Raw genomic sequence first — 497,424 nt, 5'->3', positions numbered from 1 at the left:
CAGGAAACCATCCTGCTCTGTAGTAACCATTAACTCCTACTCCAACCTCCAAGATACTTTCCAGGACATCTTCACGAATCCTCTGAAATTCAACTTTGTGCCGTGAATCTAGGACAAACTCTTACTCTTCACAAAAGCTGGGACTTGAATCCTTAGATATTGTCAAGGAGCTCAAGCATACAGCACTGACTCCTTCCAAATCACAGGGAACCAGCTGGGACATGAATCCTTAGATATTGTCAAAGTGCCCAAGCCTACAGCACTGACTCCTTCCAAATCACGGAGAACCAAGTGTTAGACGCTGAAGGATTTGAATGAGCTCAGGCTAACAGTTATAATGTACAACACATGTAAATCTAAAATTGATTCTCTCACAATAAAAGCACCTCAAGACTAATCTTACTTTTTTGTTTTCCAGGAAAACCGTCTTCATGAGCGTCGGATGCATTATGAGCTTACCTTGAGTTTGAACTCCAGCTGGGGTAGGACAGAGAGCAGCAGGGTGCTGGAGATCGTGTTGAGTTGGTAGATAAGGGAGTAACAGTGGCCGGCTAGCTCTGTCTCTGATGTTTTGCCCAGGATCAGAACATTGTTGAAGAACTGGGGGAAGAATTATATCTTGGTGTGAATGGGTCTGCTGACACCAAATGAGGACAACGCACTCTAAGTATAAACAAGAGCAATGACATTACGACATCCCTTCCTTGGGAACAGACCATGGGCACGCAGGTTGACGCGCGCTTGGCATGAGCCACACTGTGACCGATTATTGTTGGAATGTAGTCTTTACATGAGCACCAGGCATCCAGTTGAACCAGTTCCAGCCCAACACTTCCCTTCTTTCCAGGTGAGGGGGGACTTCTCAATAGGGTCATTGTACTGGTTTGATGAACTGAAGAATGCTATGCACTTCCTGCAGCCCTGAAAACGTTTCAGTGTGCGCTTCTATTCAGAGCAACGACTTTCAACGTGCTGTTTACTGACAATAACTGGAGTATCAATCCACACAGAGGCATGGTTAAATTGAACAGTCGGAGTCATTGCCATATACAAAGTAGTAGGCCAAGGTTACAATAAGTAATTACATGTACTTGTGGGGTGAAGATTTGTACAAAAACTCTGTGGTTCAGCCTCAATACAAGCAGGGAGTTTCAGACGCCACTAACACCCCCACAAAAATGTTTTGAACTGGAGAGTCTTCTACAACCCTGAGCCTTGAAGCACTTACTGCCTGGATGGATGGCTCAATGCTGGTGGTTGTCCGTTTGATGAGCTCCTTGGCCATCTGGAAAGCATGAGGGTTCTCCGCCTTCTTCGATTCCAAGAGGTTGGACAGAATGATCTCCAGAAGGTCTGGCGGCACGGCATCATTCTCGCTAATCAGAGGGCACATGACGTCCAGCATGAAAGTACGCACCTTGGGAGTGTGGTGCTCACTTAGGGAAATCAGACACGATTGCATTAAAATCAACATAAATCCTTAACCAATCCTCCCGTACTCCATTAAGGAAGCATGTTTCTATCCAAAACTGCAGGTCGCCTCCAGTTTCTGGTAGTTAAGTTCTGCCTGGGTTGTCTGAGGATCTATGAGCTCATTATCAAAGGATCACTGATCAAAACAGTAGGCTTTCTGACAGTTTCTGCATGGTTATGAAAGTCAAGAGGCAGACTAGCGGAACCAAGAAACCAGTTACTTGTACCATAATCCACAATAATGTGAGCTGGCACTGTCACAACACAATAAGCCTTTTGAAAGTTAACTTTGACCCAAATCTTGTACACTGAGTTCTTTAAATTCACGTGAACATAACAACTTGAATTCTCCTTACTAGAACCACTGTTGCTTTACCTCGTGATTCGGGGCAAGCTTTTGCTTAGTTACATAAGAGACGTCTTGCAACAATACACTGTTCTCAATGGATAAGAAGGGCACAAAGCTTTCCCCGAATCACGAAGTAGAGCAACAGTGTCTTTAGTCTGGGGAATTCAAATTGTTATGTTTATGTGCAATCAGATTACTCAGTGCACCAGATTTTATTCAATTCAACTCGCAAATGGCTTATTGGGAAGGTTGGCTCATGGTTAAATGCACTCTCTAATCCTCTCTCCAGTGTGCTCTGAGTTTGAATAATGACACCGGAATACTTTCATTAAGGTTCATTTGAATAAGTTGTGACTGGAATTCAGATTGGAGGTCTTGAGATGGTCTTAGCCCCTTGAAGACGGTAGACGTCTATTGACTTAACTCAAGGGGAAGGTTAGTGCCAGGGAACGGCTATAGCCGTATACCACACATACTCAGTCTATTCATCATGCAACTGCAGTCTCTTTCTGTGTGTGTATACTGGTCAGGCTCTACACACTGGGCATAAAACAATACCGTCCGCAATGGGTTAAAGAGGTCTCCACCACAACACTGCCTGAAAGAGCCTTACAATGTAATTGTTCACACTGGTAAAGCTGAACGATTTCGCCAACAATAGAACTGTCAAATTCGTCCCCTAAATAGCAGAGTTGCCCTTGTAACTATGTCGGGACAGGTGTATGAGCAAAAAATGTAAATAAAATGGAATCATATGAAAGTTAGATCACAACATTTCCTACAACTGTGGCAATACAATGTCAGAACAGCAACCAGATATATTGCACATGTTTCTCAAGATCTACATACAAATTTCATGGAATGTTGGAGCCTGATAAAAATAGCCTGACCAACCTGATGATGCTGAAAAAGATATTGAAGAGCTCAACGAACAGCTCGTTGCAATCTTCCAGTTCCATGCAGATGTTGTACGATTTGACCATGGCCAGATTTTCCAGCAGGTAGAAATAACGCTTCCAGGATGGTCCGTCCACATTCTCTAGTCCCCACAGTTGTTTGTTCAGGAATTGGAAGATTGTCTGTGGAAAAAAAAAAAAAACACGATAAAAAAAGTAAAATTTAAAACAAAAACAAATTCATTTCAGAATCTGTGCATGAATACGCTGATGGTTGTGGTGTAGTGCAATGCAGTTTCTACACCGACATCAGATGGTAGAATGTTGCAGTAAAGTAAGGCCTACGCGTAATTGTTCAGCCGTGCGATAGGGGGCCTCTGGCGCAAAGACACGGAAGATGTCGGCGATACAACACGCCACCAGCAACCTGACATCTTTGCTGGGATGTTTGAGGAAGCCACCGTTGACCAGGTAGAGAGCTAAAGCTTGGTACTGCGTCACTTCCTCCTCTTGCTCCATGTCTTGGAAGGAACGGGCCAGCACCTAAGAGAGAATACCAAATTGACTGGACTTAACGGGTACTGTTTAGCTCGTCAGACCAAAAAAAAAAAAGGGAAAAAAAGGTCTCTTTCTCTCAGGGAACAATAGCGAAATCCCATTTCATCAGTGTGTTTTATGGAAGTACCAGTACCTACAGTTAAGGCCAAAAGTTTACATATATGTAAGCTTGGTAAAAAAACAGTTTTCCTCAACTTGAAATAGTTTTGCCAACTTTTTCTTCACAAGGTCAGACAAACTGTACCTCAACCTAATGTTCATAGTGTGTACTTCAATTGAAAATACTCCGACATTTATCACGGTTCAAAATACTAATAATTCCGAAAAATGATTTTGTGCATAATTTCATCTACCCCCTTACTGTTGTTCAAAACACTTCAGGAAGTGGTCCACTGCGACTATGAGAGGTGATAAAAATACTGACAGTGGCACTAAAGATTAGGGTTGGAGCATGTAAAATTTTGATTTTTTGGGTAAATATATTTTTATCGTATTATGATTTATTTGAAGCATACACCATGTAGTGGAGACCCATCTTGTTTGTCCTTATGAAAAGAGAAGTTGGTAGGAATGAGTGAAGTAGTGAAATTTAAGGAAAAGTGTTTTTGTTCTTCTAAGTGTACATGTATGTAAACTTTTTGCCCCAACTGTATATCATGCAGATGATGTCCTAGGGAAAGGTAAGCATAGCTCAAGTGCACATGATCAGAACGTCTTGCCAAAGCTGATGTACACTGCATGTACTGTGTCATTGAAGTTTCAAACAGCTGTTTTCTTCTCCGAGAACCATATTTTCAGAATCTTGCGACGTTCCAAGCCCTTAAAAAGGCTTTGTGTCCCTTCCAAATGCAAGCACAAAAAGAATCATTCAAAATATTAAAGATTTCAGCCAAAGTGGTTATCTTGGAGTCATAAACTTCCACTTTTTCTTGGCTTTTCAAGGCCAATTTGGACATCCAAGTTTAAAAGTGACTCACATCTAACCCCCGATGTGAACCTTGTTTTCAAAAGGATCTAATTATCACAATATTGAAAAAGAAAAGGTAAAGGCAAGTTAGGCAACTTCTCATTTTACCCATACAAATCATATCAAGAGGTCTCAAAAGCAAATAATCCTATAAACCTACACATAGGACACGTAAAACAACACATCAACAAATGAAAAAAGACTCTGTTATCAGCATGCACTGCCCTCAATGCTGAAGTACATAATGTACATGTACATGGTGTACAATGTGCATGTCACTGAGAGCCATTATGAATTGCATGTCTCCTTGAAAAAAAGAACAGCCATATGACTTGTCCACAGTGCTGGATGAGATGTTCAGTCTGATACATGTACATGTAGTATCATGTAGACATATGAAACTGTGAGTCAGCCCTGAAATCCAACATTCTGTGTTTCCGCTTATTATAATATGGTAGATACAGGTGGACTTTAAACTTTAATTCTTTAAGTTAATCTAAACAGATCAGGGCTACTGGTAAAAATGAAGTACAGTGTATGTGCACATACATGCTGTCTGTGCTTCCAGGACACAATAAGGCCAGTTTGGTTACACGGAGTACAAACTGACAATTTCAGTGGATAGCAATGCCTACCTTGAGTCTTCTAAGGAGTTCATCTTTTGGCAGGTCAGTGGCGATTTCCTTCAGCCCCTGGGGATATATAATCTGGGGCAGGCCACGCTGGTGCCCTTTGCCCTTTGACATGCTGGGTCATCCACCTGAAAATTAAAAAAAAAAAGTCTTGCCATCCTGAATCAGCCGTGAAAACTTGCCTCGCTCTCAAAGATCTGCCTGAATCTGACACCTTGTCGTTTTTATTCATTTTATGAATCTGTTCGGTGAATACACCAGTCCCCATTACATTACATACACATACAGGTACATGGAAAATACCCTTCACAAACAAGTCATGAAGTAGGCAATTCAGTGACGTCACCAAACCCGTTGACCGGATGCCCGCACGTGCGCACGGGCACACACACACACACAGAAAGTGACATGAAACCCATGCAAAAACAAAAACATGACAAAGTTTTAACACTCATATCTAACGTTCCCTACATCCATTTACCTTCAAATTTTAGGACGGCAGAAATAAATATCTCAACTACTGATCCCCGAAAAATAAGCGCAAAAAACCAAATACTTCGTGAGAAAAGTGAATAAATTCCTCGCGGAAGCACGCCCGGGGTGACCATTGGCCGCGCAGTGGTCACAGCGTCGATCGTGCAAGCTCGCACGGCACGCGTGGTTGCACGTGGTTCGGTTTTGATCGGATCGACATTCGGGTTTTCGTTGCTAATCCGGAGCGTGTTTTGAAAGCTACCCGAACCCCTCCGGTCTTTTCCGAAAGAGGAAGGATTCATGTTCATTGTGTGTTTGTCACATCGAAATCGGCCCAGTGGTTGAGAAGCTACGTCACAACCAACATTTCAACGCCGTGTTTCTCCTTGAAGTTTACGATCTTATGTTTTGTGACATCGTGAGTATAAAATATATTTATATTAGTTGATGATTACGAGTTTTTAAGAATATTGGCCAAGTAACAGCGTCCGGAAATGTATTTGTTCCGGACCACGTTTGAGCAGTTTGCACGGAGAAATCGTTCACGTTAAATCTAGACTGCGTACCACTCGACGGTGCCCCCACATATAATAATGGGAGTCTGGGTGCCCGACTAGTTCAAGAAATTCGTAAACGTGAATCATCACCGTCGTATATTTTGAGTCCTTTTATCATAAGCTCATCAAAATTAATCATTAATACCATTCTTAAAGAGTAAAAAGTTTCCCAATCTCTTGGTAATGGGTTTTTTTAAGTTAAAAAATGACATCATTGTACGAATATGTGCTCCGTAAAATCATCTCATGTGGTGGTTTCTATTTCGTGATAAACTGTTCAGGTGTTCACGTCATGAAGTGAACACCGCGTTAACGTGTCTTTGACATTGTTCAATGGGGTTTATTTATCAAAGTATGAGGGAAAAATATAATCAAAGAAAACAATGCCAATTTGTAAACTTAGAGATTTTGTTTGGACTTTCCGGTCGATCTACACCAATTTAAGGTTGATCATAAAAAAATACTTGTCACTCCAAAATAATGTTTGCTAGGCCTATCTCGAAAAATCTTCTCTTTAAAGTTACCCAATCATTTTGCAATTCTGAACAGAATTTTAGCAGAATGCAACTTTCTAAGTAACTTACTTCATGTTATTTATGGACACTTTCCTACTTTTAGGACTACTTTTGAAACATGCCTAGAACAATAGTGATCAGTATCATTGTAATGCAGAATAACCTTTAAATTGTTGCCTGTTCTTTTCCTTTAATGATAAATCATACAAATAATCTATACTTTTGTTTAATGGCAGACGCTATATATTTGATCTTATTATTTTGTGTGTACTTTTTAGATATTGGGCCATATGCCAAGGAAGCTGGTATCTACCGGAGGCACTTCGCTCAGGATGGACCAAGCTTCCCAGTGCAAACCCACGTCAAGAATGGACTCGTCCTTGAACTGCACAGCTACATCCAAACAGAACTATCATTGAATTTGTTTGTATACTAAAACTAAAATCACAGGTGTGATAGGAGTCAAAGCTCTGCGATATGAAAGTGACAGTTGGCATTACACCCAAAGGGTTGTAAAAATCCGCAACTCTCTTTACTTACTGCAAATATTTGCAGAATTCCTTAAGGTTGTCTTGTTCCAATTTTTTCTCAAATTAAAGGTAATTAATATGCAAATCATTTTCACTTAATTGAACTTTCATCTGTAGTTTCTGAGGAGTACAGGGTGTGTCAAATACATTAGGAGTATACCGTACACGTACATGTGGCATTGATCCTCAAAAATCCCAATAATTGGTGCTTTACTGTTAAAAAACATGAATGATTATTTATGCAAATTGATCAATTTTACGCATTGCATATATTGATTAATTAATTAGAAAATGGCTTTATTTAAGATAAGACAAACAGTAATGTTTACCAACATATGTGTAACCACCACATCAGAAATTTAATTGAAGTCTACAGCTGCCAGGAGTCAGGACATCTCGTTTTATTGACATTTATATCAATTAAATATGCAAATCAGATATACATTTGTATTTTAAATGTGGAAATTTGTAGTAGTGATGTGCAAATTTGTAAGAATGCCAAGTTTGACAGAAATAAAATGTGTCCTTCCAATGTAACAGAAGAAAAACCTTGTTTGAGTGAGCTTTTCCTGGTGCCATTCACTTTATAAAGAAAAACAAAGGATGACCTTTGACCTGGGAGTCAAAATTAGACAGTTGTTTGCGATTTTCAAATGGATGTATCTTGAGAACCGCTTGGCCGTTTTGAATGATTTTTTCACTGTTAAACTCCTGAAGATATGCTCTTTCATATCTGCTATAAATTGACTGTGTAATGAAATAATTTGGAAATCATCTGAAATGCCTACATGAAGCTCCAGCAAAGCGCTACATGTACATGTATACTTTGGCTGCTTCATATTACAATGCCCCAGGATTATGGACCCATCATTGAGATCAAGGCTGGTTCAGGATCTCCAAGGTGAAACACATGTGGCATCCATCAAGGTACACAGTGTGCACAAGGGAACCACTGAAGGCGTACTCATGGTTACCATGCTTTCAAGCATAAACAAGCACATCAGGATGCCAGTGGGTTCTCAGTCCAGGGCCAGAAAATTATGAAGTGGGTAAAGTAAGCATAAAAGTTCTGGGAAATACAGGTACAATGTGTGCATGGGATCTGACTTCTGAACAACAGCTGCACATAAGGAACACTTCAAAAAAAAAAAAAAACAACCAGAGTATACTGGCCCCTTTTCCTGATGAGCTACATGTAAATTGTACCTTGGAAAGACTCTGGCCTTTATTTTGCTTGCATAAGGGTGAACACTTGTGTTGGTTTTCTTGTGTGGTTAGCGATGGCTTAACAGTACTAAAAGGATTGCTATCTAGTAGCACACGATGTGCGTACGTGTACATGTATATAATGCTATTCCAAAACGAAACATCCACTGCTTTTTCTTTTACTCCAGCCAGTATCAGTTGAACTTAATTTTCCAATAAATTAATTTTACATTTTCAGCACTTTCAACTACCATTTTGACATGTTAACATGTAGTAGTCAAAACTTAACATAATGTCCAACTGTAAAGCCAATGATTTTCCACAATCGCGGAAAACGGACGGAATTTGCGAATCAACACTTTGAAACGGAATCCACTGCTTAAATTGGAACTTGCAAAATTTCCCTCTGAGAATGGCTTAAAAAGTGAAGAAAACTTTCTGAAAAGTACTAAAAAATAGATGCCTTCCAAACCCTTTTCAAATGCTTGCTTTTAATGAACGAATTACGCTGGAAACATGCTAAATTGCACCACTCCAACACATGATTGGGTCATCCACGCCGCGTCGCGCCGTTGCCGATACTTGTAAGCGCTATGGCGTGTGTGAGCCCCATTAGTGCAGCGGCAGCTGGCACAGCAGTGGTGCGGTACAGTACATTGTGTATATAAACATTGGCTATTCACACGTGCACCATACCAGCAATGAAATCAGAGAAGCAAACAAGTTCTTACTCACACATATGACTATTGCACACGTGGGGAATTAAGTCTGTGAATCCGTATGGACGCCTTGAGACAAGGCTAGTACCGCATGGCGAAACAATGAAACCGCAGCAGCGAAACGGAAGACTAATTTCATATTTCTTAAATTAAACGAAACCTAGTAAGCTTGGACCCTCAGAAGTGTTCAATAAAGAGTGAAGTTTTCCTTCTTTTGCATGGGTGCAGCGCATCAGGAGCCAGAGCAGCTTTGCTTAACGCATACTGTAGAGCTTCGCGCACGTGTTTTCACCATTGTAACAGCAAAACGTGAACGTTGACAATGCGCAAAGAATTATAGGGCAATTTCAAGTTTATTTCTGTTTCTGACCGTTTACAGTTGGGGCATAATCTTGAACTCCACTGTGCTGCTAAGTGCTTACATTCAGTTTGGCAGCAAACAATACAGCAGGTTTGGCTGACAATACCAAATTTTGGCATCAACCTATTATGCATTCCCATGCAGCTAGCACTGCACCATTTGATCTTATGTATTTCTCACAATTGCATTGATTGCTTTTTAATCTACATCTACAGTAATCCAACAGCTATTTGGCATAAAAACTGCAAAATTTACATGTTCAAAAGTTACTACATGTGGTAACAATTTCCAACATCAAGCCTTGTATTGTACAGTTCAATAAACCCCGATGTTGTGCGCCACACTGCACACGTACATGTACTGTACTAGCTACATGTAACATACATGTACGTACCACATACATACATGTGCATGTGTACACATGTACATGTACACGTACATGTATTACAAAGCACAGGGCTCAATAAAGTATGAAGCTGCTCATGCATTCCTACATGTATACTGACCCTAGCTAGACTCACATACATGCAAAGGTGCACACAAGGTTTCAACTTACTTTTCCTGTGCATAGTATACATGATCACAGTGCATCACGGCCTGTATGCAATTTCATTGAACATACTAAGAACAAGTCTAGATTCAAACCGCTACATGTACGTTGCAACACTGACATACAATTTTATTTCTCCGGGCTGTAAAGGGACAGAGAGCAACTTACAAGTATGCCAAGTGACAAAGAATGAAGAAGAATTTAGCCTGATTTAAATGATACATGTATAACAACTTAAAGGGTACATGCATATTCCATCATTTTCTGCTATCTGCAAAGTACATGTACATATAACAGGCTATACAGGTACCTGTTGAAAACCTTATTTGGTTTAATTAAACACAGTATTGGAACTAACGCCCTGTGAAATTCGTCTTTCTGGTGTGCTTTTATGTTGAAGAAAACAATAAAAGAAGGTACAATGTAACTTTCAAAGATGCATCAAAGACAGTTTGAAATTTCCAGTAGCAGGTATGCAACTTTGACTTTGACAATAACCAAGGAAATTCTGATCTTTACAAGACTTTGTACAGTTTTCAATTTTCAATGGCGTGAGTGTGAAGTGAAAAAAAAGGAAGCCAGGTGATAAGAGGGAAAATGGCATGCCAGCATTAGGAATTGGTTTTCAATTCAGCAAAGCTGTGAATAGGTGCATGCAAGTCTTAACAAGGTGCACAGGAAAGCACAGTAGCTATTATTCATAGGTGTTGCTGCAATTTGGCTGATTGAGAATGTGTCCCAGATGCTGATTTCTGGTGTAATTCAACATAAGACTCAGCAATTTGTTTACTGAAATCAAGATCCTAGAATATTAAATTCTCAGAATGTGCACCATTTACTGGAACTAAATCTTTAAAAGGTTAGTTTGTAAGTACCCTTTCTAGATTTGAAGTACTTTCCCTGCTTCAAAATGACAATTGATGTACTAGTAGTTAAGAGGGAAATAATCATACGCATCTATAGCCCTGCTGTTGGACAGGATTGCACTTGACAGTTACAGATCACTTTTGACAGTGAGTTCCACACTACCTCATGCAGGCATGTTTCCTGTTATGTTTATCACATGGGGACTGTTTATCACAGTAAAGCATCCCAAGTGAAAACAAGAAAGACAAGAGTACAAGACACAAAAAAAAACAGAAAACAAGAAATTTGCATTTTTCTGCAAGAACCAGGGAGGAGAGCTTGTGAAGTCACACTTCGCGGAGCTCAGCATGCCTTGTGCAACATGTCTGCAGATGCATTGCATACTGCAGTGCAATGCTGCTCAGCATACTGAATGTGGGCATCAGTGATACGGAACTGTCTAACACATGGGCTAATCATGCTGAATGTTTTGGCAAATAACAATTCAGTTTGACGGCAAAATGATAAGTACGTAAACACTGCATTTTACTGACACTACTGGAGGTTTGATATGTTTCCTCACGAGGAAACCAACTATGGTCAAGAAACAAATACTGAAATAGTAAACTGTTGATTGCTGGAAGAAACCAGAATTTGGACTTTAAAAGTTCTTTTTGATGCGTAAAAAAACAATCAGAAATTGCAAAGGACTGTAGTTAATATTCCAGCATTTTCCAAAACAAAATGCACTATATGTAAATTTCTGTCGTCTGGTCACACGTTATTTTTTATCAAGCTACATGCAGTATTGAGACGATTCTATCGACAGGTACGTGTACATTAACAGTGTTTGATTGAGCGATGGTCCATTGGCCAAATTACAGTTGAAATCGCCTTGGGCCAGCTGAGAAGCATCCCTAAATGGCCCAGTTGGCCAGCTGAACAGTTGCAATAAACAGATCCAGTCCCTCTCCAAACCACAATGTTGATTGTTTGTAAAGGATGGAGCCCAGTTGTCAAAGGCTTACAATGTATTGCATCATCAACTTACTTTTCACTTGTTTTTCAAGGTGCGACCTTCCAGCACACGATTGTCTTCACAGCCAGACCAGCCCAGCTGGCAGACCCAGAGCACCGCGCTGTACAATATGTACATGTACTGTGTGAGGCATGCATATGGTTGGCTTCCATTTGCAATACATAAATATCCTTGTATTTCATTCTGCAGTGGACGATCATCTTAAAACGCTGCTGCGCTGCAGCAGCCCAGGGGTAGTCAGCCCAGCCCGGCGAAATGTGCACCAGGAATCCAGCCAGCAATTGTATAGATTGGCTTCGGCTGTGTCCAAAATATGCCTCCGGAACTGACGCTTCGTCCGTTTTGTCTGCAATTTTTTCTTAATTTTGGATCGTGAATGCATGCATGCAGTAGACTCAACTACACGAGCATAATTGGTTTTTACGTGATGTAATGGATTGGTTAACTTTGTAGTGGGGGATATGGTTGGTGAACTCACGCTAGCCCAGTTGAAAAAGATGCGTCAAAATTTAAACAAAAGTTGTCCTCAGTTTAAAAATCCCTAAAATTCTTTCATAGAAAATGATTTTGTTTAAATTGAGAAATACTTTGTCAGAAAACCTACATACATGTATAACAGGAAAGTTTTGTCATAAGAAGATTTGAGAGTGATTCTGGGTTATACATGAACAATTGTGAGTACAAATACATGTCCATGTACGAGTGGTACATGTGCTTTAAAACTCTCTTAGTCGCTGGGATCAAAAGGTTAAAATAAACTACATGTACCACTAAATTAAACTACTGTTAATCATTCAGGACCAGTAAGTTGAAATGTCTGTGGGCCAGCTAAAACCTAGGCCAGCTGGCCCTGCTGGCCAGTTGAATGACGCAATCTGGCATTCCTTTTTATTGTTAACAATGCCTGTTAAATGTAATTTGATTTTCGGACTAGTTTTTCCCGTTCAGCATCCATGTCCTTTTTGAGAAAAAAAAAGTGGATTCCAAAACAATAAGCATGGCTTGTTTTACACATAAGTGCCCCAATATTAAACTACATTTTTACATTGGTTGGACCATGTGGATTATTGAACTATATACACCCCACCCAAACACCCAGTAGGCCTAGCCATAGGCCCAACTCCATTACTTTTTATTCTTAAAATTAAAATTGCTGCAGATATTGCAGAAAAAAGCCAAAATTTGGGGGGTAGGCCAAGGCATCCGCCAGTAGCCCCCATCATCTGATCATGTCCATTTGGTAGGCCTAGGCTAATCTTTCCTCGTAAGAGTCTCTTCATCGAGAAATAGGCCTAGCACCCTTCGAGAAAACAACCAAAACATTACAGGGGCCTACTAACTATGAATGAGTATCGAGTAGGCCTACGACTAACGAGTACGATTAATAATACGAAAGGCGGACAAGGCAAGTAAGGCAATCGGTCACGTCGGTTCAATCCGTCATGTCCGTTGTACTGTGCAGCGACATCATTTATATGGTTCGCTTCGCGAATGGCGCGGCACTAAACCAATGACCTTCACAGCAATGTTAAACACAAACAACACTTCTTCTAACAACTCCAAAGAAATACTTACCTTTAATTTATGCCGACAGTCTTGGATGTTGGATCCTAACAATGCTCAACCAAAAGGTTCGCCAACGACAGGTTGGTATTCCTGGATGTTTTGCCCGTAAAGCTCCCAAATTTTGCTTTTCGAAACACAATGGCGCCAACAGCCCCAGCAAAGCTCATGTTTTGCAACGAACGCTCCCATTGGTTACTTATTACAGGCGATTTATAACATTCAAGTCTGTCGTTTAATAGTCATACGAAATAAACTTAATCCATCCCATTCAATATTTAAGACTAATATTGCATTGTAATACAAGTAAATTTATTGCAGTTAATATTCTTTATTGAAAACGTTATCAGCAACACCTTAGGAAATTTGTTCTTTGATGGACCAATTACACACTTCGTAAATTTTCTCATTGGGTAGCCACATCCATCAAAGGAGGGCGCTAAGATCATTGGGCGGCACGGCCGGATCGTGTCGACACGGCATCCAAGCACTTTATATGACTAGAGCTCGGCACATTACATGTACAGGTACGTGTACGTGTACACTGCACTGTACCGGGGCGCTATCTGCGAACGTAAGCAAGCAAATAGTGTCAGGGATCATCTCTGATTGTCTCCAGAACACCGAGAATTCGGCCCTGTTAATCCTCGGCTTCAGAAGGGAACGCATCCGATCTCCTGGACGCCCACCCCCGAGTTAACCAGATTTTGCCTTCTAATATTAGGCCTACATTGAGTGAACGGAAATTTCAGAGACTGACTTTAAATTGCTCAAGCCTCAGCATTTTACAGTCAAGGTACTAGTCGCCATCGCGGCGTGAAAACTCCAAGTAGCGCAGTGTGTGTCTGACAGTGGAAAATGCTGTGGCATACCATGGAGCTACAAACCCATACTAAGGCAGGAGGGGAGTTGCCCCCTTATCCCTGGGAATTCCAGATCCCTCATCCAACCCCACCTCCCGAAAATTGAGCTGGGGGAGAGGGGCCAACAGCTGTCGCCACACCATCTGTTGTGTGTGGATATGTGGTGTGGAAGAGCAGTCCATAGCCTAATATACAAAATTTGCGTGGCAGCGAGTGACCCCCCCCCCGTCTGAGACAAAAAAAGTTTTTAAAAAATGGGGAAAATAATAACAAAAACAAATTAAAGTAAGTGCACTAATGCCAGTGTAAACAGTGTATTAAGACAAAATTCAAATGAGTTTTACATTAAGTTTGTGTTCTGTAGTTTGTGTCTTCGTCAGACAATTTACGTTTTACCAATGGTAATAAAAGAAGTAATAAATAATAACATAATTAAATTCAATGTATAAAATATAACTTTGCTTCTTTATTCCTGATTGTACACAATGTTAAAAAGCGTTTACAAAATGCAAAAGGTAAAAGACTCAACATCTTTGAAGTTTCTTCCTCAATTAAATATTAAAAGAAATCACAAAAAACTAAATTTCCCGGGGGTGTCATAATTAAAACGTATTTCTTCTTTTAAAGTTCATAATGCAAAAAAGCGGTAAAGCAAAGACGAGTGGCTTCACAACCGAGAGTATACGGGTTTTTGTCAAATATTTTGATAATATTTTGGAAATTTCTGCAGATTGTCTACATTCAGTCAGCTAAAATGTTTATTAAAAGGTATGAATATTATGCTTTTGAAATACTACTTCCTTTAAGCAATTTCTTTCAATGAAGAATTTTTCCATAATTTCAACGTCACGGCAATCCCTCTTTGGGTAAAATTATATCAGGCTCAACCGTTTTTTGTGAGTACCATGGATATGAATGTGTAAGTTTTTGCTTTTGAAAAATATCTATCGACAAAAACACAATAACGTGGGCTGTTCCTGTTTTAAATGAATCGTTGGAATTTCCTGTAGGCCTTTTTCCAGGTACTGTTGATCAGTGATGATTACTAACTTAGGAAAATACTGATTCGTTTTAAAGTATGAAGTGTAAAAATGTGTCAATCATAAACATGCCAGATTGTTTCTATTTTGTGTGAAATGCCAAAACCATTTGGCTTAATATTCTCAACTTGTTCAAATTGCTTTCAAATTCCCCAGAACGTCAATAAATACGAGCAAGAATAAACATGCCAATCTCTGTTTATGGTAAAAAATGTATTTTGGCCAAATTATCAAAAGTTAGTGCAAGAAAATGAGATCCATTAAAATAATTTTAGTTTTCATTTACCCGAGTGAGCTGACGCATGGGCACATAGATATTTTCATGTTTCCCTGATATACACGCATACACACAACCGATGAATTTGATGGCGTTATAATTTCCAGTCCCCATAAGTACGAATCACCCTAATCTTGGCTAGAAATATGATTTCTGTTTTCAATTTGCATCTGCAAAAAGAATGGGGTCCACTCCAACAGCGATCAAGGTTCTTATCGTTCAAACGTATCAATAATTCAAATAATCATTTGAGCTGGAATTGCTTTGTTTATTAATTTGGGGTGTTTGGCTTTTGTTTTCTGTTCTTTTGTTCGTTCATTTGCGAATTGGCTACCATCATTGGCTACCATCAAACCTAACAAGGAGCAGGTCACCGGCGAACACGAAACAATCAAACTGGGCATGTCAAGAAACTTTAATGAATATAAATTAGCAATTACTGTCTTACTCGAACAATAATTTCATTTATTATCAACCAGCAAACTTGTCCGCTTCTTGTCAAGACTCCTAAGAGGAAATCATGTTTATCTCATCTTCCTCATCTCTTCATTTAGGCCTACAACACCACCTTCTCCTTCTTCTTGCTTCTCAACAACATCCTCATTATTTTGTTCATCTGCTACTCTGTTCATCATGCTGGAATCTTCCCTATTATTCTTCGCTGTATCATTTACTCTGACGTCATCTCCATCAAAGCAGACGTTATCCATCCCGCTGTACTCGGGAAAATCACCCTCTGACTCCTCTTCCCGACACTCTTCCACCTCAAAGATTTCGTCCTCGTAAATGGTCGGCATGACGTTAAAGAGGCTGGTGGACTTCACCCTGTAGTCTTCCATGTATTTGTCCACCAGGTCCATGTCAAGTTCCCTCTGTTGTATCCGACTAGAAATTAGCCTCGGTGTGACAACTGAACTCTGGGAACTTGACCAAGACAAGTCTGCTGATGACGCGTCCCTCTTTTCCAGATCGCCTTGTAGGGATTCCTCCACCCGATCTTGTCTCTCCCTCAAGATGTCAAGCTCCTCGAAGATTTGGTAGAACTCCATGAAGGTGTCGGATATCCTTTCTGAGATCCTCCTCGTCTGCTTCTGAGCCTTTTTAGAGAGAGAAGCAATGGCCTCAGCTTTGGTTTGTCCTGACTTTGAGAGTGGCACGGGACCCCGGCAAATCCTGGCGAATTGCCGCAGAGCTCTCTCACTCTGGTTGATGGTGCACTTGCAGAGTGTTTGCATGTTTTGCAGATCCTGGATGACACCTATGGACTGGTAACGCTCAGTGATAGCCCTCCAGTCCTCCATAATAGCCTGCTCCTTCTGTAATTCATCCATCCTCAGGTAACACTCTGATTCATAATCGTCTTCATCGTAGTCTTGGCAAAGAACGGACCATTCACCGATACCAGCTAGCTGCCACTGCTCTCGTTGTTGTCGATCATACTCAAGTTCGTCTTCGGGTGTCATTATCACACCGTCTGAATCCACAGACTCCTTTGAATATTTTGGAGTAATGGTTCCCTTATTTCTGTCATTAGCCGAAGGCGAAACTCCTTTCTGTCCAGACGGGATTGCTTTATCAATCTTTGGCCTTGTGTCGTATTCATAACCTTTACTTGATAAGCCTGCCTGGTCTTCAACTTCATCTTCGTTGTAGAACACATCCGGATTTCTCCAAATACTTAGTGCCTCACCAGAGTTTAAAGACGAGCTGCTCTTCTTGCTTTTCAAGTCTGCTCCTGAAATCACATATTTATCTTCCTCCTCTCTGTCTTCCTCCCTGGTCAATGTCCTAATGACCTCTGTCACTGTTCTTACACCTACTCCTCCAGACACGGAGCGTAGATCCCCGCGTCCACATTCTCGTCTAAACCCTCGCGCAGTCTTTGGTCTTGGAGGGAGATCTTCCGGTGACAGCGTCGGCAAATATTCCCGCCGAGTATTATTGCTTGTGGCACCTTCTCCAAGTACACAGACCACGACTTCTTCACCTTTCATCCCTCTTCCATCTTCACTGTTCTTCGCTTCGACATTTTTCCAGCAGTACAAGACCTCTTCAGAGTCACTAATATCTGAATTCCCATTCTCCATAATTGTTCGCGATGCAATGATCTCAGGCTCTCCACCCATGAGCACAGCTTCCTCGTCCTGCTCCAATTCGTCGAGTCTTCTGATCTCTTCACGTGACTTTTCACTTCCCTTGAAGGGTTGATCGTTTCGGCCATTGTCCTGTCTAATCCCCCTTGATGTCTTTGGTCTGGGCGGAAGAGAGATGCTTTCTCTTGATATACCCTTAACTTCGTCCCCTTCACGCTCAAAGTGTACCTCACTTCTGTTCCTCTGACACCATTCATCCAGGTCTTCTTTCATCATCCGGTGAGATGGCAGGCCAAGGCACGGACTGTCCTGGTCGTCTCTGTCCTCCACACCAAACACAGAGACCTCTGCCATCAGGGGTTGTACCAGGCGGTCCTCACCACTAGTGGCTGACTTCGATGTGGTTTTGACGAATGGCGATGGTAGGTTGAAGGGTGCCACTTTTGCCCGTCGCTTGCGTCTCAATCTGTGGAGCGGAAGGATTGGTATGCAAAGGCAGCCAACTGGCAGGTCCTCCTCTTCTGCTGAGCTGTTTTTGTCCTGGACACGGTAGCTTGATCTAGAGTGTCCAGCACTCACATCAACCTTCCGATAATAACCAGAAACATGAAGTCAAAAGACAAGGAACTATCGTTAAAATTGCCCTCGAGAGAGGACCTACAAACTAGTCAGTCTGAAGTTTTTGGAAACAGCTATTTAAAAAAAAATGGTTTTGACATGACAATGAGGTGGTGTTTATATCTTTGTTACGAACGTATGCACTATTGACAACTTCTAAATCACCGTTAACCTGACAATCAAACTTAAACTTGATTGAATACCAACCTTGTCAGTTGCTGTGTTCGGATGTACTACACGACAACTGTGGTCCGATTGCGAGGCGTCTGTGATGGCTGCTAGGCCTCCAGTGTTATGTGTATTCGCTTGTTGGTCTTTGGCTTTGGCAGAGAACACCTGCAGAGGTTAATACACATTTTCAGGGTTCCGATCGTCATTCATCATCATCAACACAGTGAGACATTTGCTGAATTGAGCGTCTAAATTAAGGTTACAGAAAGGGGCCCACGGGGGTAAGTGGGGTTTCTCACCGCTGTGGTGTCTTTGGAGCGCTTTTCATTCTCACGGGGCCTCTCAGGGTTTTGGTTAGATCTCAACCGCTTGGTCCACGTCTCTAACAGCTTTTGGGGAGACGAGCAGTTGAACTCAGGCCTAGGTGGGACGAAGTTCGTGCTTGATAGCACCTATATTCAATAAAAACAGTAGATTCTGATTATAAAAGAAATCAAGGAACTGAAGAGTAAAATAATTTTAAAAGCATCCGGTTCTTTCTGGATTCACGATGGTTCAACATTCAGATTTAAGTTTCAGCTCAAGAATTTTGGCAAGTGAGATTTTGCATAATTTAAAAGTGGAAAAGAAAGTCGAAGTCGAAGAGTTTATTCAGGGATGCAAGTTCTAATAAGACCATATGTTTCCCTAAAATTACAACTTTTCGTCGTTATTAACTGTTCATTAAAAGAGGACAACGTAGTTAGGTTGAATTTATTTGTTATACAGGAACATGATCTAGATGAAATGGCAGAAAGTTTTGATAACTTGCCTGCACTCTGGTGTGAGAAACCCTTGACCGAGCAAGTGGAACGTGCCTACAGATCCATGCCTGGAAAGTCAGCCGCTGGCAGTAACTAAATGTCTGCAGGTTTCAATGGTGATATAAAAATATACATGTAATTTTTAATCGTGGCTAGGGTGTCTCTGGATTAGGAATCAGAAATCTCAGATTTTATTAAACTAAAGATTTTTGTAAGGATCAAAGCATCATTAATACATCTGTCTATCAAATGGATCAATTTACGAATAAAAAATGTGAAGGCCTACGTACTCCAGACAAGTCTCGCCTGATTGTGAATCGAACATTATTTGGGCTGCAGTATACATCACAACACAGTCACATTGCCATTGTTGACGTCACGCTGCCGCGGCCGCTGCGCTACGCTTTCGCATAAATCCAATCTCCTGGGAAATCACTGTTCAGACAAGAACATGCATCATCTGATGACCGATCATTTGTTGTTTTTTTCATTCCAGTGTGGCATAACGCTCCTGCGCATTCACTTTCAATCCCAATTTTCAACAACGGCGTAACGTTGTATCTATTCATCTCTTTGTAGGTTTACAGCGAAGGAATCACGTCAGTTTGCGGTAACAGTTGACTGTAATGTTTGCTGAATAGTGAAAGTGTTAGTGAATTTTCATACAAATACTGGCATATACAAAACCACTGGGTTTTTATCGACCAAACTTACCGATGGTGTATTATCCATATTGATCGAGATCTTTTGTTACAGAACGTCTATTAATTAAAATCGATGAAATCGCAAAATTTACAGAGGTAATCGCCGCACGATGTTCGCAGAACAGCAGTAAAGGTAAAATCTGAAGGTTTGTTGTTGGTAGCACACAGCGTGAAGGCGCGCGCACTTGAACAATAGACTTCAAAGCAGCGAGTTGTTCTCAAAAACAGTGCGCATGCCCGTAAAGAAATCATTTGCATATAATGTGATTTCTTATTACATGGATCTCCATTCAACTCCTCTTTTAAGCACTTCCCCTGCACTTGTGCAATGGTTGCCGATGGTTGCTTGTGGGAAAAACTATTCAGGAAAGTAAGGAGCAGTAGGTACGCTCTGTAGTAGGAATCGAACCCCAAATCCTGCAAACTTCCCCTCCCCTGAAAACAATGGCCACTTTAAACAAAGCATTACTTTAAAAAGGTAAGCATTTAGTTTATAAATGCCTCAAGACAGTCACACATAATTACCGTCGATACGATCATATTTATTGGCAATTTAATTCAAAGGTATACATCCTATATTGACACAAATATAAAATATAATCTCATAAAATCAGAAAAACTTTTGAGTACTTACTTTGTTAGTAATTCACACTTTAAGTATGGTGATTTCGCAGCCACACTATTGCACTTTTTATATCAACATTTTGATTACAAGTACATCACTCTGTGACCATTTCTTCCAGAAATTAGGAATGCAATTATTTGTACTACTAAATAAATGCTGACAAAATTATTTATCTTAAACAAATGAAAATGCACTTTATTTTCACAAAGCACAATAAAAGGTATAGGAGCTGTAGGTGTTGTCGTTTTTAAGAAGTTACTTGGTAATGTGGAGACCCATTAAATTTCCTTCTTCCTTCCATCAAAGGAAGGAAAACATAAAGGAAAATATATATATATACTTTTCACACTTTTATAAAAAGATTTATTACTTTTTGGACTCCAACAACATGTTATAATCACTCAAGTTCTAAATACATGTACTTGGTATGCTAGTTGGAAGCCGAATAATGGGTCTAATTCAAACACCTAATAATTAATATACAACGCAATTGTGGCCCAAATGCGTTTTTAAAATCAGACAGACCGAGAAATTGAATTGGTCAGGTTGAAAGGAAAAGCTACACCTGACACATAATAGAGCAAATACACAACAACGTCAGGCTTTGTTTCCACGTGCACTTTCCTATGGGCCTGACGGATGATGTCCTTATTTACTACCATAGCAGAGCCAATGTGTAAACAAAGAACGCTGTCATCCTGTAAGGGTTTATTGGCTCCCGCAATTCTCAGAAAAAAATAGTTTGCAAGACAGCAACTAACTTCTACAGGCCTTTCAGGGTAATGGATATGACACCTATTAACCCTTCATACAAGCCCCTTGATGCATTTTCCATCTTCTACACCTTGGCTTTGAACAAAGCCATTCAAAATACCTTATATGAATCTTTTTCTGAGTCTTGTGTGTTTTTTTTTAATAAAAACAAAGTTCAATTACATTTTAGGCTTGAATACTGACATACATACAGGTAGCAGTTTGGGCTTAAATTTGATTTTCATACTTTATACAGATCTAAAGGCTACGAGTACCGACTTCTACTGCCCTACTCAACTGAAACAGAGAAGTATTTTGGTTAGAACTAAACACCAATACAGTAACAAACACACATATCCATTCTTGGCACCAAACACAGCCAAAACTGTATGACCGAATTAACACCACGCAATGCCTACATTTGGCAGGTTCAATACTGACACTGTTATGTCTTCACAGAACACAGAGGTTTTTAGCACTGAAGACACAGTGTTAATGCAAGAGACAACTGTATCTCCGCGCACAAATGCTTCCTTTACAATTAAATGTATTTAGTTTTTGAGAATGATGTTAAACGTGACGAGCTGCTATACATTACTGGTCTGACCATAGCTACCAAAACTACAAGTTGCAGTACCGACATTCCAAGAACTGAAATTATATTGGTTGGAATTTATAGTAATGTTTCTGTCATGGTGAGATTTTGACTGATAAGAAACTGATAACCAGGCCTGATGTATAAAAGGGAAAACTTCACGACTTATAATAGACACACACACATAAACCAAATGACATTTTTTTTTGGACTTCAATGCCAGTCCTACACCCATTCAAATTGATCAAAATGATCGCTGAGTTTAAACCGCTACAATAAGACTGAGAATTGAACTGCTCATCTCCAAGTCAGGGCAATTAAAGACAAAATTAAACCTCAAATGAGCAGGGCATTTTGGACCATCTCAGCTCTTCCAAGCCCAATCCTTTCAAAGCTGTTAATGCACCTACATGTACATTCATTATACACACATCTGTAAGTTCCCAGACTATCCAACACGGGGTTTTGTTGTGGTCATGAGATACACAGCCTCACACATGTAGACCAGCATGCCTTGATCACTAATACTGCGGCTGACCAAATTAGGAAAATTGGGCATTTTTTCTAGTCCTTTAGGGGTTTAAGTAACGATAAGTAGAGTAGCTTTGAGTTTCCAATTTTTACAACTGTGACCACCATGAATATGTACAGTAAATGACCCCATAAATAGAGATACATATAATTGACTTTATTTCAAGTGTAAAATCTACAAATAAATAGTCTTTAATGAGTAAAAAATTGTGACATTTTGCAAATGTAACGCATGATACTACAATTACGGGGGGAAAAATCATTTATTGCATCTCACTTAATTACTCAAGTTTTGTTTATCTGGAGTTGTTCTCTAATTTACATATCATAATACTGATACAAATCTGAGAAAAAATTTTTACAGCTGTGGATTTAAACCTTTCGAAACATCAAGGTATTATTTCATCAGCAAATGAATTTGTTTGTCCATTAACAGTGCTGCGAGTGAATTCTGCTATGCTCGCCAAAGCTAACAGCACTTTTTGACTGCTGCTGAGTCTTTTAACTAAAAGGCCTAACCAGTTGGGCAGGATAAGGAAATTTTGGCTGCTAAGTAGGCAGTGCTGGCCATCGGCAGAGTTGAATTCAACTGAAACAAATTTGGCTTACCGAGTTTTGCACTGTTTCTCCTAATCTGACTAATGTTGAATGACATTAATCCATACTTCCTGGGCACCAACTTCCCCAGTCCTCTACAATCCTCTAGGGTGCATAATGCCAATGACGGACTCACATTGTTAGCACTTCCACTTCCTAAGTCATCCCGCCCTTCCCAAATCCCCCCAATTCTCCCTAAACTCATCCATTTTGAAGGGCCCACAAAGTATGAAGGCTAACCGTTTTCATACCTCAGTGCGAAACTGCCAGAAATGGCTATTGAATGATCCAGTAATGAGCAAAACGGAGAAGAGAACCTGAACCTGTTAATGCTGCACATCTGTTGGAGGTAGTTCATTGCAGACCTCTGGGAATATATTTAAATCTGTTTTACAACGTCTGTCAAGAAATAAACCAGGAAAGGTAATTTCACCGATCTTAAGAGTCAAGCAAGAAAACTGAAAAGAGTTTACGTAAACCTATGACCTCCATAAACACTGTACCAGTTTTTACCAACAGTGCTACATGTACCTTGACCAATGATCGTAATCTACACATTTGTTAATTTTTTTGGGGGGGGTGGGGGAGGAGTCAAAAACATTTTCCACATCGTTTCTTGTACATGAACATTGAAGAACTTGTTAGGGTTTGACAGCTGGATTGGTGAAGCGACAATATTTTCTAAATTTCACAGGTTCCAATGTCGTTACAGTAACCCTGTGCAGTTTTGCCTTGTGGTTTCGTTAGGAATTTACTGAACAGATAATAGAATTTTTACTTAAATTGATACTAGCACGTCTTCTAGTACGTGTAGTGAACCAGAGTTATTATCCCATCCAACTTAATGCTGCCTACACATCATGTGACAGAGAATAACTAATCACATCTAGCATACCTGTACTTAAAATGCTTACCCCTAAGCATCCCAACGGCATAATGAACAATTTACAGAAATTCCTTAACACATGTACTACTACATGGTGAGCCAGTTTGGTATTTCAAAGGGCAAGGTCGTTAACCACTTCCTGCCGGGGCAGTTATCAATGTTAATGATGCTGGGCCGGGATATTTATCGCTTTGTTCTGTTTTCAAAATTCTTTAAAAATTCCTATCTTCATTTACTGGACTGAAGGACTGTCTGGTGGCCCCTCTAGTCTGACAGACAAATATCTATTGACGCCTGAGTATTTCAGCCAGGCCTGCAGCCCTGTAAAAAGAGCCCAGATTGCGCGTCGTTTCAAAACAAGGCTGGATTATCTCCACTTTTGAGAGTGAAAAAATGTTGGTAATTCCCAGCAGCCTGGTCTTTTGTTCCGAGTACAGTCTTTTGTTACAAGGCCCTGTTCCCTTTGTCCGAGTTCGGATACGCATATAAAGCATACGTGTCCGGATCTGGAATCCCTGGCAGTGAGTGGTTAAACAGGCACGCAACTTGGATTTTGATAAGAAATGAGGAAATTCCAATCTCCACAAGACTTTGTACAGTGTTTTTCAATTTTAGATGGCATGAGTGTGAAATGAAGGGCAAGGAAATCAGCTGATCCAAGGAAAAGTTACATGCCTGGATAAAAAACAACATACCAATGAGGGGGCTTGGACCAGAATTTCCCCCCCCCCACAAAAAAAATCCCATGATGCTCAGTCCCCCCCCTTTTGCACCACAGGGGACTTGGATGTATGAGTTATATCCGGGCTAAAAGTTCAAGATGTAAGTGTTTACTTTATCTCTAACAACCTCTTGGTAGGCTTAAGTGCCCCAATCCCTTCACCCCACCCTTGGGTGCACCAATGATGCAGAAAGGTCAACATTCACCTGTTGGCAAGGAAGTAGATAAGTGAATAAGCTAGGGCTGAGGTTCCACCTTACTGTTTTCATTCACTTGGCTGTCCGCTTCCTCAACCGACTGCGACATCTCGTTGCAGTGCTGTATACCAGCGCAGTAGTGCAGCATCAGTGTGGCCAGCATCTGCATGCGCTCCTCGCTGCGGGACATGGTGTCCGTCCGTCGCCGCTGTCTCCGCTGCTGCTGCTGTCTCTGCTGCTGCTGCTGGCTGCCCAATCGCTGCTGGGGTCGGTGCTGGTCAGCCTGGATATCTTGGGTCAGCTGCAGCTGGCGCTCCACTTCGGCATCAATCTCCTTCTGGAGTTTGCTGACCTGCAGGTACCACCCAAAATGGAAGTTATCAGTCTGATGCAGGAATCTGATTGAATGATTCTTATAAAGAAAAAACCCACAGATATATATAGATGAAATGCCACATTTTGGATGAATTATGTCAGATGTAAAGTGCATAAACTTGGAGAAGGTTGAGAAATTTTCTATGGAGATTGGCCAACAACAGTTGGGCCAGCCCAACTGCAGCACTATAGTTGGGACTGTCCCAACTATAGTTGGGAGAGATGCTATAGTTGGGGCGTAACATCGTCATCCACAACAACCTGATTTTGCTCAATATCCTTATTACCAGAAAAGGGGTAGTATGATGTTTAATCTTTGGCTTCACCAAGCAACGCCTGGCATCTTGATACACGACAGAGGATTCTACTCTTTGGTAGCATAAGCTTATACATCAATACATCTCAAATGTTTGAATAAAAATATAACCGTTATAAACCGTTATAAGCTAAAGATATGAACGTCCTTGTTCGTAAAAAAAATTAGGCAGTTACCATTGCTTCCAGCTTTTCCTTTCTTTCATTGTAGGGAAGGTCTGTATACAACTCACGACCAAGCTGACAGAAAAGGTTAAAATGGCAAACAGAAAGGATCAAAGAAGTTAAATATGCCATCAGATGAACTACACAATGGATAATCGCCGGGCATGTTCGAAATCAGGACTCACTCTCCGTCTTTGCTTAGACAGCAGTGTTTCATGAATTCAGCGCATCAAGTTGAAACCCAAAATGTTAATAGCATCTCAAGCTTCTCTCACAGAAACTTACATTGGATCATTGCACCTCAAGCCAATGTTTGGAGTACACATAGTTTTATTCAGTATCCAACAGAAATTGTTCAAAACTGGATGAGAATCACAGAATGAAGTCAAAGACGGAGTCAAAAACTGAAATTTGTAAGGCTCTTGGTGTTATTGCTTCTAATAGTAAATGACACTGACTGTGTGTGTGGATCTCTGGATGAATTTGAAGTTTGAAATGAAGCTGAGTTATGGAAAGGTCCCTTATAATCTTGAATCGGACTCCCTGGGACTCAAGTTCCTGATTCCCTTACCTCTCTTGCAGCAGTCATGAACACAGCATCAGTGTCGTCTACCTTATTGCCTTCAGCACGGGCCAGCTGTCGTAGGTCTCGCTTCAGCCGGTTCAGACCGCGAACAGCCACGCTGACCTCGTCCGTTTCATCCTCATTGGAGGATGCGGAGGACTCGTGGGGAGAGGGGGTCGGGGAGGGGACAGGGGAGGGTTGGGGGGACACCCCGGCTCGACGCTGCATTGTGGGCGTGGTCTGAGGCGAGGCGGAGGTGTCGGGAGCTAGCTTGACATTCAGTTGTTGATCCTTGGATGGGGAGGGCTGGTCAGGTTTCCGCCACACTTTAGTTCTGTGGGGAACAATGGACACCTTTTTGGTTTGAACAATGTGCCGAGGAAGGTTCCGTCTTTGATGTCCAAACAAATTATGCGCATCTTGTTTACAAGAGGAATGTGGCAATATATTATACGTACTTTCTGTTGCCATATCTCGTTGGAATGGCAACTTAATTTCTGCACATCAAAGTACTGACAAAGCTAAGATGAAATTGATGTTGTAAAACTACAATGTACTTATCTGAACGTCTCTCCAGAAATGCAAGTGTTAGTTTTCATCCTTTAGGAGAAAGGATCTCATTGCTCAAAATAAGAGATTTTAATTGTTGAGAAACCCATCCAGTGAGCTTGTGCAATGGCTGATGTTAGGAAAAATGAGAGATTGGTGCATACCCTTTCACCAATAAACCGTGCATTTCTTAATGTACAACTGGGATGCAATTGACATGCCAAAACCAGACTGCCTAAGATAGGTCGTGTCATCTTTTTTCAACAATGCCGTAAAACTTCAACCATCACAATGCAAGAAACCACCAACTTTCAAACAACTCCATACAACAAACCGGCCAATGATAAATTACCATGTGACCTCAAAGGTTACAATGTCAAACCCACTAGCCGATCAAAAAGTGGCTACCAGATTTCAACAACCGATACAATGGGGAAAGCACACATTAAACTGCTCTGTCACTAAAAAATACAATCATGTAATACACTGTATTTATCCTCCGTTCAGTCAAATAGAATTTGTGGCGGTAGTGCATGCACGTACATGAGGTACGGTAGCTCCAGTGTTGTTTAAATACTGAGATAATTTCTGCTTCATAAAGAGGGCACTGTCTGCAACCATGCATCATCCAAGAGAGGCTTATCCCTCTTCTAAAAAATACCGAAGAATGCACAGTGCACGACAGGATTGGGTCATTCTATAAATTAGGGGCCATTTTTTTTTGCATCCCTGTCTAGAGCCAATGATTTTCTGTTTCGAAAATGGACATTTTCTGTTTCGCCAAATTCCGCTTCAGAAATTCAAATTCCGTTTCATACCCTAGTAAACACGGAAAAGGAGAGCAAGTTTCAAACTATGCAAGGAAATGTTGCCCAAGCACACCCCCATCATAAAAAAGACAGAAACAAACAAATATTGTTTGGATATACTCTGTAATGTTTCCAATTTTTAAATATAATTTTCTCTAGTTATAATTTTTAAAAATCCACACAATAAATACAGCATCCCCCATCCCTTGATTTGCCACCGGTACGATCGTCAAAAACTTGTTACGATTAACCAACGGACAATTCATGTGCCACTCCTCATGTATTAAATAAAAAATACATGTACAGTGTACATGTACAGTGAAGTCATAGAATAGGTCTTGCATGCAACAGTTGTTGGTCACACTATGTTAACATTAGACATCAACCCGCCATTTTATTTGGCAGTAGTGCCGACAAAATTAAGAAAGTTAACATTAAATCTGAGCCTTAAAATGCATGTTTGCGACTGAAAACTTAGCTCTTCATCAAACACTTCCAAGGGCCCATTCAGCTATGGTACACCAAGCTCACTAAGTTTCGTTTAATTCAAGAAAAATGCAATAAGTCTTACATTTTGGTGCCGCGGTTTCATCGTTATGCTGTGTGGTACTAGCCTTGTTTCAAGGCATCTGTGCGGATTGACAGACTGAATTCCCCACGTGTGCAATAAGCATATGTATGAGTATGAACTTGTCTGCGCCTTGATTTCAATGCTAGTACGGTGCACCTGTGAATGGTGAATGTGAGTACCGTAACGCGCTGCTGCACCTGCCAGCCGCCCCTGCACACTTAAGGCTCAAGGACCCGACAGCGCTTGCAAGTATCAGTACCGGCGCAGCACGGACAATCCTATCATGTGGTACAGTGGTGTAATTTAGCATGTTGCCAGCATAATTTGTTCATTAAAAGCAAGCATTTCAACAGAGTTTGGTAGGCTTTTATTTATGGTTCTTTGCGGAAAGTTTTCTTTACTTTTAAAGCCATTCTTGGTGGGAAATTTGGTAAGTTCCGTTTCAAGCAGTAATTTCCATTTCAAAGTGTTGATTTTGCAAATTCCGTCCATTTTCCGCGTTCGCGGAAAATCATTGGCCCTCCTTGACACATCTGATATATGGCATTGTAATTTCCGAACATATTCTCTAATTTCCAAGAATGATGAATTAATGCAAATTACATGTACCTGCCAAACAAATAAAGATACATGTTGTTGGAAATCAATTTCAGTGATATTTCCATGTCAAATTACACAAATCAGGTGTAACAGAGACACAAAAATGTCACACTTTTGGACCCCGCATTTTTAGAATGACCCAATTTCTGTGCTGGTTCAGTAGATATTGGCCAAATACACAATGCACTATCAGGCATGCAAGGCTGCCCTCAATATAGGATCTGCCTGATGCTGACTGACCTCATGAGCTTCTCCTGAATGCCAAACAGCCCCCTCCAGAGTCCTTGAAAGGAGACTCTGCATGGCACCAAAATCTTATCTCAAAATAAGAAACAATTCCCAGAAATATTGACGACTGAGACCCGTCCACATCTGAGAAAAACCATGTGTCATTTAATATTAGACACCAAGGCATTCCAGAGATGATCCCAACCAAAAGTTACGGTCAGTGATAATGGTCACTTGTATACCTGAAAGAGACTTGTGTGCGAATGGGAGAGAAATTCTTGGATGCCATGCCATGCGAAAAATGTACATACGACCAACCGTAGTGAGGGGCGAAATTGAAAATCTAGAAGACATTATCTTCAAGTCCAGCTGAGTTATCCTGACCGTTTCTGGCGACCATTCTGAAATAGGTTTTGAGAGGTGTGTCTTTCTGTTTGATCACAACAATCATGGAACTGGATTTAAAAAGTAGTACTATAATCATTAGACAATGATATTAATTACTCTTGGCGGTAAAACCAATCAGCATGTGCAAAAACAAAAGGGAATAACATACTGAAGGAAACAAAAAAAAGTATAGGCACAGGTAGTCATTAATTACTTAATTAGTATTCTTGGATGCTTGTTAGTACATGTTCTGGACACACTCACCATGGACTCTGATTGCACAAATACAGAACACTTTTGTTAATTTAAGATATTGTGGATGTAAGATAATGCATGTAAGACATGTTACATATTTGCTTATGCCTACCGCCCTAAGAGAGTTGGTAACTGCTAATTTTTTTCACCAATTCTGTAAAGAAAACACAAATGTTACAAAGCACTGTGGGTAAATTGCTGCCCTGGTCATGTGACTTCATTTAATCCACACATGCGTGTGTCTATAAACGTTTTCACACAGGGTCACTGGGGAAGGCATCCCTGTCCAATCTGAATTCAGAGGGAGTCAAAAAGGAGTTCAAAGGGAATTCAGAGAGTTCAGAGGTCACCAGCAGCCTTCACAAGGCCTGAGGCCATAAACCAATGTGGTATACACAGGAAGCAGAAGAGGAGGGCCTCATTTTCTGGTCTGGTTCCCACTCCTTTCCAATTTAAACATCAATGGAAGAATCAGGCACCCTCCTGATTTTGCTCTCACTGTCAGGCTGTGTATCTAGCGCAAGGTTTAGGTCTTTGCCAGCAATAAATTGGAGAAGAGAAACAACAGATGCAGCCATAGCTCTGGGAGTTCATTTTGGACATCACCTTTGGCAAAAGCCTCTTCTCCTAGATTTGTCCACAGCATTTTCATTTAGTTGGTAAATAGTTCACATGGCCCAGTGACATATAGCATTAGTACCTTTCACATGCCTGATTTTTTATAGGCAAAACACCTGTTGCGATACCGATATTTTGTACACGGAGTCCATAGAACAGTGTCTCTTTAGATCTGGTTTCCTTACTTTATTCCTACATGCAAAAACAGCTAAGTGACGACAAATACACGCAACTCGTGACAGAAGCAGTTTTACAACAATTACAGAAACCAGCCCAAAAGAAAACTCATTCAAGAAAGTACCTGTCACAGGGCATCTGCGCTTGTGTCTTCTCAGAGCATTTCTTGTGACATATCAGCTGGCACACTTGGCATTTCAAGGCATACTTAGTCCACACCTATCATACAAAACATGAAGACTCTTCAAATGTACAAGATACATCCTTCCTGACTGGCTTTGAGCCGGAACAACATTCCAGTAAAGGAATTTGCGCTGTGGTTTATGAAAGACACTGAAACATTTCCCAATGCATTCTCTGCAAAATCTTAGAAAAAACAAGTTTTACTGCCAAATTTTGATTAAAATAGGAAAACGCTTCAACTTGAAGGCAACTTTCTGCTCATTGTGAAAGGGCTTCTAAGCAAAAATCACAACCTTCTTATCCCTTCTTTTCATTTTTCTTTCCCTTGTATATTTCAAGATGAATTATCTGCCCATCAGTGCTTACTCGATGAGATTACTCAAGTTCTGTTCCAATTTTATTTTCTTCGGGTCTTTCTACCTTTTTGTTGCAGAAGTCACATCTTGTTGGCACTGAGAAGTGAGTTCCCACAAACCTATGCTGCAGTCCTGGAAACAAACTGTGATTAAGACAAAACAATTTGATGCAATTAGAATTTAATATGTTGTTCTTTGTCCTTGAGTCTAATGACAATTCCTTACAAGAAGAATTGGCAGAAAAACATAACACATCAGATATTCTGACGGTATTACACATTCTGACTTATCAAGCTTTTTCTTCCAAATTTCCTGTGAAAATGCCTAAATTCTCTCTAATTTCTGGCACTGCGGCACCTTCAGTGTGACATAACCTAACAAAACTGTTCAGCAAGTCAAGCAGTCACTACTGAGGTTCAGGCCTTTGAAAAAATCTTGCACAATTAAAATCAACAGAGACCCTTCACTTTTTCAGCCACAGAGACCTTCAATAGTTCCTTCTGATTACATAGGACCCAGTCACCAAGTTAAGGCAGATATTAATATAAACTTACCAAACTGTACTGCTTTGAAGGAGTTACAAGTAGGTACTTACTTGAGTTCGTCAGGCCGTGTGTGCTTGTGACCTTTGGCCTTATTCAGCGCCTTCCATCTCTCCTCAGCCACCATGGTGTGCTTGATCTGCTGCTCCTTCAGCACCGTCTCGGTCATGTCGATCTCCTCCTTCGAAGGACGTTGCTCGCCAGATGGTGTGTGTTGGAAGAAGAGGGTGATGTCCCCGTAACAGAGACGACTCTCGAACCCCGAGTGCTGGTAGAGATGTGACTGGCCTGGGAGACGGCTGGGTTGGGACAAATAACAAATTGTTTCCTCTAAGGTCAAATGTTCTTTAACCTGCCTATGCTGAAGTCACTCTTTGGGTCACCTGGTAAACACCTCAAAGAAGCACAGCTGTGTCGTGTTGTGCACTGCACTGCACCAACTGTCCCTCACAGGAATATCAGATTGCACTTTTGTGCTGCCCATCAACTGTGCCTCGCCGTTTCATGGCCATAATTGTGCAGTAAACCAAATGCAGTGAAGAGGACTGCACAAAAGACCCTGGGTCACTTTGTGCTGGCAACCAACTGTGTACACACTGAACTTGTGCATGTTTGTGTTCCATATAGAAAACACATGCAAGAGCCTGACTGTGGGCACTTGTGCATACATGTATTTGTGCTGTAAAACCAAAGGAGGATTAATACACCATCATATAAACAACACCCCCTCACCCATGGGTCATATTCCTGTCATTCATACACTCAAGAGTACACTAATGTTCACAAGAGTAGCACTCTGGACTACAGCCTTTCAGTTTCGTCTGGATCTGAATTTTGAATTTTCTTTTTAATTAGGTGATACGAAAGTACGGCGGAAAAGCCTAGGGCTTGTCATTCCATTTTAATTCCAGTCACTTACGTGGCACCGGCCCTCTGTTCCGGAGGGTGTAAGTTGCTAACAAGGCAGTATTCCCCGGCCTTTGTATTCAGGCACTGCAGGGCTACATCCATGAGTGGCACGCAGGTGTAGCCAATCAAAATGTCTTTACTTCCCGGTGACAGGGGGATGCGATTCCACACGCAGACGTTGAGATAGCGGTCCGACTCATCTACCTCAAAAGTGAAAGTTTCGTCCCAAACCGGTTCCTGACACAAAAGAGAGCATAGTTTAACACTGTGCGAGCCAGAATATGTATTTCCTAATCGGACGCCAACATTCCACTGAATTTGGTGGAAGTGAGCGGTACGTGAAAGTTAAGCCGTCCAAGACTTCGGCACTCTTGACATGCTTGATTACACAGGAGGGTGGCATTTTGAGGAAGAGACATGTAGCAGAGACTTCCATACCACTGCTACTACACTGCCCCTACATTGCCCAAAAGCCACGCACAGATGCTCTTACTTTGTGCAAATTCAAACGAAAATAAGAATAGTATTCAACCATCAAGGATATTTCAAACTGCACAGTGTTTTGTAGTGTTTTCCAGTTTGCAATGGCTGTTCAAGGAAAAGTTGCATGCCTCTCAGTGGTGGTCATGAAACATCCCTTTGATGCTGTTAAACAATGCCTGTAAAGGGATCCATTGTCTGACTGACAAGCAAAATCTACACTCAGAGAGGTACAGTTCAAAACAAATCTCCTTGAAGCAAATTAGCAAACTCACATCGTATGCAGGAACCAATGCAGTCTCGTACAGATCATCATACCCAGAGAACTCAGAGTTGGCTGGTTCAGAGACAGTTGCCTGGTCTCCTGCAGCAATGGACGCCGTAGATCCAGTAACTGTTGAAGCCGTGTTAGGACTACCGGCCATATCGGACTCGTCCACCAGTGACGTCAAGCTGGATAGACTGACCCTATCCGGGTCGATGTCCACACTGTCTACGTCACCCCCAGCTTGCAAGCTGGCCACCGTGGGGTTCTTTACTGATTTCTTCTTCTTCCTGTCGCCCGGCTTGGCCTGCATGGATTCCTTGAATAGCTTCTTGATGTTCTGCAGTCGGTTCTCGCGATCTGCAGCTGCCGAGAGCTCCCTCAAGGTGGAATAGTCCAGACTCGAAGACAGCCTCCGCACCGGAGTGTCACCGTCTGTCGAGTCCGGGTTACCGGTGCGTCGACGGAGCACCGGGGAGTCTGTGGCAGGGACCTGCAGTTTGCCAGGCGCACTGGTAGTCTGGGCTATTAGGTTTGCTTCATCAGCACTCACTCCAAGTGTCTGCATCATTTTCACGTTTATGAAGTCTTCGTAGTCATTATCGTCTAGCTGTACGTCAATAATTTCCACATTTCTACCCATGCCATCTGTAGCTGTTTGACCATCTGTCTGAGTTAGTACTGGCTGAGCTGGCCTCTGTACTCTCAGTGTACACCTGTAACAAAAATGTTACAAGCAACTGCTTAACACCATTCCTTCATCAATTTGTTTTCAATATCAGTCACATGAGACCAGTCCATAAGTGGGCAATTTATGCAACACTGAGTGGATGATGCTTTATAGTCAATGCAACTGAACCAGTTTGTTCACGGACATGTCAAATCAGCCCTCCACTCAGGAATCGTATGATTTCTCAAAAGCAAAAGCCACACTGTCCACCATGTCCACTGTGAATGTTTTTATCATTCAGTCTAACCTTCTTTTTCACCATGTCATCCCACAGTCTTGATTTTGGTAAATGTGAAGGGTTTACATCACATAAGTTGTTAGAGTCAATGACGTACTCTCACCTGCCTCTGAGGAATGGCTGATATACTACAGTTCAGTCACAGGGGCAATACCACCACCCATAATACATGTATATACACGTACAGAGTGTCATCCCTTGCTTTCAGAAGCGTATCCAGGTTTTGAGTCCAGGGGACGAAATAAGATTTTTTCCTAAAAATGACGGTGCAGATTATTTTTCATCTGTAACAGAACCCTCATCTCCCCCAAAAGGTGGGAGTACCATTTTCAAAATGTTAGCTTTATAAATTCATGAAGAAAAAAAATGGGCAAATTGGCGACAGTTTTAAATTGGTGTATCCAGCAGTGTGGCTGGGGGAGGGTCAAGTTGCTGGATACGCCACCATTGCTCTATCACAGCCATTGCAAAATGCACTACAATAGCACCTAGACATGTTTTGTAGTATCCCACAAATTGTGAGGGTGAGTTGCAGTGCACCATTGAATGGCAGAGAGTATTGAAAGCAATCACCTGAGGATGAGTAAATGGGTTCGTCCATGCTGAGATCTAACACACTCCTAAACTAAAACTGGGAGTCTGCCTGGAGTATTGACATATCGTCTGGCTAACTGGCAGAGAGGTATACTCAGAGAGCAAGGTTTGATGAGATGTGGGGAGAAGGAAAGTGAGAGAAACACACCTATCTTTGGTCTGTTTAATGAGCTTGGCAGCATGTTTAGCTGAAGTTACCCGAATGTTATCCACGGCCTGTAAAACATCACCCTACAAGGAGAAAAAAACAAGCAAACCGGAAACAACAATCTTAATGAAACCACCATGCTTCACAACTGCAAGACTCCTCTGAGCATTTTGATACAGACAAATCTGACAAAAAAAATTAGAAGTCCTCACTGCGGGCCATCCTATTTGCAAGCAGGCAGTGCGCACGCGTTACATTTCTCTCCGACCAGTAAGGTGTTGCGACTTATTAAAGTGCAGGTGCGCGTTCAAGTTAAGACGTGCGCGTGAGTGCGATGGCCCCGTAGGAATAGCTTCTCCTCAGATTTAGCTATGGGTCTGTTATTGGCATGTGCAGACAGGTTCTGTATTCAGTGGCTGTACACACACCTCAGACGGGGTTCCTACAGAAATCTGAAACCAAATTCCTTGACTTTTTCAGGACTTTCCAGGAGTAACAGTTTTTTTTCATGACATTTAATGCCATTTTGCTAGGAAAAGGTATGTGGTATTATGAACTTGAAGACTGCCCAAAGCCACTACTGTACACTGACAAAGACAGCCTATTAATTTATATTATTCCATTATCACATGAAAAGCAGCCTATGGAAAAGGTATTTGGTATGATGAACTGGAAGACTGCCCCAAGCCACTACTATAGACTGACAAAGACAGCTCATTAATTTATATTATTCCATTATCACATGAAAAGCAGCCTATGGAAAAGGTATTTGGTATAATGAACTGGCAGACTGTCCCAAGCCACTACTATAGACTGACAATGATAGCTTATTAATTTGTAATTATTCCATTATCACATGAAAAGCCGCCTGTCAAAAATAACATTTACATATTGATTCTGCTAGCTTTTCCATGACTCTTCTTTCCACTGACAACAGGATTCCAAGACTTTTTTCTTCCAAATTTCCATGACATTTTCATGACTATCAAGGACAACTTTCTATTTCCAGGATATTTTATGACAGTGGGAACCAAGCTCAGAGGACGTCTGGTCCGTGCACAGGAAGTTAGTATTATTGTCAGCCTCAATATTTGAGGTTTCAATTGTTTAATCTCAATGTTTGATCGATTCTTGGATAGCAAAATGATGGTTCCTGGTATTAACTCCCTGCCTATGATCCCATGAAAACAGTGAAGTGGAATTTTTTCGGACCAAAAGTAAGATACAATATTTCACTGCAATTATCAATTTATCTTAGTAAGTAGCAATATTTCTGTGGCACTTTTAGTGGACTGTCAAAACACTGACTAGCAATGATTTTCATGAATACCAACCTTCTGAATCTATTCCTAAATCTAACTCCTCTAAAGGTCATGATAAGAAACCTGTGCCATCAAACATTCCTATGGTCACTCTTGGCCACAGAGAAGTAAAGGTGATAAGGCCACCTCAGTCAAAGGTGTCAGACCAACTCACCTTCTTCAATTCTGTCTGACCGGCTGGGGAATCTCTGTTTATAGATGAAATGACAACCACCAATTCCTGGTACATGTAGCCAGTGCTGAACATCAGACCCACGCGGGGACCACCTTTGGGTAGGTCTACCTCAAACGTCTCACCTGGGAAGCGACGTACAATATCTTCCTGGTTCCATGGCTCTGGATCTGTTGGAGGTAGGAGGGGCAGACTATTTTCAAATAAAACATTATTTATAAGAGGTGTCCTTACTTACTCGTGTTCTGAATGCAATGCCTTCATCACAAAATCTCTAAAAAGTAGTGTGCGTTAAAAAACTCTTTTTTTGGCATTAGTCCCCCTTCTGAGATAGTTGAAAACACACCTATCGTAACAAGCATCAGGGAAATTTGATGTTTATTTTGGTGGCAATCCTCAATGTAAACTTCTGAAAATTTAGTGTTTAACGAAGCATTCAAAATTAGTTTCCACTTTGACGAGAACACTAAGATTGCTAACTCGTTTTGGACTACATGTATGTCACTCAAAATTCAGCTAGTAGAAGTGCACTGCAGTGCTCAAATCCATTACTCAACTTTCAAGTTGATACTCAATACTCACTGATGGACAGCGTGCAGTATATTTCAGACTGTCCTTTTTGAGCAGAGGAAACTGCAAGCCGACTGCACTCAACTATCGTCACGGCCAGCTTGCCGGCAGTGATCTTACTATCATGTACATACACATCAGCGTTGCTGTGCGGAGGGGCAGGCTTGACAAAGAATGGTTGGTAACGCATCTTGTAGTTGGGCAAAGTGTGCTTCTTTTTCAAAGTTTTACGAAGCTGAATGTGCAAAAAAGGAAATACGGAAGCATCAAGCGATCGAATTACCGACAAGAAACAACCTTTCCAAAACGAAAGTTGAAAGAAATATGCTAGGGAAAAGAAAAGATTTTTTGGTCCATAGCTCATTCAAAAACTTTCAGATTGTCCAACCTGACTGACGATAATAGATCCAAGCTTTGGCACTGAGCGGCCTTCAAAATGACTCTCCACTTCAAACTCCACTTCAGGCTCCTGCAAAACCAAAAGTCAAAAAACTGACTTCCTCATACACAGGAAATAAGGAGCAATAACAAAAAGAAGATAAGGAAAGGGAATCTCGGGGAATAAGTCAACCAGGATTTGGTTGTCTCCATGCATCTCTTACAATTTCCACATGCTCAAACTATAAAAAAAATTTTGAGTCCCTAGATAATGTGAAAGAAGGTCACTGAGACAGACCAGTCATCAAGCCCAAATACGGCTGGTTTGTAAAACTAAAAAACAGATGACACAAATGAGACGGATGAATATTGATGAACATGTACATAAATACTACATCTTTGATACTCAAGTTCTATTGGAATGGACATCATGTGCTTCCAGATTCCACATTACATTCACAATCAGCATCGTCAGAGATCAACTGACCTCATAGAATGACATGGACCAGTGTGTGTAAGGATTCCTGCTGAACTGAAGCCTCAGTCTTCCCTTGAGTTTGGTAACAGTCAGAGACACGTAGGCCGTTGTCCCAAAGACCAAGTCGACATCGACAGAGACTCGGAACCCGCCACTGTACTCCAGGTCAGCCGCGATGTCAATCTCCTGTGAATACGTTGAGAAAATGGGGAAGGGCCTCGTCAGTTTGATGTGATCTTTCTTTTTCACTTTCAGTGTTGTATAAAATTTCAACACCAAATGCAAAATAGACCATCCACTCAAAAGTGGTCCTAGCAACATTGAACTTCTTTGGTTAGGTTGGACCACAAATGCTTTATGTATGTATCCACACAGCTACACAATGTAAAAGAGTATAGGGCTTACTATATGTATGAGGGGTATTTTCTTGGTAAATGAATTTGTAACATTTCCAATGCTAGGCCACTTGACCACAAGGTGCATAACTCATAAACGCAGCTTCATGCCTTCGATTGATAACTTCCTCATCTGGCACTTTCCAGTGAGTAATGTTAAGTATACAAGTTACTTCTTCCAAACAAACTAAACTCTCTTCTGACCTTTGTCTGCCTATGCACACACATGAGCTGTGTAACTAACAATACCTCTAAAATTCGGCCTCCTGAAACCACACTGTACATGTATGCATGAACAACAAATATCGACTTAAACTTTGCCGGCATGTGCATTAATTATGTTAATGACCACATTCCAGCACCCACTTCTGAAGCCGTTCATCAGGACTCTCAACCATAAGGCCACTTCTGGTGTATGAATTTTGCCTCGCATGAAAAAGGGTGTTTCACAGAGTTAGGGCACAGCCACCCACACACTGGGGTGGAGATTAGCGTGTACATGTATGTCCTTGAACTTGACAAGTGTCCATGCTGGAGAATTACAGCTCCCAGCTGGCTGATGAGGTATCTGACTGGTGTGCACCTCCGGCATGGGAGCATGGTGCATGTACCGCTGTGGTACATGTACAGTAATGACTAGTACCTGTAACTTCCGGTTACCAAATTAGCTTATCGGGGAAAGTAATCAAAGCATCCAAGTGCTCACATCTGGTACTTCTCTGGGGTCATCTTGCAGACATCGCATCACTGTGACCGATTTGATGGTTGGAAAGGAGGTCCCCAGACAATAATCCTGAACCTGTTGAGGCAAAAAATGGGGGAAATGATTTTAGGCTGAATGGCTGACTGCATTAGCATTAGGATTCTACAAATCTATGATTGAAAAACTATGACTATTTTAAAAGCATATGGACTTAAAAAAATCCATGGAGCTTGATAATTTCAAACCAAAAAGAATAAACATACAGTGCATGGCATGTCCCTATGTGTACATGTACCTCAGTCTTAAGCAACATCGTAATTCATTCTCTGACGGAAAAGCAAATATAATGGTACCCGATCAAGCCTCAGCCAACCGACCAACCACAGAAACACTTCATTATGGATTATAAAGTTTGGGCATGTTCCAGACTACAAAAAAATTTGTACCGCCCAGGTGACAAAGAATGACTCTTTTGACTTCCAAGATGTGCAATTACCCATTTATCACCGTCTGTACCACAATTACATGTGTTCTACTCCATGTGTGTGGTATGAACGTCAAAATACCAGTACTTGAAAGTTAAATAAGTTTGTTTCTAGAGCTCTACCTGTACACGGTGCAAAAATTATTTCAGAAATTCAGACCTGTTTTAAAATACATGAAAATGACATTGAGAAATGTGTTCTTTCAAGTTGGTGTCTATAAAAGCTTGGGAGTGCATTTTTTAAAGTTATTCTTAAATGCATACTATACAATGCATACATAATGTTCATAGACGTATACATGGTACATGTGGACATGTACGTGTTTGCATACACGTGCAGTACATACATACATTGTAAGTGGGAGCTACATCAACATTAACATTTTGTGTCCAGGTTTGCACGGCACAAAGAGCTACAGCAATGATTGCCTCAGATGTAGGTGAAAGTTGGATCTCACACTGGCAATGTTGTTAGCATTCCAGCCAGACATCTACCGTAATTCAATCAACTGATCCAAGTGATTACCGGCAGGAAGTGCAAGCCCTTGCAGCCAATATCTGTAGTGGTTTTGGTTTGGATTTGTTGTTCTTGGGTACATTTATTTGTATGTACGTTACAGATTCACAGGTTGCCTTAGTCTTAGCGTGTACCAATTCCTGTATCTTTGTCGGCTGTAAGGATACTTCATTCGCTGTGGCAATTCCTTGATCTTTCCTGTTTCATTTCGTTTACTTCATTTGTCAGGATATCTTGACACAACAAATGAACAATGGCATTAGATACACAAACCATTTTAGACATGACATGCAGAACACTGTGCAATGTATGTGACATGTACTCGTCTGACATTTAAGAATCATGGTTTCCATCAAGGGGGCTCTCTGACCAATTATCACATTTGTAAATAGAAGCAACTAAAAAAAAAAACAGAATTATGTAAAAACCTTAGAGAAATAATACCTTAATAAAAAAAGCCTTCATTAACAAATCTGCCAGTAAAAAAATCTTCATGTATCCACATGTAGGCATTTTTCTTGAAGCCATCTGCCTAAAATGTGAGCCACTCTGTGAAAATGTGTCATGAGGCCATTTATAATGTTTATATAGAACACTTTGTATTAAAAAGAGCATGTTAAGCAGTTTGTTTTGTTGCATATTGTGTATACGTTTGTCATTCTGAAATCCTGATGAAAATGGACACTGTGTGCGTGAAAAATATTGATGGTTTCCAGTTGATTTCCATGGGCATGTTACTCAAAAGTGGCCGTGGCGACTTGTAACTCATTTTCACAGAGCAGGACACAAATGCAGACCTACACGTTAACTGCTACATGTAAGTAAACGACACATTTATCAAGAGCTCTCTACGCTATGTTCAAGTGATGAGCAGTGAATGGCCAAAAAAACCAAAAAAACACGGAAACTTGACAAAAACAAGTTCTTCAAATGAAAAACAGGGCCTTTTTTTCAAGGATGGATTTGCGCTGGGGAGATGTAAATTAATTTTGGATTTTGCTGTACGCGACGTGTTTTTCAACACTGTATGCTCAGTGTATGCTCCTGAAGGCTTGAGAAAAAAACACAAGCGTACTCGGGTGGGACTCGAACCCACGACCTCCTGCTTACCAGTGCAGACTACTTGAGTGGTTAAGACATCTGCATCAACCTTGCAATAGTTGTTACTATTGTTACTATAGCAAGGTTGATGCAAACGTCTTAACCACTCAGTGTACATCTGATTCAAACCAGCGAGCCAACACCAGCAAGCGAGGTGGTCGAGTGGTTAAGACGTCTGCACTAGTAAAGCAGGAGGTTGTTGGGTTCAAGTCCCAACTGATTTTTGTGATTTTCACAAGCCTTCGGGGCATACACTGAGCATACAGTGTTAAAATACACGTCGGGCAGGGAAAACTCCAAAATTAAGGGCCTTCCTTGTTTTAAATTGCAAATAAAAATAAGTTTATTTCAGGAAAGCTGCAAGCCTTACATGTACTTGTATGTGCAGTATATACCATACAATTATGCACGTACATACATGTACCAGTGAATTGCCAGACATACAAGATATAAGAATAAACCTGTACACTATAGTGAATCATACATTCACGTACAGTACAAGCTGTACATACATGTACATGTATATGTACATGTATATGTACATGTGTCATCCTAATTATGCACACATATATGGTGCCCACTGTTAACTGCACTGATCATTAATGCAACAATTATCAAAATTACTAATTCACAGCTGTTTTGAATGCTTTAAAGTTATTTATTGTACATTGACAGTGTAAGTGAGAAACTGGAACCCACTACACTGTAGACCTGGCTTGCACATAAATGCACATGTATGCCAATAATATTCAAGTAAAATGAATAATTCTACTTGGGCATCTGAACGAATAAAACACCAAAAGACTACAGTACTGTACATGTATACTGGTACATGTACAAATATTATAACATGTAACATCCCCTCAGCATGTGGTTGACATTTTCTGTAAGCATTGATTCTGTACTGAACCATGTATGTTACCTTCACATGCCCTTTCTGCAATCCCGGACCAATTCTCAGCAATACAGTAAATGTCTAAATTTAGACCTCTTTGGTCGGTACCCAGAGAAAGGACAGGAGGAAATGGCAGTCGGGGTTATTGTGAGGGGCAGAACCGATCCCTGTCCGATACAACACCTGCCGCCGACAGGATCGCGTCTCACAACCGTTACTTTACAATTTCTAGCCAGGGAGATATGCAATGACTGGAAACAGTCTCCGAGCTGTGAGATCGTTTTTCCTTTCCACGGTCATTGAAGTGGCAAAGGAAAAAATATGAACCAACCTTTGCTCAGTCTATCATTCAAGTTTTTCCTAACTGCGTACATGTACACTATTTCAGTTAAATGCCTGAAATTGAGATATTACTGCTGTTGGCAAAGGTGTGTCTACGTACATGTATATTTTGTACATGTTGAAGGTGAAATTCAAATGCACAGATGTTATAAAGGAATTCAGAATGAAAAATTTTTATTGACTTTCAATTATTTCTTGTACCTGTTACACACACCCACATGTACATGTACACTGTACATATTCTCAATTGTTGTCAAAAAGATACCAGTAAAACTACGAGTGCTGCATGTGTAAAAGTACATCTAAGTTTCAAATCCTTCCATCTTACAAAATCATCAATATTTTAACAAGCACATAAATCAAATAACACTCCTGAAAAAGTAATTCATGTACAAGACAGTACCTGTACATGTACATAAATGTCCCACCACTATCAACTTGGCCCACGCACTATTTTAAATTATTCCTATATAAATACTTGTAGTAAATCATTCACTTGTAAATGAGATTCAGTCGTTTCTCTAAAGTCATTATGATTTCAATAAAAATGACAGAAAAATGTCATTAATAACTTACATACAGGTGTATGGCATTCAGGCTCATTACAACAGACACAAGCATTTGCTTCTTGATATATTAATTCAACAACATGGATCAGTGATCAGTAGTAGAAGGTTCCTGAAGCCGTTACATGATGATGATTTTTGGCAATTTAGAGTCAGAGGCCTTATGTTTTCCCTTGAAAGAAGTGCATAGCCGTGTAGCACCAGTGTTTCATTGAAACAACACGTTTGAGACTAATTTTATTTTCGGGAGTCGAGATGCAGTCATACGTTCTTCAATTTCATCAATTTGTCTTGCCCCATTTCGTGTTTAAAGCACTATTTTTTCAATTGCCATTTGGTACCATTTTTCAAGGAGGACCTTACATTACTGACAGGACAGTAGTCAAATAATGTTTATTTCTTTTACCAACTTACATGTATGATAAAGAAGTATGTCATTAATCTCCTGGTAGCTATTCAACCTGTAATCCCTTGCGATCGTGTACAGTATGTGTGCAGTCTTCTGCATGCAATATGAACTGGTAGCCGCAGAGGCAATTATCTCTCTCTATAACCCCAAGGGTGTATGTAAAATCGTATTGAAATTGGAGGATTTGGGACTGTTAGGGTTAATATTCCATAGAGCTGCATCTATTACTCCTCAACTGATAATCCTAGCAGCACTGTTTGGCACGTGAACGTTTACCTCATGGTCACACCTCAATTTGATTCAAGGTTCAATTCTCAAACAGTCAAACCAACAGATACCAAATATAAACCTTATTGTTGAAGTGCCAGAGTTTCATAAACTATAAAATAAATATGATATCAAATATATCATAAACTATCGCCTTTAATACTATGGCAATTGATTTTAAACTGCACATGTACCATAACATGCTAAATGAAATCACAATGTTTTTTAATTGAAAGCAAATCAGAAGTAATCCCTCTTCCTTGGTTTAAAAAACAAAACTGAGTTGAATTTATTTAATCTATCTCTGTTTCTCTGTTCTCTTTAAATCTGAATCAATCAGTTTTCACTCCAAGGATTGGGCTATGCTCCATCCCTTTGAAATCACCAATAATAGTATCTATTCGAACTGATTGGTATTTAAAATCTCATTCTCGGCAGGGAAGGTCACTCCGCACGAGTAGGTGTATGCATGAAGCATCCAAACAGACAGGATGGAAACAGGATGGAATCCATGCAGAGGGTGTTACTGCCTTTAATAACCATGGCATTTATAGTCCATGAACAATGTAGGCCAAACATGCCAAACCTTCCACTCATGATTTTATTGCAGAAATGGGGTGTTTTTTTCATTCCTTTCTGATTCTTTTAATGGTCAGTGAAGTATGATGTGAGGACTGGCACTTATTCAATTTTCTAAAGTGCAATGGCTGACATTGTATCTGAAGGAATTATTTAAGCATGCTCATAGAGTTTTGTGTGTAAATGGAAAATAATAATTTGAACAAGTACATTATCTTGTTGCACTGTGAAACGTTCCATGTGGACCACTGGTGATCAAAAATACAAGAAATAATGGATTTCAGATAAGAAAAAGGTAAATGCAAATAAAATAATTCAAAGTACAATTAAAAAATTTTATTTGTAAAAGTGCATGCACATGTACAATATGCAAATCAGCCAACTCATATGGTTTGGGAATATTATTTTGTATCAGATCTGATTCATTATTCATCCTGAGTATCATGCTAAATATAGTACAAACTGCATGTATATTCAGCTCTGCTTTAAAGGTACAAACTCTGAGTTGAGGCAAAATACATGTACATATAATGTACATGTACATGTATGTAGGTACATGTAGGCCTACAGTGTGTACGTTGCAACTGCTGCACACTAATCTGGCCGCATCTGTAAAGACCCCACTGTCATTCAAGCAATGCACTGGGCCACTTTTGGGAACAAAAGGAAATTACATGTATGCAACACCACACAAAATTGGGGCTCTCTTTAAGGGGCAGCAGGCCTGGCTGCAATACTCGGGCTTCTATAGAGGTTGCCTATCAGATCAGTGTAGCACCAGACAGTCATTCGTGTGGGTATAAGCGTCCAGTAAATTAAGATATGAATTTTTGAAGAATTTTGAAAATGGAAAATCCTGGAAAATCACCCAGCAAAGCGTCCCAGATGTACAAACTCCACCTGGCAGGAAGTGGTTAAGAACCGGCCTTTAAATAGTTCTGGCGGAACTAAAAGTGAAATGCCAAAAAAAAAAGGTGTTTCAAAACATCAGTTCCAGACTTACATTAATCTGCTCCAGGATTTTTCCAGCCGTTTTAGTGGTGAGCAGCTCCTCAAATTCCACGTTCATTTTCCTGACGACCCATCGACGGACAAACGCTGCATCCTTGAGCTCCTGGAAGAGGAAGGCTACCAAGACATTGAGAGCATTGCACGATTCTGTCTTGTGCAACATGGAGGAGACATCCAAATCCTGTCAGAGGTAACACAAAAATGAACTCATTCAAAAAAGGTCTCTAAGTACTTTTTCTACTGTCTTTTCGTTTTCAAATAAAAACATCACATGGGGAAAAAACCACAAAAAGAAAACCAAAAATAAAAACAAAGAAAAAGATAAAAAAACCTCATCCCATCAGCCCCCCCCCAAAAGTAAAACAAATCAACAAAGATTTTAGCCTGCCACCTCAGGAGCACTGGACTACATTCATGTATATACAGTTCCAAACCTACATGTACGACCAGCCCTAACTTCGTAGGCATCATTGCTATGGTAAAAACTTTGTACAGGTGTACATGTAAATCCCAAAAAGTCCACCATTGTGCAAGAAGCACATACATGTAATACTTATAATTTAAGTGTATCATACATGTACAAATTTACACTCAATAAATACCATTTACAGTGGCTGGGTTCTACCTGTCTTAATCAGGCAAAATCCTCCCAAAGCTACAAATTAGCCCAGTTTAATCCTTCAATTTGAAAACGGCTTTTCACACACCCTTCAGGGTAAGGATTCATTTTGAAGGAACTGGGGTTCCGGCTTACAACTGTACACGTACCTTCTCTTTTTGGTTAACTTGTAAATTTTTTCTACCCTTGGATTGACTGACTTTACCTCGGGCATCTTCGCTTTCTCATACTGGGCCCGCTGTGGAACGGGCTGCACCTGTTGGTTCTTGTAATACAGGAACACCAGGAACACTTGCATGAGCAGCATGCAGAATGCCCCAAAGAGGACCGCAACAAACACCACAAAGAACATGGCGTGTCTGATTGGATGGCAAGACACACACTGCTATAATTTACGTGACATGGTCGGCGATTGGTCAAGAGTTGCTTGAGTTTACAGACGCAATGTGGCTATCAGTGATCTCTGTTGAAAGTACAGAAACATTATACACTCGTATCAGTTCAACTGTTTCAAGGTTACTGGACTAAAATAATACAGGTTCAGATAATATTGAAGTTTGTTCAACTGTTTAAGCTGATTACAACACAGATGTTTGAGCAGAATCTTGATTGCAAATTATGCAATAATACAATATGTACATCACAACACCCATTTTGGATTTGTAAACATAATTATACTCAAAAAATAACAAAAAATACCGTCCTCTGCTTTTAAGTTTAATCATCTAATGGAAGAAAATTCCAACTATAATTCACTGGAAATCTGCAGTAAATATCAGCTTTCATTGTTTTTTAAACTGAGTTTTCAAACTGAATACAACTTTTTGTTTAAACACTGTATTCCATTTTGCCAGTGCTGCCAGTGTTCTGCTTGCAAAAATATATGCATCATCCCTGACTGGTAATTAAAGTGCATTTTGTTAGTTGAAATTTCAGCATTTATCTCAGCTGTAAATTTACTGTGTCAGATTTTAATTCTTTTAGGGCTGAGTCAAATCAAATAATTCACTGTTTGAATGTTCAACCTTCAATTTGATCGAATACCCAACTATTCGGTCTCAACGACCGGCAGATTGTTGATGAACAAACCACATACAAAATCAGTTGGAATAATGCAGACAATTGTACATAGGGAAAATCCATGTACATGATGAACATGATGAACGGATTACACGTACATGTATATTCAAACACCTCAAAGACAGATTGGCAGTCTGTGAAAGTTTTTACATTTGAGAATCTCACCTCTCAGTCATGTCAGTCTTACAATTAAAAAATGAAACAAACACACAGTAATAATACATAATTACATAATACACGTACTGTAGCAACAGTCCTACATGTACGTACATGTACATGTCCTACCATATTACTAGATACTACAACTACAAGGCTACATGTCCACGTATGGTGAATATAGAGCTGGACTTGGGAGTCTGGCACTTTTCAGGTTTTTTTGTTTGACCCCCACAAATTTACATGTAGTACCATTAGAAAGAGAATTTCAAAAGAAATTGAACAGTATAAAATTTTGCTGAATAGCTGTAAGTATGGTGAAGTTATGAATTTGTTTTGTTATTAAAATTAGATGTAATCAGTCCATCACTTTTTAGGGGTGGACACAAGTTTGATTTTCATCAAGGCATTTGAACCACATGGAGTCTTGTTCCTCATCGGTCCCACTTCCAGACATGCCAGAGTTGGACAAAGATCTGTAGTTAAGTCATAGAGGAAGTGTAAAGTAAACAATCTTTTATTATGGAGAACTTTATCGATAATAAACACAGGATACATGTATACAGTAACAGGACAGTTGAGCTGGGCTTGAAACTTTTAGTGATGTGTGAAGGATCACTGAAGCATAGTTTTAATATGATATTTTGTCATCAATAAATAGCTATAAAAATACTGTAGGGGACCAAGTCTGTTGGGTGTCATAAGTTACTTTAAGTCTGTTCGTGTTTGACAGGGTCTTTTGATAACATTTCATTGAAACATAAATGTATGTGCACAGTTGCGCAACAGCACCCGAATACAAAAGGGCTGTCCGGCACCAGTTTGATATTGATTTTTGACAAAAATCAACTTCCTTTTCTTCCTGAAATTCTAAGCTTCCAAATAAACACCATTTTATATATGTTTTATCATCTCCTTATACGTGTTTTGGGGTATTTTCAACAGAAAAATGCACATTTTTTGTTACCTTTTTGTAGTTTTCACAAACCAAAACAAGGCTTGACGGTGCTTTAATCAAATTCCTTGAGTTATACATTAAATGAAAGAGTATTTTAGCTCTACAAGATGATGACATCATCATTCCCCGGTTGAGTCTCGCGAGATATTATTAGGCTTAGATGAGACCATGCTACACGACAACAAACAAAGATGGCCGCACACAGTTGTTGACATACTGACATAGTGTAAGCGGATCTGATCAGACATAATTTTCATCATACATGTACTTTACACTCAAAACTCGATGCAAACAGACATAATAAATGGTACTAACACGATTTTCAGTTCTTTTAGTATACAGCACAACTGCTTTTTAAAATATAGAATTTGATGCACAAAAAGGGCAGAAATCATTGATAGAAAACAAACACTTTTACACGCTTTAAGATATAAAATTTAGAGGTGCCGTTTCGCTGGACTTCCAACCTGGACGAACGAATTTGTGACCTCATCTAGATATCTGCTTACATACCGGTAGCTTATCTAAAGGTGAACAAACTTTTACCCTTTTGGTCAACAAGTTGAACAACGGGAACTCTCGCCTTGATGACCTCCGTTTGTATTTTTCGGATGTTGGCATACAGCCTTCTAAGGTCTCCAGATGTTATTTAGTCGCAAATAAACTGAAGTCCTAGGGTTGACATTGTTAGATTTTCATTTCGCCTGCTAGGCCTAGCTGTCTTCACCATGTTTACATGGCACACATAGGCGCTACCACTGTATTGTACATTATTGTGGACGTCCACGTCTAGTCTACGCATGATACAAACAGGTGTGACAGGAGGCGTGCGCAGCGAATTAAAGTGTGCACTGTGGGGACAGTACAGGATTTTGATAAGGCTCCTTTGATCACCTGACTTTAGGGGGAAAGGTCACAAGAGGCATGCAAAATGCGTACGACTTCAAGAGGGCGCACTACATAAACACTTTGTTGAGTTCAGCAGCATGAAGGCGCTTCGACCTAGTACCTGAGTACTACTCAACTAATTGAACTAGTAAGGAGAAGGTGGGCAATGGCTGAATACAGTGCTGTGAAGGGAGGCAAGTTGAGGCTCAAAGGAAGCGATTCTAGTCATAAGAGGTACATAAAACGCAAAATGGGACTCGTGAAGTGCTCGAAAGTTGATGCTCAGAATACACCTTTTCGACGTTCGCAATGCGGCAATGCATTAACTTTATGGGTTTGGATGACCATGGAGAAATGTGTTTTCCTTTCTCCATGAGATGACAGACAAGCAATGCAGTATGCACAACCGGCCGTGACAAACCTACCATGCCGACATGTATCATAGGGGAAGTGAACCAGTCAGAAATCAATTTACAAATTTCTAACCCATGTTTTTTCACTGATCTGCTCATCAACTCAAAGGTGCATGCGTATTATCAGATTGTACAAGAAACATTTTCAAATAAGTTTTCAAATATTTGTAAGACAGTGTAACTTGTAAGAAGAAGAAATCACCCTTAATAGTTTTTTAAAGGGAACCAGTCACTCTACAGGCTGAAAATGAACATAACTGGTCAATGTGGGATAAATGAGCTGAAGTCATGATTTTGATTGGACAATACTATAGATGCATTAATATTCATGATCTTAGTCAAAGCAAGGTCTATGACAAAAAGTGGTTTTATTGGAAGGTATTCTCTGAATTTTCCTTTTCTACCAATTTTGTGAATATCTTTGTCCCAAATCAATAATGCAACACTGTCGTGACTGTGTCAGAAGGGGATGGCTTGAATTGGAGTGTGAAATAAAATGGAAACAGATTAACGTTTTGCAGGTACACTTCTCCCGTAGGGTTGTGCATAGAATGCACTGCATGTTTGTCATCCAGACCCATAATGCATTGCAAACGTCGGGAAAAAAATGTCGTTTATAGCCACGTCATGTGCAGCGCAGTGCAACCTTGAACAGTGTTGGTTGAATCATGGAGTTTCCTTCCTCCACTGTGACTGTCCATGGTTGAATCTTGCTCAAATTTATTTCATGCCAAACAGAGTTGATTTGCCTTTGAATGAAGACCATTCAACTCAGGAGGGAGTAGGCATGGTAGGCCTCCAAGAAATTTGCGCAAGACTCAAGATTGTACTGAAGATCGGCAGTGGTTGGACAAACTACCATAAACACATTTTGGCTGTTTTGATTGTGCTAACTTACTCTTCATAATAGCTATTTGTGCAGCCAAATTTCATACTGCCTTCTTGGTGGAGTTAGATGTCCAATTTGCTTCCATTCCAATGTTATACCCCAACTATACCCCCAGAACTGTGGGGTCCTAGTGGGGTGGATGTCGGACCCCACAGTTCTGGGGGTATCCCTACTACATGTACGTGTAGGCCTATAGTGCTGCAGTTGGGCTGGCCCTACTATTGTTGGCCAATCTCTGAAGCAAATTTCTCAACCTTCCTCGAGTTTATGCAGCTCACACCCAACATAAATGTACATGTAATTCATCTAAGATATGGCACTTCAGTACAAACTCATTTCTGCCAGCATGAGTTGCTGATGTAAACAAAATACCATGCTGTAGTTTACAGCACTGTACATGTAGTTGGGATGGCCCCACCTGTAGTTGGGACGGTCCGAACTACATGTATAGTTGGGACTGATGCTGTAGTTGGGACATAACACCGATACTGGGCCCTGTACCAATTGATAATGATTCCTTTCAATCAAGTTTATCCAGGATGTCTGGGGATATTATCAGACATCCGCTGGATTTTATGAGCTAAAATTGCATCTGTATGTTCACTACTTACGGGGCTAACTATCCCCCCGGTTACTTTTGCAGAAAACTCGCCTTTTTTTCATTTAGAGGAAAAATGTTGCCCTCAGTTGGCATTTTCCCCACTCTGAACAAATTTTGGCCTGACTTGTACAAAACTGACGGTTGTTTCGTGTCACGTCACAGAGAACAACCCTCACTACATGTACTTTTTCAACAATTCTCCACAAGCAGTATTTGACTGGACAGGGAACTAGCCAAGAGCATTGCATATTAGCTGCGACACAAAACAACCGTAACTGTCGTGAATTTTTTGCAGAGCTGAACAAAATTCATATGTACTGAAGTCTGGGTGCAAACTAGACAGGCTCTCTGTACAGGCTACTGTCACTTAACCATACTAAGGAGTCTGTGTAATGTGCAAGTCAGGCCAAAACTGCTATTTGTTTACAACACCGATTCATTCCCAATCATTGTGTAGGGCGATATTTCCAATCTCCCCATGCCAGAGTACCAAAGCATGATGTCATTTGAACCGGCGCTTATGCATTTTGCTTGCATAACTGTGCAAGTAAAGTATTCATTTCACTTCTCTATAGTGCTGCAAAAATTTCCACCTGTTTCATTTTATAAACTCAAGACTAACATGATCCAAACTAACGGTGGGTCATTGTTCCATATTCTGCAGTGTTAAACACAAGAAGAAAAAGAGAAAGTTAGAAGAAGAGAAAGATGAAAGATTACCAGATGCAGAAGCCCATGGTGAGATAATCAAACTTGTAAACATTAGATTTTTGTTATGTTTAGCTTGTTTTTTGAGCTTTGAGCAAGTGGTTACTAGTTTTTGTTTTTTGTTCTGTTGCATGGTCAATCAGTTAGTCCGTCATTTGTCATTTTGTTGGAATTTTGTGAACTTAAATAGTCTCTTTGAGGCTTATTTTAAATCCTTGTGATTTGTTTAACATGTTCAGTTAGAATTATCATTTTTAATGAAACAAGCACAAACAGGTCATTTGGGAGACACTTTGTTGTAAATTGTTGAATCTTAGGGAAACATTGGTCATGTCTCCCTAATGCTCCAGGTACCAGGAGGAGGCCGAATTTTACCGTCCAAATTTTGAGAGATGATAGATTAGGGTCTAAAATGAAAACATGCAAAGTTTGGTTAAGATTGGATTAGGAAATATTGAATTATGGGACAGTACAGTTGGGAAAATTTTGTGCACGTTCTTATGGGAATGTCTCCCTAATGACCCATTTTCAGTAATTGTTATCACCTTATCATATTGTACATCATCATCATGTTCATGGGTTTGTTTGTAGGTGGATGGTGGACTGTTAGAAACTTCGATGAGATTACCGGTGACGTTGTCATTGAGATGGCACCCAATGCTTACATCTTTGCTCAGGACACAGGCCTATTCACATTAGGAGCACCTCATACAAATTGTAAGTGAAAAGCAGTGGAGAGTGGACTGATCCCGATTCATGCATGCATGTTTGCTGTTCAATATGTGTACCAGCAGGGAAACTGAGCATTTGTGTGTGTGTGAGTTTGTTTTTGCATTCAAATGGGGACCCTGAACAATAGAGGACAATAAGGTCCCCGATTGACAGAGGGTCCCCGATTGACAACTGTGTACAAAACATATGGGTGGTCTTCTAAAAAAGTTAAAGTACAAACAAAAGAGGAACAATAGGGGGTCCCCAGTTGCAGGCAAATACACACTTGGGTGTGTGTGTGTGCATGCATGTATTCAACATACTGTAGAAATCAAGTTACACAATAAAAGGATACTCTTGCAAATTTTTAGTAGGAAAAAGCGGTAGGAACACAAGTCTTTTCGTCAGATGTGGAAGTTGCAAGCTTGTGATAAAGTTGACTTTCAGTGCATGACTGTCATTTTTCTTGTTTACTTTCGAGTAACCTGTTGATGATTCTGCGCAGTGTTATCTCATTTTTTTATCCATCTTCGGGTCTGAAACTTCCACAATCCTATTTCCTACACTTGACTTACACACCCAAAGTGTGCTGACATTCCAAAAAGATGTTAACAGTTCGGTGTTGCATATGTTACCTCCTTCAGAATTCCAATTTACTTCACTTTAATTTTGCAACATTGAGGTATGCAACTCTTTGCGCTTTTTGTACATGTGCAAGTTCCCTTTCTTTTCTTCAGCTCAAGAAGGCCCCGCCCCACCTGAGCAACTGACAGCCATCCGCCTGTCAGACACCAAGATCGCCCTGAAGACTGGCTTTGACAAATACATATCAGTGGATTATGACAGGAGGGTAGTTGGCCGATCAGATGCCATTGGGCCAAGGGAGCAATGGGAACCAGTCTTCCAAGATGTAAATAAATATTCACGTCGTAGGGTTTTTTTTGGTGGGGGAGTGATTGGTTCGCCTGCATATGAGGACAGTGCTCTGGGTGGAAGCAACATATGTGCCTTTAAATGTCAACTGGCTTTATGACTTGAACCACTTCCTGTAGATGTCTGTATTACTCTTAGCCGTTGCCAGTTTATTGGGACGTGGCGTTTGATATGTCTCTGAGGGATCTGTGCTCACGCTTGAGTCTCCAGCCTAACATTAACCACTTGCTGCTGGGTGCTTTGAAAAATGCAGTGCACACATACGGGTCATTTTCAAGATTTTCAGTTTTCAAAATTGTTCAAAACTTCATCATTTCAATTAATGGACGTTTACACCTACACGAAGGACTCTTTGGGTGCTACTCTATACTGACAAGTAGCCTTCATTGACGCCCGAGTATTTCAGCCAGGCCTGCAGCCTTGTAAAAAGAGCCTAGATTGTGTGGTGTTATGTAACTTTCTTTTGTTTACTTACCTGGCATAGTGCGCTGCTGACCTCCTTCCAATAGGGGCCAGATTAGCGTGCAGCGGTACTGTGTGGCTCTTCGCTGCAGTGGTGGAGCACTTTTGTCCCCGGTAAAAAACCGCTCGCACTAAATACCCCAAGGCGTGGTATACTTTTTAAAAACAAGGCTGGATTATCTCCTCTATTGATAGTGAAAAAAATGTTGGTAATGCCCAAGTATGGTCTTTTGTTACAAGGCCCAGCTCTTTTGTCCCAATTTCTGGCTCCTGGCTTCATGTATAAAGCCTATGTGCTTGAAAATGGGTCCCCCGGCAGCAAAAGGTTAAAGGAGAAAGAGACAGTGTCCAAATTAAGCGGCTACAGCCAGGAGTAACACATGCATATATGGGAATTGGCAGCAGCCGCTTGCCAGTGACTTTCCATTGGTGTAAATTTTATTTCAAGCCACAGCCCAAACTGTTGGACTGGACCTGAAGATCAGCTAATGCACTGTACAAATCCCCGAAAGTGGGCCTCAGCCCGACTAAATGATTAAATTGAGATGGGCTTGTGTCTGTGTAGCTCATGGTCACTCAATTATGCTCTACTGGGAAAAGAGATTGGAAGTTATATTAGGTATTTTCCTTAATTTTTACTTCCTTAAGTATATGCCATTACAAATCCTTTACAGTATAGATTGGGAATTTCTCCCTCGGAATCTGACAGTTAAAAACCACTCAGTATATTTTTGTTACTGGTCAGTGAAATGCATTCAGGTTAAAATGTAAGCACATCAGTATGAACAGTGTTTGTTGTTTACAAGACTTTGTTTATGTTTGACGGGCAGGGCAAGATGGCTCTGATGGGATGTAACAACTGTTTCTTGTCTTGTAACCAGCACGATGACATCGTGGTATCCAGCACCACAGCTGGGCCGGAAGAGATGATTAAGGTCAGTCCTATTTCACTAGCTTTTGTCTGCAAGGTTGGTTGAGAAGATAAAATCCGTTGTGAAGATGAACTTACAGCCAGTTTTTGATTGTAAGTTAGGGTGGGACCATTCTAGTGTAGTGGATAAATACTGCAGTCATTGACATAATGTCAGCAGAAATGAATTTAAAACAGTGTGATGAAATCCGTATTTTGAGAAGATCAACCCATTGGTAATAATCTTCTAAAATTGGATTCATTCTGGGCCCAATTTTGCGGTGCTGCCTGCTAAGTACATGATTTTACGCTAACAGAGGCTCCTTGTATCTCATGGAGACTATGCTACGCAAGCACAGCCAAAGGCACGCTTACCTTCTGGGAAAAATTTGCTTAACTTTGTGATGTAACAATAGCAATCTCCATGCTCACCCATGCAATTTTTGTGCTAAGCGCAGGAAGCTTGAAATGTTCACCGCGAAATACACTTGCCATTAAGCAAATTGTTGTGCTCTTGTTAGCAATGAAATAGCTTAAAAGGAAGCTCTGTGACATTGGGCCCCGTTGTCATAGCATGACAATTTTGTTTGCAACTTTCATCTCGGATGTGTTCCCTTCATAGATCCGTTCCTGTGCACCTCTCATCAAGAAAAAGAAAGACAGCAGACCAGCTGAGGATAAGGGCGACATAGAGACATGTGAGATCAGCTACGTGTAAGTCACTTTCACACTTCCTCGGGCTCTACACATGCTGGAAAGAGCCAAAGAGGGCGCTTTATAGATGCGGGGCAAGTCCGGGCATAAGCTGTAGTTGAACCCCCAGTCAAACATTGCGTTTTAACAATGCACACTTGCACAACAGTCACACTGGAATGACTCTAGTTAAACTTTTTTGTAAAATCTCATCATTGTTCACATTTGGCTGTTAGCTGCCATCTTGTACAGTAATGTGGTCCCCACCCTGGTAAGTAAAATCGGCTATTGATCACCAGTGGTTCAACCTTGCCTCGGGGGCTGGTTCCGTGCGGATTTTGAGATAGTGCAACCTATTTATGGTGATGTTAGTTGAATTATGGTTAACATGCCACATGTAGTCATCATTAGGAGCATAAGTCGTCATGAGTTTCAAATGATGTGTTGAATTATCAATGCTTAGGTTGTACATTAGTTGGGAATGCATGTACATGGGTAATTCAAGAAATTAGGGGTCCATTTTTGTGTGTCCCTGTCACATCTGATATATGATTTTGTAAATTCAGAACACATTTTCTAACTTCCAAGAGTGATGAATTAATGCAAATTACCTGCCAAACAAATAGTAATAGTTTGAAATCAATTCTGGTGGTATTTCCATGTCAAGTAACAAAGGTCAGATGCAATAGGGACAAGAAAATGGCACTTTTGGACCCCTAGTTTCTGGATTTACCCACATCCTCTGCATTTTACAGCCATCTAAATCAAGATCTCAATTTTTAACCCAAAAGCCTTAAAAATAGGGAGCTGACATTTCTTGTATGAAAACAAATGGCAATTTTCATACTAATTCATTACATGTGTCGGGATTCTTTTCCGTGGAAGTTTTTCAGTTGTTTCTGTTCCTTTTCCAACAGCAAAAAATTTCAGAGTTTCCAGGACCACAAGCTTCGGGTGAATGAAACTGACAGACAGGGCCTCAAGGAAGCAAGAGTAACAGGGAAACTACACGAAGCCTTACTTGACAGGTGGGCACAGTATCAATGCTTCAGAAGCCAAAGTGGTGGCCACATGTATCAATGCTTCAGAAGCCAAAGTGGTGGCCACATGTATCAATGCTTCAGAAGCCAAAGTGGTGGCCACATGTATCAATGCTTCAGAAGCCAAAGTGGTGGCCACATGTATCAATGCTTCAGAAGCCAAAGTGGTGGCCTCTTTTCCAGAAAACCCTGTGTGTCTTTATTAAGTTTCCAGAACATACATTTAATTTGCATTTTAGAAGCTAATGTATTGCTCACTTTTGAAATATCAAATTCAGTTGAAAATCTCTACTGAAATGTAGGAAGCAGTTGTTATTTAAAGAAGTCCTATGGGAAGGCTTTAAAATCCTCCCAACATCACTAAGAAGGCTTTCACTTGCAGCCACAAGAAAGGCAAGTCTTGAAATGAAGGATTGACTCCCAGTTGTTTTTCTTTGTTGATTGTTGGTTTATCTAATCTCATGTTTTTTCTTTCATTTCTGTTTCTTATTTTCACAGGAGGGAGAAGATGAAAGCAGACAGATACTGCAAATAGCAAACATTACAACACAAGGACTCTTCACAGGATTGAGATGGGGTCTATTGCCATCTGCCTTTCACATCTTGGAGCTCCATCAGTGGCATATGCCAAGGAATAGTGGCCTGCGACTCATCACTGCACTGTGCAAAAGTCACCGAAGGTTGTTGGACTGTACCACACTATCGTATCGTTGGTCGCAGCACCAAGTTTGTGCAGATGACCAAGCGCGAGTTGCATGGTGACTGCAGTATGACGGAAGACTCTATTCCTTGGATGCGTACATTTCTTCTTAAGGACCTCCACGAATCCATCAAATTCCAACACTAGGCAGAAGAACCAATGGTGCATTCCTTGCCCTTTGACGGATTGGAACATCAAGCCCACATCAATTCATGGTTCCTGGGCCCAGCAGAACTAGCGCCTTTAAAATCACACATAACCAATGGTTGATTTTTGGATAAATCTGAATCAGTTACAGCCAAGAAACCATGCAGTGTCATGACAGTTTAATACAACTTTCTGTAAGCAGTATACAACTGTACAGCATACGTGTATGTATAATTCCGTAAAGGAGTAATTTTTAATGATGCCTTTTCCACGACTGTTAGAGAACGGTGTATGCCTCCTTGAAAAGCCTGAATCGTGTTGGGCGACTGCGGTAGTTTCTTGACTCTCTCTGTACCTAATATTCTCAAGTTTTTTTAAGAGTTTGCAAAGAGCAGTGAGAATTTTTTCTGATGCACAAAACTGATGGGAGTAAAGAGGACTCTAGCAAGTTAGATTCAAATCCTCAACTGCTTTCTGTATGATTTTCCTTTCATTTTCCCCAATTTTGGAGCAGATTTCTTCAACAGGACTTAAAAATCAGCAGGATTGTTGGCCATTTTAAATGTGTCAATAAGGACAAAATGACCTGTGTGTTTAGTGGGACGACTTGTGTCACAGGTGTGTTGTAAGACATTGAAAACCCGCCCACTTCCTCACAATGCTAACTTGACTCGTTCTGAACGCAATAAACAAGTTGCTTTCAGCATCCCATCAAGGTATGAAGCACATGCAGGACCTTGGATTCCAATGGAAGTGTGCAAGGTGTGTTTTGGACAGTCCATGACACCAACAACGATGCATCAGCCGTCACCAATCAGAACTTCCAGCGTTTCCACCTGCAAGTGAAGTAGAAAGAATTGTACCTGCTGACGTGGAAGGTGCTTCATGAGCTGTCCAGTGCTTTGTTCTTGAAGTGCTAACTACAATTCATCTCGATCAGCCTGCGGACTTCCCAGTGGAAAAGCAATTTCACCAAAGTCGCGCAACACACTACCAACTGTTACATCGGATACCAATCGGCCAGCAAACCCCAGTAAACTCAAAAGCTCAGCAAGCAAGACACCTGCACGAGTAAGCAGGATGTCCTGGCCAAATGTCCCACTCAAGTAAACCTTGTGAAAGTTTTTCTATCAAGCTCTTAAGAAAGCACTGCAGACGCAGTACTGATAAAAACTCAGAGACCAGCACCCAGAACCCTAAACATGAGAACACATTAAAGGGCATTAAGGCTTTGATCGGGATTGAATGGAGGGTATTTCCTCTTACAAGCAAGACCAGTACTTCATGTTAAATTTAAACACATCATACAAAGTGGTGATGTAACAAACCACAAGGATAATGTCATACCTCTTTCTGTCTGATCTTGATATCTTCCAGAACACTGTTCAGCTGAGACTGGAATCGATCCTGCCAAGGGAACAATACATGAACTTACAGTGAAATCTTAGTGAGTCAAACCTCAAGGGAACAGGCTCAAAACTTGAGTTGAAACAGGGTTGTAGATCGGTTACGCAGCTGCTGGCATTGGACCCTTTTGTATGACTAGAACAGAAGTTTGGAGCTATCAGAGTTTGATCTGTCAAGATTTCACTGTTCTTCCATTTGTGTAAGAGAGTCAAAGTGTTTGGGGAGGTGTAGTGAAGTAACGCAGAATGAGCAGAGCAACAACAGCCAGTGGCTACCATAGACCTGTTTTAGCCACAGCCATAGTTTTAGCCACAGTCATAACGTGGACACAGCCTCGTAGTTGGCCAAACTTTTCTCCCAACCATTGAACACTTTAAAACGACAATTTGCCGTCATTATGTTGGGTCCTGCTGTAGGTAACATACCTTGAGTAGCATGTTATCCACTGTGCTGATGGATTCCTCCAAGGCTCGCTGTTTCTCCTCCAACTCGGACAACTCCTTGCGCAACTCATCCAATCGATTCACAAACTCATCTGAAAAAAAGCAGACAAAATACAAAAGGACCCCATATACAGCAGAGCACAAACTTGTTCAAATCCATCATATGAGTTTCAACTTTATTCCATTCTGGATATCTGTAAGTTGGGATGGAAATAAAAAGCTACAGAACAAATTTTATGTAAAGAATAAAATGGGTGTATACTGGGAAAAAGCCTGGCAATGCATACTGCTCCTTTACAGGAAAAGTGATGCATATACATGTACATAATATTGGAGTCCTACTCAACAACAGTTGTTAAGACAAACAGTGTGTCAAGTGAGTTTTTGAATTACGTGACGGTAAGAATGCTCTCGTTATGAACTCGGAATCTTCCCAACATCTCAGATCTCTCCGTTGACTTACTTGGCTGTTCACTCTCCTCCATGCCCATCTTGGAATCTTCATCCTCCACCTCATCTTCCACCTCCTCCTCCATCTCCACCGGCTCCTCCCCCATCATCCCCGAGTCCCTGGTGTCCTCGTCCATGTCTAAGATGTTGATGTCCTCGTCTTCGTCCTCCGAGCTGCTCACGTCACCAAAGATGCGGGTCAAGTCATCTCCCTCGGCTGATGAGAATGAACAACAGATATCAAGACGGTCTTAACGGTAAATTAAGCTGTCTACTCCACGTAGCAACTACTGGCAGCAATGAGGAGCTTAGCCTTCTCATAAGACGCTACATGAAGGTCATTGTGTGGCGTTAACCAGATGCTGATAGTGTGATCAATCCTGACAAAATGAGTTGAAAACCACTTTGGAGTAATATGCCACTGACGGAATCTTGCACAGTAAATCAATAGAGTCCCTAAACATTTTTCACCCACGATATCCTTATTCACCAGAATGCCAGAATGAGTGATACATTCAAGCAAGGAACCTCGGGTCACGCTTTCTGATGCAAATTAAAACAAAATTAATGGGGACGAAAATGGCCTTAAGATTCACATTTTTGGATTCGGTCAGAAATGAAGGCAAGTACATTACAAGTTCACTGCATCGTCACTGTGCATTGACGACATATTTTCAGAGAGGAGACAACACAAAGCATGACCATATTAGGTGCGGGAGGATGTCTTGCAAACCCAATATGATGCACCAAAAGGGATTGGAACAAAGGGTCACTATACATAACTCACCCGAGCCATGAGATACACCCGGCATATTTTCATTACGATTCTCATCTTTGATGTCTTCCTCTGCTAGCACCTCCCATCCTGAAAGCCGGCAAATTGCCACAATTCAGGAAAATAATCACAAAATCAGTCCAAGAGATGCATGTATAAAAGCTTCAATCCTTCGATCAAAAGACAATTTTGCTTGTAGGCGTATGTGAGGACCTTAATAAATGCATCCCTGGTCTCATTCAACTCAGCCCCGCTCTTTGACTTATCAATCCAATCTGGTGATTCTTAGCCAACCCGACGTCAAAACAGGAAATCTGCAAGGTGAACCCACTCATAGAAAGATTTTGAATACAACATTACACATAAAACAACATGCTGAAGCACACATTGAGATATTGCGAGCTATTTTACATCTTTGTGGGAAAAGCGAGATGTTTCCCAGGTATTAAAGGATACGAATCTTGATGGCTGTGCTGTCCATGCGCAGTAACCTTTTGACCTCTTCCTCCACATCAGGAGCCTCAATATACTGCCACAGAAAAAAATACCAATAAATGCATTGTCTATGCTTGAGACTGAGGTTGATGAAAGCCAAGGTTTTATTCTATGAACAATTTCTTGAAGTACATACTTTTTAATCAAAGCCCATTTACATGCAGACTTTAAAAACAACAAAAAAACACTACAGATAAGAAAAAGAATTTTTCAGTTACGAATGATCACGTATTTTAAGAAAAAGTCACAGAAGAATCCTACACGTGTACAGAATCAACATGTTGATGGACTTACCTTTTTCTTGGCTGTCTTTCTGAATCTTCTCTTTCGAACATTCTTCAGCGGGGGCGTGACTGAAATCCACAAACAAGTCCAAAATTGAAAGTGATCTTTCCTTGGTTTTCAGTTGCGCATTGAGTTTTTTACACATGAATTTTTTTTCAAAGGCTTATATATACCATTGTAAAAACATAACTTAACCACTTCACCCCGGGTTCAATTAAAATGGCCATGCACAAATACGGGCATTTTTCATGATTTTCCCTTTCTATAATTCTTCAAAAATTCATTATTTCATTTACTAGACTTTTACAACAACACGAATGACTGTCTGGTGTCTACTATAATCTAATCTGACAGGCAACATCTATTGACGTCCGTGTATTTCAGGTCTGCTGCCTTGTAAAGAGAGCCCAGATAGTGCAGTGTTGCATAATTTTCTTTTGTTCTCGAAATTAGAGCAGTTCACTGCTGGCGTCTTTTTCAATGGGGCCAGATTGGCGTGCAGGGTATTGTGTTGCTCAACACTGCAGCACTGGAGAGCTTTCGTCCGTGGTTGTAATCCTTCATATTGAATGCCACAAATAGTGGTATAGTGTTTCAATAAAGGACGGACTACCTCCGCTCTTGCCAACTGAAAAAATGTTCTCAAGTCCAAGCAGCTCGGTCTTTTGTTCAGAGTGTGGTCTTTTGTCCGATTTCGGGCTCCCCGGCTATGCATACAAACATAAGGTACCCTATACCGGGTCCCCTGGCGCAAAGTGGTTGACTTAGCTTTAAAGCCAGCTCACGACTTCAGCAGCAAACATGACATTAGCTTCTTATGATTTTTACTTTGAGATAAACACAGCAGCCACATTGTCTACTGGAGCAACGGCAACTCAGCAATTGGTCATCTTTCTTGGTTTCAAAATGAAGCTGGAAATAGACTCCAAACGTGAGCCACAGCATGTATCATTACAGATTTTAACTAGTAATTGTTTCTGCACAAGAGGTGTGCTTCAGTTACACTGCTGGTACTCTGTATGCTTTTGAAATGCAGTTACCAATGATGGTGATTATTTAACTCACTTCCATGGTTGTACATGAATTTCTTATCAACCCGATCCGGCCTCTTCAATCCTTTCTCTTCCAGTTCTTTCTCTTTCATTTCTGTCTCTATGGCTTGCTCCTCGGTGCTGCATACGAGCATCTATTGAGTAAACAATTCAAAAGCTATAACTGCACGGACAAAAGATGGCAGCATTACCATTACAAATGGTGAATTCCGGCTCCTCTTCCTGCTGCATGGCATCGGTCTCAAGAACCAGTGCCGAGGGCTGTCATTTTGCTACTGACTCCCACCCTCCTCTGCCAAGGTTCACAAGACATGTACCTGTACAAGGGGCCAGGAAAAATGGTCTAAAGCATTGCCCTCCGAGGTTTGTGGACCCCTTGTAGCCTGGTTGGGATACCCCGTCTTGCGGATGCAAATGTACATGCATGTGAAAGTATAAATACTTATTCGTGTATATTGCTTCCATACCTCAGTAACTACATGTACATGTACTTTGAAGTGGAAACTGGGTTCTCCAAATTTAATTTGATTAAAACAAAACATACTGTGTTTCCATGGTAACTGAACTCATGCATAATTTCACTTGAATTTTGAACATAAATTATTTGTATTGTTTATCTTCCACAGGTGATGAAGTCAGGTGATGAAGGTAGTCACACCTGACAAATGTCTGCCGTTTTCCAGAAGGTTTTCTTGTCAATGGTCTTGTGAGATTCCATGATGCTGGGCAAGTCCATGAGCTGAAAACACAATCAGGAGAAGCATAGGCAATTTTACTCAATGCTAGTAATTTTTTAACATATTTAAAGACTCATTTTGAGGAGTAAAATAGAAAAATATTTAAATGCACCTATGCATTCTTTCTTGAAAATCACAATCACTAGTTTCCAACTTTCCTTCAAAGAAAAATTTATCATTCCATTTCAATCCTCTCATAACCCTCTAAAATTTACAACTCAAGAAGTGGCTACAAGGTGCCACAGAAAAAAATATATTCAAAGCACTTGTCAACCTGACGAAATTTGCAAGTTATTTTAGAATTTCCTTACATAAAATGTATTTAAAATGTTCATACTTTGGCTGAATACACTTCATCGTTAAACTTGACTGTTCCATGGCGCATGTCACCTGCAACAAAAGAACAAAAATACAATGTCACTGGTTGAAAAAAAAGGAGTTAAATTTGAGAGTAAAACAACTTGTTAATGTAAAGCCACGACCACGGAGAGACTTAGTAGGAACCAATGGTTTTCAGGTGACTTTTACAGACAGCCTCATATCCAACATGTCACGCAATTAAATTTTTTAAATCAATAAGCCTCTCAGATCCTTCAAATTCCACCAGGAGGTATTGGAGGATTCTGTGGGTTGATGGATGGGGGAGCCCTGCCACTGTGTTGGACTTCACACCTGGGGCGGATCCAGGGAGCATGGTGGGTGCACGCCCCCCTCTCCCTTTTTTCACCAAAAAAGAAGAGAAAGATAGAGGGGGAAGAAAATAAAGGGAGGCACCCAGCCCTGTAAATGTGACTAAGGCGTAAAAAACAACAGTGCAGCTTCTGGTTACCCAACCTCCTTAATTTTATGGATGACCCCCAAAGTTTTACTTTATGCCCCCTCTTTTGGAAAATCCTGGATCCACCCTTGCACACCCCTTGGAAGTTAAATACACAAATACACCGCTGGTTTTCTTCACAGTGAAAGATTTTGGAGGATTAAAACAAGAACATAATGCCGGAGCATAATACAGGCAAAGGTTCAATATCTCGGTTGTTATGGATAACTCACCCATCATTTCAATGGCAAGTTTGTCCTTCAGAATTTGACTGCCAGTGTTAATAATCTTCCTCATGTCACCAACTGCATGCTACGAAAGGAAAGCAACAGCAAAATAACATTCACAAATACCTTAGACAGTTTCCCTAAATTCAACAAGGTGCAATGTGACAGTACATGTATTTGCCCACTGCAATTTGATAATGCTGGCTGCATAAAGACGTCCTGTTACCTGGATAAGAGACAATTTATCCATTCCTATTGGTCAAGAGTCTGTGTGTGCCGTGGTACCCAGAACTTGCCACGCAGGCGCCAAGTCCACATAAGGAGATTCTTCTGAACTACTTGCACAAGGAATATACCATAAAATGGATGGGGGTGTTCAGGAAAATGAAAGTACAATTCTTGACCCAATCCTTGGAAATTTGTTTCATTTTTACTTCTTTTGACTCTCTGACGGTATTTATGAATAGGAATAGCTTTGTGCTATTTCTGCTCGGAAGGAGGCTAAATGCTGATACATGTAACGAACCTTGCCTGCAGCTCGGGCATTAGTCGTGTCCATTCTCCTGAGCTGGTCTTGAATGCAGATCAGCCAAGCACATATTTATTCCCTTATTAACTTAACCTACTTTTTTGCAGTCATCCTTTGCTGTATCAGCTCAAAATATCAGAACTCTGAGCAACATTTTCAACTCTTTCCTTTGTACATAAATTGAAAGATCACTAGAAGCAACAGACTTAAAAGGATTCACACACAGTCCAAGTGTTGCATGATAATGTGGGCACCGGAATCATTGTGGGGACACAAAAGTTTCTACAAAGCCTTACTTTCAGAGCTGCAGCTACCATACAGTATACGTCTACTGTCAGCATCTGCTCACCCGCAAAGACTTACATGTATGCCTAGTCCTAGACACACTGCAGTCAAAAGTGACCTTGGTCAAAATAAATAGGTTCCTAATACTCCCGATGATGCAGTGCCAGTCTACGGCCTACATGTATCTTATAATACCCAGACCTGACAATAGACCCTATTCACATGGAAGCCATTTTCAATGTACCCTGAGTCTATCATAATCAATGTAATCTTATGAATTGGATGGTGCCAGACTATCTGGGGTACCAAGGCTCAGTCTCGCTTTTCAAATGTGGTTTAAACCATTTAGGTACGATTTATCACAAACTCTAAATTATTCTAAACAAACACTGGCATTAATTTGTAAGCTTTTATTTAGTTGCCATTATTTTTACTCTCAGGTTCTGAAAATGAAAAGTTTCAATTCAAGATGGCAGAGAGTGAACACAGTCTGGTTCCCTGTTGTGTATAAACTGTAAGTCTGGAAACCATCACAGGCAAAAAGATGTATGATGTAATGCTTGGGGTGCAGCTCACATGTGTTTGTTAGTTTTTGTTATGCCAAAGTGGCAATACATAATCGAAAGCACTTTTAGCCAAATAATGTTAAGGGGTTCAAATTATGTGGCATGTGGTGAAATCAGAGGCAATTTGCACCTGGACATTTCCAAACATTAACAATTTCCACAAATGAGAATGGGCTAAGAACATTTTGGAAATTTTTAGAAACAAGATAACATCCATCGGTTTTGGGCACGCAAAAGGGGCAGCTACATGTACTTGACTTAAAGATTCTATCGATTAGTCAGAGTTGTGGTCTGGGAACTAGGCTAGGGTTGGCATCTACATGTAGTTCACCTCACCTCAGGCATACGGAGTATGAAGTGATTCTCCAGCTCTGGTAGTGGGTCCTCCTTCCGTTGTGTGGCTGGGTTCACTTTGGCCGTAGATCCCGCTGGCCGGTTGCTGCTGGGCGTTGACCGGCCGCTGCCACCCCCCTTTGGTTTGGGAGTTCCTGACCTGTTCAGATATCATATACATTCCACCGAGTTGAAGTTTACCACAGCACCCTATAATCTCTCCTTGGAGTGTGTATTGATCTGAAGAGAGCTACATGTAGCGTGGCACATGAATAACTCAACATTTCAAAGAGTGTGCTCTGTCCATTCAAAATTCGTCATTTTTATTCAGTAACCTTGGGTTCCAGTGGATGAATTGTTTCCAAAGTTTGTTTTTTCTACAGTGTCCAACACAAGTCCAGTACTGTCCCACTTTTGTCAGGGCTACAATGTGTGTGTTGCATGAACATTTGGAAACGATCGACTTTTCAGCTCCAAAACAAACAACCCCTCACACCAAACCAACCACCTTGACCTTTCGTATTTTCGACGAATCCTCTATGAACAGGAAACTGGTCGCGTGTACTTAGCGTGTCCTGCACACACAAGTGGCGAGTTCCGACCAACGGACCATTTTTTCTATGTAAAAATTGACCCTCTCGTTTCCACTGGGAGCAGATTGATCAAAGAGGAATGCTGTGCATACCTACCACCTGGCAATATGCCTGGTATCAATCCCTTCATGTTACATAATTCTGGTTGTATGATTAGTGTATGGTACAGATCTTGACACAGAATTTCGTATCCACATGTAAAGCATTTGTTTGCAAACTGCTGGGCTCAGTTTGTGAAGGGTTGTCGACATGGTCGAAGCGAATGCAAAGAAGACAGACTTTTCCAACCACTTGTCATGAAAATACCTACCTGCTGCCATTTCCCCCTCGACTTCCGCCAGGCCTGCTGCTTGGACGACTGCTTGCTGGTGAGTTCCGGCGTACAGTGGCTGACGGCCGACTTTTAGCCTTGCTCGGATTCTTCGTCTTACTGCTGTTGCTACTCATGACTCAATCTGCATGAACGGATGCAAAATTAGATGTACCAGTACATGTGCAATACTCGCTATTAAGCCTATACATGTAGATGCCTTGTTGATGTTAAAGAGTAGAGCCATGTGGTGCAAGTCACTGGTTTGAAGGGGTGCATATTTCCAAAAAACTACTCCATGTACATGTATGAAAAGAATAAAATCTTAGGCCTTCACATCGTTCAAATTAACCTGTCCAATGTTAAAAATTGCGATATTGCTATCACCGACCGTGTCTAAATGTTAAAGAGGTGATTCATACCTTAGCGTCTTACTTGTTCAGATTACACAAAGGTTATGACATGAGTATACTCGCATATAGATTCCGACTTGAAATATACATGTACATGTAGCTTAGTGTACCCTTGCTACCTCAGTAGGCCAACAGAATTTTGGGCAAGGTTAACAGTCTCGGGTACTAACATCATTGATGATCATGTGATTGGTTTTACATTAAGTAGGGAAATTAGGGACCTGGGGACAGCATGGTCATGGATGTTAGGCAGTTAGGGATTATGTATTTGGAGACTGTGTTCCTGTATTAGAAAGGAGAATTTGGACCTGCCGAGAAAGTGACAGTAAGCATGGTAAGTCATGTTTATTGTAAGCGTGAGTAGGATGCCAGACAGCTCGATTCCCCTGCTTCCATTTAAGAAGTGGGGGAGTGCGGCAGAGCACACAGGCACGCAATGTTGCATGCGATGTTGCGAAGCTTTTCACAAACTTGTAAATGGTCAAGCTGATACCGGATGTTTGTGACGTTGTGCAGGATCAGTGAGTGATGCATCGTGTAAACAGCTGAAGGCTGATGTACAACTCGTTTTGTGAAGAGAGGCAGGATGGTAAGTAAATCATCTGAATTTAGCCAAAAATAGTTAAATGAAAAATGATCCAAATACCATTGGGCATACGATGATTCAAACAGATTTTGACAGCTTTTCGGGCATGTCGGGGGAAGATTTGATTGGGGAAAGTGCATTTTCATCAAGAAACGGAGGGTCACTGCAGGGCTGCATTCAAAGTCCCATACCATAGCGTCATGAACCACATCAGGAACCACAAAGGCAAATGGAAGTAAGTCTATCACCAATAGCTTATTCACGGACCCCAACGTTGGTGACGCTATTTATATCCTCTTTTTGGAATCACTGTGTGACCACATCACCTTCCACATTAATAATACAATTAAGGTACCGGTACTTATGGAAAGATTAAAAATATGATTTCCAGAAAACCCTACTTTAATTGACACTAATAACTTTGAATTCGCAGTAAAACTGTTTGCCACACGTTTATTCGACCCACAAAATGACATGGCGACATTCACAGAAATCCCAATTTCAAACAAAAGCTGAGAGCCCCCTTCCCCGGGGTTGGGAGAAATTCTTGTTCGCTCCCCATAATTTCCAGACTCATATTGTATACGAGATACAGATATTTGAAATGGTATGTTATTTCCCCAATAACGTAACCCATAAACTGTCTAAAGATGCCTGAAAAGTCAAAAGGTCACAAGTAGGGCCTATTTAACCTATTAACCCTCCTATGCTGAAGTCACTCTTTGGGTCATTTGGTGAACACCTCAAAGAAGCACAGCTGTGTTGTGTTGTGCACTGCACCAACAGTCCCTCGCAGGAATATCAGATTGCACTTTTGTGCTGCCCAACAACTTTGCTTCACAGTTTCATGTGCATAATTGTGCAGTAAACCAAATGCAGTGAAGAGGACTGCACAAAAGACCCCGGGGTCATTTTGTGCTGGCAACCAACTGTCTGCACACTGAACCTGTGCAAGTTTGGGTTCCATGTAGAAAATACATGCACAAGAGTGACTGTGGGCACCGGTGCATATTTGTGCTGTAAAACCAAAGGAGGGTTAAACATATCAAAATGTATACAGTTATACTTTGGTGCACATATATTTTGTCATAATGACTGTTCTTGTACAAGCTTTACACCATGGAGGTGGGAGATGCAATTTTCAATTTTCTAAGTCTAAATGCATTGATGAAAATGGGATTGGGAACCCAACTACAGCGACGGGAGTGAATTCTTTAAACACATGCTCAAGCTCAGGGCATTTTCGAAATGAGTGGATTAGGCTTTAGTCATCGGCTTCGCTGATTCCAGCCATTTGATGCAGCATTCCAAACTGCATGCGAGGCTCTGACTGGAACCAGCGAAACTCAAGACCAAGCCTAACCCATTCATTTCGAAATGCCCGTAGCCCCATACCGGTCACATTCTGCACAATGGCAGAAAGGCACTGTGGGAAGGAAAAGGGGGAAATGTTTGTTCCTTTTTCCTTCCCACAATGCCACTGTAATTTGTACCATTGTGCAAAATACTATCTGATTTAGCAATAAGGCCTGTGGCCTAGGCCTAAATAAAAATAATTGGAACACTGTGAAATTTCCATGAATCTACAATCCTGGACAGCATTGTTGGGACACTTGGCAATGCATCATTACAGGCAATAACCATATGCTGTCCAGCTCCAGCTCCCTCCTCCCCATCACCCCTGGTCAACGTTGTCATGTCCAGCAGGAGCGCGAACATCAGACCGCGCGCATAGACCAGACGTGGACCCTACACATTGAAACTGGGATCTGGGGCTTGTAAGACGTGGACCCAACACACTGAAACTGGGATCTGGGGGTTGGAGGCCGCCCAACGAGACTTGTCCAGTCCTGGCAGTAGGGGCCTACTCTATTCCTTGCACTGTACGGTAAATGATTTGGCCTAACCATGGAGGTAGAATCACTACCTCCATGGCCTAACGGAGATGCTAAATTAGCAAACTTGAGCAGTTGCAAGCAAACTCACCCTAACGTATCTTGAGGCCCCCCCCCAAAAAAAAACCAGCATAGAGGCCCTTGCACAATCAATTCTTACCCTGCCTTGGCTCCTTAATGAAAGGAAAGCCTAACCCAACACCGCGACGCGACAGCGAGCGGACATATGCACGCGTCACGGAGGTCGTTCATGCGCGAAGCTTGGAGCATAATACGCAGCATAATAGCGCCCTCTACGGCGGCGAGTTTTAGCCTTTTCTTCTCGGTCCAAGTGAGGATAAATGTCCAAGCACGAATTTCACAACTCGTCTCATGCATCCCTGGCCCCAGAGAGTTGCAAGCATTATGCAAATAGGAAATATTTTTAATTAACATTCACTAACGTAACGCTCATGCGTTTTAGACAGATAAGTTTAAGAGTTTGCCCAGAATTCATTACAAAAATTATTCAAGCCTTAATAAACTTGGAATATACAGAATGTATTAAACTACTACCGTAATCTATTAGGAATTGATACAAGTTATGAGGCTAAACACTGAAAATGCATGTCCTTTTTAATTGGAATGTGGAAGTTTAATCATGTCAGTTGCAGAAAATCTCACATATAAAGTATCCACACCCCCCCCAAAAAAAAGCCTCCCACTCGTGTCAGGAAATGAGTGATGAGCGAAATGTGCCGAAGACACACTGGGCATATGGGGGCATACGTCAGAGATATGTTTTTCCCTGAACTCTGTGGCGGTTGGAGATTTTGGACCTTAAGCATTACTAATTTGGCTCAATCTTATATTGCCTTACTTTAGTCATCGGTTTATTGGTAAGTTGCAGAAAACAGGAAACTTTCTTGTCTCATAAGCAATGCGTGTTTCATACAGAAGAGGGAAAAAACAGGGCTACGTCTAGTGTGATCCTCAATAGACCGTATTCACAGTCTATTACAGTATCAGTAGCCTAGGCTGATTTACCACCCAATATGCAAATCGCTATTAACAATCTTTTCAAACTCAATATTGAAGTTTCCTTCATGTGTAGCCTAACCGTCCTTTTCAACCCAGAATCAATATGCTAGAAAGTTGACACCCAGTCAAGTCGGCGCTTATGGGTGTTTAGTTACAGAAGTACGGAAGCGTATAAAAGCCACTTGCAATTTTTTTTAAAGTTAGTATGTAGCCGCGGCGAGTTAAATTGTTGAATGTGTATTTCATCGCGGCGAGTTTGACGATCTTGACCCAGTGTTACATTGAATTTCCCGCCGCGGCAAATACTTCAGTAGTTTCATGAAATCCTATTTAGAGTGTTGTCGTTTTCAAATTTACAATCAAGGTGGAATGCAGTGAGTTTGGGTTTCAGATTGCTTTGAACAAAGCTTGTTCTTTAACAAAGTTTGATTTTAGAGCACAAAAGAAATCTTATTTGGGGGGAGGAATTTCCATATTCAGAAGTGGGGTAGACTACTTTGATTCCCTGGTAGATTGCCTGCTGAAAGGTGCCTTTTCATTTCAGTGCCTGTGCAAATAATCAAATTTGCATACGCGCCGCGAGGGGACCCTGAAAAGAACCAAAAAAGAAACAAAAACAAGAAAATTAGAAACAAAATTGAATGAAATTATTTGTTGAGAGAAAAAAAGAAAATCAACCCCTCCCGCAGTTAATGTTATTGTTATTCTGTCGACGCCCATACATACTTTTCGCGAATGTGTGTTGCCATTTCAGACCGATCCTCGATATTGATACCATTTTAACATTAAAATTTGCTATGATTGGGAGATTTCAACAGGCAAAAATGAAGTGAAGTTGAAAGGGAAACTAACACACGCGTTTTCATCAACTGGATTGAAATCCCCCGGCGCTTTGACCTCGAATCCACGCGTTCACTCGTCAAACACCACCTAAACAGCGCAGGCGCCTGGGAAAGGCAAATACATAACATATATTTCTCTAAAGCATGTTGGATAGACTTTATTTTGACATTTGAACCCAGGTCGACATTTTCTGGGTGCGCATGACACGTGTGTACTAATATATTATTCAGGGTTACTGCACTAAATAATCTAGAACGCTTTGAGCGTCCAACTCTGTGAGGTATTTCGGGCGTTGCGTTTGTAAAAGTACTGTTTTTGAACTCCATTTTAAGTACTATAAATTAATAAATTTCGACTGACGAAATTTCAAATGTAATTTTCAAGTCCTCTTGCTTCTGCTCGGCATTTGGAAATGTAGGAAGGAAATAGAAAAAAAAACAGTCTACCCCTCATCTGAATGTGGAAGTTCACACCCCAAAATGAAATTTCTTTTGTTTTCTTTCGTGTTTGAAACCAAGCTTTCTTGAAATGTAACATATCCTATTTTTCTGAGCATTCTAAAACCAAACGTCATTGCGTCACCTGAGGATGCATTTGAAAACGATGGCAGGCTAAACAGGATTTATGAGACGATTGAAATACTCGCCGCAGTGGGATATCAGTTTGACGCCGCCGTAAGATCTTATAACTCGCCACGGCGAGATAGATATTCAACGATTTAACTTGTCGCGGCAAGATATTAAGTCGCCGCGGCGAGATGGCGAGTCACCGCAGCGAGTTAGTAAAGGTGCCTTTCCATATGCACGCCTTTTGGGTGCTTTGCAAATTTTTTTCAGCCTATTCACGTTACAAATTTATTGGCATCGCCAAGGCAGAATGCACGCATTAAAAAAAATTTTGGTAGTTTTTTAGCATTTTTAACCTTTTGACATAGTGTGCATTTGTACAAACGCCTGTTGTCGTGAGCAAAGTGCTTTGGTTTCAACAGGAAATATAAGTACGTTGACACTAACTGATCAAGTTCCTCTAGTCGTAAAAGAAAGGTAACGAAAACAGCAAATGACTGTCATGGTACGGAGCACAACCACTCCACGGTTATTGCGCGGTTGGGTGAACAGGTGTATAAAAGCGCCGGTGTTGTGTACTTCAGACACTTGCTCATGAGACCACAATCTTTCCTGCAAGCTACAAGAGACAAGGTTTTCACCAATAAAAGACTTCAGGAAACATCGGCGAGATGTTGATTTGGGCCATATTCGTCGTTGGTCTCCAACTTGGAGAAGGGAATTTGGCTGTAACTAACACCAGTTCAGGCGAAATAGTGGGTTTAAAAATGATCATGCCTGGATTCATTCAGCCAGTAATAACACGCTACACTGGGATACCGTACGCTGAGCCACCGACTGGTCAGTTGCGCTTCGCGAAACCCGTGCCACGAGCCCCCTGGAGCGATGTGCTCAATGCTACCGATTTCGGCCCAAGTTGTCCCCAGATACCGGTAGGCGCAGCCTCGCTGTTTGATCAATTGTTCCCCAACATGAATTTCTCCGAAGATTGTCTAGTTCTGAACGTGTACGTTCCTCATGATGCTGTGGCCTCGTCTGGACCTCTCCCCGTCATGATTTACATACACGGTGGCGGACTAACGAATGGACGAGGGGACTTGTATGATGGGACTTTACTAGCTGTCCAGGGGCAGGTTATTGTGGTCAACTTCAACTACCGTCTCGGACTGTTCGGCTTCCTCAGCACTGGGGATGACGCAGCACCTGGGAACTACGGATTGTGGGACCAACGCCTCGCCATCCAATGGGTCAAAGACAACATCGCCGATTTTGGTGGTGATCCAAACCAAATCACCATCTTTGGTCAGTCGGCAGGAGGATGGAGCGTGACCTACCAAATGATTTCACCGCTGAATGACAACAATCTTTTCCAGCGGGTGATTGCCCAGAGTGGAGCGGCATTCCATGGCCAGATAATTTCCGGCATTTCAGCTCAGCGAGAGGCGTTAAATCTTGCCTCTGCTCTTGGGTGTGACTCACCGTATGAAAGTTCATCTCGTACTGTTATCAGTTGTCTTCGCGAGTCCAGCATGCAGGACCTTCTGAGACACGGTGACCTCTTTAAAACAGCACCTACGATTGACGGCGAGTTTCTCACCACCGACATTAACTCCCTCTTGTCCCATCCCCGAGTTGGACAGTACGACCTCCTCTTAGGGGTGAACAGTCGAGAGGGGACTTTTATCCATGCTTCAGTACCAGATAACCTTTCGGCAGGGGACCTTAGAGATTCTATACGGGCTTCCATATCAAATGTCTGCAGGTGTAAGAACCCACAAGCTATCTCTGACGCAATTACAACCTTCTACTTCGGTGGAGACAAGCTTGCAGACCCAAGAGGAAATGTTCTGAAATACCTAGATGTGGTAGGCGATGTTTCCTTCTTCATACCCTCCGTCTATTTGCTTGGCCGCCACACTAAAGCTGCTGAAGGCACTAACACGTACTTCTACTATTTCGTTTACGAAACCGGTAAGGATGTTTTCCTACCGCCTCAGTGGGATGACTGGGTATCAGGTTCTCCTCAAGGCTTGGAATTGTTATACGTCTTTGGTTTGACAAACTCGCTTTATCCTGGAGACGCGGAAGCTGCTGCATTATCCAACCAGATAATGAACTTCTGGGCGCAATTTGCACGAAGTGGGTGAGTAATTACAATAGACTGTATTCATAATGTGTCAGCCATCTTAAATTCAAAGAGAGGTTAACCTTTTTATTTTAAGACCTTGAGAGTAAAAATAACAGCAACGATATAAGAGTTCATTACACATACATAAGAGTTTGTATTTAAAATAATTTTGAAATAATTTTAGTTTAAAGCCACATCTGAAAAAAAGTGAAAGTGAGGCTTGGAACCCCAAATAGCTTGGTGATCCCCCATAACAGGCGACAACCTAAGGGACCTGCTCTACCCCGAAAAAGTTTTCTCTTTGAGGTTTGAAAAATGAAAGGCAATTTTGATGACTACCTGTATTTTATTTCATCCCCTTTTCCTTAGAGCGTAGAAAAAAAACAATTTATCCTCACCCCTCAGAAAGGTCAGATACAAAGTTACCGTCGTTGGGCCCCTGCTCCGAAGACTAGTTCTTGATCGGAGGTAAAGGTCTTCCATTATACACCGAGATCAAAGAACTCACAAGAACACACCAGTGCGTGAGCCAAATAGAAATAAATATCAAATCACTGTGACAAATTTTAAAACGAAAATCACACAATGAAGGAAAACATTCTGAAAGCAAGATCCGCAAGCTAAACACGTCAAAACATCAAAGCATGGTAACATCAAAGCATCAAATCCAGAAAAAAACATGACTGCTGCATTAAAACATGACTGATACATTAAACGATAAAAAGCTGACCCGTATGCAGATGAAATTTCCACTGAGGTCTACAAGTAGGATGTGAGGGGGGTGGCTTCCATACCGAACGATACAATATTGAATGCCGTAAACACCAATAATAGTGAATTAAGGTTCCTGTGAAAGTGTTTGGGACAATGTTTCACGAGGGTTGGGGATTCTATTTAAAGGCAAAGGCTTAAAAAGTAGTATAACTTAACGTGTTGATATTGGTTACACCCAAAAAATGGGATGTCATGATATTCCATCCATTGGATTAAATTTAATCTGCGCCTTCTCAAATACATTACTACGGCTAAATCGGAATCCTTTGTCTAGAACTAGGTCAAAGTCTTTACTCCTACGCAGAGACGCACAGACAACTAGTTGACCTAGCCGTAGCTCTGGAAGCCCATTTCAGACACGGCCTGCTTTCCTAATTTATAAGCTCCGCTCTCATGCCAACACCAACCGTACAAGGGACTTAGCAAGATTACCCTACTGTGAGTCCAACAACAATGGAAAATCGTTTCTGTTCGGTCTCTTGAAGCATGGAACGCCAAAGCTATACTCATGGCCACAGTGAATAAATCGACCGAAGATCTGTACTGTTGACCTCGATTGGTTTGTTTACGCGATACTTTTTAATGGTGTTCAGTGAAATGGGGATCTAGTGACCTTTCTTTTGCTACGTCACAAGCCAGATTTGGTTGGCAAAACTATAGCTGACCTCGAGTACAAAACTCAAACAAAAATTTACTCAGTGTTAAAAAAACCTCGCGCAAATAAATGATAACTATTTCTGCTAAATGAAAATGCCTCCTATGTTACAGGTCATCACACTAAAAGTGTGTTTTAAGGCATCAAAGAGGCGAACCGAGGGAGAACGTTTAGCAAATTTTGACCACCGATACGAAGTGTCCAAAATTTGTTTAGAAAAGCAAAAAAGAAAGATCTATCCGCCTCGAACAGAAGCATCCCTCATCGGTTGAAAAGAGCCGTGTTAGTCGGGAGTAGTAGTTGGTAGTGATGCGACCATGAGGCGTGCATTTCCTAGTCGTTCGTGAACCAGCGGAGCTCCGTTTCAACCAAAGGAGTCTCCGTTGCTAAGAAAACAGAGTCCTCTTCTAGTCCATCTCGAGACCTATAGGACAGTGCACATGTAAGTGTGTGGCGTCATCTTGCAGAACAATACGCCCTGAGCTGAAGTGCACCCTTACCGGCGAAAGACAGACAGATGGCACTAAGTTTTTCAACCGGGTTCTAGCACGCGTTAGGCGTGCACGCAAAGACCACACATTTCAAAACACGCCCTCTTTTGCTCTTCTCAGAGCGGATAAAGGAGCGGCACCACACTGAAGCACGCATGCAACGTGCGCGTAACACCCACGAGCGGTGTGCCACCACAGTAGTGGCTTTCTGATTCCGCTCACGCATTACACGAAAGGAGCCCAACAGGTATCCTTCAGAATCTTACAGCCGTGTTGGAGTCGAGTCCATCACAAGTCCCATGTACTCTGAGTCACAAGTTCCAAGGCCAGTCAAAGGTAACAGGGTGAACAATAACAAAAGAATTCTTTTGTCACAGCTCATTTGAATAGCTTGTGAATTGATGGCTTAAAGGGACTTGTAAGGGACTCGAATACAACACTGTCTTATAGCGCACACTATTTTCCTTGGAAACCTGAAGGTATCCATACAGCCACAAACATTTCCCATTGGAAATCTTTATAATTTTAGAGAATCCTACAGGATCCTGTAAGATTCATTTAGGACTTTTGATGAGGGTTTGCGGCACTGTATTTCCATCATTGTCGAATGCAATTCTTTTGGTACTATTATGCGAGTAAGTAAGGGTGGACCAAAGTTTCGTAAGCCGATGAAAATGACTGTTCATTCGCTTGCACGTTTTTACCGATGTTTTGTTCGAAGTGAAAAGGGCTGATTCGCTTCGCACACATTACACCTTCTATTAGAACGAAATTAGTTCAAATGAAAGAAAACAGTACCAAACTAGTCGAGAGAATCTTTAATTTTAAGATTTTTGCACTCGCTGCACAATGCCTACGAGACCGGTCGAAACTCAGTGAAAGTGTGGCTTGAGAGATGCTTTGCTGTACAGTTAAATCCGCGTACAAGCAAAAGTAAAGATGAGAATAAAAACAATATAGTTTTTGTCAGTCATAAGCCGTTTCGGAAACGGGAGTGTAGACTTCACACTTCGTCTATCTTCAGCGTGTCTTTCGAATTTCAGACATGAAAAACGTTAAAAGTTCAAGAGATAATAATGTACTCATTTCATAGGGGACTTACAAATGACATCACGTTAAAAAAATGCTCATGCTTGTCTGTACGGTATTTGGGATTCCGGCAAGCCCCAGCAGACAAAAATTCAAAATCACGTTTTAATATACCAATAGAAACGGAATGCCGCCCCTAAAGTCTGCGACATAAATGTGGATTTATAGACAATTGTCAAATGCACAAATAATACTTTCATCTTTTGACGTAAATCCACATTTGATTCAAGGTGATTTGTTTGTCTTTAATATTTGTTGTTTTCTGTTATATTGAAGGAATCCTAATGCGGTTGGTTCACCCGAGTGGCCGGACTTTGACCCAGAGAACGAAACGTACATCATTCTAAACGTAAACATAAGTACGGGACAGCGCCTCAAAGCTGACAAAGTCGCCTTCTGGAACGAGTACATCCCAACCATTACGGAGCCGTTTAATGAGAAAACGTGTTCCTATGATGTACCTGTCAGAAGTGGCACCGTGCAAAAACCGGACACAAAGACTGTGCAGATAGAAAGCAAAGACGGTGAAGTGCTGGGATCTATCATTGGTGCTCTGCGAGTCGCTGACGAGGCAATGGGAGGGCGCGAAGTTGCCGAGTTCTTGGGTATTCCTTACGCAAAACCACCCCTTGGTGATTTGCGATTCAAACCACCTGAAGATACAGGACCGTGGGGTGATCAACCACTCGGCATCCCGGAGAAGCTACCAGCTGCCTGTCCTCAAGATGTTACACAAGACCCTTGGATGGTTCGCCTCGGGTTGAACCACACAAGTGAAGATTGTCTGACTCTTAACATCTATGCTCCCACTCAAAACGCTAACGACACTGCTTTACCAGTTCTTGTTTTTGTTCACACTGGGTTCGGAGTACACGGCACATCCTCCGTCCACGATGCAACTCTTCTTGCATCGCAAATCAGAACTATTGTTGTGGTTCTCAACTATCGTCTGGGAGCTCTAGGATTCGTGTCCACGGGGGACGAGGCAGCTCCTGGGTATTACGGATTGCATGACATCCTTACTTCTCTCAAATGGGTCAACAAGTACATCGGAAGCTTTGGAGGTGACCCAGGACGCGTTACAGTCTTCGGTCACGGCTCAGGTGGCGTTCTGACACATCTCTTAGTACTCTCTGAGAAGGCAAAAGGCTTATTCAATAGAACTGTTCTGATGGCTACAACTGCTATATCCCCACCTGTCAACAATCAAGTCATCCCGAGTGCTCCTGAAACAACGAAGGCCTTGGCCACCAAACTGGGATGCCCAACCACTAGCAGTGAGGCGATGATCAATTGCCTTCGTGAGAAACCAGCAGCAGACATCGTATCCAACACCGTAAATCCTCCATTTGGGGTTGCTTTCCCGGTTGTCGTTGACGGGGATTTCATCACTGACAGACCCATCGAGCTGCTGAAAAACGGCAGAATTAACGACGTTGATGTTATTGTTGGAGTTCCACTCGACGAGAATGGCGCTCGAAGCCTGCTTTTCACCGGCTTGGGCTGTCCGAGTGTTGGAGAACTCGAGCAATACATAGAAACTGTTAGCAGGCTCTCTTTTCTCAATCCTGGTGAAGCAGCGTCGGCTCTGGCGACGGAATATATCGGAAAAGGCGGATTAGGTGACGATTGCGAGACAAGGGGAAGTTTCAGGAAGCTCCTAAACGACCAGCTGTCAGGCTGGAGTTTATTGGAAACCGCCAGGCTCCACGCCGACGCTGGTCAATCGGCCTACGTATACCTGTTTGAACACAAACCGTCTGTCCAATACCGACCACTGCTACCTCTTTACGGTGCAACTGCTGACGATAGTCTGCAGTTTTTGTTTGGTGATCCATACAGTCCTCTTGTGGACAAATTCGACCTGTCCTACAGGCTTAACGACAAGCGGGTCACCTTGGAACACATGGAATTCTTGAAAAATTTCATCTACAATGGGTAAGATTTTTAATTTATAGGCTTCGCGAGGGGGGAGGGGGCAAGGGGGCTTGATCATGCCGGAAAATTGAAAAATGAAAAACGGAAAAATGAGAAAAGCAAATGATAAAAGGAGATGAATAGAGATAAAAATGAGTGTTTGAAATTTGCCCCTTGAAAAGGAGCTCCCCCCGAAAATCCTGCAAACGCCCAAGTTTGTACGTCCCTTTTCCCATCAGCACTTTTTTTATCAGTCAAAATGACTGTTTACAGTGAATTGTAGTCCCTATGAGAGGAAATTTGATATAATAATGGAAACAGACGGAAAGAGAATTGGGATAAGCCCAATTCTGTTTCTATGCTCTATGTTTAAATGACCAGTTTAAACCATTCAGACAGGCCACTCATTTAAAGTAGTCAGACAGGCCAATGACTGACATTATTTCATTCGTCAAAGATAAGTCAAATACCTGTATTAGTCAAAGTTGTGTGAAGTCAGTCACTGTAGACAATGTTAGTCCTGTCTTGATTTAATAAGTCTTCGATACCCGACTTACCTATATGAGTCATTTTGAGCACAAAATTTATCTTGCCTTCCGGACAGTAACCCTGGGACTTCTCTGTCGGGCGTTGAGTGGCCATCATTCGACTCAGATGACCTCAAGTACATGTCACTCACCGACTGCCCCCAAGCCTACTCTGGCGTTGACAACGACTGGCCACATCTCCTCCGGTTCTGGGCAGCTTACCTACCGACCATCACGTCACCTGTTCCTCCACCTTCTGAGGTGACACCCTGCCCGCCGGATCAAGAGCCTTGCGTGGTCGGTGAAGGCATCGGGTTAAAACTATCCTCAGAGCAGGCTACTGCCGTCATCGAAACTTTGATTGGAGCAGTCATTGGTGCTTTGGTGTTGTCTGTCTTCTTTTTCGGGGGTTGTATGGCATACAGGGCTCGGGTAGATCGGATTGAGAGACACAATTTACGAGCAACAAGGGAGGGTTTGCCATATAAATTGGATGTCGGAGAAAGAGAGGAGTCAAGCTCTCCGCTTTGAGCTTAGGCACAATCCATTTTCCGTCATTTCCATGAGCATATTAAACGCACGCAAAAGAGAGGTCAACTCTGAAAATTGGCTATGTCGTTTTGTGTTTTCTTTTTAGCGTTTTGAGCGTTTTTGAAAATGATGGGGAAATGGAAGAACCTAAAAGCAGGTACGATCATTTGTTAAAAATTTTTGGGCAAGAAAAGTTTTCAGATTATTGAAAGGCATAATCCCTGGACAATCGGCTACCAATTCCTGTATTGCCAGTTCACTAGAACTCAAACAATTCAGACCCAAATGAAGGTGCTGAAGGTCATTCTGAGCAGCAATGCGCACGTGAGTGCCCTATCAGAGCACTCCAGACGTATGATGATTCTCACGCGTCAGTCAGTCCGCAGCGCCCGCCTTAAAGGCGTTCTTGTTCTCCAATGACTTTGACTTTGAAAACCGTAGCCTATTGGCTAACTTACAATATGTCCCTTTGAAAACCGGACTTTAACCGTCACCAGCCCGTAACGGAAAGCTCAAGTTATTTCCACCTTCATTGAGTACAGTGGCGTAACTAGGGTGCTACAGCTGAGGGGGGTACCTGGGGTGCACAATTTGTTTTTAGGGGGCACTGAAAATAATTGAACTAGGTAGGCCTACATTTATTTTTTGTCCATTTCAAAATTTCAAGGGGGGGCACGGGCCTCCGTTGGGGGGCACCCCCCCGGTAGTTATGCCACTGATTGCGTATACAGAGTTAAGCTTAACATTTTTAAGACAGGGGCTGTTCTTGATACAACTTTACTTTGTTCGCATCGGCGGTAAATGAATAATTATACATATAATTGCTTTCAAGGAACCCATAGGGCTTACTTGCAGTCGATTAATTAAAGAATTCGCTTTTCATTTTCATAGAAAGAAATATTTTAGGAAGTCGATTATAAACTTTATACATGTATATATTAACCCGCAGCCCTTGGTTTACTAGCTCCCATAAAATTTTGTAAGTGCCTACGATCTTATACAGATTAAACTGGAAGAAGTTTATCGGAAGACAAATTACGTCGAAAATCTGACAGCCAGAGAAAGGAGAACTGTCGATGACATACTTATTACATAGCGATGCATAACGTCTAGATAATTTTGTTTTTCGTTCAACCCAAAAGGCTCTTGGATAGTGAAGATTTATAAAGATATTTTGTAGTGGTGTTTTCTCGATCAATAAACAATTTACTCTGAGAAGTGTGTTCAATAGCCCCGGGCTATAGGTAGGTTACACCATGGTTACAGGTATCACAGGGGGTGGGGACACGCATATAGTTTCGCCTTTATAGGCATAGTTTGTACGTATTGCATGTATTCTTGATAGACAGTTTTGCTAAAGGCATCGTTGTCGTCATCCTTCCCCGAATAGTCCTGTTGTAACTATGCGTCTTCTTTCTCGTGCGCAGATATATCTCACGAGTAACGTGCCCGTGCATGATCACAGAAGGCGTATACACGTACATTTAGTTGTTCGCGTGGTAACAGGTAAAGACGGGTGTTCGTAATCGGTTTTTGCGGTTATACGTAATTCCCAGTTAATTGGAATCGAAATGTTATAAAAAAATTTCAAAATTATTATAGGTTGTGATGCAAGTAGCTAAAAATTATGGTGCCTTATCCTAAAATAAATATGATATTTTTACAGGTTACGGTTTGCAAGGTCGGCAATAAAAAATCAGTCGAGGTTATCTGTGCTGAGTTTGGGGTCACAAATGATTGCAATGGCGCTTTTAAACCCTCGGTCACACTTCCCGTGACTGTAAAAAAAAGATCACCAAACCTAATTCGCTGCCAACTTCGAGAGTGGACATATGCGCAAATATCTAATATCTGTCGTGACGTCACACATTCCCACCACATTGCATTTTGCATGAAGCCTTAATGAACAGCCGATATCCCCTTCTATTTGCAAAAACCACTGACAATGTCAACTGGAGGGAAAGGATATCGAATTCTAAAGAGGTCCGTGCATTGCAAATATATTACGACAACCCTTGCACCCTTGTGTTTCAAAAAAACCTTATTTTCAATATTTGTCAGGCTATTTTATTTTGGCGTCTTCTTGGCTTTTATGCTCATTGCATATTCCCATATTCTTGAGCAATACTAATGTCATCCCAAGTACAAAACCTCAATGTTGCATAGATTTTTGCACAACAGTTTAACTGCTGGAATTATTGTTGATGTGTTTGCTAGCCTGTTGCATTCCTTTGGAGATTTTTTATGTGTAAGTGCACAGGTATAAGCAAGCCAACAAGCCCTTTTGGGTTTTTTTGGGGGGGGTGTTAAATTTTAGGGTTGATAAATTCATTGTGTCAATGTGCACTTTTCAATACTCCAGAAGAATGTCAAGTTCGTTTCATGCATTGAATAACAAAAAATTCATCGCATGAACCCTTTCAAAGTGTGGGGGAGATAACACTCGGCTAACCTTTGTGCAATTGAAAAAAAAATTGTCCTAGCGGTGATAATCTTCCAGAGTGAAAAGTATCAGGCCAGCCTCTTCTTTCCTCCATGCTAAAAGTGACTGGGGGCGCTATTTCAGGTCGCTGGATTCGTGATCAGGTAGATTTTGCAAATTGGTCATGTATGAAGCCACATCACGGATACTTTACGTTTTGCGTGCGCGCGCCGTGTACACCTAGACCTAGCCACCCGCACAGTATATTCGTATCCAACTGATGTTGTACAACAAGGGCCGGGTGTATTAAAATCCTTTCGGCGTAACTCATCATAATTTTGCCTTTTTGTGTGAACGAGGGAGATTCGAGGGACAGGATTCTGTTGTTATACTGTTCAATTATTCTCATGAATTGGAGTGAAAATGTTAGAATCTGGTAAGTGCCTTGTGTCTGGCAAGAAATGGTCGGACAATTAATCATGTCCGTGGTCTATGTGGTGTGGCAGACTGAACTGTAAAAAGTGTAAAAAGAAATTGCGTTAACAAGGTGCTGTGGGGTCCTGACGTGTTCCAATGGTAAATGACTCATCAGCATATGACGGTATCTGGTCATTGTAGCATGATGCCATACATCATGTACTCGGTATCAATGGTTTGTGAATGTGATTCAAACAGTATACGTCATGCATGTAGGGCCCAAATCATGTACATGTACATGTAGTAGGCCTAGGCTGTTTCCTTGCTAAACACTACATGCATGACATGTACCTGTGCCTATTGCTGTGTAGTGTCAGCTCAGGCCTACCGTAAATGTACATGCAGGCCTACATACATGTTGTAGTCATGCTGGTTGAAATGGCATGTTGGCTGTGGAGAGCGCTGGGGTTCACACTGACCAATCACAGGGCTCCTCGTTATTTATGCCCAAATTAAAGTAAGACAAGCAACTGCCGTTGGGTACTAGTAGTACATGTGAGCACGCTGTCGCACAGTGAACACTTCCTGTTGAGCAGCTTTGTGCACTGAAACATGTGTCAAAGCACATTAATCAACACTTATTTTTGTTCAGGCATCGATCTTTGTGCTGTGCGCAAGCACATTGGAGCAAACAGCCACAGAGAAGGGGAATTAAATGCTAAAAAAGGAATGTTTGTCAAGTTGTGATCATGTAGTTTATGCTTCCAAAAAAAGAACGTATGCAAACATAGTGTGCATGTATTGTGTTAGTGCTTTGGAAAAATTATCAGTTTTACAAAATTACACGTTGCCATAATGATATGTGGGAGATTGTTTTCATGACAGTGGATATGGTGCTTTGACCTCTGGAAGACATATCAACACTTCTAACTCACAAGTTGGAGCTTTGCAGTGCTTTGAGGACATTTGAATGTCATAAATTTTCAGTGACAAATTTAACCCCGTGTGGAAACCTTGCATGATGTAAAACAATTCAATTCAACCTTTTTCAAAACAACAGGTCTAGTCTTTTAAACAGGGAAAAAAATCATAGAACAGGACACAATCTTGGATTTGGAAGTGCAGGTTGGAAATTTCCAATGGGGGACTGTACGTATTTTAGGCTACACTGGTGTGAAATGTCTGTAAGGCCCCTGGGAAATTCACTGATTTCTGGTCGGCGTGCGTCGCCGTAGACCTGCGCGTCAGCAAAATACAAAAGTTTCAAATTTATTATAACAAGATGTCAAAACCCCTCTTAAAGTTTTCCGACACCTTTTTTCAGATGACGCCATTTCTGTATTATACATGTACATCTGTGAACCAGACATACCAGATGGTCAGACGTCTGTGCTGTACAAAAAAGGAAAATGCTTTTAAACAGTCTTATCCAGTGTTGGAAGAGCGGCGGTACGTATTTGCGAGCATGGCTGGCGATGGCCATCGAGCGTTATACGTACATCATTTTTTAAGGATAAAACAAGTGAAGGGAAAAAGAAATCACGTCACTGCACAACTCTTGGAGCCAACCCCTCACCAGAAACTTTGGGGGGGGGGTTATGTCCCGAATCTGACTCACAAAATAAAACCCAACAAAGGTTGGTGAAAGACCTTTGAGAGGAAATAAAAACAGTAACTTTAAAAAAAGCCAGGGATACCCCCTTCTAGATTCGTTCCTGATAAAGTCTGTGAATTAATCCTGCTATACTGTTTACTTGTCAACAAAACTAATACATGTGCTTTGAGTGACCAACATAACTTACTCCTGCCAAGGAGAGGCCAATAAACGTACATGTATTAGATGTTTCGGCCTGTGTCTATGTGGATCTGGCCATAATGGACCGCTGCAGTTTTTGGTAGAGAAGCCGCTATTGGCTGCAGTACATGTAGCTGTGGGGCAGCATATCGAAAAAGAAAGGGAAGAAGTGGATACCGCAGGTTCCGCATTGGCAGCCTCACTTCTCTGGGCGTGCCTAAATTACTTTTCCGGTCATTAAACGTGAAAGAAGAGTACAATAGAGGGATCCCAATACGACGCTTTTAGCATCGATCTGTGCACTTCCGCGTTTGAGAACGAGGCTGTATGTGTCAGCTTTATTTCTTAATACGATCAGACGATTGAAAGTAAGGAGTTAAGACACAAAATACATAAAGGTGTGTTAAATTCAGACTTTTCAGGCTGCAAATTTTTGTTGAAGAGTCTTTCAGAATGACTGGACACGTGAAATCAAAAGAAAAAACAATGTCAATTTACCGCGAACTAATGTATCTGCGATGGCCTTGTATCTTGTGCAGTGGGCGTGGTTTAAACTGAAGTGGTATCACACTTACGAACCGGGTACTGCATATACTGTGTCGACTCCGCGGGCGCACGCGACAAAGTTCAACACAGAGAGCCTTGGTTTTGATGCGGATATGCGCAGACGGCGCTAATGTGAAATCCATCTATTGGTGAGACCTGCAGGTCAAGTGTCATCCCGAGATGCTACAGAAGGGGTTGGGGAGGAAAGCCGATCTACACACTCTCCCCATCACAAAAAGCAGCACACATTTTGTTATAGGACGCGTTCCTGGTGCATTCTGGGTTTGTACGAAGTACCATTTTAATTCATCTTTCGTATCCATGTGTACTCCTTTTCAGTACATGTTCTATATCTAGAACTTATTTCAAAAATGCACCAGAAGAAAGTATTATAATGTATAAACTCTTCACATAAGAACAAATTGACTTAAAACAACTAAACGAACGTTCAAACCACAGTACACAGTTTCAGTTGAACTAGTAATTTACTTAATCTTTTCAGCTTGTCCATATGTGCCAAGGTGAAATCAAATGAAATCACAAGAATAATTCTTAATCTCAATTATTGACAAATCTACACGTGTATCCATATTCAGGACCATGCACTCGACTTTTTTGAAGATACAATTTTATCAGGACGATATCTCGTCTGCCGAAGTAAATGCAGGTACCGATACACAGCGTATAAATGTAATCTTGACATGTGTTTTTAAAATGTTACACAATACAGTGAACATGGTAATTTCAGTTCAAAAACAAACATCTCCATCAATGCCTAAAGCTCATCAGTTCTTTTCAAATACAACTCGGAAGTTGCCTTTGCAGAATCCTCTTGTGGTATTTTATTCATTTTCTCTGATTAGACCGGGTTATTTGCCATTCGTAATGTTGCTGCCGAGATGGAGAGCTCATGTGCTTTGAGTGCATGGCCGTTTTCCAATACTCAAATTCGGCTCCGTCTCAGGCTTCAACTGTTTTTTTACTACCTGACTTTGAAGCTGTAAGGGAAGTAATTAGTCTGATAGTGCCACAAAACATCAAATAAGATGCTGGAGAGCAAAAACTCACAGTAATCCAATTTGATTTAAACGCTTCAGGCCCACAATCAGGGATTGGTTTCGGGGATGAAGCCTAAGACGGAGACAAAGTTGAGTATTGGAAAATGGCCCATGAAGCCCGCTGCCGGTGTGCAGCTGGGCCCTATACTCGAGCTCAACGGGAAGTGTTCACTGTGCAACAGCGCGCTCACGTGCACTGGTACCCAACGGCTGTTGCTTGTCTTCCTTCAATTTGGGCATAAATAACGAGGAGCCCTGTGATTGGTCAGTGTGACCCCCAGCAAAAGAAGCAAAAGCCTATGGAATGTACATGTACATGGACCCTACTATTCCCTGGCAAATTCCAAATGTTAAAATAAGGGGATTTGTAGGGTCCAAGTTAATCAGACTAGGCCTTCCCCAAGTGAAACCTAGCTACGTGTAGGCCTAACTCTGTTGGGTTCGTAGTCCACAGCGCTAAGCTTCATGGTAGGGGCCTAGTCAGTGCCAGTGTGACAGACAAACCCCACTGTCATGACTGTCTGGGGGAGGAAGGAGGGGGGGGCTAGCACGGGTATTGCACAAGTAGGCCCCAGACTAGCCCAGGGCCCAATGTCAGAGACTTCAAATGGGGGGGGGGAGGCACAGGAATCCGCTTGCCTTGTGAAGGGGCTTGTGACTGGACTTGGGAAGGAACTTGTGAAAGGACTTGTGAAAGGACTTGTGAAAGGACTTGTGATGGAGCGGAATACAACACAGATGCATTCACATGGAGGAATTGCCCATGCTGCCATGCGATACATTCACACACAGCTGAACGACTACACGCCATGACATCATGTACATGTATATGGTAAATGCAGAATGCACAAAAAAGGACATTATATAAGCCTTTTTCAACACTGCATTTAGGTCGACAATGTAGTCCTCAACAAGTTGCAGCGTCTTTTTCCAAATAAAGAGCAAACATGATAGGTACATGTAGTTTCATTAACATCAAACCTTTTAAATTTATTCTTAGATTTCAATTTTTCAACATGTTGTTGGGCTTTAACATAGGAGTATTTATTCAGGTGCCGTGTAAACAAGTATTTTTGCCCCTTGATGCATAGAATAACTTCATGGGGGACAGATTAAATGTTACATAATCAACTGCACGTCACCTTCTAGAATAAAAACTCTGCCACTCCTCACTCTGCCACCTCATGAAATAATACAGACGATTCACAGTAGTGCGCCTCCAAGAGTGTGCAATGCGTTGACTAATCACAGTGCGTGAAATCTGTCAACCCAATGCATGTTTGGAAAGGGTGGACAGATTTTGCGCACTGTGATTGGTCAGTGCGTTGCAAACTCTTGGAGGCGTACTGCTGTGAATTGAGCGTATTATATAATACCTACATAAATCCCTGTCATCTGATTGGCGGATCTTTGGTCACATGTCATTAACTGTTCTATTCCATTGTACCCATGGAATAGAACTTTATTTCTCTTGACTGGTTGCCATCCAAATACATGTATATAATTTATGGGCGGGAACCAGTCTACATCTAACATTGCATGGTACATGTATACATGTATGTACTACCAGTGGGTAGTGCCTCAGACTCGAATCCGTTTTGCAAAATGTAGGATGTTAATTTCCTGATGACCATTTGTTTTCTAACAAAAGATGAAATATTGGATGTCAACCAATCAGATGATGAGGATTTATGCAGGTACACGTATATTGCATTTAAAGCAAATAATGAATGTTTCACATTCGTGCAGTGGGGAGAATCATTTCATGAAGTGACAGATGAAATATTCCATTTCTTCTCCACATGTACATGTAATTGGACATTTCACCTGTCGCCTGATAAAATTAGTCTTTTTTTTTATTTGCACGTATATCATGTACTGTAGCACAGCAGCCTCATTCCAGAGAGAATGATTTGTGGCAACCACACGTAAAGTTTAAATCAGGTCAACTTCAATGCACCTACACATGAGCTGTTGCATTGTCATTCTCTGAAGCTCGGCAAGGTGGTGTGAAAAAATGTTCATTAGGGGTAAATTTGGAAGTGTACTGGTACACATGATTTTTCCAGTCGATTTTTGCATTTGGTTTGATCATGGTTTTGATGAATGAGATTCCCGACACTGTTCAGAGCGTTGGAAGAGATATAATGAAAGAAATCTCGACAGCTTGAAAGTTTAACGCGAAGCATACTGGTAAAAGTGCTTCCCTGTCCTGTAACACACTGTGCTTCACACACAGGTAATCACATTACCATAATAGGCAGCATTTTTTAAAAATCCAACTTTTGTCTGTTTTAATGTGATTTCTGAATCACAAACATTAACAACTGTATAGCATTCTAAAGTGACTGGACAACTTACTTCTGTTATGACCACTTTAACAAAACCGGGTAGTGTACTCCATTTTAATATACTGTAACTAAATACATATATGGCAGACTTTCCTAATTCTGCACTGAGTGTAACAACATGTTGTATGTGTAAAGTGGTGTGTCAGTCTTGTCATGAGATATTCATATATAATTTACTCCAAAATTCAAATTTAATGTTTTCTATTTTGTTCTTTTTATCATAACCATTTTCTTTGAAATTGCATGACTCCCTTTTAAACTGTGGCAAATCCAAAAGAAATCTCTCAGATGCTCACCTGGACAAAGTGTGCTGAAAAAATATTCTGCGATTTTGTGTCCAGCTACACATGTATACGATCCACATCCATTCATATTTACGGAGATTTATAACCAATCTTCGACTGAGTCAGCAAGGTTTGTGCTTTGCCAAATGAGATTTCTGTCAACAGTGCCAGCAATTTCCAACTTCCCGTACAAACCAATGTGGACACGTTGTATGTCCATCTCAGCGCCTTCCATATGCATGAGGGCAAGGGACAAGTGAAAGTGTGTTACTGGGCAAATACTCACTGGATGGAGGTAAAAATGATTGTTCTGTTGAACAAAAGAAACCTTGGACCTAATCTACTGGTAGCAACATTAACACCAAGTGAGTCTCCTCGTTACATGTATGCTGGACGCAGTTTCTGATAGTACAGAAAAGGATTTATTGTCACCTACATGTAAATTTGACACAACTGATATTCCGCTTTGGTTTTCTACTGTAAAAACATAAATGTCCACTCATCTGGATTTGGCACCAGTTCTGATTAACCATTGCATGCACCCTTGTTTTTCATTCACCACTCAACTCTTTCTTTTTTTTCCCCCCTACTCTGTGTTGTTCTTTGTTTCTACCACCCCCACCCTTTGCTTTTCTCCCTTCGACGTGCATTGTTCTCATAGATGGCGCCTGAGTGTCGACATTTGCCAAAGTCTTTCTTTTCATCTCCTGTTAAACGCTGGGCTGTTGCCTCTTTATGTTGATGTGTAGGGCAAAATGCTCTACATGTTCGTGTAGGTAAGTTTGTACATGTACATAGTGAATGAATACGAATGGCATGTCTCTGCGTGTCTAGACATGCATGTGTGCATACTGGTGTGTTGATTTTTTTGTTTTGTTGCATGTTCGAGTATCCATGCATGGTGGGCATTGTACAGGTGCATGTACATACCGGTGACATGTGGAATGTTGATGAAGTGATTCCATAAAATCTGTGACAAGGCCAAAAAGAAAGAAAAATAGTTCTGCTTTCGGTTTCCCAACTGACCCTAACTTTTTTCAGTCTGACCCTAACATTTTATCAGCATGTTAGAAACACGATTTTTTTTAAATTTGAAAATTTTTGTTTACTATCCCGTTGTCTTTTCTGTCTTCACAAAACACCTCTCAACAATTTTTTTGACGTCAAAACGATGGTACATCATACATGTTCATGATGTGTGTATTTATATGTTTGCTTACGTACCTCGGCCGCTTGTTAAAACAAACTTTTGTTATTTTCACAAGTTCCCTATCGCAGTGCTGAAAACACGTACACAATAATGCTGGATGCATTGGAGCAATGCTACACTGGTTCCCAGCACGCTGCATTATTGCCAAAGAAGGCATGATGGAAATGCGGCAACCAGTCCATGCATCCTAGTCATTGTTAAACTTCAATGCACGCCCACGCAACTGTTACTCTGCAGCTGTACATTGAAAGCAATTTGATGTTGCAAGAAGACTTACACAATTTAATTTGCAAAACTTGTTCCCGTGTGTACGCTTTAATTTAATTTGAGGTTGTATTGCCCTTACTTGAAGCGAGTGGGTTTCCACAAAATTTCCTGCTGCTCACAAGGTTTATTACCCACCCCTCTATTCTCTAGATGCATCACGCATGCTTACCATGCAGTATTAAATGTACAGACATTGTTTGCCAGTTTCTAATCGCAATTACCTGACTAGCATTGTGCATAGTGGTGTGAATTGTCCAGTATTCTTAAGAATTATTGACTGTAGACATTTTTTCATTGATTGGGGCAACTTTTGGTATACTGGTATGTACCAGTAGCTGTCGTCCACATTCAATCGACCCCCAAAAATTATCCCCCCCCCAAATATTTTTCCAATGTACCGATCCTTTTTTTTGAGAGGCACATATTAAATCAGAAGTAGAACTATTTTTCTTTTGGCCCAATCATGTTTATATTAAACTCTTTTAAAGTCTCCTGTAAACAGACTAAATCCAACAAAATCCAACAAAATTGACAAGCCCTGAGATCAACATAATGAGATCACTTAATCTGTTAAATTTGCGCACTGCTTGGTTTAGTTGGATTGAAATCGGGTTAGGTAGCTCCACACGAATCAACTAACTTGACTGATATTTATCCAGCACCAAACTAACCTGATGAGGAACATGTACTGTACGTACATGTACATGCATGTGTGCAAAGTTTGATCAAAGTGGTCAAAGAGGCACTGTACATGTACATGTGTTCATATCGTGAAGCGCACATGCAACCCATGCACATGCATGGTGTCACACAATGAGGACGATTCACAATAGTGCGCCTCCAAGAGTTTTGCAACGCATTGGCCAATCACAGTAGGCAAAAGCTGTCAACCTTTTCCAAATGCGCGTTTGGTCAACAGATTTAGCGCATTGTGATTGGCCAATGTGTTGCAAACTTTTGGAGGCGCGCTATTGTGAATACTCCTGTATTACAGCTTCTAACTCAGGTTGCCAAAGTTACAATGTACTTTTATACGAATGTGATAACGTTTTTCACAGCACTGTTCTGCTCCAACGTGTGGATGAGCGTCAAATAGGCACCAAAGATGATGCCATCAATAGTACAGCAATTCATTGTAGCAACAATTTTCACACTTTCAATACCGAGGCCCTTGTGTTTATATCAATTTGAAATATAATAGAACCAGGAATGTTGGTTTTGCCAGTACACTGTACCTTTACATGCACAGGGTTTTGTGTCTGAAGTTTGTCTCATGCATGAACCTGAAATTGTCAGAGTGTGGAATTTGAACACAAACACCTGTACACAAACACTCTTTATATTTAAACATAATCCCCTGGTTACTGGCTTATTATTGCTTGGAGTTTGAAATTAACCTGTATACGGTGACTACTGTCAGTTCACTAAATCAACCTTTCATCCAAGATGTGTTATAGCACTTACCTACAGGTGGGAAATGTGGAAAAATTCTTTTAAAATGTAAAAAAAAAAGAAGGGAAAGAAGCAGAAAAGAAAGGAAGAAAGAGGATGAAAATCACTAGTTTGTTTGAAAGTACATACATACAGTACCTGAGAATTGTCCCCCCCCCAACTTTGAATGCTTTATCAGTTTGCTATTGATCAGTGCTTGGCTCCTTGCCCCTTTTGAAAATGCAACATTTCCCTTCCCTGTGACGTTCCCTTCCCTGTGACGTCCATGTACAATGTATATACATGTGTATCATTTTCAGGCCATCATGTGAATGCATGGTTTACATCTTGTATCTTGTACATGTATGCATCACATACGTACCATTTACTTAAGAGTTTGATCAGTACTGTTCAGAGCACAGTATACTAGTACATGTATGTAAATTCAGTACATTATGTGACATGGAAACGTCCACTTGGCTTTATATATACAGTACGTATGGTAACCGGGTAAGGTACTGTACGTTGTACATGTAACTAATGCCTGGTTGCGCGCACTGAAATTGATTTTCCCTGAGTACATGTACATACATTGTAGGCCAGAATGTGTCTTGAAAGCCTTAAAGAACCTTTGCATTGAAGTAAGTGAATGCTTGTGTCATTAGCACGCCATGGAGGGCAGTAACATGTGCACAGGTCATTCTATTACTTTAGGGTCCATTGTTTTTGGTCTCCTTTCACATAGTCTATCATGTGATTCTGTAGAACACACTTAAGTAAAGATAAAGTAATGCAGATTACCTTAAATATGGTTTGGAGTCAATTTCAATATTATTGTTGAGTCAAACTTGTCAAATTGCACAGGTAAGAATGTAACAGGGACACAGAAATTTACCGAGTGACCAACAAGTAAATTCGATAAGCGAGTCGCTATGAAAGTACAACTACTGATGCACATCACTCCGAAACAGTAACATGTAGCCTTCCGTTCATGGTGGCCCACCATGTCTATTGACTGGGTTCAATTTGTGCGAAAAAGGAGAGGTGCCCTGTTATCCAGTGTGGCTGCTCTGGCAGTGACTAGCCATCAGATAAATAACTGTTGACCAACATTGCTGGTTGAGAAACATCATCAGTGTGTGGTTACATTGTACATGTACCGGTGGGGAGGCCTAGACTGTTCCTGATGGAGCTGCCAACCATGGTAGTGGTAGTCAGTCCATCCTTTCTGTTCTTCAGAGGTGACGGGGTACTGTTACATGTACATGCATGTATGTCCTTGTACATGAAGCTCTGGGGAAAGATTCATATTACATGTACATTGTTCCCTACAGTGCATAGTGCACATTTCCTGAATCTTTTCGTCATTTTTTTTTCTTGCAGTACCACTCACACAATGTACCAGTACTGTATTCAGAATTAGCAATTTCTCAGGTTTGCTCTGAATTTTCAGGAATATAGACCTGAAATATGCTGGATTTTTAGGGCTCTGAGCAGTTGTGGTTTCATGCTTTTTGCTCTTTATACAAAAAGCTATAATGCAAAGCAAGTCTGGTCTGACTCCAAGCACCTTTGGCTCATAAGGCCAGTACATATCTCTGGTTTCCTTCTCATGAAATGTCTGAGAATATTTCTATTCACCCTGGATGGGATGCCAGTCCAGCGCAGGTTGCTTCCCCAGCTAATGTTGGTAACCATTTATACTCCTGGGTGGAGAGAGGCAAGTAGGGTTAAGTGGCTTGCCAAGGGCCACAGCATACTGCCATTTGCCAGCAGCTGGATTTGAGCCTCCAACTCTATGATTGGAAGCTACAGACCCGAACCACTTAGCCACATGCCCCCAAAAGCTAAATGCAGGATACACAAACGAGTAATCACTGCCAATTTGGAGTGAATTACATGTAGTAGCCCTGAAAAAGTCTCAGAATTTCATTGTCACTGCCACTACCCTTCTGCTGGATCATGTGTTGTGGGTTTTCCGTCATTTCCTATCTTGCCCCTGAGCTTCATAAAGCTCATTCTACACTCTCAAAGAGGCCTAATTAGGAATACATCAGGACTGTGAAAACCATCAAGTCTGCAAGCAGGAGGAATACATGTACTTAAACAACTGTCTGCAGAAAGCGGCTCCTCCATAGCAACCTCTTGTTTGATGTGTTGCTTTGTGCTTCACTTTAATTCCACGCTCAAAACAGCAAGCACTTTAAGAAATACCAGTACCCTGTCAAAGATCTTACCTTGTAGAGTTATCTCTGGCGCCCCCTTGTGACTGTGCGCACGCAACATGCAGTTATCCATTCCATCCATGGAGTGAGTAATTATTGATGAGATCAAGCACAAGTCCATAGACCTCCATTCCAATCTAATCTAGAAGAATATCAGGCTTCACCATTGTGCATGTGTATACTTTGTGCACAGGCTGTTTGCTTACCCTTATCAGTGCTGTTATGGGTTTCCATATTGCAAAGGGAGCAGAGTATCCCATTGTAGGGACAAGGAACAGGTTGCATGTATGGAATAGTTTTACATACAGTGCTGTATCTACATGTACAAGTAACAGTATCAGATGTCATGTAGTCACAGTGCCGTCTTCAAGCTTTTCTGGAAGGGATGTTTTTAAGTATCGAAATGTGGACAAGAGAAGGAAAAATCAATGTGACATTCAGCATGAACTCAGGTAAATACCTACCGGTGCAGACATGACAGATGTGGTATAAAAACTGTACATACATGTACGTGTACATGTACCATACATGTACATGTAATTAATTTCAGAGATTATACGTACGTATACATTTACATGGGTAATTCCAGAAATTAGGGGTCGAGGAGTGTGACATTTTTGTGTCCCTGTTACATCTGACCTGTGTTATTTGACATGGAAATATCACCGGAATTGATTTCAAACTATTACTGTTCGTTTGGCAGGTAATTTGCATTAATTCATTACTCTTGGAAATTACCGGTAGAAAGTGTGTTCTGAACTTACAAAATCATATGTCAGATGTGACAGAGACACGCACACAAAATGGACCCCTGATTTCTGGAAGTACCCACATGTATCTTCATGTCTGTGCAGTACAGTACAGTTCAGGATTTTTCATATGGCAGACACTGCAGTAGTTTCATGTGCTGCTTGAGTATTACCACCCTTTAATTCTGTCATGAACCTTCTGTCAGTGAGCTGTGGTATGCAGTGTACCCAGTTTGTTTACTAACAAAAGTAAGACTACAGTACATGTACACTTTAGGGCCATTCTCTAGAAAATGAGCCTGAACCACCAAAATTTCAAGCAATCTCTGCATGAATGTTGTTATTTCATTCATGCAATAAAATGTTTGAAGTTATCATTTTTGCAGGAAAAAAGTGTTAAAATTGTTCTAAAAGTTGAACAGATCTCAATTTTTGTAAAAATGATTCATTTCTGGGAATCTTTTCCCTAAAAAGGTGTGTTTTAAATTCCCATGTAATGTTCACATGCTGCATTAATTTTTAATAAGTGAGGATACATATATTTTCATTGGAAGTGTTTTAATTTTATCACAAAGTGAAACAAAAATTATTTGGGGGGGGGCTCTAGCCCAATTTGTGATTTGTTGCAGAGCACACATCACACACATAACAAAAATGCATAAGAGTTTTAATGAAAAGGCTTGACTGTCAAATAAAGGGGTCATTCTTTACAGTGCATGTTATAATTAAGTTTCATATGGCCTACATGTATGATATTACTCAGATAAAAGGGGAATTTGCTTTTGGAGACTCTATAAATACAGAAAAATGTAATGGTCACACACGTTACATTTTTGTTACGTGTGTGACTGTTATGTGTGTTACCAGTGCAATATTCCAGTTGTTCATGCACAGATCACACTTTCAATGCATGACCAAGTATAAGCTAAAACTTTTAACCAATCAGAACAGAAGAGGGATGACCTACCAGTAGAGAATGTTATACAATACACACTGCATACAACTTTGAAACATACATGTACGTGTACATGTATGTACCTGGTCCAGAACCCCCATCAACATGTTCAAGTACTGTGCAGATGCTGACAACCCCCCTTGTAATGAACAAGTACATGCACCTTGTAGGTTTGGTGTACGGTAGGAGATTGGGTAATTATTGAGTATGATGGCTGTGCATATCCAGGAAAGGTAGAATCAATAGTCAATGACAATACGGTATTTAAGTTGATGCGATGGAAAAGTTGGGTGGATTCTTGAAATGGGCATCAGGGATCTTTTGTTCTATAGACCAGAGATGGTTTTGAGGAAAATCTCTCTGGACACCTGATGTTGCAGGAAACCGCAGGCAGTTTAAGTATGCAGATATTTAGGCCCAAGGGTCCCTTTTATTTCAGGAACAGTACATGTATGTGTAATTACTAGTTTGACACAATAAACTTAACTTGCATATATGTAGAAGCACCATAAATCTACCGGTACATGTACAGAGCATGATTACATGTTGCTCGACCCAGTTTAAAATTGTTGTGATCTTGTGGCATGAAATGCATGAAAGTCTTACCGTGGTGTTCTGAATTGCTGTCTAAATAATTTTTTACTGAAAAGTTAATTTTGGGGAAATGTGAAAAAATATCATATCTTACATTTGCAAACAAATCTCAATACTTCATGAGGGTTTTTTGGGGGGGAGGGGGCAGGACTTGGGTGTATACCTGTCACAGACCATGAGAGTTTGTTACATTTCACCTGTTTCATGGTGTGAGGTCACGTTATACTGGTACCTATATTTTTGACTTAAAAAATGCCTGCATATCATGTGTTTTAAGTGCTTGATTTTTGATTGATATTCTAATATTTGATGATGAAACCTTACATATAAGTTCCAAAAAAAACATGTACATGTATATTAGGGCTTCCGGTATGTGTAATCTCCTAACCTACATGTATAAATGTAGATAGCTTTGAAGTTCAGGCAATTCGCAGAGTTTTACAAAATAAAATTGTGTGTCAGATATTTGCAATCATCTGATGTCACACACGTGACGGTTATGTTACTTCCTGTAAAGTAGAACTTTTAGATAAATTTGGAAAGAGTGATTAACCACAACACAAGTTGTCTCCTGGAGCTGGCTACTATGCTGCCCAAATGCAAAAGTCTAGGTTTTCTCGGCCCATTTCGGAAAATTGTGCCATCTGATTTGTGAAATAAAATTTCCGTTTAGTAGAGATTTTGAAAACAACTCAAAACCTGGTTTCATTTTTGCAATAACAAGCATCTGACTTTGCTTTGCATCCTTCAAATAAGTGAATGTGCATTACGTTTCATTAAAGCTAGGTTACAAATACATGACTGGGATTTTGGATTGCCGTATTCATGCCAATTGCAACAAACGTGCATTCTTATTTGCTGAAAATCTGTCTTTTACCCTTTGGAAGTGAGTATTCATTTTCATTTGCTGTAATTTAAAATCGCAAAAATATGCAAGTTGTTTATGTTACTCGTAAATGAGTATACATGTAGTGTGTTTCCAAACTGTAAAAAAATGAAGATTTCTGTGATTGAAAGGCAGCACGAGAAGGAAGGTTCCCTCAGCACCGGTGTTTATACCGGTAGGTTTCTTACAATAGTTGGTAGTTTCCAATGACAACATGAATGATTTATTTCAATCATGAATATTCAAACATTTAATAATCAACTAACCACTTCTAAGAATGTGACTTCTGTTGGCACACAAACGAATTCGAATTCTTGACCAGGCATACGTTAAGTAACACTTTGCACAAAATTGCCTGCACATTTTCCAAAATAGATTGAGTTCAAATTAAGATTGATGCAGAATTGCAGAGGTGCAATGTCTCGATGTACTAAATCAGTGCCATATCAGGAAATTAAACGCTGACTCCATACGAGTCACCCTCCTTAAAATATTTTTGTTTGTTAAATAGAAACAGGGATTTGAATGTTCTATTTCGCTCAAAAACAAATGCTGCTATTACTAATTCATTTATACATTTTCCGCAATTGGCCGGGAAAACCTATATTCAGAAACATACCTTGATAAAATGGATATCCGGTTTAATATGGGTGCAAAGTGTTGAAATGTTGAAAAATGTTGATATAATGATTTCAATTGTACTAGACTCTTTGAAAGGTCATACCCAGCTTAGTTTTTTAGGTGGGGTCACATACATGTACATGTACATTTATGGGCATTGTACAAGTAAGGAGAAACCAAGAATGCAAATAAATGGTTGTTGTCTTTGCCTATGATAGGAATTGTAACAGCAACTTCATGCTGCATTTTTCTGACTTGAATACCCTGGATTGTCTGTCCTAAAAGTGTTATGAGTTGGTCATTTGGGCAAAATTGCATCACCTTATAAATATTCAATTTACTCAGACCACAGAGTTCAACATCTCCATTTGCAAAGAACTTCCATGCCAAACAAGTGCACACGTACAAGTGGAAATTCTTAATTTAATATGCAATTGTTGAATGAAAATATCCTCGTTAACCACATGAAAAATGCTAACTATCGCTGCAAAGTGTTCTGACGTCCTTTGCAAAGGCTCTTGGCTTATGAAAAACAGACAAATTGATGAATTTGACCGCTACACCCTGTGCAGTGTACACTTCATTTGCAAGCGTGCCCCAATGAGTCAAAATAAATAATAGCCAGCTACTACATGTACACTGTAGCACTAAGTACGTGTAGACTTTGACCTGGTCTTATGGTACTGTACTCGTCCAAGTACATGTACATGTGCAGCACGGTGGTCCAAGGTAAGGAGGCCTTTATCCTATTTTTGTACCAACTAGGCGGATGGGTTGGGCATAGTTCACTTGCAGGCATATGGTACATGTAGGTACATACATGTACATGTAACGTACGGATACATGTCTATGCTACACGTGTGCAAGCACTTTATTATACCTCATGTTGTTTGTCATACCGCATCTTGGAGGCACATGTACTGGTACATGTTGATTGTGTTAATGATGTACTCAAAGACTGCGTACCACGTGAATCGGGCCCAGTGTCTTTGAGCAACTAATCAGTCTTTTTGCTAGCGAAGTCTGCATCCACCACAGTTAACGTGAGTATGATCGAGCATGGCAGCGTGTTTGCCAATAAGATGCCGGAGCCCAGTGTCCATGTACACACCTACATGTACGTTCGCAGACTTGTACTGTGTACGCCCATCGTACTTTACCTTTATGTACATGTACATCGGCTGGTGCTAGCCAGTGCTAGCCTCCATGCCAAATCACTCAATGACTGGCAAAAATTTGGCTGCATGCTATGCCTGTTTCAAAGTTTTGACAAAGAAAAAGAGGCTTGGGAAATGCTGAAGTACAGTGTCGTCTCACTTTCCTCATTTGATTAATACGTACATGTACAAAGACCTCCACATACTAGTACAGGTACATGTAACATGTACATGCATGGAGGATGTTCTTATTCCTGCGGGGTTCATTTTTATGTGTACTCAATTGGCTAGCGTACACGTTGCTTATCCCTCTTACTACATGTAACACTACATGTTCATGTAAATCAGCTCAGCCATCCCAACCCGAAAACCAACTGATTCTCATATTTTTTTTTCTTTTTCAGACATAGCCCTGCATGTTTTGGTGTATTAATCTGTCCTTCATGTTTCACATTCCTGTCAGCATGAGTGTGCACATGCGTATACATACGCAAAGCTGCCAGCCAGACTGAATGGAGACTTGACGTCACACGACGTATGTGACAACAGACCTCACTCGCGAGGCTTACATGTTTTGGGTTGCTGTGAGACATGACCAGTCTAGATCAGTCCGACGGGCACAAGTTTTTTTTCTTTTGTGGCCAGGTTACATTTTTTTTTCAAAGGAGACCATGTCAGAGGCAAGATTTTGCAATTTAAATGAAAAGGGATTCAATTTCAGATCAAGGTAAACCATTTGTCTGTCTCAAGTCAGTTGATGAGCTTCAGTGTAGAAACTGGACACAGTCTGGCATGGATGGAGAACCATTAAAGCAAAAACCCTAATGCTTTTTACCTTGAACAGTCTCACAGTGAAAAATCTGGGAAATGAACAGTTATACATAGTAGAAGATGTAATGTCTGTATAATGGCATCTTTCATGTCTTTAGGTCATTAATGTACTTTATCTTGAAATCAAGAACTTTGAAAAGAGTACAGGAAGAAACCCTCATCGAAACCATTCTTTTCAGCTCTGTGCTACTCTCACATGAAATTTAAGCTATTTATTTGTTATCATGGAATAATACATGTGCATGTACATTCCGGTACGTACATGTACAAGTTAATTCCCTTTTTTTTTCAGTAACCCTTGGCCTGATTCAAACAGGTCTTCAGTCATGTCAGTTTCTCTTTTGAATTTCGTTTCCTGTTGAACATACATGTACATGTATATACATGTTCATTGTACATGCAGTGTACCAGTACAATGTACACCTCCACAATGGATTAATGCTGTGTACATGTACATGTAGGCATCTTGTTTGCAGGTTTTTCAAATGCAAATGCTCTCCCTGGGAGCCTTTCAGTTCCTAGTCAGCTAGTGTCCATAAGAAGTATGAATGTACACGTTTTACACACAATCTGGGTTGGTAGAATTGTTTGTTCAACTCAGTCCACTTGTTTCGATTTCAATCAGCTTTTTAGATTCAGTGAATGAATTTGATGCGAAGGATTTATAATAATGACTTAATTTTACATCACTTAAATTGCCTACCGGTACTTCAGAGTTTGACATGGTAGAAAATCAGTGCACATCAACATTTTATCCCTAGCATTTTGTACATGTACCTACATTGACCATGTAATATACAAACATGTGCCGGTACATGAGGTTGATGGCATGTTTTTTACTCATTATTTATTCGATGCGTACATGTAAACCCTGTTAAATTCCTGGGAACTCTTATTTTGAAACCCGGTACGCACTTTATCAATGGTACATGAACCAATCTCTGAAGGAAATGTCTTCTCTGCAGATACATGTAACAGTAGGTGCTATACTGCATGCGTTACACCTGGGCTTAGACAATGCCGAAGGTGGTTTGTGAATTTAATCAATGACTTGATTGAAATTGCTTAATTAAATTGGTTTAACTTTGTAGTAAAAAGAGTTAAAAGACAATTAATACACATGCAGCTATTTTGCTTGCTTTTGAATAGATAATTGAGCCAACTTGTCTCCAATTTTTATAAAAAATCAAATAAATCCAATTGAAATTTTTAAAATCTGATTTAAATATCAAAAATATGATTTTTTTTTTTTAAATGGAGGAAAAAAAAATTGCCAACCGTGCAGAGGGGTCAAGGGGGCACTTTCAACTGGCTGACCGGCAAGCATGCAACAATCGTACAGGAAATGGTTGTGCGTGCTCCATCTAGCAGGTGCCCAAAATACCGGTACTCATCATCTCTTTCTGGCAAGCAAAATGAACAGATTAGAAATTGAAAGAGGGAGAAGATGGGGGTGAAAAGTGAAAACCTTTCCAGTGGCAGCAGCAGCATCACAAAGACAATGTCTTTTATTGAGATGTGTGCATGTAGGCATTGGCTGGGATTGTTTGTCATCCGGCCTCCCGGGAATATTGAAAAGAGTACATGTATATCCCTGCTAGTAGTCTTTGCACATAGTTGCCTCAGGAAAAGACCTCTAGAATGAGTTCCAGGATAAAGAATTGCTTTTAATAAAGGAAAAAACACCTGTAAAGTTCCATAAGTGCATGTACATGTATTGGTACTGTGCATACATAGGCTATTTACATGTATAGGCTACATGTACATGAACACCCACATGTGCACAGGTACAATGTACACATACATGTACGTGTACTTGTTCCGTAAAACTGGTACATGTACATGTATATTCATCAATACACCGATTTTGTGGGGACCAAAAATATTGTGAAATGTCTCCCAAGTTACATGTTGGTCCTGATTGCCTGATCCTCATTTGAGACAACTTTCCCACAAAACACACTGAGGGCCTACCGTACCCACGCACACTTGCAGCTCTTTTCAGTCGGCCCCCCATTGTATTCATGTGTACAAAGACCCCAGAGATTGATTTTTGTAATGTTGTCTGGAAAAAGCGCCCACTGATGTGAGACCATCAGTCAGATATACATGTACAATGCAGATGCTTGGCCTTCGGCTTCATGCAGCCAAAGTCATTTTGTTTGATAACAAAACAATTGGCATGTGCACTATACAGGCATGAACAAATGTACAGTGGTACAGTGTACTTGTGCCATCATTGCTGTATTTCCCTGCTCATGTGCATAGTAAGGGCTGCTTATGTGCATTTCAGTAAACCTGCATAGTAAGAGCCTATTATTTGTATTAATCTGTGGAGTCCATGATGGGCTCTTTATGCTGGTATTGTAATTGCATGCTGCGCAAAGTCATGTCGACTGTTACATGTACAGGCAGTTTATACAGGTACCAATCGCTCCGTCCCTGATTTACATATAACTCTCTTTCAGATGCAAGCTGTAAGCGTGTTTGCACAAAGGTAAATGTATTTTGGGGGGGGTGACATTGCAAGATTGAGGGAAGAAATGTGGAAAGTACGGTGATTTAAAGGTGTCATTTTACTAATGCCCAGGTTTTGTCATTTTGACGTGCAGCGCGCATTCCAATTCCGTGGTTTACCCTGTCAGTGTTGAAGCACATTTATCGCTGTGATGTGTACAAACCCTGTGGTATTAAACATACATTTATATGTACATGTACTCAAATCTCTTTGGCAAAGTGGTGAAAATAACTGTCGAAGCTGGAAGTCTTGAGCAATATAAACGTCATGTACCGGTACATGCACTGCATGTGTACATGTACAAATACACAAGTAAGTTCACCCATGTGCACATCTAGTCTGGATCAATGTACAAGTACATGTACCTAGTAGGGTTCTTTGATACTGGTTGTTTATGGAGGTAGGAAAATGTACGTGACTTTCTGAAGTGTCACTGGAGTACGTCTGGTCCAATGCAGTTTTACAATCCGCAGAGTAATACAGTGGTATTTATAACGCATAGCTACATATACAATGTCCATGTACAGTATTGGAGTAGCTAATCTACAATACAGGGGAACAGTTTACATGTACTGGTACATGTAACAATTTGGTCTTGTACATGGACATGTAGTCAGTAGCACGGTCTGTGGTGTCATTATCATATGCCAGTACAGGTCGGAAATTGAAGGAGCTCATTCTAAATTGATTGAAATGAGTCAAGATCTGCTTTTGCTCACGTTTCATTTCCATTCCTGAATCCTGATAGACTCTTTTGAAAATCAGTCAATGTGGATTGAAAACTCAACGGAACCTGACCCCACCACTGGCTTCCAACCAACCACTTGGGACAACGCTACCAACTGCAGAGATATCACCATGACACCTCCGACTGACCCTAACTCCACCCGGGATTTCTACATCGGCTTGGCCCTGGCTGTCAGCTCCAGCGTCTTCATCGGATCCAGCTTCATCATTAAGAAGAAGGCACTCATTAAAATATCCACCTACGCAACCAGAGCAGGTAAAAGATTCCACTGTATGTCCCATTCCCCACCTCCTCCCCCTCCCAGTATTTTATTGCCAGCATTTGAAAATCGATGTTGACATACATGTCTTGAAATTAAAGAGAAGCTTATCCAAGTTGTTGAGGTTTGTACTTACGTGGCATGCCAACCTCTGGGAGGTATTTTTAGCAGATGTCTTGGAATGTTCCGACACCAAGGTTTTGAAAATCAGTCAGACCTTTCTTGCAAAAAGCAAAGAGTGGCAAAACAACAGTTTTCATCATCTTTAAAAAATGAAAAGTGTTTGGGCATCCCCTCAAACCCTTTTGGCTTGGAGAAGGTGAACAAATTGCAGTCGACTCACGTTATGATGTTATGAAACATAAGAAATTAAGAAATTGATTTGTTCCTTATAACAGTATTTTGTTATAACAATATTCTTTATAACAGGAGTCCACTGTACATGCAGTTGTGAGGCCTGTTAGGTTGAGAAGCCCAGAAGAAACACAGTGAACAGTCTGCACTGTGCACATTAACCACTTTCCGCAGGGGTTTGTGGTACCGGACACATATTCTTTATTCGTGTGACCGGGGTCTCCAAAATCAGACAAAGGGAACTAGGCCTTGTAACAAAAGACTGTACTCGGAACAAAAGACCAGGCTGTTGGGCATTACCAACATTTTTTCACTCTCCATAGTGGAGATAATCCAGCCTTATTTTGAAACAGTATACCATGGTTTGGGGGATTTAGCGCGAGCGGATTACCACCGGGGACAAAAGCGCTCCACCACTGTAGCGGTGAGCCACACAGTACCACTGCACACTAATCTGGCCCCTATTGAAAAGAGGTTAGCAGCGCACTGTACCAGTTTCGTGAACAAAACAAAATTACGTAACACCGCACAATCTGGGCTCTTTTTACAATGCGGCAGGCCTGGCTGAAATACTCCTGCATCAATAGATGTCTGTCAGATTAGAGTAAAAACCAGACAGTCCGTCGTGTGGGTGTAAGTGTCCAGTAAATGAAGATAGGAACTTTTAAAGAATTTTGAAAACAGAAAATAATGATAATTATCCCACCCCAGCATCATCAACATCGATAACTGCCACCGATGCGAAGTGGTTCAGTACATACACAGCTGGGTATCATTGGCCTAATTTTCATTTTTTTTTTTTGTTGCCTAGGTGATGGTGGCCTAGCTTACCTCAAAGAGTGGCTCTGGTGGGCTGGATTTTTCTTACGTGAGTGGTTGTTGGTAATCTGTAAATCTGAACTCCGAACTTGTCTCAGAACATCAAATTGAAGCTCCTGAGTGACACTGTATTGTTGGAAATAGTATGGATTAACATCAGGGTGACCTATAGATAAAACTGAGCAACCGTTTTTTGTTAATGTGCTTTTTTGTTTTGAGGAAATTTCCCCATCAATACCGTGGATAGCTTCAGTAATTACATTTCCTTGTACCCATTACTTTTTATTGACTTCCAATTTTAGTGAGCATTGGAGAGCTTTGCAACTTTGTGGCCTATGCATTCGCCCCAGCAACACTGGTCACTCCCCTTGGAGCTCTGAGCGTGCTCGTTGCGTAAGCATTGTTGAAGTTTTACACCCTACTGGTTAAACCATTTCTGTGTTTTCCTACCAGGGTGGTTGTCCAGTCCATCAGAAGTCCCTGCAAATCAATTGCAAGTTTAAGTCCTACAGTCTTAAGCCAAACCTCCCCCCAGCAATTTAAACAAACAGTGACAAAAGCATTCCTTGGTCTTTGTTCACCAGGTTATTTGTGGCTAGTCTCGTGCAGGGTTTTGTGATGCAACTTCCAAGGGACTTCACTCTATCAGTGGTCTCTGTACCTACATGTAGTTTTCAATTTGGCGTGAGGACTTGAATGAGACATTGATATATAAAAGTATGTACATGTACTCATCCTACAGCATGATACGTTGAAAGGAACTAGCTCTTATTTTTCCCCGCCTTTGACCCATTAGTGCCGTGATGTCCTCGTACCTTCTCAAAGAGGCACTGAATGTCTTGGGTAAGGTAGGCTGTTTGCTGTGCATCATGGGATCCACCGTCATGGTCATCCATGCTCCCCAAGAGGATGCGGCAAACAATCTGACGGAGCTAGGAGAGAGACTCAAAGACCCAGGTATGGTATTTTCTCATCAGCAATATCTTGAACTTTCAAGTGCAGAGCGGAATGCTTGTGCCCACTACTATACATACAGTAGAATAATGGACCCAACCTCAGAAGTATTTCAGCTTAGACGTGCTTACTCTTTCACGTGCATGAGGATTTCTGCTGTTGGTTTACTCACGGGAGCAAACTCAACCTTTGAATTTCCTTGTGATTTTTATGTGAATAGCAGCATCTTATTAAACATTGTGATCCCCCAGTTCATGAACATGTTATTTTTCCTTCTTTACCTCCCATGTATGCTATTTGCAGATGAAATGCCCCAAATTGTTTGCAGTTTAATGTCTCTTGTGTCTGAAATGCCAGTTGCATGTTTGAATATAAGTTGTGCCTTCTTGGCCATCCGTACCTGACTGGTATATCCAGTGTTATTTGCTTACCTTCAATTCCTGCCCCGTGACATCTGTAGTTCATAGGCGTGTAGTCCAAGTGGGTGTTGCCGGGAATCAACTAATATGTATAGTCCAAGGGTCAAAGGTCGCACAAATCATAAACACAACTTTCCAAGATTATTCTTTATTTCACAATTGATGTATTTAATGTTATGTTTATTTCATCTTTGCAATATCATTTTTTTTCCTACAGCATTCATCACCTACATTTGTTTAGTGTTTGTGGTTGCTGGTATAATGATCTTCTACTATGCTCCACGTTATGGCCAGAAGAACATTCTCATCTACATTACCATTTGCTCTGTCATCGGTTCCCTGTCAGTCATGGCAGCCAAGGGCCTGGGCATAGCCTTTAAGGAGTTCTTCATCAGTGCGGAAAAGGCATTGACAAACCCGCTGACTTGGCTGTTCATCTTTTGTTTAGTAACGTTTATCTCCATCCAGATGAATTACTTAAACCGTGCTCTGGACGTGTTCAACACGTCTGTGGTGACACCCATCTATTACGTGTTCTTCACGACGAGTGTCATAGTCGCCTCAGCCATCCTCTTTCAGGAATGGATGACCATGGATGCGGGGGCGGTACTCGGCACCTTAGCTGGTTTCACTACCATTGTGTGTGGAATATTCCTGCTACACGCCTTCAAGGACGTCACCATAAGCTTCAAGGACTTATCCTCCATCACCCAGAAGAGAAATGGGCGAAACAGCTTGAACGAGTCTTCACCGAACCACGTGCAAGACGAAACAACATTTAACAGTCACGCGGAGACAGAAGCATTGCTCACAGCTGCTGAAGAAGGAAGAGTACACGACATGGAATGAGATCGATCCTTCTCAAGCCATTCTTACTCCGGACGATGTCCAGGAAATTTTCTTGGTAATGTGTAGCATGACAGTACTTCACGTTCTTTGCTAGTTTCTACATCTAATTTATCCAGATGAGCAGTTACGGTATTTAGCTAGCCTAATTTTTTGGCCCTGAGAACTCAAGTTGACTCCAGTTGGGTCTCACATTTTCATTTATTGCTCTGAATAGCCAAAGCCACATGTACAGGTATATCCTTAAATTAACAACAAGGCTCCTGTGGAAATTAGGTTGGCACCTTGTACTTACTAATGCAATATGCTGGGTGATATTTTGCTAGGGTTGATAGTGAATAGAAATATTTGAAATTAAAATTCTGACAGTGTAAATTTCATGCACCTGAGTAATATCAGTTATACTGAATACACTCAGAGGTTAAGACTTGAGCTCATGACCTCACGGTTTACTGTTCTGCTGTTTTCCAATTCTACCAATGTGCCCTCATTATTTTCTCTCTTGTTTTATCAAAATGGGATCTGATCATACAAACGAAGTCAGACATCACTAAAGCTGGTACAATTAGCCCTAACAGTTAATAGCCCTGAGGGTTAGTAAAGGCATTGCCAGAGTATCTCTCATTGGTAGAATGAGCCCGGCAATTCCCCCACTTCTAGACTCGTCTCTGAAATCTAAGTGACCGCTCGTATCCTCCGTAGTCACCACAGGGTCCATGCCATTGTGCAGGTCCCAAGCATGCTCCAGCTATTTTCAGATCTTTATCCATGCAGAGCAGGAACAAGAGCAGGCGTGTTTCCACAAAGCAATGAAGGTCTTTAAGCTGGAACTTACAGCATGTGCGCAGGTTTATGCGCTTTTGATGTGGGACACGCTCAGCTTATGTACCCAACTTCTGGCAGGTGTGAGGGGTGCATGCATGAGCCCCATTGAAAAACTTCCCATCAGATTGTGTCATTTTTGCCAGCGATGGTGCACTGCACTTGAACTTAGGGTGAATGAAGACATTCCACGCTTTGGGGCTTGTGCTGTTGATGATGGTGCGGCAGAAAAATGAAGATTCTTTGAGGTGGAGGGGCTCAGCTCAAGGCAGCAAAATGTTTCAGCAGAAAGTACAGGGAGAAGGCCCAAGTATGCATGAAAGTGCGCACCTAGACTACAAGCAGTGCTGTATTTCAGACCTCTCAAGACCATCGCAAGGCGCCAGTCTTAATTCTTGTGATGGTCTTGACTACAACACTGACAAGTGCTTTGAGTTTGTGATATGTAAATATTGGCTGGCTTTTGTTGAGTTTGGTGTGAGTAGCAGAAATCCTTGGCATCCTTTTGTGTTTACAAATTATCAGGTGAGCAGTATGTGTTGTGTCAGGGATATGAATAATAGAGGCCAGTTTTATAGAGTTGTGGAGCATTTCTTACTTTGGCTGTGCCCAAAACGGGCTTCCAGTGCTATGACTGTCTATTGTCAATGGATCTCCCCGTATTTCCAATGGAGCAAAGATCGGAATGCAGCCTCTGTTACAAGAAATGAAGCAGAGAATTGAGTAGCAGAAGTGCACGTACTCATATTTGTCCAGGGAACCAACTTTTTCCGGGCAGCGCAAAAGTTGGTGCTTCACAATTCTATGTACAGGTACCAGTAACTGGCCTGTGTGTCAGTGCCATTATAGTTTTCAGAAGTGAAAAACTTGGTGCAACATTGAAACAAACTCGGTAAGCTTGTAAATACCAGTATATTTATCCAGTGCTCATGGTGTGATTTTTTTTTCTACTCTTCAGATGTACAAAAATGACATATTTCAGTGATTTGATGCAATAAGTCTTGATTACTTAATCTAGTGATGACATATACGTGTACTTGTACAAAACTAACATCGGAGTTTAGTGTGAATAAATGCTTTTAGAAGCAGTTGAAAACATCAAATGTATTAGACTTGGAAACAGGTCAGTGTAAACCATTATTTTGGATTGATTCAAATTGTAAAAAATAGTATTTATGTACGTTTAATTTGAAGAATTTATCACGAAATTAATAGGGTTTCCGTGGTAATAACAGGTGCATCTATGTTGGTGTGTCTATAGCTACACTGCCGGGGTATGCTAAGCTGTATATCTTCAGATCGTTCTGTCATGTTTGTAATCTTTGGGGTACATCCACTTAAGCCCCCCCCGAATCACAGATTTTCAGCTGGTGTTAACCAAAAGTGCATCAGTGCTGGGTGCTTATAATTCTTGGGGGGGGGGTTGTTTGTTTGTTTGTTTGTTTGTTTTTGGTTTGTATTTTCTTCCCCTCATAGGAGAAGTTATTGACTGCTCCAAAACGGCCTAACGACTTGGGCAGCCCAACTTTGTGAGAACTCTCTGAAGGAGCAGTATCTTTCTCTGAGGCCAAATGACAAGAAACAGCAATTAATTTGCATAAAGCACATGCACTTTTTGGTGTTTTTTGTTTTGCTTTGTTTTTTGGCAAGTAGGGTAAATTAGAGTGGTTTGTATTTTGTTTTCGTTCTGTTTTTTTGTGGGGGGGCGTAGTGTGAATATGTATGTTTGCTAGCCTTACATACTGTGACTAGTGTGGACGTCTGAACAAAAGAAGTCCACATAATGTAGGGTGAGACGCCCACGTGTTTGTTACTGCTCCTGTGGCATTCTATACTGTGAGAGTGCTCTAACAAAGTTGACCATTTTTTAATTGTCGGAGGTTAAACAAAGTATGTTATAGGCCACACACTCCATAAGCAGGTGTGGCACATCGTCATGTGCCCTTTACACTGTACCAAACGGCCTCATAAACCAAACACCTGTAAAGGTATCAGACTTGTTCATGGGGACGACACACATGTTGAAACATGGAATGCTGTGGGCACCTTCCCTACAAAAGAAAGTGAGCCCCTCAATGTATTGAACGCCTACCCTCACAGGTGTTAGGCACCTCGATCCACACACCTACATTGTAAAGGGGTCTCACAAGTACAATGGCAGTATTTTGCAGATTCTCCAAATGTTTATTACTCTGTATTGAAACCCAAACGTTTACTGTACATCAGAGCTGTTGCCAAGTCCTTGTGGGATTCCACCAGTTGCGCTGAAATAAATGCAGAGTATGATAGGCACTTATCTTAAGCACTTAATCTGAAAAATGATAGTAATTGGAATGGTACTTCGTGTGCATGGGAAAAGGTGTATGCTGATCGTGTCCGAGTATTCATAAATATGAGTACATTCCTCCATTCAAGGTACTCATCAAACTAGCCTTATATGTAGGCCTGGAGTCCATTGTACCACCCAACAAAACTGGTTAGCCCACAAAGGTTCTAGGTTTAGTGTACATGTACGTAGGCGTGAACAACTGGTGATTTGTGATTCCTTCTGCGCAGTCTCTGCCATCAAAACCGACAAAAGGGTTTGCGCGGGATTGGATCAAATATTGGATCGCTGAGCCTCAACACAGTATTCTTTTCTACCTCGCAGAGAATGTATCACTTGGTCATTGTCTGTGACCAGTCACTCGATAGGTCACTGCACAGTGTTAGATGGACAATGGTTTTTGTGTGTAAATTCACGTGAATTTAGTTTTTATTCGTTGTAATGAAAATTCCTATTGAATAATTTACAGAGTGTATTTTTGTTTAGGATGAGTGTATATTGGCAACCAACGTGTAAATAAGGTTACATTCTGATTTAGATTTAGCCAATTCGTGACCTTTTAAGTGTTAACTAACGGGTGGGAAATCACTGTTAAGGTGGGTGTTAAATTCATTCAGAAAAGAAAAACTATTCTAATTTTTTTCCACAATGAACGAGTCATATATCACAAGTTCAGGCCCGTTGTGATGTCGGACATGTACATGTATGCTATAATTAAATTATCGTCACTTAATGTAAAAATTGTGCTTTCTTATTTTTAGCGTGAGTACTAGTTAAAAGTGAAGTCTTGGGTTATGCTACATTGCCAGCCAAGCCACGTCTGAATCAATTGGCTGCGACTAGGTAGTATCACACAGGTTAATGGAAAATGGCTAGCAACCGTTATTATTCTGGCTAAAGCATAGCAAGTGGCCTTAAAATAATCAGTGAACTACCCCTAAAATAAATTAATAAGAAATATAAAAGGGCCCAGTCTAAATGCAGTTCCAAATTAATCGGAGTACCAGATGCAACAACAAATACAAAGAATACTTTGATTTGATATTCTCCAGTTTGTACTGTATAGCTTTGTTAAACATGATATTTTATATCAATTAAAGGGTCATTCTCTGTGGGAGATATCCCCCCCCCACTCTGTCATCTGCCCTTCCCCTCCTCCAAACTCATCCCCATCTTCATATGATGTACACTGGTGTGCTAAAGTCTGATCGCACTTGTGTGCACGATTTCAAACAACAGTTTTACGTAAAAATATGCTGAGTTATGAATAAATGTGTTCATCAACATGCGTTTATGTTCAAGGCAACTTATGTACTGCATCCTTAAAATATGACTCGACCAATAATGTTCACCTTGCGCTCTTGCTTTGAAGTTGTTTTCACGATTTGTGCAAACCTAATTTGAAAGTACTGATGGTTGGGGGAAAAAAAGAATCATTAAAGTGAAAATGAATGTCATATCAAATATGTTGGTCTATTTCTTGCTATTTGGTCCAGTATCTGATCATTGTATAATTGCTAACATATTGTATACAGGAACATGTGGACCATAATGGGATGGATGGTTTATATGTCTTTGCAGAAGTGTTTGTTATATATTCAGTTTGAGTGTGGAGACTGGCTCTAAAGCAGTACCTACACCTGGGTTATGGAACCCATCGATGCCCGAGTCGGCGTCACAATTGAAAGGAAGTCCTATAGATAAATTTCGGATACCCTGTAGATAAATTTCGGATAGGACGTCTTTGATGAGTTGATTTAAAGCTGGAACAGATGCGGATCAATTAAACAATTTGTCTTGTTTGAAATTATTACAGTCAGATAGAAATTGCATTTCAAATCATAAGTTGTGATCTGTTAGTCGAACATGATCACACACGAATTGGAACACACAAAATACATACCAATGTTTCACCCCCAGCAAGGACGCCTCCGCCTGCAATCTTTTTCCCGAGTGAAGGGGCAGTATTTGTTATTTTTACCAGAACTTTCTTTCCTTGTAACTTGTATTCAGATATGACCTGAAGAACATAACTTGCACACCCCATCACACAGTTGTCTATAGTTTTTCCCATTTGGGTGGTGCTGGATTGCATCTTTTTTAATGAACAGACTCTTAATAAAGAGGCGACTAGAAATATTCTAGCTCACTGCAGCGGGGTATCACTGACAACACTGCACATAATTGCAATCGTGTGAAACTACAATGCAGGGATAATTTCAAACGATCGACTGGATTCAGACAGGTGCACTTATTAACCCAATACATGTACATCACTCTCCTGGTAGTTAGTGGAGAAACATCAACAACGGCTGTCCTCTCATTCTGAACGAAGCCAGATTATGAACGAATTGATTATGTGTTGTGGAGATAAGTTCGACGATGTATGACAAGTGCTTTAGTGTTCTGTCCAATGGGATTTACCACAGCAAAATATTTTGGGGTCATTGGAAAAGCCTGCAAAAATTGGGCTACTGAACTGAACAAGGTTAAGTTATGTTAAAAACCCCTTTTATTTCCCACCAACAAACAAGCAGCGTCCTGAAATGGGTCAAACTGGTGTTTTACATATTAGTAAGACAAGCACCTTGTTACAAATTGGAGGTAAATTGCAAAAGTTCAGCTGAAACTGCTCTCTGAAACAAACTTAACCTCTGAAACTGCATAATTATTGCCTTCTGAAATACGCACCGTGAGGTTCACAGAGCTAGAAAGAATTCGGAAGAAGTACTACACGTATCCCAAATAGTTTGTGTGATAATTTAGGATTTGAAATTAATTCAGTGACTGCACGCACCTGCAGGATAAACTGTTTAAACTTTCATTTGACAATAAAAAACTTGTCTTGAGTTATGTTACTTCATTGAAAACATCTCCGCAACGCATCATCCTCAAATTGAAGACTTCATCAAATGTGAAATCTTCAGTGTTGAAAGGAAACATCCTAAGCTTTAATTTGAAACCATAAACAATTTCTAACAATCTGAAAATAAATGTTACTTCTGGGTTCTTTTTTTTGGGGGGGGTTCACCCTACATAGCAAAATTTATCTCAAAATTGATTTTCTAATATGATTCTCAGTTAATAATGAAGCTATTACACTCGTTCTCACCATTGCGGTGGTTTTAATTTACAAATTGATTCCGGAAAAATGTAACGTCATGTTTCCGATAAAAAAAATTTTAAAAAAATTGATTGACAATTGTAATCCCTTAATTTACATCGTTTTGTGTTCATACCATCACAACAGTTGCAAGGAGTTACTGAAGGCAGGCCAAAATGCCAGTGGTGTTTAATTAAACAATAAGCTTTCCTCATCCCGCTGGGTTCAACCGTGACCTCAAGGTTTACTTCGATATGGAGGCAAACGGGGAAGGCTGGGATCGTCATCCAGAGGCGTCAAGATAGCAGTGTTAACTTTTACCGCAACTGGACCGAATACCGAGTAGGATTTGGCAATTTGTCTGGTGAGTTTCGGGCTGGAAATGACGTCCGGCGTCACCAGATCGACTCTCATCAGGAGATATGGCAACTAGGCCTACGTGTCGATTTGGAGGCCTGGCCAGCTTGGGACAAGAAGTCCTTGTACGCAGAATATGGAGAATTTCAAGTTACTGGTGGTAGCTATCAGCTTAAAGGAACCAGGAAATAGAAATATTTTTATAAATTTTACTAAAAACCCTTGAAATTGCATCTTTGGGTTTCAATTAAATTCATTTTAAAGATCTGTTTTGCAATAATAACCCATATTTTGATGCTTTTTGGTTTTATGCTAATGCATATTCATGAGCAGAACTATGATGTCATCCAAGGCCCTGAATCTCAATGTTGGACTGATTTGTGCACAGAAAATGTCTAGATTTTTAAACAACTGCTATGGCAGATTTCATTTTCTTTGGCAAATTATTGCCGTGTAAGTATGGCAATAATGCAGCAAAATCTTTTTCACAGAAATGTTCCCAGATAGCAAATTTGGGGTTCACAATTTGAACATGAAAACACGCAACCTGAACCATGTCTTCCTGGATTTACATCAAAGCAAAAGCGCCCTCACTTGTCCAGAAATGCTTGGTCAATTTGTAATGTTTGAAAAAGTGCACCGTTCAGTTCACGTAACTCAAAAAAGATGTCAAACAGTCTTCATACATGGAAGAAGAGTACAGAGATACACAAAAAGTGATTCTAAGAAAAATTCATTTCCTGGATACTTTAATTAAAGTAGGCCTGCAGGAGACGCACTGACTCGGATGCACTATGGCATGTTGTTCTCGACGAAGGGCAAAGACAAGGACAATCTCGACGAAAATTATGCCATGAACAATCGTGGAGCGTGGTGGTACGGCGGATGCCTCCAATCCAATCTCAATGTAATGGTCGGTGCTACCGACAGGTCTTTCGAGCTGTTGATGGCATCAATCGGAGTCACCAGGCAGATAAGTTGAAGAAAATAATGCAGCATGAAAATTCGACGCGTTGTGTAATTCAAACGAAATCATGCTTGGAATCAAATTATGTAGCTACGTAAAGAGCAGCCGGTCAACTCTGTTCCCCGGCCTGCGGCTGGTAGCCTCTGTACAGTATACGTGTAAATGCTGGCTTTCTGTTACGAAAACCATATTTAAAGTGGATATCAGGGCTAACATTGCAAGGTCACGTGTTGCATCCACTAAGCCCTACTACCGCAAAAGAAGGCCCAATTATATGCATGTATACACCAACATTTATTTGTGACACACAGAGCAAAAGCGACAGCAAGGGCCTAATTCAATTCATTCAAATAAATTTAACCTGTCCTTGTTGTCATAGAACCTCTAGTTGTCTGAAAGAATAGACGTAAAGTAGCGTAAGTAGTACATGTAGTAACTAACACGTGTATTTTAGAGGATCAGTGGGGGATATTTGATTTTGCTGTTGCAATCGGTAAAGCTGAGCAAAGCATAACTTAAATTTTATGAATTTCCCCCAAAGAACAACCAGTTAGATGAGCATGTTGTTTATTGAGATGTAAATATGCTCTTACTTTATAACTTACACGTGTGCTTGGTGTTCTTTGGTGGAATTTTGTTTTAATATTTTAAATGAAAGTTGGCAAATAATACTTCATATACGTTAGCCATTTTAATGATACCTTTTACTATTTTGCTTATTCCTGTCACTTTCCCAAACTCCACTCAGTAGAAATATTCTTGTCACTGGATTTATTTGGGATTTATTTAATATTAAATGCACACAATAATTAATCTATGTTTCTATTAATGTTGTCCCTGAAGATGGAAACTACACAAAGCACCTTTTTCAGGATATTTCCTCAAAGTAAGTGAACTCCGGCTACAAAAACAAATCAAAGTCAGTTGAATTATATGCGAAGTTTGGATTCCAAAACACGCAGACGCATGATTATATTTGGATACCTCAAGCAAAGCAAAGCAGACAATAACTAGGCGTCGTTACGACCCACGACGCTAACTTATAGATTTGGAGGTTCAAACTTTCCGTGAAAACGTATTGAACAGGCCACGGGCTGTTCATGATCTAACTTGACTAATGGGTCTTTTCAAACCCCGAAACTTCCAAATTTTCTTTACTAAACCATCCAACGGACCGTTTTCAGGCAAATAATCCAAACGCCAAAAACCCCAAGAAAAGGACGATAAGGCAGGCAGCATTGACCGCTTTAGCCCACTGAGGGTCCTCTACTAATGATGTCATGCGTCTCTCCATCTCCTTCAACTCATCTGGTGTGAGTTCGGTTCCGCGGAAGGATTCAATTCCGCATACAAAGTTCCAAATGCGGCGAGGACCAGACAGCGTCTTTTCTGCAAAATCCAACACAACTGTAATATTTAGAGGGGCCTTAAAAAGATTTGTATAAAGCCAAATAGGAGAAAACTTCATTTAAATTCTACAATGTATTGTTATTCGACGAAATACGGTGATGACGCTGTGTCATAAATATGTTTTCTTCGAAAATTTCGTTTCTGTACCATTTTGTTCTGCCTCAGCAATTTCTCTTTTCTTCCATCCTCGTTCCTTATGTTTCTTGCTTTCCTTCTTCGACATAGGTGTCCGAGGGAGCTTGCTTTTTCTGGTCCACCAAGTCAGTCTGATCAGCTATTTACATATACAGAAAAAGAAGTGAACAGATATAGAAATGCGTGAACAAGGTCAACAGTCACCCGTTCTAACTCCTTGCAAACTGCTTCTACAAGTACCAAAAACACACGCACTCAAACGTACGTAAGCAGAAACGTCGAATGCTGGCCAGTCGTGAGTCCACTCAACAACAGAAACGCCCCCTGGTGATGGCGAACGCACTGGACTACGTATCAGATAAAAATGACGACATTAACTTTTTTGTCTTAACGGTGTAGCCGGCACATCCCATAACGTGATGCGTAAATGCATCTTATCATATTCATATTATTGCATGTCTGTCGTACCATCGCCATGGCATTTCCATCATCCGGCAGCCGAACTCACCTTTTCCTGTGGGATTCGTTTCGTCAACAGACTGAGGACGACGATAAACGACACTGTAGCTGCGTAGTTCAGCAGAGCGAAGTGCAAGTAGTGAATTTTCTGGAGTGCCAGGGGACGCTCATCGATTCCACCACAAGGGGGTGCTAGGAACACAAAGTCAAGAACCATCCAAGTGCAGCCGATAGCTTCACCTAGCAGTAGGCCCCAAAAGGCTCCCTAGAAGAAATTTAAAAATGACCTTTTTGATTGTCAGTGAAAGTAGGCCTATCATAGTCGAGCCTATTAAAGTCATCCATTCCAAAGCTAAGTCATAACCCCTCCATATGACCTGCTACAAAGACACTTTTACTGCTAATTTCCCATTACATGTATCAGAGACCAGACTTGGTTGAGTCGTGATATGTCAGCGATCAGACCCCTGTTCGGTTACAACAGCTGTCAACACGTTTTCAAGTCCATAGAGGTGAAAGTTCTTATTAATATTAAACTAATCCCGACCGTTCCTATTGGAGATAACTAGAACGCACGTCTTGAAACGTCGAAAGGTTCTGCGCAGAGCCATGTTTAATTGCTGATGTCAGCTCCTTAGTGTTACTACAAACAGTTTTAGCCTACCAACGACCGCCGACTATCCGCCAACCTAAACCAACCTGCTCAGTCGTTCTTTCAGAGAACATCCCAGCAGTGTAGACAGCAAAGATTGGTGGTGACATGTAGGACGATATGGACTGGATGTAAACAAACAACTGACCGGAACCGAAGAGTTGGATCAAAGGCAACCACAGAACGCTCAGAGCTGCTAGGATCAGGGTGCACAACCTAGATGCAATGATGCAGACATTCTGCCTAAATGGTTGTCAAACCGCCCCAGGGCACTCAGATGGTTCATACCCATGTGGCAGGAGCATACACCACCAATATTTTCATGTGAGTGTACAAACAGTGTGATACACATGTGATAAATTACAGAGTCCTGGGTTTTGATCGTTTTTCATAGCATCCAATGAATTATATCATCTGCTGTGTTTGATGTTACCTGCCAACGATCACAAGCTCTGTTTCCGACGCCAGAGGGCGCACTTTGTTCCACAAATCCAAGGTAACGATAGAGCTGGCACTGTTGAATACCGACGTCAACGAGCTCATGAGCGCTGCCAACATGGCCGCCATCATCAATCCTTTTAGACCTTTCATATATACAGACAATTATATGACCTTAATTGGTGCTTTACCGCAGTCTTTCATAGTCCACTGCTGAAATACCGAAATGCGGAATAAGTAAATTTCTTTCGATTTGCCATTAAGTTAAAACATATACATGTATGTTGTAAATACATACATAATTATGTATAGGCCTATGTATGTAAAGAAGTAGCTAAATTGTTTAGTGTAAAAGTAACACACCCCTTGCGTTAAGGCGGAGTCAGAGGCTATTCTTTATTTTGATTTAATTACAATGAATGCACAAAAGGTTTACTCGAGCCTATCCTAGAGGAAAAAAGAAATGCCCTCTAACGTGAAGTCATACGCAGGGGGGCCCATAGGCACCATCACAGTCACAGTAAACTGACCTGTAGGCATGAGTTTTAGAAGCAGCCTGATGTAGGCGATGTCTGAACAGCCGTTGGGATTTTCGCAAACCTTCAAACAAGTCTCAGAGTCCTGACAAGCCACGTAATCTAAAGTTATCGGAAAAGTAAGACCAACCTGACAGCAAATTTTGTAAAAGTTTTACCTAACGCGACATAATTTTTGCAAACAATGGTTTGTGAATGAATCGTTAAGTGCAGGTCAAGTTTAAAATTAAAAACCTAGCAATGTTCTTTTTTAAGTATGCATATTATCGTGGCATCTTCGTCTTTCAATAAGAGAATAATTTGAAGTGGCAGAAGACTGTATCATGCCCCAACCTGGCCAGAGAGCCCTGCTGATCATGCCCGGGTATATCATTAGAACCATTGGTAGAAGCTTCAACACAGCTGCTAGGAGGGTCCCTGCCTTGGAATGAGTCACGTTCTTTGCCGATAACGATCTCTGAACAAGAACCTGATCAAAACATTTTCAGGATTTACATACCAACGTACAGGAATAGGCTACTGACATAGCCCAAACGTTAGGCCTTCTTTTGTGGAAACTGGAATTCCTTTTCCTTATTCTGTTTAAAAACATTTTATTAGCTTTACTTTTTTCCATGAGCACTGGCATTGATGCACAAAAATTCATAATGAGAACTGAAAGATCATGGGAAAAGTGCTTATTCCTTGTGATTAACCAAGGCAAAAAATGAATAAAAATACCTTGGCAAATTAACTTAAGTACTTTGTAAAGGTTTGTAAATGAGACAAGGTGGCCCAGTGGTTAAGGCAATGGACTGCTATTCATTCTGCTATGTACGCGAGGGTTCGAATCCCACTCTCGTCAATTATTGCGCTATTTTCCATTTTGGGCTTTGTTTTTGTACTTGGGATCGCAAATAATAGGGAAAACATTAAACTTATGATGTTTTTGAAATGGTTACGTATTCACTGTTATTTTGAAATACTTCACGTGAAATAAATGCTTTCAATTTCTGTTACCCTTTAAAATTGAATGACATTCAAAACAGAGCCAACCTGGTTGGTACAAAAGTACCAAGCCGATAGCAGGAAGATACCGAAGAGCACCCCAGGCCAGGGAAGGTCCGAGGTGGTAGCATCACGGAAGATATGCCAGGATTCCTCGCTCGGGATACCGCACGTTGTGTTTCCAGCCAGGAAGGTCGGTGAAGGTATGCTCGTCATGAATCTCAGGTACAGGTTCTCTAGACCCCCTATTTCAATAAAAGCTGTCAAAATGTTTTCGGCAATGAGTGCTTCGTTACATATTTGGAAGTAGATGACTTCTCAAAAAGTATTCACTATTTTGTGGATAATATTTTCAAATGAGTTTAAGATTCCTAATTCTAAAAGTAAGCCGTTGTTTGTATGTGCATTTTCAATGCCGTCAGAGAAGGGAGTGGAGGTGAAAAGGTATATTGGAATGAAAAAGATGCGTGCTGAAAAAGAATATGGTTGACCTGGACAAAGGGTTCCATGTGACGTCATAACAATCGCCACCACCATGATGGCGGTATGTCAGTTGAATGTGCATGGCTCTATACCGAAAAATGTCGTAGGGTCATCAAGTATTTCGTATATCTAAACCTACCGACAACAGATAAAACAGTGGCCCCTCCTATCATGATAAATGACTGTAGAGCGTCAGTGTAGATGACAGCAGTCAAACCGCCGGCTATCGTATAAGCAGCGGTCATTGCCAGTAATAGACAGACTGATAGATAGAGGTTCCAGTTGAGAGCTTGCTGGATGATGATGGTACCTGCGTACATCTCCGACTGATACAGAGAAAAATTATTACATTTGGAAAAGTTGGAATGTAAACTCGTACCATTATTTAGCTGTAGAATACATTGTTCAAATGTGCGTTGAACAAAGATCTAAATACATTCCTGATATTACCGAAATACAAGCCAAATAAAGAAATGAAAGAAATAAAGTCATGTCTTTCGAAAATCAAATTATTATAACTTTATTCTCGCGGTCGGACATTCAGGAACTTTTGTACATTATTGAACAACACGAAGAGTAAATATGCCCCTTTGCCACGTGTTAAAGATCGCAGTGACGTCATTCCAACTGCGAGAGTTGTAGCTATTTTCGTGTCGTAATTATCGCGAACCTTTGGACCGAAGCGGAAAGCTGCGATTTTCATTAATAATTATGGTGTTCTATATCTGCCACGCGCCCCGCGGATCTCGCCCCGCGGATCTCGCTCGATAAACAAACTTCAGTTGGACATGGACTCGGCACTCGATAATTTATTCATTTGCAAGTCATGAAATCGATACCAAATCCAAAATCGAAATATAACTGCAGTGCAAAACGAACTATGACGACCACAGGCCTGTGGACACACAGACAACCGGCATTGACTTGTTTGTTGGGTTGTTTGTTTATTTGGTTTTTTTTTCAGTTGCACTTTCAGATACGGTGAGTATATTTGCGCCAGACAACCGGCGTGGTCAAGCCTCTGGTTTTTAAACAGAACGAATATATTAGTTTACGCAATCAAATGCCAATAAAGGGAATTCAGCTACAATGGTTAGTTTCCATTTCACAAAATAAAGCAAGGGAATGCCCTTTAAATAATCCAGTGCATCACAACTGTATCAATTGTTCCAAAGCAATACGTAACCTTTGCCCCTTTCCGTGTACTTGAACTATTATACAGCATGCAAACATTGCATCGGATTCTTCGTCGACTGAATTTGCAGAGAAACAGACCCGACGACCTATCAATAGCAAGATTTCTTTCAAGTTTGGAGGCAAGTGGTTCTTTAGATTTACATTTGATTATTACTTCACAATGTTCAGTTTTGTGGTCTTTATTTGTCACCACTCTTCTTGTTAATTGGTTATCCTTCAATTCCAGACAGAGCTACAAGGCAGTGGCCACAACTTGGGATGCCGAGGAATACGACAGAGATTGCTATCGCGATATGGACTTATTCTTCCAAGGTGTTATGTCGGTTTGAAAATTGCTTGATGGACGGTAATATGCATTTTTTTTTAAATTGCGGATCCATCCACATAATCTTAGTGACCAGTCGGTCTTGATTAAATCTGAAAATCACTATATATTCTCGAATATATTTGTGCAGACGTGCGTGACAAGAAAACAAAATATTCATCGACTTTTCCGTGTGTAATTCAGAGTTGTGAAAGTTCATTCTCTTCACTTATTGCATTTCTTTTAGATGTAGACCCTCGATTATATTTTTGGTACCTGCTAGCTGTGTAAAAACGCTTGAGGACTGCCTACATTTTAGTGTTTTACTAGCTGCTTTCCACTGAAATTTTCTGTGGCAATTCGCACCCGTGATTGTTTTGTACAAATACGTATCAGGGATATGGTTCTGGAGGGGCAGCGCCTTTTAGATCCAGAGGTAGTAGAAGGAAGGAAGCGTCACCGTTTGAGACGACGATTATATCGGAACCCCGGACCAAACGCAGTGCACATCGACCAAAATGATAAACTGAAAAGATACGGCTTTCTGCACGGTGCGAGAGATGGGTAGGTCCATGAGATTTTCCACGATATTATGTATGCCCTTCGTTGGTGGAACTCTATCCATTTCAATGCTGTAATGAATCACACCTCTGCATGTCGATTCAGCGAACACAGCTCAATATAAAGACGTGTCACAACTACATACGCTACGCGCAGTAGACTATTGAATCGGGAAATATCCATTTCGTGTTTATTTTCAAACTGTTTCCTCCTGAGAACAATTACTTTCCTTCTTTGTTACCTTTTCGATAGCCATTTCCTGTCGAAGTGAAAGAACTCATGGACACAAAAATGTTTACAAACGATGGTCCTCCTTTATTGTTTATATCTGAAGCTTTTCGACTTTTGGACGTATAGGCATGTATGTGCTATCACTCTTTGATTTTTCTCTCTACAGAACTACGTGAAGCAGAAAAAGAGAGTTGTAACCCTTAGACAGAACATCGTATTGATTAGCATAAAAGTTTTTACTGTATTGACATGCTTCCATATGACACTTTTCTCATTCCTGTACTCGTTGAACATCATAGGAGCTCCGCGCTGTATCCAGACGGATAAAGGGACAGAGAATGTCTTAATTGATGACATACAAGTTGCCATCCATTCTGTGTATGGCGGACAAGAAGGGCCATGTGTAATAAAGAGCACCTCTCCTCATAACCAGGTGCTAAAATTCAGATCTTTCTTTATGTAAAACAACTTATGCCATGCCATCCTATCTGTTGGGGTAGTGATAGCCAACGTACCTGCATAAGCTGGCTACTATTAAAAAGTTTTGGAACTATCAAGGAGTTTCGATTTATCACAACATCATTTTATCAAGTATTTGTATTTTCCTTCGTTATGCCGGCAATGAAACAACCGCAAACGGTTTGGGGGGGGGGTCTTTAATGACATTACTGACTACTTCTTATGACAAAGTACTGCCCCATCTGTTTTATCCTGTAGCAACGACTAGAGCAAGAGTATACCTACGTATTCTTACATCAAAAAATTACAGTATTTATGACAATGTTGAAGCTAAATATATTTGTAACCGAAAGTATACTCTAATTATGTCTTGAAAAGCTGTTTAAAATTTGCTTTTATATTGTTTGAGCGAACACTAGAAGTAACCGTAAAACGTATAAAATGTATAAGTTCCAACAATCATACATCCGAGAGATCAAGAGAGTATGTAACCGCTTCTTTTTTTTCTACTTTTTCATTCTCAGCGCACAGAACGCTTTTGGCGAACTCTTTTCGAAATGATGGGACATTTTTGGGTCGACACTTTTCGGCAGGTGGTAAACTAGGGTCAGCTTGACTGCACTTCCCCTCTACATTTGTAAGTACTTTTTCACTTATTGTTATCTATGTACAATTCTGGGGTAATTTTTTCTTTCGAAAAATGGCCTTTGTCTGTCTGTGAAATTTTACTGCAATTTTGTTGCCTTATATTAGCTGTAACAATACACAAACTAAATATTGCTTAGTTACGTCTATATTTAAATCAATTCGGCACAATTTAGAAATTACGAGTCTGGAATTCAGAAATGACCTGCAGTAATTCGATCAAACCAGCAAACAATACTGGCGATTCACGTCAGTGCGACTCCAAGAGTTTGCAACGCATGGACCAATCACAGTGCGCGAATTCTGTCGACTCGGTGAGCGTGTGGAAATGGTCGACAGATTTCGTGCACTGTGATTGGTCAAAATCTTGGAGGCGCGCAGGATTCCCCGTATTCGTCAGACTCTTATACTGCACGTTAACATCGAGGTAGACAATTAATAGCACGCCGATTTACATACGCTGAATGTATCATTTATATATCACTACATATTGAATTACAGGGAATGTCTGAGGTTCTGCTTCAACAGGATTATTCAATGATCTGAGTTGGATGACGTGCGAAAGGAGTGCAACCAGCATCATGTCAGGGCATCCCTAGGTGTTGAAGCCTTGCCTGGAAAGCCTGATATTTTGCATTTTTTGCCTAAGGTATATGATGAGTATATCTTCCCATGTGAGCATAAGCATCAACTTTGGAAGAACTCAAGAACGTCACTTAAAGAAACGCCCGTTGAGTCCGCTATAAAATGTACACATAAAAACAATAACAAAAATTACCTTTGCCAACAAACAAAGGCATGTTAAAGCCAAAAAAGACATATCAAATGTCCTTCCTTAAACCACATTGCACCAAAAATAAACTGGATGTGGCAAGACATCTTTCTTGCGAGACAGTAAGATATACAGTTGTCGATACCAGTGAAATTTACCTTCACATTCAAGTAAGAAAGTCTCAAAGCTGTACATTGTGCCCTCTTCTTGTGTCCTGTTGTCACTTACTTGTAGCAGAACTCATGTGTCATCAGGTCTTTTATGAGGATACACAGTTCGGCTCACTGGCGTCCGAAAATCTTAGCGACTCCCTGGTCAAACAGCCAGTCGGACATGTCCTGGACAACCTTGTCAAATTGTTCTTGTGACTCGCATGCATTCAACTGTAAGAACAAAACCAACTATGCTGTTCATTGTAAAGAGAACCCGATGTAGCTGCTTTTCTTATACGTTTATGGAATAAATACAATAACTGTTGCAAGCAAAGCCTGGCCATAACAATACACGAGGTATGGGTAGGTCATGGGTGAACACTGTTCCTCTCCGATTAAGCTACTTTAGGTATGTTTTATCTGGATTTTCACATCACGCTGTTTTACCAAGTCAATATTCTTGAAGAGATTTCAGAACGTGCAGTAGGTCCCCAGGGAAGGATCTATGAAATAGCATGTAGTGGTGGCCGGTCTGTCGATTAGATTTTCAACAGTGCAATAGAAATATCGGAGTAAGGGTTTTTCGAGCCCCCGTCTGTCATACAATTTGAACTTTTGAACTTTAACTTTTAATCTGGCTACTTCCTGTGGACACTAAGGTCATAAATATGTTTTATTACTTTCTTTTGGTGTATCACAAATGGTAATTGTGCATTTTCTGTTACTCTAGGCAGGAAGAAAATTAAATCGATGTTCCTCCAACTCAAATAGCGTGCATCTTTTGACCAGTTCATTACAATATACATGTATATATAAATGTATTTTTCCATTTTGTCTTCAACAATAAATGAAGGCTTTCGCAACAGCAAACATCACACAAACAGAGCAACCACAGTGTGTCTGCACTGGCGATCAAAGGGGCAATTCATCTTTTCAATGCATGGATCGGCATATATTGCGCATGATGTACATGTATGCGGCATGAGCACCGTACATGAACATACAGGGTCGATTACAAACATGAAACTGAGATATTATTGTCCATTGTAACTGAATTAAGGCTCATATGATTCAAAGCGAAATATCGCCTGTCTGGTTTAAATCTCCTCTTTGAAATGACACCTTTGATTATATCGATATGTTGACGGTTGCCGAGCAGTGACCAATTTTTTGCAAGAGTCCATGTAAAGGAATTGCGCCACTTTCTTCACTGGCATTCAGAGTGAGTAGCCGTAACCATAACATAATATTTTACATTTAACAAAGTGGGTGAGATAAACCTTGCAGTGAAGTTAACAAGTGGATAAGATGGGACTGGCTATTGGTGGGCAACGACAACTTTAAAGTAAGATGTAAAACTGAGTGGTTGTGGACAGGCTTGAAATTTCTTGAAACAAACGCAGCCATAAATGGGAATTGAAAAAAACATTGCGCGTTTTTGTTGCTTCAAAAGTGGCTGCAGACGGGGAGCCCTGAGAAATTGGCAGATAACTATCAACGTCCTCCTCTACCAAGGCAGCGATCTGGCACGATTGTTCGCAAGTACCAGCGTGAAAGAACCAGATCAAACCTGTCTCTGACTTAGCCTTTTACCCTGTGACAAAAATGACACTATAAATCCACAAACGACTAGTGGCGCGATTTTATAAAAAGAACCTTTCATAAATTTGGTCACTGCTCAGTCAATCGTGAACGTAATTAATAATAATAATGATAAAAATAATTAATTGTTTAAAAAACGCTTACCTTGTCAATGACATCTCAAAGCGCTGTACATTAAAATGCAAAATTAAATTACCTTTAAATAATTAAAACAAAGTAACAGGACTTTTAAAACAAAATTGAAAATTATTACTTATTATGATCAAGGTTTCAAAGAGAAGATTCAAACTACACAAACAATACTTTCCTTAGGTTCACATGAACCCTACCTCTGTCGAAATTAACAATTACATGTCGGTTCCTCTTTTCATCCACTCTGTACCGTCAAACTCTCACGTGTAAGGTCATTCAGGAAAGTCCTTGACACGCATTATCGTTTCCTTGGAAAGTCATTGCCACCTTGTATTTTACGTTTCATGTAGCAAGGAAAGGCCAGACGATAACAACAGTACCAGTGTTCCTTCCGATAACAGAAATAAATATTGATCAACCAATGACATAATGACAACGCATGCGCAAGGTTCTACCGGCATAGGGCATCCGGCTGGGAGTTAACTAATTTCACGCAAACTTACAAAACAATGTTATACCGTGAGCGTCGACAGTCAAGAGAAATTACACACAAAGAGTAATACATGTATCTATAAATCTACCAATACATATGAAATAAAATCTGACATGCAACCCTCCCCTTCCATTCATCAAAAGCACAGTGGAATTGCAATGATAAGATTCCCACAAGTAATTAATATATGCCGACTCTTGCTTCTTCAGGGCTGTGGGCAATGCATCAAAACAAAAACCAATTGTGTGCAAAATCTCACTTCTAGTACAACAAAATTTACGATTCATTTAGGCTACTCTGGGAAGGACCATTTCCGAGGCAATTCCCATCGATCAGACAACACGTGTTTATTGCAGAATGGCCATTCTTTCAGTTGTTTTAATACTTACAATGTTTGCCACATTGCATCAACGACTTCCTCCAATCCAAGTTCCTGCAAAAGGTCTTCCATGTTACTTCCTGAAAACAATACAAGAACACAGTTTTTCGTCGTACAGTTTATCAGGTTTTACAAACCATAAATCCAACTCAAATGGCATTACTTGAAACGATTCAAATATACTTACCGATGACCCCTGCTGGTCGCATGTGCAACTTAGACTCCTCTTTTGCAAACGACGAAGCCTTATCAACTGTGCGTAGGCCGCCAGTGTTACAATAAATGAGAACACGAATTAAGTTATACTAATACTTATACTCTTTGAGGTCGGTACGTTATTTGTGTACACAACTGCCAGTGGTAAAATTTCTCAGCGAGATCCGCGGGGCGAGATCCGCGGGGCGAGATCCGCGGGGCGAGATCCGCGGGGCGAGATCCGCGGGGCGAGATCCGCGGGGCGAGATCCGCGGGGCGAGATCCGCGGGGCGAGATCCGCGGGGCGAGATCCGCGGGGCGAGATCCGCGGGGCGAGATCCGCGGGGCGAGATCCGCGGGGCGAGATCCGCGGGGCGAGATCCGCGGGGCGAGATCCGCGGGGCGAGATCCGCGGGGCGAGATCCGCGGGGCGAGATCCGCGGGGCGAGATCCGCGGGGCGAGATCCGCGGGGCGAGATCCGCGGGGCGAGATCCGCGGGGCGAGATCCGCGGGGCGAGATCCGCGGGGCGCGTGGCTGATATAAAAAACCATAAATTATGCCGTTTTTCAAGCGACGAGGTGGCCGAGTGGTTAAGGCGATGGATTGCTATTCCATTGTGCTCTGCACGCGTGGGTTCGAATCCCACCCTCGTCGTATTTTTTTCTCATCGGTGAAAATAGACCTTGTTTGAAAATCGTCTTTTTTAACGCTTACAAACATGTTTCAATAACAACTAGACACTTTTGTAAGATTGCAATGGAAATATGAGGTGCTTTTTCTTCAAATTGATTGAACACGCATCATAGTATACTCTGTTACCGAAATATTCGTCAAGACAATGAGCACAACCGCCGTAACTGATAGCAATATTCGAAGTCTCTCGCCTCCAAACCGCTTCTTGAGATACTCCGGCATCGTGGATACCTGTCTCAGTTTCAGGTTGACAGAAAGGGTTAGGGGAGAATCATTTAAACATCTGTAATAATCAAGGATTATGATTTAAAATGTTACGAGAATTTCGCTAAACATCTACATGTATAAGAGAGTAAAACAATCTATCATAATAGACCCACACGCTACGGCTGCCAGCAGTAGCGTAAATCTATGCTGGAAATTAGGGGGGGGGAGGGGGATGACTTGCCCGGCCAAAGAAATCTAAAAGGCGGGGGAGGGGCGACTCTACATCCGCTATATAGGGGCCGATGTTCATGATAAAGACGTACATCTGTAATATGTATTAAATTCAACCAGAATCTTACATCAGAAAATTACTTTTAATCATCTGCAATCATTTAGTCGTTAGAAAATCCTGAAAATTCTTCACAATCCACCGTGACTTTTAATAATTTTTTTCATCGCGAAACAGTGGGGGTGATTCGAATAGCCCCCTCCCCCTTAAAAAGTGATGGGATATATACCCCTCATCCCCCGGGATTCACGCCCATGGCTGCTTAGCTACCTCATGCAATTCGTTAATGGCCACACCGGGGATCATTTACAATCCAACATCCACTTTGATGCATGTACATTGCGCACGACTCCAAACGCCATTTAGTTCAGCATTTGAAACAAAATGGCGACTTGCCAATCCATTGGCGTCTCTTAATGTATAAGCCAGGGTGATTTGCTTTAATAATGCTGCATAACTGTGAGTACTTACCCCTGCTGAGATGTATACAGGCATGAAGACGAAACCAAGTAGAACTAAACAAAATAAACCCTAAGGTAAAAGGAGAGTAAACCTGAAGCAATGTAACTTTAGGTAAGAAGGTAAGTAACATTGTTCAAATACATACCTTCTTATGAAAAACATGTACTATTTTTCTCTTTCAAGTTGCATGTATTTTGGGATCATTGAGATAATTTCCTTTTTTGTCAATTCGTAATAACGATGGCAAATAATGCTTTGGAATAACTACGTCAACGACTTACGTGAAACTCGTATGCAATGACAGCGTAGCCAGAAACTGACGCAGTACCAGCCAAACCGATGAATGAACTGCTACCTATATTGCTCACGTACAATGATAAGCCAACCTAGAAAAAAATGCAAGTATACGTATTCAGATTATTAGATTAAAATGATATAATATGCGTATTATTTAATATGTCATAATTGTGATAAATTGGTTTTAATAAAATAACGGTCATTTTAAATGTAGTGAAATATCACAAGTCCTTACCAACCACCACGACATGTTCCGTCCAGCGAGGAAATAACCACTTGTTGTTCCGCGATTGGAAACCCAGGCGGACTACACAGAAAATTCCCATCAAATTAATCTAAAAAACGTATCGATAGGGCTTACAAGAAACCCCTAAACTACATAATTTTCCAACAAAGTAATCCTTTGAAACGATTGTCGACGAAAAACACAATTCCCAAGTACTTTTAGGGAATCATGATGTTTTAATGATGTTGTTAGACTATTTTATCTGAAGTCATTAAAGGGATCCGTTCAAAGAAATAGGAACATCCTGTTCACGCCTTTCATATAGAGTAAATTGGGATGTATTTTGTTAGTTCTGGATAAGGTAGCGGCATTTTCATCGACAACAAAATAGACCCGAAACGTAATGTAAAAGGTCTCTTCAACACAGAAGATACGTTAGGTGTTGAATCGAACACCTTACCCAAATTCCAACAGCAAGCACGAGAACAAAGACCACGGCAATTATGGCGATATCCCACCCTTCCAGGGAGTTGGCGGTGTCGTCAAAATCTAGGTCCATGACAAGGCCAAGATCTTCCGAGCGGCTATCTCAAGAAGATTTCTCCGATTCTGTGCTTTTTGTTTTGCAGTTTAGACAAATAAGATCTCTGTGGTATAGGGCCTGCTGTGCTTTACACGTTTCAACCACAACTGCACATGCTCATTATGAAAAACACAGTGAATCACGGTTGACCAGCGTTTTATCTCACCACGAACGTTGCATAATGTTTGTAAATATTGACACTTGTTTCACAAAGAACGCTAGCTTGTGCAATTTTATTTGTCCAATTATCCTAAAATTTTAACATTTCAGTGCTTCATGACGTCATCTAAAGTTTTCAAGTTACACTCTCAAACAAACTATTAAAAATAAGTCAAATTAATGTTTCAGTTTACAATAGAAAAGGCCCAATCTCAATCGGCGACCTTTTTTATCTTTATTAGCATTTGTTCAAACACCAAATCAGCGTTAAAAGCTGTCTAATAATCTGTAAATCTAATATTTATGGCCCACTGCTGAATAAAATATACACGGGTTAATATTTTTTACAGTATCAACCTCAGTCGTTTTGCTTAAAGATGTTTCTAACACCAACGCAACAATATTTTTCAGAAAATGCAGTGTAATCAAATACACGAAGAAGTTAATGCATAATACTGTAGCCGTGTAGCATACATACTGAATTTTAATGGAATGTTTAAAGGGCACATACATCTTCTCTAGGGGCTTATGGCTTTATTTTCTCTCATACTGCTATTTCTATCTCGGTGCGGTCATCAGCTAATTTCGGGTTCCTATTTCTGCAGAATTACACCTAAGCTGTACGTTGTGAGCGTATACAATGTCATCACGATAAGAATGCCCTCAGCTGTCATTAAACGGCAAAGAGTTAAGGAAAAAGGCATCTCAACCTCAATAGTGTGTTCCTTTATTTCCATACAGAGCGGAGGTCGGGCTACATTTGGACTACATTTAGGTTACCTAGGCGAACAAAGAACCAAAAAAAAAATACTGCAGATCCAGGCCAAAATTGTGCGGTTATTTCGACCCAACGATTTCACAATACACGCAGGTAGTTCATGACAGAAAGGCATCATTAAAACGCCAGAAGCAATTGCCTGTAATTGCGGTGCCCTTTGATGGATTTTAAACATCATGCAAAAGATCCAAAAGCCATTATGCCCAGAAAGCAGACAAGGAGGCAGGCAATGTTAACTACCCTGGCCCATTTGGGATCCTCCTCCAGTGACGTCATCTTCTTCTCAATCTCTTCCATCTCTTCAGGTGAGGGTTCGGGTCCAGGGTTAGTTTCTATGCCGCACACAAAGTTCCAGACGCGGCGGGCGCCAGAAGGTGGTTCATCTGAAAATGTGACATTACTACATAGTTTAAGAATTTTGCAGGACTCACAGTTGAGATATTTAAATTGTCTGGTTACGAAAAATGCCGCTAGTGTGTTTATTGAGAAGCAATATCACTTAAAATTTGAGGTATAAAGTCTATTACGACTTTTCATTATAGTGGATCACTTTAGTTGTCTTCACCTGGTGGACGTGACAGTTTTATCATCATAAAACCTTGTTGGGACAAGTCTGTTGTTTAGGAACTGGGACACAGTGCAGTCAGCTGAATCTGAGTTCATACATCTCAGTTAATTCTTAATCAGCTGATTCTGATACTGTATTGATTCTGAGTCGATAACGTCATTGGATTCTGAGTTGATATAATCAGTTGGTTCTGGGTCCATACAGTCAGTTAATTCTTAGTTAATACAGTCGGCAGATTGTTAATCGATCAAGTCATTTGATTCTGAGTTGATGTAGTCAGTTGATTCTGAGTCGATACAGCTAACTGATTCTGGGTGGATAAAATTAGCTGATTCTGATTTGATACAGTTGGTTGCACAATCAGTTGGTTCTTATTCGATAAGACCTACCAGTCTGTTTGGCTGCAGCTTTCATTTTTTTCTTTTCTTCTCGTTCTAAGTTCTTCTTGCTCTCCTTCTCTGACATAGGTCGTCGGGGAAGCTTGCTGTTCTTAGTCCACCAAGTCAGTCTGACTAGCTGTAAAAGTGTAAATGAGTTGATATTTTTACTCGTCTGGAAGTTCTTTCGCATTATCCTTGCTGGGTATTATTATTGTTATATTATAATAATCCTGTACTGTTCATAAGCGCTACTACTGTCCTCATCATTGCTTTTTGGCATCGTTACCATACATAACTTCAATAACCATCACACTATCACCACATCACTCCCAGTCATTACGCAACGTCATCCCACTGCAAACGTTACTACCGCTACCGGGCTATATCCTCGCCATCATTATTCACACCCACCATCTCCATTCCCTCTCAAACCACTATCAGTGAGCAAAGCTCTCACCTTATCTCGCGGAATGGGCTTCGTCAACAGACTTATCACGACAATGAACAAAGTCGTGGCTACGTAATTAATGATGGCAAAATGCAGATAGTGAATTTTCTGGATTGCCAGGGGGCGGTCGTCTACTCCACCACAAGGAGGAGCAACAAAGACAAAGTCCAGGATCATCCAAGTGCATCCAGCGACTTCTCCAAGCAGCAGCCCCCAGAACGTACCCTGAAAAGACGGAAGTTAAACAGAGATAGTGATCTAAGGTGAAAGCTATGAATACGTTGGGAAGGGGGGGGGAGCCAAGCAACATCTTGAGTGTCAGATTTTGACAGTTATGTTTGGGAGAATTTCAGCGTTGTTAAATGAAGCACTGGTTGTCGTTTAGGGTGTACATAGAACTGTAGGCGAGGACGACCTCGGGAAAGTGGAATGAGTAATCAGAATAGAGGCCTAGGTACTTTATATGATTTGATGCTCGATGCAGGATATATCCTACAGTAGTATACCTACTCACCGGTTCATTCACCCTCTCGATAAATATCCCGGCTGTGTATATGGCCAAGATAGGCGGCGAAAGGTAAGATGTTATCGACTGGATGTAGACAAACAGCTGACCCGAGCCAAATACTTGAATCAGTGGTAACCAAAGGACGCTGATACCTGCCAACACCAAGGTGCACAGCCTGGGTCGAAGCAGAATGAGGTAAACAGTGACTTATTATTTGTTCCTGTCAATGTCAGCCAGGAGTCCTCGGGAGTGCCAATGGCACCATCCTCGCAAGCCTCAAGAAACACGTAGAGGATGGTCACTGGAGAAATTCTCAGTTTTAAACTCTGAACACTGAACTCGCGTGCCGGCTAGGTTAGAATTTAAAACAGGGAATTTGCGGGCTTGGAAGGTGCCAATCGCTGTGCCAACCAGTCATACCCTCACCGGTGCCATTAAAAGTTCCTTGCCGACATGAGAGAGGTCTGTCTGCGCACACAAGTTTTTGCTTTAGTTATGGGCGTCTTGCTACATGTATTCTCATCACCATAAAATATTACTGCATATCACTGTTTGCTTTGGGTGTGGAATGAGACACAAGATACCTGCCAACAATAACGAGCTCAGTTTCTGTCGCCAGAGGTCTCACTTTGATCCACAGGTCCATGGTAATGATAGAGCTTGCGCTGTTGAAAATTGACGTCAGTGAACTCATCAGCGCGGCCAACATGGCTGCCATCATCAAGCCCTTCAGGCCTGAGGAGGAAAGAGACGAGAAGGTAAGGTGTTATATTGAGCTGGCATAAAACTTTAACTCTCAAAGCCAGTGTTCTTGTAGTTAACAACTTTTATGTCACAGTCCATGTAGGCTATGTTTCCATTGTGATTGTCTCACCATCAAAACTCAGGTGAATGCAGACTTGTCTCATGTATTCATTTCAATTTCACGCCACAATGTCACAATGTACGCAGCCAACGTGTGCTTTTATATACGAGTTTTGCTCTTACCAAGCCCCGATGTAAGGTGCTGTAGTAATGCTTTCCTGTCGTGATAAGGCCTATACGCTTACTGCAAAGGTGTGGATTTCAGCTAAACTATGACTGAGAAAATACCTTGTTGTTTTTGTTTTGAAACCATTAACATTGATCAGTCAAATCTTTGCTCTTCTGTCGTACAAATAGGTAAGAAGATAACTGATACGTTTTTAAAAGCTCCGGTTTTGGGGTGGGTGGATGGGTGGGTGGAAGAAAACGCCCAGTTTAATGCTACCAAAAATTCATATTTGCAACTTGGAAAGTTTTTTTTAGATATCAAAGGCGTTAATCACTTTTTGGCAATAACAAGTATTCCATTTGACTGATATAGTTGTAATGTGACATTTGAGACAATCAGAAAGTGCCTGCCTACCAGATTTCCATTGTCACTGAACGTTAGGAAAACCTTAGTTCTGCGGTTCTATAAAAGCTTCACACAGACGAAAAGAGGAAACATCACAGTCACTATACCATAGCTGACCTGTTGGCATGAGTTTGAGAAGAAGTCTGATGTAAGCGATATCCGAACAGCCGTTGGGATTCCTACAAACTTGGTTACAAGTATCGGAGTCTTGGCAGGCCACGTAATCTGAAAGAGAACAAAACAAGTGAACTGTACAATCATGTATGAAGGGCCTCATATTTCCACACTGTTTTTAAAACGATAAAGGCTTCAAGGGCAACTTCACCTTCTATGAAACTATAAACTCAGCAGGAAAATGTTATCAGGCCTAAAAGGATTGTCTTAAATACGCTGGACTACAATATGTGAATGTACTATGCAGACTTAATTGTACCGAACAGGACCTAAGATGAAAATGACGGACGGCTGTTTCATGGACCAACCTGGCCAGAGAGCCCTGCTTATCATGCCCGGGTATATCATTAGAATGATTGGAAGAACCTTCAACGAGGCTGCTAAGAGGGTTGCCGCTTTAGAATGAGTGACATTCTTTGCTGACAAGGATCTCTGCACCAAAACCTGTAACAGCAAAATAAAAATTCGTCACTTCTTCTGAAAAACGACTTTGAGTGCGTGGTGGTGGGTGTAATGTTTTCTTTATCTTCTCACCTCCATAACAGCAAACTTACGGAAGTTTTCACAGACGAGGTGGCCGAGTGGTTAAGGCGATGGACTGCTAATCCATTGTGCTCTGCACGCGTGGGTTCGAATCCCATCCTCGTCGTTATTTTGTTTTGTTTTTGTTGCTGTTTTGTTTGTATTCCTACATCGCAAGCTTCAGTTATTTACTTATTTCGTCTGTCTTGGAAAATTCTGTCAGGACCCAACCCTTCAATCCACTTGGCTTTTGCACTGGACAAAGTTCAAGACGTTTTTAATTTTGGGCAGCTTGCTAAAATTTGTTCATTGGTGTGGGACAGCTGGCCATCTCGGAGAATAGAACCAACCTGGTTGGTGCAGAAATACCAAGCCGATAGCAGAAAGATACCGACCAACACCCCAGGCCAGGGAAGGTCAGAGGTGGTAGCATCACGAAAGATATGCCAGGATTCCTCGCTCGGGATACCGCACGTTGTGTTTCCAGCCAGGAAGGTTGGTGTCGGTATGCTCGTCATAAATTTCAGGTACAGATTCTCGAAGCCTCCGATATGGATAAACGCTACAAAATGGCAAATATACTGTAGATGAAAGAGCCTCATTTGTTATTTTGGTGTTTGTATTGATGCCAGGCATTAGCAGGGGAGGGGGCAGCAAAACCCAAATACTCCAACAAGCTCCATCTTAGGTTTCTGTCAATCCATGGCTTCAACAATCTCTTTCTTCATCAGTATTTCCACGCACCCGTCGAACAGTAGAAGAGGAGTCTGGTGCCTTAGACCACTTGACGCTGGATGACGTGTAAACACATATATTTTTTCCTTACTTGTTCCACAGCGGACGTGTACACTCGTTTAAGAAATCTTGTATCGTTTCCACAGTTGACGAATTAATGCGTCGTGCTTGGTTGGGACAAAGTACAATTGCAAGGTTGAGGAATTTATGGGTATAAAAAACCGCCCCCAGCAGCTTTTTCCGGTAAAAAAACCCACGTTAACTGACTTTCTACCCAATAAGTAATTACTTTATGCGTCCACCACTGCAGTTATTTAAGGTATTCGTAATTTGGCGTGAATGACGCCTCTTAATTAATTCAATACAATGTATCGCAGGGAAGGTTTTATCTGACTTGGTTCACTTAATACCACGACGTTTCAATGAATTATCTGACAGTATAATTCATTTGAGAACATATTCATTCATATTCAAACAGTCAAAAGGCTTTAAGAAGGGATCTGAACCTACCAATAATGGACAAAACGATGGCACTTCCTATCATGATAAATGACTGTAGAGCGTCAGTGTAGATGACCGCAGTCAAACCGCCGGCTATCGTATAAGCAGCAGTCATTGCCAGTAAGAGACAGACTGATAGATAGAGGTTCCAGTTGAGAGCTTGCTGGATGATGATGGTACCTGCGTACATCTCCGACTTCAAAAGGACAGGTTAGACAGATAAAAGACCCTTTTGCGTTGAGTGCATTGTTGCTAAAAAGGTGTATGCCAAAATTTAAATCTAAAAATTAAAAAAACACGCCTTTATTCACCACCCAACCCATCCAGACAATATTTACTACCTATAATTCTCGAATGTTCAAAATTTCACCCAGCTCCTACGAAATTGCCAATACTTTCACATATACGTAAGACGAGGTGGCCGAGTGGTTAAGGCGATGGACTGCTAATCCATTGTGCTATGCACGCGTGGGTTCGAATCCCATCCTCGTCGGTATTTAAGAAACAAAACAGTGTAACTCAAACAAATCCCCCCCTTTTTTTAAAGTGAGTCATACTTCTCCTGCTTAATCATTGTGTTCCTTGCCCTCTCCAGCTAACTTACCGACATGTTCGTTAAGACAATGAGTACGACCGCCGTAATTGAAAGCAATATTCGAAGTCTCTCGCCTCCAAACCGTCTCTTGAGATACTCGGGCATCGTGGATACCTAAGTGCACAATTTGTTGAGAGATATCCACTTCGAAAAAATTCGGACAAGAAAATTATACAACAGAGACTTTCCTATATACAAGGGTTATGATTCGTCATACGTGTGCGTGATAATGTCAGAAAATTGTTTGTAAATTTTGCTGCATTTAAAACTTTGATACAATTTCTTTGCACTTTTTCAAATATTTTTGCTTGCTATGCGAACGCTTTACGATTGCTTAATTCAGTTATTGTGCCGTGATTTTGAGAAATAGAAACTTCTCGCTGCTTCGCTTACCCCCGACGCAGTGTACACGGGCATGAAGATAAAACCAAGCAGGATTAGGGAAAACAAACCCTGTGAAGAAATAACAAACACATCCTAGTATAAAAAGAATTAGGACAAAAGCCTGATTATTGCTTTTCCAAGATATAAGTAGCAAAATGCTGATTTTTTTTACTACCAATCTTTTAATTTAATATGCCATAAGTAACTGCTTTTAGAAAACTATCCTGTCTTATGCCAGCTTACATGAAACTCGTAGGAAACAACAGCATAGCCTGAGAGCGACGCAGTGCCCGCCAAACCAATGAATGAACTGCTTCCTATGTTGCTCACGTACAGCGATAAGCCAACCTGGAAAGTCACATGAAATTGTCAGATTAATTCTACAACCATAATTTATGCAGTTCTTATTTACTAAACCTAGGCCTACATTGCAAACTTTGTCACAAATTGAGGGAAGTGAATGAGTGGCGTTCGTTATCTTAGTAACTTCGACCTTATAAAAGATGTTCGGCCCTGTCACGATCCCACTTTCATCATGTCGAGATATCGTTACGAGCCAAAATATTCATACATTAGCAATTTTTATATAATTCTCCATTCACGTTACACTTCGAGGGCTGAACGTCACCTGCCTATCAAAATAATACTCAATGTGAAGTAGGAAGCGCAGTTTTTCTGTGTGCTCTATAGCCCGTATTTCTTCAGGTTTGAGATTTGAAAATAACTATAGAGCATTGCGTCAGAGAGTGTTTTTGAGACAATAGCCATTATTTTTTTTTACCAAACATATGCGTGCCACTTACCAGCCACCATGACATGCTGCGACCAGCCAGGAAGTATCCCTTGGTTGTTCCACGGTTTGACACCCAGGCAGACTTTCAAAAACGAAAAACGTTATAAAACTATAACAACCCATTTCTAAACTAACACCCAAATAGTACTGAAATATTTCGATTAGAACGTGCCTTGTCCTACCTTGATCTACAGAGCAAGATGAACTTGAAGATATACTGTGGTATATGTATGGGCATACCATGCATACTGTGTACTTAAAAGGTATGAATATACAGGAGCATGTTGTACGGTTCGAATAATACCGGCGTGATAGAATTCAGTCTGACAGTATATTTCTGAAAGTGTGTCAGTTCGTTTCTGTTTATCTAAACCACCCTACTGGACCTTCAAGTTGGGGACCTTGATTCAATTTCAATAAATTTCACCAGCGAATATGTTAGTGAAAAGGTTAGCAAACAAGCAAAGAATATACATCAGTTGGAAAAATCCTACTTCACCCCGAAACTTCAAGTCTAAGATTAATATCGTTGGCACACTCTGAGGCCATTCTCACCCATAATCCAACGGCAAGAACAACAAGGAAAACCACAACAATAATGGCGATATCCCATCCAGTCAATAGATTCTTCGTGTCGTCGAAATCAAGATCCATTTTCAGTGTAACTGTAGTAAATTTCCTTCTCTTGGGTCAAGGTATGTGTAGAGGTTACGCGTGCCAGCTGCGGTAGGCCTGGTCCTGTGTGTGCCCGCTGCGTTGACCTGCTGATTTTGTCTTCAACTGTCGGCGAGGACTATAATTCTGGACACTGTTTAACATATGGGCTGAGTTCTGACTAAATATTAACTGTTCGAGTTGTAAATAAGCGCCCGGGTCATAGTACACAAGTTGAACAACGCCTCCAAACCCGAAACACCCAGGTCATGGTACGCAACTTGAAGTTGAATAACGCCGCGGCCGAAGAAATTAAAATTGTTCCTGTGCTTATCATTACAAAGCAGTCAGCAAATTATTTTTACCCGCTAACAGCCTGGCAAGACTGGTTTGTAAACACAAGGAATAGCTCCATGCATGTACAGGAAAATACCATTCACTAAGGTGATCGTTTTATGAGTTTACCAGTTCGAGATTTGTTATTATAACCTAATTTCAGGATTTTTCATCCTTTTTTTCAAATTCAAGACACCTCGAGTTTACTGTTACAGTAAGCGTTCGTATAAAAGTTGATGTACATGTGGGACATCTGGGTTATTCGAAGTTGGCCCCATCATCACTACACGTGACTCTATGATGCTTCTGGGACTCTTGACGCCGGGAATCCTGTGATGATTGCATGGTTTGTGGATATTTCAGTTTACACCTATCATCTCTCATCAGTTTTATTTCTCCCAAATAAACTTGGCTGGGACTAAAGTTGGTTTTAACTGAGATGATCCACTATTAATTGTCACTTTGTGAACACACTGCTTTAGCGGTCATGTAAAACGCGTTTCAGAGAAGCTCCGGCCACGGTTTATATCAGCAAACACAATCTTTGACCATCTCAATTCAAGCAATTAAGCAATTGAAGATTACCAAAGTGCCGATAGGTTGGGAACACAAACCGCAAGTCCGCGACTCCTTTGCTTGCAGTGTTTGTTATTAACTGCTATTTTTACAACACTTCAACACATTTTTATGGAGCCCCTAAAGGGACAATTTTGTTTTGTTTCGTTCCCTCAAAATGTTCAAGTTTCGCTCCCTCGAAAGCTCCCTGGCAGCAATATTTCGTTCCCTCGAAATAATGTTTTGTTCCCACGAAATAATATTTCGTTCATTCGGTAGTATAAAAAGCCGTTTCAAGGCGTCTGATCTGAGACGCACGCTACCTTAGTACGGTACGGCGAGCTGCCTAAGTTTGATGCGAGTTGACTACCTGTGTAGACTATCACCACAACGGATCGAACTGTGTAAAGAGGAATGCACGTTTGAATTTAGGGAACTGCATTGTTCCATGTGACCGAAATGGGTCATTCCATAAATTTGGGGTCCAATTTTTTTCCGCTCCTGTTACGTCTGGCGTAAGAAGTTTGCAGTGTTTAGAGGTTATTCTTTAATTTTCAAGATTAAATAAATACTGCAAATTACCTGCCAAACAAATAAACATAGTTTAAAATCGATTTCAGTGATATATCCTTTGTCAAAGTATACATATCAGGTGTAACACGGACGGGAAAATGTCACACGTTGGACCCCAAATGTATAAAATGACCTAGATGTACATGAGCTCCTGCCTACTGATGAGAGCATCAGCCTGAGTACCACTGCAACGCCATCCAGATGCAGCTGTGCGTTTGTTTCGGCATTTATTGCAGTAGATGGGTATTGTAATAGGTCGGTGAGTTGTTTAGTCATCTGATCTCCATGGAAGGGGCAAAGATCGTTTAAGAGCGGGTAGGGTTGAGCAATAGTCAACAGCAACTATGAAAGGGGATCGTTTCCGAGGTATTTTCAAGCAGACCGGTGATTTCCATCACCCTTTTCCCCCTTTCCCCTTTTCCTTTCTCTTTGTACCCTTTCAATTTGCTCCAGGCGGGGGTGCAAGCTTTTATACTCTTGCCCTGGCTCTGCGTGACTCCCATACCTTAGTTTAAGTTATTCACAGTTGGTTTCTCAAGTGATGCATCGTTTAGACAGCACTGAGAATGTAGGTCATGTTGGCTGTTGATTTCGGAAAACTTCCAGGACAATTGTTTACTTGGTTCTTATCTTGGTCGTCATATTTTGGGATGAACTGCCGATAACGCAACTAATAAAGATACAAATGCCGGTTTTTCCGTAAGGAACATTAATGTATTTATGGTCAGTTTCATTTTAAGAGCATATTCAAGAGCGGGCAGAGTACAAGTGAATCACACGGTATAACGACATGGTTCAGGTTAGACTGGTATAGAGCCTGAAAGTTGACCCCTGATGGCGCGCTTCCGGAACCCTTGGATAGGAAAATAACGTGCAAAGATTTTCGAATTTGTAATATTTTTTCGTTCGGTTACTTCTCCAAAATCCAACTCGGAAGAGGGGCTTTGGAAATTATTTGCTAGTATATCAATTTATAGAAACTGAAAAATCACTTGACGTAAAAGGGAAAAATCCTGAAAAAAATTGGCACATCACTTCCCCAAATCTGAAATACATGAAGAACGGTGCATTGTGGCAGTCTCGGCGTTCGCAGATGACCATTTACGGTTTGAAATTTTACGGAAGTCTGTCGGTAAAAGCCGAAATATACACAGATCAAACCATTTTACACACTTTTATAAGTTATAAAGTCATAAACTTAAAACCCTGATGGCAACCCCCCAGTGATGAAAGTATCCACATATTACTTAATATGGTCATACCTTTTTTCCAATGGGCCAATCTGGCAAAGATTTCAAGTAATCCTCACCCCACTTTTGAAAGACCAGTATCCCCGAGACGCCCATATGACCTTGAAATGACCTGGCAGCAAAAACATCCACCTCGCTGCTCAGAGTTATTTTGGGGGCGTGGTTACAAATGTACTTCCACAGCAGCATAATGAAACTTGTTAGAGGGAACCCGAGTAATGTAATTGGCTACCATAAAACAGTCGCACAGGTTCAGGCATGCATGACCCCTGGAACTTCCGGAAAATGATGTCATGATGATTTTCTCCTCGTGGAGAAAAGGTCCCTCTTTTTTGGCGTTGCGGCTCCGAGGGCTTTAGAATCTACGTTTTACGAAAGATTCTAATATTTATCTAACATTGCTGACAACACCTGCGTGACGTCAACTCAACGGAATCTGGAACCCATCGACAGCAGGCAGTAAATCCTTGCAACGTTGTACAATCTCGTTTTCACGAAAGCACGGAGAGTGAAAACAAACGAGCATGAACAAGGAGACCTAGGAACGATATCGCCGGACGTGAGAGGTAGTTAATAAAATTAATTTTTTACCCATCTCTGGGTGACTTTTCCTAAATATTAGTTGAGAAAGACAAAGGTAAAATTCCAACATGAGTGTTTCATGGGGTGGTTTCAGTTAGAAATTATTCTTCCAAAAAATTATCGAACGTGATAGGACGGCCCAATGTAAAATCCCCATAGGCAGACCGCGCGAGGGTTTCGGAAGCTGGCTGCGTGACCTTTTACTTCTAGGCATTATTACTCGCGCTCTCTCGAGCATCCTGCCATACAATGGGAAAAGCCATGTAAAAAGCTGCGTTAAACTGCAACCCCGAAAGAAATTCTCACAACTGGTACAGTGCCAGTCACGTCGAAATCTCTCTTTAATATGCCCTTTATGAAACCATCAAACTTAGCCAACGTTTATAGTTCAATTTGTTCAGTCAATGACGAAATGTTCTAGCTTACGAAAAACTCTGACCTTTTCATAAAGTTTGCCAGGAGGAACCTCGTAATTGTACGAAATGGATAATAATCACACATAATGTCATAATGAAGCTATTCAAAGGTATTCCTGTTTTACTCCGCTGGCTGGCATAAAATGTGGCCATTAACAGTGTAAGAGCCCGCGTCTGAAAAATTCGTTAACAAAACACTTTAAGATTTCAATTGAGATGAAGCCAAATACACGAAACAAATCTTTTATGTTCGATGTATGTGTGACGTCTTGATATACTTGTAAGTACTTTTTTATTCCCATGATATCAATTTTACAGCTTTTCTGAACAATTTTTTTTGGTACAACCAATCATCCATTCAATTTTCCAGTAATTAGGCTCATTAACATTCCAAAGAAAATATGTGAGTGAAACATAAGCTGTGATTGAATGTCTTAATAACACATACATAAATATATAATATCACAATACAATGAGTAAACAAACATTTCAACTTTGGCAATGTTCTGGCAATGGCGTATAATGAAAACTGGAAAAAAAATAACCCAAAAGAATATACATTGAATTAATATTGAAATCTGAATGAATTAAGTAATATGTAGATATCTCGAGTTGAAATGGATATACAGTAGATGAAAAATTATTTTAAACAACGATAAAAAGTAAATACAAGGGATCTCAAAGAACCACCGACAGAATTTAAAACTTACTTATTATCTATGGCTTTGCAGTAACAAAATGCCTTTAATAAATATCACAATCTTATAATAAGGCGGGCTTTAGCACTAATAGTATAAAACCAACACTGACACTTACTGCATTGTTTGAAAGTAACCAATGGAAACAAACGACCTCAACCAAGAGAAATACACCATAATTCTTGCTTAAAATGCAACACACCTTACAAACACAGTTAGGTAGCATGACAACTAAAGCAGACAGGTCAGGGCAACAACCTGATACCCGCCCCTCCACACCCACAGCCCTGCACACCACTTGTCACACCACTTTGCAGTTTGTAATCCCAGAGCAACTGACTGGAATTTCACCTTCAGTTCCTGTCTATTCCTTGTACAATATTTGTTTCTACATGGCACAGTCCTTATAGATTTGGTTTCTGCCGCCAGTATCTATGACATGGGTAATATGGGTACTGCTGACATGGATATTGGTGACATGGGTACTTTAGACACAAGTACCCATGACATGGGTACCTTTGACACCAGGTACCCATTTCATTGGGATCTATAACATAAGTAACCCATTACACGAGTACCCATTACATGGTCCCCATAAGAGCAGTTTCTTGTACCATAGAGAAAGGACACAGTCCCCTTCTTTATGGTTGTACGCACAGAAACTTCAAAGCCAGTTGCTGGGTGTGGCCTTTTATACTCCAAAATTGATCTTACTCATTATTAAAGATACAACAGCTAAAAGGACAGCAATGGAGAAATGTATAAAAAAGACACAAACACTTATACCCTGTGTGTTAATGCTTCCAATACTGATTGCACATGTACACCGGAAAAATGCTTAATACTACACGGCACCAGTACACTTGTTACCTTAAACACTGTGGCTTTGATGGGAACTCGTATACCCAACACTCAACTGAAAATGGGACCTAGTTCCAATCTGGGGAGTCCTAGGCCATCTGAAAGGCCACTTTGGAAGCCTGAAACTGGCTTGCGAAGCTGGGACTGTGGCTACTCTCTGCATATTGCCAATGGATGAAGATCTAGCCCAAGCCCTAGAAAATAGGTTTGGAAGTCCTGTGGTCTTCCATCAAAGCTGTCTGCAAATAGGCTTTATTCATGAGTTGGCCACATAGAAAAGGTGAAATGAAAGTTTATTACAAATTGATGTCAGTTTACTTTCTGCTGATAAATAATTAAAAATTTGTGATTAATTATATCTAAATATTTCAAGCAATATTTACCAAAAAAAATGAAAGTGGGGCACAGAATCCAAGATACTCTGGCTCCACTCCATTCAAAAGATTACTTGGAATAAGACAGATTCAGGGAACACAATCAAACATGGCCTCCCCTTGAATAAGGTTATTCAAAAAATGTGATAAAATCCACTCTTGTGGATTATTCTAATTCAGAGAACAGGAAGCTTCTCAGGCTATGCAGCAAGGGAGGTTTACTGGGGAATTGTGTAATGTCAGAAGCTTTATATCTTGCTCCTACAATTTTAATGGGATCCAATCAAAAGTTGTCAAAGTACCATGTGACTGCACAGTTTCCCCAATAAGAAACAATAAGAAAAAAAAAACAATAGCGGATGCAACTTGGGTCATGAGGGCCCATTTGAGCACAACTCAGTGATCACAGTTACACAGTTACAGCAGTGGGTACCCAGTTCCAATCAAACCCGTGAAAGCACACTCTTAACACAATATCTCAACCTCTACAGAGCCCCACCTGAAGATATTACACATTGCCAACACAAGTCATGCCAGACATTTGCAAGCCAATAAGCCCAAAAAAGTACAATTTTCCAACAGCATCTCCTGTGATATATATGTAAATGCATAAAATTACTGAGTTTAATAATGTACAGAGTTGGAACATTTCTGTGTGCGGTACAAACATCTAAAAAGAATCATGTTATCCATGCTCTTACATTTAATCTGTGGAAAATATGAGAATGGATTTTGGGGCAAAAATTTGTTTAGGAAAAATCACTTTTCAAATGGACTTTGGGAAAATGCATGGTTCAAAATACAGGAATCTATGGTAATAATGTCTATCAAAACTATGCAGAGTGAAGAATAAATACAAAAATGTCTGGGAATGCTCAAACCATTTTACGTCACTCAATCACCAAGTCTGACGCCAAGGAATGCTTCCTACAAAAGTTAGACGAGTTTCCGACATGAAATGGGATTTGGTTAACGGGTTAAATTCAATCACTTTAATCCAGTTTAAAAAATAGACAAGGTGTAATAAGTGCATTGGCTTAAACCTTAAACTGGATTAAAGTAGTTACTATTTGTCAACCATTGGTAAGGGAAGACAATCAGGAAGACTGGGAAGGATGGAAAATACATGTATTTGGCAGTTTGGAACATGTGACTCATCACACTTTAAAGATAGGCAGCATATAGGCAGCACTACAAGTTGTTTGAAGATGGCTTATGTATCAATATTGTGTGACAAAATAGAAAACAGTGTGAGCTTCCTTCTTTTGCCCTTTTGACGGCATTGTATTTGAGTATAATGTATAAAGTGACAGCCATATCGCAACTCTTTAAAGATTTTCCGATGCTGTTTCAAAAATATTGATACTTATGCCACAAAACTTTCTATGACATACTTTATGTTGAAGTTGACTGAAACAAACCCTGTCTTGTACTTACATGCATACATTTGCACAAAAAGTAAAGAAACATATTCTGAAAAAAGACAGCAAATCTCAGTACAAGACCATCTTAATGCACATGGTTTTGACGTAGTTACCTTGAATATCTATTGTTTACCTTTGACCTTATGAATATTCATCAGGTGATGGGAACGTGTACCACACATGCACCAGCTCTACCAGTGTTCAATGGCGACACCTGTGGAAAGGATCAAACGTAAAGATTAGCGTAGGTAGGCCTGTAATGTATGGAACAAATAAGTACAGTACCGACTCATTCCCCATGCCTTGAGCATTTCAAAACCTGTTCTTCACGTGCATCAACATGGATGCTGTAACTGATTGAGATCAGAAAGTGATTTCCATTTTTATGTAAAATTCAACATCCGCTTTGATGTCAAAACTGATAGGTAAATTCTGTGCCATCCGTTTCTGACTGTGGAAGGAGTAACAACTTTGTAGAACATGCCTACTGATCACATAAACACATGTCTGCATGGTTATTCACAAGTGTAACATAGGTTGTGGGTGTTAGAACACTTGCAGAGATTTATAACTGTATAACTGCATTCTGTGTCATATTTTGTAGATTTTAAACCATCTTGAAGTTTGAAATCACGAGCATGTATTTCACAACCCAAAACAGCCAAAAGAAACACATGCACAAGACGGGACTTACGAAGCTCCATTCCCCGGACATTGGGTCATAGCACTCTACAGAGTTGAGATACGTCTGGCCATCATAACCACCCACGGCAAAGATGCGGTTGCCAAGCACTGCCACGCCCACTGCATCCCGACACAGGCTCATCGGGGCCAGGGTGCACCACAGATCTGAACGAGGGTCGTACCTGTTGAGGGAGAACATGAAAATCACGGATTTCATGTCTTGATGGAAAGGAGTGTAATAATTTAACAGGGAAGCAGATTGCTTACCCAGAATGAAAGTGTAACAAGTCTGCAGTGCCAAGCTTTTGAATTTCAAGAGCTGCAAATTTTTCTGTGGTTACAATTAAGCTCCATATTGAAATGAGAACATCCATTTGACAAGCCCAAAACAAAACAAGCAGCCGCGCAAGAGATGCTGTTTAAATGTACAAGTGCATACACGTTGGTATGTGTAACAACTGCCACTTTGACAGAGCGAATAGCGCCCTCTTTGGCTGGAACATTTTTATTTTCCTTTCCTTTAATGGAAATCAGAACGTTGTGATTTTCTGGGTCTGAAAACTTAAAATTCAGTACAGTTCCAATTACTGTAGGCAGGTATGGGAATGTGCACTCATGTAAGCCAATGTGCCTATCAAACCAGGGATATGGTTTGCATTCTTTTGTTTTCTCAGAATACAATTTTCTGTAGTCGTACAAGCGAAAACGGTAATCACTATGTTCCTCACAGGCTGTACTTGGTTTTAATAGCCCATTTGAAAATCACAGTTTACATCTGAGGTTTCACACGTGAGCTGACTTTGTATGAGAGCCACAATCTTGTTATTTGGTGTAACAAACTATGGATCAAGTCAGTGAGTGGGTTCCTGTCCAGTGAGCTGTTTCTCCTTAACTGAGAGCAAATTTGTACATGGGCACGCAAATGAGGTAGTTATATTCAAACAAGCCATTGGCATTACACTGACAGCAATGAGCGAGCTGTACACTCTACAGGGAGCTGAAAAAGTCAAAGGACTGTTTCACACTTAACATGCTCGCTGAGCAGAGGTAGTTAAATACTAAAGACACCAATATTGCAGGTACAGCCAGTGAGTGACACTATTCTGTGGAATTTTTCTGCCAAACTGTACAAACCTCTCCACGCAATCAAACTGCCTTGATGACTGCTGGCTAGGCGTGTCATGCCCACCGATGGCATACAGGCAACCATTGCTCACAGCCACTCCAAGCCCCCCTCGTCTCTTGCTCATTGGAGAACACATGGTCCAGCGGTTGATGTGAGGGTCATACACCTCCACTGTGCGTAGACATGCACTTCCATCCCGTCCGCCAATGGCATAAAGTCTGATATTCAAAAAATTTGCAGTAAAGTTGAAAAACAGGCCAGAGAAATTCCATCTTTAGTTACAATTTCCTCGGAAACTTGCTGACTCCTCAAAAATCTAAGGCCGAGTCCGAATCACTTTTATGCACACAACTTTATGGAAACTGGCTGTGACCACAACCACTGACTCGTGTGTAATTTCTAGCCGCAGCCAAGTAATTTGAACACGGCGTGACACTGTGTAAGAATTCACTGGCACATCCTTAATGCTTCAACTTCCACGTGGCATCGATCCAGAAACAAGAGGGCCTTCAAAAGTTAGTTCCAAGAAAAGTCATGCAGGTTGGTTTCATACAAAGAAGGCATCATCCTCAAATGTACCATAATTTTTGAAACACTGAGACAGGAATTTCAAGAAAACACTGTGCCATGAAGAAAATCTGTGCTTTTGTCTGATAACTCAGATTTCACCAACTTTTCTCAAGATCTTCTGACAATAAGATACTGCCAGTGGTCTTGTTGAAACTGGTAGGCATGGGTGAAAGATGTTCAGAGAAAAGGGACTCACTGGCCACGCTTTGTGGCAGTGCATTAGTCAACCGCCTAGGGACGCGCTTGAAACTACTTAGTATGACAAAAAGATTTTCAGCGAGGAAGGGCAACTGGCAGGGAAAATAAAACAATGTGTGTTGATGCCACATGGGTCTAATATTGCCAAACTCACTTGCTATCGAGCACAGCTACTCCTACGGTGCTGCGAGGGGACGACATGGATGCCACATAGCTCCACTGCTTGCTCTGTGGATCATATCTCTCAACAGAGGACAGGTAGCTCCAACCATCATGCCCTCCCACAGCATACATAGGACCCTCCAACATACCGACACCTGTTAGTTGGCAATGACATCATTTTAGAACCATTTTCATGTCATTTTACTGGGGAAATGATTTTGTTTCTGCATTTTTAACGGAGTACTGAGTTTTCAGACAAGGCTGGAGAAAAAGCTCGGAAATTCTAAGATCTGATTTCGGGTTTTCAATTGTCAAAGGCATTGAAAGGAGTAAACAAATTTCCTGTGCTGATACAAGGAAAAGTTCCCAACACCAAACTCATTTTTATTAGGGAAGAGTTGTAAAAATAGAGTTCAGAGTTTCAAATTTATCACTCTAATCTCATTTGTGTGTTGCAAACAAAATTCTAAATATTGCCAATAACTTACAATCTACAAAATACCGAAAGATGGCTGAAAATGTGTACCACTTGTACAATACAATAACTAGCATACCACACTCAAACGAGTGAAAAACATCCCCACACTGCATGTGATATTAATCTATCAATTCTTATTCAACATTCATGTTTGGGTTAATGTGTTTTTTCATTACTTACCCAGTCCGTGTCGATGTGTTCCCATGGGAGTCAGCATACTCCAGGACTTCCCAGCTGGATTGTAACACTCCACAGTGTTCAGGGTCTTCAGTCCGTCTCTTCCTCCGACCACAAAGAGCTTATCATGACAGACGGCCACTCCAAACTGCAGCCTGCGGCCGCTCATGTTGCCGATGTGAGTCCAGGTGTTGGTGCGTAGGTCGTATTTCTCGATGCTTGTGGCTCCTGAAAGGTAAAGGCATGGATCGTGCGATCAACATTCAAAAATGCAAAAAGGGCTTTCTCTCACCAATGGACCCTCGTACTTTTGGTGATGTTGTCTGGATGTAGGCTGTCAAAGCCTGCCAAATGGAGTATTTGATGCAGAATAGCATAAGAGCAGCGGAGCTGTCTGGAAATGAAAGGTTTTTAGAATTCCAACAACAAGATGGTTAAATGGCATTTCTGCACAAAAAGGTGAACAGAACTTTGTCTTTGTTCTGGGGAATGGCACTCAAAAGTCGTTCATCGTTCATCTTAAGATGTGATGTAGCCACAAATGATGCAATCAATGACAACTCAACTTTGGAAGCAGAGGTATGGATGATGTGATCACTCAGAGAGAATACCTCCAGCAGCACTCTCTTTAGTGGGCCACTGTCTTGCATGCATTTATCGAGGTGCTTCAAAGGAGATGCAAGGATTATAAGACACGGTAACAGGTGCAGTGTAGGTACCTCAGAGATTGTGTCTGACCTGTGTCTGAGTCCCTGAAGACAAAGCGGCAATCACAGCACAAATGCAAAGGTATCCGGGCCCTGCCAACCCGCATGCAATTTTTTTTTCAATTCTAAACACCCTGACTGAAAGGCCCGGGATAACTGCCCTTGTTTCACATACACGTACCTTTAGTGCTGTCCATTCCTCCCACGGCATACAACGTCCCGACGGTTGATTTGCGTGGCCTTGTGCGTGCGCTTTGCATGAGAGGGCGCCGTTCCGGTAGCAGGTGGTACTTCATGGCCTCAAAGATGAGACGTTGGCACTCCTCTTCACCGTGGAAGAGGGGGTTGTCAATGATGTCACTGAGGAACTGCCAGACAAAAGCATGAATGTGATGCAGTTGGCATTTCTTCAATACAATATTATTTGCAATTTGGATGCAGTCCAAGTTGTACCAAAGGTTATGTTTTCTTACATTTGTGATTGAGAATTTTTATCTTTTAATTTTTCTTTTAAAAAATGTAAAAAGGAACACAGAGAGAACAGTGTTCTGCCAAGTATACAGTATTTAAAATGAGCTTGTACCACAAAAAATGAAAAGTTTTGGAGATATAACATTAATTTGACTAAGAAGCAGTTTCTACTCAGGAAAACTTTGTCTTTACATCAACTAGCAGCATCAAACGTTTTACTATGATCTTAATAAAAATTTTCAATGTTTATTCAAAAGCTTCTTAAAACTTAAGACTTGCCAAACAAGATACCAAACAAGTGAACTGTTCTCAACTGGAATAGTCCAGAAGAGCAAAGAGTGCTGACAACTCATACAAACTGACATTCAACCTCTACACACATGTCCATTGGGGTATCGTTCACAAACTTCACCATGTCTGCAAAAGTGAAATGTACCCAATATGCATGTGATGACCTTGAGGGCCATTCGTCTGTGAGCCCACGTGCTCATTATAATGGATAGTGGACTACACAACTAGTTTCAAAAAGGCACATGCTGCTTTCAGAAAAAAAAGGGCTTTTTAAACAAAGGATCAGAACAATTTTCAAGTTCTTGCAATCATTCTTACCTGAGGGGAGAGTAGTGGTAGTCGTATGTGAGCCATGATGTTGGCGATGTACCTCTTTCGCTCGGACAGGTTGTGATTTGCCCAGGACAGCAGGGCATAGTAGACAATCTCTTCATTGGGGACGTTGAGGTCGTCACTAGCGAAGAGCTCGCAGACGTCGTTGGCATTCATCATCAGAAATTCCTGGTTCACTGTCACCTCGCAGAAGTTCTCCTGATTGGTTCCAGATAAAGGTCAAGCTCAGGGTCAGCTCAACAAAGTGTTTGTTTGAAAGTGGAGTAACCGTCAAAGACAAGAAAAATGTCTGCCATGTAAGCAAACCAGTCAATCCCTCCCAAAACAATAATCCTCCACACTTCCTATCAACAAAGGGCTATAATTTTTTTGCAAAGACACAGAATGAGAAATTTTACAAAAGACTGTAAAATTTACTTCGATATGTCAAGTTTAGAGGTATGAACACCCAAAGTTTGAAGGGACCTAGATACTTCTCAGGCGAGATGTACGGATGACAATCAATATTCAAACTGAAAAGTAATAATGAATATGCATTATCAATAATGTCAAATACCATTGTGTAGTTGTGTGCGACCCTGTGGAGATCAGGGCAGCTCTGTGAGTCAGCAAAGGAGCGTATTCCAAGACAGTTAGAGGGATGAAGTTGCTTGACTAGATACCCACAGCAGGCCTCCGTCACCTCAGACAACTGAAGGATGCAACCCGTGGCCAGTAGATGCTCAACATTATCCTCCTTGAGAAGAATTTCTCCTACCAGGAAACAGAAGTTAAATTTCCATTCATGGCAAGTCACATACACACATACTTATTAGCACTTTGAGAACATTGCGTATTTCTGTATTTCTTCTAGAAAAATAAACCTTCCATTATTATTGAAGTTTTTGTTAATTGGTTTCTTCAGACAAGCAAGTATTTTCCATTTCATTCAGAGGTAATGCTCTGTTTCAGGTTGGCATATCATGTTAGCATTTTGTTTTGGTAAAGCCGTCAAACTCTTTTTCCTGTTCCCTCAAAATGAATTTGTCAGAGCTAATGACGAAATACAGTGAAGCAATTAATTCACAGCTACCTGTATAGATGTACTGAATGCAAGCCTTCAGTGCCTGAGGGTCTAGGTCCCTCAGTTCAACCTCCCCCGCTGTTGCCTCTACTACATCATTCGTGAACATGGCGGCAAAGTAGTCGGACACAGCACACAAGACCAGCCTGTGTGCCGGGATGCGCACGTCTCCCGCCTTCAAGACCACATCCGTCAGCTGTTTGCGCTGCAGGTACACTTGCATCTTGTTGAAGGTCCGCTCGGCATGGTTGAGGGAGCAGAACTTCTCACCGTCTGAGGATATAGGATCGTCCATGATGGCCACAGGCGGGCGGGATGGCGCGGCACTCATTGGGAGGATGGCACTGCAGGATGCATTGCTCTGATCTGAAATTAAACGGAAACCCCCAAACCATTAACGCTAATTATTTATAAGAGCTTAGTCAGTATGTTTTGTTAATTTAGAATTGTTGATGCTGAGTGACATAAAGAGGTTTCCACGTGACGTAACATGACCGCCAAAGGCATTTCAGGATGCAAACCATGTCCATGGTGGCGAGTTTTCTAATCTGTGTCTTTCTATTGGCAGTGTCATGTATGACAGAATGTTGAGAAACTTCGAAGAGGCACTCGTTTCTAGGCATATCCGTGTACATTTAACGCCGAAAATCCCTTTAGGATATGTGCCAAAATATCTTTGACTCAACACTATCAGTTTTGTGCCGTCAATGAATTGCAGATTCATCATTCATTGGTGCATATACATGTACGTTTCTTTTCAGTTTAGGGGGATGCAAAGGTGGAGAAATTTGAATAAACTGGTTTAGAGCAGGTATCCACCCTTAACAGATATAAATATCAAAACATCCTGGCTTCAAAGTTGATTCAACACAAAGCTTGGGGTGGGGGTAACATTAGTCACTATTCTGTGTCTAGGCTTTGTTGTTGTAGTGACTGAACGGCATGCATAAAACACGTGTTGTGCCATTCATGCCATAAATATCAATCGTACAGTTTCAGTTACTAGATATCATCCAGAATATATTCACACTGTTGATTATGACAATGGATGGCACAACTACCGATCGTAATGTACACGTATGACTGTGCAGGTGAATAGAATCTTGGGTATAGACCACAAAAGGGGAGGGAAGCATGGAGACAGGTAAGAGAGGGGAAGAGGACCACGCTAGTGGTCCTCCAGACACAACATGTCAAAGTGTCCTGCAAGGTGGGACCGTAAACCCAAGTAGTTTGAGGCTTTCTGATTTGTGGCTGTGGAGGATTTCTTTGAAACAGGGAAGTTAGAGATTTCATACACGATCGACAGATAGTACAATGCATTTATGTGTTTGTGCACATCGACTGATTGCACCCAACACTGGTAGTTGTGAGCATACCTGATATTTATAATGTAGGAGTAACTTTTGTTCCTGCCCAACCCTAGGCAAGATCAAGGACAAGGAGTTCAGGAGGAGTCATATGTGTTTCTGGAGAATCAAAGTGATTGTTTTCAAGTGTTTATCTTTGGTTTGTATTTTTTAGACATGTTCTATGTTGTTTGTCATGTTTGTGGATGGCGGAACTACCCTCCCCTTCCCGAGATGGAAAATATCTGCTGACGGTAGGCATAGTATGATGCCTACATTTAGATACTAACGGCGTAACGCTCCAGCTCCACTCAGTAGAGCTCATTATAATTATGTCATGACACTTGTTTTTCAGGTATTTTTGTTTGCAGCTGCTCACTAAAATCGCCGGTTACCCACACGGTGAACAGAAATCTGACAAAATGAGTGCACACACACCGCTTCTATACCATTTATAGTAGTATATTACGCCCTAATTTAAAAAGAAAAGGCATGCTTACGTCGATTTTCTTCAGTTTTACTGTCAGCTGGAGTAGTGGGGAGGGATCGGGAAATAACTAACCGATCGTGATCGTGGGCTGTGTCTGACGGCCTCTCACGACTTGGTATTAGCCACTGCTTTCGTGTAGTCTGGGTTTCAGACATGCCAGCTATTTTGACAAGATGCCCCTTTTAAAACAACGGCATTGCTTGCACTGTGGTTTTAACTCAACTTCAGTAGTAGGAAACTGAGAGTTCTGGACCAAACGCCCCTTTTTACCCGGTTTTTGCTCAAAACCCTTGGGTAGTACATCGAACCAATCGTCGAAAGATTTTTGGTGGGAAAAAATGGGAAATTCTGGAATGACGTGAACCCCGTTTTTGCTCAACACCCCTGGGTAGTACATCGACCCAAAAAACCGGGGGAATTCTCGCTCACCTTTTGACCCCGGCACCGCTCGCTCGCTGTAAACAACTCGTGACTAGCGCCGGGGATTTCCACTCAACTTTTGACCCCGGCTGTAAACAACTCGCGACTGGCAATCACGCGCAAACAAGTCTCGACTTGCCCGTCATAAACAAACAATAATAAAAATACATAAAAATAAATGGTAGATAAAACTACAAACGTGAATTGTTATTTTTGCAAAGACACGAGAAATTCGATCAACTCCATAGATTCGTACGATTGCTTTCGTTGTCTTAATTCCAAAAGTTTACGCAAATGCATCGGTTGTAAAGAGTGTCGCAATTGTCACGAATGTCAAGACTGCGTCAGATGTAAGGACTGCTCCACCAGCGACGATTGCGGTAGATGTATAAATTGCGTGGCTTGTTTTAATTCATACGACTGCAGAAATTCAAATGCCTTGGACAGTTGCGAGGACTGTTACGACTGTGCCAATTGTATCGAGTGTTTTGGTTGTGCGTACTGCACCTGCTGCGTGAATTGTGTCGAGTTGGAAGGAATGGATCACGTGGTTCTCGTAGACGGCAAGCATAAAAAGCTGAGGCACGCGCGAGAGAACGAGCCACTGTCCGATTCAGCTACTAAACTCGACGCGGACTTATACAAAATTGGATTAATTATTAAATACAACGCTGACCTCGAACATTTAATTAAAGTAGAAATCCCGCCCGAATAAAAATGAGAAAAATTTTAGTCAAAGCCGGAAAATCAGAACCATGTCAACTCAAGTATTTATCGTTTCAGACGACCACAAGCGCCTAAATGCCGACAACTGCGATCCCAATGTTACCTATGGCCCCTTTGACCCGAGTAAATTAATCATTTCAAATCCCATGGTTAAAGAAGGGATCTATACTTCACCTATTTTTACCATCACAATGACCAAAACAAACGCCTGTTGATTATGACGACAGAACCCTGTTACGGTATAAACCCACTTTACAAATATGGCACTCGAGATAAAACGCCCGAAAACACCCAGGGCCGTCAAATTTGTTACCAGATACAATCACCTACGGAAAGCGTACTCGATCACATAAATTTGGCCGTTTATAAATTTATCGAGTTTCAAGGGTCTAATCTCCCGTCTAACACCGTAAATGCCTACAAAGCCAGTCACGATATCGATGAATTGAACAAGATCGAATATGTAGTTAAACCGCCTTATACGGCTGAAAACCAAATGTACGTTAAAATAGATCCCTTTGCTTCGCTATTTGATCACAAAAAAATATCTATCGACTCGTCAAATATCGATAAATTTATCAATAAGAGATGCGACGCGCAATCATTTATTTGTGCAAAAGACTTATACTACAGTACCCACGGTTCACTGTCTTGCGGAGCCAGCGTCAGGTATAGAGTGACAGCGGCAATGTTGAAGAAACGACGGTCTAATTTCGAGTAAGTCGGCGTTGCAAGCGTTTAGCGGATTTGAATTAAAAGACGATTAAATTTGAAAAATCAATTTAACCTCGGTTATTCCTCGGAATAACCGGGGTTACATTTTTTTTACTTTAAATAAATAAACCCTTATATAAAATGACTGATGCGGAACTTTGTCACTTGTTGAATCTAAAGGAAGTACACATAGCGGGAAGCGAGCGAGCGGAACGAGCGAGCTACAAAGCGACCAAAGGGAGCAACGAGCGTAGCGAGTATTACCGTATCGAGAACGAGCGTAGCGAGAACGAGCAAGAAAGTCAACCGAGGCCAACTTGTAACCACCAAATATTTGAAATAGATGAAAGATATGCGTGTAAAAATTGTGGTCAAATTCTTGGGTGGGTTTCCTCGTACACCCCCGCAGACATGGGAGATAGATATTACAAGCATCACGTTTGGAAAAAACCTAAGCCGCCAAAATCGAGAAAAACGTTGCAGAAGTATAATCTGTCTTTTAAAAACGGCGAAGCGGGTGAAATAGAATACAAGTTGAACCAAGTTCTAAACGGTAAGATCTCTCGAGGTAAACCGTTGAAGGCTTTAATCGCGGTGTGTTATCAAGACACAACTGGGGAAACCGAATCAAAAGTGAAAGACCTTTTTCAAGTCACGGATAAGCACTGGGAAAACGCTATGAAGAAGTTTAACCTCGCCAAACAAGACGCATAAAACGTATATAATAAAATGGAGACTCATACGTTTTACTTATGCCAAAATCCTCAAACGTTTAGATTGAAAAACGAGATCAACAACACCAAAGGCGACAAAGTCGTCCGAGTAAAGAATATTCAGTTTGAAGCTGGATATTTTAACGTAACAAACGCCACTGAAATTGAGTGGGATACAAACTTGGACGGTAGGCCAGCGGGGGTACTTGGCGAACGACCGCCCGGTATACCCTCAGTGCAAAGAACGGGCTCATCTCCCAATCCAGAATTAGTACAAACAGCTAAAAACAGATTGATCCAAGCAAATAAAAGAGGCGAGTTAGCGGAAGAAATCAGAATCATCGCTGATGAAATTGAGCAGCTAAACCAAGAAATCGCAGCTTTAGAAGATCAGTTAAACCAAAGACAACCATCAGAAACGCGAGCTCGTTTATATTTTAATCTCGACGATAAAAACGTCAAATCAGCTTCACTGCTCGAGGGGCAAAGACAAGCTTTAGATGAAATCTACGAAGGGAATCCACCAACTCGACCTACCACCACCACCAACTCTCCCAGGAGACCCAGAAGAGAATTAACTAAAAGACTGTTTTTGACGGGGCTAACTGGACCTATATACGACAGACTTCATTCGCAAAGCTCATCCGAACCATTACCCGAGGGTCAAAGAGGAAGCATCGTGGTATCCCCCGGTTATTATAGCATGGACTGGTTTCACTTTTTGTTAAACTCGATACCGGGCGTTTCTTTTAAGGTTCACTCGGAATCTAAACGGGTCACTTTGGCCATTACGGACCCCAATCTCAAGTTGCGACTAAACAAAGAAGTGTCCAAGCTGTTAAACTTACCCAAAATAAAACTTTTACCCAACGTCATTCACGAAGGCAATTACGATTCAAACCCCTTGAAACTCGCGTTTATTCATTGCAAACAATTAAATACATTTGACAACTTTTATAACGGGCGGACTTTAGACTTGCTGTACGTGATAGCTACCGAGCCTCGCACCCGTAATCACTGTGAAACGCCTAAAAAGTTAATCGACAGGAACATCAGTGAATTGACTTTTTCTGTTAAAAACGACAGAGGTGAGCTTTTGAATAACATCGGCAAAATTTTAATCGAGTTAGACATTTTTTAAAACGCGTAATTATAAAAGTAGTAGGATGACGACTAACATATACCCGGAGTTGACTTTAAACTCGACTGAACAAGCGGAGACAAAGGTTTACAGGCTAAGAAAGATCGAAGAAATTAAATCCCAAATCCAAAGAGAACGCGACGCGAGGGAAAATAGTTACAAAAAGATCAAACGACTTTTAACCGCGCACGGATACGTGGAGCACGGCGTGGAAGCAATTGGCGTCACATCGGCAGCCGTAGGCATTCCCACCATTTTGGGAGTTGTCACCGGACCTGTCGGGCTCGTGATGGAAGGCGCTGCTATCGGCGCGTTTTGCTTTTACGCGGTTCTAAAGTACGCCTCTCGTAGACTCACCCACAAAAATAAAAAACACGATCAAATTCGAATGTTGGCAGACGCTAAATTAAAAACCATCGAAGAATACGTATCTCACGCGATTGAAGACGGTGACATATCCCATGAAGAATTTGTCCTTATTTTATCCGAGCTGAAAAAGTTTAACGAGATGAAAGAAAAGATTAAATCACGTACGTCTACAAAATTGGAAGCGAGCAAAGTGAGCACCAAAGAAGAATTTGAACGTCAAGTCAACGAAAGAGCAGAAGCGCTAGCCAACGAACGGGCGGCGGTTTTAAAAAAAGATCTTATGAAAAAACTTGGCGAATAAGTTTTACAAAGTCGGTTAAGTACGAACGAAGTGAGAACGAGCGTAGCGGGTACGACCAGAGGGAGTACGAAGGAAATCCACCCGCCTATCAAAACTTGGTCTTTCCAACGGCCCCTCCTTTAAAATTCTTTTAAAATAAATGGGAGGCAATTTTAGTAGTCTAAATATTTTAGTAAACGAAGACAATTCCTTTACAGCCGAGTTTCCAAATTTAACGCACGCGTATAAATTACCGAAAGTAACCACGGATGAAGCGGTAAATAGGTGGTCTACCGAGTCGATATCGTTTTACCAAAATCAATTTAATTTTGCGGTCTATTGCGCGACGACGGCCTGCGGTGTGGGCTTTGATCTGCTGTCTGACCCTAATCCGTACGTCTCGGCTTTATTTAACTTTCACGTGTATTACACCGTACGAAAAATATTTTACGACTGCGTGATGCCCATTCCGAGCGACGACGTATTTGACGCGTTACACAATAATTACGACCATCGGGAGTTTACCGACACGTGCCTTTTATACGGAGTAGACCCGAATAAATCGTATAAACAAACAAGAGACACTTTGTCAAACGGATTAGGGACAGCTTATTATTACGAAGCGGGATATATACCTGTTCCGGGTAAAAACTACGACGCGCACGACTTACACGTGACCAACGGTAAATACGCGGGATCTACTTACATGGGATTTGGATGGGCTAAACCACCTAAAGGCTGCGGTCACGCGAGTACCTACACGGTCACCTGGATTTCACAGTCGGACGCGGTTACTTTGGCCTGGTGGGATTTTGTTCCTAAAAAGTCTCGGTTGACGGACGTGGGAATCACCAAGGTAAACGAATCAATTCGAGCTTACGTCTACACATTACTCGGGGCACAGGCGCAGACCAAGACCAGCGTTTTGGCCACCGGCACCGGGTTAGACGCGCGACGGCAATTTATTACGATCGTGGAATCTTTAATTATATCGGACCCCGATCTCGAACAGTCGATCGACCAATTTCAAGATTCGCTACAATACGCAAAAACGCCGTTGAACTTCGTAGTTGCCCCGGGTTTGTACCTGGTGCCCTCGGACATGGACTTACGCATCGGCACGTTTGAGGGATATAACAATAATTTACAAGTCGCGACTGAGGATATGAAGACTGGATACGTACCGAGTTTGAATAGCGAAGTGAGCGGAGGCGACCAGAGGGAGCAACGAGTGGAGCGAGTATTACCGAGCGGAGCAACGAACGGAGCGACCGGAGCGACGAGCGGAGCGAGTTTAAAAGGTGATTTTAATGAAGAAGCGATCAAACCAGAACCGGAAGTGTTACCGAGGAGGGCAATTGTAAAGCCAGTTTTTAGTAAGCCTTTAGACGCTCACAACGAAGAAAAACTATCATTAACCATCGGAGCCGTTGCCGTGGGTGTCGTCAGTTTTATGTTGTATAAGGTTTTAACTTAAACGGTTTGAATTAGAGCAAAAAAAAAGAGAATATTCCCTCCTAGATTTAGGAAGGAATATTTTTTTTTACTTTTTACCCATTCTTTTGCACGTACGTTAAAAGCAAAACACCTAAACCTACGAGCAAGGTCCACACGTGTTCCGCCACCCATCCAACAGCTTTACTCGCCACAATAAAAACTCAAAATGCTACCTATGATCCCAGGCAAAGCTCCTAAGGCACTTACCCCGAGTTTCTTCAATACGTTTGCCAGGTTCCACAGTTGACGTTTGATCCAATCGGTAACACCACCTTTGGAAGGAGGAGCCGGCGTTGGTGCGGGTTCAGGCGTTACATTCGCTCCGCTCATTCCAACACCCCTGACGCCAGCCACGATGCTACTAACGATGGTGCTCACAGCTAAACTAAAAGCCGTTAAGATGCTCACGATTGTGACACCCTGATATCTAAATATCGCTCTAATCTTCTCGCGTAGTGTCAAATCCGAATCTATCACAGCCATTATCGTTTTTTTGATGCGATTAATCTGGTTTCGTAATTGAGTAGTATTTATAACTATAGCCTCCAATATACCCCGTCTTTGGTCTCGTAAGTCGTCCAATCGCCGTTGAGGTTCCGTACGTTCTTCTTCGGACGTCGCTTCTTCCAACTCGGCTTCGACCTGTTGAATTTTTGTGTCTAACTCATCTAATTTACCTTGATTTAAAATTAATTCTCCTTTTACCGTTTGTAATGCTCCATCTAAAGCGACCAACTCGCGGTAGTTTAATCCTTCTGTTTGTATTTCTTTATTTTGGGTGAGCTCTTCTACGATCTCACTGACTTGGTCTGATATTTGCGGTAGCTCTTCTATTGGAATGCTCTCGGGTTGAATGGATTTTAACTTTGATTCAGCTTTTTGCACCGATCTTCCATAACTGCCAAATCCCAATTTGTATCTTATAAAATCTTGCGCTGACATGGTGTCTTCACCCGTTCTGGTGTATCCAGCAGCTTTGGCGTTTTTGATGATTGTGTCAAGACCGACGACTACATCCGGATTTCTTTTGTCGGTTGATAGCACATCACCGTATTTGCCTTCACGTTTGTAAAATAAACCTATGCCTTTGCGGTAATCAAACCTTTCATAGTGAAGTACCGATGGTACATCTTTTCTTCCGACGAGTTGAAAATATCGGTAAAAGTCTTCTACAATTGGTTGAGTTATGAATACCGCTTGCTTTTGTTCTAAAGGATCACCGGATAATGTTATCGGTCTTGGGTTTACGCCCAATTTTGATCCAATCGGTTTTGTTGTTACCTTTTCTCCATATGATGAAGTGTTGGTATCGTCCCATACAGGTTCCTTTGGTTCAATCGGTTCTGTTCCTACTCTTAGTTCATTAAATGAAGTGTTGGTATCGTCCCATCCAGGTTCAATAAAGGACGTTTCTTGTCGATCATTATCAACAAAATCTTGGTCGCGCTCGCTTTGCTCGCTTTCTTGATTTTGATCTTCCAAGAGAGGTATTTCCTCGGGATCGAATCCTCCTTCTGCCATTTCTTTTATAATATACGTTTTTTAAGCGGTTGGCAGGCTCGCGGGCAGAATACCCTGCGCCACCAACCAACCCTGGGTAGCCAATGCACCGCTGGACAACGCCATCAATTTTAACGCGTCTTCGGCGGACAACTTATTTAGGTCCGGTGGTTTGATTTTAAAAAGCCTACTCGACAGCATAGCGTAACCGAGCGATAGTCCCGAAACGACGGCACCGTGGTAAACCGTATTGGCGATTCCGTTTACGTCGATTGATTTAGCGTTACTCATATTTATATATAAAGAACTTTTAAATGAAGCGGAGCGCAGCGAGAACGAGCGTGAATATTCATTCCATATCTAAAATTGGTTCTTGTTTAGGAATACTCACTTCTCGTTTTGGTTGAATAACTTGTCGAGTAGGTTGAGTGCTCGACTTGTTTCTCCAAATTAAATAGAGAAAAAACCCCGCGAGCCCCAATCCACCGAGTATCAAGTTTCTGTTCTCTGTAACCGTTTGATAAATTTTATTTTGGTTACTCTCTTCACCCGCTTCTCCCGTTAGTTTCATCTTGACGAGTTGTTGCTTCATCTTCTTGTTATGCTCGGCTAACTTCTTACTTTGTTCTACACGCTTCGGATTTTTAACGTTTACTTTACTTTTAGTTACCGTCTGAGGTCTCGCTTCTGTTGGGATCGCTGGTGCCGGGTTCGCTTCGTTTGTTTGTGTTGTTGTTGACATCCTCTTTTATAATAAGAGAACTTTTGTTGAATTCTAGATGTTTTGTTGTAATCAACATAGCTGTAAGTGGTGATAGGTAAACTCCGTATTTATAACAGATCTCGGTAAGTAAGTGCCCCATAGTTTGACTGATGATAGGGTCGTCGTTTAAATCCTTGGTCAGTGCGTCTTCGGACTTTAAGTTGACGTTGAATCCGAGTAGATCGATCGGAGTAGCTATTCCTAGCAAGCGAGAGTACAAACTTAAAATCGAGTGACCAAGGGTTTTAACGATCTCTTTGCCAAATTTAACTTCGTAGAGGTTAAACAGCTTTTCTTGTTCTTTTGGTGACAGAGATTCAATCTCTTTGATCGAGTATTCTTTGCCGAGGTATTTTTTAGATTCACCCGACGCAATTATCGCGCAGAGTCTATCTTTTACGCTCGAGGTTAATTCTGTTTTTGATTCGGTAATAATACTTTTGATGTCGTCCATTTAAATATATACGTTTTAAATTTGCTGTAGGTGCGCTTTAGGCGTAGGTACTCGTAGGTGTAGTAAGTTAAATTAGCTGCAATAACTAATTGAGTAACTAGCTCTACGTATTCTAGCACGGTTATCATTTAATTATAACAAAAATAAAATTGCTTGACTCAAGCAAAGGATAAGTAATTAGTAACTAGTTAATAATGGTGATGTGAATATTCAATCTCGAGTTTATTCGACTTTCTAGCGTTGTTACACTTCAAACAACAAAGCACGCAATTTGATTTAATATGGCCAATTGAGTTATCTAATCGTTCGATGGTGCACAGGTCATCTTTATTTTCTAAGAATTGCATTTCGGCTTTGCAATCTGGATAAAAGCAACGAGGGTAGTCCTCGATCAACCCTCTGCAAAAGTCCGTGTCAATAAAATTATTAGGATCAAATCGATTATGCTTCTTATCTGATTGGCGACAATGGCTAATCCATCTTCTAATCATTACATTGATTGGGTCAGAACAAATCTTACAATAAGATCTTTCTTTTTCGTGCTCGCAAATCGATGCTCCGTCACATTTAGCGCATTGATGTCTTAGTGTCCCATGCTTGCAGATACCCGAACCGCCACATTTGGCGCATTGATGTTTTTGTCTCCCATGCAGGCACTTATTTTGTTCTTGATAAGCTCGTACTTTCTCAATGCACTCATTATAAGTCGCGTTAATTTTACCCGTTCTCTGTACGGAGAAGTTTGTCAAGTCCAGGAGACAACGACACTTAATGCATTTTTTTTATTTTCGATCATCTTATTTAATAAAGGTAATTAAAAAATTTTTCTCGTTTTTATTGAACTGAATAATTCGCTGGCGGTTCGGTATTTAACGTCAACTTACTAAATTTAACGTCGCGTAAATATCTTTTAATTTCCTCTCGTTTTTCGTCCGGTACTACATCGTTCTCGTCGAGACATTGATCAAAGGACGAACGATCTTTACAATGAAATATCGCGGTCCAAGCGGTGTTCTCTCGAAAATCCTTTAGCACCGAATTATACTTTTGTGTAAGTAGCCAACACGAATGAAGATAATGTCGACCGCTAAAAGCCATTTTACTAAGGGCGCACGTATTGCTACTTTTAGATTTCTTTCGGTACTTAATAAATTGATCGGCCGCACAATCGTCGACGATAAACAAAGTATTTACACCATCAAATATTTTTTGATAAAGTTCGATTGCCTCGTTTAATTCTAGTTTGGTCTCTCGATCTAAATCACACAAGTAAACGTTTTCGTCGGTGTATATCCACAGTCGTTCTAAATAAGTTTTGTTCTTAAAAAGCGTCGGACATATAATGACTATGGATTCAAACGTAAACCTATATTCTGTCTCTAAAAGATTTACAATCCAGTTAGTTTTACCCGACCCAGTTTTACCCACGATTAAGGCGCAGTGAGGATTTTTAAACATCTCGTTCTCACTTCGTTCGTACTCCCTCCGATCGTTCTCGCTACGGTAATACTCGCTACGCTCGTTCTCACTTCGTTCGTACTCCCTCCGGTCGTTGCTCCCTCTGGTCGCCTCCGCTCGCTCGTTCATTTAATTTTAATAAACTAAACTTTTAAAATTTCCTTCTTCCACCGTGAGTTGAGAATCCATCACCAAAAATACGTACATCGTTAGCGCGCCCGCGGTTTCGGTCGTTCGTTCCATCTGTATAGAAATGTCTCCTCCTCCGCCGAGAGGCCTACCCGATCCGTGGGCAGAATTGTCGTCAGAACTTCTGAAGTCGAGCCACAAACCGTACTTGTCTTTTAGGTAGTCAGCCATATCTACTCCCAACAAAGATATGTCTGAGACGACCCCTCTAGCCAATTCTTTATCCGAATCGCCAAAGTACTTTGTAACTTCGTTCCAATGTTGATATTCAAACAGACCTTGCGAGTACAATTGATTAGGCTTCCCTTCGACTGTCACGACCGTCTTTGTGATATGCGGATTATAAAATTTTTGCGGGTTCTTGATCGTCGGGTCTTTAAACAGGATCAAAATTCCTTTTAGACTTTTAATCGTCTGATCGATGCTAATGTTCCATAGCGTGTCTGATTTGTTTACCGCTTGCTTCTTCCACGAGTGAATCCGGTCGAATAGGTAATACATCGTTTTTTTATTTTTCAAGGTTTGAGCCAAGTCTCGATTGGTGACGACTTCGTAGTCCAAGGTCAGGTCTGAAATGGAGTATTCCGCGGCGGTATCTGACGAGTTAACCACTTTGTCATGCCCGTTAAAAGTTAGTTGATACGTCAGAGGCTCTTTAAACCACGAAGGATAAAATGGGGTGTGGCCCGTCAACATAGGCGTGTCTAGTGGAATCGCATAACGATTTTTAAAAGCATCGGCAATTGCTTTATCTTTACCGCTGTTTGCGGCTTCGTTTTTGTCACCAGCGTCGAGACGTATCTTAGCTACATTTTCCCTTTCCAAACCAAAGTACGCCATAATTTTTAGTCTGCGACGGGGGTAACCAATTGTCCTTAAAATTGTGAAATACGTCCGCATCTCGGTAACTTACGATCTTGTTTCCCTGTAGGCTCACGTTTATTCCCGAAACCAGGTTTCTCGCCACGTTGTTATAAACTGTCCGGTTGTTGTCCGAGGCGCCGTCTAGATCGAGTTTAAAAGCGAGTTTGACGGTACCGGGTACAATGACGTCGTCCGTGCCTAGGGCTGGAAATTTTACGTTTAACGTGTGACCCTCGGCTATAGTGCTCGGGTTATGCGTAATTGTTACCTCCCTCCTTTCGCCTTTGATCGCGCGAGGAACTTAAAGTCTGCGACTCGGGTTAAGCTTTTTGGTGTACATTACTTTTATATAATACTAATCTTATTTTATTTAACCTTATTTTAAAAATGGCTAGTGCTTTAATGATGGTTGGAGGAGCGATAGTAAACGCCTTGGCATTCACGGGCTCAAATTTTTTATTTAGCAGTTTATCAAAAAGTAAAGTCGACGAAGAACGAAAGCGTCACGACCTCGCGTTGGAGCAATTGACGCAAGCAAAACAAGAGTGGGAACAAAACCGCGTACACATCCTAGATTTTTTGAACGAACGAATGCGACAAGAATGTGCGAGTCAGCAGACATTTGTAAACGTGGACGAAGCCCTACGAGCTTATTCGGAATTGACCGGTAGGAATATCACGCTGTTACCGCCAGAGCCTAAATTGTCCGATTTTTATGAGCCTTCCGAAGATCAAAAAATTCGCGAGTTTGTTTGGATTATAGGTGGAACTGCGATAGTCGGGTTGTTGGCTTACCGGTACTCGCTACGGTAATACTCGCTACGCTCGTTGCTCCCTCTGGTCGCTTCGTAACTCGCTGCTTCGCTTCGCTCGCTTTGTGTAACTTATTTTAAAATGGAGAGAGAATTTTCAAAGTTGTTTTACAGCCCGCAAGGCTATTGGAAAGGAGAAAGCGCGGTGGGTCGTCTCCACGCAAAGACCGGTGCAGACAAATCGGTCGTCAGAAACTGGCTAAAAAAGCAGGCCGTTTGGCAAATATACTTACCCGCACCACATTACGTACCAAGACCTACAATGTTGCAATCAGAATCGGTCGAACTAATTACGCGCATCAAATGGACGTACTTTATTTACCCTGGGACCGCGTTAAAAGAAAAACGTTTAAGTACGCTTTGACCGTGGTAGACGTGGGTTCGCGGTATAAAGAGGCGGGACCGTTGACCAGTAAAACCGCCGAGCAAGTGAGTGAGGCAATAAAGAAAATTTACGAGCGATCACCTCTAACCTGGCCCAAATTCGTAATGGTAGACTCGGGGTCTGAATTCAAAGGCGACTTCAAACGGTTAATGACAAAAAATAAAGTACAAATTCAAGGGGGTGAACCTGGGGTACACAGATCTCAAGGAATCGTGGAAAGGTTTAACCGCACTTTAGCCGAAAGGTTATTCGGCCACCAATACGCTCAAGAAATGATAAACGTGGGTGTGCGTAACGTGGAATGGGTGGAGCGTTTGCCTCAGGTCGTGAAATCGTTAAACGAGGAAAAAACGCGGTTAATAGATGCCGTTCCTGCAGAAGCTATAAAATTAGCGAGCGTAGCGAGCGTAGCGAGCCAAACACCCAGTGCACCTGTAAGAACTACCCAAAGAGAACTTCCTCCAGACGCGGTCGTCAGGTATTTATATTACCCGGGCGAGCAAGAGGGCGGCACCGTCAGAAGGGCGACGGATCCGATCTGGTCAGTGGACGTTTACCAAATTGAAAAGCGCACCAGTCAATTTAAACGAGTGAAAGGCAAGAGGGTCAAAACGGGTCCCACTTTGTACTATTTATTAAACGGACCAAATAGGAGTTTCGTCAAAGAGGAACTTCAGGTAGTACCCGAAGATACCGAATTACCGGAGTAACGTCTCGCTCGGTGATAACTACCTGTTGATTAGCTTATGCCCGTAAGCTAACGTATCGATTCCATTTGATAGTATGTAGCGCTTTGTGTCCAACGGTGACAGACTAAGTTTCTGTTGAGAGATCGTGAACACCCGATGTTTATCCGATCTAAATAATTGTTGTTTATTTAAATAAGAAACCCGGTCAAATAGGCAGCTTTTATACATCTCGTGGGTTAACCATTTCTCGGTTACTACTTTGGAAACCCCTTTCGCCTTCTTTAAATTGTGATCGGTAGTTAAGATCGAATACATTTTCGGTCTGATACAAACGGCTTCTAAAATTGTTTTGCCACCAAATTCGTCTTTCATTTTGCCTATAACTTTTTTATGTTTGGTGCTGTAAAGCGGATGATCGGGCGGGTAATTACTAAAGTCAAATAAATTGCGCTTTTCGTTTAGGTAACCAGTTAAATCGTGTGAGCTTCGCTCGATCTGAACTAATAGAGAATCAGTGTCCGTGTAAAGTAAATTTACTTTTTCACCAAAAGTTGATTTTAGTTCGTTGTAGTAGAAATCGTACATTAACGTTTTTGAGATATCGAGAATACTTACACCGCAATATATTGGCTTATTTAATTTTGTTTTGGTTCAGTACATCTCCACAAACGAAAGCTCGCAATACTCAAATGGTACCGTCGATTTATAATTTGGTTTATAAGTTAATTTTTTGTATTTGTCGGCGTCTTGTACGTCCCTCAGTAAATGACCGTCAATTCGATATCTCACATTTTCCATCGTCTTGCCAAAGACCGAGTTGTTCATCAATTTGAAAAAGTCTTTCTCAAAATCATTTTTTGCTTTCTTGCGCAATTTCGTGTTTTTGTCAATATAGCTTTTCATCCACGGCTTTTGACGAGATTTCAATACCCGGTGAACTTCTTTGATCCACAACCCTAGTTTGAGATATTTTTGCAATGTACGATAATGAACCACGTATTTTTCTTTGGTGTTGAGAGTAGACACTAGTTTGTCTACCGAGGTCGGTTTTCCATTACCAATTAAATCCTGTTGGTAACTCGAAAACCATTCGTTTGGTACCGAGATATTTTCGGGTGCAAGTGGAAAGTCATTATGTTTGTCATGGTGACGTTCCGCGTAATCCATAGTAATCTCAAACATGTAACCGTAGTCGTCAGTTAGTCGCAACTCTTGGATGTAATAGTAAGTAAATTTTTCTAAGTCTGTTTCCCAGGTAAATTCCCCTACAGGCAGATATTTGCTCATCGCCCAGCCGTATAAATTATTCGCGTCTAGGTACATGATCTGTGACTCTGGCTTATTGGGGTCGTAATCAGGTAGTTCTGGATTATTGGCCTTTGCATATCGCTTTGCACCCACACTCGAAATACCACCTCTTTTTGCCCTTTCAAAGAACAAGTGCTTGTCAATGTCTGTCAGTAGTTCCAATTGGATGTCAGAGTATTTTAAGAGTGCATCCCACGACAGGCCCGGTGACGTATAAAAGTTGGCTGGGTCAAGGCCGTAGTGTTGTTTACAGACTTTGCGGAAGTTCTCAAAAACAGCCGCTAACAATAGCACGTCCGTTTCCACATATAGGTCGTGGTAATCCCCCAAGTTTTCACAATTAAATTTTTCCCATACTGTCTCCGCACGAGCGTATTCTTGCTCGGTTATTCCTCCCTGCTTCAGAGAGCTATAGAAAGCGTCTACTGGTGGGAGTTGTCTCTCTTGGAACCGATCAAAGGAGTCTATATACTCATAGGGGTAAATCCCCTTTTCCAAGAGTAAACGCGTCCTCCCTTCGGTCGTACTCGCTGCGCTTTTGTTTTCTGGAAACCTTTCGCAAAGTAAGTTAAAATCATCGGGCGAACAATTTTTAACCAACCGATCCAGCGAAGCCGCCATAAAATGAAAGGAGTCTAAAAATCTGAGTTGGCCAAAAGAAAACGAAATGTAATTTTCAGTATTTTTAGCGATCAACTTAATTGATTTCCCGTAAAATTCGTGAGCGCCCTGCATAATCAAGTGCGCATCGTATTTCTCCAAGTTGTGTAAGATCACCGGAATGGGTGTTTGATAGACCACTATTCTTAACTTGAGATTACAACTAGCGTGCGCTGGGCCTCGGTACTTCCCCGTCACGTGACAATGATCTCTAACCTTTCTAAAATTGTTGATGGGCTTTTTACAATCCAAACATTTCCATTCTTTGAACTCTTTATCTTTGCCTTTAACTTTAACTATACGGCAAAACTCGATTTTTTCTTCTTTTGTCTCTGGTGTTTTTGGAATATCACATTGACAGTGAGATTCGTCCGCTTTTGCTCGATCTATCAACTTTTCGCATATCCAACATCTATTACATTTTTTGTAAATTTTTTGTAATTGATCGTTCCAAATCAACGGCTCTTTGTTTTTAAACGTTTCGTTTATATTCTCCGTTTCCTGAGAAAGTGACCCTACAAAATTAACAGCTGCGTCTTGACCTCTATAAGTCTTTCGGCTAGTACAAACTCCATCGCATCTGAGGACTGCGTATGAGTATCCACAAGGCTTGTGAATCTGTGTTTTGAGAGTGTTTGTATCGGTCGGCGGTAATTTTTCTCAAAATCGGCGTAAATGACGAAAGGCGCGTCTTGCTTATTTTTGTAATTTTTGAACTTGAGTATATTTCACCCTCGGCCGGCATTTCAACTTTACATGTAGGAACGTTTAAGCCTTGGCAATCTTCTTTGTGTCTGGCTAACTTTTCTTCCGTTAGGAAAGGCGACATGCACTTGAAACACCAGTGTTTTTGGCCGTTGTGATGATCGATATCACTCGTTAATCGAGAAAAATTTTTAATCCAAGAATAATGATTCTTCTCGCCCTTGTTAAATAAAAGTAAATTGATCGGTTCCTCCGAACGCTTGCTTTTGTGGAGAATGTAAATACCGTCTTTTTTGGTGTAACCAAACACATTGATCACCAAGCTATTTTGCGATTCGATACGAGGGATTTGTGAAATCGGTGTTGGAAAGCTTATGTTTGTAAAATTTAAACCGGCCGATTCTGACCGGTAAGTCGAAGGGCGGTCCTCATGTATTTTATATTTTGGATTTGTTTCTAGCTGACTTTTGACTCCGTCTGAATATAATTTTAAAGCTGCTCTCAACGCCCATCGGATACATTCTTGATCTTTATTTTGGACGTTTATGATTGCTTTTTTGTCTAACAGTTCCTTAGGCAAAGGAATGTAAGAAGAACCCACTGGATTATATTTAACCACGTTGATGTAAAAAGCGACAACTTTGTCAAAGATCCAACCCGAGCCTTTTTGCGTATGAGCCTCCACCTCTTCGATTTGTTCTTCGCGTTGTTTAGCAAGTGCATTTTTAACACCAGGTTTATTTGTTACTTCGTCTTGATCACTCTGAAAGGGAAAAGTGCCGTAGTCAATCGTTCCGTCAAGTTTTTCCAATCAAAACCGCACTTTAAGATGTGTTTGTAATTTGTAACTCCCGATTTCTTTGAGTTCAGCCAACGCTGTGTTCTCTATCAACTGCTTGTAAAAATCAAAAAAATGTATTAAATCGTCTTCATAGAAGCGAGGAATCAACTCCCAATTACGAAAATTATTTTTAAAACGCCATATACGTTTAATGTCTACTTCCTCGAGTTCTTTAGGTTGTGTATAAGCTTTAATCGCATTGATAAAGTCCTGTTTGACGTATCTGTCTTTGTTTGCATAAGGAATATTATATTTTTGTACCGTTTTCAACAGCTGCCGATATGACTGACTCGGGAGGTACCTAAATTGTTTTTGATCCTCTTTGATAGCGTTTATTAGTTCAAATCGTGTATGATGTTTTAACGTTTTGGTGCAAGTAGCGGAACGTTATACCGCTTGACAAAATCTTCTAAAAACGCCTCCTTAAATCGAGTAAAATATTTTAATATTGGCCTGTGTAAAAGGTTGCTCATGCCTCTATTTATGTATAGATTTCTCAAATTTTTATCATTTTTTCTATCGACTTGACTTGACATGTTTTTTTATAAATAGGTCATTTATTTAAGGCGGTTGTAAATATAGCGTGTTTTGCTTTGAACAGAGCCAAGGTCACGAGTTCAGACCGGAAAAGCAAGGGGAAATCCCTTTTTGTTTTTGCAGGTCGGTGCCAGTCACGAGTTCAGGTCTCGACTTGTTTGCGAGTGATTGCCAGTCACGAGTTGTTTACAGCCGAGGTCAAAAGTTCAAGGTCAGTGGAGTGGAAATCCCCGGCGCTAGTCACGAGTTGTTTACAGCGAGCGAGCGAGCGGCGCCGGGGTCAAAAGGTGAGCGAGGAATCCCCTGTTTTTTGGGGTCGATGTACTACCCAGGGGTGTTGAGCAAAAACGGAGTTCACGTCATTCCAGGATTTTCCCATTTTTTCCCACCAAAAATGTTTCGACGATTTTTTGGGTCGATGTACTACCCAAGGGTTTTGAGCAAAAACCGGGTAAAAAGGGGCGTTTGGTCCAGAACTCTCAGTTTCCTACTACTACTTCAAGATCAAGCTAATGACCGATCGATGATCGATGCTACTGACTCGGAGACTCCATTTCTATATTTATGTCGATTCCAGACCTGTTCAACTATCAACTATCAAAGTTCCGAGTCTCTCTGCCTTGATGTGAAGCAATAGTTTTACAAATAGTCCCCTGCTTTAAGTGTTGAGGAACGGTTCTTGAACCGAAAATATTAACAGAGGTGACCAACCGGCCAGTCGGCGATCGGGGCGGCGCGTTCCGAACAAACGCACACGTACAGCCTTTGTGTGCAACCATGTATTCTATCCGAGGCTGGAGTGTACTCCGATAGCTCCATGCTCTGGCGCCATCCAACTGTAAAACCAACTGCTACTAAATTTTGTGAGTCTGCCGCCTATAAACTTAGTATGAGATATATTTTGTGCAACCTCTCCTGAATAACGTATGGAAATTATTTAGTTCATTTTGTTGAAAAGTGCACTTTATAAGACTTTATAAGCTGTTATGCGCCTTCAGGAATTTGAAGACAATAGTTCATGGGAGTGTGTGTGTGGTGATGGTGGTGGTGGTGATGGTGGTGGTGTGGGGGGGTGAATCAAAACTCTGTTCATTGACAATATGCATCAAACCAACAAACCACCAAAATCACATCGGCACAAAAAAAATCGAAAAAGCATCCCCATACAATTTCGAAAGAACATTGAAAAAAGGTTATATGGGACACAATGGTGCATTTACAAGGACTGCTTTGTAAAAAAAATGCGTTGCACGTTGCGTATATATCTCCCGTCTTGGGGGGTGGCTAGGGGGCGTATTTACGAGGGGGGCACTGAGGCATGTGCCCCCCCCCCAGCGGATGCCTGTGCCCCCCGTGAATAATCTCTGTTGAGTTATAGCTGTGTAGATGAAGCTTATTTTCTTGTGGCGCCCCTAGAAGAAATGTGCGCACCCAGGGGTGCCCCACATCCCCCCACAATTACCCATCCCCCAATCCCCCCCCCCATTTCTGGCACAAATTTACACCACTGGTAGCATAGCGGTCAAAATACTGTAGCACCTGTATGTTTGCAGCTTCATTTGCGTTTCACTGGCTCTGCTAATGACATAAACATGATGTACACTATTACTTATCGTAAATCAATGTCTGGGGTGGATATGTGGATATTAATCAATTATATTTGTGCTAATGGCACGTCTTAGAGTCACAGAAGGGTCTTATGATAAAAGAACGCGTTTGATAATAATTTATTTTGAAATATTCTTTTGTGCTTGCTACTTGGTACCTCGTAGGGCCTACGTGGTAGTTGTCCTCTTGAATACTCCAGTTGATAGTCTCACTAGAAGGCCTGGGAGAGTGGCTTAATTTGAATTGTATTTCATTAAATCTGTGGTGGTTAAAGACATCAATAGTATTCTAAGGGAGCCTGTTCCATTTTCGAACAGTCCTTGGTAAAAAAAAAAAGGGGGGGTTCAAGTAGTAGTTAGGTTTGCTTGCAATTTCAGAGAGGTGGGAGTTGTCTCCTCTGCGCAGTCTAGCTCTCTTCGGTGAATATGCATCTGATTTGATTGGTAGTTTATTTTTGCTTATTTTGTGCGGGTTGGTAAGCCGATTTAGTTCCCGCCTTTGTTCAAGTGTCGCCAGTGAAAATATTGGTAACACTGCTCTTCCTCGAGTGGTTGTTGTACACAAAGCGTGCATCTGAAACCCTGGAAAAGATCAGGTAGTTTTGGGCTGGAAAAAGTGATCGTCAGAAAGACAAATAAAACCTTGATATTTATAAATGGGATGTTTTGACCAATTTAAAAAAGCTTCTGAAATGTGTTTGCCCCATTTCCCGTGTAGGATCTCCTGGGTCGGCCATGCACAGACCCCCCCAGTTTGATGCGGCTTCTGATTGGTTGGAAAGTTTCTACTAGCAACGAGACCGCCCAGCCTCGCTTTGAATCAACCCAAGATGGCGGAAAACTTGAAGGACTGGCGGCGGGGCGGTTGAACTTGTTGTTCTTGTTGCAGGATATGTTATGTCGTGTATTGGAGTAGCTGTGGAATCCATATAAAATATTCTTTCCGAGGATTTGTACATCATGGATGTCGGAGAACGGGAATTCTTACGCGACCAAGGTAAGCCTAAGGTGAAAGGGTCTAACGTTATCAATTGTGGTTATACTAGGCCTACATGTATATACCGTACTATTCCGCCTCCGTGAGTATCTGTACAAAAATGGGGGGACTTAATGCAGTGCTGCATCACTTGCGTGAAAACTGAAAATAAGTTGGTGGAGCGGAGGCTCTAGTCTGAATTTGAATCCGGTAGGCATGGCCGTAGGCGTACCAGTTTTTGTGGGTCTTCTTAGGCAGCAGCAATAATACACATGCAGCAGTTGTAACGTTAGAAATTGGTGCGAAGAATTTCAAAATCAGAAGATTCAGAATTCATAGTGAATGCTGGTCAACTCATAGAGTCGTACACCGACCAACTCGTACGCCGCCAAACTTGGGCAGTTCACACAGGCGTCGGAGCATTAACCTCGTACAAGCTTTTGCTGCCGTGTTTTCACCAAATTTACCTGTAGTAAGTTTAGATGTAAATCAATTAAATGTAAATAAAATGTAAATTAAGTAAATGTAAATAACCAGATAAGCTGATTGTTCGTTACTTTTTTCTGTTTACGTCGAGACTGGTATTTTCAGATTTGCTTAGATATCCTTAAAGATTGGTATTAAGTCACATTAAAAAATGTCCGTAAATTTAAGGTGTCCGTAATTGACTTTTCCGTAAAATTACGGAATTGTTCCATAATTTTACAGGAACAAGTCCGTAATTTTACGGGAAATTTCAATTTAAGGAGACCATAAATTTACAGAAAGTTTTTACAGTGTTTAAAAGATATGTGGCCTGCGAGGGCAAAAATTAAAAAGAAAATAACTGCATTGAATAATCTCTTTTTTGAAAATGTGTGGCCATGGGGCCACTGGCTCTGAAAAGAGCCGTTTGTTTAGGTGGCTCTGATCCCCGTTATCAGTCAAGGTAGTGACGGGAATTAAGGATGTTTCTAATAACATTAGTTATATACTAGGCGTACGAGTTGGTCAGCGTACGAGTTGGCACGCGCACGGCTTGACCAAACTGCACACGAGTTGGTCGGTGTACGAGTTGGGTGGCGTACGAGTTGGCCTGCTTCATTCTTAGTTACGTTATGGCCTGACAAGTAACGTGGTTACATGGACATGCATGACATAACGGACAGTCAATCAGTGACACTAACAGTCAGTCAATAGCCTTTGTAGGCTAACAAGTTAGGAGTCAGTGTCACCGTGGTCACTATCACTGTCATACCCCAGGACTGCCTGACTGTGGGGTCCGACATCCGCCTTGCTCCACGAGGGAGCAGGGCGGATGTCGCACCCCACAGTTCTTGAGATATCAGTGTCATTGACAAGAAAAACTGTAACCACGGTAACTGGAAAGAATTCCATCCTATACGGACACCATTCGTTTGAGGAAGAGTTCCTTATCTGCTCTGAGCGGAGAACACTGAGTACGCGTAACTAATTTATTCCGGCTTTTATGGTCTTTGCATACACGCAGTAACCACCTGTCTTTCTTTTGCTGATTGGGGGTGCACTGCAGCTCAGGATGGATAGGCCTACCCTGTACACACGATACAGTCAGGGACCAAACCACAATCTAGCGGCATTGCTAATTTTTTGCTCATATCGCTTGTTCAAGTTGCGATGATGTCGTGTTTATCTGGATACCTGACAATGGAAATAAATGATGCAATAGGACACGTACTTCCCCAAAGTCAACAATGTTTAACTTAATGTATTTTTTTTTTGAGGGGGTTAATCACATTTGGATTAGTTTCTATCATGTTTTATTATTGCCGCATGTACGGTCTTTGCCTACATGCAGAATGCGTGAAAGAACCTGCTTGTAACCACCTGTCTTTCTTTTGCCGATTGATGATGCACTTCAGCTTGGGTCGGATTTCGAAATGACGAAGTTTGTTTAATTAGTTACCGTTAGTTAACTGTTACAAAAACATCACATAAAGTCCAAATCAGTGGACTCCCCACTGAGGGGGTGAGTCGGCAAGGGCGGAGTTGGGTGAGTCGGCTAAGGGGCGAGTTGACCTAAAATCTCTCATGATTTTTGCACAAGATTGAGTGGTGTCTGAGAACTCTTTTTGCTAACCCTATGGCTATAAAAAAAGCACAACTTCCTGGAGCATAACAATTGAGAAAAAAATATATACACGGATTATACGTTTATGACATTTTGTTTTATAAACGGCAGTACGGTGTATGTTTTATGGCCTGTTTAACAATACATCATGGCAGAGATGTCATTGCTTTAATATCAACATACATGTAACCATGGATTTTTGAAAAAAAGATTTTTATAAATATCAGGTCAGGTGTGAAAAACTAGTCAGGCGGCAGTGTCTACCTAATTAAAATTCGTATAAGAATTTGATTTTCAGGGGCCTCATAAAAAGGAGTGTCTCCTCAGTTTGGCCTGTTTGAAGTGAAGAAAATGTTCTCAATTGAATGTCTTACTGTATGTGGTGTGAGTTTACATGTATGTGATGTGGAAATGTAGTGATGTTTCAACCGTAGAGTTTAGCATGATTAGGCTACATGTAGTTGTCTGAACAAAAAAAGGGTTGGGATTAGACAGTCTAGCACGGGTAAAAAGGATTTCATTTGGCTCTAATAAGGGTTTCCAACTCGCTTGTTCTCACTAGACACTAAACACTGTTGCTCAATATCAACAGACATGTACCCATAATTGTTATGTAACAGCTGCACAAACTGTCATAACAGAACCACTGACTGTTCATGTGAATACCAGTACAACAGAAAAAATATGAAGGACACATTCATGATACTGTCGACGGTTTCTTCCTCGAGACACAACATGTTGGACCGGATCTACAGTACATGTATGTAGGTTGAATAGCCCGAAACAGTAAACTATCAGTAGATTATTGGTTAGAGATGCTTCCACTTCCACTTTCCAAAAGGAGTATGTATTTCTGTGGCGCCCTTACATTGCCCTTTAACCAGTAACTTGCTACAGTGTGCCTACATGTACCTGTATATAAATGGAAGATTTATGATACGTGCATTGAACCGTGGCAAATGCCTTGCAGCTGCCCATTTTGCAGTATGCAGCAAATGCTGACAGTGAGGTGGGATGTACGTTATAAATAATGAATTGTTCCAAGTCGTTATTGAGATTGAGTTCCTATATGAAATTGCCTCTTCACCAAAGACTCACTGTTGGCTAGCAACTAGGCCAGTCCATAATTTAGGAGTGTCATAGTCACGACACCAGCAACACTTGAAGTCATCTCATCTCTCCAGAGTACATGTACTTGTACACAAAAAAGCTAGCCGGGCTCAAACCTTCATACATGAATACTCACGTTATTTACTGTCTGTACATGTACCCTTTGTTGGAGTAGCTTACACTTGGAAAGAGGATTTTGTTGGTTTGTTCATTTGTTGGGGTGTTTGTTTATTTTTCTGTCATAAAATCTTTGACTACTGCAGTGATGTGGAAGCTTTTTGTGAATACTGCAGGAGGCTGCATGAACCAGTTCATTTATTTGGTTCATTATGTTCAATACATCATACTTTGTACATATTTTACAGCATTTACCTGATCCGCCATTGGAGTGTTATTGTTAGGTTTTTACGGTTTCCTTTGAAATTCAACGAGCCATTTTTATGTCACCTGATGCTTTGTTTGAAAACTCTGGTGTTCGGGCAAAGAGAGAAATACGAATTGCTTTGTTATGGCTTTTGCGTATTTTCTCATTTGTTTTTTTTGCGTAACATGTAGTTCAGCGGCTGAATGCAGAGTTGCAGCACTATCAGGAGAAGTATATGCCTCTGGAAGAGAAGGAAAAGGTACAAAGACCAACAAAAATCCCACCCTAAAATGTGCTGTTAAAGTTTGATTTGTGCATTCAATTTTTAAATGAACCGACCGAAATCAAAGCAACGGAATTCCTTAAGGTCCCCCAAGGAAAACAGTGCTGTGATAACAATGGAGCTGCATGGTAAACTGAAAAATATGACAGTGTTTTTAAAAACTGCCTTGTTCATTTCATCTTTTGTTGCTCTCTAGTTTAAACAATAAATCGTTTTTTCCCTTTTGCAAGTCCAATCATATTTACCAGTTAGTAATAGTTCTTTTAAGGCAAATCAGGTGGAATGAAGCTGAAATAAAGCATTCAAATCACATGAAGTATTGTTTCAAACATTCAAACAAGTTTGAATTATTCTTGTAAATGTTAATGCGTGGACCAAATCAATATTTTCCTTGGTATGTCTTTTTAATAAAAGTATTATGGCATTGACAATGGCAATTGATAACAATTTTGTTGTTTTTTTTGTGTTAGCATTCACAATTTTGTTCAGGGTTTAATATGATTTTGATGACTGTTTCCAGGCAAGCTTGCATACTTCAGCAGGTCCTCCGGCTCCATGGCTGACAAGTAAAAAGTAATCATTTGTGCCTTTTCCAGTTGTTGAAACCCAAGCAGTTCGCAATCCTCCAACAGGAGAAGAATTGAGGACTGTAGCCCAGGATGGACGCCAGTCTTCATTTACATTAATTCTAACCGACATTAAGAATATTAGTACCCTACAATGTGAAGAAAATAACAAAAATGTTTTCCCACTTTAACCTGACGGAGAGAGCTGAAATTTCATTCACGTATTCCTAATGTCTGGAAGTACATGTACCCACTTGCTAGGTTTAGAATAAATATCTTTCGGTGACTGATCTGTAGGGAAAGTTTTTGCCAAAATTTCCGTATAGTATGATGAAGTGATATTCTGGATGTTAGTTGCAATCCCACGATGAAGACATCATCCAAGAATAAATATCATTCGGTGACTGATCTGTAGGAAATATATCACAATTCTGTCCTTTCGACATAAACATCCAAACGCACCAGTACATGTACACATACATGTACAACTTCATCTGGCTCACTGCCACTTCAAGAATCACTCAAAATAATGTTCGGTATCTTTTGGTCTAGGAACCAGACTTGGCAGTTGCTGTGCATTTTTCAACCTCTTCCCCATCAGTTATTCCAGCTTGGCTTTCTACATGTATGCGTAGGGGCACACCGCTCTACACATGGTGAATAGGAATGCGTTTTGTGCCTGAGTGCTTAGTGCGAAGTTCATTCGAATTTTTACAGTAGACGCGATGGAAGCCTGAAATTGTGATGTATATTTAACTTTCAACAAATATGTCACCCAAGGACATCTTTACATATACATGTACATACAATGTACATACTTATTCCAAACCTAGCTATTGAGCATATGAATGAAATTTCAGCTTCATGAACGTTCTGATAAAATTTTGAAAAAAAAAAAAATTCCCAAAATTTCCGTATAGTATGATGAAGTGATATTCTGGATGGTACAGTAGTTGCAATCCCATGATGAAGATATCATCCAACCTGGGCTGGGGGAAATGTATGTATGTAAAGTATATTGAAATATTGTTATATAGCAAACAATACTGAGAACATATCATTAAATGTAAGCCTAGCCTAGCAGGTGTAGCAGTGGATTCAAATGTAGATAGCCGATCTTGTACAGGTACATGTATTATGAAGTTGCACTACCTCATTGTCTGAAAATACACTGAGCAGCCCACAGTCAAAATGTGTGAAAAAGAACTTGACACCCACCACAGTCGTGTGACATGCACTTATTTTGACCTGTGTCTGAAATGGCCACTTTGCTGCATTGGCAGCTGGAGTAGTGTTTTATTTTCTCAATAGAGGAGCTTGAAAGTGAATTTTACTTTTTGTGTCACCAGTTTATTATCGCCACTTATTGCTGAATATGATCACCAGCTGTCATCGCTACGGAAACAGATAAAAACATACAAGGTAGGCGTGCTTTAGCTCTCTTGAACTTTAACCTGACGGAGGGAGTTGAAATTTCATTCACATTTTCCTATTGTCTGGAAGAACCCACTTGCTACCGGTAGGTTTAGAGTAAATGTCTTTTGGTGACTGATCTTTAGAAAATATATCACAATTCTGTGCTTTCGACACAAACATCCAAACGTACATGTACAACTTAGTCCGACTCACTGCCACATCAAGAATCACTCAAAGTAACACAGCTACATGTATCAGTATTATGTTTTGGAATGTTTGCTCCTAGTTCATTGTAAACTATTTATGGCCATCTTTGAGAATAGCTTATTCCTGATATCATTACCCTTTTTGATGAATGAAGGAAAATATTTCTTTTTCATGAGAACAAATCGATGTGACCAGGCTTTATTAAAAATGTTTACATGGAAGTTGTTATGATTTTTTTTTCAGGCTGAACATGTGGAACTGTCTGGGAAAATTGACAAACTGGTGAATGAAAACAACAGGTGAAAATGATGAAAAGCTGCTCATGTATTTAAAATCAATCTGATTTAATTTTGTTCAGATTTATAACAGTTGAGATTGGTACTGATTAAACCGTCATTAATGATTGATTATTGATAAGTCCGGATCAGGTTACTCAGGAAACTGAAAGTAGAAGCCTGGTCTACCTGGTGGTCCTAAATGAAATCTTCAGAGCCAATGGGACCAATTTATTGATCCTTACCGATTTATATATTGGTCATTGATCAGCAATGGCCAACTTACCTGATCCAGTATTCAGGACCAGTTAGAGACAATCATATGTCCCAAGCTTGCAGCTTATTTGTTGATTAATCAACATTGATCAATTGTTTGATTGATGATCGATCAATCCTGCTCAGGTTACACAAGGAGTTGAAAGCCAGTATTCAGGGACAGCTAGAGGCAGTGCATCAAGTCTCTAGGGCAGACACCAGCATAATTGAAGAGCAACAACTTATCGACAATCTACAGAAGCAGATAACTCTAATCACACAGGTGAGTGAAGTGCAACGCCAGCATGTTATTTTGCTTTCAACATTATTTATTATATTCTGAAGCGTTGGTGTCTGAATTTATAATGTATAATAAAATTATACCCATGTGATGATTGTCCTGTGAATGCCTTTTGAAAATATACCCCATTGTCAGTGCCAATGGGGAATTTTTCAGAAGTGTTGTAAAATTATCAAATTTTAAAGCAAACTCCGCTCTTTGCTTTGGTTTGTCAAGTTAATCTGTGTTTACCACTCATTGGTGGTTGTGAATCTTTCATTTAGTCCCATTACATGTTTTACATTCACCTTTTTAACCATAACCATGTCATATGTTTCAGTAATGTCAACGTATTGACTTAATCTGTAGGAGAAAGATTCTGCTGTGGAGATGTGGCAAGAAACAGTGCAAGAGTTAGACAGACTTGCCAAGGAACACAGGGTCAGTGCTGAGATCTTTCATGTATACTCTTCATCAGTCATTCTGTCCTTTTGTAAAATTTCCAGTCTAGAATCCAGTCGTCTTTGCGTGAACCCAACAAGGCACATTGGTAAGGAACTTTTTAGTCTTCCAAAATCCATCACTGTGCATGAATCTTGCGACGCATTCTTTGTTCTTCAGCTCCCATGGGGCATTACCCTCCATGCAAAGTACTTTTGGCTAGACTCTACTTTCCCCAGTTGTGCTGAATCCTCCAACACCCATTAGATTTTGAAGGATCTCAGAGACGGTCAGGAGGAGGGTTCTTACAAGACACGTTTTATATCAAGTTGTGGTACTTTCCTCGTCTTCTACCTCTGCAACCCAAAGTTTGAATACAGTCAAGGTTGGCATGTGAATTGGGGTCTGATCAGTCCCGACCTGATCCCTTGGGGTTTCCCTGTTCCCAATAACCTATTGATGATACTGTATTTGTGTGCAGGATATGTTGGGGAACAATGAAGCTCAAACCCAAAGATACCAGGCTGTTCAGGTATGAAAATTCTTTTTCCACCTTGAATCCTGATCCCAAAATTGTATTGCTTAACTAAACTCAGAGTAGAAACAAAAATAAGGTCAGAGTTAAGTTCTTAGATGTTTTACCCTTCCCCGTCTGATTTTCTTTGGGTAGCAGTTTACTGTGAGTATTTCTTTTGAATTATTAGTGTACTGATTCTTTCTTTTTTTTCAGGAAAAAATGTCCGCCTTAATGAGTCAGAATCAAATCTTGGTGACTGGAAACCAAAAACTAGACATGGTAAGTGAGAAGGAGTGATTGCATTGGCAGATGAATGAAATTCACATGATGTAGGATTGCTGTAGTCATGATTTTGATCAATGGGTTGAGTTACATGTACATTGGGATATGGCCCTGATATCTCAGAGATTAACAGACCTAAACTATAATGACGTTACGCTTTGTATACGTATGTGCTTTCCCATAGGGATGGATGTGTCCTACCCTGCTGCCATAGGAAAGCACATATGTAAACACAGTGTGATGATCATTATGTTATTGGTATATTCAGAATAGTTTTCACAAGCTTTAATTGGTTATGAAATCAATACATTTTGATGATTTGCAGAATGGAATAACCTTTTAAACATTTCGAATTAATTGAATACTTGCCATGCCCAAATAATTTCACTTGAAAGACTGTAAAGAAGTAACTCTAACTACTTAATTTTATTCATATAGGAGCCTATGAATCTGTCCGAATCCTCCGCTATGTAGAAACACATGACACTTTGTTTTAGCTTTCGTACTGTAGGTAATTCATGCCTCCTGTAAAGTACAAGTGTCTTGTACTAGTCTTGGGATCAAACCTTCCTCAATCTTGCAATCCTCCAATACCAGTTGGCGGGGTTTGAAGTTTCTGGAAAGCTCCGGGCTGAAGAAACTGTGATTGGTCTGAATAGCTTAATTTGGCTGTTAAGTCCACTGATGCTCATGTTGGAAGTCGAGTTCCCCTGTGTCTTCTCTAATTGAGCCAAACTCTCTTATTTCTTGACCAGGCCAGTCAGCATCTCCAGCAGGTGATTGCCTCCCAGTCCCAAGAGCTAGACACACTCAGGGATCACCTCAAGAGAGCCAGGACTGATCTCAGAGCAGCAAACCTACAACTGGCTGAGATGAGAAACACAGCTGAGAAGCTCAAAGAAGAAAATCTGGCCAAGGTACTAGCTGCTTTTGTTGTTTCACATCATGTGCTCAGACCCTGAAGAGGGCATCGGAATGAGAAAATGCCAATCAATTGATAAACCTGTTTGAAAAGTTGGAATTTCATTTTTAAATTTAACTTAATTCAGGCCATTTAATAAGGGTGTCTGTCACAAATTCTGTAATGAATTAATGGACAGCACTTACTGTACACTTCTTTTTGTTTCAGTGACATGGTTGGCTTTTATGCTTTGGGAAAGACAAAACAATGAAATCTTTATATTGTCAAGTTTTAAGTACGGGTAAGATGGCAATTCAGAATTTGGAAACTTTAAGACGTTAATTTCACCTTACGAAACTCATGTCGTTTAAGAACAGACAATCTGAAAGACCCACGTTTTTTCCCATTCACATCATATTACTGCATCCTATTTTGGAATCATGGTTATCCCTTCCATCTGCTGCATCTTGGTCAAACACCTCTCAACATTTCACCAGAAACACACTATCATCAACACCAGCTTAGCAATATCCTGTTTTTTTTCCTGTCAGGAGAGGGAGAGTCAACAGGCCAAAGGTCGAGAGGAATCAGCCGACAGTAGATTGACACAGCTACAGGCTGTGGTCATGGACCTAGAACACAGGTAAGCTTTAATGCCATTCACTCTCCCTATCCGTCACGTCAACCGTACTCCAAACTATTACCAAAGTGTTGTTAACAGCACCCACCCCCCGGCACAGTTTTCTAAAAACCTGCAGGCCTCAGTTGGATGCGTTTCTTTCCTCCATAGATTAACTAATTTATCTGAAGAAAATGCCCAGTTGCTTGCCAACCTGAAGGAACAGGAGGAGAGGATGCGATCCTTACACCACAAGTGGTAAGCACGCAATAACACCGAGTATGACGGAGCAAATGCCATCCATAAGCATCAGAACTTGTACGTTGTCTACTGATAAGGAAAATGTGATGATGGTGGGTGAAGCAACTGTGTTAAAGCGGTGTTCAGATCTGGCACATGACCACAGTGAACGTTGTAAAAGTATCTTAATTGTAGCCACGCTGTTGTTACGAACAATTTGCTGGACTGATTTCTGCTGTGCAGTGGCAAAGCTGAGCGGAGAGAGCATGAAGCATTGGCCCAGGTACGAGACAGCATCCAGATGGTGGAAAACGCTCTTCTTGAGAAAGATCAGGTCAGTCACTTGTTGGAATTTATTAGGATGTCTTTGAGATGTTGTTTAATGCTGTCGCACAGGCTTGTTAAAGTGTTGCTGATGGCCACGTTGTGGTTAAGACAATGTCTTTTTCATTCTGGCAAAATGAAGTTCTTAATTTTAATTTTTTAATAACAGCTTTTAATTGGAAAAATCAGCCGACCCCAATATTGCTATTATTCCAAAGGAAATGATGAGAACATTTCCAGATATTCAGTCTTCAGACATTGTCTCTCTGTATTGAGCCCCAGCCTTACCTTCCTTTACTGTCAGGCCCTGGTGCGCGAGCAGCAGAAGACTCATGAACTAGGCAGGCTCCAGGAAGCCCTGTCCAAGCTGATCAACGAGGCTGGCAAGAGAACCAGACAAGAGGTGGACAACGTCAGGAAACAGTGCAACACCAACATTGGGAAACTCATGGAGGAGATACAGAGCCTGGAAATGGTAGAGAAGGGCTACAGTGGATCCCATCCATAGAGCTATATCTAGAAACCAGAGTGCCAACTTCTCATTTCTCCGTGCGAAGAAAATTTGACACCGTCCTGGGCGTAGACATTTTGAATCTATCTGCATGCTTGTAGCACATGTATAATCAAATAGAATGAATATCGAATAATGTATTCTAAATGCAACCCGCAAGCACAACCTATGCAAACATAGAGAAAAATGAAATGCTTATTTACTGATTGTGCGTTCAGGTTTTCAGGTTTTTTGTTTGTCAGGTTTGTTGATGGATCGTTTCAGACTACAGACGCAGATATGCAAATAGTCGTACAAAAGCCGTACAAAATTTCAAGTTTTCCATAGGTTTGTGCACAAACAGACATCACTTTGTACAGGAGTCAGTGCTCTAGTTTTTATATATAGCTCTGTGGTCCAAACCAACTGGCTGTGCCTCCGAGTAGAACATTCGCTGCTAAGGCTATGGCTTCCATAGGTGCATGTATTAGACATAGCCATACAAAGGTCAGTGGGAGGGGGTTTGGCTATGTGGAGTAGTTGGTGAGTCTGCTGTGAGTCGGGTCGAAAATTGATAAGACCTGAATTGTATGTAGGAATGTGGAGAGTTTTAAGACCGGGCTGAAGACGCACCTTTTTAAACAAGCATTTTTAGTTTCTAAGTATTGATTTTAACTGTGGTACATGTAGGTTTTATTTATTTCTTATTTATTTATTCATTCATTTAATTATGTATTTCTTTATTTATACTTATACTGATGTACAGCACCTGGGAACAGCTTGATTGGATTGGGCGCTTTATAAATGTCAATTATTATTATTATTATTTATTATGTATACCTGCCAACCGTTCTTGCCAATCGAAACTGTCCAAATTTTTACAGTTTTAGAATGCGAAACATCAGAACGTTCCAATTTCAATTTAAAAAAAAAAAAATTCCTGGCAAAATGGGGCTGTATTGAAGAATAAATGAGGGTGCTATTTGGATTACAAATAAGCCTGACTCCAAAACCTCCACAGTTACCACACATTTGCAAGAGGACATTGTGCCAAGCTGCAATCTAACTGGCCTTTCTCTAAACAGGAGAATGCCGAGAAGCAAGCTGAGATTGAAAGAGCCATGAGGGAGAAGAGGGCAGTAGAACAAGAACTGGAAACAGTAAGTTGAGCACTCATGTAATCTTGATCGGTCTTAATCTTGATAAGCCGACATCAGTTACTGGCTCTATCCACTCTGTTCTCTCTCTTGTCATCATCTTATTCCTTGCATGAATGCAAATAAACTCCTGACAGTTTGTCTTCAGATCAAGGTGTTTTAAAAGCCATTAATTAATAATCTCCTGAAAGCAAACGTCGACTACTCACAAGAAATCATAGTGTGGAGAGCATAGCCAAAGTGCATGTGATTTTCATGTTAATATACACAAAACTAGTTTTCTTGTTAAGGATTCTAGGTCTATGCCAGCAGTGAAGTTCAAGTATTCTAGTACTTGATTTGAATCAGCAACCTCCAAAATGCCACACTTTTGACCTATCCAGCCCTATGATTGCGGTATTCAGTATTCAAACATTCCTCAGGGAAGTTATTAGAAACATTTTCATCCACATTACATGCGCAATAAACCTTAAACAGTCCACTGTTGTGTTTTTATATTTGTTGTAATTATGAACTTACTGTTTCACTGAACTCCTGAACTGATTCTGCTGACAACAGGTGTACAAGGAGGGGACCAAGGGGCCGGATGACCATCTGTATCAGGAGCTACAGGGTCGGGTTAACATAGCTGAAAGGATGAGATCACAGGCGGCAGTGCAAGTGCAGAAACTAGAGAAGGCTATGCAGAGAATGGAGAGCAGGTGAGATACAGTCAATCAGTCAAGTAATCTAACAGTCAACTAATGCAAAGCCTTGGTACAGGTGCAGAAAGTGGAGAAAACTGCAAAATATGTCAGTCAGTCATTCCATCAGTCAGTCAAGTAATCAGACCCTCAACTAGTGCGAATGTACACTGGTTGTGTAGAAACCAGAGAATGCTACTCACTGAATGGTTTGGAGAGCAGGTGAGCTAATCAATCAGTCTGGCCTGGTTAAAGGTCTTGGGAAAAGGTCTTGACTGCAACACTGGTAACTTCTGTCATAGCTGATCACCTGCCACTGGCAGTCTTGACCCCTCAGGAAATGTAAGTGCAGTCCATTTTCAGCAAACTTCCTGGCTCTTCCCCTTCCACAGCCAAGAGGAGGAGAAGTCCCAGAGCCTCCTGATCAATGAGCAGCTGAAACAGCGGCTGGACAAAGTGGGCAAGGAATGTGAGGCAGTGTCAGAGGAGAGGCTGAGACTGACGGAGGTTGCGGATGATTACAAGAGACGACTCCTGACTGCCCAGAAGGAGAAAGCTGCAGCTGAGAGGAAGTGTCTGTCCCAGGTGAAGTTGAATGAGCCTTATGAATTGGGTTTTTCCCATAATAAGTTTGAAGTTGAGTTTGAAGTCTTGCACCGTAAGGAAAATGCATCTTTATCGTTTTCTCTCCACAGGTTTCTCTGGGCTTTCAATACAGGTACTTTTGAAGAATTCCAGGTCACTTTATCAGAAAGAATTAAGATTGTTAGTGTTTCCTTTGACCACTTGCTGCCGGGTGGTTTGAAAAATGCAGTGCACATAATCGGGACTTTTCCAAGATTTTCAGTTTTAACAATTCTTCAACAATTCATCATTTCAACTAATGGACGTTTACACCCACATGAATCACTTTCTGGTGGCCACTCTAGTCTGACAGACAAAATCTAATGACGCCGGAGTATTTCAGCCAGGCCTGCAGCCTGATAAAAAGAGCCCAGATTGTGCAGTGTTATATAACTTTCTTTTGTTCACGAACCTGGCACAGTGTGCTGCTGACCTCTTTTCAATAGGGGCCAGATTAGCGTGCAGCGGTGCTGTGTGGCTCCTCGCTGCAGTGATGGAGTGCTTTTGTCCCCGGTGGTAATCTGCTCGCACTAAATGCCCACAACCGTGGTATACTGTTTCAAAACAAGGCTGGATTATCTCCACTATTGACAGTGAAAAAATGTTGGTAATGCCCAGCAGCTCAGTCTTTTGTGCCGTGCACGGTCTTTTGTTACAAGGCCCAGCTCTTTTGTCCCAGTTTCGGGCTCCCCGGCTTCGTGTATAAAGCCTATGTGCTCAAAAACGGGTCCCGGGGCAGCAAGAGGTTAAAGGAGAAGTTAGCATTTGATTGCTATGTCTGAATGCTATGGCTATGGCTTGAAATAACACATGCACTTATAGTAGCCGCTGACTAGTGGCTACAGCCACTTCCCATAGACACGTGTAGTAGATTCAGACATGGGTTGATGTCTTTGTTGGGCATACAGATGACGGCCATGCAGCAGGAGACGAGCCAGTTACGAGCGGAGTACGAAGCCAGGCTGGACAGCACCGAGCAAGGCAACCGTCAGGCCATGAAGGAACTCAGAGAGATGCTGACCGCTCAGCAGAGGATGAGTGCAAAGTATGCACAGCAACTTGCTGTATTCCGTTGGGTCACTACAGCTGTTCCATTGGGCTGATACTTTGGGGTGGTACTACTAAGACCTTTATTTTTATGAATCTTTATCATTTTTTTTCATTAGTGTTGAAAAAAAGGAGTAGCATTAATTACACTTGTCTGTGATTGTTTAATGCTATACTTTTGTATAACAGTACTTTTTACAAGACGCAACATGCTTCTGCTTATTTCCCTCATTATCATTCCTCTTTTTTGGACTAAAGATGGAGGGAGGAATCCAAAACACTTGCCCAGAAATTTGAGGCCAAAGTGAATGATCTCAGGTAAGTGTAACCTTTACAGAGATTGTTTCAACAGTTTAGGACCAAAAATGTCTGATGTCTGTCCGTCCTTGTTTGGTTTTTAAATCTCTGATGTCTGTCCGTCCTTGTTTGGTTTTTAATTATTTGCTCATGACTATCACTGACACCAGATATTTTTTTGGGGGGGGGCTGAGTTAGTTTTGGATTACACAGGATGCACATGTGCTGGCTGTGCATGACATTGGCTTTCTCTGCTAAAATGATGATGCTGACCTGATTATGCTTTACACCTCTCCAGAGTTCTTGTCAAGCTTGTCGCAAGTCCCAGGGAATAAACGGTAATATAGGGAATGCATTTGCCCAGTTCATTTTGAAAAGCAGGGTGATGGGAGACTGGATGACTTGTCTTAGACTTTGCAAGGAGTTGACATCAAAATATTGCTTCTCATGGATCAGTTGCTATGGTTACGTTGCCCGACAGATCAGAGATAGCCATGCACAAGCAGCGTTCGGAGGAACTGACATCACAACTCAGCCAGCAGAGGGAGATGTTTCTGGAGGTACGTCAGCTGGCATTTTCTTTCGACTTTTTCCATACGCAAGTTTAGCCAAATTGCCAAGATGAATGTTTGACATTCATCAGTCTAAGCAGCTTTACATTTCCTTGAATGGATAGTCCTTGGTGTTGTGATATCTGTTGGTGATGTTTTCATGTTGTTTTATTCAATTTTTAGAGTGAGAGGAAGCAATCAGAGGAAGCAGAAATGATTCGCAAACTCAACCGCAAACTTGCCGATACTGAACTCAGGGCTGCCACTACAACGAAACAGGTTCTCATCATCTTGTAACGTCGTAGCGCACTTTCACTCACATCAAAATCTGTTACCACTATCTCCCTTTGGTACTCCTGCAAGAAACCTTCCTGAGCCCTCCAAACTCTTGCAGGAAACCATTGACACATTCTTTGTAATCAAGAATCGTCAATCCCCATGTAAAGTCAACGTCGCTGGAGTCTGTACCATCATCAACCTGCAAGATCCTTCAAAACCTCTAGGAGGATTGTGAAGGCTTTCGGGAGGATGAGGGTTGATTTGGAGTGAGGCTGATATGTTAGTTATCCTAATGGTAAAATGTTGCCCTCACTTGGTGGCGGAATTTGCAACGGCTGCTCCTAAATTATGGAATGCCTTGCCATGGCACATACGATGCAAGCAGAGCCTTGCCGTTTTTAAATGTAAAGTAAAAACTTACCTTTTTAATGTTGCATTTGCACAATGATATTGCACTGCAAAATTCTTGATTTTATTAGTTTTATTTATTGGGTTATTATTGTTAGTTTAAATTTTAATGTAGGTTTAGCTGTGATTTCTAATTTTAGTGTCACCGTGTCTGGTATAATTACTTTTCTTTTAGCGTAGGTAGGTTTAGAGGCGTCTGTCCCCGGGAAAGATTGAGACATCGCCAATGCCAGCAGGGTTAGGTCTGGGTAAAATTGTTTTCCCTATTGTTGGGACAGACGTATCCCCATACTGCCGTTTGGGTACTAGCATGGTGACATTCATTCATTCATCCCTTCATTTCTTAAATCCATTATTTTTTACGTCACCTTGTACTGCACCGTTGACCATTTCTTATGGAAATGGCGCTTTATAAATGAAACTTGTGTTTCATGCTTTGACAGCTGTCGGAGCAGTTAGCCAGAGAGAAGCGACTGCTGCATGACAGGAAACACCTGCAGAATGAACTGGAGAAGCTCAAGCTAGAATCCAGTCGGTCCATCAGGTAAGTGGTGGGAGTCAGTGAGTGGGTTTGCCACCTGTTTGTTGTCACACATACGTGTAGATCTCAGTCATCTCACTGTTGCTTTTACCGGCACAGATTCAGTAAAAAAGGGTTACCAAGGTAGACTGAATCTAAATTAGATTACTGATTTACACATCGATGCAAAACAATGGGAAAGGTGAAAATTTAGACTTTTTGTCAGAAGATCTTCATTATCTATTAATCACTGTGTACTGCATGTACGTTGGGGTGCGTCATGTGACCCACTTAACCACTTCCTGCCGGGGATTCTGGATCCGGACATGTATGCTTTATATGCATGGCCGCGGTCTCCAAACATGGACAAAGGGAACAGGGCCTTGTAACAAAAGATCGTACTCGGAACAAAAGACCAGGCTGCTGGGCATTACCGACATTTCTTCACTCTCAAAAGTGGAGATAATCCAGCCTTGTTTTGAAACAGTATACTACGGTTTGGGGCATAGAGAGCGAGCGGATTACCATTGGGGACATGAACCGCACAGAACCACTGCATGCAAATCTGGCCCCTATTGAAAAGAGGTCAGCAGCGCACTGAGCCAAGTTTGTGAACAAAAGAAAGTTTAACACTGCACAATCTGGGCTCCTTTTACCAGGCTGCAGGCAGAGGGGCCACCAGACAGTCCTTCACGTGTTTGTAAGTGTCCAGTAAATGAAGATTGGAATTTTTAAAGAATTTTGAAAACGGAAAAAAATGATAAATATCCCGGCCCAGCATCATCAACATTGATACCTGCCCCTTCAGGAAGTGGCTAAAAAAGGAGGTGCACTCAGATTGATTTTAGAACAACCAAAGACAAAGCTTTGTCTTGGCACAGTCACATCCAAAATCCTGGGCCTGGAAGAACTACTCAAACTAAAGGGACATAATCCAGTCAAGGTTCAGGGTGATTCACACAGGTGCACAAAATACCACTTAATATTTGCCTTTATATTTGCCTGGTGTGCTGACTTACTGGCCTTGGTTTAGACTGTGACTTGTTCATAGAATGGTCCTTTATTTTTAAATTGTGTCCATGAATTCCCCTGATGCAGGTTACCTGATCCAATCCACTTATCAGACTTAGACAGACCTGAAGCCATGCTAGCAGCCAACAGGATCCACAACGGCAGAGCGACGATGACCCTAGGCCAACATCTCAACCTGAATGGCAACAATGCAGCAGGTGGCATGGGTGGAGGGACCACTAGCCACATCAGCAGTGTCCGCAGCGGGCGATCCTCATCTCTTGGGAGTGGCAACTCTTCACCGATGTAGTTTATATAAGATGTGCCCCGTGGAGGAATTTGGTTGGACATGGGGTCAATCTCACGGGCTGCTTAATGGATAAAGGAAACATCCCAGCAGGTTTCAAAACTTGGATATGCTGATCCTGTTCCCTGCTCTACCCTTCAGTCCGCCTTGAGTAGAAATACCATCTGAATGCTTGAAAAGACTCATGTTGGTGGGGAGTGTATTAGGGATTAGATTCCTCAGCTTTTCAGCTGATTTCAGCTTTTTTTCCCTCACTGGATGTGTACAAAGGCATAGGAGATTTTCACAATTCAGCTTCTTTATGCCTTGTTTCAGCTGTTTTCACCTATTTTTATCATTGGTCAAATCTCACCCCGGTGTATATCGTGTTAGTAGTGACACAACTGTAACCTCTCGCATTTCATAGTCATTTTTGAACCTGCAAAGTGCAGTTCCCACAAAAGGAGTCTCTGTTGCTAGGAAAATTGCACCTTCTTTTGGTCCCACTCGGGACAGATACTCTGCAGCATGGTATTTTAAGTAAGGTGTGAAAAGAACAAAGAGTATTTAAGCTGTCTTTTGAAGTTAGCATGCTCTTCACCGTACATACACCTGTTAGTGAGTAACTGGGTTTGTTAGCGCAGAACTGCACCAAGAAACTCATTTGTGAAAATTACTGTAACCTTTGGGCTAAGACAGGCAGTTCAGAGAATGGGGCGTCTTGTTATCTGTGTATGCAGAAGTGTAGACAAGGCAGTGATCTATGTGGGTTTATACGGAGAACCTCATGCTGTCACTCAAATGTATCACATGGCCAGTAGCAGTCGACGTCCCTGTCCCAAGGTATGCTCACTCTGTCAATACCAGAACAGGGTTTTTCATTGCAAGCTAAATGCCAGATACCTACCAAATGTTGAAAATTCTATGCAGTGCTTTGTGGGCATTCTAAGGATTCCTGTTTGCATAACTTTCTTTTGACCAGCGTTAGGCTGGAGGCACTGAAGCACAGGAACCATTAATGAGGGTTTGATATGTGCCTTGCCGTTCTTAAACCTTCGTGGAAGATTCGGATCAGCAGAATAAATGCTCCTGATAATGCCTGAGGCTTATAAAGCCAAAGCACATTTTTATTATCGTTCATAAATACCTTTTTAGTCAAGAAGTCAAAACAAGTTTTAAAAATAATACAAATTCTCAACAATTTTGTTGAGCAGTTTCACTTCATTTTTTCAGACATCCCTCTAGCCATGTTATGGTATGTTCCTCTCATGGATTTATTTATTTATTTACTTTTTACCCTGGGGGATCCATTCAGTAAGCCTGCTCACTGATCTCCCATGGATCCCAGCTTACATAATTTAAGACATTAAAATACCAAAAATACAATACAAAAAATAAAAAAAGGATGAAAATTAGCAAAACAAATAAGAACTCATTTTACCAATATAATCAAACCAACAAAAAAATTGCACACAGTTCCACAAAAACTCATAGATTATAGTACACTACAACACAATGTATAGTCATAACAATCCCCTTATATGGAGATTGCCATGGTCATGGCGCCTACTTTGTGAAGTGGCATGCAGCCATGTGGGTGTTTTATCTATTGTTTAAGACCAGCCATGAGACAGGCTCTCAACCAGTAGGTATAGCTAAACTGTTTTAGGTATGTATTAATGGGTCTTAATAATAGGTATACTGTTGCAGCATATTAGGTCTAAGTACCCAAGTTTGACAAGAAATAAAGAAGAAAATATGAGTTCCAAATATGGCAGGAGATATAAATTGAAAAGTGTCAGTCAAACTAAAGAACAAACTCAAGAGGTGTGATAGTTGTAACAGAATCGCTTAGCAAACATGATGCAAATTCTTTATCGGAACTGAATATTTTGGCACAAAGGAATATTTACCCATCAAATCCCATACTTCAGTATCTGATGATCTTTTTTTTACAAGAGGGGCCTTGTAAGAATCAATTATTGTCATTTCTATGAGTTGTAAATATTTTTATTTTTTTTCCAGAAATATAAAGTGTGTGTGTGCTTGTTTATTTGAATGAATTGTGGTACAAAGGTCTTAAAAGGCTGCATTTGTAATTTGGAAAAATAACATGCATTTACTAGTTAATGTACATGTAGTATTCAAGCCTTAATATTTTTAGTATTTGCATTCAGATTTCTTTTACAGCTTTGTAGTACATTGTATTTTGAAATTAACCAAATAGCCTATGGAATTGATTGCCTTTGCGTTATAATGTTGTTTCAATGGAATATATATTTATTAGCTTGTTTGGTTGAAACGTGTGTTGATGCATTTCCTAGTATTTGACTATCTGCTGGATACTGGTTTTTATCAGTAAAACCAATTCTCTGCCTTACCTTGATACAAGCATACAACTCCATTGTATGTTTATCCTTCATTTATTGACTAATGTTGATTTCCGTATCACACATTTCATTTCAAGTGTCATTTGATTTTCACTACAATACCTGGGTGCTTTTTTTGAGAGCTGATGGTAAAAAAGTTAGTTGAGTTGGACTCGAACCAAAGACCCTCTGCTTACCAGTGCAAGGATTTTACAACGTGACCACCGAGTTTGTCAGGGTCACATGGCATGTTCCATCAGCAGTCCTCACTTTGATGTTAATCAGTTCAGAGATGTTTGCCACTCTTCATCGGCTCTTACCTGAAGCATACCATGCTCAACACCACCTGTTAGTTTTCAGGACTCATTGTTTACTTTTCTTTATAGGGAGGTACCTTTCTTTGACTTCTACAGTAAACTTGCATGTTAACTCTTTTGCATTGTTAAAACTCTCACTGCCTCAATCGCCACAGTTGATGAAAGTTGCGGTGAAATGCAGATGCCAAAAAGATGCAGACTAGTAACTGAGAATACCAGGGTCGGTGTGAAAAAAAGACATCCCTAATGACCTCCCCTTGCAACAGGTAGAAGCTAGCAATTGCATCCAGTGACAAGATTTATAATTCTGTATGGACTTCCTTGAAGAAGTGTACCCTTGGGCATAAAGCAAAGCATTACTGTGGCTCCCACACAGTGTGCAAGCGGCTTATGGATGAGTGCATTTCATGTGGAGGTAACACGAATTTGCATTCATTCAAGTAAAAAAATTAGTTGCATGTGCACCACACCTGTGATATCACATAAACCATTCACTGAATCAATGATTTAAGTCCTGCTGCAGTAGCCTGATTCCAGACCCTTTTTTCTCCTGAAATTTCAGATCACCTGTTGGTAATGTACAGGTGAGCAAACTCTGCCGTGTACCTGAAATTTCAGGCACAAATGTTACAGACTTCCTTCGTGCTTGAGCGCGCAGCCATTGATTGTTCATCAAACTACTGCGTCTGCTGGTCTGCAGTAGTCTAAGGCAAGCACGTACAGTCAGTATGGCCCCAGATCTTGCATTTTATTCTGTTGAGATTTTGACCTGGTTTTCTCCTTCCTGGTCGCATTATTTTACAAGCTGAACAAACATTACACAGGGTATACTAGGACATTCCTTGTTTGATTAAAAAAATTGTAAGCTGAAATAAAACTTTTGTAAACCAAAAATGTGGTTAAATGTATTGTGCATTATTTAAAAGGCATGCAACTTTTCCTTGGATCAACTGATTTCCTCATTTTTCACTTCACTCTCATGCCATTGGAATTTGAAAAAAACAGTACAAAATCTTGCGAAGATTGGAATTTCCTCTTTTTTGTCAAAGACCAAGTTGCAAGCCTGATGAAAAAGAAGTTTGTACTTTCTCTGCATTGAATGATTTGTGTAGAAGGCACATCACTGAAGAAGGTAAGTTGATAATCACTTGAAAGTTTCTGTTGTGAAACAAATAATAATGAAGTTATTGATAACATGCACTTGGCACTCTTGGCACTATGCCTTGGTAGTATTCAGTCTTGGCATGCAATATTTTTGCTCTCCACCTTTCTTGTTTTTTTTTCTTGCTTTCTTCAGGTATCTGTTAAGCTTAATACCCGGTGTTACAAAGCAAAGAAATTTTTAAGTGTATTACTAATGCATTTTCCGATCATTAACCCTCAGAAATCAGGTCATGCTAAGTTCATGAGGATTTTAACTTCCGGCTTTGTAAAGTTTCAGGATAAAATGTTCTGGAGAAGAGCTGTGAAGTGTTGAAGTACTATCAAAGCCATAAATAGCATGTTTACCATGCAAGCATTATGTGGACTTTTCCTGTAAAAGTGATTCATGTTTGCCGACAGAAAATTCACAACAGCCAAACTTCTGCTTTCACAACATCTCAAAGGATGTATTGACAGGTTGGCTTCGGTGAAAAAAAGATTCCGCGTCGTCAGATCCTGTAATTTTTTGTTGATATAAATAGCTTGGATCACTATTTGGATAAGGTTTTGAAATCAGGAATAAAATCCTCAAATACAATAGCTGTTCTCACTGAGTATAACCAGCTTTAGGAACCAATCACAATATGAACTCGGCAGTCAGACACTTTGCAGACTCTGTCTTACCTTGAAAAATGGGTTTGTTTATGTGAATGCCAACATGCCCACCAAAATGTTATGGCTGCGCTGATGTAAAAGGTCAGCCCAATTTTTTTGTAATGGGATTACATTTTGTTGTAGGTTTTGTTGTAGGCCACAGAGTAATATCCGTGTGAAAATGGAATAGATTATTTGTTCATGGGAGAATTGATGGTTTGTTTTCTGTTCTCTGTTTGCTGTGCATGGTGTATGGATTGTAGGGATTTCTCTTTTATCTCCAATATTTTGATGCAATATTTCTTGCAGGGCAGTTTGAGTTTCCATTTTCATGTCAGCATTTTATCGAGTTTTGTCTGATAGGTATTTTCCTATTATAGGTACATTTGATGAGGTGTAGTCAGGGATGTATGTGTTGGTTTTAGGTTGTATTGCTTGTAAAGTTGTTGCTGTCCGTTGATTCTTCTGTATTTTTCATTATTGCTCTTTGCCAGTTTGCTGTTGGGTTTCTTCATCTGATTATGTCTGCAGCTGATATTGTGAGTTTCCCCAAACTGTCCAGTTAGTCATAGCACTGTACAACTCGGCAGCAGTAGTTTTTTCAGCTCAGTTCCAAGGTTTCCCAGCACCAAGCACAGGATTCAAGGATTTGTATCCAGCTGTGAATTTTGCTCTTAAGTTGAATTGAACTTCTGCAGAGCTAGCTGTGCAGCAGTGATTGTGTGCCTGCAGCCACGCCCCTGGGCAGGACTTGCACCTGAAACTGGCTGGGATCTTATACTGTGTTGACACTGCAGTAGAATCCAAGTTTTCTTGACAGTGCTGCATGATAGTGATGGAGTCTTATATTGTTGCTGTCTGACATACTGGAATACAATTAATGTTGAAACTCCTATGGGAACTGCTATAACCTCCATGCTGTGTTTGCAAGGTGGGTTTTTCACTTTTCAATCCAATACATGAGTCATGTTATATTTTATTCACTTTGGCAAACTTGATGTGTAGATTACAGATACATTGCATGTTAATAATCTGTCAAGTTTGAGCCATGTTTGTCGTTTTATTCAGAATGTGGGTTTCAAGAATTAATGTGATCATAATGTACATCCGTTAAAGGTTGATGACTGGACTTGCATAGGGTCTGGTACATTGTGTGGTTTTCAGGTTTTCTCCCTCAGCTACACGATTCATGACCAGGTACGGTTTTTTGGCCCTTTATAAGAAGGAATATTTTAAAGAGACAAAACTCGATTTCCAATTTAACGCTGCTTGTGTTTTGAACTTACACCATTTTGAAAAGAAATCCAGCTTAGTCTTTTCAAATAGGTAAATCATTAGAATTAGAAAACCACAGTAAATGAAGCGCCCAACCTTCCGAGAAAACTGTTGACGAGAGGAGTGCAGCTCTTTATTTAAATTGACACCATTTTGGTTGGATTTTGAAGAAACTTTTCAGGACATTTGGGGAAACCTCTAGATTTTTCTCAATGGAGAGAACACTCCCCCCCCCAACTCATTTTCTTGATATTATTTCTTTTGCTGGGACTATGGGGTGAGGTTTACTATGGGTAACCACCCTTGTCTCTCCCTCTCTCCCAGTTGCATGATATGTCACTATCAGCTTGATTTTCTTCTCTATCAAGATGTCAATTGTCTGTTTCAAATATCCTTATTTGTTTAGAGCGATCATGATTTATCGGGTAAGCGTTCTGTATGTGAATATTTCTTACCCTCATTATCACACCGTGACAACTTTTATTACCCCGTTTGCGAAATCCGGATTTTTTCCCCTGTTACTCAGAAACACCATTTGCATAAGTTATCTTATCAAACGGAAGTTGCCCAACTCCAAGGTTTCCTAGTTTCAGTGTGGTGGGGTCACCGATCGATCGTGCAAGTGATTACTTGGGTCTTTGATTGCATACAGTAGGATGTGCTGAAACCGAATATGGAATTCTTCCCGGACATTATGTGGTTATGTGGCACACATTGCATTGACATGATTATTGTGTTCATGCTATCATGAATAACATTTCTAGTTGCGTGGGAGGTTAAGTTATTTTGATTGTTTGAGGTTGACTTGGTTTGTTTTTTCAGCCCTTCCCTACTAATCAGAGTGTAAGACAACTGTTTTGTTTTTAGGGATTTTGTTAAATGTTCATCTCTGTCATTCACTATAATTTTCTTCCAGTCAGATAGATATTTTGGTACGTGTTTATTTCAATTTTTAAGTTTGTGGGTTTTTTGGGGGGGGATTCAACCATTTAATTATTTGAACTATGAAATATTAATTGTTTATAGCAGTTTGTAATTCTTGTGCATAATAAAGTGCAAACGTAACAAGGTTTGATTGTCCTAAACTGCTCTTATAGTCCTTCGATGATTTCTCTGTACAGTATAGTTTGACGTATTATTTCTTATTAATTCAGTATTGTACATGTACATGTAATAAGTCAGTTAACCTTTTTGCTGGTGTGTCAATAATGTTTAAATAGGTGTCACTGAAAATGATGAATCAGGACAAAATATCTCAGCTGAGATGGCAAACATAGTGCTAAATGTGAATGGCCGTTGTACTACTAAACAAACACTCCAAGCCAACCATGCACACCAATTATACCACAACATATGTTCCCCACCAGCTGTCTGAGTACACTGTGAGTAGATCAGATTTGATGATCACTCCGGTAAATAGGACGGCAATTGTGGTCTGGCATTATACCAGTGTTGTGAATGGCCTTTTGAGTCAAGTACAGGGATTATGAGTTGGCTTGTGTAGACCCCTACGATTGGCTGGGCATCACGTGCTGTTGTGGGCATTTACTGCGGATGCTGAGATCAGGTTTGATTAGAATTCACAGACCGACTTAAATGTTGAAATTGAGTCACAAAGTGCTTGGTGAAACTGCATGTACAGTATGGTTACAACGCCGCAAGAACACTGCCTAGTATTAGTAATTTATCCAGTCTGGTATCCAACACAGTGTCTTGCTGTCTGACTTTTGCCCCAGTTTCTTTCAGACAAAATCCAACATTGATGGATTAAATGAACCCTGAACGGACTTCTCACTTCCATAAGGGATCATCATCAGTCCTCTCTTCTGCATGCTGGAGGCACTTCATCCATCTCAAGCTTGACCCAAAAATCTCAAGCTGGTAAGTTCAGGTTATAACCGTGGGTCTTTTCCCATGGTGTTGCTGTAAGAGAAAGTAGAGTGATTGGATGGTTGTTTTGAGTGTGTGACCTGTTTCTCAGTGATGTGATACATTTCTTAGCTGTTCGTGATCCGAGTGTCTTGTCATCATGGTAGTAGGGGTGGGGAAGCGTCGCTCCCTTTGCCTGCCTCTTTCTGTCACTCTCCCCTCCCCATATCATCACAGCATGCCTACATCACAGTATTTCTCACCAATTTTATAGTCCAGGGTTTATTATGACCTGCCCAGGAAAGAGGCAGCTGCTAGTGTTTACAATGACAGTGCTTCATGTACATGAGTAGCTCAGGTTACTTGGTTTCACTGTCCTACTTGCATCACACACTGTCCTTGTTTCCCAGGAGTCCAGCCCATGGGTGGGCCTGATTAATTTCCTTCTTCTCATCAAAATTTAATGTACATTGTTCTCTGTGTATTTTAATTCCATCAATGCATTGATTTAAATGCATACTGTTCTGACATAATCTGCTGTAAATGAATGTTTTATTCACCCTGTTTTGGCTCTGGCACATTTGAAAATTGAATGTTATTGAAACAATTTCATATGTCAAGCATTTTAAGATTCACATGGATGTACATAGCTTTAATTGTACAGTACACAATGCATGAATGAAAAATGGAAGTTCTCCTTCAAAAATCCACAGGTATACATGTATATAGTCGTGTACAGCGGCCCTAGTGAGGTACCATGTTTGTGCTAACCTCATCACCTGTGCTTTGGCAGGATGGATTGCTATCAGTGTTCATAGTCCAGACCTATTATATAGTGATTGAGATATCTCCAGATGGCATATACGTAATTATAGTCCAGAACCTTTTTGACAGCAGGCTTGATGGCAATTGTTCCCCTTCCATGTTACCAGATGGTCCATGTGGACAGTCGTAAATGTGGCAGAAGATTGCTCACTCAACCACGTAGACCCCGTGTATGAATTTCCTGTCGTGTTAACATTGAGGTTTGACATGGTAGCTGTGATTGGAGAATGAATGGTTTCTTCTGCCAGTTTTGCCTTTGTGAAATCAACCCTTGAGCTGGAACATTTTGATAAATCCACGTTATTCAGAGAGAAAAAATGTACACTCCCATAGTGGTTTGATTTGCATTTTGTTCCTCAGAATACAGCATGATTTTTTTTCTTGAGAGCTCCACTGGAAAACTCATTCACAACTGGAGCAGGCTCACAAGTCAAAGACGTGGGCTGATCAATGCAGTCACCCACAATCAGATTGGCAAAGTTCAAGAACTTCAGCAACCTGCTCACAATCTGAAGCATTGGCAGTTGAGGTTGGGATAAACACAGATGATGGATTGCACAGGTTGGCAGGGTCAACCGCCATTATAAAGACCAGTAAAATCTCAGGTGTATTCAAAACTTTGGAGTAAAATCTTAGGAATGGCTCAGATTGAGATTATGGAGTCAGAATGGTTGAGTTGCATGTACTCGTTCTGTGTTTCAGAGATTTAAATATACAGTTGTCACGACTCTCCCTATCTTTAACATTTTCTCTTTTCCTTCTGTCATAGACTCATCACCAGTTTTCATCCATGCTGTACTAGACCCTCCAACTATCTGATCGTTCCTTCTCTTTTTCCCATCCACTCTTTCATCCTCTTCAATTCATCTTTCACTTAGCCTGCATCATCCCTCCACTGGCACCTCATCCATTTTCCAAGCCATTTATGTCCCACCACCGCTATCCCTCTTTACCCTATCTCTCTTCATCCCTGACTTATCTCTAGCCATATACTCCTGCCCTCTAGACATTCCAACATCACCTGCCTCAAGCCCAATTCCCCAACCCCTCAGGAGTACCCCAGCCAGCAAATGGTCATCATCCAGGGAGGTGACAAAGTCAATCCCATCTCCCATCGCTCCAGTGTGCCTGTATTTCGTCAGTGGCGTTGCCGTAGAGCCGAGGCACTGGAGGTATTTCCAAGAGCAGTTAGTTACAGTGACTCCACATCTCAACCTCTGAAGATTTCAACCTTTGACAATGGATCAGAATCCATCAACTGTCTTGGGAATACTGGCAGAAATTAATCCTTTCTAAAGGTGAGTGTTTCATGGAATGTTTTGATAATTTGAGAATTTGGTGAGGGGAATCCCCTGATTAAGAGTTGCGGAGTGACTAGAATGGCTGCGTGTTTTATCCAGGGAATAACAGTTCGCATTCTGTACATCTGCTGTGGGTTCCAAGTAGGTCCTTGGAACGATTCTTGGAACGTACGCTGGGCCTAAACAGGTGAATGCTGATGAACACTGCTTTGCCAGTTCATGTGCTAAGCAAAAAAACAGAGGATCAGTTTCAAGTAATACACTTTGCATGGCACTTCAGCTGCTGGTAACCTGTTTTGCTAAGCAAATATTTTCTGTGCTATGTAGTTTTCCATGCTTAGCAGGAGACAGTGTGTGGCTGAGTCATTAGAACCAGTAAGGAACTTTTTTTCACTGGTTGTTGCGAACATCTGACATGGAGGATGGGCAATGAATTTTCGACAGAATGTGCCCAAACTGGTAGAATCTTGGCATAAAAGGAATGCACCTTAGCTTTGAAGGAACAGAAAAATGGCACTGTCCAAATCAAATATGGCTAGGACTCAGACATATACATGTAATTCTAAATGACAATTAGCCACATACATGTATAGCCATAGCTAGTGGCTTCCATAAGTACATCTGTTACTTTCAGCCACAGCCAATTAAGCTAGATGTGGCTTTATCATGCTGAAGTGGCATTAGTATAGCTGTAATAATGTTGATTGTAGGGTATGAGTTGAATGTGCATGTAAGGTGTTAGCTCATGGTTATCCTTTGAAGAACGGTACAGAATTAGGCTGTACAGGAATGCATTCCTCCTTGGTCACTCACTCATCAGCATTAAGGTCAGCATGTCTGCATAGTTTGCATTGCAAGGGACTGGCTGGAGACATTTTGCACTGGAACAAGACAGATACGATCAGAATATTACATATTTTGTGGACTTGTACATATGTACAAGATTGTATTGAACTATAATTGAAGAAGTTTGTGTTCCTTTAGCTGGCTGCTTTTCCTGTGCTAAAAATTCTGAGGGCCTAGATTTAGACTGACTTGACTTGAATTTTGAATTAATAGCTAGAGCGGTATCCTGGCACACATATTTTCCATCTTTTCATCATGCACCCCTACCTAATTAACCCCAAAATTCTGAAGTCAGTTCTTCAGTTTCTCTCTGCAACTGGTGAACCCCCTCCCCATTTTTCAATGAAAACCCAAACAAAACCAAAAATAGATTTCTACCCAACATGCACCCTCTAGCTGAGACACTGCCGCAGTCCAGCCCCACCCAAATTATCAGCATAATTATAACTTGACCTGGCCACGGACTCACTGTAAATAACTGAGTTTGGTTTGCCAGGCTAGGTTTGTCATTTAAGCCAGCATCCCAGAGGAGCACTAGGTACATTATACAGTGTACATGTATGTGTCTCCAATTACTGGCTCATCAGGTTAGGTCATATATCATTGGTTCATTTGCTGGTCACTCTAGACATAGATCTACATGTATTTAGTCCATCGCATTTATCTTTACAATTGAAAACTGTGGCTTTTTTCAGTAGGAATATTTTATGGGGGGGGAATACCTCTTTCGAACAAGTATCTCTTTCTATGAGAAGCAGAGTTGTCTTGTTGTCATAAAAAAGAACCCAAATTAAGTTTGAAATGTTTCCTTACTACCAGAATAATATTTACAAATTGAATGATTGTGATACTAGTAATTCATGAGATGATAAAATTACTGTATTTCTGAAGGAGAGAGTGCTTCAGATTTACATTGCAAGGAGAAGGCTATTTGAACATTCCACTTGTTGTTGCCACATCCATCTTTTAGAGTAGGCGACAGTACTGTTCCTTATCTGTCAACACACATTGAGCCCTCTAACATGTTTTCAGACATAGGCCCATTACACAGCAAAAGAATAAAGTTTACCTGAGAAGAAATGTCAGCCCTCTGTGATTAAGCCTTCACTGCATGTGCTTATTTAGAATATGTAACCATATTCTCATGTAATAATGAACTGTACTAACAGAGACATTCCAAAGCTAAAATCCTATCCAGAGAGTCTAATCATCTCCTTTTTTTGCTAAATATATTGGCTAAGCTTGTAATTAGTTGTAGAGCTATGGCTATTAATTAAAATCTGTGCATCAGAGACTTTTAAAGAATATCTCTGAAGCTGGCAATCATGCAAGTATTTATGTGTATCTGTAAGAATTCATTTTGGGCAATTTCATCACAACTGTCACCTACGCAGATTTTATTGCAAAATAAAAAGGAACTGTTTAATTGATGTAAGTCTTGGCAAAATCACATCATTTTGTTCAAGAAAACTGTTAACAATTTAATAGCTTCAAATTGAAATGCCAGTGAAAAACAAAAGAAAACACAATTATAAAGAATGTGAACAAAAAGATGGGCGAGCTGAAGCATTAAGAACCAGAATTATTCAAAAAGTAATCTAATTAAATTCAAAATCAAAATTAGCATAAAACCAATTGCTTGAGTCTGATAACCGTACCCTAAGGGGCCCCTTATACATTTATTCTCCTAATGATATTCATATAGACAAGCGAGAAATGTAAGAGGCATACTCCAGGGCACAATTCACAGTGATGGATACCTTGCTATAACAATCTGTGTTGAGTGTTGATGTAGCTAACCCCGGCCGGCAAAGTGTCTGCCTACGCAGCCCAAACATTCATGCAGACATTAGTGAATGAAGGAGAAATATCCAACAGAATTTAAATTTGATAACAGCAGACTTACATGTATACTCGTTTTGTAGCCTAGGGGGGGGAATTTGTTGTAAAATGGGAAGCAGTCTGTCTCAAAGTGTGCTGTTGAAATGGGGAATCTTGACCAAGAATTTATCGGTAAAGGGGCACAGTGTACATTTTGAATCGTTACCGTGTGCCCTGAGCATGAGCTGTAGAAGGTAGTGGGCCTGTTTATTTCATGCTGATCCCTATCGCGATCCGTGATCCGACATTGGTTCACTGACACCAGAACCCACCCAATGCATACCGCGAACCAATTTGGGGATCACTGATTGAGATCCAGATCCACATGAAACAAACAGGCCCAGGATGTGACTTAGTTTGGAGAGTGTGTGGTGAGGCAAGGGCAGGTTGATATACATGTAGTATACACGGTACATGATCAATAAACTAAGATACATAGGCTTGTTCTAAGTTTTCACTTGTGATGTCGTCTACACAACCAATTCCTGACAGTGTGGTCAGTATCTACATGTAGTACATCACAATTCTTCCTTTCTTTTGTTGCATTGTTTTGAGAAAAGGATGAATTCTTTTACTTGATTTAGTACGTGTACAAGGAATTTCCCTCTTGAAATTAAATTGTATGGTCTTTTTAAATTTTAGGGTTTAGGCTCAATTTTTTAGCTACATCTATAGGGTGTTTGCAGAAATCTAATGTTAAATTGTCACCCTTGTTTTTTTTATAAAGAATGTTTCTTGTCCAGTGTCACATCCTGTCATCGGTCTTGAAGCTTTTGGGGAAATCAAGTGGTTGGAAATTGTATGTTTTTTCCCAAACTCTATTGGCATTCCAAAGAGACCATTAACTTGCCAACAAGATTTCCTGACATTTCCCACTCGTGAAACATGCACTTCATCCTTAACATATCCATAAATCACGCTTTCTGGAACTCACCCTCAGTTTATGCACAAACCTTTTCTATAGTTCAAGGCACACTTTCCTGTCACAGAAAGCCTTTTTTTAACACTTTTACAACATACAGAATACAACCATTGACACATTCAGCCATAAACACATTTATGAGTTCTCCAGTTTCTTTGTAAAATTACTATTTTGTCTGTTTGCTAGGAGAAGCAAATTAAGGTCCATTCCTGTGTAAATGTAATTGGTGATTCCATTGTCGTAAACTTGTCACAGTTTTCCCTGGATAAGTGTCTGGTTTAAATCTGATTCTAATTTTGCAAGATTGTAAGTGCAAAATGATAACAGGAACAAGTACTTTGGGTGGTTAACGTAATGTCTCAAACTAATTGCATATTCATAGTGAAATTTCCAGTCAGGCATTCAGTCCTGCACTAGTTGCCCAATCTCTCAATTCATTTATAAATCATTTATTTATAAATCAACCACTCATCTCTGTTGAGTAATCTGTGAGTGAAAGCAACAAACATTAACCAAAGTCAGAAAGTATCAATTTCTTGTTAAGTTCATGATACCAGAAGCCTGCTCATGATTGTGACCTGAACACTTGCCTGATTTGAAAATGGTAATCAGTCCTCATTCTGTCTACCAAACTTTTCAAGTTCCAAACAACTGTACAGTTTACCTGGCACTTGTAGATAGATACAGTGTAAATGCTTCTTTAACTCAAACTGATTTGTGTTGTCTACCTAGGACAGTCTGCTACAGATTCAAATCGGTCTAACCTGATAAAAGCACCATGGCCCAATTTTATGGCACTGGTAATCATTAGCCCACAAATGTTCTACGAGTGGAGCCCTCTTTGGCAAATTTCATAGAGATCACAAACAGTATAAGTATAACTTTTCAGAGTGCAGTTGCACATGTCTTGGGAGGCCGATGTTCATCTACATCATGTAGAATGGTGAAAGGGCATGCATGTCTGGGCCAGTCTGGGCCATATGCAGCTGTCTTCTTTTGCAGTTAACTGTCTACTACTCAGTATTTTGATGGCCATAGGGCAAAGCTAATTAAAATATTCAACATGTCTGTCATCAATCTAACAAAACGTTTAGCATTTTTAAACCCTCATGTGCAAACTGCTTGCACTTTTCATGAGATAAACTTGACTTTTTTGGCAAACTTCAGTAAGAAAGAGGAGAGAAATGAATTGGAATAAACTGAGTGGGCCCAACTAGAATATTCATCTATGGTGGCGCAGTTTGAATTGATCAGCTGTCTGAACATGATGAGGCTGGCACTCCAGGAACCATATTGTCACAAGTACATTTTTGCTACTCAAAGCAAAAAAAAAGAGATGTCTGAGGAGTTGAGACTATCCAGCTGTGACAGGAATCAATTTCTGTGTACAAATTGGCTGACATATTTTGCACTTTGTCTCTACCTAGAGTGAACCCCTACAGCAGCGACTCATATCAGCATTCCTTTTTAACTAGGGAAGAAGGAGAATCTGAATTATGATTGCATGCACTGTACTTTGACTTTCCTGATCATCATGGAACCACTTGCTCTATTTGAAGTCAGTAATCAATTCAATTGAAAAACAACAGATGAAATGTATGTTAATTGCCTCTGCCTGCCGGATAAAAATTGTTTTGAAAACGAGTTTGTGAAGATGTGAATGCACACAGGCTTTGGGGTGGTTGCACTTTGCCTCACAGAACTGTACAGAAGTTGGTCATGTGAAGTGACCTGCTCTGCTGGTCCAATCAAAACGAGAAAGATAATCTGGAAAGGAGTGACCAGAGATAAATGAATTTTAATTAGAGATGGCAGATTCATGTATCGCTTTCAAGTACTGTTATTTGGTCGTTAATCAGATTCAGGCAAATGGTTTCTGTTTAATCGAAGTTACAATAGCTTATGCTAAATAAAATATTTGGCATGGAAATCGTTTGACAGTGGATTGCTTATTTAGTAAGTCAGATATACTAGTAAAATCATTCTCAGGTACATTTTGACCCTCGTCAGGTAGTCCATAACATGAGTATTGACGGTGTGTTTCATTGTATTGTTTTTTTGGTGTTTTGTTGTCACAGTATGACGTATATGTGTACATGTAGGCAGTGGCATAGCTAGGATTGGGGCACAAAGGGTGCACCAGCATCTCATGGGGGGGGCCACCAGCTTTCAGTGGTGTGGTTTTTTGGGGGGTAAGTTTTTGTTAGCCTTGTTCAATAGCCATTCATTCCTTTTTTTTCAGTGGGGGTACCGGGGGTGGGCACAGGAAATTTGTGGAGAGGACATGTGTCCCCCTCCCCACTACGCCACTGGGTGTAGGTCATTAAGGAGAATTACAGTCAAGCAGAACAAGTACAGGTAGTTAAAGTTTGCCAAATTTTGCGTGTTTAAGTTTAATCCACAACAAAACCCAAGCATTCTCCTTCCTATATCTGTATGCATGGTGTATTGCAACTGTCTGATCATTTGGGATTGGTTCATTCGACAATGTGTGTCTGACCACTGACAACCTTTGAGACTGTGGTATTTATAGCTTTAGTGCTGCCAAACCGGATGAGAATCCTGTCAGGAAATACTGACCAGATTATACCCATAACAATGAGAAAAGGAAGCCGAAGCGTGGAGGTAAAAGGTCAACTCTTAGTCAATAAACAAGTTTGTGTGAAATACATATGGGCAAGGCCAAATTGTACATGTACCTCACTTGGTTAGAATGGATAAATCAAAGGATCTAGTCAGAAACCAAAATAATGCTCCTTTCCTTTGGCACTGTTAAACAAATTTTTTTCCGACTGCTTTTTGATCATTCTCAGAGTGAGAGTTTTCATCCGTCTGTTTTTATTGTTTTACATGTGCATGCATAGAGGCCATAAAATAACTGTTTTATTAATTTTTAGTTTAATTTGTTTTACTGTATGATCAATTGTGTCGTTCTCTCCATCTCTTTTTTGGGGGCGTGGAGTGAGAAATTGCCATCAGAACTCAAATCATAGATGTAAACGTAGACGTCTCAATGTCATGTGGCCAGCCTCCAGTGTGCAGTCATCCTATCATTATGAGTTCATCAAAATAAATTGATCCATGTATGAAACATGTAATGGTTATATAAGGTAAATAAGTTAATACGTATTGATCCTTGACTCCTTGTCCATGAAAGACAAGGTAGTTATATTGGTGTGATAACTTACTGTGATGTCCTGATTGTAATGTATTCTTGCTTGTAAATCATTTGCATTCACATTTCCTCAACAGAGTCCCTAAAAAATAGAGAACATATTTACCAAGACCTGCAGTGTACAGAATTTAAACACTGGATTTTATTCACTATGTTGTTTAAAATCATATCACTGTGATGTGTTAGCGCTAGCTAACACATACTGAGAAACGATAACCTCAGTCCGACCCCTATTAATATATTTATCCATCACCATGGACCCATCACCCCCTGATCAGCGCAGTGCAGTCCACCCCTGTTCGCAAAATGGACTGGCCCTCATTAGTATGCACCCCGCATCATTGACATCACTGTCTCTCCTCCCTTGCATGCTGTGCATACATACTGACTTCCCACATTGCTCTATACTGCTAAGCATTGATCATCTGCCTGCATTGAACATTCTCCCGATAAACTCTCCGACACTCCTGTCTTCCTCTGGCCAACGTTCATCCATGCAGTCATGATCAAAAGGTCAGTTCCATTTTGTTTTGTTTTTTCTATACTCCCATCTTAATATCATTAAATACTCTCGTTACATCAAGGCACAGCGTACGGCATAACATCAGTGCCATACTTTGTAATATATTTGGGCTACCAGCATATTGTTGGCTAGATTTCTACCGTGTTGAATGTTGATGTGTTTACTTCTAATTAAGTGCTCTCTACTGGGTACTTTCATTGCATGCATGTACAAAGGCAAAAAACATGTTTTCATGAAAAACACACTGAATGCATGGCAACTATGTACATGTAAGTTACATTGTATTTTTGGTGGCACTTAGTGTAGGGATGTGTTTTAACAGTATGGCCGAGTACCGAATTCTAAATTTAGTGTTTGGAAGTGTACATGTACACATACAACATGTGTAGTATTGTATATCCTAGTTATAGTGAGATAAAAATGAAAAATTAAAAAATTAAAAACTGAAATTAAAACAATTTGTTTTCAGGAAGACACCTGTTCTTGATTTGACCATCAGATTTTCTATTACTTAGTAAGATTTATGCATCTGTTGTTACAATTGCATTTGTGGCTCCTCTGAATTTAAAACTAATCCTTGGCAACTGTGAGCTAGATTGAATATGTGGAAGTCGTGTGCTTAACAACTTGTTCATGAACGTTGGAAGAAGATATAGGCTGACACATACAGATATTACACTGAGTGCATTGTGAGTTACAGGCTTAGATGAAGATCAAGTGCATCCTGCAGTTGTAATATGATTTTCCATCCCTTGGGTGTTACAGTTTGTTTCAATCAAAGGCAAAACAGGAAGGAGCAGGTAAATGCATAAAGAAGTTTGGTTTGACAGGTTGTTTGTTGGAGACTTGCTGAAAACATGATTTCATTTATTCATTCATCAAACTGAGGAACACTAAATTTCATGTTCAAACCAAACACAATTGGCATAAACAGTTCGCCAGATGACATTCTAGAACCCTGACCATTAGAATCCAGGTGTAGAGTGTCACAGACTTTGTCCATATATATTGTTAGACCAACTCAGCAAGGTCGCATATGTGTGTAAATCAATCAAATATGTGACACTAATATTGTGCATATGAATCAGCTTAGACTTAGCAAAATGAAGGTCTAATATTAACACAGATATAGTTAGAGAACACTCGGTGGTCAAGCTACATACTGTACATGTAGTTAAAGGGCCTTGTTTATACATTTTAAACTTTCTGTACATAAATCTCTTTAGCTTCTGTGACTAATTTAATTTGGTCTGGGTGATCGTCATTTGGGGATCATTTGTCAGGGAGTACAGGGAACAGCATCAATTTATTATTGTACCATGCTGTATATGTTTGATTTTGTTTGTATAGTGGGAAAAAACATTATGTGACTTTGTGTTTCAAAAATGCACCTGAAGAAGGGGAACACATTTCTTTTCTTGTTTTCAGTTGATTACCCTTGCACCTTGAACAACTATTTTATAACGATAAAGGACTTCATTTTCCTCAGCACCTGCAAATGAATTGAAATGTTACATTGATCAAAACATCTAGAACAATCTTCAAATACACACAAACTTTAAACCCTTCTCATGACTGGAATAGTGCTTGTGTTAACAGTCTTGATCTTAGCAAAAGTTTTTAAAACGTGTTCCAGGAGAAGAGACAGCTAGAATTCACAAGTGTGTTTTACTTGAATAATTTCATGCAGTTATGTCAGGTAGTATTGTCTAGCTCTTTTTAGGGACTTTTTTTAAATGATGTACTAATTAAAATGGTGGCACACATCTCAAAGTGACTCTTTCAGGTGATGACGTCATTTCAGAGATAATGAATGAACTGAGTTTTTGTATGACATCTTTTGAGCTACTTTCTAACATGGTTTTCAAGATGTGAGGTGTAGTGTTAATCGTGTATATGTAATGAAAAATGTTCCAGAATGGCTGGTTTATCAAAGATAATCCCACTGATCTCTTATTTGGTTCTTCTGAGGCAGGTGTACTTGTCAGTGAAATAACTGTTGCAAAATTAGAGTCTCTGTGCAAGACTTGAGGTTTGCTTCCGTACAAAAAAATTTCACAGAAATTCCCCTGATATTCAGTGGTGCCAATTTCTTTATTCCTTACTCCTGTGGTGTGTTAAGGCTCAAAGAAAAAAATCTGCCAGTCAGTCAAAACAGACCCCCCAAAAAATTGATCGCATATATAGTTCTACAGGCAGTCGCCATGGGATTTCAGTGTCGCCCGTAGTGATCATTTCTTGAGGCCAGGAGGCCTGCCAAGTGGGTCAAGTTGACCTCCCACGAGGAGCCTCATCAACTCTGTGGAATCAGTCTGTCTGTATCTCTCCACCAGTCCCTGCTGGCAGTCTTAATACCATGGCTACACAGCCAGCGCCAAGATTCTTTCCAACCAGAACTTTATCTCAGCCATAAAAGCTCAGCTCCATGGGCATCTTATTGGATTGTGTGATATAGAATACACGTGAGTCATTTTGCCTCAGTACACACTTTCTTGATCTGCTCATACCTGAAAATGGAATTTATGCTGAACAGGGCAAGGATTCAAAGGTGTGTGTGGCATGGTTTGGTCCCTCCAGATTGCACGGCGAGATTAGCTGTATTGTAACTGATATTTTGCTTAGGGTAGGATCAAGGATATGCTTGATGGACGGTTCGAAAGCAAAGAATATCTTGAAGGTACAGGTCTCAACAGTTTAGTTTTATTCATCAATGACATTTGGTTGAATGTGACTACATACAGTGGGATGATTGTGTTGAATTTGATTTTGGCATGTTGTTTACCAGTCCTGGCAATAAATCCCTTTCCTATTGACTTACAGATGATTATCTTGTGCTCAGAAAAGAGTTCAGTTGGAAACATCTCCAGTTTAAAATGCGAGGTGACAAATTGAATACCTTTCTTAGTATCTATCTGACTACAGCAGTACATTTGATTTAAGGACTAATTTTTGCCATACCTGAAAGCTTTGAGTTTAATTTGATATCATTGCTCTCAAGGATTCTTTATCAAAAATAAGATAAGTAGTCAGAAAATCAACACCAAAATACAAAATTAAAGTTTCTTTTATTTTCCTGGTTGTTTTATTTTAAACTTGACACTCACAGGCAGTGAAGAAATTTGCATTGGTGAATTAATGAGAAAACAACTGCTCTTTTGCTGTGCACACGTGACACATTTGATATTCACAATGAGATGCCATATATTAAGTGCATTTGTCAATATCACCTTAATTGAAATGCTTATTTTTACTGTATTTTCTTCAATTTTGAAGTCATCTGCAGAAATACACAGCATAATGTTGAATTTTTAAACAGAGCACCACTTTTTTCAGTGTGATTCATGATACATTGTAGATGTCACAGACTTTGAGTGGAATCTTTCAAACAATTTTAAGATGGACTTCAAAACCAGTTAAACTCAGAAGAGTCAATCCTATGTCTTGCGTAAAGTTATTACATTGAGGGTTTGTGGTTGGAATTGTTTGATAAGGGGAAAAGACATGGCTAATCACATGCCACAGAAAATTATACACATTGTCTGCGGCCCCAGTGGAGAGGATTAGCAGTATTGGCAAATGATGAACAAGAAATTAAAGTGACAGCATGTTAGTATTCAGGCTAGCATGCAAGATGACAGTGAGCTGAGATCACGCAACTTACATGTGTTTCACTGTATATGATTGTCAGTAAACGTTGATGGGAATGAATAAGTCAACAATATAATTTGCAAATGAGTCCACAGACGTAAGGGCTGGGGGGCCAATGGCCCCCCCTGAAAAGATAGTGGGGGGGGGGCAATTGCCACTTCTTCTGGAAGTGAGTATAATTCTAAGCCTAAAAGCATATTTGGCATCAGTGTCGAAGTACACATGATTTTGATTAAAAATCCTAATGCCATGTGGATTTTTCACTTGTGACTGGTGCGTGGTAGTTTTGTATCAATGAAACAAATCTTTCAAATTCTGTGGGGAGTACTTTTATTAATGACTAGTGATTTGTGTGATAAAAAAGAAAGGACAACCTAATCACATTCCTCATAGACTTGTGTGGGTATTAATCGTACTTCCTCTTTATCAGTTTTATTTATTTTTAAATGTATTAAGCTGCAAAAAATATTTTGCCACTCTGCAAGACTGAAATAAGCAAGCCTGTTAGATTGAACACTTGGCCAAACATGGACCAGTCATTAACACAATATCTTCCCACTTCTACCATATTGTCCTCCATTCCCCAATGCCCGTCATTGCCTGTCTCAATTCCCCCAGATGGGCCGTGCTTGATTAGACCAACATGCTGTATAATCACAGCCGTTAACCACGCTCTGCACGCGCGCATGCATGTACATGTAGATTGTACCTCGGGGTGCTCGTGGCCTGACCACCATGGATGAGTCATACAGGCCCTTGTTATCTATCCTCCACATCCATTTTTTACCTCCATTTTAAAGAGCGTAACTGATCTGAGTGAAACCTGTTTGAATGCAGTATGCTTGGATCAAAGGAGCAGTTTTCTTTTTTTACCAGTCATTATTAATCACGGTACTCCTCCCTAGAATTTGTTGAAGATTTCTTTCACTGATATGAAAATTTGACTAAGGTGGATGACTCATACCAATACCAATGTATTTGTAATCTAAGTGCAATATTTCAGTTGGATAGATTATTGTAGCAAAAGACACCTGTAACTATAAGAATCAAGCCTCAAATTTCTTTATGATTACTGGCAATTTGAATATTTCAATTTAATTTGTTAGACTGTAAATGGATTGATTTTTCATATTTAACTTCAGGTAATATCATTTTATCTCTAATTTTCTTTTTAAGTGAACAAAGAACATTTCTATGTGAAATTGTACAAAATAGGAACCAGATGATGAGTTCTTAAAAGCCAAGTTTGAGGCAACATAATGTACCTCATGACACACCTGTATTAGGTCATTGACAAGAGTGATCTTTTTGTGCAAAAAAAAATATAATTCTGAGAGACCTTAACATTGTTTAATCTGTATAGCCTTTGATAAATTGATTTGTTGCTGAGTTCTCCTTGATTTCTCCTTGGCTTTTAAAGATATGAAATTCTTTCAGATGCACATTAAGTTTGTCTTCAGTGTGAAAACTACATGCTGACTTAATTTGTAAATTAAAAGGTACAGATGAAGACATGATCATCAAAAAATTGAAGAGGTTATAAGAGGTAACAAGTTTAAGGAGACGTAGATGTCTTTTAAGAAGTACAGTACACATCACTAATGAATTTTCTTCCTCCTGCTCAACTGTCCTTGCGATGAAGTACCAGGCTGTCAGTCTCTCCACATTGCACTCATCAACAGTGAATGCCGAGCATACGTCATTTATTCCAAAGCACTTTTGGCATTCCCCGAAGTTCGTCCTCATTAAATGCATGGTTCACTGCAATGGTTATATTCACAGATTGAGATATTTTTGGTCATTCCAGGAATGATTGACGGCCACTTCATAGATTGAGCATAATGATTTATTCAGGGATGGATTATTATAAACAAAAAATAAAGGGTCTGTCCATGCACTCGAGTCATCCCAGTTGAAGTGATTGGTTTTCCACCAAAATCAAGTTATGGGCATAATCAAGTTGCACAATTGCAGGCTGAATAAACTGATCTTGGGAAGTGTAAATGCTGAATGGCATGTGGCCATGGCAGTATCCATATCTGATGTCTAGAGCTACATGTACATGTCGGTGTAGTTTCTTGGCCAATGACAAATTTGTTGGCACGGTTACATGCTGACATCAGACCAAGCCCTTGCTGTGGCTGGAAGCCTGTTAGGGACACACCTTTTTCCTTGCCAAATTAGTGGTCAAACCTGATCATTCATTCTGCTAGTTGTACTTGTTAAGGTTTTTCTGTCTAAAAACTGTGAACAAGAATTGTTTGAGGGTCATGAGTAGATTGCCATTTTGTAAATTAATTTTAGCCTTAAGGTAATGACATTGAAGCAGACTATGCTTGGAGATTTTCTCTGTATGGAATATAGCACATTGAGTTTATCATGGACTGAGATCAGCAAGTGTACTACCTGTATGCATGTACTTATGCATGTAATGCGATGTGAATATTTAGTCATCCTCTTTAATAGAAGGGCATGGTTTGTTTAGTTTCCTGTGTTTGTTTGTTTGTTTGTTTGTTTGTTTTTAATATGTGGCAGGATTGGATGAACATTTCTGTCTGTCAGCCAAAGAGAGTACATAGAGTGATACAAAGATTCGTTCCTGATTATGTATATGCTGTGGAGCATCTGAAGAGAAATTCATGCATGGATGAGCTGTGTAGGCAGCTGCAACATGCTGGCTACATCGATCTTACCTGAATAATTCCAGACTGGATGACCGATGTGATTAGCTGTGGCTCCAAGGCTAATCATCCCTCCATCTTAAGGACATACATGGCGGCTCTGACGTCAGTAATGCAAGAGTAGAGCACTTAGGGAAAGAGGAAAATGTGTGCTTGCAATAACAAGGAGGAGACGGGGGTATAAAAGAGGAAAGAGAAGATGACTGTTGAGGTGAGAGGATGAGGTGCAAACATCTGCTCAGAGAAGGAAGAGGAGATGAGACGGAAGCAGAGAAGTGAAGTGAAAGAAGAGGAGAATAGGTTGAGGATGCAGGGATTTAGGCCCTTGAATTGGAGATTCACATACAGAGTTCCTGTAAACATGTGGGGGCCCTTCTGCATCTTTACAGGATGCAGAAAAGGGATGTTAAAGAGAAGAATTGCTTGGGGGTGCAGGGCTATGTGGTAGGCTCTTGAATTTGTGATTCTTTTATTGTAAATGCAGTGGATGTTAGACAGGTATATTTTGGGTTTTCCTGTACACTTGTGGAGCCCACCTGTATCTTTAGGGATCTAGGAAGGGGAGTTAAAGAGAATTGCTTGGGGATGCAGCTGGTCCTGGAAAAGGATCTGCCTTTGGGAGCAAATACAGTGGGCATAATTCATGTTCATCCTCAATGCATAGTGACTTGTCAGAGCTCACCTGCATCGTTAGAAATGGGTGAAATATAATACATGTACAAGCCACGTAGACAGAATCATCTTGAATGTATTTATAGGAAGTGATTAAAACAACCCACCTGCATACTATAGGGATGGAGGAAATAGGTGAAAGTCACTATTGATGAGTCAATTTACGTGAAGGCAGCTGTTTGGAAAAGTAATTTGTGTTTGAGAGCTTTGAGCTTTTTTAATGTGATGATTTTTGAATCCGCCTCTAGTTTGGAAATTGAGCTGTTAATTTGGAAGAAGCCAAGTGGATTAGTTCTTTTGAGTATCACTTTGTGATTGTCTCTGAATTGAGTATTCGTAATCCTTCACTGTATATATCAAATCCTGTCAGTAACATGAACACCTTTTCATTTCAATCACAGCATTTCATCCTGCTGTGGTGATAGATTTCCCCTCCCGAGAAGCCACTGCCTCGCCATCCCTTCATGAAACCAATATCTCTGTGCTGTCACCCAAGCCACATTCAGTCACATTGTGTGGTTGCTAATGGGTGAAATGAGCTGCTTTCCTGCCACTGTCTGTGTGAAATTAATTTATTCATTGCAAGCACACTGCGGGTCTCAGGTGGATTGATTTGACTGATGTGCTGCCACAAACAACTCCGCCACCCCCAAAGAAATTTGATTTGGAATGCAGAATCGTTACTTTTTGTGGTTGTGTTGTGTTCTGGTCAACCATGAAGCAATCTGTCACAGTGGAAATTTAATCCTTCCTATTCTGTCCTCAAACAATAATGCTTTTACAATAGTGAATGAGTCACCTTGGCATTCACCACACAAAACGTTTAATCGATTGATCAAATTTCACCCTCGGTGAAGACTCTGATTGCATCAGAACGTGGCTTCTTAACTTCTCATACATGTTGGTGGATGAACTGAGTTTCAGCATTATAGATGTTAGCACTTATAATTACAGTACACATTTATGATAAATACTCTAAGGGCATAACATTTGAGCTCAACTGAGTTGATAAAAACCCACCTTTTCAAGATTTTTTACAGTGAATTTGGAGAAATGCCAAAATCTCCATCAGAACATGGTGTAGTTTTTCAACAGTGTGTAACTTTCACTGTGCAATGTTTGTATCCGCATTCACAGTTTGAATTCGTCATGACTGTGTATAGAAAGCAGCTTGACTTGAGTTTGTACAGAATCTTTCTTTTAAACTCAAAAGTCTGCAATTGTGCCATGCTGGATCACATGTGTTATGCCAACATATCAGTCCTGAATATAAATTTTTAGTCTGAATGCAAGATCAATCAGTCTGACTTTGCAAAGAATAATGTTTACCTGATGTAAGATTTCTGCATGTTTAGAAACATCAATGGGGTTTTGCTTATTTGCTTCAAAGAGATGTCTTTTTATCTTTTCTAGACCCTTGACATCATGTTACCATTGTGATACAGTAATTTCACTGTCCCTGTCGCTATGGCCGCGACACAGAGTCCAGTTGTCAAGCAAATCGACAAGCAGTTCCTGGTTTGTGGCATCTGCCTAGAGCGGTACCACACCCCCAAGGTCTTACCCTGCCTCCACACCTTCTGCCAGAAGTGCCTGCAGAACTACGTGCCCGCCGAGTCCTTGACCCTCTCCTGTCCGATCTGCCGGCAGCAGTCCATCCTTCCCATCGAGGGCGTGACCGGCCTGCAGAACAACTTCTTCATCACCAACCTGATGGAGGTGTTGGAAGGGCCGGACAGCAGCAGCGGGGACGAGGGGGCCAGTGGGGGAGACCAGCCCTACCACGTTGTGCCTTCTTGTTCCAGTCACGAGGGGGAGCCCTTGGATTATTACTGCGATGACTGTGAGACTGCAGTGTGTGGAGAGTGTACTATGTCAGAGCACGTAGACCATCCTACGGTACTCCTTAGTGACATCATCGATGAACATAAAGAGGTGCTGAGGAATATACTAGACAAGGCAAAACACCAGGTAAAAAAGTTCTGAAATGTTTGCAGACCTGCCAATTTCTAGTGGCAGCCAAATGAACTTTGTAGAAGCTTTGAAGGGGTAAATATTCTATTTTGGAAATCAGATTTGCACACAGGATCCTTCAAAATCTCGTAGTTACGACTTTAAATCATGAGATTTGGAGTTTAGAGAATTTGCCCGGTTCTTTCACCATAAAAGTCCAAATAGTAATTCAGTGGTTGAACATATACATGTATGAAACTGGTTAAACGAAAACTTAATTCTTAGTCACACCATTTCAGAAAGTTTATTCCAATGAAAAATTCTGTCATTTTCAACAAGCTGTAATTTGGTTCAGTCCTTGCTGCGGTTTAATATTTCATGACAACAAAATACCATCAATTTCTGGATTGTTTATTTATGACTCAATCATTTCGGGTTTTTCCTGTGAAATTGGTACATGAAATGCATGCTTTGGACACACCCAAATTTAAATTGTTTTCTTTCTTGATATGTAAACAATGTGTGTCCAGATTCCACGCCTGCAGGATGCCATTGAGCAAGTAACAGTCATCAATGGGAGTCTAGAAGAAAAGAAGACAAAGGCCGAGACAGAGATCCTTACCTCGTTCGACACCCTGGAGCGAAGCATCCGCAACAGAAAAGAGACGCTGATTAAGGAGCTAAAATCTACCCATGAATCCAAGCAGGAGGTACTTCACAAGCAGCAGGAGGTCCTAGAGCAAGAGTTGCTCAGTATTGAGCATAACTGCGACTTCACTGAGCAGGCGCTCAGGAGCGGGAATGAGATGCAGATCCTGCTGGTCCGCAAGCAGATGGGCCAGCGGCTGCGCGAGCTGACGGAACAATGCACCCAGCTCCAGCCGCAGGAAAATGACTTCATCAGCTTCATTGGCTGCATGGGGGATATGGAGAAGACCTTGTCAAACCTGGGCATGGTACGCAGCAACAGTGCCGTTGCTCATGAGACGGTGGCAGTCGGGGAGGGGTTGAAGCGGGCCTTCTGTGGGGAGCAGATGGTGGTTACCATCACCACCAAGAACTACAGAGGAGAGCTAGTGACAACCGGAGAAGCTGAGGTAACAGCTGAGCTGCATTCTGGAGATGGAGAGGTTCATGATGCACGTGTCATCGATAACAAAAATGGTACTTACGATGTTCTGTATATGATCCCAAGAGAAGGATCCCATCAACTGAGCATTAAGCTGTTTGGACGAAATATAAGAGGGAGTCCCTTTAAGTTACGTGTAATGCGCGAGAGCAGTTCTTCCAGTCCCAAGTCACCAACCAGCAAGATCCCGCGGAGTAATGTCAAACAGCGTGCTATGAGGAGACCACAGAGTGCCGCCGGATCACTCAGAGTCTACCGTAAAACCAACCCCATTGAGGATGATCTGGTGCTGATCATTGGCCAACGAGGGCGCAACAAGGGGGAGTTTACCAACCCTCAGGGCGTGGCCAGCACCGCTGCCAATGGTGGGCGGATTGTGGTTGCCGATAGCAATAACCAGTGCGTGCAGGTCTTCACCAATGGCGGAGACTGCAAGCACAAGTTTGGCATTCGTGGGCGGAGTAATGGACAGATGCAGCGACCCACGGGTGTTGCCGTTACAGTCATCGGTAATTATGTTGTTGCCGACTATGACAACAAATGGATCAACATCTTTGGACCTGATGGCAAATTCATCAACAAGATCGGAACGGGAAAGCTGATTGGTCCAAAGGGGGTCTGTGTGGATAGTAACAACAACATCATCGTTGTGGACAACAAATCCAGCTCCATCCTAATCTTCACGTCCAATGGCAAGCTCCTCAACAAGTTCGGCTCACGGGGTGCCGAGGACCAACAGCTCTGTGGGCCGCACTTTGTCGCCGTCAACAACAACAACCAGATTGTTGTCTCAGACTTCCACAACCACTGCATCAAGGTGAGTCCATTTCAATCTGGAACAGTTCATCTGCAAGAAAATGAGGGAGTAACTTCCAGTGCAGACCATTCCTGATGCATTGGATGTTCCTTTAAGGTGCATTTCGAAATAATAAGAATATGTCATGGGAAGAAAGCTGAGTTGTAATCATAATTAATTAATTTGATTAATGAAACCAGGCTTTCCTTCCAAGTGCCCTGGACACTCTAGTTCATTATCCAGCAGAAACATACAAAGGGGAGACAGTGAGAAAAAATGACAGTTTCAGAGATTGAAAGAAAGGGTATAACTCAGACAGTCAAGTAGGAACTGATAACCCAATCACCAGGCTAGCATTGGTGGGATATGAACCCAGGGTCTAGAGGTGGCAGGTGGGGAAAGAACCACTACGACAACCTGGCTCCAGGTGGATCATTCAAAATGTTTTGATATTTGAAATGTGCCTGAAAAAAATATGTTACATGTAAATATATATGAGCTGAATTAACTAGTCAGGTTAGAGCTCATCAAGTAGCCCGATTCCTATTTTCTCCCCTTTTAGCCCAGCTCCTACCAGCCCTTTGACTGATGGTACCTTTGCACATTTCATTTCCTTTACCCCCAGGTGTTTGAGCAAGACGGTCAGCTGGTGAGCATGTTTGGGTCCAGGGGTGAGGGTAATGGGCAGTTCAATGCTCCTACAGGGGTTGCAGTGGATCTCATTGGTAACATCATCGTAGCTGACTGGGGCAACAGCAGAATCCAGGTAATATGTGTCTCTGTCAAAGAAACGCACCTTGTAATATTTTTTCTTGAAGTATACTGAGAACCTCCGTACTGTGAGTAACGCAAACAAACCCGGTTTTGATATGCGCGTCATGCACAAATATCCCCTCACCTGAGAACAACAAAAAAGGCTAAGCTCATGACTGCTTGGTTTCCACCTCCATCATTATTTGAAGTAAGAACAATGTAGAAACAGGTAACAGTCTACCCTTTCCCCTGGTATGTGCACACTTCGGGAGTTTTTGTTTCACACAGATGGGGATCCCAATCAGTGATCCAACACTGGTTCACTGATACAGAACCCACTAATGGATGGGTTATTTAAATCTGAAATCCATAATTCACAGTATGGTGTTAAATTAGAAGGATTTACAGTTTCCAAAAACATTAAGAAATGCTATTCATAATTATTGTTGCCAGATATCAAGGCACCTTCTTTTGCAGACCTCCTTCACTGTCAATGAAGCAGACTTTTAATTAGTGTTTGTGCATATTCAAATGGCAAAAAAGCATCTTGATTATACTGTTCCTGAAGGCTACCATCTAGGAATCCTAAAGCTCTTTGTGCTTCTCTTCAGGAAACCAATGCAAAACTCTCCCAAGAAACATTTTTTTAAAATTCTACACCAGGCTTTACTGTCAGCTGGAAAGGGCTAACAGGGCAAATGTTGGTTACAAGTCCTTTTCTCAAGGGAGTATTCCACAAGACAAGCATGTTCCAAGGTTTTTAAAATCCCCGGCTATTAGTATTGTCACCTTTTCACAACCTCTTTGTCTTTTTTCCTTCTGTGATTCCTCTTTTCCTACCCATATCCCAAGGTCTTTGATCACACCGGCTCTTTCCTCTCCTACGTCAACACCACTGGTGATCCACTCTACGGTCCCCAAGACCTAGCCGTGACCAGTGACGGCTACGTAGCGGTAGCCGACTCCGGTAACCACTGCGTTAAGGTATACAAGTACTTGCAGTAGAAGGTGCGCGAGTGTCCCTATGTTCCATGCAGAGGGCTGCTGGATATGCTGTGTTGTGGGAGCCCCATTAGAAGTGGGACATGGCAGACGTAGACACAAAGAGCTGGTTATGATACCCTGGTCGGCCCCACATTGAGGAAACAATTTCTTTAGTTAGATAATTTGGGACCGAGCTGCGGAGACAAGAATATGTCCCCACAACAAATGTGTCCCTCAAGAAACTGTCGTTCACTTTGTGTGTACCGGTAGTCCCCATAACTACAGGGCGAGTACAAGTAATTATGCTCCTTTGTAATGCACTCCCAACTGATGCAAGTTGGTTGCTTTGCCCTTTCTGGCTAAGTTGTGCTGTTCACCCTCAGATCCTGCACCCAGAATACTCCAAGCAATGGAGAAAAACTGTAAGATGTTGAATTCAACTGCAGGAAAAGTATGGCGTGTACGTAGCACTGAAAGGATTCGCATGCATTCTACCTGCAAAGAGAGTAATGATGGATGTGATATTTCTAATGGAAAGAAATATGGCATTGAAAAGACAACAACCACTCTCTGTAATTCACTGAGAGTAAGACTTTTCTAGTAATCAGTTGAAATTGACAAATTAGTTAATTTTTGGACTATAAAAAGGGGTTTTGAGGGATGACTGCATTTACGCAGTGAGTGTTTTGCTGCTTTTAAAATAATCACAGTGTTGTGATTAATGCTTTGTGATCTAAAAATATATCTAACAAGTGCACTCTGGTGCTTATTGACTTTGTTACTAAAATTTACTACAAAATTGGCTGCAGATTGGAAGTATGCGCATTGTTTGCCAGAAAGGTGTAAAGTTCAAGTTTTTCACTGATGAGGCCAAAAGCTAGAATGTTTATGAACTTTGCAGAAAATGAGTGCAAGTAGGACTAACATAGCCAGCTCATTGTGAACTTGTGAAGAAAAATGTAGCAAAATCAAAGGTTTAGATTGCTGTTGTTTTGACAGCATAATGCATCATTGTATATTTACACTGTATGCAGATGATATGCAAATGACATGTTACAATTTATGAAAACTTCATGAATTTAATCCAATAGAGAAATCAACATACATACCAAAAATATAAAAAGAACCAAAATAGTTCACACATTTGGGATGGGACTTTCCTTTTTATGCACCCTTTTTATTTTAGACAGATTCTGTGTCAAGCTTTGCTTGCATATAATTTTTGTACAACATGTAAATTTCCTTTCAGAACTTCGTACAGTTCTTTGCTTGCTGGAGTTATTTTGTACTTTTTTGGTTCAAAAATTTCAGTCTTGTATATTTATTTGTAATATAAAAAGGTGTAATATATATATCTATATTTCTTTTGGCTGTGACCGGGATGTAAATACATTTGTGTGTGTACAGTTATGGTGACATAGTTGTTTATGCCCTTTATTTTTTATTTATTTGTTTTCTTTGTTATTTTGAAAGTATTTTTCCAGTTGCAATTCCTCATGTATCTCATTCATACAATTTCCTGCAGTCCAGTTTGTGTTTTTGATTTGGTAACAGAGTACTGAACATATTTCCAAAAGCTAATGCAACTTGCCAGTCTTTTTGAGGAGAGTTTATTGTTGCATGCATTGTGTTACCTTGGGATAAAGGGCAGATCCAGACCTAATTACTGGGGGGGGGGCATTTTTTTCTCAAGGGAGCTTAAAAATTGGTGAATTTTTTATTTGTAATCCATTATGGGCCTTAGGGATGAGGCTAAATTTAGAAGCTTTTTTACACATATTTGGAAGGAAAGAAAATGAAATAGTCTCAAATATTGTCTTTCACTATTTCAGTGGTGGCATGACTCCTTGAACCCTCCCCCCCCATCTGCCCCAGCTTGAAAACCATTTTCAAGAGGAGCTAACTGCATGCTTATCATATCTTCTGCATCAAAACCATATTTTCAAGTTCACCCAATAGTATATTGACAAGGAGAATGCAGTGTGAATACATACATCGGTTTCAGGGCAAATACTAGTATTAAAAAAAAGCATGATGACATCCACGACCCAAAGCCAAATTAGCATCATTAACTTGATTGGCATAGTTTGCGAAATTGTACTTGAGTGGTGTCATTCGTGTCCCAGTTTGCCAGGGGGAGATTTAGCTGTATTCTAATGAACTTTTAAGTCAACAAACGAATGTAACTTGATTATGCTCCAGACAGTGTATTTCAAGGTTTTCCTTGCCCCGGCTATTCCAGAGTATAATTTTCATGGGTTGTTTGTCAAAGTGTACAGTTGTCAGGCAAATGACTGGGGTCAGAAAAGAGTCATTGCACAATTCCCTCATCATATAGTCTTCTCATCTTTGCATGGATCCTGGCTAAAACGAATGTTACTGCTGGAATGCATTTGACACTGCACGTGCATGTTAATGGGTGCGTTCGCGCGGTTGCTCCTTTTAACACGAGTAGGATGCGTGCGCATTACATTCGGGTACAGGAGTATACTCCCCCTCTAGCGAGAGTATACTCTCGTTGACCCTCCGATTGTACTTCAGCCGTTCGAGCGCTCTGGAGTATACTCGTGTTAAAGCGAGTAGCTCGCTCGAACGCACCCTTAAGTTTCACCTGCTCCCTTTAATTTGCAGTTGTGTTGGTGATTTTCTCATTCCAAATTGTGGACATAGTCAAGACAACATTCAAGACAAACATTTGTAAAGATGTATTTTGTGAGTAATCATGCCGTTGTGCCAAATATGCTAAAATATTCAAACATTCTGGTTGTAAAAAGTTTCTAAAAAAATGTACAATGGTGTAAAATAAAATGAAGATTTATTTGAAATGGTTTTATTCCCTACCAGAGAAGAATAATGCTTGAACACTGCCGTGCCTCCCTTCTTTCATTTGTGACAAAGAGTGCTGTATGGCATCACAGATATTGTACACCTTGGCAACCAGCTTGGAAGGTAAATAAGGCCAAGTCTAAATCTGCTGCTTTGGACTGTGGCTTAAGTGTTTGATGTTGAAACATTACAGCGAGTAGCCATAGCCATAAACCAAAATCAATGTGCCATGCAAAGCCTAACCATTACTAACACTTGTGCCGCACTAACTATACTGGTTCCTGATTGCATTTTGTGCAGGGGCTTAGAAGCCAGAAACAGACTGTATGCAGTTCCTTGAAGTTTTTGTTCCCTCTGTCCTGAACACAGTTCTGAGCTGTTACAATGTCTCTTTGATGGCATATATATTCAAACGGGCAAAAGGCTCACACAATGGTACTCGGATACGGAGAACAACAGACATTTAGATTGTAGTCCACGTTTAAAATGGCAAAGTAAATATTGAACTCACTGCTACGGATTATTCGCACTTGTTAATTTCAGCAATTAGAACTTTAAAGGTTGGGAACCAAATATTAGTAGTTTAACCTTTCGAAGTGCTTTAACTTAAAAGTGGCTGGCTACTTGCTCCAAGGTTGGTTACCCAAATATCCACAATATCTGTGTCTGACATGACAAACTTCAACCCAGTTGGATTCATTTTAGTTTCATGAGCTCAAAATGTTTAAAATAAAAACAGAAGTAGAGCCATCAATTTTTTTTTCAAATAAACTCTCAAGACCTGTCTTGATACTGGGTTGTAGGTTGAATACACACTCTCTCACATGCGGGCTTTCATTAACCAAAGAAACTGAATTCAATGTGAAAAACATTCAAAGCAAGCTCTCTGCATGTAACAGTGCTGATAATGGGCACCGGAACCAACTAGATTGAACAGGTTGACACTGGCCGGCGCTGGATCTAAGTGGACCCTGGTGCTGTCCTGTTTGACCTTTGCATCTGTATGTTGCCATAATGACAAAAACTATTCGGAAATTATCAGCCCCTCCCTCCCCCCTTTCCAAGTTTTATGTGCAGCTCTTACGACCCCCAAAACTAAGAAACAAATTAATACTTAATTTTAATTACTTTTTTTAACCTTTACCCGACTTATATTAATAAACACTGTATACTCAGTGCTTGTGCGAGAGCTTCCGAACAAATTCACAAGCTTACTTAAAGGGCAAAAACCCGTAATTAAAATTAACATTTCCCCGACGCAAAGTACATTTTGAAATTAATACTTTATAATAAAGTGCCTTGCTAACTGCTAACAACTCTTTTTGAAATAAAGCATTTTTTTTTTCAATTAACAAAAATTTCCTCTGCCTCTTGTTAACTCATGTATTAAACGATGAAAACTAGCAGGGGGTGCTTCCTTGCGTTAAAAAGAGGTTTACAGCCAGACTACAAAAGTAACACCGCTTTAAAATCAGGCTGTGTCGTTTTCCTTTTTTCTTTTTTTTTTGAGGGAATGTTTTTCAGGATAGGAACACATACTAAAGCTTCAACCTATTCTCAGAAGAGTTTTGTTTCTGTGGCAATGTGCAGTGTTTGATATGATTGGTCAAACAAGCAGTACCTGGGTGACGGGCTTAGCCAGCGTGTGAAGGTACCTGTATACTGCAAGCTACCTGTCCAACCTATGCAAACTGAAGCTGAGATTATAAAGGGGGTTTCCCAAATCTAAGCTTCATCTGCATACATGGCTTTGTCTGATTTTCTCACCCTTTGGTCTTTGGAGTTTACAGCTCAATAACATCGAGATTTTGCAGAGGAGGTTTGAAATGTATGGTCTCGACCCAAAGATGGAAGTATATTAATTTAGATGCTGTATGTGTTACAATTTGAATTGATATGTGGGGATGAAGCCTTTTGACAGAGACGAAGCTGAAGATTTGAGAACTTGTGTCAGTTCCAGTGAGAAGAGACACAAGATGGCAGATGAAATGGGTGGATAGTAGATCGATTCATTAAGTCCCACCCCGTTGAACATATGGGCATCAACATGTTCCTCCCAAATACCGCACCACGAGCTCCTGAAGTACATGTCAGGTGTAAGTGCACCTTAATTGGACTTTTAGTATAGCAGTTTGATTTAGCAATCACGGCTGTAATCGTATGGGTTAATTGGATCCATTTACCGGGAAATGGAGTCGTTGGGGCGATTCATATAAAGAGTGACCTGTAAAATTGGAATATATGAGGGCACTGAGGGTTGTCAGAAATGAAATCTAAGTTTAAGGAGAAAATTACAGTTTTCAGTTATACATTGGGCAGAGAAGACTGTGACATTTTTAGGCTCTATATGGAATTACTCAGGGTCATAACCCATCCCACAAACAAACCTTGCAGCATTACACCTTGGACAAATAGTCCTCTCACCATCGCTCCACCCGTTCGTTGGTGTTTCAAGTAATAATCATTAATGTCCTTAAATAAATCCCAACATGTTAATGTACAGTTGTAGCGAAGGATTGTTACTTGTTAGGAACTAATAGCCTTTGACCGTCCTTTCTTTGTTTAAACAGCCATCTTTGCTCTGTGTTCAACCTTATGATGATTTAATACAATGTTTAAGTAAGGTAAGGTTGGGAAAACGCCCTAGTATTTGTGTGCACAATTATGTGTAATAGAAACAAAAATACCAAAATGAAGAACAAGCATCAAAGTAACTATAAAACATTAAAAAAATCCTAACGCGAAATCAGGAATTAAGATATTTAGTAAATTATGCAGAGTCAATAAAATTAGTGCGATACTTGTAACATTAAAGGTCAGATTTCACTCACAGTTAAGATCGGGTTGATGTTGAACTTGAAAAACTTCCACATTTATTCTAAGCAATACCACCCACAAGTATGATTGTAACCCGTTCTACTATAACTCCTAATAACAGATTTCGTATTTATTTAAGCTGTTAACTTTCAAATGTTATATTGAAAAACGAAGTAAATGTGACTGGAAGTCAATCAACGGTTTGTTTGATATGTTAGCCCCTCCTACCTTTTGGGCGAAGTTATCAACCCTATTGTGTAAATATACATGCTTGCTACGATCATACAAGGACCACTGGCTTTATAAACATGTCCTTGTATGTGGTACGTATCCATGAGTTTAATTGTGTGAGCCCAGATGTCGTATGTCATGAAGTGGCTCAGCCAAAGCAATTGGGCCACTTCCTCAGCAAAACTATCTGGTCAGTCGAAAGAACAAGGCTTATTAAGTGGTTCTTCTCTGCTTAGCACATAGTATGTTAAGCAACACTTCTTTTTAGCTGCTACACGGTGATAATATTGAGTTACGCACTGTACTGTGTAGCTTTCATCTAATAAAAAGTAGTGTTTATAAATCTTCACGGAGTAGATTACCGATCTTGATTGGACAATTCGAGATTAACCTGCGATATGCACGTGACCACGCCCAGTAACCGGTCAGCGTAATGGATCGGGAGGGTTTTTTACAGGTGTGCACACCGTACATGCACGTATCCACGTGATCCCGCCACGCGAAGCCATTATAAATCCCATTACATGTGTAAAATACATATATAGCGAGATATGGGACGGAGAGACCCCCCTTGTGTTGGTCATTATTTCACTGGAATCTGAGGAACTCTTTTCAGACATCTTGGGGGATGTGTTTGGGTAGCAATAGTCTAGAGTGTGTATAGCGATTGGACATGTTGGGGGGTACCCCTCGGTCTCATTTCTTGCTGGATATAGTAAATCAGTGCACTTTGGATTCTGTCACGCATGCAAGTCACTTTATGTGCAATAACTGGAGGGCAGTTGCAGTTTCCGCTGGGGTTATTTCTTACAGAAAGTATTGGTACTGTTCAAGAATTGCATGTTGTGTGGATGAAAATCAGTACTTGTTTGGTTCATATTGTAACGTAGGGCTTCAAAGTTATTAACAACTTTTACTTCTAAATGGCAAGCAAGTTTCGTCGTTTAAATGCTTGAAGTATTGTAGCATCTTATTCAACTGGAATAGTGGTGTAAGCCGTTAAGTATTGAAGTTCCAATGGTATTACATTGCATGGCGTTGAACAAACGCACATTTCTATGCATTACTAAATGGATTGTACCTTAAAATGTGTCGTAAAAAGGTGAAGTTGAGAAGATTATCAGAAATAAATTTCTGTATTTATGTGATGAGTTGCCGAAGAATGTCTGAGCTAAATGAAATGAAATCTACAAAATAAATGTGCTCTACCTTCTACTGTTGTCTGTTTCTTTTTAACTGTAATTTTGCTCTGCCTTGAATCATTATTAATTATAATGTGCATGCCATGTAATGTCTCATCATCGCTTCCGCTTGTCCGCAATATTTGAGACATTAAAAAAATCTCCAGCCTGACCCCCCTCCACTGGAAAAATTCCTTGATCCGCCTGCTCCCATTGAACCTTTTTACAGCGAATCTTGTCATTCGTAATTATTGCATTTTCACAAAAGTTGTGGGAGCAATGGACACACAAGGCATAACAGCTCAGGCTTGCTTCTTGTTCTCTACCGTCTACTATTCAATGAGCACGTGTCGTGCCTGTGAGCTCCATCCAATGAGTGCTCGACAAAAGTACCAAAATGCGTCACGCAAATTTCACTGGACGAGCTAATCGAATGCGCCACCTCGCGTGCAGTCGGGGTGGGTAACGGACGAGCTCGCAGCCCATGAGCTGAGGGCGGGATGGTGGGGACGAGTGCAGAAATCGAGTGATTTTTTTCCCCGTATTCAAAGACAGCAAAGTGCGCCGATGATACGTCATTGGAGCCCTGGGAACAATGAAGTAACATTTCGCGCGGGACCATTTCGAATTCGTTTGCGTCGTTTTTCTGGCTGTGTGGTCCACTGACGGCACGTTTAACTTTTCATCGTTTTAGCTGTTTGTTTATCCGTTTTAAATTGTAATTTCTTAAGTTAGCAATGCTGAACTGAAGCTGGAAACCGCAGGGACTATGCTGAGTGTCAGAGTGAAGGTAGTTAGCTAGGCGAATGTTTCGTTGGTAATTTTCTGTTGTCTAGGCTTGTTGAGTGATGTACCCTCAGCTAGCTGGTCAGTGCTATACGCTCACTTGGCGCAGCTAGCTCTTCATTTGACACACAAATTTGAATTTTCCACCTCTTTAGCGTTGTGCCTTGCAGGAGCAAAAAGTTGACTTTTCGCCCCTAGTACCGCCGTGCAGGAGCCATAGGCCAATGTTTACCTCAGGATTCATTGTAAGTGAAATTTCATTAGACTCCCAATTCTGATTAAAAAATCGTGCTCACTGCTACAAAGTTCGGATGAAATTTTATTTTGGCTCGATTTTCCTTTTTTTGATCTGAAGTGCAAAATGAAATTGTTTAAATATGCCCAAAATATGATAAGTTTCTAAATCTTTTGGTTGAGTACGCAAGTGAACGAAAGAAATTAGAATATATGAACTTTAAAGAACTTCTTATAAATGCTTATAAAAATATGGGATTTTAAAATTTTTACAAGTAAACCAAATTGAGGAATACTCGGCTAAATTCTTGGTCAGTTGTTTATACACCACCGATTTTGAACTACAGACACTGAAATTGTTCACAAAGGTCCAACAGCATGTTATTATAGGTTATCCTCTTAGTATTTAACCAAATGAGTTCAAGGTTTTTTCAAGAGGTTTGGCAACAATGTATGAGGAAATACAAGTGAAAATTAAAGTGCCCCAACCATGGGCGCAGTCCATAAACTAGTTACAAGTATAGTAGGACGGAGGCACTATTTACCACAATTCAACATTTGTTTGTTACGTAATTCTCCCCGTCTTATAGTGGCTCTGTTTTTGTCTATCATTTCTGTTTTCTTTGTGCGGGTCATGATGTTGCATTTTGCAGGAGGTCAGTTGGGCTCAGTCTTCCCTTTGGGGTCTATATCTCGTTAGTTGCCAGAGGCTGTTGTGGATCTATTGATATGGACCACTGTCATTTAAGATGTGCCAGGAAGGATATGAGAACTGCCTGTGTTGGGGAATGTAGTGGGCAAGGTAAGCCTGATGGGTTCGACCTTGGGTGTAGGGGACCCTTTGATTGATGAAATATGATGGATCTCGTGTCTTGACTTCATGTGTTCTGAATCTGTTGTTTTGTGATGCTGTCTTTGCATATTGAAGTTTTTTTCCTGGCAAGGATCTTGCTTGCTGATACAAGCTTGCTGTACTGGGTTGCTGATGGCAGGCAACACGATCTTTGGGTGTAGGAAGGATTGAGTTGTCGAGATACCAATTTGTGTGTGCTGGTATCTTTAGTAAACTCAGGGGGTTGAAGATGTCGTTGCACTGTTATGGGACCTTGACTCTGGAGACAAGATTCATCTTCTGTTCCTGACCAATGTTGTGCTAGATTCAGGTGCTTTGTGATGAAGCAATGAGTTACTGTACCAAAGACAATCTCTTGGTGTCGGATCTATAAAGGCGATGACATCCTACATGATGATGTTTACTGGAACTGCAGAAATCCCAGAGGCTGCCAAATTTATCTGTCTGTCTATTGGAAGGTGAACAGAAGGATGCAGGTGGACTGGAGTTTAATTGTGAATCTAGTACAGAGGGAAGGCTTTTCAAATTCATGAAAGGAGTTATCATGTTGGAGTCTTCGGCAATGAGGCTGACTTCCCTCATGGGGACATCGATGAATGCATCTTTGTCCCTGGAGGCTGCATCAAGGTTGATCATTATACAGTTGGGATCTGGTATGATGTGGTTCATTGGGGTATCAATTTATCCACCATTGACATCCAATTAACATCCTCCTAACATCATTTTAATGCTAACACATCACTGTCACTTGCATCACTAACATCACTCACATCAGTAACATCAGTTGCTTGTAACTGATAAATACTATCACTAGTTATCCCAGCAGCAGCATGAGCGATTTCAATGCATTCTTGGTATTTAGTGGCATCCCCACAATTATATGATGCCTTAATGACAACTCTCATGAATGTGAAGTCTTCCTTCTGAACCAGAAACCTCCCCCCTTTCATCCACATCCCACTGTCCTCCATCTAGTGGACAAATCAGTTCTTCGGGCAACCTCTGGAATTTCCTCAGGGCTACCTACATGTATACCTACATGTAGTTCCAGTGACATCGTCATGTAGGAGTTTAATTGGCAACACTGCTTTTGTGGTTCTGAGAGCAATAGGCTATCTATGGTTTAGGGATGACATTGTCGTTTCATCTCTCGACATAAGATTTGCAGCAATTCCCAAGATACTTCAGCTGGAAACATAGCAGCAGCTGGTTCACCTGGGATCAGTTACAGAGTTGTTGAATCTTCCTCCCAGATGTTAAGGTCTCTAAAACAGTCTGGCAGCACCCTCAGTCTCTTTTTTTTGCCAGAAACCCACACACATGAATCGGCATCTCTACAGCTAGTCTCTTCCGTGCCTTTAGATCAACTTGTCTGCCACCAGCATTTCAGTTTGGTGGGCTTGCATCAGTGAACAAGATCCTTTCTGGTTACAACTTTTCTGTCGGGGCAACATTCCAACACAACATATTCAGGGCTTGCTTGTTGGATTGAGACTGAGATCCTGACTCCTTCATTGGCTGAAGAGTCTTGTACACTTTTTCAAGGTTTACCCAACAAGTGTGCCTTGTCTACTACAGTACACTTCCCGTAACATCATAGCAGCATCATGTGCCAACAAGATCTGCAACATCCTAGGGCATGTAAGACCTCAAGACAACCCAGCAGATCACCAGCAAATGTGACAGGGCCTAGGCGCTTATAACAGGAGGCCTACAGGGACCTATAACTGGCATCAGTAGAAAAACATGAAACATGTGGCAGATGCATTCTGAGTCACACATATAGGTTACCAAAAAGCAAGTGTGCCAGGTCAATTTTACATTGAACATCTGACCGTGCAAGAGGTTCATTTTTAGAAATTCATTTGGCCCAAAACTTCACTTGGTAGAAGAAAATCCAAATGTGCATGAATAGCCTAATGATTGGTCTCCTTCTAGTATACGAGTAATTACCACTCTGCTTTTTTTAACCTAAAGATACCTTGCCTTTTTACAGTCTGTTCATGTGCTATACTTTAAAGCCCATTCTTGCAACATTGTTTTGCTTGCCACAGTTATCCCAGTTTAATCTTAATTGTCATACGTTGCCATTTTCTTGCTAGAGAATGTCCAAATCTTGGAAATTCCCCCCTCGCCCACGCATGTTTCTGCTGCATTGCAATGTTCTTATCATGGGATATGCTGAAATCATGCCTTATAATCTTGCATGACCATAATTATACATTGCTTGCCATGTAGGCATGTGGAATGGTGAAAAGTGGTCCAAAATTTGTGCCAGCTTCCACCAGACAAACATGTCAGAAAGAGACTACTCAATGCCAGTCAAGCTGAAACCGTTTGTATTTTTAGATTGTCATTGGGAACAGTAGATATACATGTACATGTATACACTGTTAGTGTGAAGTTGGGTGTTGTGGTTGGAGTAATAATAAGTCTCGTATATCCTTAGCGCTTCCTGCATGCAGTTTGTCACATTCCCCTTGTTTCGGCTATATTATAAAAATCAGTTACAGTTAATGGTACACGTATGTTAAATTTGGCATTTAAGCCATTATGATGAATGCCACAGCAAGGAGTACAGTGTTGTTTCCCTTCAACCTGTTGTGCTGGATGCTGGACACTCTGTTGAAAGCCATTCATCACTCATCTATAGTGATGCAGCAATGCAGACTTCACCTTTACGCCTCCAATCACTTTCTATGTGACGGGTACATAGGGTGAGTTACAACTGTTTTCCTTATAAATCTACCGTATTGTACATTGAAACTTCCTGTCGGCGTTTGATTTAGATAAAGATTGTCAGAGAAGTTTGAATCGGAGAAAGCAAGCCAATAAGCATGAAAAGCAGATTTTTTTATCCCTGCAGATATTTATGAAAGAGCTGTCACATCAGGGCAACTTCAGTTTAAGTACCTATAATGTTGTGATATTTTGCATTTTTACTGGTGAAAATTTGAAACTCGATTCTGAAAACTGAAAGTGGTTGATTTTAAACCAAAGTGGAGTGTACCAATTTTTTATATACAGTTGCATGTATCTTTAGGCATGTAATGCCTCAGTCTATGAAAACATTTGAAATTTGGATAAAATAAAGACAAGGTTCTTTTTTTTTTTTTTTTTTTTTTTTTTGCTTAATTTAAGGACAGGCTCTTTTTAAACGCTCATGGGTGACGTGTTCAGTTATTGTTTGTTGGCTTAACCAATATGGTTTGGATGCAGTTGATGGAAGAAAGTTTTACTATTGTTTGAATTAGCCTAAAGGAATAAATGTCTGAGAATAAGACATTAATTATTGCCTGCTTGCTGAAATTTGAATGTGTCATTCATGGTTGGAACCTCTTGTCATGAAATATATCAAAGGCAAGATATGCATGCATGTGGCCAACTTTCCGAAGCACACAGCCAAAATGCCATCAGTATCTCTAATGATTACTGAGATACTAGTAGGGTTATTTGTATTTGAAATGTCTGTAATTTTGTACTGTATTTTGTAACCGCAACCACGATTTTGCAATTGGGTGTAATATTTACTACCACATAAGGCAGGCCGTGCACAGACTCCACAGACTTCTTTGTCTTTACAAAACATTTAGGGATTTACACCTAGCTGCTTGTCTGCCAGTGGTGCTTTTGAAAAGCACACATGGTACCTGTACGCCAGTCAGTAGTCCCTGTGCATGTCTATGCAGAATTGTCAGATAACTTTTATGTGTCCTCTGATGCAAACCAGTGCTGGAGACAGCATGATGCATTTCTGAGAGACCATTCCCTGGTCAAGGGTTCACCAAGGCATATAGCTTCAGCTCCCACACCGCTCCTAACTTGCTCAATGGACATGATGGAGAGGAGACTCATCTTGGCTTGCTACTTTCAACATGTTTCCAGTATCCCGCTGAATTAAAGTGCTCACCATCATCGGCGAAACAAAGGCAGACTGTATAAGTCTATATATTCTAGAATTAAATTGGTTGTGTGTACGCAGCGTGCCCGCGTTGAACGCGCATAAACTTGCATGCCTACATGTGCGATATGATTTGCAAATGATTGTCAGTTTCATGTAAAAACACGCCCTCTTTTCTTCCCACTTGGAGCAGATAATGAATGGGAGGTTGAATATAATGTACATATATGACTGGTTATATTTTCTGATACATGGCTGGAAAAAAAAGTCCAGTACAAGACTGACGCGTATGTTTTAGTATACCATTCACAAAATGTTTTTCCTTAAGTGCCCCTGTCCAGTGTTCCTATGTACATGTGTCGTATTATCCGGCCGGGCTGCCGGATAGGTGTCTGCGCCGCAAGCGCAAGGTTCTCACTGATACAACCGCGATTAACGGACGACGACTCTGTCTCTGTTGTTTACTCTACAACTGACGAAATCTTTATTGAAGCTCTCCTCAATAAAATAGGGTTAACGGACTGATTGGATATGGGTCGACAGGCCGACGGACGGACAGACCCCTGTAATATTAGGAAAATAACACAATTACTTACATGTACAGTAGATAATACACTTACACAACCTGCATGGTGCAAACACTGTGCACACCCACTGGTAGTAAAAAGTCATGGGTCATACACAGTGGTTGGAGTGTATAGCCTTGAGTTCTTGTTATAACCAAAACACAGCTGTTAAACCGTTTGGACCACTGAAGGAATGCGACCAATTACACAACACTTTCTTTGGGTAGTTTTCACACAACACATCATAAAATGACTTAGCGCACAAGTAGAACCTCTCAATCTGTGTTGGTGAGCATATACTAACTTTCCAATCTGGCATACAAAATCATGTAAAAACAGTTGCAAAAGTCAGAGTGTGAAACTGCTTGGAATATAAATATGCAATATAATTCTGGAGCTAACCTGGATATGCTAACTTGGCTTCTCTCCTACTACTGGCTACATCTGCCTCAACACAATTCAACACAGATGCCACTTGAGCTATATAATAGAACAGAAATTTATCCTTACAAGGTGTACAATCATCCTTAATTACAAACTAGGACATTATTGAATCGAGTGTGCCAAACAAGGGGGTAATCAGAACAAATGGAGAGAAGAGTACACTGTAAAATAACTTCATATGAATGCCATGATTGTGATTGATCATAAAAACAAGCTAACAATACAAGTCCATCAACATCAGAAGTAGCACAGTCTATTATACTAAGTAATCAAAATCAATTTAAAAATGAAGTTACACACAGGTAGATTACTAAGGACAGCAACTCACCCCATATGGCTACTGTGTAGACTCGAGTGTCGGGCTGTTGACCAGTGGTCTGCTGGGTGGTGGTGCAGACTGAATTCTGACCCCGAAATAGGCCCTTAAATGCCTGTTATAGTCTCTTGATGGACATTTCCATCAAGACTATGATTGGTCACTTGCAATTTTGACCAACCCTTCCTCAAAGTTTGATTTGCATATAAGCTTCCCCATTGGTCAAATCTTTGAAGGTTCATTGTGTAACTCTGCTAATCAGCAGGATCAGCAGATTTTCTCCCAGGGTCCAACAACCTGCAACCTCCAATTTGATGAATCTCCCAAAGAATGAAAACCGGCGTTCTGTTTCTAAAAATACTTGGTCAGGACTGTGGGAAAGTTCCCCTAAAACAATGGACTGGGTTAGGAAGTGAGGTAAATATCATGACCTCCACCATTGCATACCACAGATAGTTCCGTTTGGGTTGTATAAGGTTGGAAAGTATCCCGGGAACGAGGAGAGCAGAATAAGAAATGTAAGATATTAAACCCACACAAATTATATGTTTTTCCATTTCCTGACACGTGTGCAACAGGTTATTGCTGGATGAATGTTCAACTGTTAGAAATTGCTTGCAGAAAACTACACTGAAGTAGCTTGCTGTCTTTACACTGATTGGGTACTACTTCAAAGCCTTTACACATGTCTCATGTGTCACCAAGGTTTTGCGATGATTTATTGGAATAAAACTGGTGTTGTGAGTGAGCAATCTATGAAGAATCATTTGGAAAGGAAAGTCATCACTACAATGAAGAATCATAAGTTTACTCAGTGTCGAGGCTTCTCATCACTGCGTTTGTCCCTTCTTGGTCCATAATCTTTGCAAAAAGACTCAGTCTGGTGCCACTGGCACAAAATGGTAAATCTTGCATCTATGTTTTGAAACTGGTTTCATTTGTAGTCTGTTTTATTCTCCTGTGTAGCGTAGTTTCTCCAACAACCAGCCTTTGGTCTTTAGCAATTTAGTTTGGTGTTTATATAATGTACATGTATACTTCAGGTAAAACAGTCTTTATGCCCAACTACTGACCAACCATTGAAAGACTGTTTTGTGTAAATTATTTTTTCCCTTTTTTACGTACTTGAAACAACTTTCATCATGCAAATCTGTAAGTTAAAAAGGATGTCTGCTTTATTACAGATTCGGTGGAATGTACCTTGAAAGTACCTGTATTCTGTTGAAGTGCAAAAATTCAATTTGTAAAATAGATTCAAAATATTTTCCTTCTTAAACAGTTGAATAATAATTCTTCTGCCTTACAGAGAATTTCTACAGGTATTTAACTCTCATTTTCCCTACTTCCGCGTAAACACTGAGCATATGTTGATGTGATTGAGTGCTGAAGACCAAATTTTCAGGTTATGACTTTTACTCTCAGTAAAAGTTAGCTTTCATAGAATTGACCCAACCTCCTCAACACACTGGTAGTAACAGAAATATGAAAGCTTTCATCAAATGAGCTGGTGCCCATTTACACCCTTAATTACGGTACCCCGTTGAAGTGAACAAAAGTCACAGACTTGTGATGTGTCCATCATAATATTGCCTAGAAATTATACAAAGGAAGAAAGATATTGACTGGATCGAGATTTGAATCTGTGACTCTAAGAACTCTGATCGAAACTAAAGCAATAATTGACTGTGCTGGAGGTTGCAGGTTTATGTAAGCTCCAAGTCTGTACATGTGCAAGCATTCATTTTTCCTCTACGCATTAAATAAGTAGTACATGTGCATGTACATGTGCAAGTGCATGTACATGTACATGTACATGTACATGTACTTCTTATTTCATGTGCATGTATATAGTGCTTCTCTTCTGTGGCTTAGTTGCAAATTTATGTTGTAAACATGCAGCACAGCAAGTCTTATCATTGTAAATATTATTTACTCTATATGTACATGTAGGTGGGTGTTAGGATCATGTGCCAGTTCTTTTCCTAGAAAAATTATCAGACGTTTTTTAATGAATGGAATTCATGTTGGTGTCATGCTCACTGCTTCTGCTGTTGTTCAATTGCATATTCTTCAGGCACTTGTTTTAAACATGACCACTGCAAGCCATATCAGTACATTTACATGTATACTCATCACGGTGGTGCTATGAAATGTGCTGGCTTTTTTCCTGACAAAATAGTTATTACAAGTTTCTGAATTTTAAGCAGTGGAATGGGAAGACTTTTTGAGATGCTTGGTGGCAGCAAATGTAACGGTTGTTTTGTCGTGTTTGCGTCAAGTTTTATCTAATTTGCCAAAGTAATGTCAAGTTGGACAGGAAGCAATAGGAAAGGGACAATTATATTTGCTGCCACAAGCATCTCAAGAGTCTCCATTTAGGGTTGGTGTTAATTGTTCAAGGGATGGGTTCATTTTACTCATTTTTGTTCTTGTTATGTTAAACTTTAAATCAATTTAAAATGAATTTTTAAATTGGTTTTCAATTAATTCTTAATTTGTTGTTATTAAAGTTTTAATTATTTTCTATTTTTTTTTTAGTTTATTTCTTTCGGACTGATGAAGTGAATTTAAAACTCGCAATTTCGAGGTCTCATGGGCTATAAATGAATTGAAAGAAATTTACCCATCCACAATGAAAGCCAATTCACAAACTAATTTTTGTCACATTAAGGCTTAAAAGGCCAAGGTACCCATGGCAAAGTTTCCAATATAAGTTGATTAAAGTTTAAGTTGGCTTTTTGAATTGGGTAGTTTGACACATTTCAAATTGGAACATGATATTGAATGCCTGATATGTGAAAGTTTCCAGCACAAGTACATGTTTGGAGTCAGATGTGCCTTTAAAGGTGTTGCCAAGCACTTGAGGTTTCCTTTTTTTGTTGGCATCAAAAGGACTTCATTTTTGCAAAAGAAAAGGGCTTCAGTTGCTTTTCAGGTTCTTCAACGAAACTTTGGGGATGGGGATCGAACATGATTGTTAGTTTTGGATATCCACTAAAAGCACTAACAGCTTAATATCAGCTTCAGGTTAATCATAGAAATTTGAAATTTTGAAGTGGTACATCTTGCTCCAAACTCCTGGAATCTCGTGTTTAAATTAGTTTCCTCATCAAAAATCAGTTCTGGAATGTAAAATTGAGGGCAGATGTAAGATGCCTTTTCTGTTTATAAACACCTTATTATCAGCAAGGTGCAAGTATAGGCGCATAATTTGAAACTATAGTGGATATATTGTCATTTTTAAAACAAAAACCCTGAAGTACAAGGCACTTTTTGATGGTTACAAAATGTGAACAAAATATGGCTGAAGTTCATGTATTTTGTATTTTACAAAACACTTAAAAGCATTTAAATAACTTTTTGAGTGGAATTTTCAGCTGATGATGTTAAAGTTAAAAATACTTAACTGTTTCTTTTTAAAGCAAACTTGCAAATCCAATAAAATGAAATTGCATTTCACTGACACAAAAGCTCCCTCAAAATTAAAGTTAAACCTGCATCAATATCAATGTGTGCAAAAATCATGAGATGATTTGTAACACTGGAAGATATTCATTTTGGGGAGTCAATTACAATGTATTAAGCTGTCCAGTTTGTGGCACCATATTAATGTTTTGTTTTGAGAAGAGTGCTCATGACTTCCCATCCTCAGGAAAAATGCAGAGATGTACAAAAACACATAGAGGTGATGGTTCACACACTGAGTTGAACTTCTAGATGGGATATATACATGTATGCATACTATACGTGCCACCAGGCTGCTACAGCAGACTCCATGACTTGGTGCACATAGTGTTACAATTCTATTTGATTTTGTCCCTCACAGTCAATTGTTTTCAAAGCATTTCATGCAGGGTTTTATTAGGAATGGGGCTATAGAGAGCACCTATGGTGCATGCTGTTGTACATATATCCCCATATCCATGTGGTTCACTTTGGACATTCTTAATGGACTCTTAACAAGTGATTTTTCTATGATGCATGATGGACTGTATGGCAGTATACAAAACAATTATGCATAATCTTCATGTACAAAATACTGTAATTTGCTTTGACCTGTACAAAATAAACAATGGTGAAGTCTGTTACAGCTTCCTTACATGAGTGTCTGTGCCCAGTGCACCAGAAAGTAAATCAGTACCACAAGAGTATACCGTCTATGACAGGAGAGCTTAAGTTGGTCGCTCAAAAAGTGTGGCACGTGTAGTTACAGAAGTCTGGATAAAGCTTAAGCTGAGTTGTCGTTTTGCACTTCAGAATTAAAACCATTTTTAATGAAAATTGTTAGTATTAAAGAAGTTGGCTTTAAAGTGTCCAGCTAATCTGATCTGACTTTAGTTCAAGCATTTGTACACGGGATGCATGTTCTGACTGAAGACTGGAGAGAGGCATGATCTTGGTAGCAGGAATGCTGGGTGTTGGCTTCTTCAGGGAGTGGTCGTCCCTGCCAACTACAGACCCCAGGTCCAACTGACCCGGTTGGTAGTACCTGGTAAGGGTCCCTAACTCAGGGTTACGAGTGAAGAGCACCCTGCAGCTAACTGGCGGATGGAATTACCCAAGATGGGGAATATTGATTATTCTATCTTGAGATCAACAAAGTGGAATATATTTGCTAAGCCTTGCATGAGGCCTCCTTGATAATCTTCAGAATCTTCACTGAATGTGGTGAAAAGCAGTGACACGACCTTTTTTTGTGAAAGGGAGGTGAACGTCCTGTCATAGCACAGGGGCTTGGAACACTACTGAAGTGTTTTGCAGTAGGATTAATGGCACAAACTTCATAATCATGACTTTGGCATGTTTGCAGCAGCGTAGCGAGGGGGGTTTGGGGGATGTTGCACCCCCCAATAATTCTTTTCAGTCAGCAAGTAAAGGGTCAGTCGGCAAATGAAAGTGAAATTGACGTCATGAATTATTGACATACATCGACCAGTCGGCAAATTGACCCTGGTACAACCCCCCCCAAGAAAATGCCTTTGCTACGCCGCTGCATGTTTGGAGGCAGCATAGATCTGAGCTGCATCTGGAACAGAACAGTGGCCATCGTATCAGCACAAAGAGGCCATTAATGGATAACAGAAGTCATTGGAGTAACAGTGTTGGTTCTGGGCTCATTTGCGCTGCAGAGAACTCAGAGAGAACTGAAACGGAAACGATGAAGTGTCACTCCACATGCATATAAGTACATATGTGCCTATGGACAACATCGACTTGCCTGCAATAACATACAATGTACTTCAAGTTGATGATCACATTGCAGAGATGGCTAATTTTGAAATACTGCAGTAGGCCTGGCATGACGTCCTTTGTCCAACTGAGTTGATACATGTATGTACACTATAACAATTAATGTATATGTTTCTTGAAGTACCAGTACGTAGAAAGTCAAAAACTTCACCAGAGAACATATTTTTGTGGGAAGTGCAAAATGTATCTTTAAAACTAGCAATATTTTGTTTTGTTCATAATTGTGGATGAAATTTTTGTGTCAGGGAAATGTAAAGTTCAGAATACATTTGCCCTGCTCCCCTAACTGCTAATTGTATTTGGCTTTCTGGAGTATTCAAGCTTGTTATAATAGGAATATCTCCTGTTACAACCAACACATCCCTTTTACTGTTTAACTTGGTAAATGGTTATTTATTGGAATTTGTTTTGTTCCTTTTCACAACTTACTTCTTATGCATGTAGTAAGAGTCTAGGTGCCTGATCCTTGGAACAGCCCAACATCAGGGTGACACTGGGATATTAAACTCCAGCTGTCGGTGAAGGCAGAACTCCATACATTGGTATAATTGTACATGTGTATTTGATGCAGCATATATAATTTCCTCCTTGTGCTTGTTTACTTGTGCTTGGATGTCAGATTTTTTTTTATTTGATCAAAAGCCTGGGTTTGAGTCATTCTGTGAATTAAGGGTCTAATGTTTTTGTGTCCCTGTCACATTTGACATGATTTTGTAGAACACAAACTGTAATTTCCAAGAGTGATGAAGTGATGCAAATTACCTGTCAAGTAGAAAAAGTTTGAAAGCAATTTTAGTGACACACAAGTTGCTATGTCAAATTTCTCTGTCACAGGTCAGGTGTAACAGGGACACAAAAATGTTACACTATTGGACCCTGAATTTATGCAGTGTAATTCGTTACAACCCATTAAAATGCACCTTTGCATTTGAATTTAACTTTTATCTATTATCATTTGGCAAGTTTACATTTTATTTTGAGTTTTTTATAATGTGAATTTGCATATTCTTGAGCAGAATTGTGATGTCATTTTTGGAAGAAAAACCCGATGCTGCTTATTGTTGTGCAAGTTCATGACAGCAATCCAACCAGCAACCCTTTCTCGGGAATGCTTTCAATAAGCCAACTTACTGGTATAGGTTTACAATCTGAATAGAAACACATATCACGTCTGTAAAGTGAACAGGGTCTTTCTTGAATGACATCACAGCAACAGCTCCCTCAATTTTCTTTTAAAACGTGAAAAGTTGTTATTTTAAGATGGAACTTTATGACGTGTTAAAGTAAATTTCTGTAATGGGTGTTGTCTTTGGCCAATTTAAGTTTTTCAAGTTATATGCAAAGGTGCATTGGCAAAAGACAAAGCTTTTCATTTTTATTGTGAGATGCTCACAATTGCAAATTTTCTACAATAATTTCATTTTATATCTTACATGAAGCAGAAGTGGTGAGCAGTCCTTCATTTTTTTTTTGCTTACAGTTCCCCGTGCTTTTGGTGAGATAAATTTGTACATGTAGGAAGTCATGTGACGACATGCATGATGAGAAGACCAAGTCTAATACAGTTTTGCAGCATTGGCAAGAACTTGCCAGAGCTAAGTGGAAGTAGTGATCACAGATGGAACAAATCTGTGACCACGCATGAATATTTCCACGCAGTGATCTTCATGAAGTCTTTGTAATAAGGTTAAGCCAGCAGGGGGGTGCTCAGAGGATTTTGATCTATACACATGTACACGTGTGGCAAAAAAGTAGTCACTTCAGGGTTTCGTGGTCACCAGCAATAAATGTTACAGTGCACACTGTGGAATGTTACGAGGTACCGGTGCAGGTCTTCTTCACTCAATCCATCAATATCTGATTTACTAGTTGCATTCGTTTGAAAATTGTTCCCTTACATTTTAAGGGCGATCGCGTAACAGAAGCTTAGTTGTACAATGTAGTTACTGGTTTTGCTGCAGTCTTGGGTATATGTTTTTTTTGGAATAGATCACGTATTCTTGAAGGTGCTCTCAGTGCAATAAGATGGTCAGTCATTGCAGACATATTCTGTGGGCCTCTAATTGGTCCCTTGTTACTGTAGGGTGAGAGTCCATTGACTATCCTAAAATACGACACTATGAATCCTCCGTATTGATAACTTTTCATGACTTTCTTTATCTAAATATCACCTTCTAGTTGGATATATAAAACCGGAAGCCTTTGTTTGAATGACAGGTAACTTACAACATAGGCATCCTCCACCTTGAATGTAAGATTTCATTCTGAAACATTTGTTTATACTTCCCACCTGCTAATTTCATTGGCTGCAAGGACTCATCCTTCACCTCTCTTCATCAGTCTTCAGTGATTCAGGTCTGTGTTGGGCAGAAAGACTTCATGAAGTGAGCAGACTTCACCTGTTCCTGCTCCAGTCCAGTCTTCCTTTGACCATCCCACTCTTATAGCTCGGTTCTTTGGCCCACCATGTCAGAAATGCTTTTCCTTTTTTTTAAATGGCAAATAAATACTTGTACTAGAATTGAAGGTCCCTTAACAAAGTAATCCCCCCCAAAAAAATCGGTGAAAATTTTGGAGCAAGAATTTTGTGTGATTTTGAGTAAAACCGATACTCGTGCCAACAGATGAAACTTTGATATGTGTATGTAATTCTTACTCAACCCTACCCAAGCTATCTTTACACAAAAGTGTCTCATATTCACAACCTTACTATTAGAGTAAACGTGAGGTTCCGCCCCTTCTCCCCCCCCCAAGTTGGCTTATCCTGTAACCAATCTTTTTAATATGTAGGGTGCCTGTTAATGCACACATGTGCCCCTGAAGTTAAATTCAATGCGGCGAAGGACTTCCATTGTATGTATGTTTTACATTTGACAACCATGTGAGGCCACGCACACCTTGAGTGCAAAGGTAATGGGAAAAGTTTTTATTTTTTAAATATCTATCCAGAAAAGTGACACCTTGTGACTCAATTAGTCTGTGTATTGCTAAGAGATTGTGTTGTAAGTTGCATTTACCGGCCTGTATGTTAATTAAATGCGAAACTCTTCCGAGCTACAACAAACCAATCCATGCATTTTTCTTGAAACAATACGGTTTCACTGGCATGATGAAATGTCTTATCCTTGCCTTTTAGTATACCCCCATGTTGATGCTCTTTTGAAATTTCTTGTTTCTCTTTATCATGCACTTAAGAATATCCTTGTTTTTGCTGGCAATTTATAAAGGCTTTGATTTTCTTTTTACCTGGAATTACTTCTTAATTTGTTACTGACACAATTAAGGATACTTTTAAAAAGCAACTGATTACCGTGGATTAGTATTTTTCTGATACAAAAAATCCCACAAGAAATCTATTTACTGGCTGATATTTTGCTTGTTTCCACACATGCTGCCCTGAGCCCTTGTTTACTATTAGTGGTATGGAGTGATTCAATTTCATATGGCTGCGAGAACTACATGTAACTCCCACTAATCTAAATTAGAAAGAGCTCCTCATTTCCTTCTGTATTTGTAAACATCGCACTTTTTCCATTCACTTCTCAAGACCAATCAAATTAAAAGTTAAAGTAAAATGATTCCATATCTGTGTGCATATGTGTTTATGTCAATTCACACACAAGTACATATTTTTTTATGCAGACCTTTTTCATGTTGTCTTCAGTAATTGCCTACTGAGTCTGATTTAATCTAAGTAGGTTTCGTGAACTTTTATTTAAAATAAAAGCTAATAAATAAACCATTCATAGTAAAACATTAGAGTGATAAATCTGAAATTGGAGATTGCAGTTGGGGTTGCAATAATGGGAGTTGTTGGCAATTAATGACCCCTCATTTATTGCCCACACATCCTGTTAAGTTGTATGAGTGGTAAAGTTTGCAGAAATACATCTTGCCCTTGGTTGTGGCTGATTATTGTTTTTGCCTGAAAATGTACTTTTTCCCCATAACTGTTTGGAGAGCAGTGTTTTCGTGTATATGCTTGGTGTGCATTTTTGTGTGGTGGCTCGGTGAGACTAATTAATTAGTTTTTTTTTGACTGGGATAACCTGTTTACCTGTCACTGAAGTATACATGAAATACACCTGTCACAGAAAACTCAAATCCTGTCTGGTCTGTGGGATGGGACATGACTGTTGCATTAATCACCTTGAGTTTTTTGGGGGGAGGGGTTATTGGAATAAAAATGTTTTTAGGATGTGCTGGTTGTAATTGCTTAAAGATGGGTTTGCAGTTTCTGTTAATTTAGGTTGGTGATTGCGGTCAATAAATGTGATATTAAGATAAACATTAGGATACAAACTAATGCATTTTTGGTGGGAGCAAGGGTTAGACTGCATTACGTAAGGGGTGCTAAAGAAGGCAAAACGTGGAAGTTGATCCCATAGCAATTGGGTGATGTGGCACATGCCCTCACAGGTCAAAAAGTGGAGGGATGCATGATTTATCTCCACTAAATAGGGGGCGCTGTTCTCATTGAAACAATGAATGGGGGCAGGTGATCACATGACACCTAGCTCAGAAGGGGGAGGTTGGTCTACATATGAACCCAAATTGGGAGGAAATGCCCGGGGGGGGTAACACTGCACTGTACGTGATGAAACCAAATGTGGGATTGAGTGTATAATATGGCCCACCTTCCCAGCTTGTGGGGGGGGACAGGATCGCTTTCTGCATTGAATATACATCATCGGGAGCTCAAACTGATGTCGGGAGATTTGGCCCTCAGGCTGATGAGCACTATAAAAAGTCATCTCAAAGCAGGGGTGCGAGTGGCCACTTGAAATTGAAAGCTGATAAAACCTTTAGTAAAAAGCTGCAATTTTGGACATGTGTTTGTACACAGCTGGTGCACAAAAAAAGAAATTGAGGGTCAACATGTTAATCAAAAAAGCTGTTTTTCCACGCCTCTGTCAAAGGGTGCAGTGTATTATTAATGCAAAAGCTAATTGGCGCAAAAAAAATGCCCTCCCCGGCCTGTTCAAGTCTTCAGGCTAAAAATGTGGACGTTGGACAATATAGCCCAGGATCCAATCCCAGCATTTTGGGGCTCAACTGAGGGTAGAGTTGATTACAAATGAAAAAGGCCCTCGATCAGTTCACAAGAAAGTAGAGAGAAACCAGTTGAAAAATGGCCTAGTGCAGGCCTGGGAACAGATGGAGAGATTGTGATTTACGTCAGGTGACATGTAAAGTAAAACACACATTCCTTATTCCACGGAGGACGTGTAGGCTACCCTTAAGAATCTGGTTTTGTTTGGATTTTATTTGGGGGGTGGGCTAAAGCACAATTGCAAGGGTGAACTTGAGAATGTACGGGTTAAAAAACCCGCTCTAGCAGCTTTTTTTGGGGGGGGCTTAGAAAGTTAGCCATGTTAGTGCGGCTACAAATGTCATTGGCTAACCTCCAGAAAGATGAAAACTGATGACAGACCGGCAAATTAGTTATGAATAAGACAACTTCATTTTGTTCGAAAACTCCAGTAATGTTGGCTTGCATGCTATTATTGAGCCCTGTAATTTGTTGAATTTACGATGGGGATGGACATCTACCGCGCGATCTCTGGTACCAGAGGGTGCACCCTTGAAAGAAGGCCAGAACTTACGCCCGCCGAGCTCATTAAAAAAGTTACACGCTCGACGGTATTCTACATACAGAGTCCTGAGAGCCATGAAATTGAGGAATTGTAGAAATGTGGCACTGAACCTCTGGCCTGGACTTTGGGTTTCTAATTTGGAGCAATTTGGGTGCAATCAGGTCCCAAAATGGTACTAATTTTTGGCCCGTTTTACAGAGGGATGGTTTTTCACATTGAACAATTGGTAACTTTTCTGGGCCAGCACAATTTCTGTATTTTAGTAGGAATGGTCTGCTTGTAGGAATTTCTCCAAATTCCAAACTCTCAAAAAGAAAGGTAAATGGAAGGGGACATGTCGGTCATCGTTTTTCTGTGAAGTGGTGAGAGTTGTGGGTATTTAAAAAAAAGAAGTGAAGTATGGGGATTCACCATTGCTGTCTACGGGGATTTAATTGAAACGGTGCACCCGAATCCATCGCATACGGAGTATGTTTGCCGCCCTCTTTTGTCCAATTTGAAGAACTGTTTTATGTTTCAAATCACTAAAGCACATAACAGCCGTATATGAGTTTGGGAAGTGTGACCTTTGACCTCCTGCATTTTGTTGCTAGAAAACAATTTCGGTTGCGGGTCTTCAAGATCGTTCGCATATTTCGACATCGAATTCTCCAACTTTCTCCATTTTTTGACAGATTAGTGTTTATCATGGATCCAGATGGAACCCCAGAACCGATAGACTTTGATTTCTTCGCTGAAGACGATGGAGATGCCGTCAGATCTGAAAGGATTTCTGGTCGGAGTGAGAGCCCGTTGGCTAATTCGGGGAGGACTAGGCCGGAAAGCGCCGGTAGCGTACGTTCAGCTGTAAGTAGCCGCAATAGCATCAGCGTGAAGATCCCGTATGCCGGACCAACCGGTAACAGGGAAAATTACTACAGTGCAAAGGGCACGTATTCAGATTCAAGTGAGGATGAGCACTCATTTAAAGACAGTCGGTTTGAAAATAAACACCCAGTTCAAACAAACTTGAATTTAAGCGATCGGGAAAGTCGTGAGCGTGAAAATGGAATGAGATTCAGTGAAAAAAATGGAGGCATTGAGACAAGAACTTCATCAAACAGGCCAAAAACCTCTAAAGGTCTTCGTAGTCACAGAAGACGGGACAGCTCAAGTTCTCACGGCTCTAGTACGTCAAAGTCCAATCGAAGTCATACTAACAGTTCTTCGTCAAAGAGTGAACACAGCGACTCATACACTAGTGTCAGTGATTCAGACAGTGATGTAACAGATGTATCGCCCCTTCCAAGCCCAGCACGGTCCCCGACACCTACACTGGAGTATGACCAAGATGAGTTTGAAGACAGTTTTGAGGAGAAAAAATTGCGATGGGCAAAGGCCGAGAAGGAGTCTTTCAATGGGGATAGCAGACACAATAGAAGAAAGACTGGCAAGAAGGAAAGCGTACGCTTCGCTGGGGTCACTCCGAGTAATGGAACTGTATCTAAGCGTGACAAGCACATAGAGGAGACCGAAGCACGAGAATTGAGTAGACTCCTCAGGGCTGTTTTGGAAATGGACGACACACCAAATCGTTCGCCGCTGCATACTTTTCACCAGCCGGCAACAGCAAAGCTAAGACCGATGTCTGCAAAGAAGGCGCCAACAGGTACCGTGACCCATCCCATGCCTCATCAGAGAGTCAACCTGTCCTTTAGCAATGACAAAGTCCGACAGATTGACCGCGAAAATCAGCGATTATTGCAGAAGATTCTGCAGAGGCCCAAGTCGGGTGTGTCCACATCGAGGGCAGCAGCACCATTAACAAAAAAGGGAGGCCCTCCAAAAATGACAAGCCACTCAGCCATACGCAGGCAGCGGGAACAGCAGAAGATAGAGATGGAAAATATGGTAAGTGTCAAGGCAGTACATGTATTAACAGAACTTGCTTAAGTAGGAATTCTTGCGATTTTCAGACATGTTTGTTAGATATTTTGATATATTAAAAAAGTACATACATGTACATGTATATTGCTAAACTTGATGTACCAGTGCCTGTGTATCAGTTGACAGTTGAATTTATAGACCAATTTATTTGTATATCATATTTTACGTACTGGTACATGTACCTTTGATCATTCAAATTTGAAGACAAACACTTCATATTAATATACTGGAAAGTACAGTAAGAAAAATTGGTACGTGTAATTGCTGTAGTGTTGAAATTTCTTTTGCAAATTGCTATTCTGTCACAAATTTGCATTCACGTTTGCTTTAATGAAATGAATCAAATACATTGCATGTATTTCCTGTTCTTTTCATTTCAATAATGGTCATTGGTCAACCCTACCAATTTGGACCTCAGAAATCGATTGCTTGCTTTAAAAGGACCCTTTAAAAACAGGCAGCAAATGCCTCAAGGTGTAGAAAAGTGTACCATTTAAACTAACTGTTGTAATCCATACATATACATCTGCAAAAAGGCTGTAATGGATGATCCCCACTGTGTACAATCAGTGTCGACCAACTGTAGTTCTAGCCGGGAAGCCCATAAAGTTTTGCTTGTCTCCAACCAAGATTAAAAAAGAGCCACCAAGCTTTAAAATCTGGCTGCCAAGTTTAATATTTTTGCTTGCTTCATATACATTCTGGAGTATTTCATCTTGCAACAACATCTTGATGAAAAAAAACTGTCTATGAATGTGTATGAACTAAAATAGCTGTCAAATGTTATGAAGAATCTTAATCCTTAAGTGTGTCCTTAAGCCTTGGGCTGAGGCTTTGCCTTGTCCTTCATCGCAGTGCATGTACATGTATTTTTATCAGTCCCATTGAATTTAAAACTTGGAGTTGTAACACTGTGCAATTGCTCACATGTACGTTGTACATGTACACATGTACTCTACCTCTCTTATTTCATTGGCAAAGGTTGATGTTTTCTGTTAAATTTCATCATAATTTTCTCACAGAAAATCCTGGAGCGGATTGAGGCTGCCCGGGCCTCCTCCACAGTACGACGGGATAAGCTCCTACAGGATCACAGCAAACAGATGAAATATGCAGCCCAGGTGTCCAAAGGCTCTGTGAGACCACATAGCTCCAAACTATCCGGTAAGAGGAATGTTTGGTAGTCTGGCTTTATTGCTTATTTCCACCCTACTAATTGCAAAATGTGCTGCTCAAAATAATAAAATACAGCTCAGGAACCAGTGTTGGAGATAGATTCTTAAGTAAGGAAAGCTTGGAGGGGCTGCTGAGCATGGTACATGTATATCTCATTTCCTAAAAGAGTGTTAAGGGAAAAGTTTCAGTGGTCGTTACTTCAGGATTCTGTTGCTGTTTGTACCAAACATGGTAAAGAGGCACATGGATCCGCTGCAAGCCCAACAGAAGAGGGCGTGTTTTGTTTTGTTTTTTGTACTCACTACATTATACGTTTATAATGGAGATCAACGACGCTTTTGATGCGGAGCACGCTGAGTACGCATAATAAATTTATTCCTTATTGTATGGTCTTTGCACACATGCAGAACACGTGCAAGAACCCGCTTGGAAAACTTACAACCATCTGTCTTTCTTTTTGCCGCTTGGGGATGCATTTTAACCCTGGGTAGATAGTGTACATGTACTGTACTAGAAGATTGCTTTCATTACATGTGTTGTCTAACCAGGAGGAGACCTGTTCAAAGAACCCAGAAAAACAAGTAAAAGAAAACAGAAACAACTAAAACTGATACAGCAATGAGTAGAACAACGTACCTGTAGTAAACAGCTGCATCTCCCTCCTTAAAATGGTTTTTTAAATTACATGTAATTGCAGAACAAGATGGAAAAATTAAGTTGACAAACCCAAGACAGAACAAAATTGAAAAGGAAAAAGAAAAAATAGAGACATACATACATACACAAACAGGTACAATCAAGCATGATGGCTTTTTGACCCTCACAATTATTTATCTTTTTGGTTTAGTTACTGTACATGTAGCATGTAGATTTACAATAATTTTAGTGCAGAGGTTCGAGAAAAAGTTTAGTTTGCCTAGTGATGGTGCAGTTTACATATTAGCACCTCCCGTGATGATTCTCACCATACATGTTGGCCTATGTAGTACATGTATATGCTGGACATGTACATGTACATTGTACTGTATACACTCCTGCAATTGGTGCATGTACATGTACATGTACATTGAAGTTTATGACTGATTACCGTGTATTTGCATTGTACGTAGAATTTGAAGTAGCTTATTTGACAAAGGCAGGGAAGAATTGAGCATGCTTTTATTTAATATCCTTAACTGTACTTGAAATGGAGCACCTATTCATCAGCTCAGAGGAGTATCCATGGCAACCGGGCTGCTTCTTTGTGCATCACTGGTTTCATTATCCAGACTGAAGGAAATGATTACAAGATTTTTTATTTATTGTGAAATGAGACATTTTTGCGAAATAGCAATCCTTGTGGGAAAGGAAACATTTTATCTGTTTGTATTAGAGAAACATTGCAATTACATATAAATCCCATCTAAAGATTGATACTCCAGATATGCAAATGTATGCGTGTGAAAATAGTTAGCTTTCGACTGACATAGATTAACCAGTATTTCCAGAATTCCAGAGGCCAACTGCCGCGTATGCCCAAACTATAAAGCCACAGGAAACGTCCATTTCATAATCCTTATCAGTCTGCTAAATTCAATCCATGTGATTAAAAATCAGTTAGTGGACTTCAGTCCTGTGATCAAGGGTATACAGATGAGCTGAACTCTCAATCTTGTTGAGGTACCTTGTACACGCAGGTGTCTAGCATGTTAATATCAAGTGCTGGCTACTTGACCGTGTTCCAAAAACCAAAAGGTTTAATTCATCAGTACACTTGTGTGACCTCTTGACTTGAGTGTTTGATTTTGAGTATGCACAGCTGAAATAAAATGATCATCAGTACCACTTTATAGGACAACTGACTGAGCTCTTGTGCGGGAAATTAAGGGAAGTGATAAGATAATGGTGTAAAAGTTTCTGTGTACCAATCCAAACATTCCGGCCCCCTCCCCCAAAACTTTGTATAAATTTCAATTGATATACATGTATTTCAGGGCTTAGTTGTTTTGGGAATTGTATGTTCTGGTTTGGAGTCAAGTGCATGCATCCATGTGTCCTGTACACACTTTTTCTTTCTTTCTCAAGCTGTTTTTTGGTGGGGAGGTTACTTCAATGGGCAAATCTACATGGACCTTGTACACATTGTAATTTGCTCTGAGCAGGAACAAAAGAGGGCGTGTTTTATAAATGAAATTGATAGTCATTTGGTACGCATTCACCGCATAGGCCTACAAGTTTATGCGCGTTTGACCTGGAGCATGCTGAGTATGTGCAACGAATTTAGTGTGGAGTGTATGGTCTTCGCTCGCACACAGAACGCGTGCAAGAACCTGGTTGGAATACTTCCATGTACATGTAAATACATCTGTCTTTCTTTTGCCTGTGACGACGCACTTCAGCTCATGGCTGATAGGATGTTAAGTTTGTTGTACATGTTTATGTATTTAAAACAATATACGAATACAAAATATGGGTAAAAATTTCATTATAATGTGTTTCCCATTGCAAAATCAACATACACTGATGTGTCATGCTACAATGTACCTCTGTTGACTGTATTCCAAACTATCAGCTGATTGATGTCAGAGATTAATAAGGTCGTAAGTGATCTTTGAAAATTTCAGTTTTTTGTTCACTCAACTCTAAAACGTTTGTCAGTGTGTCAGCAGCAGAATTCAAACTAGATGTAGATGCGAAGTTATATAACGCTAACCCTCCTCAATCCTCCAAAATCCTCTGAGTGGTTTTGGAGGATTTTGGAAGACTGAGGTTAAATGGTGATTTTTGTGAAAAAGAGTTTGGAGGATTGAGGCTGAAAGGTAAATTTTGTGAAAAGAATTTTGGAGGATTGAGGCTAAGGATCCTAAATCTTAACACACGTACCACGTACATGTAGGCCTTCTTATTTCAAACATCTGTGCAAAGGGAAACATGTTAGTTGTTACTGCTTCATTTTTTGTACCGTTCCCATCCAGTGTTCATAAAGTTTATTCATTAACTGATATGTACAGTTTACCGGTACTTTGTACCTTATCATTTATTCATACCCAGTAAGGTGCATTATTTACAGTATGCTGAACTAGCTTTGTTTTCAGAAATCATTCACACACTTGCCATTACAACTGAAATATTCAGTAGATTTCAGTAGAGCTGTGGTTTTATTGAACCCATGAGTATTTTTTGCCAGTTTACCCAACTGTTAATATAGCACACAATTACATGTACATACAGACATGTACATGTACATACATGTACAGTTGTACATGTAGCTAACAGTATTGATACTGTACATGTACATGTATTTTTTCAGGTGTTCACTGTGCACATGAATTAGATATAAATTGTACATGGACAAAATTGCATATTAATAATTGATGTAAATAAAGTAGCAGTACATGATTTTGCTAATATTAGTGTAGATTTAATATAAGGAAGTACTTAAGGTAACTACATGTATCAACACATTTGTGCATGCATATGTGTAAGTACATTTGTGTATTTGACCTATTTATGTCTTGATATTCTCAGCATAGTTTTCACTTTCTAAATTTCTAACAAATACTTTATTAATAAACCTGCCTGTAAAGTGCTCGCAGTCATGGGTTGACTGAAGGCTAAAAAATGACAGGCTATAACTTACATTGTAAACCCACAGATACTTCAGTACATAACTTGTATTGAGATCTTCTATCTCCTCTTGGCAGGCTATTCACTCTCTGGCAGCCTTGGCAAAGGATCCAGCACCACTAGTCTCAACAGTGATGTGAGCCGCACCACCACAGGATCGGCTGGATCCAGGAAGATGAGACCAAGCAGTGGGCGGAGCATGCCGCCCCCTCCTCGAGGGCCCAAACAGGCCTGGGATGATCGCTGGTAGTGGAGAAGGTTTTAGCCAATGTGGACGCCATACAAATGTAATTTGATAGAATTTGGTGGAGGGGGGGAGGGATCAGGACGTGGAAATTCCCGTTAACGTAACCTACCCTTGTGCAGCCTCTTAGTACCATTGTAAATTTGGCATCCAAAAATGTACCAGTTTTGTGTCCCCGTTTTACCCATATACAGTATTAAAATATATTGAAATTGACTTTAAACAATTTTCTTTGTTCGGCTAGCACCGGTACATGTAGTTTTAATCACTAAAGAATGTGTTCTAAACTCACAAATCACATGTCAGATGTGACAAGGCCACAAAAATTTTTTCTTCAAAATTTACAGAATGACCAAGCTGCCAGTAGGATATTGTTCAAATAAGCCGGACTTGTGCATGAACAAAATACCGGTAGGACTCTGTTACCCAGCAACAGCGCCCTGTGAGTGACACACCATGTGCTTGCACAAGTTTATTAAGTTTACATTTCTTACTGCTTAATATCCTGTTGGGACAAATCAACTGGTTTTAATACAGGGCTGTGTCAAAATCAAGTGACTTCAGCTGGAAAATGTATGCTTATGAGAGCTGCTTAGCCGGTTACTTCGGACACGGCCCACTGCCCATTGAGGATGTGGATATTGCAGTCATTTTGGTGAAAAGAAGCCAATTAGTTGGCTTTGTCATTTGCCGCTTAATATACATGTATACAAAACAATTGGCTCTGTGTGCAAAACTGTGCATGCAGTTATTGCCAATGATAAAAAGCGGCTTCGCTTGGTGTGAGGATCGTGAACATAATTGAACACACTACTGTATATGTATGCAATAGCAATTATTCTTGTCATGGAAAAACATTTCATTGGCCAACACTTGTGAGGGCTTTGTCTTATGATAACAGGCTTATCAACATTTCTACAACCATATGTAACTTGAGCCTACATTCATAAGCAGTTGTTATCTCTGAAGTTTGTTAGTATCCATAGTAGTTACATGTACATGTATGACAAAAGGAAAAAGTGCTGCAAATCGCCCAAGTGTACAGAACCTGCAAGAATCAAATTGATGTGTACGACAACAGTACATTATATGTATATTCGCAACAGATGCCTTTTTTTTCCTCATGAGAACATGAGTAACGGTAACAGTTGCAGGTGATCGATCCATCCTGGAGTTGCCGTTCATTTTCTGTTGCTAAGGTGACGAGGTAATTATGCTGAGGATGGCAAATATAGACTTGTGGTTAGGCGGAAGAAAAGTGCACAGTACACGTAGCCTGTGTGACTGTCATTATTGGAGTGAACTTACAGGTATATACTACCACACTCTCTGTTATTTATTCGGAGTTCATTATACCCTGTCATTTATGGAATCAAACGTTGGCAAACTTGACAGCCAACAAACATCTGAAGCACAATTGTTTGATGTCAAGTGGCACTTTGGAAAGCACCGATGGAATTGCCAACATGCCTTACTGCTTGAATTACAAATAAGGCCTGCATTGGAGCAAAGCATTTCTGGTATTTAACAAGGTTCCTTCGGAATTGTTGGCCCGAGGCTGCACTCACACGTAATATGTGTGTCTACAGGCTGCTTTCAAAGAGTGAAATGTTTTGTGTACAAGTAACAGTAAAACCTGTTTAAGGCTTACATATACATCACTTTTCCTGCACTGTTTGTTGGAAACGATACACCTCTTGTGCTCCTTAATAATAGCAGCATAATTCGTTTTGTTGAGACTAGGTCGTTTACTTGCACCCCACTGCCAGAACTAGCCAACTATGATTTTTCAGGGCCTCTATTTTGCAGTCAGCTGATTATTCGGCCTTGTGGCAAGTGTACACTTGGGTGTAGGGACCGGTTACTATTGAGATTATTGGAGGTGGGTTGGCCTGGTGTTGCTGTGACAACCAGATGCTTGCCAGACCTCAATTGTGTGGCTGACAAAGAGCTGTGAGGCAAGTCTGTAGCTTGGCAATACTACGGTAAATGCACATGTATACACATGCCTTCTTGCGTGCATGTATTCATGTATGTATATCATTGTGAAATTGAATTCACGTTTGGTTGAATCGTACAAAGTACACTGTACATGCAGCAAAGGCAGATATACTTGGAAAAAAATTGACCTTTTAATGTATGAATTTTGGCCCTACATATATTTGGAAACATTTCTACTTCGACTTGTTTTCTTCCCACACGAATTAACATTGGACTGATCACAGAAATGTGTAGATTTTTCTGGAATTTAAAAATGCGGAAAGGGTTGGCTGATGAGAGGGTAAGACATGCCTTTTGGTTACTGTTCACTGCAGCTAGTTGTATCTCTTGATGTTGGGGCCTGTAAAGATTTTAAATTGAGAGGACGTTATTCATACATCCTAGTGTGTAAATAGTCTGTGCAATAATTTGATTTATGCTATCTCTCTTCAGTTGACAAAATACTGTAAACTTTGACTTTGAAGGAATAGGCTATCTTAATCAGTAACTATTTTAAAAAGTGGAAGCATTGAAGCACACTGTACATGTACATACGTGAACATTTATTTCAATGAGTAATTTATTAAATTCAGCTGAGTTAAAGATTGTATGGTACATCATGCACATGTATGCTTTAGCAGTGCACGCTGCTCAATGCATGCGGTGACACAGTGAATTATGAAATTTGCAAGGGCTAAGGGAACATTTATGCATGAATGTTGCAAATTGAAAAAGTTTTGTACATTGAAGTTCATAACAAGTCCAGATGATAATAACTTGTCTTTAGGAATGCTTTTAAACCCTGATGATTAGGGCATTTCTCATAAATGTTACAATTTTTAGGCACAAACATTTCTTAATTTTAAAATGGTTTGATTTCTGTAATTTCTGATTACCCTATTTCAGTTTCCTCCCCAAACCTTGAAGTTACTTGCATAGAGGAAATGCCAGTCAAAAGCCAGTCATTGTGAATGCTGTTTGAATTACATGTACTCTGTTTTTCTGAAACTAAACGTACACTCACACTGAAAGAGCATCTTTCTTTTGTATACATGTACATGCACAGGGTATACATGTAGATCAATGTAAAAATTTATGTGGGTGCCATTTTGTCAGCAAGTGCATCTTCATTTGCGTGTTCTCTTGAGCATATCTTAATTATGATGAAGCTACATGTATGTGTACGTTTGTGACGAAGTTCAATATTACATGTACACATGATTATATTCAAATGCACACTATTATCACATAAAAGATATTCCAATAGGTCCATCCAGATAGCTGGCTTGGATTGTCTGCTGGGTTGGAGATGGAGGCGTCATTTGGTGGCTTTAATCGCCATTCTTACATTTGGCTTTGAAGGAGTGTAAACGGGCAAATCCAGGAATGGGGGGGGTCAGGCCAGAGATTTTTTTTTAAGTCGCGTTTTTGCCATCAAGTGGAAATGATGATGAAACATTATACATGATATACATTATTTACAATAGTTATTTTTGCACTTCAGATAGTTTTTATTATTTTGTCCATTTTTTACCTTTTTTCACGGGGGGGGGTGACCCACCCTGGATTTGCACCTGGTACATATGACCCAATCTAACCAAATGAGTTGCAAGTGACTGAAGCCACTTTCAATGAAGTTATTGCCCCCCCCCAAAAAAAACTTGCATTATATTAATAGGAATCCTCAGCATTTTCTTCAGCCGTGAGCATTTTCATCAATGAAAAACTGATACATCAAAACACAGCGCAGTTTGCTCTTTGTTATGCAAACAAAGACAAAATTACTTAAAATATGGCCTTTAGACTCAATTTATGGAGTCCGGTCACAAATACCTGCTGATGCAGTTCCCCATTTACATCAGGACAGTGTTGTGTATTGTTTTTCATGAAGGGACACAATGAAGAATCTTAACAGTGTCGGCATAAAGTTACTGGAAAATGTACTTGATTTTAAGATTTGGTTATCGGTGAAATGATCTGATAAGATTACTGCTTATGATAAATCGGTTTTGTCGAATCATATATTTTTATTGCATTAAATTGGTTAAGTTTTGTTTGTTTAAATTTGTAATGAGTGCCTTCAAGTGTGACTGCATGCATGCTTCGATTTGTGCTGTATATAAAAATGTTCAAGTGCAAATTAAGGCTTTTTTTCTCTGAACAGTTTAATACCAGGTTCAGATGGATACAGTTATTATACATATAAGTACTCAGCAATGCATATTGTAAAGTCAGTTTTATTAAGGAATTCCTTTTGATTTAACAGCAAAATCCAAATACATGTAAATGGTGGTTGCCGTTGGTCATTAGCTTTTTGTTCTGAAATTTGTTTTGTTAACACCCCCCACCCCCCAAAAAACTCTGGCATTTGAGAGTTTTTGGATCCAGGAAAGGGGCAACAGCTGCTATCACCCCAACTGCGGAGGTTTTTTTATTTTCAACTTAAAGAGAAAATGGAAGAAGCCCCAACAAATTAGCCCCACCCCTCAGAAATACCGTTAAAGGTCGCTTTTTGCCCTTCTCCCAATTCTCCCCCCCCCCTTGAAAAATTGGTTTTGAATGTTATGCCGTGCGCTGTCCCAATTCAAGGAAATTTCTCTGCCAGGCGGAGGTGCTTAAAAGTACCCGTACATTTTTTTTTAAGAGAGGAGTCTGTGTGGGCCAAGAAATTGGGGGGTTGTGTGAGTATGACCCAGAATAATCTCTGTAGACTCGGGGGCTTCCATCTGGGGGCAAAGCAGACAAAAATGTCATTGAATATAGTCAGAAAAGCCCGAGAAAGGTGAGGGATATTATTTGAAAAATGGCTACTGAGAAGACTTGGGAACGTTCACTTTGGGGGAGGTTGAGTTTGTTTTAGGCGGATAATTGAACAATTCATTGGTTAACCTAATAACATTTGAAAAATCAAATAAAATCGATCTGAAGGACCAAATAACACGTTTTTTTGTTTGAGAGGCCTCAGGGGCCCGCAATGGGGCTCCAACCTTTCTTGATTTTACACTGTTTCCAGTGGAGCTTGAATTAGTTCTGTGCACCCTTAGTGAGTCATTGAGTTTGTTACAAATGTTCTCCGAAGCGCAATAGGTAATAACAAAAATGAGATGTACTGGGGAGAGATTATTTTGCTTGACGAAAAAACCTCACCCTCTCAGGCCCGCCGCCCCGGACTTGCTCAAAGGGAGATCATGTTTGACAAGAAACGGGAACGGTGAAATAGATATTGGAATTGGGAGAAACAATAATTCACAGTGTCTTTTTGATCAGTTTGGGGGTTGAGTCTCCCAACATTGCCCCAAATGTTCCTTGTTCTTTCAATACAAATATGAATTGACTCCTCTCAACCCCCCCCCCAGCAGGCGCAGACTAGACCGCATTACCGCTGCGCACACAGATTTAACAACATATCACTCCGCTTCACCATAAGTTGGATAAATCATGGAGCTGTCGCCCTATGGACTGTGAGTTCTTTATCAATACAAAGCTATTGTGCTCATCTAACGATGGAAGTCTATGTATGGTAGAAAAATACTCTGTAAACTGCTCCACAGGATATCCCGCCAAGTTGTTTTTCTCATACTTTTTTTCATGGACAATGATTCGTGGATGAATACAGTGTACAGGATCAGTGGTGAATTTACCATGTAGGGGGCGCTTGGGTCTGTTACCTTGACTCTTTTGCATGTCAGCAATCCTGGAAATAAGATTGAGACCATCGATCTTGTTCACCCACGCGTCAGCGGGCTGTTTTCACGTACTTGTCCGAGCATCAGTTTGGAACTGTGAACTTTTAGTCTTTTTTTTCATAATCTGAACTTGTAAGTAATACCCACTTTAATGAGATCTTCCATCTGAACGATTTAAATGTTAAGTTTTAGCAAAAAACGACTTCCGTGACAGAATCTGCCTAGTCACGTTCGACGTTGTTCACCTAACTGGTACTGGTCAACCGTGCTTAGGCAACACCACGTGTTCATTTTGACGCACGTGGTCAGACGTGGCATGCAGGCAACCATCGACCATGATCATGATGATCGTGCAAAGCTGTGGAACTCACTACTAAGTTCACTTACTGGCACTTTTATCCTCTCCTTATTTGAATTTAAGTAAAAAAAATATTATCTAATTTAACGACTGACTTAATAATATGATCTGAATTTTGCCTAGCCTAGTCTATAGTATAGCCCAGGCAATATTCAGATCATATCAAGTCAGTCATTAAATTAGATAATAAATATTTTTTGTATTAGCAAACTGTATGCTAATGTGCCTGAAGACGACGTCACAGTGCGACCGAGCTAGCAGACCATTCACAAAAAAGTATGGCGTGTTGGCATAACCCTACCCCCAGAACTGTGGGTCCAACGTCCGCCCCGCTCCCTCGACCACCGAGCTTGCAAAAATCAAAAATTAATTAACATCTCCCTGACGCAAATCCATCCTTGGAAATAGTTGTTTGTGATACCCGCTGCTACACCTGACTCGAACCAGCAAGCCGACACTGGTAAGCTCGGTGATCGATGGGTTGAGACGTCTGCACTAGTAAGCAGGAAGTAGTGGGTTCGAGTCTCACCCGAGTACGCTTGTGTTTTTTTTCACCAGCCTTCGGGGACAGACACTTAGTATGCAGTGTGATAATACATGTCAGGCAGGGCAAAAATCTGAAATTAATTGTTGAGATCCTGCCAACTGCAACAGGTCGTGCTATTTAGCGTCAACAAGCATCAACGAGCGTCAACTAAACATCGACAATTTATTCAAGCATATTTATGCAAAGATTTTTATTTTAATGTGTAAAATGTTATGTTAGGATCCTAAATATCAAATTCCATGTAATATATCAATGTGAAATGATAGTTGAGTGTTGAAATTTGAGTGACAAAGTCGGGTCTGTTTGTGCAGTCTGACCGCGTGTGTTCGCGTGGACGGCAGAGGAAAGAAAGATGGCAGACCAATACATCGCAAAAATTTTTTGTTTTCCTGCGAGAATCTGGAAGCAAATTTGATGTTTCTCTTATACAGTGGCAAGTGTTAGAGTCTCTAAAATATAATAAAACCACTTTTAAATTTGTAGAGGGTATTTTCAAGTTGTTGACGCTTTGTTGACACTACTTGTGTGTGCTGACGCTTGTTGACGCTAAATAGCATAAAAACAACTGCAATGACATGTAGGTGGGTTAGACCAGTGCATGCTGTGCTTGACTCACGGCACAATATGGCCACCGCCATAGATGTTTTGGTGCAACTTTGCTCCTAATTTGTGTTGAAATTTGCTTTGACAATCACTGTTGTCAACAGTGGCAGTGGGCACACCCATGGTAATCACAAAATGATAATGTACGTTTACTGCAAAGACAAAAATCATTCCACACTGGGCTTGTGATGATGATAGATTTCTTTCCCCAGCTTATCGATAGATGCTGATACTGACAGCTTGTTTCTTAAGCCAAACCAAGTCTGAGCAAGCCAACAATTTTTAGTTCTACGTGTTTGGGTTTATTGCCGTAGAATCTGTCTTGTCTGATAAATAAATAGGTCAAATGATAATTTGTACATTTATATATTTTTTTCCAGGTTTTCCAGAAGTGGCCAGAACTAAATGTAAGTAACCTAATTGTACTTAGTATTTGAGTGTAATGCACAAGAAAGTAATTGGCCATGATGATATTTGTTCCAACACATCTGCAGTTTCCACCGTAGAGGCCCCTGGCCTTAATGATGGTACAAACTTCCTTGGATGTCTGAGCCGTTTCTGATGTTCCTGTCATGGAAAATTGATAACTCCAAAGTGTAGATGCTTAAACTGAGTTGGTATATTTCAGATTCAAACACAGGTGTACTTCAAAATGGAAAAATGTACTCTACTCGTAATGATTGTTGAATATTTTGAATGCCATTTTCTGTTCTTTTTGCCCTTATTTTGTTGTTTTTGTTCCATAGATTTGTGCCAGATGAAGCAAGGAAATTTCTCTCAGGTATCCGTACATTTACATGTACATGTAGGTGAGTCAATCTAATTGTTAATTTTCTGTGATTTTTCTGAGGTATCACAAGGAGTTGGCCATGATGATGTGTTTCCAAAAAGCATCTGTGGTTTCCTCCGTAAAGGCCTGTGGTCTTAATGATGGCACGACTAACGATCCCAAACCAGCCAAACTCCAACACCAGGGTTTGCTGGAATCTGTCAGGATGAGTACTGCATGAGTAAACTGACTTTGTTTTGTGTGGGATTAGTCTTACCACAAAGAAACAGAGTCCTACTGTTTCTGTGCACAGTTTACTCTGTGGTGTTCGGATTTGCAAGGATGAGGAAAGGTCCAAGTCCATGTAAATCACTTGAGGGAGCTAGGGTTGACCCTAACAGTCCTCAGTCCTCCAACAGGTGAAGGATTGAGGAGGGTTAGGGTTAACCCTAACAGTCCTCAATCCTCCAATTTCAATATGATTTTACATACACCCTGGAGGTTAGGGTTAAGCACTAAAATAAAAGTGACTTAAATTTAAAGCATTCATGGCATACAGTTTAAGTTTGTATTCCATATTTATGTTTTCATTTTTCAGTTCATAGACGTACCTTTCTGTCTTAAGATTCTTTGACACCCGTCTATTGAATTTATGTGGTTTGAGAAGTTGTTTCGGGCTCCATATTTGAATTACATGGCCATGACAAGTTCTTTCACATCTTCCATAGTTTCCGCCATAGCCTTTGGTGTCAACCAATTCTGTTTTCTTTTCATGAATGTTTGCATGCTCTTGTAAAATACTGAACTGTGTACCTCATCTCTGAAATTGACGTGACCCCTATTTAAGACCATGAAAAGCTCTAATTTGGTAAACTATATAAATAAAAACAATTATTCGGTTGTGATTGTTTTCCTTGTTCTGCTATTAAATTTTTTTCTTTAGTGAATGTTTAAGTTCATTTCTGTTTTTAGAGCTTTATTTAATTTTCTTTGAAGAGCATTGTGATGTGGAAAAAGAACAGGAAAGGCAAGCACACTGATGAATTGTGGGGTTTTTTTTGTAATCATATTGTCCTTTTCAAAGTTGAGTAATGTGACTGGCTTGTGGTGATGATAGATTTCTTTCCCCAGCTTATCGATAGATGCCGATATTGAAAGCTGCTGCTCAAAGCCAAACCCAATCTGAACAAGCCAGGAACAAATCAATTGTGAAGACGGAGACATACAGGATTCATGTGGCACCATTTTGTGTAGCGCTAAAGAAACCAAGTCACAGCTCAGGTGTTCATTTCATTCATCTGAATGCCAAAATTTTGACCCTTTACGTGTAACTTGTTTCACTATCATTTGTTTCAGCTCGAGACTTCAAGCCTGAAGGTGCCTTGCCCTCTGCAGGCCACCTGTTAGTAAGTACAAGCAAGTTTGAAAGTCTGTTTAATTTATGGGTATGTTTGTAGTTTGTGTGTTCCTTTCTCATTTCTAATGATTGCAGTTGGATTCTCATGTGAGGATGTAAATTTACCAAATGAAGCAAGTTGTACGTCGAACCATGCAAAAAGACCTTGTTGAATTCCCTTTTCAATTCATGAATGATTTCATTTCCATCAAATTTTCAGCCTGGCATCTGATCAACCAGATTTAACTTAGTATTCCTATTTATTAAAATGACTACAGCATCCCAGACTTACAAGAGTGTCTTTCAGTGACTGCATTTCAAGCCTTACTAACATTTTATTTGGCTAGTGTTTGGATTATTCTTGTAATTCTTGTAAAGTTCAATTTTCATTTGGGCAAAAAGTTTAAGAACAATTTTCATCTGAATAGACTTGTTTTCTTTGTTTCATCATTCAGTTGTCCGAAGATATGAAGATCAATTTTGTCTTTTCAACTTGATGTAGATTTAAAACTTTTATAATAAAACAATCCAGTAGAGAGGAAGACACCAATTGTATCCATTTACTCCAAGTTATAGTACCCATAACTGTTTCCCCAATTTCTTTGCTTTAGATTAGAACACGCTAAAGTTAAACAGTGAACTGGTGTTGCTCGCATACATGGTTATGATGACTTTATTTCTAGCTGTTCCCTAGTGTACATTGTACATAATGGTGGGAGACATTTCACCTTGGAGATCTGAACCATGCTGATGTCTGTTTAATCAAGTCGGATCCTGTCTTCATTTAGACAATAATTTCTAGGGTTTACTCTTTTTTGTTTGACAGATCTGTTGCAAGTCAACATGATATGACTACAGAGGTATGTAAGAGAATGTTAGTTCTTCTGGAATTAGTCTGACAGATAGTTGGCCATGATGATGTTTTTTCCATAACATCCGTAGTTTCCACCATAGAGGCCTCTGGTCTTAATGATGGTACAACTTCCTTGGATGTCTGAGCCAACAGTCTTGATTTTGTCTTTAGAATATGTAATTACTGATGATCATAGTAAGCCTACCCGTTACGTCACCAACAGAATTGCTATTCTCCTCATGACAATTGTCAAAGTAAACCTAGAGCAAAGCAAGGAGAACGCTACAGGAGCTACAAAATGGGAAACATTTGTGCTACTTTCAAATCACTCCGGTGTTCTATACGTGGCACTTTTTTGCAATGAAACAAGTAACATTTTCAGTCCGCTGTTCAAGTTGATTTATCAAAATTCATCTTGATCGAAATTTACAACTTTTTGGAATAAAGCACTCCAACAGCTGGAACGAAGATGCCAACGGTATCCATTTACTCTGCCTTGAGTCCCCATAATTGTTAACATAATTTCTTTTCCTTTAGGTTCGAACATTCAAAAGTTCAATAGTCAACAGATGCTGCAGAAAGCCAAGTAAGTTTATTTAACAATTTCATTTTAAAGTTTTCCATACCCGTTACAAAGGTCACAAAAGTTATCTTCACCTTAACGATCCTGTTTTCCTTGAAAATCCACCAGAAAGTTTCAGATTTATATGAAAGGATTTAAAAAATAAGATTCCTGTCATTGTTGCCTAACATGGGGCTTGATGTCACTTGAAACTACATAGAATGTACTGTTGGCTTTCTGCAGAGGGAGGAATTGGCAAGATCTGGGTAGAGTCTTGACGAAAAAGCTGGGAAGTTGAAGTTATGGTTGATTACATCTCACGAGAATGTTTATGATGAATTCATATATGGCTCTTCCCTAGTGTACATTGTACATGATGTTGGGAGATATTTCACCTTGGAGATCTGAACCATTCTCGTGACTAATAATCAAGTCATATTCTGTCTTCATTTAGACAATTGCGTTTTACTTTACTCTTTGTGTTTTTTGACAGATAGATCGGCAAGGCAGCACACCATAATCATGGAGGTACGTATTTACCTTCTATAATTAGTTTGAGAAATAGCTGGCCATGATGATGTTTTTTCCAAAACATCCGTAGTTTCCACCATAGAGGCCTCTGGTCTTAATGATGGTACAACTTCCTTGGATGTCTGAGCCAACTTTCTTGATCTTGTCTTCCGAATATGTAACCACTGATTGTCACAGCAAGCCCCCCGTCATGTCACCAACAGAATGTCTGTTCAATGTTCAATGATTGAGGGTGTAACAATGTGTAATAGATGCCCCTCATCAAAACCTGAAATATTCTTGAACCTTTCCCTTTCCTGATGAGTCAAGTCATAGAAGTGAATGTTTTCTGCTTGCCTTTTTTAACCAAATTTTACAGCATCTATAGTTCACTATGCTGATTCAAACAGGATCAGTAGCTACATAAAAGAGACGATAACATTCATGTACTTCAGCTCTAAATCCCCCACAATTTTTTGAATTCTTTGACTTCAATAGATTTTTTTTAAAGATCAGATCACATAAATGTCAGATAGGCACCTGATATATTGCAGATAGTCAGACAGTCACCTGAGATGTTGCAGATAGTCAGATGGTCACCTGATATGTTGCAGATAGTCAGATGGTCACCTGATGTATTGTAGATAGTCAGATGGTCACCTGATATGTTGCAGATAGTCAGATGGTCACCTGATATGTTGCAGATAGTCAGATGGTCACCTGATATGTTGCAGATAGTCAGATGGTCACCTGATATTTGGAAGAGGTGCATTTCTAGCTTATTCTTTGTCTACCTTACAGGATAGAAAGATTATTGCAACCCTAACCCGTGTGATCCTTGAATATCCACCATGAGACGGTGAATTTTTGGAGAGGATAGATTAACCCCAGACCCTGCCAAATCCAGTAAGATGGTGTTTGATTTACACTAAACCTCTAGAGGTAGGGCCATGGCTGTACATGGTCACTGTTGCATTTATGGGGCTCGGTATTCCTTGAAGGTGCTGAGTACGTGTCATTGGCATCCAGTAGAGAAGATAAATTGGGAAGATCAGGGTAGAGTCTTGGCCAAAAACGTCAGGAAATTTTAACTAATGATGAAAGCGGCATGCACCATTATGAAGACATCATTTGTTTTTGTTTCCTAGTGTACATCATACATTATGGTGGGAAATAATTCATGTGAACTATGTGAAATGAAATTTTATTAACCTGTCATCCACTGATGTCAAACAGTGTTTACCCAGTAATGATGATAATAATAATACGGGAATAAATATGTGCTTGGTTGGTCTTAAACACGTGTTTAAGTCCGGCTCAGGAGAATGGACGCGACTAATGCCCGAGCTGCATGCCAGGGTACCATCAGCGGTAAGTGTCCTGAGTTGGTCTTAAACTAACTATGGCCCATACATAATACCCCATGCCTACAGCACACTACTGCATATTGTTAGTAGGTTCCATTATGTTCTATGGCCATGACGACAGTGTCCCTCACAACTGCTAAGCAATGGCATTGATTCCCCCCCCATGAAAAGGAAAATACAACCTGTCTTCTATTCAGGTCTACATCTCGTGTTCAGTCTTCAAACTAAGATGATACTTTTTCATTTTTATTATTTCTGTTTTAGGATTGAAGCTGAGGAAAGTAGTTATTCAGGTGAGTCTTTTCAGCGTGCATCCTGAAGTGGACAGAGTGTGTGTCGTTGACATTGCATGTACATGTAATGCGGTTCATTTAAGGCTTGTGATGATGATAGATTTCTTTCCCCAGCTTATCGATAGATGCCGATATTGAAAGCTGCTGCTCAAAGCCAAATCAAATCTGAACAAGCCTTTCACTGCAACTCCCTAACTGCTTCCTTTTGGAATTAAACCCTCCCACTTCGATTGTAGTCCGATTGAGGTTGCTGGTATTTGCTTCACTGAAAACATACTGAAAATAAAGATTTTGAGATTGAGGTGGTGTTTGATTTGACCCAATTACCTCAGGAAATGCATGAAAACTGCCTGTTGAAAATAAACTTGTAATTAACTCTGAAATTTGATTACACCTGTTCTGCATAGGTGCACCAGACATCCTAATCCACAGACGTTCACATTGTTCAGCTTGATCTCTTAAGGTAAATCAGTTCTTAGACTTCATAGGTTCTTTAGTTAGAAACAGTTTGTGGCTGTATCTATTTACTTGTGGGAGAAAATTGTACATGGAAACCTGTCATGTTGGGAAACTAAGAAAAGTTTCATTTTGTGAAAACACAAATGGACTGAATGTGCTCAGGCTCTGCTCAGCATTAGTTTTTGAAAACAAAAAGTGTGCAGGTCTGTAAATCTAGTGCAGAAGGAGCGCACACTCAAGCACTGGGTGTCAGTCCATTGTGATGGCAACAAATTGTTGATATTTTAGTTTTGAATGTTTTTTCAAAAAGTTGAATTCAACGTTCTTCACAGATAAGCAAAGGTTCGCTCATATATTTGCTTGTACATCCTCACATACCTTGGCATGGCGCAGCTCATCCAGGGTATAGGATTTTTAGATATGAACTTGTGAACTACATCAGGTGTACTGGAATGATAAACAGCCGATGTTGGCCCTCCTGTGCATTCAGGGGAAAAAAGTTATCCTGCAAGTCAAAATCAGTCAAGTGACTGTAACAGTTCAGAGTTCCCTACCTACATTAAGCAGAATTGACTGGTTGTGACTTGATACAGGTTGACATAGCTGAGCCTTGACTGTTGTTTGATAAGCCAGCTTTGTGTATGAGTCACCCGACTCTTCTGTTGCCTGACAACTGAATTTGACTGGTCACATTACCAACCAGAGGTAACTTGAATTTTTGACTGTCACTCCTACAACTAAAGGAGGGTTAAAAGAAATGACTGGCTTGTGATGATGATAGATTTCTTTCCCCAGCTTATCGATAGATGCTGATACTGACAGCTTGTTTCTTAAGCCAAACCAAGTCTGAGCAAGCCAATTTCTAGCTGAGTTCCAACCTTCTTGTTTTAATATTCAAGCTGACTTGTTTTATTCCATTACATCTTAATTCGGTTTTCCTGCCTTTCCCTGCAGCTGTAGTCTTTCCTACAAACCAAAACGGTAAGCTTGTTTTTTTTTCTGTACAATGTTTAAGTAGCTTCTCTTCATATTTTGCTTCTGTGCAAGTTTTAAATTACCCGAATGTCATGTTAATACTGAATTGTTAAAATATGTCGGCGATGATGATATTTGTTCCAACACATCTGCAGTTTCCACCGTAGAGGCTTCTGGTCTCAATGATGGTACAACTTCCTTGGATGTCTGAGCCAAGTTACAGTTTTACATGACAATGAAACTTAGGTGATATTCCTTGCTTATCAAAAAACTTGTTGCTTCAGCAACAAAGATTGTTTTACTTCGTATCCAATTCTCAAAAATCTTATTGCACCTGATCTACGGACTAATCTTCCATACCACATCCAAAATTGCCCTACCCTGGAACAGGTTAAACCTCTACTCCTGTTCACTCTCTGACCTTGTAGAAACTTCACTGTATTATGCATTTTATCAGAATCGTTCATGATCATTGTTATATAAATCAGACATTCAGTAAATTTTTTTTTGTTAATGTTAATTTCAGTTTCCATTTGCTAATTTTTATCTCTAGATATCCTAGAGATGGATTGAAACAAACCTTACGTGTTTGTAAACAGGTAAGCAAATCCAGTTTGGCTTCTTAAGTTCTCAAGTGTGATAAGTAATTGGCCATGATGATGTCTATTCCATAACATCTGCAGTTTCCACCATAGAGGCCTTTGGTCTTAATGATGGTACAACTTCCTTGGATGTCTGAGCCAACATCAATAATATTGTCTATTAATAAGTCATCACAAATTATTACATCAGGACCAGTCATTGTGCCAAGTGAATGCAGTGATATAGGAAAAAGTGTTGCGGGGTGGGTGAACTCTCTCCCTTTCGCCCCTGCCCCTTTTTCTCTTAAAACGTTAATGATGATACAGTTTTCTTAGATATGTAAGCCAACACAATTATAAAAAAAGATGTCTTCATGTTAATAACTCTTAAGCAAGAGTTATTGACTTAAAGACATCTTTTTTATAATTAGCTTAATAGCCCCTTTTTTAAGCAAATGGCTGGTTTGTTTGTGTCATTGAATTAGTCGGCATTTTTTTCTTGTGAAAAATAGTGATGCAGATGTACAAAGGTTTGAAGGAATTAAACAGCAGATTGTGTTTACTGCACAATTACCCTCAAGTTGTGCTACAGTGTCTGTGCTGTAATTATCTTTCATCCCTCTGACACCAAGACGTACTGTCCTTTGATTTCCTCTCCAGATAGTTGTGATTTGATGCCTCTTCCTGACACTCAGCACAGTGAGTCTTCCAGAGAACAGTCTTTTCTACTGTAGTAAAAACCTCATGCCATGGAAAAAAGTTGAAGATTTGTAATCTCAGAAAATCCTTTGTTGGTTCACAATTTTAAAACTAATGAACTGTGAATGTGACTTGTATTGCAACTGTGCTGTGAAGCAGATAAATATGAGATACAGACTCGATAGGAATTATTTTCAAGTTGGAGAATTCAAGGGTGTTAAGGTTAAGACAGACGTTTTGTTCGTGCGGTGCACTTTTGGGCAAGAAAGTTTCCTTGGGCCACTTCAACCAAACTTACAGAGCTGTTTGAAGAGGGATGCTGTGTTCGGTAGTGAAACTCTACATCACAACTTCAAGAAAATAAACGTGTACAACAGAGGGGGCTCTTGCTACTGTTGGTCAGGCTCATCAGTTTTATTTGCTTGAAGGTTGTGTAGTGATCCAAAATTTTTCCATTTTGATTGTGATCCTTATTTGGCTTAATCCAGTGGAACCTTGGATTGGGAGGCAAAGATTACGTTAATTTTTGTATTTTCCCACTGTGAAATAATAATTATGCCACTAATACAGCTTCTGCTTGGGCACAGTGGCGCTTAGATAAGCCGATGGATAGTTTAAAAGCAGCTGAAAGTGTCCAATTTTAAATGTGGTTTGGCTGTATCAGCCTTGACTGCAAAGGTCGTCAAATTTTGATGTGAGAATTTTCTGTTTGTGAAAGAGGAGTACTAATAAGACTGAAACAGAAATAAAGTTGCTTATAACTGATCAAGCTGCATTATGTTGTTTTGCATTCTGAATTTTGTTCTACGTGTACAATGTTGTGTGTTTGGTTTTTCTGGTTGGTTTTATTTTGTCTGTGTGTGTTGTATGATTTAAATTTTGGGATAAAGGGAGTTTCGACCTTCATAACTGCATATTTGGACAGGTAGTGCTGTTCAGAATTGATTTCAATCTTACCGGAATATTTTACGAATGGATAGAAATAATGTAAATGCATGCGTATATATAAATACATCAGTACTGTAATAGACTTAATACATATATGTACGTAGCGAATTGGTTTCCAGCAAAATGACAGGCAACATTTAGGTGCAAGGATAGGCGAGACACTGTTGCATCCTAACCTATGGATAGAAAAGCTACCATGACTAAGACTAGGACAAGGGACAGGCAAAACAAAGCAGACAAGCATGAGATGAGGCTTAGTTAAAAGAGCGCAGGCGATTTGTTGTATGTCAATCAAAGCATGTAGCCATTGTTTGGCATGCACAAGGGCTTATCCACTACGAACACAGGAAGAGGATTCCCCTCGTTTTCTCTGTTCTCCGAATGACGTAATATACATTCAGAATTCGCATCTTTGTGTGAAGCTCTGAAGACAAATTACACTGCGTTCGATTTGGATGCTTTCATATTTATTTGAACAGAAAATCAGAGAAAAATGTTTGTCTAAGAGGTCTTTTAAATACGTGGATTTGACGGAAGGCTTCGATTCTGAATGCGTTTATAGAGGTTCTATCTTTCCAGTAACCAGGTAACTACTTTTGTTACGGACGGATAGTACCAAAAGGTCTACTCACGTGTTTCCCTGTGGAACAAAAGCTCCTACCAGAAAACTGGCTGCTCTCTAGAACTTATATATATTCAAAATGGATACAATGTATTAAATGAAGTCCGAAAAATCACATCAAGTGAAGATAGCACCTGACTGTTTCCTGGCTTTGCCATGTGCAAACGCCGATGACATGCCGTGATCCGTGAAGGAGACTCGTTGATTCTAAGAAGGTATTGGAGTCGCTGCGTACCTACGTTGATAGACGTAAAATTCCAGGAATAAGTCCTTTGTTTTTGTGATTCGATTTATCGTGCTATTCCAGTCTCTTTTCACTGAATGGATCTTGAGATTCCACTTGCAAGGGCAGGTCTGCGAGGGGGGGGGATGGGGGCAAAGGCCTCTCGAAAAGGAGCAAATTTTTTAAGCAAAGAAAGATGAATATTTAGGTTTATGTCATTTTCCTTCTTTTAATTTTCAAAAAGCTTGTGAAAAGTTCCATAATGTAGCCCCCCATAAAAGATTGTATTCAAAAATTCCATTTTTCGCCCCCCCCTAAAAAACAAATTCCCCTGCCCTGCAAATTTGCCTCTGGATCCATTCTTGGCCGCTTGAGGAAGACCCGATATGATGTGATACCTTGCTGCTGCCTACCTAAATCAGCAACATTTAAAGTCGTGGCCTAAACTGCGTCTTTAGGTTATTCTTTTTAAGTTGAGCTGGGTTGAGAGTTGACTATTGTGTCTCATGTAGTGACATGTTCGTTAGTTCTGTTATAATGAACAGAACGTAATTATATATCTTTGTTTTCCAGTGAACGTTTGAGAAGGTTTCAAAAAGCCCATTTGCACGTAGATCAATCAACTTATATACGATGTCAACTTAACTTGGGTCTTTTGGGGAAAATAATTTGGAAAGTGGTGTGATTTTGAAATATAACCGCAAAAGTGTTTCTCCTTAATATTCAAAATGAAAATCAGAAATTTTTACTAGAAAGAAAGGGTTGTTGTTGAGGGTTGCGGTTTTTGTAGTTTGAATTCCGTACGATCAAATTTGCATTCATGCATGTACTCGTGCCCGCCCTCAACAACGAACGAATGAGACCCCGCAAAATGCCACCGACTCCCCCTCAAGTTTGTGTCACCCTTCCACCAATGGGATGACTCATAAGCCGTGACGTCAGGGGTGCACAGTAGCACCCCCACCAAACAAGGCCAAAGGTACATGAGTTGCACCGTGCAGTCGAGACCTGTTGCAGTACGTTCGAACACATCACGCAGGACACCTGTGTAAGCGATACAGAGATTGAAATGCACTAACCCTGTGGAGTGGTGAGGCGAGATAACGCACAGCGTGTTACGCATTCCAACAAATTTTGTCCCTGTGGAAAAAGTGAATTTGGTACACATTGGCTTGGGACATCGAATACGGTGATTGAACGTGCATTTCTCTGCAACTTACAAGTAGATGGTTTGTGACTGGATGCTGTGTGTTTCTCCTGCTTAAGACGATTAATTTGAAAGTAGTGCTTGTTGAGGAAGTTGGAACATGATGGATGGAGACTCGGATTCGGAGAGGTCTGCTTCGTTGAGACATCAAGATCAGACAAGTCTTGAAGATGCCTTGGTTGAAGCACGGAAATGGATCGAGGTTGGTATGCAAAAATACTAACCATGCTAACAGCCTATCTTCTGAAAACTTGGAATGATGGAATGGTTTTTGCAAAGTCTTTGTACCCATGGAGGAATCAGAATTCATTTGTGAACTCACATAACCCATCTTGTTATCTCCTTTGTAAATTGTCCAATTAAACTTAGGTGTTATCTTTTTGAGAGATATAATGTAGACGGGGTGGAGAAATGTTTCTTCATGTTTGTTTTGTGACGAGTGCTACGCGGTATATGTACGTAAAGTACAGTAAACCACCTGCAATCGGCCTTATCCATCCACGGTGTCGGAAGTTCAGTACCAGTGTTAGCAAGGACACAGTATCAATTGAAATCTCTCTCAAAGGTAATTTGAATTGGAAATTTCTATACCAGTAAAATTTAATAATGAGGTAGACGCATGCAGCTATTGTCTGTAAATATCTAGACATAAAATATGGAATGTTCCCACATATTTGGGCCTTTGAATATGCCCTACATAGTCTTGTGGTTTCATTTTCAAGGTTGCCTAAATTCCATTACATTGAATACAGGAGTTCACAAGGTCACATAGAAGGGGCTTTTCCTCTTTGTGACTAAAAGGATTAGGAAAATATGATTTATTGCTGTTTCATTTTCACCAGCAGGGCATATTTCCTGTCTTCAGCCTTCTGCCAATGTCATGTGCATGTGAATTGTTTTGGTCTGGTAGTTTCAGTTTTTGATTGTGACCCAGGGAAAAGAGAAGATAATTATTTTTAAGAGACCGTGCCTCCAATCAGACGCATAGTGAGCAGTCTTCTTCTTCGAGATTATTCAGTTTTAATGGGTCAACAAGTTATGTATATCTGCAAGACATGTGTTATTAGTGCTTGCCTGTGTTTCTTCTTTCAGACTTCAAGGTGACTTTACTTGAATATTATAGTCACTGCCTTTGAGCATGCCTGTGGTTGCAGTGACTGCAGATTCATGCCACAACTCAAGATAGGCAACAGATAATGAAGTATCAAGGTTGAATTTGGTTGGAAATATGTGTAAACCTTGGTGAAATCAGACTTCCCTAGAGAAAATGGTCTTCAAGAAAGTCTAAGAAATCTGTTGTTCATATAGCGAGTAAGTCCTTTTTAAAACTTTTTTTGCTCTAGAATTGGGATCATCACACATTTTAGGCTTTAACTGTTACAATACAAAGAATTTTTGGGAATCTGAAGCAAAAGACAAGACAGGATGCATAATACTGTTGTGCTTGGAACAAAATTCCCAAACTATTATTATCTGTACCCAATTCCACCTGTTGGTTTACTACCAAAGAAGGAAATATGTACATGTACATGCCCACCCAACATTTGTCCAACAGTCTTCAAGTTATAGCAATACCTGCAGGTACACGTAGATGGCCTGCATACTACGTTAGCCATGCAACCATGGAAGGGTGATGATAATATATGAAGAGGTAAACACTCATTGTTACCCTGCTATTGTCCGCAGTTCCCTTCATAATAGACAGGAGAAAGGTTAGGACGGACCAGACAAGGCTATGTCAAAAAGTGCAGACTTTTGTGTTGCTGTCAGCAGAATAGTGTCAACATGAAGACCTGCCTGTGAAAAAGAAAACACCTTTATCTTGATGAAACTGTTTGGAGTTGAAAAAAAATGCTGTTGCAACCATTTCCTGCCAGACTATTACCTCTCGATGAACATCAGAATTCAGGGACAGATTTATGGAAGTGTTTCTGACAGTTTTGGAAAGAAAGACAATGTGCCCTCATGAGGTGATACTCTGTCACCCTTTCATTTCATTGTGAAGAAGTGTTCAATTAATAGGATTTCTTCAAAACTTACAGAAAATTTTGAAGCTAGTCTATGATGCGTGTAGGTTTCAAAAATGTTGAATTTAATGCTGTGATGAGAATGGTTTGGCTTCTGAAAAAAAATGCTCGTACGTAGTCAATGAAGGTGACATTTGACTGGATCAGTGCATTTCAGCATGGACCGTGTACTGCATGTACATGGCATGCAATTGATCCAAATTGATTTCAAAGTTTAGACTGTACTCAGGTCAAGTGTTAAAACAAAGGGCCTATGCATCTCAAGATAGCATGTACGTGTATTTTTGGTGGTCATGAAACGTTTTACACTTTGGTAGGGTTTTTTATCTTTGATAACTGCTGCTGATGATCCTGGTCAGGTTGTCCTGCAAACGAACTTCCCCAAATTGATTTGTCAATGCTACTTTTTTACATCTATTTATGTGAGATGTGAAATGCACAACAAATACTCTATATCCAGCAGTTTTCAGCAACTACTGCATGTGCCAATGTCCTTGTCACCAATTGCACTAGGTAGGCAAATAAGCAAGCACTCTAAATCGATAGTTGAAGAACAGGAATGGCAGAAGAATCAATACCTATGACAATTACAGGGGCCCAGATAACACCTCCCTTAGAATGACCGATGAAAACAAACTTCTTGACTCTCCGATATTTGCTTGCTTTTGGGAGCAGATACTCCAGTGAGAATGAAGAGCTTCCATGCTGTCCATGTTTTGTCCAAAAACCCTTCAAGTTCTTATAGCTTATTTGGTAGAAATTTTATACCCCCAAAAATTGCCACTTTTCTAAATCTCAGAAAAGGAGGTCCAAAGTTTTTCGGGGGTAATGTATCCCTTCCCTAAATATCCTTCAGAATATTTGTAAAAAATAGCTTCAATTCTGCAATAAGCATGTGTGTATTATACGCAGTAGTTTCCTTGAAATGATTTTTTCCAGGTCACTGAAATTTTTTCTTTAATTACACAGTGCAGACAGCCTCAAAATTTCTAACTGCCAGATAAAGGTCGGGACTAGTCTAGTCATGCCTGAGTGGTTTACCTGAAGGCTTACATGTAACTATTCAGGCACATAGGACCTGTGGAATTTTGTAAAAGTAGCAAATACCACACTGATGAAATCATGAGTACGTGAAGGTGTGCTCGTGAAGGTGTGCTCGTGGTCATACCACCTTCAGTATTTGTGAGTTGTATTGACAGGTTGGGCTAAAAATTAGCAGAAGGTGTCTGTGGGATTTTGAGGTCATAAAAAAAAGGTCATTGAAAATTGTTGAGACCTTCCTGGGTATTAGTAGGTTTGAAAAGCCTATGAAATGACAAAAGTTGATGTAGAAATTGCTATTAAACTGGACATGTAATCAAGGAATAGGACATACGTACAAGTGTATGCAAAATGGGAATCAATAGTCTGTTTTGCCCTTAACAATTAAATCTTTACACATTTGAAATTTTTTCCGGCATGATCTGATGTTGTTAAACTTTTCAATTTCCTTTATCAACAGTTTTGTATCAGAGAAGGCCAGATACACAGGTAGCCACTTTAGGAAAATAAACAAAAAGAATCACAAAATAGACAAATATGTTTACTTTCCTCCTTTTATTTAATTATGGCAGCTTTAGTTATACCGACTTATGAGGTTTCATACTGAATACCTAAAATATGCTTGGTCATGACTGTTCTCTTCTTTCGATTGTTCACATTATTGTTCAAGCATCTGCACGGTAGAATAAATCACAATGTCTAAGACATTCATTAATGATAATAAGTTATGAACTATAGGCTTAGTTTCTCAAACTCAGTCATTTTCTAGGAAAAATCAAAAGGAAATACTTTATCTCAAAGATATTAAAAAGAAGAAAAGAAAAACAACATTCCTATTTGACTGTAACAAAAGTCCATGCGCCTGATGACCACTTTTTAAAATTAATTACCAGCCGTTCCAGGTACGGTAAAGAAATATGTTGTTACTTAACCTCTACACCCTTTATGCCAGAGTGAAAGTGACATATTGTGCCAACTTGCTGGAGGTGAATGGACATGTAAATGAACCAAACCTTGGCAGAAAATCCCAGAACTTAACATCTCTTTCTTGATCCATATAAATCTCTTTAACAAACTGTGGCACAAAAGGTTTGTCCCATGCTGATCAAGTCGTCTCCAAGTGTTTGACAGGAGACTAGGAGGAAGATGGCATAGGCTAGTGCAGGTTTCATTTGGCCTATCACAGTAGAATGTCTTTCCTCATAACAATTCTCAAGGCTATTTAGTGAAAAAAAAGTAGGAGATAAAACGAAAAGGGAATGCTTCAATAAAGTAGCCCTTTTAAAAGAAATCATATGGGTAACAGGTTCATTTCAAGTTTGACGCCAAGCCACATGGCAAGGAATTTACCATGCTGTTGATTAACATAGCCTACATCTGATGTTTTGGACTACTGTATTTATTCTTCAAATTTGGAAGTTTACATGTACATATGTTTAGATTTCATTTAGCATAGCTTTCTGTATCAAATGTAGGTAGGTTGGTACCGCTATTAGATTTTACTGAACAAAGTTTTCAATAAACGTTGGTCATAGATCAAATGACAGGTGGACTAAAAATGTTCAGTTTTGTTCATGCTATTTCTTCCTTTTTTAACTCATATTAACAAAATGTTGGCAACTTCAACAGTCTAGTTTTCAGGCATGATGGATGGACTTTATTTAAATCTAGCTTGTCTAAGCAGAAGGTCTTAGTATTGGGTGTTATTACCTCTGGGCCTTCAGCAATTCAGTTGAAAGAGGATAAGAGGGTTATTCAGATTAGCTGGATTAGGTCTTTTGGGTGCCTAGCTTTTTTGAGAAAGGGTGAATTGAATCTTAATAAGAGATGCTGTGAGTGTAATGGTTTTGCCCGCAGATGAGGTTAGAGGATATGTACATGTCTGACAAGGGAAAGCCAGAATGGATAGCTGACATGAACGTTTCAATGTGGAATGTGATGTCTGCTTATTTTTTTTACGTGTAGGATCTACACTTCAAAAGTCCAGGCTCTCAGCAGAATTTCACTTTTGCTTACCATGTGCAGTTAACGTATGCATAATGTGCGTACATTACAATGAATATAGTGTGCACTATTCCTTTTACTCCTTTAATATCAACCTATCGAATTATAGCCAGATTTGCATTCCCACACTAATGAAATTTAAGATTGAAAAAATTAGAATAGAACAGAACAAAAATGTAATTGTGATTTTTCTTAATGGTGAGAGAGTTTTGCTCCTTTTAAAACATGTTGCGATATTACTTCAAATATGTAGCCCCCTTCAGAATACTCAGTGCTGCATGAACAAGCACAGGATGACCTTCAAGAATGTGGGCATCTGCCAGTGACACAATTTAGAGGAATGTTTCAAACATTCCGCTCAATTTAGCAATATTTGCAGATTAAGCAAGTGTGGCTCAATTGTGTCTGTGACCATGAGACAGGGTTCATTGCTCAGTAGGCATGCTTTATTTCTTCTTATGTTCAATGTATAAGTAGAATCGTGACTTTTGGTTAAAAAGGTTCAATATTTTGAGTGAAAATCAATCATTCAGCCATTAACCACCTTTGCCAGAACTTTGGGAAAAGGGTAAACAACGTAATACATGATGTAATTCTAAGTATAATTTTATGGAATTGTGACCGAAGCTGAATACATCAATTTCATGATCTGCGGTTTCTGCTCTGAAAGAAACTTTAGTGTCATTGATACAGCGACACAAAACCCGTTTCAGCTGAAATTTCCTCGTTTATTCCTAAGAACCACTCTGACAATTTTGAGAAAGTGCAGCTTACTTGTATTTCCTTAGCCCAGCTTCATTTCTCACTAATCCAAGATCCATTGATCAGAGATTTGAATGGTTTAAGACCTTACCGAGGAAGGTTTTGTCCACAAATCCTTTCAGGAATGGGGAGAATGTGTGGGAATTAACCACCAACGCTTCAGCCAGACTGTAAACAAATAATGAACAGTTGGTTGAGCAAACTTTGGAGAATTGTTGTTTGTTTTATTTGGCCAGTGATATCAAACTCTTTGGAAGGAAAAACACTGGTATAATTTTTGGCGGCCTTAGGAGAGTCAGGCCAAGTTGTTCCTGATTGATTTTAAGATTTCTTATTGCACTAACAGTGTTGCTTAAAAAGACACAAAAATACCTATGCAAAAATCCAAAGCCCTAACTTGAGTTTTTTTAGTCCTTTTGAAACAAAGTTGTTTGGGGGCTCCAAAACATTATGGGGACGATTTTTCATCCCCACAACTCGATCGTGACTTTTCTAATAATAAAAATTGTCCCCTTAATGTGGTGGGGGCCCACCCTACAAATCCCACACTGTTCTAGTGTTTATATGTGTTTTACTGTCGAAGCTATTGTTGTTATTTTTGGCAGAATGTTACTAGAAAGAAGTTTCAATCCGATGATTTCCGCAGATCAATGACGGATGGCATTCTACTGTGCATGTAAGTCCATATTACATCTAAATCTTGTTTTCCTCTTTTTGTGATTTCCATCCTCAGATAATTCTATTTTTCAAGATAAAAAAATCTTGATGCTGTTGTAAGAAAAGATGTCTTTAATTTTGCCTAAAAGTATGTAGTAACATTTACCAGCTGAAACTCTCACAGTGCAGACCAAAATTTCATGTTGATGCAAATAATGGTAGATTTTCCCTCCTATTTCCAAACATTTCTGATTCAAATTCACCAACTCAAACTTTCAATTTAGTTGAAGAACGTTTACATGTATACACTTTTTCCAAACTGATTCATCATTTCCCTTTAACTTTCAAATTTGGTAAGCACATTTATACATTGTCAAGAATATATACAGGTCAAACTGGTTTAAACCGTCACTGAATGGCAGCATTCAGAAATAGGATTCTTCTTATGTCAATCACTTTAGAACTTTAGCAAACTACATTAGTCTTGTGTGTTTTAGCATTTCTTCAGGCCTTCCAGAATAATTTGGTGGAAGTACAATAAATTAACAACAAAGTTGACAAACTCAACAAGCTCCTCCCCCCCAAATGAAACAAAATCACATTCTTCAATTTTTAAAAACAAATGAAAAGACTGAGCAGACTTTTTTTAAAACATAAAATGCATTAAAAACATACATGTATCATGACCCCCTAAATTAAGACTTTTTTGTATCCTAACTAAGTCTGATAGGTTTTCAAGAAAATGAATGCAACGAAACAAGACACCCAATCACTCATGGACGAGACTGAGATGAAAATGAGATACAGTACAAAGTTATATAAAACCATTATACCTTGTTGTGTGTGACAAAAAAAAGTTGAATAAAGCTATCATTAAATAGTGTGGCAACAAATGAATTTGTTTTCTGAATAACACAGCTCAGTGTAAACGAGACAAAATCAAACTTGATTGACCAATAGTTGAAATGGTATTACAAATGACAAAATTAAACACCGAATTGAAGTGACTTTGCTAGATGACTCTGAATTTACAAATCTTTACATTTGAAGGAGATCAAAGTTTTAAAGTAGCTGGAAAAACCTATATAAGAATTTAAAGTTTAATATGATCGGATTCAACCAATTAATTAGCAAAAAGAGAATAGAAAATAAGAAAATTTCACTCTGAGTATTCAAACATAATGGTAGAAACCATATATTGTCTAGTTGTCAAGGCAACAGCCTTTCTGATCCCTTAATCTTGCTGTGACAGCTAGGTCACATTGTTTCCTCCTACATTTTGACTGGGGAGGTCTCTTGGGCAATGCCTCGACATATTTATGGCGGTTGATGTTCACATTGCACCTCTTCTGCTGACAGAAAGGCACATGGAAGCTGGTTTAGTTAAAGCTATTTTTCATTTCAATATTTACAGTAACACAAATGAGTGCCTTTCTTGAGGTATGCAACAAAATGTGTGTATGGTTAATTAAAGATGTGGTATGCTTGTTTACAGGTTAATGCAGAAAATTAGGCCAGGATTAATCAAGAAAATCAACCAGTCACGTTCAATTTACGCTGGAGTGGTAAGAATCCTGTTCAAAAAGTTCTGTTTTGTGCTTTTCATTATAAAATGCCCCAAATATAATTTTCACCACAGACATAACCACATTGCCAAAACGTTTGTTTTGTCATATAGACAGGAGACGTTATATCGTTTCCGGATCCTGGCGGTGCTGATTAGGGGCATCAAACTGGGGCACAAGATTATAACTTGAATTTGTTGAGGCACTTTGTTGCTGGGTAGTGTAGTACAGGTTGTAAGTCACATAATGAGGTGCTGAAGGATTGGGGTTGCTAGGGTTCATGGGAACCATGTAAGAATTGAGGTCTGTTAATACATCTAATAATGTGGCACAGTTTTTTCTATTGAGTATCGGCCTTAAAGGTCTTACATGATTCAGCTGTTGGAAACTTTGCATCTCCAGTGTATATGTAGAAACTCTATTTGAGTAATGGCCCTAGTTATTGCATGAAAAGCAGGAATTCATGGATGCTGTGTCAGTTATGACTCATGTGGGCTGAATTTTTTTCCCAGTGTTAACTTCTGTCTTTGTTCCGGTTTGTCTGTGAATTGAATTCTGGATAAATTGGTGCATAGTTGTGACAGTGTCATCAAAAGAACTGAAAAATTTTGAATGGATTTGGTAGGCAGTTGGTTGCATTTCACTGCTCTTAAAATGGCCCATGGAATGCATAACTAAAGTGGTTGATAGATGCAACAAGTGAAGCTATTGTCAAGGTTGCATTTTTATAGCCCATACATGTACATCATTACATGTACATATACAAACCCTGTCAGGATTTCATGGCATTCATGTAAATGCACATCAAGCTTATGGCATTATGGTCATGAATGTTGAAGTACAATGGAATTGCACCTTATGATTGGTAAATTACTCGTAAGGAGAGAATGACAATTGGAAGACATAACTTTGGACTGTTGCATTTTTGTGTGACAGGCAGCAAAGAAATGCTCTGGTCTGTTGTGCTAGAGCTATAGAAAGAGTTGCGATCAACATAGGTGTCGGTAAATACAGTAGCTGCACATTCTACGGACAGCCATTTTGTTTTCAAAATCTGAAGCTGGCACTATTCTCTCTATAGGGGTGCAGTCCACAAATTCAAGTCCGTTTGAAACTGTGTAAACTCAGCATTGTTCACGTCTCAGTAACATGTGCATATCAACATCCCTGGAGTTTCTGAAACAAAATTTGAATTATTGTGTTTTCCCCAGTCTTTCAATTTCTTTTCAATTTTTTGTGGGTTAAACAATTTCATTTTAAAATATTCACACAAAACAAAATCACTCTCCGAAAAGTGATATTTCCAAAGTCTTCATGCAGCTATTTTTCAAGTGCTATCCTTCTACTTTCTCGGGCACTTAGAACCATTTTTCAACTGTATTTTTTATCCATTCTGCGCTCAGATGGAAGCCCAAAGAACCATGGAGTTGATCCTGGCCAAGATTTACACAATTTCACCATTTTTTTGGCCAAACAATCTCCCTTTCAAAAGAAACTATGGTGGGGGAGCACTTTTCATGCTAATAAGCAGGCCAGGAATCTTCACTTGAATTAGTGGGCTGCACCTGTAGACAGCTCTAGTCTGTTGTGGGAAATAGCGCCCTCTATTGACAGGCATGAAAACAAGATAAAAGGGGTGGGGCCAATTGACAGGGGGGGTCTGGTATAGCAAGACGGACATGTATGAAAATGTAGCTGAAATCCTCCTCTGAGAAGTCACATTTACTTGTGCGTATCTCCCAAAGATTAGAGTTAAATGACCTACTCTTCTGTGGGAAAATATTCGCGCCATCGTGCGTAAAATTTAAGTGAATGGATGGGCATTGTGCCCTGTGGTAGAATCCATCCATGTCATTTTGAACAGGTATTTGTAAAGGTTCTGTTATGGTACAGCTGCTGTGCTGGCTGGTTTGGTTGAGTTAGTCCCACTCAGTGTTAAGTGTGTGAATCAGAACAGGTTGCAATAAAGTAGAGAGCATGGCCTCCCAAAGTATTTGTTAACCTTAAATTCTAATAAATGGTATGCTGCATTTTTGTTTACAAGGAGTGAAATACCCCAGCGTTGCAGTGAAAGCCCAAGTTTGCGAGTGACTGGACCACAAACAAGTATTTCAAATACACCAATGTGTACTGCACAGCAACAAAGCATACTGTTGTGGGAGTGGTTTTATTCTGACCATTATTTCTCCATGTTCTGACCAACAGAACAAAATAAAAGATATTGTATTTTCCATAATGAGCAGAAAATAGGGCCTACAAGTTTTCTTTGGTGATGCCCTTGCAAATCCAAAGGAAAAAAATGTTTTTTAGAGAAATTGGAAGATCACGTTTTTCTCAACTAAAAATAAAATGTTTTTTTTCAAGTGTAATCCCAGCAACTGAAGAGGAGGTGACAATTTCCTTCGTTGGCGAATTAATATTCAAATACTACACATACGTGTACACGTAGCGCCATCGGTTTTATTGTTAAGGGCGCAATAATGCGTCAACCTTATGTACACACCGGTAATCAAATTAAAAAATTCAGAAGCAGATTGGATGATGATTTAGAAAAAATGCATGGTATGTGCAAATGGTGGCAAGTGAGTGGGTCATTTCATTATTTTAAGAGGGGAACGCATTGTTAATTGGAAGGACTCGCTCATTTGTCTCGGTCAGTAATGAGTTCGGATTCTCATCAACTCTGTTTTAAATAGATCCATTTTTTATCAAAAAGTGCCCACATATGAAAGAGATATGAAAGATGGTGACGTTCGTGACGACTGAAAGGACGAAGTTTTTCTCGAAGCACGCGCTTGGAATTGGATTCACCCTTGCTCGTTTTGAAGTACGTCGTTCGGGTAATTCTGATAATAACATATTCCCGGTGCTAGCTAGCTGTACACACGCATTTACATGTATCGTAATCGGCAGCAACGTTAAGTCTTGAGTTTCGAAAAAATCAAACTGGCAGTTGGAGGAAATTTGGAAAAAAGATAAGCCCTGATTTAAGGTATGTATCATTGCTTTTTACGGAAGGTTACTTTCAAAGATGAATTGATATTTTTGAGCTGAACAATAGCAACGCGTGACTTTAAGGTCTGCTGCAGAGCATGGAGGAAGCATGTGCAAAGGTAGGCCTGCGCGTGGGGCTACCACTGTGCACCGCTTAGCAGATATCCACAAGTTACGTCGCCTAAGTCGTGGACTTACGCTACACTTAAGATTCGTCGACTGCATTGCTTGCAGTTGCACAGTTTTACACTGATAACAATGTATATCACCAAAAAAGTTGTGTTTTGGTCCACAGCATTGTTAATTACTTTCAATGTGCTGATCTAGGCCTGCTCTGCTGATTTTTTGTGTCGCGTGTACATACGTGTGAAATTACGTTGACCAGTCGTGATATATGATAGAAGGCACCCATGTCCACTCGTGAGTCGCAGTGTCATGTGTATTTAGGCCTAAAAGAGTTCCAGATACGGACATCATTTGACACTCTGTGTAGAAGCCTCATGAGACTGGTGTGACATTTTTTCAAGTGTTTTCTAAGTAGGCTAGGCCTTAATGCTTTAATTACGGAATGTCAAAGGCCCCTTTGAGACTTTGACTTGATGTACAGTTACACTGTCAGTTATACATGTAGGTCTATTTGTAGAAATTGGTATGTAGAATTGTGAACATTTCAGGATCACCTAAAGCTTGAAACAGTCTCCCAACCCCATCTAGTGATATTGAAGCATCTCATCAGACCTTCAGCATGCTTGGAGCAGAACTCACCAAATTGTTTAGCACTTACAAATAAGCTATAAAGATTACTTGTTCAGCTCTAGCTGTGTCCTAATCTAACCATCAAGTTGGTGTGATGTTTCCTGATGAATGCCTTGCCTACTACTGTAAATGTACTTGTACATGTATGGGGGCAGTGCGGACATCCGGGATTCTCGCAAAATGGCTGGTACCGCGCCGGAGAAAATAGCGACCATGATGAGGTACATGTACACATGCACCAGCTAGTCTGAAGATCGGGTTACATAATCTTTTCTTTGATCAGTACGTAGGTGCGCACTCGTTGCAGTTGTTTTCATCGGTGTGGTGTGGTTGCTACCCGCAATTTTGTGAAACTCGGTCTTGGATGTCCGCGCTGCCCTGTATGATTCAGATTTAAAATTTGGAGACATTAACTAAAGAAACTGTATGCCATAACTAGACTCTTCAGCAATTGTTTCTTGCCCAGAACAATCAGATTCAGGCTGAAAATGAAATGTAAAATCCCGATTTTGTTTCCACACCTAACTACGTACAGGCTAGTTCTTGCTTCAAACAATTTGGAAAGTGAAGCAAATTCAACATCACTAAACATTTTCAGTAACATGACTTGAGTTGCATTGTGTTTAGCTCTCACATGTATGAATTGCAGCATGATATCCCCTGAGTGTGGCCTGGAGACTCACCTTGCAGCAAGGCAAATCCTTGCCACACTCGTGGGGCTACGGGTAGCAGCACAAGAATTTGATCTGAGGTCACAATTTCACATTCGCTTTCACACCAAGTATGAGTCGGCTGCAACTAAACAAGGTTGATTAACGTTCACTCTTGAGACAAAGAAGCTCCACAAGTTTTGCATTCTTTTAATTTTAAATTCAAAGTTCTGTTGTTACAGATCTGTAGGTGTACTACATGTAGAATAAATCACAAAAAATCGGTATATTGACCTTCAAAAGTGAGGCAGTGGGTATTTGACTGTGAACTGGTTCTTAATTGTATTTCTTGAATCCTAATTAACAAGCATGACCAGCACAGAACGTAGTGTAGGCCTATACAAACTTCTACAATGCAGTGATTTTTGGGGGGAGGGGACTTTTACAGTGAAAAATCTTTTCCAGGTCTCTTGCTAAAAATACAAGTATATTGTCAATATAACTTCATATTCATGCCGTAGGATAAGGATTTAGACAAAGTACAGTTTAGGATAAATTTACTCATTAAAAATCAGAAACTGATCAACTCTTACACTGTATGTCTGCCAACTTGTACACTGACCAACTTACGTTCTGATCAGTCAACTCATATGCTAACCATATGAAACTGGAAAGTACCATAGAATGATACAAGTGACAATGTATGCAGCTGTGTTGCCCTCAATCAGTTGTCAACTTTTTCCTGACTGGGATAAGTGGAAATAAAAATGGTTCCAAACTTGCCAGTACGTGTATGCATTTTGAAAGTGAAACATTTGCAAATGAAATAAATTTTGTAGTAAATATTTGCAAAATATGGTTACATTGCACCACATGTGCATGCACTGGTATGTATGTAGAATGCAAAATTTCCCAGGTCCTTTAATACATACAGGTGTCATACCGGTACATGTGACGCAGAAACTTACTAGCTACATGTATGTAAACATGTATCTATACGTATACATTTTCATGTGAAATTTCTGTCAAAACTATTTTTCATTAAAAAAGTGTTTACTCACTGCAAACTGCTGCAGTTCTGTTTGTGCTGGGAAAGAAAACATTCCGCTTCAGAAAGTTGTACTCATAGAACCAGCATTCCAACAAACGGCCGATATTTATTCAGCGTTTGGATGAGTGACTTTCCAATACGCAAACATAAGCAGCTGGAATATCACACGACTGCACCCAGATTGGAGCTTTTGTTGATAGTTGCAAAATTCAGGTGTTGCACTGCAGCCAAAAATGAAATGCCCAGTCAAGCAGTACTCTTATACAAGTGTATAAAGATACTGGTACTGTCATATTTGATTCACAGGTATCTTTACACATTGTGCATTGAACCAAGGCAAGAGTTACATGTATTTTGTGGATGGAGATGTACCGATATACATGTATGTACTGTACATGTAGCTTTGATCTTTTTAAATGTTATTGAAATTTATTTTTAATAACACTTGTCAACTAAAACCACCATCAGAATTCCCGAGAAACAAATTGTTTGATTGCAGTTACTGCCTGCAATGTACATGTACATGTATGTACATGTACAGTATAATCCCTGTTTTACAATATGAGGCAAATGCATGGTACCGTACATGCATGTATTGTATACATGTGTACATGTACATGCATACCGGTGCATATCACCCCAGACAAAATTTACGCTCACAATCCAAATTGCTCTTGATGTCTCCCTCATGTACATGTACTGTACATGTAACATGCAATTTTAAGGAGAGTAATCCTTTGCTGTAGCAGCAGCAGAGCAGTGGAATGAGTTACCTGGTACATGTAGCTTAAAAAAATCGGTGAAAGTGGGTCTGAAAAATGTACTGGTTTCCTACATGTACATGTAAGTGATGTTTGGAATTTATTTCCCTACTGTGTCATTTCCATTACTCCTACAATAGTATTTTCTCTTTTGTGTATTCCTCACTGTCCTTTTGCTCGTCTAGCGCATAGAGACTTTTATGAAATTGTGATACATGTATGTGCAATACAGAAGCGGTTCATTTAAAATTATTCTTATTATTGTACATCGAAGCTCTCCCATGGAACATCGTTGTTCATAGTATTTGAACACCGGTAGCTTATTCAATTGTATTGAAGTCTGTGGATGTTATGTGAGTCATGACTGACACTTTTCCACAGTGTGCTTTTTGCTCATGATTACAGTACATGGATTATTGAAAAGTTTCACCTTGAATTTCCTGTGAAGTTCTAATACAAAGTAAAGTCATATTATTAGTTGTGCATGAATACATACATGTACTAGTACATGTACATATACGGGATACATGTTGAACAATTTACATCATTGCTTGTGCATGCTTTGGTGTATGGTACATGTACAGGTGCCAAAACTGAGCTGTTCCAGGCACTTACAATGTACGTATGTGTACATGTATACTTATTAATTTAGGTTTAAGGTACATGTATCAATAATGCACACATGTTCTTGCGCAGATGGTTTAAATAGCTAAATGCATGTAACATGGGTATTAATTTTGTTTAAAAGTGGTATTCTGAAATTCACCGTTTAAAACCCTTTACAAATTCTAGTTTGAACATTACGGTAACTCATTAGACAACATCAGTGCTTCAGCACAGGAACCAACCTCTGGAGACTTGAGACATCATTTTGACTGAATAATCAACACAGGGAACAAGACTGATTGATTGTGGCATCCTGACTCTAAATTGACCGCATCCCATTATATACACGTACCTGTAGGACAGGGCTCCAAGACTCAACCACATGATGCAGCAATTTTTCTTTCAAAAGTGGAATTTCTGTGAATCGTGCACTGTGTGGACGATATGAAGTGCACTTGTTCACCATCCAGTGACATTAAAGTTGTGGCATCTTTATCATGGCTCAAATATTGCTGGTTCTTTTTTGATGGAACTTCTGTTTTCTTATTTTAATGGATAACAGGAACATTCATCTGCAGTGGGTTCATTTTGGCATAGGGTATAACCATATTCCTTCATGGTATAACACCCACCCTTTGAATTTGATGGTCCTTGTTTTTTATGTACATGTACATTTCTGCACTGACAGTGACAGGCTGCTACTAGTATGTTCTATGCATGCTACAATTGTACATTGTACATGTACGTTTTATGGAAAAGTTGTACAATGGGCTTTGAATTAATGCCCTACTTTCTCCGTGGTAGAACGTGTTTATACAATTAAACTGATTTCACACTCTCAGACAATCCCACAGGCTATGAACTGTGGTTAACACCTGTTTCTCATTAGGCAAAAGCTATCCAAACTGTGTCTGGTGTGGACTTGACCACAGATTATTTGACCTCTGTGACCCCTGATTTGTTTTTAATGTGTCTTTGGGCTGCACCAACAGCTCAGATGGCTTTCTGAACTGAGTGGCACTGCCCTGCACATGTATTGTACTGTTGTAGTGTTTTATGGAGAAAAGTTTGCTCTTGACAGTTTGTGTGTGAGTGGATTAGTGTCACGACATGTTAGGACTAGGAGGGTGAAGCCATCAGTTTGGACTCCACTGGGAGAGGAATAATCACCTCTCTAAAAACTAAGTTACATGTACATGTATGTGCTTTGATTATTGGCACTCAGAAGTGTCATACATTTAGGCTGAACATTGGTTAAACATGCCTCATTGAAAGTAAAGGGAATTTGTGCTGTTTCAGAAGAAAGAGCCAGAAACATCTCTGGCTTGGGAATACCGGTATGTTTGAGAGATATGAGATTTAACCTTAAATGGGATACATGTAACTAGACAATTTATGGAGTTATTGTACTGACAATTCTTCTGACTCATAAATGACAGTTACTTGGAGACAATTTATTGATCAATTCCCCCCGTAATTCTTTGAACTGTTCAAACTGTTTGTCAGTTTGGGAAGTGGCATTTTAATTTCTCTGGAAAGTCTTAAGTTTGCCAGGTGCTGTTGAAGTTGATTCATAGTTTGCAGTGCTGCAACAAATATGTCTTGACATACTTGTATGGAACTGAAATAAAGTTGATTGAAGCTATTAATCTTGTGATAAAAATGTACCCTGTAATGCGGCACATACCATACAAAATAAGCACAAGTGCATCTGATGTGTTGGAGTGTCAGACTGTCTACATACATGTACATGTACATGCAACATACATGTATACACAAGTGTACATGCACAGCACAGCTGTACACATGTTTGGAGTTCTTTTTTCACTTTCAAACAAAAAACCTGCTTTTAGAAATAATCGTATGTAATTGTCTCATTTAAACCCATGCTAGTGCTTTTCACCTACTGTAATTCAAAGAGATGATGACATCTACCATTTGAAAATTTATCATACCTGCAAGTTTTCCCATTTAAGTTAAATTTTTGTATTGGTGAATTAAAAATTACATATATCTTTTACATGAAGTGCATGTTATATGTGCCAAGTACATGTGTACATGTACACAGTACATGTATTGATAGCTGGAGCCTTCATATCTTTGATGCATACCGGTATGAGTACATATACCGGTATGATCTTACATGTACAGTTGTACCGGCAACTTGTTTGTTTTGATCTGAAATGTACAGTTAAATGTTGCCAGTCCACTGAGTAACTCATCAGACAACATCAGCAGTGCATCAAGTTCAACACAGGTACATGTACCTGTACTAATCCCCTGAGACTAGTCAGACTGGAGATTATTAAGATTGACTGAATGGAATCCAGACTGACTGTGATATGGCATCCTAATTCTAAATTAACTCTGCCTCATAAAGCCTAAAGGAGACCATGGTCAAATACACTGTATAATGTAGTAGGGTAAATGAACAAACCCCTATACAAATGTAAATCCTGAAGCCAAGCCTTTGGTACAGTATACACAATGAATGTTAATTTTACATGTACATGTGAGGTACTAGTACATGTATGCATGGAGAAAGCCATGGTACATGTAGACTTAATGCAGTCTTGCTTCATAATGAACCGTTATTGCAGTTAGGATTAATGTAATGTCCTGAAATAAAGTGTGTACATAAAAAATGTACATGTACATTGTGTAATTGATGTACAAATCCACACAAGTCTATCCACAATTTCTTGATGCATTAAGGTACATGTAAATGCATCGCTCATGCACTGGTATTTGATGTACATGTATACAGAAGCATGGCATTCAAATCACTGTATTTTCCTCAATATACGTACATGTACACTGTACAGCAAAGCTTCTGCTTTAGAAACCTTGGCTGGCTTGAGCTGGAACAATATGTTACCATTTAAGTATGTCGGAGTGTGTTTCTAATGGCACCAGATTACCCTACATCTTACACTGGGAATTTTGATCTGTGAAACAGCAGTGGCTGATGCCATGGTCCAGTTCATTGCACAGCTTTGGACTGCTGGATCAAAGTACAGGAGTTTGGTCTGGGTTCAGAGCTCCAGATGAATTTGAAGCTGCCTGGAATGATTTATGATCCACCAGAAAAAGCCCTGTCTGTCTGTATGATATATGGCACTTGTTAGTTTGATGTGGAGTCGTTATTTTGGGGCGCTGCCTGCCTGTGTTGCTAGACATGACCATAATTGGAGTTAGTCTTTGTTGGTTATGAGCTAGTAATGTCAGGTGAGCTTTCATGATGTCATAAACATTTCTAGTGGCATCATTTTGTTTTGGCCATTAATAGGATTCTTTTCTTCTTTGGGCATTCTTTAACATCACTCATATTATACATGTGGCATGATTGCAGTTTTTCATTGTGCAAAATACCAGGGTCCTTGAAAATGCCAACAGCTTTAAACTTTAAAGCTGCATGTGTGGAATTTAGGTGAGCTGGAATTAGTACATGGGGGAGGGAGGGGACTTTGTTAAGAGGGCAGCATTGTACATGTACATGTTGGAGTGTGCAGTGATAGAGTGTATACATGTACCTGTATTGTACATGTACACATGTACATGAACATGTAGCCTACATGTGTACATGTATATGTGTACGTGTATGTACAAACCTTGTGAATTTGTACATTGTAAACATATGTGATTCTTTTCTCAAGACAGTATTTCATTCAAGCTTAGGACTCGGTTTCATCTGCATAAAATGTGTCACATCCTTGTAAAATTACCCAATATTATGCGTGCATGCGCATGAGCATCTTACAAGATGTAATTTGTAATACAGCATTTGAAATACTGGTAAAATATGACTGTGGCGATGATTGTTTGACAAACTCGGACATTGTTTGTAAATGTACCAGGTACATGTAATACCGCTGTTTGGAAAGCTTCTATAGTCGTGTGGGTGGCATACCCCTGGCACATTATTTTATAACAATTGATGAACATTTCCATAGGGCATGGAAAATTGTTTACATTGTTTGTAAGATACATGTACGAGTATGTATAATAAATTAAATAGCGTACAAATGAAACTTCATCACACTAGCTTTCTACATGGACCGGTAGGCTATACCGGTACATAATTTGCAAGAGATCAAGTTCCATTTGTGCTACTGTACCCGGTACATGTACAGGGTGTGTACATGTACATGTACCGGTAAGTGCAAAAGACAATGTCTCTGTGGTATTACTGTGTGTGTGTGATTTGAATATATCATTATACATGTACATACATGTATGTACCTGGTATGTATACCGGTACCAGAACACAGTTTTGTGGAGCCTACATGTACACTGTATGTGTGCAGCGTTTAAATGCCAGTAAAAATGTGTATATGTTACATGTACATGTAGGGCCTGTACACATGCTGTACAGTGCATAGGTCCTATACTGGTATGTACATAAATATGTTTGTACATGTACTTAGAGAACAGACTACCAGCAGAGTTCTCATGCATAGTACATGTACATGTCTGTTGGATATTTAAAAAAATTGTAGAATGTAGGCCTACCACCTGTAATTTGGACCTCCTGTATCAATACCCAGGTCACAAAAGGTCAGCTGAACAGAAACAGGGTCCAACCCTGTCACAGGTGTTTGATCTTGAGGCTGGACTTGTGGAGTAAGAGATGCCTAAAATGGTAACAGGGATACAAAAATGTACATGTACTGGGTGTCGAATAAAGGAGCACCCAAAACAAATAAACAGGCAGCAGACATGAATACTTGGGTGGCTAAGCTCCATTCATTACTTTGACTGCCGTACATGTAGTTTTGCTCTATGTACATGTACACACCAGGCAGTAACTGTAAAAGCCATGATTCTGCCAGAATATCACAGAGATTGAAATGGAGTCAAATCTCGATGGCATGAGCCACCAAGCTGTTAACTTCTCCATTGACATCTGAAATACCGTATTATCCTTGTGTTAAAGGTCTAAATCCTCCAATTTAAATAATACTCCACTCTTTATTGTTTGCATGTACATTGTACATGTACCGGTACATGTAGTGTGAATGTCATACATTCATTTGGAGCTTTATTCATTTTAATCCTCAATGCACAAAGAACAGTGAACATGAAGTACTACTAGTACATGGTACATTTTTCATTTCATTTTATGTCATTTCTTATTTCTCAAGGCATAAACAAATAGAGAACATATGAGACAATACACAACTGCAATGGCAACAGCCTTGATGGATTACCAAATGCAAACTTAATCACAATCGAGTGGCTCTCCAAATGTTACCATGCTGCAAAAACGGTTAAAATACAGGATCTATAAAAATATGTACAATGCCAATTTTTACTGTGTACATGTACAATGTATAGAGGTGTGAAAATTTTGCTTTTTGGCTGATTTTAGCTTTTTAACCGGTAGTTTAGACGTTGAACCTGAATTTTAGCTTTTTTGTACATGTACACCTACTGTGTACAAGCGTATGGGGACTTCTTACATTTCAGCTTTTTGCTAGCTGTTTCAGCTTTAATTTTAAGTGGCCACTCACACCCCTGAAGGTACCGGGTAAATGCCTGTCAGACTGGTTTCTATTGTACATGTACATGTACTATCAAGACTTGGAGCTAGGGTTTTTCGCACAGTGACATTGCCCCTGCAAAGAGTCATGAACTTTGAGCAATAATCATAAACAACATTCCAGCAGAAGAGAGGTCATCTGTAAAGGAGTTAAGAGGAAGGGGTGTGGTCAGGCCCCATGGGGTCAATCACAACATTACTTTTCCTGTAATTACCCGACAAATTGTATTTATGAGGTCCCTGATTTGTAATGATGCAGTTAAGGAGATTATTAAAGACAGCTTTAGAAATCGTAAAAATGTCATGTTCCTCTTTCGGTTTTGGCCATCAGCCACAAGTTAGATGTACATGTACTGTACCTGAAAGACTTTTGGATATTTGTCCAAGTCATGCTCCAAGTAAAAATGATTCCTCACCCTACCAGGGTATGGTACATGTACCTGCTGATTGGGACCAATTTCTTATTGTGTACAAGTGATCTTTCTTTGGCCCTAAAGAATTGATGTACGGGTACTCTCACATGTACACATGTACATGTACATGTACATGAAGTTCCTTGAACAGGTTACCAGTATTGGTACTGCTTGTGGCAGGATTCTGAATACATGTACATGTACTGCCAACCATATGTGTACATTGTACATGTACATATAGCTGTATATGATCTGGGAATGTACCAATAGAGGCTACCCGTACATGTACATGTATGTACTGTACTTTGTTTTGGACAAACTGGAGGAAGGTCATTGGTTGTTTGATGCCATTAAATAATAATGACCCATCCCTGAGACTCCCTGAATGAAATAATGGTAGCCAAGCTGTGTTAAATGGATTGTCCTTGAGATGGAGCAGTGGTGGCCACATTTCAGTCATTTGTTAAAGGTTTCTTTCTGCATGTAGGCATGATTTTGGCTGGCATTCCACATTACATCATCGTCAGTGATAAGCCCACTGGTACTGTACTGTACATGTAGCTTACAATCCTTGCCATGGTATTTTGTCTGGCAACAGACCCTCTGAACATGATGGACCCCAGCTGCTTCTGTCCTGTGTCAGTGCCCATGTACTCACAGCTGTGGTCTCTTTGTATCAGCGGTGTTTGTGTTCACACTTGTTAATTTTACCAGCATTTACATGTATGTCTATCAATGTTGGTTGCTCTTTGCTGATCATAAATTGTACCTTTTTTAAGTGTGGGTAAATTGTACGGTACCGGTATATTATTAACATTTAGGAATTCGTGTTACCGGTACTTGCATTGATGTCCAGTTTTTGGTTTGTGAAAGCATACCTTAGAGCATCCTTGCTCTATGCTTAGAGCTACTGGCAGGAAGTAACATTGAACAGTCCAGCTGGGGCCATTTTCATAGAGCTGCCTAAGCACAAAATTTGCTTAAGCATGAAAACACCTTGCTTAAAAAACAAAGGTTACCAGCTCAAACTCTATCTGATTGTCATGCTAACCAAAAGACAGCTAAATACCGGTACGATCCCAAAGCAATATACATGTACATGTACATTACATGGAGTTTTGGCTGGCTACCTAATTTATCAAGTAAGGTTTTTTGCGCTTAAGCAAATTTGGTGCTTAAGCAGCTCTATGAAATTGGCCCCTTGTACAGGTACAGTAGTACCCTGTGGTCCTTGAAGCATATTGTGCACTTTCCATGGCAGCACTTTGTTTTATCTGATAAAAATCTCATCAGCATACATGTACATGTACATGTACATTGGGTAGGGTACTTGAATGGATGACATTGCTACTGGATGATGCATTAGAATTTAATTGTCGATATGTGGACTGATGGTGAAGTGAGATAAGGGAATAGATCTCTGCTCAAATGTGACCCCTGAAAAGTATGAGTTTTGTAGATGTTAGTACTTCGCAACTGTGCCTCATCTCATTTAAGCATTGCATACATGTTTGCCCACCCTGTTATAACAGTTTAACTTTTGTACAATCTGTGTAGGATAATTTGAATGTGTTTCTTGGGGCGTGTGAGGATCTGGGACTGAAGGCTGCACAGTTGTTCCATCCAGGGGATCTACAAGACTTGTCCAGCAGAGCCAGGTACATGTAAATTAACGGTCTAGGTGCATGTCTCAATAGTCTTCAGTTCAGGGGAATTGTTTGGCAGGCGACTACTAATGACTACAGTATCATTTACAAAAAAACTGTAAAGGGGAGGGGATATGTCTGGTACTCTTTTCTCAGCCAGTTCTATTTTTATTCCATGATCATGTTATGATGCAACCTCTCGCTATCACATGGTTGCATTGTCTATTGTCTCTTGAAACACACCCGGTACCTACATGTACAGTGTACCAGTATGTCTTTTATGCCATGCTATCAAAACTATTCAGCGTAGGACTTTATTACTGACCCATGAAATGAAATCAAACTACCGGTAGCAAGGTGCGGTACCAATACCAACTACATTGTAACATGTTGGTTTGTCCTCGAGAGCCACACTTTGCCTATATTAGTACTGTATGTACCGGTACCTGTGCCTGTGCCTTGCCTTACGGATAGATAATGAGTACACAGAGGGTAGGTTTGCTAGAAACGGTTTGATGCACGATATGTTCAGTGTCTGTCTGTACATGTATTTGGCAAGAGCAAGCTGGCTTGAAGGGTTCATTTTCATGTATAATGCAGTACCCCAACCACCAAGGGTTTTGAGATGAGTTTTTAAGTAATAATTGCACCTTAGATAGACATACCGGTACATGTACATGTAGGCCTACTGTACTTGTGCACATTTTGTAGACCCTGATTCAGTGTACCAGTATGCTTGCATTTTAAAACTTGCACATATTTTCTGTTTTGTTTATTAATCACCAATAAATGTCTAACAGTAACTACTACCGGTACATGTACATGTTTCTCTGGAAGATTCGCCAAAAATCCGTCACACTGGGATTTCCTGTTTTGAATTTTACTTATTAAAAATGCTTTTCTGCTATTGAAATGTTAAAATGTATAGCACTCTTACAATCAGTTTATGTACGGTACTGATACATGTACATGGACTGGCATTCCTCCAGTAATGGTTTGCAGCTGCCACTATTTCAATGTTTGAGAAGCTAAACCAAGTTTTTTCCAAGTTCTAAGTAATCATGCCGTTACATGTTAGTGTTCCAGGGGCAGCAAGGTGAAGTTTGTTCTGATTGTTACAAAGTACAGTACTGGTACATTCATACCTACATGTACCGGTACATGTGCATTGTCCAAAAATGTAGTTAGTAAATTTCTTGGGTGGTGCAGTGAATCTCCACTATTCCTGTGAGGTGCTGTCTGAATTGTGAACACTTTATTCAAGAACCTCCAACAGATCCCCACCCCACAAATATTACAAGAACTAGAATCCATTGGAATTTATAAGCCTACCTGTTAAATACTGTATATGTACTAGAGTTGAGACAGCAAGGTGAAGTTTGTTCTTATTGCATGTTTTTGGTACCTGTACATTGCACATTTTACAGAATTGTTGTTGTCCTCAAGTTGTATTGACAGCAGCGCTCCTTTGAGGTTTGCCTGTCCTGTGGGGGGAACTATGCAATATTTAACATGATGGTCTCTCAGTCCTGTCTCATTTGTGGTTTACCACCTCATTGACAAATTGGCTGGAGAAGTGTCCCAGGGGGGCCATTTTCTTCCCCCTTGTAAAGTGGGAAATTGTTCTAATTTTGAAGTAGGGAACTCACCCAGGAACGTGCTTGGGGTTACTCAATAAATGGCCGCCTCTGTTGTGGTTGAGAAATCTAGTCTGGGACTACAGGAAGGCTTGTCCCAAGAATGTGATCATGTTTCAAATGATAATATACAACAGGCCCTCTCTTGTTTTGGTGTATACATAAAGTTGGCAAGTCATGCGTGTCAGTATTTTTCACATGATTTATGACACAACGTGGCGGTGAAATGGACAGTGAAAGAGGCTTAGCTGTGCAGGGTTAAGGTACATAGTGTTGACATACATGTACATGCTCAGCAGTGACATTGCATGTGTACCCAATACCAGTACATGTACAGTGTACATGTACACACAATCAGGCCCTTGTGGACTACCATTGCGCCTCGTAGCCATACTGGTACATGTACATGTATGTGTGTGTAAATGTATGTAAAGATACACTGTACATGTGTAGAATTGGCCAGATGGGATGGTGTGTAAAATTTTAGTGCAGGAACAGATTTCGCATTATTTTTCAGTTTGGAATGCCCTTGTTTTTTTATGAATTCCCAGTTGTTTTGTATTTGGTGTCAAAATGTACATTTAAAAAATGTCCCACTCATGATACTAGACTTTAATTTACATGTACAGTGTGCATGTGAAATACCGGTATGTACCGGTGCATACATGTACATGTGTACCATGCATGAACTACATGTAAGTGCTGTCAACATAGGTGTGCAGAGCTCCATTTAAACTGTTGGCTGTTTTGTGCATTTCCCTCTCCAGTTTGTCGGTACAGGATAGGAGAAAAGAGGAAGAACGCCGATTGAAAAGTGTGAGTTTTACCATCACTGTTTCTTGCTATTCATTTCAAAAGTTTCAAAAGGAACTTATTTTATGGTGGGAGAAACCGAAAAAGCGTGCGTTAATCAGAGGGATACTGTACATGCATGTAAGATATGCCTAGATATTAAGTGGAAAACCTCACAGAAGGCAAGGACTTGAATCTTAACATGCCAGCTCAGGAAGAGATCATTCTGGATGTTACGTACACATCGGTACGCTAAATCAAATCAGCACAGAACCTGTCACAGGCACTGTAAATTCTACCTTGTTCAAATCCCACTTCCATCCATTTCTTTGTCATTTACACATCATTATTTACAGATAAGCTGTAAGTCAGTTTCTCTAAATGATTTATTTGAAGATAGGCAATGTACCAGTAATTTAGAAATGGAACAGTCTGATATGAAAGCTGTTTCAGCTATTAATCAGAGCATGGATGATCAGAGCTCTCTTTGGCCAAGCATCTTTCTGCCCAAAGTACTGGTATAGGTACACATCCTGGTAGTTCTGTGAAATCACCTTGAGAGAATTTTGTGCTGCATTTCCCTTGGAATGTGGCTACAATTTCCTGGACTCTGTTACCGGAAAAAGTGACTAAACAGTACAAGTGGACTGTTGTTGACATTACGGAAGTGGACCATCTGTCTCTCTCAACCTCAGGGACTGAGCCTGGGTCAGCCTCTGTTAAGAATCTTGTTATGACTGTAGAGGCACTACTGGGAGGCTGGCATCACACAGCGTTGTGTTGACAGGGGTGTCAGCTGCTCTGGGGGTGTTTGTCAGGTGGCATTTGGTCTTGGCCTCTGGACGAAAATAGGCCCATGTGGATGACTGTTGCCCTGGAGAGTCATCCATTGCTCTTAAGTTACCCATTTTTCTTCTATTTGCAATGAATCACATCTTTTTTTTTCCAAATTTGTATGATGAAGCCTTACAGTACAACGTGGGCTTTTTAGCTGCAATAAGACACGTAAACCGTAAACCGTACACCATGAATCATGGTAGAAGCAGTTAGATTGTGGCAAGGGACCCTGGAGTCCGTTTACTTACAAACTTGTATAACATGTTTGAGTAAGGTAGCAAGGTTGAAATCCTGCAGAGTACGTGTTTGTTAGCAAGTCTTAAAACAATTTATGTACATGTACATAATTCATGGCCATGGTGGAGTAAAATTGGAGTGCGTCTGGAATTTTGCAAATCCTGATTGGGCTTCTTAGGGTTTAAGACGCAAGTTTACATGATTTGAATTTCACACTGTTCAGGTGTGCATCACGATATTCTGGCTGGGCCGGACTGCCAACCAGCTGGACACCTTCACTGGTCCCCAGCTCAACTTGGATGCATTTGCTCCCTTGATACACGGCTCCTCCTCACTGGTCAAGGTAGGATATCCTTTCACGCAAGTCATTTATCAATCATTTAAGTCAATCAGAAGCTGATTCTTGCTGTAATGCAAGGGAGCTCACTGTAAGCCCGTTTGATTTGCACGGATCCAGATAGTGATCAGTGATCCGACGTTGGTTCGCTTACACCAGAACCCGCCTTATGGATGGTGCGAACCAGTGTTGGCATCACCGATAGAGATCCAGATCTATATGAAACAAACTGACCCTTGAGAAACATTTGACAGACCCTGTAGAGTTGAGTTGATCCGAGTGACGACCTTGACCTTGTTTGCCCCTTGCAGGAATTTGACAATGCTAAATTTGGACTGAACTTGTTGCAGCTGTTTTTGTTGAAGAGGCAAAGTCATCGTGAGGGGGAAGGGTTAACCTCCCCCACCCCCAGAACATCCACTAACATCGTACCATACAAACGCCTATACCTGCACACCCTCTAACAAATACCCTACATGTACAATGCCAAAAGCAAAATGGGGAATAAAGGAATAACATGAAAATCTGTATTCTTTTTTTTTTTTTTTTTTAATTTTATATCTGTGATCATGCAGTGTAATGCACTTTTGGTATTTTTAGACTCTTAATTACGGTATCTCTGGAGGTATTGTAGATGTACACGTATCATAATATCAATCCTCACCACCCGTCTCATCAGCTACTGGTAGTGATATGACACAGGTCAACTCCAATTATGCCACTAATCCTTTGATTGATGACTGTAACAACAAAGTACTTTTAACTATGACTGATTATTTCACGCCTCAAGACTGGCCAAGTCTTGACTCCTCTTGAGGAGGGAGAAGAGGGAAGTACATCTTCACTTGTGTATCTTGGGATTCACAAGGAGAATGTTTGATATCCCTGTGTCGTAATATTGGGACTTGTACACTGCATGTTATGAGGAACAGTCTGGAAACCAGGGGAAATGGTCGGAATCCCCGTTTATTGCACAGTAGTTTTCGTTGTTGTGATGTTGTGCATTTTTGTTAAAGATAATCAACACTTGTTAAATCCTTGGAATTCCACCAAGATCTTCTCTTTTGATGAACAGTGACAGATGTAATGAGAATAGCTGGACTATCCATCCATTCGTTTTCTGTCATTTCCAACCATTTGCAATTTCTGACCTTGAGATACATGTGCATGTATGTTAGCAAAATGTACATACACAGTCTCCTGAGAAAGCATGAGTGTTACTGACCGCAATTGTATTCAACTGTCACTGTCATCATTTGTTCAGGGTCTGTCACCTGATAACGCCAGCAGTGGCGTGTCTTCCTGGGCAAGCGGCGGAAGCCTCAACAACAACCTCCGCACAAGTCTTGGCTACAATGATGACGTCTTCACCTCAGATGGCATAGACCTGACTGCCATCGCCCCTGAAAAGTACTCGGAACCCAAATGGAAGCGAGACCTTAAGAAGGAACTTGATAGCTCTGTGCCTGGATTGTCTGAATACGCTGACCACGCCAACAGTAGACCCATCTTGAGGATGGACACCTCACGCCGCAGACCGCCGCCTGTCGCAGCTAAGCCATTGCACTCCCGCAGCAAGAGCATGCCAGAGAGGTCCACCTTGGAGCGGCAGAACTCGGTGGAAGATGAGGACTCCCAATCTTACCGCAGTGGGTCATCGGGAGACCCGACAAGTCCCACAACATATGATGAGTTTGTGAAGAGCAAAGGCTTGGTACAGGAGGACCAGGAAATGTGGATGTCGGTGAGTTGGCTGTGGGAGGCACTGTCATTTAACCTGTCACACAAGCTGCAGCAGTTTCTAAAAATCAGTGCCTTGCAATTAGCCCTTCAAATGCTGCATGTTTTAATATTTGTACAACTGGATTGCAGTGGCAATGAATAGTCGGATGAATTCTAACCATCCTCAATTTTTCACCTTTGGAGGGTTTAAGACTGTTTAATAGGGTTAATGTAAATACTGGTATTTGATAAACACAAATGTTCATTGATAAGTTAATGAAATGTTTTGTCACGAATAACTGTGTTGTTGATAAGGGGCATCTTTTCACCTACCGTACAACATCGAGGAATGTTGTCCTGTTTTATCCTTAATAAAATTCACAAGTATTTTGTACAAGACTTTTGAATCTTGAGAGACAAGTACTGGTTTAGAGTTACGACTGTTGAGGCTAACGGATGAGACGTTTTTATTCACAAATTATTTCTGGCAGTTTTGGAGGTTGTTGTGTTTGTAATTGCACAGTGTATGTATGATAACAATAACGCTGCATTTAAGGTGTGATGTGTGTAATCACATCTTCATACATGCACATGCATTATATGTACAACATGAACATTGTATGATGCAAAGTCTGTGCCATTTGTCAACTCCGTCGTCCTCATTTTTCTTGCATGTTCCCATGTTCAGTTTTTTTGGTTTTGTTAGCATGCTTAAACCCCAATTTCTTTGTATGTGCGTGTGTGTTTTTAAGATGGCTGATGCTGGGTCGACAGTGCTGTCCGTTCAACGGGTGAGTGGTCATACGTAGCCGTTTATCTCCTCGGGTTCTCATGGTCTATTAACAGTTAATCAATCATGCAAATAATCAAGCAAATAGATTAGTTTTCGCTACTTGATTTGTAGCCTTAGACCCTCTCGGCTGGTTAATCACAGGGTTTTTGTGGTGCGAGGGAAGGCTACAACTTTTACGTGCCGAGGACATGATTTGCATGTAGGCGGAGTTAGATGAGGTCCATGGGAAATTTCCTTTCTAAAACGCACATTCATTAACTTTGTGTTCACTCTGTATGTTGGGAGTGTCTCAATGGAAATTAGTGTACACGTACATGCATCTGTACATGTAGATATTTGTACATGTACATGTTCATGTACCGTACTAATACATGTACAGCGTACCATACATGTGCATGTAATGTACGTACATGTAGGTGTATGCGCATGTACATATAGGTGCGTAAGTGCATGTACGTACATGTACATGTAGATTTGCTGTTTCAGTATCCATTAGGGGAAGGTTCTTCTTGGAGAGTGATTCTCAAGATTGCTCAACATTTGTAGTAACAGGTACATGTACATGTACATGTATGCAACTTTTCCTCAGATTAGCTGATATGGCATGTTCTTCATAAAATGGACCAAAATGCAACTTCAGCTGTCATTTTTCCAAACTTCTAAAAGAGTGACTTTGATCGTGTAAAATACAAATTAGCATTAATATGTACATTAGGCATAATATGGACTTATGGTGGACATTTGGTTGGCTACCAGTGCAAATCAAATGGAGTTGAATTCATTTAAAGTTTTACGTCAAAGTGTTTACGCTAGAGGACTTGATTTCAAAACTTTCAAGCTGAGCCTTCCAGTCCAAGATGGTGAGGACATGTTACCCCGGTACAATGTGCAAGTCATAGGCTTAATACATGTAAGCATACAAGGATAAGCAGTAACCTCAGCAATTCAAAAATACAGTATCAGAAACAACTCCCAATTGTTCAAATATTTGTATTTGTCATTTGTCAATATTGTTGAAGTGACAGTGAACCTTGGGGCTGGTGGACTTTGTGCCCATGCTCTCATAGAGTCATATTTTGGTTGTAAAGGGAAGGGGCCAACATACCATGATTTGATGGCATGTAAGGTGGTCCGCCAGCCATAATATCATTAGGCCTGCTCTGCCATCTGTGTCTCCACCTTATCTCGTTGCTGTAATCAATTTATGAAAATGGCTACTAACAGTAATGGAATTAGGCGGCATGTATTAGATTAATTCATAACATTTAGGATTAGTTTAAATTAAATATCATTGGTTTAAAATGTTGTTTCAAGTTAAGGGCATTGAACTACTGGTTCCAAGTTGCTAATGTGTGAAATACCAGTGCATGTACCGGGTAATAGTAGGCTTACCGGTAGATGGTATAACATCTACATTGTCTTCACTTGTAAAGCAGACTACCGTATAACTGTAAATTAAATATTTGTAAAATTAATATTTAACAGATTTCTCAGTGACTGCACAGTGACTTGAAAGACTTAAAGCCAAACCGAACAGAACTATCAACAGCTCAGCCAACTTACCATGCCAAAAAAGCCTGCAACTAACTGCTTATTTGCTTCCGCTAAGAAATTTTCTTAACACTAACTTGCTCTAATTATTTATGTACGCTGCGGACTCTTGGCCTGAAGCATGGATGTTGTTGTTCTGACTGCGGTTTGACATCCAAGACGCAGTGAAAGGCACACACCTAAATGGTGCCGAGTGTGCACGATCAGATTTTGTTTGAATGTGCACAAAGCTACTTTGAAGAATCTGAGAGTGTCTGCAAGGCAGAAGTCAATTGTAATGTGTACAGTAATTTGTGTTTTCTTTTACTGAGAGCGCACAGGGTACATGTACATGCATGCATGCACAGAGACCATAGTTATTCAGATTTTGTCATGGTGAGGAGGGCTGATTAATTCTCTTAAATACCACATTCACTGTATTAATGATATGACATGATTGTTATCCAAACTGTGGTGTGAAGCTCGTTAACATGCTGTTTAGGACAGACGGCATCAACCTTCCCAGCTCCTGTCCTTGGCAGTGAGCCAGTGACCTTCATGATTGATATCTGAAAATCGCATTGCAATATTCCGAGGAGAAACAAAACCTTTTCTGTTCGCACTCATCTGTATTTCTCATGATAGCACTTTACAAATGTTCATCATCATTTGGCGTAACTAATGCCCCGGTCTTACTTGAGTCTTGTAAGACTTACTCTACAAATATTCAATTCCTTGACTCTAATTTGAAGCATTGGAGATTCTTTAATAAGCAAATTCATGTGTTTAAGAAATTCTTGAAGTTTTTTCCCTAGTGAATCAGAGCCATGGTACATGCATGTACACCAAATCATATGTGCCTAAACCAAAAGTCTGGGGAAGATCTGCTTCCAAAATTTGACCAGTCACATTGCGTTTGTCTTAAAAAGAGAATAAATTTGGTAATTCTTTTGCCACAATTAATTAATTCCGTCACCATAAATGTACATGCTACATGTATGTATGTTTTATCAAGGTAGGTACAAATACCGCTGCTATGATATACACATGTACATGCATGTACATATGGATATACTCAAGGTAGGTGCATATACCGCTGTTATGATATACATGTACATGTATGTACATATGGATATATGTAACATTGTTAACATGTGCTGAGGAGGACAAGAGAAAGATACTGTACATGTGTACAGATGTATTTGGGTTTGACCGCTTTTAGATGCCAAATCACCGTACATAAGAGAGCACCTGCAAAGGCATTGTACATGTACACTCTTTAAATCCAGAATGATGCATTTTTTTATTTCAGTAGAACTTAATATACATGTACATGTACATGTATTTGTAAGCACACTCAGGCATGCATCCCTGGACAGAGCCAAAAACATTTGGTCAAAGTACATGTATCATCAGTATACAACTTTTGAGGTTAGAGTTATCACCCAATTGAAAAAAAATTCAGTCTTTGAACCTCTTTAAGACTCTTGAAATCTATGGTAAGCTATTTAGCTGTTCAGAATCCTGTATTGCACACTGAAGTCAAAGATCATGGTGGTGTGCAATGTACACGTAGAGTAGGCAGATGTATCATAATGCTACAGTTGTTGTGATAAAGATACTACTCGTCTCAGAATTGAAGTAGAAAACATCAGCATTTGAACTGTATCTTGCTTTTCTGCAAAGGTAAGAGACAATATTAGTTACATTTCAACCTGCCGTATGTGCCTTTCCAGAATGCATTTTTTGTTGCAAAATATATTTCCCCCGGTGTGTTTTTGAAGTGTGCAGTCATGTACATCAATGAGTGTTACTGGTGCATTACAGCGTCATTGTTGAGGTAAGTGCGCACATTGTCACACTGCTTCTGTGCCACATCAGGTAAACTGAATGAAATCATCACCAGATGAACCTGCGGTTTAAAAGAGTTATTCTCTAGTCCATCCTCTGTTTTTATTTTGCCAGAGTTTGGACTCCTGGAAGTCACGTCGAAGACGTGCCACTCACTCCGCCCTTGAGAGAAAGGCATCCCGAGAGGAAGTTGAGCAGCAGGAGCTATCAAAACAGAGAAGGCGTAGCAAGACATACCAAGAGATGATGGAGGAAAAGTAAGTGGGACAGCCGCGGTGGTGGATTACAGAAAAGAGGAATAGTCTTTGAAATACATGAAGGGGGGGGGGAACTGATGTTGCTCTGTGTAACTTTGAAAAATCTTGCCACTGGTTGGCCTTTGACATTCTGTGTATGAGGGTCATAAGAGGACATGTAAGCCTGTGATTGGCTGGTTCTCCTGACTAACCAGCTTACCTTTCCTTGAGTGGGCCCTAGGAAGCCAGGGGCACGTTACATGTCACTGCCAATTTGGATACATGGTTCACTGAGAACCCAAGCTGGTGAGGCAGCCCTTAAAAACGTGAGGCAAGAAAGGGCCATCATCTCTTTAACACATCTCCAGGACTAAGTAACAGCGCTCCAGTGGCATCATGATTTATTACTTTTGATTGAGATGGTGAGAGAGTTGAAACTCTTGAGACTGAGATGGCCTGAAGTCCTAAGGACTCCCCCAGACCTCAAACCTCAACCTAGACAACCTTTCACCTTACAAAGGCAGTTTGCGTGCACACAATATTCACATGTTTGTTTTTAGCTTGAGGGAGGGGTGTAACGTTAAAATTCTCTGCCTATATACTTGTATGCAAGGATAGGCTCCTGCTGGTACATGTACATTTGACTGTACAGAAACTGAAGCATTGAGATGGACAGCCATACAGTGTTTGGATTCTTTGTTGTCAGAAAGTTGCCATGATATGGACAGCATACATGCAGGCCTACGTGCGATGAACAGAGCCTGACATCTTTCATCCAAATGTTGATCAGGAACTAGCTTTCTGGGCCATATAACAATTCAGGAAAAGTTGCTGCATTGCCCTTTGCTATATTGACACTTTTGTTATCTTTAAGAATCGTTAAATTTTGGTTTTTTGCTAGGGAGAAACGGGAGAAAATTTTGATGAAGATGGCTTCTAAGAACAAGTCTCTGGATGCAGAGGACATTGTGCACATCCTCACCAAACCCGCGCTGTATGAGGAAGAAATCCGAGACGTGCCTGAGGTGAGTTAAGAAGCCCCACCATACCAACTTCTCTCATCAACTTTGCTCTGTCTTTCCCCTGTCAATATGTGGAGATTCCATACCGGTAGGTTTGTTACAACTGCCAAAGCTGTGAACTTGCTCCTTGCCCAAGTATGGGGTGCTCTTTATCATGATTGGCGGGACTTGCCTCGTGATAAGCATGAAGACAGATGGGATAATGATATCTTGAATGAGTTCTGTAGATGCATGAACACTTTTCCTTAGGAAATGTTGCAACATGTTTCTGCAATGCCTGCTTACTGTTACAATACGTATTGCAAGGAGTTGGTACCGGTAATGTTGGAATGTATCCACAGGATAGCCTCATGGGGGTTTGGGCACCAGTCATGCCAGTCAAGACCAGCTTTCTATTTGGCAGTCAGTAGTGAGTTTTTGAGAAGCATATATTCTGAACCTCGAAGTTGACGTGTGATTTGTGATTATTGGTCACATACATTCATGTAGTTTCCTATAATAATATACGCTCATGTATTAGTTTGTGTTGACTTTGCCCGTGGATATCCTGTTAGAATTTTATCATCTTTTGAAGATTAAGTCTTGACAGGAAGACTTTCTCTCGAGCAATGCTTCACTCAATTTCAGAACCACACATGTACTTGAGAATTTTTCAACAGCATGAACAAGTTTAAGATCAGATCAGAGAAATATTTGGACTCGTATCATTGTGTATTAAAAGTGCATTCACAGCATAACATTGACCCCTGGGCCATATACAAACTACTCCAGAGGACATCCTGTAGATACTTTCAATGTTGGGAGTTGTACACTGTACATAAGTTTAACAATAGGTATGTTTCATTAAAATATTTGGTCATACAGGGTTGAATTAACAAAATTATTACTTGGAATGGAAAAAGTTATAGTTTCACCTCATTTAAATATTAATTTGGTGCTTTTCTTAAGAATCATGAGTTTTAAACAATTTAACCGGTGATTTAATTCCAACTAGTTAATAATATCTCCATGTTGAAACTGATCAGATGAAGAGTTGTCGCCTGCCTGCATTAATTTTACTTGGCTCCTTGCAGCGTTAGAAATCATTGCTTTGATCATGCATTCATGCGGGGTACCAGTGATCCATGCAGTTGCTCTCATTTCTTCATGTTCATAGCAGTTTGTGCATTCTAATTCATTTCCAAATTCAACATGATTTTTATTATGCGCAGAGCAGAATTGATAGGTTTTCTTTTCTTTTTTGTGGAGGAGGGTGTGTCTTGTGATCCTCACAACTTCACTAAAAAGTGCAATCAAAGACTTTGTAATTTTTTTGCGTCAGTTTAATTTCACGTACTGTTTTAGCGATATGTGAACTTGGCATGTGTTGACTTGAATTTTTGTAGAAATCGTAGGCAGCAGGTTGTCAGTCTTGAGTCTAGAAGTCTAGATAAGGCATGTTTGTGACTTGCTATCCATACTTACCGGTAGATTTGCAGCTTTTTATAAGATATGTACATGTAGCATACCTCTTCGGAGAGGATTTGGGAACTGTCGTATTTCCAGTGGCTTTTTGTTGTGCTTCAGCAGGTTTGTTGTCAGTGGTGCTACAGACAATAGACTGATTATTATAGGTGAAATTATGTATATGCGCACCTTTAGATTGGCCAGAATAATTATTGGTGGCCACAATTGTCTGAATGAGATTTGAGTTAATTTTTGTCTGATAGAGGTCAAATGTACTGGTACATGGGCATGTAAATTATGTACATGTACAGGGTACGAGTTAGGTTCGGAATAGTGGGTACACTGTATGGGAACGTTTTGTACAGTGGCTTAATCTGAGGAATTTTCTTTTGGTATTTTTGTCGAAATTTTGTGTGTATGTTGCCTGTTGATGAAAATGATTTGTTCTGCCTTGGTTGCAAGATTGTCAAATACAGATCACATGGACTCTTCCTTTTACATGTACATGTACCAAGTCCTGACTTTATGGTTGAGGATTGAGTTTTATCAAAGAATTTAGGGCTTTGTGTGTAACCTCGGTATTGGACCTGTAATTGTGCCCTGCTCCTGGGCACGAAAATGAGATATCCGTTCTAGTTACCTGAAGGTAAGGGCCCATTGTGAAGAATTATTTCTGTCAAGCAGCTGTACCTGTACATACATGTATTCATTCAGTATACTGGTATTTATCCTGTGGAAATATGCCATATTTTTGTGCACATTCTGGCAAAACAATTTCCTACATGTACAGGTACATGCACTGGGTGCCATTAGTTTGTCGGACTCTCAATGCTGGATTTGCAGTTATATCTCGTTGCTGTTACATGTACAAGTACTTGTCTATGAAATACTGCCCTCTATCCTGCATGCACAGAGCAAATTATCTCCACAAGCATGCATCCATTTTGAAGGATACTCTTATGCAACATTTTATTCACAAAGATTTTTAAGGTTATTGACATCACTGTATTTTCATAATGTATCATCAAATGTGTAAAAAAAAGATTTTACAGGGTCTAAATTTCCACACAGAATATTTAAATGTCTTCAGTATATGTAAAAACGCCCCACCGCCTTAAACTACTGGTAGCATCAATATATTTGTACTAAAAATATAAATTTATCCTTGTTACACTGTACTTGCCGTATTTACTGAGCAAGCATTTTGTGCACTGTTGGCTGTTCTGTGGTGGCTTTGCATCTTTTGTAGTAGCACACACATGTAGCCTCAAATTACATTGAAGGATTTGTTCCTAAATAAACTCTGGTAATGAGAGTTTATTTGATGACCATGTCAAGCAGCCTTATTTTTATTCATTGGTTAAGAAATGTTTCTGAAATTTGGAAGTTTCGGTATGTTTTTGCCAAAAGCCGAAGAAAGTAACCAAGTGGCAAGGAAACTGTTAACATCACAGATGGTTTAACTATGTGAACAGTGAACATGGAAACCAGTAATTTAAGCTCTGGAAGTTACAGAAAGGTTGTAACATAGGGCCAAACATTAATGTATTTGGAGTGTCTTGAAAACAGCTGACTGTTGCTGTAATATTTCATTTGGAATAAATACCAGAAGTACATGTACATGTACATCAGTTAGATGTGTACATGTGTATGCACATGTACTGGTAGCACTCCTCATCAGTTGAGTTCTTTAACTTGATCATGTAAATCATGAAGCACTCTTTATGTTTGTGTGCCTAAATTGGGAAAGGAATTTTGAAGTCCTTTATTTATGTACCGGTACATGTACAATGTATGTACCTTTGGTTCACTTTGGGGAAAGGCTGATCTGGAAGCATTCTGAGTGACAAGCTTCTGACAGTGACAGTGAAGGAATAGACAATAAAAATGTTACACTGCCTGTACATTCCAGACAATTCTGGGTGTCTTTGTTTAAAGTTACACAAGTATAGTAGATTTGGGGATTTGAACAGGTACCCCTAAATGTATTTTAGTGGTTGTTGGGAAAAAGGAAAGTTTTCAGACTTTTATAATTATCTGTTAGAAGTTTTGCCAACTGTTTTAAGCAATAACAGTTTTTATTTATTTTGTGAAAATAATGTGGTTTTGTTGCACTAGTGGAAAGGAATGTTAATCGTAGGTTAAAACATTTTCCAACTCTTCTGGCAAGGGATATTTTAGGCATACTTAGGGTTAAGTGTTCTAGGTTAAAACATTGGTCATATTTCATGTTGGTACTGGTAGATATAATTTAATGTTGACTTATGGTAAGAATAGCAGCTGTTATTTACTGGTTGGATTTTGGAGTCTAATTTTGAATGACTTCTGACAAAGGTGATTTTGTAAAAGGCTTTTCCTCCTGATGTTGGTGGTAGTCGGGCATTGTGTTTCCAATCCAAATTTCTTTCAGTTAATGTTGTACATGTACGTGTACATGTAGTTTGGTTCACGGGCAGTCAGGAATTGTTAGTGCTCAGTCTCTGCATGATAGGGGCTTTCATTTTGCTGTCATTGTTGATTGCAGTCCATGATTTCTTTGATTTTGTCGTCCTTTGGTTGACATTGTTGAGTTGTTTGTTTTTAATCAGCTGTGGAGTTCATGGTTTCTTTAATTATAAGGCTTTCTTTTTTTTCTTCTTTTTCTTTAGTCATTGTTTCTCGTTGACTTTTGTTGATCAGGACTGTGGTAGGAGCTTGTTTGTGCTCAGATTTTATTTTGGGGTTTTATTTTGGGTTTTTTAGTGTATGTTGCATTTTGTTGCTTTAATTTCCCTGACAAGAATTCCTTCATAACCATTGTGTTTTCCAATTCCAGTTTATTAATCATCGTTTTCAATTGTGCATGCTGTTTCCCCCCTCCACATTTTGCCTTTTTTTTTCCAACCCAGCGACGCACCCGGTCCAAATCCATACCCGGCAATTTCAAACAAGGGGAGTCTATGCCCTCCATGTTTGATGCCACTAATCCCACTTACTCTGTTGACTCCACTGACGCCCCTTCACTGAGCCGTCAACCCCCTCCTGATGTCTTCCCCAAGCCCAAAGTCCGACGAAGTGGTGTTGGGAGTGCTTTTGCCCCTTACCAGCGAACAAACAGTGTCAGTATTCAATTTTCTGATGGCTTTTGTCAGTTGCCCTGTCCCAATTTTTCTGTGGCTGTCTTTTCCTATCTTTCGTATAGCATCACTAACATCATCATCATGGGGAAAAGTTGTTTAGTTTATTGCTAACAGTAGATTTTATAGAGAAAGTGGAGAGTTGAAGGTTCAGTTCAGTCAAGATGCAAAGTGTAGCACAGTCAAAAAAGAATTGAATCATGTAGTTCATTATTAAAAATATCATACATCTACTGGTACACATACATGTAACCTAGTTCAAATCTGACACTGATCTGCATGTACGGTAGGTCTGTGAGGTGTCAGAAACATTTCAGGTGTGAACATTATAGTATTGAAACTGAATTTCTTGTATTTGTACGTGTATGTACATGTAGGTATGCCAGTGCAGTCAAACTTCACTAATAATAAGGCCCTTGTTAAAGTGTTAATACAGCATTCTGCATATGACAACATTTCCTTGTTCTCAGTGCTTTAGCATTCATTGTTTTTATACCTGATTACAAAAAGTGCTTGTTGGAACCAGATATTCTGCAAAGTCTAAAGGACCCCTTATCAATGATGTGCAACCTGTATTAACACTCCTGGATGGCCTGGATGTAAAAGAGATGCTTGACACACGTGTTTATGTGAACAAGGATTAGCAAATGTAGCTTTGTTAGGGAGAATTTTGCCATTAATCTTCATCATGTGACACAGCATCTGGGACTGAACTTGACCTCTAACCTCTTGGCAATAGTCTGGATTCCATTGTTCTCTTTCTTTCATGGATTTCTCTCTTCTGTAGCTCATTCATTTAGTGTGATCATCATAATGCGATACTAATTTTCTGTGGTGGTGAAATGCAATTGTTGGAAATTATGTAAGCTGGATAAGAAAAAAATGACACTCTTCAGAAATCACTTTTAAAGGTCTGTTTGCACAAAATTTACCTTCCAAATAGTTTTTGAGCATGAAAATTGGATTTTGAGTATTCTCTTTATGTTTGGAATAATAAATTTTGTAAATGTGCAGCCAGTTCAAAGAAGTGTCATTTTTCCATGCCTGGCTGTCTTTGTGCATACGGTACTTTGAAATCCAATACACCATGAGGAAGATAATCATTTCAGATACTGGTAAATGTGGGTTTGAAAAAAAGATGTTTCTCCTATGGAATTTTGAAAAACTTCTTCATTCTCAGATTGTCTCAATATCATTTGCTTGCACAGTCAAATAGACATTATTTCAGTGTTACAGTGTAGACCCCACCATTCATAGTATTTAGTACTGTATTATTTGAACTAATCCTGAACTATTCATAAAATGTAGAGATAACATTTCATTCATTGAAGCTTTGCTTTTGAAATAAATCAATTTTTTTCATTCAAAATAAAAGTTGAAAGAGTAGTGCTTTGCTTAAGTTGTCATTAGGTGGAACAGCATTTGCATGATGTTGATATCTCATGGCAATATTGCTCAGAGTCCCTCCCAGAGTCCTACAACCTCACTCCCAACTACCAGAAAATGCCTGTTAATCTTTTAACTGATCAATAGATGTATTGCCCTTGATGGTAGGCATTTAGAGTAACAGGGCCCCTTGCTGGGTTGCCCTGACACTTAGCCAGATGGAAATGTCAAAGTTTCTCTTTGCAAGCTGGGAATTCTTGACAACATATTTTACAGTCACCTCTCCAACCCTAGTTAATGAGACAGACGGTACTTCATTGACAGACCAACAAATGTCAAGGGATTTGAAACTCATAGTGTGAACTCCCCTGTCAAAAGCATTTTCCTATGCAATAACTGACATAAAGGTACTCTTATAAGAGCTTCGCATGAAAATTGAAACACAGTACAGTATCATTCCTGCTTCGTGCAAATCTAATCATATTTATAAATTAAGCTTTCCGAAGAAAACTATTGAAACACACTTTCAATTCTGCGGTCTTTAAATTATTATTACATATATATTATCGTCAATTATGACAAATTGGACTCATATGTAATATAACTGGATGGCATAGACAGTCATTCACCTTTTTAAAACTAAACGCAAGTGATTGGGTCTTGGTTAGTTAATTTCCTTTCACTTAACTACATATTCATGCTGTGTGAGTTACGGATGAATGACTAACACAATAATTTGCTTAGTATATTGAACTGGAAACCAGCCAACATGTCAAGTAATATGATAATGTTGCAGGTTAACAGTTAAATACATTAAGCACTTTCATGTGCATCTTTGTAAACATATATCACTGAATGCATTTCCTCACTGCTCTTAACTACTTTTTGGTGTGAAGTTCACTCATGTCTCCATGGTTAAACTAACTTGACATCACCTTCCATAATTCTGCACAACCCACAATGTGGTGCCACTGCACTTTGCTTGTTAAAATATTACATGCAGGGAAAGGTGAACTCTTGTGGTATCCGTGAAGAATACAGGAAAAATGTTACCCAAAGATTGAAAATCTTTGGATTCATTGTAAGCCTACAGTACATGCAAAACTTTGTGCAAATCACTGGTGCCAACCACGACAAGTACCTACGTACGTGTAAATCCAACACATTGCGGGGTGAATTTTGAGCTGCCTGAGCAATATTCCCCTAATGACTTGGCAGTGCTCAAATAAGAAAGTTTTGTTGGTCTTGAAATTTTCCTTTTGAAAGTATTTGGTTTTGTTCTGATAAAAGTTTGGTTTTCTACTTGATTGAAATATCAAATGGATGACAATGCTTAGAATCGTTTCAAAGTTTGTTGCACATGACTACACCAGCTGAATTTGCGCAAACATTAATTTTTCCCAGGAACGTAATTTATTATTGGCATGGCCTGTTGGCTTTCGTATTGAGTTCCAGTCACATTCACTGAACACAGCCAGCTACATGTATATATACCATTACTGTCTCGCATTCCATAACCAGTCATTACGCTTGCTATATGTAATTCGTTGGTGCCAGATTGAAATCAAATCAGGGAATGTCTGTCTTTAATTAATTTCCCAATCCAGTATTGATTGCTTTGCCTACCCATTCTTTTTGGACTTGTTTTTTTAGTTTGCGCTGGCAGTGCTGTAGACCATAAAGGTCTAGCATGGTTTTCAGCTGCTTGTAATTTGAATAAAGCGCATATGCAAATCACAGTTTATGTAGCCTTTTGAAGCAGTAGATATGGGTTTTTTTATGACATTTTGCCATATGGCTGTTTTTATTTGTGATGCAGTGGGCCATGACAGACATATTTTGCATTCAAAATAAAAATTTACATCAGAGGCAGGTGTTCGTGTGCATGGTAATTCTCAAATTAATGTAAACGAAAATAGGATGCATTTTTAAATCTACTGGTAGATTTGTTGGCATCAGTGAATTCACAAGTTACTGGGCAACTCGTGTAGATTTTTAAGCAGAAGCAATGGACATAAGAAATGTTCCAACACGAGATAATTTACTTGGAATTATCCATTTCGAGTTCACACTCCTGGCTTCAGCATGAAATTTTAGTTTTGTGATATAATGTACAAACAGCGTGAAAGCAATAAGGGCAGCCGAACGGTCCTGAGCTCCCAACGTGTGGATGATTTCACCAATCTCCGACCGGGACATGTGGAACCTATGACATTCCGCGAGAAGCTCCTCCGTGACCGAGAACGGGAAATTGGCCTGTCAGCCGTGCAGAGGGACTCCAAATCATCAGCCCGACTGCCGCAGAAGAAAAGACTGAGCTTGGGCATCATGGGAAGGGTGGCCGCATTCAACAAGGGTGAAACTGAGGTGGAGACCCAGCCTAAATTGCAACCTCCAAGGCCAGCCCCCAAACCGGTAAGATTGACAACATAACGGGATGAGTACAAAAAAGCTGCATCAGGCATACTTTGTTTGCAGTTGATTGATTTTTGCTATAATTTAAACAGAGTGGCCATCCATAAAATATCCTTCAAAATGTGCAGTACATGTATATCCTTGCTGACTTTATAAAATGTTAAAGTTTGCATATTAACTCCCATGGGTTCCTTTACTGCCCTTAGAAGTACCCCGGTGTGTACTGCAGCTGAAGTATTTGAGAGCATGATTGATTTATGAGATTAGTTTGGCCAAATGCTTAGTTACATTAACATGTAGAATGGAGAAAGGTTCATCAGGATTTCTGTTCTGCTTAGTATTGCAATGTGAAGTTTAACCACATTTCACATATAGCTTTACAAACATTCAAGTATGATGTAACGCATAGATGTGACTTGTCACCATAAAATGAGAGGAAAGTCAAAATTTTCAAAAATTGAGATATTGGTATTTTTGAATTCAGCCAAAAAAGAGCGTTCCAGTGGTATGTACTCGTACAGGTATGGAACACCTGGGGTAAAAGTATAAGGTGGCAATGTGACATTATTCTTGCAACTTTGCATCTTTGTTCCCAACATCGCTTCAACATTTGTGACCATGCAAGAATAATGCAGTCTTCAAAATAGCTGAGAAAATTACACGATCCTGCAAAATATTTGGAATTGAATAGGAGATGGGTTACTCTTTCCAAATATTGCAAAACCCAAAACTTTACCTCCACTTCAATATGACTTTGAAGTTTGAACCCTCAAAATAGGAAAGAGAGAGAGGCGACTTTATTCTCATTTTGTCATGTCAGGTCACATATAATGACTTGTCTGAACTTTGGATCCATTTTGCAATTTTCATGAATTCATAGTATGCATTAAAAAAGCCTGTTTATTTATGTACATGTATGAATGCCTCAGATATTTTTTAGCATTAATTACATTTGTAGTTGTTTAATTGATTCTAACCTATCTATTAAAATATGTTGGTAAACACACCTGTGGAAAAACACTTTGTCTTTTCTTTTTCAGCATCCTTTTCAAACATGATTGAATCATACACTCTCACATGGAATGCAGTGTTAGGTGGTTGATGACTTGTCCTGCTACATTGCATGTGTATATAAAGTACATACAGTTTACATGTATATGACATTTGTATTGAATCAGTAAGCATTTAATCTACAGAATCACACACAGTACACGTGTGTGATTTTTCTCTTGGCTGGGAAATATTTTTACGATTTTCATGCAGTTTGCAAGTCTCTTTTTTGTATGTAAGTTTCTATTATAAATTTCTTCCCATTTTTTATTACAATTTCTGGCTGAAACATCTAACTATCGTAGAATTCTGGTCGAAATGTCCTGTTTTCCATGAGACAGCTCATATTTCAAAAAGACAGGGCCATTCAAGAACCAAACTTTTTCAGCATGTGTGAGTCAGAATGCGGCCATTCTGATTAGGCCAACCTTGTGCACACGTTACATCATATTTGCTGTTCTTGAATGTCCTCAAGCACTTTCTTTGGGGCACGCTCCGTTGGAATACCAAACTGGCTTATTGATGTACAAACTGAATGAAATGGTTTCCTCTGATTGTTGGCAAGTTAGAATGAAGGAAATCAGAGTAACTTCACTGATCAGAAGGGAATGAGAGAGGGGAGTTCCATTGCTTTGAAGACTACTGAGTGGCTCTAGTTGTCAGTTCAAACCTCAAATGTGTATCATGTCTACTTACATGTACATTTGTATATTTACATGTACATGTATGGTTACACCATCTTTTGAAAACGGTTAGCTAAGGTGAAGATTCGTCTGTACTCGTGCTGTGCACTGGTTATCAAATGAATGCATGAACTCTTGACATGGGATTTGGTTGGGGATTTTATTAGTTAGTTTCCTTTTTTATTTGGACATTTTCCTGTCAGCCAGGCATTCAGAAGGTAGGGACTTCTTGTTCTTATAAAAAAACATGCAATTCACAACACCCCAACTCCCAATGATATTCATGAACCGTATATTAATTTTTGTCAACCACTACTAGTGTCTATATGCATGTGCACTCACAAACGGATTTTTGCTGTTAGTCTGTGCATGTGTGTTTTCAAATACTTAAACTGCTACATACATGTTCATGTATGCGAGATATGTGGAAACTGTGTTCACTGGATGAAGTGTGGAGCTGTGGAGTACATGTATGTACAGACGTTGTGTTCACTAACTGATCCCCGCAGAGTGAAGATGGATGCCGTGATAGCTGCTGGTGTGTTACAGTATGTCACAGGTCTGCATATGTATTTGGCATGGGAATGGTTGGGAAATGACTCTGGTCTGTTGTTATGGGTACGAGCATCTCACAGTTAATTCAGCATGCATATGTCAAAGCCACAGTGGTATTGGATAGAAAGGTAGTTGGTTTCTCACATGGCCATATTTCCTGCAAGAGGAAATACACACACCAGTAACTTAGCCTAGAAATTATGAGACAGAGGTAATGCCCAAAGGACTGAACATCCATGTGTCTCTTTTTTCTGTTTATCAACTTTTTCAATTACCGAAGGAGCCAGAGTACATGGCACTGACTATCAACATGAAGCAGAAACCAAGAAACGAAAACGGCTTTGGGTTCACCATCTTTGGAGGTGCAGACAGCAAAAGGCCAATTGTTGTCACCAGCATAACACCAGGTGAAGATCGCTTTGTTTCTTACTTTTACATATGTATCTGCAACACATATGCAAGATTAGAAGAACCGTACAATGTACACAGCAGCTTTTAAACAGTTATACAGAACCTAATCCCACCAACTATGATCAAACATGAAATACGGGGCGCTAGTGGGAAATCTCATGGAAAACAATGCGCAAGGAACACACACAGGAGCATTAATAAGACTCTGAATACAAGTGCTTGGGCCACTCTGTTGGGGACTATGTAAAACCAATCACAAAATAATGGAACAGGAAATGAGATCGCCAACAAGTTTAAACAGGGGTCTGAGATGGTACTCGAGTGGTTCCTCCTTGGTACTGAGCACGCTTTCCTTGCTAAAATCTCCACAGAAATAAAAGGCACTCCTTTTTGAACTTGATGTGTATGGAGCATGAAAATCATGGAGGTCAGACACAGAACTCTTCTCAAACAACTTCCAGACGTTCAAGTTGATTTTAGATTACTCCCCTCGGAGCAGTCTTTATTTTATTGCAATCACCTTGGCAATGTAGTATAATCCAGTCATAAGTTACTTTTGTTCTAATACCGTGAACTGTATACAGGAAGCACAGCTGACAAGAATGAACTCAGAGTAGGGGATGAGATCATCGCCATCAATGGCGAGACGACCAAGATGGTTACCTATGACCACGCTTTGTACTGCTTCAGTTCCTCTGTCTTGGATGGAGAGCTTACACTGAAAGTTCATCGCTATGAAGATCTGGGTAAGTTTGTAAGGAGGGCTGATGCATATGTTGCATTACAGGTCGTTCTTGAAATGAATTTTGAGTTTTGTCTTGAATTCAAGGATAAAAGTCGCATCATAAGGTATAAATAGATAAATGTATTCCTTTTTCCAATGAGATCTGGTTTTTGAAATTTGAAAAAGTTACGTTTAGACACTTTCACCAGTGTGATGCAATAGTGGGCTCAATTTTGTGTGAAATTTTATCAAGTGACTATGCACAGATCAGATATTATACTGCTGGAAGAGCATGTGCATTCACCATAAGAGTTGGAATAACAGTTGACCGTTTGTAGAGATGAATTAGGACATGAACCTTCTCAGTCAGACATTATGTTCTGGTACAGGAAAGAGAGTCCGTAGCACTTCAGGCGCCAGAAGCACCGAGCACACCGCAGCTAAATCAGACACCTCTGAGTTTGCCAAGCGTCGGGCCTTCTCACAGCCCTCAGACCCCAAAAACCTCTCGCAGGCCGCCAGAGCCAGGAAGATCCTACAACAGATGAGGGACGAGGAGCAGAGAATGGAGGATTTGAGATGGGAGAGAGAGGAGGAGAGAATGGGTGCAACAGTCAACGGGTTAGCACTTTGCTCAAAGTTCTGAAATTTGTTCCCAGTGGAGACTGATAAAAATATTGACAAGTTAATGTACCGATATCTGATGACATATTCTAGAATGTGATTGTTATAATGTAAACCTGGGGCCAATTTCATAGCGCTGCTTAAGCGAAAAATTTGTTTAAGCGTGAAAAACCTTGCTTGGCAAATCACGTTACCAGCCAAAACTTCTTGTAATGTATATTGTTTTGGAATGGTATTTACCTGTCTTTTGGTTAGCATGACTATCACATAGAGTTTGAGCTGGTAACCTTTGTTTATTAAGTAGGGTTTATTTGTGCTAAAGCAAATTCTGTGCAACACAGCTCTATAAAATTGGCCCCTGCTTGTGGCTATATGTTAAATCACAATAACTACTTTTTGAACATAATGGAAGACAAGCAAAATTTGGCAGGCTGCTAGGGCTTGGCTACATCTGTAGGTTTGAAAGACAGCAGGTTAGCGAATGTTTTACAATACCTGCATAAATTCCCGTCATCTGGTTGGTCGCAGCCTTTGTTACATGCATTTGGATTTAGTCTGTACGTGCTGGTTTCCAACTCAAACAAATCAAGTGCAGAAAAATTGTATGTGAGCTCTGCAGTGGATTTAGCAGTGAGTTGTGAGCTGTTCAGTGCAGCACAAACTGAATCTTGTCATGACTTCAATTTCTTGTGGTTTATTTCCAGCAATCAGAATTGGAATCACAGTGACAACAAGCAAGGCCCCTTGAGGGCGTACTACGATGAACCAGAGGTAAAATATCATGTGGAGTAATAGGCCAAATACCAACACTATACAACTGCAAGTCTTGATTGTGAAACAAATACATTGTGGATCGTATACATGAAAAATACTGGTATATTGACGGATTTTCTGAAATAAAAAATTTAGATTTCATGAAGGGCATTACCAAATTTGCTTAATTCTATAGCAATGTAAAGCCGGCAAATTTTAAAAGCTTAGAAATTAGTGTAGTACCCTCGTTGGTAATTTATCAAAAGAAACAGGAATCAGTTTTTAAGAAAGCTTAATTTCTTGACCAAGTCAAGTTTATTGTTGAGGAAAACCTGCATCAAAATGGAAGCAGAAATGGAATGTAATATTTACCATAAATGCACTGTTTATTTAAAAATAGGAAAAAAGTCCCCTCCACATTCTAGAAGAGCACAATTATTTTGCATGATGCACGGAAGTTGTAATTGTTATCCTATCCTTGTTGTAGAAATAATTAAGTCTTACAACTGGACTGTTAGTTGCCTTTAATTTCACAAGAAAAATGCATGCTGATTTTTCCTCACCCAATCCCTCAATACAAACAGCCTGAAGAGCGACCCTTAGGTGATGCTATCCCATCAGGCCCGGCAGCCTCCTCTGTGTCTGAACCTGCAGACTCTGTCCCTTTTAAGAATTGGGAAGACACCCAGATGAGTCCAAATCACACCTCGTTTATTGAACCAGAAATCAAGCAGGATGTTGTGAAGCCAGTAGAAAAACCTGACCCCTTTTCAAATCTTGAAAGAAACTCTCCTAGTAGGGAAGAGTATGGGGAATCCGCTCAAATTAGCATTGAGGTGAAAGGTGATGAAATATCTCCCAAACGGGATACCATATCACCCAATACAGGGATTGTGTCAGATAACTTAACAGAGGATGTTGATGGAAAATATCCCTATGATGGCGTAATTAACTTAAAGCCAAAGGTTGAGGGAGATCGCATTGAACCTGTAGAAACTGTTGTTAAGACTGAAGTAGCTAAAGAACAATCAGTAAACCTGTTGAAGCTGCTAGGACATGACGCTCTTGAAACACCCCAATCTGGCCCCCTGGCAAAAGATGGGAACAGACCAGAAGAGACTGGGCCTGATGGGGGTATAATAGATGATCCTCCAGACAGGAAGACTAATAAGTCCAAGGTGAGTGGGCGTGGTCACGTTTCCACTGACAATGGGATGAAATGTCTTCATCACTAACCACGCACCTTAACACCACTCTGAGTGAATAACTGAATAAGCACTGTAGTTTCTTACTACTAATTCTGTCTTACAAGACATCGTAGGACTGGTTCTACTCATTAGTTCAAGTTTTCGAAAATTAAAAAGTAAACCATTCAACCTTGACAAATGGTTTCCCCTTTTCAAATGATACTTAACAGTAATTCTGATCTTGGAAAGTCCTAGATATGTAACCAAAAGGGGAGGAATCACAATCATAATTTTTAAATCTTTCTTTTTTCTAATCTGTAAGCCTCATTCACATTGGATTAACAATTTGGAAAGATTGACAATGACTGTACATGTAAGTAGAGAAACGCTGTCTGCCTCCTTGGATGAATGTGATCAATATTCCACCGACTTGCTAAGAAAGCTGTTTGTTTTCATGCTGTGTATGTGGCTGGTTGTTTCTGAGCCCCACTGCTGGCTTTTTTTTTGCTGTGGTCAAGTTGTCCATAACGAATACAGCTTGTGGAAATGGACCATTTGTGTTTGAAGTAGATGGTTACCTTTTTTAAGAAGGATATTTGATTCACGTTAGGACAAACTGAGTCTTGTCATATCTTGTGTTGATTGGGAAGGCATCCACTTCTTCCATACCATCTAGGAATACATGTGCCTTAAAATGCAAAATCCAGGGATGGAACTTTTCCTTGAAGCAGGTGTTTTTTTTACTGTATGCCGTAACAAACTAGATATACATGTACTGTACTCAGTCTTGTACAGCGTAGAATCTAGCTGCATTTTTGTTTGTTTAGTTTTGTTTGTTTTTTGTGAGTGCCCTGACTTGTGCTATCTTTTAACTCTTCCAAGAGATGGGAATGTATATGTACCTCCTTTGTGTCAAAAATTGTGCTGTTGTGGAAAGGTCATGTTGTCTGGGTCATCCCCCGGGGCATAGGGTGGAGGAGAACATGAAGTTCATTTAATATTTGTTTTCTCATTTCATTTTTTCATGGTGGTGGTTGAAATCTAACATTTAGTGTTGAGATTTAACTAGTTAGTTTAACTAAACTAAAATGTCACATCTTTTCATTAATCCCTGTGCTATGTGTCACTTGTGAAATACGCAGCACTTTTTTGCCGATTTCTGTCTTCTTTAAGATAGATGCTCCTGATACGTTTTGCCTATTTTCCCAGGTGCACTTTGAAACCTCTTAATTATTTCCTTTCTTCCTGTCAACTGCAATCTGATCATACATTTACAGGTATTTGATTTTTCCCTGTGCTATTTTTTGTGTCTTATTACCACAGCCTACACCTATGGCATCTTGTTTTCTGATGGATAATGCTTTATTTTTGAAAAGTTATGGAAAAGTTTAGGCTGTTCTTTCTTCAAACTTAAATCTTATGTTTAAAGGTTAACGGAAATTGAAAACAGTTAGGTATGTGAAGTATTTCAAAATAATAATAGATAGGTAAACATTTCAAAAACAGCATAAATTCAATGTTTACCCCTTTAATGGTGACCCCAAAATAAATGAAAAGATCCTGTGTTTCTGCACCCACAAAAAATCCCCTTTTGGCCCTTCACGCTCCCAGGCTGTTTGATGACATCATTGGCAGAACGCCTACATGTACAATGTACATGTACATTGCATGATTGCACACAGTACGTACAGTATTGCAAGCATGCAATAGACCACATTGTGTTTGATGTAGCTTGGCCCACAGACAAACACTGTCTCAGTTCAAGAAATACATGGTAGGACTGTGTCTTTCAACTTCTTGCTGTCGGGGAACCCCGTTTCGAGAACCATGGGTTTGTATGCAGAACTGGGGTGCCCAAAATGGGACAAAAGAGCTGATCCGTGTAAAGACCGTACTCAGAACAAAAGACCTGCTGCTGGGAATTGCCATCAGTTTTCGTCTTGCATTTTTCGAAGGTAATTCATCACTGTTTTAAACAGTATACCACTATTTTGGGCATAGCGCGCCTGCGGATTAGCACCACGGACAAAAGTGCTCCAGGGGCCAATGATGAGCGACACAGCACCGCTGCTCGCTAATTCAGCCGTGTTTGAAAAGACTCCACTGGCATTAACTTGGGACAAAGGAAATCATGCAACACCTCACAATTCTAGGCTGTCTTTTTCAGGGCGGTAGGCCTGGCTGAAATATTCAGGAGTCAATGGAGGTTACCTGTCAGCTAAGAGTAGCCACCAAACAGTCATTTGTGCGGGTGTAAATGTCTATTAAATGAAATTATGAATTTTTGAAGAATTTTGAAAACTGAAAATCTTGAAAATTGCCCGTAAAATGTATGTGTGCACTGCATTTTCAAAAGCACCAGGCAACATGTGGTTAATTTCTACGGTGAATTGAGACATTGTTTGCCTGTGCATGTAGTCATTTTGTCAATGACGTCATAAAATCAACCTGGGAGTGCGAATGGCCAAAATGAGATTTTGTATGGGCAGGGAAACGCAGGATCTTTTTATTCATTTTGGGGTCACAATTTATGGGGTAGACATTGAATTTATGATGTTTTTGAAATGGTCCCATGTTTATTGCTATTTTGAAATACTTCACAAAAACTAAATGTTTTCAGTTTCTGTTAACCTTTAATTTTTGTTGTTGTTGAAGTAATAAACCCATAAAAATAACACTTGTACCATAGATAAAAAGTGAATGCCAAGTATCAACCTACATTGTCATTTCCCACCATTGATATTCCTTGCTTGTCACCCGCTTATTAAATCTTGCCTTGCCCTGTTAGGAGATTGAAAGCGATGGAGATATGTTTTCGTCAGAGGATGATGAGAGAATGGAAGAAGAAATCATGAACAAGATGCAAGAGGAACAACGAGCTGAAGAAGAGGCAGAGGCCAGGCATCGACGCATTGAAGAAGATGAACAAGATAAGGTATGAAGCAAATTGTTAAAATTAACGTTTAGTTAAATCAAGTAAAATTATTATTCATGCATTTATCATTGTGCAAGTGAAAAACCATTGAACAACCTTTTTCTCAACAGTTGCCGGTAGAAGAGGACTTTATCACATCCCGGTCGAAACTGACTGAAGAAGCACCAATCAGCAAACAGCAACACACATCCGAGGAGAGCGCTCCTCCTCTGTTGCCCTGGCAACGCTCAGGAGACAGCGGTAAAATGCCCAAGTTCCAGCCAGTGAAATTCTCTGCAGGTCCAAGGCCATTCTCGAACCGGCAGGGTCCTGAGCCATACAAGCCACCATCTTTCAAGCCGGTCAGTGTAAAGGACAGTGCGCCGGATGTCAAGCAAGACATGCTGAAGCGGCGGTCGGACTTCTTTAGTAAGCCACCAGAGATAGGCCTCTTGCCTGTCTTTGGTTACTCAGGTAGCAATCCAGACCAGTGCTCTGCATGCTGGTGTGAAATGAAATGGTCACCTCCTTGTAGTGAAAGTGCATGCTGAAAATGGATGGTCAGAATTTTACGAACTTATTAAGTGTAATATCAAAATGTTTAGCTTTTGTGCATGAAACAAGCATATTTTAACATTGCGTTTTTTTTATCCCTAGAAACCCTAGAAACAAAGTAGATTGCATGTTCATGTAATGGTTACCATTTACATCAAAACAAGTACATGTCTTTAGTTTCCAAAACCTGAAATCGAAGTTTACTTAAAGTAAATTTCTTCATGGCTTGAGTCTCAACTTAATTTTGTTACATGTGTTTAACAGTTCTGGCCATCCTTTAAAAAATACAAAGTTTTATAACATAATTTAATCAATGTTTTCACACCATGTTTGCATGTTACTGGCTGCTAACTACCTCCACAGTAACTAAATACAGGTCTTCCCCCTAAGTAGTTAACATTATTTTAATGTCAATCATGTCATTGTAGAATGCGCTGAGAATATGCCTCACTAATTGTTGTCATGAGACCTACAGGTTAGTACATGTAGGTGGAGGGAATTCCATACACAGACACCACACATTTTTCCCTACAGTTACTTACTAGCTGTTTGAAAGCAATGATAAGACCTTAATAGTCAAATTTAGCAAGGAAAATATTGAAGTGTTCATGTAGAAAACACTTGGAATTTTTCATATCAGTCTCATAGGGTTTGTGTACAGGGTGTCAAGCAGTGTCTGAATATGGAACTCTTTCCTGGTAGGTTTGTATGCTTGACTTGAAGATGGTACACAACGATCATAAAATATCGAAAACAAGACTGCTCAATTATCTTTAAATATTGTAAATGAAAGTAAGTTAGTAACAGTGAGAGTCAGTTGGTGAAATCTTTCCATGCTTTATGGTGTTACTTTTGAATAAAACAAAATTTTGTACTTTTCCCAATGGTCGTTTGGATGCACAGTTGGTGGAAAATACAGTCTGTTCAAATCCCACAACTGTATGCCATGAATAAGCAATACATCGCAAGTGTTGATATTCAGCAGGCACTCAAACTAGTCTGGTATGTGCAGCTTTTGTAACAGTCTACACGAATAACAAGAAAGATCACAGGCTATTTAAATCAAGTGCATGTGACACCATTTCTTTGCCATTTTTTTATCCCTTGTTAATTGTTAGATGATGAGAGAGACAGAGATAACAGAAGTGGCACTTCTAGTCCAGTCATTGGTGCCAGTGTGACTGCTGAAGTACAAGAGCCAACTGAGGCTCTTATTGAATTGCAGGCCCAAGAACCTGTGGAATCAGTCGCCAAACCACCACCTAAGCAGCCTTTATCACTTGCGTCCCGCAAGGCGTTCAATGTTGAAGAAGAGAGAAAGAGACTGGAGCGATGGCACGCTGAGCAGGAGAGGATTCGGCAGGAACAGTACGAACAGGAGCAGAGACGGCTTCGTGAACAGCAGGAAAAAGACCTGGAGCGGGCAGAATCTGAAGAACGACGGAGGAAGATGGAAGAACAACAGAAGCTGATAGAGAAACAGCAGATACTACAAGAACAGGCTGCCGAGGAGAAGAGACGATTGGAGGAAGAGCGCAAAGAGAGGGTGAAGAAGGAGCAGGAATACTTAGAGCGGGCGAGATTGGAGCGGGAAGCTGCGGAGAGAGAGAGATTGAAAGATGAGGAAGAGCAACGGAAGATGGCTGCTGAGAGGAAGAGGAGAGAAGAGGAACGGCTGAAGAAGGAGGAAGAAGAGCGACAGAGGAAAGAGGCAGAGAGGAGAAAGGCCGAGGAAGAGGAGCAGAGACAAAGAGAAGAGGAGGAGAGGCATCAGAGGGAGCTGGAACAACTGGAACAAGAAGCGGAAGAACGGAGGATTGCCATCAACAAATTACGGGAGAAAGAGGCCGAGGAGAGGGCACGAAGGAAAAAGGAAGAAGAAGCTAGGCTGGCTCGGGAGCAACAAGAAAAAGAAAACAAGAGGTTTGCCCGACTGCGAGAGGAGGAGATTGAGCGCATCCGACGGGAGGAGAGAGAAAAACTTCGGAAGGAATGGGAGGAACTGCAGAGAGAGAAAGCAAAGCAAGAGGAGAGGGAACGAGCAGAGCGGGAGAGGTTGGAGCAACTCAGAGCCGAGCAAGAGCGGTTACGACAGGAACGCATCAAGCTAGAAAAGCAACAAGAAGAGGAACGACTTCAACTGCTTAGGGAGAAGGAACGCTTATTGGAACAGTCGACCAGTACCAAGCTTGATGCTGACAAAATCCCATACAACAAACAGGATAGGGACCGAGGATCTAAAAGCCCAGATGTCATTGGCAAAAACAATCGATCTGAGGAACATGAAGTCCCAGTCAAAGAGGAAATAATTGTGAGTCAAGAGGAGACTGATGTACACAGTGCTCCTCCTTCAAAGCCTCACGATTCCTTCAAGGTCCCTGGGCAAGGTTATATGTCACAGTTCAAAGGTCAGCATCATAGAACTGTAGTTGGCACAGCAAAACCTTTATTTTACATTTACGCAGTATTTTGTCCATATTATAATTGACAGTAAATTATAATTGAACATGTCGATTATAATTTAAAGTAGCCACAAGTCAGTATATTGCTTGGCAAAAATACATTTCCAATTGCTTTGAAAACGCTAAATAACAAACATGTTTTCATGCACTTGAACATACCCAAAGCAGCACACTGCTTAGCAATTCTAAATGCCGAGGATTAACTTTACAGCATTTTTCATGGGTGTAGCCCTTTGTATCAGTCACTTGTCATGCCCAGCCCCCCAAACAGAAATGTAGGTGTGATTTTCTGTCATTTATTTTGTTTTCATATTTTTTTGAACAGATGGTAGAATGGCAACTCAACATTGGATGGTTGAAGAAGCTGAACGGAGACGACTGGCGGAAAAAACTGGCACGACCCGTCTTCACGATCCTGTTGAAGTTCACAATGATCCTATCCTCAGGAAAGATCTCGACATGGAACCAGTACTGGAGAAGAAGAACTATGCCCCAGAACACGTGGCCCCGGTACGCCACATGGACAAGCCAGCCAATCAAGAACCAGTGGGGAAGACAAGAGACCACAATAGGCAGCCACCTCCATCATCGCAGAACTCCCAGAACCAAACCTACCGGGAACTTGCAGTTGATGTCCCTCCAGACTTCCAGCCAGCTCCCCGGAGATTGCGGGCACCGGAGATAGACGCAGAGAAGAAGAAGAAAATTCAAAATCGCCAGTCCATGCCCGACATGGGAAACCGTGTGCCGGACGTTGTCAGAAATGATGCATACACACCACCACCACCTCAAACCTCAGACAGGAACAGTGGACGCATGCCAGACAACTTTCTACAGGTAAGTTTGGCAAACACGTTGTGAGGTGTTGTAATATTCATCTGTTGTTGGTATATCAGGTAAATTGATCACAACAGTTGTGTACAAACTGAACTTGAAAAAAATCTTAGGTTTCCCATTCACAAGTTAACGTCATTGGGCCAAATAAGCCTAATAGTATGAAAGTTCATTCTTCAACAGACTCTAAAAGTGATCAGAATAAATACCTGTACTCACTGCTTTCTAGCATCTACTTTGTCTAGATTTTGTGAATTATCAATTTGTATGCCACAACTACCTGTATTTTCGTTAGAGTGCACTTCACCAATCTTTCTACTGACAAGGGATAGTTATCAGAAATAACCCAACTAAATGAAACTCAACAGACATTGATGAGTTTAGCTGCTCAGAAGGAGGCAGAAATGCAACGGTCTTTGGTTGACAACACCTGTGTTGTTGTCGACCTTCAGTGTCAGGAAGATGACCTCACCAGGTATTGACCTCATAATTTATGAGCCACATGCACATGCATAATTCATGCTATCTGGCTGAGGAAAGCACTCATTGGCTACTCCAGAGCAAGCCAACCTATGTGATTAATTAATTGCGCGGTTGGTTGTTAATTTGGATCCAAATAGTGAGGGTCACAATAATAACTGTTTTTCTTTCTGTTCCTGTTGCACACTTTCTTTTCTTTGTCATTTTGTACCTTTAACTACGTGTACCATACTTTGTCCTTTCTTTCTCTTTAAATCTCACTCTCGCCAACTGTCACATATTTTTGTTATCACCATGTTTTCTGCTTTTTTTTTAATGTGTACATGTATATACATGTATATCTCCACTCTGTTCTCTTCCATCTTCTGGCAAACCCTCTGTTCATCGTTTAACTTGTTTCATCACCTACTGTTCCATTTTTATCATTCTCTAATGTGCTTCTGCATCCTAATGTACCGGTATGTGCTTCTCTTCCCTCAATCATTTCCTGATTCCATTTCTTTCTATCTCTCTGTCCTCCTTCCTTATCTTTCCCCCCTCCAATTGTAACCCATCTTACCCCTTCCCCTTTTTCCCCCTCTCTTTCCCATCTCAGCAGCCTCAGCTCGGCCCCCCAGGTCGCACCTCCGCCTTTCAGCAACCTAGCAAAAAGCCCGCCCCCGGGCGTTCAGTCAGCGGCAAAGTCACCTGCAGCAACTGCAACAAATCCCTTGGCCGGGGGGCAGCCATGATAATTGAATCCCTGGGCCTTCATTTCCACATTGAGTGTTTCCGGGTGGGTAGATTGTTGAACCAACTCCATTAACAGTCTAATTCTTGCTCTTGAACTTTGTTAAACATCTCAGAAATTCCTGGGAACTTGCACACTTCCTTTTGGAAATGCGCTACATTACATGTTCCCAAAGAGAAGGTTTTCGAGTGAAATTAATTTTTTGGGTTTTGAGATATTTTCAGAAGTTCATGCTTTCTGTTCTGTAGTAAATCTCTTGAAGTAAAAGCCTGTACAGTTTGTTGCATTTGTTTTCTTTTCTTCATCTGTCTGTGAAGACAGCTGTCGATTCCATTTACATTTTGCGATGCATTTTACTTAAGCTTGCGATATCCTGTTGTAGATGCTTGAAAATACTGAAAGCATGAACTTTAAAAGCTATTGCATGTAAAAAGCACAGTTTATTCCAGTTTGAAAGCACTGAGGGGAAATTGTTTGAATTGACGCCGATTTCAAAAGCCAGTATCAACTAACATGACAGCATGATAGCTAACAAAAGCACATCCATGCACAGTGTAATGCATGCAAATTCTGAATGGTTCAGTCCTGACTTTATAATATGCAGTGTATTTTGCAATGTAATTTGCAATGTATCTGTATTTTTTGCAAAGAGGAATGAAACAGTTTAGTGTTTCAAGTTAGGTTTTTTAGTTTTATGGAATTGGTAGGAAACTGACCTGTTGTTTTTTATGAATTTTTTTAATTTAAATCATCCTTATTGAGGGTAACCCATCCAGCAGGAGCTGATCATTTTGGGCCCTCTCAAAAAAAACAAAAACAAAAACCCAAAACGCTGGTTTTACACAAAGTGAACAGAATATTCAGCATAGTAGTGAGGAACATTTACCCTCTGCAGAATGTATGTACTGCATATAAAGAAATTCTAGTAAATCTTCACAAATGAAAGGTCAGATATCCGTACTGAGAATATGGACCCAGTTTCATTACCTTCTGAGCAGGAAATATGACAAGAGTTATTTTCTCAGAGAAAACAAATGGCAGTGAACCAGCCACAGTGTAATGGTACATTTAGTAATAGGCTGGTATCTCATTTCTGCTACTCGCACGTTTTGTGCATTTACCCTCGCTGTAAAACTGGTCCAAAGCAGAAACTGCTCTTTCATGGCTTTTTAAAGATCTGCTTGTGAAAATCTGATGGTGTTCTTTCAAAGTTATTGACAACTTGACATAGATGCCCAGATACAGGAATCTGACTTCAAAAGGTCTTACCTCTGACTCCCTTTAGTGCTGTGTATGCAACATCCAGCTTGGAAACGGAACACAAGGAACAGACGTACGAATACGAGCCTCAAAACTCCACTGTCAAAACTGCTACAGCAATGACGCAGGTAAGCATCATCTGCACACTTGCATCTTTGGGAAAAATTATTGGAGATGTTCTGTAGAGTTTGGGGGTGGTATTCATTGGGTCCTGAGCTGGCGTTACCAAACTGGAGAAAATATGGTCATCTGATCTTATATGGCCACCTGTTTTACTGACTGTGTCCCAGAAGTAAAGATCAGAACTAAGTAATGTATGGCTTTGGCCCATTAATGTTGTGTCTAAACAGTGTCTAATCCCCAATGGATTCAAAATAACCACTACAGTAGTTTTACCCCAGTTACAGTCTGTATGCTGATGAATGTGTAGTCTTGGTTGCAAGATGCTGTTAGTGGTGCAGTGTTTCAGCGCACCGGTACATGGTCATTGGGCTGTCCAACAATTTACTGAAGTGGATGCCCTGTACTGTACACACAAGTTGGAGCTGTAAAGGACATCTTGGGAATCTTGTATTTCTGTTCAAGAAATTCAGAGCTTATCGGGGTGTGTGTGTTTGCATATGTGCATTGTTGAATGCATCATTACATGACACTTGTCAATCATGTAGCCTAGCTCCTGTGCTCACATGGTACATGCAATTTCCAACTCCCAACATTTCCAACAAATATGATGCAAATCATACCCTCTTTTGCCTGGACATTTTCATTATTTTTTCTTGTTTTGTTGATTTTTGTGGTCTGACAACTTACAAATCGGGACAGTTCTTTTAGCAAAGTACCCAGACTAGTCAGCTTGTAACAGAACAAACCCATGGATTGCTTCCAGGGTACCAGCTCTACTATTCTTGTGAACCTCCTTATTGAATTATAAATATTCATGTAGGTTTGGTACCGTTGTATGCAAAATTCCCAAGGTGTCGTTTGTGGCCCTGATTTGTGTGTACAGGGTGCCCATTTCAGTCCATCAACGGCTGTTCGTGTTGAAACAAGGCATTGCTATGGGCGTCTAACAACCAATGTAGAACAGGTTTGGTGATAATGGCAAAAATTCATAACCTCAGCTAAAATGAGTGGTAGCTATAAACTGAGTTTTGCATCTCATTGCATTGCAGGATTTGAGTTCACAGAAGTCTGACATGGAGGAAGAAGCTAAATAGGCATCTGAAGTATGGTCCAAGCAACTTCCAATCTCTGCAGTGATGACATCTTTAGACAAGGTGTACAGTTCAAGCAAGTGGTGGTCTTTCCAACGTATCTCTGTCCTTTGTTTACAGTCCAGGTGACTCCTGTGTAGACCGTGTCCCTGCTCAACAGCGACAGGCATTTTGAAGACCATTACTGCCCTATGCCCAGTGCCCTTGGAATCGTGCTGTAGAGTTTTGTGCATTTGAGATGAAACTTGGCTGTGCATACCTTCTGCTGTAACAGCCAATTTTAGCCAACATTTGTTATGTTATCCTGACATGTTGCTGTTTTTATTTCCATACCTCATACTTATTCATGATTGAAACTCCATTCGTCAACATGCCTCAGTCACTTTTGTTGCTGTCCACAAGGGGCCCATGTGAGAAAAGTCAAATGCATAAGCGTAGTGTACTACGCATGTGCTTTATAAAGCTAACATAGAATTGTTGTCTGGGAGTAGTAGGCACACCATAGCTGCACATAGAATTATGGTAGATGGATGCAAATGTTGATCAGCATTTTAAAATATGCCTGATATTGTAATCGCAACTGAATATGTATGAGGCATGCCACAAGTATAAAATAGTTTATACCAGGTGGATGGTTGATGTTAGCTCAACTTGGTGTAGAGTACCGAAGTGAATACGTCGCATGCACAATTCCGCGTGTAAGAGCCATTAGAACCAGCTTGTGAACCAATCGACATGTAGTCTTTTTTTTTTGCATTACACTTCCTGGTTCGAACTGACGTCACACTTCAGCATTCTGTTGAAAGTTGACAAACTTGGTTCCCTTGGCTTTGCCTCAAAGCTACTATTCACCCACAGATTTGTATACCGAGGTGCACCACTTTCGAATTGCAATGCTAATGGTGTTCATCCGAAGGATCAACCACCTGACCTTTTCTGTTTACTTTTTTACAACTTTTTGCTTTACTTGATTTTATAGCCATAGATTTTTTTATGAATAGCACTAAGTAATATGGCTCTGATCTTCAAATGGCAGGTTTTTGCAAGGTTCCGTTTACTGACTAGATACTAGTAATCAGTTGGATCAATTATTTTCAACTTTTATTCAGTATTTCATGTAAAGTAAGTAAAACAAATCATGCGTGACTCTAGGTTAGCCAAGTTGTAAAATAAAAAAGCTGCAAAGATATTTTCCTGATTAAAGTCCATATTTTGATACAGTGGTACTTATTCCTACAGTAGGAATAGAAGTTGATGAAAATTCGAAAGCGGAGTTAGTATTGTTTAGATGTGAGATCTCATTTGTTGATCCTTCTGTTGTGTTGAAAATGTTAAGTAACCAGTCTAGTACAGTAACATATTGGTCAGACAGCCTCCATTTTCTCTGCCAGCAACAAAAACTGCTGATGAGAAAGTTTGTAAACAAGGTGAAGTCAAAAGTCGACCCAAACCAGTGTGTAAGTCTCAGTATTTCTGTGGATAGCTATGTAGACAAAGCTATGTGGAAATTTAATTTTTCAGTTTAAAGGGAAATCATAACACCAGCATTATGTATTAAAATGAGCGGGCCTGCCTGTTGTAATTGTCAGCTCTGGCAAATGTTTATACTCGTTTGTATTCTCGTCTGTATTAAGATGTAATTTCTGTTGAATACAGTGGCTACCCTAGGTAGAAAATCACCCAAACAAGGAAGTGTTAAAGCCATGTTGGAAATATAGAGAAAATAGTGGTTACCTGTAATTATGTTGGTTGAGGGAAAAATTGAAACTCATTTAGTTTAAAATCTGTAAATATTTCAGTTGTTCATATGACTGAATAAAAATTCACAATTATGTTAATTTCTTCCAGAAGAATGTCAAACAGATAAAGTAAGGCTTAGTTTTTTGTATTGCTCAAGTTGGTATTAATTTTTAACAAAGAAACTAATGGTGGTTTTAAAAAAAGTTCTCATAGCTTTGATCAAAATAAGTGAAAATGCATCAAGAAGTGGTACAAACATAGGCTAATATGTACAAAGTTGTTAATTTAAAAAAAATTCATTTTCTAAACCATAAAATAAGTGTCATCAGTGTACTTGAAGTTAGTTCATTATTTAATTGACCCAAGTGTAAGCGTACTTGCTGTATATGGGAAATCAGATATAGACGTTAGCTGTTTTGGTTAATAAACAGAACTTATATGTATGACTTCACCTAGTTGAAATGCATTATCATAAACTAAGCTCACAAGTAGCCATTACTCCAGTGGCAGCTGATCTTCATGTACTCTCTCAAAACTTGAAACAAAATTATGACAAATTTTCGTGAGATTGGTAACTTGATCAGGAGTTTACAATCCTGGCGTTTTCCAGTGGTTTCAAAATCAGTAGGTGTTTACCGGAAACCCAATGTTTTAAATGTTTCAAATTGTGAAAAAAATTGTGAAATGGACCAAAAATGTTCCGAGACTTTCAAAACCAACCCAGCATTGTGTATTAAGATGGGGATGCCACACCAAAACATTTTTACTTGTAGTTCTGTCATGTTCCAGTGATACCTATAGTTGTAAATCATAAAAAAACAGGTGGTTTTGTCATACCCTGAAGTTTCCTTAGTCTCAACCCTCCGTTAACATTGAGGTTTATGAATGCACATTTATGAAAACGTAACATCACAAAGTGAACATCATGTATCTTCAGGTGCCGTATTTTGCTGCATGAGATTTTACTGTTTGAAGTAGTTCTAAAATGGGATTTGTATTCACACCTTTGCCTGTCTGCCTTCCAAATCAGAAATCACTATTTTAATATTTTAACAAATTCATCTAAAAACATTGTGTACAGAATGCGGTTGTGTATATTTTTTGGATTTGTAACTGGAATAAACATCACATCTGCTTACTATCATTCATGGAGTACATTCTTACAACGGCTTTGTCATAGATGAGTTTAGCTGTTAAATGACATCGAATTTGAAGGAAGGATTTGAAATATTTGAATTGTTCAAATACAAATGGACATCATGTCCGAATTGGACTAGTAACCAACATTTTGGCTTGGATATTCAGACAGGTACAATTTCTACACAGTACACATTGTCATCTCTACAGCCAACAATAACACAATCCCAGTGTGCAACGGGTGATGAGAAGACTTCACCAGGTAGTCTACAGGAAGCGATGACCTCTCCTGACTTCAGGTCAAGGATTACCAAGGACCCTTCAGTAGAACATGTGGCCACAAATTGATTACCTTGACAGCCATGGTTTTTGTTTGGATTTTTACAGAGATCTGACTTAACACAATGCTTTCCATATTCACAAGGTACATGTAATGTTAGTGAGTCGTCAAGTAAATCTCCTGAGCTGTGAAGTTCTGTTTGTGAGTTACAAGACAGCTTGGGAATAGATTTCACTGTCCTCTTAGTGTGACCTTCATCCTTGAAGAGTGCCTTGCAGCTTGAGCAACTATCGTGCAATGCAAGATGGCTGAGACGCTGACTGTGAAAAGTGAAAGGCGAGGCGTAGACAGCAGCTGGCATTCTGTGCTTCCAGAGCAGTTGGCCTGTCTTTAGGGACAGGCAGTAGACATGGTGATCATGTGACCCAAAGACCACACAGGAGTCTACTGTAGAGGGACGGATGGCTTGATGGGTGACTTTGAGGGTTACTGGAGACTGCGTGACGGATGAGACGCAAGGTGAAGAGAAGATGGAAGCATCGGTGCTGAATCTCCACAGCTGCAATGATGCAAATTATCGATTCAAGTTCTTTTCAGAATGCCTCAAGACAAGTGACGGAGGAGGACAAACCACCAGTCAACATCATTACAACGGTGTCATAAAATTCCAGCCTAAGCTTCTGTGCCACACAGAAGACTTTAAGGTTTCCATGTTGGAAATCACCGAGTAACAAAGTTTACAGCAGCACAAAAACGCGTGTTAATCATTAGGGCACCTACTGAGAACCACTTCACCTCTGAAAGAAATAGCTGTCCAGCTACTGTAACTTTGATATTTTGTTAACTTGACTGTCCCACCTCTTTTCCACTGTGGCTGACGCAGTACAAGTGGCCATCCACACAGCCGAACACAATGCCATCTTGTGAGACCATCGGCGATGAGAAGACTGGCTTACTGCAGCTGTAACTCCATGTTTTTGCACCTGTGTCCTTTAAAATAAAGATAATCTCATTAAAATAAAGACAAATCATTGTCTGTTTGCAATTATCAATCTGTATTAAGAGGTATTACATCAACACAGATGGGTTGGATTTGAGCTCCACCAGTTCAGATCAATGAATATTTAACCACAGGCTTTAAAGAAGCAGTACAGTGGAACACTCTTATAAACAAGGTCCATGGGACTTCACCAATTACCTTGTTATAATAGTTACCTTGTATTATCAGTCATGCAAACGAAGAAAAACAAAGACTTGGGACCTAAAACTATCCTTGAAATAGTCATGCTGTATAGCTTGAAATCCCAAACTATCCTTGTTATAAACGTGACTTTGTATTAACAGTGCTCTTCTTATGTGTGTTTGACTGTACTGCTGGAAAGGCCAACTCCGTTTTTTTGATGTACAAATACATCATTCAAATCCTGAAACAGTTCTATCAATTGTATACATCACTTTATGGTAACCCTTGAGGTTCATAACGCCTCCACCAATTCAGCGGATATGTACTGATTGTTGAAGATACACAGGTTACCAGCCAACCCAGGATGCAGTGTACAGCATGACTGGTGTTCTGCTGCTCCTTATTAAGTGCATTCTGCAAAGCTCACTGGAGGTGGATCGTGTAGGAGTGAGTACCTTATTGACAGCAAGAAGCAAACCCGAAAGTGTCGTCACATAAACCGTGGCTGATGGGTAATGGACGACAGGGGACGAAAACACTGAACCACCACCACAATGTACATGCCACTTGCAGCTCTGCTCCTACAGAGGTAACAAAGTAAAACAGGTGGATCAGTAAACTGTCTTTAACAAATTAGCATCTTGAGTGATGATGTGGCGTTTTCAAGAGAGATCCTATTTCTACCATGTACGTTTGGTTTATGTGAGCGGCATTTTTATGACGGCAAAAGCAATCCTCTAAACTCAAGAACTACACAAATTCTACACTTCCTAATACATGTCCTATGTCCTTGTACATGAGAGACTCAAGTACACTAGATTGACCCAACACAGGAATGCGATTGGACACGCAGGGCCATGACCCTCTCTGTCCCTTTGTGATCCTGTATTTTAATCAGTGGTTTCACCACTAGTTCAACACTGAATGGTCATTAACTGCACCAGTAACAGTAAGCTCCCTAGAGAGGACTTAAGTCAGAGAAAACTATACAGAATTTTGTTGTAAATGCAGGACAGGGAAAAGCTTTCACTAGATCATACAAACATGCATGTAAATTTCTTTCTGTGTGACACTACATAATTTTTTAGAATGTTGGATTATTTAATAACCACTTGCTGCCGGGGAACCCTGTTTTGAGCACCATGGGTTTATACGCAGAGCCGGGCTCTCCGAAATCGGACAAAAGAGCTGGTCTGTGGAACAAAAGACAGTACTCGGAACAAAAGACCTGCTGCTGGGAACTGCCAGCATTTTCTGGCTTGTATTTTTCGAAGGTAATCCACTGCTTTGGGCATAGCGCGCCCACGGATTAGCACCGCGGACAGAAGCCCTCCAGGGCCCCATTGATGAGCAACACAGTACCGCTGCATTCTAATCCAGCCACTTTTGAAAAGAGGCCACTCACATTCACTGGGAACAAAGGAAATTACACAACACCTCAAAATTCTGGGCTCTCTTTACAGGGCGGCAGACCTGGCTTAAATACTCAGGAGTCAATGGTGGTTGCCAGTCAGCTTAGAGTAGCCACCAAACAGGTTTAAACGTCCACTAAATGAAATGATGAATTTTTGAAGAATTTTGAAAACTTAAAATTTTGAAAATGGTCCGTATGTGTGTACTGCATTTTTAAAAGCACCCAGCAGCAAGTGGTTAATAAGCACATGAAAATGTTAAGGAGCCCCTACATCAATGTCCAAGGCATAAAGATGCTGATCATGTGATCCAACATAGACCATGGAAGATCTGTCATCCGGCACGGGAGAGCTCTTGATTGGCCCATTTGTTTGGAATTTCCAGCAGACTGTCCCAGATGCAGCATCCAAAATGTAAAGCTGGTTGTCATAGCAACCTGAAACAATAACCAGATTATTGGTCAGTTGTATGTCTAGACTAAATAAGGACTATTACCCTCAAAGCATTTGAGTTTGACCTACCCACAATCACTTTTGTGCCACAAGTGCTCAGGCATGCTGATGATTCCACTCGGTCACCTAACTGAGTCACCCACAATGCCTTGCCAGTTTCCATAGAAATAGCTGCAAACTTGCAAGAGTGGGAACCGATGTAGATGATTGTTTCTGACCTATTAAAAACAAAACAGAAGTTGATGGTTCAATTAGATTTCATTCTCAATAACTATTTTATGCATAGTTACTTGCAAGTTTTTTGGCAAGACTTGGAAAATTTTGTTCTTACCAGGAAGTTTTGACAAGCAATGGTGAAGCATCAACACACTTCCCAGTGTCATACCTCCACCTCAGCTGAAGATTGACGCTTTTTTCAAGGTGAAAATTACTCATCGGGTTGTCTCTGGCAACCAATCTACCACTTCCGTCACTTTGAATTTTAGGCACAAAGCTGGCACCGAATTCCTTTCTTTGTCTGCCAATCACAAGCTGAGAACATCTCCGCAAAACAATAAAGTCTGTAGCATTTGGAGGATCTTCTGTTGAATTCTTGGTCACTTCTTGCACACCGATGGTGTCTGGCATTTCATGGCTGCTTACACAAGATTTCTCTGCAGCTTTTGGGAAAAACGCTTCACTTTCAGAATCCACTGCAAGTATCTGCAACTGATTGTTCTCCAACAACTCTGGTCTCTCGGAATTAATTTTGAACTTGCTCTCCGCTGCAGAGGTGTCTTTGATACTATTCTGAAGAGAAGTTTTTCTTCTCTTTGATGGTTTTTCAAGTTGGCCCTCTGTTGTTGCAACTGAGCAGCTCTGGATATGTTTCAGGACATGTCTAAAGGTCTTGTGGAGTATGATGTCAAGAAGATGAGGCATGGGTCTTCCAGTCCATAATTCTATTGCGTCTACAAGCTGCACTGCTTGAAATGAATCGCCACTGCCGTGTAGAATGAAAGAGCTACTGTCTTCAGGGTCAACTGACGAGGGTGCAGCTTTCTGTCAGAAAATCAGCAGAATTTTAGGATAATTTATTGCAGTATCTAGGACAAAATAAAAAAGGACACATTTTGTTGTAGACAAATGCCTCAGTTCTTTGGGGAGTTTAAGTTTCTTTACACCTAAGGGTTGACAGTGATGTACAAATGTATGCAGCATACTCAAGATAGCAAAGTTTGAATGGCTCCTTACTTCACAAAATAGAAAAGGCAATATTGTTAGCATCCTTTGCAAAAATGTACATAAATTGAAATGCTAAAACAACCATGACCGAGTCCACACCATGACGGAGTAGTCCAGTACAACTTTCCAATTCTTACTTTTGAAGACTTTGTAAATGGCTCTCAAGTCCCAATTGAATCATTTTTGTTTGTTATTTTCGAAAATGAATAAAATTTCCCATCAAAATTCACTCTATCCCCAATCTCAGAAATCTTGCTTACCGTTCAACAAACAACCACCACCTAATCCATTTTGATGTAGAATCCCATCTTTACATGATCATCTCAGTATATTATTTTACCTTCCATAAGATCACCAGATCCTTTCTCAGCATTCCCTCTTTTGTGGGCGGGTCCTGGACCTCCCTCTTAGGCCTACCCATCTCTGTGGCATGCCTGAGTAATGCTCTATGATCAACCTTCCCGTGCAGTGTTAATGGAAACCTCTCCAAGAAGTAGATCGTGTCTGGCAAACAGTGGGAGGGGAGTACGTCTTTCAGCAAACTCTGGAGAGAGTCTTCATCCCCAATGGACAGTGATTGATTTGAGAGTTGGACAAGCAAACCTGGAATGCAAAACAGGAGGAGTTTCCCTTGGGATGTTTGAAGGATTTCGCAGGATTCTATCACCGGAAGAGCTTCAATCCTCTGGACACACAGAGCAGAACAAGAAAGAAGTTACATGGAAACTGATTTCCATCTGTGTGATAACTGGAAGGTTGGGAACTTAGTTTTTGTGGATGATATATGCAGTAGTTTTGTCAACAGCTTTAAGGAAAACAAACTTGCAAGATAATCTAACTTTGGGTGAGTGGGAGGTTAGATTATACATGTAATGCATGATGGGTTACTGACCAAAGAAATAAGCCAACAAAGTCTAAATATCAAGAAGTTTCTCTTCATACGAAGCTTTAAAATAACTTGGCAAACAGTGACTTCTTACAACTAAATTTCTAAGACATATCAAGGCCATACATTTTTTTTCTGAAGTTGAAATTCTTTTCAGTTGACTGTTTCTCACCTGTTTCACTTGCATCAGACTGACTCTGATACCATTTCGCTTGATATGGTCGCTATGGCGACCAACAAAGATCAAGCCTCTATCGGTGATACGGACCCGATCTTCTGTTGATCTCATCACACCCCTCTCGTCACCCACTGGTACAGGCCAAGTCTCATCATTCAACAAGCAAACCCTGGTGTTGCTTCCTTAGGGATGTGCAATAATAAGGCATAGAAGTAGGCACAAGAAGATCCCTAAACAATAAGCACAGTAGCAGCAGAGGTCTGTTATATCTTTAGTGGTGAGAGAATTGATGAATTCTTCACGGGGCCAATTTTATCATGATAAATTGATTAGAATGTGATTGCTCTTCCAAGAACTATGTAAAATAATAAATGTCTCTGTTTCAGGTTTATGCTTCAAGGATAGTTCTGCCTATTCCTCACATTTAGGTCTAAGTTAAATGTGATTTTAAAGGACCATTAGGCTTGGCACTAGTTTGTGTCTCACTGAAATGTCAAAGAAAAACTAACACAAGCCATCCACAATACACAAATGGCAATGTTACAGTGAATAGACTCGCTCACCAATGAAAAGCTGGCCTTCTCCATCTGTGATTGTTTGCCCGTCCTCATTTCTCACCTCCAGTGTGGTTTCCAAAAGGGGCTCGCCTAAAGGAATGCTGACCAAGAAGAAATTTATCAGCAAGATTTTTTAATCTTGCTGATGAATTACTGATAAAAGGATAAGAAGGGCTAAACAGGCAAGAGTGGGCAACTATACTATTATAACTCTCAGACAGCCAATGAAACAACAGACTGGTGACCTGACCTCACTGAATGAGCTTCTGAGACTTGCCATATCTTTTTTTCACATCTATGTTCTGACTTGCCCAACTCACAAGGAACAGCTGACTTAATATACAGAGAACTGAAACTTCTAAAAATTAGATCAAACTGGCTTACAGGTAGACAAGTTCACTCATTATGACTAAACTGTATGTTAATGCTTATTACCATACATTAAAGCTAGAGCCAGAGGGATCCTAAAGGAGCTCGTCTTTCTTTAACTTGTTCACTGTGTAAACTCGTACTTGTTTATCAAAGGTGAACCCTTTTGAAAAGCTATGGTTTCATATTAAAAAACTGTCAAAACCAAAGTTCACTGACATACACGCACAGAGGTAAAATTCTGACATAAACAAAAACTGTATGCCACATTGATACCTTCTGTGATAATCTTCCATGTCACACTGTGTGTCAATGTGATAACATGATGCCCAACTTGACACTTCAGTTATACCGTAGAGGTTGTAGAACTTTGTGATATTATCTGCTGCCCTCATGTGGTTGATCTGAGCCACTGTAGGGCAGATCTCCCCACCGAATGCCAGGACACGTATGCTTGATGTTGAAGCGAGGAGATTTTGACGAACTTGGTCCGTCCCAAATCGGCCGACGAGGGTTGGTGTAGCCTGGTCAGATGAAAGTATGGGGTCATTTTTGGCAAGCCATAAAAAGTTGAAATCAATTTTTGAGTTGACTTGGTGTAATCAAATTACTACGGCAGAATTGTAATGATTGAATCAGTTGACTTTATTAAGTCTACTGTTTCCCATCTTATTGTATCTCATGGTTGTTCACTTCTACAGACTTCAAGCAGCTCTTCCCATCCTGCAGTATGATGCATTCTTTTAATAACACTTTGGCCAGTTATGTTTGAATAAAATCTGGTACACTGAGTTATCTGATTCCCTCGACCAAAGACACTGTTGCTATACCTCCTGATTAAGGGCAAGCTTTGGCATAGCGACCACCATCTCTAGAATGGACTGGTTCCTTTGTGCCCTTCTTATCCATTGAAAACAGTGTATTGGTGCAAGGCATCTCTTACGTAACTTGGTGAAAGCTTTCCCCGCATCACGAAGTATAGCAACAGTGTCTTTAGTATGGCAAATTCAAATTGTTATGATCATGTTAAAGACCTCAGACTTTAAAGGCTATTGTACTGAGTACACTCAAGCATGAATTAGGTATAAGATGTCCTGGCAAGGAATGACCACTGTTATTCTTTCTTGTGTCTCTGCTCACTGCACCAGCCTGGTTTATTTTGGCTTGCCATGTGGTCTCTACTAGGACGTGTCTCAGGTACGTATAGAGAGCAGTTGGAGGAGTTTATGCACAGTACCAGTGCCGGGAATGACCAACACTCGGTGGATGCCTGAACAGGGTATAATAATTTCTTAAAATATATTTTATATATTAAATATATAAATAGATTGTGTTGAATTTAATGGAGTTCAATTGTTATTGTTAATTCATTGAACATTTTAGACTCAATGCCAAATGTAACTGTAAATGGTCACCTGCATTGTTGGGAAATACTGGATTTAAGATGCCACTTGACACCCTGTGCACAAACCTTACAAGACTGGTCTGAAAATGTGTTTTCTCAGTAAACAACTTGGTACTTTCCCTCCTGATGTTTAACTTTTCAGGATATGTTTTGCTTTCTGATTGCTAATAGGTCACTGTAGGGAATAATTATGGCATCCATATATGGTACTTATGGGATTTATTTATTCTCTTACAGGTTACACCCTGCTTCCTAAAAACAAACTGGGGTAATACCTTCTGGGTACATGTAGTTCCTTGTCTTAGTTTCAAGTGCTAACTTTTTGCTGTGATGTTTCATTATGTGTCAGTGTAAAAATAATCCTCGTATTTAGTTTATTGTATTTGATGGAATTTTCTTTATTTACTCCAATGGCTTGAGCCTAATATAAATATGAACAATTTAAATTTAGTTGAAACTTTCAAAAAGTGTTTCACAAGCACTCCTCTTTTTTTGCCGGGATACGTTTTTCCTGGTGGCCAAATCCCAGTTTGTTTTTAAATGTTTCTTCCACTGTTTTTTTCAGACAACACACAGGGGTCATACAGTCTAAAGGCTTGACCTGAATATCTTTGTACAGTTGCAGAGTACATGTAACTCTATCTGACTCAATCATGAATATTCTTTCTACTTTGTACATCAACATCAATCTTGCAGAGTTTCACTGAACATTCTCAATGGCCTCCTTTCCCAAAAAGCTTTGTGCTGGGGTCTGTATGGATGAGCTGACAGAGGCCCTGTACAGTAGTTACAGCAATGCTTACCGCCATTGGTGGGGGCCACTGCAACTGCCATGGTCGTGGTATTAATTCATATCCCAACTGCCAGGACTAAGAAATGCCCTCTCACAGCAGCATGATTTTAAACCATTTTCTTATCATGCTACTGATTTTTTAACAGCACATGGTCTCATGTATCAGATTACTAAAACCACCTTTTCCTTGTGCAAAAAACCTATTTAGTTCAGTTCAATTCCACTGCACAGGTCTTCAACTACTACTATGATTTAATTGATAAGGTTATAACATATCATATGACTACATGTAGTACACTTATTAGCATATTACTATTACAATAGTTCCTTTGTTTCAAAACAAACTGATTCAATTGAGGTCAGTTCGTGGCTTTCATTGACAAGATTATCAAGTGCATGCTCTATGTAACTAGCTGACATACCTGCAACACAGATACTTGATTTCTCAAGAGAACGTCCAGAAGTGTCCTGGGTATCATCTTGATTGAGTCAGGGACTAAGACCAGACATGCCCCTTTGGACAAGGCAAGAAAAATAGTCACGATGCTGGGGTCAAAGGTCAAAGCTGAAGCGACAAAGATAACATCTTCTGGGCTGATGTCAAAACTTTCACTGTAAAAAGAACACAAGAATAAATTTTTCATTGTCGATGTTGCTTTGACATGATAAGTGTGACTACTCATATTAAACTTATTTAAATTTTTGTCTAATACCATTTTACATGTTACATATGTCAACGTAAAAGTTGAAAAAATGTGAAAAAAATGCCTGAAAAATAATACTCCCAAAGTCTCCCCCCAGAAAAATACCTTAAATGGGTAATATTTGGCACAATGCACTGATGTGGAACACGTACAATCTTGGGCCAGCCAGTCGTTCCAGAAGTATGCATGACAAAGGCGATATGGACAGCAGGTGACTGGGCCAGAGTGTGAGGTTTCTTATTGGTTGACAGCTTGACCAATTGGAAGCCGATTCCACTTGGAAGAGACCAGTCATCTGTTGTATGTGCATCATAGGCTTTACCGTAACTAAAAATGAAATCCTACAATCAGAAATAAAAAATAGTAATTGAATCAGTAGAATGCTAAATATGAGGGGCTAGTCAAAAAACAATTAAATCTTACACAAGTCTCAGTTAAAAGTTGACTTCAAGGTAAAAAGAAGGCCAAACTAGAAGTACAGCTTTTTGTAATGAAATTTTTCAAATTTTCACAATAAAGTCTTTTAATTTGAAATGTGTTAATAGTCTCAGTGACACTTACCTTTGCTAAAGACTTTGAGACAAAAATCCATGACAGACCTTGGGATGTCATCAAATATTCATTCATGTCGCGAGGTGCTCTCGGGTCAATTGGGAAAAATGTAGCATCAACCTGAAGAATTCTGGCATACGACAAAAGAAAGCCAGATTGTATACCCATATTCAGCTTGAATTAAAACAATGAATTGACACCTTCAATTTCAAATTAAGAATTTCAAAAGTCTGTTGCTATGTTCAAAATGATTTATCCCTATATGACAACTCTGAGGATTTGCCATCATTCTTCAAAAGATCATCACAACTTTATTTCTCGTTGATTCTGGACACAGAAATTGTTCAAAATCAACCTTTAAATGAAATTGTTCCTTGGATGAAAATACAGAACTAACAACAAAAAAGTCAGCCTCTGTGTTGATGTGTAAGGAAAACACAGTAAGGCATATCATCATTTTCTTTGAATTTCATGAAACACTTGATGGAATGAACTCATCTGCCAACTCATATTTAAAATTAGCTTGACCTATCCATAGCAGCAAGTTTCTCCTGATGTAATGTGATCCAGTCCTCAGATGTAAGCATGTATGAATGTTGTTGTTTGGGGGCAACCCACTTTTGATCTATTGGAATGACATCACAGCCAAAATGGACTTTTTTAACCACAAGATTGGATTGAACTCCAAACTTTACATAAACACATTAACTGAATTGCCCCTTGTTGCCGAGACTGGACTTGCAGCCTACGGCTACATCCAAATTAATGTACCGCTACGTGTATGTCAATTGTTGGCATACACGAACAGGTGTCCATGCATTTGAAACCAAAGATGAGTTCAATCTAATTCTACTCTCACATGGTGTGAATCCACAAGCAGTTTTATTTAAATCAACCATTGGTTCAAAACAAACATATCTAGACTTTCTGTCCTCTATTTATAAAATGAGCGGCAGAAAAGGCTCTTGTTGATCTTTTCTATGCGGAACATTAGAAAATGCAACCAAAAAGGATGGTGTGCATTATCAGTGCCAGGTCCCTTTTATGGTGTTGCAACAAAAATTTAGCCCTAGCCTAGTCAGTCCAGAGCCACCTTGTACATGTATGTGGTGTTTGAGAACCTGGATAGTGCTGCTGGTTCACATGGCTGCATGAGGTGGCTGCATGAGTGTGTACCACAGGACTGTCAATTTCACTTCAAGACACGCTTTCTTTTGTTCCTGCTCGGAGCGGATACCATGGAACTTCACAATTTGTGTCTAAGGGCGGCATGCCAGCAATGAGATTCAAGGCGGAGACACAAAATGAAAGTCGGGGAACTCGATTCCGAAACGGCGTAACAACTTTGAGGAGTTGCCATCCTTCAAAAGATCATCACACCTGTATAAAAGTTGCTTTTATTTTTGAAGTCATGCTCTACACATCAACTGTAACTATGGAGACTATATCACACGAGAGAATAAACACCACCGTGAATTCTACAGAGGATGCCATTTCAGCAGAAAGTGAGCAATCAGCATTTGCAATTTTTCTCTGCATCTCCATGACACTTACAATTCTCCTGAGCTATCTACTGAATCCACTGATGCTTTTCACCTTACGTCGAGTCACCAGTATCCAGCCTACAACCAAAATATGCATGGTTTCTCTCACCATGGCTGATCTTATATTTACAACTGTCAGAACCTTTGATTTACTGGAACTGTTTGCTGTGAGATGGTTGCTAGGGGACTTTCCCTGCCTAGTGCATGGTGTGACAAGCAATGTGTCAGGCTTCATGTCTATTTTCTCCATTTTACTTCTGACGCTAGACCGATATGTCACCATTCTATATCCTTTGAGGTATTCTACAGTTGTGACAGAATTAAGAACCAAGATTTTGGCATGTGCGATGTGGGTCATCAGCACAGCATTTGTTGTTTGTTTGTTTGCTGTTAATCCTAAACACACAATATGTGATGGCCCACATCAGCTTTGTAGTTGGGAGCCTTTGGCTTGGATTAAATATTTCATTACTGGCATAATATCACTTACGCTTGCTACCATATTCGTCCTTTATCTCCACATATTCTTGATAGCTCATAAACAAGCTCGACGCATAGCTGTTGACCAAGCAGGCAATGGCCAAGGTGGGCAGAGGATTAACACTAGGTGCATCACCACCATCATCATCATAACAGGGACCCTAGTCATTACTTGGACGCCCACCGCAGTTCGGATTATGATACAGTCAACAAAACAAAAAGCTTCGGAGCAAGAAATATACACAGCTTTCTTATTTACCAATATGACACTTATTCTGCAGATATCTAACAGCTGGATCAACGTTGTTATTTATTACCTGAGGAACAAGGAATTCCGCCAAGCATTACAGGGTTTACTAGCAGAGTGGCGACAAAGACTGTCCTAGAGATCTTAACCACATAAGCATTCACTGAACAGCTACAACCGTGGAAGGAAAAGTAATGTATACTGGTTCATGTACAGTATCTTCAATGCTGTTCTTTGAATTTCATGTAACACTTCATGAATAGTTTTGTCTGTGGTCTACCAACTCATTTCTAAAATCAGCTTGACCTAACCTAAGCAGCATGAGGCTCTGTCAGGAAACTTAACTGATGTGGTCTGATCCCGGCTATCAGATGTACCTGTTGTAAGCATTCATCAATGCAGTCAAAGCACTGGTCTTGTTTGACCTGGATTGGAATGATGAAGTCCATCAACGATGTACATGTTTGGGAAACAGAATGAAAGTGGAAAGTTTTCTTCATGTGAATTTATTTTCAGCATTAGCCTACATTTATGTCCATGCGTTAGAAACCAAAGTTAAGACCTAAATCTCGTTCCAGTGTTACAAGTACATGATTTGGTCACAAGCAAGCGGGCTTACTCCAAGGAAGGCACAACTACCTGTTCAAGTTTCTACAGAGTAATCGGCCGATAAGAATTAGAAGCCATTACCGAGGACGACGCACCATGCTCATAAACAGGTGTACACACACACTGTACACGTACGGTACGTACATATGGATGTGCCCCATACGTAAAAGTGATTTATAGGGTGCTGTGATTTGCCAAAATGCACACACATCTTAACTTGCCGCCGCAGCAATCCTCATATTAGTCTCCAAGACAGAATTTAACTCAACTGTTGCATTCAAAGTCAATCTTTCCTAATAATTTTTATCTTTAGACAGTGGGTAACGTGAACAGTGGATAAGGCCCTTTCTCATCCTTTTTCTTTGGTCTAGCAGAGAGAAAAAGGAACACTTGAGTTAAAATTGGTAAAAATACAGTTATGCCTGACGCTAGCAATCCACCTGTCTACATCTCAAAATATATTACAATATGTAGCTTTGAGATGTACATGGAACTCCACAGCAAGAACAAAGGTTTATGAATCTAAAATACCGCTGCCATGGACACAGCCTGGAGGATACAATGTCTTTCTTGGAATCTCTACATTTTTCATGATGCACATCACATCTATGCCATCAAACACAAAAGAATATTCTCAATAAATGATGAAGAGTAATAAAAAAATGAGTATTTATAAAGTTCACATATCCTGGACCCTAGAACTACATGTACATGTAGAAATTATAAATGTATAAGAACTTTAAGTAGCATGTTGAGGTACAGTAATGGCATATGTATATATCACTTTGAAGTTTATGGTGTGTACCTTCCTCAAACATACATCATTTTTAACAACATTCAAGACTATGGCTTTTATTTGCCACTGAAAACTTAGTTTTAAATACCGAGAAACTGGGTTAAAATTTCCTCACGGAAAGTTTTTCTTTATTTTAAGCCTCATTAGAAATTATTTTCTCCACTTTTGTAACAGTTTGAAGAGTGCCCTGGTAAGTAAACAATGACAGAAATGAATTTTCGTTTTCTTTTTGAAATTTTATTTAATGTATCCTTTTAGAAAACTCACTTTTCGTATGTACGTCCGACACCAATTTGACAATTTGTCATCTCCACAATACATGTTCATCCTTTGAGAAAAGAATGCCAAATTTACAATACAAAGTACAAAAAGTTCCCTCTTCCTAAACATCAGCACAACTCCCTAATTTTTTTTCCAAAGTCTTAAAAACTCTGGCGTAAGATGTGCACGTCCGGCACCCTAAGCGTCCGATACTGCCAAAAACAAGCACTGCTGCCAATACTTTGCTGGCAGTGCAATCCCTGTACAACCAATAGAAACCACTAATCACCTCATTTGCATACACGTAAATGAGAACCCACCCTTTTTTAACAGTTACCAAACAGGCTTCCTTTCTGTTTTACTGATTTGGATACATCTGACAATAGGGAAAAGCATTTCCAAATACAGTAGATCAGTTCAGTGATAAATTGTAATTTAATTGCGCATCATGCACATAAATGGTAAGCAGAGGAAAAAACACGAGTGGCCATTTGAAATGAACAGGGTCACAAATTTCAACATCATTTTCTCCCAGCTTCTGCACTTTTTTTACTTTTGTCTTTGGAAACCCTTCTGAAATCATCATGGTTACAACTTTCTTGTGTGAGAGGAATTTTTGGAAAATAAATAAAAAATGGAAACATTTTGTTTGTTCAAAGTGCATGAGATCAAAAGAAATCAGTATGGTTCCATTCTTTGTGAGGTGTCCAAATTGTTTGATATATTAGGCTATATCCAAAGTAAACTTCCAGAGCCATTCCAGTTGTCAGCATACATGAACATGTGCCCGTGCATTTGAAACTAAAGATAATTTCAATGTCATTCTACAGTCTCATGATGTGCACACAGGCAGCTTCATTTATCTTAACCATCGAGTTCAAACCAAACATTTCCTGAATTTTTGTTCTTAAGTATTATAACATGAGCAGCAGAGGATACTCTTTTTACATGAAAAGTAGAAAAGACTCTTCTTAATTCTTTTCTCTGTTCTGACCAGAAAACAACATTCTGCAAAAATACACAAAATGCCTGATATTTAGCAATTTATCTTTCTAAAAACACAATATTAATACAAGCTTAGAAATGATGTATGACGCACACACATCTCACCAAGCCATCCAATGTAAGAGAACATTCGCGTGAATAATTAAACTACCGGTAACACAAACGACTAAAGAAGTGCACAGGACCAAGAAACTGGATCATCTATAGCCACTAGACACCACATGTAGATCCAGGTGCTGATCAGTGTGGTTTCCATAGCGCAGTTCAGGTACAGGATTATAGTGCTCAGTGTACCAAGCCTTTCTGATATTAAAGTAAATCCACATACTTATTAAGCCCGGTGAAATTAATTCTTAGTCCTCCACTGTACCATGGAACTTTACAATTTGTGCCTTGAGGCAGCACGCCAGCAATGAGACTCAATGTACAGACACACAAGTGGCATTCTCCCTCGGACAGTCAGGCAAACCACAACCTGTCATTCCGCACATTGAAAGTTGGGGAACTCAACTCTGAATATGCCTGACAACTGGACAACTTTGATTATCACAAAGATTATCACGCCATGTTGCTTTATTTTTGAAGCCCTGCTCTACACATTGACTGTAATCATGGAGACTACATTATATGAGAGAATAAACATCACCATGAATTCTCCAGAGGAGGACACACCAGCTGAAAATCTAGAACAATCACCATTCGTAATTTTTCTCTGCGTCTTCATGATGCTTACCATTCTTCTGAGCTTTGTACTGAATCCACTGATGTTACTCACCTTACATCGAGTCACCAGCATTCAGCCAACAACCAAAATATGCATGGTTTCTCTTACCATGGCTGATCTTTCATCTTCAATTGTAAAGACCTTTGATTTACAGCAACTGTTTGCTAAAAGATGGCTGCTTGGAGAAATTCCTTGCCTAGTTCATGGTGTGACAAGCTATGTGTTAGACTTCATGTCTATATGCTCCATTTTACTTCTGACTCTAAATCGATATGTCACCATTCTATATCCTTTGAGGTATTCTACAGTTGTGACAGAATTAAGAGCTAAGATTTTGGCATGTGCAGTGTGGGTCATCAGTACAGCATGTGTTGTTTGTTTGTTTGGTGTTGTTAATCCTAACAGCACATTGCATGATGGACCATATCAGTTTTGCTGGTGGGGCCGACTGCCCTGGCTTGAATACCTCACTGCTGGCGTACTATTAATTATGATTGCTACCATATTCGTCCTTTATCTCCACATATCCTTGATAGCTAACAAACAAGCTCGACACATCACTGCTGACCAAGCAGGTAATGGCCAAGGTGGGCAAAGGATTAACACTAGATCCCTCACCACTATCATCATCATAACAGGCGTTCTTGTCATCACGTGGATGCCAACTGCAATTTTGTTTATAATACAGCCGAAACAAAATGCTTCAGAGCAAGCAAAATATACTGATTTCTTATTTATCAATTTGTCAATGATTCTGCATTTATCTAACAGCTGGCTCAATGTTGCCATTTACTACCTACGGAACAAGGATCTCCGTCAAGCATTACAGGGTTTACTAGCAGAGTGGCGACAAAAACTGTTCCGAGAATCCTAGCAACATAAACATTCATTGAGCAACTACAACCGTGGAAGGAAAGTAAGGCATATACTGGTGCATGTACATGTATCTTCAATGCTTTTCTTTGAATTTCATGTACACTTCATTAAAAGTTTTGTCTGCGGTCTGCCAACTCATTTTTAAAATCAGCTTGACCTAACCTAAGCAGCATGAGGCTCTGTGAGGAAACCTAACTGATGTGGTCTGATCCAGGCCATCAGATGTAGGCATTCATCAATGCAGTGAATGTGCTGGTCTTGTTTGACCCGGATCGGAATGATAAAGTCCATCAACAAATAGACTGTACCAACTCTTGTAAAAGCTAGACTTGAACTTTAAGATATGTCAAAATGGTCTTTCACAGTGACTGTTGTATGTCTATAGCCAATACATGTACATGTATCAGCTTTTAGCTTATGATATTGTAATTGTCTTTCTTTTTAATCTTTCTAATGGTATTTAGTGTAAAGCGCTTTGTGATGTTGTTGACATGGAAAGCATTTTCAAATAATTCATATTATTATTGTTTATTATTATTATGTATATGTATGCATACATGTATGTAACCGGCCAAGACTTAAAACTATGTACATACACCAGTCACAGGATTTGGATGCAGCTTCATTCAATCAGATGCCGGTGTTGTGATGTACATGTTTTGCAAACATAGTTAAAGTGGAAAGTTTTCTTTGTGTGAACGTATTGTCAGCATAGTCATACATGTACATGTATGTCCATGCTTTCAAACCAAAGAAGACCTAAATCTAATTCTAGAGTCACACGGTTTGGTCACAAGCAGCCTTACTCTGAGGAGGGCACAACTACATGTTCAAGCTTGTATAGAGCAATTTGCCAATAGGGGGCAAGTGTGATTGATGACAACTAGTTAACTAGTGGTTGGTTCATGACGTACAGGTGTATCTACATCTATGTGCAGTGCAGCTGAAGTGTAAACAACCCTAGTCAACTGTTGTCAGGTCACTAGGCCAATTGAGAGAAAATACGGCAGCAGGAGGGGAAAAGTAGCAAAAATAATAGAAAAAATGTTTTTTACTTGTGACATACTCAGGCATTTTTTTAACACTGGTCCCTTCTGCACTGTGCTATTAAAATGGTTTATGGCAACCAATGAGGCGACCAACCTCGACAGGCTGGTCACGAATAGTTGACTAGACTAGTCCAACCATCGTCAACAACATGTAGCGTGCATTCGATCAGAATTAGTCAAACTATGGTCCTTGATCGAACCTGCCCAAGAATAACATGTAGAAGCCATTACTAATGAGGATGACGCACCATGCTCATGGACAGGTGGAGCATGCACACTGTACATACATGTACATATGCTGAATGCCTCTTTGACCTCAAGTTAAGGGATGCACGTCAGTGTGATGCCGTGTTGCAATAATGGCTTCTCCTCATATTAGTCTCCAAGACAGAATTTAACTTTCAAGTGTTGGATTTAAATTCAACCTTTCTCTCCTTTCACTTAATTTTCATCTTTAGACAGTTGGTAACATGAACAGTAGATTAGGCCCTCTTTCATCATTTCTATTCTAAGGCTAGCAGAGAGAAAAAATAATGTTTGAGTTAAAATTGGTAAAAGAAGCAGTAAAGCCTGACGCTAGCAAGCCACCTGTCTACATCTCAAAATATATTAAAATATATGTATTCTAAAGGCTGTGAGACGTACAAGGAACTCCACAGCAAGAACAAAGGTTTATGAATTTAAAATACCGCTGCCATGGACACAGTCTGGAGGATACAATGTCTTTCTTGGAATCTCTACATTTTTCATGATGCAGATCACATCCATGCCATTAAACACAAAAGAATATTCTCAATAAATGATGAAGAATAATAATAACAAGAGTCATAATGTAAATAGTAGACTGATAGATGCTGAAAAAAAAGGTATCAGAAATTTGTGCAGCGTGTTCAGTAGGGCTGAGTCAATTCAAATAATTCACTATTCGAATATTCGACCTTCAATTCGATCGAATATCTGAATATTTGGTCATACAGACCGGCAAATTGTTGATGAACATACAAAATCAGGTGCAATAGCGCACACAATTGTACATTATAATCACTTTCATAGCTATGTGTAGTCATGTCTCAGAGTATCTCCAGCCATAATTTAGCAAGATTAAAGAGACTAAAAAAAACCTTTTTGTCCTATTAAAAATTTCTATTCCTTTTAAACTTTTGTAATGAATAATTTACTTCTTGAATTGTTGAAAGATTTCTGTCGCTTTTCATTTGAATTTGCTTGAAAAAAGGCTCCACAGTACAATTTTTCTTATCTAAACAAAAGAAAATTCTGCCTTCCTTTTCATGAATTTGGCATTCGAATATTCAAATTCAGAAAATGATATTCCAATATTCAATAATCAATAGACTATTCAGCACAGCCCTAGTGTTCAGACACAGTAAGGGCATGTTATTACTTGGTCTGGAGTACATATGTTGCCTGTTTTCCCCCAAATTACGATAAGTCCATATACATGAACTCACTCAAATAGAATACATGTATAATTAATTCTCCCCTAGATTACAATAAACCAGCCTCAAACTACTGTACATGCACTACCTGCCGTTCTGACTATTTAACTCAACTGTAAGACTGCCTAGCAACCCTGAGGACTGTCCATCCTTCAAAGCATCACCACAAGTTTCTCAATCTTTGAGGTCATGTTTTACACACTACCGGGACTGTTACTACGGAGATTACCGTGCATCACATGGGAGAAAGAACACCACCATGAATTCCACAGAGGGTGATACATGTACCTCAGCTGAGGGTCAACAGTCACTATTCACCTTGTTTACAGTTTTCCTCTGCAATTTCATGACACAATTCTTTTTTTGCTTTGCTCTGGATCCTTTGATGTTATTCACTTTATGTAGAGTACTAACCAGCCTACGACTAAGATCATGCTTTCTCTTACCCTAGACGATGTTGCATTCACAGTTGTACGAACCTTTAACCCCAACTCCCTAGGGTGTGTGCAAAATCATTAAAATTGGAGGATTCAGGAACGTTAGGGTTAATTCACCAGGAATGTTTGTGCTAAAAGATGGTTGCTTGTAGTGTGATCCTTCTGCCATTAGCTCACTTTTGCAAAAAAATTCATGGTTGTGCAACGTTTTATTAAGTAAGTAAAATCTGAGATATCCCAAAGGATGCACAGGGATGATTGCTCACAACGTATGTGTAAGCAATCCCTGAAGCCTTATCGTCTTTCCAATTCATCAATGCAGATCCATTCTTAACTTTAAGAAATACATGTATGTAAAGTTTTGGTTACCCTAGAATGCAAGATGGCAGCGTCACTGAACTTTCACAATACAGGCCGATCACACTCCCCCACCCACATCCAACAGTGTGTAGCAAGCTCGAGATGCATCCTGCCGCCTCCTGCATCTCACTGTAGGTTGCCACGGTAACCTCCCGGCCATCATCAAATACGACTGCTCTGTTGTTAGCATGCTTTGTGGCTACTGCATCAACCAGTCCATGGAGAGTTTGATGTGATTTGTCTGTCATTGTGCAGTATCCACTCCAATTTCTTCGACAAAAAAAGAGAAGAAACTAAACACCTTCCCTAATCAATAAACTTCAAGATGTGTGTCCTGGTCCAACTTCAAAATTACCGTACTTGGCATAAAACTGAATGATGACTTCCAAGTCCTAGACCTGTTGTAGACCTGCTCTGGGTTCAGAAAATTCATGTTTGTATGCACATGAACTGTGAGTGCAACAGTTTAGGATCAACAGTTCCCAATCAATTGATGGAATAAGAATTCCAGTCAAGCAGGTATAACAAACCTTTGTCAGGTTTATACACGCTGTAAAGTTATGATTTTACAAACAGGCCTCCTCCCAAAACTTTGGGGATTTTTTGGAACAGTTGATACCGCTTCCTATCTTGAACTGTCACACCCACCAATTGCCCACTGTAATATTACTTCACAAAGTTTCATTCAGCTACTGACCATATGATGACCCTGACATGCTCGAAAGTTATACATGTACCTTGGGGTGTGCAGGCCCGGCACCCCCAGAATTGTGGGACGGGGATTAATGTCCGCTGCGCTTGACGTCTGCCGCACCCCACAGTTATGAGGGTACAAGCCCGGTATGTTTGCTGTACAAACATGACAATTGACATGTACCGGTTTGGCATTTTAGGAGCCTGAGTACCCTCAGAACTGGGTGTTCATTATCATTAGCACCATGTTCCTGGTATAATAAGGAAAGAAAGTCTCCCTTTTCGAAACAACTACATGAATACCTAAATACGTTGGCAGCGATATCCTCTTTCATATCAGAGAAAAGAGGGAAGGGCTTTGGATTTTGAAGGGTATTATGGGGTAAAACAGCAGCGTAAATGATGCAACCAAGAGCTGTGAGCGAAGACGAATCAGCACATGTAGTCTGGTTTCTTGAAATGGAACCATGAAAATGTCTTTTAACGAAATTCAGTACATACACAATGGCTAGGTCAGGTAACAAGATGTGAAACAAAATGGCGTGATGCGGTCGTCTTTTGCCAAACTCGGGTAAAAAATTCTGGTTTTCTTGCTTAAATATTGTCAAAATTTATCTAAACTAGAGCTACTAATGAACGGATCCTCAAGGTCTGAATGTCAGTTAGTTTGAGGAAGTGAACTTCGTTTTCCTTATTATACATTGTAGGAATAGGGTGCTAATGGTAATGAATCCCCAGACCTGTGGGGTCCGACATCCGCCCTGCTCCCACATGGGAGAGGGATGGACGTCGGACCCCACACAGTCCTGGGGGTAGGGCCTGATCGAGTGAGATCATAATTAATAAAATGCATTCCTTTTATGCTACTTCTTATAAGTTATGTACCTGTCAAATTCTGCCACTTTGAGCACGCGTACGACGTAGATCTTACACTCAGTCCCAAATTTTCAGACTAGGCGGCGCCTACCTACATGTACTGTCATGTCCAGCGTTTTTGTACAGCGTTTATTGATGTTTATGGACTGATTGTTGCATTGTCACGTCAGTGCAGTGGCCAGTGGTATAGGTACACGCTTTGGCCGGTACTATAGGCCCTACGCTAAATTTGACGCCTGGGTTCATGACTAGACAGAAAAATGGCGGCGCGCAGTGCAAGAACGAGGAATATCAATCCGACTGAATCGTGCGCAAAATGCGCCAGTTGTGGCGAGTGTCAAAAGATCATGAAACGTTGTACTCGATGTAAACGCGCTATTTACTGGTTTGTACGCTTTTCGTTGCATTGAATTCTTTTTTGCACGTTAAACCCAAACGGTCTTTCTACGTTAGCGATTCGGAAAGCTGCCTTGGTATATCTGTCAGTGTCACGTCACGCGTCAAGTGTACTGTGCATGCACGTGCATGCAGTGGCTGGGGAAGGAAGAGGGCGCTGTTCATACATGTACTTGTAAATTGCAAGATGCAGCTGCTGTGAACTTATTCAAGCCCATTGAAAACAGTGTAAAGTCAACAAATTCAGTTGTGTTCTATTCCTCCAGGCTCAAACAAATATTAAATTATTGGGAAAGAATTCCATATATGAAGTTCACTTTTTAGGAGAAATTTTTGCTCCAGGACAGATTTAAAAAGGGGTGACATTTATTTTTGGGGGATAGAGATGTGAAAGGGGGTTCAGTAACTTAGGGGGACAGGTTTAAAAAGAAGAGGCCCCACGCAATAAAACGGAAAAAAAGTGAGTCCTTTTGCCGTTTTTTTTCCCCTACTATATCCTCTACCGTTTCCCTTTTTCCTTCACTATCCCGTCCTTTTATTTCTCCACAGTTTTCCTGTCATTAGTATAAGGATTATTACAGTTAGTATACACATTTAATACATTTAATCCAAATTGTATCGTAAAAGGAATCAAACCTGCAATGAATAAATAAATTGTTTCTGTCTAATGATAACAGAAAACGTTTCTGGGCTTATGTAAGAAGTAGGAGGCAATCACCCACTCCTTTGTCTTTCAAACAAGGTGACAACATACTCACTGATTATGATGATAATTATAGCCACTGCATTCAATTGTTATTTTGCCTCAGTTTTTTCTGAACCTAGCAATGTACCTGATAACCCGCCATCTTGTGATTTTCCGATTGATGATCTTTCCACCATTCATTTTTCTACAGGTAGTATCCGTCGTATTATCTTATCCCTTCCACAGGGGAAGGCACCTGGGCCTGATGGGATTGGTGTGAGATTCTTGTCTAATACTGTAGTCTCGATATCGCCAGTTTTATGCAGGATCTTCCAAACTTCCATCAGGTGTGGCTGCCTTCCTCTTGGCTGGAAGACTGCAAACATTACTCCTGTCTTCAAATCAGGTGATCGCAGTTGTTTGAATAATTACCGGCCTGTTGCTCTCACCTCCACTGTATGTAAAGTCATGGAAAGAGTCATTTCTGATGTTATTCTGAGGCATTTGGATGATTACTGCCTGATCTCTGCTAATCAACATGGTTTTTTACCTCATAGATCTTGTGTCACTCAATTATTGAATGTCTATCATACTTGGGCCGCACAGCTTGATCAGCGTAATCCACCCAGAATTGATGCTGTTTTTTTGGACATGAGCAAAGCCTTTGACCGCATGCCCCATGACACACTTCTGCATAAGCTCGCTTCTGGGTTCAGCATAGGAGGTGCTCTCTGGAGTTGGATAAAAGATTTCTTGGTGGGCCGACTTCAGAGAGTGACTTTTGTTGGTCGAACCTCGGAGTGGTCTTTGGTGAAGTCCGGTGTTCCTCAGGGCAGTGTTTTGGGGCCCCTACTTTTCAACCTTTTCATCAATGACATTTCCCGCAACATTAACTCACCTTGTGTTTTGTTTGCAGATGACGTACTATTATATTGTTCCATTCGTACAGATTTGGATGTCTCTGAACTTCAGAATGATCTTAATGAGCTGAGTGCTTGGAGTGCCTCTAATGGTATGACCTTCAACACATCTAAAACTAAAATTATGCACATTTCCCGTAAGCGGGCTCAGTTCTTTCCAGCTTACATTCTTTCCGGCACTGCTCTCACAGCATCAAACACGGTCAAATATCTTGGCGTCACTCTAAGCGCTCAGCTCTCATGGAATGACCACATTAAATCTGTCAGCTCATCAGCCAATCGTATGCTCGGGTTTATCAAAACCGTGGCTTTTAATGCCTCTGTACACGCTAAACTGGCCCTTTATAAGGCAAAGAAGCAGGATGATACGCTAGAAAATATTCAACGACGTGCCACTCGATTCATTTTAGGTCAGAAACGTGGAGTTATGTCTTACACAGAGAGACTTGAGATCCTCAACTGGTCAACTTTATCCAATCGCCGTAATTTTGCAGTGTTGTCCCTTGTATGTAAATGTCTTCTTAATCTTGTCAAGTGTGCAATGTGTCAGACTAAGGTTACCGTGAATTCCAGACATACCAATATCGTTAGTTTTAATCATCTCCAGGCTAGAACACAATCTCTTCATTTATCCTGCTTTCATCAGTTTCCCTGGTTGTGGTCTAATCTCCCTGAACACGTTTCTAACACTCTTATTTTGAAACCTTTTTCACAATTCCTGGCAGTATTGAAAAATACTGTCCTATACCCTGATTCTTAGGCTTGTTTTTTGTTCTTGTTTATTTGTTTTATTTTGTTTTGTTTTTCCATTTAGGCCTACTGCTATTCAATTCATGTAGTGTGGAAGTTCTTCTTTTATCTCCTTTTTATATCTTTTTACCTCATGTTTGGCTACCCTTGTTCTGTTAGTGCAATCCTCTTTTCATTATTTTGTTTTTGTTCCCATATGCAATCTCATAATGTCATTTATTGTATGTGTATATCCTGGATAATTTTTTTTATTATTATTCTGCTTTTTAAATATTTAATTACAGAAGTAACGCTTTATTGTTGGATGTATTTATCTATTTATTGTTTAATTTATACAAGGTGCCATAAAGTATTTTTAAATGTGTGTTTTTTAAAATTTATTCTTAATGTCTTCATGTTCAGTGTTTTTACATGTACATGTATATACAGTATACTTATTTTATTAATTTGTTAATTTCCCACATCTTGATGTGGGGAGACAGGTCTGTGACCACAGTGATTCCGTATTACTTTTGTCTCCCCTATGCCCATCTTGCTTGTGATGTATATTGAATTTTTGGCATGAATAAATAATAATAATAAAAGAGAACTGTTAGGTATTGAAATACAGCAGTCTAACTGACCACGCCACATGAGCGCTTGTTGCCGGAGGAAGTCGATATGTTCCATATAAAGTTACGATTGAATTAAGGAGAGGTCACGATGAGGTCAAGATGAATATTTAAAAAATTAAATATTTATGAAACTGAATATGTAATTATTCACGAATATTTGTATAAATTAGAATATTTAAATATAAATAAATGTGCTACCCGTTGTTAATATAAGTAGGTTGTGCCAAAGGAAATCAACTAGGTAAGGTACATGTACATGTACATGTACTGTACATGTACATGTACATGTCTGAGCACAATTGACTGTATGACGTGAGTTATCTTCGTCGTATTATGTAAACCAAGAGAGCAAGAACAAGTAGAAATGCAGTCGGCCGTACGAAAGAAGGAATTTCAGTCCAATGCTGTATAATAACTCAGGTGGAGTCTCAGTGCTTCACCATTAGCAATACATGCACTATGAGCGAGAATTGGAGTCTTACGCGCTTGGTGAGAGAGGTGACTATCACCCCGGAAAAGACCCTGTGGTTTTTGAAGGAGCGGGGGCTAATAGCAGCGGCGCCTCTGTGCCGTACCTGCCGGCGACTATTGAGGTGGACTCCGAGGGCAGACATCACCGATGGTTACATGTGGCAGTGTACGAAGAGAACATGTCGCCAATATTGTCACAACCGTAGTATGCGGCATGGCAGTTTCTTTTCCGGCAGTCGACTACCTCTCGATAAATGCCTTGTTCTCATGTACTGCTGGGCAATGAAGCTGTCAAATACCCGGGCAATCAGGGAAGCCAGCTACGACGGTGGAACAAGTTGTGAAACTGTTGTAGATTGGTATACCTATTGTCGTGAAGTTTGTCTGCACGTTGTTCAGCAACATGGCAAAACGTCGATCGGGGGACCGGGCCTGACGGTGGAGATAGATGAGTCCAAATTCAGTAAACGGAAGTACAATCGTGGTCGCCTAGTTGAGGGTAAGTGGATACTGGGCGGGATTTGCCGTGAGACAAAGGAAGTTTTCTTCATCGAGGTAGCCAAACGCGATTCGGCAACACTTATTCCTCTAATTAAGGAATATGTGGCTGCCGGCTCCACAGTCATTACTGATTGTTGGAGAGCGTATGACTGCCTTGATGAAGATGATTTCCAACACCTCACGGTAAATCACTCTCTTAACTTTGTTGATCCATCCACTGGCGCTCACACAAACAATATTCAGAGCCAGTGGTGGCAACTAAAGCGAAGTCTGCCCAGTACCCACACCAGTGGAAGCGACCAGTTTGGGTTCTACCTGGCCGAATACATGTGGCGCTGCCGACATGCAGGAGTAGACCACTTCAATCAAATCCTTAAGGATGTTCTTCTCCTGTACAAGCCTCCCCTCACATTTTAGAGCGCACAACATCTCGCTCTGGCTGTCAGCCTTGGCAGATAGCCACACAATAATCTAAAGACAGGTTTCAGCTCCCTTTTCCCCTTCCCTCTGTATAAATATGGAAAAAAACTCCTCCAACTGACAAGCACTCTCTAAAAGAAATTTGCCCCTTTTTTCCTTCTAACCAAATCCTCCAACTTAAAAATTGTCGCAAAACACGCACTATTTTCCCCCAAGTAAAAATTGTACATGTACAGTAGGGCACATTGCGCGGTATTTCGTGAACTGTGTAGATCCATCCAGACAGATGACGGCCCTCTGCACTCCTTGTGTTGCGGATTCATGCATAAAATTACCTCAATGCTTGTGGCAGCCCAACCTCTGTTACATAATGGTTCTTTCCGGGTATGATTCGGTTCATGCGCACACGTCGTGTGCATTCGCCATGTTCTTCAGAAGCAAAGATGGCCGCCTGTCGATGTAAACCTGGTCCATGTGTAGCTCCAAAAGTGTGCCCAAAACTCCACATTTCTGTCCTATGATGTTCAGCTCTTCAATGCCTATTGGAATCGTCTTCATTTGGCGATCAAAGTAAGGATACTTTTGTAGTAATTACGCGATATTACAGTGAACTTCGTATATGGAATTCTTCCCAAGGATTGATTATACTGTATATCATAACCAAAACTGATGAAATCCATTTTCAGATGGCTTCCCTCTACTTTCTTGGGCACCGAGGACCGTTTTTCTCTCCACAGTCTCATCAACTCGACCCTTGGATGGAAACCCCCAAACCCAGGGAGTAGATCCCGGCCCTTATTTCAACAATCCGTCCATTTTTTTTCAGCCATAAACAATCTCTTTTCTCAACAGAAACTGGGGGAGGGGGGGACACTTATGTGCTAATGAGCTGAGCAGAAATTTTCACTTGAATTCATTCATTGCACCCAGTCATTTAGTGAGAGCATGGGGGAAAGGATGGTGAGAATTACATGGACCATGGAAGACACACTTAAAATCCAGCTCTGGGACCATTTTTTTGTGATCAGAGTCATTTGAAGAAAAAATGTAACCACTCACAGGGGAATTCTTACTTTCATTGATAGGCCTGTTTTTAGTTGCCACACACCTGTACGTGTAAAAAGGCCTGGTCATAGTAGTAATGCCATGAATGCTCTCTCCTTGAAGCTGACTGGTGTTTTGCATTTTCCAGTTTTCATGTTCTCTTCCATGTGTACAGCTTTTGCCTGTGAATTCAGTTTGGATGTTAAGAAGTGAAATTCATAAATTATGTTGAAATATTCGTCAAATGAAAGTTCCCTACCCAGCAACCATTTTCAATCTGATGTAAACCCGAAAATTAATTTTAACTGTTCTTAGGTGATAATACAAACAAAGGTAAGGCTGTGTTCTGGTACCTCCGGCCTGTTTGATGAAAGCATGGCTCTACATTAAACCGCAGTTGCGAAGACCAGGTTGGCTTTTTGTTGATTTGTGGCAATGTTCATTAAACATTTGGTTGTTTAATCTGTGCCTCATGTTTGCAGTTCGAGGGATTGTCAAATTCTGGACTGGCCAAAACACAAGACGGTTTGTTCCAGAAAGGCATCTTCCTGCAGCAAAACACTGGACACGGAAGGTGAAACTGACTCTGCAAACACTTTTCTCGTAGAAAAGCTGCAAGATGCCGTCAGTATTCGAGACGGTGAACAGACATCAAATCACCCCCAATCACAGACTGAGGTTAATATCTCTGAAGACTCACAAGAAACATCTACAGCTCACCCAGAACCAATTTGCAGTATCGTCGTCAAATGCCAAAGAGACAGGCATCAGATTCATGTTAACTCAGGGTGGGAAGCCTCTACAATGTTGTCCCAAATCAGCGAGAAGGTCCGAATTCCCACAGAGAAGCTGAAACTAGTACACAAAGGGAAGCTTGTCAGCGAGCAGAATGTGAAAGATTGTGTGAAAGACAAGGCCGTGTTTCAAGCCATTGGTGAGGTGTCTGAGAGTGAGGAAGGCTTGGATCCAGCTGTCATTAACTTGGTGATGTCCAAAATCAAAGTAGACAGAAATGAGGCCATCCGAGCCCTCAGGCTCAAGGGAGACGTCACAGATGCAATACTTTACCTTGGGAACAAATAAGATAAACTGCAGGTAATGAGAAGAAACAAGAGATGCAAGTACTGTACTGGTACACCTCATTCTATGTACAATGTACATGAAGTGTGAAAGAGATGTAGAGGATGCGGTTACTATGGACAGTGTCCATGCTCGCAGCATCCCTCCGTCGCTAAGGGGATGTCATCCTGTTGAGATATGTTGCAATTGTGTCATTTCGCTCTGTGCTTCCAGTAAACATTTTTGATTTTGCAGTGCCTTTTGATTAACTGCTTGATTCATTTATCTAAGGTATACAATTCAGGCACTGTGACTGGATTATTGGATTATTAATTGTAATGTCCCTTATCCTACTAAATGCAACAAAATGCATGAGCGTACAAAAGTTGCCCGATGTTACTGGATTTAGCAGTCATCACAAGTGGACAAATACATGTACCTGGTGCGCTGTGGGCCGGTTTGTTTCACACGGGTCTTGATCTCGATCAGCCATCCTAACACTGGTTCCCACCATCCATAAGCCGAGTTTTGGTGTCTGTAAACCAACGACGGATCACCGATCGTGATCCAGATCCATGTGATCTCAATCAACGATTCTTACACTGGTTCCCACCATCCATTAGGCGAGTTTTGGTGTCTGCATACCATCAAAGGATCGCTGATCATGAACCAGATCCATGTGATCTAGATCAGTGATCCTTACACTGGTTCCCACCATCCATTAGGCGAGTTTTGGCGCCTGTAAACCAACGACGGATCACTGATCATGATCCAGATCCGTGTGAGACACATAGCCTTGTAGAGTAAGGTAGCATAACACATTGGCTGATGCTTCGCCTGATACGTGTACACATAACGTGTACACGTATAGTGTAATAAACTCACTCAATCTGATTGCATTTCATAGGATCTTTGGCATTTGGATTGTGTCACATGTAGCAGGTTTCCGAGGGACAACCTCAATTAGTAGGGATTCATAATTACTGTGCTGAACTAATGTTCCAGAGAAAAAAAACCCCCAAAACAAACATTGAAGACAGTTTATTCAGGACAGTTGATGAAATGACATTCTCACTCCCACATATGAGTAAAATTATTATGAATTACAAAAAGTTTAGCTAAAACTGGAATTGTAGATTTCATATATGTATCAGTTTTACACATTGGTACAACTAGTGCAGTCGTTGAACTGTCTCTGAGTATTCTAGTAGTTGTGTTGTTCAATTTAAGGGGTGGAAGTATATTTCTAAATCTGGGGGATTCCAAAAGTTTTGCACCAAAGTTATACAATAAGGTATCCCTTCTAGTTTCAAGACAAGAAATACCGGTACCTAACACATCCAGGGCAAGGGAGTAGCTGTGATACTGACGAGGGCCCAATATAATACGACATGCACGTTTTTGTACATTTTCAATTTGATTATGAAATCCATTACTTAGGTACTTGTACCTCTACAAACCCAGCCCTGTACTTAATATTCGTGATGTGAAATGCATACTTCTGAGCATTTGAATAAGGCCCATTGTACTGGTGATATCTAACGACTTGTCCAGTGCTGGTCACGTTCCCATGCTTATTGACACGAGTGAACTAGATTCAACACCTGAATAATGCAATCTTTAAGTAAACATGAGCTGGGTAGTCTAGTCTTCAGATTACAGAGGTCTGCTTTTTTCTCAGTTCATGCTCGGACGTAGTTCTTGCAATCTGTAAAAGTTAAAAGCCATAGAGATACCCAGCAGGATATACACTGTAGGTTTACTACAAGCATGGATGAGGTTTGTACAACGCTTTTGTCAGCATTTGAAAATTGTGCATCCAAATCTGCTTAAAATGGAAAAGATCGAGCTTGAAGTTACTGAATGTTTGTGCTTGAACGTGTGATGTGCATGCTAAGGTGTCCAAACAGCCTATGGCGTGTAAGAGATAGACAGCCCTTTGTCTAAAACCCCATAAATTAGGAAAACATTTTTCTCAAAGCATGAAGAAGTAAAGATACTGTATTGGCAATGTTAATCTTGTGGATTTTTTTCCACACCTTTGCACATTTTCCATTTATTCCAACATGAAATGTTGCCTGCCCCTGCATGTTTGCCCCTTAATGTGCAAGTATACTCCTGTGGGTCACAGGAGCATAGGGGTAAGATATGTCTGTATTTATTGTGATTTCCGGATTTTTTTCATCCGGATTTTCCCGATTTCAAGTCTTTCAAACAATCTGTTGGGTGAGATATGTCAAGATTTCAGGTTTTTTTATATCATGATTTTCCCAGTTTCGGGATCTTCAAGCAATCTGTGTTTAAAATCAGTAATATCCCAAGTTCACCGCTGGTCGTTTTACATATAAAAGGATATAAAACACAAGAATTGGGTAATAAGTAAAGGGGTACCTTTAGGCAAACACAAATATATGAAGTAGACCGTAAACTTCTTTAGGACCCACAAAACTGTTGGTGATTATTTCGTAGATTTTTAAATTTCCTCCAATCTCACTCCTGCTGTGGAGGTTTGTGCACAGTACAGGATGATGAAGATGAGGTTGAATTGTGGCTCACAACATTTTATGAACTCACATGACGTTTTACTAGGCGGTGGGATTATTTTGCAATCGCTTTTCTCAGTTGTGTAACCCCTTTGCGGTAGTACTTGTGATGTTACCTCAACTTGCCTGGGTTGTTATTCAGGGTTTTTTAAGCCTAAACCAGAATATTTAGCCTAAGCTATCCTTCGTCTTGGCTAGGGCTGTGTTCAGCTGCACAAGTTAAATCTAGGCTAAAGCTTATGCTGTACTTTCAACAATTTGAGAACTCCATCGGCAAGTTCTCAAAAAAGATCTCTGTTTACTCCACCCTTGTTACAACTGATAATACATGTATAGTAACTGATGAATAACCTGCCAGTATCACCAACCGGCCGATGAATTCTAAAGTGGAAATTCCAGCTGATCATTTATCACCTGTTGATAGATTGTGTAATTGAAAAGATCTGACCAACAAATGTACTGTCACCTTGTAGCAGATATTGTGTCAACCACTTACATGTATATCAAGAATCAACAATGGATCAGCATTGGGAAAAGGTGTGACTGTTGCAGGTTAATTGAAGTTGATTAAGTGCCTTTGTAGATCACATTCAAATAAACAATGTTGCGGCTAAATATGGAACAAGAATGGCTAGAAATTAAAGTTTTTAATTTTGAGAGAAGTTGCTCCAGAACACAACACCTTATTTACGTACTTTTGATTAAATTATTTCAACCATTTTGGTTCATGCATTATTGATCGGCATGTGTATAGCAAAACTTGGGGGCAGAAATGATCATTGACTTGAGCTGTCATCACAAAAGATAGAATGTAAAAGTGTATCCGTTATTGGTTTAGATTTATGTGGCAGTCTTCCTTAACCCTAACCCTCCTCAATCCTTCACCTGTTGGAGGACTGAGGAGTGTTAGGGTTAAATAATAAACTAAGTCAGGTGCAATTATCCTTCAAATCTTAGGTTTGTATTGATAACCGTTACAGTTTTGAGGTTATAATGAATGTCCCATTTAAGTGAACCTTAAAAAAATTTCTGGTAGTGCAAAGTGGGCTCTTTATTTTCTTATTTGGTAATTAATTATCCACCCACTGACTTTCAGTATCTGCCCACGCTTTTGGGGCGTGGCAACTTGAAATTTTTTTTTTGCCTGACTTCATAATGTTCAAGAAATAATAATTAATTCTCCCCAATCAGAAGCTTCTCAAAAAACTTAATTTCAATTTTAAATTTCATGTAGGAGTGTACTGCTACTAATTCTGTCATAGAGCAAGATATGGACATACGTGTAGCATTTATATACTTGCACGTGTAAACGTTTTTGACCTGTTGTGTACCATTAGCACAAATTTAAAAGGTACCTTTTCAGCTGTTTAAAGGCATTCAAATGCATTCAAGCAAATTTATTGGTTAAATAACATTCCTCAAAGTTCGTTTAGAAAAGAAATGGATATTTAAAAAAAAATGGACAGTGCAGCTTTAAGCTTGATGGAACCCATAAATGTTCTCGTCCAAATTTCAAGAGCCAGACCCACCACTGAGGAATAATTAGTGCCTGGTACCCAGTGCCTCCTATCGGGGTCTTTGAGACACTCGAGCTACATGTAACATGAATGTGTGCATGCTCAAATGCTTCAAGCAGTTCTTTGTCCGGCAAACAAAATTGTCAACCTTTTCTCTATACCAATAAATTATCAGTCATTTTTTGTTGTCGGTTGATAAATTAACTGGTAACAGGTAATTCGCTATCGGTTACATTGTCCTTCAAGATGATATATTGTTGATTATTGGTTTTTTAAAAATCTAAACCAACACTAACATGATTTGTTTGTGATACTTCTTCCACTGTTTACTACATTATAGCCCAACAGTTATTTTTGTGATAAAGGTTTATTTTATCCTGTGAGAATGGTTATTTGTAATGAGCACTCCTTGGAAGGTTAGAAAATGCAGATTTTCTTTTCTGTATTTTATGCATACCGTGTGTAAATAATGAAATGTGAAACTTCTATTTATGCCACTGGTACATATTACTAAACATTGTTGCCAAGGATGATCTGGTTACCAGTGATGTGCAAATCAGATTTTTAAATGCACTCCAGTCAGTGTTATGTGCACGCAAGGAAGATTTGTCTAAAAGTTTTTTTATACATGTAACTGATCATCATTTCACCAATCTAACAACAGTGTCATGGATTAGCGCCGTTTTGTCTCTTTCTACTGCAAACTTTACTCTATGGCATTTTCCATCAGGCATTTTCAAGAGCATCCTGACATGATGCCAAAGTTCAATTTTTCCTCATATTCTGCACCAGTCCAGGGCATTTCATGGCCTCTTAACTTGCACGATTGCCGTGGAAAAAGCTGTGTAGCATTGGATTTCTGCCAAGTGAGTCCATGGTCACATTTAGCCTCTTACATGTATGTGCTAATGTGCACAAAGCTAATGCACCTGAAATTAGGAATAAGGGAAAATGTTTTCATCACATGTATGTGTTATTTACAGTGGGATTTGCACATCATAAAACCTGCCAATTTTTGTGGTCCAACTTGACTATTGAACATGAAATACAAAATGGCCTTATCAGATCTTGTTTGTTAGCAAACAGTTCCTTGTGGCCTTAAGGGGTGTGTGTGCATGGTGAGAGAGTACCCTCTTCAAATAGCAGGTGTTATAACTGCTTTTCAAATTTTATCTTGTGCTTGTCCATTTTGTCCCTTTGGCCTTGTGCTACAAATAACACATGCAAACAATAATATTGTACATTTTCTCAGGTCAATTTTTTCTAGGCCCACCTTGATAGAAGCTGGTTTTCAACAGGTACTGGTGCCTTTGATCCCAACATAAATGTGCTACCACTTACACACATTTGGAAAACTTTACTTCTCAACCATGAATTGGTTTTTACCTAAATGCTGAAGTTCTCTTTGAGATGAAAATTAGAGCTCCATCTTCTGCTTTTGTGACATTTGTTATGGATATATGGCCTCAGAAAAAATGAAACGCGGCACACTTTACATCCAATTATAGAAGATATTCAATCACATTATTTTTGACAGTCAGCATTCACTTTACACAGATATGCACAGAAAAGCAATAGAACACAATAAAAAAACACAGGTTCATAAATCCACATGTCTCCTCAGACATGGTGCGCTTCCTGAAATACCTTTGCACGCCATGTTATGTCATGTGAAAAACCTGTATAGACACACATAAATCCACTTGTGCAGTCCTGTTTTGTGTTGTATGGGCAACTGCCTTAGCAGAAAACAGCAAATCCCTACATGTATACAATTGTTCTCCAAAGTAATGCTCTACAAAACATGGCTTTGTCTTTTTAACCTTACACAAAATTTTGATGTTACTTTAATTTGGCATATGAAAAAGCTGATAATTGATTGAATCTTTGCTCCTGAACTTCCTTATTTTTCTAAGCACAGTGTTCTGACAGGGCTGTTCTTAGAAACTTGCATCTAATTTACCATTCCTGATCAAGTGGTGAGTCATTTATGGGAATTTCCTTTTGATTGACATTAACCTTAAAATCCAAGCAAAATTGCAAGTGTACCAAATCTCAAGAAGTGCAGCTCCAATTTGTCTTGCAGGATAATCTGCTGTACTTCTATGTTGGTGGGTTGTAGTCAGAGTGTGAGAAAACAAATTGCAGTATTTCTGTATGCTTAGGATGGATAAATATGCGATTGTGACCTGCACTTTTAATAAGCGGGCTGTGAGGGAATTTTTTGTTGGGGGGGGTTGGAGGCGGATAACACGTAGTGGATTTTTGTTTGACATGTATTTATGTTCAGTAATAGCTATGGATGATGCGCAACACATACTTTGTTCACAGAAATCCATTCCTAACCATTTTATCACCGTATACCTTCAAGAAATATGTTATGAGAAGAGAATAAAAGTAACTCATCAAAAGGAACTTGTTACTTTTTGTAGCTAGTTGAAAAATCTGTTTTTGTCTTCCACCCATTAGAAGAAGCTGCAACATTTCAGTGAGTCGAGCAGTGGCATTGATGGCATCAAGAAGGGAGGGACAGATGATAGCTCCAGCAGTAGTGGCAACAGCTCGGGGTCCAGTGATGAGGGAAAGAGAGAGAAGTGGAGCCATCAACTAGACTTCATTCTGTCCTGTATTGGCTTCGCTGTGGGCCTTGGCAATGTCTGGCGATTCCCGTACCTGTGCTATGAAAACGGCGGCGGTAAGTTTGTCGGAAGCTTCAAATGTTAGGGATATTTCATCCGGGGAGACCCTGTGTCTCATCTGGCCTTAAGACAGGCTAAAATGATTCAGTACTGTGCTCTGGTGAATAAATGTTACTTTTTTCCATCCAAAGCACAGACAAATACAGTAGGCTCACATAGCACCAATGGGTACCAGTTTCACTCATTTGGTAGGGAGTTGACTGGCAGTTTTGCCTGGGGAAGAACAGGCAGATATTTTAATCCAAGATAAAACCCCTGTGAACAGATCTAGCGGCTATCCTTATTTGCAGAAGGCTCACAAAAGTAGACTCACAAATCTGTGTTAGAAGAAGCATTCCAAATTAAAGAGGATCCCCAAAAGAGTTTACATGATCCATTGGTTAAGCTGGTTAGGTACGAGTACCAACCTCTTGATTCCAAGGTTGGAATTTTTGTGTGAACCGTCTAACTTTTTCAGTTTTAAAAGACATGTTCACATGAAAGAGCTTTGTTTTTGAACTTTGAAAATTAAAATGCAGTTTGTTGACTATTTAACTTGTACCCACAGCACCATGGTGACCAAACATGGCACCGTCATATCCCGCTCATCAGGCTGTCTAATTAGTGCCTGGGAAATAGGATCAAATTTACTGGCATATTTATTACTTGTATAGCAAACAGGAAATTGAAGTATATTTATCGAACAGGTTTACAATTATGTAATTAGAGAAAAATGTTCCTGTATTCTAGGTGCATTCCTAGTTCCATATGTCATCATGCTGTTTGTGGCTGGCCTACCGTTGTTCTATTTGGAGTTGGCGTTTGGCCAGTTTGCCAGCTTGGGAGCCATTGCCGTATGGAAGATCAGTCCACTCTTTACAGGTAATGACAACTCATTTATTTTAGTGTTGCGGTATTTAAACAAAAACATCGTCATTCAAGATACTGGAGGTCAAATTTCTCATTTCTAATTTCTGAATTCAAGTTTCTCTGTTTTCAATTTCATGTCAGGTTTCAATCTTGAATTTGCAGTAGAAAATACCGGTACTCTGTCTTCAGTATTTCCATTCCAAGATTGTTAACAGCCTACTACAGTTACAAAAAAATTAAAACATTGAAAACAAGATACAAACACCAACATCCAAGAAGACGGCATAAAAAAAATAAAACAAAGAAGCGAAACAGTTTGTGAAGGAGCCAAATCTGATGTCTGAGGATTTTCCTCTTCAGCTTGTTACTATGACTTATGATATAACTTGTCAATTACAATTTTTGTGTGTCTTCCTTTCATCAGTTTTGATATCTAGACTAACGTATATCTGCTGCAGTTAGGTTGGCACCAGTGTTCTTGTACTTTCCTTAACACTGATCCCTGGTTATTGTCCGGCATGTTTTAGGCGTTGTGTTAAATTGTTATTGTCTATTTTTACCAGTCTTCCTGAAATTCATTCTTTGGGTTTTTATCCACATCTAGAACTGATGCATCCTTCACAATCTCCTCCAAAGATCCTTTGGATACTTTGTTGTGCCGTGTATGTGGTGCTGAAGAAATAAATTACTCTTAATTTTTTTTCAAACAATCAGGTCTTTTCTCAAGGTCTAATCTTCCCAAGTGACTTGTATACCATCCATTCATTCTCTCATTTTCCACAACCGTATATGACATCTTATCTCCCCTTTTTGCCTTCAGGTGTTGGCATTGGTATGATCATCATAGCAGCCTTGGTTTGCATTTACTACAACGTCATCATCGCTTGGACTATCTACTACCTCATCCGATCCTGTACGACCGAAGCTTTGCCGTGGTCCACCTGTGGCCATGAATGGAACACTGACCGATGCTACAATGAGTCCATGAACTACACCAAGGAAGAGAGTGAAAACCTGACGAGACCCAGTGATGAATTTTGGCAGTAGGTTAAATTGTGACGTTGAAAATTCAATCTCTTCATTCAGAATGAACTCCCTGATAATCCCCAAAAGAAAGGAGTTGGATTTAACATGGTTATTGGTAATGCATACTGTCATACCAAAGATAAGGATAAAATGTGAAAGGGTCCATTTTGAACAAGGCTTGAAGAGTCTTGGTTTCAACTATTGGGATATCTAATCCCTAAAAGTCCATGAATAGGTTTTGAGAAGGTTTATGAGATTGTGGAAGGTATCCGGTTCGTAAGTGGCTTCGTCACAAAGGCGGATGTGCCCCGATTTGCATGCTTCTGTTGGATGATTGCTTAAGTTGCGTGTTGACTTCCGGTTCCACGGTTCCATGTAAACCGCGACAAATGCATGTAACTCTATGTGCAGTGCATGTGGGCGTGGTTTAAACTGAAGTGACGTCACACTTACGAACCAGATAGTCAGCTGTTCACTTTTAGTTTGTTTGAGTGCTTATTTAAAATGGCTTGAAATTCTAGATTCAGTGTCAACTCTTGCAATACCTCATCCTTTAAAATTCAATCTAAAGATTTTTGAGGAAGGTACAGCCGAGACACTTTCTTTATTTGAGACTCACCCGTGTGAAATGGAAAGAAATGACGTGGATGCTTGAAAAGAGTTTTTGGTTGAAGTGTTAAAGGGATTTTGGGTTAGTAGAGCTGAAATTGGTTCACATTTTCCCCTTTTTTTCTTGGCTTGATTTGTAGTCGTCAGGTTCATCAGTTGACGGAAGGAATCCATGACATAGGTGGTATAAGGCTGGAACTGCTTGGCTGTCTGGCACTAGCCTGGCTCATCGTGTATCTGTGTGTCTTCAAGGGAATCAAGTCATCGGGCAAGGTAAGTTCAAGCTAGGATCACATCTGGAGGTTCTGATCCTTACAGCTTATATCTAAATATCATGTGCAACAATATATCTTTCCATCACCATCACTGTGCAGACAAAAATACCTCCTACCATTGACTTATTAAAGGGTCTATGCCAGAATTAAATTTTTTAATCTATTAAATGAGTTTTGGAGGTGTCTTTAAAACTTCTTTGTACAAATAAAATGCTTTTATTTAGTCGTGAGTGGTCTACAGTATGTAAAATTAGAATTTAAAAAATTAGGGATTTAAATTTCTTATTTAATAGAGCGCGCGGTGGCGCTGTTTGTGACGTTGACTCCGGAGATCAAGAGTTCAGTCAAGATGGTCTGGTACCCAGGTTGCGTTGTGGGTACCAGGCTAACATGGCAGCTGGATGCTGCGTGTAACTAGTGCGTGTGCGTGCGTGTGTACATGTGCGTACCGTGCTTTGTACTCGACATCAAGTGGACATGGCCAATTTGTCGTCATATTCAACTGCTGGAGACGGAGAACTTTCCGCAACAGATTCTTCAGATGAAAGTGGAGAGATTTCTGGTGAAAGTGGCTATGAAAGGCAGGAGTTAGGGGTTCGGCCGTACATGTATGAGCCTATGAGAGGCGACGACGACAGCGGTTCTGTACCACTTGGCTCGGGTCAGCTTCACTTTCGCCGTCCAAATTCGTCAAAATCTTGGGTCAGATGGAAAACGATGCAGACTAAAACCATCTTTGGTAGTGTTGCTGCAACCAGCTACAATACAGGTCAGTGGCATTCTGAAAAAAATACGTTATTTTCGTGAAGGAGTGCGGCGAAATTCTCAAGAAACTTTACAAGAAGTGCGTGTGACGCTGCCAATCAAGCTGCCACATATAACCGGGAAAGTATGCTGATCTCCGGAGTTTACGTCACACATTCCTATGTTAATGAGGAGATAGGCGGGGCGTGTTGGTCACCCCTGAAACATGTTTTCATTTTTTTATTGATATCAAGGCGGTGCAACCAAAGGTAAAATGAGCAAAAATTTGTTCAGGTAGAAACACTTTATCAATTGAAATAATAAAAAACACATTACATAGACCCTTTAAATAATCTTAGCTTGAAATTGGGCAGGTTTGCTATAACATTCCGGACATGGAAACAGATTATTTTGCCTGAAGTAAATAAAGTACAGGAGGGAAATTAGTGATGCAGTTCAGCCCAACACAAGATTATTTGCTACTGATTTTACTGTATATTTCCATGGACTTTGTGGAAACATTGCTGACTCTTGGGTGAGAAGAAAGACTGTGTAACCATTTCTAAAGTGGTTTCATCCTTATTAAGAATTTCTTACATTTATTGTATACAGGTGGTGTATTTCACAGCTTTGTTTCCCTACGTGGTGCTCATCATTCTGCTGGGTAGGGGTGCATCCTTGCCTGGGGCAGGTCTGGGAGTGGAGTACTACATCAAACCCAAATTTGAATATCTGCTGGATCCGAAGGTAATCATGTGCTCTGGTGTTTCCAGATACACGTATGCAGGCGATGTTGATTCTGAGCTCTTGAACCACAGAAATCTGCTGTGATTGGATTTCTTCGCTTTCTGATTTGATTCTGAACTGACCTGGTCCAGGTCGATTTGTTTTCTATTCATGTATTAACAGTTTAGGGGAAGCAGATGAGTTGGATTATAGGTGGGGGTCTTAAAGCTCACTACAGTTTATTTTATTTAAATTCCCATTTTCTGAAGTGTGTCATATTCTCTTCAGTGACTCCACAGTCAGCGTAGATATCACTTGCTTGAGATTATGTGAAGACTTGTATCTCAAAGTGTCCACATGCCTTACGTGAAGAGTGAGGATTTCTTCACTAGCCATACTTCTCAAGTATTGTCTGTTTGAGAATTGTCATGTATCCACAGAAACAACTTAGTTACTCTGAATCGATACACTAGTATTTGACCAGATTTCACAAAATGAGACTGAAGTATGGGCATTATGGGGGGGGGGACATTTGAACTCCCAGTAAAAACAATTGTTTGAAAATACCTCAAAATTTTCCCCCTTCCTCTGTTAATCTTTTTTCCGTTTATTGCTCATGAGTGTTTTCCCCCCCCCCAAAAAAAAAATCAACCCCCTATAAACAAGTGCTTGGCCCCCCTGAAAAAATTCCTGGAGATGCTCCGAATGTGAAATATATTTTGTCATAGATATTTTATGCGATGCATAAGAAGGGCACGCTTAGCTTCTTGTCATCACTCATTTTAAAATCCTCATAAGTATGTTGGTGAAAAATATGGCAATTCCTTTTCCTTTCCTTTGTACAAGAATTTGTGGCCTAGTAAAAAAGTTCTAGTTTGACATTATTTGTTTATCCTCTGTTGTCTATATTTGTCATCTCTAGCCGTGGAAGGATGCAGCCAACCAGATATTCTATTCCCTGGGAATCTCTTTTGGATCACTGACAACCATGGCCAGCTTCAATAGATTCCATAATAATTGCCAGAGGTAATTTAAAAATGAAACTGCAGCATACATACTTCATTATTACAAAACTACTTTCCCAACGGCAACAGAAGTCCTGCAGATACACATGCATGTATATGCAAATACATGTGTAAATTGTGGGGATCAGCATCAGAAGATGACATTGCATGTTGATGTCTAACTTCTCCCGTTGATATTGATCTTATTTGTGTGAATAAAAGCAAACATGCTTGCACAAAATGTTTGAAAGACAAGCGAACATGAGCCCATGAACTAGTATTATTTTCTGTCGGTGATACTAACTTTGGAATAATAGTGGGACACACTGGATTTTATATTTATATCACACATGGCAAAAATAAAATTTGTGTGGGAACATCTCTGGGTCTAGTACCCCACCTCCACCCCTTGGCAAATTCAGAATTGTTTAATGTCTGTTTTTGCATTAAGACCTCAGTCTTTATTGTCTTGTTTTTCTTTCCAGGGATGCTCTGATTGTCTCTCTCTGTAACTGTGGAACCAGCATTCTAGCAGGATTTGTCGTATTTTCCACCCTTGGTTTCATGGCGGAGGACAGCAACAGAAAAATTGACGAAGTGGCCGCAAGTGGTATGTTTGTGTTGTGTACTTTTGAAGTTTTATGCGAATGGTAGCTATCATCGGTCTGTGTTTTCAGAATGGAGTGATTCTAACCAGCCCCTTCCATAAGTAGGTTGATATTTTTGTGTGAAAATATTCGTCGATAATGAGTGCATTTACAACCTTGATTTGTAATTTTTTTTCTCATGGAAACAGTCAAGAAAAGCTAGTGAGTAGGAAACAATGTGCTTGGAAAATGTTGACTTTGGAGGTGTAAAGTGACTTTTTTTAGGCAATTGTTTGGTGGGCTGTGTTGCGAGTCACTCCCATTTTCTTTTCCTTCAGGTCCTGGCTTGGTGTTCATTGTTTACCCAGAAGCCCTAGCTAAGATGGAGCCTGTTCCACAGCTTTGGTCTGTCCTCTTCTTCTTAATGCTTCTGACACTTGGTCTGGACAGTATGGTAAATGCACAAAAGAAGTTCATATCTTGCACTTAAAAATAAAATAAAAAAAAAACAAACCTTTTTTGTTTTCACTTTGAAAGTTCTGGGCCCATTTTCACAGACGCATCACTTAGCAAATGTATGTGCCAAGCAAAAGTGAGCGAAGTAACAACGAAGTTACAAAATATAATCAATACATGATCACCTGGCTTGCAACCATTTTTTGCTGAGCAGATATTTTCAGTGCTTAACAAAATTTTTTAGGTCAGTGGCTCTATGAAATTTACCTCTGAATAGGTCCACAAATTGCCAGAACTTGCCTCCGCACTTTGGAATGCCATCTTCTGACTTGAAAATGTAAAAACCGATATATATCCTTTTCAATTCTTCAATTCTTCAATTCAATCTAGTTTACTCCAAAATCTCACCATGTTTGAATGCATGCTCGCAATACTTGTGATTGAGCATCAGATATAACTATACAGTCCATGGTACTGGAATTGATGGAAGGTTAAAGTTCTCTTTTTAATTTTTTGCCATTGTTCTTGAGTTGCTGATCTTATCGACTTTGAGTTGGAGAGTAAGCTGAGTCGCATATTGTATGATCAAGGAAATCTCACTAAAGGGGAGGCAACTTCTTACCGTTGGTGTTTATTTGAAGGGAGACCACAAATGTTGAACAGGTCTGGTTACCTTTTTCTAATCCTAGTTTGCCATGATGGAAACGGTTACTACTGCCGTGATGGATGCACTGCCTTATCAATACAGACGCTGGAAGTGGCTGATCATACTGGTAGCTTGCTGCATTGGATTTCTGCTTGGGATTCCACTGGTAACCCAGGTGAGCCTGGAGTGAGTCGTAGTAACATAGTAACATCTTGTATTGGTGGTAGATTTAGCTATAATCGATTCAGGCATTGATGTCTTGGCAAGAACTGCTCGCCTTGATGTGCTAAAGGTAAAATACAAGTTATATCCACTGAACACCCAATTTCAACATGACCTTAATTGCTTTCAACTATTTCTTAGATACAGTGTTCACTGTGGAAACCCTTAGATTTGGTTATCAGTCCTTTGATTAGTCATTTTTAGTTATTTCATTAATATGAATTGCTTGATTGTTTAAGGAGGTATCTAAATACCTTGCTCCTTCACTTTATATGTCTAAAGTGGATAAAGTGGTTAACTTCACATTGCCACAATATGTGCTACGTGCGTGCAGTCTTGTAAGGCCTGCACACAGGCTCATAATCACGATTGAGAACCAAAAGTGCAGTTGCTCAGTTTCACCCATTTCTGGCAACAAACCTTCGGTAGTACATGCAGTTACAGCTATTGAGCACAATTAACAAAATGGTGTTGGATATGCTGTTTTTAACCCACCTAGGGTTCATATTCAACATCTCTTACAGCTCATTGCACCTGAAGTGAAGGCCAGGTTATATTGCATCCCTGGGTGTTAAAAACTGCACATCCTACATCACTGCAGTCAACAATCGTAATATGTATACCTGACTAATATATATGCTTGTTCAATAGTGGAAATTCAGTTTTTGGGACATAATCTCTAGATTTCAGGCAAATTTTTGTGTGATTTAAATTCATTCAGGGCGGCTTGTATTTATTAACCATCGTAAACGACTATGCCGGTGGGTTTTCCCTGATGGTCATTTCCATCTGCTACTGTGTGGCTATCTGTTACGTGTACGGGCTTAACCGATTTGGTCAAGACATCAAGTCTATGCTGGGATCGCTGCCTAATATCTACTGGAAGGCTTGCTGGGCTGTGCTCTCCCCACTGGCTCTGGTGGTAAGAGTAGATAGAGCAGCTATTATATCATTTGACCTACGTCAACCCTAACAATCTGCTTGTCCTCTATCAGTCGCCTGTTGGAGAATTGTTAAGGTGAAAACCCAGTTGATGAGTTGGGAACTTTAAATGAGATTTTTTTAATTGAGAAGACTATGCACCTATTTCACCCTCCCTAAAGACACTAATAATCAATATAATATTTAAAAGGAGCATTTATATTTAACTGTTTTACCAAATACTTTCTATCTTCTCAGGAAAATATGGGCATTTTGTGTCATGTAGAATGACAAGCTGGCGTGATAAATTATCAAGGCTTGAAAAAAAGATACTCTATCGGCATGATTCATTAGGAAAGCTCCCAGCAAAAGCCAGTGGACTGAAGCTTAAGTATGAGTGTCAGACAAAATGATATGAAGCATTCTCTTTACACCAAGCAAAGCCTGTTGCACACCTTGCGAATGTAAACGGATCATCAGCTTTAGTCAAGGTGTTCAAAAAAAGTGTGCAATCATGACATGCCGATAGTGGCCAGCCATTGATCCACTTACAGTATCATTGCATTGGGTTATCAAGACTTGTGAACAAATAAAATCAGAAGGGTGTGCAGCTTGCTGAGGTATGTTTTGAGTACTTTACATAGTCTGTTTCCACTTTTTTCTTTCTATTAATGCTTGCAGGCTATTGTGATTGCCAGCTTCATATTCTATGCTCCGTCTGGATACGATGGCAAAGTCTTCCCGCCTTGGGCTCAGGGGCTGGGCTGGATCCTAACCCTTCTTTCCTTTGTCACCATTCCAGTGTATGCTATCTTTGCTGTGTTCTTCAGAGCAGATAGATCATTCTCTATCTTAGATGTGAGTACTGCAGTTTTTTCCAAGTGGATGTTTTTGCGGACTGAAATTATCAAGTGTTATGAGTGATGAGAACATTTTCAAGTCAAAGCTGCCGGGTAGTGGCTTTATGTTGGAGATTATCCACTCAATTTATTTGGAATGTACTAATGAAGTTTCATGTGATTCAATTTGTTTTTTCAGCATAGAAGTGTTTTCCTCTTTGTGGTTTATAATGTTTGAAACTTGTTCAAAATGTGAGGAATTGTTTAACTTGAGCTGTTTCACCAAACTAGGTCAAGATGCGAGGCATTTATCCTCGTTATGAGGTCTTTATCACCAAAACTGTTATATTTTCTGAACAGCGGCTCAAGGTTCTTCTGAGACCCACCTGGGACTGGGGTCCTACCCTGGACAAGCATCGCATCGAGGCAGGCTACGATCCCTTACCCGTTGACGGTACTCCTCCATCCCAGCTAGAGCTGAAGTCCAACGGCTTCTTGGAATCCAAGAAGCCTAGCATTGCTCTCATATCTAGCTCCTCCATGCCGCCTCAGGGTGACATAGACTCTCAGGATCTCTACTGCTATGACCAAGCAGTGCAGGTTGACTTGGACTAGACTCAGAAACAACACTTATTTTTTTCTTACACTTGGCTTAACCCTAACAGTCCCAAATCCTCCAATTTCAATACGATTTTACATACACCCTTGGGGGTTTGGGTTAGGTCTCGTCGGCCTTTATTGGCAGGTACAATGTGGAGGTACATAGAAAGGCCAGAAATTCAACTTCCTCCCCCCGATTTCTTCTGTAACAACAAAGGATTGACAAATTCACCCATTTTAGGATTCAGTTCTGTTTTTCAGTATTTTTCCCATGTTCTTTCATGGAACCAACCTTTCAAAACTTTTAAAGTTCAGGAAAATTTGACTAAGTATTGACTTCAGTGTGAGGTTTTTATCTTGTAAACTTGGCATATTTTTGGAGATGTGATTCAGTTTAGCCCCATTTTGTAGCAGGCAGCCTAATTAATTTCCATTTCTGATGCCTTGGCTGATTGTTTGAATGTTTTTAGCACTTTACAGATTTACATGTCTCGTGGCACTTTACAAGTTTACATGTCTCGTGTCAATGAAAAGATTCCTGTATATTTCAACATGGATTGTTATGGATTTTTTTTAGATATGATCTTTTTCAAAACTTCAGATTGTTTCTTCAACTCTGATCACTGCTTAACCCCAACACCACATTAACACCATAGTACCTGTGGCTTGTCACATTCCACAGGGTCACACATTGTGTTTCATTTTACTTCAGAAGGCAAGGCACTGTGCTGAATTGTCCCCCTGCATTCAAAAAGTTGGTGATAGTTGACCATGGTCAGTGTTTTACCTTTCACTCCATGAGATCGGGGTAGTTCACATCCTATCATGCCCCTCCCCTTTCAAAAAATGAGGGCCCTCTGCTAAGTGTACCCTAGTTACGCCACTGATGTTAACATATTATTGTTTCGAAAATGTGACATTAACCTGTTGCCGAGAACTAAACAATAACTTCGATAATTTGTAAGAATAAAGTGACCTTGACATCACCAGGTGATGTTATAAGGTCTTTACGAAGCTCATTTTATGGATCCATGATGGTAGGTATGGTACACTGTAGCTTAGTGGGTGATAGTTAAGCGTGGTTTGCTATTCTCTAATGCTTCTTGTTCAGTATTCTCATCAGGTGTGAGCAGATGACACTTCTGTGATGGGTTTTCATTTTTAAACCTAGTCCTTGTAAATAACCATGAATTAAAATCCATCGCACAGTCGAAAGTATTGGTACGTATAGGAAACGCACAGATGTTTTCTTTATTGATTTGATTTTACCCAATGATGATCATTCAGTATATGGCATGACGTATATGAAATGCCTTCCCCACAACAATTCACCGTGTAAAACGTGAGATAGACTAGAGGGCTATTGTTTTAAAGTATTGCTCTTTAGGATAACTTATTGATGTATTTTCTTTTAGTGTCAGTTTAAAGTTTTTCCAAGACAAGGACTGGAAAATTAATTTCAGTGTGATTAAATAGGTCATCCACCCGGAAGTATTTGTAGAAGTTTGAACTTACGTTTCAAGTCACTGATTTTTATACTCAATAACGTGTATTTATACGTGTACATCTCTGTTGCAAAGAAGTATATCATTGTAAATTTGGCTTCTCCTACTTCAGTACTGTTTATTAACACTGCCATTGAGGTGTCAGTTTAAATAACTGTTTATGTAGATCTTTGGTTTTTTATCCATTCTGTATCTTTAGAAAGCTAAATGGGGAAATTGTATCAGTTGTATGAATAAGTTCTCAATTCAACCAATTCAAATTATAATGTGTGTTGGAAGTAGTTAATGAGGCCTCCATAATAATGGCTTAAGAAATATCAAGTTCATTTTGTAAATTTTTCTTAACTATATACAATTAGTAAACACTGAATCAGAAAGAGATATTAGAGGTTATTATGCCTTGCTGGGGCCGTGGTGACTAGCAGTGAATGCACAAAAGGTTTACTTGAGCCTATCTAGTGATTCAAAACCCTTGCCCTCCAACTCCAAAATAGAGGCTATGCATTGCTGGCATCTCCATGGTGTCTTAGAGGCTGTTTTTGTTATTTGGAAATGCACAAAAGGTTTACTCAAGTTTATATCCCAGTGATACAACCCCCCCCCCATTATGCATTAACACACTCTGTGCTCTGTATCAGAGCAATACAAAACTGAGAAATAAACCACTTTATCAGATCCCATGCCCCGAAGTATTGTTTCCTGTATCTTTAAAACGTGAAGTTGTCAAGATTTTTCCAATTAATGATGTCCTCATAAAAGGTTACCATTGGTAGCGAAACCCTAAGGGATGGATCATGAGTACCCCCCTTTTTTTAAAAGAGATACGTACCGTTTCCTTTTACTGCTGCTTTGTTTGTAAATAAACTTAGAATATAACCCTTTCATATTTTGGTTTCACCTCTATGGTACACCCCCCTTAGTAAATGCTACAACCCCCATCCCCTTCAGCTTATCAACTGTGATGAAATTGACTAGAGGCACCTGATGAGCCAGGGTGCACAACTTTGAACTATGGGCTTGTACATGTAGATTGCACACATTTTAAAATGCCAAATGGTGAGTGGTGGTGGGGCATGCATGGACTTTTGCTAGGAAGCACCTCCCCCCCCCGTATTTCAAAGGGCAGCAAGTCAGGTTTCTTTTTTGAGGGGGGGTCCAAGACTGAAGCCCATACGAAGTTTGAAGATGACTTATTATCGGGCTTGAAGAAACGTCATGGACTATAATCTTTCGGGAAAAAACCCAAGTTAAAAGCCGATCAACAAGACATTAAGATGGGTTGGATTGGCAACGAAAACTCTAACAAAAACTAAGTCCCCCATAATTAAGGTTGTAAAACTCTAGCAAATGTGTGGTTAATGCATTAGGCCATATCTTTGTCATTTTATAATCTGTCAGTTTGGTGTTAATATAGGCCGATTTTTATTACATCATTGGTCGTCAATGTTTTTACATGATCGACCCATTTTTATGGCCGGAACAGGGGGCGAATTTTTTTTCTAAAAATGAGAAAGGCAATATCATTTCGGGTCTGTTTCATTTTCCTTTCTTTCAAAAGCTTGAAAAGTCCGATATGTAGCCTCATGCTTACGTAAGACCATAAAAGTTCACAGGAAAAAATTCTATAATTGTCCCCCCCCTCCAGAAAATTCTTCTGATTTCCCCCTTTGTTGAATAAACAAGTTTGAAATAAAGTAACACAAGTACTGTTTTGCTGGCAAGTTTTTTTTATGGCGGAAGTTTTTATGATGCAATGAAATGAAATTCTGTCGAATTTCATATTAGCATTCACATTTAGATTTTTGATATATTGATTTGCACGTTGAAATGTCTGTTCTGTCTTCAGTTGTATATTGGCACAAATTGCTATGTGCCCTAAGTATCATCGTGCATCGCAACGCTCAAACTGACTTGTTTGACAACCAATTGCCACCTTTAAATAAGAAGTTTTAAGTCTTAGCAAAAATTAAAACTAGGAACACTATATGAAGTATAGTGCCCCCCCCCACACACACACGCACACACATGGGGGAGCGACGCTGTCAGGTGGGAACCATGGAAATAATTTTTTCTCTCGCCAGATATATATCTTGCAACACTAAACAAACACCTGCCGCTGATCCCAACGCAGCGGCTTGCCGTCGCGTCACATGAAATTAGTCAACACTTGAGGGCGTTTTCCAAGTTGCGTGCTGTGCATGTGCGGTTCTTGTGCAAGCACCAGCAGGTAAGTAGCGTCGTCCACATAGATCTGTTTCTATGGTAATCAAATTTTGCATTTTGTTTCCAGACTACTGGCCCCGTTTCATGATCCAGCTGAACTTCAAATCGCAACTGACATGTATGTATGCGCGTTAGGAGAAATGATTTTGCCATTTTTGGTTTTGACCATCCATCTTGCATCTGCCATGATCTCATTCTCACCATCAGACCATGCTCACATGTCGTGTTAGGCCTACAATTAATTAGGCCTCACGTTATGGAATCTACAAATCGTCTTTTTTTCATAACATTTGGACCTGTTTGGGCAAATCGGCCGACCATGTTCAAATGTTAGAAAAGGCGAATTCGTAGAGTCCAAGTTACTATAGGACTATCATGAGCGTAGCCATTGGCCGGCATTTTGAATCTTGCATCTTGTGTTATGAATCTTATGTATGTTTCAAATCTCACATTTCACCTTAAATATTAGGCCTGCTAATGTGCCCAGGCCTACACGAAGTTACACAACAAAGTGTCACAAACAGTGTTTATATCCAGAGGTGGACTTTGCTGAGTATCAGTGCAGATATACATGTAGATGACAGTAGAAATTAATATACCATACATGATAGGAAATGCACTGTGGCTATAGCACAGCAATGGCGAAAGTGCATGTGTACATGTATGCCATCAGTGAAAACAATTTAAGAGATTCATAGCATGAGATGCCAGATTCGAAACTCACGGCAATGCATGATTCATAACCCGGAATGTGAGATGGCAGGTATGGAACACCACCGACATGTCACTGGAGAAAAAATGTAATGTCCATGTGTGGAATTTGTCATGAGAAATGCTTTTTCAAAGGTGAAATTGCTGAACAGGTCAAGCAGAGGAACTCTGACTAAACAAACCAACGATGTTGTTGGCTGTTTCAGTCAGAGTTTCCTCTTAAGCTTGAGTAACTCCAGCCCTTATGGTCATAACATCCAGAAATTTGCAAGTGTCTTTGCATCAGGCTTGAGTGCTGCATTAGGTCAGGAATTAGTCAAGAAAATTTCTTGACAGTAATGCAGTTTTTTTCACCCCCGTAGCACGTGATGTACTAGTTTTCATGCCACAATCTTATCAGCCATCCATATAGCTGTCACACAAAAAAATGCATATTTTTGTGAGTGACTTAAGGAAATCCTGATAATACACCCCCCTCCTCAGATGAGGTTGTCCATGATTTGTTGGTGTGGTGGCTTCTTATAGCAGCAGTTTGCACACTTTAGCTGAAGATGGACCTACCTGTCGGAGGGATAAATGCCCTTGCTGAGCTTCTGAAACCTCCTGACCAAGGAGAGAGTGATGATGATGACAAGGTGGGTCAATTACTTATGTTAATGCGTAAGGCTCATGTCTTGTGAAGGCACTTTATCTCCACTGACAACTTTTGGCTTTGTAATTCTCAATGGGAAAACAAATTCAGGTAGGTACAAATTTGATGCACTGTATTTGAAGGCAATATTTGACCCCAAAGTTGAAAGACGCAGCAAAATTCCTAAGACAACAAGAATTTAATACTGGAAAACATTTAATTTGGTACTGTCCGGGTGATGAAAACATTTTCAGCCATTGCAAATTTGCAGCTGGAAGGTTTGTTGTCATGTCAACATGTTTATTACAAATATGAGTTGTCCTTTACTCCATGTCCAAATGGGCCTTGTCATGATTAACGTGCCAATAGCAAAAGCGAAAGCCTTAGCCACAAAATGTCAATTACTACACGGTTTTATTTTATAGATTTTAGCTATTTTTATGTGCCATTTTCTTGTTTGCCACCTCACAGCCAGTAACAGCTTCAGCTAAACTAGGTCCGGGAGCAATTGGTCAAACTGCCAAGACTCAAGCTGCACCAAAACGTAAGAAAATGTTGCTCTTCTTTTTGGAACTGTAGACGGAGAGAAGCAGTTTGTGGAATGCTTGTAGAAATGACGTTGCCTTTCCTGCAGATGAAGGGTGTATCAAATTCAAAGTTCTGTGTGTAAGTGCATAATTTGTAGTTTAACTCTATCTCAGGGGTTTACTGTTCATTCATAGATGGAATCTGTAAAGGTAGGTTAATTGCCTTTAGACAGTTGTGGTATTTGTATGTAATGTTGACAGTAGGTTTCCAAGAGATGGTCTTGGAAATGCTATATTTGCCCCATGAACTGAGTATTGTAATATTCATATGCTCAACGTTATTCACTTGAATGCAAACTGAAAGAATGTGTATTCATTATTTTCATCCTCAGAATCAAAGTGCCAGCTCAAAGCCAACATCATTATGCTTGTATGAGTAGTTTTTCCTTACTTAGTCTCTCAAATTAAGCATTTCTACTTTAATATCAAGAACCTCCGAAGAAGGAGACCAAAGATATCTGGGATGCAGAGGAGGTGTCAGAAGGAGCAGAATATGAGGACATTGATGACCCTCGGCTTCAACCAGAGTAAGTCAGTGCAAATAAAGTAAAAGGTGCACCACTAGTCTGTTTTATAAATAACTCACCCATAGATTCTGTGTCTTGATTGGTGGAAATCTAGTCACATGGCATTAGCTATTTTTGCTCTCTTGCTGTGAATAGCCAAAAGTACTACACCTGTTGCATGTGTTTCCAAGCCCTAGTGCTACGCTAGCGCAAACAGGTATTTTGGAAAAATGCTAGTGCACTTTCAATGCAGTATTCAGATGGCAGTACCTTGTAATTGTATTTAGATTAAGTTAATAAGTTACCGCTGAATTCAAGGGAGAGTTGGTACTTGTATGAAACAAATATTGATGGTTCATATCATGGTATACCCTCAGCTTTAACTCAGGAGAAATAGAATACTCCATGGACCCCCAGGAGGCTGATTTGACTACACTACTCGAAGCAGTTCATATTTGTACACTCTACTAGTTATGAGTGCTCGTTGGCTATTCTGCCAACTTTCCATTTTTTCTGATTCCAGCATTTCCATTGCCATACATTAAAAATGGGTGTGGTTCAAGTTGCAGTAATGTGTGTACTGGTTTGACCCCTAGGGCATTGAACCCCCCCCCGATAATATTTAGCCCTATCATGATCCCACACAAGCTCACTTGTGGCAAGTTGAAGACTTTAAGTGTGTAATAATAAAGTTTTATTTGTGAAGTCAAAACCCGAATGATGTCATTTGAACATCTACATGTATTTTTTTTAGAAGTCTTATCCTGATGTTGATGAATTGTATGAATGTTCTAGTGTTGCTAATGCATTTCATTAAATTGCTGTTGTAGCCACATACAAGAGATAAGAGAAATTCTTATGTGCTTGTGTTGTCATAGAGGTTGTGTGTAATTGTTTAGAATGAATAAATTAACATTTTAAGTTTGGAATGTCTTCCGATTCATCTTTCCGTCTGTCCAGATATGACATCATTTTCAAGCAAGCAGTAACAACAGAGGATATGTTCCTACAGATGAGCAACAAGACACCTAGTTCTGTCAGCTGTGAAGACATGGTGGTGAGTATTAATACTTCAGATATGAATCTGTTACATAGCTAACTCACCGGAACCTAGTACTGGCTTTGCATCGTTTGAATAGGTTCAATACCATTATGCAGGCCATCATTAACTTCACATGGAACAACATTCCAAAATGCAAGGTGGGTTCCTTTGTGTTACAGCACAAAGTTGCCTCTTGGGAAAAATGCCAAAGAAGTAGGGTGAATCGAAGTTCTTTTTTGCGGGCTGTAAAAGTTGCGGAATTAGAGCCAGGGGCTGGAATCCTGCATGTTGAGACTCGTAGATAAGTTATTTGTTATTATAGAGACATTTGCTAGTCACTCCACACAGAAATGTGTTTATTCCATCACAATGATGCTGAGAAACTGTGGCTTGCAGAAAACACATTGAGGGAAAAGGTGCCTTTTCTGTGTTGCAAATATCTCTTTCTTTGTGCTTGGTTCTGCAAAAAAAAAATGTTATTTAGTAATTGCAAAAGTTGTGTACATGTAGTTTTCTGAAACTATGTTTGCATTACAAGTAAAACATCCTAGGGTATTTTTTCTGATGTAGATAAAAATAATTTTGCCCAACACAAAGATGGCTGATGTCGATCTGGATCTTAAAGACAAATTTCTCAGCTGTAGAACACCAAAATAGTGAGTAAAGTCCTTTTTATAAGATAAAACTAGATCCTTACGTACAGTAACTCTTGAAGAATTACCTTCACATCTTGAAGGATGTTTTTCCTCATTTTCAGTTGTTAGTAGTTTTGTAGTTGACTACTAGCTTTAGTATGTAGTTAACATTGGTATTCCTCAATGAAGTGATGCATCAGTTTCTTAAGAAAGGTCTCATATTTGTAAAAATATGTGAAAACTTACCAAAAAAAACATTCTAAAGTTTTCAGTAATAACCCAGATCTGGAAAAGGGAAACTGAGGACAGACTTTGAATTGTTACAGTTTGGAATTTTGAGATCATCGATTGGAGTAGTGTAGTCTGAAAAATGATAAAACTTGAAACCCATGCTCACATTTATCCTAGTCCTCTTTGTTATTTGGGAGTAATTACAACAGTGATGTAGAACTGGGCACTGAGCAGAGGTTTGCCAACAGAGGGCGCCCTTCATCTTGAAATTTTGTTCTCTCCATACAGCAAGCTTGGCCTTCACTTACCACATCCTGTGGACAGCAAGAACGGGAAAGCGCAGTGGATCAGTGACAAAGAGACGCTTGTGGTGACATGCAGGATGGTGCGAGAGTATGACTTCCTTACCACCTGACCAAGAGAGGGTGCCCTCTTAAGATTGATAGAGGGTGCACAGTCAGTGTTTTGATGTTTGAATCTGACGGAACACAGTTCAGTCTTCCTCTCTACAGAGTGTGGTTTGAATAACTACGATGGCAGGGTATCCTCTTGCTGTCCAATTTTCAGTCTGGTCACCCTTTTTTAATTTTCATAAATTACGGACCAAGCATGTTTGAAGACGTGAAGAGCTCCGCATAACATAATCTGAATTCTGCCCCATCGTGTCACAAGTCAAGGAAGGGTCAGCATGCTGTTCTTGTGACCTCCCAGGGTCAACTTGATTTGAATATTTATATGTCCATAGATGAGCACTGTGCATTACATGTTGGGTATACGCGAACAATTTTTAGGACGACACGTAGCAACTGATGTCAGCTCAGTTTGGAGAATGCTGCCCCTCTTCACATGAGAGAATGAGATCAAGTCGTTGGTCTATCAGAAACATGTCAATCAAACCAAACTCTATAATGAAATATGGAGAACTTCCATTGAGATTCGTGTATGAGAAACAGTCCATTTTCAAAAGTCTTTTTATGCTTTTTGAACTTCAAATGTTTCCTCTGGAAAGGAAAAATTTGAATCACAAATGTATTATATTCAAGTAATACCTATAAGGCAAATCAAAACAGATAAACAGTTTTCCTTTATAATGCTTTCAGGAAATTACACCTAGTTATAAATTTGTAAGATTTGTAGCAGTTTGTCTTAATGAACATTCATTATTTTCATCCGTCCGTTTTGGTGGAAATGGTCTTTATTTTTTATGTAAAGCTGTATATATTTGAATAAAAAAGTATGGAAATTGATTTCAACGAACCTGTGATTTTTATTCAGACAAATATCAGATTAGCTATTGTTGTTTGTGTGACCATTAAGTGTATTCAAAAACCACCCAGTGACGCAGACAAAGTTTACTCCACAACATTCGCTGGCGAGGGACACGTTTAATCTGCATGCTGTTTATTCTGCGGAGAGTTCGCACAAGTCACGCACATAAGAAATTTAGTGTCATTTTGTCGATGATCGAATGCCTAAATTGGACGATTGAACGTTTGACTTCAAAAATTCATTACTATATTTCAGACCCATTTACTTGTTTTGGAAATTTGTGTCGGTAATTTGTTTTCTCGAAGGTTATGATGTACAGTGTACAAGTAGGGACCTATACTTAACTCTTATTTAATTTCATATATGTAAACGATTTCTTCATTCAAGAGATAGAGTGTATTCGAGAGAGAAAAAAGCGAATGTCCTGTTATGTCAATCTTACTTCCAAGGGTGAAAATTCGCTCTTTCAGACAAAATACACTGTAGAAACGAGACGATTTAGGGTACATGTTCACTCAGTCGAGTATAATCCACTCATCGCCATTTCAGTCGGTGACAGAGAGGAAATTGGTCTCCATACGACAGACACAAAAATATTGAAGGTTGTGCTTTTTGGCGTTACCCGTGTGCGCCGTGCTCTACTCTCGATGAACTGGGGGTGTCTCATTCATTGTATACACCTGCTTATCAGACCAGTTTAATGGTACTTGACAAGCGTTTAGCGCCCTAATTTTCATGTCACGATTGAGTTGGTGCCGTCATTTTTCAAGCTGATAAATTTAGCTGCAGGACCCCAGCAGAGATCATCTCTTCTATGCGAATCGAAGTCCATCAGTCAATAGCACCAATTTTGAAGACAGTCTATTTGGTTAGGTTTGCACCTGTAAATTAGTACAGTGTACTTTGGTCACCTGGGATACCGCTACTAGTCGGCTATGAATGCTGGTATTTTCTTGTTGACAATCTTTGATTACCGTCAGGATCAATTGCAAAGTAGCGGGGTAACATGATAAGCTGTGTTGCCCATCAGAAAAATTCCTCGTCAAATGAATGTCCCGAGTGTTAGACTTTGAATCAATTCTTTCTTGAATGACAGTTGTTTCCAATACAACTGTGATATTTCCCAACAAGAAAGGAATTAGTATGCCCGTCAGTGAACTTCCCTGAGAATTTTCTTGACTGTATGCCTGTGATAAGTGTAACCAGTCCTACCGATGAAGACCACCCAGCCTACTATGCACAGACTACAGAGGAAAGCACCGACATGACGTCATTCTATAATAAGGCTATGTTTTTACAATCACAAAATACATAAAGGAAGCCGTAATTAATTTTAGTGAAATATTTTACGTTCCATTTTAAAGGTAGTGTAAAATCATTCACACCAGCAGAGAAGTAGGCCTTCATTAATGCTCTGTAAAAATCATTTTCGGAAGAAAGAAATTCCACACTTTATTCTTTGATTAAAATCGACCAGCCCGCAACAGTGGTTTCGATCGTTTCTCCATTTCCTTCTGCGCGTTTTAGACATTACTGTAATTGCTAACGAAAAGTACCGCCAGTGGGCCCGTGATGTAGCACTCTAAACCTAACAAGAACTGTCCCCCTCGGTCCAAAAATAGAGCCCAAATCTTTTCAAATAAAAGTTCTTAAATACTCCACAGAAGCACTTCACTGTCAGTCAATTGTTGTGATTGAAGGGGCAAACACTAGCGGCAGCGTTTGCCGAGTGGGGGATGCAAGTCGGTGGGGGGTACCTGCCAGCAGACGAAAGCACCGACTAATCCGATGGCCAAGGGGAGCAACCCCGTTACCTGGGAAGCAGAATTGTTGTGTGCCCGACGGCAGTTTGATAAGCTTCTTTTTCATTAATGGTTTACGTCGTGTTCTCTAGTGTCCCTATTGTGGCGTTGGGCTTTTCACTTTCAAGACAATTTCTGATTAAATACATGTGGTTATCAACTGGTTTGGAAAGTTGCAACCAATGTCTATAGTTATTTCATCTTGGATCCTGGAAAGCCGACCCCTGATATCATGGCAAGTGTATTTCAAACCAGGGAAGTCTGTACTGCAAATAATGATCTTGTCAGCTCCGCGTCTGGGGCCAAGATCATAAATTGGCCGTCGGAACTGGTGACTGCCGCAACCTCTCAAACAACATTGCTATCATGACTTTATTAACTGATCTATTTACTGATGCATCTCGGCTTGCGGTGGTCGTATTTTATTCTGCTCTTGGACTCTTTGCCAAAGTCTCTATATACTTTGTTTTATCTTTTATAAAATACATGTACGTAGTTTATCAGAACTTGTCGTTATACTAAGGATGATGAGGTGATTTGACACCACTCTGCTATTTTTTCTCGCGTTCTCCTTCGCATACTACATTGAAACCTCACAAGTGACGAGGACGGAGCCTAAACATCTCTGGGTTATGGGATCCACAACGGCGACAGAAAGACTTAAAATACGCCTCGTTTACGGCGCTCAAAAAGTTAACGGCAAACTGACGAGAAATGCCTGAAAAGAATGCATTTATCGAGATGGATTGTTGAGTCGAGTCACACATCACTGAAGGACTGATGGTGAGACGGGATGGAAATATTTACGCACGGAGCAATGCTTTCTTTGGGCCTGCAAGAACTACCTTGAGGCGAGTCAGAAAATTGACTAAAATTCTGTGCTGTTTGAGGATCGTGTCAGTCGGAGCTTTTGAAATACATGAACATTGTATAACGTCTTCAGCTTCAAGTTTCCAGTTAATGAAAAAATAAAGTTGTAACCTATTCACTGATTTTTGCCAACATCATAAACTCGGATATGTTATTAATGCGGAATTAGAATTTCACCAAAGTACAGTGTGGTCGGTCTGATTTTCAAAAGTCTCGGAAATTTATCGACGGAGCTGATAAGTGTCACCACCTCATGCATCTGTCGGATCTATATCGAGTGTTGATCGGTCAGGTAAACTATTATGACACTTTACATAGCCGGAGGGAATTACGTTACTTCGGCGTTGATTGAATCTACTTTAATCCATACACGTTCCAACCAAAGTTAAATCAAACCACGGAGTTCACTAACACCATTTCAAGTAATTTACTTGCCAAAAGCGCCGGTGTTGGTGACGCACTTGACGGTGAGACTTTCAAAAGGAACTTGTATTAAAACACGGAAGCGTTTTGCACACTTTTTGTTCCCATGTTTTGCATGTTCCTGCCAAGCATTGTCAGTTGGTCCTGTAGATCCCATTTCAGTCTCATTTGATCCACAAACTCACAAGAACTGAAGCCCAGAGTTAACGCCAACAAAGCGCCCTGTGCACCCGGATTCAACGTGATAACAGCATTTTCAACGAAGTGCCGAATCAATTGCAACATGACAATGCAGTGTGAAAAATATCAGATATATATAGTTTCAGGTTTGTGAAAGAAGTGGGGTGTCTAGCCGTCGACCTTTCAGCTAAGTATCTATTACGGATATTTCAAAGATCACCATGGAGGAAGCCGGCACATTAGTTACCGACAACCCAAACTTGAACAGAGGTCTAAGTGCCGGTCTGTCCAGCACAAAGGAGAAATCAGTCAGCAAAGTTTTGATGGGGCTGAAACACCTGAAGGCTGACGACATCGGTGTGCTGAAGTACACTCGCTCATCGGAGCTGGGGACGCAGGTGAAATGCAGCAACCATGCCCACGATGTCTCCTCTCGGAAACAGGTGAATATGTGGCATCGAGACCAGCGCATTGCCGTGGCCAAACTGGCCCGCGGGCAGCAGAAGATGTTCCGCAATCTCATTCGCGTTCAGAACGAGAAGAGACGCATTCAGCGGCGGGCTCACATCAGGAAACAGAGGGAGATGCAGATTGAGCTGAGAGAGAAGGCGGTGAGGGAGAGGGAAGAGGCGCAAGACAGACTGCGAAACATGATCATGACGGAGGTACACAATGAAAAGACTCTGGATGATGACGATAAGGTATTCCCTCAGCCATTGCCAGAGATAAGCGAGGAAAGAGACAAGGAAACGACGGGTGGAATCAAGATGGACGCAGGCAGCACAGCCTTGAAAAACGGATCCAGTCACTTTACCAGATCTTCTCACTCTGGCGATTATTTACATTCTAAAGAAACAATCCACAGCTCCACCACGTCTCAATCAACGTCGTCGCCATCTCAAAATTCATTATCGTCACTACGGGTAATTCCGAATAGAGAAACATCAGAGGTTCTAGAAATGGTTACAAAAGCAAATGTACCACTCATTCCATCTCTGAAAGAAAAGTCTGTTATTAAAGAAAACGGTACAGGACTCATTTCCAGACCTCATTTTTCCAGAGAAGCCATACAAACAAATGTGAGGACTGCTGTTGAGTTCGAAAAAGGTGATATAAACCGAAATAAAGTTTTACCCGGGATTGTAACAAACATTTCCAAAGATCAATCTTGCCAAAGTTACGATGAAGGAACGTCCTACGAGGGCAGAGACTCGGTTTTTGAGGACGATGTTACGGCAGTGACGGACAGAGCCAAAGATCAAGCAACCAAGGAGACGATGAAGCGCAAACAGAGCGAGAGATCTAGATCAAGAAACAAGTACCACATCGGCATCCCTAATCGAACATTCCGCCTGCCTGACTATCAGGCTCCGGTGGTAACGAGTGTGGTGCAGTACCACCGGAATAGCGCAGGGAGTTTAGTGGCGAGTGAAGTGGCCGTCAAGCCGGCGTCGGAGGAGTACAAGCTACCGTCACGACGAGCCGAGTACATGGTAGAGAAGGCGCTGGAATGGGAGAGGAAAAGAGAAGACAAACGACAGAAGAAGCTGAAAGGATTCCTTGACAGGATGAAGGAGATAGGTAAGAGACTGACCCATGTAGATTTGTGTCTGGGTGCATTCGCTGATCATAAAAGTTGTGACGAGTTAAAGAGCTACGTCCACTATGGTCAGTTACAGGGAGTTATTTTGAACAAAACCAAGTCTGGCACATTCCTGGATGTTCTTAACTTGCTTTTAGGAAATCAGTAGTTTTGACGCTGTGTATGTAGGAATTTGACCCAACCAAAAAAAAAAAGAAAAAAAAAAGGTTTATATCAAAGTGTCCCTCAGCCTTCCAAACAGGGACTGTATGAAGAAAGTTATTACTGTTTCATGAATGTTCTCCAGACAACGGCGATATGCGTGGGAAGATTTCACTGTTTGTCACCTTTAGTTACGTTTGCAGATTGAAACTTTCTGTGTACATGCACGATCACGAGGTCGACTCGTCGACCCGCGATTAGCATCGCGATCTGATTTCCGACCTTGGGGAAAATGCTGTTGCCCTCTGAGTCGTATCCGGGTTTGGCTTTTACGACTGCTGAGGGTGAAAAAGAGAATTTCTCTATTAGACGCTAAAAACGAAACCTTGAATTTTCCAAGTGGATGATATAAGTAAACTAATGATAAACGAGTCCCTACTTGTTTGGATTTTGATCAACCACAGACAGGTACCGTAGTAGGGTCAAGAGTCGATAGCTCAGACATTTCTGGATGTGTATGCATTAATCATCATTTGTTTAACTCAATCGGAATTTAAGGTCGAATCTGGCAACTGAAGACAACAGTGTAGCAAATGTTGCTTACTCAGAGGTTTTAGAGTGGGCTGGACCAGAATAAAATATGTTGGAAAACAGGTCTTTTAATGCTAGCAGCCTCGAGATTTTTTTAAGGGGGGGCGGCGTTTAGTCACTATAAATTTTGTGGGAAAGGTAAAACTAATTCACTATTATTTTTTTCTTGTAATAACACTATAAGGATTCCTCAAAAGCGCCCTGGGCACTGTAGCTCGTAAGTCTGAAGACATCTGTAGAGACAATGAGAAGCAGTTACAGTTTTAGACGTGGGAGGAAAACCCCAGAGGAATATTCTGGGTAAAACCCACGGAATCATATAGGGACTGAAAACCAAATTCACGTGTGGACCGAGTTGGGAATCGAACCCGGTGGAAGAGGCGAGGAAAGGACCACTACGCCAACCCAACTCTCCTCATTCAGATTTGCTTTGTTTCTAGGGAATCATAACAAGAACAAGAAAACCAAGAAAACCGTGCGGCAAACATTAACATCCAAGAAGACGACATAAAAAGGCCTCTATCGATTAAATTGTTTAAGACATCTTTGAAAAGTCATCGAAACTGATAAAAATCTTTTCATCAAGAAAGTCCTGCTCACACATACCATTTTGATCAAATTAAAAAATAAATAAAAATCCGGCTCCTGTTTCACATCTATGCCTCATCGCCGCGCTATTGTGAAGAACCTCAATTAGGCCTTCATTCTATCAAAGATCTGTATAATTAACTGCTGAACTGTCACGCACGCTTTATATTAAGAATCTATGACGCCCTTACTAATTGAATGCCAGCCAGTTATCGATTTTGAAGAAGCAATTATTTCAAGCGAGTGAGCAGTTATCTCAGCTTTGGATTCCAATAACGAGCATCGTTGCCAGTGGCGTAAATTTTTGCCGGAAATGAGGGGGAGGGGGCTGTGTGGGGAAGAGTTGACCGGCCATGGAACTTGAAAAGCGGGGTGCTGACACCATATGACACTGTAGGGGGTGGTGTTCATGATACAGATGTAATATGTATCATTCCTGCAATATTTTACATCAGAACGGCACCTTTAAGGCTTTTTCATTGCCCTCCCTGTTTGAGCGCTGTTGAAGACATTTTCAAGAATGATATCTCAAAGTAATTACAGAACGTTTGCTATAATCGACACACTTACTGGAATGCCAGTCCAAACAACAGGCTACTTCAGCCTGGTGTGTCATGTTGACACTTCAATCCCCCATGAGTGGTCAGGTGTGGTATAAAAATTTGCTTCCTGGACCGTTAGCGATAACCAAAAGGCCTATGCCGACGACTTGTTATCTTGAAATAAAAAAAAGAAAGGTAGCGTCGATATGGACTTATTAAAATGCCCCTATTCATTAACACTTAAAATGAGTTCAAAATAATTATACCTTTGAGGAGGACTCTGCTAATGTGTATAAAATTGACAGTCGCGGGCAATCACTCAGGAACATTTTTGTTACTGACAATGACGTTTGCTGCAACCTCTTTCACTGATCATATAATGTTCCCATGACTATTGCATTGTTCCAGGGTGTGGAACTTGATTTGACAACGAAGAGCTGGGGGCGGAATCCACCTCTCCCCCAACATTCACCCCCAATATCGTCGCAGTGCAATTTTCATGTTCCAAACACTCAAGTATGGTTTGTTTTATTTTGTTGCGTAGTAACTTTTTGGGTCTTTTTGACACAACTTTTGGGTTCATTTTGACACCAAAATTTGGGATTTGGTCATGTCGTTTTTTCCCCGAGACACGTCAGCCAAAATGCATACTTGTCAGTTACTATTGCGCACGTAGCCATGAAGTTCAAATAACCATGCATGGTGTCAATACCTCGTGTGAGATTGAATTGAAATTTTTTTTATAATTTGCACTGTTGAGCATGTTACATACACGCCGAATTTGGTGTGCGAGTTCTTGGGGAACCACCCCGGCTCTTTTAGGGTGAAAGATATACTGTTTTCAACAAATCATGATGTGTATCGACGCAATTTTTTTTAGAAGGAGCTGCACAAGCTTTTCATGTTCAGGTATTTCTGCAACTGCTACCATTATTATCGTTCAAGCCATGGAAGACAAGCAAACCAGGGTTTATTTTCAGCACAGGGTGGATAGGAGACATTAATTCAGCGAAAGAGGTAATTGGAAATAGGCCACAGGTCTGAAATCTCTACAAACCCGTTAATTCTCTGGGTCCTTTCTTTCCGTACTACAGAGAGAAGAGAGAAGATGGATCCCAGGCTTGCTTCGAGTTTTGACTACGCAAGGCAAGAGCCGTTTCATCACCCAACCCACCAGTCCAACGACCGGGCACCCAGCGTGCAGCGTCAACTGACCTCGGTCCCAACCGTCCAGCGATCCGTAGGCGAGTCCCTGGAGGCGTACCACCTCAAAGGAGACAAGCAAGACTTGAAGAATTGCCGGTACCTCCGGCTTAATGACACTGAGGGAATATCGGGGGAGGCTGAGCATGACAGTGGCAGGTTGGCGAGGGATCGGGGCCGAGGGGGGAGGCGGATGTCTAGCTGGGGAGTGCTAGGTCTGCCACATGGCGAGCAGCTGACTACGGGAAAATTGACAAGCCATCGTCGTGGACATTATCACAGTGTTAGATTTTGAACAGGACAGTATCTACTCTTTTGGCAGTATTCAGTGGCTGATCCAGGGTACAGTCGATGGCAATTTCGCTGTTGGTGAGCATACTAAAATATGAAACACCATTTCATTTGAAGCTTGTTTTTCATAAATATTCAAGTCTTGAGCATCAAACAACAGTACTTCTTAAAACACGACAATCTTCAAAAACAGAAAATTATGTTCAACAGCTAAGTAGCTACCGAGGAATCATAGGCAAAAAATATATATAATTAAAAAAGTTTGAATTACATTTGCTCGTTAGTGGCTTCGGTAGGTGGGGGCTTAATCACTTTTGTAGCCTTTTTATATGAAAAGTAGAAGTTTAAATAATTCGTTATCTACGCCACAAACAGATAGCATTTTCAATATTTCCCGTTTTTTATTTTCAGTATTCCCTACACTGTACAATATATTCAGAGATTAAGCTGTACAATTTTATTTCAAATAGTTGACATGAAAATCAACAGCAAAATAAGTTCAGCACCGTGCCTGTGTGCCATTACAAAATGACAGGCCATTCTTTTGGATTTAGGACCTCTCTGATCTACTTACAAAGCACATAAATAAGATTTGGATTCAACTGCAAGAAAAAAATGCCGTAATTTGTAAAAGAAAATCCAAGTAATTTTCTTCCAGCTTCATCTATGGTCTATCTGCATATATTAAAGAGCGACGTAGTTCATTAAGTATGCAACTCATAGTGAGATAAACGTGCAAACAGTTACACGGTACTGGTGGAAAGTTCACTTGAATGCGTTATATCTCATAAAGCTTTTCAGCAAAGTTCTATAACTGGAAATAAAGCATAGAGAATTCGATCCAACTATCAGCTTCTGACTGTGCCGATCCTTTTCATTTTTCCTGAAACATCTGGAACAGAAAGTTAAGCTCTCAGAAAAGTTAAGAAGGGATCCAGTGTTAAATGAACTGAAGGAGTATTTTAGTGCACAAAATAAATTTCTTCAGACCAATGCGGTTCCTTAACCCTAACCTTCCTCAGTCCTCCAACAGGTGAAGGATTGAGGAGGGTTAGGGTTAATCAAAGTTAATGCCTTGCAAACCTTGTTATCAGTGGAGTACGCATGTACAGTGTATTCTCCATTTTGTAAGTTACCCTCACAGGCAATGAAACATATCAGTGAATTAATTTGACCACTGGTCATCTAAACGAGGCATCAACTCCATTTCCTGCTTCCCACAAAGAATTGTTACCGGGAGAAGATTAACCAGACACCAGGCATTTTATTCACTTCATGCACCGCTGATTGCAGTGTCTCCTGACGTTGGGCAGGCAATTCTTTTTACTGCAGTGCTATTCGCTCACATCAAATTATTATCAGAAGCTATTCTGAGTGACTGTCAGTGCGTATCAATCCACAGTCGCTCTGGTAACAATACCTTGAAAGAGTTCATGACATAATAAAAATTCCCTCCCGGAACCTCTTATTACTCTAGACAATAAAACCAGCAATCCAACTAACATTTTCAACTGACAGTTCATTCACGTTTGTCTCGGTTTTTGTCTTAAAAAGGGACTGATAATACATTTTGTGGAATTTTTCTCGGACAATTATTGAAAACATTTGCCAAATGTCATTTAGATGGGTACATAAAATTCAAATCAGAGGCGGATTAAATAATACACAGCTAACACAGGAGGAAAATCAATTGTAAATTATTACTTGTCATCTGTTTATGACAAATAAATGGTCCAAACTCCAAATTACACCAACTTAAGTCATGGTGCAAAAACTGTTTCAAATGATGCACAAACAGAAAGAGTAAAATCAAAATGGTGCAGGTGGAAAAAGAAAAATGGAGGGGGACACTGAGAAAAAGGATGGAAAGAAAGAAGCTGAAAGATGGAATTTGCGACAAACTTTTGTAACTGAAGTCTGCTTATACATAAAAAAGAAACCTAAAAGCAAATCCATCGACAGCCTTGTTTTTGGATACTTTTACACGATATGAGGCTGATGGGTACCCCCCCCACATGTCCAATCCCTATACACACTCCAGACTATTGTTACCGAACACATCCCCCCTAGAAGTCTGTAAAGAATTCCTGAGATTCGGACCAAACAATGACCAACACAAAGGCGCCCCATATCTTGCATCATATGTGCTTTTGGCACTAGGTTGCACTGACTGTACATGTAGCAGTAAATTGGCTGTCTCATTTCCCCCACATGAGGGCGGTATTACCAATGTACAGTAGGCCCTAACAGGAAAAAGCTAATCCCCAGTTTGGAAAGAAAGGCCAAGAATCCAGATGGAGCTCAGCCTCTGTGCCATCCAGCTTCACAACAGGAGAACATACAGTGTACATGTATGTTGTAATAAGTGATGAGGATAATTTACATAAAGTCAGTTGAGGAAAGAGTTCCATATACCGACGCCACTTGACACCATGTGCACAAACCCTATGGAACTGGTCTGAAAAATTAAGTATTAAAAATCAAAATTAAGTAAACAACTTTTTTTCCTCTCCTAAATTGAACTTTTCTGGACACGTTTTGTTTTTTGACGGCTAGTAGGTCACTGTAGGGAATATCTACTGCCGTCTGTATGTGGAACTCTTCCCTAAATTACTCATTAAGAGTTCAGAAACAAACAGATGAAGTGTTGACAGTTTCCAACATGACAAACAGGTTTAAAGGAACCAGGAAATGAATTTTTCTTAGAATCACTTTTTGCGTATCTCTGTACTCTTCTTCCATGTATGAAGACTGTTTGACACCTTTTTGAATTATGTGAACTGAACGGTGCACTTTTTGAAATATTAAAAATTAACCAAGCATTTCTGGACAAGTGAGGCTGCTTTTGCTTTGATGTAAATCCAGGAAGACATGGTTCAGGTTGAATGTTTTCATGTTCAAATTGTACACCCCAAATTTGCTATAATCTGGGAACATTTCTGTGAAAAGGATTTTTGCTGGATTATTGCCATATACTTACACAGCAATAAATTGCCAAAGAAAATGAAATCTGCCATAGCAGTGGTTAACAAAATCTAGAATTTTTCTGTGCACAAACCAGTGCAACATTGAGATTCAGTGCCTTGGATGACATCATAATTCTGCTCATGAATATGCAACTTTGCATTAGCATAAAAATCCAAAAAGCATCAAAATATGTGTTAAAATTGCAGAACAAAAATTTAAAATCAGGTTACATGAAACCCAAAGATGCAATTTCAAGGGTTTTTAGTAAAATTTATAAAAATATTTCTCTTTCCTGGTTCCTTTAAATTTACATGTGCCCATGTGAACAAAGTTGACCCCAAAATATGTCAAACATTAAATTATTGCAAAACAGTATGATTGAGAACACATGTACACTGTTTGTGCGACTTATGGTGAGAAACTCCAACAAATGCACTGCACCAGTACTTGAACTCTGCCTGAAACACATTCACTGTGTTATGAAATGATGTCATTCCTTGTTCTTGCAATTTTTTTCTCTATTTTAATTTGGAAACTGTCTTGAAAAGTGAAATAAATTCAGATTAGAATATTATATATGTACAATTAATTACTATTGACATATACTACAAAAAATAGCTGAAGTGTGAGCACAGCTGCTGCTACTTCTTTTTTGCGTCTTGTGCCGGTCGACATCTTGGACAGTACCACTTTCCCTTGGGCTTGAGGGTCAGTCCCACACAACCAAAGTGGAACCATTCAAAAGGGCAGTCCTTATTGTCACATCCAACCATTTCTCCATAGGAGACCTGGTTACAGAGACAATATGTAGGTTCGTTGGGGTCGATAGGAGGATCGATGGGAGAAGCTGCTCTCTCTGCCTTGTTGACTTTTGACCTCTTCTTCTTCTTTGCTGGCTTGACAATTTCACTGGTGACCACTTCCATCTCCTTCTCTTTGCCGTTGTCGTGGCTGCGTTGTCTCCTAGGACGCTTCATTGCCTTCTCCTGGTTGTTCTCCACAACTTTCTTGACGACCTTGTTGTAAGCTGCCTTCCCATAGCCTGGTTTGCCATAACCCGGTTTGCCATAACCTGGTTTATTGTAGCCTTGCTTAGTGTACCCTGGTTTATTATAACCAGGTTTGGTATAACCAGGTTTGCTGTATGCAGACTTGATGTTGACTTTGCTGGCTTCTTGGGCACGTTGTTGTTCTAGGCGTTCCCTGATGATCAAGCTGTCAGAATTAGTCTCCATCTGTCGGAGACGGTTTTCAGTCAGCTCCACTATCTGTGATGCCAGGTGAAGCTTTTCATCACCAAGTTCCTGGCTGCGTACAAGAGCACGCTGCATCTGAAGCAGACATCGACGGCGTGCAGCCGGGTCCAGCTCCTTGTTGCTCAGTGTCTCATAGTGTTGCCGAATCTCTTTAAGAATGGCTGTAAAAATACACAGTGACATTACTACTGTATAATAGACTAGTATAATACCTACCAACTTCAAAATAGCAGTTAACAGTTAAGTCAGTTTGGTTTGTCAGCAACAGCAGGCCTACCTCTTTAAATACTGCAGAGCAATTATATTTGCCATGTTTGCAAATGAACGAAATCACAACAAGTGAGTTGTGACGAAATTTCTGGGGAGCTAGGCCTACATAAATTATCACACAACATGGAGGCGCAGGCTGCCATAACGCGTTTCAAGTTATTTTTGGTCTTACTTGTCAAAATGTTTATTTTGTACATAACCAAGCAGCCAATTTCCACACCTACCTTGCACTATTGAAGATGTGAGTAAACAGACTACCTAATGAAGGCATTTTAACATCTACAGGCCTGTAATTTGGAATTTTTTGACACTGTTTCTCTGACTTACATTGATACAAACTGTCCACTTCCCGCATTTGTGACACGTTACGCTGCAAATCGTTTGGCAGCGATTCTATGCAGTCCAAGTAATCTTCCACGTACGCCGTTGATTTGGCAGTATCAAGGGAACCTTGACTAAACATGGCTTCTTTATTCCGGTGCTTTAAGTTGATAAATAACTCTCAAATGTACAGGGTTTTCTGGAAGATTTCGACAAGCAGACAACATCAGTATGAAGCTCCAACTGCAGGAAGATATTCACGGCTCCGGTCACCAAACAGTGCCGCTTGCTGCTTGTTTAGTCCGGTTCCTGACCTTACTTGTATAATATAAGTTGAAGTTGAAGCTACTCAAGGTACGATGGCATGATTTCTTTGCAGCGGCGGGGATACGACTTACTTCATTTTCATTCTTCCAAAATTCTGCAACAGAGCATGCGCTATGACCTGAAGTTAATCTTCACTGGGTTCGGTTGGGTGGTACTATTATTCCCTACAGGAGGATCACAATTTCGCAACTATTATAAAACTCACAAAAAATCATAGAAAGTCCATTTTACCTACTCAATTTTATAATAAATAAAGTAGGATATATTTGGAAAAGAGATAAAATTACTATTTACTTCCTTTAGAGTGTTTTACATAGCATAACAAAATAATGTGAAAAGCCCTACCTCAATAAAAATCAATACGTCAGGGTTATACAGCTGCAGATCTGCTGATCGATCACAGTCATGTAACCTGTGTCCGAAAGTTTTGGTTGGCTGCGGCTGACCGCAATGGCTGCACAGTGTACGTGCGTGAGGGAAGATGGTAGCCGCTGACCGAAGGTTTCCGAGTACATGTACACAGCTCTGACCAGCTGTGGATGGTCATTTAAGATATAGACCAGCAGCGCAGTGTTAATGTTGCCGATCACGTACCCTTGCTCCATGATCCATCGGAAGTGACGGATTTGGGACGTAGGCCTACAAAACATTGTGAGACATTCACACTGAAAACATCATTTGTGCGATACTTACGTGATATTAAGCTGAGATATGATACCTCGGGTGCCGCTAAGTACAGTTTGGAGTGCTGGGCATTTTTGTAAGTTTTTCAAATCGGGGCAGATATGGAGTGGCAGACGATGGTGCTTTTCTGGAAGCTCTACCATGCCAAATGTAATGAGTGTGTCTCTGGCGTCGTATTCAAGAAGTCAATTGGACACGGTTCAGAAGATCGCTTTTAACAGTAGGAAAGGTCTTACGAATCATGAACAAACGCACTTAAGTGCTGTGTACATACAACATCGAAGGCACCATAAACCTCACCATGCTTACCCAATACGATGCAGTTTGGCTAGAAATATGAACCCGAAGATCGCCAATTTTGCTAGATATTTCAGCACAAGTTGCCATGGAAATGACAGACCAGTTCTGTTTCATAAGCAGATTAGTGATGTCTGCGTCAACATCAAAACACATAAGCACAGTGGAAACTTTACCGGAAATGGGACGCTTGTTGAACGTGAGAAGATCGCCGATTTGAAGAGATCATCCCCTGTGATAGCTGGACCTAATTTAGCAGATGGAGATGTTTTGCATGAACGAACTGGACACAACACAGGCATTCTGGTCGTAAACTCATTAACAAAACAGCAACTGAAAAAGGAACCGTTAGTCCTGCGGAATCAAAATGTGGCAACTTGGTAAACAAAATTCATTGTATTTGTACATTCGTTAAATGAATAGGCCTTGATAAAAACTGAAAATCAGGCCAGAGGCTTGGAGAAGTAAAAAAAACATGGTTAGCAACCCCTCCTGCTTGGTTTTATTCCATATGTTTTTACCTCAGGAAACGAAAAAACCAATTTCTGTCAACTAATCCATTAAAAAATAAAACACATGCACTGCTGAATTGGAACTTCTAACTTTGGACTCAGTTGACCACTTTCCACATCTTGCAGTGGACTGTGTCATTGCCAAACAAGTCTTGGGGCACGGGGCCATATGACCCTCATCAGAACATTTTTAATGGCTTCCAATTCTTGTGAAACTATGCTTCAGCCTGTGAAAGCAAACTACATCCACCTGTCGCCATACTGAGTTCAATTGCAGAATACCCTGCCACCCCACACGATCAACCTCATACTAGCCAGGTACAGGTCAAAGTGTCACACTTTTCTCAAGGGATTTTCACCTTGTACCCATGTAACCATGTAACTAATCATTCCAGGGGTCGTTTTTTAGAGTGGCGGGGCATTCTGCAATTACGCCCCATATTGCCTGACTTTGGGATGAAAAACGACTATTAATTTGGGGGGCTTTGTTGAGAAAATGTCCATCAGTATTTCCATGAAATAGTGAAATTTCCTGCGAGGACTCTTTCCTTTGTACATTGAATCCAGAGAATTTCCAGCTATCATTTCTCAAATGGGTATTTCCCAGTCCACCAGAGGATGGATCAAATTTCATGAAGCTGAAACAGACTAGTTATTGTACAATAAACATGTACCTGCACTTACAAACCAGAAGAGAATCCATTACATGTAAATGTGTAGCATGAAATTGGACCTGGTGACCTGGTTCTACTGAATAGTGATTCAGAACAGCACTGTAAATAGTATTTTGGTAGGAGAAGCACTTAACCCTACCTTGGGTGTGGTGTTACCATGGTGAATGCAAAGATACTGCAAACTGTTAATTCTTTATTCATTATCTGGCAGGTATTCATGTGGTCCAACAGTATATGACAGCCCACATCTAGGCCATGGAAGGTAATGATTAACGTTTCTTTAAAACAAATCATAGAAAAAGCCTCTACATATCAATTCAATTGGACCTGTACAAAAATTAACAATTTCTTGAAGAAAATTTAGATTGAAGTGTCATAAAATGGTCCACCGAAGCGAGCTTATACAAATGCATTTTTATTTGTACATGAGAACATGCACATACACATTTATATTAATTAAAGAAGAACTTTGCCTTGTCCAGTTGTTACGTCCGGTTTGACTTTCTTCGTCGGATTCTGGCCGAGTACTATGACATCACCGTGGTTCAGGTCCTTGGTATCACGGACATTGACAGTAACATCATCCAGAGGGCACGCGAGGAAGGCATGGATTTCTACAAGTTGACTAAGAAGTATGAAACCGAATTCTTCCGAGACCTGGAAAGGTTGCAGGTAAAATAAAAAAAAATCAATTTTGAAAAAGTAAAAGAATAAAACCTTAAGAGGTTTAATGACAGCATCAGCATATTCATTAGCATATTCATTAGCATATTCATCAGCATATTCATTAGCATATTCTTCTAAACATCAAGCGGTTCATTTAGTTAAATTAGAGGACTCACCAAAACTTTCAATAGTAGAATCAGCAGACTAAATCCCTTTTATTATGTCCAGTGTTTTTAAAGTGGTCAACACATTGTAACTTACCTGCAGATATGTCTTTATCCTGCCCCTACCAGAAATGTTATTGACGACCTCAAGAACTGAACTAAATTCTCCAGCAACACATGTCTATGAAATGTCCCTCATATTTTTGATTTAGAACACGGTAGCCCTAACCTAGAAGGATTAGTGTAAATCACATAAAATCTTGTTGGATTTGGCAAGGTGAGAGGTAAAATATTGAGATGGTGGAAAAGTTGAACAGCCAAAAATGCCTGTGTTGTGAAATTTCTTCCTTTTTTCACAGGTTTTGCCAGCGACAGTAAATCCACGAGTGACTGATCATATGCCACAGATCATCAACTTCATTCAAAGGGTTATCAAGAATGGTTATGCTTACCCAACAGAAAGTGGTAGGCCTTCTCACAACTTACATTTCATTCATTTAGTCGAGATCAGACATTGGAATTGAAACTCAATGCAAGGAAATTTCAATTTAAAAAGTAAAAATTATACTCAATTAATGGAAATGAGGGTGAAGTTCTTCCATACAGTCCTCTATTTTAATGGGAACTGTAGTGAACCTTAATGTTTGCAATACAGCTGATGTATGTGTAAGAACCATTGGACTTGTTGGAGACAACTGTAAGCAGCTGTCACTAGGCCCTGCTAGAACATTGTGGACCTATTCACTGATGTTATTTGTTGATCGCAACAGCCATGTGTGGCCATGTCTAATGAGAGAAAGAATGTCCCAGTGCAGAGATTGTGCAGTGTGCTCAGTTGAGCTTGGCTGGTAATTTGTGTACACATGCCGGGAAGAGCACCATGCTTGCATCATGTACATGTACCTCCATACTACTTCATGCTGTTCACTGTCATTGGAATAATTCCAAAATGATGACATTCCTTGGACAGATACCAACATCATTATTTTACAGCTTATGAGACCTGTGAAAGCCAACGCGGTCTTACTCCTGCGGAGTAATTGTGAATAAGGAAATATGTACTATCCGATTATATTTTTTTCTTGGAAATAGCCCTCCACCCAAAAGTTTTTACAATGTGAGTATACATGGACAAGAAAATTTACTTGTTCTTACCGGTATGTTCTCTCTCTGTGTTTTCATGTTTGAATCTTGTTTAAAGTTATTGAGAAGAAAGTCAATCAATTGTAATTTTCAATGTTTCCATGTCATTTCCCGACAGGCAGCGTGTACTTTGATGTGCAGGCCTTTGGCGCACATCGCTACAAGAAGCTAGCCACACACTTCATGGAACCAAGGAAGACGGATACCAACAAGAAATCACAAGAGGACTTTGCTTTGTGGAAGGCCGCAAAGCCTAATGAACCATGGTGGCATTCACCTTGGGGAAATAGAAAGGGACGACCTGGTTGGCATATTGAATGCTCTGCCATGTCTAGGTAGGTACAGCTTTGTCCCCGTAGGCTGCATGCGTAGCCCTTCACCAGCCCTTTGCTGTGTAGAATCCAATTATGATGCTGATTGGATATTTGATCAGAACAAATAAACGTACATTTAAATGCACTGTGCACATGTTTCGAAGGTACTGTTTGTTACATGCACTCTTGTAATGTCAACTGTAGTTACAAGGTGTATTTACTTTTGAAAAGATTAACTTGACGTTTGACTACAGTCCTAATTTACATATTTGGATGTTTAAATTGCCAAAAGTCTGGGGTTAAGATGGCACCAGGCATGGTGGGAACCACCAGCAATATGTAGCGAAATCATACCTGTGGTAAGAAGATTGAGGTAGGCAGTCTTTGGAGTCCTGCATCCAATATCAGAAATTTGCTGAGCCAAGAAAATGTTTGCTTAGCATGCAGTCTTATTTATGTGACTGGCACTCAGCTGTAATTTAGCTCAGAACTGATTTTAGAAAATGTGATTAGTTGTTAGTTTATAACCCATTTCTTGTTAGTTAACTCTTGTAAGTTAGGAATTTGTAGAACCTCTTAACCTTGAGTACAAACCGTTGCTACATATTCATTATAGACGACCTTGAGAATATCTACCTTATGCATGTGGAGTCTTGTTCACAGGTTGAATTTCTTTTGAAAGAACTTACATTGCCATTTTGGGCCCAAAGCTTTCATTTTTGTACACAGAGTATGGGAAATGTGTAGAAGTTTTTTTAAATGGCATAACCTCTGTTTCATACATTTGTTTTGTGATCAAATTTGAAGTAGCTGTTCACAGTTGATTCATAGTAACTTTGTCATGGTTAGCTACAGTTGTCTTGAATTGTTAGAAAAACAGTAAAAGTGATACATATATATATGAATATATATACAGTGGTGTATCATAGCAAGTAGAGGTATGTTAGAGGTCAAAAGAATCCAGAATTTGACTTGACCAACTTCCAATATTATTAAGAAGCAGATTAGTAGGAACCATGCAACAAAGCAGACATGTAGAGGAAAACTTCTGAAACCTCTGCAGCTTCATCTAACTTCACGCGTGAATTGCAATATTCAAGCAAATAATGTCGCGACCAAGTAGTGGAGCTTGTTAAGGCTGTCTTTGCTCCTTTCAAGACATCACAAGTCCATGACCTCTGACTTCGACGTTACTGGTTTCGTCTTTACTTTGTGGATGTTTTAATCATGCCTGATAGGACAGAGATGATCAAATTGACATGTATTTGCTAAGTTTGCCAACAGAGTCCATATTACCAGTTTTTATGCTTTTCATCAAAGGTTGTGGGCATATACTTGAAAAGTGCTTTCAAAACTGAATTTACTTCTCTAACATGTCTAAAGGAATGTAGCAACTTTGTTTTAGCACAAAAATATGGCCATGAAGGCTACATGTTACTTTTGTATTACTTGGAGCGTAGAACCTGGTTTCATTACGGTTAAGTCTTCAGATGTGGAATCAAAGGGCGCTAGTGAAACAAAAAGCTTGTGCCTCTTCTTCTCGGTCCTTTTCTGCTTTTAAGTGTTTCTAATTGTTGATTGTTTTTTTATTGCAGTGCAATATTTGGAGAGAATCTTGACATCCACACTGGAGGTCGTGACCTTGCCTTTCCCCACCACAACAATGAGATTGCGCAGTGTGAGGCCTGCTTCAATTCTAAGTCATGGGCAAGGTACTTCCTCCATTCAGGTAAATAAGGGTGGATGCATGTAAATTGTTAAATCACACTCTAGAGAAAAATCCTGCAAATTGTTGCTTGTGATAAGCTTCCTGTCGCATTCTTTTCTATGCCAAGTCCTAGGTAAATTGGGTATTTCTCTGTCCAGTTGCAAAAATGTTAAACTCTCTATTTTTTTTCATATGAGAAACTCTAAAATACAGCCCCACGAGACCTAGCGGGCATTGTTGTTGAGTCTGTCACAAGTCCATTACAAGCTACCGCAAGCTAGTCAATGTCATTGTTCATCCTGTTACTTATGACTGGTCTTGTGAGTGGACTTGGTATCAATTGACTGAACTTCAACACTTCTACAGGGCATTTGTTGTACATGCAAACATTCAAGTGTGATGGATGATCTGAAAAAAAGATTAAATGCTGATAATACACCTGATGATGGTCCCATCAAATATTAAGTGTAAAATATGTTGGTGGGTAAGGGACTAGGTCAAAATAATGGTTCTGCTTCTCACCTCTGTTTCCTGATCCTAATTTTTTGGCGTGCCCCTTTAATAATTATCAGCAGGTTTAAAAACTATAAACATGATAGATATGAAAAAAGAAAAATACCTGTTTTCTTTTTCTTTTTCATGAAGTGCCTCTCAAACAACCTTTTAATTTTTTTATATCAAAGACACTTGTGTTTGTGTTTGACTAGTGACTTGCAACATTTGAAGAAACTTCTGTTGTCTTCACAAGTTCCCTTTGCAGTTCACTGTCATTGTGATGAAAACACATGGTTAATAATGCGCATTAAATTGAAGCAATGCTTTACCAGTTCCTGCCGTGCTTTACAATTGCCAGAGAAGGCATGTTGGAAATGTGTTAACCAGTCTGTGCATCATGGCTAAATGCCATCATTACACGACATGCATGTTGCTCTGCAGCTTGCTGCATGTTGAAAAACATTGATGGGGCAACTTATTTGGAAGTTAGTTCACAAAACTTGATCTCTCATCTTTGTATAAACACATATCATCCATGTTCATGAATTTATTTCAAGGTTGTACCAAGTGTACTTGAAGTAAGGCCATTTCCCAAAATTTCCTGCAGAGAAAGGGTTTTGCCCATCCCCAAGATGCATCACACTTGCTTATAATCAAAATACATGTGCAAACATTGTTGGCTAGTTTCCCATCATGACCATGAGGTTACTAGTGTACATATGGTAGTGATGTGAATTGTCCATTATTTTCAAGAATTGTCAATTGTAAATACTATTTTCCATAAAATAAGGAGAGTTTTTATCACTTTTTTGGCAACTTTTATAGCTTTTGTAGCACAAATGGAAATAGTCCAGACTGAAATCTGCATAAAATTGAATGCCCCATGCAATTAGCACAAACAATATAAGCAAAAACTAAAAAGTTTCTGACCCACTGGCACCATTTCGAGGGCATGTAATGAAAGCAAATCAAATTTGTTTAGTGTCCTTGTGCAGTTATTCTGTCTGATTTGCTGTTGTTTAATGATCTGAATTTTGGAAATAGCCTATAAAGATTAAAATGTAGCAGCATAGGCCAAGTTTGATCAGTGATCATCTGTCAACTATGAGGTCAATTTTCCTGGATAGGTTACTAGGCAACATTGACTTGGTCGTATTGGATCCTATTGACAACTTGTAGAGTTGCATGAATTCCTCATCAGGGTGCAGAGCATAACATTTTTTGAAGTGATGCTTGAATAGGATTTACAAAGACAAGTAAAATGCAAATATCCTCAGTGAGCTGAAAATGCAGGTTTAAATTTTTTCAGGGCATTTGTTTCGTAAGAGTGACCCCAACAAGATGTCAAAATCGCTGAAGAACGTTGTGACCATTGACGATTTCCTGCAGTCCTACACAGCCAATCACTTCAGAGTCCTTTGTCTCATGTCCAAGTACAACAACGGTGAGTTGTAGCAGTGAAAAAGAAGAATCTTTTGAGAGGGCAAGAAGCCAGATCTGGATTGTTGTAAGAAGCACTCCTTTGCATTATTTCTTGATTAGTGAATCAAATGATGTTAATGTTTCATAGATATGGAATATTCTGAAGAGACTGTGCATCATGCTGTCAAGATATGCAAGCAGCTGGCTTCCTTTCTGAACGATGCTGATGCCTATGTTAAGGGTCAACTTATGGCACAGGAAATCAGCGAGGCAGCTCTTATGCAAAAGTCAGTAAAATATTTTGATCTTATTCCAACATCTGCTCAGGACAATGTGATCATTATTTACAAACTGGAAATTTCCTGTTTTGTGGTAGATGGCCTTATCATGATCAGTTGGTAACAATTGTCAGGGGTGAGATTTCTCAGCTTTTTTGTTTGGGATTTCAGCTTTTTTTCCCTCACTGGCTGTGTACAAAAGTATAGGAAATTTTCAAAGTTTGGCTTCTTTATGCTTTTTCAACTGTTTTCAGCTATTTTTATCATTGGTCAATCTCACTCCTGAATTGTAGAGCAGAACTTGTAAGGACTAGTGGGCAGAACTTCAAGTCAATTCACAAGTTGTTCAAATAAAGTGTGACAGACACTGTTCATTTTGCCACCTGTGAATTGGCTTGTGGAAAGACTTGAGACTTAACTTGTGATGGACTTTACTATAACACAGACTGGAGGCAGTCCGTACCGATGAGAAGACTAGAAAACACTGGTTATTCCCCTTGAGGAGTGTGTTGTTTCTTACACAATACACTCCTTAACACAATTTGTATTGTGTAAGGGATCATTCTTTTATGGTCCCAATTTGCGACATGTCTCTTCAATAGAAGTTTGTTTCCTCATTTTATTCTTACCGTAAAGACTTGCAGATACCCAGGCCACATTCATGAAGGCTGTAGCTGACGATTTTGACACTAAGCGTGGACTGGATGCAATTATGGAGCTGGTGCGAATGGCAAACATGGCTATAGGGGGTAAACAGCACCAGGTAAAAAGCAACGAGTTTCCTTCAGTTCTTGATAATTTTACATGGAAGTACACGTACTTCATCCCCATGTCTGTGCATGCATGTCACATGCTGCACAAAAGTACCATATCTAGTGCTGATACCTACCCGTCCCAATTGATAGCTTTTTGGAGGGATTTCTGTCAATGTGAAGTTGTTTTAGTACTTCAAACTTATCTAGTGTACAGCAGTTGTGGACAGAATGCAGAATCTTTTGGTGTTTTTTACATGAGCATGGTTTCGGGATCATGAGTTATTGAAGTCCAAAGGTATTAGTTTGGCTTTGGTATTTTCTGTCATCTCATACAAAATTTTGTCAGCATATTAAAAACCCATGCAGCACAATGTGGTACATAGGCAGATTCTAGATTTAATTTCCCAGCTTGATTGAGGTTTATCAGGGGGACATGGTCAATTGTGCAGTGCCTAAAATATTCCCACATACCTTTCATAATGATGATTAGCAGGAAGGCAATTCCATATGAAAATGGAGATTCCATCTTCAGCCCCATTATTAAACACATTTTCCCTCCAAAAATGAAAGTGCAGTTAAGGTAATGATACGTTTTGGTCAAAAATCTCTCCTTAAGAATGACCTGCAATTAGGTTGGTAACAGCTTAACCAATTTTCCATTTTTGTATGGAATTTACCAGGAGTTACTTCCTTACATAATGCACTGTGGAACTCAGCCAATTTTTTCGAATCTTGCCTCTTGATGTTAGGCGTGTTGTGTCAGTTGTGCGTTTGCTTCTTTTTCTTTTTAGCAACATATGAATGTGCCTCGATGCCCGGGTGCAATAGCTGGTGTTTCCTCCTACATCAATCGGACGCTTCAGGTGCTAGGAGTCAAGTTCCAGAGTCGGAAGGTGCTTTTTCCTTGTCTAATGTTTTTGGAACCTGATAGTACAAGCTGGTCCCTGGGGAAGCTTAAACCACCAGGTGTAAGGGAGCATCTTGAAATTGAACATTTGCCCGTTCCATTTGGAAATTATCTGGAATCTTTCGGTAACACACAGAATGCCAAATGAAAATGTGCCACATTCAGAGTCAGAGCAAGATTTTTGGAAAGTAAACATACTTGTTACTTGTTTTTTATATGGAAACATCTGATTTTCTGAAGCTGAGGCAAGTTAGAAGAGTACGTTTTAATTATGGAAAGGTTGGTTCCTTGATGGGTTAGTCACAGCATTTTACCTTTATGAAAGGCTCATCAAGCAAAGAGAAAATTCTTGATTTTATTGATTGCTTAATACAGATCGTCTTCCAGTAACAAACAGTGCAGAAACTCAAAACTTTAATACATGTTTAAGAGGTAGACAAGCTGATAGCTTCATCTCTCTAGATTTGGTAGAATTTAAACATCAAGTCCTTTTCTGCTTGGCATACTGCTAGTCATTCCTGTCAGCAGTCTGCTGCAGCTTTTCATTTTAAGTGAAATCAGTGAATTGTCTGGTTTGCACATTTATAAAGATAATGTCTGTGAATATCGTCATTAGTCACCTTTGTAGAATAATGAGAAGCACGTGACTACATACACTTTAAGACTGACCAAATGGAAACCTATTTGCATCTATTATACCACGCAGGATGTAGCAGCTAGCCGATCAACCAAAGCACTGTCTTCTACTATGGACACGCTCATCAACCTGAGGAGTGAGGTCCGAAAGTGGGCACTAGAAACACCCCTGGAAGATGACCTCAAAGGGTCAGAGGTAAAGCAAACGGAAACAGGTGAGTACAGAGGGTGTTTGAACTTTGTTTACAATCTTTTGGCAAATTTATAACTAATGTGCAGTAGCAGTGCATAAAGACTGCCACAGTTTAAGTTAGATGCAGTTGTGCTTTTTCAGTTGTGGCTGTAAGCCCAAACCTCTCGTAGATCATTTGTGTTCTGGTTTGCTCATGTGTTGCACAGACCATGGAAATGTAAGTTTTGTCTGAATGTCGGCAAATCCATTAGTGTCTCAGTGTGGGGGATAGGTACTCAAAGGTAATGCCATTCATATGCAAGCCCAGACTTTTTTTATAGCTATGAGTGGATTAAGGGTCCACAATTTAAATAGGACAGTATTTTTCATGAGTTATGCTTTAAAAAGGCAAACTATGGATAGCTTTTATTTGACTTATACTTTCTTAAGGAGGCATACAATTTCTTTTGTTCTGTTTTTGGCTTCAGTTGACAAACCAAAGTCTAAAAAGCTGATGTATAAGGCTTTGCATCGCCGTGCCGAACTTCTCCAAAAATGTGACAATGTCCGTCAAGGCTTGCTCCAGGCGGGAGTCCAGATAAAGGTGGGTTATGAAGTTATGGACTGCATGTAGTTCTTCTTTCTTAATCTTGGTTTTGTCTCCAATTTTGACTTGGTTATGGAATCATGTTTCAAACATTCTGAATGTGTGAAGTGTGTGAAAATTATGCTTTAAAATTTGGCTTTAGCGATGGCAGTTTGATGTTTCTTTGATATTCGCGGGTGCAGCATGTTTAGGGTTGATTCTGAAGTCTAAAGTTAGAGCTTAGGGGACACAGACAGGTGGAACACCTTCCCCTACCCATAGTTACATAGTTAATCTGCCATTCCCAACGGTGAATTGGTACGCATATCTGTATGTACGCACTATGCAACCCTTATTTTTAACCAGTTTCATCGTTGGTGGTCCCCGCAAACCTAGAAATCAGGGAAAACCTGGAAATTGACTTCCCATTTTTCCTGTCAGGGAATTTGAGAAAAGTCACTCAAATCAGAAAAAAATCAGGGAATTTTGTTAGTCCGGTGGTCAGATTTTCTCGCCTGGTGTCCATACCAAACAGTGAATCCTCTGGATGATTTCATGGCTATGGTCTTTTTGTTGTATAGTTTAGCGTACTTGAAGTAAATGGCTGTTTCTCTCTGTATCAATGTAGGCCTAGCTGTGGTGCACCGATAACCTTATAACTTGTAACGCAAACACCTATAGTGTACACTACCAGACTATAAAGCCAAAGTGGTGATCTGGGAATTTCTGACTTCCATTAGGGAAATATCAGGGAATTTTGTTCCCATGAAATGCTGGGAACCCTGACCATTTACTTTTATCTCCCTGGTCTGATGTTTGTTTCAGGACCGAGGGACATCTGCAACGTGGGAGTACATTGAAAAGAAAGTCGGTGACCAGTCTTGAGCTCATGATCAGATCCAGCAGGAACGTGATGTCTACCAGCTGGTCTCATCAACACTCAAGGTATATTAGAAGTGTTGAGGACGTGGACTGGATCAGTTAGCTACCTATGAACTCACAGGCACATGGCATGTTTGGATGGTCTCTGGACTTTGCCCTTTAGCACTGCAATTGAGCAATTCACATGCGACTGATTGAAAATATTATTGGCCTTAAACCTGACTGTCTGAAATCTCCCCAAGGCCTCTAAAGATAATTGATGGATTTTTAAGGGTTTTTTTGGGGGGGGGGGTTAGAGTCTAACTACTCACCCTGTGCATGGCTTTTATGCTACTTCAGAGCCCGTAGAGAATGTATTTTACAGTTCATTGACTCTAAAAGTCGTCGGATGCAGGGAGGCTCTTTGCAAACATTTCTAGGAAGTTGATACTGACTGCTGATAATGAACGTTGTTTGGGGAGCTGCTGAAATTTGGGCAACATTTGTAAGAGGTGTAACAAATCTGTGATAAACGTTTTAATGTTTTAATCTGGTTTTTGACATGAGGAATGTGCCATGTAAATCTAAAGTGATTGTTCATTTTCTAACCATTCTTCTATAGGACTTGTGGGTCAATTCCCACAAAGGATCCGAATATTGACTTTGGTTTCTATCCCTGCATTGCATGGATTTTACTTTTATTCCTTTCCTTAAATAGATAGCCTCATTAGTTTTCCTTAATTCAAATGTTCTGTACAGGATACAGATTATGGTTGTTTTAGAGATTAAATCCTAATCTAAGACAAACAACACTTAGCTAAAAGTGACACCCACCTAAATAAACCCATTTTTTCCTAACTTTGCTATTAAAAATAACTAAAGCACCGTGACACAATTTTAGCAAGGTTTGTAGCATTTCGATAATTCTCCTAAATGCCATGAATTACGCAAAGAATAACCCCTGGACAGTAATTACCCGTACATGTACAGAATTAGAAATTAATAAGAAATCAACAAATTGTTGATTCCATTGATTGAATGATCTAATGGCAGCATCTTTGCCAATGTTTGTATTGGCCCTGTGAAGTACAGCCATATACTGTTAGATTGTGTTGAGAGTATATTCACTGTACCTCTTGAACGGGGAGCATATCTGAAGGTTCCTCATAAGAACTTCATTCGATGGAAATAAAAAGGGAGTCGGTGTCGTGGACACTTTAATACTGTATACTGTATTCTTTTATGATGAATACTTCAAATCCTTGTGGGGTTCATATTCGTCATTTACCTCAACTCTACTTACCTTATTTATGTTGCATAAATATTGGAAATTTTGAGGTTTCACATACATGTACACAGCCAGTTCTGACATAGATTAACTTATGAAATATAAAATGCCCAGCCATTTCCACATCAACACACAGTAACTCTCATTGGTCAAGGTTTACGTCTAAAGTTCCAAACTCAGTTCCATGTTTGCTTTGGATCATTTTTCTACCTCAGCAGCTTTTTCTAGATTTTATAGACTCTAGATTTCATCACTTTCAAACTTTCGGCTGTATGGTTCATCAAAACCGACATGTAAACAGAAGTTAGTAGTCTAGAGCCACTGGTTTCATTTAGTCATAACTAACTCCACAAATGGTGTTAATTCAAACAGACATGAAGCCACGACTCTCGAAATGACAGGTGTTCTGCGAATGGCTATGGCATTATTGAGTAATCACTATGAACAGAGCATTCACAATTATTTAAGAAAACGTATTGATTGTGTAGTTAAAATAAAGTGTCCAAAAGAATAAACCTTTCATTTGCTCTTAAGTATATTTATTTGAATGTTTTGTACCTTTTTTGTTTGAGCCAAACAAATATTGACAACAGTGAAAACAGTGGTGTAGCTATAGGGTTAGTTGTGGTCAGAACTTTCAGATTAAGTTCCTCTCATTACACTGGAATGATAAATCAATTTTGTTACACGAAAAGTGAAACAATCGAGTAACACAGATTATAGCTTGTTAAAGCTTTATTAAATCTGTGATACTCTGCCAGATCTTTCCCGAGAATCTGACGTGTAAAGAAATGTATGCAATATTCATTAGCGCTTTGTACTGTCAGTGAGCACAATTAATGCGCAAAAAGACTATATATCATTTAGTTATTGTCCAATTTTGTTTCCCGTTTTGTTTGGGAGTTGTTTAAGTGTATATGACCCGGTGGCGGCGCGTAACGCAGGCTAAATGTGGGCGGGGGGGGAGGGCACCTGCGGGGTGAACACATTTTTTCAAGGGGCACCATCAGAAAATGAGCTGGAGCTGCATTTCAAAGATTCATTCCAAGATTTCAAATGGGGACATGGGACATATGCCCCCGCTGTGTCCCGTTACGTCACTAATAAAACCCTGTAAGGCTCCGTTAATTCAAAGTTTGTAAAGCTGGACATAGAATCGAAAGGATCCACACACATAATCCTTCAAATAGTTCAAACGACAGCTTCTCACTTCGGACTTATTTTAAAAGCATCATTTGTTACATGCCTTCCATTGGAGTCTACTGCCACAATGTTCCGTGCACCTTTTATGTGACGGCCATTTCATCGTACCGAAATTTTTTTAGACTTTCATTCTTTCAAATAATTGAAAATGCATATAATTCGTCCAATAATGTCGTTTTGGGCTTTTTTGATGATTCTGCCATGGGGCATTATTATTAGGGCCGACGTCTTCATTTATTTCCATGACAGCTTTCCCACAACACTACTGCTCACATAATTATATTTGTAATCTGCTTCACCAATTCCTCACAAAATACAGGTTTTGAATGAAACCCTAGTACCACTTAGCATGATTAAAAACTGTCCATCCATCCGAGGAATTTCCTCAATTTTCACACTTCCTAGTTCCGGGGAAAATAGAGAATAAACAAAGTTTGTATGTAAAAGACTTTGCATTTTTATAAAATAAACACCACATTTTTGCATAAAACACATTAAAACAAACGAGGAAATATTAGCCGCCTCCTGCATCACGTTGTTAGGATAGCATTAACCATTGAATGAGTATAAAACTTTCAAAATTAAAGGCTTGGGTTTAAAAAAGTGAGTACTTTTTAGGCTTGGGAGTTTGAAATGAAATAGCATATACATACTTACATATCCGTCATTTCTAAAAGCAGAGACCTGCAATGAGTATCTCTAGTTTGTCAGTGTTCTAAGTTTGAGACACGGCTGAGGTTTCACTGCTGTATCTTTAAGATGTAGCTTGCAGACTTGCAGTGGGAAGGATGGAGACGGAGTCTTCACCCTGGATTGATTGAAACTTGCATGTCTGCATGTGCAAATAGGCCTTACTGTCTGAATGCAACGGACACTGTGCTCAGATAATGACCGCATGCTAGTGACTTTCAATTAACTTTCAATCAATAGAAACTGAAAATAAAGAAACCATCGTGAGTTATTTCTATTAATAGTTTTCAGAACAGGATTTATTAAAGCGCAGTTTTTCCAAAAGATACATGTGTTGATGCACTTTAATTTCACACGGTATAGCTGAAATTTCCTTTAACCATAAACACTCAAAACATTCAAAGAGATCGTCAAGATTAACAACAATGTGATTTTGAGTAATGAACAGTAATAATTACCTTAACCCATTACAACAATAAACCACCCAAACAGAGATTTCTCAACAAATAACAATTTTTCAACAAAGACGCGTCTGTTCGTCCTCGGATGCGAAGTCGAGGGTGGCCATCGGCCAATGTTACTTAAGAAGGTTATGTTTAGTCCATAAAGTTCACATCCAAATTAATAAATCAGAGCACTAGTATTGAAAGAGGAAAATGCGAAATCATGTAATTTTAGTAACCAATGAATGCGTTTTTGCACATTAGGTGAGCCTCAGCATATGTTTCATTTACATCCATTAACGATTCCAGAAATATTTATATAACAGTATTCAGGACCCATTTCTTTCCTGAAGTTCAAATCCTACTATTATCCGAGATTTTGTTAATAACTCCAAACAAAGATAAAATTATTGCGTTTGCATCCTCAGTTTTTAACCGTACTCATATTTCCATCATTACCTTTTTGGTGCAAAGAAATATTTAATCCTGCAGCTTCTCTAACTTTAAATCCTTCAAATCCACAATACTGTGCTTACATAACAAAACTGCACTTTCATTCAATTACAGGATTTCATAAACACCTCCCGTCCTCTTTGCAGTAAAAATTTCAGCTAAATCCGAGTTGGCCACCTTTGCCCCCAAAAATCAAAATATTCTATGACCCCGGACAGAACTGCACTATTATTCAATTACATGTTCCCTGTTTCCCCTCTGTTTCCCACCGGTAGATTCATATCTTTGAATCTTATATTCAGGATGTCTCCTGTTTCGATAAATGTGCAACCATTTGTAACCACTCCTAAAAGTTGAGTATTATCCAATTCACATATACTAGTACAAAGATTACACATGTAAAAGCATAAACACATTAAACAAAAATGCATTTTAAAACCTCGATCTGATAACGAGTACACAAATGTTTCATGCTTGCTGAATTAAATTATAATCAATTTAAATTTAGCTTTACACCCTGATTTTTAAAATACATCTTGATAATGCTACCAGAGGAGTATCAGAAATCCATAGAATTGAAATTAAGGCAATAAAAAATAAATGAAATGTAAATAGACCTTTTCCCAAATCTCCTTGATAGAGTATTTGGACCACAAAATGTTTCTGATCGTTAAATCTGATCACAGTTAAAAATGAGAGTAAACTGATACCGTATTACAAACAGATTTTACAAAGTACTTTTGGCCTTACGACTTTACGTGAGTAAGCGGAAAATATTAATTTAAAAAGTCGGAACATCTTATTCCCACGTTTAAAACCGACCGTTAAGATTTATTGCAAACTCCTTAAGTCACTGAACCGCGTTTTCATTTCTTACCTTAAAATTCTCTTCTCATTCTCTAACGCTCCCCATGTGGCCGACGGAAAATTGAAATATTACTATTATTGTTTATACGGCCAGACGTAAGATTTCCGATTCTTCTTGCTTTCTATTTACCTACAATACACAATTACCCTAGAGCAATATATTACATTTTCGGAACTTGTCTGCTACATCCAAAAGGCGTGAATTATGCTTCAAATTCATGAAAAAATATAATTTACACGATCCTACATTTTGCTGCGTTCAATTAAGCTGTGTTTTAAGATACTCTTCCATTACAATATTACGAATCTCATTATGGTAATTTGTATGGATTTCGCATCAATTATGAAGCAGCAGGTTGCTGTCATACAAAACTCTTGCAAAATAAGCAGGTCAACCTCACTGCCTAAGCCTTCAAAGAACAGATGGCACGAAGGAAAAATGCGGGTCATTCGTAAGACTATACACACATACCAATAAAATGCACTTTGTACATTCTCAGCAAAATAACCAATCGGATATATATTTTCATGAACCTTTAAGATGTCGTGAGTATCCAAGCTGAACTAATTAATTAAACCCATAAATTGACATTTCGGGTACGTGCAACCAAAATTGGTTATCACGTCTAACCGCATTAAGGATGGAAAATGCCTCTCTGGATTAAAAACAAAACAGTTTTGCATATTCATTACTGAAATTCTATACCGTACTTAATATGTAAAGTTAATTAAAATCAAAATACATTTTACACAAAACGAAACATGGCTAAAACTAAGACTAGTAAATACGTTCATTTAAAGTAAGCCCTAAAAAGGGCATCTCTCCAGGATGTGTACTGTTTCAACAACACGCCGATCTTATGAGCACCACTTGCGCTGTGGAATTATAAGTAATTACACTCTGACTTAATACGTGCGTCATATTATACTTCCAAGGTTTCTGACCTGACATTGATGCAACCATTTTAAGATCTCTGTCGTCGATGTCCTGTTTCTCAATATTGGCTAGGTGTTATGACAGTGAGAATGTACGCACAAAATCTACAATAGTTCTGGAAAGCAAACACAACCAACAAAACCCTACATCTAGAAACATCATCTTACGCGTGTACAAATGTTACCTGATTACTGAAAGCTTAACAATCCACAGTTTTACACAATGACTTGAAGATGCTCGTGACAATCGAATATTTGCGGCATATTATTCATATTTTAGTCATTCACGTAAATAACAGCATCCATATACATATATATGTACCTGAATTTTATAACACTGCCATTCCAACAAAATCTTGCCATGGGTGTATGGACAACACACACAATTATCATCGTCATTCCTTCCCATAGTGCTAATTCTACATCACAGTTCAATAATAGTGAAATATTATTTTACAGAAACTACAAATAACTTTTGCCGCAGCGTCAGTACGTGTAAGAGAAAAACAATAATAAATCCACTACATCGAAAATCACGTAAGAACTCTTTTGGAGTCTTTTAAACAGCTCTCAATTCTTGACTTGGTGAAAAAGAGGTATAATTTTTTTCACTCCAAGAGTGATCACTTGAAAAATACGAGTATGCTACGAGTTCGCGTAATACAAGCACAATGAAGTGTTTATATCCGCATAGTATCATTTAAAATACCCCCATTAAACTTCATATACATGGAAACAAACCACGTGATTCTCCCGTATTTGTTTCTGTAATATGCCCTAACGCGAGGCAATTTTTTTCATTATAAGATTAGCTATCTTTTACAAGTTAATTGGTACGACATTCACATCAATAATTCAGTAGCAAGGTCCTGCCACATAAAACTTTGCAGTTTAATAGCAAGTTAATATCACGAAGTCCAGTTTTCATCATGCTGTTGGTACGAGGCAAATGCACACGTGTCAATACAAATAATGTAATTATTATGTTAAGCATAATGAGCATAACAATCTTACAAATTTACATTAATTTCAAAGAGTCGTGGGATTCAATCTCAACTGAATCAGTTCAGTTTCGCAGCTAAATCGTGGCTAAGTGTAAATACAAAGCATCCACGTACAACATGTAACAGAACAAAGAGTGAAACGCTTTTAGAAAATGCAGTAAATAAAACTTCGTATTCCAGAAACATCTAGAAACAATGATGTATATACAAATGCATAGAGATAACTGAAATAAATTTACTCCACTTAACACACTCTTGGAAATGGTACTGGTGCAAGGTATTTTAGAAAAATAGCGAGAAGTGGAATGTCAAAAACAGGACTACATAGTATACGAAATCTAAACACGTTTTCCAAAACTCCTTGTTATACGTGTTTTGTGTGGAAAGTGTACCTTATTTCTATCATCATGCATTATGATAGTGTAAGTTCAAATCATAGTACGATAAGAATAAACTGCGTTCGTTCGTAGGACGAAGCGAAATACAAATAACTTCCGCTACAAAGGGCGTAACACTGAAAGTGCGTCCGTTTAAAAGATCTAAATAACTATTTGGACTATGTCTAATTCTTTACGTTCGAGTACTTTTACAATAATATAAACGTGTTGTCCCCTTGTTTTTGGTCGCTCTAACTGCTTTTCATTTCTATTCTTGGTTTTGGAAAGATCATTCTCTGAAACTCCAGATTTGATTTTGTGAATCTAAACCATTAATAGATTGTTGTCTTAAAGACCAATTTATGATTTCTGAATATTCAAGTCTTAAAATGTCTTGAATTCTTTATAGTTTCTTCTAAAAATATTTCGAAATGTAGGGAGGTTATATATGTGGAGGACAAAAAGAGGCCATCTGCTTTTCTGCCAACAGAATGGTAGAAAAGCAGATTTTATGTTCTGGTAACATGCAATTTTGACTTTTCTACTTTTTTTCCAACTCAAAAAGCGAATGAACATTGTTTGGTTATGCATTTTTCTATTTTTTTTTAAGACTTTACCTTTTCTTCACTCGCTGGCGGCCGAAAAACGGCCATCTGTTTTTATGCTTTCGAGCAGGCAGAAATTTGGATCGAATATTTTGACGACAACCGTGAATTCAACTTTTCTGCTTTTGTGATGTACATGTAGTTTCTTTTTTAAGTGTAATAAAATTTCAGAATCAAAGTTTTTCAAGTGTAATCTTCTTATCAAGTTCACTAAAACAACATCACACTCAAACTTCTTACACGAAAAACTTCAACAAGTCACGAATTTAAAAAAAAGACTTCCCAAATATCGCAAACTGATTTTGAATGTCTGTTCAGAAATTACGAAAAGACAATACTTTACAATTGACGTGCTAAAAACTTCTCCAAAACAGAAGAGAAAAAAATCAAAGGTCAAAAATATAGACATAACGATTAACTCATCAGCTAATGATTAATTCCAATGACTAACTCTAGTGATTGACTCCTATGCCGTTTATCGTATTTCGAAGTGTTGTAATTACACAAAATAGTAATTTGTATCAGCAAAAACATATTTTAGTACGTGTTTGGATAATGATCATGACACGGAGCCGAAACGGTGGCGATAATATATAAGGGCTTGCCCCTCAATTTCAGATAATGTTGGTTAATGGAATAAGGTGCACACACAGGAAGGCAAATGAAGCATAACATCAAATTTCAAGAGCAATATACAGGTAAGATCCATTACAGCGCGAAGAAGCTTCTTGCTCCAACCATGCTGCTTAAAACACACGAATACCAATTATGTCTTGGACAAGATTCAGCAATTCTCCACACTTGTCTAAAACGTTGTTGGTGCTGAAATGACTGTATTCCTGTCCGCTTGTCTGCGAGTTACTACTCTGCGGGTAGCGTGGTTTGCTGAAGTGACAGTCCAGACGAACGAGCTCTAGTGTTACGTCTAACAGTTGGTCAGAGGTTACATCCTCATGTTGGCAAACAGCTCTTGCCAGACATACTAAATCATTGACACTGGTATCTGGGCGTCCATCCAAACTGTACTGAGCAGCTTTGAGAGCCGTCTCTATCGCTTGATGTACCTGGAAGGCAATCCACTGACTCTGGACTGGTATTTGCTTACTCGTCTGTTGTGCCGACTGAAAGTGTTCCTGGGCCTGTCGGAACCACAATCGTGCTTTTCGTGGATCTGGGGTTTCTCTTGTGAAGGATGGTGGCACAAAATAACTGTCTGATGCGCTCGATCTGGCGCTATGCCGACTTTGGTAATACCTCTCTTGATATCTCCGGGCCTCTTCCCTGTCCCTTTTAACTTCTGACTCCCAGGTGGAATACTGATCAGAACAGTTCTGACCGGTCTGATTCCTCTTTTCATGCCCTTCTATCTCCTGCTTGAGAAACTGGAATGCCTTATTAGCACGTTCCTGCTGACCTGGATTCTTGTCGGGGTGCCACTTGCGATACAGACGTTTCAAAACCCTTTTGCGCTCCTCTGGCGGTAATGAAAATACTTCCTCAACCTCTCTCTTAATGTGCTCTTCATCTTCCTGCATGTCTTCTGGGAGGGCATCTTCGAAATTTGCCGTTCGAACCTCATCCGTAGGCTCCCCAGTAAAACGGACGACTGACATGACTGGCTGCTTTTGGGGTCGCAGAAATTTATAAAGCGCAGTTACCTTTACAATGATGGTTTTTTCTCCAATGTCAATTCTGTAGCGTCTTCGTAAGCAAACTTTCTCATCCTTGTCAATCTGCTCCAAGATCTTAGCATAAATTTTCTCAGTAGCAGCATCCACTGGCGGCGAATCTGACGGCATCCAATCGCTAGAGCATATTGCCAAACCATTCCTCTCAGAGTTATGCGACTGGTCTCTGTCTCCTATGCTTCTTTCATAAGCAACTATCTCGTTTTCGTTGAAACGGTTGTATGGATCTTGATCAAGGAGGTGATGAATATCTGCGGGTATCAGAGACCCGAGTCTGTACTCGTCCGGCTGAATAGCCTTTGTAGTAAGCCCCCTAATGTCATACTCTGGGATGTCTGATTTGGAGAGGATTGTATTCATTTCATCAAGACTGTGACAATCCAAACTCCTCGCACACAGGCTTTCATGATGGGAATTCAATATACCTCCAAGGAGAGCATTGCAACTGCTTGCAATCTGTCCAAAAGTCAAACTTCTCTCCTTAGATATGGGTAGTGAACCATGTTCAAGGTGAACTATACCTGTTTGTGCGTCAAAGTATGCCTTCAAAGTGTACTTCCGTTCGGCAATTTTCCTACCTTTCTTGTCGTACAAGCCGAGTTTTAATTCAGTCTTGCAGACAAGTTTGTTGAATTGCTGCAGTTGTACAATGCGTTCTATAATTTCTTTACTAGGTTGCTTGTCTTCCTGTTGGTGCTGTTTTAGCCTGAGCAAGACTCGAGTCATCTCCTCAGAATTCACCTTACGTTTGATGCTTTCCAGGTACTCGCAATGCTGTCTAGCGGGGCAGTCTTCATTCGTGTCCAGAGGCTTTGCATTCATTTCATCTCCAAGATTCTTAGGTCGGAGGTGCCTCGGAATAAGTTCAATGAGAGAAACTTCATCTTTATCTAATATTCTGCACTGTTTAATAGGCACAATAAATTCTCGGTCTGTGGATGAAAGCTTGAATTTCCCCATTTGAGTGAGATTAGCATAATACAAATCTGTTGCCTTCCTCAAGAATCCCTTTGAGCTAGGCACATAAAGCTCTGTGATGGAAGTCTCGCATTGGCCATTTGCACGGTCCAAAAACAGCAACATTGCTCGAAAAGCGCCAACTGCTGTTTCCCATTCGTTGGGACTGAGACGATCTTCACCACATTCCGCGTGCAATGATGACAGTACAACTGCCAGCTGGTCAAAAGAACAGGAACGCTGTGCACCAAGTAATCTTAGAAGCACATCAAATTGTGCCAAATCTCTGGGAGCTTCAAAAAGGTAGGGTCGCAAACAAGTTTGAAGGCGTTTTTCCATATGAAACACCAACTGATCTGCCCTGACCAATATACGTCTATCTTCCACAAGGCATATGGGTGTATTCTGCAGACGGCGCTCAATCTGTGCACCGTACTTAGTTACGTCTAATCCTGTCAAGTAGCGCAAAATCTCATCAACGATGTCTTTAAATTTCTCTCTCTCTTCCTCAGTCAGCGTATCATCTTTGTGGACAGCATTTTTCTGCTCCAGCAGCCCACAGATGTTTTGGGTGTGTGTAATAACCTTGTCAGCAACTGATTCTGTTTCAATGCCAAGGCAACCATGAACAGTAACGCCCTTCTCTATGGTGACGTCCATTGGAATAGCTCGATTTGGCAGTACCATGCAAACTGACCACACAAGTTTCAGATATCTCTGAGACACTGATCCTTTGTAAGCGATGAATGAACATCCTTGATAGTTGCCAGAGCAAGCAGGGTGGATGTGAAGCAGTTCTTTGCTGACTGGAACCGAGGGTATAAATTTAATGGTAGCAACTGTTTTTAGAAAATCTGGATCACGGAGCTCTTCGTTCAGTTTCAGCTCATTTGTCAGAACACTTGAAATGCTACATAGTTTCTCTCGTTTTTTCTTATCTTTTACTTTCTCTGCCCTAGTTTCTATATCCCTCGCGAACCTTAGGAACTCATCTTTGGTGACACCTGAATGGAAACCGATCTTTTCAAGGAAGTACTTTAGAGTTCCCATGGATTCGGGCAGTAACTTGATCGGGTCAATCATGGCTTTGAAGACAAGGTTGTCACTGTCGTAAAAAAACCCTGCTTGTCGAAGAATGCCTTTTTTATCCGGAATGAATGGAGTGTGAGAGAGATGCTCAAGAATTACTTTCCCATCCTGTTCTGAAGCATTGAGCAGTACTTTGTCTCTGATGAACTTAACATGGTCTAATTTAGCCTTACCACTAAGCACGGTGAAGCTGGGAAGTATGTATTTCAGATACATGTCAGCTTGTGTGATTGGAGTTATTCCAAGCTTTTCATGGATCAGCTTCAAGCTCCGATTGGGCTCTAAAATAACACAATGCATGTGTTGCATCCACGTCTCGGCTTCAACCTTCAGAAGCACGTTGCTTTCTGCTGTATTATAGAATTCAAAATGGTGAAGATCAGTGGTCTGTTTTCCTTCAACACGTTTGAAAATTGACAGCTTTTTGATTGTCTTGATGCTATCTTCAGACAGTGCTTCATCCTCCTGAAAATAATGAAGTAGCGTATCACATTCCTCAAACGATAGCTCACCGACTCGTCCAACTGTTTCTAGCACGTATTTTATGACGCCAGCGACATCTTGCTGCGAGTTGGGTAGGGCTAAGTGCTTTTTAAGTAGTTCTACTAGTCCCACTGGAGTATGTGGTACTTGCATCGGTGCACCACCGTAATGAGTTAGCCTCGGCTCACACATAAGGCTGTGTGAAATGACAGGAAGACAAAGTTTACGCAGTGCCTTGGCTGTTTTCATGCCAAACCCAATTTCCAGGTTTTCCAGATACAGTATGGTTTTGGACAGTGAAGGTGGCACTAGTTTACTGGCAGTGGTTGGGAATATTGGCCACTGACTGATGCATTCAAGGGATGATTCCTTCTGCACTGTCTCACTGCAGATGAATGACCACAGGTGTCCAAGCCAGGATTTGGAGGGGTGGCCATTTTTGTCTGGTGCCCACTCGACGTGCCGACCGCATCCTTCCCAATATTCAGGGAGATGCTTTCGCAGGTTTTTAGCAAGCTCAGGAACTGTAAACTGTTTGAAAATCCCACTGTTGAAAGCTTTCTCGGTGTTTTCGTTCTTCTTGAACCAAGCAATGCAAGATGAAACAAGCTGGTTGTGAAGGAATTTATCCTTAAGGTGGGGCAGAACTCGCGAGTGGGTTGTCACATATGAACCATCACATGCTGAAAATTCACGCAACATTTCATCATCTGTCAGGAGGAGTGGTAGGCCATTCAACTCGGCCGGATCTTTGATACCCAGAAGGCAATAGTCGAAAAGCGCTCGGAGGGTCTTTATGTTCTGGAATTTAGTTTTCTTTAGGGGAGCTGGCAACATTTCTGCCACCTGAGATCCAGACAAAAGATGCTGAACAACGGCACGTGGACTTACAAACTCTGCTTTCACGCCACAGTCTCGAAATGCCAAACATAATGTCGAAGAGCTGGCTAGTAAATTAAAGCCCACTCTCAGTAGGAAGGAACGCATTAAAAACTGTTCTGTGCCACTTAATCCCTTCATGTCGCCTTCGACGTTTCCTGCAGCTCCTAAGTCATCAGTGTACGCGAAACTGGTGTCACTGTTCGGATGATGCCAAGTGACTGTAAGTGGATCTCCCATTTGACGCACAACAGGTAAAACCTGCATGTTTTCACTGCTGATGTACCTGAGGGTGGCTTTTGCTAGGAGACTCCACTCTCCCTGATATTTCTTTAAATCCTTCGGGAAAAGTTCATCATACAACTGAAGTTGGTCTTTGAACGAGTTTTTGCCTTTCGTTTGTCTTGTTATGATCTTTCCTGCGCGTTCAATTAATCTGGCATAGGCCGGAGCAATTACGTGCTCCACCAGAATTTTATTCCATTTATGGATGAAGGCACCCTCCTCGGTAGAAGTATCTGATGTTGCATAATCATCACCTTTTGCGAGATTCTTCCTGGCCGAGTCAAGCTCAAACGTCCCATTAACATGCACTGGTAAACTGGTGTGAACCGGCAGAGGGAGAAAGCAGTAAGCTTTGCAGAGCTGATTGTCTGAAGTTGCCACCCCGCCGTCTTTCAGAAGCGCTGCAACTCCACCACGTGGAACAGGCTTTTTTATAGTCGGAACTCTTGGTGTCGATTGACATTCCAGGGCAGAACCTTCAAAGCCAACCATCTGCGAGACTAGCCAGTTTTGTTTGGTGCCCAGTGAGTCTTTTATTTCGACAGTGTAAACTTGAGACACAGGCTCAACTGTCAGACTGGGGTTATTCTTGAAAAGCTTCAGATGATCTCTGAGCCTTTTGCGACCTTCTTCGTCTTGCTCGGATAACTCGGCACTGATGCAGTACTCCGTTTGTATCTCATGTGTTTGCTTATTGACACATGAAACGATGATGGTCTTGATGTTGTTGAGGAAAAACAGAGATTCCTGTGACACTTTTTTGAAGTCACTGAGCAATTCCATGACTCTGGCCTCTGAATATACTTCTCCAGAAATATCCGACGGCTGTGCTCTTAGTGGTAACCGAAAAACTGTTCCTGTCGTACCGTTAAATGCAGTTATGTCTTCAAGATATCCACTTAACATGTCAGGAAATTTGTCCTTGAATTGATCACTTGCCCTGAACTGTTTTCCAGGAGATGTTTTCTGTGTTACCGGAGAGAAGATCAGGAGAGGATCAAACACACACAGGGTGTCCCCGTTGCTCAGAAAACTTGGGCAGTCTGTCAGGTGGTAGACAGCATTGAAGCCGATTCCAAATTTCCCAGTTGTAGCAATGTCATTTCTCTTCCCTCCTACTCCTACTTTCTGGATTCCTTTGATGTCTGCTTCCGTAAATGGCATGTCATTATAAACGCAAAGTGATGGAAGTTTTCCTACTGCAGACCAAGAATCGCAAACCACCTTCTTTGTTTCATGATGTCGGGGGTCATACACAAAATGGATTTCTGTTGCTCCTGCATCATCGGCATTTTGAAGAAGCTCTTTAAACACATCAGAGACATTTGGATATGCCCTAAGAATACTCTTCAGACGATCTGTCAGTTCTTCACTTTGACCAAAATCTATCTGAAATTCCTGGAAAGATGAGTAGTTATCAATATACTTTTGTCTTTTGGTGACGATACCCAAAACCTTGGCGTCACTGTATGATATGCCAGGATGGGTGTAAATCTCTTCAGAAAGTCCTCCCTCCCAATCCATATCATTGAAAGTCAGCTCATGGAGAGACCTCAGGATCCTTTGGTTGTCTGGAACAAAGATTAATCGGTTGTGTAAGCTGCTTTCCAGAAGACTAGATTGAGAGTTGCCGTTGTGACCTTCTGCCATCAGGGAGACAATTTCCGACAACACTGACTTCGCAGTTTTTACATCCAATTCACTTAAAGGTTTCTCACCGTAAGTATCTTTCAGTAGTTGGAGTGCTTGAACAAAATCATCCACATGAAAGTTATCTCTTACTCCACAGATTCTCAACAGGTTGCTGAATTGAGTAAGCCCATGGGGAACTCGATACAAATATGGCCCACTTCTTCCTCGGTACTGAAATGCAAGTTGTTTACATTCTTTGAATTCGCCATCGAAAAAAACGAATTTCAGTGAACGAAGCTTTTCAACATGAGCAGCATGCCCTTGCTTGATGGTAACATCACTGCTTGGAGACAGTGTACAGATTGTATTCTGAAGATATGCATATATGCTGCCAACCATACCCGATATTTGGTGGACCCCCTCATGTGCTTGATTAATCACAATAGCAAGCTGTGCTATAGCATCGCCGACATCAACCCGTTTTTCTGTAAATCCAAGGAGGGCTTTGATATTCTGGCTCATAGCATCTGACCCCAGTTTTTTCTCGTCCAAAAGGGGTTGAACAGAGCCAAGAAGGTTCTTATGTTCTGGTACATGAAGCTGTTCCGCTGACATATAGTCATCGCCACATTGACACCAGTCAATGGGATACCCTGACGGTTTTTTCATGACGGGAAGGAAAGCTGCTTCTTGGAGTCGTCTTTTCTGATCGACTGTTGGCTCATGAGACCTTAACTTTTCATCCATCAGCTTGAGTAGAGTTTTACATCGCTGGTTTACGTTCTCACCCTTTGCCAATGACTCTGCCCTTTCACAGATATCATCCCAAGGTAGGTCATCTGAAGCCATTCCCAGCTGAGACAAAGACAGAAGACGTTCTTCTTTACGGTAGAGCTCGCCATGTGGAAACCGACAGTCAGTCTCACTATAAAGTGATCCAACTGGTGTGGTCGGATTCACCAAATCCTTTGGACTTACCAAACCCTCACCCTCTGGAGAACAGGGAATGCACTCAGTTGTACTAAGCAATCCATCATAGTCTCCTACCTTTCTTTCTCCCAGACGAAGGTCCAACGTGTGAATAACAATTCTATTTCTGTGTACAGATTCGATGTCATCAGGTTTATCTTTCAGCATCGAAAAAAAAACCTCAGACAGAAATCGCTCGATGCTGAAGGTGTTTTCATCGAAAAATTTGTTTGCATCTGCTTGTTTGATGCTACTGACCACATCTTTTTCCAGTTCCACACACTGCTTGGGGTACTGATCTTTGTTCAGCAAGGTTTTGATGCTGCGTTTCAAGTCCTCCGGGTCATTTGGACTCCAATTTGTGAAGAAGCATTCATGTACTGATACCCATCTGCTTTGGTTAAAGATCACTGCTGGGGCATCAGAACTACTGCCGACTATCTTGTAGAAGGCATCAACAAATGGATGGAAGTCACTCTCAGTTTTATTCCGTCTGGGCCACAAACACTGGAAATTGCGTGCATCAACCATACTCTGTTCCTGTAGCACTTGAAGATCTTTCATAAGATTAATGAAAGCCTGTAAGAGAACTGACTCCATGAAGCCAATATTCCAGCGGCTCTCGAACTCCCCAGTGTCAGAGGAGGGTTTACTCCACAGCTGTCGTCGGTTAGGTTGAAGCAAGAAATTGCCATTGACATGAAAGCCTAGGCCTGTGGAGACATCAAGAGGAAGAAAGCTAAATGCCTTACCGTGAGTGGTTTCGGGGGTCAGTCCCTTCTCACCTGAGACTAATTTTGCAGCAACTCCACCACATGGCAAAACTCCAGCTTTAATGCCATCTTTGGTGTGAGCAAGCTGAAGACACTTTCCAGATACCATGCAAGAGCTGACGATGAAATGACAAGTTGTCTTCTTTGGCTTCTTCTTTGCACCTCTTCCGGAGGCCAAAGTTTCAAGAGCAACATTTACTATCTGTGTTGTTTCTGGAAGAGGCTGTCTATGGTCATCGCCTTTCATACATGCTGATGTCGCTTTCAGAATACTACGTTCAGGTGCTAAGTTGCCTGTTTGGCTCGAAATCGACCTTGGCAACTGATGAAAACTTGAAATATTGACAGACATCAAGGTTTTCACATCATTCACATTTTCAGACTGAAGCTCATGCACACTAACATGGATCACATTTTGAGTAAAGAGAAGCAGAGTAGATGCCGATTTCTGCAAAGATGCTAGTAAAGGTTCAATGCTGTTCCTCGAGTCACAGACGGAATCAGAAATCTGATTTAGCTGCTGGCCGTCAGCTTCTGCCTTTGTGCGCAGTGGTAGCCTAAAGAGTGTGTGGTCAAATTTTGCTGTCTCCAACAGCTTACAACCGAAGATGTCATTGTATGGCTGGAACTGGTTTGGGTAGCTTCTAAGTGTCTGTTTGTGGCGTTCATTTGTCAGATCAAGCTTTATACCGGGTTGATTGGGTTGAACTCGAGAACCAAGATGTATTGTTCTTGGATCACAAATAAGTACGTAAGGGCCGCTGACAACACTTGGAACATCGGTTAAGTGATACACTGATGTGAACCCCAATCCAAACCGCCCAACTTTGTCCAGCTGATACTTCTTGCTCTGAGCAGCAATATTGCAGATGTTTGTTATATCATCTTTTGAAAAACAGGCATCGTTGTAAGCCCACACAGCTGGGCCGTGACATGCTTTCATGCCCTCACCTAACAGGTCGTGAGCTGTTTGCTCATTTCTACGCCAGTCAAGAAGAAATTTAACCTCGGTAGCTCCAGCATCATCAGCATTCTGAATCATCTCAATGAAGATGCCTGGTCCTTCCTTGTACATCTCAAGATTGCGCTTGATGGCATTAACAGTTGTCTCGTGTGGACCGGTAACCTCATACCCATACTCCACTGCTTCAACAGGAGCAATCACGTGACTCAGTGGTTGCAGTTCCAGTTTATGAGCAATCCAATTCGGTACTAATTCGTGAATTATTTGCTTGTCTAGATCTTGAGATCCTTCTTCGAATACCTGTCTCCCAAGTCGCTCCTCGTCAACATACAGGCACTCAGAAGAATATGCCAAGTGTAGACGTCTTCCATATTCTCTCGGTTCTCTGCAAGGAACTAGAATCGCTGATCTGTGAACGTTAAAGTTTTCTCGGCTTACTATGTGTGTCAAGATGTTGCAGACAAGATTTAAGTCTGTCTCATAGTCCTGTTCGACAGAGACCGATGCGGCTTGATGTTTTTGCTGAACAGATTGGAGCACTTCACAAAGGGCACCCTCTTGAAAGGTTTCTTGGACCCCCATGGAGTTGAGGAACTCTCTGAACTTGAGAAAATCTTGAGGCACAACACGGAGATAAGGTGTCAAAGTAACACCATGTTTTCCTTGGCTTAAGGCCATTTTGTCAGGTGTAGTGAAACCAGAACCATGCCAGACCCACGGTTGAGCTCTCAGGTGGTTATCAAAGAGGTATCTTAACTGTGCACTGTTTGCTTTACTCAAGAACGAGTATATCTCAGACACCATTGGAGACACAACAAACGCATTTCCAAGACCAAAGTGGTATCTTGTAGAAGCGTTTTTAAGATGAAGAATAACTCGTTCAAGATGCTGGTAATTGCTGGGGTCTAGTATCTTATTCCATCCAAAGACACGCAGCAGTTCGTCTCTGGCGTCGTCCAACTTGACAAGAGGGAGCACAGAGCCTTGTAGGAAAGCAGTCTCAACGAGACCCACTTGTCTTGGAGTGTAGAGTGTGTTGCCAAGCCCTTTCCACTCAGCAGATGTAGGATACTTTGTTGGTTTTGAAGCTTCACACGGAACCCAAAACAAATCTTCAAGGAACTTATGAAGTGCTTTACAAATTCCGTCTCTCGTGACTGCCCCTTGTAAGACGTCTGGGTTTCGCTTGATAAGTTCTAAGAGGATTGATCCTCTCTCTACATCAGCCTGGCCTCTTCCTTGGGTTTGAGAAATATCCGTTGCACACCTTAAAACGTCATCTGGTGTAATGTCAGCCTCATTCTTTAGTCCAACCCGTTTCAAGTTGTTCAGCAGTTTTCCTTCGGAATACCTTCCCGTTGGGAAAACACTTTCGCCTCTAAATATCACCTGGAGGTTTCTAGAGGGCTCAAATAACTCCTTCGGCTTTGCTCTACCCCTCAAAGATGGTACGAACTTCAGGTCTGTTACCAAGTTGTCAAACTGGGGACTTTCCAAGACCCACGCCATGATCATGAGTGAATCACTGACACTGTAGAATTCATCTTGCACTGCAGGGAGGACAAGTCTTTGCAGGAGGTCATAAAGAGACTGACTGCAAACTCCAAGCCGCGAAAGTAGGCTGTCTGACTCGTCAGATCTTAGAACCAGACACCGATATCTCAAGGTCTTCACCGGTAACCCAAAATAGTCACTTGGCACAGCAGTTGCGCACATCCTAACTGAGACGTATTGGCCATCACTTCCGAGGAAGATGGGAAGCTCTTTCAAAATGTCCCTCTGTTGACTTGTCAATGGTTGGAGTTGTGCGAACAGAGAACGTAGCTCTTCTTTTGTTCCTGTAGCTGACCTTTCGATACATCTCACCAAATTCATCTTGCGACTGCATATTTCTAAAATCGTCAACACGCCTGCAGCTGTTGGAGGACTGATAAATCTGTCTATATGTGGGTGGCAAGATATGTATTTTGGGACATCCTGTCGTAGAACAACTGCCCCAGCAGACTCGAGAAATGAACAGATGTTATCCGACAGGCATTTCAATGAAAACCATGGATAACTTTGTCTCTTTTCGCGACTTATCAGCCTACCCTTCTGCAGTCTTGCCAATCGATTGTGTGGTACTGGGATGAGAGGAATACCTTTGAACACCTCGATGTCTGAGGTCGGGTATGTTTTAGCCATCCAGTTCCATAACTCCTTCAACCATTCTTCCTTGGGCTGTTGGTTGATCCCTGGCGTCCAAATTAAAGTATCATCTGATCCTGCTCTCCAAGTGACTGGAAGTATTTCCTTCAGTAGTGGCGCAACATCATGAATAGTGAGATACTTCAACTGAGTGCATGTCCCCACACCAGAAATTGTCAACTCTGACGGCAGATCACTCGCAGCAAATCTGGATCCTCCATTTGGGATGAGAGAAATTGGATTCTCATTTGTCGCTATGTACACCCTCTGAGCATTGTGATGAAACGCAATGAATTCACCACTTTGAAGCGGAAGAAGACACAAGTTCCCCAGATCTGAAATGCCATCAGTGGACACGTATTTTAGAAGCTGCATCTTCTCATTACGTGACAGGAACTGCAGTGAATCCCCTCTGATCGCATTTCTTACAACTGCTGGCGTTACCTTTTTGTAATGTGCACCTGCCCACTCCAGGGATTCAAGGACATGCTCTGGAGGCTGTGCCACGGGACAGCCCTTGTATCTCAGCACCTTTGAAATTAAGGTACTTCCCTCTGGATCAACATAGATGTTAGTGCTTGGTTTCATCCAGGAGCCGCCGTTGTATTCCGTGTAGAAAATGTCCTCATTTGCCATTAACTGGAGGAATTTCTTGACCCCAGCTAACCATGCTCCATTAACACGTCCAATAGAAGGCCATCCTCTGTACACATCTACTGGCTTGATGGGATTTCCAGGATCCTTACTTTTACGGACAGCAGCCAAGACTACCTTTGCATAGAGCTCGGGAAAAACTTCCTCCAAGAGAAGCTTGTTCCACAGAGCCTTGTTGTCATGCTGAGACTCCCGATCTGGCCACTTGATACTGCGGCGGTTGTCTCCCAGACCAAAGTAGCCATGTATGTGTACTGGTAAACCAGTAGTTTCGCTTTCTGGTAATGGCAGGAAGCAGAATACACGGCCAGTTTGCTGCTCTGCAGCTAATCCTGCTGCACTGATCTGGAAGGACATTCCCATCCAAGGTAGCAACTTTAAGTCTTCATCGTTGATAAGTGCCTGCATATGGCTGGATGCTCTTCTGTTCTTTAAGATGTTAATAGTGATGTATTCACTGGTTTTTACAGCAGCCTGTTGGCGAACTTGCTTTTCTATTCGCACACAACTCTCTGTTTGGATGTCTTGTCTCGACAGAATCTGACCAAGAAATGTTGCCCTGCTCGACTGAATTTTTTGACGATCACTTTGACTGATCTGCACTTTGCAGGTAAGTCGCGGACACTCACAGTAACGATCTCTTTCGTATATAGAAATGGACTCTACATGCTTGAGAAACAACAAAGAGATTTCTGCATCTGCTTGAAATGACGCCAAAAGTTCATTCACACGACGTTGATCGGCAAAGACAGACTTGCTGATCAAGGACGCACTTGTGCGCAGTGGAAATCGGAAAATAGTACCGTCTAGGTTACCATTGTGAAAGTTTGTCTTGCTGCAGTGGAACAAGTCGATCAGGTAGGGCGAAAACTGGTCTGGAAACTTAGCCAAAAGGTCAGCTGACATTTTCCACTTCTTACCTCGTCTGCCCATATATCTTGTGTTGGTGTGAGGATCGTAAATAAAATGCTTTTCTAGTGGGTCCAAGAAGCCGAGCTGCTTTCCACTGATGACAGAGGGCATGTCTGTGGAAAAAATGAAACAAAACCTCAACACCTGCTGTAAGGAGATTAAAAGAAAGCAAAGTAGAAGTTATAAGACTGGAGTTACTTAGAACGTGTACAACTCACCTGTGAGATGATAAACAGAAATGAAGCCGAGACCGAACCTGCCCACTTTCGTCAGGTCTTCCAGCTTGCCACTCTGCTCGGGGTGCTGGATGTTCTTCCAGTCTTCCTTCTGAAATGTTGCGTCATTGTAAGCGTAGAGAGCTGGTCCTTGGAAGTCCCGCAATGTGTCAGACCACAGTTGACAATCAGGATGTCGCGATTTGTCATAAAGGAAAATCACATTCTTTGCCTCAGCGTCATCAGCGTTCTGCACCAGCTCCTAAAATATAAAACAATGCATTAGGAAGTTAAGACATTTTAGCCGCAATGCAGCATGATTTATAAAACAAGTTTTACTTTAGGTCTCCATGTAAATTACATTAATCAAAATAAAACGTACTAAATGCAATAAACATGTAATTATGTACAAATCAGGGCTTTCTCAAACTTGAACAGAGTGTTTATGTTTTTCATTATGACTTGTGTCCAGTTTATAATAACGGTAATAATATTAAATATTCATATATAGCGCAAAATCCATCATAGATGTTCAGGGTGCTTTCCAGTAACACAAAATAATTTAATCAAATAAAAAACCTTCTACAATCTTGTGGAAAGTTTAAACGGTCCCATTTATCTTTAACAGAGAATTTACCTTTAAAATCTGACCGCCTTCCGGGTACTTGTCCAAAACTCTTTTTATGTAGATGTGCAGAGGTGGTAACTTCTGCCCAAAGTCGTCGTCCTCTACAAAGTTGCAAAATACTTGACTTAAGCATTTGTTATTGATGTTGTTATCAAGAATGTTGCCAAGGATTATATTATTTATTTCTGTCTTGAGGCATGTATATTCCATTTATCCCACACAAGTATCTTACTTATACAAGCAGTGATCAAGGTACAGTTTATTGAATACTTAAACACTCAATAAATATTTTTCTTTCAAGGCAAAAGTATACTTTAAAAATGTGGCTTTATCTATGACTACCATCTTGCTATACTGTTCATTTTATTTTGTTTTGTGTAACTGAAAAAAAATTATGCTTCACATTTTTCTAATAATCTGCTGGTACTTACCATCACTGAAGTCTTCCATTGTGTTTGATTTCTTCGCTCTGTGAGGTTTTTGAATAGAAAACCAGGCACTGGTATGTCCTCAACGAAGTCGCTGAATGCTGCAAAATTATTGCATTTTGACAGATATTATAAATAGAATGCTTATTATTTCACAAACCATATAATTAAAAACTTTTACACAAGATAAGTTTTAAAAATAAAGCCAATTGATTAGCAGTTAAAAAATGCTGTTTCTGTCCTAAATTCCTTGATGTTGCTTAGCTGATTTCAGCTTTTAAAACGGGTACAGGAAGAGCTGTTTTTGACGGGTGGTCAATGATGCAAACTGTGATAGTTGATACACGATCGTATTCGGTAATTGTCTCGTACTCCACCAAACTGGCGATCCTATTGATCTTACAAGTGACTCCAATGACCTTTATCATTATTTGAACACCTAAATGAAAACCAACTTCACACACATGAAGAATATATTGCTGAAAAACGGACTAAACTCTCCAAATTGATTTTAAAATTGTTTTCAAAGTACTTTCCTGTCAAATCATGTTCCTGGCTGAACAGAAATTTTTTCTGTCTGTTTTTCCATAATGTAAATTTTAAGAAAACATACACTGAAGATTAAGAAAATTGTAAGGATGTCAAAATCTAGCACAAATACTGAATGAAACCCAAATGTACAATTCTATGAGATTCCAGCCAATGTCTTTTGTCATCGCCAATATACACAATACAAACTGTGGTGGACACCTCCCCTTCCTGTGAATAAAGTAAAATGGTATTCATTTTTATTGGGTTTCATTTATTATTTAAAATATACATGTATTTTTAGGAGCGTTATGATTTTTTGTCTTTTGAAACACTTTTATGATAGGAAATCCAATTTTACGTTTTATCCATGACGTTGTGAAAAATCAAATCAAATTGAACTGAACTTCTGTTCCGAGAACTCCGTGCGCCAAGGAGTGAGGGTGCCTTACTTCACAACGACGCCCTTGATTGCCCCTTGCCTATTCGTGCGCTTTTATCATCAAGGGATTTTCAAAAATTTCAGCACTGCTCTTTCATGTCGTGAGGTATTCATTTGGAGCAAAATTGTTCAAAATTTGGTAAGATATATGTGAAAGTTGTAATTTGAGTGGACGAATGTGATACTGACTGTACAGTTTCAATATGTTCACTGCACCGTATATGGCATAAAAGATTTTTGGGGATAGAGTTTTCTCAGTGTTGCTCAACAGTAATTCCGTTTTCAGCCATGATTTATTTTACGCAGAATGATCCACCATGAAGATAATCACTTTTACGAAGGGTGTTACCTCACTATGAATCTCAACGCTGTGGATTCGGAGTTATATATAATTTGCAATTAATTTACCATGAAACATTTTTTTACGGCGATGTCAGAGCGGATTACCTGGTGAAAATAATCCCCTGCAGGCCCGGTGAGGACACGCTGGGGTAATTAAAGTAAAAACACAGTGAAAATGCATCGAGGTCTCCCGTGAAGCCAAGCTCATTAACTTTGCGGTTGCCTTAATCTGTTGAGAAGTTGGTGGGCTTTTGGGCCTAATCCCTCACAAAAGGGAACGCTTTGCACCAATGAGGCCTGGGTTAGAGTCCCAGATTGGCCCAGGCTTTAACTTGCATTTGGTTTCCAGTCCATAATCGCTTTCGCTGGTTTTCTCCCGATACTCCGGTTTCCTCCTGCCTAAAAAAACTCGACCTTCTTCCAAACTCCGTAATGTGATGCTGATTATAAAGTGTATGAATAAGCGTATAGTTATTGATGCAAATAGTCTGAGTTGCTGAAAGCACCATTAAAACAACAACAACAACAACAACAACAACAACATCAATCTTAATAGACCTACAACATAATGACGTAATGCAGTGTTTATCGTGGTGTATTGTGGGTGAAAGGTGGAGATGTTGCAGGAACGTGTCAACGTGACACATTATGTGTAACGTATATGGCGTGTGTATCGACCTGACACGAAAAAAAAGAAAAGAAAAAAATTCCCGATTATCATCCGAAACACATATAGCACGTTCCTGCAACACCCCCACCTTTCACCCACAATGCACCGCGGTTAACACTGCATGACGTCAATATGTTGAAGGTCTATTGCATGGCCACAGGAATAAGCAGATAAGCAGATTCAAGAGGAGACTTCAGTATGTCCAAGTATGTTCAGTATGCCCCAGTCATTCTACACCATGCAATCATTCACCACAGGCTGACGTTGCGAACAAACGCAGTCAAAAGCATAATTATTACCGTTTTGCGGTTTGAGATACGATTGCGGCACGGCACCTCTCCGTGACGCAACATATAGGCTCGGGCATACAGGTGATAAAAGTGGATGCTCAGTAAACTCCGATGAGTTAGATCGTCGAGCTATATGGCAGCATTTGCCTTGGGAATAACGCTGGTGAAAGATGATATGAAGGTTCTCACCAACTTTAGCCCTGCATCAAAAACGTGAATTCATGGTTCAGTACTTAAAAAAACCACCCCGTCAAAAATCCCCAAAATGCTTAGAAAATTCCTGGAAAAATTCCATGGAAATCATAACAAAAAATACGCCCCAGTTTTTTCCGCTAGGCGCTTGCAGGTTGCTGCTCGATATCGGCGTTATCACCCCGGAGTTACGAACGAAATGACTAAAGGGTGCACCCTTGCAAAAAGACCCAAAATATGTCCACTGAGCTCATTAATAAAAGTTACACACTCAAAATATTCTATATTAGAGAGTCCTGAGAGCCATAAAATTGAGGAATTGGAGAAATATGGCATTGAACCTCTGGCCCGGACTTTGGGCTTCAAATTCTGAGCAATTTGGGTGCAGTCGGGTTCGAAAGTGGCACTATTTGGCCGTTTTGCAGAGGGATGGTTTTTCAACGCTCGTGTTTGTTTTCCCTTAATTTGCCAGTGTACTCGCACTCGAGAGAGTACAGATTTCGTTTCTAGTCAGCATTTTGATTGAAGTTTAATCGAAAGGCCCCTATCTTAGGTCTGTAGTGCCCTGAGGGGATGAAGGGGAACAGGAAACTTTCCATGTCGTGTTGTTTCCCCACACTTTCGAACACTTTCTCTAGCTAACGTTGCTTGTTCGTGTAACCATTTTTCGACTGACTTTTTTCATTCGGATATAATTATTTCAACACATGTAAACATGAACGACGATCCAGCATTGTGGTATATTTTGTGACCTGCAATAAGTTCTTGTCAAATGTGATTTTTCCGCAAATTTCAGTAGTCCCTTGCCAGTCGGTCGTCGCCCCTGGTCATTGTAGTGCTGTTATATATTCCTGTGAGGGCTAATATTAGCCCTCGTACAGAGCTACAAATCGCTAACAAGAAAAAGCCGAGTTTCAAGACTAATGGATGGAGACTAGTAACGACATCACACGTGAAGTTTCCTGTAGTTTTACCGATCTGTTCTCATATTAAGGCTGAAAAACCAGAAAACCAACCAACAAACGAGAAATTCTTCGAACTCATTTTTCATCATAACATCTAGAATCTTCAATCTGCACAATTTTCCTGTTTATTTATGGCAGGGAGACTAGTAACGAATCACACGTGAAGTTCTAGCTGGTTTTATTGACCCATGCTCATATTAGGGCTGAAAAATTAAAAACCAGCAAAAACAAATTTCCCAAAATATCCTTCAATCTACTCAATTTTTCTGTTTATATCACATGGAGAGTTAGTAATAAAGACATTACACATGAAGTTTAATGTATTACCGATCCGTGCTCACATTAGGCTGAAAACCTAAAACCAACACTCAAGTGAACTTATTCCCCAAATTATGATTATGTTTCACCGTAATAGCTGAAATCTTCAATCTACACAATTTTCCTGTTTGTATTATGGCATGGCGACTAATCACGATATCACACGTGATGTTTTGTGAAGTTGGACTGATCATGTTCATGTCTGGGCAGAAATCCTTAAAAACGCATTTAGGCCTACGTTAAATTGTCGAAAAGGTGCTCACGCAGAGAGCAACCCAAATATGCCGGCTCTCACAGGCCGTTATTATTCAATAAAGACCAACTTCAACGGTTTTAAACATTTTGAAAATAAAGTATGATTGTGTTTAGTGCGTAATAAATCATATGTTCATTACCAATTCATGTCTGTATTGTGTCTGTATTTTTGTAATTTGGCCAACACTTTTGAACGGTGTGTCTTCGAGTGTTATAAAAAGTTTCCACAATCTGACCGCTGGCGGCGCTTTTGAAAAACAAAATCGGAAGGTGAAATACCGGAGAAAACATTGAAACTGGTATCCGTGACACGCAAATCTTTAACTTGCATAGTAAGGAGGTTCGAAATCGGTCGTACAGAGGATCAGAAAAAGAAGGCCTCTGCGATCCGAAGAACGCATCGCTCTTCGAACGAAGCACAGTGACCGTTTTGCAGGCTCTCGCGATGCTGCTGTCAAAGTAATTTTGTATGAAATGGACTTCAGCCTGGTTAGGACTCCCTAAAACGAAACGTGCAGACTCCGCAAGTATAGGGACCCCATAAGTTCAAAGTCCGTACCAGTATCAGTAGGGTCCTACTTGTCTTTTCTAAACAATCAAAAATTTTCAGTAACAAAATGATTTTTATTAAGCTCTTTTAATGCCAGTGTTTTCTGATATGTCCAAATAGTGAAACCAGCCTAGTTAACTTTTGTCTCACAAAACCATTTCGTAAATTTGGTGTTTGCAACCCTAAAGCTGTTAATTTTTTAACATCAGATTAATCATAACTGAACCAACGACAGTAATCTGTTCAGAAAAGTCGCAAATCGGGGAGCTTCAACCTTATACCTCACCAGCACACAATCTCCATGGTCGAAGAACCCGTCGTGAGGCACGCATTACTCATCATTCCGGTCCCTAACCTGAGGATTACCCGACGAGTCTCGAAATCTTGATTTTGAATCATGTCTGGTATCCAGGTAATCAAATTACAAATTTTACTATTATAGATCCTATCCCGAGCACGGGGGAGGGGGGGCAGAGACAACATGCACAGTGCCGTGTACCCGATTACGGTATGTCTCTTTACAAGCTCCCAAACTACTGCCTGATTGAAATCAGAAGTCGCTAGACTGTTTCTACATCAGCTTGTTGACCAACCACAACAATACCGTATTGTTTTTGTTTTGCATAGCATTTTGCAATTCGGTTGGCCTTGGGCAACTCTCCGGTCCAGTTTTAGAATCAAATCGCTGTTGCCGGATACAATTCGCGCGATACAATTTGCGATGTACAGTTTCTGTCAAAGAATAAAAAGGAGGAAACTGTCGACAAACAGTTGCCTGAAAAAAAGAAAAGAAATTGTGAAATTGGGCGAAAATCCCTCCTCTCGATCCTCTGTGTACCATAGTAACCATACCACGGTGACAACGTTCGCAAGACCTTGGCCGTGTCCGAATCACTTGGCTACGGCAAGCAACTACACACCGGTCTTCGCTGGCGGCCCCTGCAAGTTCCCACAGAGTCAAAGCTGGGTGATATTCGGACACGGCCCAACGTACTGTCGCGCGTGCAGCATGCATAAGGTAAACCTCCGCAGCTGAGCTGACCAGCTGAATATACGCAGCAGATGCACTGGACAAAACCTCGAACACAGCGCAGATTTGTAGAGCTATGCCTTCACTCACATAAATGATACGCGGAGACAAAACTGCTGAGCCTCTGGAAGCTTGTGGCGAACGATCACAGGCTTTATGACTTCTGCCGATCGTATGTTCGCTGCAGGTGTTAAAAGCTGTGCACAGTTCAGGGAGTTTGGAGGTTGGTTTACTGGGTTGTGTTACTTTTCTGGCATCCAAGCACTGATAACTTTTCACTACAAACTGCATGCTTCAAACAAACCCATTCACGATCGGGCAGCCTCACTCATGATTTAAATAGTGGTGCACTACTAAGGGTGGGAATACTTTAGGTACACTTTGACCAAATGTTGACATTCTTTATTGAAGTACAGTACACGTACTTCGGTGCTTTTCTGTATCACGGACCAATTTACCCACGGAGCGCAACCGCGAGCTCCAGTGCAAACACATGTGTGACCTTGGTTCCACGCGTGTTACGGATTGTTATTACCCCGGTCGCAGACGCTCTCGACTATGGAAAAATTCTCGACCACATGACACGCGTTGCAGCATGTACAGTGCAGCCGTGGTTATGCCGAGACGACGCGCCGACGCGGTGGTTAAATCTATTCGTTTGACGAATAAATCGTCTTCATTTATCGATTTCAAGGAGAAACGAAGTTTTAATGAGGCAAAAATTCCCAAATTTTGTGGTACACTTTTCTCATAATGTATAGGATGAAATATCTTGAGCAGCATATTTTTTTTAGAAAGGGTGTACCCTGACTTAAACTATTACAAGAAAATTACAAAGTGGCAGACAGGAATATATGTTTTATTATTAGAGAAAATCCAATTTAATTTCTGCTTTGATATTGTGCCGGCCGTAACACGCATTGAACCAGCTCTGAGCTTAAGTTGCACATCCTTGGGTAAATGGTCCGTGTCTGTATATACATGTACATGTATGTTGCATGGGCTGAGGAGGTGGCCGCGTAAGTCACACTAATTAATCATGTAATCAATCGGACCGTTAATCTGTGGTTTTTAGCACCTCCGCGGGTGGAGAGCTGGACAGGCCAAACCGTTACGAATTACATGTATAAACATCGTCAAACTACATTTTTGCCTACATGCAGGCTCATTTTTCACAGTGAAAATGGGCTTACTTTGCCACGTAAGAAATTTTCACGGTGGATAAGTGTCAAGTATAATTATTTTCACCGTGTTGAGATGTATAGAGACCTAAAGGGGAATGTGACAGCAAGGGAATGAACGAAGGATTGTAATGATTCGAGGCCGCAGGCGGAACTGCTTGTACTCATGCTTAATTGAATAGAGTAGGCCAATCGTGATGCTTACGTGGTCATTTACTGAGTTGTTGGATAATTAAATAAGATTAATCGTCTTGGAGAAACATAAACAATTTGAAAGCAAAAACTGCCTCAAGGCCTGTTCATACTGTACTGGCAGGCGAATGCAAAATCAATGCAAATTTGACGTCACAAAATATCGGCGGCAAAATTCACTCGAGTTGAAATGGTTCCATTTTGACGACTTCACAAAGTGAATAATCAGACGTCAAAATTTCGAAATATTTTGCAACTTTTTCCTTCCAAAAATGGAATATCATAAAAGAAAAAAAAACTACTTTAACTTTAGAGAAAAATCACACACATCAGAACAGGTTTAAATGTAGCGGCCGTCGCAATAATAATTTCTTCCTTCTGAAAAAAACACGACGTACAATAGAAATTTTGAGTAGGCCTAATTACACGTGGGAAATGTAAACTCCGTTTGGGAAAAACTCAAAGAAGAATATGAACATGCAAGGTTTCAGTTTGACAGCCTATAACCACGTGAATGTTTGCAAAAGTGCAGATCACACAGAGGGTAACGGCATCGTATGACTTCGTCCCTTAGACTAAATTATGCCAGCAGGAACAAAATCATGTGAACCAGGAATGACTAGGTCTAACACACCAACTGCTGTTCACCAAGTCCATGGATATTATTTTCCCAAAATTTGTTTATTTGGCAAAGACATTAAAAAAAAAGCGACACATAATTATGACTGGCCCCTTTACCCACTTCCCAACAAAGACGTACATGTTTCATGTTTAACATTTTTACCTGGACAAAATTGTGCGTTTGACTCTGGAAAGCTAATCATTTTGATATTAGGCGTAGAAACGGCACGTATATGATCGTACGACGCATCAACATGTAACATTAGAGAGAAAAATCAGCAAGCTGTTATTCATTTGACTTTATACTTTAAAAACACATGTGACCAAGATTTGTACAGAAGAATTCATTGAAACAGTTTCTTTATGATTTTTTAAAAGATGAAACTGATCGATACATTCGTCAGTTATAGGGTCCAACTTGTAAATTTAATTTTGAACATCTTTTGTGGAATTTTTCACATCTAAATCAAATATAAGAAAGCTATCTGCGATCTGCTGTTGGGTTCTCTAAAAAAAGAAGTCCACGTTTTAAAATCTCCGCTTTTTAAAAACCTGAAAAACTGTTTCCTGACACACGTTTCCTGACAAATGAAGACACTGTTGCCGCGATGGTGCAGGAAGACAATGCGAATCCAAGATTTTAACAATCCGTTACTTTCAGTGGGGCCCTCTGGCAACTACAATTACATTTCTCTTTGCTTTAATGATACAAACAGTCATGCGAATTTTAGAATGAGAGAGAAGACCTACAACAACAAATCTTGCGTTTAATAACGATCCGGCTCCAAATTTCAACAGCATCCTAGAGATTTAATCATTATGCATAGCATATATTGAACGCACTTCTAGTTTCTAAAGACAAAGACTATTGACTAATGCAAGGACATTCTTTGTCTTAAAAAAACACAACTCTAAACATAAGCAAGAACGGCGCCCATTCACATTTTTGTTACCAGCAAGCACTGGAAGATGGACTTCATATCAAATTGTTTCATTCATTAATACATCCCAATGTTGAAGAAATTCAAAGGCTAAAACATTGCAACTACTTGGGACATCGTTCCACCTCAGTTGAACTGTGGGTGATTCTGCCTGTGAACGAGGACGGGGTACGCGCATCACGAACATACATGTAAGGTGTCATCAGTTTGAGAAAGGAATGCAAAGATTGGCCAAGTTATCAGCGACATTATCTGAGTACCACAATCGAATACATAACCCTGTCAGGGCTAAAACGGTCCGGTATTAGGCATCACGTGAAAAAGACATCCCTGTGCATGGAACAATGGCTTATAGTTATGATTATTTTTAGAGACTAAAAGCAAAGACATGTTATGGCCAGTCAACATTGCGTGCTCGGGTTTTCTCCCCGAAGCACGCAACACTGACACGTGGACAGCGTGGGGTCACATGTGTACGGAGCCCGGGAGGGGACACGGTGGATTTTTTTAATCTCTCGTGAGAATATAGGCTGCAGAATTCTTTTTACGCCTACACGGATGTAAGCAGTCTGCATTATCGCATGTCGGTGTCGTTTCCCAACACGCAATACTGATTTGTAGACATACAATACAGGAGTACATCACCAGCAGGCCATTCGCTACGGACTCCAACTGTTTTGTGAGAACAAAATGAACAAAGAAATTGCGCCCGTTCCGTGTCAAGTTCGTAAAGTGTATATAATGTTTGCTAAATGCTAAGGTATTTAGAAGATCTGGAAAAAGGTTACAGTTTTCCTCTTTGCTGCTTCAAAGATGTCGTAGTGGCAGGGGATTTGCAAGAATTTACTTATGGTATCTCTGGGAAAGGAAAGTTACAGTATATGTGCTGCAGTACACTGCAAACATGGCTTTTCTGCAATTAAACCAAATCAACAATGCTGCAAATTGGAGTCTTGGCCAATCTATTGGAAATACAAAACCTTGCAGAAAAAGTATGGCACCGATTAATTGCCACCACGATCAAAACATAATGAATTGTAGTAAATAATCAAAATATCAAGCCATCTTCAAACATGTAGGTATACGGCCTAAGGTCGCGTCCAAAACCAAATTGTCAGGGGTTTGGGCAAACAAGTTTTTTTGGGGGGGGGGTTGGAAATGTTTTTATATATTATTTTATGGTCTTTCTGAGGGAGTGAGACTACATTTGGGGGCTTTCAGCAGGCATTTTGAAGGGAAATGATTAAGACTAAAAAATTCGTCTCCCTCTTGTCAGTTTTCCCCCCAAACGTTTTGGTTTCTGTTCTTTTGGTGGGTGGGGAGGGGACGGCCTCCCCTCCCCCATCCACCCTTGTAAGCCCACACAAGGAATAGACCTTGAATAAAACTTCCAAAAAAATAAAAAGATTTGAAAATCCTTAGGCCTTATGTGCACGCAGGTCCTTTTGCCCATTATTAAACATCAATAAGTAGAATCGGCAATAAAGCCCGGCTACACAGCTAAGTAGTAAGTACTGCAGCTAAAGACACACAAACAAAAATGCAGTTGCTGCAACCATTTTATGCATATATACACACAATGTAAACGAAGGCCGAAAAGGCCGTCACAAAATGGAAGAAAAAATAAAAACGTTCAAGACGACTCACCGGTCATCTACAGCCAACACCGACGAACGGATGGCAGCGTGCTGTCTCGAGAAGAACTATAATGATATCTTCATTGTGCACCATACAAGTCTCATGTATTGGGCTTGACACAGCTACCGCGGTAAATTTCGAGGAACAGTAGAGACACGCTAACAACAGACGGAGCCTTGAATCTGGAAGACCGTTTCTCACCCCGGCCCACCCAGCGCATGCATAGAACGAAATGATGTGCTCACGTTGCAATCTTGCACATACACATGTACATGACATAAGGTCATTGTCATTGCTATGCCACGAGTTGGCCGCATGATCAGGGGTCATTTCTCATTCGGGGATTCCCCGCAGCACGCAAGCTTTTTCAAATTTCCCATCATGCCCTAAGAAATTAAATGTGTATTGGTCCGTCAGTTCTGTGCATTGTGTTTGTTTTTTAGTTCCTAGGTTTTCATTTAGAAAAATTTTTTTTCAATAACTCTTTCATAGCATGTGCACTTCATGAATGAGCAATTCTTTTGTGATTTCCCGCACTGTGCGTACATGCCTCACAGTCCTTTCATTTCACGGGCACTGAACTGTTCGTGCCATGTGATTTACATTTTCCCTTCCCACACTTCTTATATAGCCTAGTACTTTGTTCTATTCACTGCTGTAGCATCCTGTGCTTGTGTTGTCCGCAATATGGTGAAATCTGAACTACGCTGGAGTATTGTAACATAAATGAATAATGGTAGAATGTGGGGCAGGAAGGAAATGGAGCTCGGCTTTTTTTTCTCACATTTTAGCTGAAACCCGGCAGAACTTAATAAGGCAAACAAATGCAGAGGGCAAGACAGAAAAATTTAATCATCAGAACAGATGCAAACTCTTGACTACAAACTGATGGAATATAACACTACATCTGGTCCAAGGAAATCATAGATGCAGAACTGGGAGCGAAAAGAAAAACTTGATTCCTTTGTTACAACATTTCCAAACCAGCTTTTTTATGTCCTCGTGGTTTAAGTTTGTAGTACAAACAGGAAATGAAACCAGATGGCAAACACATCTCAATTTTTTCCATTTTGTTCTCTCATTGGTGCTCATTTAATTCTACATCCGTTTAGCAATAATCATATCTGCTAAAGCCAGCCTCTCCAACTCAAAAGGATGACCGGATGACATCTCCAAGGTACATGGGCGTAATTCCCGCGGGATGGAGGTATAAATTCCCCCTTTTTTGAGATGGGGGATGGGCTATTGAATCACCTCCTGCCCCATTTTGTGGAATGCAAAAAAATAAATGTGAAGACTTTTTTGGACTTCCCAGAGACTAAAACTATCACTCAAAGAGGGAAAACAATAAAAAAGCAATCAATATTCCATTCTGTTTTAAAGATGCTGCATGAATGTAACACACAATACAGATGGACATCTATATCATGAAACTCTGTATCATATAATACTGTCAGCCCCCGGCTTTCCTCATATTTCCATGGTCGGGCAAGTCACCCCCAGATCCCACTCCCATCCTCACCCCCAATTTCTGGCACATATTCACGCCATTGTCACTGTGAATTTTGGAGAATAATTCACATTGCACTTCTGCTAGAAACAAGTTTTAATGGGCTATTGACTGCTGATTATAAACCATCTCTAAATTCCAAACTATGAATCCTTTTTCAGTTATTTTCGAAGCACTGAGTCAATTTCAAATCAGCCGTTTAAAAGGGAATAATTGTCTTTGTAATTACATAGGATGAACAGTCTCAAGCACTCCGTCCGCCAAAGGTGACAAATTTAAACAAGGTCCTATATCAGAAATCCTTTTTGCGATTTCCGGAGCAAATGAGAATCGGTCCAATTACCGATTATGACAACATGGCTTACACCTGCCGTGTAAAGATTCAGACTTGCTCTACAATCAATTTCACGGGGATACGCAGAGTTCAGAATTTATAACCAGGTTATTAGTGTTGAACGGATGATGATAAGAAGCAAATCCACTGGAAATGGAGGCTACCGCAGGAATAATTGAGAAATAGGGGGTAATAACCGAAACCAATTGAAAAAGTGAGTCTCTTCTACACCTTTTGGCAATATTTTACGATGATACGGGCAGTAACTGGCTTATAACAAATGGTAATCTTTATATCCATCCAATGAGTATATTTTAGTTCCACGTTTTCAGAAATTCGTGCTTTACTGACTACAGAATGTAATTAAAAAAAAAACACGCACCACCCAGGAAGGTATATAACAAGCGCTACTTTTCTCTAGGCTTCACACTTGTGCAGCTCCATTTCGTAGCGGTCCAGCACTGAAACGACGAATCCTCAAGTGACCTTTTTGATTTGAAGAAACTGGGCCGTGTATATGTGAGTACCAGATCAGCTCTTAATAATGAGGGGAATAGAAGCTTTTAATGTTAAAGACTGGGATTGAAATACCACAAGGGGCGTAGCGACGGGGCTATGGGGATGCGCCCCCCATAGTTAATTTCGTTAGGAAAACGGAGCCTCAGTGTCAACTTTATCAACATTTAATTAAATTTTTATGTGATATGTTTATTGTTCTGTTCTCGCTTTTGATATTTTGATGAAATTAATATGCTAACTGTTAAAGTGCTACGTATTACTACAAATCTGTAATCGGCAGCAGGAGCATTGCATCATACACTATATAAATTATGACGTGTCTCCACATCACTATCCGTTACTTTTATCCGTCCATTATGGCCTGTTTACAGGTGAAAAACACCACTCTCAGTTTTAACGAAGAACGCACTTTGAATAATCTGCTATGGCCTTTGTATGGTAAGTTTGTGATTTCGTATGCTTTGTTTATTAGCTGCGTCATTTTACTTGAAGACTGAAATGTTAAAATTTAAACACCTTCAGTGTTACAATGAAACAAATATATCGTTGGGCACGGCAACATTGACAATGATACTAAGGGCACGAATAATGAGTACTTTTCTCTCCTGTTGCTGATTTCTTAGCAGCATAATTATTGGAAACCAACGTCCTTTCTCAAGCTGACTTTTATAAGGAGCGAAAACCACTTTCGTTTTTTTTTCATCTTCAGTTGGAAGCGCATGTTAATTTTGTTGGTGGCGATAGGGATACTGATGGCGCACTGCCAAAGACTTGAGGACAGTCTGGCCGAGGAGGAAACTCAACAGATCGAGAGGAACTCAAGGGAAATCGATGACGATGCATCAGCTGATGGCCTGGCTGTGTCTGATTACTGGACCAAAATTGGCGGATCCATGATCCGTCCTTCGGTTGGTCGTTGTGGAGTCTGGGGAGTTAACATTTTTTTTTCTGTGTATTATCGCCGTAACACCTACGATAACCCGAAAAGTTTGGGTGACGGGTGGCTTGGGGTTTTAAATGACAAACCGATTAAAATCAGGCAAGTAAGTGTAGGCTACAATACAGTTTGGGCGCTTGACCAATATTATAAACCGTATTATCGAGAAGGCATAACTGCCTCTGAACCTACGGGGACTAAATGGGTGAAACTGTCCGACAAAACGCGGGTGAAGTACATCAGCGTAACTCAGAAGGGTCATGTTTGGGGTCTATCAGAGAGAGACGAACCCATTTTTCGTAAAGGGGCGAGTAACACCAACATCGCCGGAAGTGAGTGGCAAAAAGTTCCCGGATCGAGAATGCAAAGCATAAAGGCAGGTGAAGCAGGTGTGTGGGGTATCAACTGGGGGTTGCCAGAGAATAACCAACTTTGGTACAGGAAGGGTACCTACGGCGACCCAGACACCAATACAATTGGGTCTGAGTGGTTGGCTGTTGGAGGGGTATTTTCATACATCAGCGTAGGGGATCAAAGGGTGTATGGAACAAATTATACCAGCGAAATTTTCTACCGTAGTGGGATATCGGCTACAGTGCCAACTGGTGACAAGTGGGTAGAAACAGATACTGGTGTCAGAGGGTTAAGTGAGCTGGCGTACCTGAAAGACACTCTGTGGGCTATTGACTACAACAGAGCGATACTCGCCAAGATTGTAACCTAGTTCTTCAACTGGGCACTTTAAATACAATATGAACACTAAACCATGGTCTCATGTGTGGCCCTATTTAAATTTGAGAGAATTCTTTCACATGAGCAGTGATTGGGTGGCGGGTGTTTTTGAGAATTCGATAAGATCAAGTGCGATATCATGCGTGCATCATGTGTGATATCATGAGCGTATCTTGCAATAAGCTCATGGAGGAATTATTCCATGATACACTGTACATTTTCACAGATCCACTTTAAAAAAATTTCATCTGCTTCACAGTTAAGACTATGCTTCCAACTCAGATTGAAAACGTCTTGAATCATGTTCCGATTTTTTTTAGTCCATTGCATTAATTAATTAATGTAAATGGTTAGAGAAATTCACATTAAGGTTTTAATCAATGCTAATTTTAATTTATGTCTTGTGATTCATATCATGTTGTGGCTAATTAAAGTCTTATTATGCATCCATAAATGTGAATTGGTATCATTCATAGAAAGATTAATTACATTGGCTGATAAGTATGAGTATTATTCTTCAAACTTTGAATTATAAGTTTTTTGTATAAGGTTTAATTATGGAAACTCTCTTATAATACAGTTTTGAACCTGGTAATATTCATGAAAACCATGTCCAAACACCGCTTATTTTTCAAATTTAAACAATGGGAGAACTTGTTGGTTTTGTTCATTTCCCGAACGTGTCCCGTTCAGGCATAGATCGATCTCCACTACTGTATGAGTTTCATTGTTTGAGAAATCTTCTGAATGAAGTATAATATAAAATTTGTGCTTGCCTTAAACCGAAAACATTGTTCCTACGATGAGGGTGTTATTCCGGACTAAATATTTTATTTATCCATAGTTTCTGAGATATGAAAACACTGAAATATTTATCATCTGAGCACAGCAGAGTAAAATAACATGCACATCAAAACTCACAACGCAAATTTATACAGAACCAAGCGCGAATAAACTACAAGGGTAAGGGAACCAGTCTACTCAGTGGCACACAGTTGTGGGGAATCCCCGAATGAGAAACATGTTTTCAAGTCTTGACTGGCTCCCGGTCCCTACAGTATCAGTCGGACTACGTAGAGGGATTGTAGTGAGAAATGAATTTCGTAGTTATTCCCCAGGGTTTATGTTAATTTTGAAATAGCATTTGCTCTCACCGTGCAATGCATAATCAGTAGGCCCTATGTCAACGTATTAAACATTTTGCTTTTTCTTCTTTATAATTGGGGCACATATTCATTAATTAAACATTGCTGGATATGTGGTAAAGGAGCAAGATAATTATTTGTGATGTTAATTTGACATGAGTCATGATCGAGAAAATGCGAAAACACACCCCTGGCCCCCATTGGCTCCGCCACGCACCACTGATACAGTATGCCAAACTCTGACAAGGGGAACGTACGTATTTGCTAGGGGCGAACTAGCGGTGGATCCAACTATATTCATTCAGACGGGGATCAGTCAATGTTGAGTCAGCACTTGTTTTACTGACGTCAGGGGTGTTTATTTAATGAGGGCGGAAACCTAGTCTTGGCTCAAGACGTTAAAACTAGATCGTGGGAAAATGCACTGTACCCTCTCCCGCAGAGAAGATCAGCACGCCAACTGTTTCCGAATTACTTAATGTCTGTGACTTTGAATAACACGACATTGTACACTGACCTCGTAATATTTATACTTTAAAATATTTCTAAGTAGGGCTAAGTTTGACATGGCCTCATTTGCGAGAAGAATTATACTCTGCAAGGGTGCTCTGCAAAAACCTCTATTAATCACTCACGTCTTGGACCAAGACTATTCACACTAGGAATAGATCTATAATTTACTGCAGACATGATTTTTCGTTTCCGCCACGCCATTTGGGGTAAAAATCGAAGGACTGCTTGACTCAAGACAGCGTTTTGCAAGCCCTTAAGCGAGATTGTCTAATCTTTTACACTCGTGCCCCTTCGTGAGTTCAGTTGAATTCTGCCATCGTCATTTGATACAGCATTGGTTACAGCTCAGCAATCACCATTGAGATCGGTGAGTCTTCTGCTTTTTGTTTTGCCTTTTCATTTTAATTAGCAGAAGCAGAATGGTCATCCAATAATATTGCCCTCCATCTGGGCTCGAAAGTAGGTTTTGAATGTTGTCAAACACACACTTGGAGACTCACATTTTCTATTGGTGCTTGGGTCTGTCCGTAACCCATGGTCTGGCGAATTGTAGGGTCTGACCAGTTCGCACAAATGTGCGTTTTTACTATTGCAGCGGCGCAGAACAATCAACTCTTTTGTAGAGTCGATTCCACAGGGATTTTCAGTTATGAACAATTCATTCAAGACTCTAGAAGGAGAATTTCGGGAGATCTGCCGACTGTGTCTTCGGTCGAGGGGCTGTCCGAGTCAGCGAGGCGATACCCTTAACTTCCAGTCCCATGCACATTATGAAATAGCCTGCACAGACAACAGCAATTCAAATTCCTTCAAATTTCATATATTTCTGCATTTTATGGCCCGTTGATTGAAGGTTTAATGAACAAAACAAAATAAAACAAAAAAGGTTGGATGGAACGAAGAAGCTTGCAACAGTTAATGCTGGCTTATATTTATGTTAAATTTTGACAAGTAGAACTGTTAATTTTGAAAATATATGCATCAGTGTTCAAAATGGCGACAGGTTTCGCAGTTATTTCAGGGTGTGTATGAAGATCGTCTTTGGATGTAAATCTCTCAAACATGTTTTTCAGTATGGAAAATTCAGCCGAATGAAAGATGGGAAAAAGATAATGCGAAAATTAAAGAATGATGAACGAAAACGGAAGACGCTCTGTTGGTGGAGAGCGTGTGGCAAACGATATTTGCAAAGCGAAAACCCACTCGGTTTGAAAATCATTGCTACTGATTTTCCACAACAAAATAGTACCTCACAAATCGAAGGCACAATGAGGAAGTGTCAAACCATTCCAGGTACCCAAGCTTCCACCAATAAATTCTGATTTGTGTGCGCATGCGCATAAATGGCATGTAGAGGCAAAAAGCTTTAGCGGCCCATTGCAAATATACAAGAAGGGCATAAATTTCAACGTCAGTTTCTCTTAGCTACAGCACTTTTTTCACTTTCATTTTCGGAAAACCCTCTAAAATCGTTATACATATAGCTATTACTTTCTGGTGTGAGAGGAATTTCTGAGAGCAAAATGAAAACTTGAAAAATTTTGCTCGTTTGAAGCGCACAAGGGCGGACGAAATCAGAAGAGTTCCTTTCTCTGGGAGTTAGGAAACAAATTGTGAGAAGCGTTGGATCACCATCCACCATTCTCGGTCGTCGATGTACGTGACGAAAGAAACCTGAACAAGTCTGAAGCTCTAGCCCGCAATTCACCTTGCGTGCAGCCCGCAATTCAGCTTATTACGAGTGGTGCATACCCAGGAGTACATATTAACTATAATTGGACAATTGTGTGAGGATCATTCTAATGGACCCTTTCATGTTTCCATAATGTATAATAAATTCCACTTTGTGAGAGGTTTAGATCCAAAATGTGGAGCGTTAGAGTTTTACTTTATCATAACTTTGTCCTATAGTGTTTTTTAATTCGTGCTATTGTATGGGTTTCAATGACCGGTTACAGTACTATTATAAGATGGGTGAATAGGTCACACTGTATAAATAGATAATGCAGATGATAACGTACAAGTAAGCACTACAGCATCGTGCTTTTAATATTGTGACAAAATGCTTCTTCACAGTGCGGTGTTGAAATGGACGATGGACAAAGGTTTCCAGATATTTGAAAAACAATCAAACGGTGCTTGAAAATATGAAGATTTCGTCGCCTCAACTCTAATCCTTATCGAAAAAACCTCAGAGGAAGTAACTAATTTCATGCGAAGCGTTTTGGTTTTTGCTCATAGAGCGCTCAAACAAATGTACTTTTGCGTTTAGCTGAAGTGGGTTCTGATTCACCAGCATGAAACTTAAGCTTCTGAAAAGACTTGAAATCAAGTCGGAAATTGACTGGGTGTAGTCTACTTTCCTCACGATGCGTACGCGGTGCGGTTTGTCGTTCAGTTTAATTAACAACTCGCGGGGACAGTAAAAAGTGCAACCTCGCTCCCCAATATGCCTGTCCGACGGTGCCCAGTTACTGACTAGAACAATTTGCAAGCCCTTTTGTGCAAAACATATAGGGCTCGTAAACTCCCATTCCTAGTACAGACAACTCCGTCGAGCCAATTCCAAATGCCAAAGGTTCTTCGGGCAACCCAAGATCCACAAGGCGGACACTCTATTACGCCCATCGTCACTTCAAGGGGGTCCAACTTAGAACACAGCTAGACATCTTGCCAAGATACTGCACCCCCTGGTTGGCAACACCGAACACCACATCAAGAAGTCAGACCAGTTCACCAGCTTCATTCAAGGCCTCACGCTCCAGCCAGACGACAGCATGGTCAGTTTTGACGTCGTCTCCCTCTTCACAAACGTCGTCCTCTTCCGAGGCCGCCACCATCACCAAGACATACTTCAGGCAGACCCCACCCTCAAGGGCCGCACCGATCTTATTCCAGAACAATTTCAAGACCTGCTGCCCAACTGTGTCAACTCATCAAGCCTCCGACGGAGTGATAGATTCTATGAATAAACAGCCGGAACCTCTATTGGATCCCCTATATCCCTGGTTTTGGCTGACGTACCGGTATTCTTCATGGAAGAATTTGAACAGCTCGCTATCAACACTGCAGATCACAGACCCAAGATTGGCTCTGGTACGTAGACGACACCTTCGTCATCTGGAAGCATGGGCAACATATCCTCCAGCTCTTCCTAGAACACCTCAATGGTTCAAAGCAACATCCAGTTCACAATGGAACAGGGAAAAGATGGTAACATCCCTTTTCTTGATGTTGAGGTATTGAGAAAGCGGGACAGCAGTCTCACCCGCTGAGTATAGTGGAAACCCACACACACACTGACATATACTCCCACGGCGCGTCCTTCCATCACCCCAAGACCAAGTCTTCAGTCAACCGGGCCCTTGTACGTAGGGCATGCAGCATGTGCGACAAGGAACACCTCACCCAAGAACTCCTTCACTTCTCCACGGCACTACAGCGGAATGCAAGATCCACCCCCGGCCGAAGGGTCTCCCGTACCCAAGCCAATGGTTAAGGCCTCTAGTTCCATTACCCTCCCCTACAGTACCTCCCAGTACATCCAGCACGTCCTTCACAAGCATGGCATTCGAATATTCCATACAACACCCCGAAAATGCAGAGCCTGCTGACTTTCTACATGGCCGGCACAACCCACTGCACAAGCTTGTGGTGTACAAGATCCCCTGCAAATGTGGCACAGTGTACATCGGCGAGACCGGCAGGGACCTCTCCACCAGACTCAACGAACACAAAGCCCATGGCAGGAAAGGGGAATACAAATGTCTGCCATTTCAAGCAAACCCACATCGAAGACCACAAGATCGACTGGAGCAAAGCCGAACTCTTTACCAGCATCAAGCACTGGCACTCACGTCGCTCCAGAGAAGCCATCGGGATCATCAACAACAACACAGTATCACAAGACATCGGTTTCCACATCAGCGACATCTGGCGTCCCATCCTCACATCTCAGTCCAATGGGTCCCCTGTACCCCAGGACATTTCCAGCTTATGGGTCTCCTGTACCCTTGGCTACCGTCCCCCACGCTCCCCTCCATCAGACTCGTCACACCTCAACGCCCCAAGCCACTGGTTGGACTCAGAGTTAGCATCTTGTCCACAACTCACCGCCCTCACACCACGTAAGCTGCCTCATCACTGGACCCTCTGCAGTCTCCTGACGACGGACAGAGCATACTGTCCGAAACATTGAGGATTGCCGGTTCTTTTCGAAACCCCACATACTCACGAAAGAGATACTGTATATCCGTTTAGATATCCATCTAGTTTACTCGCTACCTCTACCATAAAAAGCTTTAAGTCTCATATGGGGCTTACTACCAACACTGGATAGAGCACTCTGATTGGCTAAGAATCCCAATTATATGAGTATTTTTTAAGGACAGTTTGATTCGTCAGTGGAACGTTTATTAGTAAAAAAAAAACGGTTTCATTTATGGAAGAGGGTATTTACATTATTCTGAAAAGATGATCGACTTACCATAAAACGTTAAGTTGTTTTACCAAAAAAGATTGTTAGTAGATTTATCTTGAAATATATATGTAAAGCGTGTCTTTAAGCATCGTATTGAAATGGGGGTACTAATGTAAAATGTGAAAGAAAGTCGCATTAATTAAATATAGACATCCCTATGCATAAAATGGATGAGTCTGTTATGTAGAGTGAGGCTGCATCCGAATCTCTTGTCTAGAGCTAGGTCTAGGTCTTCGCTCCATTGAAAATGCGTGGAGACACGTAGACAATAGACCCAGCCATAGCTCTGGAAGCCCGTTTTGGACACGGCCTGAGTTCCAGTGAAATATATGGATAAGCAGTACAATTGTTGCATGTATGAATATCCTCCAAGAACCAGGTTGATCAAGACGTTAGGCGGGCACGATTGGCTCGCGGGCTGGCCGACGTGCGTCGAAGCCCGGTACTGACAGAAAATGACCACGCGTCGTACATTTTTACCGTATGGGCCGAATCAGCGTAACACGCTGGATGGATCTCAGGAAACGGTGGACGGGATAAGCACTGACTGCTGGCTCATGGACGACAAACACAGCCAACTAAGGACTTGATTTCAAGTCTAGCTTCTGACAGGCGGCATTGCGCCTCTTTGCAGCTAGCCTTAATTTAAAATGTGATTGGCATTGTTATCTATGACCTTTGTATTCGTCCAACATAAAGTGTGCTTCTTCTTGGTGAATCTTGCTGATTCGTTTTTAGTCCCTTTCGTTGGACGTGCGAGATTGACTCTTTCCGGTCCAGCTTGTTGCGTTGTACTGCTTGTTACAAGACTTTGTAATTCGCATCATTATTTTTGAATTGGCGAAGCCCCTGGGGATTTGCGTGACAACAGTACATGCGGTTGAAATAGCTGGATCCAGTCTAATTAAAGACAGCCACTTGTTGTTTTGTGAAAATAGAGGACTAATGCGGTTAAGGTTTTAAAATTTGAAAGTAAGAGTAGGGAAGCAAATCAGACCGGATAGGTCTGATTTTAACTGAATGGGGTTTTTAAGAAAGCAAAAAAATAAAAAATCTTACGCAATCGAGAAGGAAGAAAATGTACCAGTGTTTCAGATAGCCTAAACCTAATATAATTTGTAAAAAGACAGTATAGGAACATTACTTCAGTTGGTATTTTTTTCCAGACTTGGAAATGTAACTAGTTGACAAACATTGGATCCTGTTATTGGCAAGATGCCCCAGTCTAAGCGGAAGGCACCACTTGATTCTCATGGCTCCAAGCCTAAGATGCGTCGAGTTACTCAACATCATGCCAGCAAGGAACAAGCAGACAGGGTGTACAGTCAGGAAGATCAGGAATATGGTAAGTCATCTGAATGTTAAAACCCTAAAACCCAAGAATGCTTTAATATCTGTTGGAAGATTCGAAAAGGACAATTAGGCAGTGTTGGAACGTGTTACTTGTGCTAACACGAGAATACTCCTGAGCGCAATATCGATAGTAGGGGTAAACCTATGGTAAGCAAGATTTACATTCGATCAGGCCAGAAGTATAGTTTTGCATCACATAGAAATTTGAAGAAGATATGAAAAAGGATTATTATGACTTGCGTACATGAAGAAAAGCTTTCTTGCAATGTTACCACTTCCTTTGAAACAGTGAATGGGAGAAACTTCAATTGACATTTTGATTTTCATGCTAATGAAAACTTCCAAATTAAAACGTGGTAGCTCTCCATACAAAATGCGTGTTACACTTACATTTTCTTGTTCGTTCTTCTGTAGCGACTAACTGCATAATTTTTGTGCTGTATGATTCTAGCATCAGATATCGTTAAAACTTCACTTTTTCCTCGAGTCTCGTGTTTGTGTTGTACTATAGACTTAAGTCATCATGTCTTGTTGACAAATCCTGTTTGCCTGTCTGCATAGTTATACTCTGCTCCGTTTATGTTCGTGAATTTCAATGTGGGATCGTACCTCAGCATACTACACGTATTAAACACATGTACTGACGGCAGTCCCTGCTCAACATGGGCATGAGCCCATTGTCGCTTCTTCGACCCCCGTATCTCCCCATGTGGGTGCCGATGAGAGACTGGCGGAATAAGAACAATTCGCCGAGGTAAGCTTGGGGGAATCAGGCAGCGATCACTAAGCCAAAAATTGGATGAACTAAGAGGCGATTGCTAAAAACGATCATGAGTACCGGAATTCCAGTCAGTTGTGTATTACAGAAACTTGGTTTCAACCAGACATTTATGCAAATACTTTGGAAATCGTTGGGGGGTCCTCCTTATGAGACTAGATCGTTCTCTGGATACAACAAATAGAAAGAAAGGAGGTGGACTGTGCCTCTGTATTAACAAAAAGTGGTGCAAGAATTTTACAAGAAGACTAATTTGTTCCAAAGATATTGAACTTATGTCTGTCTCATTTCGCCCATTCTACCTGCCCAGAGAATTTTCCCAGACTCGGATAAAGATATTGCTGTACGGATCATCCAAGATTAGGTGAATGAAGTGGGAGTGCGATCGCCAGATGCCCCATAATCATACTCAATGATTTCAACAATTGTACTTGGACAGAGTTTTACACTTCATTTCCATCAGTAAGCGTTGATTCCGCCAAGAGAGGAAATAACATTTTTGACAAGTTGTATTGTTCACCACACCACTCACTTCCTCCCTAAGTATACACGGTGTCCGAGTAAAAAACCAAACCCTGAGGAAAGGGGTTGATATGCCCAAACCATGAGATATGATTATAATGTATATGGATCTCCGAAAAGTAAAAGTAGTATTCTTTCAAATGATACCTTGATGGTATCCCTCCTGTTATGCATGACTGAAGACCCTTCTTCGTGTCCGACACCTTCCGTGTGTCCACCTTCCCTTTCAATGCAGAGTTCACAACGGCGGCGCATGTCAGCCACAGCTCGTCTCACCAATGCAGGGTCATGTAGTAAGCTGTCGACCTCCTGTTGAATGCGACCTCGTAAGTCTTGAATGCTACGTGGTGGACTGGTGAAAACTTTGTCTTTCAGATACCCCCATAAAAAACCACACGGCGTGAGATCCGGAGAACGGGGCGGCCATTCAATTTGATGGTTAAGAGCAATTACTCGATCTCGGTGCATAATTAACTGTGATTTACGTATTGTGTAAATAATCGGTGTGCCCCTGATATCTTATCCAGGACAAGCATGACAGAGGACAATTCACTGGTTTATCCAAAGTGGTACAACTGAGTTTGGATGCCCCATTTTCAAGACAACGGTGTTCAGTCATGCATTACAGGAGGGATACCATCAAGGTATCATTAGAAAGAATGCTGCTTCTACTTTTCGGAGATCCTTATACATTGTAATCATATCTCATAGTTTGGGAATATTAACCCCTTTCCTCAGGGTTTGTTTTTTTTCTGGGACACCCTGTAGGCAAAAGATTAAGTCTGGAAAACCACAAAAGAAAACTTTTAAAGAATGGAACAATGAATCGTGTGAAAACGTTACAAACGGCATTTGATATTAATGACTTGAATGGTTTCCGAGAAATTTGCGATAACTTACAAGAACAGACACGATAACGGTTATATTTCCTTTTGTCAGGATTTGCACATTCAGTCTATGGAAATTACCATATATACCAATAATAAACCTTGGTTTAACAGACAAATAAAATCAGTTATGAGAAAAAGAAATACCAATTTAATGACGGAAACGTGGATCGAGTTAAAGAATTAACCAAATATCTAAAAGGAAAAGTCTCTGAAGCGAAACGGTGTTGAACGGTGTTTTCAAACAAACAATCAAAGGGATGCATGGAAATGCCTACGAGAAATAACTGGCTACTCCCTCAAAAACAACTCTTAAAGACACTCTTAAAGATGTTGGAAACCCTAAAGAAAAGGCAAACGAACTAAACTCTTTCTTCAGTCGCTTTCAGAATCAGGGCTATAGGGAAAGACTTGCTGATCAGGTTGCAGGACTCCGTGAGGCAGACAATGGCAAACCATTCACCGTAGCAGAGGCAGACGTTCGCGAGCAGTTTATTAAAATATTAACTCTAGGAAATCGTCAGGACATGCGCGTCCCAACACGGACGTATATAAAAAAATCAGGACTCGCATGCCCTTAATCAGCTTATAGAGATTATTGAATCCACTAGCGGCCATTTTACCGAGCCGAATACAAAGCTTGCCCGGCAATGCCCGCCTTTGTTCTCCCTGGCGTCAATAGAAGCGAGCCAACCCGCGCATTTGTATTCGGCTTGGTAAAATGGCCGCCTGTTGGCTTCTTTTTCACACAAAGGCGTTGCAAGTCCAGGTTTTTTTTTCATATACGTCCGTGGTTCCAGCTGGCCATCCCTTACACTAGGGTATTCCAAATGTCAATAGCACAAATAGTTGTACCAGTACAGATGGAAAGTGTTCATTGTTTCGCCTTGCTCAAGAGTTCTCGTCCCACAACAATGATTTTCGTCCCACAGCGTTGATGTCAGGGCAATGAAATATTTACAGGGCCCATGCGGACCTCCTTGGACCAACTGTTTACTATTTTAAATTGTGTTTTACTATGTCAGTCAGATTACACATGATGAGAAATGGAAGAATTTAATGGCCCTTTAAAAAGACTGGTGCTCTCACGGCTTACAGGTCTAGTTCGTCCCTTCATAGATGAAAACCAGTTTGCCTACCAAGCCCAACGGTCTGTCACCCGCGGTTCTCATGCTGACCAATATGCTATATGAACACCTGGATGAGCCTCTCGGTGTTACGCCCAGGCATTTTTTTTCCTCGGCGTTCAATACAATTGAGCCCAATAAGCCTCTTCAGAAACTACGCGACTTGGCTGTCCTGTCATCCATTGTGTTATAGATTCACGAAAATGCTTCCCCAACGGACACAGAAGGTGAAGGTTAACCTTTAACACCTTTTCCATGAAATCACGACTGGCACCAGGAGTTCACAAGGCTGCGTTCTATCTGCCTCTCTTTTTATACTTGTATACTAATGACTGCATCAGCAATGTCCCGTCTGTCCGCTTATTGAAATATGCAGATGAAGACGCTGCCATCGTGGGGTTGTTTGAAAATGGAGATAAAAATGACTAATGATTATCAATTCATTTGAATACTGGTATAAAGAACACTATCTAGAAACCAAGGAAATAGTGTTTAATTTCAGACAAAAGAAAAGTTTCGATCCTACTGCCAGGCCGTTGTACGTTGCTAATGCTCCTATTGAAAATGTGAATCACTTTATATATCCAGGGAGAGAAACTGAATATAAAATTGTCATGGCAAAAAAACAATGAGATCCACATCTACAAAATACAACCAAAAGATGTACTTCCTTAGAAAAGTGAAACATTATCATGTAAATGAAAGAATCATGTGTCTGCTCTATTCATCAATCATTCAAAGCACTATTATTTGAGTTTGTGTGATATGGTATAACAACTCTAGACAAGAAGATCAACAAAAGCTTAGACGGGGTTGTAAAGCAAACTAGTCAGATACAATATCAAACCACAATATTGATTAAGATGAAGAACGTACGTGTACAGACTGGGTACTTGTAAAAGCTCAATCTGTCATAGATGACGTGTTTCATCATCTGAATCACTATATTAAACGGAAGCGGAAGACGATGGAAACCAATTAAAGCTGGGACATCTCGATATGCAAACTTCTTCGTACCATTTTCTATTAGACAAATGAAAGAGAACTAACTCAAGATCTCTCAGTTCTACATTAAACGAACGAGAATAATAGCCGTGGATAAGATATTAAGCTGTATCTATTATTAATTCATTATTGTCAACGTATGCCTGTATGCTGTGTTAATATGTACTTTATTTAAAGAGCAGAAATCTATATCAGCAAGGCAAATTTCCTGAAGGACAAATAAGTAAATTTGAATTTGTTACTGTTGATCGTGTTGAGTAAGCGGCCTTTTTAGGCTATAGAAATGGCAATTTGTTAATTTCTTCAAAACTTTGTTGGTAGGTAATTTTTAACAACAACCGTCTTGTGTTTTTTTCTTATGCTCTTTCGAAGAATGTCTTGTGCGATAATATCGTCCTATAAAAAGTATGAATGAAAGGTTTTTGTAAGAATGGAAAGAACCCCCACCGTCTTGTCACTTCAATAAAAAGTATTTAAATCTCGTTTTTATGTTTGTAACACGTAGTTATTGTATGAAAACAAGTTGACCGAAATTTTTACTGCATTGTTTCGCTCAAGTGTAACACATTTCAACCTGAGCAATTTCGCTGTGAACGTTTTTGTGACGAAATTTACTTTGATTACATTCTCTGAAATATGAATCGGCCTTATACGCATGCGGCATTTTTCAGCACAAAGGCAGCACTTTTTCAACGGTAGGCCTATCTCCAGAACTCAGTATCTGACCATATTCTTTTTGTTCAATTAAAAGAAAAACTTCAGAACAAAGGCAGGTATTTCATATGTTGACGAAACTCCATTGGCGCATTTTTTCAGGTCAAACTGACGAGTTAAAGGTTACCTGCCATAGTAAGGAATTAGACTTGTGACAGACAGCATAATGTAGTTTAGTTTGATAATGATGTCTCATTCTTTTATTTTACAGAGGATGACGATTTTGGGCAGACTTTGCCGCCCTTACATATATACATAAAAAGAGTTCTTGACAAATACCCTGAAGGTGGTCAGATATTAAAGGTAGGGTCGCCTAGCTCTTGAATTTTACATAGCTATCCCTTTTTAAAGATTATTAAAGATAATAAAGATCATAATAACTGAAGATAAAGATTATAGGATTATTTAACATCCCTTATTTAAGTCACACTGAAAATTATGCACAATGCGAAAATGAAGAGAAACGTATTCTATTCCTCGAGGAAAAATTTATGTATAAAATGTGCTCTACATGTCGATTTATATGACACCTGTATGTGTGAATTAGGCATTTCACTTAAATATTTTATTAGGAACTGGTGCAGAATGCTGACGATGCAGAGGCAAAGACGGTAGTTTTTCTTTACGATAAATCACAACATCCTGATCGCCAACTGTGGTCTGACACGTTGCGGGACTTCCAAGGACCAGCCCTCTATGCCTACAACGACGCAACGTTTCGGAAGGAAGACTGGAAGAACATCCAGCACCCCGAGCAGAGTGGCAAGCTGGAAGACCTAACGAAGGTGGGCAGGTTCGGTCTGGGCTTCATCTCCGTTTATCATCTCACAGGTGAGTTATACGCAATCTAAAAACTTTATACTGGGAATAATTTCTACCAAGTGGAATTTTTTTATCCTATTAAAGCAAGCTGCACTCTGGTTTTGTTTCTTTTTTCATAGATATGCCTTCCGTTGTCAGTGGAAACCAAATCGGCTTTTTAGACCCACTAGAAAAGCATTTTACCCACGATCCTCACACCAACACAAGATACAAGGGAAGACGAGGTAAGAAGTGGAGAATGTCAGCTGACCTATTGGCTAAATTTCCAGACCAGTTTTTGCCCTACTTGATCGACTTGTTCCACTTTAGTAAAAGAGATTTTCGCGATGGGAAATTAGACGGTACCATTTTTCGGTTTCCATTGCGTACAAGCCCATCATTAATAAGCAAGTCAGTCTTTGGGGATCAGGATCGAGTGAAGGAACTGTTGGTGTCATTTCAAGCAGATGCAGAAGTCTCTCTGTTGTTTCTTAAGCACGTGGAGTCCATTTCTGTCTATGAAAGAGATCACTACCATGACCGCCCTAAACTTACCTACAGGGTGCAGATCAGTCAAAAAGATCGTCAACAAGTTCAGTCGAGCAGGGCAACATTTCTTGGTCAGATTTTGTCAAAACACAATATCCAAACAGAGAGTTTTGTGCGAATAGAAAAGCAAGTTGGCAAACAGACTGTTGAGAATACCAGTGCATACATCACCGTTAACATCTTAAAGAACAGAAGTACATCTAGACGTATGCAGGAACTAATCAGAGATGAGGACTTAAAGTTGCTACCTTGGATGGGAATGTCCTTCCAGATCAGTGCAGCAGGATTAGCTGCAGAGCAGCAAACTGGCCGTGTATTCTGCTTCCTGCCATTACCAGAAAGCGAAACTACTGGTTTACCAGTACACATACATGGCTACTTTGGTCTGGGAGACAACCGCCGCAGTATCAAGTGGCCAGATCGGGAGTCTCAGCATGACAACAAGGCTCTGTGGAACAAGCTTCTCTTGGAGGAAGTTTTTCCCGAGCTCTATGCAAAGGTGGTCTTGGCTGCTGTCCGTAGGAGTAAAGATTGCGAAAATCCCATCAAGCCATTAGATGTGTACAGAGGATGGCCTTCTATTGGACGTGTTAATGGAGCATGGTTAGCTGGGGTCAAGAAATTCCTCCAGTTAATGGCAAATGAAGACGTTTTTTACTCGGACTACAATGGTGGCTCCTGGATGAAACCAAGTGATAAAATCTATGTTGATCCTGAGGAAAGTGCCTTGATTTCAAAGGTGCTGAAATTCAAAGGCTGCCCAGTTGCACAGCCTCCAAAGCACATCTTAGAATCTCTTGATTGGGCAGGTGTGTGTTACAAGAAGGTAACGCCTGCAATCGTAAGAAATATGATTAGAGGGGATTCACTGCAGTTCCTGTTACGTGACGAGAAGATGCAGCTTCTTAAATACGTGTCTAGTGAAGACATTTCAGATCTGTACGACTTGTCTCTTCTTCCGCTGCAAACTGGCGAATTCATTTCGTTTCGTCACGATGCGCAGAAAGTATACATAGCGACAAGTGAGAATCCAAGTTCTCTCATTCCAAATGGAGGATCAAGATTTGCTGCCAGTGATCTGCCATCAGGACTGATGAAATCCAGTGTGGAGAAATGCACTCAACTGAAGTACCTCAGCGTTTATGATGTTGCTCCGTTGCTCAGAGAGACTCTTCCAATCACTTGGAGAGAAGGATCAGACACTACCTTACCTTGGACACCAGGGAAAAACCAACAACCGAAGGAAGAGTGGTTGATGGAGTTATGGAAGTGGATGGCTAAAACATTCATAGAGTCAGACCTTGAACTCTTTAAAGGCATCCCTCTCATCCCAATATCAAACAATCAACTGGCAAGACTGCAGGAGGGTACGCTGATATGCAGGGAACAGAGGGGAAGCTCCTATGGTGATTTGTCAATACGCTTGTCAGATAACATCTGTTCGTTTCTAGAGTCTGTTGGGGCAGTTGTTTTAAAGCAAAATATTCCAACATACATATCTCGCCATCCTGAAGTATGCAGATTTGTCAGCTCCCCAACAGCTACAGGTGTAATTACGGTTCTAAACAAACTCAGCCGTAAAATATACTTTTCGAGATGCATTGCAAGGTTGGCTTCGAGTACAAAAGATGAACTACGTACTCTATTCGCACAACTTCACCAATTGACAACTCAACAGAGAAACTTCCTCAGAGAGCTCCCAATTTTCCTAACCAGTAATGGCCAATACATCTCAGTAAGCATGTGTGGAACTGCTGTACCCAAGGACTATTTTGGGTTACCTTTGAAAAAATTGAGATGTCAGTGTCTCCTTTTAAGCTCTGGTAAGTCAGACAGCCTACTTTCACGGCTTGGGGTTCACATTGAGTCACCTTACGAACTTCTGCAAAACAACGTCCTTCCTGCAGTTCAAGATAAATTCTACAATGACAGCAATTCACTGAGAATCATGACGTGGGTCTTGGAACGTCCCGAGTTTGACAGCTTGGTGACAGATCTGAAGTTCGTTCCGTCCTTGGAATGTAAAGTGAAGCCGAAGGAGTTATTTGAGCCCTCTCGAAACCTCGTAGCAATGTTTAGAGGCATGAGTGTATTTCCGACTGGCCGGTATTCCGAAGGCAGATTGTTAAACAACTTGAAACGAGTCGGACTGAAGAAAGAGGCTTGCATTACACCAGATGATATTTTGGGGTGTGCAATGGATGTTTCTCAAACTCAAGCCAGAGGCAAGGTTGATATCAAAAGAGGATCAGCCCTCTTAGAACATATCGAGCGATACCCACATGTCTTACAAGGGACGGTCACGAGAAATGGAATTTGTAAAGCACTTCACGAGTTTCTTGAAGACATGTTTTGGGTTCCATGTGAAGCTTTACCACCCGTGAACTATCCTGCCTCTGCTGGATGGAAGGGAAATTCCTACAAACTTTGCACTCCAAGACAAGTGGGTCTCATTGAGACTGCTTTGCTACAAGGCTCTGTGCTCCCTCTCGTCAAGTCAGAAGGCGCCGGGGAGGAACTGCTGAGTGTCTTTGGATGGAGTAAGAAACTTGATCCCAGCAATTACCAGCACCTCCAACGAGTCATACTTCATCTTAAACATGCTTCTACCACCTACCGGATAGTTCGGGGAGATGCATTTGTTGTTTCTCCAATGGTGTCTGAGATATACTCGTTCCTAAGTAAATCAGAAAGTGCACAGTTAAGATACCTCTTTGATAACTACTTGAAAGCTCAACCATGGGTCTGGCATGGTTCTGGTTTCACTACACCTGACAAGATAGCCTTAAGCCACGGAACACTTGGCGTTACTTTTACTCCATATCTCCGAGTTGTTCCTGAAGATTTTTTGAAGTTCAGAAAGTTTTTCACCACTATGGGGGTCAAAGAAACCTTTCAAGAGAGTGTCCTTAGTGAAGTGCTTGAAATTGTCCAGCAGAAATATCAAGCCACATCGGTCTCCAGTGAACAGGAATACAAGACAGACTTAAATCTGGTCTGTAACATCTTGAGGCATATAGTAAGCCAGGACAAAATTCACGTAGACAGATCAAAGATTTTAGTTCCATGCAGAGAATCAGGTAAACGTGGAAGACACCTACACATGGTACACTCCTCCGAATGTCTGTATGTTGACGAGGAGCGACTTGCAAAGCACGTATTTGCAGAAGGATTTCAAGATCTTGACAAGCCAATAATTCACGAACTAGTGCCCAACTGGATTGCTCATAAATTGGAATTACAACCACTGAGTCACGTGATTGCTCCCGTTGAAGCAGTGGAGTATGGATATGAGGTTTCCGGTCCACATGAGACAACGGTTAATGCCATCAAGCGTAATCTTGAGATGTACAAGGAAGGACCAGGCATCTTAAATGAGTTGATTCAGAATGCTGATGATGCTGGAGCTACTGAGGTTAAATTTCTACTTGATTGGCGTCGAAATGAGCAAACAGCTCACGACCTGTTAAGTGAAGGGATGAAAACATGTCACGGTCCAGCTTTATGGGCTTACAACAATGCCCGCTTCTCAAAAGATGATATCACAAACATCTGCAATATTGCTGCCCAGAGCAAAAAGCATCAGCTTGAAAAAGTTGGGCGGTTTGGATTGGGGTTCACATCAGTGTATCACTTGACCGACGTTCCAAGTGTTGTCAGCGGCCCTTACGTGCTTATCTGTGATCCAAGAACCACCCATCTTGGTTCTCGAGTTCAGCCGAGTCAGCCCGGTATAAAGCTTGATCTGAGAAAAGAACTTCACAAACAGACACTTCGGACTTACCCAAACCAGTTCCATCCATACGATGGCATATTTGGCTGTAACCTGTTGGACAGAGCAAACTTTGCCCACACACTTATCAGGTTACCACTGCGGACAGATGTGGAAATTGATGTCCAACTGCAGAATCAGATTTCTGATTCTGTCTTTGATTCAAAAAAGAGTTTGAAACCCCTGCTAGATTCGTTGGAGAAATCGGCTTCCACTCTGCTTCTCTTTACTCAAAACGTAGTTCATGTTAGTGTGCATGAACTTCAGTCTGAAAATGTGAATGATATGAAAACTTTGATGTCCATCACTGTTTCAGCGATTCATCAGTTGCCGAGGTCGATTTCAAGTGCAGGAGACTTTGCAAAACAACGTGGGATCCTGAAAGCCACAGCAGCATATATGAAAGACCGCGACTTTAGCCTGCCAGTTCCAGAAACAACTATGATCGTTAAGGTGACTTTGGAAACTGGTGTGTGTGGAAAAGGCGCTAAAAAGAAGCCGAAGAAGACGACTTGTCATTTCATCGTCAGCTCCTGTATGACATCTGGAAAGTCTCAACAGCTCGCCCGCACCAAAAATGGCATTAAAGCTGGAGTTTTGCCGTGTGGTGGAGTTGCCGCAAAATTGGTCTCAGGTAAGAAGGGACTGACTCCTGAAACCACTCACGGTAAGGCATTTAGCTATCTTCCTCTTGATGTCTCAACAGGCCTCGGTTTTCATGTCAATGGCAATTTCTTACTTCAACCTAACCGACGACAGCTGTGGAGTAAACCTTCCTCTGACACTGGGGAGTTTGAGAGTCGCTGGAATATTGGTTTTATGGAGTCAGTTCTGTTAGAGGCTTTCTTTAATCTGTTGAAAGATCTTCAAGCTCTGCAGAAACAAAGCATTGTTGATGCACGGAACTTCCAGTGTTTGTGGCCCAGACGGAGTGAATCTGAGAGTGATTTTTATCCGCTGGCTGATGCCTTCTACAAGTCTTTAGGAGGGAGTAGTGATGTTGCACCAGCAGTAGTCTTCAATCAATCAAAGTGGATGTCATGTCATCAATGCATCTTCACTGAGTGGAGTCTACATGACCCAGATGACTTAAAAAGTAGCATAAAAGCATTGCTTAACAAGCACGAATACCCAAAGCGATGTGTGGAACTGGAAACTGATGTCGTAATGAGCATCAAACTAGCAGGAGCAAGCAGATGTTTCGATGGAAACACCTTCAGCATTGAGCGATTTCTTTCTGAGGTATTCTTTCCAATGTTGAAGAAGCACTCGGATGGCATCGAGTCTGACCACAGAGATAGAATTGTTGCTCACGTGTTGGACCAGCGTCTCGGCGAAAGAAAAGTAAGAGATTATGATAAACTCCTCAGGACAACAGATTGCATTCCTACTTCCCCGAATGGTGAGTTCTTAGCAAGTCCTAAGGAGTTGGTTAATCCAACCACACAGGTTGGATCACTTTACGACGAAAGTGAATTTCGGTTTCCACATGGGAAGGTCTACCGTCAACAAGAACGTCTTCTGTCATTGTCTCAGCTAGGAATGGCTTCACATGATCTATCCTGGGAAGATATTTGTGAAAGGGCAGAAACTTTGACAAAGAGAGCGAATGTTGACCACAGGTGTAAAACTCTCCTTAAGCTAATAGATGAAAAACTAAGAAGGTGTGAGGAGCCAACGGCCGATCAGAAAAGAAGAATCCGTGAAGCTGCTTTCCTTCCTGTCATGAAGAAGCCTCTAAGATATCCAATTGGCTGGTTTCAGTGTGGAGATGAGCATGCATCAGCAGAAAGGCTCTTTGCGGCAGAACACAAGTACCTACTAGGCTCTGTTCAACGGCTTTTGGACGAGAATAGACTGGGGCCAGAGGCTATGAGCCAGAAAGTCAAAGCCCTCCTTGGGTTTACAGAAAAACGGGTTGATGTCAGTGATGTTATTGCACAGCTTGTTGCTGTGATCGAACAAGCGCATGAGATGGTCCACCATGTAACTGGTATGGTTAACAGCATATATTCATATCTTCAAAATGCAATCTGTGCACTGTCTCCGAGTGGTGTGGTTACCATCAAGCGAGGACACTCTACTGATGTTGACCAGCTTCGCTCACTGAAATTCGTCTTCTTTGATGGCAAATTCAAAGAATGCAAACAACTTGCATTTCAGTACCAGGGAACAAGTGGGCCATATTTGTATGAAGTTCCCCGCGGGCTTATTCCATTCAGCAACCTGTTGAGAACTTGCGGAGTAAGAGATCATTTTCACTTGGATGATTTCATCCAAGCGCTTCAACTACTGAAAGGTACCTACGGTAAGAAGCCTCTAAATGAATCAGACTTAAAAAGTGCGAAGTCTATGTTGTCGGAAATTGTCTCCATGATAGCAGAAAGCCATGACTTTTCTCCACCAGAAGGTAGCTTACAAAGCGGATTAATCTTTGTCCCTGACAACCGCGGGATTTTGCGGTCACCTCAAGAGCTAACTTTCAATGATATGGAATGGGATGGATACCTTCGTGGAGAGAAGTACACCCATCCAGACATATCATATCGTGACGCTAAGGTTTTGGGTATCATTACACAGAGGCAAAAGGTCATTGACACCTGCTCGTCTTTCGAGGAATTCCAGATAGATTTTGGTCAAAGTGAAGAACTGACAGATCGTCTGAAAAGTATTCTTAGGGCATATCCAAATGCCTCTGATGTGTTTAAAGAGCTTCTTCAAAATGCCGATGATGCAGGAGCAACAGAAATCCATTTTGTGTATGATCCCCGACATCATAAAGCAAAGAAGGTGGTTTGCGATTCATGGTCTGCTGTAGGGGAACTTCCATCAATTTGCGTTTATAATGACATGCCATTTACGGAAGCAGACATCAAAGGAATTCAGAAAGTAGGAGTAGGAGGAAAGAGAGATGACATTTCAACAACAGGAAAATTCGGGATTGGCTTTAACGCTGTCTATCACTTGACAGACTGCCCAAGTTTTCTGAGCAACAGTGACACCCTGTGTGTGTTTGATCCTCTCCTGATGTTCACTCCAGTAACACAAAAAACGTCACCTGGAAAGCAATTTGTTGCAGGTGTTTCATTCAGGAAGAAATTCCCTGACATGCTGAATGGATATCTGGAGGATATACCTGCCCTAAACGTAAAGGGGGGAACAGTGTTTCGATTTCCACTCAGAAAACAGCCCTCAGTTCTTTCAGAAGAGGTTTACTCAAAAGCTAGAGTGATGGCATTGCTCAGTGACTTAGAGAAGTTGTCACAAGAATCTCTGCTTTTCCTCAACAACATCTTGTCCATCACCGTTTCATGTGTCACTAAGCATTCACACGAGATGCAAACGAAGTACTTCATTAGTGCCAAGTTATCAGAGCAAGGCAATGAAGGTCGCGCAAGGCTTAAAGATCATCTTAAACTTTTCAAGGATAACCCTAGTGAGACAGCTGAGCCCGTGTCTGAAGTTTACACTCTCAAGATAAAAGATTCACTGAGCACCGATCAAACATGGCTGATCTCTCAAATGGTTGGTTGCAAAGGTTCTGCCCTAGAAAGTCAGTTAACACCAAGAGTTTCTACTCTAAGGAAGCCTATACCACGTGGAGGAGTTGCGGCGCTTCTTACGGACGGCAGAATGGCCAATTCAGTCAACCAGCAGTGCAAAGCTTACTGCTTTCTCCCTCTTCCGGTTAACACCGGTTTACCGGTGCATGTTAATGGAACGTTTGAGCTGGGCACGGCCAGGAAGAATCTTGCAAAAAGTGTTGATTATGCAACCTCAGGTGCTTACACCGAGGAGGGTCGTCTCATTCACAGATGGAATAAAATCCTGGTGGAACATGTAATTGCTCCTGCCTATGCCAGATTAATTGAACGCGCAGGTAAGATCATATTAAAACAGATGAAAGGCAACAACTCGTTTAAAGACCAGCTTCAGTTATATGATGACCTCTTCCCACAACATTTGAAGAACTATCACGGAGAGTGGAGTCTCCTAGCAAAAGCCACCCTAAGGTACATTAGTAGTGAAAACATGCAGGTTTTGCCTGTTGTGCGTCAAATGGGAGATCCACTCACAGTCACTTGGCATCATCCGAACAGTGACACCAGTCTCGCGTACACCGATAACTTAGAAACTGCAGCAAACGTCGAACGAGACATGAAGGGAGCACGTGGCTCACAACAGTCTTTAATACGATCCTTCCTACTGAGAATAAGCTTTAATTTACTAGCCAGCTCTTCGACGATATGCTTGGCATTCCAAGAATGTGGCGTGAAAGCAAAGTTTGTGAACCCAAAGGCTGTTGTTCAGCATCTTTTGTCTGGGTCTCAAGTGGCACAGACCTTGCCTGCTCCACTGAAGAAAACAAAATTCCAGAACACGAAGACTCTTCAAGCCGTTTTTGACTATTGCCTTGCAGGCATCAAAGATCCAAAAAAACTGAATGGCTTACCTCTCCTCCTAACAAATGATGACATTTTGCGTGAGTTTTCAACATGTAATGGTCCTTATGTGACGAACCATTCTCGAGTTCTGCCCAACCTGAAGGATAAATTCCTACACGGCAAGCTTGTTTCATCTTGCATTGCTTGGTTCAAGAAGAATGGGAATGCCGAAGAAGCTTATAGCAGTGGTGCATTTAAGAAATTTACTATCTTTGAGCTTGCGCAACACCTTGGAAAGCAACTGCCTCGAATCTGGAAAGGTTGCAATCAACATGTAGAATGGACCCCACACAAAAATGATCACCCCTCCAAATCCTGGCTTGGATACCTATGGTCATTCATTTGCAGTGAGACAGGGCAGAAGGCATCCCTTGAATGCATCAGCCAGTGGCCAATATTTCCGACAACTGCGGGTAAACTGGTGCCTCCATCCTTGTCCAAAACACTATTATACCTGGAAAATGTCAGAGTGGTGTTCGGTTGGAGAATGCAAGAGGCACTGCGTAAACTGGGTCTTCCTACCATCTCAGAAGTCCTTATGTGTGAGTGTAGGGCAACGTCCTCCGTTGGCGCACCAGTAGAAACATTGCAATTTCCAGCAGCACTAAAAGAACTTCTTGAAGAACACTTAGCCCTGCCTACCTCCCGACAAGATGTTACTGGGGTCATTAACTACATGCTTGAAACAGGGGGAGAGTTTGGCAATCTATCACTAGCAGAATGTGAAACACTACTTCTCTATTTTCAGGAGGATGAGGCATTGTCTGGAAACACTATCAGGACTATCAAAAAGCTGTCGATTTTCAAACTTCTTGGAAAAGAACAGACCACTAATCTTCACTGCTTTAAATGTTATCACACAGCAGAAAGTTACCAAATGCTTAGAGATGAATCCGAGACGTGGATGAGACACATGCATTGTGTTATTCTAGAGCCCAGTCGTAGTTTGAATCTAATTCATGAAAAGCTCGGAATAACTCCGATCACTGAAGCTGACATGTATCTGAAATACATACTTCCCAGCTTCACCGTGCTCAGTGATAAGGCTAAATTAGACCACGTTAAGTTCATCAGAGACAATGTATTGCGCAATGCTTCTGCACAGGAAGGGAGAGTAATTCTCGAGCATCTCTCCCATATTCCGTTCATTCCAGACAAGACAGGTGTTCTCCGACATGCAGGCTTTTTTTACGACGGTAACAACCCTGTATTTGACGCAATGAGTGACGTGATTGACCAAATCAAGTTGCTTCCCGAATCCATGAGACTTCTGAAGCCCTTCCTTGAAAAGATTGGTTTCCATTCAATAGTTACCATGGACGATTTCATGAAGTTTGCAAACGAGATAGAAACTAGGGCAAAGAAAATAAATACAAATGAACGAGACAAACTGTGTGTCATCTCTCGTCTTCTGACAGATGAACTAGATAACAACAAAGAGCTCCACGATGCAAACTTCCTGAAAACAATTTCCACCGTTAAATTCATTCCGTCTGTTCAAATTAGGGCAGAATTGCTTCGCGTCCAACAAGCCTGTTCTGGCAATCGCCAAGGTTCTGCATTCATTGCATATCGAGGATCGGTGCCTCAGAGGTATTTGGAGCTTGTTTGGTCAGTTTGTATGGTATTACCACAGTGGGCCATTCCAAATAATGACACCACGAAGAAGGGCGTCAGTGTTCATAGTTGTCTTGGCATTGAAAAAGAGTCAGTTGCGGACAAAGTTTTTTCGCACACCTTAAACATCTGTAAAGTCCTGGAGAAAAAGAATGCTATCCACAAAGAAGACGTTATCCCCACACGAGAGCGAGAGATAATTAAACGTATTATGTATAAGATATTGGGCTACCTGAAAGACTTAGATATGGCCAAGCATAGTGGAGAGATTAAGCATCGTTTGCAGTTCACACCCATATGTCTTGTAGAAGAAGGACGTGTGTTGGTCAGAGCAGATCAGTTGGTTTTTCGCATGGAAAAAAGTCTTGAAGCTTGTTTGCGTCCGTACCTTTATGAAGCTCCCAGAGATTTGGCAAAATTTGACGAAATTCTGAGATTACTTGGTGCTCAAGATTCCTGTTCTTTTGACCAGCTCGCAGGAGTATTGTCATCATTGAAAGCAGAATGTGGTGACGGACGTCTCGGTCCAAACGAAAAGGAAACAGCTAGGGCTGCTGTCAGGGGGATTCTACTATTATTAATTCAGCAGAACGGTCAATGTGAAATTGAATGCGAAATCTCACAGTTGTATTTACCAAACTCAGAATACTTCTTGAGAAGGGCGATGGATCTATATTATGTTGATCCCGTCCAAATGGAGCGTTTCTGCCTTGCATCGACAGACCGAGAATTTATTCTTCCCTTAAGAGAGTGTGGATTTTCGGATGAAGATGAAATACACAGGTTTCAACATCTTCCGATGCACCTCCGACCGAAGAATCTAGGGGATGAGATGAGTGAAAAGCCGTTACACACCAACAAAGACTGCCCCGCTGGACATCACTGCGAGTACCTGGCAATCATCAAGCGTAAGGTGAATTCAGAGGAGATGACTCGAGCCTTGCTGAGGCTGGTACGACACCAACTTGGAGATAAGCATCCAAGTGACGAAATACAAGAACGCATAAAACAACTGCAGCATTTTGACAAATTTGTCTGCAAAACTAGCTTGAAACTGGGCTTATACGATAAGGGTGGGCACATCGTCGCACAATACAGGCACTCGCGAAAAGCGTACTTAATTAAAAAGACTGGTATAATACACCTGGAACACTCTTCATTGTTTAAAGACACTGGGTTAATTTGTGGACAAATTGCAAACAGCTGCAATGAGGTCCTTGGACGCATTTTGGATTCTGATCATTTAAGAGTGTTTGCAAATTCCTTGGAATGTGAGAGTCTGGACGATATAAATACAACTCTTTCCAAATCAGACGTTCCTGAGTATGGCATTACTACAGAAGCAATCCGGCCAGACGAGCACAGACCAGGGTCTCCAATACCCGCAGATATTCACCATCTCCTTGACCAAGATCCCTACAACCGCTTTTTTGACGGCGAGATTGTTGGATACGAACGAAACATCGACGCTCTGTGTACATCAGTAGATGTTGCTACTGAGAAAATCTATGCAAAAATCCTAAAGCAAGTTGACGAAGTTGATGAAACAGTTGGCTTATCAAGACGCTATAAAATTGACATCGGAGAAAAGGATCCCATCATTGTTAGAGTGACTGCATTGTATAAATTCCTGCGTCCAAAAAAACAACCAGACATGCATGTCGTTCTTTCTACTGGGGAGCCTACAGATGATGTTCTAGCGGCAAAGTTGGAAGAGGCTCTGCCAGAGGACTACGAGAAGCAGATTGAGAATGAGGTTGCGGAGGCATTCACATTGCAACCCGAGGAGCGCAGAAGGGTTTTAAAACGTCTCTATCGTAAGTGGCACCCCGACAAGAATCCAGGACAGCAGGAACGTGCTAATAAGGCATTCCAGTTCCTGAAACAGGTAATAGAAAGGCATGAAAAGGGGAATAAGTCCGGCCGGAGCTGTTCTGATCAGTTTTCCTCCTGGGAGTCAGAAGCTAAAAGGGACAGGGAAGAGGCCAGGAGATATCAAGAGAGATATTACCAAAGTCGGCATAGCGCCAGATCAAGCACATCAGACAGTTATTTTGTGCCACCATCTTTTGAAAGAGAGACCTCCAAAAATCTACGAAAAGCACAGCTGTGGTTTCGGCAGGCCCAGGAACACTTCCAGTCTGCAGAACTGACGAGCAAGCAAAGACCAGTCCAGAGTCAGTGGATTGCTTTCCAGGTACATCAAGCGGTAGAGACGGCTCTCAAAGCCGCTCAGTACAGTCTGGATGGACGCCCAGACATAACAACTACTGATTTAATATCCCTCGCGAGAGCCGTCTGCGAACACTGTGATGTAACCTCTGACCGAGTGTTAGAAGTAACACTAGAGCTAGTCAGTCTGAACTGTCACTTTAGTAAACCACGCTACCCGCAGAGCTCTCACACAAGCGGACAGGAATATCGCGGTTTCAGAACACACGATGTTTTGAAGAAGTGTAAAGAACTGCTGAAGCTTACTCAAGACATAATCAATATCCGCATATTTTGAAGCAGGAAGATTTGATGCGTTGTGGTAATTATTAAAAAGTTGCCCGACAGTTTTTAGCATGTTGAATATTTTAACTCATCTATCTTTATATCGTACGTGCAGTGCCTTGCATTGGTAAATTGCTCAAGGTTTGCGTGTAACACAATTATTGATTTAGGGGACTGAATATGTTGAAACGATTAAATTCAAAATATATCTTAGTTTTAAATTGTCTGCATTACATTTCCATCGTGTAAAAACATGCACGATATTATTACAGTTTATGTACATGTATTAGGACTGAGTCTTGTTTGTTTTCCAAACTGTGTTGTCACTAAATATAATTCAGTTCGATACACAAAGTTTCTATTGGGAATATCCTGAGTTGTATTCTGTGAATAGAGGGAAGTATCTTACATCTGTTACATTTGGACAAAGGTCAGGCACTGATGACCAGTTTTCTCTGAGCGTGCAAGATATATTTATGGGTAGGGAGTTAATTTATTTACTGCAAATGTGGTAATTATGAAGAATGACCGTTTATGTACTTATATGTTAGGATCTTTTGGGTACTCAGAATTTGTTAACTATATTCTATTGGTAGGTGTAGAGTTCTTTACGTATCTTTCTTGTATGCACTCGAGATTGTACCGTAGAAACTAATGGCAGATGGAAAGATTTAGGGAATGAAGTTTATACCGTTTGTCAGATATTTGTATCGATTTCATTTGGCAGCAATTTGCTATTAATAGAGAAAGCAGAAATAGTAAAATCGCGTAATTGTTGTTATAATGTACTTACGTATAAACCCACATGTTGATGTCGCGTAGGAATACTGAGGTGTGATGCAGCAGTGTAAATAGTAAAAGTAAAGTGCAAAGTAAAAGCGAGGTTAAATTTGTTTTGGGTCTTTAAACAATAGTGCAGTTCAAACGTGAATTTCCGATGGGCCAAAATTTGAGTTTTACTTTTGGAAGTTAAAATGAATAAGTCATTCATTTATACAGACAAAGAATAGGTCATTCAGTGATGATGAAGAACGCGTGTAATAAAAGGAAACTTAATTTCAGTAATATGATGCACGATTTTAATCGTCTGGAAGACGAAAAACCCGTGAACCCGGCTGCTCAAGTATTTTTAATTTCTTTTTTACATTGTTCAGTTAATACCAGTTTTTCATTCAACTGAGATCTTAAATTGAACTCACTGCAAACAGTGACAAGATCAGATGATGTCACTGAAGTGTCCAGCCAACAACAATACACGAAAACGTTTGGTAAACATTCATATGTCGTAAAACGTATTTTCCGTGCTGTAAAAACCAGACAATTATTTAAGCTTTAAGAGATGGATAACTTATTTATTCATAATTTCCAGACCCACAAAATTTCTCATTTTATTTTAAACAACAAAACCAAACAAAAGAGAAGATATAAAAAGTCTTTTGTTAGCAACAACAAAAGCGACTAAACAACTCTGGAGGCAGAGAAAATGAATAACAACCCTTTGCCTTTGGGGACGATAGCACAGATTTTAAAAGGAGCATTGTGATAAAGAGCAATGGACCAGGCATACATAATTATGTAGACAGGAAATGTCAGCGATTGGGATATTTTAGACAATACCTTTCGAATAATGCGATGGTTTGTTGGTAGAAAATGTGAAAGATTTATGTACTATACCCATTTTATTATAATAGTGTCTCACTAGAAGTTGTAAAAGAATACAATTTCATGTATGCTTAAACTAACGTGCAACTATGCATTTACAATGGGAATTTAATCATGGTTTAATTTTCCTCATAGGAATGATGATGAAATCCGTTAAGGGAGCGGCTTTAGGATGTTAGAGGTGATAGATTTTTATATCTCAGAAATCCTAAGTGTTTGAATAGAACCCCAAATCGTACAATTCCAATACATAACCATGCTTATAGACACTGACTCGAAGTCGAAGCTTTCAAGTCAACTTACTGTAACCAACCTATGCATTGCAAAACAATTTTGCGTCAAAATAATTGTAAAGAATCTGTTTATTCTGTTCGTTTGTGATATTACAAATGAGCACGTGTTTTTGCTTTATAATAATAATAATCATGATAACTAATATCGCTGGTAACTTGCAGCAAAGGAGAAGCTGTCTGTGTTTAGATTACATTTTCTTGTTTTTCTTGAGGATTAATAATATCAACCATTCATTGCTGCAAAGCTAAATTATTGATTCATTTTAATGCCTGAATTTCTGTGGATGATGCAGTGTTATTGTTTTCTATAGATGAAATTCCATTTACATGAATTGCAAAAATAAAAGTTCGAATTTCTGTCTAAGACATTGGGATTACAGAATGAAGTGATTGAGGAAATATTTTAAATTCTTAATTAATTGGCACGCTGAGTAAAAAGATGTTCGCACCTATGAACATTTGCTATAAAATGTAAAGGTTATACTTTAAAGACAAACCCATATCCAAAGTATTGTACGAAAACCTTTCAGCTACTTAATCAACTACATTGAGTAGAAAAAGCCGTAAATCTAATTACAATTAATTACACCAATTGGTCAGTGATAACAGGATCAAATACCATAAATCTTATAGACAAAACGATTATACTGACAACTTGCCCTCTATTTAACCCCAAATAGAAAACCAAGAAAATGAGATGCTAATGTCAGGGTTACTGATGGTCAGTCCCTTTTTAAACAGATCTGTAGGTGCTAAGCTTTTACGTTCACAGTCATCTGTATGTGATATGTGAACCTCTCAAACTTTTGCTGTCCATTAATTTCAGAGTTCAGTAATGCCGTATTAAATATTTTTTGACAAAAATACTTTATGACATAAACATTAGCAAATGCACCTTCAACACTTCTTTAGTGACACTTCATTATTTATTACTGTGGATTGGGATGGTGTTCTCTGCGCCTTACAATATTTATGTATCCACTTTTCCTGTAATATATATTTTAGGTGCAGATCACTGTGGCGTAACTCGAAATTATAGGGGTGCTGAATGCACCCCTAGGTTTTTTACATTTCAAAAGCTAAACTGGGGGGGGGCACAGACATCCGTTAGGGGGAGGGGCAACAGTTGTCCCACTATTATTAGGCGTGTATGCACGTTCAACTACTGCTGCAAGTTTCACGGCTCCGCTGATCAATGAATTCAGCGCTGAAATTAAGATTCTGTGCTAAGCACCGCATGCAAATCAGATAAGATCATACCAGTGAAACACGCTCAGCAAATTTTATTTATTTACAATTTTTTTTGGGGGGGGGCATTTTTCCTAATTTTATTTTGGCTATGGCTGGCATAGTCTCTCCGCTTCTTAAAGACAGCCATGTAAAACGGGTCATCATGATAAATCACTTTGAATGGGAAATACATGTATTTGACGATATATTAAAACCAAGTAATCCATTTGCCGTAGGAGAAAACAAATGCTTTGATGATGGTTAAGTGATACAGAATACAATATTCAAATAATCCTTTGCAATTACGTAATATATCGCCTAATATCCATCACCATCTAAGGCCAATACTTTCGCAGTCGTTTCCAAAACTCGCATTAATGCTTAGGGCTTTCCAGCGACACAAGCTGTGGCCTATGGTAAACGACCCAGGAATATACCCACACACCTTAATTAAACACAGCGGACTTACTTAACTTGCTTGACATTGCCTGCATAAGGTAAATAGACCTTTGTTATTTTCATGTTCATGTACACGAATTTCTCATACGCTACTAAGGCACACGCGGCTAAAGATCGTTAGTCCGGATGTTTCTCCAGTGTAACAATTAATACTGTACATGTATAAAGAATAGCAATCAGTACCGTAGAACGGAAACTTTAAGACAAAGTGCCACCCTTAGGCTGAACCGATGCCTTTGGCACTCTGGGAAACGTTAAAGGAAACTTTCTCTGCACTACATTATTCAGAGAGGCGTTTGATAAATTTGTTTGTGTTTCTGTAAAGCTTTTATAACATTAAATTTCCTGCTCTTTCTAAATAAGAAAAATCATCATTGTTGTAGGTTTACAAGTTTAGTGACTTCTGTCAGTTTCATTCGATAACCATAAGTGGACAAAGTTGCCCAAATATGCGGGAAAACTTTGGCAGCTCACTAGACAGGTTTCTTAATCTTATCCAAAGGGAGGAATCAAACTTTTGTTGTCCGCATTTCAGACCCTGACCGATATAATAAAAATACACGGGTTTTCGTGTTTTGTAAAATGTAACGATAATACAAGATAAAAAAACCTGCTGAAGTTACTTCCACTTGACAAGACATCGACCAAAAGAAACCCAAGCTATAAGTTAAAATACGAATCTTCGGTCTGAAATTCAATTTGATTATATTTTAATGGGAAAAGAATAAGTATAGCAGTTTGTTCCTGCTAAAATGAAACGCGATCATATACAGGTGACAGCAGGTCTGAGTACAGTCAATGAAAAACACCTCAGGATTATAATCGCGGGGCTCCTAAACAAATCACATTTTTCTTCAAACTAAATAGGATTTCATTCCTCGCCTAAGTCTGTGTTTCCACTTCCACTTTCTCTGGGCCAATGGCTTCCACGTAGGATGGTGGCATCACTTGATCTTCCACGAACACGCTGTTAGTATAGCCTTCCAGGCTCGTGTGGACACCCTCCCCATGGCTACTGCGGTTCGGATACGGTGGATACCCTACCTCGGCTCGATCTTCATCTTTTGCTGGACCCCACTCGGGAGTGGACCTGATGGCTACCTTCACTCTCTGTTGGAACAATCAAGGGCATTAATGCAAACATTGGCCAACGGAAGAGAGTAGAAATTACAGAAAGCCAGAAGCTAATTTTAGAGACATCACTGCGATTCCCCACCGAGTACCATACGTCGACAGTCCATTCCATAGTAACACAGCCCTGAGTCAACTTTCAAAGTGAGCTGCTCAGTAGTGCTTTGCATATTTTTGCTCCTAGCAGACGACAACATCGAACGACAGCAACAACAACAACAAAAACAAAAGAACTGGAAAAGCAGCTGCAATCCAGCTCGAACACCGTGACATTTTGACTGCTTATCTGCTTTTTCTATAAACAGATGTGTTCTGTGCTCTGTAATTCCGCAAATTTGGCCACAGGATTTAAAAGAAAACATCGTGTATGTTAGCAGTATGACACGCGCCCAAGGAGCCCCAGGGAAAACCAATCATCTAATCCCAAACCAGGTTACTGACCGTATGGAGACAGTTGGGGTTCGAAGAGGCGTACAGGGGCCTTTCTGAAGACCAATGCTGGAGAAAATTTACATCTGGGACTGGAAATAGACATTGAGCAATAGTAGTGATGACTCTTCATCACCAGTATCGCTAGCATCACCCCCAGGTGCTGGCATTAAGAGCTAGCATATCCCTGTCGATTTCCCAAGCCCTGTTTGGGAGAAAGGGAATCAAAAAGGAACTACGTTTACCTCCAGCAGTGTGCCCCGAACCTTGACCACCAAGTAGTATACGGCGTAAATAATGACGCATATCAGTGAGGAGCATGTCATAATCCAGCCGACTGCCTCAGCCCAGACTGGGAAGATGTAACTGGCGTAGGACGCCGGAACGTAATCCACGAAGCCATACACTGTAGGGAACTTTACATAAGCGAGGAATGAAATTGGACATTTATTAAAAACATTCCAAAACAAAACATAAAAGCCGACGAATCAGTCAGCTGTACGGAGCACAAAGTCAATAGGTTCAGTTGTGGATTTTAATTGTTAAGCACTACATGTCTATATAACTTCAGCATTAATGGACTTCCCATATGCCACACTATTAACTGTTGAAAAATCCTGTCATCTAAAAGTAAACTATGAAATAATTTGGAAAAAAATTGATTACCCCGAACGTCACAAAAAGAGAAATCACTCTGAATACGCCTTAGCCCCAGGGTTATCGATAAAACTGAACCAATGACATAATATAGCTACCTAAATATTTCTAATGAAGATTATCACGGCTAAGTGTTTAAACCGTCGCTTCGAAACCAACAATATCACCTACGTTTTGTTGTCTTTCATCACAAAAAAGTAGGAAATCTAAGAGCACTGGCTTAAGCTAGGGTCCTGGATTTTGCTGCCTTGGGTAGTACACTTGTAGGCCTACTTACAATTATCAGGACAGGAGTGACAAGATACCACATGATCTTCCAGCAGACTTTCCAAACTTTATTATTGATGCCAATCATAAAGCCAACCTCTTGAAGGAACCTCTCAAGTCCTAACATTTTATTGAAAGGAGATAAGAATTAAAAATTCATACAATGATAATAAGACGTCCCTATATAGAGAGCCGAAATCAATGAAATAATACTACTCTGCATTACGGTAAAATGCCGGCATCTTGCGCCAGCCTTTAGCGATCGTGTGGCTTTAAAGCATCCCGTATATCTTCCTTTAGACATTCAAAATCGATTTTGCCCCCTCCCCGTCACTTCACGGGATCTTCCAAAGATTCAGACATTTCTTTGTTCGTTAAATCATTGGTGTCACTCACTGAAAGTGCGCGGTCTTTCAAAGCGATGTGTTCAGTAAATCTTTAATTAATCCTAAGAGAGCCGGGTATTTTGGACCATCTCACAGCCGGGGGAACCCCTAAGAACTTTGCTGTTCCGCTTAAACTTTTCATACTTGGCATGCATGTAAATGTGAAGTTTGAGCTCAATCAAACTCATGGTTTTGTTGTTACAGTCATTTGAAGTTCAAGGCTGCATGTGTGCCAGCCCGCGTGCATTACAGTGGAAAAAAGTACATTTTGGCTGACCTCTCTCAAAAGAATGCACTCTGGGCAAAAACAATATGTTTGATTTTCACAAAACTGGTGTAAAAATGACCGCAAAGAGCTACTCTAACTAAAAACTCTTAAAGGCCCAACTCCTGAAAACACGCACGGTAAAAATTACCAATGTCGACCGGCGAGTTGGAAAAAAGACCATTTTGGGGAAGGGCGTTGAGGGTCCCTGCTACATGTTGTGAAAGTCGCTTGTACGGCCAAGCTCCGTGTTTACTTAAGAAAAATATACAAAAAAAATTTCCCATAAAATGGTCAAAACCTCTTCTTGGAATACTAAGGAGGCTATCATAAAACCTGATTGTAGACCCTTTACTTCCATTGGCCAAGGCTAAAAGTTCACCTTTGAGAAGGTCTTTCCAGGTTCAGGATACAAGATAAGATAAAAAAATAAGTTACTAAAGAGACACTTCAAACACAGGCTGAATACTGCAGGCAGAAAGAAACTCACCATAGATGCAGTTGAATACAAACAGTTCCGTTAAAGCTAAAAGCATTGGGCTGTAACCAGCAGAGTACCAGTCGAACAATGTCATCAAATAGATACCTCCCTGAAAACATGCAACAAAAGTTTTAAAAGAAGGGTTAGGTACGACATAATTCTAATTGTCTCGAATTCCTATTCAACAGCAGCCAACACTAAAGCATAAATAATAGGCAATGTTTGTAACCCATTTCTTTTTAAACATCGTGATAACTGTTTTTTTCTTTTCTTCAAATCCGTTTTAAAACCGTTGTAGGATGTGTTTGTGTTTTGTCGTAATTGCAAAGATCATACTCATGAGGTTTGTTTAGCTTACATTCATCGTGAAAGGCAGGCCAATCAGCAACATGGAGACACAGACGCCTAATATGATAAATGTCTTCTTCTTACGGATGTTGGGGCGGTAGTCGGCTACCTCATCAGTAATTGCGGTAATGATGGTCTCCACGGTAACAAACTGACACCATAAAGTAATTGAAAGAGCAATACGAAGAGTTAATTATGGTGTTGCCATTGTGGTAATGAACTAATTAACTTTTCTCCATTCTCAAGGTGTTGAACATCTTACAAAATACATGTGAAGGCGGAGACAGACGCCAATAATACTGATAGTGGAGTTTTTGAAGAAACTCATTGATTAGTTTTCAAGAGGTTAGTTAAACATAATTAAAGTAGCATTTGTACATAACCCCAGTAAAATCCGCAAGTAAACTTGCGAAGTGGGATTTCATATACAGGATGTCCACATAAAAGTATATCGATATAAGAAATTGCTGTAATTGGTAAAACTACTTTATATATGGGAAAGAGAATATGTCTCTCAAAAGGTAACTATTTTAAGATTGATTTAGGTAGACCCTTCTCTAATTGTTTTCAAGAATGTGTTCTTAAAGCAAAGGCGATTGTTATTCTACTTGCGTAGTCGAATCTTATTAATCAAAATGTAAACTTGTCAAGAAAATCATATTTGCGCCCTCCATTTTGATTGATCCTTTCACCAGGCGAAAGAAAAGTGGGGTAGCGAGTTGTGTGTCTGAGGACCTAAAAATATAATTATGATGCTGTAAAATACCTGACTGTCCAATCCCAGCGTGATAAGCATGAAGAAGAACAAGAAGGACCAGAGCTGTGGCACGACAGATATCCGAGAGATAGCTTCAGGATAAGCAACAAATGCTAACCCAGGTCCTAAGAAAAACCACACAAGACATTCCTTAGGCACACGTTCCAATCTCACTCCACATTTGTAATCAGAAACTTCAAACAGGCAAATTCAGTAAAGATTAAAGCAAAACGAAGGACTGTATATCAGTCTTTTAGGTACATACAACGATCACCTAATTCCCAATTCAAATTACGCGTGAAAACACTGAGAGCGAACTTTGTTGCAACTTACAATTCATAACTGGTATCAATCCAAAAAGATCAAACCTGGAGACCAATTTTTTGTAGGTTTAAAGATGTACTGAGACCAAAAATAATTTGCTGAGTTAAAATAGGTTACCAGCCAAAACGCCATGCTGTAGAAACTATTTTCGACAAAATCAGAGTTGATTCTGCAGTGTGTTAATTTATCCAGCATCATGTGGTCACAAGAAAAGTGAAATGGGCTCCTGTTATTTTTGTTACATACTATTCAAATTTTATTTCAGGATTCTCTAAGTCTTGACAAGATAAAAGACAACGGATATACATGTACACAAAAATCCACCCAACCTGACAAAATGAAAGGGGTAAGTTTGAATGAAACTTTATGTTCCAAGTGACACGTCGTAGAAAGGTTGCAGTAGCATTTAATTTCGTATAACAAATGAATTTGTGGAATCGAACCAATTTCTACGTTTTAGAGATTCAGAATATTTTACTCTACCTGCGTCTACTGCATCTTTAATGTCAACTTGTGCGTCACACGCCATAAAGCCGATGATGGAGAACACAACAAATCCGGCAAGAATGCTAGTCAGTGCACCGCCTACCACGATTGCTATGGTGTCTCTGCAATAAACAAACAGACACCAAACTATTTTCCATGCTCCTGATCGTAACCGATGTCACATTTAAAGTCTTGTTTACTGTCATCTCACATATTATGAAATCTGAAACAGTTCAGTAAAAAATCAATGCTTTGCAAAACTAAACACTAGCAACAGGTGTGTATGGGAAGGCATGAAATAATGGGCTTTGCGCGTTTTGTTCCGTCAAGAAGGATACATAAACTTTCCGTGTGACCACAAACGATCCGTAGACCAGTTTGTATTTAAATTTACGGTCGGCACATGGGACCGTAGTTTAAATGGGCACGGTTTGAAGCATTTGCCCTTTGAGCTCATAGGCCTAGTCGTTATACTTAGCCTAAGGAGTCAGAAAAACCTTTGCATTGACTGTACCCAACATATCTCCGTCAGAATATCTTTTTGTGTTACGTGAGTATTACAGAGAGGGATATTTCATGCATCGGTTACAGATCAAAGAAAAAGGAATCAGAGTACGTGCGACGTTAGTTTGAACAAGGAAGTGTGGTGTAAGTGAATGGAGTGGTGCTGCTTTTTGCAGACGTATTGTGCGTATATGACATATTCACTTCGCTACTCTGCAGCCCTTTTCTAATTACCACCTACCTGAGCGTATTGTTGTGGAATTTGTTGTAACTTGCCAACGTATGCAAGCCTCCCCAGCCCGCACCAAATGAAAATACAACCTGATTGGCTGCAGCCTTCCAAACCTATGACGTCATTGATTAAAACACAATTTTAGAAATATGGAAGGATAGGCCAAATTACAGATTAAGTATGTAACCTGACAACCGTGACCAGAGGTATCAAAATCGAAAAATAAATATTTTACAAGCGTTTTTCTCAAATCAGCTCTAATTGTCTCATGAATATTATAGGGCACACGAAAAGAGGCGAGACTCCACCTTTTCTAGTATGATCAGTCATTTCCCCAGACTAAGAGTGCGTCAGAGACAATGAGTATATTATTAACTGAATTTAAAACAACAGGTTATTTTGCAACATGTTTTGAAAATTCTGATACACTGGTCACGTTTTAAAAAACACCGATGCAAATATCATTTATACTGGTCCCTGGCAACTAAACCATAATTTTTGTCTAAGCTTTTTTCGAGCAATTTCGTCTTGCAAATTATGATTTCAGTGCATGCAAGTATATGAAACGACTTAGTCCAACGATTACAGTGCTGTGCAACGGGGCACCAGTCTATTTTCAATCTTGCATCAGTATTTAAGTTTATATTCTACACCAACTCAAGTTTTGACCAATGCAAACAAAGGAGAGCACGAGAAGGGATTCAAAATAAACCTTTTCAGTTTAATCAAAACACTAAATTTGCTTTTGGATCTTGGGCAAACTCTTGCCTCTTAAAAAATTCATCACGTATGCTTGAATTTTGTTTGCGAAGGTCAACGAGTTGGGACAACAAGTGGTAAGTCTTTCTGCTATTTAAAATCACTGTGTACCGTGGTGCTGGTCGAGAGGTCTGGCGACGACCGCTTTTTGGAGTGCGCAGGTACAACTCCCCTTTAGCTAATGAGAAATAGATGTAATGTTCAAAGTTTGTGTTCTCATTGAGGATGGGTTTTTTTCGCCACACTGTTCTACGAAGTGATTTCCTAAAGGTTTCTTTTTTTGAGACCACACATATAATTGCAGCCAAATTCCATTTTCCAGGCGATCTATTGCTTTTGAATCAATTTATTTCAGCCATCCAGAGTTTTTACCTTGTCACCTTAATGGTTTCAACTTTCAACTTGTCCAAAGTTTCCACAAATTATCAAAGGTACATACTCGACCTATAAAGTTTTACACTATTGGTTTTCGTATGAGGAAAGGCTGTACAGTGAGTATCGATAATCATGGCTGCACACGCATGAAGAACTGTTTGAAAATGCCACGATCCACTGTGCGAATTAAAACCCATCCGTTGTCCTCGAATGAGTCAAATAGAGTAGTTTAGCCTCTGCAAAGCTGTAGTGTAATTTTAACACCCTTGATATCAGAGGACCGAAATAGCAGCAGTGGTCCTATATAGATCCTTTTCACGTGACATAGGCAGACATGCTCATCAAGTGTGGACCGCTCGTGGAAAAGTCTGCCTGACATACTGTCCATTACTGAGTATCAAATTATAAATAATTTGAAAAAGAGAAAAAGAAACCCAGAAGCGCTCGATCATAAGGCTAGCTTATTCTGTTGACGGCCACAACAGATTCTCCTTTTCAATTTGGAAGTTTATAAAGAACCAGATATTCTTCCACTGAGGTTTAAATCACAACTAGGTTGCCTACTAACATCACCTAGGGCGGTCCAGTTCTATTCGTCAGCGTGCCTTTTGTCAAGTGGGTAAAAGGGTCTATAAAATTATATACCTGTCAGGAGTATTACCACATATACCTCTACCGATACAGTAATTTTCGTCCAAATTCAACGTTAAATATCTCAAGTTGGCAATGATGAATTTCCAATCGCGTGGACACAAATTTGTTTTAGAATGTCCAGTTGATGTCTGCGATGTTTTTGGTTTATTTGTTGTTTTCTGGAAGGCCTATGAAATTTTTATACGGAATATTTCGTCGGTGTTTTGTTTCATATGCTCCGACATTAAAGGAAAGCACCCTGTAACATGGAAACACCCACAATCCATTGTAAGCCGCAAGAACAGGTGATATAATTAGTCATATTGTATGAGATTTGTGACACAATAGGCTGTCCAAATATGGTAATACTACAGACTGTATACCAGGGGTGTTAAATTTTACAATGCAGCTTCATAATGTACGCACCTGATAAAATACCATCAACCGTCCTATGTCAACAATATGATTGTGTTTCGTGAAAAGGTGCAAAATTTAGTGCTGCATGTTATCAACCAAGCAGTATATCCTGAAGAATTATAGCAGTAAGCCCCAGCCATTCATTTTTTGACCGCTTTATGACACTGACACCCCCTTGCCAGGGTCATAGTTTTTGTTTTTCGATTTGACTCATTTTAGGACAAGTGACTCGGCATTGTGAAATGTTCGTTCTGATTTCCAGGCAGGAAATGTGGTTTACTCTCTGAAGTGGAAAGAAGCTGAAAATAAAACAAACAGGAGAAGACGTTCATTAGAAGCATTTTAACCCACACCTAATGCCTTAGCAGATGAAGTACCACAAAAAGAAACAGCTGGAAAGAATACATGGTAGCATTGTGAAACGAAAGGAAAGTGCTTAACGCATGAAATGCATAGCCAGTGCAGAAACACAAGGAACTGGCAAAAGGCAAGATATTAGGTGTAGCATGTCACACAATGGCCAAATCAATTGTTCTGGAGGCCTTAGGCTACTAACTTTACTTTGCTTTACAGGCACCAGGACCAATTTCATAGTGCTGAAGCATCACATATCACGCCGGAGGCCAGGCTGATCTAAGCTATACTTTAAAGATTTTCCGAAATTAGACATAGAGAGAGAGAAGACCCAAATATTGTTTGTTTTGTTTATTTTATGGTACACGTTTTAATAATTCTATGGGCTCTTAAATTCTTTGTTGGCTTTAGCATGGCACCAACCTTGCCGAAGCCATAATTAAGCAACGGTATAGCTAAGTAGGGTCAATACTTTAAGGCCTTTACTCCGAAATTTGTCAAAGACATATGTAAGACTTGACATGGCACCCTTATGAAAAGATGTGTGTTATGATATACCAATGCCTTGGCCCATTTGCCCAAATTATTGTCAAATATGAAGTTGCGATAACTTATCTTTGGTGTTTGTTGAAGGAAAATTTTGAATAATAGCGGGAGACAAACGCAAAAAAGTTTCGAACCAAATAATTGACGTGAAGTGATGACTTGAGTTTCAAATGGAAATCATGATAGGATATTATACTTCATGAATCTGAGCTGAATACAAGTATATATCCCATGTAATCGGAGAATAACCATTACAATAAACAGTACCGGTATGTAAGTGGCGATGTGTGTTAGTCGTGTTTTTCGCTTTTACAGGAAGTTATCCCACACTTTTGCAAAATATTAAAATACCAAACTAATGATAGTTATCTTAAAATTAACCAAGATACGCAAAGCCTCTTGTTTTAGTCTGTGAAGCTATCATACATCACCGGTACATGTCGTTAAATTACGTTTGATCTCCCTGCAGAGGAGGGCTCAAACATCAAACGGCAGCGACTTCATGTATACGGGTCACTTCTTTGGATAGACTTTAACCTTATCCATAATGAGCCTTGCCAGAACTATTCACACGGCTTTCATCGTAACAAAGGGATTTTTGTGTGACTGTTTGTACAAGCCAGAGCCGTTGTATGTACTATCACAATGTCAACATTAACGGGAGAAAAAAATGAACCAGTTTAGGTTTCCAACATCCCATGCCAAAAAGGAAGCGCGTCTGTTGGGATCAATACGCAAGCAAGGTCTGCCACATCGGCGCGGCCGTCAGCCGACTCGCATGCATACATATAAAACGTCATGGTGTACCCTTTATTGACTTCATTCAGGGAGTGGCTTTTACATTCGCCATTTTCACACGGCTTTGATATCTGTAATTTTGTTAAGTTTGTATTGCTGCAGGAAATAAGACCTTTTAGCAATAACTTCTGAAAGATTTCAAAGTTTTTATCGGCCACAACATTCTGAATAAAATTAATAAAAGGCTCGCTTTAAATTTCTAATTGCCGTTCAGCGAGGAAGAACCGATAACGGATAAGCAACCATTTTGTCCCACTTTTTGCACTGCAGCATTATGAATCATATAAAAATGCAGGTCACATGGCCAGGAAATGATGAAAATTAAATCAGCTTGAAGACGTCTTTAATTTGATAAATTAAAGAATTCTTGAAGCCAATTTCATATTCATTATTTCGTGGCCATGATACCTGCATTTTAAAAAAATAACTCGTTTCTATTTCAAAAACCTGTCAGTTCTTCCTTGCACGGGCACTCTAAACTACTTTATGTTCTCTCCAATAATGGCACATGATACCTGTATATCCAACAGTTTATCAAACTGCGGCGTGATAAAGTAAAGTATCCCGTTGATCGCGCCAGGCTGTAGAACGCCAATGACGAGCAAAGCTATCAAGGCGAAATACGGGAAGGTTGCCGTGAAGTAAACAACCTACAACAAAGAAAGTTAGGTGGGTTACGTGAATCATTTCTAATGGGCAAAGACACAGAAAAACTGAGCAACTGATTCGCTGTCACAAGTTAATTCGATCTCTTAGTCTCAGAGCTCTGGACTTGCGCGAAATAGAGCAAATCATCTGAAGATGCACCGTCTGTCATTTTTATTGTCTTCGCTCTGTAACGCTCGTGAGGTATTCAAATGAAAGTCTATCGATAATAATCTGTCAAATAAACGCTGAAAAACCATGAGCTACGCTTAAAGAATGAGTCAAAAAAGGTAATCTGAAACATTGACTTTTCGAGACAGATGAACAAAACCTTATCTGCCCAGTCTGACTAGCAAGGATTTGGTTACCTTCCCTGATGTCTTGACACCTTTGCTAATGCAGATAAAAGTCAATAACCAGGCGAAGATGAAGCATAGAAGAATTTCCCATTGAATGGTTCCCATGTTATCTAAGGAATCTGACATCTTTAAGACGCGTCGTCTGTAAGAAAAATACAAACCTTCAATCATTTGAAATTTGCAGATTTGTTGCAAAAATAAAACGATTATGTCATCAATTACTAGATTTTGTACGCCATATTAAGCATAAATCAATACAAATTTATCACGAATAGAGTCATTTACTTGAAATACTCCTCGCTTGAAAAGATAGGCTTGGAGCTGTCGTTGTAATTAGGTTCGATCGGACACTCCTTCAAGTCATCGCCTTGAGAGGCAGAGAAGCAGTCTTGTGTGTTAAACTCTGTGTGGTTGCACCCTACCCACGGCAAAGGGTTCTGCACCGAGGCAAACATGTAGTACGTCGCGTAGGCGATGATAATATTATAGTACAGACAGAAGTAAGCCGACATCAAGACCATGCCAAAACCGATACCTGCCAAGAGACAACGGCATTCTCATAAAGGAGAGTAAAAAACTAAACAAGGACAGAAAGTAATGTACTTTTCAAGATACTCTATGAAGTATTTTGCGTCGGGGATATGTTGATTTTTAACGGGTTTTGCCACGTATACACAGACATACATCCATGGAACTGTATACTCAATGTTTGTTCAGGAGCTTGCAAAAAATTTAAAAATTTATTTGGGAGGGACTCAAACCAACGACTACCTTCCTACAAGTGCAGACGCCTTAACCACTTTACCACGGAATTTGCCAGACGGGGTGGGCTGGCCGCTCCGAGTCTGAAAGAAGCGGGTATCGCAAACTTTTTTGTTTCGGTTAGATGTTAATTTTAATTACAGATTTTGCCCTTACAAGGAACAGTGCAGAGAAGATTTTTTTTCCTGCTCCGACCGCCATTTTATTTGCAACGCTCGTTTGTGTTTTTAACTGGGAGACAATATGTTGGTTTTTAGAAGAGGTTTTTGCTTCGTTCCAGTACAGAAGCATGGAAGTATGGAAGCGTAAGGGCACATGCAAATTATGTTTTTAGAGTGGTGTCAATTTAACATATGGTCAATTTAACTTGAAATTTTAATGAGAAATAATGATCCTTCACTCGAGCATTCGAAACATAAAAGGAGGCATTCAATTTCGTTATTGAGCATTCTTTCTGGAAATACATTCGTTCAAACTCCGAAAGTCGTTTCGTTTATTCACATCCGTTAATAGGCTCAGAAAGAGGTTGATCAAGCATTCGAGTAGTTCATAAGTAATCTGATTTCACATGTTGGCATTCAAGATTCGTTCCAGTGATAAGCGCTTTCGTGCATCCCATATAAAATCTAATTTTCCAAGAAGAACGATTTAATGGTGGATCTTGAGACAGCTGTTTGTCAACGTAACTTGTGCAAAAATTGTGGCGGCTTGGTTCTTACAAATGAACATAAAATGAAAATGAACATAATATTGTAGGTTGGGGAATTAAAGCTTACACTTCCCAGATATTAAAGCAGAGAAAGGCTGTAAACAAGTTTTTAATCTAAGTTTTTTCATTTCATGTTTAGCGTTAACCTTGGATTTGTTTCCCTAAACTTTTGTTAACTTTTGGGTGTACACATACATGTATTTTGAAATGGTCCAAATAATCAGATATGAAGCATAAAACGCGTAGTACCTCGCGCAGGGCCTCTACCAGAGGTACAATAACAAAGCTTGATACATGTATAGCTCTCACCCCAACGACCACTACGTGGGTCAGCATTTGACGCCCAACCACAAGTTTTAATACGTCCAAGCAGGGACCAGTTTTAAAAGGGGTGCGCAACTTCAGTTTAGAGCTGGTACAATGCGTGTATGTATAATAAGGGGAGCAAATATTAAAGGTCTGGAGAAATTACCTTAAACACTGGATTACATAACACCTCTAACCATAGCAGTGCAAGACGGTGTCTTCGATGAATAACAGTTTTGTCACGCACGCAAAGCTGCAATCAAAATCACGTCTACTCTTCGAAGGAAGGAGTGCTTGAAGTCACGTTATTAGATTATCTGTTCATCTGTATCCTCCCGCCATTTCATTTGCTTTAATGGTTTTATGTTTTAAGTCATGAAGTATGATACTTAAAGTATTATATCTTGAACATTCTGAGAAAAGTGCACCATATATCATAAGTTGCCTTTATTTTCTGTTCGGTTTCAAGAATACATACTGTACTGCACCGTATTATCAAAAACATAAAAGTTACATTGTTGTAATACCTCTTTTAACATACAAAATGCATAACAAAAAGAGTAAAAAGGCATCCTGGAGTGTACAATTTCAGGAATATCCCAGCTAGGGGTGGCAAAAATATTTTCCAAGTAGATGCCGCTTAAAACTCTTGTCGGATTTGTCGGATTCTAGATTTGTATATAGCAGTAGTAAAAAATAGTTACATGTTTTAAGTTTTAAAATAATTTTAGCTTATTAGATAAGTCAAAACACATCAAACACATCATCAAAGTTGTCTTCGAATGTGCAACTACTTCCTCAAAATTTTTATAAAAGAACAACAATATTGAGCCACTTTCGCGAAAACTGCACTATGGTTTTATGAATATTTGGTCATAAATGTATACGGCAATCGACAATATGACGGTCCCAATTGATCGTTGGAAGGACAACCCTATAAAAACGGATTTGTTTTTAATCTTAAAGGGAAAGAAAGAAGATTATAACTCTGACGGATATTTCAGCCTGCATTTCTTTTCTTTTTCAAAGTGACAAATAAAAAACTCGTTCGTCAAACAAAACGAGTAAGTGAACAACGAGTGTCGTGTGGTGGCGAGTTTTATTGAAAAGAGAACCTGATTCAGTAACACCCGTGGAAACGAGACTGCACGTTTCGGCGTTGCACTGGAGCCACTCGCGGTTGCACAGGTCCAAGGGTGGAGGTGCACCAAAATTCAGTTCAAGGTTTTTACCTCTTTCGCTTTACTTGTTCATTTGATCATGTGTTTTGTTGCTGTATACATTCTACTACAAAGTATTGTGCTCCCCCAAAAATCAGTCGTCGAAATAGAATCAAACGACCGCAGACGATAGCTTGAGCGAAGTAGTTTTATTATTCGTCGCTCACGTGGGGGCAGAACTGACAACAAAGCACCTCAGTATGTGAATCGCCGATGCTTGTGTTAAAATTCCTGTTTCCAGCAACATATGAGATGGATTACAGTTTTGGGCCATTGAGACCCCGTTTTTGGATGTAAACAAGTATTCACTGCTCACGGAGGCGTAACATTTGTTGGGAGCAAACAAGGTTTGTTGAACGTCGCTTACTCAAGCATAGTCGTGTACAGTTTTGCAGATAGGATATCTCACGCGATTTGAAACAGTTCGGGGAAAATCAATACGGCTACAAATGCACTTCTCTGTAATAGGCAAACACGATGGTTATTTTTGCTGTGTCACCTTTCGGTTTGAGCGCATGCGTGATTTTTAAGGGTGGAATCGTAATTGGGAACAGTTTTGTTCGACGACATGTTGAATTACGATTCATGTTAAAGCTAATCAACCCAAAATTCCTGAAATACAAACTGCTTCATCAACAACATGTAATGGATGTTAATTAGTTTTGTTGGCAAAGTCAACGCTTTCATCCCCTGTACATTACTTCAACATCACTCAGAATGAAATCCAAAAGCTATCATTAAACCTTCATCGGGGAAAGGAAATCGTACCTTTGAAGAGTGGACTAATCCTCCACATGGAAATAGCGCCCAGACTGCCGAACTGACCGAATGATATCTCCAGGAACAGCATTGGGAAACCCACTAACGCCAACATGATCAGATAGGGAAAGAGAAACGCCCCTGGAAAGCAACAAAACGATCATTTCTTTATCGGTTGGAACACATTCGTGAAGTTCATTACAATACCTCGGGTCGTTATTCTTGCTAGGCGTGCTACTTGCAAAGACAATAGATAACAAGCCAATGAAAAAGTGCAGGGAACCGTTAAATTCCATTAAATGTTACCAAAGCTTAAACTGGATATATTGGCAAGGTCTGAGCTGGGCCGCACCGGGGTAAGGCACAACGTCCAACGGAAGCCTTTGTGGTTTCGAAACAATTCTGCATTTTTAAAAATCCGTTTCTGAACTTGGTGATAGAGACAGTATTACATTGCTGAACATTTTACTATTAAGTGGTGCATAAGTTCTTCAGACAAGTAAAGGTTGAGACAAAAAAAGCCACAGCTGACACAATCAGGGAAACATAGTCAGGTTATACAGTATGTTAGAAAGTAATACTTTGTAGAATCAAACATTATGATGAGTAGCATTCATAACCGGAAATGTCAGCTAATGTAACCTAAACAAACTTAATCTTTGGGTTTGAGGAACATGATGTTATCTGAAGTTCTGCTACAAATTGATTCTCCATTTCATTAATTTAGTAATAACGCACGATATTCATTTTACAGCTACGAGGTTTCAACATCAATTTCCTCAGCCGTGTTCATGTTCTGTTTCAAGGAACGCCAGAATTTACTGTTGTAAAGTGCATAGATGATTCTTGCTTGGTTGTTTGTTTTTTGTGTTATTCAATGAGTATTTCATACCTGCGTGAAGAATTTGAACCCAATAAATATGTGTGTTAATGTTGTACAATCAGGAGTTTGTCAGAGTGGTAGTGGAACCGTTTGTCCAAAAAGACCTGCCACTTACAGGCAAGACATAAGTGCTGATCCCAATCTAATTCAAATATGTTATATCGAGCAGATCCAGAAAGCAGATCATCTCATCGGAATTGATGGGATAGCTGTTACACATTAGAACTGCACAGGTCACACGAACCTGATTTATCTAACTGTAGTGTGTACCCTCCTGGTAAATAAATACTGTTCCCGAGAAACACTTTGCGACCTACAATAAATGGTCCACTTCAATCTCTCCCTTTATAGCTTTATCAGACTCTTACAGCCAGACCAATCTCAAATTTCGTTAAACTAAATGACAGAGGCGAATGCAATCCACTCTGTTGTTTTTGCTATCGGATTACAGGGGCTGGCAATTAACGCATGAACTAAAATTTCTGGCGAAGAAATGTTGAGAGTTATTAATTATCAATACTTCAACGTGGTACTTTTGACAGAATAAAATGTGAATTCGAGTTGGTTTAGCATGCATTGGGGCAAGCAGCGGGAGGGGGAAAAGACTTCATGAGGGGCCATACCAGCGCGACCTTTTCGTCTAAAGCAACTTTGACAAATTCTCAGCAAAGCTAAGCATTGCGGTTTATGAACATAAGCGCCCCTGCAAAGGGTTCCTACTAGTTCATAATCACCAGTGGTCTGCCTGGCAATTACGAGACTTTAATGAGTTCCAGTTGTAGCAGCGAACTGCTGAATAAAATTCGCAATTTAAGATGGCATACTTTGACAATTCCAGAAACAGGTTGGCAATGAAAAGTGATTGGTCGATGTACCCATCAACGGAAAAGTACTAATTCAGAGGTTTGGAATGATCCAGATTTATTGGTACATAAACGTTTGTTTGTCCAATCTCCAAAGATGTACTAAGCACTTGACGGCAACTTTATGCAGATAAATGGATTTTTTTTTTAATTTACTGCAGTTAATGACCATACCTCCTCCATTGCTGTAAGCGAGATGGGGAAATCGCCAGACATTACCAAGCCCAATCGCGTACCCCATGCTGGATAACACAAAGTCCAGCTTGCCTGACCATTTGCCTCGGCCTTCCGAGTCATCTTGAACGTTCTCTGCTTTTCCTTTGCTTGCCTCCACGTCAGGTTGTTCCGGCTCCACCTTCTCACGGGGCTCGTGGCGATGCGCTTCCATCATGGGACCAACCTGGCTCGATTCCATTCAATACAATGTTACTGAAATGATTGTTAGAGAGCGGGCTACGAAAGACCCATGCACTTCCCGCATGAAAGCTAACAACAAACTGCCTCCTCCAATCAGTTCAGACGTCAAATATGTTTTTCTTGATTACGACACCTACTGCGTTAAACCTTTGAACTCTGTTGCGGTGTTCAAAGCGCAACTCGCTGGAGTCTTTAACCGCTCCACAATACCGGTACATTATGTAAAGTTGTACGTCATACTGGACCCACATAGCACGGTACGTACTAGACAGCATGAAGCAGTGGCGTGTTCAGAGCAGCGTTGTATTCAAGTCCATCACAAGTCCCTTCACAAGTCCAGTCACAAGTCCCTTTAAAGGGCCAGTCATAAGTAACAGGGTGAAAAATGACAAAGGAATGCTTTCGTCATAGCTCATTTGAATAGCTTGTGAATTGTCTCAAGATTGAATGACTTGTGATGGACTTGTGATGGACTTACAGGGAGTTGTGATGGACGCGAATACAACACTGGATCACACTGATGGCAACATTATAGGGGATTGGGACAAATCCCCCAACCGCTTTTTGACCTGGGAAGGAACCCTTGGATCATGGGGGGGGGTCGAAAAAAAGGAAGAGCTGGGGCCAAAGCCAATACTTAAAATGTAAATTTTTACTTAAACCTTTAGGGGATCTATAGACACATATGAACGCCTCACATACACCACTCTGGGTTTTGTGGGTCCTTGCCGTATGCTCCGATGACGGATGAACATGGGGTCTATGTGCTCACCAGAGAAGAAGTTACTGACACGAGACTGGAAATTTCAACCGGCAAGTTGAAATACAGGCTCCTTAGAAAAGTGAGTTGGTGCCAAGCGACATGGACCTATAAATGTCCATATAGCCTTGGGAACCGTAGCATCGGGATAGGCCCCAACATGTTACGCAGCACCGCTTCCACTTCAGCTTTGTCTCCGCCATTGGTTGGTTCTGGATACGACAGGCCTCATCTCTGGTCACGAAGCCGACGAGGATGTTAGTACCCGCCGGGAACAGTCAACCGGAAGGGGAACGAAAAGAGGGAGAGAAAGGGCTAAGGCCTGTAAAAGTTATTTCAAGTAAATACCAGACATAATGTGTCCATGGTAAAAAAAAATAGTTTGAATTTTTTGAACAACAAAGGTCCTCCTCCTTCGCGCCACTTCACACCCCATGACTCCTCATTGAAACCAATTCCCTTTATTGACTCAAATTACAAAGCAGCGTCCTAAACGACGCCCATCAGTTCACGCCTATCGTATATTGCTGAGTCCAACGCATTGGTATAATATACGGAGGTGTGGATTCTGAGAGTGACAAGAACCAACAATTCGATCCACGTATTATGTTCTAATTACTTCGACCACAAAGTCAACAATCTGTCTATTCCGGGCACGAAGGACAATGCTCAGCTAAAAGAACTAAAAATAAAACTTGAAGCTAAAGATCTCGTCAAACCTGGTAATATCGAGAAATATCAATTATGTGGACAGCTGGAACTCATCCTTAAAAAAATCAAGGAAGCCCTCATTAAGAAAGTTGATGTAGACCAAGCCATCGAATCTATTCAAGAAGCTGAAGAACTCATCCACGAGAGAAAAAAATTAAAGATCCCCGACAACATCAAGGCAGGCTGGCTGACTGTGTCACACTTCGAAAAAGATTCATCTTCGGAGCTCTTACCCGAGCAGCAGAAAAGAGTCAAGGCAGCAGAAGAATCTGCTCTAAAGGAGATCGAGAACCGAAAATGTCGAGAGTCCCCACATGAATTTGGCAAAGATACCAATACTTCTACCAAGGGTCCTGCTCATTAGTCTCTTTTTTCGAGGTAAAGCCCCCGTGATTCTTAATTTGTCATGTTGCACTGGCTCTTCTCATGCTTTCCATTAAATATAAAGAATAAACATTTGGTTTCCTCTTGCTCTATTTGTGTTACGTTGGGCATTAGAGTCAAACTGTTGAGCGCAGCGAAAGAGCGTGAATTTTTGTTATACTTTGTGGGATGAAAGGACGCTAGTAAACAAAATAGACTTTTCAAATCCATATACGTAGCTTGTTGCCATTGAAACAGCTCATATTGTGTTTTTGGCATTTCGGGCCGACTTAGGGCTCCAAAAACTGGTTTTTAGCTTCTATTCAAAAGTCCACCTGACCAAAATAAAAAAAATCACGAATCCACTTATATTAAAGTATCATCCTTGCCTCTGCTTGAGACAAAAAGTTATCGCTTCAAGTGTCATCCTTTTGCTCTTTTAAAGAGCTTGCAGTGAAGTATGTGTTTAGAACTTGCAAAATTGACATTTTTACCCTAAGTTGCCCCTCAAAACGTCAACTTTCAAGGGGTCTCAGAACGTTTTCCTTTTGGTTGTGATTAGGGCCCAGATTGGTCTTTTCATACAGCAGTAGGGAAATCTTGGGCAATTGTATTCTGCCGTGACAATATTGCCTCAAATTGATGGCCATTTTTCATAAAACAGAAAATTGCATTTTGGGGGTTTCCACAGTTTGAATCAATAATACAAAAAGAAACGAGTGCATCGGCGACCAAAAGTCGCTATACTGAACAACCGCTATACCGAAGAAAATCCCTGTGGAATAACACCGTATTCGTTATTCCACCGTGGTAAAAATAGCAAATTTAAACAGAATACGGGGAGAAACCAACAGCTGAAAACCCAAAGCATACAAGTTAGCATATCAAATACGGGTTCACTGTTCAGATCCGTTTATCAAAATATGCATCTACGTGTATGTTCAGTCAATATCAAGTAAATATCATTGTAAAGTCGAGGAGCAGTGGCGTATCTAGAGGGGGCAGGGACCAACTCCCCCCCCCACGGTATTTTTTTGTAATAGGCCTACTTTATAATTAAGAAAGTAATCGGTATATTTAGTTATCAAATATTAGCACCAACATCCTAAGGAAACAACACCATGAAATGAATGCAAGGATGTCGTGAC

General features: G+C 40.3%; 24 protein-coding genes, 3 long non-coding RNA genes and 7 other non-coding genes across 77 annotated transcripts in view; 22 read left to right on the top strand and 12 right to left on the bottom strand.

The window, feature by feature from the left end:
* The window catches only part of LOC147799922 (sister chromatid cohesion protein PDS5 homolog B-B-like), a 13,815-nt gene extending 418 nt beyond the window's left edge, over window positions 1-13,397 (bottom strand). Inside the window, exons 1-6 of the mRNA XM_087148564.1 lie at window positions 13,248-13,397; window positions 4,879-5,003; window positions 3,064-3,261; window positions 2,717-2,901; window positions 1,229-1,436; window positions 460-600 (exon numbers count right to left, since the gene is read on the bottom strand). Coding sequence (XP_087004690.1) covers window positions 460-600; window positions 1,229-1,436; window positions 2,717-2,901; window positions 3,064-3,261; window positions 4,879-4,989 — 843 coding nt within the window. The 5' untranslated portion in view covers window positions 4,990-5,003; window positions 13,248-13,397. The remainder of the gene's footprint in view (window positions 1-459; window positions 601-1,228; window positions 1,437-2,716; window positions 2,902-3,063; window positions 3,262-4,878; window positions 5,004-13,247) is intronic.
* Window positions 13,398-14,530: 1,133 nt separating this feature from the next.
* LOC147799921 (uncharacterized) lies at window positions 14,531-19,962 on the bottom strand. Its single transcript, XM_087133716.1, has 5 exons — window positions 19,815-19,962; window positions 19,109-19,201; window positions 18,597-18,749; window positions 18,334-18,462; window positions 14,531-18,093 (listed from the first exon to the last, which is right to left on the bottom strand). The coding sequence occupies exons 1-5, from the start codon at window positions 19,830-19,832 to the stop codon at window positions 15,940-15,942; spliced, it is 2,547 nt and encodes an 848-aa protein (XP_086989842.1). The 5' UTR covers window positions 19,833-19,962; the 3' UTR covers window positions 14,531-15,939.
* A 363-nt stretch (window positions 19,963-20,325) lies between these two features.
* Window positions 20,326-48,646, bottom strand: pdzd8 (PDZ domain containing 8). Of its 2 annotated transcripts, XM_022223845.2 has the most exons (17): window positions 48,317-48,645; window positions 45,782-46,039; window positions 44,950-45,138; window positions 38,790-38,882; window positions 37,698-37,874; window positions 37,221-37,301; window positions 36,845-37,067; window positions 36,245-36,432; window positions 34,769-34,851; window positions 33,069-33,774; window positions 32,324-32,550; window positions 31,458-31,703; window positions 30,927-31,005; window positions 30,448-30,542; window positions 26,136-26,463; window positions 25,577-25,639; window positions 20,326-25,061 (listed from the first exon to the last, which is right to left on the bottom strand). In XM_022223845.2, exons 2-17 carry the CDS (start codon window positions 45,926-45,928, stop codon window positions 24,750-24,752), a joined length of 3,237 nt encoding a protein of 1,078 aa, XP_022079537.2. In that variant the 5' UTR covers window positions 45,929-46,039; window positions 48,317-48,645; the 3' UTR covers window positions 20,326-24,749. The 2 variants fall into 2 exon arrangements, with proteins under 2 accessions (XP_022079537.2, XP_022079539.1); XM_022223847.2 differs by lacking the exons at window positions 20,326-25,061; window positions 25,577-25,639 and adding an exon at window positions 29,205-29,287 and having other exon boundaries at window positions 26,327-26,463; window positions 48,317-48,646.
* An 80-nt stretch (window positions 48,647-48,726) lies between these two features.
* LOC110973204 (protein FRG1-like) lies at window positions 48,727-57,332 on the top strand. Its single transcript, XM_022223850.2, has 8 exons — window positions 48,727-48,892; window positions 51,226-51,299; window positions 51,861-51,986; window positions 52,718-52,890; window positions 54,206-54,310; window positions 54,908-54,999; window positions 55,896-56,006; window positions 56,517-57,332. Exons 1-8 carry the CDS (start codon window positions 48,825-48,827, stop codon window positions 56,551-56,553), a joined length of 786 nt encoding a protein of 261 aa, XP_022079542.1. The 5' UTR covers window positions 48,727-48,824; the 3' UTR covers window positions 56,554-57,332.
* On the bottom strand, window positions 57,028-69,348 carry taf7 (TATA-box binding protein associated factor 7). 2 transcript variants are annotated; one of them, XM_022223848.2, is made up of 14 exons: window positions 69,224-69,348; window positions 66,170-66,314; window positions 65,270-65,426; window positions 63,560-63,638; window positions 62,847-62,899; window positions 62,431-62,511; window positions 61,786-61,906; window positions 60,730-60,788; window positions 60,397-60,469; window positions 59,953-60,030; window positions 59,179-59,382; window positions 58,698-58,807; window positions 58,213-58,272; window positions 57,028-57,701 (listed from the first exon to the last, which is right to left on the bottom strand). In XM_022223848.2, the coding sequence occupies exons 2-14, from the start codon at window positions 66,304-66,306 to the stop codon at window positions 57,666-57,668; spliced, it is 1,248 nt and encodes a 415-aa protein (XP_022079540.2). In that variant the 5' UTR covers window positions 66,307-66,314; window positions 69,224-69,348; the 3' UTR covers window positions 57,028-57,665. The 2 variants fall into 2 exon arrangements, with proteins under 2 accessions (XP_022079540.2, XP_022079541.2); XM_022223849.2 differs by lacking the exon at window positions 69,224-69,348 and adding an exon at window positions 69,155-69,175.
* A 2,684-nt stretch (window positions 69,349-72,032) lies between these two features.
* LOC110973236 (uncharacterized) lies at window positions 72,033-79,679 on the top strand. The gene is made up of 3 exons (XM_022223905.2): window positions 72,033-73,635; window positions 76,906-78,567; window positions 79,151-79,679. The coding sequence occupies exons 1-3, from the start codon at window positions 72,164-72,166 to the stop codon at window positions 79,602-79,604; spliced, it is 3,588 nt and encodes a 1,195-aa protein (XP_022079597.2). The 5' UTR covers window positions 72,033-72,163; the 3' UTR covers window positions 79,605-79,679.
* A 2,577-nt stretch (window positions 79,680-82,256) lies between these two features.
* Window positions 82,257-111,259, top strand: LOC110973200 (magnesium transporter NIPA2-like). Of its 5 annotated transcripts, XM_022223843.2 has the most exons (7): window positions 82,257-82,462; window positions 89,139-89,253; window positions 102,670-102,924; window positions 104,094-104,150; window positions 104,404-104,494; window positions 104,898-105,058; window positions 105,692-111,259. In XM_022223843.2, the coding sequence occupies exons 3-7, from the start codon at window positions 102,690-102,692 to the stop codon at window positions 106,321-106,323; spliced, it is 1,176 nt and encodes a 391-aa protein (XP_022079535.2). In that variant the 5' UTR covers window positions 82,257-82,462; window positions 89,139-89,253; window positions 102,670-102,689; the 3' UTR covers window positions 106,324-111,259. The 5 variants fall into 5 exon arrangements, with proteins under 5 accessions (XP_022079535.2, XP_022079534.2, XP_022079536.2 ...); XM_022223842.2 differs by lacking the exon at window positions 89,139-89,253; XM_022223844.2 differs by lacking the exons at window positions 82,257-82,462; window positions 89,139-89,253 and adding an exon at window positions 89,940-90,076.
* Window positions 111,260-111,507: 248 nt separating this feature from the next.
* On the bottom strand, window positions 111,508-128,964 carry LOC147799920 (sodium/glucose cotransporter 4-like). The gene is made up of 14 exons (XM_087132469.1): window positions 128,754-128,964; window positions 128,303-128,374; window positions 128,052-128,156; window positions 127,780-127,839; window positions 126,939-127,043; window positions 119,135-119,321; window positions 118,561-118,772; window positions 117,859-117,994; window positions 117,520-117,627; window positions 116,985-117,135; window positions 116,599-116,767; window positions 115,949-116,164; window positions 115,453-115,579; window positions 111,508-115,284 (listed from the first exon to the last, which is right to left on the bottom strand). The coding sequence occupies exons 1-14, from the start codon at window positions 128,850-128,852 to the stop codon at window positions 115,076-115,078; spliced, it is 1,956 nt and encodes a 651-aa protein (XP_086988595.1). The 5' UTR covers window positions 128,853-128,964; the 3' UTR covers window positions 111,508-115,075.
* On the top strand, window positions 119,353-124,728 carry LOC110973263 (uncharacterized). Of its 2 annotated transcripts, XR_015424210.1 has the most exons (6): window positions 119,357-120,315; window positions 120,423-120,538; window positions 120,893-121,060; window positions 121,588-121,721; window positions 122,272-122,384; window positions 122,894-124,727. It is a non-coding gene; the product is annotated as an uncharacterized LOC110973263 (long non-coding RNA). The 2 variants fall into 2 exon arrangements; XR_015424209.1 differs by having other exon boundaries at window positions 119,353-120,315; window positions 120,423-121,060; window positions 122,894-124,728.
* LOC110973264 (uncharacterized) lies at window positions 123,408-126,385 on the bottom strand. Its single transcript, XR_015424211.1, has 3 exons — window positions 126,110-126,385; window positions 125,933-126,002; window positions 123,408-123,547 (listed from the first exon to the last, which is right to left on the bottom strand). It is a non-coding gene; the product is annotated as an uncharacterized LOC110973264 (long non-coding RNA).
* Window positions 126,692-126,773, top strand: Trnas-gcu (transfer RNA serine (anticodon GCU)). The gene has a single exon. It is a non-coding gene; the product is annotated as a tRNA-Ser (tRNA).
* A 130-nt stretch (window positions 128,965-129,094) lies between the features above and the next one.
* On the bottom strand, window positions 129,095-137,633 carry LOC110973262 (sodium/glucose cotransporter 4-like). Its single transcript, XM_022223952.2, has 14 exons — window positions 137,355-137,633; window positions 136,810-136,881; window positions 136,250-136,354; window positions 136,016-136,075; window positions 135,632-135,736; window positions 135,037-135,223; window positions 134,142-134,353; window positions 133,578-133,713; window positions 133,213-133,320; window positions 132,302-132,452; window positions 131,724-131,892; window positions 131,219-131,434; window positions 130,771-130,897; window positions 129,095-130,196 (listed from the first exon to the last, which is right to left on the bottom strand). Exons 1-14 carry the CDS (start codon window positions 137,451-137,453, stop codon window positions 129,988-129,990), a joined length of 1,956 nt encoding a protein of 651 aa, XP_022079644.2. The 5' UTR covers window positions 137,454-137,633; the 3' UTR covers window positions 129,095-129,987.
* Trnas-gcu (transfer RNA serine (anticodon GCU)) lies at window positions 133,837-133,918 on the top strand. Its single transcript has one exon. It is a non-coding gene; the product is annotated as a tRNA-Ser (tRNA).
* On the top strand, window positions 135,439-135,520 carry Trnas-gcu (transfer RNA serine (anticodon GCU)). The gene has a single exon. It is a non-coding gene; the product is annotated as a tRNA-Ser (tRNA).
* A 3,794-nt stretch (window positions 137,634-141,427) lies between the features above and the next one.
* Window positions 141,428-152,779, bottom strand: LOC110973247 (kelch-like protein 5). The gene is made up of 10 exons (XM_022223930.2): window positions 152,632-152,779; window positions 150,792-151,148; window positions 150,276-150,472; window positions 149,705-149,917; window positions 148,806-148,992; window positions 147,921-148,145; window positions 147,255-147,417; window positions 146,341-146,550; window positions 145,217-145,388; window positions 141,428-144,736 (listed from the first exon to the last, which is right to left on the bottom strand). Exons 1-10 carry the CDS (start codon window positions 152,774-152,776, stop codon window positions 144,677-144,679), a joined length of 1,929 nt encoding a protein of 642 aa, XP_022079622.2. The 5' UTR covers window positions 152,777-152,779; the 3' UTR covers window positions 141,428-144,676.
* A 19,280-nt stretch (window positions 152,780-172,059) lies between these two features.
* On the top strand, window positions 172,060-193,331 carry sclt1 (sodium channel and clathrin linker 1). Of its 2 annotated transcripts, none has more exons than XM_022223936.2 (23): window positions 172,060-172,250; window positions 175,984-176,051; window positions 176,596-176,648; window positions 177,991-178,063; window positions 178,508-178,563; window positions 178,942-179,077; window positions 179,444-179,515; window positions 179,997-180,047; window positions 180,246-180,311; window positions 181,070-181,231; window positions 181,767-181,858; window positions 182,006-182,092; window positions 182,318-182,408; window positions 182,703-182,873; window positions 183,974-184,048; window positions 184,604-184,746; window positions 185,121-185,313; window positions 186,261-186,397; window positions 186,658-186,717; window positions 187,178-187,256; window positions 187,431-187,526; window positions 188,378-188,478; window positions 189,553-193,331. In XM_022223936.2, the coding sequence occupies exons 1-23, from the start codon at window positions 172,214-172,216 to the stop codon at window positions 189,773-189,775; spliced, it is 2,322 nt and encodes a 773-aa protein (XP_022079628.2). In that variant the 5' UTR covers window positions 172,060-172,213; the 3' UTR covers window positions 189,776-193,331. The 2 variants fall into 2 exon arrangements, with proteins under 2 accessions (XP_022079628.2, XP_022079629.2); XM_022223937.2 differs by having other exon boundaries at window positions 189,579-189,737.
* An 882-nt stretch (window positions 193,332-194,213) lies between these two features.
* Window positions 194,214-226,554, top strand: LOC110973190 (tripartite motif-containing protein 2-like). 8 transcript variants are annotated; one of them, XM_022223812.2, is made up of 9 exons: window positions 194,214-194,336; window positions 194,729-195,165; window positions 197,246-197,390; window positions 198,973-199,501; window positions 215,266-215,823; window positions 216,336-217,751; window positions 218,356-218,496; window positions 219,336-219,467; window positions 222,312-226,554. In XM_022223812.2, the coding sequence occupies exons 5-9, from the start codon at window positions 215,320-215,322 to the stop codon at window positions 222,468-222,470; spliced, it is 2,352 nt and encodes a 783-aa protein (XP_022079504.2). In that variant the 5' UTR covers window positions 194,214-194,336; window positions 194,729-195,165; window positions 197,246-197,390; window positions 198,973-199,501; window positions 215,266-215,319; the 3' UTR covers window positions 222,471-226,554. The 8 variants fall into 8 exon arrangements, with proteins under 8 accessions (XP_022079504.2, XP_022079502.2, XP_022079507.2 ...); XM_022223810.2 differs by lacking the exon at window positions 194,214-194,336 and adding an exon at window positions 194,367-194,450; XM_022223815.2 differs by lacking the exons at window positions 194,214-194,336; window positions 194,729-195,165 and adding an exon at window positions 195,229-197,076.
* Window positions 226,555-245,043: 18,489 nt separating this feature from the next.
* Window positions 245,044-255,710, top strand: LOC110973218 (uncharacterized). Of its 2 annotated transcripts, XM_087133325.1 has the most exons (4): window positions 245,044-246,359; window positions 247,418-247,559; window positions 251,255-251,464; window positions 251,769-255,710. In XM_087133325.1, exons 1-3 carry the CDS (start codon window positions 245,157-245,159, stop codon window positions 251,425-251,427), a joined length of 1,518 nt encoding a protein of 505 aa, XP_086989451.1. In that variant the 5' UTR covers window positions 245,044-245,156; the 3' UTR covers window positions 251,428-251,464; window positions 251,769-255,710. The 2 variants fall into 2 exon arrangements, with proteins under 2 accessions (XP_086989451.1, XP_022079561.2); XM_022223869.2 differs by having other exon boundaries at window positions 251,255-255,710.
* Window positions 255,711-256,922: 1,212 nt separating this feature from the next.
* Window positions 256,923-267,856, top strand: LOC110973251 (uncharacterized). 6 transcript variants are annotated; one of them, XR_015424480.1, is made up of 14 exons: window positions 256,923-257,219; window positions 258,976-259,002; window positions 259,342-259,404; window positions 260,721-260,770; window positions 261,587-261,620; window positions 262,151-262,199; window positions 262,669-262,703; window positions 263,487-263,627; window positions 264,317-264,345; window positions 264,753-264,808; window positions 265,398-265,509; window positions 265,759-265,785; window positions 266,333-266,378; window positions 267,021-267,856. It is a non-coding gene; the product is annotated as an uncharacterized LOC110973251 (long non-coding RNA). The 6 variants fall into 6 exon arrangements; XR_002597451.2 differs by having other exon boundaries at window positions 256,953-257,219; window positions 263,487-263,591; XR_015424482.1 differs by lacking the exon at window positions 256,923-257,219 and adding an exon at window positions 257,228-257,905 and having other exon boundaries at window positions 263,487-263,591.
* LOC147799919 (small nucleolar RNA SNORD14) lies at window positions 259,055-259,150 on the top strand. Its single transcript, XR_015424611.1, has one exon. It is a non-coding gene; the product is annotated as a small nucleolar RNA SNORD14 (small nucleolar RNA).
* On the top strand, window positions 261,668-261,762 carry LOC147799918 (small nucleolar RNA SNORD14). The gene has a single exon (XR_015424610.1). It is a non-coding gene; the product is annotated as a small nucleolar RNA SNORD14 (small nucleolar RNA).
* On the top strand, window positions 262,742-262,836 carry LOC147799917 (small nucleolar RNA SNORD14). Its single transcript, XR_015424606.1, has one exon. It is a non-coding gene; the product is annotated as a small nucleolar RNA SNORD14 (small nucleolar RNA).
* Window positions 266,428-266,522, top strand: LOC147799916 (small nucleolar RNA SNORD14). The gene has a single exon (XR_015424612.1). It is a non-coding gene; the product is annotated as a small nucleolar RNA SNORD14 (small nucleolar RNA).
* Window positions 267,857-269,840: 1,984 nt separating the features above from the next.
* LOC110973191 (uncharacterized) lies at window positions 269,841-331,211 on the top strand. Of its 11 annotated transcripts, none has more exons than XM_022223825.2 (25): window positions 269,841-270,261; window positions 276,499-276,569; window positions 278,046-278,115; window positions 292,446-292,546; window positions 294,939-294,987; window positions 296,261-296,380; window positions 297,639-298,118; window positions 298,849-298,887; window positions 302,385-302,527; window positions 303,408-303,531; window positions 307,863-308,072; window positions 311,598-311,891; window positions 314,460-314,586; window positions 315,175-315,336; window positions 315,704-315,935; window positions 316,643-316,709; window positions 317,276-317,869; window positions 318,201-318,251; window positions 320,667-320,813; window positions 320,924-321,266; window positions 322,466-323,755; window positions 324,135-324,646; window positions 325,012-325,118; window positions 327,139-327,241; window positions 328,286-331,211. In XM_022223825.2, the coding sequence occupies exons 1-25, from the start codon at window positions 270,160-270,162 to the stop codon at window positions 328,328-328,330; spliced, it is 5,583 nt and encodes a 1,860-aa protein (XP_022079517.2). In that variant the 5' UTR covers window positions 269,841-270,159; the 3' UTR covers window positions 328,331-331,211. The 11 variants fall into 11 exon arrangements, with proteins under 11 accessions (XP_022079517.2, XP_022079515.2, XP_022079512.2 ...); XM_022223823.2 differs by lacking the exon at window positions 325,012-325,118 and adding an exon at window positions 325,719-325,898 and having other exon boundaries at window positions 269,842-270,261; window positions 320,924-321,221; XM_022223820.2 differs by lacking the exon at window positions 325,012-325,118 and adding an exon at window positions 325,722-325,898 and having other exon boundaries at window positions 269,842-270,261.
* A 140-nt stretch (window positions 331,212-331,351) lies between these two features.
* On the bottom strand, window positions 331,352-352,814 carry LOC110973194 (beta-alanine-activating enzyme-like). 2 transcript variants are annotated; one of them, XM_022223833.2, is made up of 15 exons: window positions 352,624-352,814; window positions 351,055-351,315; window positions 341,210-341,330; window positions 340,754-340,989; window positions 340,367-340,556; window positions 338,023-338,270; window positions 337,384-337,478; window positions 336,815-337,002; window positions 336,097-336,441; window positions 334,864-335,573; window positions 334,602-334,750; window positions 334,353-334,516; window positions 333,123-333,248; window positions 332,343-332,474; window positions 331,352-332,043 (listed from the first exon to the last, which is right to left on the bottom strand). In XM_022223833.2, the coding sequence occupies exons 2-15, from the start codon at window positions 351,291-351,293 to the stop codon at window positions 331,369-331,371; spliced, it is 3,618 nt and encodes a 1,205-aa protein (XP_022079525.2). In that variant the 5' UTR covers window positions 351,294-351,315; window positions 352,624-352,814; the 3' UTR covers window positions 331,352-331,368. The 2 variants fall into 2 exon arrangements, with proteins under 2 accessions (XP_022079525.2, XP_022079526.2); XM_022223834.2 differs by lacking the exons at window positions 351,055-351,315; window positions 352,624-352,814 and having other exon boundaries at window positions 340,801-340,989.
* Window positions 352,815-361,116: 8,302 nt separating this feature from the next.
* Window positions 361,117-377,922, top strand: LOC110973195 (sodium- and chloride-dependent glycine transporter 1-like). Of its 2 annotated transcripts, none has more exons than XM_022223835.2 (13): window positions 361,117-361,253; window positions 366,004-366,229; window positions 366,963-367,094; window positions 367,903-368,125; window positions 368,858-368,990; window positions 370,349-370,483; window positions 371,385-371,488; window positions 371,952-372,076; window positions 372,392-372,507; window positions 373,199-373,330; window positions 374,099-374,299; window positions 374,980-375,156; window positions 375,498-377,922. In XM_022223835.2, the coding sequence occupies exons 1-13, from the start codon at window positions 361,245-361,247 to the stop codon at window positions 375,750-375,752; spliced, it is 1,968 nt and encodes a 655-aa protein (XP_022079527.2). In that variant the 5' UTR covers window positions 361,117-361,244; the 3' UTR covers window positions 375,753-377,922. The 2 variants fall into 2 exon arrangements, with proteins under 2 accessions (XP_022079527.2, XP_022079528.2); XM_022223836.2 differs by having other exon boundaries at window positions 361,118-361,253; window positions 366,007-366,229.
* A 1,481-nt stretch (window positions 377,923-379,403) lies between these two features.
* dnaaf6 (dynein axonemal assembly factor 6) lies at window positions 379,404-385,065 on the top strand. 9 transcript variants are annotated; one of them, XM_022224017.2, is made up of 7 exons: window positions 379,404-379,469; window positions 380,702-380,811; window positions 381,279-381,351; window positions 381,825-381,921; window positions 382,861-382,957; window positions 383,513-383,598; window positions 384,097-385,065. In XM_022224017.2, the coding sequence occupies exons 2-7, from the start codon at window positions 380,728-380,730 to the stop codon at window positions 384,221-384,223; spliced, it is 564 nt and encodes a 187-aa protein (XP_022079709.2). In that variant the 5' UTR covers window positions 379,404-379,469; window positions 380,702-380,727; the 3' UTR covers window positions 384,224-385,065. The 9 variants fall into 9 exon arrangements, with proteins under 9 accessions (XP_022079709.2, XP_022079712.2, XP_022079705.2 ...); XM_022224020.2 differs by having other exon boundaries at window positions 379,414-379,469; window positions 380,705-380,811; XM_022224013.2 differs by having other exon boundaries at window positions 379,422-379,469; window positions 380,660-380,811.
* Window positions 385,066-387,260: 2,195 nt separating this feature from the next.
* Window positions 387,261-394,156, top strand: LOC110973160 (uncharacterized). The gene is made up of 2 exons (XM_087129894.1): window positions 387,261-389,933; window positions 392,912-394,156. The coding sequence occupies exons 1-2, from the start codon at window positions 388,574-388,576 to the stop codon at window positions 393,313-393,315; spliced, it is 1,764 nt and encodes a 587-aa protein (XP_086986020.1). The 5' UTR covers window positions 387,261-388,573; the 3' UTR covers window positions 393,316-394,156.
* On the bottom strand, window positions 393,688-398,705 carry LOC110973223 (inhibitor of growth protein 2-like). The gene is made up of 2 exons (XM_022223876.2): window positions 398,132-398,705; window positions 393,688-397,695 (listed from the first exon to the last, which is right to left on the bottom strand). The coding sequence occupies exons 1-2, from the start codon at window positions 398,265-398,267 to the stop codon at window positions 396,920-396,922; spliced, it is 912 nt and encodes a 303-aa protein (XP_022079568.1). The 5' UTR covers window positions 398,268-398,705; the 3' UTR covers window positions 393,688-396,919.
* Window positions 398,706-398,861: 156 nt separating this feature from the next.
* cars2 (cysteinyl-tRNA synthetase 2, mitochondrial) lies at window positions 398,862-412,529 on the top strand. Its single transcript, XM_022224009.2, has 13 exons — window positions 398,862-399,813; window positions 400,831-400,881; window positions 401,102-401,291; window positions 401,809-401,914; window positions 402,711-402,927; window positions 404,502-404,635; window positions 406,419-406,553; window positions 406,680-406,818; window positions 407,446-407,572; window positions 408,356-408,457; window positions 409,178-409,322; window positions 409,768-409,883; window positions 410,691-412,529. Exons 1-13 carry the CDS (start codon window positions 399,164-399,166, stop codon window positions 410,748-410,750), a joined length of 2,172 nt encoding a protein of 723 aa, XP_022079701.2. The 5' UTR covers window positions 398,862-399,163; the 3' UTR covers window positions 410,751-412,529.
* A 1,659-nt stretch (window positions 412,530-414,188) lies between these two features.
* LOC110973312 (sacsin-like) lies at window positions 414,189-443,743 on the bottom strand. The gene is made up of 5 exons (XM_022224008.2): window positions 443,500-443,743; window positions 433,339-433,436; window positions 432,917-433,008; window positions 432,283-432,541; window positions 414,189-432,177 (listed from the first exon to the last, which is right to left on the bottom strand). The coding sequence occupies exons 2-5, from the start codon at window positions 433,355-433,357 to the stop codon at window positions 419,339-419,341; spliced, it is 13,209 nt and encodes a 4,402-aa protein (XP_022079700.2). The 5' UTR covers window positions 433,358-433,436; window positions 443,500-443,743; the 3' UTR covers window positions 414,189-419,338.
* A 1,978-nt stretch (window positions 443,744-445,721) lies between these two features.
* Window positions 445,722-448,744, top strand: LOC110973243 (perivitellin-2 31 kDa subunit-like). Its single transcript, XM_022223924.2, has 3 exons — window positions 445,722-445,853; window positions 446,225-446,291; window positions 446,563-448,744. The coding sequence occupies exons 2-3, from the start codon at window positions 446,278-446,280 to the stop codon at window positions 447,512-447,514; spliced, it is 966 nt and encodes a 321-aa protein (XP_022079616.1). The 5' UTR covers window positions 445,722-445,853; window positions 446,225-446,277; the 3' UTR covers window positions 447,515-448,744.
* A 603-nt stretch (window positions 448,745-449,347) lies between these two features.
* On the top strand, window positions 449,348-486,552 carry LOC110973183 (sacsin-like). Of its 3 annotated transcripts, XM_087132579.1 has the most exons (7): window positions 449,357-449,547; window positions 454,827-455,005; window positions 460,258-460,349; window positions 460,619-460,877; window positions 460,988-461,092; window positions 482,681-482,761; window positions 486,395-486,552. In XM_087132579.1, exons 2-6 carry the CDS (start codon window positions 454,876-454,878, stop codon window positions 482,695-482,697), a joined length of 603 nt encoding a protein of 200 aa, XP_086988705.1. In that variant the 5' UTR covers window positions 449,357-449,547; window positions 454,827-454,875; the 3' UTR covers window positions 482,698-482,761; window positions 486,395-486,552. The 3 variants fall into 3 exon arrangements, with proteins under 3 accessions (XP_086988706.1, XP_086988705.1, XP_022079489.2); XM_087132580.1 differs by lacking the exons at window positions 482,681-482,761; window positions 486,395-486,552 and having other exon boundaries at window positions 449,348-449,547; window positions 460,953-461,081; XM_022223797.2 differs by lacking the exons at window positions 482,681-482,761; window positions 486,395-486,552 and having other exon boundaries at window positions 449,364-449,547; window positions 460,988-475,931.
* On the bottom strand, window positions 475,058-494,549 carry LOC110973184 (sodium- and chloride-dependent glycine transporter 1-like). The gene is made up of 13 exons (XM_022223800.2): window positions 494,200-494,549; window positions 492,289-492,420; window positions 488,809-489,058; window positions 488,533-488,665; window positions 488,035-488,169; window positions 483,647-483,750; window positions 482,899-483,023; window positions 482,101-482,216; window positions 481,345-481,485; window positions 480,996-481,095; window positions 479,865-479,974; window positions 479,176-479,346; window positions 475,058-478,480 (listed from the first exon to the last, which is right to left on the bottom strand). Exons 1-13 carry the CDS (start codon window positions 494,438-494,440, stop codon window positions 478,253-478,255), a joined length of 1,986 nt encoding a protein of 661 aa, XP_022079492.2. The 5' UTR covers window positions 494,441-494,549; the 3' UTR covers window positions 475,058-478,252.
* Between the last annotated feature and the right edge of the window lie 2,875 nt (window positions 494,550-497,424).

The sequence above is a fragment of the Acanthaster planci genome, linkage group LG02 (assembly GCF_054643075.1).
Source record: "Acanthaster planci isolate LZ-2023a linkage group LG02, COTS_SCS, whole genome shotgun sequence".
Taxonomy (NCBI): Eukaryota; Metazoa; Echinodermata; class Asteroidea; order Valvatida; family Acanthasteridae; genus Acanthaster; species Acanthaster planci.
Note: the sequence above shows the minus strand (reverse complement) of the source record. Positions and strands in the feature narration are given on the sequence as shown.

Excerpts from the sequence above, each read along its gene's own strand:
- dnaaf6 (XM_022224017.2), top strand. The coding sequence starts at position 380,728 with ATGGACCTACCTGTCGGAGGGATAAATGCCCTTGCTGAGCTTCTGAAA. Across the intron at positions 382,958-383,512 it reads TCAGCTGTGAAGACATGGTG|ATAAAAATAATTTTGCCCAA; the intron begins GTGAGTATTAAT and ends TTTCTGATGTAG. Across the intron at positions 383,599-384,096 it reads AGCTGTAGAACACCAAAATA|CAAGCTTGGCCTTCACTTAC; the intron begins GTGAGTAAAGTC and ends CTCTCCATACAG.
- LOC110973218 (XM_087133325.1), top strand. The coding sequence starts at position 245,157 with ATGGATCCAGATGGAACCCCAGAACCGATAGACTTTGATTTCTTCGCT. Across the intron at positions 246,360-247,417 it reads AGATAGAGATGGAAAATATG|AAAATCCTGGAGCGGATTGA; the intron begins GTAAGTGTCAAG and ends ATTTTCTCACAG. Across the intron at positions 247,560-251,254 it reads ACATAGCTCCAAACTATCCG|GCTATTCACTCTCTGGCAGC; the intron begins GTAAGAGGAATG and ends TCCTCTTGGCAG.
- taf7 (XM_022223848.2), bottom strand. The coding sequence starts at position 66,306 with ATGAGTAGCAACAGCAGTAAGACGAAGAATCCGAGCAAGGCTAAAAGT. Across the intron at positions 65,427-66,169 it reads CGAGGGGGAAATGGCAGCAG|GTCAGGAACTCCCAAACCAA; the intron begins GTAGGTATTTTC and ends ATATCTGAACAG. Across the intron at positions 57,702-58,212 it reads TCAAGATCAGACAGAAAGAG|GTGGAAACGCTGGAAGTTCT; the intron begins GTATGACATTAT and ends CTTCACTTGCAG.
- LOC110973195 (XM_022223835.2), top strand. Across the intron at positions 366,230-366,962 it reads GTGCTATGAAAACGGCGGCG|GTGCATTCCTAGTTCCATAT; the intron begins GTAAGTTTGTCG and ends CCTGTATTCTAG. Across the intron at positions 368,126-368,857 it reads CCCAGTGATGAATTTTGGCA|TCGTCAGGTTCATCAGTTGA; the intron begins GTAGGTTAAATT and ends CTTGATTTGTAG.
- LOC110973262 (XM_022223952.2), bottom strand. The coding sequence starts at position 137,453 with ATGGATCTTGATTTCGACGACACGAAGAATCTATTGACTGGATGGGAT. Across the intron at positions 136,882-137,354 it reads TTCTTGCCGTTGGATTATGG|TCTGCCTGGGTGTCAAACCG; the intron begins GTGAGAATGGCC and ends CGTTTTTGAAAG. Across the intron at positions 133,321-133,577 it reads AAGCAGGGCTCTCTGGCCAG|ATTACGTGGCCTGCCAAGAC; the intron begins GTTGGTCCATGA and ends GTTCTCTTTCAG.
- LOC110973160 (XM_087129894.1), top strand. The coding sequence starts at position 388,574 with ATGGAGGAAGCCGGCACATTAGTTACCGACAACCCAAACTTGAACAGA. Across the intron at positions 389,934-392,911 it reads TGACAGGATGAAGGAGATAG|AGAGAAGAGAGAAGATGGAT; the intron begins GTAAGAGACTGA and ends TCCGTACTACAG.
- LOC147799921 (XM_087133716.1), bottom strand. Across the intron at positions 18,463-18,596 it reads GCTCCAAAGACACCACAGCG|GTGTTCTCTGCCAAAGCCAA; the intron begins GTGAGAAACCCC and ends TAACCTCTGCAG. Across the intron at positions 18,094-18,333 it reads CGAACACAGCAACTGACAAG|GTTGATGTGAGTGCTGGACA; the intron begins GTTGGTATTCAA and ends TATTATCGGAAG.
- LOC110973200 (XM_022223841.2), top strand. The coding sequence starts at position 93,996 with ATGTTTTTAAGTATCGAAATGTGGACAAGAGAAGGAAAAATCAATGTG. Across the intron at positions 94,063-102,669 it reads GACATTCAGCATGAACTCAG|ACTCTTTTGAAAATCAGTCA; the intron begins GTAAATACCTAC and ends GAATCCTGATAG. Across the intron at positions 102,925-104,093 it reads CACCTACGCAACCAGAGCAG|GTGATGGTGGCCTAGCTTAC; the intron begins GTAAAAGATTCC and ends TTTGTTGCCTAG.
- LOC110973191 (XM_022223819.2), top strand. The coding sequence starts at position 270,160 with ATGATGGATGGAGACTCGGATTCGGAGAGGTCTGCTTCGTTGAGACAT. Across the intron at positions 270,262-276,498 it reads AAGCACGGAAATGGATCGAG|AATGTTACTAGAAAGAAGTT; the intron begins GTTGGTATGCAA and ends TATTTTTGGCAG. Across the intron at positions 324,647-325,718 it reads TGCCAGACAACTTTCTACAG|CAGCCTCAGCTCGGCCCCCC; the intron begins GTAAGTTTGGCA and ends TTCCCATCTCAG.
- LOC110973184 (XM_022223800.2), bottom strand. The coding sequence starts at position 494,440 with ATGGAATCGAGCCAGGTTGGTCCCATGATGGAAGCGCATCGCCACGAG. Across the intron at positions 481,096-481,344 it reads GCCTGCCTTTCACGATGAAT|GGAGGTATCTATTTGATGAC; the intron begins GTAAGCTAAACA and ends GCATGTTTTCAG. Across the intron at positions 479,347-479,864 it reads TCACTCCTGTCCTGATAATT|TTCCCTACAGTGTATGGCTT; the intron begins GTAAGTAGGCCT and ends GCTTATGTAAAG.
- pdzd8 (XM_022223845.2), bottom strand. The coding sequence starts at position 45,928 with ATGTTCTTTGTGGTGTTTGTTGCGGTCCTCTTTGGGGCATTCTGCATG. Across the intron at positions 45,139-45,781 it reads AGAAAGCGAAGATGCCCGAG|GATTTGGATGTCTCCTCCAT; the intron begins GTAAAGTCAGTC and ends TACCTCTGACAG. Across the intron at positions 30,543-30,926 it reads GTGACTTCTGCAACAAAAAG|GTGTGGACTAAGTATGCCTT; the intron begins GTAGAAAGACCC and ends TTTGTATGATAG.
- LOC110973223 (XM_022223876.2), bottom strand. The coding sequence starts at position 398,267 with ATGTTTAGTCAAGGTTCCCTTGATACTGCCAAATCAACGGCGTACGTG. Across the intron at positions 397,696-398,131 it reads AGTGGACAGTTTGTATCAAT|CCATTCTTAAAGAGATTCGG; the intron begins GTAAGTCAGAGA and ends GTATTTTTACAG.
- LOC110973183 (XM_022223797.2), top strand. The coding sequence starts at position 454,876 with ATGCCCCAGTCTAAGCGGAAGGCACCACTTGATTCTCATGGCTCCAAG. Across the intron at positions 455,006-460,257 it reads TCAGGAAGATCAGGAATATG|AGGATGACGATTTTGGGCAG; the intron begins GTAAGTCATCTG and ends TTTATTTTACAG. Across the intron at positions 460,350-460,618 it reads AAGGTGGTCAGATATTAAAG|GAACTGGTGCAGAATGCTGA; the intron begins GTAGGGTCGCCT and ends ATATTTTATTAG.
- LOC110973236 (XM_022223905.2), top strand. The coding sequence starts at position 72,164 with ATGTTGATTTGGGCCATATTCGTCGTTGGTCTCCAACTTGGAGAAGGG. Across the intron at positions 73,636-76,905 it reads GCGCAATTTGCACGAAGTGG|GAATCCTAATGCGGTTGGTT; the intron begins GTGAGTAATTAC and ends GTTATATTGAAG. Across the intron at positions 78,568-79,150 it reads AAAAATTTCATCTACAATGG|TAACCCTGGGACTTCTCTGT; the intron begins GTAAGATTTTTA and ends CCTTCCGGACAG.
- sclt1 (XM_022223936.2), top strand. The coding sequence starts at position 172,214 with ATGGATGTCGGAGAACGGGAATTCTTACGCGACCAAG. Across the intron at positions 176,649-177,990 it reads CCATGGCTGACAAGTAAAAA|TTTATTATCGCCACTTATTG; the intron begins GTAATCATTTGT and ends TTGTGTCACCAG. Across the intron at positions 179,516-179,996 it reads GACTTGCCAAGGAACACAGG|GATATGTTGGGGAACAATGA; the intron begins GTCAGTGCTGAG and ends ATTTGTGTGCAG.
- LOC110973312 (XM_022224008.2), bottom strand. Across the intron at positions 432,542-432,916 it reads AAGGCGGTCAGATTTTAAAG|GAGCTGGTGCAGAACGCTGA; the intron begins GTAAATTCTCTG and ends TTTATATTTTAG. Across the intron at positions 432,178-432,282 it reads TTCTGTTTATCATCTCACAG|ACATGCCCTCTGTCATCAGT; the intron begins GTGAGTTGTACA and ends TTTTTTCCACAG.
- LOC110973190 (XM_022223812.2), top strand. The coding sequence starts at position 215,320 with ATGGCCGCGACACAGAGTCCAGTTGTCAAGCAAATCGACAAGCAGTTC. Across the intron at positions 218,497-219,335 it reads GGGGCAACAGCAGAATCCAG|GTCTTTGATCACACCGGCTC; the intron begins GTAATATGTGTC and ends CCATATCCCAAG. Across the intron at positions 219,468-222,311 it reads CCGGTAACCACTGCGTTAAG|AGAAGAATAATGCTTGAACA; the intron begins GTATACAAGTAC and ends ATTCCCTACCAG.
- LOC110973247 (XM_022223930.2), bottom strand. The coding sequence starts at position 152,776 with ATGTCTGAAACCCAGACTACACGAAAGCAGTGGCTAATACCAAGTCGT. Across the intron at positions 151,149-152,631 it reads TAAAACTGAAGAAAATCGAC|ATCAGAGCAATGCATCCTGC; the intron begins GTAAGCATGCCT and ends GTTTAATTTCAG. Across the intron at positions 149,918-150,275 it reads TCGCACACAACTACACAATG|GAGAACTTCTGCGAGGTGAC; the intron begins GTATTTGACATT and ends GGAACCAATCAG.
- LOC110973204 (XM_022223850.2), top strand. The coding sequence starts at position 48,825 with ATGGCTGAATACAGTGCTGTGAAGGGAGGCAAGTTGAGGCTCAAAGGA. Across the intron at positions 48,893-51,225 it reads AGCGATTCTAGTCATAAGAG|TGTTAAACACAAGAAGAAAA; the intron begins GTACATAAAACG and ends CATATTCTGCAG. Across the intron at positions 55,000-55,895 it reads ACATGTGAGATCAGCTACGT|CAAAAAATTTCAGAGTTTCC; the intron begins GTAAGTCACTTT and ends CTTTTCCAACAG.
- LOC147799920 (XM_087132469.1), bottom strand. The coding sequence starts at position 128,852 with ATGGACCTAGATTTTGACGACACCGCCAACTCCCTGGAAGGGTGGGAT. Across the intron at positions 116,165-116,598 it reads CTGAAAGAACGACTGAGCAG|GGAGCCTTTTGGGGCCTACT; the intron begins GTTGGTTTAGGT and ends AATTTCTTCTAG. Across the intron at positions 115,580-115,948 it reads AACGAATCCCACAGGAAAAG|CTGATCAGACTGACTTGGTG; the intron begins GTGAGTTCGGCT and ends ATATGTAAATAG.
- LOC110973194 (XM_022223833.2), bottom strand. The coding sequence starts at position 351,293 with ATGACAGACAAATCACATCAAACTCTCCATGGACTGGTTGATGCAGTA. Across the intron at positions 340,990-341,209 it reads TCTCAAAGTCTTTAGCAAAG|GATTTCATTTTTAGTTACGG; the intron begins GTAAGTGTCACT and ends TTCTGATTGTAG. Across the intron at positions 337,479-338,022 it reads ATGGAAGATTATCACAGAAG|CATTCCTTTAGGCGAGCCCC; the intron begins GTATCAATGTGG and ends CTTCTTGGTCAG.
- cars2 (XM_022224009.2), top strand. The coding sequence starts at position 399,164 with ATGATACCTCGGGTGCCGCTAAGTACAGTTTGGAGTGCTGGGCATTTT. Across the intron at positions 400,882-401,101 it reads CCACATCTAGGCCATGGAAG|TTGTTACGTCCGGTTTGACT; the intron begins GTAATGATTAAC and ends TGCCTTGTCCAG. Across the intron at positions 406,819-407,445 it reads GAGGCAGCTCTTATGCAAAA|ACTTGCAGATACCCAGGCCA; the intron begins GTCAGTAAAATA and ends CTTACCGTAAAG.